At 44.3% G+C, this 576,716-nt stretch overlaps 11 protein-coding genes and 1 long non-coding RNA gene across 24 annotated transcripts; 5 read left to right on the top strand and 7 right to left on the bottom strand.

Moving 5' to 3' along the window:
• Positions 1 to 67,336: 67,336 nt before the first annotated feature.
• On the bottom strand, positions 67,337 to 68,641 carry LOC148687465 (uncharacterized). Its single transcript, XM_088675095.1, has one exon. The coding sequence runs from the start codon at positions 68,639 to 68,641 to the stop codon at positions 67,337 to 67,339; it is 1,305 nt and encodes a 434-aa protein (XP_088531221.1).
• Positions 68,642 to 75,711: 7,070 nt separating this feature from the next.
• On the top strand, positions 75,712 to 108,974 carry CREB1 (cAMP responsive element binding protein 1). Of its 3 annotated transcripts, XM_060282142.2 has the most exons (9): positions 75,859 to 76,121; positions 89,205 to 89,259; positions 92,355 to 92,476; positions 94,175 to 94,321; positions 97,326 to 97,426; positions 98,136 to 98,278; positions 100,969 to 101,151; positions 102,438 to 102,588; positions 103,136 to 108,974. In XM_060282142.2, exons 3-9 carry the CDS (start codon positions 92,363 to 92,365, stop codon positions 103,278 to 103,280), a joined length of 984 nt encoding a protein of 327 aa, XP_060138125.2. In that variant the 5' UTR covers positions 75,859 to 76,121; positions 89,205 to 89,259; positions 92,355 to 92,362; the 3' UTR covers positions 103,281 to 108,974. The 3 variants fall into 3 exon arrangements, with proteins under 3 accessions (XP_034994052.3, XP_034994071.3, XP_060138125.2); XM_035138161.3 differs by lacking the exon at positions 89,205 to 89,259 and having other exon boundaries at positions 75,712 to 76,121; XM_035138180.3 differs by lacking the exon at positions 89,205 to 89,259 and having other exon boundaries at positions 75,754 to 76,007.
• Positions 108,975 to 110,996: 2,022 nt separating this feature from the next.
• On the bottom strand, positions 110,997 to 119,156 carry METTL21A (methyltransferase 21A, HSPA lysine). 4 transcript variants are annotated; one of them, XM_088670241.1, is made up of 5 exons: positions 118,058 to 119,156; positions 117,695 to 117,785; positions 115,037 to 115,185; positions 113,452 to 113,563; positions 110,997 to 112,539 (listed from the first exon to the last, which is right to left on the bottom strand). In XM_088670241.1, exons 1-5 carry the CDS (start codon positions 118,133 to 118,135, stop codon positions 112,142 to 112,144), a joined length of 828 nt encoding a protein of 275 aa, XP_088526367.1. In that variant the 5' UTR covers positions 118,136 to 119,156; the 3' UTR covers positions 110,997 to 112,141. The 4 variants fall into 4 exon arrangements, with proteins under 4 accessions (XP_088526367.1, XP_060138142.1, XP_088526439.1 ...); XM_060282159.2 differs by lacking the exon at positions 118,058 to 119,156 and adding an exon at positions 117,208 to 117,309 and having other exon boundaries at positions 117,695 to 117,750; XM_088670313.1 differs by lacking the exon at positions 118,058 to 119,156 and having other exon boundaries at positions 117,610 to 117,750.
• Positions 119,157 to 119,865: 709 nt separating this feature from the next.
• Positions 119,866 to 152,498, top strand: CCNYL1 (cyclin Y like 1). The gene is made up of 10 exons (XM_035138216.3): positions 119,866 to 120,414; positions 133,843 to 133,917; positions 134,750 to 134,784; positions 136,358 to 136,458; positions 138,810 to 138,845; positions 140,363 to 140,414; positions 141,103 to 141,222; positions 142,920 to 143,086; positions 148,789 to 148,951; positions 150,518 to 152,498. The coding sequence occupies exons 1-10, from the start codon at positions 120,168 to 120,170 to the stop codon at positions 150,632 to 150,634; spliced, it is 1,113 nt and encodes a 370-aa protein (XP_034994107.1). The 5' UTR covers positions 119,866 to 120,167; the 3' UTR covers positions 150,635 to 152,498.
• A 5,057-nt stretch (positions 152,499 to 157,555) lies between these two features.
• On the bottom strand, positions 157,556 to 166,522 carry FZD5 (frizzled class receptor 5). The gene has a single exon (XM_060282121.2). It carries the CDS (start codon positions 165,700 to 165,702, stop codon positions 163,990 to 163,992), a length of 1,713 nt encoding a protein of 570 aa, XP_060138104.1. The 5' UTR covers positions 165,703 to 166,522; the 3' UTR covers positions 157,556 to 163,989.
• Positions 166,523 to 198,654: 32,132 nt separating this feature from the next.
• Positions 198,655 to 271,290, bottom strand: PLEKHM3 (pleckstrin homology domain containing M3). Of its 4 annotated transcripts, XM_035138301.3 has the most exons (10): positions 268,080 to 268,267; positions 265,056 to 265,210; positions 263,673 to 263,823; positions 261,807 to 262,694; positions 255,541 to 256,467; positions 243,403 to 243,548; positions 234,096 to 234,289; positions 223,513 to 223,576; positions 210,185 to 210,342; positions 198,655 to 199,574 (listed from the first exon to the last, which is right to left on the bottom strand). In XM_035138301.3, the coding sequence occupies exons 4-10, from the start codon at positions 262,393 to 262,395 to the stop codon at positions 199,397 to 199,399; spliced, it is 2,256 nt and encodes a 751-aa protein (XP_034994192.1). In that variant the 5' UTR covers positions 262,396 to 262,694; positions 263,673 to 263,823; positions 265,056 to 265,210; positions 268,080 to 268,267; the 3' UTR covers positions 198,655 to 199,396. The 4 variants fall into 4 exon arrangements, with proteins under 4 accessions (XP_034994192.1, XP_088525911.1, XP_088525989.1 ...); XM_088669785.1 differs by lacking the exons at positions 263,673 to 263,823; positions 265,056 to 265,210; positions 268,080 to 268,267 and adding an exon at positions 271,070 to 271,290; XM_088669863.1 differs by lacking the exons at positions 265,056 to 265,210; positions 268,080 to 268,267 and having other exon boundaries at positions 263,673 to 263,857.
• A 17,882-nt stretch (positions 271,291 to 289,172) lies between these two features.
• C1H2orf80 (chromosome 1 C2orf80 homolog) lies at positions 289,173 to 304,222 on the bottom strand. The gene is made up of 9 exons (XM_088669724.1): positions 304,191 to 304,222; positions 302,129 to 302,263; positions 298,520 to 298,614; positions 298,249 to 298,330; positions 296,692 to 296,778; positions 295,135 to 295,218; positions 294,489 to 294,566; positions 291,180 to 291,267; positions 289,173 to 290,071 (listed from the first exon to the last, which is right to left on the bottom strand). The coding sequence occupies exons 3-9, from the start codon at positions 298,564 to 298,566 to the stop codon at positions 289,998 to 290,000; spliced, it is 540 nt and encodes a 179-aa protein (XP_088525850.1). The 5' UTR covers positions 298,567 to 298,614; positions 302,129 to 302,263; positions 304,191 to 304,222; the 3' UTR covers positions 289,173 to 289,997.
• Positions 304,223 to 304,245: 23 nt separating this feature from the next.
• Positions 304,246 to 313,595, top strand: LOC118084925 (uncharacterized). 2 transcript variants are annotated; one of them, XM_035115108.3, is made up of 7 exons: positions 304,246 to 304,845; positions 305,843 to 305,997; positions 307,177 to 307,352; positions 308,034 to 308,160; positions 309,953 to 312,142; positions 313,086 to 313,194; positions 313,387 to 313,595. In XM_035115108.3, exons 2-7 carry the CDS (start codon positions 305,856 to 305,858, stop codon positions 313,496 to 313,498), a joined length of 2,856 nt encoding a protein of 951 aa, XP_034970999.2. In that variant the 5' UTR covers positions 304,246 to 304,845; positions 305,843 to 305,855; the 3' UTR covers positions 313,499 to 313,595. The 2 variants fall into 2 exon arrangements, with proteins under 2 accessions (XP_034970999.2, XP_088525749.1); XM_088669623.1 differs by having other exon boundaries at positions 304,320 to 304,845; positions 309,953 to 310,293.
• A 299-nt stretch (positions 313,596 to 313,894) lies between these two features.
• IDH1 (isocitrate dehydrogenase (NADP(+)) 1) lies at positions 313,895 to 333,262 on the bottom strand. Its single transcript, XM_035138359.3, has 9 exons — positions 333,105 to 333,262; positions 326,614 to 326,741; positions 323,174 to 323,465; positions 322,671 to 322,776; positions 320,301 to 320,478; positions 318,640 to 318,791; positions 317,259 to 317,399; positions 315,550 to 315,712; positions 313,895 to 314,744 (listed from the first exon to the last, which is right to left on the bottom strand). The coding sequence occupies exons 2-9, from the start codon at positions 326,733 to 326,735 to the stop codon at positions 314,651 to 314,653; spliced, it is 1,248 nt and encodes a 415-aa protein (XP_034994250.2). The 5' UTR covers positions 326,736 to 326,741; positions 333,105 to 333,262; the 3' UTR covers positions 313,895 to 314,650.
• Positions 333,263 to 335,490: 2,228 nt separating this feature from the next.
• On the top strand, positions 335,491 to 417,551 carry PIKFYVE (phosphoinositide kinase, FYVE-type zinc finger containing). Of its 4 annotated transcripts, XM_035138322.3 has the most exons (44): positions 335,491 to 335,745; positions 341,650 to 341,826; positions 342,934 to 343,115; positions 345,597 to 345,782; positions 356,029 to 356,144; positions 357,346 to 357,517; positions 358,718 to 358,925; positions 361,620 to 361,709; positions 362,708 to 362,843; positions 364,705 to 364,862; positions 366,057 to 366,168; positions 366,375 to 366,422; positions 371,485 to 371,632; positions 372,089 to 372,256; positions 374,912 to 374,974; positions 377,980 to 378,109; positions 378,548 to 378,728; positions 379,783 to 379,857; positions 380,428 to 380,535; positions 382,265 to 382,405; positions 383,209 to 383,335; positions 384,308 to 385,485; positions 386,244 to 386,344; positions 388,037 to 388,108; positions 388,995 to 389,166; positions 390,719 to 390,897; positions 392,130 to 392,243; positions 393,641 to 393,749; positions 394,915 to 395,069; positions 395,961 to 396,051; positions 397,205 to 397,265; positions 398,723 to 398,881; positions 399,425 to 399,545; positions 400,310 to 400,405; positions 401,223 to 401,306; positions 402,841 to 402,932; positions 404,153 to 404,317; positions 404,743 to 404,802; positions 406,317 to 406,493; positions 407,549 to 407,652; positions 407,925 to 408,053; positions 410,743 to 411,004; positions 411,442 to 411,516; positions 413,176 to 417,551. In XM_035138322.3, the coding sequence occupies exons 3-44, from the start codon at positions 342,944 to 342,946 to the stop codon at positions 413,289 to 413,291; spliced, it is 6,411 nt and encodes a 2,136-aa protein (XP_034994213.3). In that variant the 5' UTR covers positions 335,491 to 335,745; positions 341,650 to 341,826; positions 342,934 to 342,943; the 3' UTR covers positions 413,292 to 417,551. The 4 variants fall into 4 exon arrangements, with proteins under 4 accessions (XP_034994213.3, XP_034994223.3, XP_034994231.3 ...); XM_035138332.3 differs by lacking the exon at positions 366,375 to 366,422; XM_035138340.3 differs by lacking the exon at positions 372,089 to 372,256.
• Positions 417,552 to 433,547: 15,996 nt separating this feature from the next.
• PTH2R (parathyroid hormone 2 receptor) lies at positions 433,548 to 480,255 on the top strand. Its single transcript, XM_088674942.1, has 14 exons — positions 433,548 to 433,756; positions 434,425 to 434,437; positions 438,252 to 438,474; positions 449,710 to 449,844; positions 449,936 to 450,057; positions 451,010 to 451,104; positions 452,292 to 452,478; positions 455,237 to 455,390; positions 460,252 to 460,312; positions 465,942 to 466,008; positions 467,480 to 467,574; positions 470,483 to 470,621; positions 474,692 to 474,733; positions 476,568 to 480,255. Exons 1-14 carry the CDS (start codon positions 433,548 to 433,550, stop codon positions 476,991 to 476,993), a joined length of 1,968 nt encoding a protein of 655 aa, XP_088531068.1. The 3' UTR covers positions 476,994 to 480,255.
• A 43,937-nt stretch (positions 480,256 to 524,192) lies between these two features.
• On the bottom strand, positions 524,193 to 528,205 carry LOC148687464 (uncharacterized). The gene is made up of 4 exons (XR_015950083.1): positions 528,072 to 528,205; positions 526,368 to 526,487; positions 524,532 to 524,609; positions 524,193 to 524,339 (listed from the first exon to the last, which is right to left on the bottom strand). It is a non-coding gene; the product is annotated as an uncharacterized LOC148687464 (long non-coding RNA).
• Between the last annotated feature and the right edge of the window lie 48,511 nt (positions 528,206 to 576,716).

Here is a 576,716-nt window from a genome sequence, read left to right as displayed (position 1 = left end):
CTGTGCAAGTTTCTGCATCTCTTGGCTTAGCCTGCTCTACAGGGTTGTTACGAAGATAAGTCGTGCTCATCCCCGTGCCCACTGGAAGAAGGGCAGGATGTGGAGGCAAACAGAAGGAAGTACATGTCAAATTGCATGTGTGAATGGATGACTCCAGGGAGTGAACCAAGCAACACAACTGTCATCACGGGCTGCTTCAATCTGTTCACACATTAAGAATGAACCGGGGGGGGGGGGTGAAAAGTGGAGAAAGCAAAGAACTGATAAATGAATGACTTTCTTTGTCCCAAACATTAATTATGAAACTAAATGCTGTGGTGCATATGTGTGATGAATTCAAAAACAATCCAATGAACAGCAAGCGAAGAGGCCAGAGTGGTCATGATTTCCCCATCAATCAGAAGATCAATCTGATAATTTCTGCTCAGTCTACATTATTGTGCTATTAAGGTGCTATTAGGGCAAGCTACAGAGCTGAGCACGGCCAGTTCTGTGGGTTAATATTAGCAGGCTTGGAAAGCCTTTAACAAGCTGCAATCCTTCACTGGCCTTTTAAAGGGCCTTGCGTGCCCCTTAAAAAGCAGCCGTTGCTTTAGCCGATGCAGCTTCGAAACCTTGACCTATTGCTTTGCTACCGCAGGTGCTTTCGGTCCAAAATTAATCACAGCTGGGGCTCAATCAATCTGCTGGATCAATAGAAGCCATTTAGGCTGCTCCTTCCTGGGGGCTAGCCCTAGGGAATATGGAGGGACCTTTGACCTATACTATGGGGCTTCTTGTGATGGAAAGCATGAGAGATCCAATAAGAAGGTTTCAGCTAGAAACTCATTGCTTGCAGTGGGAGCATCTTCATATGACCCCTGATTGAGCCCTAAATCTACCAGTGGAAGACGGACCCCATCCATTTCGCCTGGTGCAGTTCGGTTCTCTTTTTTAAAAAAGACATTTCATTAGATTTTCCAAACAAACACATTAAACATACTTAGCAGAAATAAACAAAACAACACATTCAAAACACATACAACACACACAATTTTCTCTTTTTTAAACCATTATTTTCAAATCTCTAATTCCCCATGCTCTGCCGAGCTTAGACTTCCCTCCCTCCCCTCATTAGGTTTTCTTTCCAACTCTTATCTCGCAGTTCCTTATTCCTTAGTTAAAGTCAAGTCGTAGGATTTATTTCAACCCTGCAAGTGTCTTTAAACTTCTACAGTTCTTTTCCATATAATCCACAAATTTACTCCAATCTTTTTGGAACCTTGTTTCCCCCTGGTTTCGAATCCTGCTAGTCAGTCTTGCTAGTTCCGCATAGTCTATCAATTTTGTCTGCCACTCATCAATCGTCGGTATATCTTGAGTTTTCCATTTTTGGGCTAACAAAGTCCTAGCCGCGGTTGTCGCATATAAAAATATTATATAGTCCTCCTTTGCAATCTCTTGTCCAATAAGTCCTAGTAAAAATGCCTCGGGTTTTTTGGGAAAGGTATACTTAAAAATCTTTTTCAGTTCATTATATATCAATTCCCAAAATCTTTTAACTTTTTCGCACTTCCACCACATATGATACAGTTCTCATTAAGTTCTGGTTACTGGCAGAAGATAAGCAGAAGTAGTCTTCCTGCACATACAAGCAACTGGTCATGAAAAACAATAATGCAGACATCCTATCATCATAATTATACTATATATACCCTGCCCATCTGACTGGGTTGCCCCAGCCACTCTGGGCAGCTTTCAACATATACGGTATATGTATAAAATTAAACATTTAAAAACTTCCCTATACTGGGCTGCCTTCAGATGGATTGGGGGTCAGGTAACTCCATGCCCCCCCCCCATTTCACAAGCCGCCCCCCATTTCACCACCGTCGCAGGGGAGAGCAATGAATGCCCTCCCACCAGAGGTCAAAGAGAACAACAATTACCAGACCTTTAGAAGGCACCTCAAGTCAGCCCTGTTTAGGGAAACTTTTAATGTTTGATTTCTGTATTTTAATGTTTTGTTCGAAGCCGCCCAGAGTGGCTGGGGGAACCCGGCCAGATGGGCGGGGTATAAATAATAAATTATTATTATTATTATTATTATTATTATTATTATTATTATTATTACCTAATGGCGTATGGCCAATTCTTTCCCCCAAAACAACCCCTTTAACGGGGAACCCTGAGATCACTGCCACAGAAGGGGGCGTGGGTCACCACTTCACCCCCCCCCCCATTTAGGGAACATAAACTAAAGGATTCCGCCCAAGGCCTGAAACAGCCAAAGTTGTGACGTTTTGCTACGGGTACTGCTGCATTCTGGATCCTATTGTTCTAGGATTCAGCTCAGTACATAACACTGCCAATGCAGGAAAATTCATTTCCGGCCCTTCAACAGCGACCCTGACGTAGCAGCGCCTGCGTACCTGTGGAGAAGAGGTTAACCTGCAAAAGAAGACTTGACTGAGGGAGGGCAGGGTGGGAGAAGCTCTGGAGCCAACTGACAGGTAAGATTCACCTTCCATTGTGTGGGCAGGGCGGTTCCTCCCCCTACCTGGTTGATCCCCTAGCAACACCTCCCCAGGCAGGATTGGGCGATTGGCTGAGGTAGACAGAGACCTCAGGTATCCAGCCTGGGGAGAGCGAAGCCAGCCCGTACTACCAGGAGCCACACTGGGATCCGGGGGGCTGCGCGTGACTACGCAAAATCCCCATTTGATGTGGGGAGCAGTCATTCTTCTACCTGGGCAGTTATCTTTCCACAAGGGCTGGCATTATGCTGAAATCCAGCATCGCCTGAGTTCTGCGAGTGCAGCTTTCTCCCGATTGAAGTGCAGAGTGTTTGAGGACCTGGACATTCACAGGGAAACCAAAGTGCTTGTTTACAAAGCTATTGTACTACCAACCTTATTGTATGCTTGTGAAACATGGACTGATTATAAACGCCATCTCCAACTCCTTGAAAGATTCCATCAATGGTGTCTCCCCGAAAAAATTACACATCACTTGGGAAGACAGGCGAACTAATGCCAGTGTACTGGAAGAAGCAAAGATCACCAGTGCCAAAGCAATGATTCTTCAACATCAACTTCGTTATACTGGTCATGTTGTTTGGATGCCTGATTATCGTCTTCCAAAGCAACTGCTCTATTGCAAACTTAAAAATGGAAAGTGTAATGCTGGTGGGCAACAAAAGAGGTTTAAAGACTGTCTCAAGGCAAATCTAAAAAAAATGTAGTATAAACACCGACAACTGGGAAACACTGGCCTGCGAGCGCTCCAGTTGGAGAACAGCCTGTCCCAAAGGTGTCATGGGCTTTGAAGATGCTTGATCTCAGGACGCAAGGGAGAAACATGCTAAGAGGAAGGCACGCTTGGCAAATCCTCAGCGTGATCAACTCCCGCCTGCAGACCTATGTCCCCACTGTAGAAGGATGTGCGGATCCAGAATTGACCTCCACAGTCACTTACGGACTCACTGTTAAGTCCATGTTCATGGAAGACGATCTTACTTGACTACGAGTGATTGCCAAAGAAGAAAAATAAAAAAATTCCTTCAGTAGCACCTTAAAGACCAACTAAGTTTTTATTTTGGTATGAGCTTTCGTGTGCATGAAGTGTGTATGCACACGAAAGCTCATACCAAAATAAAAACTTAGTTGGTCTTTAAGGTGCTACTGAAGGAATTTTTTTTATTTTGCTTCGACTCAGACCAACACGGCTACCTACCTGCCAAAGAAGAAGACAGCCTTTTCCAACTGGTGAGGTGGGAAAGGAGAAATGAATGCTGATTGGGAATTCTAGAATAATTGCACTGTGATGGAGGCAAAGAGGTTCCAGAGGAAGTTATTGAAGGGATTGAGTTGGTTGCAATTAATCTGGGATTAACAGCAAACCTTGGATTTAAGTAAACGGGCTATTTTCACTTGCATTTTATTTGATTTAAAAGGAAAGCCCTTGGTTCCTTCTGTTCAGGAACAGAAGATGAAAGATGACATACAGGGTGTTCTGCAGCTAACTCTTACTCAGAGTAGACCCACTGAAATCAAGTCAGCTCTTTTTAATGGGTTTCCTCTATGACTAATATTGGATATCATTACATTTTGTCCCCGTTTGCTTCTAGAAATCATTCTCAGGCATCTGTTGGGTCCTGTGTGCAGCCGATTTCTCTTGCAACCCAATTCACAAAAGGTTGATGGGGCTTTTTCCAACACATTTGTGCCCTGGAGATGTTAATTTATTGCAGAACTATTCTATTGCTTCGCTTCCATTCCTTCTGCTTTTAAAACACATTTCAGCTTCTTAGGATGCAGGTCCATTCCCGACGGGATGTGAGCTTTCTTAACTGTACATATATGGTAAATAATTGATACCTGCCATATGTTACTAATCTTCTGCCCCTCCTTCCTTTGGCTCCCCTTGGGTGTCCATTTCTTTCTTTTCTACATCACCCTAACCACCATTTTTCTTTTCTTTATCAATCGTGCCCTTTTCTTATTGGTTTAGTCCACAGTCACCTCTGGTCCTTTTGTCCTCACAAGGCTGGATCCTGATTTCATTAGCTCCAGAGTTCAACGAGACTGTTGCAGATTTTATTCAAGTAGAAATGGGATTAGACTCTCGCTCCGCAGGTGAGCTCCTGGATGTTTTAAATCGCGGGTGAGTCTGATGCTTACTTTAATGAAACAGGATTTTAGCAGCCTCTATCAATTTTTTTTTCTCTATTAGGGCTGCTTCATACACAGCAAGTTTCAATATGGATATCACTTTCGTGCAGGGAAAAGGCACACACCACGAGTTTCACTCCTACATTCAGAAGCGATGGGGAACAATGCTGGCTTCTTTGCATTTTAGTTTTTTTGGGGGGAGTTGCTGTTTCCATGGTGATTTAGGATTAAATCTGATTATTGATCGTATAGTTTGCTCTCAGCCTGTTGAAATCCACCTCGAGGGGGTGTTAAAAAAAAGATCTATAATTATCTTATATAAGTAATATTTCTGTTCAGATTTATTGCTTAAAACCATTGGTCATCACAATACAAACCAAGGGAAATGCATACCAAATGAGATGAGAAATAGAACAGAATTAAGTACAAATCAATTAATTTATTTTTAAACCTGGCAGACACCCCAATAAATTGATTAAAAATACCAGATTCACACATGACGCTGTATCAGAGTGTGTTTGTTTTCTCCCTCTCCCTCCATCAACCCATGTCTGCAAATGTGGGAAAACATGTGAGCTGACCAAAGGAACATTTTCACTTTCTTAATCCAACAGTACTATTGGTTGAAATGGGTGAATTTTAGATAAATTCAAAGCAATCCACTCAAAGGTTTCAAAGCTGTGGGTAAAGAGGGGCAGGGAGAGAATATTGGATTCAAGACTTTTCTTCCCCAGTGGTTCTGCTAGGAAACAGAAACCCCCAACCTAACCTAGGGCAGGAAATGATACGTTCCTTCACTTGGGCTGCAGAGACAAGGAAGTACAGTGCTACCTCGGTTTTTGAACATAATGCGTCTCGGAAGACAGTTCAATTTCCGAAACGTTTGAAAACCGAAACTTAATAGCCAACAGCTAGGCTTCAGGATCTTGCACTCAGCAGAAGCCATGTTTCCTGTTCGACGTCTGAGTTGGGTTCAAAAACCAAAGCATTTACTTCTGGGTTTACAGTGTTCGAGTTGTGAAACGTTCGTCAACGGAGACATTTGAAAACTGAGGTACCACTGTACACAGTATTTGTTGTTGGTGTTGTTTTTTTAAGATTTCTTCCCTGCCCTTCACCATAATGTCCAAGGGTGGGTTACAACAATTTAAAAATACAATGTTAAAAATCATTAAGACAGATTTAAGCACACTGTAGGCTAAGCACACCAGTTCTTGCTTCTGAGAATGAGCACTCTCAGGCGTGTGTGTGTGTGTGTGTGTGTGTGTGTGTGTGTGTTATGGGCATGGGGAGGTCCTGGGTTTTTGTTTTGTTTCATTTTTGGATGAGAGAGAATGCTAGAATAGAGTCAGCGGGTTCCATGTCAGGATGCCGTTGGGGAATATTTTTGCAAGAAGACTGTTCAGCACACAATTTTCTGGTTCCCCTATCAAATTAATTATTATTATTATTATTATTATTATTATTATTATTATTATTATTATTATTTATACCCTGCCCATCTGGCTGGGTTTCCCCAGCCACTCTGTGTGGCTTCCAACAAAATATGAAAAATACAGTGAAGCATCAAACATTAAAAACTTCCCTAAACAGGGCTGCCTTCTAAAAGTCAGATAGCTGTTTATTTCCTTGACCACTGATGGGAGGGCATTCCACAGGGCAGGTGCCACCACCGAGAAGGCCCTCTGCCTGGTCCCCTGTAACTTCGCTTCTCGCAGTGAGGGAACAGCCAGATGGCCCTTGGAGCTGGACCTCGGTGTCCGGGCTGAATAATGGGGTAGAGACGCTCCTTCCGGTATACTGGGCCAAGGCCTTTTAGGGCTATCAAACAAAGGCCCCACTTGCCCTGTGCATTAAAATCTGTATCGTATCACTCAAGACAATCATGGCTTCCCCCAAAGAATCCTGGGAACTGTAGTTTGTTAAAGGAGTCTTTTGGGGTCCACTATTCCCCTCACAGAGCTACAATTTTCAGAGTGCCCTAGAAGGAGGGCTTGATTGTTAAACTACTCTGTTGTCCGTTGTGTCATGTTGTACCCTAATGAAAAATAAAGGAATACGTTGGATCATCATCAGAAGGCTGGATGTTCTGCTAAGGATCTGGAGTTTTAATAATGTCAGATCCTCTACTAAAATCAATGGAAGATCCTGATGTATCGCTTGGTTCCTTTATATTTCATGCCTCTCTTGTAACAACAGCGGGTTTCAGGAAAGCACCACATGGAACTGAGTTATAAAGGGAAGATGAATCATCAGAGACCAGCAGGGTGCCTTAAAATGCAGGAATAGGGAGATGTGAGAAAACGCACATATGTGTGAATGGTAAGCCCTCCAAGCTCATCGCGTGTGGGGGGGGGGGGAGTTAGAGAGAGAGGTTTAGTTCTGGTGCTGAATGTGGATTTATTTCTTTTAAAAATCAGCCCATGCTGTAATGTTGTATGCCACTTTATTAAGGTTTATTTGAAATCAGCATACTGCGAATGGACCGTAACGTACAAAAATGGATTCAAACAAAAATCTGAGCTTTGTCATGGAAGCCTGGAAATCCCACGTTTTTAATTTTTAGAAGGAATGTGTGTTTGGAGACCTCGTGGTAGTAGAGAAGAACCAGAAATAGGGCAGTTTCTGCTAAATGCTTAGGCCTATTGTGCGCAAGCATGGGTTTTGGCATAATAATGCAAAGTTGTTATCCATTTGTTGTGGTCAGTCCAGGGCTTCTTCCATACTAGTCATTTAGTCTGGAATTGAATTCTTCATTTACTCAGATTTTATGGACAATCTAGTTGTTATAATTACCACCCATTGAATTCCAATGTCCCCCTTGCTTAAAAAAATGTATTAATGTATCACTAGAGCAGGGTACAGGTTTGTCTTTAAATACAATTGCAACAATGGCCTGCCCAATGTTGGTTAGCAAAATTCTCCTGAGACTTTTCAGGGCTATAGTCTTTTAAATTAGTAGCCTTCTCCTTGCCTCTTTTATTGAGAGTGCTTCATTTTTGTTTCCTGCTCAGCCGCTGTGGCTATGACACCCCTGAATTGCCCTTAATGAGTTCCTGTTCCCTGAGGGGGGAGGTGTTAATTACTGATTTCCTCTTTGCAGCTAGAGCAATTGTTCATTAATTTTATTTTTAATTAGAGCTATTTTGCCATTTTAATTCCTTTTGTCTGCCCTAGGCCTACCGACAGTATTATATTCCATTTTATTTTATTTTTCTTATTTATTTGTTGAATTTGTATATTACCCTTCATTTGAAGATCACAGGGTGGTTAGCAACATAAAAATACAAAATGAAAACCCAAAATATGTAACAAAAAGAACGAAACCAAAAACAAGCCAATAGCCCCACTAGATTGATGTAGTCTCTTAATATGGTAACAGTAGATTGAGTTTGTCTCTAACCCCCTGGTTCTCAGGGTATAGCCTATCATAGCTGCCAAGTCTCCCGTATTCCCCGGGAAACCCCCGTTTTTTCAGCTGTTCCCAGCCAGAAAAACCGATTTTTTTGTTTTTTCCCGGTTTATTCTGGCGCGGCGGCCATTTTGGAACTGGGCGGAGCATGCTCAGAAGCGACTTTTGATGCTGCTTTGCCCAGTTCCAAAATGGCTGCAGCGCGACTTCTGGTGCGGTGGCCATTTTGGAACAGGGCAGAGCAGCATCAAAAGTAGCTTCTGAGCATGCTCCGCCCAGTTCCAAAATGGCGGCAGCGCTACTTCCGGTCTGCTACTTCCGGTCCAGTCCCTTATTTCTCAGGCCGGAACTTGGCAGCTATGGGTATAGCTTGCTGTGATAGTAATGATGATGATGATGGTGATGATTTATTTATTTATACCCCACCCATCCTGATGCTGGGATATAATATGATATAATATGATATAATATGATAATATAATATAATATAATATAATGTAATGTAATGTAATGTAATGTAATGTAATGAATGTTTTTTTTAAAAAAATGTAAATAGTAGGTGAAAGGAACCCCAAACAACATTAGGACCTTAGGAAACAGAGAGGGACCAGAAATACACCCATAGACACCCAAGTGTTGTTTGCATCAGGAAAGAAACCTGTATTGGTACTAATGAGGAGTTTCCCTCCATTTACAAATAGCAACTTTGGATTTTGGGGTGGCGGGGGGTGGTAGTTTTGATCAAGTTGTTTGGATTGGGCTTGCTATCCTTTTACTTGCCATTTTCTTTCATTTCCCCAGTTGTAAAATATCCTTCCCCTGCCTTTCTTAGCTGGGGTGCCCCAAACTGCTTACATTATTCTAAAGGTAGTTAAAAATCATAGATTTAACCTGTGGCCCTCCAGATTTGGTTGGATCCCAGCTGCCATCAGTCATAGCCAGCAGGGTATCGGGGATGTCAGAAGTTGCAATCCAACAGGAGTTGCAATCCAACGCGGAAGGCAAGGACAACCCCACCCTTGGTTTCTATAATAATAATAATAATAAATTTTTATTTATACCCCGCCCTCCCCAGTCAAAAACCGGGCTCAGGGCGGCTGACACCAACAGAATTACAATAAAACATAAAAACAATTAATTAAAATACAGATTAAAATACAGTATTAAAATTTAAAATGCAGCCTCATTTCAAGTAGGCCATAAATACAAGCCATGAGGGAGAAAAACACAGGGGTCAGGCTGAGTCTAACCCAAAGGCCAAGCGGAACAGCTCTGTCTTGCAGGCCCTGCGGAAAGATGACAAATCCCGCAGGGCCCTGGTCTCCTGGGAAAGAGCGTTCCACCAGGTTGGGGCCAGTACTGAAAAGGCCCTGGCTCTAGTAGAGGCCAATCTAGCCATCTTATGACTCGGGATCTCCAGAATATTATTATTTGTGGACCTTAAGGTCCTCCGTGGGGCATACCAGGAGAGGCGGTCCCATAGGTTACGATATAATAGTGTTACGATACCTGACATCTTATTTTCAATCCAACTTACTCCCTGCACCGAATTTTCCTCCCCGCCCCCCATAGCGCACAAGATTCAGTCATGGAAAGTGCTAGTCTGTGAATTACAGATAAAAGCTGCTCCTGTTTCACGTCTTCCCCCTCTCCCACCCTTGGAGGTCTATGCGATCTGCTATAGCTCTAATGAATTCTTGGGAATAAACCCAAATGAATCCTCATCGATCTATTTTGGATATCCTCTTTATCAGCTTCTCGGAGATGCTCTGAGGCATCGCATTGTGAAGCCCACAGATTCCATTCTGCGCCTCTGTGTCTCCGTACTGCACGGTCCAGTTTTATCACCCTTTCCCCTTAATTAACAAGTGGAGATAAGGAGATGTGATTCTGCAACATGGAGATAGCAGGCTTGTCCATGGAGGAGAACATGCCGTTTCGTGTCTTTGGGAGGTTTCTACAGGAGGCACCCGGAAAATAATAAAAAGGCTTAGACAGACTCCCCTTGAGCTGACCTTTTCTGGACTGCCCTCCGCATAATACTGAACCATCAGTCATACTTGGCCAGCGAAGTGTCAATAATTGAATAACAGTGTGACAAGCAAGGGGAAGATCTCTGGATAAACTCTCAGTTCTATCTGCACCAGTATATACGTGTTGGGTCCCGATGTTCCATCTCCAAAGAACTCGGTTCAGAGAATGCATTGAGTCAGAAATGCATTGAGTCAGTTTTGTTTTCCCTGAGTCTTCTTGACTCTATCCTTTAGAGGCCACTTGTTCTCCTCAGAGGACCTGTCTCTCAATATGATGGAGAGCTCCTCCTTAGCACAAGCTCTGAACCTAATCCTGAGAGGTGAGAAGTGTAACACGCACAAATGTGTTTTACACACACACACACACACACACACACACACAGAGAGAGAGAGAGAGAGAGAGAGAGAGAGAGAGAGCATTTTTGAACTGCTTTAAGAATGTGAGAGAACACTGGCATTTTGCACTGGAGTTTAAATTTGCATCTCTTTCTAAAAGGCTAATTCTTTATTATGACCTTTAAGGGTTCTTCCTGCCACTGTTCTCCAAATCTGCTCACTGGCTTCTGTCTTGGTAGACAAAGAGCAGGGATATAATAATAATAATAATAATAATAATAATAATAATAATAATAATAATAATAATAATAAATTTATTATTTATACCCTGCCCATCTGGCTGGGTTTCCCCAGCCACTCTGGGCGGCTTCCAACAGAAAAATAAAATAAAATAGTCGATTAAACATTAAAAGCCTCCCTAAACAGGGCTGCCTTCAGATGTCCTCTAAAAGTCTGGTAGTTGTTTTTCTTTTTGACATCTGGTGGAAGGGCGTTCCACAGGGCAGGCGCCACTACCGAGAAGGCCCTCTGTCTGGTTCCCTGTAACTTGGCTTCTCGCAGCGAGGGAACCGCCAGAAGGCCCTCGGCACTGGACCTCAATGCTATTTCTATCAAGGCTGTGTTCCAAGCGTGAGAATTCAAAATGGTATGTTTTCTTTTGCTTCTTGATTTCCCATTTGCCAGTTCATTGATGTCTACCCTTTAATTATTATTTTTTAAGAGAAATTGTTAAGCTGTAAACCCTGCTAAGCGTTCAGTAAGCTGGGGACCTTTCCAGTGACATTTTCAACATTTCTATGGGTATTTTGTGGCAGTAATGGCTATATTTTCAAATCCAGATAATGGAGAGTCATTTGTGGCCAACAGTCAGGGATGATGGGAGTTGCATAGCTGCCAAGTTCTCCCTTTTTTTAAGGGAAATTCCCTTATGCTGGGAATTTCCTCGCGAGAAAAGGGAAAACCTGGCAGCTATGGGGAGTTGTAGTCTAGCAACCACACCTGGAGGTATGCAAGTTCCCCACACCTGCAGGTAACCATGTGCAACAGATGCATCTGGTTACCTGCAACCTGTGATTTTAATAAAGGTAAAGGGACCTCTGACCATTAGGTCCAGTCGTGACTGACTCTAGGGTTGTTGCGCTCATCTCGCATTATTGGCCGAGGGAGCCAGCATGACAAAGCTGCTTCTGGTGAACCAGAGCAGCACATGGAAACGCCCTTTACCTTCCCGCTTGGAGTGGTACCTATTTATCTACTTGCACTGGTGTGCTTTTGAACTGCTAGGTTGGCAGGAGCTGGGACCGAGCAACGAGAGCTCTCCCCTCTGTGGGGATTCAAACCGCCAACCTTCTGATTGGCAAGCCCTAGGCTCCCGTGTCCTGGGTGATTTTAATAGGTACAGCTTATTGTGTAGAAGCAAGGAATGTTGCATCTTCTGACATTCTCACTTCCCCACGGCTATAAAAGTTCCAGGAAGCCTGCCCTGCTTTGCATCTGGCAACCTTTGGTTTCCTTCCTGGAGATGGCACTCAGGTGGGCATCAGGCTGCCCACCTGAAAGAAGGAAGCAGACTACTGCCCCCTGCCCACAATATTCAGCATATTAGACCTGCTAAAGACACTCCCAGCTAAAGTTAGGGGTAAAATCAGGCATGTTAATGGGAGCATTCTGTAAGTAAATGCGCGGGGGGACGGGGGGGGACGACCACTGCAAAAGCAAAACCCAACCTTATTTAAGCACTTTCATAGCCCATTGACTTTGCTGTGCACATGCTTAAATGTTTCCTGTTGCTGTCAGACTGCTTTGCCTTGCCTGGATTGAGCTTAATTGTGTATATGAAAAGCCACACAGATGCAGCTGAAGCTTTTTGCAAACATATTCCCACAGTGACCCTATGGCATATGTAAATATTAATGTTAATCGCTAAGTCCAAGGACAATTGAGACCAGTCGTGAGATGGTTCGTTAAGTTTCTATTGTGTTTACATCTTCAAATGTCAATAAGCCAAAGATCTGGAACAATGCTAACCACATCAAATACCAGTGAGTATGTTTCAATTGACTATGTAATAACTATACTATGCACTTCTCAAGCAGTGATATTGTTAGAGCTGAGGGCAAACTATTCTGCTGTGTTGGGCAATGGCAAGCAAACCTTGGAAATTCAAAATGGTAGGGTATTGGGATTGGGAAGACCAGCTCCCCTAGTATTCATACTGTTCAAGGTGAGAAGTTAAGGAGCAATGCTGTTTACTTAAGAGTAGACCCCACCATGTACAACATGTTCACTCCCAGCCCCAGACAAAGATCCATAGGAATGGTTGTAAAGGTACAATCTGGTGAGACAATCCTATACATGTCTAGGCAGAAATGTGTGCACATCCCAAGGCAGACATTTACTAGAGCCCCAAAGGTCCTCACCTCAGTTTTAAGTCAGCTTCAGCTACAATTCAGCTATTCCTGCCTCCTTCTAAATTCAAACTGCAAATTTGACTTCAAACTATTTATCTGCCACTCCCTCTTTCTGGGCATTAAAAGGTAAAGGGACCCCTGACCGTTAGGTCCAGTCGTGACCGACTCTGGGGTTGCGGCGCTCATCTCGCATTATTGGCCGAGGGAGCCGGCGTACAGCTTCCAGGTCATGTGGCCAGCATGACAACGCCGCTTCTGGCGAACCAGAGCAGCACATGGAAACGCCGTTTACCTTCCCGCTGTAGCGGTACCTATTTATCTACTTGCACTTTGACATGCTTTCGAACTGCTAGGTTGGCAGGAGCTGGGACCAAGCAACGGGAGCTCACCCCATCGCAGGGATTCGAACTGCCGACCTTCTGATCAGCAAGCTCTAGACTCTGTGGTTTAACCCACAGCACCACCTGCTGCCCCTTTCTGGGCATTATTGCCTTCAAAACAAAAGGTTGGAGAGAGATTTCAACCTAGTAGGAAAGCTTCTTTTCCCTCTCTCTCTCCTTCTTCTTCCTCCTTCTCTCCATGCCTGGTGAAGTTATGATGGTGTAGAGACAACTAGACTATTGGATGGAACTGTCAGAGTCCTCAAAAATGTGTACCTTCCTGTACCTTTAATAGCCAGTAGTTCACCTTCGGGGATCATATTAGCTTCCTTCATGTGCTATAGTTCAGGGCGGGGGGGGGGGGTACATTGCTGGATTTCTGCAGGACACCGACTCGAGTGTGATCGGGGAGATGACAGTTGCTAGATCAGGAAGGGAATTTGAACACAGAGTTGTGCCGAAGCTGTGAACACGAGAAGTTTGAGGTGTCTTTCACGTTTCCGAACTCTTCAGTCTAATACAGTGGGCTGCTCCCTTGTCACTGCAGAGGAATTCAGAGTGGATATTTATGACTCCTTGATACGTTTAATCTTTTGTTATTATGCTTTTTAATTAATACAAAATTGCTTTAGAAAGGAAACTGGTAATTAATCATAATCTTAAGCAATTAAGAGGAAATAATCCTACTTTGTTCGAGTCATAATGAGCGAGGAGTCATTTGGAGGTGATTATATGGATAATCCAATTGGATTTATTCCAGGGTAAGACTGTAGCTCCCATTCATTAGGCCAATTATGTTACAGTGCGCTGTAGAATTTTCACCTCATAAGTTTAAATATAATAGTAACATTGATTGTGTGAACTAATGCAGAAGGCTGTACAATTTTCAGCTAGTGCCAGGACTGACTGTCTGCCCTATATAGACATCCGCACACAATTTACCATTCCAATAGTAACTACATCATGGGATGGAGCACAATGTCAATAAATTCAGTACGCTTTGTGAAAGAAGGAAAGAGGCCATGATTTTGAATTATTTCAAAATTTTAGGATACAAACATTTTACAGTCTTTATCTCACCCTAACACCAAGCTGTGATCAGAAACATTTATTTGATTAAACATCCAACTTTTCAGGATAAGTATCCCAACAGGATGTTGCACAAATCATTCATAAAACATGCAGAATCTATAACTGAAAATCTACAGTTGCACTCCTTTCAGACAAGCAGCAAATATATTAGGATGTCAAGAACAATTAAAAAAGAATTAATAAGAAGTGCATCGTAACCCTGGCCCCTGTGTAAGTCTAATATGCTACATCTGGACTGACAATAAGTGCCATGGCATATTTCCGGGGAGGATACATGCGCAAGGGAGAAAGCACATTATTTATGAAGTGTTAAAGCTTTTGTGTTAATTTACAGTCACATTTAATTTGCAGTACCGTGTTTCTCATATTATAAGACATGTCTTATATTTATTTTTTCCTCAAAAAAACACACTTTGGCTTATTTTCAAGGGATGTCTTATTTTTTTCTTCCTTCTCCTGCTGCGGCCGGCATTGCTGCTGCACCTATCACTATGTCTTATTTTCGGGGTATGGCTTATATTCCTTGAATGCTTAAAAATCCTGCTATGGCTTATTTTATGGGTATGTCTTAAAATATGAGAAACAGGGTATACTTGATAAAATGAAATCATACCTTGCAAATCACTCACTGCTTTGTTTGCTGCCACTTGCTATATAAATGAATAAAAGATTTAGATCTTCCCTTTTGTCTCAAGGCAACATATAAAAACAGCCGTAAAACATAAAATTCATAATTACCCAAAAAACCTCTGTAAGACCCAACAATTAAAAAATAAAAAATAAAAGCCAGATCAACATAGAAACATTACTGAGAGTATTTTAAAAAACACAAAAAACAAAAACATACAAAGGGGCTATGTATACTTCACAGGGGATTGTATTTATTAAATATGGGGCAGTCACTGAAAAGGCCCTGCCCCTGGGACCTGCTCTTATCTACAGGTCAGAGAGCAGGGCTTCCGAAGCTGATACCGTAGTAGAGCTTGAGCCATAGCTGCCAAGTTATTCCTTTTTTAAAGGGATTTTCCCTTATGCTGAATAAGCTTCCTCGCGAGAAAAGGGAAAACTTGGCAGCTATGGCTTGAGCAGGTTCATAACAGTGCAGGTGGTCCTTTGTGTAATTTAGTCATGAACTGCTCAGGTCTTTAAAGTGCAGAGCCACAGCTTTAAAGTAGACCGAGAAGCGAATAAGGAGCCAGAGGAAATGGGACAGAGTGGGTGTCATATGCTCTGGTTATTTGGCTGCTACAGACGGAAGCTTGAATATGATAGGGTTTACTTCTGAGCAGACATGGGTTAGGACTCCACGGCAAGGAAGTTGACAGCCCAGAGTAAGCCAGGTTGATCTTAATTTTGTTTCCTGACATCTTGTGGCTGCACCAAATATTAATCCACGTTTGTCAATAATTTTATTAGCAGAAATCTCAGGATGCAGTAGGTGGAAATAGTCCACGCTGTAATCTTTCATTTGCCTTTGGGTTTTGTGGTTAATATCCCTCTTTATACTTGAAAGGCATGTGCTTCATAACTCTGGACTGAATTGATAAGAGCAGCCCAGGCTGCTTTGATTTGCTTCTTCTTCCCCCCCCCCTCCCCATCACCATCTTCCTAAGCCTTGAAATTGCTCATATTTGCATCAAGGAGCCAGACAAGACTCCATTTGTGTCCCATCTACGGTATGGAAGCTGAGGAGGTTCTGATCCGCCAAGTGTTTTATGTGGTGTCGTGATCTTGTCTCCAAAGTTAAAGGGTGAAATATGCTTCTCTGTTTCAGTAATATCACAAGGCGGATTGACTGGCACCGAGATTTACACATCACTCTGTCAAGGATCCTGTCAGGAGAATAGATCAGTCAGCAAATGGCATATCGGCAGCCAGGGAAAGAACACAAATGTGGACGGGGTCTTGCCCCATCCAGCGCATGTCTGTCGAGAGCCGGAGACTTGGCAATGGCCCACCCCAACATCTGGACAGCAGCAGCAAGTGGTGTTGCCCTTCTAAGATGAAAGAAAATCACACGTGTGAAACAAAACAAGCTGAAGGCTTGACGGTTGGGAGAGAAGTTTCATGAACCAAGAAGGAAGATGAATGACTTTGGTTTTTTTGAAATAATTTTGACTGGTTTTACAAAATAAATCTCACATTTAACACATTTAATTTTTGAAATCAAACAAGATTCTTCCAAATCCTAGGACTTCCTTCCTTCCCTCCGTAGGTCCTTTGTATATGTAAATCAACTGCATATTATAATTCCTCCACGTTATAGTCATCCGAAACGGCCAAAGTCTTTGTAACATGGCAAGAGTCATGGAATTTAAGTGATTACAGTGTCCTTTGAAGTACAGTCTGTATTTGTCCCATTCCCAAATAAAGTTTTGATCCTCCTGATTTCTGATTTCCCCTGTCAGTCTCGGCATCTCTGCATACTCTAGTAGTTTCATCTGCCAGTCTGCTTTTGTCGGCATCTCTTCTCCTCTTTCCATCGCTGGGCAAATAGCATCCTTGCATATGTGATTGCATACATGAATAACCTTCTCAAATCCTTCAGTATATCTGCACCTGAAATTCCTAAGAGAAAGGCTTCTGGTCTTTAAACAAATGGGTTTTTTTGTTTTTTCTTTAAAAAAATTAATTCATTATATATCATTTCCCAGAATTATCTTTTTACAATTCCACCACATATGATAAAAGGTGCCCTCTTTTTCCTTACATTTCCAACATACATTTGAGTTACGGTAGTCCTATACATTTTCGCTAACTTACTAGGTGTTAAATACCAACGGCACATCATCTTCATGTAGTTTTCTCTCAGCGTGTAACACATTGTAAATTTTAGGTCTTCTTTCCATAATTTTTCCCATGCTGCCAACTGTGTATTACATCCAAAATCTCTTGCCCATTGAATCAATACAGATTTAACCTCTTCACCTTAGAACAGTGTTTCTCAACCTTTTTTGGGCCAAGGCACACTTGTTCCATGAAAAAAATCATGAGGCACACCACCATTAAAAAAGTTAAAATTTTTAACTCTGTGCCGCCCTATATTGACTATATAATTATGACTGTAAGAAACACTTGCCAATTGCTGTGTTGGTTGCAATCTCCTGTAATAAGGCTTCACAAGCCGCTGATTTCTCTGCCAGCACAATCCTTTGCTCAGCAAGTTTCAGGTTGAGCTCATCCAGCCAGCTTCTTTAAGTTTGTCTAAAACCACCCTCCCGTGGTGGTGGCTGTTGAGAGCTGCGCTCGCCCCACGTCGTGACCCGGCCGGCTTCCTTTCCAGTGGGTCAGTGTCGTATATTGGCGGCCGCCAGGCACGTGACAATGCAAATCGCCCTTCTCGTCGCCGCACGTCGCCGCACACCAGCCAGCGTCTTGCGGCACACTAGTGTGCCGCGGAACAGCGGTTGAGAAACGCTGCCTTAGAAAGACGACGAGTGGCTTTGAAACCTTCCACACTTTATTTCATTGCTTTTCAGCTGGTGGATGGCCGCGACCTAAGATGGGTTGCACTGAAATATAGCAGCCTGATTGGCTGCTCCTGCAGGCCAATCAGGTTGCGGATTCACTTCTGCCAGCAGCCTGATTGGCTGCTCCTGCAGGCCAATCAGGTTGCTGATTCATTTCCACCTGGAGTTGGATTGGGTGGCTCCTGCGGACCAATCAGACTGCTGATTCTGGATCCTATTGTTCTAGGATTCAGCTCAATACATAACAAGTATCCTGAATCATTTTCTTTTAGTCAAACAAAAAAGAAAATGGCTCAGGATCCTTCAGTGGCGCAATCCACCCAAGGTGCTTGTTGTGGTTGTGGTTGTTGTTAGGAAAAGAGAGGGAGAGTGGCTGAGAGGCAGAGTAATTGGGAAAACCAGACAGAAGGAGAAAAGTGGATATTCCAGTAAAAAAAAGGGGGGGGGGTAAATGCAGTCCCAGATGGAGATGTAATGTCAGACTGCACTGCAATATAAAATGACTGCCATACCCTAAAGGATTTCTTCTCTATTTCAGAGAATAAGCTGAGGTTCTGGGTATGTGCACGTGGTTTTCCATAGCATCTGTGTGTTGCTGTGTTTTTTTCTGCCTGGGACCCTGCTAAGGAAAGAACAATACCCCGAGCACAAGAGACCCTGATATGGACACTACCCAGGGAACTTGACATCCCGGCTGACTTGCTCAGGTTCCATGAAAAACTACATGTCCCTGTGTCCTAGGCACCAGGAAGTAAATTGAAGCCTTGTAAAGAAGCTGCTGTTGGTGGCACCATCTCAAGTTTGGGTGAAGGGCATGGGTAGTTGAAAAGGGGTGCAGAGTTTGGAGGGATTGCAAGGGAGGTTGGGCTTCTGAGGGTCTGTGATGGGGTTTCTGAATTTCAAAATTGGACTTGGAGGGAAACCCGGGTGACTTTCCTCCTTTGATGGTTGCTGAGCCCAATTTCAAATCAAGCCAAAGGGGTTGACCCATCACTAGTCCCATATCTCAGGCTGGGATTAAAAGTAGTCACAGTTTAGAAAATGTTGGAGGCTACCGTCGAATGCTTCTTGGGAAAGAAAATGAGTTCCTTGCTCATTGCCGAGAACAAGACATGCACAACTACGGCCTATTTTTGCTCTACCCATGTCCTTCCCCCAAATGCCACGGAACTCGTTGGTTCCATAGGACCCATATGTTTCTGCTTAGTTAATTATGTACATTCATCTTTCCTATTAACAGGTAGGTAGCCGTGTTGGTCTGCCGTAGTCAAAACAAAATAAAAAAATCCTTCCAGTAGCACCTTAGAGACCAACTAAGTTTGTCATTGGTATGAGCTTTCATGTGCATGCACACTGTGTGCATCTGAAGAAGTGTGCATGCACATGAAAGCTCATATCAATGACAAACTTAGTTGGTCTCTAAGGTGCTACTGGAAGGAATTTTTTTTAATTTTGTTTCATCTTTCCTATATCATTTAATGACTGTCTTGAAGCACTCTCTGGCTGAGAACCAGCCATCAGACAGCAGGGAATACATTTGACCCATAACGTTTCCAACTTGTGACCATATCATGCGCTCTCTCGGAATACAAGGATGTCTGTTGTGGGACCTTTGGCTTAGAAAGTCACAAGGCAGAAGCTGCTCTAGGCTGCCATGTGTGTTTTTCAACAGCTGTGTGGAATGCCGACCATAAGTGAATGATGGAGCCCATGTGTTGCCTGAGGGCTGCCTCGGGTTCAATCCCTGGCATTGCCAACTGAAAGGATCAAGTAGCCGGTGACGAAAAGAGCCACTTCCTGAAGCCCTGAAGAGCCGCTACTAGTCAAAGAACACAATGCACGGCCTCACATACAAAGCCTTTTCCATACTACAGTACCCAGAAGGCTACTTGGGCCCTGTTGGCAATGTTAACATTTCCTTGATTTAAAGTCAGCAGCCATCATTCAGTGCCAGCGAGTTGTAATATGCCCTGTTTTATTGCCCACTCTATTTAAGGGGCTGTACAAACTATTAAAAAGTCTTTGCACGATGACTTCATCTTTAATGGGATTTTCTTAAATGAGGCGGGTAAATTCTCTCTACGCTTTAACAAAGAATTTTGCCAGACCCTTGAGCAGACTTTTAATATTAGCTTGACTGTACCTAATTTACACATGTTTGATCCAGTTAGCTGTAAAAGGTGTTCATGTGTGAAAGTAGAATTGCATTATTTTTGCTACGTGAAGTATTGAGTTATGGCTAATACCGCTGCATTGGTTTATGGGATGCAGTCCAATACACACTTACCTGGGGAAAACTGCATTGCTTGCCTGGCTAGAGAGGTGTGTGTTAAAATGGACTGGCAAGTGAAAATGATAGAATATTTACAACTCGCAAAGATGGCAGGGAGAATAAAAGATTGGATAATATTTAAAGAGTATCTTAAAAACTACTGTGACAATGTTAATCTCCTGGCAGACTTAGAATGAATCTTGAAATACATTCTGAAATATAGAGAAAGTATATAGGAAAATCTTCCTGATAACAAATGAGAAAAAGAAAAATAATAAAGAAATGGGTATAGACTAACCAAATGTAAAATAGCACAATGAGATGAATCGGACGTTTAGGGTGTGTATATGTCGTAGGGTGTATGTATTATCTAAGTTAAATGTTATAAGTTAAAATGTAAATTGATATTGATGTATAATAAAGGTCATTTTAATTTTAATAAAAAGTGTGGGATGCACAAAGCTCTGGTTTCTGCATGGTTGGAATGCAGCTATCTGCAGAAAGCTAGAGTTACACCTGCTGCTCTGATCACATTTGCCTCCCATGATCCCTAGCTAACAGGACCAGTGGTCGGGGAAGATGGGAATTGTAGTCCAAAACATCTGGAGGGCCGAAGTTTGGGGATGCCTGGCTTAGAGACAAATTAGGAGAACACAGGTTGGTGTGAAGTTGGTTTGAGAAACAACTCCTCAAACAAAGTACAGGACGCATATGCATTTTTTATAACATCGTGTGAACGTGGATTAAAACCCAACACTAGAAACACAGTGAGCAAGAACAGAATATGAGAATGCTGGCTGAAGCTCCTTTCATGAATGCAGAACAGAACACTCTGATTAAAAACCAATTAGTAACAGTCTAATTGTATAAAAGTACAAATTAATCTATCAATTCTGACCTAATTTAAATGAGGGTTTAATTGGGTTATCCAAACACAGGCACATGGGCCAATCCCACAAGCTTTGCAGAAATACCCAGAACTCTCAAAGAAATACATTTGCAACATGATCTCTGTATGAAAGTGTGTACAGTAGCCCTCAGCCTGAGCACATTTGAGAATCTTAAGTAATGGATTTAATGCTTGTCGTTCCCATGTGGGAGAAAGAAGCATTATCAGTTTTCTTAGACAGTAAGAATTAAAGGAAGAGGGCCCATTAAGAGTTCTAGCCAGGAGCATCTTCGTTTGGGCCAGCCAAGTGTTGGATACAGTTTCTCTCCAACCCACCGGGCTTCCTCATTAGATAGTTCTCCGGGGGGGGGGGCCTTTCTGCATCTCAACATCCTGTTTATGAAACAGAAATTTTCCTTACCATGAATTTCTCCGAGTCTCCTAAACAGAAGTCCTTAACATCAGGATAATGCCTTCCACCAGAGCACGCTGGGAAGGCCAGGCTTCCATTCATTTTTTTCTTCAGACTTTGTGCTCAATAAACAGCACAGCTACGCAGTGCCCAGGCAGGCAGACCACAAATATGTCGTGGGAATCTGCTACTCTGCCTAAGTTTAGTTAATAGTTTGTCTCTATCATCGATACCTTTCAGGAAGAGGGAAAGGGCATGGAGGGTGGGTGGAAAGTTCCGGTGTCCCTTTCTTCCCCGGATGGAAAAAGATGTGCAAATTTGTGTAGAAATTAGCCTGGTGTAGCTACAAAGGTCAATTTTGTAATTTTTTTGCTCTGCCCACTTTTGCCCCTGGCCCTGCACACCACTGGCCTGCAGCCCCCAAAAGCTTGCCCAGAAGGGAATGTGGACCTCAGGCTGAAATAATTCCCCCACTTCTGATTTAACCCAACCTCCCATCAAAGATGCTCCCTCGGGAACAGCTCCTGAGTGTGAGAATGCTCCGTTCTCTGATTCACTGAAGAGAAAGAGGCAGGCGAGTGCTTCTTCGGATGAAGGGTGATGTACAAATTTAATAAATAATCAGAGCCAATCCCTAGAGTTCTGCATTGGCATTCTCCTTCCCGGACTCCCTAGCGCTCTCACAGGTCCTAACAATCAGTATATATGCCCCTTGATGATGATTATGATGATTAGTACAGCAAGCCTAGACTGTATTCCTAGACCCACTGATCTGGGAGCAAACCCTACTAAGCTCCATAGAATTGCACCGTTGGTTATATGCAGCCATCGTCCAAATGAGCAGTCTAAGAAGGCAACACAGAGCTACCAGCTATATTTCCTCCCCATCAAATCCAGGTCTCAGATATTGAAAGGACTCCTCTCCCCCATAACTTTAAGTAAGAAAATTCTTCCAGGTAGAGCTTCTCCCATCACTTGAACACTCTGGTGGAAACAACCGTGCTGCAGGCCCGTCCTAGCCATAGAGGCTAGTGGCGCAGAGAACCACGGCGCCGGAAGGGCGCCAAGTGAGCGCAGGGTTCCGGCGATCTGGCCAGGACTGCGCTTCACCGCTGAGAGGCTGCGCTGCGTCTCTCTCCTTCTCCGAGGACTCCGCACTGCGCCTCCTTCTCGTTTCCCCAACGCTGGGTTCCGCTCAGTCGAGCTTCGCCACCAGCGCGCGCACAGTGCCCAAGCAGCTCTTGCTGGTCCCGCGGTGCGCGCGCTGGTGGCGAAGCTTGACTAAGCGGAACCCAGCGCTGGGGAAACGAGAAGGAGGCGCAGCGCGGAGTCCTCGGAGGTGGCCTCCCACTGCTGCCGCAGTCCGCTTGGCACTCCCGGGTCCTTGGAGAGGCTCTGGAGGGGGGCGCTGGAGGGACCTTAGCGCTGGGCGCTGGATGGGCTTAAGGAGGCCTTGCCGTGCTGGGTGAAATTCCTCCAGTCCTTTCAAGGTCTGGCTCGAACAATTTCAAGGCCGGGTCATCTCTATTTAAACAAGCAGACAAACAACAACCCAAACACACACCATTGCTCCCGTGATTACGTTTTTCCTGACATAACATTTTCAGTTTTGACTCTTACTGGAAGAAGGCATTACTTTAATTAACGAAACTGCAGAATTGGAGAGGACAGTCCAGACTGCTTGTGGGAGCCAAAATGGCTGCTTCTATCAAATTTCTATGAAATGGGCTGCTGGGATGAGACTTGCCTTAGCCAAATCTTGTAGCACGCTGACAGACACTTACTCATGCATTTGTCATTTCCTTGGAAAGGAGAGGCAAGAAGCTTATCTAGTTTATGATTTCAGAAAGCCCCGTTTGCTCAGTAATTGCAAAGTGCTCCGACAGTGGCTGATGAAACCCAAGGACTACCAGGCTGAGTCAGAATTTTTCAAGGAGTCCTGAGTACCTGGCTTGTATTGAGGAGGAAAGCGGGAAATGCAAGGGAACCCACAGTGAAGTTTTGCTCATTTGTTTCTTCAACCATAATTTAACAAAAATCATGCAGTTTTAGAAAATAAAATAAAATACAAGACGCAGCATATAAGCAACAGAAAAGAACCATTCCCGTAACCCAGGGGTAGGCAACCTAAGGCCCGGGGGGCCGGATGTGGCCCAATTGCCTTCTCAATCCAGCCCACGGATGGTCCGGGAATCAGCGTGTTTTTACATGAGTAGAATGCATCTCTGGGTTATTTGTGGGGCATAGGAATTCATTCACACACACACACACCCAAAAAATATAGTCCGGCCCCCCACATGGTCTGAGGGACGGTGGACCCTCCCATGGCTGGAAAAGGTTGCTGACCCCTGACGTAACCGGTAATGAGAACAGTCCCTTTGAGCCACAGCGCCTTTCTTCTCGGGCGACTATTGGCCCTGCTGGCTGGGAACCTGAGGGTTTAAAAACATTCGGAGGGCCACAGATTCCCCGCTGCTATCCTGGAGAAGTGACGAACTTAAAATAAACTGACCGAGAGAAAATTTAGCAGACTGCACCTCTGTCTCTAAGGTAAAACCAATCTGCCAGAGAGGTCTGGAGAACAGCGTTCTATTTGATTTGCTAATTGAAACTAAATTTGCAATATGATGTTTAATTTTCCCGATTGTCTTTCCGACAGTATAATTTGGATCTAATTTGCTGGGAACATAAGCTACATTCAGCACACTTTCTTAATTTCACTGGCCACAACCTCCTTTTATAATTGCTAAAACACTTCTCCTCCATTATGATTTTAGGCAGATGTTGCCAGCATCCCAAGAACTATGGGACTCATTGCTCTCCTGGCAATAAAGCCTGTGGGGCCACCATGCGCCAGCAGCAGCACATACTGACTGTGCATGTGTAGCATCCCAGCGCATGCACACTCCATACGCGCCAGGATGCTGCACATGCGCAGTCAGTACGCACTGCTGCTGGTGCATGGCGGCCCCATGGGCCGCTGCTCGCACACAGCGACCCGTAATGGGCTGTCGCTCGCAGGGCAGCTGGCACAGACCGCGTATGTCCATACGGCATGCGCGGGCGGAGGCAAGGGGCGGGGAGGGGTGCCTCGAGTGGAGCCCCCCCCCCAGAGTGGAGCCCGGGGCGGCCCGCCCCCCGCCCCCGTTGCTACACTACTGCATGCAGTAGTGCTTGAATGACAGGAGGGATAGGAGTGGGCCCCGTTATCTTTTGAGATGACTCCCTTAGCCACTGTTTCTAGAAGACTATGGAAACACAATTAGCTACAATTTGGTGGGTGGGTGACTTTTGTTAAGGGCCTCCCTGTACCCTTTCTCCCATTATTTGAGCACTGGCTTCTCTCTCTCTCTCTCTCTGGCTGGATGTAGACACGTACAGGAAGTGATTCATTTAAATGTGTTGTAAACTCATATAGGGAATTCCGGTAGGGAAAGACGAGACTCCACAGCGCCATCTGGTGTCACAGTGTTATATCACATATACAACATATATAAAACGCTTTTTATTTACCAATCTAGCTGAGAGGTGTGTGTGTGTGTGTGTGTGTGTGTAGCACATATATATAACTTTTCAATTAGAAAACTGTTCAGTGCTCTACATCATCTTGCAGCTCTGAATCAAATGCCTTGCCTAACTCAGATTCAGGAAAATTAATTCTGTTTGTTTTCCATCCCAAGCTTTTTATGGCATGGTGCAGCTTTCTGAAACTTTCTCAAACACTCTCTCCACTTCCTGCCACAATCATATACACACTCCCTGTAAGAATGATGCTTCTTTGGCAAAGCTGGCCCCGTTAATGGTTTTGGATAGAGTCTTTAGGGAGGGTGTCCTTCCTTGTTCAACCTCTTGTTCATTTCTCAACTCTGCATCGCACACAGACCTTGTGCAGTCAATATTTGACTCTTGGCATCTGTTCATCATTCCACTTTTCTGGGAGTGAATAAGCAAGTGAATAGCAATCAGCTTTCCCGTTAAAAGTTTCAGAAGATAATTGCAATGATGGGAAGTGTGCTACAGTCATGCTGTGTTTGTTGTGATGCCCCTAATCATATTGAATTTTCTGGTATTCATGTAAATTACACATGTGCCGTGTTGGACATTCTGTATTAATCTAGCCTTGTAGTAACAGCCATTTAAGATGTTAGCCCTTCCTCCCACCACCTGCCATCCAAGTGTTCCGTGGGAAATGGTCTAATATAAAGTCAGAGATAGCAGGAAGATTTAATTTTTCTTACCCAGCCTTTTTCTGTGCTGCAATTAAGGTTTCCAAATTCTGTCCTTCAGCAGCTCAAGACTCTGCAAAAACAAGAAGGTGGGTAATGAAGAACAATATTTACTCCATTTGGCTGACGTTCCATTGCAAAACATTACCTGTGAAGCTGTGAATCTCTTCTTCTTTCCCCTCTTACTAAAACAAAACCTTTGCCCCCTGCTCCTGATGTCCTGAGTGAACTTGGCAACTGGGCACGTGCATGGAATTCCAGCCAAGGAACTGGGCTACTGTTTATTATGGGATCTGTGTTTTTGCAGAGAGGGTCTTCCTTGCCTGCAATGCTGCTGAGTTAAAGACAAGGCACACTGAGACTGGCTGGCTATAAAGGAGGCAGGCAGGATTTTATACAAGATTTTGTGGCCCCCTCAGAAATGCCTGTTTGCCCTGCCCTGAAGCTACCGGTACCACTGATGAACCCTCTATACGCAGCAAATATTTCCCCCCATGGGAAGTGAACCTGTGAAGTACAATAGGCTTGATCTTTCGACAGCCATAGCTCTGTTGAAATCACTGGCAGGACGACTAGAAACACCAACTGGTTGTCAACTCTCACAACCAATTCTAGGAATACAGGGGAAGTTCTGTAAAGGCCAATACACTGATGAATAGTATGGAGGGGGCCCTTTCTGCTACTTGGGTGGGCTATCTTTCTAAAGACCGTCCAGTACAGGTGAATCCATCCGTCTCGCAACTGTTGGTAACTAAGCAGAACTTTGAAAAGACACAACCGTCAATTATGGAGCCACCTTTAGGGTGTCCCTCCTCTCCGTGTGGGAGGGATTACCCGGTGATTCATCACCGCTTCTCTGCAACCATTGGGCTATTCTGCCTGGTTCTGCTGAAGCTCTTCCCGCTCACCCGCACAAACTTTTAATTCAACGAATTGCGTTACTAACTTCTTCCGAATGCAAATCGTCTCCGGATCTCCACTTTCTGTCACTAAGGCAATTAAAACCCATCTTCTTCAGATGGCTCAGGCAACTGCACTGTGGTTTTCCGGGTGACTCCACTGCTATTTCAGAGTGTTTCTTGTGTGAGGCTTAAATTGCCTTTGACACACTCCCTCTCCCTCTCTCCCCTGCACTGTTTATGTGAATACTTGATCATCGTTAATATGGAAGATAAAGCAGAAAGTAGACATTTGTAATACACTTGAGCAATCTGACTAATGTAGGTTTCCGACAAACCAGCTGAAGCAAAAGCCGTCTAAGCCTTTATCAAAATGCCTAAGGCACTGCCAGTGCTAAAAATCTTTTCTTTCATAAACGTTAGTTATCATGCTTGACTTTTTTCAAAACTATCCTGGACAGCTGCCAAGCACGCTTACGACATTCAATATTACCGGGGTTTTTTTGGCATCAGCCAAGCAATTGCAGAATTTGTTTGTTTGGCAGTTAAAATTTGTAGCTTTCTTCTTAGTGCAAAGCACTGGTATATTCCTTTTTTATACATAAATTCTATTTTCATTTTTTCACAAGTTTACAAATGCGCACCTTACAAACAGTTTTGCATACTTGACTCCCCTCCCCCCCTTTTTTGAGGTTCCTTTTCTAATTTTGATTTTATAACACTGCATTTTCCACTTTACTCCATTTTTTGGCTATTCTTCCATTTATCTTAGTACAATTGTAACTGCTTAATTTAAATTAATCCTACTAATTAACTTGCTTCTATGCCAGAATTTTTCAAATATTATACAAAGTTTCACCACTCTTTGATAATCCCCCCCCCCGGGTTTCTTATTACACCTGTCAGTTTTGCCATTTTGGCCTAATCCATCAATCTAATCACCCACTCTTCCTTAGTTGGTAAAGCATATTTTCCCCCCCTCTGGGCAAACACCATTCTGGCTGTGGTTGTGGCATACATGAGCAAATTTTTAAGGTCCTTAAGGAATCTCTATATCACTATCCCTAACAGAAAAGCGTCTCTTTTTCCTTTCCCCCCCCTAAAAGTTATTTTAAACATGTTCTTCAGTAAAGTACTGTATATTCCAGAACAATATTCTTCTGTGATGTCAGAAGAACAGGGGTGGGAAACAGCAGAGAATAATGCTTTAAGTGGGGCAAAATAACAAGGGATGGTTATGTGATAGGAACCACTTTACAGTTCATCCTGCACCTAGGGAAGAGGCAGAGGGCTGCAGAAGAGGTGGAAATAGAATCTCAAGTGGTGATGAAGATCTGAAAGGTGCTATGAATTGAAAAATGAGCTGTAAGAGAGGACTGGGGTAGTATGGGTTTCTTCCTGTCATTCGCAGAAGGCACTTACTTGTGCAGTTCCACCAGGACTTCAGGAAGTCCCACCCCAGCACCAGTCCTCAATTTTATACCACTCTGCACAAGAAGGTCACTTTATGGACACGATTCTGCAGCTACTCAATGTCCATGTAAGCAAGAGGCTTTCAGGTAAGTGCTAATATAGATCTGCTAAATCGATTCTTAACAACGCTGCTGTTTTTGTTTTTGTTTATCAGATTATCCCCATGATATGTGAATCCGGATTAAATTGGGAAGGGGGAAGGGTATGCATTGATATCTTGATGCCAATGCCATTGTGTGGACACTTCCAAAATACTTGCATGCAATGAGGACCAGCCATCGCACAATTAGCACCCATCTGAAAGCACCTCACCATGAACCCCTCTCTGGAATTTTTACAGTTCGCTGTTACTAACTCTGCACACTATAACTAACTCTGAGCTCTTGATTCATTGTAGTAAACACTGTGCACAAAAGATTTATATTATCACCAACGGCACATTAAACACCTCCTAAAACCAACAAATGAAAACTATTATAGTCAATTTTGTATTTTTTTAAAAAATGGTTGCCTTTCAAATACACACACCAATTTTCCATGAAGCAGAGGCATTATAAGAAAAATGAGGTTGGGGGGGGGGAGGAATATATTAGATTATCTCAACATCTGATACTTCTTAGAAATATAATGTAAGCTGTTGGTTAGGCTATCATTCCTCCTATTTTCCAACTTCACAGGCTGAGTCCCGTAGTTAGGGAACCAAAACAGCACTACCCATGCACAGCTGTAGGGAACACTGATTTTTGCAGAAGTACTCGGGTGGCGCTGTGGGCTAAACCACAGAGCCTAGGACTTGCCGATCAGAGGGTCGGCGGTTCAAATCCCCGCGACGGGGTGAGTTCCTGTTGCTCGGTCCCTGCTCCTGCCAACCTAGCAGTTTGAAAGCACAAAGTGCAAGTAGATAAATAGGTACCACTCCAGTGGGAAGGTAAACGGTGTTTCCGTGCGCTGCTCTGGTTCGCCAGAAGCGGCTTTGTCATGCTGGCCACATGACCTGGAAGCTGTACGCCGGCTCCTTCGGCCAATAACGTGAGATGAGCGCCGCAGCTCCAGAGTCCGCGACTGGACCTAACGGTGAGGGGTCCCTTTACCTTTACCTTAACAAAATTTAAAGAAAAGAAGAAAGAGAGAGGATCTAAAAAGATTCACCTGCCCCTCCCCACAGAGGTGTGTCTGGTACCTTTGCTATATACAGCTGTCAGAGGAGGCTGAAGGCACACCTTTTCACCCTGGCCTCCAACAGTTAATTCAGGGCCCACCCAATATCTTGTGACCGTGATTAACTTTAACTGTTTCCAATACTGAACTGATGGAACGCACCCTGGGACCTACCAGTGAACAGTGAGTAATACATGTAATAATAATAATAATAGCAGCAACTACAGTGGTACCTCTACTTACGAATAACTCTACTTACGAATGTTTCTACTTACAAATGGAGCTCCGTCCGCCATCTTGGATGCGGTTTAGATAGGATTTTTTCTACTTACGAATTTTTAGATAGGGTTGCTTCGACTTACAATTTTTTTCTCCCAATGCATTCCTATGGGATTCGACTTTTAAAAAAATTCGACTTACAAATGTGCGTTCGGAACGCATTAAATTCGTAAGTAGAGGTACCACTGTATAACAACATTATGTGAGCTGATATGTCTTGGAATTCTTTGCAGCCCCCCCCTTTTCTCCTCCAGAACTTTGAGAATTTCAGGCAGGCGTGCACACACACACACACACACACACACACAGGAGAATAGTCACATGGACCGTTTTGCCATCTGTAAATAGCCCGGAGAATTTTGGGTGGCCAATTTCACTCATCCCTAGGGTCAGGGCCACGGCATTCAAAGAGGGAGAAAATGACAGGTGAATCTGCATCTGATAGCCTTTCCCTGAGAAGCAGGCAACCTTGCCTTGCTCCTCTGTGCCTCAGCTTTCTGGCGGCAGTTTCCCATCAGTTGTGCTTCCAGCGAGGCAGTTCCCGTCCACCCGCCCCCCCAACCTCCGCTGGTCCCCTCCCTCCTCGGATGTTTCAACAAACAATCCACTCCTGACTACCTTTTTATTACTTTACAACACAGTTTTTCCTCAAGTTTTATGGCATTTCATTAAAGCCGCCAGAAGGTGATACTGCCCCCTCTCCAAAAGTGAAATAAATTCAACTTTTATCGCTTCTGCAAATGCTGGAGCACCTGTCAAGCCATTTGATGGATTTTCTCAATTACAGGACTTGTGGAGCATTTTATACTTACATCTGCACCAGAGTCTAATATAGTATAGGAGACACTTACTCCCCCTCTTTTGCCCCTTATCTCTATTTTTATGAGGACTCTGACATATTCCACCCCCAACCCCGCCCTGCTTTAGACCTGCTCCTCGATAGGGAGATTTTTCCCCTTTAAGGAATTTTGCACTTAGTAAAGAAGATGTCTTCCCATTTGCCAAGTCCATTAATAATACAGTATTGTCTACATTTTCAGAGGTGCAACCTGAATTTTAACACTGTCCCTGTACAGTAATCCCACAACTTACACACAACTTACCCTTGTGCACATTCAGTTTTACGTGCTTGGCAAAAAGAATGTTATATTTGTGGTTCCCCGAGTGTCTGCTTATAATATTGCTTTGCGTTATATTTCAAATGCCAGTCTTCCTATCCTGCTACCCTTTCTGCCAATCTTGGGGCAAATGAAGCCATTGTCTGGCACAGGGTTCGAAACTGCCTGCATAATAATAATAATAATAATAATAATATTCTGGGCGGCTTACAACAGAATATTAAAATACAATAATCTATTAAACATTAAAAGCTTCCCTAAACAGGGCTGCCTTTAGGTGTCTTCTAAAAGTCTGGTAGTTGTTTTTCTCTTTGACATCTGGTGGGAGGGCGTTCCACAGGGCAGGCGCCACTACCGAGAAGGCCCTCTGCCTGCTTCCCTGTAACTTGGCTTCTCGCAACAAGGGAACCGCCAGAAGGCCCTCGGTGCTGGACCTCAGTGTCCGGGCAGAACGATGGGGGTGGAGACGCTCCTTCAGGTATACTGAGCCGAGGCCGTTTAGGGCTTTAAAGGTCAGCACCAACACTTTGAATTGCACTCGGAAACGTACTGGGAGCCAATGTAGGTCTTTCAAGACCGGTATTATGTGGTCTCGGTGGCCGCTCCCAGTCACCAGTCTAGCTGCTGCATTCTGGATTAGTTGTAGTTTCCGGGTCACCTTCAAAGGTAGCCCCACATAGAGCGCATTGCAGTAGTCCAAGCGAGAGATAACTAGAGAGATAACGCAGGTAGGGTCTCAGCCTGCGTACCAGATGGAGCTAATAGACAGCTGCCCTGGACACAGAATTGACCTGCACCTCCATGGACAGCTGTGAGTCCACCACCCACCATCCTACCACAATAATAATAATAATAATAATAATAATAATAATAATAATAATAATTCACATGGGTTGCTATATTTCCTGCCCTGTTCTCTAATTTGCTTAGTTATTGATTCCATAACTCTCTGGCGTGGACGGGGCAGAGATGATTCAAAGGTAAGAATTCATCTCCTTACACATTGTCATTTCATCAGAGCACTATGGTGAGAGAGACCGTCTAACGCCGCTTAAACTTTTTCAAAAGAGCCCAGGGATATATGAATACTCATCTCCGAAAGCTCCTGAGGGAGTCATTCCAATTGGAGTTTCCAGGGGGGCTATTCTTAAAGCAGTCTGTGCAAAAATCTTGCTCTTCCTCATCCTGTCATGTAGCTGACAGGCTGTATCAACTCACATGTGGTAATAAAATGTTCCAGCGTTTATAGAAACACTCCTCCATGGACACCCCCGCCACAAAGATCTCCCCAGATGGTGCCTAAGAACAGAGGGATGTGCCCTTTAAAAAAAAAAATCTTGAAAAAAACCCTTTTGCAATATACATATTGGGGTACAGTACAGTCAAACCTTGGAACTCTAACGCAATCTGTTCCGGAAGACCGTTCGACTTCTGTAACGTTCGAGTTCTGAGGCGCGGCTTCCAATTGACTGACAGCTAGGTTTTTGCATAGCGGAAGTCACGTCGGATGTTCAAGTTAAAGTACTTCTAGGTTTTCGGCGTTCGAGACCTGAGATGTTCGGCAACAGAGCCGTTCAGGTTCCAAGGTTTGACTGTACCCGTTTTGGTACTTCTTTTTCTCCTTCCACTATCTCCTTTTTTACCTCCTCCACCTTCATATTACTCATTAGGTTGCTGGTGTTGTTATGGTTTATTACTTATCCTTCAGCCGCAGGATGAGGTTACAACACTTTAACGCTGGGTTACGACATTTTAACCTTGAATACTAAAAACTGCTGAAACAAGCAACAGTCACAGGAATAGGGTGGATCCTAAAAGCCCATATCTATGGGGTCAGAAACCAAAGCATAGGGCATGAACTACAGAATGAAGATGCCCGGTGCACCTCTGTGGGGAGGAAATTCCACATCCTAGGAGAATGTCCACCCTGGACTTCTGAGCATACCTTCCAAGTTCCGGACTGCAGAATCCGGGACCGGCAGCCGTGTGACACCGGAAGTTGCATCGACGTAACTTCCGGTGTCGCTTTGCCCTTCTATGGGCACCAAAAATGGCCGTCGGCTTCGAAAGTCGCTTGTACGCATGTCAGGAAGTGTGTCGAAGCAACTTCCAGTGTCACTCCGCCCATCTATGGGCACCAAAAATGGCCGCCGCCGACACCGGAAGTCCCGTCTATGCACTTCCGGACATGCGTAGATGCGACTTTTGAAGCCGGCGGCGGCCATTTTTGGTGCCCATAGAAGGGCAAATCGGAAAGAAAAAAATGGCCGCCGGCAGGAGAAAATAATGGAGAAAAACGGGAGGCGAAGTGATACGGGGGACCACCGGGAAAAGGTAAGTAAAAACAGGGGGGTTTCCCGGGGAAAACGGGGTACTTGGCAGCTATGCTTCTGAGGGCGGTGAAACTACTGAGAGAGCCTGTTACATCCATGGGGTCTGTAGGGAAGGAAGCAGCCCTTCAGATATATGGGCCCTAAGCCCTAAGCAGCCTCTTGGACCTGGTGTGGGGTGCCATTTTGTGGTTCACTTCAGGTGCCAAAATGCCTTGAGCCACCCAGCCTGTGTGTGAAGCGAGGGCCCCTCTCGAGATGTGACTGTGTAGTGAAGAAGCATGGCTGATGGAGACATCATGGCTAGCAGGCAGGGCCCCGCTCTCCAATGCATGAGGAGGAATACCTTCGTGGCTTTAGCATCATGTTGCATTCTCCCCATCCCCATGCTTTTCCTAACATCCAGCCTGGTGGAGGATTCTGCTGCATCAAGAGAAGACCTCCCACTGAAAACCAACCATAGATCAGAGTTCTGACATATCTGATGTTGCTTTGGGCGCAAATGCGAAGGAGGAGGAGGAGACCTAAAGCACAGTTTGTTGGACGTAAGCTAAGAACCGAAAGCCTTGAAGATGGCAGAGAAATATACGTCTCTGCCATATGCAAAACAAAATGACGGATTATTCAGCTCGAAGGAGAGGCCTGTGTTACCCCAAATCATTCACCCCTTTTTTCAGTGCAAGAGATGTTAGCAAAGGTGCACGATGTTTTGCCACAGGATGATGCAGCTGCGAGCAAAGCAAACAGCCATCTATTATTCATTCGGTTTCAACGGATGTTACATGTCTTTGAACTCAAAGCACCGCTAAAGTTCAGTCGTCGGGTCCATGGAAGGGGCAGAGCCTTTCATTTATGGCAACCCCCCATTGCAAATGCCATCAGGAAGATGCCTTGAACTACTCAGTCTCCTCCATGGAATAAATGAAATGTTCTTTGCTTTGGATGTGCAAAAGAAAGGCTTTGCCAGCCAGAGAATTCCCCTTCCCCCACGCCGCAAATAGGGCTATCAGCTTTTTTGCACAGGTGAAGAACTGCCACCATTCAGATGAATTTTGGGACGTGGTCTGTATGAATCTGGGATAGCTCACTCGGTGGAGCATGGGACTCTTAACCTCAAGGTTGTGGGTTTGAGCCCCACATTGGGTAAAAGATTCCTGCATTGCAGGGGGTTGGACTACCTTTACCTCTCTCACCCTGACCTTGCCCTGTGATCCATGCGACGGTCACCTCCAGGCTTAACAAAAAAAAAAATCCTTCCAGTAGCACCTTAGAGACCAACTAAGTTTGTCATAGGTATGAGCTTTCGAGTGCATGCACACTTCTTCAGATAATCTGAAGAAGTGTGCATCTGAAGAAGTGTGCATGCACACGAAAGCTCATACCTATGACAAACTTAGTTGGTCTCTAAGGTGCTACTGGAAGGAATTTTTTTTGTGTGTGTTTCGACTACGTCAGACCAACACGGCTACCTACCAGTAACCTCCAGGCTTGATTATTGTAACTCACTCTACATGTGGGGCTGCCCTTGAAACTGACCCAGAAACTCCAGCGGGTGTAGAATGCCGCAGCGAGACTCCTTACGGGGTCTTTGCTGTGGGATCGCAATCACCCAGTGCTTTCCCAGCTCCACTGGCTCCTGGTGGAGTGCAGGATCAGGTTTAAGGTGCTGGTTTTAACCTTTAAAGCCCTATATGGCCTAGGACGTTAAAGCTATGGTTTTCCCAGTGGTTTTTCCCAGTAGTAATGTATGGAAGTGAGAGCTGGACCATAAAGAAGGCTGATCGCCGAAGAATTGATGCTTTTGAATTATGGTGCTGGAGGAGACTCTTGAGAGTCCCATGGACTGCAAGAAGATCAAACCTGAAATATACTCGGAGTCGAGAGTGAATTTCATGCTCTTTATTCAGCTCATATTCATCAAGGAGAAGAAGAGAAGACGAATGGCTCTTTTCCCAAAACCATCTGCTTATATACATTATTTACACAATGGGCCTTGCGTGATTGGCTACTTCAGGGCTACACCTGTGGGCCAATTATATTGTGGATTGACTTCTGCCTGCAGCCTGATTGGCTGCTCCTACAGGCCAATCAGGTAGCAGATTCACTTCTGCCAGCCGCCTGATTGGCTGCTCCAGCAGGCCAATCAGGTTGCGGATTCACTTCCACCTGGAGTTGGATTGGGTAGCTCCCGCTGATTCTGAATCCTATTGTTCTAGGATTCAGCTCAGTACATAACACCCCTCCCCTCTAAGTTCCAGTCCTGCCCGGGAAGTTGCATTCGTAGTCCCCAAGGTCTGCTGGCCGCCTCCGTGTGCGTTGTGGCCTGGGGTGTTCCTTGGTCAGGGGTTCTGGTTCTGGCTCGTGTTCCGAGGCTGCTGGCTGTGCCGGGGCTGTCTGGTCTGGCGCCACTGAACCACTAGGTTGTGACTCTGGTTCCGGTGTCCTTCCAGCCTCGGGGCGCCCCTCTGTGCCTACTGCTTCTGCTTCCCCTGCCCACCCCTCTCGCTCTACAGGCCTCACTGCCCTGCTGTCCCCTTGGGACCCCTCTGTCCCGCTCTCCTCCCGGGTTCCTCCTGGGAATCGTCGCCGTAGCTGGTCGCAGTGGCGGCGCCAACATTGCCCCCCTTCCGTTAGTACCTCGTACGACACGGGACCGGTCACCTTGGTGACTGTGGCGGGTACCCATGCTGGGCCTGCCCCAAAATTCTTTGCATACACTGGGTCCTGGGCCACAAATGTCCGGGGGTTCCTGCCTTTCCCCACCACTACCTCATCCTGAGCTCTGTCGGGGTGAAGTCGGTCCAGTGTAGTTGCAAGGCGCCGGCCCATGAGTAGTTCAGCTGGGCTCCGGCCCGTCGTTGTGCTTGGGGTGCTGTGCTGTGCTAGAAGAAATGCGGCAAGGCGGTATTCCCAGTCCCCTTGTGTTATGCGGCGGAGGCTGTCCTTGGTGGTCCGCACCATGCGCTCCGCTTGGCCATTGGTGGCAGGGTGGAATGGTGCTGAGCGGATGTGGCGGATGGCGTTCTGCGCTGTGAAGGTCTGGAACTCCTTTGACGTGAATGCGGTTCCATTGTCCGAGACGAGGGTGTCAGGGAGCCCGTGGGTTGCAAACAGCTTACGTAGTACCCGGATGGCTGCCGCCGTAGAAGTGGACGGTACCAGTGCAACCTCCAGCCATTTGGTGTAGGAATCCACCACTATGAAGAATGTTTTTCCCTGGAAGGGGCCAGCGAAGTCCACGTGCAAGCGTGACCATGGATGTCGGGCGGACTCCCAGGGCTGGACTGGGGCCCTTGGGGGATCCGGGCGGGATTCTTGGCAGGTCTGGCAGTGTTGGACCCAGGCCTCTATCTCTCTGTCAATCCCCGGCCACCACACATAACTCCTGGCAAGGGCCTTCATCCTCACTACCCCTGGGTGTGTCTCGTGTAGGGCTGTGAGGACCCTTTTGCGGAGGGGCTGGGGAACAACAACCCTGCTTCCCCATAACAGGCACCCCTTGTGGGCCGACAGTTCATGTTTGCGGTTTGTGTAGCCAGCGAATTCTGGCCCGGGGCTGCTGCTGGGCCATCCTCGCCACACCCAGTCCAGGACCCGGGAGATGACCCTATCTTTTGTGGAATGGTGCGCAACTTCTTGTGCCTGAATGGGTCGGTCGGGAAGCAGCTCCAGGGTCATAACCTCTTGCGCAGGCGCTGGGTCGGGGCCTGTTTCTGGTAGTGGTAGCCTGCTGAGGGCGTCTGCGTGGCCCATCGCCTTCCCAGGGCGGTGGATTAGTGCATACTGGTAGCCGGCAAGGAAAATTGACCACCTGAGGACACGTGGAGACAACACTTGGGGGGTCTGCTTCTCGGGGGCAAACAGGCCAAGCAACGGCTTGTGGTCAGTCACTATGGTAAAGGGCCGCCCGTACAAGAAATCATGGAATTTTTTTACGCCCTTCACGATTGCCAGACCCTCCTTGTCAATCTGTGAGTAGTTTCGTTCGGCTGCAGCAAGCGTCTGGGAGAAGTATGCCACCGGCACCTCTCTTCCATCCGGGAGTTGGTGTCCCAGGACAGCGCCGATGCCATAGGGAGAGGCGTCGCATGCCAGCACCACTGGCAGCCTCTCGTCGAAGTGTGCCAAGACCGAGTTTGAGACGAGCAAGTCCTTGACTGCCTGGAATGCGGCCCTTTGTCGCTGGCCCCACACCCAAGGGGCCCTTTTATCTAGGAGTCTGTGTAGGGGCTCCGCTACCGCTGCCTTATGGGGAAGGAAGGCATGGTAAAAGTTCAATAGTCCCAAGAATGACTGAAGTTCGGGCTTGCTCTTGGGTGCTGGGGCCTCACAAATGGCCCGTACCTTGTCACCGGTTGGATGGACCCCTTCTGCGTCCACCTTAAATCCCAGAAAGTCCACCTGCGGCACTCCCAGTAAACACTTTTCCCGCTTCACCTTGAGGCCCGCCGTCTGGAAACGGTGCAGGACGGAGCGGAGGCGGTCCTCAAATTCCTCTGGTGTGGGCCCGGCGATCAGTACATCATCGAAGAAGGGGGTGACGCCAGGAATCCCTTTAAGGAGAGAGTCCATTAGATTCTGGAATATGCCTGGTGCCACGCTAACGCCAAATTGCAGCCGCTTTACTCTGAATGCCCCTCTGTGCGTCACAATCGTCTGAGCCTCTGCTGTGGCTTCGTCCACAGGCAACTGTTGATACGCTTGGGCCAAGTCCAGTTTGCCAAAGATTTTTGACCCAGCCAGGGTGGCGAGGACATGGCTGACCACTGGCACTGGGTATGCATGGGCCGTGAGAGCCTTGTTTATGGTGCATTTGTAGTCTGCACAGATGCGGACCGAACCGTTAGGCTTGACGGGTGTGACAATTGGAGTTTCCCAGGGGGCGTTGGGCACCGGCTCCAGCACTCCTTGCTCCACGAGTCGGTCCAATTCCTCGTCTATGCGGGGTTTCAGGGCGAACGGGACCCGGCGGGCCTTGTGCCTGATGGGTCGTACAGCGGGGTCTAGCTGTAGGGCAATGGGGGGTCCTGTATATCGTCCCAATGCCCCATCGAAAACCCCTGGAAACTCTTTGCATATGGCGTCCACGTCCACTTGTAAGCTAGTGCGGTTCACCCCGGTAACGGCTAGCCCCAGAGGTCCAAACCATGCCAGTCCCAGTAAGCTAACGTAGGGGCCCTTAACTACCAGCAAGTCCAATTGTTGCTTTCGCCCTCGATATTGCACCCTGAAGGTCCCCACCCCCATTGTAGGGACCTTACGTTTCTGGAAGTCCCGGAGGGTGAATGGGGCCGGCCTTAGTTTGGGACCCCCATTAGGGCACAGTTCCCTTAATGTTCGGGCCGAGATTATGGATAGAGTTGAACCCGTGTCCAGCTCCATGCGGCATGGGGCTCCCTCTATCTGTACCTCTATATAAATTTTCTCTGTGCTGGGATGGGGCAACTGGAATACCTGGTAGTCCGTGATCTCCGTCGAGTTGCCTTGGTGCATGGTGCCGTGTGACCTGGGGCTCCTGGGTCGGTCATCTGATGCTTGTCGACGGGTGAGTCGAGCCCGACACACCCGGGCGATGTGTCCCAATTTTCTGCACTGCCTGCACTCTGCGTTGCGGAAACGACAGGTCCTCCTCTCGTGGTTCTCCCCGCAGCTTGCACAGTTCCCTCCTTCTCGTCGAGGCTGCTGTGGTGTGTGTGCTGCTTGAGTGCGCCGCTGTACTCGGTGTACTTCCTCCCTGTCAGATTCGGATTCGTCGGTGAGGTCTTCGTGGTAGACCCTCGGTTGGGATGGCGGGGCCGGTCGTGCCTCTTGCGTTGACCTCTCGGCGGCTTCGGTTGCCAGGGCTTCCTCCAGAGCAATCTGGAACGTGAGGTCTTTTTTGGCGTAGAGGCGTCGTTGCAACATCTCGTCCCTCAGGCCACCGACGAGGCGGTCACGAAGCATGTTCTCCAACTCTGAGAAGTTGCATAACCGGGCGGCTTGGCGGAGGGAGGTCACAAACCCAGTTATGGTTTCCCCCGGGGCTTGCCGCTTTGCGTAGAAGGCATTTCGGCAAGCTACCACCGAGGGCTGTGGTGAAAAGTGCTCCTTCAGCCGTTCCATTATTGTTTTGTAAGAGACGGTAGCGACATCTCTAGGTGCAAGGAGAGCCCGGGCGATTTCAAACGTCTCCTCTCCACAGACGCTGAAGAATGTCGCCCTCTTCATGGCATCGTTGGTGACTTCTTTCGCTTGCAGGAGGAAGTTGAAACGGGCGGCGTACCCTTCCCAGTCTCCTGATGCTGGTTTGAATGGCAAGAAGCTGCTGTCGGTTGCCATTCTGGGTTCCTTGGGTCCTGGAGCTGAAGCCTGGATGCACGGTGCGATGCAGCGGTGCAGCAGGTGGCGGTGCTGCGGTGCAGTGCGTGGTGGCGGTCAGCTCAGCAGGATCCCACCTTCGTCGCCAGTGAAATATACTCGGAGTCGAGAGTGAATTTCATGCTCTTTATTCAGCTCATATTCATCAAGGAGAAGAAGAGAAGACGAATGGCTCTTTTCCCAAAACCATCTGCTTATATACATTATTTACACAATGGGCCTTGCGTGATTGGCTACTTCAGGGCTACACCTGTGGGCCAATTATATTGTGGATTGACTTCTGCCTGCAGCCTGATTGGCTGCTCCTACAGGCCAATCAGGTAGCAGATTCACTTCTGCCAGCCGCCTGATTGGCTGCTCCAGCAGGCCAATCAGGTTGCGGATTCACTTCCACCTGGAGTTGGATTGGGTAGCTCCCGCTGATTCTGAATCCTATTGTTCTAGGATTCAGCTCAGTACATAACAAAACCTATCCATTCTTAAGGAAATCAGCCCTGAGTGCTCCCTGGAAAGACAGATCCTGAAGCTGAGGCTCCAATACTTTGGCCACGTCATGAGAAGAGAAGACTCCCTGGAAAAGACCCTGATGTTGGGAAAGATTGAGGGCACAAGGAGAAGGGGACGACAGAGGATGAGATGGTTGGACAGTGTTCTCGAAGCTACGAACATGAGTCTGACCAAACTGTGGGAAGCAGTGGAAGACAGGAGTGCCTGACGTGCTGTGGTCCATGGGGTCACAAAGAGTCGGACACGACTAAATGACTAAACAACAAATGCTCTTACGAACAACCAGGTCCTTTTCGCCAAGGTGGAACACAACCGCATTTGGCAGGGGACGGAATGCAAGCTCTTGACGCAACCAAGGCACCAGCGCATCCCAGCACATTCCCTGATGTCCGAACCAGGAAATGTTGACCTTTGGCTGAAGACCCAGATGTTCACCAGATGAACCCGTGGTGGCATGGACAGCTGCCCAATGCACTATGCTGTGGCCAAAGACCCACACATATTTGGGAGCCAAGTCTGAAAGAAAGGAGCCGGCTGCTGCTTCGCAGGTAAGATTCACCTTCTGTTGTGTGGGCAGGATGGTCCCTCCCCTTACCTGGCCAATCCCTTGGCAACACCTCTCCAGCTGGGATTGGACGATTGGCTGAGGTAGGCGGAGACCTCCAGGTATCCAGCCTGGGGAGGATGAGGCCAGCCCGAACTACCAGGAGTCGCATTGGGATCCGGGGGCTGCACGCGACCATGCAAAAGGCGCCCCCCATTTGATGTGGGGTGCGGTCATTCTGACAATGACAAGTCAAGTGCTGCAGCCCTGTTAGTCCCTCATAACAAAAAGAATTAGGGCTCTTAAAATACGAACGTTTTATGCTGTAAAACTTTGGGTTTTTTTTCTGCCTTTGGGTTTCATTAAAGTATATCCTGGGGATACAGAAAAAGAGGCTTGCCTAAACAAGAGAAGTCCCTGTGATGCAAGGGAGCAACAAAGTACAATGAAAGCTGGATTGTTCTAAATCTGCCAAATATGAAGTATTTGTAGGCCAAAGAAATACAGGATCCATGATTCATGAAGCTGGTCCCAGGACAACTGTTCAGATACTACCCTGATGCTCAGTTAATGAAAAATCTTCCGCACGCAGGTGCAAGAAAATCCCATAAAGGGATTTATTGAAAGACTCAAGACCATTTTAGAGATTGAGCTGAACAGCAAAAAAATGAGAATATTATAATTCACCATCAGATTGTCCTGGAACTGTCACTGAAATGGACAAAAGGACCGTAATACTCTGGCAGCAGGTGATATAAACTATTTTTTAAACAAGTAAATATAGTGTAGTATATATTCCAACAGAAGTACATATCTTGTGCAGTATCTGGTGATTGTATAGGGAAGTTTTTAATGTTTGATGTTTTATCATGTTTTAATATGTTGGATTCCACCCAGAGTGACTGGGGCAAAACAGCCAGATGGGCGGAGTACAAATAATAATAATAATAATCAACTATTCCAAAACCAAAATCATACCCTTTGGTACGCTTAAACCGAGTCCTTTGTGGAATCTCGAGGGCAACACCATCGAACAATGCCCGGTATTTAAATACTTGGGCATTACTTTCCATCATAGACTATCGTGGACAGCCCATCTAAATATGATCGCCTTGGCTGGCCGCCGAACCGTGGAGGCCCTGGTAGAAAGGTCTATATCAGTAAAATCCCTCCAATGTTGCTATACGGGGCGGAAATATGGGGGTGGAATTTGAAAGCACTCCAACGCCTTGAGACCCTGCAAAACCACCTGGCAAGAAAGATCTAGGACCTCCCTAACGGGACCATATCCGCCCAACTAAGAATGGAACTCTGACTGCTATCTATCGTTGCAAGAGCCCACATCAGGATAATCACCTACTATAAATCTCTTGCAGAAGCCCCGAACTCGACTCTTGCTAAACAAGTCTTTCTAGCCTTTACTGGTAGCCACATTTGGTCAAAAGGCATGGAGACTATCTGTGAACGCTGTTCCCTCCCAGATTTTTCCTCTCTGATCGCTTGGGACAATGACAAAATCTGTAAATGGATTCTAGACAGGGACGAAGCGCTGGACCTGGCTCTATCCAATGCGGCCAACCTATCCACGTGGTTTCCTCACATGAAGGCAGTAAGACCTGTGGCTCACTATCTGAGTGACCTGGCGAACCCTATGCAAAGAAGGGCCTTCTCACTTGCCCGCTTCCACTCCATTCCCACAGCATTCCTACAGGGTATATTTTCCAACACTTCCCCCGACCTTCGACTCTGCCCATGTAACAAGGGAAAGATAGAGGATTTTATCCACTTTTTCTTTCACTGCCCCCTATACGATGCAATAAGACCGAGGCTCCTTCTACTAATTCCTCCACTCACTGCCTTGGAAGATGACTGCATGAAATTTCTATTGGTGGACGCTAACCCCAGGGCTACCCGCGAAGTGGCCATTTATATCTTGCAGGCCCTGAAACTCAGGGCTCTTTTGACAGGCTAACTTTCTCTAGACTTGGATCTCTCTAAATATTTTGCAACAGACAAAACACACAAGATGTGTCATAGTTTTTACCAAACTCTGTTTTATATAGCATGGTTTTTAAAAGCATGATTTTATAATACACTGCTTTGCAAGTGTATTTGATACATTCTCTGTATAATAACGGTAGGTTACCCCCTAGATCCTTTATGTGCTATGGCCAACCAGCTAATGCAATAAAATTGTGTTGTTGTTGTTGTTGTTGTTGTTTTTAAATGCACTCATTTGGTATGCAAAATTCCACCTTGAAAGGAACAACTGCAAATCATTAATAATACAACCACATTTACATTTAACCTAAATTCTAGTAATTAAGGCTGAAATCAAATGTATATAATATGCTAGGTAATGGTGTCTGCATGCACACATAACTTACTGGGAGTAAATCCCACTGAATTGAATGGGATTTACTTCTGAGTAGGGGTGTGTGTGTGACAGAGAGAGATAAAAAGAAAGTATGCAATCACTTAATACACATTTGTTCACTATTTTATACTGGCAATAAGAAAAGACAAAGGAAATCTACTCAATGCACAATTACATTCAAATCCACAGTCGATGAATCAGTATTCAAGTATTCCTACTTGCAGGTTTGTTTAAAAATCACTGTTTTGATGAAAGGCACTGAAACTTCAAGACCAGTGATCACACAGAAGTAAAGAACCCTGAACGCTGATTACATCAAAAGAGAGGCAAGCTGAAGGAAGCGAATATTCAGGCTTGACATGCAAATCAGGTAAGTCCTTTAGTAGCAACAAAGATGCTTGTTCTCTCCCCCCCCCCCACCCACTACATATTATTTACATCCAGCTTCCAGAAAATTTAACCAGAGAAAAGCAAGCTGAGGGTGCAAAGGGTGGAGAATGTCCTTTTCTTACTCCCATAAATCATGACAATCAAATTAGATCATCTCAGACTGAGAAACAAAAAAGGCAGTTATAGATCCATTTTGCATCACGGCCTGACATGGTTTCCATTTGTGACTCGCAGAGTGGCATTACTTATTCTGAGTGCTCCTTCTTTGACAATATATGCACTTAATGTGAAGACGTGTAAAATTACAGTAAAACAAATGAAACCCCCCCCCTCCCAGGAAATTATGTAAACTTTCTTGGTTATTTTAGTACCTACTTTCAATTTCTCTCCCCTGAATGAGAATTGGAGAATGTATCAAGTGTCAGAGGCTTTACAGATTTAATGTTCTCTTCCCCTCCCCCCCCCCGCCTCCCTTAAGGTATAGAAATAACTTTCATGACAGGCACCGGGAGGTGAGAGGTAAATAGAGCCCTCCGTTTATAGGAGAAACATTGGAACGCTCCAAGTGTGATTCCAAAGTGTGCCATGCATCTTCAGACTTATTGAAATCACAGTGCAATTTGTCGGAGCAAAAACATTACGAATGGCACCCAAAAATATTCCCCATCCCGGAACAGATGGAGCCTTGCAAGACAACATCTATAAACCAAGACAAGGGGTGAAAGTGTTTTTGTCCTTCACGCTGGGCGTACCCTTATAAAAATAATGTTAGAAGGAGTGGTGCAATTAGAGCTGGACCTCAGGGCTCAAGTCTAGAGCCCTGGAGCTTGGGGGGGGGTCCCAAATGACCACCCAGAGAGCGGCGGATAATGGGAGTAGTGGCAAACGGGCAAGGTGTCTGCTGCTGGTTCTGGTCAGGTTATGCATCCACAGCAGCGACCAGAAGAGGAATGGCCGTTGGGAGAAGCACAGAGAGAATAAACGCCATGGTGCACCTGCCATACCTCCCAAGTTGCTGTCAGAGAAATAAGGGACCGGGCCGGAAGTAGCAGACCGGAAGTAGCGCTGCCGCCATTTTGGAACTGGGCGGAGCATGCTCAGAAGTGACTTTTGATGCTGCTTTGCCCAGTTCCAAAATGGCCGTCGCGCCAGAAGTCGCACTGCAGCCATTTTGGAACTGGGCAGAGCAGCATCAAAAGTCGCTTCTGAGCATGCTCCGCCCAGTTCCAAAATGGCCGTCACGCCAGAATAAACCGGGGGGAAACAAAAAAATCAGTTTTTCAGCTAGGAACAGCTGGGAAAACAGGGATTTCCCGGGGAATACGGGAGACTTGGCAGCTATGGCACCTGCCTCAGCACAACCGGACACCTTCATCTGCCCTAGCTGCAATAAAACATGTCAGCAGGGGCTGTAACTCTCCTATGGTTTGACTTCACTCCCAAAGGCGGACTCTTCCATTGTCTCCCGAGGCAGACGGGTGCCAGCAACGTAATAGCTCGGGTGTTGTGAAACCATTCTTCAGCCCTGACCTTCCTGACGTGCAGCGTAAATTAATAACAACACAGAGTCTTCTTCAGTAAAAGGGTAAAAGCTTTACTGGGTTAAAACTTGTTTGCAAATAAAAAGCATTGTGAACAGAAGATTTAAAACTAGCTTCAGAGCATACACAGAGTACAGGCTTCACTTCTGAGTCAGGCTCCATTCGTAAGTCAGGCTCCACACAAACACTGACTCCACCCTACAAACTAAGTCATGGCTCCAAACAGTCTGACTCTGCCTGCAAACAGATACATTCATACAGAGAATGAGTCATCCTCAAGATGAGTCACAGTGATTGTTATAGTTCAGTGATTCAGCACACAGAGTGATTGTGTAGCTTTACAGCATTTCTCAACATTTCTAGACTGCTTTACTGCATCCTTTACTGCTTCTGCTCTCAAATACCTTTGTCACATGACATTTCCTGACCTTCACATGAAGCACCTGAGTTGAGTACTGCGGGCTTTTTATTGCAGGTACCCAGCCACAAACGTAAGGGCAGAGGGCTGCAGGGCACGGGTGGAGTGGGACGCGGGTGGCGCTGTGGTCTAAACCACAGAGCCTAGGGCTTGCCAATCAGAAGGTCGGCTGTTCGAATCCCCGCGACGGGGTGAGCTCCCGTTGCTCGGGACCAGCTCCTGCCAACCTAGCAGTTCGAAAGCACGTCAAAGTAGATAAATAGGTACCGCTCCGGCGGGAAGGTACCGCTCCGGCGGGAAGGTAAAAGGCGTTTCCGTGCGCTGCTCTGGTTCGCCAGAAGCGGCTTAGTCATGCTGGCCACATGACCCGGAAGCTGTCTGCGGACAAACGCCGTCTCCCTCGGCCTATAGAGCGAGATGAGCGCCGCAACCCCAGAGTCGCCCGCAACTGGACCTAATGGTCAGGGGTACCTCTACCTTTTATCCAGCCACAGACATAAGGGCAGAGGGCTCCAGGGACACAGACATGCGAGGAGGGGACAGAATGTGTGAATAGAGCTTGGGAGTTCTGCTCAACTGAAGGGTGGCGTTAAAACATTTTAAAGGAACAGGAAAACAAACGTGCGGCATGGTGGAATCCAGGATTTTCCTCCAGAACCAGGAGCATAAATGTCCTTGCGTCGAGGACATACAACTACTCTCTTGAGCCAGGCTGAGCCCAGTAAAGCTCTTGGTATGCTAAACCCATGTCATCACCTCTGAGCTACAGAAAACGGCTGTAATCGATGTACAACCCCTGGTACATGCTGAAGAGTTTAGAAGGCCCATCATCATAAATACCTATCTGCCTGCCATCTCACTAATCAATAGCCATGTTATTGTTTGCATTATCTGCCTATAGGTTTAATCAATATATCTTGCTGGCGGGTAATAGGAGATAGTATTGAATTTCAGCTCGGCAAGGCAATCCGAGGACACTGTGTATATCTGTGGTCTCAGCAGCAAGATATCTTTCTGTCTGACACAACGTGACTTGTATCAGGTTATGTCAGGATGTCATGGAAAACATAATGCATCATATACTGTATACAGTCTTTTTAAAGGGAGGTGGATGAGAAGAGGCAGGAAACAGAAAAACAATTTGCATTGGAGCTTCTTCTATTAAAGGATACCAGCAAGATCTCTTTACTGCTTGGGTCAGTGGTGTGACACAGTACACCAGTGAAGTATGAAAGGAATCCTTGTTGCAACACAATCGAGGAAAGATAAAACCAGAATTATCTATCTATCTGTCATCTATCTATCACCTATTCCATAATTTTTTACAGTTCATTTTTATGTTTTGTTCGAAGAGTTGATGAGAGCAACCTAGGTTAGTTTTATCCATTTGCAAAATGGAAAGCTGAGATTGAATGAGATTTGTTGCACTGAAAATAAAGTAAAGGTAAAGGACCGTGGACAGTTAAGTCCAGTCAAAGCCGACTATAAGCAGTGATCTGTGTCCACAGCCCAGGTACATCCAAAGGACATGTTTACTTTTAAAAAAGCCATGAGGCGTCATATTGGATCGACAGGCCACTTTTGTGAGCTGGAATGCCACTGTCAAATTGGTCCAAGATTCCCAATGAGCCTCCTGCTTGACGGTGAAACCACACAAACACATCTAAGGAACAAGTCTTTGGCCTTTAGTTAATTTGAACTATCAGCCTCCTTCCCAATAGACTTACGAGTGAAATTCTCTACAAACAAAGGGCTTGTGTAGTGGTGGTCAGTTGCAAAGGGGTCTCACTGTTTAAAATTACTTGCAATGCCCCAACATAGCATCATTTCAGAGCACTGTGGGGAATTTTAAATGGTGTGTGGCTCATAGCTATCTGCAACTAGGTAAACTAGGTAGGAGATTGCACTGCAGACTGGACATGGGCAAATGTTGTCCTAATCTTCAAAAAGGGGTAACGAGAACACTCAGGTAACTTACCAACCAGTGAGCTTGACATAAATTCCAGAAAAGGTCCTAGAACAGATAATTCAACAGTCGGTCTGTGAGCACTTAGAAAAGGATGCTGTGATTACCAAGCCCAGCATGGGGTTCTCAAAAAAAAGTCATGCCAGACGGATCTCATTTCTGTTTTTGGATGGATTTGCGAGCTTGGTGGATCAGGGGAATGCTGTGGGTGTAGTGGATCTTGATTTCAGTAAGGCTTTTGACAAAGTCCTCCATGATATTCTTGCAGGGAAGCTGGTAAAATGTGCCAAGAAGCTGACTGGGGGTGCCAGGTGCTGACATTGGGCAGAAAAGCGTTCTCCACCCTGCATTAAACAAAATGCATAATAAAATATCTATTCTTCAGTTATTTAGGGCAGCCCAGGAAGGGGGATTCAGTGTTCGTTTATTTTCTTCCTTTGTTCCCTGTTCTGTGGCGATCCTACTTTTACTCTTCCTTCTTCTCCACACAGCTTTCAGGACCTTGGAAAGTGCAGAACTTCGGTGAACTGGGCAGGGTGGGGAATGCACATGAGAGCCATTTTCAACCCTCCCGTTTCACATTTATAAAACACTTCCAGGGAAGCAGTCGGAGCTTCTGCAATAGCTAATTTGGACATTGCAACGTTAGTTTATTACTTCATGTAATACTTCCTGGCCGCAATTAAACACCACACTTCACAAGCAACGTGTACACACACACACACACACTCTCCCCTGCTTCCACAAGATAAAAATCATGCGTGGAACAAACCCCACAGGCATAGATGTTGGCCACAGTCAGAGTTGTGCATTCCAGAGACCCCCTTGTAGATTATGATCAAACTGCCAGAGATACAATCTGTGTGTCAACTATGTGAGTGTGGGGTGTTTTAATAGGAAGAAGTAGAATGAGTCTTTCTTGGTTCTTTTATTCAGATTATTCTCGAGACCCTCACTGCACTCCCCACCATGTAGGTGTATATTTTCAAGCACATGTGTGGACTATTGTGATGTGGCGAAGAAGCATCTGGGGAGGGTCTTGTATCTCCACACCCCCCCAATTGCTCCTCTCCAGATCACCTGCTCACAAAGCAGTTTTTCTTCTAACACCCCCCCACACACATACAAATGCACACATTTCCATATAATTAGGCCCTTATGCTGTCGCCTCATAACAACTCACATCATCTTCAGCTGCATTTTTAAAATGTGATGTGAGAAATGGCTTTTTGATATTAAATACTAAGGCTGGTCTCCCTGGAACTGTCTGCAGAAACAGCTCTTCCTTAACCTTTCTGCTTCTAGAAGTCTTGATTTGTGCCAAGAAGCTGAGGCTCAACTCATCCGTTTATTTACTTAGAAGATTCTCCTGCCCAACCCGGCTGCTTTTTAGGCAAAAGCTTCACACAAATGGTTTATGATTTAGCACGTCAAATAAATCACAATGCAGTTAAATGATAAAGCCATGCAATATCAAATTAAACAGGGGAAAGTATTCTCAGAACTGGCACAAGATAAAGAAAACACCCAATGTCAACATGGTCAAAATACACAACAACGTAGACATCAAAAGCCACCATAAAAGGTTTGGTCTTTAAAGCTTGTTTAAAAACCATGAAGAAATGGGGTCTCTCTAACTTGATAAGTGATTGTACTCTCCAGCTGTGGGGATACCACCGACAAGGCCCAGTTCCGTATGCTCACCAACCTTACAACATTTGTGCAGGACCTCTGAGGTCAATTTTAACATACAGACACATAGACAGAGGTAGTCTCCAAGGAACGTGGTCCCAAACCATTCAGGGCTTTGCTGGTCATTACCAATACTAAGAATTACTCGTATGAATGTGCTGTCAGCTAGTTGATCTGTTACAATATAGATTCAGTGCTCTCCAGCAACTCAGCCCTAACCAGTATCCAGGCAGCTGCATTTTGCATCCATCAAAGGTTCTGAATCATCTTCAAAAGGTGGACCCACATAGAGCCCATTCCAATAATAATAATTATTATTATTATTTATACCCCACCCATCTGGCCAGGTTCCCCCAGCCACTCTGGACGGCTTCCAACAAAATATTGAAATACAGAAATCCATCAAACATTAAAAGCTTCCCTAAACAGAGCTGCCTTGAGATGCCTTCTAAAGGTCTGGTAATTGTTGTTCTCTTTGACCTCTGGTGGGAGAGCATTCCACATGGTGGGTGCCACTACCGAGAAGGCCCTCTGCCTGGTTCCCTGTAATTTGGCTTAGTCTGGAAGTCACAAGCGCACGGATAACAGAGGCAAGCTCCCTTCCCTCTCAGCTGGTGAACCAATAGAAGCTCTCTTGTTCCACAGCTGCCCCCTCTCTCCAGGAACACTCCCCATTTGCAGAAGTGGTCCTTCAGTGGGAGCCCAGCTCCAATGAAGACCAGTTGCATCTGTTCCCTCTGAAGAGTCTGGTTTCCCCACTCACAGCAGCTCTGTCTTATCTGGATTAAGTCTCATCCCATTCCCCCTCATGCACCCCCAAAAACTCATCCCATTCCCATCTGTGCATTGCAAAAACCCTGTGAGCCCATGTTTTGGATGAGAATTAACAGGCAGCCCCCTTTCCTTTCACCAGCTTTTGGGTTCCTCTGGATCCTTCCCCCGGGCACCTAAAAGCAGCACACTGTGTGGGCCCAGGTGGCTTCCCGGCTCTTTTGCCTTTGATCTACTTGTCCCGGCCGAGGAAAAGAGGGAGGACTATCCTGCAAACCATCTGTCTTTGTTCTAAGGAAGAGGCTTAAACGGTTGCTTCCCTATGCAGAAAGGGTATCTATGCCAAAGGTGGTAGACCTAAATGGACAAGCTTGCTTCACATCTATGTGCGGAAGACACAGTTCAGCCGTGCATTATTTTAAGACTTCAATAAAAATCCCTGAGGCAATTGACGCCACTGGATAGAAGCCTAATCCATAAATCCGTATGGCCTTCCCAGTGGGAACTGAAGCTGGTGATAATTACCATTTCTAATTACCATTACTAATTATCATTTGATTAGCACGGCACAAATTTTTGAAAAATGTGTGTTTATGCTGAAGGACAGAATTTTTAAGTGAAATTCGCTGCCATTGGATCTTAAAATGCATAACATTTATAACACTGTGGACTGAGACACATAGGAAGGGGTTTGAGGGGTAAAAAGAAGGGAGAAGAGAGACCTGCATAACCAAGAGCTTTAATATTCTGTAGTAATAACTCTGTGTCCTGAGAGTCGTACCTTGGAAGTCAAACGGAATCGGTTCCGGAAGTCCGTTTGACTTCCAAAACGTTCGGAAACCAAAGTGCGGCTTCTGATTGGCTGCAGGAAGTTCCTGCAGCCAATCGGAAGCTGCGGAACCCCGTCAGATATTCGGCTTCCAAAATAGTTTGCAAACCAGAACAGTCACTTTCGGGTTTGCAGCGTTTGGGAGCCAAAACATTCGAGAACTAAATTGTTTGAAAATCAAGGTATGACTGTACTGGAATAAATTATGAAAACTGTACTCAATCTAGCAAATAGCACCATTTTGCAAGAGCAAGCACTGATTCCCAACCTTTCCTTTGACTGCATTAGAATGAATGAACATATTGTTTGTGTTTCTGTCAGGAGTATGGGCAGGAGGAGTCAGGCTCTGGGGCCTGTAGTGCTTTGCAGGACTGGGGCCTACCTCAGCTTGTGCTGGAGAAGCAAGGAGTGGCCACTCAGGTGAGGCCACTTGATACCTCACTCATAGCTGCCAAGTTTTCCATTTTCTCGCGAGGAAGCCTATTCAGCATAAGGGAATTTCCCTTAAAAAAAGGGAGAACTTGGCAGCTATGCCTCACTGCACCTGGTGGCAGGAGCTGGGAAGGATAAAAGCCCAGCATTTCCCTTCAGCTCTTTGCCACAGCAACGCTATCCCTGCCTGGTTGCATCTGGCCTCTTGCTCCTTGGACCCTTGCCTTGCCGATGCATTGATCCTCGACCCTTGGACCTTCGCCCTGCTGACGCCTTGCTCCTTGACTCCCAGACCTTCGCCTCTGCCTTGCTCCTTGACCCTGCGACTGCCTGCTGCTGGACCCTCAGCCCTGCACCTGTTCCTGCTTCTACACCACCATCTTGCCTCTGGTCCTGACGTCCTCAGTCAGGGCTTCAACCACCCGCCGACCGGACCGTGACAGTTTCTTTGCAGAGTTTAGGACCCCCGAGTCACCTAGCCCAACCCCCTGTGATGCAGGAATCTCCACAAAAGCATCCGAGACAGATGGCCATCCAAACTCTGTTTAAAAACCTCCTATAATGGAGAATCCACCACCTCTGGTGGGTGTTTGTTCCACTGTCAAACAGCTCTTACTGTCAGTTCTTCCTGGCATTTAGTCATAATCTCCTTTCTTGTAGGTTGAATCCATTATGTTTGGGTCCTACCCTCCAGAGCAGTAGAGAACAAGCTTGCTCCATTTTCTGATCATCAATTGCAACAACAATAACAAAAGGAGTGGGAATCATTTTTAACAACAATATAGGGAGCTGCTGCACTCCAAGCCATCTCTCAGGTCCTTCTTGCTGTATTGCCTGCTCTTATGGGCAGGAGATGGTGTGGAGATAACCTGAAACTTTTTGCATGTGCTATACCACTGAATTATGCTTCTACTCCACCCCCTGCGTGTAGACACACAAAAGTATGAACTGGACCCAGGAGGCACATAAGGTCACCCCTTCGGTCAGTGGTTGGGTGGGAGACTGCCTAGAAACCACACAAACACTGACTTGAGTTCAGGAATGAAAGAAAGAAGGAAGCGATTAGGTCTAGGACTAAGGCCTATGTGCTGAAGGGGAGCTACCGTATTGGCCTGGATATAAACCGCACCCGAATATAAGCCACACCTTTCAAGTTCAAGAAAGAAAAAAAAGACAATACCTGAATATAAGCCTCTCCTTTAAAATTCCGCAGGCACTCACACCCGTTCCGTTTTACCCTATGTCTGTTTCAGCAGCGATATCGTAAAAGCCAAATTTTGTAAGGTCGCGGATTTAAGACGCACTTTCACTTTTCACGGTTGGAATTTGGGGGCCAATTCAGGCCAATACGGTATTTATCCCCACCCCAGACCATATTTCCTTTTTTAAAAAGTAATAATAATAATTGAACAATGAAAAGAGTGGAGAAGAGAAGGGGGGAAGAGATAGAAACAATAAAATAAAATAAAAAATAAAGAAAAAGAAATAAAAGAAAATAAATACAGGAGGCTCCTATGTCAACTTTTAAATGCCTGCTGGAAATTTTCTATTCCACTATATCTATGCAGACAATTATGATAGGATTGCCATAGATCCAGAATTTGGGCAAAACTTTAAAAAGCTCAACAACTTTTGTGTCCAGATTTTCACTTTTGTAATATGGCAACCCTAAATTATGAGCACATCTTTCCACAATGGTCTACTGATGTTTTTCTAACTTTTTTGTTTTTAACTTGTTTTTAAAACTTTTTAATGTTTTTACTGTATGGTTTTATGTGTGGTTCCCCCCCCCCCCCGTGAACCACTTTGATACATTTTTTAATGATAATATAGTAGTATACAAATATCTTTATAAACAAGTACAAATAAATACCATCAGCAGTTCCCATTACGGTTTCAGTAAGCTCTTCATTTAAATGTGCAAGTAAATATAATCCCTCCAGATGCCCAAGTAGGTATCCAGGCATACAAAACTGATGTCTCTATGAAGTATGTTCAACTGCAGCCAGGGAGGTGAGGTCCTCAGACCTTTGCGTAACAAACTCTGGGTATTTATCCTTCCAGACTCAAGGTATAAGCCTGTTAGCAACCATAAGAGCTCACGAGGCCACTTTTGTTGTCCTGCCATTAATCCCCATACTTATATAGGAATATAATTTTAAAGCACATGAACATCTGGAAATATTAAGGATTTCACAAGTACAAAACTGCTACGGATAACAACTTCAAACCAACCCAAGAAAAATATCTCACTGGAGAAGCCCACATCATATGCCTTAGCAAGGCATCTTCAGCAACACATCACCCAAACCCACCAGTATAGGACAGTGTCTTTCTACACAAATGAGGTGGAGTACTATTTAAACTTTCCTACTTAATGCCCCCAATGACACCCCTCCCTAATTTCCAACATTACCATTAAAAATAATAGAAATTAGGCATTAAAACACAACACACACAAATTCAGATTATTACAATTTGATTGTAGCTACTTGACACTTATGGTAGAAGTCTTATACTGCATTATTTGAGGAAGGAGATTTCTGGATATTTTTTAATGCTTATACAACACTGCCCCTCCCCCAATGCTGTTATAGGCTGGCCCAGCATATCTCAGGACAATATTGTGAAAAAAATAGGTATAAAAGGAGAATTACTGGGTGGTTGTTTTGTTTTGGACAAGTACTAATTGGTGAGAGAACCCCAGCAGAGATTTAAAATCACGAGATATCCAGCAAAATAAAGCATGGGAATATAGGCTGTTAGGTCTTTAAAATATGTCCTTGTGACTTCCAAAACTCCCCACTTTCCCCAGCACACATTTGGTAAGTTAAAAATTGGTTTACTTATAAACTCTTCAAAGGTCAGTCTCATGTGCTTCAGAAAGTTGCACGGGCAGTGAAACTTTGCTTAGCCTCAAAGTGGTGACAGTTCCTAAATTATTGGCATACCCAACACAAGAATGACTTGAGAGCGCCATGCAGCTAAGCTTTGCCTTTTCGCATTTTGTGTTCATCAGGTAGACGGAAGGGGAACAAAGTCTTCATTACCTAGTCCCTCTCAAGATGAACTAAGCCTGGCAGGACAGCTTACTCTGTTATATTAACCACTTCATGCATGCATACATGCATGTTGGTTATATGAGGCAAGTTATCCCGTTCAGAAAGCAGGAAGGTGTTGAAATCCAAACTGGATTTTTGGGAAGTGTTGATTGTGTGAGTCCAACAGTGATTCAGGTGTAGGTCAGGCTGAGTCAGCCCAGGTGTATGAAAAATCCCCCCTTGCTTTTTGGATTCTAATTTACATGAAACTGTAATCTGGTTTAATCATTGGCAGTAAATATACTGCTCGAAGCAGGACTCTGACGATAACAGAATGCGATTTCTCCTTCAAATGCTGGAATGCAATCACCTCTGAGGTAGAACACCATCTTTCTTTCTTTCTTTCTTTTTTTCTTTCTTTCTTTCTTTTTTAGAACACCGTATTTCTAATGCATTTGTACGTGAACAGTTATTTCAGTTAAACCAGTCAAGTTTTGTGACAGCCTCTCTTCAATCTAAATGCAACCCCAATATAAATAGTTTGAGCAAGATGTCCTTTAGTGCAATGTAGGCAGTGAAAAATAAGGTGCTGAAGTTTGCTCGTGATGACCTCAGGAATGATTTAATTAAACCCACATTCCAACCTCCAATTTATATTCTGAAAAAGCATCCTCGGGCAGCTGCTTCTATGTGCTATGTTTTCCAAGAAGCTGGAATGCATTGAGTCACATTAAAATTCTGTTTGAGTTTCTGTTGCTGCCATGAGATCATCCTTGACAATATATTTGCCTCTGAATCATTACTGGTAAAACGTCTCTCTTGAAAAAAAAATATAAATGCATGTTAAGAGACTTTGCAATTGGAGTCAACATCTTTTGTTCTCCTGATTATATTCACCACAGTACTTCTGTAGTCAAATCTAGAGCAGTTGTCCAAGGCTATGATCCAAAGACCACTAAACAATTTCCTTACCTTAGTTGTAAAACTAGCATAGCTGCCAAGTCTCCCATTTTTCCCGGGAAAACCCCATTTTTACTTACCTTTCCCCGGTGGTCCCCCGTATCACTTTGTCTCCCGTTTTTCTCCGTTATTTTCTCCTGCCGGCGGCCATTTTTTCTTCTGATTTGCCCTTCTATGGGCACCAAAAATGGCCGTCACCAGCTTCAAAAGTCGCATCTACGCATGTCCGGAAGTGCATAGACGTGACTTCCAGTGTTGGCGGCGGCCATTTTGGTGCCCATAGATGGGTGGAGCGACACCGAAAGTTGCGTCGGCGCACTTCCTGACATGCGTACAAGCGACTTTTGAAGCCGGCAGCGGCCATTTTGGGTGCCCATAGAAGGGCAAAGCGACACCGGAAGTTACATCGACGCAACTTCCGGTGTCAAATGGCTGCCGGTCCCGGATTCTGCAGTCCGGAACTTGGAAGGTAAGAACTAGGGACTTACGGTTACAGGCAGGTAGCCGTGTTGGTCTGCCGTAGTCGAAACAAAATAAAAAAATTCCTTCCAGTAGCACCTTAGAGACCAACTACGGTAAGTTTGTCATTGGTATGAGCTTTTGTGTGCATGCACACTTATCTGAAGAAGTGTGCATGCACACGAAAGCTCATACCAATGACAAATTTAGTTGGTCTCTAAGATGCTACTGGAAGGATTTTTTTATTTTGTAGGGACTTACAAAGATCTTTCCATTGCTCCAAAGGAATGTCCCCCAAAGGGCTGGCAAAAATAGAGTGATGAGAGTACTGTACTAGCATAATCACCTCATGGGCTGCATCAGTGCTGATCTGCTCCTGTATCAGAGACCATTAGCAATCTCTCTAACTGCAATTGGCTTAACTGCTCTGATGTCACATAGAGACTGATTTGCCAAAGGGGTAAAATAAAAAAATTCCTTCAGTAGCACCTTAAAGACCAACTAAGTTTTTATTTTGGTATGAGCTTTCGTGTGCATGCACACTTCTTCACTTAGTTGGTCTTTGAAATATACTCGGAGTCGAGAGTGAATTTCATGCTCTTTATTCAGCTCATATTCATCAAGGAGAAGAAGAGAAGACGAATGGCTCTTTTCCCAAAACCATCTGCTTATATACATTATTTACACAATGGGCCTTGCGTGATTGGCTACTTCAGGGCTACACCTGTGGGCCAATTATATTGTGGATTGACTTCTGCCTGCAGCCTGATTGGCTGCTCCTACAGGCCAATCAGGTAGCAGATTCACTTCTGCCAGCCGCCTGATTGGCTGCTCCAGCAGGCCAATCAGGTTGCGGATTCACTTCCACCTGGAGTTGGATTGGGTAGCTCCCGCTGATTCTGAATCCTATTGTTCTAGGATTCAGCTCAGTACATAACACCCCTCCCCTCTAAGTTCCAGTCCTGCCCGGGAAGTTGCATTCGTAGTCCCCAAGGTCTGCTGGCCGCCTCCGTGTGCGTTGTGGCCTGGGGTGTTCCTTGGTCAGGGGTTCTGGTTCTGGCTCGTGTTCCGAGGCTGTTGGCTGTGCCGGGGCTGTCTGGTCTGGCGCCACTGAACCACTAGGTTGTGACTCTGGTTCCGGTGTCCTTCCAGCCTCGGGGCGCCCCTCTGTGCCTACTGCTTCTGCTTCCCCTGCCCACCCCTCTCGCTCTACAGGCCTCACTGCCCTGCTGTCCCCTTGGGACCCCTCTGTCCCGCTCTCCTCCCGGGTTCCTCCTGGGAATCGTCGCCGTAGCTGGTCGCAGTGGCGGCGCCAACATTGCCCACCTTCCGTTAGTACCTCGTACGACACGGGACCGGTCACCTTGGTGACTGTGGCGGGTACCCATGCTGGGCCTGCCCCAAAATTCTTTGCATACACTGGGTCCTGGGCCACAAATGTCCGGGGGTTCCTGCCTTTCCCCACCACTACCTCATCCTGAGCTCTGTCGGGGTGAAGTCGGTCCAGTCTAGTTGCAAGGCGCCGGCCCATGAGTAGTTCAGCTGGGCTCCGGCCCGTCGTTGTGCTTGGGGTGCTGTGCTGTGCTAGAAGAAATGCGGCAAGGCGGTATTCCCAGTCCCCTTGTGTTATGCGGCGGAGGCTGTCCTTGGTGGTCCACACCATGCGCTCCGCTTGGCCATTGGTGGCAGGGTGGAATGGTGCTGAGCGGATGTGGCGGATGGCGTTCTGCGCTGTGAAGGTCTGGAACTCCTCTGACGTGAATGCGGTTCCATTGTCCGAGACGAGGGTGTCAGGGAGCCCGTGGGTTGCAAACAGCTTACGTAGTACCCGGATGGCTGCCGCCGTAGAAGTGGACGGTACCAGTGCGACCTCCAGCCATTTGGTGTAGGAATCCACCACTATGAAGAATGTTTTTCCCTGGAAGGGGCCAGCGAAGTCCACGTGCAAGCGTGACCATGGATGTCGGGCGGACTCCCAGGGCTGGACTGGGGCCCTTGGGGGATCCGGGCGGGATTCTTGGCAGGTCTGGCAGTGTTGGACCCAGGCCTCTATCTCTTTGTCAATCCCCGGCCACCACACATAACTCCTGGCAAGGGCCTTCATCCTCACTACCCCTGGGTGTGTCTCGTGTAGGGCTGTGAGGACCCTTTTGCGGAGGGGCTGGGGAACAACAACCCTGCTTCCCCATAACAGGCACCCCTTGTGGGCCGACAGTTCATGTTTGCGGTTTGTGTAGCCAGCGAATTCTGGGCCGGGGCTGCTGCTGGGCCATCCTCGCCACACCCAGTCCAGGACCCGGGAGATGACCCTATCTTTTGTGGAATGGTGCGCAACTTCTTGTGCCTGAATGGGTCGGTCGGGAAGCAGCTCCGGGGTCATAACCTCTTGCGCAGGCGCTGGGTCGGGGCCTGTTTCTGGTAGTGGTAGCCTGCTGAGTGCGTCTGCGTGGCCCATCGCCTTCCCAGGGCGGTGGATTAGTGCATACTGGTAGCCGGCAAGGAAAATTGACCACCTGAGGACACGTGGAGACATCACTTGGGGGGTCTGCTTCTCGGGGGCAAACAGGCCAAGCAACGGCTTGTGGTCAGTCACTATGGTAAAGGGCCGCCCGTACAAGAAATCATGGAATTTTTTTACGCCCTTCACGATTGCCAGACCCTCCTTGTCAATCTGTGAGTAGTTTCGTTCGGCTGCAGCAAGCGTCTGGGAGAAGTATGCCACCGGCACCTCTCTTCCATCCGGGAGTTGGTGTCCCAGGACAGCGCCGATGCCATAGGGAGAGGCGTCGCATGCCAGCACCACTGGCAGCCTCTCGTCGAAGTGTGCCAAGACCGAGTTTGAGACGAGCAAGTCCTTGACTGCCTGGAATGCGGCCCTTTGTCGCTGGCCCCACACCCAAGGGGCCCTTTTATCTAGGAGTCTGTGTAGGGGCTCCGCTACCGCTGCCTTATGGGGAAGGAAGGCATGGTAAAAGTTCAATAGTCCCAAGAATGACTGAAGTTCGGGCTTGCTCTTGGGCGCTGGGGCCTCACAAATGGCCCGTACCTTGTCACCGGTTGGATGGACCCCTTCTGCGTCCACCTTAAATCCCAGAAAGTCCACCTGCGGCACTCCCAGTAAACACTTTTCCCGCTTCACCTTGAGGCCCGCCGTCTGGAAACGGTGCAGGACGGAGCGGAGGCGGTCCTCAAATTCCTCTGGTGTGGGCCCGGCGATCAGTACATCATCGAAGAAGGGGGTGACGCCAGGAATCCCTTTAAGGAGAGAGTCCATTAGATTCTGGAATATGCCTGGTGCCACGCTAACGCCAAATTGCAGCCGCTTTACTCTGAATGCCCCTCTGTGCGTCACAATCGTCTGAGCCTCTGCTGTGGCTTCGTCCACAGGCAACTGTTGATACGCTTGGGCCAAGTCCAGTTTGCCAAAGATTTTTGACCCAGCCAGGGTGGCGAGGACATGGCTGACCACTGGCACTGGGTATGCATGGGCCGTGAGAGCCTTGTTTATGGTGCATTTGTAGTCTGCACAGATGCGGACCGAACCGTTATGCTTGACGGGTGTGACAATTGGAGTTTCCCAGGGGGCGTTGGGCACCGGCTCCAGCACTCCTTGCTCCACGAGCCGGTCCAATTCCTCGTCTATGCGGGGTTTCAGGGCGAACGGGACCCGGCGGGCCTTGTGCCTGATGGGTCGTACAGCGGGGTCTAGCTGTAGGGCAATGGGGGGTCCTGTATATCGTCCCAATGCCCCATCGAAAACCCCTGGAAACTCTTTGCATATGGCGTCCACGTCCACTTGTAAGCTAGTGCGGTTCACCCCGGTAACGGCTAGCCCCAGAGGTCCAAACCATGCCAGTCCCAGTAAGCTAACGTAGGGGCCCTTAACTACCAGCAAGTCCAATTGTTGCTTTCGCCCTCGATATTGCACCCTGAATGTCCCCACCCCCATTGTAGGGACCTTACGTTTCTGGAAGTCCCGGAGGGTGAATGGGGCCGGCCTTAGTTTGGGACCCCCATTAGGGCACAGTTCCCTTAATGTTCGGGCCGAGATTATGGATAGAGTTGAACCCGTGTCCAGCTCCATGCGGCATGGGGCTCCCTCTATCTGTACCTCTATATAAATTTTCTCTGTGCTGGGATGGGGCAACTGGAATACCTGGTAGTCCGTGATCTCCGTCGAGTTGCCTTGGTGCATGGTGCCGTGTGACCTGGGGCTCCTGGGTCGGTCATCTGATGCTTGTCGACGGGTGAGTCGAGCCCGACACACCCGGGCGATGTGTCCCAATTTTCTGCACTGCCTGCACTCTGCGTTGCGGAAACGACAGGTCCTCCTCTCGTGGTTCTCCCCGCAGCTTGCACAGTTCCCTCCTTCTCGTCGAGGCTGCTGTGGTGTGTGTGCTGCTTGAGTGCGCCGCTGTACTCGGTGTACTTCCTCCCTGTCAGATTCGGATTCGTCGGTGAGGTCTTCGTGGTAGACCCTCGGTTGGGATGGCGGGGCCGGTCGTGCCTCTTGCGTTGACCTCTCGGCGGCTTCGGTTGCCAGGGCTTCCTCCAGAGCAATCTGGAACGTGAGGTCTTTTTTGGCGTAGAGGCGTCGTTGCAACATCTCGTCCCTCAGGCCACCGACGAGGCGGTCACGAAGCATGTTCTCCAACTCTGAGAAGTTGCATAACCGGGCGGCTTGGCGGAGGGAGGTCACAAACCCAGTTATGGTTTCCCCCGGGGCTTGCCGCTTTGCGTAGAAGGCATTTCGGCAAGCTACCACCGAGGGCTGTGGTGAAAAGTGCTCCTTCAGCCGTTCCATTATTGTTTTGTAAGAGACGGTAGCGACATCTCTAGGTGCAAGGAGAGCCCGGGCGATTTCAAACGTCTCCTCTCCACAGACGCTGAAGAATGTCGCCCTCTTCATGGCATCGTTGGTGACTTCTTTCGCTTGCAGGAGGAAGTTGAAACGGGCGGCGTACCCTTCCCAGTCTCCTGATGCTGGTTTGAATGGCGAGAAGCTGCTGTCGGTTGCCATTCTGGGTTCCTTGGGTCCTGGAGCTGAAGCCTGGATGCACGGTGCGATGCAGCGGTGCAGCAGGTGGCGGTGCTGCGGTGCAGTGCGTGGTGGCGGTCAGCTCAGCAGGATCCCACCCTCGTCGCCAGTGAAATATACTCGGAGTCGAGAGTGAATTTCATGCTCTTTATTCAGCTCATATTCATCAAGGAGAAGAAGAGAAGACGAATGGCTCTTTTCCCAAAACCATCTGCTTATATACATTATTTACACAATGGGCCTTGCGTGATTGGCTACTTCAGGGCTACACCTGTGGGCCAATTATATTGTGGATTGACTTCTGCCTGCAGCCTGATTGGCTGCTCCTACAGGCCAATCAGGTAGCAGATTCACTTCTGCCAGCCGCCTGATTGGCTGCTCCAGCAGGCCAATCAGGTTGCGGATTCACTTCCACCTGGAGTTGGATTGGGTAGCTCCCGCTGATTCTGAATCCTATTGTTCTAGGATTCAGCTCAGTACATAACAGTCTTTAAGGTGCTACTGAAGGAATTTTTTTATTTTACTTCGACCCAGACCAACACGGCTACCTACCTGTTGCCAAAGGGGGGATGTGAAGACTTTGGCATTTGACTACCAGGATCCATGAGTAATTCTTAGCAATGTAAATTGTATAATTATTACCTGGAGGACATGGACTTTTGAAAAACACCAGTTGGAGCTTTTCAGTGAAAATACATGGAAGACAGATGGACAGTGCTCACTGCTCGGTAATGAAAGTGATGCAAAATATGCTGCATATCTCTACATTTACAGTGACATGGTTTGGGATCCATTTTCCTTTCGCTGAGTTTGCTTGTTGCTGTAGAATCTGGTGGCTCCCTTTGGAAAATATTTGTAATGTTTTTATTCATCCTTTCTTTCAAAGAGCTCGGGGCAGAAAACGCGGTTCTCCTTTCCCCCCCCCAAAAAAAACCAGTCTTGTAAGGTAGGTGAAGCTGAGCTGGGGAACTTGTTCTGGACTGGAGAACATGGTGCCATGTGAACTTTGGGGAAACAGTTCTTATACATCACCACACAGTCCAAATTCTTGTGTATGCTTCCATGAAAGCAGAGGCTTGACAGGCATATGTTAAGAATGCTTTGATGGTGTTTCCTGCTTGGCAGGAGGTTGGACTGGATGGCCCTTGTGGTCTCTTCCAACTCTATGATTCTATGATTCTATGACTTTTCTATTTTTGCACAATAAATTGATACCAATGTGTTGTTAAAAAATTCTGTATGTTTTTTCTCCTTTAGTACCTGAAGTTTTTAAAATACATATTTCTATAGATTTATTTTTAAAAATTATGCATTTCGAAAAAAACATTTTGATATGCATGTTGAGCCAAGAAAAACTGCACCAGAACATTTAGGAAGCGCAAAAGCCAGTGAGTATCTAAGGTTGCAGTCCTAACCACCATTACCTGGGAGTAAGCCTCACAGAATTCAATACAGCTTACTCTAAGAAGGCATAGATTAGGAAGAGCATGCTAGAAATTCCAACCCACACATTATTTCGAGTTGATCAAGTCAATTCATTTCAGAATTTACAAATACCAAATTCCTCATTCATCTCTAGTAGATTGGCTGCTATATTTACTCAGACTTGAGCTTTAAAAATTCATTCTGGATCCATATACCAAATTTTACGTTGTTGGGTGGCCTTCTATTTATTCTTTCACAAATTGCACCAGCGGAACAATAATGTGACAATAAACAAGTAAAATATTCACTGGAAATTACTAACAGAACCCAGGCAATGTATTTGAAAAGGAAAGGAAATGCAGGCAGTTAAAGGGTCTCTGCAATGCCTCAGCTGAGTAATATCTGGCACAATTTCCTTAGACTCCACTTTATGCAACATGCATAGTCTGCCCTCTAGTATTCATCGGAGAGACGTGCACAGTCAAACAATATGTGAGATTTACGTTGCTTACAGACAGATGGCTCCTAGCACTCCTAGTTACAGGTAGGTAGCCGTCTTGGTCTGACGTAGTCAAAACAAAAGAAATAAATTTCTTCCAGTAGCACCTTAGAGACCAACTAAGTTTGTCATTGGTATGAGCTTTCGTGTGCATGCACACTTCTTCAGATACTGAAGTATCTGAAGAAGTGTGTATCCACACGAAAGCTCATACCAATGACAAACTTAGTTGGTCTCTAAGGTGCTACTGGAAGGATATTTTTTTATTTTGTTTCGATTTGTGTATGTTAGGCTGGATTGCGAGATAAGAGTAATTATCACAAACAGGATAACAAATGATGGAAATGTAAAAATGTGGAAGGAACCTTTTTCCATATGTGGTGGACATGTCCCCAAGTAAAGAGCTTCTGGGATAAGATTTATAATGAATTGAAGAAAGTGTTGAAAAACACATTTGTTAAGAAACCAGAAGCTTTTTTCTTGGGATAATTAGAGAGGAATTACCCAAGAAAGATATTACGTTTTTTCTGTATGCCACAACAGCAGCTAGAATTGTACTAGCAAGGAATTGGAAAACCGAAGATATACCGACGGTGGACAACTGGCAGATGAAGCTGATAGAATTCATGGAACTGTCCAAGCTGACTGGGAGACTCCGGACCAGGGGGAAGAATTGGTGGAAGGAGATTGGAAGAAATTTAAAGTCTATTTACAGAAGAATTGTAAGATTAGTTGTTGTTGTTGTTTAGTCGTTTAGTCGTGTCCGACTCTTCGTGACCCCATGGACCATAGCACGCCAGGCACTCCTGTCTTTCACTGCCTCCCGCAGTTTGGTCAAACTCATGTTCGTGTAAGATTAGTAGGATTTAGCAAAAGATTTGGAAGTAAAAGGAGGTTGTAGAAGAGTGTTAGTTAAGTGTATTGTGTATAAAGATTTAGTTAAGTGGTATTAAGGTATTGAATTTTTAAGATGTAATAAGAATAGAATTATATTTTGAGATAAGTATAAGAGATTTATTGTATTGATAAGGTATTAAGAGTATTAATAGGTTTAGATTAAAAAGTTTGGAATCAAGATTTGGAAAGTACTAAGGAAGTGATATAAAGAAACGCAGTTGGGAGGGGATGGAGGAAGTTGACAAAGACACGTGATACAAGATTGATTGAAAATATTGTTGTTTTTGTTGTAATGTAGATAATTTGTTATGTTGTGTATGTGTTGTGTTTCTTGTTTTGTTCTGTTTTTTTATGTTGTGTATTGCAAAAATCAATAAATATATTATAAAATAAAAAAGAGTAATTAAAGCAAGATACCAGTGTGCTCCCGCTACTGGTCTGTGAAGCTGTGTGCACATGATGTTAGCCACAATGCACACCTGTCCCGTTGTTTCATGATATATACTGCATGTTGATGCATCCCCCCACCTCCCCAAAATGGAAGGCATCCATGATTCCACTCTGCCAGGCAGCAGGTGACTTGGAAACACATTTAACCGGACTGATGGGTGCAATGCCGTGCAAATGCAGCACATGGGGGAGGGGTGTACATGACCTTGCTGCATTCGAAGCCAATAATGGGTACACAGCCTCAGTATACAGAATCAGTGAGTTTAGTCAGCTGTAGGAGTGGTCACATGTTCTGTGAAATTTATGTGGCTCCAAAAACCCTTCACTAAATCAGACTACTTGGAGGGCACAGGAATGGCAACAGCAAATGACAGGAAGCGCATCAATATGAACATGCACATACTTACACTGTGACAAACAGGTACCCAAGGAACTACACCTGCCCCAGCTACTTATAAAAGTACAGAGCACTGTTGCGCTGTACGTTTCTCCTGAGTGATGTTGCCAATTTGAGGTGTGCTATCTCAGGATCTTTCTCTCCCCCTCCCCATGAATGACTTTTCCTGTTTGGTTCTAGCTGCTCCCCTCTCTCCAACGGGATCCATATTTCAAACTGCGGGGGTTAAGCAAAGCGACCAATTTCCTCTGACTAATCGAGCATGCAATTTGCCTGCTTGTATTTGGGCAAGAGGATTTATTGCACCCAGCGACAATAAATGTTCCGAGCACCATTATGGGGCAGACCTGTGCCGCAGTTCATTAACTTAAAAGGGGGAGGATGCTGAAGTACTATTTCTATTTTCGGGCTACTCTGTTTCAAGTTCATTGTGTATTTACAGCTCCCCGGGCAATAAAATGCTTGAGAAGCCCACACCAGAAACTAATTTTGCGTGAGTGTTGCTAACTGTGTGGGAGGGTGTGCTTCCCCACCCCTTCTCTCACCTTGAAGTGTTAGCGGTTCCAGCACTCTGTTTTTTCACAGAGAAGCCTGTCGTGCTAAAACTCAACTTCCTCACTCCAAGATAAACGCTCCGGAGCTCGCCACTGAAAAACTGTTGAATCTGAACACGAAATGAGCCTGTGATTTCATGCACACATCCGCTAATGGGGTTGATGTTTGTATCTAACCCACTTTTTAAAAGGTGCTCAAAGTAACCAAAATCATAAAGGTAAAAGGAAGAAGAAATGGATCCAATCTGTTGCTGTTGTTGTCATTGTCATCTGTCTGTCTTGAGAAACAATGGAGTGTGCCTCCGGGGGTGAAGTCAAACTGCTGTGTTAGCAGCACTGAAGTAATAATATTCCATGGTGCACAAGGCTGGGCAATGTGTGTGTGTCAAGGTCCTGGGCTGCCCAGATGACAAGGCCCCCCTCTTGGCCTCGCAGATGTGGTCCAAAGGAAAGCAGAGCAATACGTTGACAGCCATCTGCCAGGAATGCTTTGATGGTGTTTCCTGCTTGGCAGGGGGTTGGACTGGATGGCCCTTGTGGTCTCTTCCAACTCTATGACTCTATGTTGAGCACCAGCTTGACTGCAGGAGTTAACAAACAAACAAACCCCAGTGCTGCAAAATATGATTCAGCAAAATCGAAAGCAACACAATGGCCCGAAACAATTAGAGTGGTACCTCTCCTTATGAAATTAATGCGTTCCGAACGAACATTCATAAGTCGGAAAAAATTGTAAGTCGAATCCCATAGGAATGCATTGGGAGAAAAAAAATGTAAGTAGAAGCAACCCTATCTAAAAATTCGTAAGTAGAAAAAATCCTATCTAAACCGCATCCAAGATGGCGGACGGAGCTCCATTCGTAAGTAGAAACATTCGTAAGTAGAGTTATTCGTAAGTAGAGGTACCACTGTACAGTATAGAAAACTTTATGAAATAATGCAAAACATCAAAACTATCAAATTGAAGTCTCTTAAATACTGTGTATGTAGTCACTACATAATGGCATGAGCACTGTTCCAGAGTATTTTTTCATTCTCATGTACCGTATATTACCGGTATATCACTTTGAAAAAAGATTGGTTAATGAAGAAATTTCACATCTTTCTACTTACAAGTGTTTGTTGAACTAATTGGCTGATGAAGAACTGAACGAAACAGGAGTTGCTATCCGGAAACATGGTTCAGCAGAGTTCAGAGTAGGACATCAGTATTGGACATTTGCCGGTTATACAAAGCTCTACAAGCTTGATCTCCGCCGGGTAAAGTCTGGCACTGTGACTTATGCAAGGACTTTCAGAGACTTCAGTTTGATAGTTTTGATGTTTTGCATTATTTCATAAAGTTTTCTATACTGTAATTGTTTCTAACCATCGTGTTGCTTTCGATTTTGCTGACTGCAGGAGTTGCCAGAAGGAGGCGTACAAGGCCCCATCCAGCTGTTTTAGGTACTCCACTCCATATTTGTGTAGGGTTTACTTCTTAGACTTTCTTTCTCCCGAAGATATCCCGCAAGGCAGTGGAGGTTTAAGCTGAAAGTTTTCCTTCTCCTAGATCAGGCATCCCCAAACTTGTTTTGGACTACAATTCCCATCTTCCCCGACCACTGATCCTGTTAGCTAGGGATCATGGAAGTTGTAGGCCAAAACATCTGGAGGGCCGCAGTTTGGGGATGCCTGTCCTAGATGGACAACCTTCCTAGGTTGATGAGCCCCACCTGAAAACACACAAAAACTATCTGAAAACAACACAACAGCAGTCAGATGAAATACAAGCAATAACAAAAGATTTCTGGCTGGATAATGTAACTGGAAAGAAAAGGGGGGGACTTTCCAGAGGAGAAAATTCAATAGCTGGGCTGCCACTGGAAAGGTCCAACGCTGCCAGCCCCAGAAGCACAGGGTGCCCGCTGCCGCTGCCACGATGTCCTCGGGTCCGCTGGCCCTGTAGCCCCGCCCACATTCCCACTTTGTGACCCCTCCCCTCCCATGCCTTGGCCCCGCCCCTGAACGACCATGGCTGAACTGGTATATTAAAGTGTTTCCATAGCTTTGTGCTGATTAGGTCATGTTTTGATAATGTAAATGTCCTAAGTTTTCTACCAAATTTGTATATATTTTACTGAATTACATTGTATACATTGCAGCAGCCTTTGGCTATAAGCAATAAACTTGATACCTACAGCAACCATTGGAGGGGCCGGCACAGCCAATCCTGGCCCCTCCACCAACCAATTTATTAACCAATGCCTAACTGCAACCTTACAAGTTGTGACGAATTGTAGGCGCAGTAGGCGAAAACCAAGTGGCACCAGCCAATCAGCCAAATGGAAAAATCCCTACCAGGCCCCTGCCCCAAAAGCAGACGACCCCATGGCAGGGTCAAACACAACAGCTTAAATAAAAACCCAGAGCTGGAGCAAGAAGGCATCTTCAAATATTAAATAAAGGCAAGGAGTGAGTTCCCAGGAATTGCAAGCCCCCTGGTGATGAATCAACCATATATTAAATAAATGCAAGGAGTGAAACACCATTTTCAGAACCAAGGTGTCCATGATTTAAAATCGCTTTTGAGTCTAGAGGTCTCCAAAACACGCCCCAATACATCACACTTCACACAGAAATGTAAGTTTGAGGGTTTTGGCATTATTTTGGCCACAACTTTATTTAAAATACTTTATTTAAAATACAAAATGTGAGTGGTTGCTTAGGAAATGAAAGAGCTGATTAAAAAATGTAAATCTATGAGTAGACACAGGAAAGATATCCAGAAGAGGAGGAAGCTAATGGGAACAAGGACACAATTGCTAGAAAACACATAAAAGAGGCCTCCATGTGACTCCCTGCAACAGGGAATAGTAAACTATCAGATCCAGGTCCACGCAGATCTCTACACCCACCCACACCCCAATGAAGTGGGGGGGGAGCGATCTGCATGGATCTGGATCTCATGTTATTCCATGTTGCAGGGAGTCACATGTATAATAGTATGTTTTGGAACTTCAGGTTGGCTTGAAGATGCACAGCTTTCCTCTATATCCACAACGCAGGATACGTTTCGAATGTCAAGATCTTGTAGATGGCTTTCCGGTATATCCACGATGCAGGATTCGTTTCGAGTGTCAAGATCTTCTGACTGGCTTTCCGGTATATCTACGATGCAGGATTCGTTTTGAATGTCAAGATCTTCTGCCTGGCTTTCCGGTATATCCACGATGCAGGATTGGTTTCGAGTGTCAAGATCTTCTGCCTGGCTTTCCGGTATATCCACGATGCAGGATTGGTTCCGAGTGTCAAGATCTTCTGACTGGCTTTCCGGTATATCCACGATGCAGGATTGGTTTCGAGTGTCAAGATCTTCTGACTGGCTTTCCGGCATATCCACGATGCAGGATTGGTTCCGAGTGTCAAGATCTTCTGACTGGCTTTCCGGTATCTTAACTGTGGAGGATTTCTCTTTAATTACCAGATGCATCAGAGAACCACACTTTGAACAAGTCGTTAGCCTCTCACTTTTTACCGAATTTCTGGGGGTAATCACCACTGCAATGTCTATTCGATATGGATCTGTTGTGGTGGTCCTGATACAAAATCTCTCCATCCCAACCAATGCTGCACTCAGCAGCTGGAAACCCGCAGCGATATAGCCAAGATAAATCGAAGGTCCAATATGCTGCTCGCTGGGAATTGGAGGCAATTCAAAAGTTTCTGGGAAGTCAATTTTCCCATTCTGTAAGACAGAAGACATGTTCCATATCACAGAAATCAGGACAAGGATCCCTGCAGGTATGTTCAGGAACGCTCCAAGCCTAAAAAAGGTTAAGAGGAAATCCTCGTGTTTTCCGGGCTCGAACACATTGCACAAGGCAAATGATATTAATACTAGGGCGGCTGAACTCATAGTGGAAGCTAAGGCCATTAAGTCCTGAGCAATAAAAATTTCCCTTGGGAGGGTTGGATATCGCTCAGTGAGACCTTCACAATGCCAAAAAGAGTTGCCGTTGTCAGAAGGGTTTCTCCAAAAACAGACATTCCAGATTCCAATCCAGACGTTTCCAGAGCCGTTCTCTCCACGCCACACTCTCCAGTTGACACTGGCTGTGGTTGCAATGCACAGAATGCAGGCCAAAATACTCATCAAGAACCCACAGAACTGGAGGCAAGAAACTACGCTCAGCAATCTCCCCACCAGGGAGCCTTCTCTCACCCGCAGGGGGGGTTTGGAGAATAGAGGACCCAGGGAGACTTTGGCAGACATCCTAGAAACAAAAGAGAAGACAACATACAGTGAGGGAGGGAATAACAAGCATGTCTAGTCATTGAAGGACATCCTCCCTCCTGGCCAGAAAGAAGCAGCAAAAGAAAGAGTTCCCCTGCTCTCTCCCACCCCCTGGTTAGGTATAGACATCTGATCCAGAGAAGCCGACACACATACTTTCTTCCAGCACACTGCTCCTGATTGAATATACTGTTGCATTGTTCCTGTGAAAATGGCCCTAACCACAGCAACCTGTTGTGGATGGGAATCTGCTCATGATTTCGCTGTTTTGCTATCTGCTACTGCAGCTATCCTTTCCCACAGAGCAGAAACACACCTGATGGCATAGTGAGGAATGTTTAATCCCTACACTTACCTGAAACGCGTTCCTCAGCTAGAGGCTAGCGGGCCAGGAATAGAGCAAGTATTTGCTAGGTGCTCCTGAGCCTCAAAAAGACTCAGCTGCTGGCCACTGGGCTGACGTTCACCTGAGCAGCCGGCCACAGCAGCAACTGCTCTGCAGAATTCTTAGGTCAGTTACAGTCCAGTTAGAATCCTGACAGCAAGACAAATCATAACTCCAGGGTACTGGTCATTTGGAACAGCAGGAAAGTGGGAAATGGGAGGGAGCTCAGTTCCCTTCTTTCCGAATGCAGAGTGTCTATTCCAGGACACTGTGCAGTTCCAACACGTTCTTCCTGAAGTCAGATTCAGAGCAGTTCCAGGAGTAAAAATGGTGATTGGTGTATCTCAGTACAGATTTTCTTGATGGTCCTGCATGCATTTCATAAAAGATCTCCATTTACAAGAGAGGCTAATAGCATTAGGCCCTGAACAATCCGAATTTCCTTGGCAAAATTATTGAAGACTCCTTACAAACCTATCCTTCTTGGCTGTCACAACTTGTTTGGACATTATAGTAAGGGACAAGATCTTAGCTCTTTTCCTTTGCACTGGGACCACATGAAATTTGTGCCATGGGACCCCATCACTCACACCAATAGAGGCAACACCCTTTTCAGAACCAAGGTGTCCGTGATTTTAAATCGATTTTGCGTGTAGAGGTCCCCAAAACACCCCCCAATAAATCACACTTCACACAGAAATTTAAGTTTGAGGGTTTTGGCATAATTTTGGCCACAACTTTATTTCAAATACAAAATGTGGGTGGTTGCTTAGGCATTGGTTATGACCCCTGGTCCTGTTCTCTGTTTCATTGTTTTAGGACAGCATTTTCCAATCTGGTGCCCTCTAGATCAGTGTTTCCCAACAGGTGGTCCGCGGACCCCCAGGGGTCCGCGAGCTATGCCAGAGGGGTCCGCACCGCTGCCCAGCGCTGCCTGGGGCTGCTTCCCGCGTCCGCAGGGAGGGCGTAGTTCAGCACGGCTACTGATTGGCTGCAGGAAGCGCCAATCAGAAGGGGCAGCCAATCAGAAGGGGCAGGAAAGAAGTCTCCGCCCAGGCGAGGGAGGGGAAGGCTGGCCGGCAGGAAGAGCGAACCGGAGCGTGGGAGTGTGCGGAGGAATACAGCGCCGCGCCCCGCCGCGCCCGAGAGGACATTTCCTGGCGCGCGCCTCCGTCCTGGCTCCCTTGGGGATGATGGGGACGAGGGAGCGCCCTTCCCCGCCAGGGCCTTCGGGAGCTGCGTGCCGGTTCGGCTGCCTTTGGTCCTCGCAGAGGCTGCAATGCACGGCCTGGCGCGCGCGGCGGCGGCGGCTCCGCGGCCTCCCTCCCGCCAGCTGCGTGCCTCAGCTGCGTGCCTCAGCTCCCGCCAGTAGCAGACAGAGCGCAAAGCTCTTCCCGGCTCCGCATCACTCTCCTCTTCCCTGGTAGCTCCCGACCCTCTGCAGGAGACTCTCCCGAAGGGGCAGGAGGAGCAAAAGGGAGCCCAGCGCCCCACTTTCCTGGGAATGGAAGAAGATGAGTTCGCCTTCAAAGTGAGCACTTCTTCCATCTTCCATTGCTGCTCCTGAGCCGTACAGAAAAAGTTTGAACGCCAAGAAGGTTTAAAAAATGTATTCTGTGTTTTTACTTGTAACCAGGCAGTTTATATTTTCTTCTGTGGCTGTTCTCCTATGACAGGGCGTTTTTATGTTAATTTGCACATGCATTTCCACCAACTATGAAAACTATTTACTGTATGATATCATCAATACTAATGTCGATCTGATTCTCAGGGAGCTGTACCACTACAGGAGAGCTATGAGCTGCCTTGCTGAAATCTAAGTAAAAAAAATCCTTCCAGCAGCTCATACCAAAATAAAAAACTTAGTTGGTCTTTAAGGTGCTGCTGGAAGGAATTTTTTTAATTTTGTTTCGACTACCTCAGACCAACACGGCTACCTACCTGAAATCTAAGGTTTGTAGGTGCACAAAAATATTTTGAAAACAGCTGCCTTGGGGTTAGTTGGAAGAGACCACAAGGGTCATCTAGTCCAACCCCCTGCAGTGCAGGAACCATCTCTAAACAAATTAATGGGGGTCCTTGTCACAATAGCAGCTCGATGTGGGGTCCTTGAGAAAATTTTGTTGGGAACCCCTGCTCTAGATGTTGTTGGATTACAATTTGCATCATCCCTGACCATTGGCTAGGTTGGCTGGAGCTGATGGGAGTTATTGTCAATTAACGTGTGAAATGTGAATGTTGGTCTAGGAACATATTCAAGATCATTTGGTTTTTTAATATGTTTTAATGGGGACCCTTCTGCTGCCCTGTAATCTGTAGTCCACACTTTTCCAAATTACATATGACTATTCTCCCAGTGGAACGCGCCGTGGGTTAAACCGCAGAACCTAGGGCTTGCTAATCAGAAGGTCGGCGGTTAGAATCCCCGCGACGGGGTGAGCTCCCGTTGCTTGGTCCCTGCTCCTGCCAACCTAGCAGTTCGAAAGCATGTCAAAGTGCAAGTAGATAAATAGGTACCGCTTCGGCAGGAAGGTAAATAGCATTTCCGTGCGCTGCTCTGGTTTGCCAGAAGCGGCTTAGTCATGCTGGCCACATGACCTGGAAACTGTACACTGGCTCCCTCGGCCAATAAAGTGAGATGAGCGCCGCAACCCCAGAGTCGGTCATGACTGGACCTAATGGTCAGCGGTCCCTTTACCTTTTTATTCTCTCAGCATTCACATAGGTGTGGTCCATGCAGCTGCCTTTGTAAATTTCTAAAGAGTCACCTTCATAACTGGCTATGACATTCTGTTCTCCATCCTAAAATTGGCGCAGTACAAACAAGAACCTTCTGCCAAATATGTTTAGTAGTATTCTGGATTTGCCTACGGTTGGGGAAATGGTGGCTATCACAGCTCAGCCATGTGCTGATTCATGTGTCCTACTTTGCAGAGGACAGTCCTCTGTTTCAGGGTATCTTCTATTTAAAAGGCTGCAGTGTTAAGTCAAAGACTGATTCAAAGGTAAAAATTCCATGAGAAGAGAGAGCAGGGACCTTGAAGTTGCCCATCAGTTGTATGAACCTGGATAGCAAGCACACGGATTACCTAGTCAGTTCCCCCCAATGCAGTGAAATGCAATATAGTTCTATTTAAATTAGAGGCATTATTCATACATTTGCAGGGATATGTATGAATTAGCATATGCAGATTTCATGCAAATCTTTACCTTATTTTGTCCTGCTTGTTTCCTTTCCCCTTTTTTGCAGAGCAAAAGTAGTCATCCTATAACTATGAAAAAAGACACTGGTGGTCTGGTCTGGTCTAGTCTTATTCTGGTCTGCATAACAGCATTTTGATCTCAGATATCAGCACATGATTTTTCATTTGCTGATTGTCTGCAGAACAGATTGTTTTGAAAGACACAGGAGCAGGAGCCAATAAAAGCTTCCCTGGAGAAACTGTTGTTGGCTTTCTGAATTATTGAAAAAAGTGGATGAAACCAACCCAATTTTGGAAGCTGAATGGGTGTACTATCCACATTGGAAAATGCACAGATAGCTATACTGTAGAAGAGATCCATGTGTCAGGGAGACCCTACAGTCTATATTGCAAAAGAATAGAAAATGAAACTCTCTGGGTGAAAGAATTTTAATCCACGCTGGTTGTGGGAAATTCAGACTTGGCGGTCATAGCTGTTCTGGATTGCCATTCACCTTGTTAGCTAGGGGTGCTGGTGCCATTGGAATGCTCAAGAACAAGCTTTGGTTTGGCAAAGCAAAACTAAAATAAACCCACAATTAGCAGCATGATCATGCACAAAAATGGTGGCATTTGGATGCATAGTCAGAACATAACATGCAATGAAACAAGAAATTAAATTGTAATCAAGCTTGGTTTGAATTACAAAAATATTAAAGCTCATTAGACAGAAACCTATACCAGTATACATTCAGGCATTTAAGAACTTAATAGATTCAGGCATTTATAAACCTAATAGATTTGACATATGAACTTTCTGATTTCAAGTTTTGACAACTTTTGTAACATAGAAACAGATTGCTTTTAGACACAGATTGTATGTATGGATAAGATTGTATGGATTGTATGTATGGATAAGATTGCTTTTATACACAGATTGTATGGATAAATATAATAATATTTGGAATCCATTTATAAAAGTATAATGTTAATAATACAGTATTGCATTTAATGGAATAATTGTATTACTTGTATGCCCATATACTCTATCATATCACAATTTCCATTTTGGGTGTTTTGTTGTTGTTTTTTTCCTTTTCCTTTTATTATTTGACATTACTCCCTCACTGAAAACTTTTAATAAAAATATAAACCTTACAAGTTTTGATGGCACTGCTGCTTCTCATTGTATCAATGTTGTACCACAGTGGCGTATTCCTATAATAAATCAAAATGATTATTTTACAAACTATGTACAATTTCCTGTAGACGATATAAAAGTCCAGCGTGCCACATCTTGGTATACACTGCCATCTGGTGATAATATTTTATGCAGGGTCGCCTTTTAACATTATTCTCTGTTAACAGGTTAGCACTTAAATTAAATAAAAATTGTTTGTTTTTTTAAAAAAAGATAATTTAGAGTTTTAAAATTAACCCCCGATAATAGAGAATAAATTTCATAACAATTGCTTTCTTTTGCATTAATAAAGGTGATTTCGTCTTTTTTGCATGGCCTTTTTGAGCTATGTCTTCTCCTTTGTGCATCTCCCGCAGCATCTACCTGGCCTGGACCTCTGCCTGGCTCTGCAAGGGTCTGCCTAATGGTCAGGGGTCCCTTTACCTTTACCTTACGCCTATAAGAAAAACAAACAAACCCTTGTTCTGATGCTCCTGGCGGCAGACCTTTTTTTCTTAACTGGCTAGAACAAGCCCCTTAGGTCCCTCCTGGAAGCTGCAATTTAATTAATTTCCTTGGCTCCTTCCATGTAGTACATTCACCCCATCCCTCTTTATCACTAAAACAAATCTTACCCGTTTATCAAATAAATAAAAATAGGGACTATTGGTTTGCTTCATTTATTGGTTTGCTTTAGCTTGTTTTAGGACGTGGTGTGTGGTTTTTTTAGGTTTTTTTTGCATTTCCGTATTGCACTTTTACCCTTGTGAGCCGCCCTGTGTGGTACACACGAACCCCATATATATAAAGGTAAAGCTAAAGGACCCCTGACAGTTAAGTCCAGTTGCAGACAACTCTGGAGTTGCGGCGCTCATCTCGGTTTTCAGGCTAAGGGAGCCGGCATTTGTCCAGAAAATTTTTCCGGGTCATTCATGTATATTAATAAGTAGCTGCCCCGGCCACGCATTGCTGTGGGTTTTTGTGTTAAATGGACCTTTTCCTGTTAAATGGACCTTCAGAGTCTCCCTTTAGAGTCCCCTCCCAACCCTGACTCCCCTATTGTAAGTTTCAAAAATAACTCCCCCACCCACGCATGTTCTTGAAAATGTCCCCACCCCCCATGCTTTGGCTAACTCAGGGTCTACCTCCCCCCCCCATGGCTATGTGTTCCCCCCTCCCTTTGTTGTGCCTCATCCCTGTGAACCCCATTCCCCGTTGTTGTGCCTCCTCCCTGTGATTCCCCCACCCTGTGAAAGGCCTACATTCTGTTTGTTTTTGCCTGTGGCCTACTGGGCAATGTTGCGGCCTACTCAGTTTTCCGTGTCCCAACCCCCCAACCCACCCGCCATGGCTATGTGTTTTCCCCTCCCTCCCTTTGTTGTGCCTGATCCCTGTGACACCCCCCCTTGCGAAAGCCCCATATTCTGTTTGTTTTTGCCGGTGGCCTACTGGGCAATGGTGAGGCCTACGACTAAACAACAACAAGTAGTTGTAGCTGCGGCCTACTCAGTTTTCCCTGTCCCAACCCACCCCCCACTGCTTTGGCTGACTTAGGGTCCCTCCCCCCCCCATGGCCATGTGTTCCCCCTCCCTTTGTTGTGCCTCATCCCTGTGGCCCCCCCCCCCCCCGTTGTGAAAGGCCCTGTTCTGTTTGTTTTTCCCTGCTTGGCAATGCTGCGGCCTATTGAAAAAGCTGGGCCTTGTTGCTGCAAAAGGCCTGTTTTCAGTTGGTTTCTGTGGAATTTTATGTCATCTGGCGGCACAGCTTTGGAGGTGGCAGGGTGCGATCTGCCTTTCTATTGGATGCTGCTGGAGTCTTCAGAGCTTCTGGTGGTGAGGTCTAATTTGGGCGCCATTTTTTTGTGTTTAATCATTATTTTAGGTGTGAAAGGTGTGGTTTTTTGATAAAAAAAATTATGCTAGATCCCTCCCTGATGGGCAAGGTACGTTGTGCCCAAATTTGTTGCAATGCGGTTCAGCGGTTACAATTAAAAGCTGTGACTTCTGCGCACACTATGCCTATCTTTATATATATATATATATATGAAGATATAAAGATAATACAATTCGGATGCTTGGCCTTCCGACTGTTGGGCGCCTAAAGCACTAGTAGCATCCTTTCTCGTAGCATGTTCACACATACACCCTTAAAAAAAACACATTTTAGTCGCTAAAATGAATTTATTGTACTTTCGGGGCCTGAAGCACCCGCTTCCCGCCATTATTTCCGCGGGGTTTAGCGCTTCTGAGGCGATTCTCCTCCCCCCTCCCCCTTTCCTATTCTCGCCGCGCCCTCCCCTTCGGGCGTTTCCGTGAGGGACGGCTCGGCTCTTTCCGTGCGCCTGAGAGCGGGAGGGGGCGAGCGGGGAGCGGGGGGAGACGGAGCGAGGAGAGCCGAGGCATGCTCGGTAGCGGCGGCGGCGGCGCTCTCTCTCTTTCTCTCTCTCACAGTCTCTCCCCCCTCCCTCTCTCCCTCCCTCCCCCTCTCTCTCTCCCTCAGTCGGCCGCTGCCCGCCCGCCTGCCTGCCTGCCTGCCTGCCTGCCTGTCGCCGGGGCTGGGAGAGCCTGGGAGAGAGAGCGCGCGCGTGTGTGTGTTATGTGAGTGACGCGGCGGAGGTGTAGTTTGACGCGGTGTGTTACGTGGGGGAGAGAATAAAACTGCGGCGAGAGCCTAGGCGCGAACGAAAGCAGTGACGGAGCAGCCTGCAGCCGGTAAGAGGAGAAAAGCAAAGGAAAGCCAGGAAGGGAAGAAAAAAAAAGAGCGAGAGAGCAGGAGAGGAAAGAACCAAGAGGAGGAGGAAAAAAACAACCAGCCCCCCCCTCCCCACGCGCACACACACAGGGAGGGGTGTCGGCCGAGGGGCAGCAGTAGCTGGGGCTGCCGCCGCTGAGGCGGGGTGGTTTGGCGGGCGGGAGTCGGTGAGACGGAGGGGAGTCCTCGGGCGGGAAGGCGGCCGGGAGAGAGAAGCGAGGCCTGGCCTCGCTCCGCGGGAGGGGCGCCCGCTTCTTCGCCGCCCTTATTATTTTTATTAAAACAATTTCTCTCTCTCCCCCCCTCACTTCTCCGGCCCTATATAATTCGAAATGGAAACGGGCCTTCTCTCGCCCTCTCCCCACAGATCGCCCCCCTCATGCGACCTGCTGTTCCCGCCTCGCCGAACCCGGCCGCAACCGCCACGAACAAAGAATAATGGCGGATGGAGGCGGCCGGGCAAGGCTGGCGGCGGCGGCGGGAAAGACGGCTCCGCTGCTGCCGCCACTGCGCTTCCACCTCAGGGGGGGGGGCTGCTCGGTGGGGCAAATTAAGACACCCCCCACACACCTCTACTGCCGTTGGGAGAGCGGGGGTGGGGAGAAAGGGCCTCAGGAGAGCTTCCACCTTCCATACACAGTTCGTTTTAGTAGGTAGCCCTCCCCGTTGTTGTGTTTCTCCCCCACCCCCCGCGTGCGGTGCCTTAAGTCGTTATTTGGCAAAGGCGCGCAAAAAAATTAAAACCGGGTCGCCCACCTGCAACAGGCATTCGTGAGGGATGGGGGCGGCGGGGGGGGAGACACGCTGCGCGCGCTTATTTAAACAGCCCTACGGAGAATAGGGAAGCTCCCGCCGCGCGCCGTCTGCTGCCTCCCTTCTTCCCCAGGCGCAGTGTTGAGGCGCTTTTGCCCCTCTTCCCTGGGGCAGGCGAGGTAGAGCCGAAGGGTGCGAAGCACATACACACGCGTTTTATTTTCGTTCTGTACCCAGCCTCCCTTTGTGGAGAGCAGACGGTGGTCCCGATGCCTCCCTCCCTCCCTGTTTACTCTCCTCTCTCAGCCTCCAGCTAAATATCTCCTGGGTCCCGCATCAGGCACATTTTGCTTTCCCGCCCCTCCGTAGGCAAGGCAGTTCCCTGGCACACACGGCCGCTGCTGGCACCAGATGTTTGAACCCGCAGCCCTTCGGGTCCAACCCGGGGTGCTCTCCACAGCTAGATAGCTGATTTGGCAGGACCGCCCTTTGAAAAAGGAAAAAGAACGTTCTATTACGGAAAGCATAGCTTTAAAAGTTGTGCTTGAGCAGTGCTCTTGAGGTTGCAAGGCCTTCCGAGTTCCTTTTTAATAAAAGTATTTTGGATCAAAACTGTATTCCTGAACACTTTGTTTTCCTCTCAGCTCTGTGCCTGGAATGATACAATGAAAGCCTGGGCCCACTGAAAACAAAGTTTCTATCGGCTTGGGGGACACCGGGTTTAATCCGGGCGCCCCAATTCCACTGTTTTGCAGTTCCTTTGCTCAGTACTGTAATGCATGGTAACAATGCTTGTGAAGAGAGGTGTATAAATAAAGCTCTTCTGGCATTAATAACTTTAAGTGGAGTAATACATACGGTACATTTTATTACAGCTTCTGGTTGCAGGGCACTTGGCAAACTAATGAAGACCAAGGGATTGGTCATTTAAAAAGTGGATTTTGAGCTGGGGTTTGAAGTTTTGACCCAATTGGAATGTCTAAATTTTGCAGCAGTAATCTCCATTGTTACTGGCTTTCAGGGAAATACTTGATATTGAAAATACCTTAAGTGAGGCTGATATAACTTCATGAAAATGTAGGGAGGCTTGCATCACACATTTATACAGTTGTATGTAACATTCTTTCCCATACTGAAAAGTGAATTTCGTCAAAGGTATTGAGTAGCAAGTCTTAATCTAGGCCTCACTGTGATGTTTGCAAGCATTGTTCCTGTTTGCACTCCCTAACATACTTCATACCCAGGCAACTGTATTTCACTGACCACCTCATGATTGGTTTTGTTTATTCTAGTTCTTCCCTTTTTAAGTATAGAAATTCTCAATTTTCTTGCATGTACTTATTTAGGTTCTTCATTGTATCCAAATGCAACTATTTTGTATCCTAGAGGGGAAATAATATTAACTTGTGTAATCAACAGTAAGATCTATTACAATTTTTAAAATAATATCTATTATTATTTTTTAGTCTTTGTGGGTCTAAAAAAACCTAATAGTTATTACAACATACTATTTGTGGGCTAGAACCTACTTGCATTAAAGATGCCATAGACTGTTGCCAATGATGGATTCACCTCTTAGTGGAAAGCCCATGCAAGTCCGGGCACATGATTTTCAGTGAGCCCTGGTAGTTTGGGTCCCTCTGGAACAGCAAAGAATATGATACAGTTGTATAGGAAGCTTCCTTATACAGAGTTAAACCATTGGCGTATCTAGCTCTGTTCTGTCCATGCTTCCTCACAGTTGCTATCAAAGGTTACATATGGGGGTTTCCCAATAATTTCAGGGGATTGCAGCTGGGATCTTCTGCATAGAAGGTAGATCCTGTACCACCGAGCTACAGCTCAGGTGGAGGAAGAAGAGAAAACCAAGTGTCCCAATTTGTGTGTGCAGAAGCATTTCCACTAAAGTTAAGTCACCATTGGATGCAACTTATGAAGTGTTACCCTCAATAGGCAACTGGATACATATGTCTACGGGGTGGGGTGTGGGGACGGACACCATATTTAAAGAGCCATGAAATGAAAGAAGTACCGTCACTGACTCTTTTAAAAAAAAAAACCTTATTTTCTCCTTTCCCTCCACAGTTTATGTCAGTCCCTTGGCACTAAGGTAGAAATTTGTCAGAGGAAAATGCTGTGCCAGGTTTTTAAAGAAATTAGGCACACTGTAACAGTAGGAAGAAACTACTTGTCCGTGTGTCACCAAGGAAGTGGAGTTGGCTGTGTCCCCATTGTACATTTCAAGCACCCCCCAAAGAATCCTGGGAACTGCAGTTAACCAGAGCTACCCCTCCCAGGATTTTTTTTGGTGGGGGGCGCTGTGCTTTAGCTGTATGGCGTGTACACAGCCTTAGCTTGTCTTAGCTTTAGACCATGTGGTTCTTCTCTGAAGTAGATCTGTAAAGTATGCATGTCTTGGGGATTATCTTGCATCATTTATATTTAACCTGGCTTGCTTTGGTTCAGTTTGTAGGGATGGCTCATATTCCAAGCACCATATACCCAGTATGCATTTAGTACAGTATTTTTCACAATGCAAACCAATTCGTTTGTATTACATTCTTCCCTGATGAGATCCATGGAGAACTGGATTATGTGCTATGTGTATGTCTTAACAAGCATTTGACCCCCTAAACCAGGGGTCCCTAGACTTACCGCGCAGCGGGCCAGAGGGCGGGGGAGTGCGCGCCCGTGCGCATGCGCACACGGTCAGGAAAAAATCGCCGAAAATCGCTTGTGCGCATGCGTATGGGCCTCCCCTGACCCGGAAGTGCATCGGAAATGACCTCTTCTGGGTCGGGAGAGGCCCATACGCATGCGCACAAAGGATTTTCGGCGATTTTTTGTCGATTTTTAAGATCGTCGCCGCGCCGCGCGCTGTAAGAGCGGGCGGCGGGGGTCGGATTGGGAGGCCAATTGGGCCGCATCCGGCCCGGGGGCCGTAGTTTGGGGACCCCTGCCCTAAACATTCGTCTTAAATAATTTTGTTTGCCAATATGTGGTGATGTGAAGTCCTTCATATCACCTAGTTCTATACGTATCTCATCACAGAACGACCATTTCTTTGTGCAGTTGCTCATAGTGCTAGTTTTTCATTGGATTTCCCCTTTTGCAAGCCATGAGTTGTCTTAAGTTTATTTTTACTGTAGGAAAACTAGCACTGAAAAGCCTTGGAAGGATGAGGTGGGTGGGGGAATTACATTCTGGGATATGAGGAATTACTGCAGAAAACATGAACCGGTGTTATATTGCAACATTTCCCCTAGTGTTGCAGCAGGACTGTAATGGACCACTGGATTTTCTCATCTTATAAATGAACATGTCACATATTATGTTGCCGGTTAACACTTCCATGCTTTCTGTGCAATATCTAGGTGAAGTAATTATTAAATGTAGCACTTTAGTCATGCACAGCAATAGTTGTTCAACCTATTGCTGGAAAACCTGATTTACGTACCCTTTGACTGTCTTATCTCCTAGTCTGGATTTCCAAGGTGTCTTAAAAGACTTCAGGGATCCCTTATTTTGACTCATGCCACTTCCTACAAATCCCACTTCATATCTGACAAATCCAGAATCCTTCCAAGGCACCCTTTTCGGTTTGGAATCAATCCATATTTGATGCACAATCCTAGTACAGTTCCATATTTCTCTTAACCTAAGGTGAACAAAAGGGGGTATTGCGCTACTGGTGTGATCCCCTTGTGAGTTGCTGAAGAGAAGTGCTATGGTTCAGTGGTTTTCTGCCTTCCAGAAACAGTTTCCATATTAATCTGTCTGCTGCCTTACAGAAGATTCTGGGACATTGGAGGGTGTATTGTCTGTTCCTGTGAGATTCCAAACACACCTGTTAAGCTTCATGGTTGCCCTGCATAAATGGAATGCACCCTAGATTTTGTGTTTTTCTCAATCTCTCCTCCCCGCCCCCGCATTTTTGCCTGTAAGACCACCCCTCCCTCTCTTCCACAGCTTGGCATGCAGATAATCTTGTACTGTATATACAATATGTATATGCAGCCTGCTGCTGCGAGCAAAAATCTGGATGGGAGCCTTTATCCAGCACTGAACTCTGATCTTCACAACACTACATAAAAGGACAATGCAGTAGCTTTTTCAGATCAGGTTGGAATGATGAAGGAAGTGAGGGAGCAGAGACCCAACCCACAAATCAGTCAGGGCTATTCAGCTCACCTTTATCTTGGATGGTGGTGGGAAGGAGGTTTCACCTGCCTCAGGAACTTACTAGTTCGTGAAAATGTGAATATTCCTTCCAACTGTCCCACAATTTGAGCACCACTGCTCTGTTGCAGTATAACACTAAAGGAAGATTAGTAATGCAGATTAAGATGTATTTCAGGAAATATGCTTTGCTGAACTTGTTGAGAAATGCTTCGAGATTCTTAGAATTCTTAGGGTTCCCTGAAACATCAGTCAAAACCATTGCTCTTGTCAGTTCTTTTTAGTAGGGCTTACAGTTCTCCATACTGTAATCATGCTTCTCTAATTTCATGTCTAAGCCTGTAATCTTATGATCACTTGGAAGTAAGCCTTATTGGATTCAGACTTGTTTCTCTGTAAAACATACCTAGGACCATACTTGTCAGAGTGAAAGTAGTCACACTCGTTTCCAAATAACCAGTAAGACTTACTTACCTTCATTGGGAGAAAAGGAAGAGCCATTATGTATTGCTGTTTAGTCATCAATGGCCACCTGGCATTCACTATATATTTTGAAGTATCTACAGTTAAATTATTCCTTCAACCTTCACTTAAAATTACAGTGAATGTGAGCATCTTAATTTGTACAGTATATTTTGTGCCCTGGTTTTCAAGTTCCTGCAGACAACTGAGCTGGCATACTGCATAATAAAATGAATGCTGGAATTCTGAATGAGTTAGCTTTCTGCATACCTGAAAAACCACATATTTTCCACTTAGCTTGCAGTTAGGTTTTCATATGTGATGTCGAAGAAAGAAAGATACTTGCCCCATGACAAACTTTCTTTTTATGACTTCCCCAATATACCTGCATGTTCATCTTCATATGGTTTTCTCAGTCTCTTTTCTTTTAGCCAGCAACTGGTGAAGAACTGAGTTTTAAGTTGCTCAAGTTTTTATTGTCTATATTAAATTCTATAGTGATCACCACTATAAAAGCAAGCGGGGAACTTCTGTAAATGGTTTAGCAACTTGTGCAACATCATTTTGCTTCATCTGCATAATCTTGTGTTCTTGTACACACAAATGCAGCATTGAGTGAGCTGCACGATCATGATAGTTGATCCATAGCAAATACCATGATTCTGGGGGCATTTCTTCATTCTCCTAAGAACAGTATTGAGGAACCTTTCTCACCCCAAGTGCCACATGCCCTCATGGACTCCCTTCTATGGGCAAAACTCAAAAGAGGTTTCTACACAAACACCACCACCCATGTTTTCACAGTTAGTGGCATCTTCCAGCCAGGCAAATCTACTGAAGGAGGGCTAGACTGAGCTGGTGACAGATATGGTCAGGAGAGAATCTTAAATGTATGGTAGAGAGGCCTGCATCTGCCCCCTTGGCCTAAAATTCTGCATCCCTGCTTTAAGAGCATGAAAATTGCTTCTTTCCAATGACTGGGATTGCCCAGTGCCCACATTTGGGTATATGAGCATGTGTGCAGGAATGCCAACAAAATCTTTGAAGAAGCATAGCTCCTGTTCAAGTTGTAGCCTATATCTGAGAATGCACACCTCTTCAGAGCCAACGGTTGTAGTGCAAACATGAAATAAATTTGATCACATTGCTACTTTGCATGTTTTAATGTAAAGTATTTATGTTTAGGGAAGTATCACTTAGATGGGTGTAGATGCCAAGCTACAGCTAGTAGGTGTTTAACCCTGAAATAATTCTACTGCTCTTGTTTATTCCAAGAGGAATACATCTGTTTCATAATGAAAATACTTTTCCTCAGAAAGAATGGAAACATAGTTTTACCTGGTTTCTAATATTTATGTAGGATACATTAAATTCATATTTTCACCATTTTTAGAGCTGCAAACTTTAAATAACATGAAAGCTGGAGTACTAATTGTCCCAACAGCCCTGAAACACTATCAGGCACTGAATTTGGCTGGCGAAACATTTGATGCTCATCCAGGCCTAGAGTCTGAGGTCCTCTAAGGGTAGCCAATAGTAGATCCTTAGCTAAGTAGGAAGGACTCTTTAAGGAGTAGGCTCATGTATTTTACTGAAAGGCAGAAGGCTTACGCATTCCTTGCTTCTAATGTACAAGGAGGCAACTACCAAGTTTATTCCTAAGTAACTGAAAGCCTCCTCCTAAGCAGTGGCTAGAATCAAATAACCTCCCTCCAGTATAATTTAAGGGAGCTAGAAATTAGCATTGGGCAAATGCCAAAAAGTATCATTTGTGTACACAGTTCATCCTCTCTTTACTATACATACAGAGAGTTTTGTCCTTTGGGTTTCCTGGAACAGTTGGATATTAAATATGCTATAGAGGGGGGGGGAACCTCCCCTGATCAAGTTAAGTGTTTTGCACCCAACTTAATTTTGTTGTTGACAGCAGCATCCTGTCTTGCAAATACTAGGTGGCAGAGGAGGAGCACCAAACCTGTATTAATACCAATCATACCATTACAATTTTTAAAAAAACTGATTACCGGTAAATGGATTTTCATAGTCTTTGAAATTATTAGTATGTCTAAATCTTGCTTGAATGTGGAACAAATAAAATGTAGAGGCAGCATTCAAATAGTTTTTAAGTATGCAGGTGCTTTGTTGCTGAATATTTTAGAGTTTTCTGGGATTTTCCTACTTGTATCCCATCCCAGTCCTACTAATTAGGCTTTCAGCTCCTGTTTTCATTTGACCCCTTTAAGTCAGGCTCAACATTTTACCCATGTCTGGGGCTCAAAAGTTGCTTTGCCAGTCTTTCCCTAGTGTCCCAAGTTCTATTCAAACAATGCTTAACTCTCCTTTGGCAGGCACAAGTATCTACACATCTCTTTATTACAGATTTACACAAATTCACATTTATTAATGGAACCATAAAACTTATAGCAAAAAATACAGCCAGGTGTATATCACTTTATAATTCTTTTGATTAAAATTTGAGAGGTAACACACGGTGACATAAATAATTGGGCCTTTGAAGCATACCTTTAATTGCACCACACCCTGCACTGGCAATAGGAAGACAACTGCATATACAGCAGATTCTTTTAGTAACAACAAAGTCACTCCACTGTGATGCTGAAGATTGTTAAGAGCATGCATGCAAGCTTCTGATTTGATTTCTCCACTGTGCACCACTTTGCTAACTGACCAGTTTGAAAAAGGGTGTGTGTGGTTTTTCAGTTGTGTTCAAGGAATGCTTATCTCATTGGCCTTGCACATGGACCATGTTAACTACTCTTGTTGAATTTGGAAATTTGATACAGCAAAGAGTGATACTAGTAGCACACAGTTACATTTGTAATGAATTTCACGTATATAACTATGCCAGTCTTATGTAGGGTTGCCATATTTCAAAAGGACACCCAAAAGTTGTTGAGTTTTTTAAAAAAGGAAATTAAGATCCAGCATAAAGTGCCGCCTTTCGGAAATTCCACATATGGCACCCCTAGTATTACAGAACAGTTACCAACTATTAGGCGAGATTGGCAGTTTGACAGTTTTTAGCTTTGTTAACTAAATGCAAGTAAAGCAAATTATATTAGAATACTTTCTGGGGCATCAGAATGTTTCCCAATGCAAACTACCCCAATCTGCAGTTTTAATCTGAAATCTTAGGAGCAGTACTGCGTCCAGAGCTCAGAAACTGCTCGCTCTAATGAAATTTCCTGTCACAAAATGCACCTAAAACAATGGGAGTTTCAAATACTTCTGTGATGCTTGGGCAGACATCAGAGGAAGTGCATTCCCTTTTCACAATGAACTGCATTCGAATCCCAATGTGGAGGAATATTAATCGGTGACTCCACCCAGGATTTGGTACAAAGTTGCCCTAATTGGTTTATGGAATAATGCTGCAAGTTTTTAATTAAGGAACACTGCAAAGGCTTTTCCTGTTGTCCATGGCTTTTCCTCTTGCTTTAACTAGAAGTGTATTCTTCATAGAAGGGGCTACTGACAATATACATTTCCCTCATGTCCTGAAGTCAGGTATGAATAAAGGGTGCACTACTGGACATTTATGGATTTGAATTCCAATAGTAAAATTACTGACAGAATGACTTTATGCTACCATGGGTGACCTTGATAAAAACAGGAGAAAAGCATGTTTCACAAAGAGGAATTGGAGTCTTATCACTAATAATGTCTGCAAGTAAAACAGTAATATATCACACACTGTTAAGAGCTTTGACATCTAGAGAGCAGCTTCCCCTTGGCTGGGTTCCAGAGCAACCCTATTCATGCTTACTTAGGAATAAGTCCCATTGAGTTCATAGGGAGGTCCAAACAAGTGTGCATAGGATTGCATCCTCAGTGGTGTTAGTTTAAACAGGAAGTGGTTCATAAGTGAAGAGAGGCACACAAGTGAGCAACTTCAGCATCACAATCATATTGTGCTAACCACATACTGTGGATATTGTGATCAGTATTCAGAATCTCCCAAGTGTGGGTATTACTGGTCACAAAGGGTTACAGGCACAGTGTTTATTTGAGTAACAATGAAAGCAAATTCTCAATATACTGAAATCTGGGATGAATGTAATTAGAACCCAAACCTGTTCCTAGCTGGCTAATTCCCTCTCTCATTTCTTGTCAACTGACCAAAGTTCCCACTGCCACCCAATTATCCTCCTATGCCCTTTTCAGCCTCCCCTTCCCCTTTTAATACTCTATACTCCCAATGGGTTTCCTTCCCCTACCCTCAAAGCTCAAACCCAAAATATGGTTCATTACACCAGTTTTGGACTTTGCTGTCCTTGCTAGTCCCTGGCCTGCCTCCTGGACTGGCAGCGATTAGCACAGAAACTGATGCTGTCTGTGTGTGATTTATGAGTCTATTTGGCATTCAGAGAAATCTCTGCCTGGAAACAAGATTAAACAGTATGTCAGAAAAGTAATAATGTGATGAACACTCCTTTAGCTTGTAGTGTATCACTGAAGGAGGATGTAAATGTTTCCGCCTGTACTTGGAACCTTAGAGGTGGGGAAGATTAAAGAGAAATTATTTATGTTTATTACTTTCCAATTCGTCCATTAACCAGAATGGCTACTAACTTCTCATCGGGCTTGTAATCCAGTCATCTCATGTGCTCTAGGCTGGATTGAGACAGCAATTCTAGGTCTTCACTTTGCTTTTAATAATCATCAGTATAAACTAGGACCATGGTGCACCATCAAGCACCTATCCAAATGATGGCAGTGTGCTGCTAATGAGTAACCACGCTAGGATTGTAAAACTGATATATGAAAGTCAGTTCCCAACATTCTATTCCACTTAAGTGTCACCAAGGGATAAATCCAGGTTCAAAGTGTGCGGATAGGAACAAGCTTTAATAATAGCTAGGGTTACCAGCCCCCTATCCTAATGATGTTCTTGAATGTATCCTTACCATCTTCCACATAATAGCTATTGTGCATTCCACAGGGACAAGTAAAGTTCTGCCATTGACATCCTGTAGCACTGCTTATTGCCCCTGATATTGGCTACAGCCAAGAAGATGAGGTGGAGCAATGTTTCTCCTGAAGTTCTGAGGCTAGGATGGCTTTTCCAATGCCTTCCCCCACAGGAGTGGGGTGGGAGTGAAGCAAAGCTGAACATTGTTTCTTTCCCCACCCAAATGCTGAACACAACTCCTGGTTGGAGATGGGGTAGTTTTTCCTCCTTGGCTTGCTTTGGTTGGTTAGTTTTCGTTTGGGGGAATGGCCAGGTTGGGAAAATATGTGCCTAGGGCAGTTGCCTCAGTGATGAATGGGAGGAGAAGAGTGGGGCTGGAATTATTTATCCTTCCCTGGTCCTCTTCCACTGGGTAGTCGAAGAGGAAAGTGGTGACTGTCATACTTTAGCACAGGAATGGGGAACCTGTGCCCCCCCCCCTGGTTTCCAACTCTTATCAACCCCAGCCAGCATGACCAGTTGTCAGGGGTTATGGGAGGAATAGTCTGGCAATATCTGGAAAATCATATTTAAAAAAATCTTTAATTTGATAATGGATATATTAAAATAATGCATACAAATTACCAGGCACAACTGGTTTTTAATTTCTTACCAGACTTTTAATAGTTTGTGCATAGAAGTTGTTTTTCCAAAATGTTTGCCACATCAGTTCTAGCATGGCCACCTGCATCAGATCCCTTCTTAAGTGCATATTCTCCCAGTTCTTCACTTGGCTGCTCTGTAACCAGCTCTTAATCTTGGTTTCAAATCCTAGCTAAGGAGTGAACCTTGTTTTATATTAACCCAGATATAACATTGCATTATATTTAAGGGCAGCCTTGGAAGCAGCACTGAGCTTTTGAATGTCAGGAGGAAGGCTTCGTCAATGCCTTTTTCCCTTTTGCATTCCCTGCATGCCAAATCTGACAGGTGAGCAGGGCTGCCCACCTGGCAGTCACCTAATATCACAGTTGTGTCATCTAACCCATTTTTCTTTGCTGGTGAGATTTTAAATCAACCTGGGCAAAGGCTTAGCACTTTGCAAGCACCAAGGATCCGCTGATGGTTGGTGCTTGCAAAGCTGTGTATCTTTGCAAGCACTGCGATGGTGGCTGTTCTTGCAAAGGCAGAAAGCTTTGCAGGCTCCAGCAATCAGCTTGTCACTGGCATTTGCAAAATGCTATCACTTGTGAGCACCACCAATTAGGTGCAAACTCTGCTTTCAGCAGGGAGCCACATTTCTACTTGACCCATCCCTGATGTCAAATATGACCAGGTGGGCATGGCTTGCTTGAAACAGTCTTGTTCAGGGGTCAGCAAACTTTTTCAGCAGGGGGCCGGTCCACTGTCTCTCAGACCTTGTGGGGGGCCAGACTGTTTTTTTTTAAAAAAAGAACGAATTCCTATGCCCCACAAATAACCCAGAGATGCATTTTAAATAAAAGGACACATTCTACTCATGTAAAAACACCAGGCAGCCCCCACAAATAACTCAGAGATACATTTTAAATAAAAGGACACATTCTATTCATGTAAAAACATGCTGATTCCCAGACCTTCCGCGGGCCGGATTGAGAAGGCGATTGGGCCGCATCTGGCCCCCAGGCCTTAGTTTGGGGACCCCTGGTCTTGTTAGTCCAATGGGGAGACTGGCATAACTGCTGTTGGAAGTTGTCAACCATAAAATGGCTGCTTTTGTGTTCAGCTTCATGGGTTGACAATAGTTTTTCTTACTAAGAAAAAAAACATAGCATGGCTTACATAGCAACCAGGAAGTAGACAAACTAAAGATCAGAGAATCCAGAGACACAGTAGCTGGAGGAAAAGGGCAGGGCAGAGCACAAGTGTAATGGAAAAAGAGAGAAGGAAAGAGGGATAGGAAAGAACAAGGGTCTGATAAAGTGAGATCTGTGGGGAAAGCTAGCATGGTCTACAGAAATGGGAATTTTATATTATTGGCAGGAAGAGGAGAGGAGAGAGTGGTGAGCAGACAGGGAAGGCGAAGCAAGTGAGAGCTGATAGAGGTAAGATACCCGAGAAAGTAGGGGCCCAAGGAAACAGTTGGTGATAAAACGATAGTCGTCGGGGTGGGCAAGGAGAAGATGCATGTGAAGCAAACAACACATAAGGCCTAGGGAAATTTTACAGCCTTTGAGGCTCCAGTACCTTTTCCCTGCGTGGGATGGAAAAGTACCAGTATGCTTTTGTCCATCACAACAGAAAAACCACATTGGTGTAATTCTTCTATGCAACTGTCAGAGGCACAGAGGCGCTCTCAGCACATGGATCTTAAAACCCCAAAGAGGCAGCCATCCTCCGACGTGGCGGAGGCCAAATGAGTGAGCAGAATTTCACAGATGTAGCTGAACTATTTATCATTAGGAAAGAGGTTCAAAAATTAAAATCTGCCCATATCATAACTATACAGTTCTGGTCGCCATACCTCAAAAAGTGGAGGTGGAAAAGTTTCATCACCTCAAAATATTGGAAGGGTTAAATCCTGTGCCTCTTGTATAATGCCAACCTAGAAGTATGAAATAATCTGAAATGAAGTGATAGCAACAAACAACTTCCCTGCAATTTCCCCCCTGAATTTTTTCTCCCTCATTATCAGAAAATTGGGGGGAAATGAGCAATAACATATTTCAGGGTTTCCTTTTCTCATGAACGTTTTTAGAACTTGCCTTGCCCAAGAATGTGTGGTTTCAAAATTCAGTTCTTGCGTTACAAAGGTTGTTGTTGTTGTTTAGTCGTTTAGTCGTGTCCGACTCTTCGTGACCCCATGGACCATAGCACGCCAGGCACTCCTGTCTTGCACTGCCTCCCGCAGTTTGGTCAAACTCATGTTCGTAGCTTCGAGAACACTGTCCAACCATCTTGTCCTCTGACGTCCCCTTCTCCTAGTGCCCTCAATCTTTCCCAACATCAGGGTCTTTTCCAAGGATTCTTCTCTTCTCATGAGGTGGCCAAAGTATTGGAGCCTCAGCTTCACGATCTGTCCTTCCAGGGAGCACTCAGGGCTGATTTCCTTAAGAATGGATAGGTTTGATCTTCTTGCAGTCCACGGGACTCTCAAGAGTCTCCTCCAGCACCATAATTCAAAAGCATCAATTCTTCGGCGATCAGCCTTCTTTATGGTCCAGCTCTCACTTCCATACATCACTACTGGGAAAACCATAGCTTTAACTATACGGACCTTTGTTGGCAAGGTGATGTCTCTGCTTTTTAAGATGCTGTCTAGGTCTGTCTAGGTTACAAAGGTAAGAACCATGTATTTGACTCTGGTGATCTCTTCTTTGTCTCTTGATCCAAGTGCAAATCAAAATTTAATTTAATTTAATTTATGAATTCACAGCCTACTTTTCAACCAACATTCTTAAACGAAATATAAGAATTACAAAATTAAAAAGTTAAAAAATAAACCATTAACACAATTACTGTTGCAATTTCCTCTTCAGTACAAATCATAGTTTGCCATGACATCTAAATTAGAAAACTATTTAAACTGTTTCCATTTCTGGTTTGGAGAGATTAATGAATCTACTATCATTGCATGGACTACCTACTTTGCATTAAAAGTGAGGCAGTATGCAGGACAGGGGAGCATGGTTTGGAGGTTTTCTGAAAAAGCCAGTGACAGCCTTTGCAAAAGATAACCAGACAAGGATTCAGAGTACATAGGCAGACTTGGTGAAAGGGTACTCAGGGACTTAAATAGCTTTTTCTGTTCTAAGCACTTCATAGGGGTGGAAGGTCAGGTTACACCAAGCGAAGGGTGGGCACAGGCAGGAATACTTCCTTGGGGCATTTTCATAATCCTTTGCAGCCATGAGGGCTGAAAACATTTCTTATATGCAAGTTGAGTTTCTGAGATTTAAACAAGAGAATCAAAGATTTCCTCAACCCAGTGGATCATGTTCCCATTCACAGCCAGGTGGACTGGAGGTGGCCATCTGTGTGAGAGCAAGTTGAAGGAGCAGACATAATTCCGGACAGTAAATAAAATGCCTTAGTTTGTATATTAATACTTGTGCCTCAGTCATTTCACTTTTACATTTCAGGTGCAGTGCTAAAACAAACAAAGTGAAATTCAAATTGTATAAAGAATGCTTTGTGATCTATACATTAGCCTAAGTCGGGGGGGACGGGACATTCTCTTTTCCTTCATAAAAGTTGTTTTTATTTGAGGGAGCTTCATTGTTCACATAGGTGGAGCTTACAATCAAATAATAAGGTAGTATCAAGAAACTAACACCGTTAGCAATATGCACTTTTTAATGTACTTTTCAACCAATTTTCTTTGGTTAGCTGCTGTGAGGGCGATCTGGCTGCGACATCTGTCACCCCATTGATCGCCAGGGTTGATTCGGCTGATCTGGCTGGCTAGGCGGGTGTCCCCTTCCTCCCTCACCGCTCCATGTGCGTCCCTCCCGAAGCTGCGCGCTCGGTGGAAGAGGACGACCTTCCCAGATAGAAGGAGTGTACCGTTCTTCGGTCAAGGGTATACGATAGCTGCGCTCCCCTGCTAGAACCTCCAAACAAATCTCAACATGCTTTCAGTGAAAATGCTTCTTGCCAACTGACAGAGATGTTTCTGACACCATTTCTCCCTCCCAAGTTTGGTTTCACATTTATTTCAGAGGGAAACACTCTTAACATCTGGTTGCAAGACCCACTCATCTTTCCTACAATGACTAATGTTCATGGTGAAATTCTGTTGTTTGTAGTGGACTAATGTACATTCCAGCTAGATCACAAACCTTTAGGTTTGCTAAATATTTTTAAAAAAGTTCACCAAAACCACTTCCTATCTAATCCTGTGGTTCATAGTTAATTCCATTTAATTTTGGGATCCATCAGATATTGCATTGGATGCTGTGAAAGGAGGCAAGCGTTTGTTAGGGATATGATCTCGTTTCGATTGTAAAGCTCAGGCCAGAAAGTCTTAGTCGGCATTAGCTGTAACTCAAACTTTCTAGATATATTTTTGCCATACCTGTAAATTGTAACTTAACATAACTTAACATTACTTCAGTCTTTATTATGACCAGCCGTGTTTAGTGTTCTGCTTTGGGGAAAACAATCTTAAACACACTTACTAGGGAGTAAATGTTGCTGGGTGTATTTCTGAGCAAACATGTGCACAGTTGTGTTACAGAAGGACCTGCCCAGCTTTTGGGGGGGTGCATTCTGTGAAATCATCTGGAAATCTGATAAACTTGGGCTCACCAAAACACAAACAACCTCTTCCACACTACAGTTAGGCTTGAGAGAAGCCTTCTGGTGTAGCCAAGAGAAGACTGCTTTCAAGCCTAAGTGTCTGTGTATGGTGTTTTCAGCGGCTAGGAGTTGCAGCTGAAGAGGTGAGAGTTAACCCTTCCCCAGCTGTGACCATGCCTGAAATACCCCCCCCCCCACATCACAGTTAGCTTTGAGAAAAGCCTTCTGTGGGCTATAATAAATGGCTCCCCTGCCAAAAAGAAAAAAGAAAATGCATCTGCACTGCGGCAAAAGACAGAGTGAGGAGGAAAGGCCTTGGCAGGTGTATGTTCCCCCGTGGCTGCTGGGTTGGCAGTCCCTGTGTTATTGTTTGAACTTCCCAATGTAGTTTGCATTATTTGCAACAAGAACTGTAATCATTATTACTTTATGTCGAAAGCAATAATTATGTAAATGAGAGGGACCTAACAGCATAACGTAAGATTTCTGGCAAATAATTGGGAATTTTTTGTGCAATACTGTACAAATTCTGTAATTGAAACTTAGGAGTGGAATATACAAGAGTACACCTGCCCTGTAATAGTAATGCAAATCATTACCATTGTAGGTAACTAAATGACCATGGAATCTGGCACAGAGAACCAACAGAGTGGAGATGCAGCTGTTACAGAGGCAGAAAACCAACAAATGACAGTACAGGCCCAGCCACAAATCGCAGCGTTAGCACAGGTACAAAGTTGTTCTCAACTAATCTGTTGTGTCCTTAAGCAGATGTTTATAAGAGTAACTTTAACATCTCTTATGGAATCCAAAAGGTTTAAAGGTTGTTATGATTTGTTACAACTATTACAGCTAAGAAACACTGAGGTGCCACAACAGAGAATCATGGTGTGTTTTTTAACCTCTGCATGCATCCCTATCTCTCTTCCCTTCATGGTAGACAGCAATTAAACCTGGAAGTCTCCTGCTTCATCCAAAAGAGAAAATTGTGTTTATTCACTACAGAACAAGCCAAACACAGCTTGTTCCAAAGCTGGCAACTGTACGTTTCTCACTTTTGGATAGAACAGGAAACCATTATTCATTGGCAGCTTCTGAATTTAATTGCTGCATGACACAAAGGGAGATGAGAAGGAGCTGCATGCTTGAGCAAAAAGCTTGATCTTAAGCGGCCTTTAATTAAGGTATGTTTTGGTTGGAGAACAAAAAAGATCCTATTTAAAACCACTAGTATCAACTAAATCAGTTTAAAAAACAAAAACAAATCCAACATATTAATAGAGTTACGAATTTGTTACTACACAAGGGTCTGGTTAAGCCATGGTTTGTTAACTGAGTTGTCTCACAGACGCCCCAACAAACAGTGGTTTGTTTCATGAATGTTGGTTTCTTTGCTATCAGTTCTTTCATTGTGCTTTTGTAGCTTAATAAGCATTAGAGATAGGTGGCCAAAAAAAAACATGGTTAAGGAAGGGTCCTGGGTTGCACCTAACAGCAAGCCGTAGTTAAAACAAGTCAAGGCTCATAAGTCAACAATAAGTCGTGTCTCCAGATAGTAGTTTGTTGTCAGTAAATAAATCATAGTTAAGTCACTGGACAGGGTTCAGACACTCAAACAAACCATGGTTTAATGAAAAATAATTTAGTGTACTATTCGTTAGTATATAAATTCCCATTATACATTGGAGTGCCTCTGAAGAAGGTTCAGAAACTTCAGCTGGTGCAGAATTCAGCAGCCAGGTTGCTCACTGATCACATAACACTGATCCTGTCCCAACTGCACTAGCTGCCAATTGGTTTCCAGGCCCAAGTGCTGGTTTTGACCTATAAAACCTTCAGTGGTTCAGGACCGCAGTACTTCAAGGACCATCTCTCCCCATATGAATTGACCCAGACCCTGCGATCATCATCAGAGGCCCTTCTTTGTATTCCTCCTCTGCAAGAGGTCTGCAGGGAGGCAACACAAAAATGGGCCTTTTCGGCGGAGGCTCCCCATTTGTAGAATGCTCTCCCCAAGGAGGCTCTTTAGATGTCAGATAGGTATTGCTTTGTTTGTTACTTTGTTATGTATTTTTATATTGTAAACTGTCCTGTGATCCTCGGAAGAAGGGTTTGTATGGAAAATAAATAAATAAATATTGATATGAAATTTGTAATCATGTAAGTTCATTATTTGTCATAAATACTTAAGATGATAAAAGTGAAAGGTGTATAAAGTAAGTGTAGTCATTTATTCTCTATTAGTACCTTCAAATAAAAGAAAATATGATATGATTGTTATAAAAAATTGTCTGTCAACCCTTGTGACATCCTGATTCTTATGTTGAAAAGGTTTGTTAACTGCATTAGTACATAAAAGGGGGGAATGAAGGATTTAAGACATTAGTTCTGTGGTTTTACCATAATGATTCCTACTTTCTTTCCTAGGTATCTATGCCAGCAGGTCACGCAACATCTTCTGCTCCCACTGTGACCTTAGTACAGCTGCCTAATGGGCAAACAGTTCAAGTCCACGGTGTTATCCAGGCTGCCCAGCCCTCAGTTATTCAGTCCCCACAAGTCCAGACAGTTCAGGTACGTGAAAATGCCTTTCAAATAACCATGTTATTTCCTGAAAAATAGAAACATTGCCTAAACTGTTGTTTCATGAGCTTTTTTCTCAGCACGCACCGTTTTAAGTTTCTGAAAAGAAATTCTAAACAATACCAATTTGCCTTTGCCATTTCATAGATTATAGGTAATTCATGGTATGCAGGATGAAAAAAAGACTTCAAAACTGTCATGTTCAGGACAGGACTAAAAAGTTAAAACAGACTCTCCATTTCCACCTCTTCTGTTTAAAGTCACTGCACTCTTGTTTTTGTTCTTTTCCATCTCCACTGGTATAGCAACAGAAATTAGATTTCTGCTGGACATAGGCATGGTCTGGCCTGAGCCACAACAGTATTTCTTGAGATACATATTATAGTGAGAGAAGGCTGCTTGCTGAAGGATACATGGAAGCTGTTTGGTTAGCCTTGTAAAGGAGATGTTGAAAATGTATGTATGAGGGGAAAGTGTGTTCAGGGTAGACTCCAGCTTTGTTCCAAGGAGCATCTAATCTGGCCCATCCGAATGACTATGAAAAACCCTAAAGCCTAGCTAGTGAAGGACGCAAGGCCTTGGTGGAGCTGCTGCAGCAACAGCACTGGAGGTTTAACAGAGATGGGAACTGCAGACCATTCTCTATGAGGACGTCTTCTGACTTTGCAAGACCCACATCCTTCATAGAAGGGAGCATGTACAGCCAAGATGGGCAGCATTTCAGACCTGGAGGCATCAGCTGAGGAAGATTCCCCTGTGGTTCAGTTATGGGGCCTGGCTTTATGACCTCCTTTTCATATCTGAAACCTTCCAGCGGGAAGGGGGCAGCTGGAAAATAGACACTCTAAAGTTTTCATTCTGAAGCATTCCACCATATGAGAAGAATAGCATTTTATTTAGATTCTGCTGAAAAGGGATGTGTGTTTAGATGATTAGAAGACTTGCACATACATAGGTGTTTTCTGGAAAGAGGTGTTCATCTTCTGATGTGAATCAATAACCAATTTAGGACAGCTAGTGTATCCTCTACAGCAGAAAGCAGCTGCCCACCCTTGGTTTAGATTCTAAACTTTAGAATAAAAGACTTAAGCAGTTCATTATGCTGCTTAATTAGGGGTATTTAATATGGTTCTTTCCCTAAGCAGGTTCCAAAGCACTCTCAAAATAATTCACTATTAAGCATGACAATAGGAACAATTTCGATTGCCCTGGTGTGTTCTTCCTACAAGCATGTAGCCGGCAATTCCTGGAAACAGAATGCTGAACTAGTTGGAAATTCAGTCTGATCCAGAAGGGCCCTTCTTATGATCTTAAAAATGTGAGATAAATGTAAGATGCAGTCCTAAGGTCACCAAGGTGGCGCCCCATAGGCTAGATGGGATCTACCTCTGTGACAGATCCTTCAAAGCCCTAGCCCAGCAAACATTGGAATTCTGAAGTCAGCCGGGCGAAAAAGGAGATAGCAGCTTTGATTCAGAGGCATCCTGGTCATGTGACACACCCTCAAACCAGGGAGAAATTTAGTCACACTCCTAAGCAGAACTAAATCTTTCCTCCTATTGTTTCCAGTGGTATGGAAATACTTTTTTTTTTTTAAAGTGGGAAACGGTCAAAGGGATACCAGGGATTTCCTCCGCCTTGTACTCCTGCCCTGCTACCTCGAGCCATTGTACATCCACCCAGGATTGCAGTTTTAGAGATTTCTTATTAAGAATCAATAATCACCAGATAGGCTTCATAAGTCTGTTTATACAGTTGTGTAAGCAGTACTAGGTTTTTTAGACCATCTTGATAATGATTCCTGTTTGCTGCTTTACAAGTTCTGTAGTTTCTTCTGCCTATACTTCCAGTCACTAAAGCTAGGTTTATGCTGTTTGTCCTGTAAAACCCTCCAGAGTTCAGATGACACACAGGAATTTCTAACCACAGTGAAACAAGATAAGAAACTGATAACAAAAGTGCTCGGAATTTAGGAGGAGAAGATTAAAGGCAAGAATGCAATAAGAATGCTGAAATATTAAGAAGTGTTTCACAATCTGTCAGAGGGTCTCCTTACAGAGAGTCCCCACCCATCATTTTCACCAGCTCCTCACCCAGCGTCAGCACGAGCAGCGAGTCAGAGGAGAGAAATGAGGAAGTGAGCAGAGTGGAGGGAGGGCTCTCGTATGCTACAGAGCCATTGTACCACTCTGAGGGAGAGCTAGGGGAGGGGGAGCTGAGACAGCCATTGGACACAGGGCGTCCGTTTCCCCCTACGCCTGAATTGAGGCATGCCAGCACCCGTAGGGCAAGGGGACTGCGTTTTGGGTCCCCAGGCTCTTATGCTGGGTGAAAACCAGGAAGAAGCTATTGCGAGGTTCTGATATGGACTGAGCAGTCATGTTTTCCGATACTCTTGCACTGTAAATAGCTTACACAATAAAACCCTGAAAGAAAAGACGGAGTGGAGCATCTTTACTCATGAGTAGCCGCAACCATCTGTGACACAATCCTTCCTGGTTATACTGAATATTGACGACATACCTATAGATCTTTGAGCAATTTATATTCCACAAGTGAAAGCACCTGATAGCCTTTCCAATATTGACACATGTTTGGGTTTTGCTTGTTTGTTTTTTTAATTTAAAAAAAATATTCTTTTGGGGGGGAACAGACTCGCTTTTTCTTTATTGTGTTTTCATATTCACCAGTCAACCAAGTTAGTAAGTGCTGGCCGGACACCACCTATGGATCCCATATCTACCTTCTGCTACCAAGAGCGTCGATGGCATCCCCTTTTTGCAGAGGCCAGGTTTTTATAAAATTCCATGTTCTTCTGAGCATGTTTGTTCAGAGTAGATAGGAGACCACAGTTTCTTACACTACTTGGGTCTTCAGATTTTCATGTATAGAAGAGGACCTCATGGTGTGGGTTTGCTGACCATATTCTCACCTTTACATCTGTTTTTACTTAAATATGTTTTAAACGGTAACATTACTGTGCTCTTATACCTAGATCTCCACTATTGCAGAAAGTGAAGATTCACAGGAATCCGTGGACAGTGTCACAGACTCCCAGAAACGCAGGGAAATTCTTTCCAGACGACCTTCTTACAGGTAGGAATTTAATTTCTCTTACACACATGGAGCAAATCGGCTTCTTATAATTACTGTCTAGTGACACGTCAGACACAAGCCATTTAGCTTTCAGTTTTCTTAACAACCAGTTTCTTTGTTATTCTACAAACTCCGGTACAAGTTATAGTCATACTGTATAACTATAATGTGTTCCAGATGTTTGGCACGGGGCTTCTCCTGACCTGGTTTCAGGAGAGGAAGCGAAGTCTTGTTAGGCTAGCACAATAATTTGGTTCAACACAGCCCAGTGCACCTAAATCAGTCGGATTATCCCAAACTGTACAATAGGGGCAGAAATCCTTTTTGGCTTCAGCATACAGTTTGCGCTAAGAGATGTTAATCTTGAAGTGTTGTGTTGAAATCCTGCTTGGGTATCCATAGGTCAAGTCCTGCTGAGGAAGTAAGAGCCATATTCAGAGGCATTTCACAGCTGAATACCTGTTGCTATAGGAGCAAATGGCAGATGAGGCTTTATGCTCCCAGCTAACCCCATAGGGAACAGGATACGTACTGGGAATGGGTGGGCCCTCTGTCTGATCCAGCCAGGCTTTCCTTTAGGCTCTTACCCTGCCAGTGTGACAGCCTGGGCATTCTGTCCCCGCCCTTCCAATTATACCAATTCTGCCGCCCCAAAATACGGAAGCTACTAGAAGCTGGTAAGATTTCTACAATATTCTTCCCTTTTCAGAAAAATCTTGAACGACTTGTCCTCAGATGCCCCAGGAGTGCCAAGGATTGAAGAAGAAAAGTCTGAAGAAGAAGCAACAGCACCTGCCATCACGACTGTCACGGTGCCAACTCCAATTTACCAGACAAGCAGTGGGCAATACAGTATGTTGCTTGTGTTTCTGGTCTGAGAAGTGGAGAGGAAGTATACTTCAGAGATTTGGTTTTTAAAAGATGGCAAGAATGCTTAGTATTTATATTATGAATTTTTCCTAAGTGTTCAAAACGTGAAGCCCCACGTTTGCTACTCCCAAGTTTTGAAATTGTGGTGCCAGAAATGCTGGAAGGAGAGAAACAGGAAATACGTGGGAAGAGGCCAAAAGGTAATACAGGCAGGACACAGTGCTTTTTTTCTAGAAAAAGGGAACTCACAATGAGCACCTTCCTCGTTCTCTTAAAATGGCAATGGTGCCTAGCTGAGAGGTGCTGGAACCCACCTGAGAGGTGCTGGGGCTGAGTTTCTGTGAGTTTCCCCTGAAAAGGTGCCCTTTGGATGCAAAGGTTCCTACTTTCACCAAAGGCCAGCTTCCTGGTCTGGCAAAATAAACAACACTTCCTTGATGCAATGGATCAGTAGAACATGTTCCAGTTGCAGTTTTCATGTGAGAAGCATTGCCATGTGGATTGTCCTTACTCAGTAAACTTTAAGGGCTGGAGGGGGGGGGAGGCAGATGAAGAGCATGGTGCTTGCAACTGTTTGTTTGCCCTGGTCCCCAGTGTGGTCCTGATTTTCTTTTAGGGACTGGTGTTGCTGATATCAACCATCACTATGGCAATGCTCTGCATGCAGGTATTGTCTGCATGAATGGACTGGTGTAAATGTGAAGGAGCTGAGGAGTCTTGTGCTAGAAGCACTGAATGAGGGGACCGTGTGCGAATGGTATTTGTGCTGCCGTCTGGATGAGGTGGAGCAGACCGAGGGACTTCATGAAAGAGAATAGACTCATGAAATAAAAACCAGAAGAGAAACTGTATGTGAAGAACGAAAAGGAACTGAGATAAAGAGACGGAGGAATGCTAGAGTGGAGATCTGAGAAAAGGGTGTAGATAAAAACAGAACCGTGCAGGGTAGAGAAGAGGAGGAAACAAAATGAAAAAACAAAAAACCTTAATCATTTTAATGGGCAGAGCTTCATAGAGGCATGTCAGAAGCAGAATGATAACTTTGATGGGCTTTATGTCATTCGTTATTTGTAACTAATATTCTGTTGATCTACGCATTTTTTTTCACATTACTGAAAAGCTCACATAGTAAATACCTAATGATCACCAAAATCAATATTTAGAGGGTCTCATTGTTACTCTTGAAATGTAAGTTGTAAATATTTATTTTGCCCATAAAGTAGATATTTTCACTCTGCAGGAGGAAATTATTATCTAAATTAGGTTGTTAAAAAAACAAACATGGTTGCAAGGAATACAAACTTAACTGACAAGCTGATGACAGTTTTTTAACATTGGCCTGTGTGGTGATCGCAGTCCCAGCTGCTGGGGTTTCAGTCTCAGGGCAGTATCTCCCTAGATTGACAACGGTAATAGATGAAATTTCTGTGGAGACGTCAGTATTTTCCAATAAAAACCACTCTTTCAACCAGCAAAAAGCCGCAGCTTCAAAATAAATCTTTAAATCTGGCTTCTTCACCTGAGCTCTATCTGTATCAGGTTTAGGAATCAGAGTTATGAATGCATCTTTCCAGGTCTCGGGTGCTCTGTCCCCTCTTAAAATCTTGTTGCCTACCTCCATCAGCGGTTGTATCAGCCAATCTTTTAAAGATTTATAATATTTGGAGGTTACCCCATCAGGTCCTGGGGCCTTGCCGTTTTTCAACTCATTGATTGCTACTTCCACTTCCTGTCTTGTAATCAACTCATTCAGTAGGATCTTCTTTTCAGTTGGAATCTTTTGAATCCATTTTTGTCCAAGAACTTTCCCATTTTATCCTCTTCCTCAATTTTCCATTCAATTTCTTGATTTATTACTGTATTTGTGAGAATTGCACTTGTAATGCTTTAATTTCTTTTTGAATTTGCTGGCTTTTCGGATTAGATCTGCTCCCAGCAGAGGAACGATTTTTCAAAGTCCTCTCTCTCTTTTAACAATCCTTTTTAATTCTGTTAAATAATCTCCTCCCCCCCCCATCTCTTTTGAGGGGAGGGTTGACAGTCTTCTATGGAAATTACAGATGTCTTAGACTGATTTCTCTGCTTCGGTAACCTTTTCTGCTCTCCAATTCAATCAGTGGAAAGGGGCTGGCTTCTGTTCCATTTTAAAACACCAATTCCATGTCCATATTAGTCCAAATTTGCCAAATGAAATGTTCAAAGTACTCAGGATAACATCCTTTAGTGATTGTCCTTTGGAAGTATCAATCGCTGTCGCCAATCAGTCCTGCAGCATCGCACCGTCAAAGGAAGTGATAGATCCGTTTGCGCTGCAGCTCCGACCCCCTCGCTCTCAGGGGCTCAAAATAGAGCCTTTTCCGGGGAGGTGGGAGCCTGCAATCCACGCTAGCTGGACGTCCACGTTCCCAAAAAGCTCGATTTGGGATTTCTAAGGGGACCTGCTGCGCTGAAGCGGTGTCCCCAGCCTTTGACGTGCCGGGTTTCGCTCTGACGAGCAAAACCTCGACCGAAATGGTTGCACGATCGACTGCCCTGTCGCCACATTCATAAAAAAAATGAAACGGATTTAATTTTCAAATTGTTGGTTTGACTAAAGGAGTGAGGACAGTTGTGTGTATGGCACTGAGGAGGTCAATATTCTAATATGCTGGCTCACATCTGCCTGCTTTCAGTTGCCATCACCCAGGGAGGTGCAATCCAGCTGGCTAATAATGGCACCGATGGCGTCCAAGGCCTACAGACGCTCACCATGACCAATGCCGCTGCAACCCAGCCCGGTACCACCATTTTACAGTACGCCCAGACCACGGATGGACAGCAGATTCTCGTGCCCAGCAACCAAGTTGTTGTACAAGGTAAAGTAAGAGCAGTTTTAATCAATTTGCTCAAGTTTAGCACTAGATACGCGCTGTGTGTGAAATTATTTTTTCCCATAAGGAATCACTGTGCACATGTAATAGTTGTGAAACACAATACTTTTAAGCACATACCTGTTTCTAAGGAAGCTGCAGTACACTCTGCTGGTCTAGCAATAGTAGGCAGTAAACTAAAGTAGTTAGTAATGGGCCAGAATTCTGAATGCTAATAGCTAGACAATAGCATAGTTTTGTTTTTGGTTTTTTAAAAGTGTCCTTCCTTCAAGATTTTGTTTCTGGTGCTACCAAGTAATCTTTGGCAACAGTAACCTATCAAAAGTGGGGACATTACAGTGGTACCTCATGTTGCATAAGGGATCCGTTCCAGAGCCCCGTACGCAACATGAAGCGCTGTGTCTGCGCATGTGCATGGTGCGATTCGGCGCTTCTGCGCATGACGTCATTTGTCACGTCTGTGCATGTGCAAACTGCTGAACCCGGAAGTTACCCGTTCCGGTACTTCTGGGTTCGGTGCGTACGTATCCCGTGTCGTACGCAACCCACAGCATTCGTAACAAGAGGTATGACTGTATTTACTTTTGGAGCAAAGAGCTATCCAATAGCTAATTTGATAGGTGGGGGTGCCCAAACTAGAGTTTACTCTTCTTCCTCCTTGAAAGTCCCTAGGGTTAATTTTAAGTTTAATTGAACATGACTGTTCACTAGCACACACAAAAACAATTATGTGTCTGGCCAAGCCTGATGAAAAAAAGAGCAATGGCTTTGAAGAGTAATATGTGGAAAATAAGGAGTCAGGGAGAAACACAGGAGGAAACAGGTGTGTACAGCAGAAGCCTATAATTTGTCAAAGGTTCTGGGTAGGAGGAGCAGTAGCAATGGCTGCAGAGAGGGATGGTGGAGACTGGGAAAGGGTTGATCGTGAACTGGAAGTGGGGTGATATATTGAATTGGAGAAGGGTCTGGGCAAGATAAGTAGAAGAGAGAGCTAGGGTACAAGGAGGCCATATGAAGCAGGATCAAAAAGTAAGAACGGGCAGGGATGAGCAAAGCAACAGAGGCAAGTAAGATGTGGAGAAAGCTTTACACATTTGCAGCACAGCATGGAAGCAACACAAAGGTGTCATCAACCGTGCAGCTTCAGGTAATGTGGGGAGAGGTTCTTAGTCTGAAATGACAGGTTTCCCTCCCCCCCTCCCCCAGTTTAGGCTTCCAGAGCTGTCAGACCTAATACCCCTGCATTCCCTGATGCTTTTTTCCCCTCTTAGCTGCCTCAGGAGATGTCCAGACCTACCAAATTCGCACAGCACCTACAAGCACCATTGCACCTGGTGTCGTGATGGCATCCTCCCCAGCACTTCCCACCCAGCCAGCAGAGGAAGCAGCACGGAAGAGAGAAGTCCGCCTAATGAAGAACAGGTTTGTGTGCTCTGGAGGACTGGCCCAAGACATCTTTCTGCCTTAGGTGGACCAGCAGACACCCCCCCTCCCCTCTACCCAGCTCCCCACAATCCTGCAGAAGGATTTGTTACCAGGTGGAACTGAGGGTGTGGCAGAAATTTGGCTGTGTCTGAAAAATAAAATAAGCAAAAATGTGGCTCCTAAAGGTATCCCTCAGCATGAAGGGCAAGAAAAGTTGTGGTGTGTAGTACCTTCCTCCTCTCACCATATCCCAAAATTACCTAGCTAAAAAATCAGTCCAGAAAGGGAAATAACACCAAATGCAAAATATATACCATGCAGTTGAATTGCATATGTGGAATTACCTCCCTTTGCTTCAGAAGGTTCCTGATAGGTCAGGCAAGCAATATAAAGAGCATAAAGGAACATAAAGAAGAATTGTGTTTATGCTACTCCCAAACAAACAAAAAAATATTATACTATTCAGTTAGTTCTGCCTCAGTTTTACCAGTTTAAAATCTGTGAACATACTGACTTGAGCTTTAATATTCTGTTTTGCCTACAGGGAAGCAGCACGTGAGTGTCGCAGGAAGAAAAAGGAATATGTCAAATGTCTAGAAAACAGAGTAGCTGTGCTTGAAAACCAAAACAAGACATTGATTGAAGAGCTAAAAGCACTTAAGGACCTTTATTGCCACAAATCGGATTAATTTTAGATCCCCATTTTTGGTTTGTTAATGTCAGAGAAAGACTGCTTTGGTGACTGCCAGAAAGACAAAGTGGACTTTTTATTTTCTAAACATTTCTCCTTTTTTTTCTACGCGCAAAACTGCCTGAAAGCAACTGCAGAATTTTATTCGTCTGTGCTTTGCATTAAACTGTGAATGTTGAAACACCTGCCTCCACTTCTCCCCCACCTTCCCTCTCCCTTCCCCCGAATTATTTTCACCACAGTGCATCCTGGTTGAGAAGAAAGAGAACAGACTTCCTCATCTCCCATCTTCTTCGAGGAATATTAACGTTCACTTCTGAAGTTGGGTTTTTGTGTGTGTGTGTACGCACAGAGAGGGGGTTATTTCATAATACTTCCAAGAATTAAACACTGAGCTCATCTGAACCCCTCAGAGATGGTTATCACGAAGTATTAGGTGGGCTGGATGCGTACCCAAGGTATGCTCTGAGGAAGCTATGGTTGCCAAATTATTGCATGGTTTCAAACGTCCATTATCATACTTTACAGTTGCAGCTACATGGTAGAATGATGCCAAAATACGTGTACTTCAGGTATGTAGGTATGTACCCAGTAGGAATTAAATGAGCATATAGAGAAGGGTTGGGGAGAAGGTGGGATAGTCACCTGTAACCTCCACCTGTGTTTTAGATGTTTTCTATATGATAAAAGATGATTCCATTGATTTCCTGTTTTTTATATATATAAAAAAAGAGATTTCATGTGTTCAGTCTTTCGATTGCCCGTAAAGAAATAATCTAAGGTTTATGATATCCTAAGGGGACATGGACTCCTAGCAAGCGGTAGAGCAGGAACGGTAACGTTCTGCTTTAGCTTACAAGTCCATGAGATTATCATAAAATATAATCCATTAAAATACCATTTTTGTTTTGCATTATCCAGAGGTGATGTTATACAAGGCAACCACCAGCAGTGCATACTTTAGTGAAGAAAGGAGTGAATGTTAACACTTTTTCGTGCAAATGACCTGGTAGAGAATTTATTTATTTTTAATCTACCTATTGTGCACACAGATGGTATGAAATTGAACTTTGCTGACTTGTTAAACCTAAGTCATCAGCCAGACCTGAATCCCAGTTAAGCTATCTGATTTCAGTAGGACTCATTTAGGGATCAAGCTGGATCTGAGTAAAAGTTTCTCATCTGCAGACATTCAAACCCTAAGGAGTAAAAAGAAAAAAACTTCCCCTAAAGTATGTTGCAGGAATCAGTAATCTGATTAATCAATATAATATATTTAAGGCAGCAAATCAGCCGTTCAGCATTAGAAATTCCTTTGTTTAAGCTATGTTCTTTGGCTACTTAGAGGTGGAATCAGTTCTCTGGAGACAGAATGGAATTATTTAAGAGAACATGAAGTTATTTTGAATCTCTAACCCCAGCAGTTATTTTGATCTTCATCTATAAAAGCCTGCACATAAAACAAGCCTGCTCCTGAAAGTGTATTAGTTAACAGATCTTCTTAAAGGTGATAAAACCAAAATGGCATATTGCAATGTTTTATCAGTTAAATTGACCTGTAGCAATAATCTGTAGCTAGTAATTTTACTTAATAGTGCACATTTTTAAACAAAACAAAAGCAGATTCCTGCAAAGAAATGGGATGATAGATTATGGAGAACTCGAATCCACAATTTTTACCTGCCTTGTGAGGTTTGTTCCCCTCCCCGAAATTTTGGTAGAATCATGATCTCTGCTGATTTTCTCGAATTGCTAACCTCATTGAAAACCATTGTATGTGTTGATCTTGGTTTGAGAAAGCCTCTTTCAAAGCTGGCTGTTGATGTGTCAGGTAATCTGTTTAAACATTATGTAACAATCTAAAATTTGTTCATCAGGAAAGCAACCACCATAAGTCTCTGCTCGCTATGTTCTTGGCATCTCCTGCAATTAGCTGAGAGAGTTGCATTTCAGCAAGAGAGATCAGCAGACAAATGGGTTGTGGTGGGGCTGACCCTATGCTTAATTGCAACCTTTCCCAGGTTCCATTCGGTCAAAGGAGGCTCAACATGAACAGCTTGCAGAATCTAGTGTGGCTTGTCTATAGGTCAATTCAGGGTTTTCATTCTGGAATCTTTCACCAGCAATAAAATAACATCTGTCAGTTTTCACTTACCCAATACCAAGATATCTGGCATTTCTTATGAAATACAACAATTTCCTATTTCTTATGTTTTCAGTAACCCAAGTTCAGACTTTACTGGTATGTCCTTTGGAATTCTAACAGCCAAAAGGAACTGAAGACAATGCAAAAAAACAAGCAAACCCTTATTTTGTATATCACTAATTTATTGAACAAACAGCAAGGTTGTCTTACCTGGTTGTTTTGCATTTGGTCTCTTTGCCGCTTAACAGAACTTTTGCTAAAATACTAAGTTGGTTGCCAGGCTTAATTGGGGGGAAAAAGGTGTAGAAAGGGCTAGCTCCATTGTAGTCATCATACATAGGTCTGGTTTCAAGTACAGTTTCTATCTTTTACAATATAAAAGGTACCATGTAGGCAATTGAAATATTGCCCAGGGTGCTCTTCTAACAGATATTCTTGGAAAATGCGTATGTTTAAAATATGTACATATATAAAATATATATACACAGTATATAATCTATAGCTCTGAGAGCTTTTAAGTCAGGAATGCTGAGTATTATAGTATATTGAGGTCAGAAAAAAGTTTTACTCTGTGTGTGTGAGAGAGAGAATGTGCATGCGTGTGAATACACACGCTTCAGCCTCTTGTTTGAGCTACATTCTTCTGGCGCTTATTGATATGTTGTATTGTTGTTCACTTACCCATATTGAGTGATTTTATTTCACTGCAATTTGTATTTTTTTAGAAAGTGAATTATGGAATTATGTCAGCCATTTTAAGCTCCTCTCTTCCCCCAGATTCTTCACTTTGTGCTTTGTCTCTTTGGCAGCTATACATTAAGGCAAAAATAAAAGGAAAAGATTTGCTTTATACAAAGGGAACTAATGACCCCCCCTTTTTTTAGGTGAGAAAAATATTTCCCCAGTTTTCTTGCTTTTGTGTGGTTTCTAGTATCTTACTCCAGCTATTGTCAGCAGCATTGCTTGAGTGTGAAAGCACACATCCGTCTAAAACAAGTTTGGTGGTTCTGTAATGTCTCTATTTCAGAAACAATTATCTGAAGCTAAATAATTCCCAGTAAGGTGAGAACTTGCAGTATGACCAAAATCAGTTTTGGTTATGAGCTCAAATACATGACCTGCAGCCTTGGGTGCTGTTGAATGCTAGAATGTACAACTTCATGCTACAGGTGGAGATTGAATGTTTGATTGTGCTCCCACGTGTATTTTAAAAAATCCTGCCCATAAAGAAACTAGTGTTATGGAGAAGGGTATACTATAGCCTTCCACTGACATCTTAGTCTTTAATGTTTGGGGGTGTTGTTGTGATAAGGCAAACATTTCAATTGCCACCTGCAGTGTGAAGTGGCAGCACAGTCACAGTTCAGATGCCTTTGAGGGTATTGATCATGCAGCTTGGCTCTTAATCTCATTACTTTTAGCTAATCCACTGACTCGCAGGATAAACTTTGTAAGAGGCAATTCTTGCAGGGGGGGGGGATCTGCAGGGCAGGACCAAAAATCTACAGGCCAGTGGAAGTTAGGTAGATTACAGTCCTTTTAATGGCATTAGAAATGTGGCAGAGGGTCGTATTTAATTACTAGAACAATCGTATGAGAAAAGGGGAAAGTAAATTTTGGTGATACCAATTTCATTTTGTAGTTTGTGAACAGAACTGAACATTTCAAGGATCGAATCCTGATGAAAAGAATGTAAGATGCATGGATTTGTTTTCCTTAAAGAGTGAAGCTACATAACACACCCAGATTTATCAGAAAGCACAACCCTTGAGTATTTCCTGCTGGCAATTAAGATGAGTTGATGTAATGGGTTTATTTTATATACTATAAACCCATGGTTGCATACTTATGCCTATGGCTAGATTTTATCAAGTCTTCTAAAAAATTTTAGATATAAAGTACACCAACTTCTTGTTCTGAGCACACTGAGAAGCACAGCCAGCTTGGAACTGTTAAATATATGGTGCTGAAATTTTAGCAGTGCACTGTTTTGTGATACGTTCATCTTCCATGCTGACTATAGCTTAAGAATTATTGCATGGCTTCACTGCAAGATGAGAAATCAGTAGGCGGCATATCAGACGGCAATCCCAAATGCAGGTCCCGGCTAGCTTGAAGTAACGAGTCGTACATTTTTAAGTCATGTATACAGAGTCAGAAATGATGAGGGTTTGTTCGGGATTGTTATTTTGAACCCCTTTCCTTGCTTATACCTGTGAGGAATCTCACCACATCTTACTGTACCTTTTTACTCACTTTCTCAGGGTTTGCGTGCACACGTAAGTTTTCACCAATGGAGCATTTATTTCCAAGATGCTAGGTGTCAAGGGGGGGGATCTGTAGCGTACCCCAGTGTAATGAGACAACTGAGAACAACTACGCTGGGATTTAGCTGCAAAAATTAAGCACCGAGGTCCTATGGTTGCCATTCACTTGCAGTGCTTTCTGAATATGACCCAGTCACCACTACCTACCACAATAACTATGCTGTATTGTTTACATATGGCCTCTTAGTCTCACATTGAACCCAAGGCACATCAAACCTCTCTAATTATCTGGAAGTTCTCAGTTGAATTTCTCCTCCTGATTGACTTGTTGATAATGGAATCAAGTTAAGAGATTGGTGCTGATTTAAAAACAACCATTGGCTCTATCATTCTAAGATTCTACTGTATCAGTCAGTCACTTGAGCCTTGGGCCGCATATTGATTTGATGGACAGTGTGAGGCAGGAAGAAAGAGGAGAGGAGACCTAAAACAATTTGATCGTATTCAATAAGGTCATGATAAATAATGGGGAGATTATTTTTAATATGTTTTCTACCAGTTGCACTTGAGCCAGATACCACTCCATGTCTGTAATATAATTATTTTTGTTTTGAAATAAGAAAGAAGAAACCACATGCTAGACCTTCAATTCCATTTACAACCCTTCTACTTTATGTATGACCATTCTGCTTGCAAGAACACACAGGGAGAAAGTTGTGCAAGTGAAGCACCTTCTCTAAAGCTCCTTCATTATGTTTGGAAGGCGGTTTACACATGAAGAAATCACAATGCAAAATTTCAAGTTTCTGGAATGGGGATGGCTATGCTATTTTTATTTAAGAGAAACTAAAATTCACCCCCATTTCTGATTCTTCACCCAAAACAATCAGCACAAAACAGGGTATTGAACTTTGAAAAAAGTTTCCTCTTGAAATTAAATTGCTGAGCAAAGAAATATGAACTGGGGATGGGTTAATTTCATTTTAGAATCCTCTATTTCCTAGAAACATCCCTGTTTTAATTTTGTAATTATCCTTTTGTGCGTTTATTTCCCCTCCCCCCATGTACTGAGTTACACTGCTTTTTATTAACATTGTGTACATACTAACTGCTTTGTGTTTCAGAATGCTAGTAATTGCTTTGTATATTAAAGTGATCCTTGTGAATTTGTGAATTGTCATAAAAGTGCTTTTTCTTACTGTAAAGTTTGTGGTATAAACTGTCATAACACCCTTTTTACACATTTATGTGCAGACACATAAACATGCTTTTAAAATCATTTTGAAGTCTCTTTTCTTCAGGGAAGGAGGGTAATTTATCTTGATGCCGTTGACTTCAGCAATACTTCCCACTTGACCACTTAAGAGCAAAACATTTAAAAAGAAATGCTCCGAAGGCCCAATCATATGTATACTTTCTGTCAAGCTGGCGAGGGACCCTAGGATGCAGCCCAAGGGTTGCTTTGGGGGCAGAGACAGGTATGCTAGCAGGAGAGTTTATGCCACCAGATGTACTTCAGAACACCTGCAGAAAGCTCCCCTAATCTAGATGTACCAGGGACCCAAGGGGACATGGGGAATGGTAGAGATGGGCACAAAAGTGCCACATCTAATTCCCATTCATGTCCCTGGCACACCCACAAAAATGATGTTGCCTTTCATTATTAACGGGAGGGAAGAAATGGAAAAAAGCTGCTCCCTTGCCTAGGAAATGGGGAGGCTGGGCTGAAGAAATGTGTAGAACCATAGCAACGGCCCCTCCTAACCTCCCAGCTCCACATTTTGTACCAAAATAATAGCACAGATCACTTGTGCCACTTTCCTCAGAATGGTGCTGATGATGCCAAAGTTGCAGGTTTTCCCCCGCACAAAGGGACAGCTGCATATTCCTGCGTTGCAGGTGGTTGAACTAGATGATCCTCGAGGTCCCTTCTAATTCTATGATTCTACACCACAAGCTTCCAGGGGTTGATGCTTATTATCTCTGCCAGGGTGGGGCGGGGCAGGTCATTCGGGTTTTTCAGCATGATGCTCTGCTCAACCTTAGATCCAGCTCAAACTGAGCATGCGCCCTAGGATGGACTGTCAAATCCTACAGCACGAAAAGTGCTGCACAGGATACAGGTTGAGATGCAGTGGATTTACTTAGGCTGGAAAAGCTGGAGACTGAATTTGTGAACTGATTCAGTTCCAAATCCCACAAAGAGCTCTTTCAAAAAAACCAGTTAAACAGCTGTTTTTATTGCTGTTAGGTAGTGCCTGAACCATAGGCATGGTGCAGCTTAAAAATGATTGTGTCGATCTTTAAAGATCTGTTCACCCTTGTTACATTTGCACAGTTGATTTCAAGATGTGCTTTCCACTCTTTAGGAAGTTTTGGGAGTCCAAAAGCATCCTGTTATATGCAGGACGGGAGGTGTTTTGTGTTCAGCTAGGGACACTTTCGTGCTTCTTGGATGGGTTTGGTCCAAATGTTCTCTTCTGCTGCACGTGGAAGCATGAGGACTTCTGCAGAACCTCCCAATTAGAGAATTGCTCTTCTGCTCCCACTGCACATGCAGCTCTTTTCAGTTTGCTCACAGTACTTGGGATCCACTCCAAGGGAACACAACGCAATTGGGCAACATGTTCATATGAAAATTCTGGATTTCTGGTTAGAAGTTGCACTCTGATGATGGGGGTGGAACTTGGCAACTCATTCTGCAGGCATGTTTAAGTGGAGGAGTACAGATTCAGAAGTCGGTGAGATTACCGATGCCTGGCTGCATCCTTCTGTTGAAAAACTATAATCAAACATGGGACATTTCTTTGCAAAACATCAAATGTTTTTATTGACTTTCTGCTTTTTTCTGTGGAATCATTTACAACTATCAAGTATTACTATCTCTATCAGGCAGTAACAACTTATTTGTAAGAACCTCTTCCACATGAGAGTAAGAATACTGGAACTTTGCACCAGAATTTTACAAGTCAATAAGCAGATCATGCACTTTATTAATCAGATCACTTTCCAATTGCGATGATTGACAATTGACGGCACTCTACTTTCTGCTCTCTTCATCACATGTTGTTTGGATAAGAAATGGATTCATCTTTTTTTGATAATTTCAGGAGTAAATCTAATCTCATAAAAAGCTTTTGAGGGAAGGATCTATTTTTGAATTGCAACAGAAAGCATTGCAACTTTAAATTAGACCTTAACTAATTCCAAATTCTGAGACAAACTTTTAACACACACTTACATGCCGTGTGTGTGTGTGTGTGTGTGTGTGTGTGTGAATCTTATTGTGGACACAGATAAATTTACTGGGAACAGAACTTTATTTGGATATAGACACCCATAGACTTTCTGGACATTAAAAAAAACTATTCAAAGAAGATCTTACTGTATACATACATGATGACCTTGAAATTATGTTTGAAAAAGGCTTCAGTTATTAGTTGACTTCTGGCTTACTTATGATATCACGGTTTTTACTGTAATTGGACTTGCATACTGAACTGGACCTGGGGGTGGTTCTGATACATTGGCAGATTTGAATTAGCAGAGGGGAAACTTTATTAAATATAGATTAGTGATTTACTTAACTAATGTTTTACAAATTTACTTTTTGGTAAAAAAAATAGGGATCCACTTAAAAGAATTAATGCAGATTTATATCACCTTTAGACTTGATAAATAAAATTACTGGACAGCTTGAATGTGCACTGATGAATTACGGTATAAATTACAAACTTGATTATAGAAAAACAATAATGAAACATATTTGTGAACATATTACAGAAGGAATTTCTAAGGAACTAGGCAACTCTAAATAATAATGAATGAATGAATCGTGTTAGACTAATTAGACTCATGCGAAATATCTAGAAGAATTTAAACATTCTATTAGTAATGCAAATCAATAACTCCCCTTATGTTTTGGTATATTATTTCTCTTTTGCATGATTGGCCATTGTACCAATTAGCCTGATAGAAAATTGCTAACTGATTCAGTCTCTCCAAGTGCACAAACAGTAAAACTGGTTTGTTTTTACATAATATAGCCAAATATTTCCTTGTGGTTATCACAGTCCCCGTCCCACCCAATGCACTGCATAATTTAGATTTGCTGTTCCATTTGTGGGGGGGGGGGTGTGCTTTGAAATGTAGTTCTGAGCAGCATAGCTTAACACCAGCGGGAAACAGAGGTAAAGTGCCACTATTATTAATCTAATTGGATTTTTCCATTGACTTGAAGCCAGCAGCCGGTCCTACATTTCCTCAATGGCAGGTTTGGCCCTTGCATACTAATAATTCATTGGTCCATTTATAATTTGGTTGGATTATCTGAGTTACCATGATCGGGATGGGGAAAAAAACAGGAGGAATGGCTGGGTGAAAGGCCTAAAGGTCCAGGTATGATTGCAAGTGGCGGGAACGACTATACAAGAGTTAACAAGCTAATCACAGATCTGCTTTCTGGGCTTTCCTCTGTGCTCTGAATATATGCACATCATTAGCAGGGTCATAGTGCACCTCATATACTGAAAACCGTTCGTTCAACATCTTCAGGAACTTGTGGTCTCGCTCATAACGGAGGCGGCACGATAGTAGGATCACCGTCTGTTCAGAACAGAGATGGTCCAGTGTTTCAAGAAGATCGGCAAATGTTTCTTCCAGGTAAACGATGTCTGCTCCCAAGATAAAGTCATATCCTCCTGCGGAGAAGCTCCCCAAGTCTCGGCCCCAAGTCAGTTCTTTTACTGCTGTCCTTGGCCGGACGTCAGCAGGTAAATTAGCTTGGACGTTTGACTCCAGTAGAGCCAAGGCTGCCTTCCTGTCTGTGATTGTGACTTGAGCACCTAACGTGCCAAAAAGCAGGAGAAGGAGAAATCAAATGAGCGAAGACAAATTGCCGGTGTCCAGCGCAACTTTCATAACGCAGGTTTATTTCCCCAAACAACAAAACCATTTCTCGGGTTGATTCCTATATAAACTCATGTTCGGAATTATTATTTTTAAATTGTCAGTACGGCCCAGTCGTGGCATTCAGCCAAGCTATCCAGACCAAAACATTGTTCTAATGCTCAATAAAAGAATATTATGCTACCATCTTTCAATCCCTGCATTGCTATGCTAATCCATTTGCAGCTAGTCTCTGTTAATAAGCTTGCAGTTCCATTTTGGGTCAGCTGAAGTTTCTAGATCATTTTCAAGGCCGCCCTACAAATGGCATGCAGCAGTAATTCAAGTGGTTCCAATTCAAGAGTTATCTTGGTTCAGGGGCATAGGAGGCGGGGTCAATAGGGGCACTCCGCCCCGGGCAGTGCGATCCCGAGGGCGCCATTGCAGCTGCTCCCCCACCCGCGCTGGGCGCCCCGCCACGCCCCTATGAGCGCTGTGCCACGCCCCCAGAACGTGCACCAGCCCCGCCCCTGCCTGCTCTCCGCCCCCAGTACCAGAGCATGAAGCTCCGCCACTGTCTTGGTTTAGAGTCATAAATGGCATATCAACTGGAGATGAGTTGGATCAGACTTGCATCCAGATATGTGTATATAGGATTGCAGTCTGAAAAGGCTAAATCTTGGGGTGGCTGCAAAATAAACATGTCTGGTATAGGATCCCCCAACACACAAACACTCCCCCAAAAAACAATAAGAAGGGATTTGTGCTCTGCAGTGAACAGCACCCAAGGAAAATAATATAACTCAGAATCACTGTCAGATGAACTTAATCGGCCACATCAGCCCCAGTTTCTTCAAAGAGAAGCTTACCAAGCAATGCAGCTACAATTCCCAGCAAGCCTGTTCCGGCTCCTAACTCAATCACCAAGCGTCCTTGTAGATCAATGCCTCCCATCTCCAAGAAAGTACACAAGACCACAGCCTGGGCAATCGAAAGGGGGGGGGAGAATCTAATTAAAAAGAATGCTTATTTAGGTTAATGCCAAATCACAGCATTGCTCTATGGGTGACATGACAAGCTTGCAAAAAAGTTGAGGGCAACAAACCACTGTGAAATGCAGGCAGACCAGAATATTATTATTCTTCAGACCTAAATACTCAGGGGCACTGGGGAGGTTAAAACTGGAAGTCTGGATGTCCCTGCCTAAAATGAGGATTTAACTGCAAATTATTAATTTCTAGTGAAGTTACTCTGCTCAGTGGATTGTGAGCTATTTAAAACTGTTCTTTTTGACAAATATACACTAAAGAGAATAATTTAGTCTCCTTGGTACCAGAGGGCTGTACTAATGATCTATTTGTTTGGCTACTCATAAATTTATCTTCTTCAGGTAGGAAAGTTAGCTGCCAAGTTAAAACTGATTTTTTGAAAGAAGGTAAACATCCAGTGAGATTTCATATCCCTGATCAGATCACACCTTGTTAAGAGATGATGAAAGAACTAATCTTTCTTTCGTGTACAATAAAATGAGGACAGCTTACAACAAGAGCATTTTTCCAGCACTCAACAGAAAGACGAGAAATATCAGGGTTTTATTTTTATTTTTTTAATGTGGCATCACCAACGGCTCATGTAGAAAGGCTATATCATCAGCACCCAAACAGATGGCAGTGTAATCCTATACATGTCTATTTAGAAACAGGTTCTGTTGAGTTCAACATGACTTACTCTCAGATAAGAGTGTCTATGACTACAGTGAAGTACAGTGGTACCTCGACTTACGAAGACGATCCGTTCCGTGGCTGTCTTCGTAAGTCGAAGTCTTTGGTTGTTGAAGCGCTGCTTGTGCACATGCGCCGACTGCGCGTGCTGCTTTGCACAGGGCACGCGCAAAGCAAAAGACTTCCGGGGTTGTCGACTTCGGAAATCGAAAGCTTCGGAAGTCGAAGCGTTCGGTTGTCGAGGTACCAATGTATACTGTCATCTGAAACTATGGCAAAAATTTAAGAACACAGTATACAGTGCAGGATAAGGTGTAAGGTGTTTCTTTAAACATTTACAGTATGACTTTCATCCTCCATGGTCTCTTTTGAAATGTGTGGCTTTGAAGATCAACAGTTCAGTGTGCAGAGAACATCCATATCAGGTTTTATCAGTTTCTCTGCTACCCAAATAATAGTTTAAGCAACACCACAACTACAGATAAGATTATTAGAACAACTAGATTAGACCATCGTTACCATAGCAGGACTACTATACAATAATTTGGAGGTAAACCCTAATAAATCCATTGTTAGTAAGCACACACAGGATCAGGCTACAAAAGGATTGAAGAAGTACTGATTTAGGAATTGGGGTGGGGTGGGGGACTATTAATGTCCACCTTTAAACAGCAAAGGATAATCTTTAAACAGCAATGTGTCAGAAAATGAAAAAGTGCAAAATTATACAAACCGCATCCCACACAACAGCTGCAACACCCAGCTGCTTCCAGTTCTGCTGGATCTCGATGGTGTGGTTGGCAAAACAGTATGTAGAGGAAGACTTGTGTAACTTCTGCATCCCCCAATCAGCCGTATAAGGAACCAAGGCCATCTTTTTGTCTATCAAACCAAATGGAAGTATAGCATTAGGGAAATAGTTTGTACAAAAGGCTCTTCATTCTTCTTCAAATTCAATTAGCAAAGGTTGACTCAAGTTTTGCCCGACTCCACAATTCACTTGTTCTGATTTTACACTCACTCCATGCCAAACGTTGGTAACTGAAACATAAAATATTCACACTGGGAATTTATCTCTCTGTTTTACTTCAGTTGTGGAAAGCAGACTACCAGTGCTTCCGGAAGATGCCAAGAATTCTTCTCTATAGGCAATCTCCTTACACTTGCTTGACGCTTAGCTAGCAGTCAGGACCATTCTCATTTTATCTTCATTTTCCCATGCATGTATAAACCAAATTAAATCAAAGAAAAATAAAAAGTATTCCACGACTTTGAATAATCAAAGGATTATTATTTACAAAACTGGATATACATGGATACAGTATTGCTGTCCCAAAAGAGCCGATCATTAAGTATTGGAAGCCTGCTTGAACGAGGGAATTTTGAAAGCCTGTCTGAACAACACATAGAGAGAGGGAGCCTGATTGATCTCATCAGGGAAGTCATGTCAAAGCTTTGGTGCCCCCACCATAGCTGTCAAGTTCTCCCTTTCTTTTAAGGGAAATTCCCTTATGCTGAATAGGCTTCCTCGCGAGAAAAGGGAAAACTTGACAGCTATGGCCACCACTAAAAAGGGCCCTGAAACCACGCTTTGAATTTCTATTAATGATGGGACATAGAAAAGACTCTGAGGCTGAGCTCAGGGCTTGATCAGTTTAATACGGGAGAAAGTTGGGTCAGCTGAGGCTCTGAACAGCTTAATAGCAACATTTTGAAATTCAGCCTTTTAAAAAAAGCAAAACGGTATAGATGGCGTTAAGATCAGCGTTATAAATTCTGGTGTTGCAGCCAGCTGAGTTGTGGACTAATTGCAATTGAATGAGCCATCATTAAAGGCAGACCTTCACGGAAAGAAGTTATACAACCTGGAAGACTGCATGAGTGATGACGCTCAGGTCCAATTTCCGTGAGAAAGGTTACAGCCAGCAAACTAACCTGTAAAAATGACTCTTGTCCAGCACTGCTACTGGATATCCAGGATCGCTACCCTAAGCTGCATAGGCTACCTGATCCTGCAACTCCATCCAGAACAGGGCTGTATACCTAATTCCTGGTTGACAGAATTCCCGACCAAAAGGACATCAGCTTCAAGCAATTATTTGCCACCAACCATTCCTGAACTAACACCGGGCACTAGTTTAGAGTTTCCATCACCTCACAGGGATGAGAAGAAAGAAAGAAAGGGAGAGTACTATGTCCTCAGCACACTCATTATCTCAGACAGCAGTTTCATGTATCTTGTGGACCACCCTGAGCTCTTGCGCTGAAGGGAGGGATATAACTCTTAATAAATAATTGCATGTGCATGTTAAAAAGCACGAGAGACAGGCTAGTATCCTTTGGCACCCCGCAAACTGAATCCTATACGGCAGGAAAGCAGTCCAATTATTCTTGTGCAATTTCACTTATGCGCATGGGGCCCCGGAATGTAACTCCCCCCATAAGTGGGGAGTCGCCTATATTTGCACACAACAATCCCGTGAGGTGGGTTGTCAAAAATTCAGTTTTCACAGATGCGGGGGCCCTGGAGGCAGGCAGTATGCCACCATACCTGGTTCTTTTACACATTGATGGGATGGAGACGGGCACATATTTTTTCCCCTTTCCCACTGGAGGTTGGATAGATAGATAGAATTGTAGAGTTCTAAGGGACCCTTAGGATCATCTAGTCCAACCCACCTGCAATGCAGGAATATGCAACTGTCCCATATGGGGATTGAACCTGCATTATCATCAGCACCACGCTCTAACCAACTGAGCTGTGTCTTGTGTGTGATCCAATGAAAACGGCTATTTGTGTATTTCTCTTATTAACCCGGAGAAACCTTAGCCTATTTAATGAAAGGGCTGGTGCTGTGCTATTTGCATTACAATTATTTGCACGGTTTTAATAGATCATCTTACATATAAGAGAGAGTTTTAATTCTATCCATGTTTCATTGTTTCTTGATTGCTTCTGCTCACCCACACGTTTTTAGCTGTTCTTATTTTTGCCTGTAAGCTGCCCTGCCAAGGAAACGGGCAGGGTTAATAAAAACAATAATAAAAACAATAGATTCTCTGTAGCTCATGCATCTTTTTTTGGCTTGGTGATTTAACTTTGCCATTAGAGGAAGGGTGTCTGTGCTTTGCTAACTGCATGTCTATTATTCTGAATAAAAATTGTATTATTTGGAATTCAAGAACAAAAACGTCTGGCTCGTTTTCCCTCAGAGGTTCATTTTCTATGCTCGACCTCCCCACCCTACCCTTGGTTTGTTATTAATTATAACTATTATTATTAATAACAATATAGTATTGGTTAACCTTCAGCTCAGGGGTACCTGGCCTCCCCCCTTCTTGTTGCTAGGAAACCCAACACTCCCCCCCCGCCTGACCCTCCTTTGCTCACGTGACGCGGGGTCTACGGAGACCTTCCACTCGTCCCGGGAACCAACTTTCGGCGGTGCGGGAACACCGGGCATGCGCACAGCACGGTCGGACTACAGGGATAGAAGGAAAAACATGTAGAGCTACACAATCAGCTTTAACTTCCGGTTACGATTTCTTTCATTTCTTTTTTCAAATGAGTTATAATTCTGTCCCTTCCTGCTCTACAATTCGTTGATTCTATAATTCTGCGTGGATTATTGGCGTGCAGGAAAAAACCGGAAGAGTTACACACAGAGCTTTTAACTGCCGGTTACAATGTCTTCTCTCCTTTTTTTTAAAAAAAATAGCAAAGGCGCCAATTATTAATATTTGCTGTACTTACTGGTTGCCTCTTTGCAGCTGGAGCAATCGCGCACTGATTTTTCTTTTTCTTTTTGATAATCGGTTTTGCAATTATCATAATAAAAACAGGGGGCGGGGCTTAAAGAACTGCATTGGCTGCGAAGTAGAAGCATGGGACGGGAGGTTCCCCAAAGCACCGTCTTCGGGTCTCGTGCCGTTTTTGAGCTCTGCAGTCTCTCTGTGCACAAGTAGCATAAGATGCCAGGCCGGGGGGGGGGCGTGTTCCTGTAGTTGCACTCAGGTTCAATATGGGGTGCCTAGGGCGTGTGAGACAAGGCACAGGGATGCCTGCCTCTAATTACAGCATTACTTGAATGTTCTTGGAGGTCAGATCCACACACGTGCCTCCCCCCCCCCCCGGCAATGTTTCCTCTACAAATGCCTCTTGGCGAATTGGAGGTGCTGTTGTTCTCCTCCCACCCCTATTCCCAATTTAGATCTTCATTCGCCTCTTCCTTCCCTGTGCTGGGGGGAGACATCATTTTGTGGTTTGCCTCAAGTACTCTCTCTGCACTAAATATTCTCCACCTTTCTCCTCAAAGCAGCAGTTCCCCCCTCCACAAGACTTAGATCTTCAAATATCCTAAGGGCTGCCTCATGGAGGATGCTGCAAGCTTGGTCCCCCCCCCCTGCTCCGGAGGGTAGCAGTCGAACCAATGGAAGTTACCAGAAAGGAGATTCTGACTAGACATCTATGATGGTAAGAACCGTTCGACAGTGGAGAGGTGGTGGACGACCTCCTTCCTTGGAGGTTTCGAAGCGGAGGTTGGATGGCCATCTGTCATGGATGCTGCAGCTGAGATTCCTGCATTGTAGGGCATTGGACTAGATGACCCTTGGGGTCCCTTCCAACTCTACAATATGATTCATGTTTCATGCCTATAAGTCATGCCCATCAGGGGCTCACTTTCTCAAAGGTCAATGGGATTCCTCCCTTTAGTGAGTTCTGGTTGGTGTTGATGCTTATGAAGAACCAGCGATCGTCGCCTGGGAAATTTCGCATTCCACAGGCGAGTAATTAAAGAGCAAATAATCCTGAGCCAGACAACACGGGCTGCGATCACGAACCCTACCCGCCTCCTCCTCCGACGGGCGAGGACTGAAGCCAAAGTTGCAAGCGAAGTAATGTGAGGAGCTGGGAGGGCGGGGTTTAGGCATCGGGGCGGGGCTATGCCGAAAAACAACAAGGAACCGGACAAGATCACAGAGACAGAAACATGCAGAGCAGTGTAACTCTCACCTGATTTCTGAGTCTAAATAGTTTAGACTAGCTTTCCCGCTTGATACGAAACTGGAAGAGGGTTCTCAGCACATGGAGCTGTCTCCCTGAGCACGGGAAGAACCGTAGGTAGGTGGTTGGATCTCGTGTGTGTGTTTGAGTCGACGACACAGCGATTCATCTAAAGCAGCATTTTATTTGGCTGGAACAGGACTGACAGACTGCTGAGCCAGCCTGCTTTTTATAACAATGGATCAATGAATTGGATCATTGTTAAAACCGTGTTTATGGAAGACAATCTTACTCGGGTACGAGTGATCGCCAAAGAAGAAAGAAGCATATATTTATGCGCGCCCGCACATATCCGTTTCTCGACCACGCCCCCATCACGTGGCTTCGGGTGGCGCCCACGTTCCTGCCGCCCGGTCCCTCGTCCGTCCGTCCGCCCCCCCCCCCCCCAGTTTAGCCTTCAGATGATATGTCGCTGGCGCGCGGGAGGGGCAAAGTGGTGGTGGGGTTTGTCACGTGGGAGCGGAGGGCGCGGCCGGCGATTGGCTGACGCGTGCGCAAGGGCGCCGCTGCCGCCGCTACCTCCGCCGCCGCGGGGACCGTTGGGAAAGCGGCTTCTGCCCGGGTCTTCCGGCTGCGGCTGCTGAGGGGGGGGCGGGAGCGGCTTGTTCGCGAGCGGGGCTGGGCAAAGGCGCAGGGCGGCGAGGCGGCAACAGAAGCGGCGGCGGCGGCGCCGGCGTGACAATGAGGCGACGCTGCTGCTGTTGCTGCTGCTGCCGTCGCCGAGGCCTTCTATAGCCGGGCTCGGGCCCAGCCCAAGCGGCGGCGGCGGCTTCTCCTGCTGCTGCTCTCCCACTCCGCCATGGGGAACACCGTCACCTGCTGCGTCTCTCCCGGCGCCAGCCCCAAGCTCGGCCGGGTCCGTGGGTCGACGCTGAGGGCGGGGTCCGCCGGAGGGGGCGGTGGCGGCGGGAGCGGGGCGGTGGCCGTGGGGCTCGAGCGGAGGGCGGGCGCCTACCGGGAGGTCACTGAGGCCGAGTCGGGGGACTCGGATCCCGGAGGGGGCGGCCCCCACCTGCAGCACATCAGCGACCGCGAGTTCCCGGATGGTGAGTGAGGGAGAGTGGCGGGGGGGGGAGGCGAGGACCCCCGGGGGGGCTCAGGAAGTTTGGGGGGCGTGAAAGTGAAGCCTCTTTCGTTCCGTGGCTTCTCCGTGTTATCCCCGAAGCCTTCAAAATGACCGTTACTCGGACAAGGGCTATTTTCAGATCCCCGCTGGGTGAGATCCCTACAGCCTTTCTCAAACTCCGGTCCCCAGATGTGTTGGGGCTACAATTCCCATCAGCCCTGACCGCTGGTTCTGGTAGTTAAGGTGGTGGGAGTTGTAGTCCCAGTAACATCTGGGGACCCGAGTTTGAGAAAGGATGGCTCACAAAATCTAAGTTGGAAGGGACCTCAGGGTCAATCTAATCACCAGCCTTCTGGTTAGTAGCCAGATTAACCCATCATGCAAGGAAGAGGGCACAAATGTGTCATGTGCCTGGGATAGCATATTTCTTGCGCCCAGTGTTTAAAATTAGTGAAGCACATTTTGCACCTGACTCTTGGTCACTTGCGACCAAGTGAAGGTGCCAGGGAATCATTGGATCTGGACCGTTTTCACACATTAAAATCACATCCTGTAGAATACTAACCGTTATATTTTATCTACACAATCAGAATGAATATCACAAACCAAAATTGCTTTTTCTGTGCAGCCTGAGTAGCAGCAGTGAACAATGTTGTAGTTAATTGTTGTAGCTTGTCTTCAGTTACCCCACCCCACTGCCCTGCTCACAGTTGTGAAGAATATTCCTACATTATGAATTGTCTGTGTCACCATTAAGAAAAAGAGGTAGGAATAGACCAATATATATGTTGTCTGTCCCTGGATAAAGTGACTTTTCTTCTTTAAGTTCTCAAAGTTCTTAGCCTAGCTCAAGGTTGTCCTCTGAACTAGTGAGATGTTTAACTGATAATCACAGCCTGTCCATCTTTTGAAAAATAAGGCTTTAGACCCATCTTGCTCCAAAATGGCAACTAGACACTTCGTTTTGGCAACTGCAACCTTGGATTAAGGAGCCATTTGACACATAGTTTATACAGTGAGGGGGAAAATGCTAAATTTGCCTGTTTGCCCTCTGACAAAAAAAAGACCAGTCCATAATTTTAATGGTAGGTTTATTGTAGCTGTGAGGCTGGTCGTGGACTGGTCATTTCTTTGTCAGAGAGCAAACGGGCAAATTTAGCAGGGGATCAAATACTTTCCCCCCTCACTGTACATATGAGTTTCTGACACTGGTCACAAAGGGTTAACAGCACAATGTTTATTTGAGTAGCAATGACAGCAAATTCACAGTGAACTGAAATCTGGAGTGAATGTACCTGTAATTAGAACTAGTAATCTCCCAAACCTACGGTATTCCTAACTGGCTAATCTCTCTCCTTTCCTGTCAACTGACCAAAGTTCCCACTGCCACCAAGTTATCATCCTATGACCTTTTCAGCCTCCCCATCCCCTTTTAACATTATACTCCCAATGGATTTCCTTCTCCTACCCTCAAAACGCAAACACAAAACATCGTTCATTACACAAGTTTTGGACTATGCTGCCCTTGCTAGTCCCTGGCCTGCCTCCTGGACTGGCAGTGATCAGCACAGAAACTGATGCAGTCTGTGTGTGATTTATGGGTCTGTTCGGCATTCAGATAAATCTGTGTCTGGAAACAAGATTAAACAGTATGTCAGAAGAGTAATAATGTGATGAACATTTCTTTAGCTTGTAGTGTATCACTGTGAATGTTTCTGCCTGTACTTGGAACCTTAGAGGTGGGGAAGATTAAAGAGAAATTATTTATGTTTATTACTTTCCAATTCGTCCATTAACCAGAATGGCTAACTTTTCATCAGGCTTGTAATCCAGTCATCCCATATGCTCTTGTCCAGATTGAGACAGCAACTCCAGGTCTTCATTTTGCTTTTAATAATCATCAGTATGAACTAGGACCATGGTGCGCCATCAAGCACCTATCAAATGATGGCAGTGCGCTGCTAATGGGTTAAACTGATATATGAAAGTCATTTCCTAACATTCTGTTCCACTTAAAGTGCCACCAAGGGATGACTCCAGGTTCAAGGTGTACAGATAGGAGCACACTGTGCCTACTTGTAGACTTGGAGTCTAAATGCAAAGCTGAGAAGGAGTAGCTTAATTCCAAGTGAAAAGTGGGAATGCAAAACAGCTCAGAAGTGGAGTACTTCACTGCTGAATTTAATAGGAAAGTAGTCGTTGCTACTTGGGGGGAAATGGGTGTGGATAACCCTTCTGGAAATGGGTGTGGATAACCCTTCTGTTTCCCTTATAAGATAAGTAGTTACTGAGGCTGAACAATGGAAAAGATTGATAATAAAAGTGCCTGCAGAAGAAGAGATGACCTGGTGGGTTGGTCTTGAAGACATTGTTCCTGTTGTGTTTTCTTCTGGTAAAGGTAAAGGGACCCCTGACCATTAGGTCCAGTCACGGACGACTTGGGGGTTGCGGCGCTCATCTTGTTTTACTGGCCGAGGGAGCCGGCGTACAGCTTCCAGGTCATGTGGCCAGCATGACTAAGCTGCTTCTGGCGAACCAGAGCAGCACACGGAAACGCGGTTTACCTTCCCGCCGGAGCGGTACTTATTTATCTACTTGCACTTTGACGTGTTTTTGAACTGCTAGGTTGGCAGGAGCAGAGACCGAGCAACGGGAGCTCACCCCGTCGCAGGGATTCAAACCGCCGACTTTCTGATCGGCAAGCCCTAGGCTCAGTGGTTTAACCCACAGCGCCACCCGCGTCCCTGGTAGCAGTTCAAAATTACAGGAGTGCCACCCCCACTTATTTATTTTTAAAAATTAATTATGTTTGTTTACTTCATTAATACCCTTGTGGGTTTGTGTAGGGTCATTTGCCTTCTCCCCTATAATTCCAGAACTGGTAGTAGATAGCTGTGTTGTGAAAACTTTTCTTGCTGTCTTTCTTAGTACTGTATCAGCCATTGTTTTTCATCATCTTCATGGAGATTATTTGCTGTGTCTGATCGGTTGAAACAGTACCTTTTCCAATACTGGGGCTGTTTACAAAAGCTGAATGGCAACAGCTCTCATTGCACACAGGCTGCATAGTGTTGCTGCTTGTCTTTCAAAGTCCAGTATATGGTCATCTGTTTTCCTTTCTCCCAAAAGCTATCTTATAGAGAGAACTGCAATCCAGCCTTGAAGTTATTGTTCACTCTTCTCTCATGGTCTTCTAGTAAGTGTTGCATTGAGAGCAGTTGGATAATTTTTATATACAGTATACAGCCATATAGTATAACTTGGCTCCAGATGAGCAGCAGCTCTCCATTAATAATGGGAACAAGCGCAACACTTTTCCAGAGTGATCTGACCATTTTGTGGAGTTATATATACACTTCCACTTCTTGGCATATAATCGGTGTGTGTGTGTGTTAGACTTTAACATTTGTGTATATTTTACTAATCTGGCAAAGCATCTTTGGACTAGATTGAAGTAGTTCGTACTCCAGTATGAAAGAAGGGATTCAGATCTCAACTAGAGGATCTGGGCAACTCTTGGGGAAATCTAACCCTTCTCCCCTACTTCCCTGGCAATTCCTTTGAACGTGACTTGTTTACTTTAACAAGAAACTGCCTTTGTATTAAGGATTGGAAGTGCAGTTGTGATGGCATCTTCCTATAATGATGTTTGGAAACAAAAAATATGCAATGTAAGCAAATACATTCCATCTTAAATTTGTATAATGCATACCAATCCCAGAACTTATTTCTTGTTGGGGACACTTGATACCTTTTTAAAACGGAGACATGCTGCTTCTAATAACCAATATGTAGTTATGAATTGTGATACAAAAGTTGTGTTCAGAGTGCAAGTGTTAAGACAAGTATGAGTGTCTTAACCAGTGGATTTCCTGTGTGTTTATTGGAAGGAAGGAAATGGGTGGTGGAACAATGGAATTCTGGAAGCTAACTTAAAAATGACATAATATAGCTGGACAATGGCAAGCTATATCCAGACCAACAGGAAGTTAAGTTACAGTAGTAAAGTCAGATATAAGCAACCCACTCCCACCCAGCTCTTGTTCCATGCAGGTTTCCTGGGGGAGAGAAACTAAGTTATGTTTGCTTCCTGAAACAAAGGAATAATACTAAAATTAGTTGTACCTATCAAAGAGTACTTTGACACAGGAAAATATTTATCACGCTTGGCAAATCCACACCATTATCAACTCCCGCCTGGAAACCAATGTCCCCACTGTGGAAGGACATGTGGATCCAGAATTGGCCTCCACAGTCACTTACGGACCCATTGTTAAAATCGTGTTTATAGAAGACAATCTTACTCGGCTACGAGTGATTGCCAAAGAAGAATTTATCAGTCTTACTCAGTTATAGCTGCTTTCTGATTATGCACATCAGTACTGTAACCAACCTCTTCTCATGTGTGTGGTGCAGTTTGGCAGTATTTTTTCTAATGCTCAATTTGAAATACAGTACTGTATACCTCTACATCTGCAATAAAATAAGCTCGCAGCATTGGATGAATAGTGTCAGAATGCTTAACGGTATTTTTCTTGCAAGCAACCAGACAGGATGTAGGCAGCAAGGAACCATGGTGTATCTTCCAGGCTTCTCAACAACAGGAAGTATCCATGGGAGATTGCTGAAGATAAAAAGCAATATTTTATTCCCCCCTTGAACTAGCAGTGTGAACAGGACACAGTAGGTGTACTTTGCTATTGAAGTTAATGTGGAAGTAAGATATTACTCATTGAGAAGACAGAAATGCATCCACCAAGAGAAGTTTGAAGTTATGCTCTTCAAATCTCTCTCGTTATTTGTGAACAATCTTATTGGTTAATCTTCTTGATTGACTGGTTGGAAATACAGTCATACCTCCGTTTAGACCACAATTGGTTCCGCTGAGCCGGTCGCTCCCCGAGTTCGTCACTCCCCGAGGCACGCTTCTGCGCGCTGCCCAGATCGCTTATGCGCATCCGAGCGCCGCAGAACCTGGATGTAAACACTTCCGGGTCCGCGGAGGTTGGAAACCAAAGCGGTCGCAAACAGATAAATGTGGCCAAATTCTTCAAATGATGGCTGTGTGGTTGCCTTGCTGTATGACATAGCTGCCAAGTTTTCCCTTTTCTCGCGAGGAAGCCTATTCAGCATAAGGGAATTTTCCTTTACAAAAGGGAGAACTTGGCAGCTATGCTGTATGAGTTTTTTGACTGTCATAATGGCACAAACAATAATTTCTTCGTTCTGTTTCAGAAAAAGTGCAGTGGGGGCTTCAGTAAATTTTTATTGATAATATTTTAGTTTTGCCTCTGTTTTCCAAGGTGCTTGAGGCAATGAACAACACTTAGGTCAATTTAGATTCACACTAAATAATAACATTAAAAACCAATAATCAGGAGAATCGTAATATGCAGTTAGCAACATAAAGTTCCATAAATGCCTGGATAGTAAAAATTACAGGCTCAGAAACTTCTAAATGCAGTAATAATAGCAGCAGAGAAAAGCAGGAGCAATAAAAAGTAGCAATAAAAACAGTGGGAGTAGATAAAATTAAACTACAATATTGTTAGAAAAGGGAAAGCGCTCCTTGTTAAAATTTGCAAGTGTACAACTCTGCAAAACAGTATTAGAGTGAAGAAAGGGGAAGCAAACCTAACACTCCACAGTTACCTTCAAAGTATTCAGAAGGGTTAATGCTTAGTGCTGAGCAGCTTTTTCTTTTGGAGTAGCTATGGCAAGTCTAGGAGTGAAACATGCTACAGCTTGCTTTTGCAACAGAGCACACATGAGCAAACACCAGGCCTTTCTCACAAGGCACCTCTCAGAGGAAAGGATCTGCAATACTATCAGTTCCAGCTCGAAAATATAAAATTACATGTGGGCTTTAGGCCCAGTTTTGGAAGGGTTGCCCTGTGGGATGATCTGTATGGTAATAGTAAGGACCAAGAGGAATATAACACTGTTGATTCCTTTGGACCTCTAGGCAGCTTTCAGCATTGGCATCCTTCTGGTTAGACTGTTCTGAGTCGGAATAATTGCATTGCGGTGGCTACACTCCTACTTGGATGGTTGAGGTCCTGGTGGCATTGAGGGGGTTATTGCTCTGCTCCTTGGCAAGTATGTTATGGGGTCCCACGGGGCTCTTATATTATCATCTCCCAAACTGTTTAATATCCACATGAAATTGCTTAGAGAAGTCATCCACAAATTTAACACTGGTGTCTTCAGTAGACACAGATGACACCCAGCTCTATCTCTCCTTTTCAACTTAGTCATCAGTGACTAGGTACAGTAATGCCCCAATCCAGATAAGATTATGGTTTTGTTAGGTGGTGGTTCACCTGCCTCCACCGTAAGGATCAGATTCACAGTACACCATAGGTCTGGTGTTATCACTGTCGATGCAAGTAGCCTCAGTGGCATGAAGTGCCCTTCATCAGCTTTGGTTGATATATCAACTGTAGCCCTCTAGACTACCTATGTTCTTTCTTATAACCTTCTGCTTGGAGTAATGTGATACACCAGTGTTAGAAACTGAGATATGAAAGCTAAGAGCTAAATGGTACCTTAAACCTAGGTTATGGGTGCAACAACGGAATGTCTAGGCATGATTTTTTAATACCAAGAATACAAAGCTGAAAATGAATGAACTGCAGCTAAAATATTACGTTCATTTTTCACACATGGTCTAGTCCTTCCCCTGCCCACCTGCATACTATTCTGAAGGGGGTCTCTTCTCCAGTCTTCAGAGACTATCTGGAAGTGGGGAGGCAGAGGAAGGTCCTCTTTTCTTCCACTCTGCAGTTTTAAACTGAAGTTTTAAGCACAGTACTGCACCCAGAGCTCAGAATCTGTTCACGCTAATTAAATTCTCTGTCGCAAATTGCACCTAGAACAATGGGAGTTTCGAACACTGTGTTATACACAAGGCTGCCTCTGAAAAAGATCTGGAAACAACATCAAACAGCTGGAAACAACCCAATCCTAAACAAGGCAGCAAGGGTATTGGGGACCTGGCAATCTGATCATATTACTGTGGTGGTTTCCCACCTGCACTGGCTGCTATCCTTCTCTGAGTTCCGCTGCTTCATGGGGTTTGTCAGATGGCTACTGGAGAGAGAATATCTAGTCTTGATAGGCACAAAATCACCTATCAAGACTAGGGAATGTATGACATATGACTTATGTGTGTTTGGCGAAACTGTGTGGCAATACACTGCGGGACAAAGGCATGCAATTCTTTCCATCCTTCTCAGCCCGGACACTTCAAGTACAGTACTTGGGATGCATAATGTTATTTTTAATGTGGCTATTGTAAAGTGATTCCCCCGCCCCCTGGTGACAGCAGGTGGGACCCTAGGTATGCCTCTTGCCCTCCTCAGAGAGACCTGCCTGTGTAAGTGCACAAGTCATCCTTTTGATGCCAGGGTTTATATTTTCCTTTACATTTTTATACAAAATTCATTAGATCTTTTATTGTGTTTTAATGTTAGTTTTACGGCTTGCTGCTGGTGGTTTATCACTTCTTTTACTGTGATTATTTGTCTTTGTCTTGTTGCTTGTTTTTAATTAATATTTGGGCAGAGGCTATTATTTAAAGAAGCTGATCTTCCTACAATCCTACACACATTAAAGTAAATCCTACTGAAGCCAGTGAGACTTGCTGATGAAATATGCATAAAATCCAACGGTAAGAGACCTAAGGAAAGACAGACGAAACGGAAATGACAGGGAATACAAGACACTTTCCTTCTTCATGAGAATAATGGCCAACTAAACTTACAATATACAGGCATAGCTCACTTTATTGCACGTTGCAGATATTGTTACCTTAGGACACGGGTGCAGCTGCAGGCAGCCTTACCATTTCCAGGGGCAGCAAGCCCCCTACCACCACTGTCCCTCTTCTGGCTATGAGAGTGGAGCCGGCTTAGGCTGGAGCTGGGTTTTTGCCCTCCCACCCATGCAGCCAAGGTGGCCTGGCTTAATAGACTACTACAGTATAGTGTAAACATATAACTTTTATATGTATTGGGAAACAAACAAAAAAAGGGTATGACTCATTTTATTGTGATACTTTCTTTATTATGGTAGTCTGCTACCAAACCGCCAATATCTCTGATGTACAGTATGCCTGTATTTAATCTCAGTTGGGTTGCCATTTCACTTTGCTGTCTTCCTGTAAGTCAGGCATCCCCAAACTGCGGCCCTCCAGATGTTTTTGGGCTACAACTCCCATGATCCCTAGCTAACAGGACCAGTGGTCGGGGAAGATGGGAATTGTAGTCCAAAGCAACTGGAGGGCCGAAGTTTGGGGATGCCTGCTGTAAGTCATGGGCCGCAAGCTAGTCCAAAGCAAAGGGCAGATAGTTTTGCATATTCTGTAAAAGTTAGTCTATAATATCTAATAGGAAAAGGAACTGGTCTTTTGAGTTGTATCAGAGTCATTTAAGACAGCATTTAAAGTCCACTACAACCAATTCTGAAAAATATGTCAGACAGTGTAGCAATCTAAATGTTTTTGGAAAGCGCAGCTGAGTTTTTTAATTCAGTGGACCTTTTTTCATTTGGTTTTGCTTTCTTCCTTGGGGCTAGGAAATAGGTGGCTGAACTTCTATAAAGGCTTTAAAATTTGGGAGCTATAACTCCAGAGGGTGGATGAAAATCATTGGCTTGCCTTAAATGTTGGTTACAGTAAGCGGCTCTTTTAACAAAACAATGGAAAAGGGCATGCACGTTTGGGTTAAGCATTATACATGTCATGATAGGCCATGTGTTGTTTTATGGCAAATCATGAATACATACGATTCTATAAACCAAACATTTTGGATGCTTCCTCAGTGAGATCGAAAGTAAATGGCTTTTGTTGTGTAACTTCTACCCCAGTTTCCAGAAAGTTAGGGTGCTTAGGACAGGATTATAAAATGGGCTTGAACTCATCCAGTGGCTTGATTTAAATCTGTGGCTTTAACCTGCTTAAGTAAAGATTAATTTAAATCAATTTCCCCATTGTCTAAAACATACTTCCCGAACAGCCATACCCACTACTTGGTTGCTATGGCAGTTAAAATACTTCTTCAATTAAATAAAGCCTTTTATACTACCTAGAAGCATAATCCGAAACCTTTGGTCATGCAGCATGCATTCTTTGTACAATCCACAATTGTATCTCTTTTAAAAACAAGGGAAGTGATTGTGAAGCTACTGGATTTTTGTCTGGCTGTGTTCACATGGCAGCATCACTCACCTGAAGACAAGAGCCACAGTCCAGTACAGAATTAAATGCATTACATCAGGGGTAGGCAACCTAAGGCCCAATCGCCTTCTAAATCCAGCCTGTGGATGGTCTGGGAATCAGCCTGTTTTTACATGAGTAAAAGGTGTCCTTTTATTTAAAATGCATCTCTGGGTTATTTCTGGGGCATAGGAATTTGTTCATTCCCCCTCCCCCAAAAATATACGGTAGTCTGGCCCACCACATGGTCTGAGGGACGGTGGACTGGACCACGGCTGAAAAAGGTTGCTGACCCCTGCATTAGATCGTGGCCTAGGTCTTCAGAATTTTCCAGAAGAATCTGGACCACTGTTCTTGCACATTAGATAGAAAGTGGATGTCTTTCTTTTTAGTTCATAGTTACAAATGTCAATCATTTCTTCAATAATAAATGTGTTCCATTGTATCATATTTATAAGGTGTCAGATTTTTTCCAGACAATATTCCCCCCCCCCACTGATTCTGTGTGAGTGTGCATCATAATTGGGCTTTAAGAACTGTAGAATTTAACATGCTTTATTACATTACAGATTTTATTTCAAATCAAGCTATCTTCAGAAGTGAAACAACATTATTAAAAATTACAAATCCATCTTAAAACAAAAATGCAGTGAAATAAATGGGTTTGGCACCCTATGACAAGCCTTTTAGAAGCTTTTTATTATAAAATGTCATAAGATTTGGCAGCAGCTTATGACAGCAGATGCTGCATTGGAACTAAGAAAAGTAATTCAGGAAAGTCGTTAAAAACTGACCAACTTTGAAATATTAGTATTTGTTATGTAGAAGCTTTATAATCTGAGCTGGTTCACATGGTGTATGCTAAGCTATGAAGTACAGGCAATACCTGATTCAGTCATGAAAGCCAGATAGCAACAACTGCTCAATCTGGCCTGCGGACGGTCCGGGAATCAGCGTTTTTTTACATAAGTAGAATGTGTGCTTTTATTTAAAATGTATCTCTGGGTTATTTGTGGGGCATAGGAATTTGTTCACCCCCCCCCAATATAGTCCGGCCCCCCACAAGGTCTGAGGGATGGTGGACCGGCCCGCAGCTGGAAAAGGTTGCTGACCCCTGTTATAGACCAGGCATCAGCAACCTCCGGGCCATGGAGGCCGTTTATCCGGCACATGAGCCGCTCGGTCACCAAGCCGCCCGCTTGGCAAGTCCCCGCGCCCCACCGCGCTAAATGGTGGCGCGGTGCAGAGACTCGCCAAGTGGTGCCGGAAATGGCATCTGCGCATGTGCAGATGCAAGAAACGGTGTCTGGGCATGCCCAGATGCTGGAAATCGCTTCTGCGCATGTCAGTTCAGAGACAGAAGAATAAAGAGTTGGAGCTTTTCCTGAAACATACCACTTCAGGTGGTACAGTTGCATATTCCAATGCTTCCCCTATCTCTACCATTCACTGAGGCCCAAATTAAACAAGATGCAGGACATAGGTTTAGCACTTACGTGTTCCCAATCACACCCAAGGCAGACACACAGCTTGTGTTCCAACACTATATGCAAATAGGCAAACACACATGCTGTGTGTGTGGAAACATGACAGGGTGTGTAGGGAATGTTCCAACTCTACAATACTAGGACAGAAATGTAACAATGTCATTCATGCATTTGCTATCCAACTTCCACTCAAAATTATGCAAGGACATTCTGCATTGCAGGGGGTGATTCCTGCATTGCAAGGGGTTGGCCTAGATGACCTTCGGGGTCCCTTCCAACTCTATGATTTATTATTATATCCATATTAGTATGTCAAAGAGAGAAACTGCTGTGCCTTAGAGAGGAAATTGTCTCATTGCAGCATAAACTTTCACTGTCAGCTGTCCAAAGGCATACCAGTATGTCTACAATTTAAATCCCTTGGAGCAGCTGTTCCTCCTTGGCAGAGACCTGGGCCTTGCTGCTGAAAATTCCCCTCTGGTAAACTGCAGTGTATTCTGTTAATCTGCAGCACATGTGGTTCCTTTGTATTTAAGTCCGTCTGGTGAAGTATAAGTGAATCCTGTGTCTATATAGCATAGGTCATTTTATGGCCAACTATCTTTGCAAGCGTGCCAAAAATCAAGACCCAAGTGCGAGAGTTGCTCTGGCACACACTATTAACACATAAAGCAGCTGCTACACATTTGTGGTATGTTTCTGCCTCTAGTGAACTGGGCTGGGAGAAAGGCAGCTAGGTAGGGTAGGAAAGGTACTTATATATATTATAAAGCTACAATAGTGTATTCATAATTTTTTAAAGTTAAAACTGAAAAAGTAATCCTGACCTGAGACGACCTCATAGCATCGAAAATGCCTTGTGGTTGGGTTCCCCCCAACTCAGTATCCTTTATATGAATTTCTTAACAGTTTCAGTACCGTATTTACAAGCTTTCTGGTGACTCATGTCTCTTAGAAGTAAATCCAACTTCAATGATCTAAGTGTAAAATATTTGTTTTAATGTATGTTTCCCATTCATACTTGGAAAGTGTTCTTAACCAACTTCTTGAAATTCTTGGGGACTGCCTGTAGATTTTTAAAGGTTTGGCATAATTAGAATCATAGAATCATAGAGTTGGAAGAGACCACAAGGGCCATCCAGTCCAACCCCCTGCCAAGCAGGAAACACCATCAAAGCATTCCTGACAGATGGCTGTCAAGCCTCTGCTTAAAGACCTCCAAAGAAGGAGACTCCACCACACTCCTTGGCAGCAAATTCCACTGCCGAACAGCTCTTACTGTCAGGAAGTTCTTCCTAATGTTTAGGTGGAATTTTCTTTCTTGTAGTTTGAATGAATTAAAGCTACTTTCTTTGTTTACTCAGAGAGGAAAACTAAACTACTGGTGAACAGCTGGATGCTTTAGGAAGCCTAAAGCTATACTAGGAAGCATAGTATTAGCTTGTCCACACTATGGACTTGAAATAGCCGATCTAGCATGGCAATATCGGTGTTAGAAACTCAGATACATAATCTAATCGCCAAATAGCACTTTAAACCTAGGTTGCAGTTGCCACAACAGAATGTTTAAGTGCTTTGGTTTTTTGTTTTTGTTTTTTTGCAATGGAATTTATTTAAAAAATTCAAGCTTCGAGGAAGATATTTCAGATCGTTCTCTAAGTGACATTTTGCTTTAACTAGTCACCAACCTGGCATTCAGAGATCTCCACATGGTGACTATTGGATCTGCACCAGTCACAAAATCCACCTGGCTAATTTCTAACACTGGGCAATATGTGTTATATACCGTATGTAATGAGGGCTGCTCATGCAGAAGAGCTGAGGCAGTGTTGATGGTCTAGCACATGATGTCACCATGGTATCACATGATTGACGGGTGGGTTGCCCCATCCATGTGTCAAAATCTAATGCTCTTTGCAGTAGTCTCTTCCCATCCCTTTTAAAGATTGCTACAGCAATCTTCAAAGGTGTGGGGGAGACTACCGCAAAGAATGCTTGCTTTAAGTCAGCACATGCTTTCCAGCAGTGTCTTGCCACCCCCTTTAAAGATTGCTCTGGTGCTCTTTAAAGTGGGGAGAGCTCTTTCAAAGAGTGCTGCAAAGCAAGTGCCTGCTTCTTCATCACAGTTTCTGTCAGAGCCTGTATCCAAAGCAGACATTGGTTCTAGCAGGGACTGCTCCACACAGCAATGAAAACTGCATGCTCCCCAAAATGTGTTGATCTTCTTCAAAGGTTGAAACAATTGGCATGGAGCAGACTTTCCAAGAACATCCTGTCCATTAGTTGATGTCACCGTGACATCAGCTGATGGGTGGGTGGTTTAGAGAAATGGCAGACACAGATTGGCCCATTGGCCAGAGTTCCCCACCCCTGATCTGTTCAGAGCAGGCTGATGACTCAGACTTTAAATCCAACTGAATGGGGTAAATACCAGTTCAGTATGCTCAACATTAGTGTGGTAGCACCCTGTTGATTATTATGAACTACTGTATGAAGCTTATTATTATTATTCTGAGATATGGTTCTTGTAGTGTTTAAATGTACTGTATAAAAATATACTATATAGATACTAATTATGTAACTGTTGGGAAGTATGGGATAGGTAGGATGTCTAGGAGTAAGTTCACTTTTCTTGGAATGTAGATGTGTTTCCCAAAATAAATTCAAACTTAGGAATAGCATCCCTTCTGTTTCTTTGTTTCAGATTTAGCATTGGAATCAAATCCATCTGACCATCCTAGAGCAAGCACAATTTTCTTGAGCAAATCCCAAACAGATGGTAAGCTATCTTTTGCTCTCTTAAAACGAAGGCGGGGAGGACATGATAGAGTGGATAGATTTTGATTGAGATATGCCTCTGTCTCCTTCCACTTCCGTCAAAATACTGACTCTACATCAACATTTTTAGCTGCTCTTCATAGCCATTTCCCAAGGCATTTAAAAATATGCTTTTAATTCGTTCTTTTGAAACCCTCACTACTCATTAGAATGAATAGGAATGATTGCATTTCTTATTTAGGAATTTGGCAGTAGGAGATGGTTGCCCTATGACCATTGCTTGAAAAAAAATCTACTTAGGTTTAACCTGGCAGAGTGTGTGCCTTGTAACTTGAAGCTCAGTAGCTTTAGATAACACAACTCGTTAACAGCATTTATTTTTGTAATCACATGTTCTTCGTGGTATAAAAATTCAGTGCAATTGGATTAGCTCAAACTTAGCAAGTAAATGTTTAAAGCAGTGCTCTCTAGTGATGAAATACCAAGAGTCTTGAATGCATTTTCCCCATAGGATGAACTGCTGCAGTAACTCCCTTGTCTTTGCAGAGCAGAAGGTTCTGTTGCTTTGAGTGGCACTAACTCTTTGTAAACCTTTCTTGTATTGGGAGTAAATGTTAGGTTTCCCAAAAAAAGCAGCATAAAGTTAAATTGACACACCCTGGAAGTGATAAACTGTGCTCAACTGAAAACTGAATTATTGTCGGATAAACCTTGGGTGGTATTCATTGGGTTTGAATATATACTCCTAGCAATTAAACAGATTGCATTCTAAAAGACAGAATGTATTTAGAAGTTGACGCATTCATTAATAAAAGTGTTCACTCCCTTTTCAGTGAGAGAGAAGAGGAAAAGTAACCACATCAACCATGTAAGTACATCTAGTAAATGAAGAAAGGTGTAAGCAAAAACCCAGCTAGTTTCATGCAGTGAGCTTAAGAGTTTCACTCCTTACTTCAAATGTTTAAACCATTCACTGCATTTTTAAGTTCCTGCATTGCAGGGGGTTGGACTAGATAACCTTTGGGAGAATTTCCAACTCTGCAATTCTATGATTCTTAAGTTTCCTTTTTCCATAGCACAGTAGAACACAATCCTAGCTGGTGTTGTTGACTGCACAATATCTTAGTTCAAGCACTCACATGATGTAATTGTTTCAAGTGCAAAAGCATATTTAATAAGTGAGCATGAAATTTGTCTCCCACATGGCTGATGCTGTGATGGAGAAGGAGCATTAATGTGTACTTCAGTGGGAGCTGCAGGAGAGGGTCACCTGTGACTAATGGGATTAGTGGTGATTAATCCATTCAGCATGTCACTTCCATATTTTTTTGCCTGCCAACACTTGATAGAACAAGCGCTCTGTGCTCCCGTTTCCCTTCTGTTTCAGAAACACTTTGCAGCAAAAGTAGAATGGGAGTAAACTCTTAAGCTCCGGTTGGGCAGAAGGTAGTTCATGTTTAATTTCCATTCAACAGCCTGTTAACTGACAGTTGCTGGAATTCCTGCAGAGTACAGGACTGGGTGGGCCTCAGTCTGAACATTGCATCTTCAGGAACAGTGGAATTATCTGAATTACATAAAGACAGATTAGTTATATGTTAAATGTTAAGATCCTGACGATGTGCTTTGTTTGTTTAAACAAGCCGCAGGGATTCTAGTACATTAACAACAAAATATTATGCAAAACAAAGCTCACCCCTGCCTTAGGATATCTGCTACCAACTTTCACATGCATTCCTAGAATTGTTTGGTGGGATGAGGAGCCTTTTGATGTTCATAGCTTATAACTGTCTAATTATAATATTGATGGCACATGGTTGTGTAATGTAATGTGCTCATACTCACTCTCCTAGGGTTGCCATATTCCCAAAAGTGAAAATCCAGACAGAGTTGTTGAGCTTTAGTTGTTGTTTTTTCCCTGATTCCGCAAAAATTTGCCCTGACACCCCTAAAATGCCTGGATGTATCCAGGAAAATCCGGGTGTATGGCAGCCCTATGCTCCTTTCCCAAAAACTAAACACAATTAATCATTGGCTTTAAGTGGGGGAACATTTGTAGTCTAAGTAACCCAGAATACCTTCCTTGAGCTTCAGCAGAGTCGTTTAGCTTCTCTATGACACACTGCTGGCACATGTTGTTTTCCTCAACTTTAAACATGTCACTTCTTGTGTATTCTCCCCTGCTCTTTACAATAGTATCCACAAGGGAGTCCAGACCTGGATAAGGACTTGAAATGGGCAGGTGGTGGGTGGGTGTGAGAGATTCTCTTCTATGCCATTTAAGATTTTTTTTCTAATGTATCTTTGCTTTCTTTAATAGCATTTTAATGCATAATTCTTAAATATGTAGGATTGGGTGTGGGTGCTTACTGTGAACCCAAAAATTGTTGTATTGGAAACCATTTTTAAGAATATTGCTGCTTTCCCCTCCCTCCTTACAGGTTTCCCCAGGGCAGCTTACAAAAAAGTATAGTTCATGTTCAACGATATTTATTGATGACAGCACAGTAAGCCAGCCTAATCTTAGGAGCACAATAAAATGGTAAGTACCACTGAGTCTTTGGGGAGAAGGTATACTGATGAACCGTGGAGAGATCAGAGGAGTTAGTATTCTGTTGAACTAGTTCTAGTGAAAGTGATTGATTCTTGTCAGAGGGACTCCCTACAGGGACCCTCCCCCAGTCATCCTGACCAGCACTTCGCCCAGTTACCGTGCAAGCAGCGGGTCAGGAGGAGGGAATGAGGAATGGAGCGGGATGGAGAGGGGTCTCCAAGACGTATCAGACCCAGCTGGCCAGAAGAGGAAGGACAGCGCAGCGAGGTGTCAGAGCCTCAGCAGCGCTCCAGCCAAAGGACGGGAGAAGGAACGCAGCCCCTTCCGGCGCCCACGTTGGGTCATGCACCCAGACGTAGGGCAAGGGGATGGTGTTTTGGGGTCCCCAGAGTATTATGCTGGCACAAAAACAGACAAGCACCGTTGCCGGGTTCTGAATCAGACTAGGCAGTAATGTTTTCTGATGTGTCTGCACTGTAAATAGTATGCACAATAAAGCTCTTAAAGACAGAGCAGACTGGAGCATCTTTACTCGAGAGTAGCCGCAACAATCCCCTGACAATTCTGATTTTTATAAGTTGAGCAGGAAAGTTTTCTTTGCCCCCAAAGTGCACCAAGTAAAATGCAGCAGTTTTATGATACCTTTGCTCTGGTAACATCCTGTATAAAACACATAGTAAATTGTAGCCTCTTGGGTTGGCCTGCCATCTAGTGGCATCAAATTATTCCTTAACTACTTGATTCCAAAATTCTTTGGTTCAGGGAAAAGTTACCTAATAGTTAAACTTTTTTTGTATCTTCATCTCTCTTGTTTCTCTTCTGTAGAGTCCAGAGCTCCCATACTACAGTTTCTATTTTTGCCCTCTCAGAGAATTGGGTATAAAATTGGCTTGTAACTTTAAAATGCTTAGCTGATAAAATATTGGAGTGCTTGAGACATTACAGTAATTAGTAATTAGGAACACAAAGCCCTGATTTGCCATAGATTGGCTCATGTAAGTAACACAGTAACTTCAGATAAGTGTGTTTAGGCCATAGAGAGCTGATTAGGCCTGCAGGAGGAAGTTGGATTCGCAGCTGAAGCTGAGAAGTAGTGGAGATTTTAAGTACAACATCATGCATCATTTCAGATCGGGTCAGTTGACTCAGGGTTGCCAGAATAGCAGCCATGTGGGAAGAGTGTTGGAAGTATCCTTCCTTTTCCCCCTTGATTTTTTTTAGAATTAATTTACTATACTGTTGTTTGGCTCATTGACTTATTTTTATCCATGTAGTATAATGAAATTATACTACAGCTTAAAGGTAGAATGGGGGGCACACTATAAATGGAAAAGAGGTTTATTAAAGAGAACTGTATACCATTGAAACTCACCAGCATTGTAGGGTGAGCTACTTAAAATACAGGGCAAGCTGCTTAAGGGATGATTCCATGCAAATGGATTTAGCCCATTTATAGGTGTGGCCTCTTAGAAGTGGAGCCGCCGCCACCCCGATACAGTTTCCTCCACCTCTGTAATAGACACTGTGCACCATGAACATAAATATCCTCAGGGCTTTCAAAACTGGAGAGAGTGAAGAGTGCACAGTGGGTGTAGGAGGTCAGAGCTTCCCTCTCTGATTCTTCAGCAGGGCTGTGTGGGGTGGCAAGCCTAAGGAGCCATGGGTGATGGTACCGTAGCTGTCAGAGCATCAGCCTCTTTTCCTCTTTTGTCTAATGAACCTTCCCCTATCTCCCACCAGCTGAATGCAGCAAGGACAATATCTAAATCTCTGCACTGGCAGCATCAAGATGTGCTCAAAGGTCTGCCTAGAGAGAGCAGCATCCAGTAGCTTTGAAAAAGGAGGAGGCACAGTCACTAACCCACCTATCTTGTCTTACAGCAAAAAAAAAAAAAAAGATAAATGGGCCAGAAGATTTTAGCCTATATCATCAGTGTGATGATACCCTGTATCCCTCCTAATATTCAGTGTTATTCAATAGTCCCCCCTCTAGTGATATTTGCGTACCACTTGGGGTCTCTTGGCCAAGTCATCTACACAAGCTAATTTCGTTGGTCATTTTCTTACTAAATGCTCCATTATACGATCCAGTTCCTGGCATTATAAAGATTTTTTAGTCTTAGTTCAGGCAACCTTGTATTAGAGCATGTTGAATTTCAACACGTATATCTTTCAGGTTCTTTAAATGAGTTCAGTTGAAAATGGGAAAGAGGAAGAAGCAAAAGTTTCTAATGTGTTTTTTGTCATAAAATCTGTTTTTTATCTCTAACAGCAATCTTGTATCAAAATTAAACTTGCAGAACCACTAACAGTGAAATGACTTTTCTCTCTCCTCACAGTGTTACATTAGCAATATACTATCACATAAAGAACAGGTGAGCACCACTTAAAACTCTTGTTTTGCAAGTCATTGCAGTGATCATGACTACAGCTTAGCCATTGGTTACTGAAGTAGCTGTAGCTTGTGTGTTTTATTAATTGGGGCTCTCATGTTGGAGAGGCAATGCTGTTAAGAATCAAAAATTTGTTGTGTCAATATGAAATAGCAAGACTTTAAAATGGGCAGGTATTGGCTACATTTTTCATACCTAAGAAATTGCTGATGGGCTGTAAAGAGCCCTGGGGAATTGAGAGAGAGAAACAAGTACACACACAAACTTGCCGAATCAAGTTCTTGGATGCAAAAATCACAGTGCAACAGGATGCGAGTTTTGCATTCAGTAACTTAATTTTTATGCCACCTTCTGTGCATAATAACTTCATAGTTAGGACTTCAGCCACTTTCTATGGCTGATGATGAGCTACTTCACTGCCGGAGATTAATGTTAAATATAGCTCTCTGGGGATGAAGGGAGTCTCTTGAAAGACAGGAGCCACAGTAACAGTCCTAACACAAGCTTTGTATGGGCTTCTTTGAGTTTTTGCATCCCTTGCAATATATGCATATTGTAATTTATGGGTATGGGCTCAAAATTTGTTCGCAGGAGGGTTGTCTCTTTGCTCCATATGGTTTCTTAAGCATCCCAGGTCATAACCAGAGTAGTCTAATGGAAGTCTGCTTATGCAAGGTGTCCATTGCCCCCCAACCCTTTGTACCACATCCCACCCCATTCAGGAGAGTCCTCCATTTTTCCTGGGGGCACAGGAGGCTATAGTGAGGAAGAGATAGGAAAGCTGTGTTCTACTCATACTACTCAAGATCCAGCCACTGGATCCACACACAAACACACACCCTTCTGACCATATGCTTACTATTACTCATTTCCCCAGACATCTTAATGCAAGTGCTTGCTAAAAACTTCAAATTTGGCTCATGCTGAGTATCTTGGCATTGAAAACAAGTCTACAAAGGTTATTGATTGAGGGGTGTTTGTTTGTTTGTTTGGTGTAGATGTTTTGCTTGTTTTGTTTGATGACATTGCCCGTTTTATTCCGTGAAAGGGGGTATATTGTGGTTCCCAGGACTATTTCTTAGATTTTCAACAACTGCAAAGCATACTGTAATGCTGCTGCTAAAAGTTTATTACACTCATACCGTGGTTGCCGAATGCCTTGGAACTCATACGTATTGGCTCCCAGACAAACAAAAGCCGCATCTTGGTTTTCGAACAGTTCTGGAAGTCGAACGGACTCCCGGAATGCATTCTGTTCGAGAACCAAGGTACAACTGTATATAGTTTTATAGCATTTTTGAGTTAGCATTTAGAAGTGCACAACATGGAGGAGAGAGAGCGGGCAAATGTGATAAAGAACAGAATATTGCCATATTACCAATTACATGGGTAGTCCTCCTCATCCTATGATGTATTAAAATGCTTCTTAAAGGAATGCAAATGCTTATCTTTCAAAAAGCTTTACTAACACCAGTAACATACATTCTCCTGTGTTGCAGGGATTCTGATAGATCACTGGATATTTTTGATGAGAAATCACATCCACTCACGGTACATTTGATTACCTTAGTTTGACTTGATTGTTTGAGTGCATCCCATATGAACAGAAATAAACCCTGATACCTAGGAAACAGGTGTCTATTCCAGCTTGCTTATAAGGAAAGCCAGATTTTCAGGAAAATAAGAGAGATTTCTTGTCTCTTAGCTTCTGTGCAAAGAAACATTTCAGTCTATACAAAACTAGATTGCTATTTGGCTTTTTATACTTTAAAAAGTGCTGCTGCAGAGTGTAATCCCTGGCCAATTGGTCCCGTTCTACATTCTGGCTGTGTTTCTATGGTGAAAGACAGCTGATACAGGTTTGGTTTTGTTGGAAGAGCAGTGCTGGACTTCTATAGCTTTGAACTGGAATCCAAAGAGGGGTATTTATGGAAAATATTTACCCATGCTCATGAGTCAGTTTCTCCCTTCTGGTTGTAGCTTCTTGAGTCCCCATAGAATATAGTTCTAGATTGTGTCCCCTACACAATTAGGGGGCTCCAGTAGGAAGAGGCTCTTAAGGAACTCCTGTGAGCACTCAGCCATTTGGATTCCAGCCTTTGTATATAACCCACTGACCTATTCATGCAGGATATTTTCACAGTACTAACAGCATGATCCTGTGCATGTTTACTCAGAAATAAGTCCCACTGTGTTCAGTTTAACTTTTAAATTACTTCTGAACTGTGTCCTGTTTCAGCGTGAAGAGGTTCCAGATGACTACTTTAAACACGACCCTGATCACAAGCACATCTATCGCTTTGTACGTACCCTGTTTAGTGCAGCGCAGCTGACGGCCGAATGTGCAATAGTGACACTGGTAAGCCTTGCTCAGTTACCACCACCTTGCATTTTAATAGGACTGTAGAGTTGGAAGGGACCCAAAGGGTCATCGAACCCAACCCCCTGCAATGCAGGAATCAGAGATGGAATTAAGTATGTCCCACGTAATGACTACTTGTCATTTTTACCTTGTAGCAGTCAGAACCTGATACAAGAAATGCACTAGGTCGATTGCAGCAGTGTCAGTAAGCTTGCACCTAAGCTGCTTGTTTAATAACTGTTAGACAAATCCATTGCAGAGGTGGGGGACCTGTTGCCTTCCAGGTGTTGTTGGACTTTGACTCCCTTCATCCCTGTCCATGGGGCATGCCAATGGGAATTGGAGTCTAATCACATGTGAGGCTACTTGATTCCCCCATCCCTTCAGTTCTCTTGTGCTGCAGAAATAGAGGGTAAATGCATTGGGCTACATCTTCTGAATTTGGAATAGTTGTGCAGGTAAGTAGCTGTCCTGTAGCCAGTAAGTCTGTCATGTCTTGGAATTGAGGCCCTATTTCAGTGTAAGATTTGCCTCCTCTGCTGTGTTTTTGGAATGGTTCCTGTGAAGGCTTGCAGGTGAAAAATTCCACACGACCTTCAGAAATCTTTCAATAAACTAGAACTGGAATGGAATATTCTGCTTCCAGTGCTTTTCTCTATTGAAACAATTCCTGACAGCACTATGTGTGTGTAAGACTCTAGGAATACTTCTGAAAGCATCCTGTCATGTAAGAAAGCAACCCTTAAAAATACGGTCTCTTAAACATTAAAAAGTACTTCTGCCACTAGTTGGCACTGTTTCACCATGGAAAGGAGCAAATGTTTTCAGTCAGTTGGGAGTTACCTCCCCCCCCCTTCTGTTCATGATCTTGAAGCTGAAAATATGGCAGTGTTGTGTGGCTGCTTGATTCTAATGTATTTTATGGAGTTCATTTTAAATTGGTGAATAAAACGTATATGTAGATGTGTATCTTGAATGTACAGTGAGTGCAAACTCTCAAACACATGTGAATAGGGAGCATATCGGTAATGAAGTTTGCAGTGATGTTGAGTAGTTTTGATTAGCCTTGGTTAAGAAAAATACGAATTCTTAAAATGCGCAATACTTTTTTATTCATCTTCACTTTACAATGCGAGTGCATTATGTTTGGTCTGCTTGAAAACAAAAATATTTCTGGTGATGTAGATTGAAGAAGTTGCAGGAAATCAGACTAAAACTAGTCCTTCAGGTGTTTGACTAGTACATCATAGATTTTACTTGACTGAAACATTTACTGTACATGCCTTATTCGCCCTATTCTGGTGTCCTTTGCTCCCGTGTTGAACAACATGGAAGCAAGGATCAAGATCATGCCAAGTAGCCCTGCCCTGGGTTTTGTGTGTTTCTGCTTTGACGGCTTTGTGCTCAGTGCAAACGTCAGTAGCAAGGGGAACCTCACACATATAACTCTGAACTGTTATAGATTCTGGGGAAGCCTTCTCACGTACAAGCATAGTTGTGAAACCTCTTTGCTACAGATGTTAATGCTGTGTGGATGGACATCAGAGGAGACATGCACAATGTTGAGGGCAAAGGGCTAATCTAAGCAGTCCCACTTCTCATTTCCATGTTGCTCAATATGGGAGCAAAGAACACCCAAAGAGGACGTCCTCTTGGGTCATTACAATCTTAAGAACGGTTTTCTTCATCTGCAGGTTTACTTGGAAAGGCTCTTAACCTATGCAGAGATTGACATTTGCCCAAGTAACTGGAAGAGAATAGTTCTAGGTGCTATTCTGCTAGCTTCTAAGGTGTGGGATGATCAGGCCGTGTGGAATGTGGATTACTGCCAAATACTGAAGGATATTACAGTTGAAGACATGTAAGTTGCAAGCTTTAGTTAAATTTGCTCATCTGTGTCTTAAACCAGATAGTTTGAAAATACACCTTTACTCCATGATATATTTAGTACGTAATATGCCTTCAACTAATTCAAATCAGATTTTGAATGGTGTGCATGTGACTTCTTGTGGTTTTCTTTGTGTAACAGTAGTTCGTGAGCACAATTTTTATCAGACCCTATGAGTTGCAATTAGCAGTTTGACCCGGGCCTAGTAATATGGTGCTTGTTCTTTAACCCTTTTTGCAGGGGGGGGGGAGAGGGAGGGAGACACAAATCCAAACTTGTTTGGTTTTCACTTTAATAGAGCTCTGGTCTTGGGGGGGGGGATGTGAGGACTTCTGCTTGCTATTCACTAACTTAAGCTGAACAGTGTGGAATTTCAGTGGTCTTGTTTATCAGAATGAGCTACTGGTACATAGTGCTGGGGAGGATTCGGTGTTCATGGTGCATGTTGGCACCAATGACATCAGCAAATGACATCCTGAAAGTTGCTAGGTTGGATGCTGATAGTCTGGGCCTTCTTTGGCATCCAAGGGTCCAACCATCTCCCTAAACCATTTCCTGCTACTGATACATTAAAAGAATTTCTCGTTGTTGGTCTTAATGTTTTCAGCCATGTGTTCCTCAAATTATTTTTTAAAATTCCTTACTATCTGCTTGCATTTGGGGGAGGGGGGTTCGTGTTCCATTTTGTTTCCTTCATTTGGACAAGGCCTCAGTTTTTTGAAGGAAGCCGCCTTGCTTCCAACAGCTCCCTTTACCCTTGCTTGTTAAACAGAACTGGCCATGACGGACCAGGAATGAGATCTTCACAATAGATAGCTCAATGAAGATGTTGCAGCAGCCATGAAAAAGGCAAATTCCCTGCTAGGATTCATTAGGAAAGGAATTGAAAATAAAGCTGCAGATATCATAATGCCACTATAGAAATCTATGGCGCGGCTGCATTTAGAATACTTTGTACAGTTCTTGTCACCTCATCTCTAAAAGGATATTGTGTAGTTGGAAAAGGTTGAAATGAGGGCCTCCAAAATGGTCAAGGGGATGGAGCGACTCCCCTGAGAAGAAATGTTGCAGTGCATAAGATTTTTTTTTAGTTTAGAGAAAGGCCTGGTAATAGGTGGCATGGTAGAACTTAATAAAATTATGTGTGGCATGGAGAAAGTTCTCCTCCCCGTCATAATGCCAGAACTTGTGGACATCCAATGGCACTGATTGTTGAAGGTACAGAACAATTTTTTAAAAAGTCCTTCTTCATGCAGCACATAGTTGAACTGTGAAACTCACTTCCACAGTGAGGCAGTGATGGCCACCAACCTGGATGGCTTTAGAAGAGGATTAGACCAATTCCTGGAAGAGGGCTGATGATGTGCTCAAATCCTGCTTGCAGGTTTCCCACATGCATCTGTGAGAACAGAATGTTAGACTAGATGGGCTATTGCCTTAATCCTGAAGGCTCCTCTTAGGGTCTTAAATAGCCTCACGCTCAAGACTGTCACCCATCTCATCCTCCAGTGCAGCAGCTGAATTTTGCTTCCATTATAGATTAAGCACAGCTTGTTGTCTTGTCCAAACCTGAGCAAATTGTGGTCAACCTTAACTATGGCTTCTTAAAACAATCCAGGTTCAAACTTTGGTTGATCTAAAATGGAAGTAGAAATTTCTGCATCCTTTGTGACTACAGCACCATATTCACTTAGCTATGGTTTAGCGTTATTGGAGAAGATCAGTTTACATCCCAATCCCAAAGAAGGGCAGTGCCAAAGACTGCTCCAACTACCGCACAATTGCACTAATTTCACATGCTAGCAAGGTTATGCTTAAAATTCTACAAGGCAGGCTTAGGCAGTATGTAGACCGAGAACTCCCAGAAGTGCAAGCTGGATTTCGAAGGGGCAGAGGAACCAGAGACCAAATTGCAAACATGCGCTGGATTATGGAGAAAGCTAGAGAGTTCCAGAAAAACATCTACTTCTGCTTCATTGACTATGCAAAAGCCTTTGACTGTGTCGACCACAGCAAACTATGGCAAGTTCTTAAAGAAATGGGAGTGCCTGATCACCTCATCTGTCTCCTGAGAAATCTCTTTGTGGGACAAGAAGCTACAGTTAGAACTGGATATGGAACAACTGATTGGTTCAAAATTGGGAAAGGAGTATGACAAAGCTGTATATTGTCTCCCTGCTTATTTAACTTATATGCAGAATTCATCATGCGAAAGGCTGGACTAGATGAATCCCAAGCCGGAATTAAGATTGCCGGAAGAAATATCAACAACCTCAGATATGCAGATGACACAACCTTGATGGCAGAAAGTGAGGCGGAATTAAAGAACCTTTTAATGAGGGTGAAAGAGGAGAGCGCAAAATATGGTCTGAAGCTCAAGATCAAAAAAACTAAGATCGTGGCCACTGGTCCCATCATATCCTGGCAAATAGAAGAGGAAGAAATGGAGGCAGTGAGAGATTTTACTTTCTTGGGCTCCATGATCACTGCAGATGGTGACAGTAGTCATGAAATTAAAGGACGCCTGCTTCTTGAGAGAAAAGCAATGACAAACCTAGACAGCATCTTAAAAAACAGAGACATCACCTTGCCGACAAAGGTCCGTATAGTTAAAGCTATGGTTTTCCCAGTAGTGATGTATGGAAGAGAGAGCTGGACCATAAAGAAGGCTGATCACCAAAGAATTGATGCTTTTGAACTATGGTGCTGGAGGAGACTCTTGAGAGTCCCGTGGACTGCAAGAAGATCAAACCTATCCATTCTTAAGGAAATCAGCCCTCAGTGTTCACTGGAAGGACAGATCGTGAAGCTGAGGCTACAATACTTTGGCCACCTCATAAGAAGAGAAGACCCCCCTGGAAAAGACCCTGATGTTGGGAAAGATGGAGGGCACTAGGAGAAGGGGACGACAGAGGACAAGATGGTTGGACAGTGTTCTTGAAGCCACCAACATGAGTTTGACCAAACTGCGGGAGGCAGTGGAAGACAGGAGTGCCTGGCGTGCTCTGGTCCATGGAGTCAAGAAGAGTCGGACACGACTAAACGACCAAACAACAACAACAAACATTGTGTTGTGTCTGAAATCAAACTTGTAAAAATAGAACGCAAAATATTCAGAGGTGACCCCCAAAGCGAAATGTATTTTTGCTTTTTAAAAAGCTATTTCCCCCCTTGTACTTGTAAATGTTAACTCTGAATCTTGAGAGAAGCATCTAGGAAGGAGTTGTCCAGCCGCAGCAAGTTGCCCTTTTTCTAGAGGGTGTATTGAGAAGCATGACTTTTAAGTTGTGATAAGATGCTTAATGAAAAAGAGAAGTGTTATAGGCAGATGAGGGAGTTAATTGGTTTTCTTAAAAGATCTGTCTCTTAGTTTGGAGAGGGGGGGAAAGATGTATAAAGCTGGCTAACAGAATAATGCATCAGAATTTTCCTTGCACTGCACTTCTGATTCTGTAACAAGAAATCTGAAATGAGGATAGGGAAAATGTTGTTTGTTAAAACCCTTTGCCATATAAATAGCTGCTTTAATGGAGTGTCTTAATAAGAGTGGGAAAAACCTCTAGCCATGCAGCTGCTAATCCTGTAGATTACAGTGTGCATAAAAGAGGGGACATGCTGTTCATTCTTGGGCTACATGTGATAGTAAATAAAGCAACACAAACACATGGGGCCTTTTTGCCTTTCCTAGCTTCTAAACCCTTATTAATAGACCTGTTAATCCGGCAAAGTATTGTAATTTTTACACAATTAAAATGTATTAGCGAGCTCTGTACAAAAGGGGCAAATGAAGCCCCGATCAGCTGATCGTCCAAACATTATCTGATTTACATTTCTATAAGCTTTATGACCATATGAGCAGGAAATTAATTCTGGCAGGGGGCTTAATGGTCCTCCTGTCCATCCTGCTTGAAGCAGAGCACACAAAGCTCCTATTCTCATTGAGACTTGCCATCTAGATGATACATTCATCTTTGTTTTCTGTCTCTTCTACTAAAATGCCAAATATAAAAAAGAACGATACTCCTCCTCATCTCCCCCCACCCTGCAAATCTTTGTGAGTGAGGAAGAGTTAACAAGAAATTGAAAATTTGACCTGCAATTGTGAGTTTTGCTGCTCCCGTTTTTTATGGGGGAAACTCTGTTGTCTGTGTCGATAGGCAGCTTTTGATTTGCTCAGAGTTAATGGAGGTGGGGTGGTTTTTTGTTTTAACCAGATTTGCTTGAAACTGGTTTAAATATGGTGATAAATATGGACTGTCTGGGCTGGCGGCAGTGACATAAGGCAGCAACTGTTGTCACTGGGATGTGCCTATGGGCCTGAAGTTTCGCCTCTCCTCTCCTTTCTAAACCTGTGCTCTCACTGCTGTGCCTTGCGCTTTCCATCAACTCTTGGACCTCTGTGGGGAGTACTAGCATATTTCATTGTACTCTGCATGCTCAGAAGTAGTGGAAAGCCCAGTGCTTCGTCCTGGTTTCTTATGCGGCAGCAAACACTTTGGGCACAGCTTTTTAAAACATTTTGTAGGTGACAATCAGCCCTTGTTAATGTTGACATTTCATCTGTTTGGGTTTGAAGACATTTCTTCCCATCCTTATGACTATGCTAATTTGGGCTAGGGGATTATTTTATATCTCATTAGGAGATGAGCAAATGAGCTTAGTGTGCTAATAGGGTCTTAACACTCTACTGTATTTTAAATGCATAATAGTGGAAAACGCACACAATTCCACTGCTTTTGAATTGGCAAAAAAAATGTGCAGATTCAAATAAATGCAACGTACCGCACATTGTAAATCTGTATTCGACCAAATGTGGAACCATGCCTTTTGACGTTTGGACCAATGGAGATGTTGCTACGTATCAACTCATAGTAAGATTCTGTTTGGGATATGAACCAAGTGTTACTTTTGAGACCCGTTGCCGGTTCTGGGTCTTTGCAAGTTCTCTTCTAACCATTCTGAAGAGGTGCTGCCCCGCGCCTGAATCCATAGGATAGATTTCAGTAAAATAGCATGGAAGGCAGCCTTTAAAGAATTCCTCCTCCCGTCTTGTGCTAATATATATCCTCCCGGGAGTCTCGGGGCAAAGAACTCCTTCGCCTACCTAATGCTGCTTGCTTGCTTGCTTATTTATTTATTGCTGGAGATGAATCCATGTTGCCTCAAGAGGCTTTTTACTCCTAGATAATAGCAGCAGCAGCTCTTCAGAGATCCATTTGTTGCCGTGGTGATATGCCTACTTCTTTTGTTGGTCGCCTCTATTTCAACAAACCCCCTTCCTGTTATCAACCTGGTGAAAATGTCTGCAAGTTCTTCAGAGCTAATCAACAGCACACATCATTCTTTTCATCTGATAACTATAGCGCAGGGTCTTGTAAGAATGAGAATGGAGTATGAATTGTGTACAGCTGTGCTAATGGAACTCTAAAGGACAGCGCTTCTAAGTCAGCAAAGTGAGTGCGTGACAGAACATAACCTTTTCTCCCGAGCTGGAGGTTCCAGAATTCAAATTGCATCTAACTTGAGCACATTTTCTACAAGACATAAAAAAATTAAAAATGCTTCGGGCGCAATCAACATTCATTTTCGGGGAGGGAGGGTGTTGCTTGCGACACTGAATAATATTAAGATGCTTATTTTGTCTGTTTCTGCCAACCCCTTTCCTTTTACCCTAGGAATGAAATGGAAAGACACTTCTTGGAGCTGCTGCAGTTCAATATCAATGTTCCTGCCAGTGTTTACGCCAAATACTACTTTGACCTTCGCTCCTTAGCAGATGACAACAACCTGAACTTTCTGCTGGAGCCCCTTAGTAAAGAGCGAGCACAGAAACTGGAGGTAATGGGCCGAGACTCGGTGTGCTGGGTACTTGGTTTCTGTAACAACAGCTTCTGTCCCTTCTTAATCACATTAGTGTGGCTTGCTAAGCTTTTTTGGTTTTGTTTCATTAGAGGGTTTAACCTCTTAGTTGCAGGAATCCTCCTTTTAAAGGTAATCCTTTCTTGTCAAGAAACCAGACAGTGTTGATTAAGACAATTATGTCTCTGTGTGCTGGCAGACACATTCTGTTCATAATTGTATATTTACTACATGCAGTCTTTAAGGTGTCACTAATCATACCTGAAGAAAGCATGGCACAGCCTCTTCTTGATCACTTCACTTTGTTAACTGAGGGAAGAAAAGGACATGTGAATTGTGTTAACTCACACCCACCTGCAGGTTCCATATGTCACAGTCCATATGATGAACTTGTGTGCGTGTGTGCGTGCGCAGTCCAGTCCAGTCCAGTCTCAGTGAACTTTATCTGTTTCTGAAAGGTGACTTGGCGTTGGGCCTCCAAGAAGAAAGGGTCAACCTGTTGGAAGAATTTATGTGTTCCCTTATACTTGTTCCTGATGCTATATATTTCTTTCTTTCTCTCTCTCTCTCTCTCTCTCTCTCTCTGCTGTTTCACTTATTGTGAGAATATAATTCCATCCTAGAAAGACTTGCATGAATTGTAAGGACTGAAGTGCGTAGTGCAAGTGTTTTTTCTCAGCTGCAATTATGCAAATTGAATGTGGTGCGGTGGTTATGCTAAGGCTCGGGACACCTTGTTTATGTGGGGCATATCTGACCCCTCCTACCCAGAGGGCTCTCTGTGCAAACAGTGTGCAGAATAATCTCGAGTTGAAGGGAAAGAGGAGATCCCTTCACATATCCAGGACAATGTGAGCCAGTTTGGAAGTCAAGTAGAAGTTCTGATGGAGTGGTGTGGCTTCTCATATCAAGATATACGTTATCAAAACAAGAACATGAAAGGTGTTGAACATAGTCCCTGCCAACATAGCTGAATGCCCGTTGCTTCTCCTGAAGTTGTGAAAAAGCAGTTGTCCCTTCAGATATGTAATGAACTTGACACGACAGAGTGAACTACTGTGCTGCTTTGGGTGCTAAAAATCACCTATACAGATTAAGCAAATGTTGCAAATGGAGTCAGGGTATTGGTTCAAATAATATATTAAGCAAATGAAGCTTTACTTGGAAGTACATTGAATGTGCAGCCTTCTAAAGGGACAGTGACGTTATTTGCTGAGAAGGAGTGTCTGAAATCTTCACCAAATGCAATTAAAGTGTCCATTTTCAGGCAGGTGTGGGATGCCTTTAGATATTTATGGACGCTGCTGTTTAAGAATGTTTCTGTTTGAGAATTTAAAAACCTAGTTAGTAAATTGGCCTGGGGCCTGCAGAAGAAGCATTCAGCTCAATATGAACCTAGGTTTGTGGTTGGTTTTTTTCTGTCTGCTACTTCTGAATCAGTAAAGTGAGAGGCAATACAATTAAACAGATGCTGAGATGAGGTGCCTGAGCTTCTTGGTTCTCATCCTACTGTGCTCATATTTCTGGCTTGAACTTGTTTTCTAGGCTATCTCCAGGCTGTGTGAGGACAAATACAAAGATTTGTCAAAAGCTGCTATGAGACGATCATTCAGTGCTGATAACTTAGTTGGGATCCGCCGTAGTAACGCCATCCTCTCTTGAGCAAGATGGAAAGCTGCGATCTTGTGGCGCCAGCATTCCTATCGGCCGGGGATACCACCTCCACTCCAAGCTCACAAGTCAACAGTGATGGCGTCTTCCAGCCAGCGGACGGGGTGAGCACAGCAAGCCATGGAAGCCCAGAGCCAGAGGAGCATGATTCCAAGTGGAGGGGAGGGGGAGATGGAACCTCTTTCAAATGGGCACACTCCATTAAAAATCAAGAGGTTCAAAAACTTTTGAGTCTTTCCCCCCTTTTCTCCTCACTGTCCCTCACCCCCCCCAAAAAAAAACACCACAGATGTTTGCTTACTGTGTAGGCCTATAGCTGTGAACTATGTGAGTTTTTAATAATGACTAGTTTTACATTTTAGAATTTGAACATTAACATGACAGTAGTCGCAACGTTCCTCCCCCCATAGTCACCCAGGGCCAGACTGCAGTTGCCTTTCAGTGCAGTGTTAAATGTTAACACAGTATAAAACCAGTCTGGGACTAATGCTGCGGCACTGACCGGTGAAGGGTTCTTCCCTCCCTCCCTCCCTTCACCACACCTTTACTAGCAAGACTCTTGATTCCTACACTGGAGTTCAGTCAAAAGACCAAGGAGCTGCTGAGCAGCAAGCTGTGCTAACTGTTTAAACACAAAACCCAACACTTGAGGTGGTCAAGGGACTGGAAACCTTTGGGGATAGGAGCAGAGAAATGGTATTCTGTGTTCACTGATTTGAAAGCCAGTTGGTCAGGGTCCATTTCTTGTCAACTATGGTGCTTCTCACGTTCTTATACTTCTAGTTGAGCCCTGGGAGAGACTCAGTCTGCATAATACACTTTCTTTTGCCTGAAGCGCTGAATAGAGCTGCATTGAAAGCTTAGCCTGAACAAATGTACTGACTTAGCAATGAACAGACAATAAGGCTGCTCTGCTAAACTCTTCCACTACAAACAATGGATATGAAGCAAGGTTTGCTTTTGTCCCGTGCTGCCAAAAAGCTTTAAATTCACAATGGAGAACTATTTTGAAGGTGCTGGGCGTGTTGATGAGGGAGGTATGTTATCTTCAGTTCATATCATTACTCTTTTGAAAACACTTTCCCCCCTTTTAAAACCTAGTATATAATGTTCCTTGCTCTGGAAGTGAACTTCTAAACATTGGCTTTTTGTGTAAATTAAGTTTGCTTGTCCAGAATGGGAATTAGGGTGAATCAAGTTTTCTGCTCCTAAAAATAGGAAGCAACTCGGATTAGAAACCTTCACCACTCCAAGTCAAATGATCTAAACAATTTATACGTTGAAAGCAGTCCCTCTTGCAATCCGGTTCCTTTTGCTATTACTTAATATCAACCCCAACTTGCTTCTTGAATTTTCAGTGGCACTTGGACTGTTAGGCCCCATCTGCACTTTGCATTTAAAGCAGTATCATCATAACAATTTCCCCAAAGAATTCTGGGAAGTGTGGTTTATTAAGGGTGCTGAGATTCATTAGTAAACCTCTTTTCTCCCTACAGACTACAATTCCCAGAGTGGTTTAGCAGGCAGTCCCTCTTTCCAGGGACCTCTGGTAATTGTAGCTCCATGAAGGGAATAAGCGTCTTCAGCACCTTAAGAAACTACAGTTCTCAGCGTTCTTCCGGGGGATGCCATGACTGTTTAAAGTGGTAGGAAACTGCTTTAAATGCAAAGTGCAGATGGAGCCAAAGTCTCATGCTGTATTTTAACCTACCAGCTCTAGGCAGGCATTCTACAGAGTCTGATTTCAGGTATTAATCACAATTCAATTTTGAAACAAATGCTACATCTTCAGGTGGCTTTCCTTTCTCATGTTTGTATTAAAAGAGAAGCTAATAATAAACTCTATTTTAATTAAGATCAGGTGGAGTTAGTGTGCTTTGTATGTCTCGGTCCCAAGTTTCTTGGATAAAAATGTTCCTTGGGAGGAAATGTAGAAGAGCCTTGAACCAAGGTGCACTGAAACAGTCTTTAGTGCTGCCTGCTAGATTGCATCCAATGTTGCTACAAAAGTTTTCTGCCTTATTTTTCAGTCCAAAAGACTCAATCTAGAGCAGTTTATGCTAATCAGACAATGAAATCAGTAGTACCAAACCAGTGACACACAACAGCCTCTGCATAAAGCAATAAAAACAGCTGGATATAAACATTCACAAGATCTAGAAGCCTGGATCAGGATGTGGAATCTGGCTCTTCAAAATGATGATGGGCTTCAGCTCCAGCCAGCATTCCCAGTTAGCAGCAAGAATGGGAATTATAATCCAGCTACATCTGGAGGGCCATAAATTCCCCATTCATGGTCCGGACAAATAAAGCTGTATCTTTTGGCATCAAAAACACTTCTCAACCTCAGAGGTGTCCTGCAGAGATCATGCCAACATGGGGGCAGCACCACTGAAATGATGCAATAGCCAGCTACCCCCTCCTCTCCTCTAAAGGTAAGGGGGACTTGGAAAAAGGCCTCTGAGCATTATGACTGTTTAATGTTGTCTCCCACCTTGATACTAGGCACGAGGAAGGAAAGGAAAAAATCATTTTGTCAAAAGCATATTCTCAGTAGAGAGTCTACTAGTTTTGCCACTGTGTATGTACTTACTTGGGGGTAACTTCCCAAATTCATTCCTGGAATGTGAAGCAAGCTGGAAATGCCATTCCAAGATGTCTAGTGTTGTCCAGCTAGCCTTTAAGTAAAAAACTACAAAGTAAATTATTAAACTAATTTCTGTCCACCAGAACACATTCAAGCTTTCCACGAACTCTTCAAGCTGATCATAGTGCAGCTTCAAGTAATATAACTGCAAAACGTTCTTTCCATTGGGAGCACACCAGGTATTCATGTCCAGTAGGCATCCAGCAAGGCGCCAGACTTGAGTTGCACTTTATTCAAAAAGTGCTTGTTCAACAGGTGGGTGTGAGTAAGGGACAAGCTCCGTGAGAAAGTAGGGCTTGAAGGAAAAGGGTAGAATCCATTAGCATCTATCATAACATTTTGCAACAGCACCCTGCACACAGCTGCAAGGGGGAGTGTGTGCATTTTCACTTGCCAAAATAGACGGTTGCCACTGTTTGGAGAGGAGGGTGAGATGTTGCAGAGTTTACAATATTTGGAAAGTAGAAACGGTACAGTAAATGGAACATCTCACACCCATCCAAATTCATCTATGTTCTCAAAAGGGCTGTAATGAAATTCCATTTGAGTTGCTGATTCAGTTACTATGTGATAACGTCCTTCTGATACAAGAAAGAGCTCTTGACAGCGAATGGCGAACCAGCAATGTACGTGCTAGTTTCAGCGCAAAGTGTTTCTCGTATGCTCACTTTGTCCACGTGAAGATATGTTTTTGAAGAGGAGCCCAACCTTGCCCATTCATTCATATGTGCTTGATAAAGGAAGTTCAGGGACTGGTCAGTGTTCAGCTCACTTGATTGCTGCTGCCATATCGCCTCTTGTGTATAACCGTTTGTTTTTGTCTCCAAGGCAATTGCATATTGAAACCTCTTCAAATAGGTTTGCCTGGTAAAGGACCTGCACTTGAGCAGCAGAATAAATGTTAAGGGCTGCTGCTTGTTGCTGAGTAAGCAGGTAGGTGTCAAGCAAGGGAAAGGAAAGAGGGGAGTGTTCCAGTAAAGGTGAACAAGTACCTGCTAAAAGGCTTTGTTCTTAAGTGATGAAACTGTTGCTCCTTGTACTGGTGTGGTTGCTTCTAGGGAGAGGGGTGTCCAGTGACCAAAAAGGATCTAATTGTGAGTGGTGCATTTTCCTGACATAGCAGGGCACCCGGGTGCTGTAGCCAAAGTATAGGAAAAATGGTAACTCTCTTCTTGATATTTGTAATGTGCTGGACTGAGCCTCCACCAGACACTTGAGTAACAACAGGAATCTGTTTTATGGTTAAAGGTAAAGGGACCCCTGACCATTAGGTCCAGTCGTGACCGACTCTGGGGTTGCGCGTTCATCTCGCATTATTGGCCGAGGGAGCCAGCGTACAGCTTCCAGGTCATGTGGCCAGCATGACAAAGCCGCTTCTGGCGAACCAGAGCAGCACACGGAAACGCTGTTTACCTTCCCGCTGTAGCGGTTCCTATTTATCTACTTGCATTTTGACATGCTTTCGAACTGCTAGGTTGGCAGGAGCTGGGACCAAGCAACGGGAGCTCACCCCGTCACAGAGATTCGAACCGCTGACCTTCTGATCAGCAAGCCCTAGGCTCTGTGGTTTAGCCCACAGTGCCACCTGGGTCCCTTTTATGGTTATTGGGTCTGTATCTCTATGACCTTAAGGCACTTGGGCATACATGTGTTTGAATTCCATTTCTCAATGGAAATAGGAGCCATTTAATGTGGGTATTGTGTTCTATATGGGACTGAGTCATGGTCATCTGGCAAGATGCAGGGCTTGAGCACAGATCTTAAACTTGGGGGCCCCAAGCTTCTAATTCTTGACCTTTTTCACTTGCCCTGCATCCTTCTGATTCATTGCTTCCTGTGTCTGAAATGGGGGTAGTGGGGGGGGGGGTGGAACAGCAGCGATTTTGGTGGGAAGATTGTTTTGCCACCAAGATAATGGAAGATGGTACCCTAGAACATAGATGTGTTTTAGATGTTAATCACTAATCCTTCTCTTCCCCCCCCCTCCAAAAAATCAAAAGCAGTGACTTCAGTTCGTATCAGGCGTTTCTGGGCATTTGCCGGACTTGAGAGTTTGGTGCCCTTGTTCCTAGAATCTTCATGTAATGTTAGTTTCTGAAAGCTCTGCTTGTTTTCTGGAGCGAACAAGCAGCAGAATTCAGTGTGGGCTTAAACTGGTGAATGGAGCAAGTCTCTGTATATATGTATATATGTATATATGTGATATAGGCATAATGAGCAAGCTGGATGGACCGCCATCTAAAAAACGAGATGCTCGCAGCATTCACGAGGTTGCTTCTGTTAGGGAGCCAGGTTCTTGGGATAGTACATAACTGCCTTTTTTACTTTTTCTCCCTTGTAAAGAAAAGCCCAGCTCCAGATTCTTCTCCGCTTCCTAACATAGATACGGGGATAGCGTCAAGCTTTGCAGCTTGAAACACGCTTAGGGGAGAGGAGTGTGCTGTGTTTGCCTAGCTCTAGGCAATGCTGCAGCAATAACAGCAGCAATCTTCCGTCTAAAAAACTGCAACACATGTCTGGATCTCTCTCACAGTTATCTCTGTGTGCGTAAGTCCTGAACATTATCATAAGTGAGCATACTGACCCCTTCCTTCCTTGTATTTTAAGTCTCTTCCTGAGCTCTTCCAAAGATTTATGACCAAAAGAGGGATTTCCTTCAAAGGAAGAAAACTTCCAGTTTGCCTTATGTGCTGTGTTGTAGTGGACCTTTCCTCACAGCACCATTTGTGTCTCGCAGCAGCCCTGGGTGATAAACTAGGTTCATGGGTAATAACTACTGTAATCAGTGCTCCTTGAGCCTTACCTAGTCAGTCAGCTTTGTAATGGAGCGGACGTCTGAGCCTTGGTGGGGACATGGGTGGCGCTGTGGTCTAAACCACAGAGCCTAGGGCTTGCTGATCAGGTCGGCGGTTCAAATCCCTGCAACGGAGTGAGCTCCTGTTGCTCGGTTCCTGCTCCTGCCAACCTAGCAGTTCGAAAGCACGTCAAAGTGCAAGTAAATAGGTACCGCTCCGGTGGGAAGGTAAACAGCGTTTCCATGTGCTGCTCTGGTTCGTCAGAAGTGACTTAGTCTCTGCTGGCCACATGACCTGGAAGCTGTACGCTGGCTCCCTCGGCCAGTAAAGCGAGATGAGCGCCGCAACCCCAGAGTTGTCCACGACTGTACCTAACAGTCAGGGGTCCCTTTACATTTTAAGACCCTTTAGCCACCACAGCCCATTGGCACAATCCTGAAAATACATGCCCAAAATCTGAGTGACAGCAAAGCTACCTTCTTTTTGAATATCTGTGCTTTTTATCCTGCCTCAGGCAGGGTTTCTTATCTTCCCTTGACCTGTGTTATGGCAAGGTTACTGTCTTCCCCTGTGTGTGTTAAAAGACGTCTGAAAATGCAAAACAAGGGGCCACTGCAAATGAAACAAATGTTTCTGTGCCTCTTCACTGGACTTGAGGGCAGTGTGGATGAATGAAAGAGGTAGGTTGTGGTGACATATTAAAGACAAAGTGTCATAGGCAAGGGGGGAGATGGGCATTATTCCTTGGATGGGAAGTGGAAATGATTAGCTGCGATGTGGCCATCTCAAGGCATTGCCTTCCTACTCTAATAGTCTTCTGAGCTCGTTCCAGTACTTTTAGGAGCTGCATAAAAGGTAAGGACATGGGCAACAGTTCTCGTTTCTCCCTTTCTGGGATGTGAACAAGCGGCGCACATGGTTGGCATATTAGGTTTTTCTGCTTTTGTCCTTTTTTCTAGTTGGTTGCTGTGGCTTTGGGATTCTATTGCACTATCTGTCCCTGTGCAGTTTCCCAGTAAATTTTTATTATTTTCTTTTTTCCCAATTCTTTAACCTCATACAATACATAATCAACAACTATACAACAAATGGCTTTGCCAAGCTCTGACTCCCCCCCCCAAAAAAAGCAGGTAAATTATTTCATTCCACTCGTGCATTTTCTTAATTTTACTTAATATCAAAGATGTAGGTTTTATCTCAATCCCGCTAGTGCCTTCATATCTTTATATGAAGTAGTATCTTTATATGTGTCGTTTCTATGCAAAAGCTGGAAGTTTGGTACAGAGCTTTTGAGAAACCAGCATTTTCTTTTAAAGAGCCCTGTATATCAGAGTACAACAGTTAGTGGCCTGTAAAAGGTAAGGTTGCGTACTACAAACACACACACACACACAGAGAGAGAGAGAGAACCTGTTCACTTTTCATATAGAATGATTCCCTAACCATGCTTGCAATAATCATGTTTAGGCATTTATTAAGGTGGCAGTTTGAAGTTGGTTTATTTCCTCTTAAAGCTTTTCACAGAATCAACGATGTCTTTTTCCTTTCATTTTTTTAAAAAACGTCATTTGGCATGGTATTTTCATAATCATATTGCAAGTAGCATGTAAAAGCTTCATCCCTCCACAAGGCACAACTGAAAAAAAGCAGCATGACCCACCCAAGCATGGATCCCGTATCAAGTACAGCCATTTAATGCCCTGGACTTCCATCCTGTTTTATCTGTATCCAAAGCTGCCTCTCCGTGTCAGTGAGAATTTACAAGCTGCTTCCAACCCGTATCAAAAGTTCACTAGAGATTCAGAATATATACAAATGTAATTCTTTTAATACAAATATTTACATACTATAACTACATGGTGCAATTCTGTCTCGGAACATGCCGGTGTACACAATGTCTCGATGAAAAAGAACCCCTGTACGTGTCAAAATGAATGACAACTTGTACACTGATGTTTTCTGCATTCCAAAATGCAATGTTATGCAATATATTATGTCCTGCTTCTTACTTTTCAATCTCTTCCTTTTATCATCTGGCAACAGTTTTAGTTTCCTTACCGTAAGCAGTCATGTTCCTAAACTATGGCAACCACAACTTTTTGATTCATCAAGTTATTGCTCTAATTGCATTAGACTACAAATGTATTAATCCAGTAAGGTTGGGTGACTTCAGAAACCACTTAAGTTAAAATTGAGCCTCTCAACAGCCCATGTTCCATCCAGCTCCCTCCCCCAGCTATTGATTGCAGCTTTACCAGGACTTTTGATAAACCTATTTTAGCTGCCTGCCTGCAATGACAAACAGGCTGATTGTCAAGGCCGTGTTTTGGCTGGGTGCTTCACAAATTGTGCAAGGTGAGCTATTTCAAACTTCAACCAGAAGGTGCCTGTACCTTCTAGCAAAGTTGCAACAAGCAGATTTATTTTCCCTGTATCGCTATTCCACTAGGTACAGCATTGGGTGGAATCAAGAATAGTAGACACAATAGGCGAGATGAGGATTTTCATAGCTATCACCCATACATATAATAAGATGTGCGTCTGCTACAGAGAAATATCTTGTATGTTTGCATGGTTTGGTGAGGAATGTAAAAAATATACAGGTGGTTTCTTTCTCCCTTCAAGAGAGTTTACGTAGCCACTGCCGATCTACTTGGTATATCTGTACAGTGGTCCAGGAAATTGTGCAGGTAATTTATGGAAACATGCACAGCAAAATTTGGTAGGATGCCCTTTTCATTTTTGCACTGAGTTTGGCTTAGAGGGAGCTGCAGTGAGGACCAAATCCTGGGGACAATGCTAAAATAAGTATTGGCAATTTAAACCTGCTTACAGCACAGATTATAGTGGGAGGGAGAAATCATGAATCTTGTTAGCACATGACAAATGTAAATGAAATTCAGTATTTTCTACTTCAGTCATAGCTTGGCTAGGTAGTGAAACCAGTTTGGGGCAGGGGAGACGAAACGAGCAATAAATTTGCTCATATGCATTGCTCAGTTGGCTTGGTGTCTCTGATGAAGGGAGCAGAGCTAACAGCAGTTTAAGCTAGCATTTCAAAGAACATCTTTTCCATTGTGCCATTAGCAAGAAATATTACATGATATACTTCTCCTTTGGGGTGGGGGGGGGAGACAACTTAGGTTAACCAAAATATTTATTGTTCTACAAATTGAAGAAAGTAATCACAACACAGTTTGCACTTAAGGCCATCACTTTCAATGGATTTAAGTGTGCCCTAATGCCATGTTAGACTGTGAGCTAAATATTTAATGCTGTCAAGTTTTAGGCCGCCTGTCAAGGTGAACAAGTCATTTCAAGTAGTCTGCACTGTTACAGCAGTCCTTTGGAAAGGAAGAATGCAGCATACAAAAACATACAAACATCGGCGTTAAAGTGAGTAAGGCTGCTGTTCAAAATGACCAATGCCAAGCACAGAGGTGCAGCAGTAGAGTGACACCTGCATCGCCATTGTGGCCGATTGGCAGCTTCCAATTCAGTATCAGAAGCTGAGGCCAAGCATCCCTCTAGCCTTTTCCTCCTGCAGGACACTAGGAGTGGCAGATCCATAGATTCTGGAAGAAGGTCATTCAACCACTGCCTTCAAGGTAGGATCTCCCACTTAACTCCATGACACCCAGCCAACTCTGCGCTAAATAAGACTGACAGACAGCACAACTGGAAGGAAGGTGCATATGCCGCAGAAACAGCCAGAGGGGCAGTGGTTAGACCCTGATAGCTGCTCTCTTCTCACTGCATCCACCACCAGGAGGCTGTGGGCAAGTCACTCAACCTACATCACAGGGTTGCTTTGTGGGTAAAATGCTATTTGCTCCAAGTCATGACTTCAAGGAAGGATAGGATGCAAACCCTTTAAAAAAAACCCTCAACCCGCATCCTGGCTATTTTAAGATGCCAGATCCTTGTCAGTTCTCTGATAAAAGAAGCCAAGTTAAGTGAACCCTGTAATATTTTGGGTAGTATTAATTTTAAAAAACAAGAGCAACTCTTTAACTCAATGGATGATGTCTGCAAGCTGGAGCTACTCTGTCAAATACTTAAAAACCAACCACCTGTAGAAGTATAGCCAAATTCCTTCAAAAAGTTCTGCCCTTGCACCTTTCCTCTGCCTTCCATGGGCTCCAGAGGAAAAGCGGAGTGTTGCTAGTTCCTGTCCAGGCTAAAGCCTCTTTGGCCAAGTTTCCACCAACCCCTCCTCTCTTGCCTCCGCCTGCTCCATCCATGTGTATGCTTAACATCTGACACCACTGAGTGACACAGCCATCCGGTCCAGGAACTGGATGTGTCCTTCCCAGGTTGCACACTCCCTCCGGCTAACCCCCAGCAGTAGCAGCAGCAACTGTGGGAGCTGAGCATCCAAGGGAGAAGGAAGCTCTGGCATCATCTTGCAACCCTCCTCCCCACATTATCTCAGCAGCAGGCGGGGAGGAGAGAGCTCCACCAGCATAGCTGTTTCCTGTGCTGCTGGGCTAATGTAAGAGTCCGATCCTGTTCACACTTTTCCCTATCCAGTAAACGAGATCAGAAGAAACCCTCCTAAGGCAATGCTCCACTTGCAGCCACTGGTGGGCAGGTGCGCTCGAAGAAACAGGCTGGAAAGTGATCCTGGAAAGAGTTGCTTGTTTTCAAAGTCACCTGATGGTGGCCGATGGATAAGGCCTACATGCCTACCTTAGTAAAAGATGCATTGGCAACTGGACGGAAAGATGCTGTTTTATTTTGAAAGGTGTGGGCCAGCCCTGCTTAAGTTCTTTAAAGTTTAAACCATGTTACGTCTACTCAGATATAAAAGCTCAATAAGTTCAAACAGTTACTCCACGGGTGAGTGTGCAAATATATATAGAGAGACAGACAGAGAGGATTGTAGCCTGACATCCTGTTGCTTTTGAACAGAGAGCGAGTTAAGCACATACTCAACTTCCCCACTGAAATTGGAAAGCCAAAACCGGGGGGGGGGGGGAGAGATGGTTTGGGAAGTGATGTGGAAAACTTTACCAGTAGCATTTAAGTTGTCATGGATATCCTTCACAGGACCAGGTCACACTTAATCCTGCAGCTACCCAGTGATAGTTGTGCACATGGAAACCAGCGCTTAGAAAAGGGCTCTTTTTCCCCCCCTGGGTTGGGGTGGTAGCATGGGCAGGATCAGTGCCAAAGTCCTAGCTAAATGGGTGGGCGGTGGATTTGCTTCCTCACAAACCTATGTGGTCATATCCACACCACACTTTAAAAGCACATGGCTGCCTCCAATGAACCCGGGGAACTGTAGTTTGCTAAGGGTGCTGAAAATGGTGGCTCTTTGGGGTGTAAACTACAGTTCGCAGGATTGTTGGGGAAAGCCATCTGCTTTGAATGTGTTGTATGAATTGTATGGAGGCCAAAGAGGTTTGGATTCTCCTGAAGCTGCCATTTCACAAACTGAGCAGTGAGTAAATCAGAGTTCAGGAGAAACTCACCAGCCTCTTTGTAAAGCAGATCCAAATGAAATTACCCCCCCCCCCCAAAAAAAAATCTTATTACCAGAATGAAGTACAGTATTTTCCATATAGAACTGAAGTGCTAACACTTTTCACTGAAAGAGGACTGGCTCCCTTGACACAAACACACACACACAGTGCTAGCAATCTACTGCCATATCTAATTTTCAGGTTAATACAGAAGTATCAGCTTTTAAGGTTTAAAAGCTGAACAGCTTTCCTTCAAAGGTGACTTTTGCCACTGCTTCAAAGGCTAGAAATGGAGGTGGCCCCTTCTGCAAAGAGAGGGAGGGATATTGATTGTCATTCCCTACAGTTGTGGCTGTTGTTGTTTCGGGAGAGACACAATGCATTCAATCTTAAGGGGATTGCGCTAGGGGCAGAGCTCTACTTTCTAAAGGGGGGCGGAGGGGGATTAGCATTAATACCTTACAAATACATACCCTGCCTCACTCAGGGCAGCCATATGTTAAAAACCTGTTATCCAAGAACCATTGTGTCAGTAGATGGAGGAGAGAGAGAGAGAGAGAAAGAGAGAGAAGGGAATCAAAACATGCCCAGTACCTTTTCAGGTAAGTCCCCTTACACTCAGGAAGACATACTGCTGAACAAACTTGCAGAGGATCAGACTGCTAGTGTGCCAAACTATAAATCGATTCTTTAGGGTTCTTTACAGCTTTACCTCTTGAGTAATTCTTCATATCTTGTGTCAACTGATTTTTCAATCCCTCGAGTCAAAGAATTTGTGGTGAAATTAATCTCAAGAAAACTTGTTGCTGTTATCTATCACCCCACCAGGGCAGGTGGAACTGGAATAGGAGAGACAGAGAGACTGAAAATGACTATGGGGCTGAATCTACTTTCCTAGGAGTAAGCCCCATTGAGTTCAATGGGACTTAGTTCTGAGTAAACATGCACAGGCTTGCAGCCCCCATGCCCTTAAAGTGAAAACGCAGTAAGAAATGCACAGTCCTCATTTGCAAAAGTAGGTGAAATCATGTTTATGAAGATGGTGTGTGCCATTTCAGAATTTAACAAGGACTTCTGGTCTGCATCTGAATTCATGCAGCCCTTCCTACTTTCATTTTGAATGCTGAAGAGAAACTAATACACCAATAGCTTTATGAGGCCGCCTGGCATTCGGTTTGGCAAAGGCATGTATAAAAAACTGATGATGGTGGACTTTTGCCATCCAAAAATAAAACCTGAAACCAGACTCTGCTCAATCTCAGCTCCACAACTCACCCATTTTGAAAGTAGAGCCTCTCTCCAAATTGATACTCCTTTATATCTGAAAACTTCAGTAACATGTTTTCACAGCGTGACAAAGTTCCGCTACCAGGAAACTTAACATTTGCCTGACTGCAGCTGCCGACCCCAACCTAGCATAGCTGTCAAGTTTTCCCTTTTCTCACGAGGAAGCCTATTCAGCATAAGGGAATTTCCCTTAAAAAGGGAGAGAACCTGACAGCTATGCAACCTAGTGGAAAGGACTCTTAAAATTATCATTTCACCAATTAAATAGTAAGTATCCTAAGGAGCAAACTAGATTGTGTGGGAGACACAGAATACAGGAGACAATTGGACGGAGAGTAAGCTGCCCTCAAAGGTTGTCTCTGAAAACTTGTTGCTGGGAATCACAAGGGGCTGGGGGGGGGGGGTGTGGTTCTGGCTGCACTCGGGTTCTGCTTGCAGGGGCATCTGCTTGGTGCCTTTGGCCTGATTCAGCAGTGCTGTTCTTATGCTCTTAAGCGCACACACAGAGAGACCTCAATGGGACTTGCTTCCAAGTACCGTAAACATGTATAGGATTTCACTATCCTGAATAGGAATGCAGAAGCCAAGGAACAGTGGATGTTCCTTTTCCTGCCATTTGCTCATCCTCAGCTGCTTTCCCAATGGTGTGAGGAAATTAATTGGGATGGTTTTTTTGGGGGGGGGAGTCATACTGAGCGGAAGCAGCCCTTGCCCTTCAGAACTGCATCCTCCAAGACTGGTTTTTCATTATACCTGGAAACTAATTCACACATACCCCATGTAAAGTAAGAGTTAGAGCTTAGCTTGCTCCTTCCACACTTCCCCAGGAAGGACAAAATACATTCCCAAGGCTGTAGCGTGCTCTTAGTAAACCCTGCAATCTTGCAATATGGGCAAAGCAATGTGTCCATTCCCCCCCCCCTTGAACACGCCCCTCTTTTGTGTCTCCATCAGGAGATGGAGCAAAGTGTTTTATCAAGACAGACAGACCAAATGACAGGTTTAAAAAACAGCTCCAGGGGATATTTCAAAACCTTTCTGCAGTTGGGAGCTCAAGTCACACCGTGCTTACCTGCTCCCAACTACGACCAAGTAAGGTGCTTTGGGGTTTTTTGTTGTTGTCGTTTTTTTGCTCCCCCTCCCTTTTTTTCAGACGTGGGACAGTGGGACTTGTTTGTGGTAAGTAGCAGGGTTGGGCAGCCCACTCCTGGCCGTCAGGGCTGCGCTTGCTTCGCTGTACATGCCTGTGCCGCCAGGCTTCCCGCTCCGGCAGCACCTGCTTGTGAACCGCCTCCAAGACTCGAAGGTCTTCCCTGACCAAATCCAGACCCCCGAGGTGATTCCCACCACCAGGCACATGAAGTACTTCAGCATAAAGACAGCATAGTCGGGCTTGACCTTGGGCTTCTCCCCAGGGCAAGAGCAGTTTTGTGCTGCCTCCCACCTCTCCCGATAGTGCTGCTCATAAATGTAGCAGGCCACCACTATCGTGGCTGGGACTGTGTAGAGCACGGTGAAGATGCCAATCCGGATCATCAGCTTCTCCAGCTTGTCTGTTTTGGTGCCCCCTTGCTTAATCACACTCCGGATCCTGAAGAGGGACACAAAACCGGCCAGCAGAAACATGCTCCCCGTGAAAAGGTACACCACCAATGGAGCCAGGACAAAACCCCGCAGCTTGTCTAGGTTCTGGTTTCCCACATAGCAGATGCCGGAGACCGGGTCGCCATCCACCGAGCTCAGGGCCAGCACTGCGATGGACTTGACACTGGGGACAAGCCACGCGGCCATGTGGAAATACTGGGAGTAGCTAGCAATGGCTTCGTTGCCCCACTTCATCCCAGCAGCCAAGAACCAGGTGAGGGACAAGATGACCCACCAGATGGAGCTGGCCATGCCAAAGAAGTAGATCAGGAGGAAGACCACCGTGCAGAGGGCAGGGCCCGTGGTCTCGTAGTGTATGTGGTTGTAATCTTTATTGCAAGCCACGCTGGCATGGCCCACCACCAGCCGGATGATGTAGCCGATGGAGACGAAGAGATAACAGGCAGACAAGAAGATGATGGGACGTTCCGGGTACTTGAACCTCTCCATGTCAATCAGGAAGGTGGCCACTGTGGTTAAGGTGGAGATAAAGCAGAGGACAGACCACAGGCCGATCCAAAAGGTAGCAAAGGTCTTCTCATCCTGGGTGAAGTAGGGCTGGAAGCAAGGGACAGCGCAGTTGCGGACGTGGCCCGTCTCAATCTTGTTGTAGAGCGGGTGGGACTCTTCAGAGATGAAGACCAGGGGCTCCCGGCACTCACACACCCGCTTGCAGCCGGCCCCACTTAGCGGGGTCAGGTTCCTGTGGGCCCCTTTGGAGGGGCGGGTAGGCTTGGTGAGGAACGGTGGCAAGGTGGTGGCGGCCTCCGTGCGGTTGTAATCCATGCACAGCATCTCGGCGTCCCCCAGGACGGGCAGCTTGTCGCAGTTCATCCTCTCGGGCCAAGCGAAGCCGTACTGCCTCATCAGGGGAGAGCAGCCCGCTTTGGCTCTCTCGCAAACCGAGCGGCACGGAGGCAGAGGCTTAGCGTAGTCCAGCAGGCAGATCGGCGTGTACATGCTGCACAGGAAGAACTTGAGGTCCGGAGAGCACTGGATCTCCACCAGGGGCCAGAACTGGTGCACCTCCAGCCCGGCCTCGTCCTGCGTGTCGTGGTTGAACTGGTTGGGCATGTAGGTCAGGTTGTAGCCGATGCCCTTGCACATGGGCACCGTGATCTCCTGGCACACGATGGCCTTGGAGGCGGCCGCCGACGGAGCGGGAGCCTTCAGCAAGAGCAGCAAGAGGCTCAGCCACGCGTCGTGGAGGCCAGCCATGGCACCGGCGCCGCAAAGGGGGAAGGCGGCGCTGCCTCCCGGGTGGGGAGCGCGGTGGGTTTAGGTCTTCGGATCGAGTCCCGGGAAGGAGAGCCGGTGGGTCCGCGTAACAGCAACAGCGTCGCCCAAGGCGCACATGATACGAGGCACGCCCCTCGCAGTCCGGTCCGAGCCCCGCAAAGCCAGTCACCCCAAAGTCCTTCAGCGCTGGCTAAAGGCGCACCCGCACCTGGGCGCTTCTGGTCCCCGGCCAGCCGGGCGCCTTAAGGGGGGTAAAACCCGGAGGGACGCAACCAACCGAAGAGGCGAAGCTCCATAGCAAGGCGGCCCGGGGGCGGCTCTCTCCCGGCTCATGCTCGCTCGCTTGCTCGCCCTGCTCGGAAACTCCGCGCCCGGGCAGGCAGAGGCGCTGGGTCCGCTTCACAGGTCCCCGACAGGATCGCGAGGGAGAAAAGTTTCTTTGGCGAGGCCACGGGCGCCGCGGTGCCAAAGTACCTCCGCGCAGAGCGCACGCGAGCCATGCAAGCGGGACACGCGTCCTGGCCCGGCCCGGTGGCGGTCACTCTCCGACGGGCAGCGTTCGCCTGCGGGGCTTGGCGAGCGCGCTGGGCTGGCCGCGTGGAGTCGCCGAGGAGCAGCCGCCGCCGCCTGCCATGCCGCCCTCGCTGCTTCGGCCGCGTCCGACAGCCGGCTCGACGCTCCTTCCGGCCGGGTCTCCAGACGGGGGGCGCTCCGGGCGGAGGCTCCGGAACCAAGCGCCACGCCGGCCCAAGCTCGGGTCGCCCCGCTCGTTGCGACTGTCTGGACGCGCCACCGGCGGCGAATGAAGCGCCCAGCCGGAGCCACCTGCGCTCTAGTGCCTACGCGCCAAGACCGCCCACCCGCCCCGACGGGGCCCGCCCACTCGCGCCGGAGGCCGGCCGACGTCCTGGCCCCAGAGCCGCTCCCTCCTCGCGCCAGAAAGAAGCCGCGTCGAGGCCAGTTCGGGCCGGGGAGGGAGCGGGAGGACGGCTGCGCCGCGACGCCAGAAGACGCACGTCTTGGCGCAAAGGGGCCTGCCCCGCGGCAACCCCGACGCGGAATGGGCCCTCTCCCCTTGACCCTGCACTGAACGGCAATTCCCTGCACCCTTGGCAAATTCCAGTTCCCAAGATGCTTTATTTGAGGCGGGGGTGCTTTAATTGCCAAAACAACACCACGGAGGGCAGTAGTCACCAACCACGAAGTTTGCCCCAGAGTAGAGCCGTCAGTGTTAATGACCATGATTTCCATGGGTCTACTCAGCATGGAACTTCGTCGAATGCCAGCCACGCGGAGACTTCACCCCGTAGCAAATGGGGTTCCTCTTTAAAGTGCCACTAACTTTGGGCACTGGCTGCTGCCACGAGATGTGAAGAAGATACGCTGGCTTTAAGGGAGAATTAGGAAGGATAAGTAACTCCCCCACTTAGCCAACGTGGCTAAATGAAGCCTCCAGGTCCAGAGCAGAGGACTTCCAACGAATTGCAAATAGTAATACTATAAAATGCAGTGCAATCAAAGGAGCGACAACAATGTGATTAACAACCAATTGCATCTAGCACAATGCATTAGGATTGCTACGAAAGGCAGGAAAAAAATCATCAGGTGATGAGTTTAGTAATGATTTTATTAATTCAATTGACCATTAGTAATTTTCACAATTTTCATCAGGGTGGGGAGTTTGGGAACTGCCGCCATAGAATTTTTGCTGGTCTTCCAACATGCCACAAAGCTGTTTCCCTTCAAATTGTGTTATTGCTGCTATTTATGTTTTTGATGTTAACTGGCACCCATAGCACTTTGCAGAGGAATTTAAGTAAATAATAATAATAATCCCCCCACCAGCCTCTGCGCACTGTCTTGATGCTGACTTGAAATCTGGCAGTATGAAGGCAGAACATAGGCACCAAAGTGTGTTGTTGTTGTTGCTTAGTTGTTTAGCCGTGTCCGACTCTTCGTGACCCCATGGACCAGAGCACGCCAGGCACTCCTGACCAAAGTGTACAAAACCAGAAAACTGCCCAAGCAAACTATACCAGATAGATATATTGAAAAGTGTGTGCTGTGAATTCACAGTGACTTTTTTGTGTGTGCACAAACCCAGAAAACCACATAAGCAAGTTTTCAGCTGCCTGGCTGTGAGCTTTTGCACTCTTCTTGGGTGGGGGTTTTCTTTCTAAATATGTGCTCACAGTCACCTGTGTTTGTGCTCTGCCAGTACCTAATTGGCACAATAGAATCAACAAATGAGGCAGGGGCAAACAGAAAAGGGGATGCCTACCTGCAGAAACAGAAAAGATTGAAGTTCCTCCTCTTATCCAAATTCAAATACAATGAGGTGTGAACTGCTCCAGTCTATTATGAATGGAGGAAGTAGATTAACAGATAAATAATGCACAATCCACCTGTCTTGTAGCACCAAAATCCAGAAGTTAATTTTGCCCTTGGTGAGCAAGTTTTCATTTTTCATTTTGTTATAGGAAGGAACACAGGAAGCTCCTTATATTGAATCAGACAAATTGATCCATCTCATTCAGCAATGTCTACACTGACTGGCAGTGGCGCTTAGTGATTTCAGGCAGAAGTCCCTCCCAGCGCCTCCCTAGAGAGGCCACCCCAGGACCTCCATGAATAGCAGGACCATTACACTGAGCAACAGCCTTTCCACAGTGTCTCCCTGTCCAGAGAAGCTAATGCCCATTGATTTCAAAAAAAACAAGGCAAGAGTTATTGAGGTAACATCAATGCATGAACTATTATATATTCTAATGACTTCTTTTGTTTCTGCTTTATACTCTTATCAGTTTCTGTAAGTCACTCTGAGACCTTTTTGTTTGTAGCAAGCAGCTAATAGCAGTAGTAGAATTTAATAAGAAATGGAAGATGGAGAAACAGAGAGGGATTTTCCCATCCTTGTGATTTTGTGGGGGTGGAAGAAGCAGCATCTTTCAAATATGTGCCACTTTTTGAGACTGATGGAGCCTTTTTAGCCCTTCGGTTAGTTCAGAGCATGCAATGTACGCAAGGCTTTGCACACAACTGGCCTCAGCCTGTATTTTGGAAGTGGTAGGAGAAACCTGCTAGGATAATTGGAGGATGAAGTATTGAAACTTCATATTCTCTAGGTGGTGAACTGGGGCAATTGCCAGCAACACAGATCTAGGGCAATTTTCCTCATGTGGCTTCCCCTAGCAACAGTGGGGAGCTGTCCTTGCATTGTCCAGAGAAATCAAGCCCCTTGAAGAGGTGCTAATAATCCTCTTCAGCTTGCAGCACTTAGCACCCCTTGGGTAGGTGCTAAGTGCTGCTAATTAAAGGGCTGTTTGGAAATGGAATCACCTGTGGAGTCCATTGAGATGTACAGAAACAATCTAGGGCAGGAATCCCCAAACTGCGGCCCTCCAGATGTTTTGGCCTACAACTCCCATGATCCCTAGCTAACAGGACCAGTGGTCAGGGATGGTGGGAATTGTAGTCCAAAACATCTGGAGGGCCGAAGTTTGGGGATGCCTGATGGCTTCTAGTTTGCCCCACACACTGATCTTCACTGGTCCTCCTCCTTCTTTCTGGAGTGGAGAGTGATTTCCTCTGCAAACAAGAGGCTATGAATGGAGGGGGGGGGACCCCATCAATTGGCATCTTATTTTGCCATCCTCTTACTCATAGGGAGCAATATAGGAGACATGGGAGGAAGTGGATGGGTACTGCTTGGCAGTTATCTGGTGGTATACATTATAGAGCTTTGCTTTAAAAAAATTTCTCACCTCATTAAGAAGAGAAGAGAAACATCCTAGCCCTGTTCATTAGATCTGGGCCACAATCCAACAAGGAGACAAGGTCAAAAAGGGTGGCTGGTGCTCTGAGCAACCCCACAGACACTGTGTGGGGTCTGCTTCTGAATAAACATGGGCGAGATTGCACAGGAACGCAACAAGTTCCTAACAGGTGAGGGGAGGATATTCAGGCAAGGAATCAAGATTTAATTTACAAAGGTTCCAGCTATCATAATACTCTGATTCTAGCCCACATGCTTTGTGGGGCATTATGTTTCATCTGACATCTTTCTGTGCTCGCCGTACAGACGTAGGTCCAGATTTTGATTCAGAGCTTGTTTCTGAGGTTCCGATCATGGGAGAGAACTCTCTGGATCTGGATCTAATAGGTTCCATGGCTCTTTTTTGTGGGGGATGGGCAGTCCTCTGGACCCCCCCCCCCTCTGTTAGTGACTTAACCTGGTTTTGGTGGCAGCTGGCTTTAGTCACACATTGAATTTCCCATAGAACCACAGCAGAATGATCTATCTCGCAATGCACTGTGGGATTGTGGGGGGTTGTGGGGCTGAGGGGTGGGGGGAGGAATATAAGGGGCCCCCAGAGAGACATCAGGTGCGAGCTCTTCCACGACCACAGTGATCTGATGCTAACCCTGTGGCCAGGTTTGGGTCATATCTGAACTGAATTTAGATCTTACTACTGCCATGACTAAAGGGACCCAGGTGGCTCTGTGGTTAAACCACTGAGCCTAGGACTTGCTGATCAGAAGGTCAGCGGTTCGAATCCCTGTGACGGGGTGAGCTCCCATTGCTTGGTTCCAGCTCCTGCCAACCTAGCAGTTCGAAAGCATGTCAAAGTGCAAGTACAGTGGTACCTCGGTTTATGAACACAATTGGTTCCGGAAGTCTGTTCATAAACTGAAGCGTTCATAAACTGAAGCGAACCTTCCCACTGAAAGTAATGGAAAGTGGATTAATCCGTTCCAGACGGTCCGCGGAGTAACCGTTCATAAACTGAAGCGAACTTTTCCATTGAAAGTAATGGAAAGTGGATTAATCCGTTCCAGACGGGTCCGCGAAGTACTTAAACTGAAGCGTTCATAAACTGAAACATGGGTGTAATTGGTTCCGGAAGTCTGTTCATAAACTGAAGCGTTCATAAACTGAAGCGAACTTTCCCATTAAAAGTAATGGAAAGTGAATTAATCCGTTCCAGATGGGTCCACGGCGTTCATAAACCGAAAATTCATAAACCGAGGTGTTCATAAACCGAGGTTCCACTGTAGATAAATAGGAACCGCTACAGCGGGAAGGTAAACGGCATTTCCATGTGCTGCTCTGGTTTGCCAGAAGCGGCTTTGTCATGCTGGCCACGTGACCTGGAAGCTATACGCCGGCTCCCTCGGCCAATAATGTGAGATGAGCGTGCAACCCCAGAATCGGTCACGACTGGACCTAATGGTCAGGGGTCCCTTTACCTTTACCTTTTACTGCCATGACTGGGATGCGAGTGGTGCTGTGGTCTAAACCTAGGGCTTGCCAATCGGAAGGTCGGCAGTTCGAATCCCCACAACAGGGTAAGCTCCTGTTGCTCTGTCCCAGCTCCTGCCAACCTAGCAGTTTGAAAGCACGTCAAAGTGCAAGTCGATAAATAGGTACCGCTCCGGTGGGAAGGTAAACGGCGTTTCCATGTGCTGCTTTGGTTCGCTCGAAGTGACTTAGCCACATGACCTGGAAGCTGTACGCTGGCTCCCTCGGCCAGTAAAGTGAGATGAGCACCGCAACCCCAGAGTCGTTCGTGACTGGACTTAACTGTTAGGGGTCCTTTTACTGACATGAGTACCACTACTGATGCTCTCTTCATTTGCCCAAGTTAAAAGCTATTAGGCTAGAGGTAATATGTGCTTAGTTTTATCCATTAATGTTCCCGTTAGGCTATTTTTTTGCTTTTAGCATATGCAAGAGGAAGGGGCACCTGCTCACTGAAGACCCACACCTATTGGGTACTATCCCACTATGTTTTACTGCAATTTGAGTGGGTCTGCTCTATGAACATGACAAGCTAGGTCTATTAATTGCAGTGGGTCTACTCTGAGTAATGCCGTGTTGCTCACGTTTCCATGTACCGTATATTCCGACGTATAAGACGACTCCCAACTTTTCCAGTTAAAATATAGAGTTTGGGATATACTCGCCGTATAAGAAATACGACTCGGCGTATAAGACGACCCCCGACTTTTGAGAAGATTTTCCTGGGTCAAAAAGTAGTCTTATACGCAGGAATATACAGTAATTCTTATTCTGGGAGATATGCCTCTTATGCAAGAGAAGGTGAAGTGCCAATTTGCAACTCGTACACACCAGGGATGACTGAACACAGTCATGACAGAATTCTCCCCACCTGATTCACAGGTGGTAAGACCCATGCAATTAATCCTGCGGCCTCGTCTGCGGGTGGCTACCTTGAGCCCACAAGTCAACGTTAACTATTTAATTAAGGTATTTCTCACAGCACTCTGGGAGTTCTCTCATCACAAACTCAGTTTAAGAATCACTGCCAGCAAGATATCTGCATCATGCCCAGACAGATCCCGCTCACTGCCTGGCTTGTTTATTGACTTTGATTTGTAGGTTGCCCCAGCACTTGGAGTCGGTAAGGATGGCGTTTCCTTATCTTAATCCATGTAGCAACTCCCATTTTGCAGAAGGATAACTGAGGTGGACTTGCAGAAAGCCACCTGTCAAGTGCACGGCAGAGGGTCTCAGAAACACAAATCTCTGAAAATTTTTACACATCACTTGGGAAGACAGGCGAACTAATGCCAGTGTACTGGGAGAAGCAAAGATCATTCTTCAACATCAACTTTGTTGGACTGGTCATGTTGTGCAGGTGCCTGATTATCATCTTCCAATACAACTACTCTATTCCCAACTTAAGAATGGAAAGCAAAATACCGTAGGACAACAAAAGAGGTTTAAAGATGCTCTCAAGGCAAACCTTTTAAAAATGTAGTATGAGCACTGATATCTGGGAAACACTAGCCTGCGAGCACTCCAACTGAAGAACAGCCTTTCCCAAAGGTGTCATGGGCTTTGAAGACACTCAAACTCAGGACAAAAACGAGAAACGAGCTAAGAGGAAGGCACGCTTGGCAAACCCACACTGTGATCAACTCCCACCTGGAAACCAGTGTCCCCACTGTGGAAGGACGTGTGGATCCAGAATTGGACTCCACAGTCACTTAAGACCGTGTTTATGGAAGACAATCTTACTCGGCTAAGAGTGATCGCCGAAGAAGAAAAAGAAGCTCAGAACCAAATCTGCATGCCTTCCTTCTAGGCGCACTTTCCAATCCACCTTCTGCAAAGCAGCTTAGCACTGAGTCCTCCGGCTTCCTCAATTTGCGAAACAGATTTTTTAAAACGTCCCTAACAAAAAAACCCCACACGGCACACCCTGATCATAGCTGCCAAGTTCTCCCTTTTTTAAAGGGAAATTCCCTTATGCTGAACAGGCTTCCTCACGAGAAAAGGGAAAACTTGGCAGCTATGACCCTGATGCAAAAGCACAATTGCCAAGACAGACCTGCTTGCCATAATCTGTACGGAACCATGTTACTAACATTTTTTTTTTTACAAAATGAAACACACACGAAACGAAGCAAAACAAAGTGCCAGTCCTAATTCACCTCCGGAGTGTAAACAGCTTGAGAAAGACTTAAAGCTACATCAGTCTGATTTTTATAAACATGCTGTCTATTATGCTGGGAGGTTGGCTTAAAGCAGCCTGAATGGGAGAGAAGGAACACATCAAGTTAGTGAAGTGGAAAGGTTAAGGTACTGTATAACCTATTAACCTTTCAACATGTGCCTTTGTCCTTCCCAGTCTGCTCGAGAAACTTAACTCTTTCACTCTTGCCCACCACTTCCGCTATCCAACAGTTGAGTTGCCACTTGCCCTAGATAGAAATGATTCCGTTTTGACTTGCTCACACATGCCAGGCTACTCCGATCCAGTTGCCAATAGGAAGGAGTGTTCCTCTACTTATTATCTTTCACACAGTAACATGCGTTTGTTTAACAGCCCACATTGTTCCTCCAGCTCAGAACAGATAAACATTTCATTTTACTTCTGTTAATGGCAGGGCATGGTGCCCTGCAGATGCTGTCGGGCTCTGACTCCCATCAGGCTCAGCTAGCAGGGCCAATGCTCAGGATGATGGGAGTTGGAGTCCAACAACATCTGGCTGGAGCAATGTTGGCTATTTCTGATATCACCTCACCCAAACCTTGTAACTCTCCACCTCTCCAACAGTCAGCCAAAAAATAATAAAACAGAAGAAAGCAAGTCTTCTGTTCCTTTAAGAGCTTGCAAGAAGGGCAAAACAAAACAGCATCTGCCGCTTTCTCTGACACTGGAAGGCATTTGTAAAGAAGGCTCCTCCTGTTAAATTTCTGCTTTTTGGCTCAGGTGTTAAAAGACACAAGAGCCCAGCCATTAAAAAATAAAACCCCAAACTAGTGATCTTTCTCACTTTACAGGGAGGAGAAAGCTGGTGAGTCAATGGAGGTGCAGACAGCAAACTCTCAGTATTTGGAGCCATGGTACAAAATCCAGGTAGGAAGAAATGAGCTGGAACTGGTGTCCTGAACTAAGAACTTAAGAAGAGGCTCTGCAAGGATTTGCACAAAATGACTACCGGTATTCCAGCACCCTGTTGTCAGACCCTTCCAGAAACCACCAAGGTAACAGCTATATTCCCACTTGGTATTATTCAGAGACCTTTGTGCATGTGTAGTGTACGGCTATCTTCTGTGAATTTCTACTGCTCTAATTGTAATGGTTTCCTCTCAAGGAATCCTGGGAGCTGTAGTTTGCTAAGGTTGCTGAGAGTTGGTAGGAGACCCCCTATTCCTCTCGCAGAGCTACAATTCCCAAAGTCCCCTTGGAAGGAGGATTTATTGTTAAACCACTCTAGGAGGGGTCTCAAAACAACTCTCAGTCCCCAGGACAAGCCTCATTTCCCAGAATGCTCTGGGGAAACCGTGACTGTTCAAGGGGTACAATAGTGCTTTAACGTATGATGTAAGAGTTGTGAGTGAAATGGCAATGGCATGCAAAAAGCACAGTTCAACTAGAGTTAAATGTATGCACAATAAGTGCCAAGGGTCACATTTCAAATTTTGAGACAGGGTTGGAGGCACCAGTCAAAAAATACTGTAGCTGCCATGGGGTGGGGCATAACATAAAATTAGAGAAGACAACTACCCCCATGCTTACCATGAGAAGTCAGGTATGTCCTGCTGGTCCTGATTGTGGAAATAACACAATATCGATCACAGCCATGCACAATTATGTTGTCTAACGACAACAGTACTAGGAAAAACGGTCACCTCTCACACACTAGAATTTCACTTTTACAATAGCAGTAACTGTTGATAACACAAGTTATCATGCCAAGTGAGACAAGTAACTGTTGTCTCTATTTAGACCAAATGAGTAGAATCAAACATCATCAGTACTAGTTTTAATTCACCTGATACACCCTGAAGTCTCCCTTTGAAATCTTGTCAAATGACAATTCATTCATAAAGCAAACCACGTCTATATCCACGGACACTACTATTCTTCAACAGGGGAGGGTCAAAGGGAGATTGATCATCACTACAATTGTTAAACAGCCAGGAGTCAGAAATCCTCGTGGATCTACAGCAAATCTCTCAGTTGATCCAGATCCACCTTCTGTGCACCATTGCCTTGGATTTTAGAAAACCAAGCCACACTTCAGGAAAGACCAAAGGAATAAACAAGCGGGTGAGGGAAAGTGTGTGTGGTGACATTTCTGAACTCCTGCCACAGTTAATATTTTACACCCACCCGCCCTAAGGCAAGGACACAGCCATTGTTGGGCAGGGCTTAAATGAGCAAGGGCTTAAATGAGCAAGGGCTTATCCCAGCTGAAACCCACAATCTGGGTTTTTCAGTGACACGGAAAGTGCTTCCTTTGTTTGTTTGGGTATTTGGTGTGTATAGTACTTCTTAACAGGAACTTAGCTTTATCGGATGTAGAGTCTTCTTGCTGGCCATCTATCATGGTTGCTTAGTTGAGATTCCTGCATTGCAAGGGGTTGGACTACCTGTAGAAGCCCCTCAGGGTCCCTTCCAACTCTAAATTCTATTATTCTAGAATCTTAAGCAGATTTTCTTAATGTAGTCAGGTGGCAGGTGCTGTTCCTCAGAAGGTATGTCACCTTTGATAGATAGACAGACAGATTTCTTAGTTTACAAAAATACATGCACTGTCTCTTTTTACAAGTTGTGTTTTCTACAGATCAGTTTCATTTGTTGTGAGAGAAAAGGGGGAAAGAGGAGGAAGGGGGAATGGTGAGTGGGGTGGGGTTCGGTGGCAATGCTTCTACTCAGTGTATGTGCGGGGTTTTGTGACAGCGTCGCTTGTGTGGCTTTTCTTGAATATTCGCTTGTATTTCTTGGTGGTCAGAGAGGTTGGGGGTGGCCTAGGGTGTGGTTGGTTGTCTTTGGTTGGCTGTAGTGAACTTTGTGTGTGTGTGTGTGTTTGTGTTTGGATGAGATTAGCCAGATTGATTCGTATGATGTCGGTGGGTTCTTGTCGTTGTCTTGTTGGGCTGTGAAAGGGGAACCAAACCGGGGTGAAGGCGTCTTCTTCTATTTGTCCCCGTGTCAGTTTCAGTTTACTGGTTAGTTTTTCTAATAAGGCTGTTTCCCATACTATTTGGTGCCATTGGCTTACTCCTGGCAGGTCTCTCCCGTGTTTTTATTCTCATATATTCTTTTGACCCAGTTAATCAGCAGCATTGACTCTCACTGTGCCTAGAATCAAGCCCTTTCCCCTTCCTTTGCTGTCACTTGAAACATCCATGTGTGCTTCAAGGAGGGGCTTTTTAAAGACACCTGCCCACCCACCCCTAATCCCCACCTCTGTCAGGATACTATAAGCTGTCTGAGCCTCAAGTAAGCCAATTCTCTGCTTCCATTTTGCTTGGGGAAAAAGAAAGACGCCCTCGACATTCCATGTCTCAACTGACTTTAACATTCCACAGGTCCTTGAAGTCACTAAGCACAAGCCCTTCTGGGACCATTTATTTGAGGTCCCCCGTCCCCCACCAAAAATGTATTTTTATTTACAAAGTTAGTAAGGTTCTTCTGTGTACCTAGGGAGCCCCCAAAGTATGCAGAAACCACAACCTTGTTTTGTGATGGGACTATTTTCACATCCAAATTGATAGGCACCAGGTTACCCAAATCTGAAATTAGAAGGCATTGTGATGATGCAGATTCTTACACTGGCACACTAGGGAGTTCAGGCTAGAATTGTTCCATCAGCAGCACCCACACCCTCAAATAGCTGTCTGGTAGTGCTGTTTGGAGCACAACTTCAGCCGCTTGTTCCTCTGAGCGCCCTCTGCGTTTCCATTGGTGTTCTCCTGCCACCATAAACAATAAAACGAAGCATTTGTATACTGCTCCCTGCACGTACAAGCACTACACAAATATTGTTTCTGTAAGGAAGATCGGTGTCATCGCTCCCCTTGCTGGAGACAAAGAACCGAGGCTTAGAGATTGTGGCTTTCTTAAGGCCACCTGGTAAGTTCATGGGAATGGCAAAAATAAAAATAAAAAAAATCAGCCCAAAACTTTCTGGTTTTTATTAGTATGGTTTTGATCATTAATTGCATTTGTTTGTCACGTTATTCAGAAAAATGTCTCAATGCCACGTAAAAAAAGATGCCAAAAGAAAGGCAGAGAGGTAAAACCAAAAGCTGGGAAAAGAAAGGAGAAACAGCGAGTACAAGTTCAACATACTTAGTCACTGTGCTGTGCTTTAAGAAAGCGGTCCTTAAAATACTAATAAAAAGGATGGACATTGCTGGAAGTGTGTGGTAGCCGTTCTTCACGTGAACAGCTTGAGATGTGAATAAGGTCTCTTGCTTTATTTCAGGATTGTCATCTCTTTGGAAAGCCGTCAGAGGACAGACAGAGGGTGGTCCTCCATTTGAGGGAGTCCTCTGTTGGAAGGACTGCCTGGTCTAAGTCCATCTTAAAGATGAAGACCCCTAAGAAGGGGATGCAAGGATTCATCCACAGCAGGCAGGTCACCTGTGCACAGGTGTATGGTATTGAATAACAGCAATTATTTCTAAGTTGGCATCTATACATTTAAATGAGCAATGGCAAATTTTGTCCAATATTTTTCCAGGTGATGTCTTTCCCTTTTTCCTAGAAAGTTGCCACCCTAAATTTGAAAAAAAAAAAACCCGGTCAGGTTGCGCCAGGAAGAGATACCCATCCATCTGTCTGCATGCATGAATCAGGCCTAATAATCTTCCTTAATACGGTACTTTATCCCAAACTGATTTCACCCACCCACCCCTCCCATAGCAGCAGCCTTTGCAGGGACCAGAAAGTAAGTGCAGAGCCTAATTAATGCCCCAAACTGTTGCTATAGCTAAAGCAAGCACACACACACACTAACACACCTTTATTCAGCAATTCATCAAATAACTTGGAGAAAGAAACAAAAATGCTTGGTCCAGTAAACATGTTCCACTAGCAATTGAACTGAGTTTATATCTGCATTTTCCAGGACAATTCACAGTTCCATATGATGAAACTGAACATGAATACGTTGCTAGAAAAACCAGAAAAAAATAGTGCTTCGTATAATAGGAGATAATCCAGTGCAACAATTTTAATCAAAATCTGAGATGTGGTAGGTTTTTTTTAAAAAATAATAATAATAGTGGACATCCGCCATGGAACAACCCAACTGAAGAAGATAACAGTGGTTACCCAGACCTTGTTGCTGGTTGTCCCCAAAATGTAGGTCCACCACTGCCAGGATGGTTTCAGATTGGATGGGGGACTGCGTGTTGAGATTCCTGCAATGCAGGGGGTTGGACTAGATGACCCTGGGGTCCCTTCCAGCTTCTATGATTCATTACTCTCACCCCCCCTGCTTTCATACCCTCCAACATTTCTCCGATGAAAATAGGGATGTCCTATCCCATAATGATAATTTTACTATTTATACCCCACATATCTTACTGGCTTGCCCTAGCAGCTCCCCACAAATAGAAAAAACATAATAAAACATTTAATATATATTTTAAAAAAAACTTCCCTATACAGAATTGCCTTCAGATGACTCTGGGATCAGATAACTCCATATCCTCCAACATTTATCCAATGAAAATAAAGGTAAAGGTACCCCTGACCGTTAGGTCCAGTTGCAGACAACTCGGGTTGCGGTGCTCATCTCGCTCTATAGGCCGAGGGAGCCAGCATTTGTCCGCAGACCGCTTCTAGGTCATGTGGCCAGTATGACTAAGCCGCTTCTGACAAACCAGAGCAGCACACAGAAACGCCGTTTACCTTCCCGCCGGAGCAGTACCTATTTATCTACTTGCACTTTGACGTGCTTTCAAACTGCTAGGTTGGCAGGAGCTGGGACCGAGCAACGGGAGCTCATCCCGTCACAGGGATTCGAACCGCCAACCTTCTGATCAGCAAGCCCTAGGCTCTGTGGTTTAGACCACAGCACCACCTGCATCCCCATCCAATGAAAATAGGGACATCCTAAGGAAAAGTGGGATATTCCAGGATCAAATAGGGACACACGGAGGGTCTGTGCTTTGCACCCCCTTGAGTATCTTTGCTTGGAGGGAAGTGTTCCTGAACTCTGATAGTGCTTCTCACTCTCCCATATGGTGTGTGAATGTGTGTGCAAACTAGCCTAGTGTCCCAAGTTCACGTTTGTTGCCTCACCCCACTTTTCCCTCTGGCGCTTCCCCCCCCCAAGGCACGTGGCTCCTGGACAGGGCCGTCTTAAGCCTATCCAGCACTGTGGTTCAGAGATCCCTCTGCCGCCGCCCCCCGCTTCCTAGCCGGAAAGCCGGAGCCACGCACTGCCCTGGGTTGGACTAGATGACCCTTAGGGTCTCATCCAACTCTGCAATTCTATGACCACTCCCCATTTAGCGCTCACTTTATCGCTGTGTAGGCAATATAAACAACCCACTTTTTATTTTTACAAGGCACTCCTTTTTCAGGTTAGGTCTTAAGCAGCCCAACCTTAAGCGTGTTGATGTAAGTTGTTGTTTTGCCCCATCGCCCTGACTTACTCCTCTCCTGCAACATCTGGGTCCAGCCCGTCCCTGCTGCATTTGGGACTCCCCTGCTTGGTCTTGGCCGGCGGCAGGATGGGCAGCACAACCACCAGCTGCCTTTTGGCTTTGTCGAAGGTTGCCTTGCCGGTGGCCTTGTCCATGGCGTAGGGCAGCGGCAGGCAGGGCAGCTCCACCGTCACCACCAGCTCGCGAGGGACCGGGCTGGGCGCCGAGTCATGGCTGCAGTCCTGCAGGTCCACGTACGAGTGCTCCCGGAGGGTTTAGCACGGCATGGTGGCCGGCGTGCAGGGAAAGGGGAGGCTGCCGGCAAAGCCGCGCAGCTCCCCCACTCGCTGGGGCGCACCTGAGAGGTGCCCCTGAGAGGCTGGCGCCCTGGCGCAATGCGCCAGTAGCCCCAATGGGAAAGACGGGTCTGCTCCTGGAAAACTTCCCAGAAAGAAATGTGGCCCTCAGACTGGAAGAGGTTCTCCACCTGAACTGCAGTCACTGATTTACTCCTAAACTAAGGTGGTGTTTTATAGACGGTAAGCGAGCTCTTTGTTTTTGGCCTTCAGTCTTTGCAGTCTGAAACTTCCCTTATATACTTTTGGACTGTCAGATGTGACTTATTGCAAAATGTCAGGGCTATACATGTGAGCACAGGCGTGTTTGGTTAAGCATTGCTTTTCTAAAACAGTAAAGTGACGTCCCGTTTGAGAAACAGCCATGATGAATGATTTTAGGTCAAGGAAAGTCATTTAGTGTTTGTTGTGTAAATATCTATCTATTATGGACTACGAGTCTGTGAATTATGCAAGTGCATGTGAAATAACTTTCTCCCTTCTCTCTTCATTTATTCAACAGATTATAAATGGGTCCTTCATATCAATTAGGGCCCTTTGTGTTAGAAGCGATTGTGTACTTAAAAATATATTTTTTTAAAAAGGAACATGCATTATTTACTTAAAAGAAGCTGGTATTCAAGAGTTCTGTTAGCACAGATGCCTTTTAGGATTGTGGGTAGACGGCTTAAACCTATTAGGCTGCATCCAACTAAGAGATACTCCAAGTAGACCTGTTGGAATAGATAGCTTTAAGTTGATATCTTCAATGGGCCTCCTCGGAGTATGATTTAATCATATGTATAATGCACCATCAAATCCTAAGCAGTCCTTTTTTCCCTCTTGATTCCTTGTACAGATAGCTGCTTAAGGCACCCTCTTCCTAGGCACTAGACTGGAGACCAGCACTTATGCCTTTTCATGGCTTGTGGCTGGCCTGGGCAGGCAAGCCTACTTAGGTCCTCCAGCCCTTCCCAATTGGCTTGCGAGGCCATTTTGACCAGCCCACACCCACCAAGCCCTACATCTGAGGTCATATATGATGCGTTGCAAAAGCACAGCTGGACCAAAGGAGACCTGCCAAGCCCTGTGCAAGGTGCTTTGACTGTCGGCTGATTGCTGGGACTTGCAAAGTGCCGCAGGTGACATTTTGCAAGCCCTGATGATCAGCTGGTTGCCTGTGGAAAAGCAGGACACCTGACACTATTGGGATGTCAGGTGACTTAACAAGTGTGAGGCCCTGCCCATCTGTCTAACTTGGCCTTGCAAGGGTGAAGGAGATTGGATCTGGCCTGCTTTAGGAGTTGGAAGGCAGTCAATAAAGAAGACAGGACTCCTGAATTTTGGGCATTGGCTGCCTGCGTGTTGTTTGCTTACGGAGCAGCTGATGTGGCCGAAGCCCTACCCCTGTGTTTGCCTTAATAATAATAATAATAATAATTATAATTATAATAATAATAATATTTATACCCTGCCCATCTGGCTGGGTCTCCCGAGCCACTCTGAGCGGCTTCCAGCACACATAAAAACGTAATAAAATGCCAAACATGAAAACTCTCCCGATACAGGGCTGCCTTCAGATGTGTCTTCTAAAAGTTGTGTAATTCTTTATCTCTGTAAGGAGGGAGCCACTGCTGAGAAGGCCCTCTGCCTGGTTCCCTGCTAACTTCACTTCTCACTGTGAGGGTGCTCCATCTATTCAATTTACATTACTGTAAATAAAAATATTACAAAACAGCCTCCATGTCCCCAGTAAACTTTTTTTTGCAAGGGGCAGCATAGGCTGCCCTAAAACTTCCTACCACTCAGGGAAGTGGGCAACATAAAAAACTACTAGTAGTAGCCAACTATGTTTAACTCCGAGTAGATCCATTGACATGAATGAACATGGCTAAGCTAGGCCCATTCATGTAAATGGGTCTCCTCTGAGTAAAAGCATGCTTTACGCTTTCCTGGATGATCAAGACCAATGCCCATTTGTATTTTCACCAAATGACAACGATTATTATAGAATGTAAAGTTCCTACTGGCCTTCAGCTTTACTTTTGACAAGGCGGGCTGATGGGGAAGAAACAACGAAATCTCTCTGCCCCCCAAACAGTCCAACCTCGAAAGTGCCATCGCCTGGCAGACTGCTTGTTCTGCAAAGACATGCTGGCAATGATAATCTTATCTTGGGCTTATCAAGAATGGGAGGAGGCACATGGCTACCCCAATGGAGCAGGATTGGGCCTGCCATGAGCCAAGGCGAACGCTTTGCTTCAGGTGGAGCGAGTGCCCACCTGCTGCCACCTGTCTCCTAAATGAAAAGGTGACTGGAAGACTTTCTCTTGCACCTGAAGGGAGCTCTGCACTGGCCACTAGCAGAGAGAGGCAAATTCAACAGTAATCCAAGATCAAGGCTGGCAACTTGGGGACCTTTTAAAGATTCCCGAAACAAGAACAACATTGACTCCCCAAAACCGGACCCTCGGATGTCACAACTGTGCCAAAAACTCCACTTGCGTAATTGGCCCCAAGCTTTCGGGAGAGAATAAAATCCAATTTACCTGTCAAAAAAGTAGGTCTGAATAGGTCGCGGCCAAATGGGCCCCGGGAATGGAGTGCCACTGGCTGCCTCCAAGCCTCCCCCCTTTCGCTTCTTTTCACTCTCCTCTCCCCAGGCCGTCCTTTTCTAGCAGAGCAGAGAGAGGAGGAAAAGTTGGAACAATCTGCTAAAGAGGCACAATGTTCTTTGCACAGTTAGTCCACTAATTACTATTAAGCTCTAGTTCCCTTTTGTGTTCCAATGGGGAGCCTTCAATGAGATGCTACCTCTTGGGCCTTTCATGGGGCTGGCCTACCCCTTGAATAGCAGACTTCTCCCCCACGTCTTTTCCCATATTAGTTGTCCCCCCCCTCCCCTCCTTCTTTCCTCCCCTCCTTCCCCCCCCCATTTCTTCAGATGCCTCTTTCCGCCCCCCTCCCCACCTTCTTTACTTTTCCACTCTTTTTTTGTCCATGTTGTGTAAGGCCCTAAATGAATCTTGACTGCCCCCACGGCCGACTGGAGACGCACAAAAGCATCCGTTCCCCCAGCTACAGCACCATTATGCGCCCTAACAATGTACTAATTGGCAGTGACAATCGTGCTGTTGGGGGGGAGGAAGGGATTGTAAGGGGGGGGGCTTGGTTCTTTTCTAATCAGCAAGCCTACTAAATAATAAAAAATAAGATAAAATAAAGAAAGGAAGGAGGTAAGGAAGGAAGGAAGGGGAGAGAGAGGGAGAGAAAGAAAGAAAGAAAGGTATGGGTTGGAGAGAGAGCAACACTTTGCAAGACATGAGGTTATTTTGTTTGGGTCAGGCAGAAAAAAAGAATAAAATCATTTTGGTAGGGGGGTAACTTGAAGCAAGGGGGTTGGTAACGACACATAAATCGACATTCTCTCCTTTTTGCATGGGGGCATTATTCTGCTGAGAAAACTTGAGGAGAAGGTGGTGGCGCAAGCAGGTGTAAAAGGAGCGAATGCTTCGCGAATGCTTCCCACACGAACCTTTTGGCACAGATCTGTTTTCCCTACAGGAATGTGTTCAGGGAAGAAGTAACCTGTAAATGCGTTTCCCACACCTCAGGACCAGTATCTCGCAGAGAAACAATTCCCATTCCGTTCACTTGAGGAGCTTCCAGCCGGTTGTGATATCGTGCTCTAGGTGCGCAATTCAAGTGGATTTTTGCGTTCTTGCACCATAAAACCTCATCTTCCCTCTCACCCGCCCCCCCTCGCAGAAAAGGAGAAGCGTAACAGCAAAACACACCTGGTGGCTTTAATTAGAAAATGCAAGTGTCTGCTTAACGGTACAATTAACACCCCATGTTGTTGATACACTTCTTTTTATGCCTCTTAGCAAAGCATATCACTCAACTCTGCCAATTCTGGAACCCCAAAGGCTTATGAGGACACAGTGTCTGGATGGGCAGTGAATATGCATTCATATCCATATTGTGAATTTGCTGGATGCCATTTCTTGTTACCATACCTATGGCGAGTTGTGCATGATGGGAGCAAGGTCATGGCTGATATCTGCTTATTCCTTCTTGTTGATGCTGCCTTGAGCCACAGGTAGATTTAAGCCAGCACTCCCTCCTTCTCTGACTGGACAGGGCTTCTCCTGCTACCAGTGCTTGGAACCGAACTTGAGATATTATGCACGCCAAACACGTGATATTCCACTGAGCTCTAGGGTCCTCTCTGAAGACTTTAAGTATCCAAAATTTGGTGGCATTTACGTTACTTTTTTTTTTTCAAAGCACCTATTCACAACATGTTGAAAAGCACATCGCAAAATGATTATGCATTGTTGTACACAAGCCATTGCCTGCCTGAGGCCTTCCAGGTGTGTTAGGCTATAACTCTTTAGTTGTAGTCAAAAACATATGGAGGGTACCAGGTGGTTGAAGGCTGTATCACAGGAACACTTGGAAATTCTACTGTGCTGACTCAGTTCCCAGGTTGCCCTTTGTCCTTGGATCCCATAGCAGCCACAGCAGAATCTGGAACCACCAGATCGCACAAATTATGCCAAACGTGTCTGTAGTTGGGAAATTGCAGAGATATGTGCTCGGACCTAATCTGAAGACACATCTGCTAAGTGCCATATATATATAAAAGTTTTGATGTAAAGCTGGGAATATACATAAAAACAGCAATATAGGCAACATCGCCACATTATTTCTGTCACCCAGCCGTGAAAAGACTGCTGTGAGCTACTTCTTTTTGTCATACACCTGTGTAGAATTTTGGACCTCATACTACGATGCTTTCCAACACCTTGTCCTTCCTTAAATGCTTTCCCCCCATTTGCCTTGTGCCACCTTCCAGTCCTAGGAGCCTTCATAAGGGCTTGGTGGTTGATAAGCTCATTTAATGTATGCTCACTTAAATGTTCATACATCCTAAATGAACGGTTAAATGTTGATTGTTGCTACTATTTTAGTATTGTTTTGTTGTGATGTTTTATTACATATTGTTATTGTATTACTGTCTTTAGACACCGATTTCTCCGTGAACCACTTTGAGCCCAGGTTCACTTCTAGAAAATGTGGTGTATAAATAGACTATAAATTCCATTTCTGGGAAAGCACGAATTCAGGGCAGCCGTTTGGCAGGCATTTTGAAATGTGACAATGGTAGATGGGGAAAGGGATTGGTGCCCCCTCCCCCACTTCTCCTGTCCCATGTGCCCCACTGAAGTGGCTTTCTCTGACTCAAGCTATGTTGCATTCATCTTCATGAGGTGTTTGGACATGGAGCAATGGATTCAAACTTCAAGAAAGAAGATTCCACCTAAACATTGGGAAGAACTTTCTGACAGTAAGAGCTGTTCAGCAGTGGAATTTGCTACCAAGGAGTGTGGTGGAGTCTCCTTCTTTGGAGGTCTTTAAGCAGAGGCTTGACAGGCATATGTCAAGAATGCTTTGATGGTGTTTCCTGCTTGGCAGAGGATTGGACTGGATGGCCCTTGTGGTCTCTTCCAACTCTATGATTCTATGATCCTCAGGACCATTCCCTCCTCATGGCGGACAGAGTGCCTGATGGGAACATGATATGCCACGAGGTTGTGTGGATTCCAGGGGCTTTCTTGGGGATGAAGAAGGTGGCTTCCCCCACTGGTTTCGCACTCGGTGCAACTGTTCATATGGGCATTCGTCACTAAGGGCAGGAGAAGGGATTCTTTATATGGTCACTGGGGTTGGACTGGATGGCCCTTGCGGTCTCTTCCAACTCTATGATTCTATGGTTGGCTTTGAGATTTCGTTCTTCCTCATGAAACTTTTTTTTTTTTAGCAACATGATTCATGCAAAATTGACCCGTATATATTCAGTAAAACAAACGATGGGTCCCCCCCCTTCTAACATAACTTTTTAGGATGCAAACAACTTCTTCAAATTACATGAGCATCTACATGTGCACAAGCATATATGTTTCGAATCAGTTCCACTTGCTACTTTGCCTCCCAACAGATCCATGAACTGGAAATCATAGTAGATGTTATAGAGCCAAACGCAAACATTCTTAGTTTTCAGTTGCATGCAAACCAGGAAGTGACTTCTGAAAAAACATGTGCTTTCTGCCAAAAAACAGTAACTCAAGATAATACAATCTCCGGGGATAGAATTGCTGGTAATGGCAGCCTGTCGGTTCTCTTTGGGCAACTCCCAAGAAGAACATGAAGGCTACTGCTTTGCTCTGTTGTTTGTCCCATTATTGGGAACCAGAGGCAATGTGTTGTTGAACAGAGATGTTTAGCTGCAGAGGTGCCCGTTTGGGCAGGTGGGGTGGAGGACTGGGCAGCTATGGGGGAAGGGAGGAGCCACAGTAAGACGCAGCAGCATTTGCCAGGACTACTTGCTGGGCAGAACCCACCCAGCGGGAAATGCAAGGAACTGGGTGGGTTCACCCGTCTTAGATGAATTCATCTCACCTTTTTTGTAAGTCATCTAATCTGGAGGCTATCGCTGCATGTAATGAGTGCTGCAAGTTAATTGCACGTATGGAGAAGTGTTCTCAAAGCTACCAACATGAGTCTGACCAAACTGCGGGAGGCAGTGGAAGACAGGAGTGTGCTGGCGTGCTCTGGTCCATGGGGTCACAAAGAGTCGGACACGACTAAACAACAACAACAACAACAACAATGGAGAAGTTCTGACAAATCAGTTAACACCTGCTCAAAAATGTTTCTCCAAGCCTAATTCTTGTTATGAAGATGAGAAGCAAAGAGTTGCAACAAAGGCCAGGTATCACACATGGCTTTTTTGTTGTTGTTCTATGAACAGGTTACTTTTCGGAGAGGCTTGTTTCCTTGTTGAGAAGTATTCTCTCAATGCTGGCTGTGGTACAGCATGTGAAATACTGAATTACTTTTTATCCGTTATCTTTCCCCTCTCGTGGCAGGGACCAGGTGTCTTAACATTATTTTAAAAATTGCAAGCCTTTTCGCCTTCCTTGTAAACAGCTAAGCTCTAAAATATACAGCTATTCTTGAACCACCTGTCTAAACAGCAACTTTAAAATGTGTTTCCCCCCCAAAAAAACATGCAAAACCAGCATTTTGGGAGGCCTCTCTGAAGGAGGATGTTCCACAAGGCCAAGGCGCTGGCTTTACCCTTGCAGTCATTATTTGCTACATACAGTGGTCAGATCTGAAGCAAGTTTGCTACAGAAGATTTCAATGAAAGTGTGGTTGAGGGTTTTTCTGGTCCACTTACACTCAAGAGGTTGCACAGAGACAACCAATCTATGCCATTCTGCAGGGCAAGTCTGAGCTTTTCTCGACAGTAGCATGGTGTCTCCTCCATGTTATGGAGAACAAGCAGCTCCCCTGTTTCTGTATTTTCTGGCTCTGCCTTAATTTTGTCCAAGGGGTAATTTTGTACAAGTAGTTAAAGCAAAAGGATGGCTTACCCTGGTCCTCTCTAGGTATTGTGGGATGCCAGCTCCCATATCTGGGAGGGTACCATGATAGTCACCTCTCAGTTACAGCAGCACAGGGAATGGAGAGCAACAATATGCAGCTCTGCCCATGTGTTCAAGCTTGCATTGGAGAGATTCCTTGAGCCACGGTTCTTGTTTCTTGCAATGGGTTTTGCCCACATAGTTTGAATGAACGGCATCTGTAAGTTGTACTTCCACGGAAAACCTTCCCCCGTGAAAAGGCTTGGGAGAGACAGGTGAGATGCCAGTGGAATAATCCATGGCAAGAACTCACATCTGTGGCACTGTGGCTTTGCAGGGAGAGGTGCATTCCTCCTCCAGCCCAGTCAGTGCAAAACTGGGCATTTTGCAAATCCTTTAAGCCTCTGAAAAAACTCAGCTGCTGCAAACAATGGATTCGTTTAATGCCAACTGTAATGGGATTTTTATTAGGAACCAGAACAAAACCAGGACTTCCTTTCACAGTAGGCTCAATCAACACTCATCAGGTGGTAGGAATTTTTAACTGTACCGAGTACCAACTTGGGCTGCCTATGAACAAACTGCAAAAACAACCATTTCAATGTCAGCTGCCCCTCTTCTCTGCCGTTCGCCAGGTCTCTTGCTAATCATTCCCAAAGTGAAACCTGACATTAAGCAGCCTGTAAATCCACCTCTTCCACGGTCAAGTGGTGGTGGATCAGCTAGATGCCTGGAAAATGAAAAGGAAACCCCAGTGCTTGTTATTAATAAAGACTGATAAAGTGTCTAAGCATTGTGCAGCAATGAAAAAAAATAACACTTGCCTACAGACACCATATAGGAAGGCTTGTGAGCAGATTCTCACAGAAAGAGCATCTGCTTTGCACACAGAAGTTCTCATGTTCAATTCCCGGCATCTCCAGGTAGAGGTAGGAGAGAACTCTGGAGACCTGCTGCAATGAAGGACTGGTGGTCTTCCTCAGTATATTAATAACAACTTATTATTTATACCCTGCCCTTCTGGCTGGGTTTCCCCAGTCACTCAAGGCGGCTCCCAACAGAATATTAAAAACACGATAAAACATCAAACATTCAAAACTTCCCTAAACAGGGCTGCCTTCAGATGTCTTCTAAAAGTCAGAGAGTTGTTTATTTCCTTGACATCTGATGGGAGGGCATTCCACAAGGCAGGTGCCACTACCGAGAAGGCCCTCTGCCTGGTTCCCTGTAGCTTCACTTCTCGCAGTGAGGGAACTGCCAGAAGGCCCTCAGAGGAGGACCTAAGTGTCTGGGCTGAATGATGGGGGGTGGAAATGCTCCTTCAGGTATAAGCTACCTGTCTTCTTAACAGTGAAAAAAGGATGAGGGAAAGCATTAGAGTAGCTTCTGCTTCTCTCGACAATGGATGTTCTTGCTGTTTGCAGCCTCCATTAGCTATTGGATGGAGCCAGAGTGTACTCGCATCCTGTTCTCCGAACCCCAAGCAACTGGCAGTTGCGGGACCAAGTTTTGTTTTTTGTTTTTTTCTGGTAGAGGGGAGTGAAAAGCAAGTTCTCTGCACTTGCTTCTTCTTCTGCTGATGTGTGAGGCCAATGTATTTGTATCACAATCTGCTGAATTTCTAGATTGTTGACATTCCACAAGAGGGAAAGCAAAAATGAGTCCAGCAATTGGTTGCAATTAGCTGAACTGACAAGAGGAGCAGAGGCAGCCCAAGACATTTTGTAGCCTGAGGATAAGCCAAAATGGCACCCTCTCCATGATGGTATGCATGATCCAGCCCAAAGTTAAAGCATGGTTTTTTTAAAAAAAATTAAGGATTTTATTGGTTTACAGAGGTAGTACAATGTCTCATACTTTTCCCCATGTATCGTTTGTACACATTAATCTCGATCGTTGAGACATTAGGAAGAAAGGGGGAAGAGGTGGGTGGGGTGGGGTGTCGATGTTTCTCTTTTTTTCTTGGTATTTGTAGGGGTTGAGTGTCAGTGTTGATTGTGCAGGTTCTCTGTTGTTCGCTTGTGCTCCTTTGTTGGTGAGAGAGGTCAGGGGTTGGCGTAGGATGCGCTAGTTCATGTGTGTTTAGCTGTGGTGGTCTTTGGTTTCTTGTGTGAGTGGGGTGGGTGGGTGTTTTGGTTTGGTTAGCCATATTGATTTGTATGCTGATGGTAGGTTTTTGTCATTGTCTTGTTGGGCTGTGTAGGTGATGAAGGGGAACCATATTGGGGTGAAGGTGTCTTCTTCCGTTTGTCCCCGTGTCAGTTTCAGCTTACTGGTTAGTTTTTCTAGTAGGGCTGTTTCCCATGCTACTTGATACCATTGGTCCATGTTTGCTCCTGACAGGTCTTTCCAATGTCTGGTTATGATGTTTCTGGTTGCTGACAGTAGGTGGGTTATGAGTTCTTTGTATTCTGAGTGGGCATTGTTGTCTTGGAAGATGTTTAATAGGACCAGTTCTGGGGTGAGTTCTAGCACTTGCTTAGTTATCTTACAGATTTCTCATATGGTTATTGTCCAGAATGATTGGCTTTTGGGGCACTCCCACCACATGTGGAGGTATGTGCCTGTGGAGGTGCACCTTCTCCAGCATTTTGATGAGGTTCCTGGGCGTATTAGTGCTAGTTTTCTTGGAGTTAGGTACCATCTGTAGGTTAGTTTCAGGGAGAGTTCTCTTCTTTTCATTGATATGGATTTGAAGGGGGGTTTAGATCACATTCTGGTCCATTGGGTGGGATTTATTTCATATCCTATGTCATCCTCCCATTGTTTTTTGATTGCGTCTAGGGGATTCATGGGACTTTTGAGTAGTATTTTGTATATTGCGGATACCAGTCCTTTGTCATGTCCCTTTGTCATTAGGAGGAGGTTTTCAAAGGTTGTTGGGGGTGTAGTCGCTGCTGATTTTGTTGCTGGGTTGTTTAGGAGAGCCTGTATTTGGTTTTGTGCTAATCAGGGTTTTGGGGTGTCTTCTAGTTTGTCCTGTATTTCTTGTGTTGACAGGGGTTTTTGCTTTTATAGAAGTCTGTTAAGCAACATAGGCCTTTGGTTTGCCAGGTTTTTATTTGGAGGTTTTGTACTGCGTGGTGGAATAGTGGGTGGTAGGCCAGGGGAATTAGTGGGGACGGGGTTGGGGATAGTTTGTCTATTTCTGGTTTCCATGCAAGGGCGTACCCACCGCGGGGCAGGGGGGGGCCGCTGCCCTACTCTAGAGGCAGGGCCGGTCGGGCAGCTGCGGGCAAGAGTGGCGCTGCCAGCGGGGCTGGTGGGCAGAGGCGGAGGACAGCCCAGCGGAGCGAGAGTTCGGCGCCCGCAGCAGTCTCTTGTGCCCGAGCCGTGCGGCGCCTGAGGCGCCCGCCGGAGTCCACCATAGCCGCGCTGTGTGGGAGGGGGCAAGGGCTGACGCTCCCGACGTTCGGGAGACCTTTGCGCACGCGCAAAGCGGGGCGCATGCGCACAGCGCGGCTGTGGACTCCGGCGGCCACCGTGCAGGGCGCATGCGCACAGCGCGGCTGTGCTCAAAGGTCTCCCGAACGTCGGGAGTCGTTCGGCGCCTGCCAGACCGCTGCAGCAACGGAGCCTCGGATCGCTTCGCGGAGGCCGGGGCTTCGCTCCAGACCTCCGCGGAGGCCCCGATCCAAGCCTGGTTCCCTTCTCTCCCCCCCCGCCCACCCCCAGACTTCCCTCTTCTCCTCTAGGCGGCCGCTGGTTTTCTCCCCTTCGCCGCCGTCGCTTCAGGTTCACGTCTGCCTCCCCCCCCCCAATTTGAAAATCCTTCTTCCCATCAATCCTCTCCCCTGATTCCACAAGTTAAACATGGGGATTACCAGTATTTCTTAGGAAATAATATCACCTGTTGAACATCATGTGTGATCATTCCTTTCTACAAAAAAAGTTTGAGAATCCTTTTTAAGATTATGCTGTAAGTAGCCTATGTTAGGCAATCCTCTACATGTCTACTCAGAAGTAAGTCTGCCAAATTCAGTGGGCTGTAAATTGCTGTAGGTAAATTGCTGTAGAATTGGAATATTACCATAGATAGTAATGTGTTCTGTTTCTTTTTTATGCTACCAATCTGTTTTCTCCTTCATAATTTATATTTCCAGCTGTAATCTTAGTAAAATTTAATTTGGAAACTGGGGGTTGATTATATATATTTAACAACTCAGGGCTCATCCTATGGGCCAGACTACACTGTCATACTACATGCTTTGGTAGGAGTTGGGGTGAGGAAGTGGAAAATAGGCTGAAAACTTGCTCTATAGTGATTGAGTTAGCTAGTAGTAGCTCCCTATTCAAAATTAACCTACAGTTCTTTAAGTTTTTCTTGCTCAAGTGGTAGAGTGAATTGAGTGGTGGCATATATATGTTATATATATGCATGTGCGTGTGCACACATTCCCTTAGGCTTTTTAAAGACTTTTTATGTATAATCCACTTTTAATGTGTACCTTCAAAAAGTGATAGTGACCCAGAACCAACAATTTATTTCCATCTCATTCAAACATAAGTTGGAACTTAACTTTTGAGCAAGCACGTAAAGAGAGTATATTCTGGATACTGAAAAGGTTTCTTTAAATGTATTTAAATGTTTTCTACTCATCTTAAACATTTGAGATTTGAATTACAGTAAAAAAGGCAAAAATAAAATAATAGGACAACTTAAGAAATACTCAAGACCATCGAAGGAAAATATCAACCAAAGGGATAACACATTCTTAGTTGATGTAGAATCATAGAGTTGGAAGAGACCACAAGGGCCATCCAGTCCAACCCCCTGCCAAGCAGGAAACACCATCAAAGCATTCTTGACATATGGCTGTCAAGCCTCCGCTTAAAAACATCCAAAGGAGGAGACTCCACCACACTCCTTGGCAGCAAATTCCACTGCCGAACAGCTCTTACTGTCAGGAAGTTCTTCCTAATGTTTAGGTGGAATCTTCTTTCTTGTAGTTTTAATCCATTGCTCCGTGTCCGCTTCTCTGGAGCAACAGAAAACAACCTTTCACCCTCCTCTATATGATATCCTTTTATATATTTGAACATGGCTATCATATCACCCCTTAACCTTCTCTTCTCCAGGCTAAACATACCCAGCTCCCTAAGCCGTTCCTCATAAGGCATTGTTTCCAAGCCTTTGACCATTTTGGTTGCCCTCTTCTGGACACGTTCCAGCTTGTCAGTATCCTTCTTGAACTGTGGTGCCCAAAACTGGACACAGTACTCCAGGTGAGGTCTGACCAGAGCAGAATACAGTGGTACTATTACTTCCCTTGATCTAGACGCTATACTCCTATTGATACAGCCCAGAATTGCATTGGCTTTATTAGCTGCTGCATCACACTGTTGACTCATGTCAAGTTTGTGGTCTACCAGGACTCCTAGATCATTTTCACATGTACTGCTCTCAAGCCAGGTGTCCCCCATCCTGTATTTGTGCCTTTCATATTTTTTTTGCCCAAGTGTAGTACTTTACATTTCTCCTTGTTAAAATTCATCTTGTTTGCTTTGGCCCAGTTGTCTAATCTGTTAAGGTCATTTTGAAGTGTGATCCTGTCCTCTGGGGTATAATACGCAAGTGTGGTGTCAGTTCCCTAAGGTCAACAACTCTGGGGACCCCTTCCTAAAATATGTGATCAGTTTGCTGTAGTTTTTACTGTTTATTTTGATTTCACCTGGGCTCTGTAGCCCCGCCCACATTCCCACTTTGTGGCCCCTCCCCTCCCATGCCTTGGCCCCGCCCCTTGCCCCCCCTAGTTTTGATCCTGGGTACGCCCCTGTTTCCATGCTTTGAACATGGTTTGTGTGTGCCTGTTAAGCGTTGTGGGGATTTTTCTTAGCTTGTTTGGGAGGAGTGGGTATGCTGTGGTACTGATATTTTCGATTGTTTCCCTCTCAAGGTGTATCCATTGTTTTCTGGGGTGATAGGGCTGTCCATGAATTCCTGTTCCCAGGGCAGTCTCGAGCAGCTCGGGCGCCCTGGCGCTGAGGGGCGGAGATCGCTCCGGCGCCCCCGCCCTCGCAGGGCGCAGCATGGTTTCGCCGCGCAGCTTCCTGCCTACCGGCCCGGCGCCCTGGCACACCCCGCCACCGGGAGTCTACCTAGAGCCGGCCCTGCCTGTTCCTCACCGGTTAAGGTAGGCATGGTCAGTCCTGCTAGGAATTTGTTGATTTCCTTCTCTGATGGGCTATGAGAGGTGTATAATTTGGAGTAGAAGTCTGCCAATTCTGAAATTATTTCTTTGGGGGAATATGTTATGTTGTCGTCTTTTTTGGTGATGCAGAAAGTTAAAGCATGTTGAAATCCCACTGACTTCATTGGGAAAGCTTAGAAGGCACTATCATCTCACTCATTAAAGTCAACGGGACTTCAAAGTGCTAAACTTCATGCTCGCTGTTTAAGAAGCACCTTGCACTTTAAATGGTTTCAATAAAGACTGTTGTGAAGATACCCATTTTATATCGAACTGTTTATTGAGTGTTGCCTTTTGTACAGTAGGGGTCAGTCACCCTCAGCAATGTGTTATGGACCACTTAGGCTTACCTGGGAACAAGTGCCTTACACTGCAGTGTAAGAGATCCATATCAACATAATCAACATTATCAACATAAACTAACTCATTTGAGTGGAACTAATAATATAACATGTATTATTCAGAAATTAAGCACACGGACGTGATAGCAAATAATTTAAAACATACAGTACGAAACAATACATGTAATCAATAAAGGTGTTGGCTCCATTGCAGTTTTCAAAAATAAAAATAAAATGTTTAACATACTTACAACAAAGTAAAATTAAAAATAGCAAACCACCTGCAGAAATAAACAAGCAGTTGTCAGGTTTAGATTAACAGCTATAAAATAATGCTTGGTTGTATTTCCCTCACTCAAATTTGGGAGCAAAAAGTTTGCATTTCCCAGGTTTGTAGGTAAAAATGGCTGAATGTTAAATGAAGGTTAGAGGCAGAGGATGGGCTTAGATCCCCGAAACACTACAAAAGTACATTTCAGTACAGCTGCTCCTCATACTGGAACAGGGCACAATTTCAGAGCGGCTTATTTCTTCCAAAGCAAATGAAATCACTTTTATGAGAAGATTTGGACTGCCAATTGGACCAACCAATGAATTATTATAGCATGTGAGGTTAAGTTAATTAGATACATCCATTCCATTTGCTGATCCCTCTGCTTTTATTCAGTTAATTGTTGGCTGCTAGTGGACCAAATGATTTAGCTATTTGGGCTGGATTAGCCAACAACCCATTTAACTGGATAATTCACAAACATACTAAGATCAAATCAAGTTAAATAATACTAACAATCTATTAACTGCAATGCCTCTAGAGTAAAAGCAGCTTTATTATTCTAAGACACAGAGAAATTCATTGACTGTGTGGAATTGTGACATGGATCATTCGGACTTATGGTTTAAAAAAACAAAACACCCAACGTGTTATAGAGTAGGGTGGGGAATTGTGTTAGTGAAAAGGCTGCTGAGCTAACTATAAACTGATTAACAGCTTCATAAATAATATCAGCAAAAAACTGGATGAATTCGGAGCATTCTTCAGAGAGGCAAGTAGCAACTTGGAGGACAGGAAAAAAGGGAGAGAATTCAATTGATTTATTCTTCTTTTTAACATTTGGTTACCATTTATAAGTGTTATTCAAGACATGACATGAATGTTGCTTACCCCTGCTTTGGATAGCGAGGGGAGCAACCGTACAAATGTTATTGGACTACATCACCCCAAATCATGGGTGTCTGAGGGCCACGGGTTGCTCCCTCCTGTTTTAGATAATGACATTTTTGTACATCGCAACAATTTTAGAAATAAATGCTATTTCAATTATCAGTGTTACCAGCACACTTTTGAAGGTTTGTTGATATTTACTGCAATTCAACTGACTCAAGTAATAATGAAATATAGGCTGATAATTAAAGCCATACAGAAATTGTCATATTCAGGGTTAGTCACCTGAGTGTTTTTAAAAACACATATTTTGTTAATCCATGATATCCTGCATCTACCCATGCAATCTAATGCCCTCCTTTTCTTAAGAGTAACCAGCTAATTTCAAATACCCTGGGCGGGATTCAACATCGTGCTCCAGCTACCAAAGTTGTTGCCTTGTTATTCATAGGGATTGACACTGGCTTCAAAATTACCCTCTTTTCTGTGAGCCAATAATTTGCCCATGTCTCAAATTGGCTCATAGCTACTCTAAGTAAAAAAGAAAAATAAATAAATAAATAGTTTACATAAAAAGTAGGAAGAGATGTTTTCTAAAGGCTGCTAGAATGTATTTTAAGGAGACCAATAATTTGAAATAACTCCTTTCCCTTGTAGCATGGAAGTCAATGGGGCTCAACACTGAAACTCAATAAACTCAACACGGCTTGGCACTTTCTCTTTCTCATGCAGATATTCAGAAAGAAGAGCAACTGGTCTATGGCTTGGGAAACACATGGCTACAGAATCTGAAAGTTTCTGCTGACAAAGCGGAAATTTAAGAACAACAGATTTGTGTCGTGCCTTTTTATATTAAGTGCTCAAGCATTCCTCACTGCCCTATTCTATTCTGCCACTGCAACCCGTGTGACAGTGGCAATGACTGCTCAGCTTCCAAGGGAAAGAAGAGGCATCCCATAGTATTGTGCTGCAAACACAAGAAACAAAATTCTGCTCTCTGCCATGTGGACAGGACACCTCCGGCATAAAAGTCCACCAAGGAGAGACTGCTACGATCAGTAACAAGCCATAGGCAGGGTGAAATGTGATGCATGTCTATTCACTTTGGTTAGAGCCTTTGGAGCTGTGGACGGTGCCACAGTCAAGAATTCACCTGGTGTGTGCTATTTCCTTCCTTTCCTTTCAACAACATTGTATTGTTTTCAGATGTGCCCCCACCCTCATTCTCATGTTACGGTAGCTTCTCAGGTTACATATTTAAAGCGGGACAATTCTCGCGTATCACACCTGTATCTGAATGCATTTGCAGAGCTCTTAAATAAATGAGTAAAAACATTACTAATGGACACCATTTTACAGGTGTGCCCTGAAACAAGTTTCACGGGATAACATGTTTGTACATGTGCACGTATGCAGATGCAGCAGTGACTTACAGAAAAGTAATGTGGACAGCAGCTCTAAGATCCTGCCATTCTTTTCTCTAAAGCTTTAGCTACAGAAACACTCTATTTCCCTACCCCTTCTATTTCTTATGTAACCAGCCTTCCCACGGCTCTCGTTTATAAAATTCCCGTTTCAGAGAGAAATTTTTGAATTTATCTTCCTGTTTAAAAGGCACGTTAAGGTTTGGTTTACTCAGGATCCTCCATTTTAAATATATTTGTTGCCTTAAATATATAATCTAAGATACTGGATTAACCTACTACTCTCCAGATGTTTCAGACTAGAACTCCCAAAATAAGCTGACCACTGAGCCTGATGTGTGTGAGCTGTAGTCTAAAATACCTGGAGAGTACCACAAGGAAGGATGCATTAACAGGTAGGTATAAATACAGCTATGCATTATTTTCACAGAACAATGCGCTTCCTACAAATTAGTAACTATATTTGGATCAATATATATGCATTGGAGGAAGAACAGGAAATATGGAGATACTAACTGCATTGAATAATAAAAGATCTCAGAGACTGTGTGAGCATTTGGACCTAATAATAGCCTAAGGTTTACTGCTATTCACTAAAAGGAACAAGCCCAGGGAAGCCTCAGGCTGCTAGCTTTGATTAATCTCAGTTTAGTGTTTACGCCCAAACCCTAAACCAGGCATCATAGCTGCCAAGTTATCCCTTTTTAAAAGGGATTTTCCATTATGCTGAATAGGCTTCCTCACGAGAAAAGGAAAAACTTGGCAGCTATGCCAGGCATCCCCAAACTGCGGCCCTCCAGATTTTTTGGCCTACAACTCCCATGATCCCTAGCTAACAGGACCAGTGGTCAGGGATGATGGGAACTGTAGTCCAAAACATCTGGATGGCCAAAGTTTGGGGATGCCTGCCCTAAGCTATGGTTAAGCTTAACTGGTTTACTGAAAGAGGTCGGCAGCATCAGCCAAGATGTGAAGTTGGCTTGTTTCACTAAAGCATAGTTCAAACCAACAAAGGCCAAACTGCAGTTATCCAAAAGGAGAAGGAACAGCTTCCAATCTCCTCCTTGAGGAGCAAGCACATGAGCCTGAGATTCTCCTAAGCATGTTGCTCAAATGATAAAACCATAGCTTATAGCAGGCATAGGCAACTTTGGCTCTCCAGATGTTTTGGAACTACAACTCCCATGATCCCTAGCTAACAGGGCCAGTGGTCAGGGATCATGGGAGTTGTAGTTCCAAAACATCTGGAGAGCCAAGGTTGTCTATGCCTGGCTTATAGTTACCTCTGAACACAGCCTCTAAGTGGCTAAAAACAAAGAAACAAAATCAGGCTCAGAGGAAACATTTGTGAGTGCCAGTAAATTAAATCTGCTGCTACCTTTTTATGATTCTCTGCCTTCAATGTAGAGACTCAATATGAATGAAGGCTGGAATTCTCCATTTATCTGGCTGGGAAAGCTTACATAAGCTACCAGTAGGTGAATCTACGTAGGTGCACATGACTGGTCTGGGTAAGGGTGAAATGAATGCAGCATTAGCAAACTTCATTTGACATATCTTTAAGTACCAGATACACAGAACAGGGAGGATTAATGGGCCTCACTCCAAAGACAGATGGATAGGTGGGCAAAATGTTATGTGTTACTAGGATCCCATGGGTAAAAACCGTGTACCAAACCCTCAGGCAAAAGACAAGGAAGCACGTTCCAATCTCTATCATAAGACACATGGAAAGTGCATTGCAATTCACAGTACGCAGTGCTGTGTGCACAGTGAGTGTGTATGCACACCTGACAATCTGCAGCCACCATGTGCAGAGTTCTGTACATGCACTTCCTGATGCAGAATTAGAAACTGCATAAGTCCCAATTTCTCGACCGAGGTGTTCCAAGATGTGCCTCTTCCTCGCTGTGCTGAAGCATTTGTCCCCAGCAACTGCTCAGGCTGGTATTCTGAGTCCCCATATCAAGTGCAGCCAAAAGCATAGAGCAGCAGAGAGAGAGTCAAGACAGACCCCGGCTCTGCGAAACCCTCAGCTCACCATTTCAACATGTATGAAGGTGGAGAAAGGTGCTTAGAAAAAGTGGTCAACTTCCAAAGCAGCAGCAAAGCAGTGTGTACATTGTTTAACATCAAAATAGATGCATTTTGGTGTTTAATCATGCTACATGTGAGAAAAATCACAGGGATTTGCATTGTTGACTTAGTAGGAGATTGGAATGTTGTGCAGATATAAAGCTGTGCATGTTCTACAACCATGAGCTGCTGTTCCAGTAGTCAAGAACAGTAATGCAAGAACTAAACAGCATCTAGCACTTGGTTCATACAGCGTACAAGGATTGCTATTCTATAGTCATATAGATGTGGATCTATAATTGAGTTTGCTATAATTGAGAGGTGGGAGAGGAATGTAGTTTTAAGGATGGTTTACTAAAACATCCTTCTAAGCTGGAAAAGACCCCACAAATACATCTCATAGGCCCCCTGTGCAAAGTACTCTGGGGCCTTTAAGTTCCAGTGCCACCTTTGCTATTTCTGCAAAATAGTTCACTTGGAAACATCATAATAAATAATGCACACAATATTTCTATTTCTAACAATAAATGCAAAGAGAATAGGAAATATTTCAAGTAAACTACATTTGGCTTTAGACCACCTGGTTGACCTAGACTTCATGAATGCGTTCTGCCTTCAATCTTCTTAGTAACATTGACCCTTGCTATTCAGTAACCAAAAAGGTGAATATTAGCCAATCTTTTTGCAGGAAAGGGTTCTGCCCGGCAGTGGAACGTTGCCTTGTAAAGCATTCATTCTACAGCAGGAAAGGGATCTCTGCAGACTGCCAGCTTCTTCCTTTGAGTCAAGTGTTCTGATAGGACAGTTCAAACATGTTGCAGGCCTCTTCCAGGCTTTCATCCATGTTGAGTCTCCTCCAGAAAGACTTCTGCTTCATCTGGAGCTCTCTCCGCACACACCTGGGGCATGGCACCGACTTCACCTTGCACTCTGAATGGAAGACGGCACCGCAGCTGTCACATCTGTGAGAACAAAATCGGATATTTGTATATTAATATGTAGGTTCCTAGCTTCTCTTCCCCACTATGCAGAGGAAAGAAGTTCTGTGCTAAGACCGTTCCTGTGCTGCCTGTATTCTGACCTCTGAAAGCCAGCCACACCGAGGAATGCTCAGAGGACGATCACTGAGTCCCAGTGAGAAGCTGTCTTATAGTGTCAGAGCATTGAGTTGTACTATGGCAGTGGTTTAGCGAGGCAGTTAGGGCACAGTGCTATGGGCAGTTAATGAAGTCACTGGGATTTAAGCAGCCTGACCGGATGCAGGGTTGCAGCTGTTAGTATTTGCTTTAATCTCAAAATCTCTGGTAGATTTTACAAGCTTAATTACTTAAGCATGTCATCCATTCTTTACTGGATTGGAGCACATGCAGGCAACCCAAGTGGGAACCCAGATGACAGCCAAAGAAAACAGTTGTGCCTTTAGAAATTTTAAATCATCCACATCTGACACTAATGCTGACTTTATCAAGCTAATTCCCCTTTCGTTAGTGATTTACAATTCCTTGGGAAACGCTGGAGACCAATGATTGATGAGAGTGTCATTTTGCATTCATTCATGGCCTCTCCCCTTTCCCCTCTTTTGATCACTCTTCTCAATCAACTGGAGAATGTAAACGCTTATCAGGAATTTCTGTCGAAATGGACGCCTGCAGGATTATGGAAGAGTGAAACACACCTGCCGTTGCTACCCAGATGCATTAAATCAGGGGGTGGGGAGGGACAAGAGAAGATTAATTATTTCAAAATTAAGAGCAAATACATCATTCAAACCATTTGAAAAAGTTGCAAAACATAAAAAAACCACCCACCACCCAAAACTTCTGTATGATCAATAATCAACTTGTTCCTTGATAAAAGGGAACAGATGATTACAAGCAGGAGGACAGGGAAAAGCAGGCATGAATGCCACTCTTCGTGGGCTTTACTTAAAATCCCACCAGCACTTATGCTTCCAGCTCTCAAAGCCTTCCATAAATCAGCTTCTTCATTTTAACCAGTTATCCCACACTACAGGTCCAATTGTTGTTTTCTCACTACCAAATTAACCCTTAATATACCCAGTCATTCCAGAACAGTAGCTGCATTAGTGTATATACCGTAGCACCCTAATCTCATTCATAGATTATTTGCTCAGAAACAACTCCTACTGCTTAATGGGATTTGGTTCCCAACATGCATACAATTGTGGCCTTCATTAGGGACTAACTGAATCATTGCCGCATAAGCGTTTGCAGGAAAACTCATACTTTCCATGATAACTGCTGCATGCAGAAATAGAAAACTGCAAACAGAGAATCCTGCCTGGCCACTGTGATCCATGCCCTGCTAAAATCTAGATCAAACCTTTGCTCTGCGTTGTACACGGGTCTGTCTTTCAACACCACACAGACATTTCAGCTTAGGACATGGCCGAATTCCATTACCAAATGGAATCCCCTAATTTTAAAGCAGCTCTTCATTAACTTGCCCTCTTTAAGTCTGTGGTCATTAGAAATCTTTCTCTGGAGAACTCTGGCAACCCAAGTCAGAACGATGGCTACTGAGGAGAGGCACTTCTCTCTGGCGGCGTCCCAATTCAGCTCATATACTAAGGTATACTAAGTTATCACCATCTTCTATGTTACACAATAATTTGGATTCAGCTTATTGAAAATCTTTCGTAGAGGCTAAACACTTGTTACCTAGTACAGATTTTCAGGTACGGGTTGCGGGACAAAGTGTTAAGGGTGAGCTGATGGTAGAGAGAACAGTGACAGAGAGATTGGAGAGAACACAATTGCTTCCTTCCCACAATGTTAGCACTCAAACAGCAGCTTTTCCCATGCAGTTTTCAGGTACTCATATGACCAAGAAGATTCCTAAGATCAGTAAGACGGAGGGAAATGTGAGGTTCCTAATAAAAAAGCAGGTAGTGTGGGCCCACCATAAACCAGATTCTCCCGACACATACAAATTGCTGCTGGACAATGCTCTTCTTGCAAACATGGACAGGTCATTCTTCCTTGCCTCTTCTGCTTGCTCCTTCTTCAGACCCAGTGGCAGCAATGAGGTACAGTGGTGCCTCGCTAGACGAAATTAATTCGTTCCAGGACTCAATTCGGGGCAGAGACCAGCGGAACACAAAGGGGAACCAACTGCAGCAGGGAAAGAAGGCAAAGGGAGATCAGCTGAGAAGCGGCGACAGCTGTCAGCGCCTCTCAGCTGAGCTTCCTTTGCCTTCTTCCCTTGCTACAGCTGGCTCCCCTTTCGCTAGATGAATGCCCTGATTTTCTGATCGGAGGTTTTTATGGCCACGCTTTGCAGGACGAAGCGGTGGCCATAGAAAATCTCGTCGTATAGCGAGGCAACCTCCGATCAGAAAATCCTTTCGTTAAGCAGAATTTTCGTCTAGCAGGGCATTCGCCTAGCGAGGCACCACTGTAGAGGAAATGTTGTTGTTGCTGCTGCTGCTGGTGCCATTTGCATTACTTACCTGCTCCCAATGGTAGAGAAGCCCCCCCCTGCCCCCCCACAGCCACTCATGCCATCTCATTGGGTAAGGAAGAAGAAACATAGAGGGACAAGCAAAGAAAATGAGGGCTGCAGCTACTATCTTCCTCTCCCCACTGCCAGATTGGGCCCTAAGAGGAAGAGAATGGAGTGGAAGTTGTGTGTGATGGTGAGATGAACGAGGAGGAGCTGCCGGCACTGGGGTGGACCAGAGTGAGTCCTGGCTAGCCCTGCCAGCCCGGTTAGGACCACCTGCACATGTGGTAGAGGACCGGGTACACAAACGGAATGTGTGAAGTCAACTGCAGTCTCACCAAGGGACTGACAAGTGAAAACGAAATATGGCACTTAAGCACTCCGTTGATTTTGCGTTGCACAATTCACTATACAGCTTAAGGAGAGAAGGAATCATGAAGCTGAGATGAACCTGCAAAACTTAAAAGCTGAAATCTTTCCCAGCTGCAACCTACTCTAACTTCCATGGAAAATTACAAAGGTGTAGCTCCTCGCTGTGGCTGCAGGACCATTCAGAATTTCAATCAAGCGATCAAACACCTGCTTCTTATCTGGCCAAGGCTACAGCTCGATGCTGCGTCACCCACTTCTCTAACATCTGAGGGCAACGAGAAGCACCTGTGTTGGGAAAGAGGGTGTTCCTTTTATGGCACTTATTTACAAAACAGCCTCATTATTACTAAGCCTTTATTCTCCTTTTCTCAGATCCTTTTGAGCACAAATACAATGACATTGTGGAGAAGACATTTGTTGCTTTGAAGATGACAAAAAGATGAGACCTTAAAAACAAGCAACTGTGGACTCATTCATGTCTTCCGTTTTGCCTGCAGCAGTCCCAGAGGGGAAAGTCCACTTTTCATGTTCGGCTTCCTATGGTTACAGCTGCTGTAGGAGTGCAATCGTATGGCTCATTGCCTAGATTATGCACATAGCACCAGTGCTTGAAACACCTCTGAATCTCCGTGAAGGTTTTTGCATTTTAAGTGATCAGAAGTATGCTCCTGTAGGGCAGCCATTCTTAACACGGGAAATTTGGGGTGGGTGAAATGACCTCTTAGTGGAGGTGCTGGAAACCGATAGTGGAGGCACATATTTCTCCTTAAACTTGTGCCCCAGCCAGCCCCATCTTTAACCAGCTTCCTCCCTTCTAGCATTCTTTACTAGAAGCCACAAGATAATTTCAGCTCTGAAGTGCAGAAGATTATACTTGTTTGCATGCCCTGAAACATATGATACAATAACACATTTCTTTAAAAAGAAAAAGAAAAAAGCAAGATGATTCATTAGTATGGTAGTCAGTGAGATGCTTGAGCAAGTTATTTCATTTTCTGCATGGGCTGGAGTCATGATTGTACAGAAGGGTTGTTCTTGTGTTGTTGTGTGTGTGTGTGTGTGTTTTTTTTAAAAAAAGTAACACTGAAAGATTAGTTTTCCTATGACCCATTGCATGCAACAGCATGTGGGACTTAATGCCTGTGCAAAGTTTATGGGCACACAGACAGTACATGTCAAAAGTGGTAGGCTCAAAAGTGGTAGGCAGCTATGCACAGGGACCCTGCATGCTCTTGTTGTTGTTTAGTCATTTAGTCGTGTCCAACTCTTCGTGACCCCATGGACCTGAGCACGCCAGGCACTCCTGTCTTCCACTGCCTCCCGCAGTTTGGTCAAACTCATGTTCGTAGCTTCGAGAACACTGTCCAACCATCTCATCCTCTGTCGTCCCCTTCTCCTAGTGCCCTCCATCTTTCCCAACATCAAGGTCTTTTCCAAGGATTCTTCTCTTCTCATGAGGTGGCCAAAGTATTGGAGCCTCAGCTTCACGATCTGTCCTTCCAGTGAGCACTCAGGGCTGATTTCCTTCAGAATGGATAGGTTTGATCTTCTTGCAGTCCATGGGACTCTCAAGAGTCTCCTCCAGCACTATTGCAATGCTCACAGTTGTCCTTAGGTCCATGTGTCAAGGTTCGCTAAGACCCGACAAGTGATAGCCAGGGTCAGGAGCGAGAAAGTTCTCGGTCAGGTGGGGGTCAAAGGCAAGTGGTATGATCTACAGCGGACAAAAGTCAGTTCTCAGAATGGCTGCTAGCAGGCAGATAGGACAGAGGTAACCAGCAAATGGTCAAGTTCCAGAGGCAGAGGGTTCTGCGAAGGAAGGTGAAGAGCAGAAATTCAGCCTCACAGGCTCTTCTCAATGGGAGTCAGGTTGTTTAGGGTGGGCTGAAGAGGATATCCTGGGGTAAAGGCCGAGTGGAATTGCACTGATTCCACCTGACTGGGTGATGCACCAGCCGGTGCGTCTTCTAATGCTTTCTAGAGGACACCTCTGGGTAAAGCAAGCAATTCCTTCAGCAGATGGGCTGCATTGGTGGTAGAGGGAAAAAAGACACTGGGTCTTGGTTGTCTGTCTGGAATACCAGTTTGAGACCCCTATCCCTGAAGTTGATCAGAGAAACCAGATCAACAATGACCCAACAACAAAATGTAACCCAGCGCTGACAGATAGCAGAACCTGGAATTTCGTCATACTAAACATTTATCAGCATTTTACTTTGCAAGGAAGAACTCATTTTTTGAGTCCTTGCAGTAAAAGGTGAAGGAGATCTCAGCAACAAGAGCTTGTATCCGAAAGCTGCGAAAAATTCACAATGCAGTACAGTGGTGCCTCGCTTAACGAATGCCCTGCTTAACGAAATTTCCGCTTAACGAAAGGTTTTTTCTAGTGGAGGTTGCCTCGCTAGACGTATTCGTTTTGCGAAAAATCCGTCTAGTGAATCGCGGTTTCCCATAGGAATGCATTGAAATTCAATGAATGCGTTCCTATGGGCAAAAAAAATTATAAAAAATTCAATGCATTCCAATGGGATTCGCTAGACAAATTTTTCGTTATAAGAAAAGACCCGTGGAACGAATTAAATTCGTCTAGCAAGGCACCACTGTATCTTCAAGCATGTGCAGTGCTATTCAACCACCCCAGTGAGTAACTACCACCTGACACTCTGCCCCCTGCAAAGTAAAGCTTTCCTGAGAACACTATTTCCAGCAGGCGTGAGTCAATTTCCATGTCTACTTAAAAACTAACTGCTGGAGCTGGCAGGAAAAAATCAGAAGACCCAACTATTACAACATTTCCACTTCCACTTTACTATTCTTCTATTTTTAGTTTCCATTCCAAACCCGACACCCAGGAAATCCAAGGAAGGGGAATACTTTAACTAAGCAATGCAAAACCAAGCAAGAAAAAAAAAGAGATAGAGAGAATTATTTGAGCATTCTACAACGGTGCTAAGACAGCAGACTTGGAAGTTGTGTATTGTTGGACAGGATGTAAGGAGCCTGCCAGGCACAGCCCACAAAACCCTGCTAATTAACTGAAATGATTGTGTTTGTTTTGGAACCATTTAGCCAACAAAGGAATGTGTCACACCGATTAGCAAGAAAAGGGTATGTAATATATGTGCATTCAAAGCCAGATGAGTGCATTATCCAGGTATTTGCTCTGTTTGCTCAAGGATTGACAAAAAATGAATGCTGAGCAAACAGTCTCCGTGCAAATGGAAACTCCAGCTTTTTAAAAGTGGTTGGGGGTGTCCTTCTGCCCTGAGATTTATCTGTCTCGGTAAGAGACAGGACTTGAGAAATCACATCTGGAAATGGACCCATAAAAAAAACTACTTTTCTGCCAGAACTTGTTCTCTCCATCAGCCTCTGTGAAGATGCCATTATATCAGGATGGTCGTCATCCAGTGCTGACCCTCTGGCAGGTCTTGGCAAGGGCACCTGAGACTCATCACTTTGCTTTCTTCTTTGTCAAGCGGAAAGGTCAAGGCAAAAAGGCAAAGGGGAAATATATGCAAAGCAAGGTGCAAACACACTTCGGTTCCTAGTCATTAAAGAATGCTGTGAACGCTGGGGAACTCTTTCACACAGTACAAACAACTTCTTATTAAGGCAACTGATAGTTGGTTTTTTTTCATACCACTCTAACAGAGGCTCAAGGTTTATTAAAAGTCCAGTTTTGCACTCATTTAAAACATAAGGGGAATTCATTTTGTTTAGATTTAGTGAAGCTGAACACATGCAAGTGAAGGAGCAGAAACAAAGTTATTAGGACAACAGTAAGTTCATCACAACGCACATGTGTTAATATTTATTTTCATCTCCATTTAGGGGCAAAGCTTAGAAAACTAACATTTTCATGGATCTACAAAACTGTAAATGTTATATATCCCTTTTAGAGGGTTGTGGGGGGGGGGGTGGAGGTGTTAGTGAAACTTGCTGAACATGCCAGATTAAATTACCCCGTCCTTCTTCCCGAAAAAAGAAAAGAAAAACTCTAATGAAAATTCCTTAGCTAAAACAAAACCTAAGGTTTCCCCACCCAGGAATAATGTTTGGTTGAAGGCAATCAACCTTCTCAATCCGTTTTGGGCACCTACTTCTATTCAAAGGCTATGCATTTTATTTATTTTTTGCTGCAACTGACTAACAAGGCCACTCCTCTGAAATTCAATGCCAGGGCTTGTGTTTGCTGATACAACGGTATAAACCTTTCAGGAGAACTACCAGCAAGATGAATATCACTGTATGGTATTCTTTGGCTGCTCAAAAGTGGAAATGTGGAATCAGGCACCAGGGTCCAACTTGTTCGTAACTCTGCCATCCTAAGCAGGGGGCTCAGGGAACAGAGAGGGCTGTGCACATCCTAAGGCACAGTGTAATATAAGAACTAGAACAGAACATTTGGAACCTACGGTAGTTAAATGGCATTTAAGGCAATGATTACCTAAATAAGGGAATGCAACCCTACTAACAGAAATCTCAATATATTGAAATATTTGTGAGGTTTTTCTTTGGGGTGGGGGCAGGAGCACATGAGCCCCTGACTCATACCAAGTTGAAACACCCCACCTCCTCCCGCAAATATAATGGACAAAGAGGGTTATACTTTAATTCAGAGTGAAACATATGACTGGCTGCCAAGATCTGTCTTGGAATTAAAAGGCAGCCCACTGCATGCACTTGATTTCTGTTAACAAACCTAAATTCAAAGCATTGCCCATGTGGCAATCTTACGAATGAATGAACTATTTATTTAAAAACAAAATAGACTATTACATCTGTTAATGGGCAACCAGCTTTCTATCAACACAATGCCCCAACAAATGAATATTATCCAATATACAGACAGATAATGTTCAAACTAATTATCAAAATAAAACTTAACTGATCAAACTATTTCACTTTTGTCACTGAACCACGACTTCACTGGTACAGCAATATTAAATATTATTTTGAAAATGATGTGGTTATATCAGTGTCATTAAATCTGTTTTTGTATTGAACATGTACACATATATATTACTGGCTGCCAGTGTAATAAGCACCAACAGAAGTCATTACACCCAGATATCACTGATCTGAGATGCACTGCAAATTCTCTCAGGGCATTTGAGATTTCAGAATTCTAAGCAATTTAACCTGTGATTTTAATGCACAGCAAACACTCAGAGTAACCAAATCATTCTGCAGAGAAACTACATGCATTGCACTGGGAAACCTTCTTACATCAAGTATTTTGCCCCTTTCATTATCCTCACGAGTGCCTTGCAGATATCTTTGCCTTATATAGCCATGATCTTAGTTCTCCTTAATGCTTTTTAACAACTTTCCGTCCTAGAAATTACTGTTTTGCAAGTGTTCTCTTTTCTTTCTTAATCAGTGTTTGCGTAGTTGTGCTGCACACCTCATTTAATATATGTTCAGGGCTTGGATCTCATGCTAAAAACAAGGTACTGAAACAAAACCAGGGAAAGATGGGGCGAATATTAGCAGTAAAAGAGGTGCCAGTCAGAAATCTCAGTAAAAGGTGGCCTTGGGCTGCACTGGCACGGAACTCTTCTCCCAGCTGGGAAGAAAAATAACTCTCAACAAATTATGCTAACAAAATAATCCTGGCCATCTCACAAACTGCCAACAATGCCCAAGGGAGGATCAACATAATGCATATACAAAACTTAGTTATTTATGACTCACTCCTGGATACTCCATTGAAAAACTCAATGGGGTGACATAGCTGTTTTATCTGTCCCTGATTCACACAGGAATGATATGCAGTCCGATTAAGGGATGAGCATGCATGTATGAATCAGCCCCAACATGCAGCCTGGCCAACTCCTTTATCTAACAATCCAATATGCAGCAAGATGATGTGCTCAGTTGCCAATGCACAACTACTTATGGGCTGATGAAAGACAAGCATCAAGTGCCTCTCTCCTTTTCTCTTATTGTCAGGCTTCCCATACAAACAGGGAGCCAAGAGAAGGGAAGAGACATTCTGGATACTGACCTCCAGAAAAGTTAAATATTCTTGAAACTTGTTGGCTTGGGGTAGGCAGGTCCCATTAACCTTACCTTGCCTAGGGCCTCTAAAATAAGTGGTACCTCTGGTTAAGAACTTAATTCGTTCCGGAGGTCTGTTCTTAACCTGAAACTGTTCTTAACCTGAGACACCACTTTAGCTAATGGGGGCTCCTGCTGCTGCCACGCGGAGCACGATTTCTGTTCTCATCCTGAAGCAAAGTTCTTAACCCGAGGTACTATTTCTGGGTTAGTGGAGTCTGTAACCTGAAGCGTTTGTAACCCGAGGTACCACTGTATCAGACTTGCATTTACAATCTGAACAGCTTAGAAATACCGTGTTTCTCATATTATAAGTCATGTCTTATAATCTTTTTTTCTCAAGAAAATAAGCCTATGGCTTATTTTCGGGGGGTGTCTTATTATTTTTTTAAAAAAATACAGTATGGTACCTCCCCTGTCCGGCGCCCGGAACTGGCTGCTGCTGCGCTGCTGGGCGCGTTGTCGGGCTTCACGCGGCGCGCGCTGAGGCTCTTGCCGGATCCCGGCTCGGAGCAGCGCGCGCTGCGGCTCTTGCTGCGTCCCGCAGCGCCAGCGCCAAGCGCCAACCCAGCAGCGAGACCGGCGGGGACCTGCAGCGCGCGCGACAGGAAGAGGAGGGACCAGCGAGTGGCAGCCGCGGCGGCCAATGAAGGCTCGGCCGGGTGTTTTTTGTCGTTGTAGCTGCGTCCCGCTGCGTCCCTCCTCTTCCTGTCGCGGCTCGGCGCCCGGAACTGGCGGCTGCTGCGCGCGTTGTCGGCGCTTCAGCAGGGCACGCTGCTGGGTCCCGCCGGGTCGGGGCTCCACGCGGCGCGCGCTGAGGCTCTTGCCGGGTCTCGCTGCCGGGTCGGGGCTCGGAGCAGCGCGCGCTGCGGCTCTTGCTGCGTCCCGCCGCCGGGTCAGCGCTTGGCACGGTGCATGCTGCTGGACATTTTGGAGGGGCAGCAGCAGCCGATTCCGGGCGCTTACAGGCATCTTCCTCTTCCATGGCGCCATCCAGACCTGCTCCCACCACTACGGCTTATTTTTGGGGTATGTCTTATATTTCTTCAACTCAGGAAAATCCTGCCATGGCTTATTTTGTAGGGATGACTTAAAATATGAGAAACACGGTAAACATCTTAAGGAATTTTAACGGTCAGATTGTGAAAGTCCCTCTTGAGTTCACAAGTCTTCTCTTAAGGCCCCTTTGTGTGTTATGTGCACTGTTGTGCTTGCCATAACTACACGTCTAGTCCTTTGCATTTACAAGAGTGGTGCTGAACTCCAATTCCCTAGTGCATGTACATGTGGTGAAGCAGGCCAAAGCATGATGGTACATACCCCATGAATGCACACACTTTCCACTTGGACTGGCTACAAATGCAAGTAGCAGCTGAGGGGGTTGATTATTGGTGGTGATGGTGAGAGGGAGTTTAACTTACTGCAGTTTAACTTACTGTAGGCCACGTGAAAACCACTCCTTTGAAGCTGCCATTTGCACTGAGAGGAAATTCCCCTATTGGTATGAAGATGCATTTAATGTTGTCTCGTCTGGCCTTCATAAAAGGTTTCCACATGGAAAGGAGGTAAGCTGAACTCTTGCTCATGTTTGCATTAGCCCTCTCATCATTACCGCACCATAGTAAATGTACACACATGCAACGCAACACATGAAATCACAATCCTTTACCTGCTTGTAGAAATGTCCTCAAAGGGGTACAGGATCTCGCCATTGTTACAGATCTCGCACATGAATCCCTTTTGACTACAAAGGCTGCAGTTGTACACATGGGAAGTGGCAAATTTGATTACTTTCCCAAGAAAAGGGGCCAGCTTCCCTTCGATAACCTGCAAAGCAACAGAAAAGAGACCCCGTTACCAAGAATCAGCAACAGAAATGGCTGGACATTATCCGTGTGTCTCATTACCAAACTAAAACACAATTCAGAGTTGATTAAACAGTGAAGGGATTGCTGCAGGATGGGTGGGATGAATCATGTAATTCAGGCTAAAGGTAAAGGTAAAGGGACCCCTGACCATTAGGTCCAGTCGTGACCGACTCTGGGGTTGCGCGCTCATCTCGCATTATTGGCCAAGGGAGCCGGCGTATAGCTTCCAGGTCATGTGGCCAGCATGACAAAGCCGCTTCTGGCAAACCAGAGCAGCACATGGAAACGCCGTTTACCTTCCCGCTGTAGCGGTTCCTATTTATCTACTTGCATTTTGACGTGCTTTCGAACTGCTAGGTTGGCAGGAGCTGGGACCAAGCAACGGGAGCTCACCCCGTCACAGGGATTCGAACCGCCGACCTTCTGATCAGCAAGCCGTAGGCTCAGTGGTTTAACCACAGCGCCACCTGGGTCCCCTAATTCAGGCTAAAGAATGCCAAATAAAACCCACCCATGGCAAGAAGGTAACAGAACATTAAAAGGTATGGTCATTTTACACCTGTTTGGAGATGGGTAAAGTTAGATTGCTTAATTCATTTACTTACAATGCTTGTCTGTTTTTATTTTACTGTGCTTTTCTATTGTTTTACTCATGAAACTCCACACAGAATAATGGATAACAATCGAAGAGAAGGGTGAGAGCCTGATTTCACACAGAACTATGGTGTGAGAAGATACTATCACACACACACACACACAAATAATTTAAGAGGCATGCAACGGCCCTAGTATGTGAAAATCCACATTTGAATGTTCGCTTAAATGTGCCAGTTCCCTCCACCATGTTCCTCAGTACTAGCATTCTTTTTCTTTCTGTTTACTCAAAATGTTGAGTGTCCAATTACCAATGCCAAAACAACTGTTTTATTAATGATTACTGGTAATTACATAATTATCACCGTGTCTGTATTTATTGTGTTCCATTTCCCTCTGCCCTCACTATCTCCAATCTCCTCCCAAACCTTGTGTGTGTCTGTGTGTGTGTATATTCTGCTACTCAGGGTAATATTTCATGCATTTAGTGTACTGTAGACCACGACAACTTAACACTGTAATAAAACCGTTCATCTTTAAGGTGCCGCAAGACTCCAAACCTTAAAGCAAAATGAGTAAATGCAGATTCCATAAGAATGCTCACCGCACTTATGCTAAATGTTTCTCTTATTCTAAATGTATTTCTGCTCGCCTAAACTGCAGCACATACACTAAATGGAAAAATATAGGCAGGAAAGGAAGTTGATGGGATGGCTTGGGTCGCTGCCACGGGATGGAAACGCCGAAAAGCCCTCGCTCTTGTAAGAACTGAACATCTGTGGCAGCAGGAAGCTGAAATGTTATTGCTAGCCACACAGACTCGACATCTGTTTGTACTGCACGGAAAGGTGATGCTTTTACTGTGTCCTGCTATAGAATGATGGCCTCACTCTGGACCTTAAACAATTCACAAAGGTCACTACGGGAAGGTGTGGTTCAAGGCCAGGGCTCCGATACTGTTGCATTATAATAGACGGTCAAAGTCAGTACTATAAGCAACTTTAAAAAAATCTCTTCCTTAATTAATTTTGGTAATCAGAGTCAAAAGTCTAAACTGGTTAAGGGGAAATGATGTCCAGCAAATATGAGGAAACGCAAGGAGCAGCAGATATGTTGGTGATAGAGCATATACACTTCCAGATTAATATATAAACAAAGAAATGCAGGCCAGAACAGAGGAGACTTGAATGATGCACCAGGATCAGTAATATCCAGCACTAAATAATTCAGTCTCCAGCTTACCGTATAGCCAACAGGCTGTAAATAATAAGTTCTTAAAATAATAACACGCAAATTGATATACACAGAAGTGCACGATCTCCATGCTTTACTAAGAAACCAGCATACTGGAGCTTTTGCAGGATCTGGATTAGTTTGGAAAGGACGTTTGTCAGCAAAGACAAGTGTGTGTCCATGTTAGGGGTAGAAAAGGGGGGTGTATTATTTATTCATCTAAGAATCACTTCCCGTGAGGCATCTTGAGGTACTTGGTGGGTAAGGTTGCATGCTACTGGCTGGGAGGCAGAGACCGGATGACAAGCAATTTATGAAAATTCTGACCAGAGCAGAATTTTTTTTGCAGACAGCACTTGTAGCCTTGCAGTCAATTGTCTCTAGTCAGAGGCTACTTGCTGGTACCTAAAAAGAAATGCAGTTGCAAACCAGAGTAGAGAGAGACTGCACCATGACTTACATAGTTGCAGATGTGGAGAGGATAACCCTCTGCAAAGCTGGAACATGCTTTGAACATTCACAACAGCCGTGCTGATGTGGTTCAGCTGCATTAATGTGTTTAGCAGGTGATTTCTAGAATTCAGGAAGAGGGGATTTGGAGCAGGCACCCCAACCTTCGGTCCTCTAAATGTTTTGGACGACAATTCCCACCATCCCTGATCACTGGTCCTGTTAGCTAGGGATCATGGGAGTTCTAGGCAAAAACATCCGGAGGGCCATAGGTTGGTGATGCCTGATTCAGAGCCTTTTTGATTTTTTTGTTTTGAGAGTCTGAAAGATGGATAATGTGACCTTCTTCGATTTGTAAGGCAGACTAGGTAGTCAGACTATATCTAGCAACAGAGGGCTTTGAGGTGTTTCTGGTGTGTTTTTAAAGCAAGTCTGTTGATGATGAGAGTTGTACGGTTGATCATTTTACCTACGTGTGTTTGGGGAATGGCAAGCATGCGGTTTATTACTTCCTGGAAGTTTTGCATAGCAGGGAGTGATAGAAATATATAAAACAAAAAACCTGAAATACAACTGCATTAGCAGAGCTTTGAGTTAATGATTGTACGCTGTGGCGAGACTTCCTCATGCGCTAGCATCCTTAGGATATAATAATAATAATAATAATAATAATAATAATAATAATAATAATAATGTTGTTGTTGTTTAGTCGTTTAGTCGTGTCCGACTCTTCGTGACCCCATGGACCATAGCACGCCAGGCACTCCTGTCTTGCACTGCCTCCCGCAGTTTGGTCAAACTCATGTTCGTAGCTTCGAGAACACTATCCAACCATCTTGTCCTCTGTCGTCCCCTTCTCCTAGTGCCCTCAATCTTTCCCAACATCAGGGTCTTTTCCAAGGATTCTTCTCTTCTCATGAGGTGGCCAAAGTATTGGAGCCTCAGCTTCACGATCCGTCCTTCCAGGGAGCACTCAGGGCTGATTTCCTTAAGAATGGATAGGTTTGATCTTCTTGCAGTCCATGGGACTCTCAAGAGTCTCCTCCAGCACCATAATTCAAAAGCATCAATTCTTCGGCGATCAGCCTTCTTTATGGTCCAACTCTCACTTCCATACATCACTACTGGGAAAACCATAGCTTTAACTATACGGACCTTTGTCGGCAAGGTGATGTCTCTGCTTTTTAAGATGCTGTCTAGGTTTGTCATTGCTTTTCTCCCAAGAAGCAGGCGTCTTTTAATTTCGTGACTGCTGTCACCATCTGCAGTGATCAAGGAGCCCAAGAAAGTAAAATCTCTCACTGCCTCCATTTCTTCCCCTTCTATTTGCCAGGAGGTGATGGGACCAGTGGCCATGATCTTGGTTTTTTTGATGTTGAGCTTCAGACCATATTTTGCGCTCTCCTCTTTCACCCTCATTAAAAGGTTCTTTAATTCCTCCTCGCTTTCTGCCATCAAGGTTGTGTCATCTGCATATCTGAGGTTGTTGATATTTCTTCCAGCAATCTTAATTCCGGCTTGGGATTCATCTAGTCCAGCCTTTCGCATGATGAATTCTGCATATAAGTTAAATAAGCAGGGAGACAATATACAACCTTGTCGTACTCCTTTCCCAATTTTGAACCAATCAGTTGTTCCATATCCAGTTCTAACTGTAGCTTCTTGTCCCACATAGAGATTTCTCAGGAGACAGATGAGGTGATCAGGCACTCCCATTTCTTTAAGAACTTGCCATAGTTTGCTGTGGTCGACACAGTCAAAGGCTTTTGCATATAATAATAATAATGTTATTATTTATACCCCGCCCATCTGGCTGAGTTTCCACAGCCACTCTGGGCGGCTCCCAATGAGTGTTAAATCGAGTGATTGCACAGCTAAATAGTTTTATTATTATGAATTTGTATAATAACCTGCAATACAGTCTTGAATGTATGTTTTATGTTATCTTGCAATGTAATGTATGTTATAAATTGTAAAAATGCTTTAGTAATGTTTAACAAAGGTGTTTTGCACAATTTGGTACCCTTTTCAGTACAGTATGGGATTTCCTTGCCTACCGGTCACCACGGTGCGCTGCAGTTTGCTGCTCCATTTATTTAATGGCTGCAGAGAAGAGGGAACACCTAACAGCCAAAGTTGCTGTTTACAAAAATAACGCACTGGGGAAATGAGTACAAATAGCTTCTATAGAAAAGGTCTTTAAGGAAGTCTCATTGAAAGCTGTACTATACAAAGAATGTTATCTCCGTATCTTCACAATGTATTAGGCATACGCCTAACATACCGTAGTCAAAGTACAACCAGAGAGCTAAATCAATACATGGTGAGAACTTCACAGGGGAGGGGTAGGGAAACATTGACTCAGCAAGCAAATATTGTGCCTATATTTTCTGAATGTGGCGGCAACACTGCCCAGGGTTACTGTTCTATTCCATTGAGGGTTCCCACCCACTCCCCCAAATAACCGGGCAGAAATGCACCCCAAATTAACTTACTAAGCCACTAGCTTTGTTCATCATGATCAGCCTCAACAGTATATTCAGAGTATGCTAAATGCTTACCGTTGTTAAACACGGCCAACTAAAATTTTATAGCAGGGAAGTATCTCCATGTTGCGGCAGCTCCACATGGGACCATGTTGTGTGAAAGGAACTCAGCAGAATGGGAAAGTCTCCAGGCCAGCACCAACAGGCCACCAGGAATGTGTGCAGTTCTGAAGACCTTCCTTTGTGAGAAGGAAATACTCTCTGTGGTGGGAAGGAGCCTGCTTCCCTCTTTCTCTCTCTCATGGGACGATCCATATGGAGAGCAGCTTTCAAATCTCGGGTGGAGTCAACACCACAGAGAAGCACGTCCCGTGAACTTTACATGTTGATTCCATCATGTTGAACTGGCCTACATTTGACAACTCTTCTCTGAGTTAGGGGGAAGCAAAGTCAAGAGATACGGCGGTAGCTCAAAGCTACCCAAGTAATGCCATGGCAGAGCTGAGAGTTTAATTCAAATCACCCTGTAGAGCAGGGGTGTCAAACTCAAATTCATCGGGGGCCGCATCAGCAGTTTGGTCACCCTCAAAGGGCCGGTTGTGTCTGTAGGACTATGTGTCCACTCTTTATTATCATTGCATTCAATTATTACTGTTTTTTGTAATAATGTAAGCTCATTCCCGCCCCCACGCGGATCACATTCCTGCATCGTGGCGCGTGTGTGGGAGGGGATGTAAACGAGGGAAATTTGAACAAAAGGTGGGGATTGACGGCTTCCGGGGGGGGGGCGCTCAACTAAACCTTCGGCAGGAAGGAGAAAGCCACTGCTGGGATTAAAAACCTGCAGATGGAAAGAGGGCTTCCCTCTCCCGCCCTGCGCACACCCAAACCCCGCTAGGCAGGATGCCACACGCTGCAACCCACCCCATGCTTTGGAGAGGGGCAGGAACATGCGGTGCAGCGCCAACTCCCTGCTTTGCTTTTGCATCCTCCCTCCTCAGCGCCAGAGTCCCTTCCCCTCACGCTGAGGGAGGGCAGCGGATTTCCCGAGGAGGAAGGCGGCGGCAGCCCCAGCGGACGTGCATCTTCGCCTCAGAGCTGCTCTTCCCCCCACCCGCGCTGTTGTCGTCTTCGCCGCCGCCTCTCCCTACCAGGACTGCAGGCAGAGGAGGCTTGAAAACCTCCCCCCCCCAAAAAAATTCCCCTCCCACCTACTCAAACCGCGAGGCGACTCCATCTGGAGCCCTACATCACGAGGGGCTGAGAGGAGGCGGCGGCAGAGCGGGAAGAGCAGGAACCCGTGCCGTTGTCGCCGCCTCCCTCCCGGCCCCCCCCCGGGGAGCAGCTCCGCCGGAACTGAGAAGCCAAAGGGCGGCTCGGGGTGGGGGGGGCAGAGCAAAAGCCAGGCACCCTCCCGAGTGTCTATGAGGAGAAAACGGGGGAAGAGGGAAGAGAAACCCGGCTCCATCAAGAGAGCGGCTGTTGCGCTTCGCCTACTTCCCCCTCAGGCTCACTCCGCGTCCCTTTCGCCCACTCGTTCGCCCAACCTCCCGGATGCAGCCGAGGAGAGGAAGGGAAGCGGCGGGCGGCGGCTCCCCAGTGCCGCCTCACTCACTCTCAGAGACAACAGCAAAGCCCGCCAAAAAAATTCCAGCGCTGGTCCCGGCACCAACTTTGCCGGCGGTGCCTGTAGGGCTTTCCTACCTCCTCGGCGGGCTTCCTCCTCCTCCTCCTCCTGCATCTCTGGCCGCTGTGCCACCGCCTCCCTCAGCCTCATTCGAAATTGAAATTCCCTGGCCAAGGCCGTCAGCACGGATCCAGCGCCCCGGCCTCCGCCTGCAGGCCCGCCCCCGGTTTTGACCCTCGGCCAATCGCAGGCTCCAGAACTACTGTCAACGGCTAATGTCGGTGGCGGCTACACGGGCCACATGACGAGGTCTGGCGGGCCGGATTAGACCCCCGGGCCTTGTGTTTGACACCCGTGCTGTAGAGTGAACTAATGTTTTGAGTGCTAGGCTGGCTGTCCCTCATGATATCACCTGCTGCTCCACTTGGGCAGAGAGGGCTCCATTTCTGTTTTTCGAATTTTTATCTATGTCACTTTAAATTGTAATCATCATCACCATCATATTTTATTATTTATACCCCGCCCATCTGGCTGAGTCTCCCCAGCCACTCTGGGAGGCTCCCAATTGAATATTAAAGCTTCCCTAAACAGGGATGCCTTCAGATGTCTTTTAAAATTAAGATAGCTGCTTATTTCCTTGACATCTGATGGGAGGGCGTTTCACAGGGAGGGTGCTGCTACCGAGAAGGCCCTCTGTCTGGTTCCCTGTAACCTCACTTCTTGCAATGAGGGAACCACCAGAAGGCCCTCGGCGCTGGATCTGATTGTCCAGGCTGAATGGTGGGGGTGGAGACGCTCCTTCAGGTATACAGGACCGAGGCCGTTTAGGGCTCTAAAGGTCAACACCAACACTTTGAATTGTGCTCGGAAACATACTGGGAGCCAGTGTAGATCTCTCAGGACCGGTGTTATGTGGTCCCGTCGGCCGGTCCCAGTCTACCTGCCGCATTCTGGATTAGTTGCAGTTTCCGGGTCACCTTCAAAGGTAGCCCCACATAGAACGCATTGCAGTAATCCAAGCGGGAGATAACCAGAGCATGCACCACTCTGGCGAGACAGTCTGCAGGCAGGTAGGGTCTCAGCCTGCGTACCAGATGGAGCTGATAGACAGCTGCCCTGGACACAGAATTAACCTGTGCCTCCATGGACAGTTGTGAGTCCAAAATGACTCCCAGGCTGCGCACCTGGTCCTTCAGGGGCACAGTTACCCCATTCAGGACCAGGGAGTCCTCCACACCTGCCCGCCTCCTGTCCCCCACAAACAGTATTTCTGTCTTGTCAGGATTCAACCTCAATCCATTAACCGTCATCCAACCTCCAACTGCCTCCAAGCACTCACACAGGACCTTCACCGCCTTCACTGGTTCTGATTTGAAAGAGAGGTAGAGCTGGGTATCATCCGCATACTGATGAACACCCAGCCCAAACCCCCTGATGATCTCTCCCAGCGGCTGCATATATATGTTTAAAAGCATGGAGGAGAGGACAAAACCCTGAGGCACCCCACAAGTGAGAACCCAGGGGTCTGAACACTATCCCTCACACCACCACTTTCTGAACACGGCCACTGTATGACAGTGCCCCCAGCTCCCAACCCCTCTAGACGGTCCAGAAGGATGTTATGGTCGATGGTGTCAAAAGCCGCTGAGAGATTCAGCAGAACTAGGAAACAGCTCTCACCTTTGTCCCTAGCTCGCCGGAGATCATCGACCAGCACGACCAAGGCAGTTTCAGTCTGTAATTGATCTTAAAGCTGTATTCTTAGTTTTAGATTTTATGTTTTATGTGGAAATTGTTTTTCATTTGGTTGTGCAGTTTTTGATGTGTTTTATTTATTGCTTATGACTTTTGTTACATTGGTAATTATGTGAATCTTGTCATGTTGTAAGCCACCTTGAGCATTGTTTTAACTATGGAAAGGTGGCATATAAATAAAATGGTGATGATGATGTTTAAAATTATGGAACCTTAAAAAATGTGCCCCCAAAAGTTCTATTCAAGGCCTGCCATTTAAAGAGAAATGCACAAGCCCCCCCAAAGAGTAGAAGAATATTAATAAGTAAAATATAAAGTTTCACAATGTTCGATCATTTTACTGAGCCTGATTTGCTAGCTCACCGATACTTCAAGGCAGCTAACCTTGAGCTAGGTATCTCCAGGAAAAGGCAAGTGCAGTTCAACAAAGAGAGGTTAAGCCTGCATTTACCCTCTTTAATTTTAAGGAGGGAGCATTGTATTTTGTGAGGTTGCAGGTTAGGGTTAATAATTGAAGCTAAAGAGGCGACAGAGCCTACATACCAAGCTGCTGTTGCCACTGGGAAGACAGTGCAGAGTCTGCAAATATCTTGTGACCCCACCCTTGTAAATCAGCATGTTAATCATTATCATCATATTGACGATAAGATTCTCTGTAAGTCAACACAGGGGCTGTAATTTCAACCGTCCGTTCACAATCTGAATTATTTCCGTGAAGTTAGCTTTTATTAGGAAAGGGCTATCTTGGAAATACTGGTTGGCTTGTTAACTTCTTTTGACATTCTGGGACCTTCAGATTTGAAAACATGTGTGATTTGCTTCCTAAGTAATGCACCATGTTCTGCTACGGGGCGTTAAGCAGCCACAGCATTGGCGTTTTGCTAAGTCTAGGAAAAAGGAGAAGCCTACCACACTTTTTCCAGACTGGAACTGGAAATAGCGCTTGTAGGTGACAGAATAGTGTGGTGTATATAGAATTTAGCAAAAGAGGAAACAGAAGGATAGCCAAAGACCGTAGAGGACTCTCCTCCAGCTGCAAGCAGTGTCAAGAGTGAAAACATCAAGACACAAAGGTTTAGTTTTAAAAACACCACCAATGTTTCGAGCTATTTCTTCATCCACCACTTTTACAGCATAGTGGTGTAATTTTCTATATCCATTTCAACTGGGGTTTAGGCCTGGTTTTGGCACAGCAACTGCTTTGGTCACTCTGTATGACCTGTATCAGGAGAGAAACAGAGGGTATGTTGTCCCTGTTCTCCTTGAACCTCTCAGCGGTTTTGGATAACACGGTATCCTTCTGCAATGCGTCATACAACTGCAACGTGCTATATGTACAGCTGCCTTTGAAGACAGTTCAGAAATTTCTGCTAGTGCAGAATTGGGTGGCACGGTTTCTCCCTGGGGCGAGATGGCCTGAGCATATTACACTGATCCTGGCCTGAATCTGAATGCACTGGCTACCAATTAGTCTCCAGGCCCATCAGGACTGCAATACCTCAAGGACCGCCTCTCTTCATATGAACCTACCTGGACCCTAAGATCATCCTCTGAGGCTGTGTGCCTCCTCCACGAGAGGTCTGGAAGGTGACAACACCTGTTGCTCTCCACTTGTGGGGTGCTCTCCCCAGGGAGGTTTGGCTGGTGCCTTCATTATACTTCTTTAGGTGCCAGGCTAAAACGTTCCCTCTTGAGTGACATCCTATGCCCTTTTAATTGTGTTGTGGGAGGGGGGATTATTGGTTTGTTGTTGGCCTTATTTTTACTATGTATTTTGTGATTTTCATGTTGTGATTTTATCTTGTGAACTGCCTGGGGATCTGCAGATGAAGAGCAGCATGCAAATTCAATAGATAGATAGATAGATAGATAGATAGATAGATAGATAGATAGATAGATAGATAGATAGAAGGAAAGATAGATAGATAGAGATGATAGACAAAATGTTGGGCCTGGATATGGGAAGTTCACCTTCAGTTTTCCACCTGAACCACGGCACTGGTTGGAGCAAGTGACTATATAGCACTCTCACTTACTGCACAAAAGAAGTGTTGCAAGGATAAAACGAGATAAGGGAATGTATGGCACCTAGCTCGCTCCTCTGAGCTAAACCAACCATAGCTTAAAATATTACGCAAACTGCCAGGCCTCTCACAATTGTGCATTAGAGCAAAGACCTGATTACGCAAGATTGCTTTTCTGGGCTTGTTGCCTTCTCAACAATATTTAGTTTACAGTCTTAAAAGGATTAAAGCTACACCAAATGCCAATTAAGGACTGGCCCACCTCGTGGCAGCGCTTTCCTCCTATCTGGCTGGAGGGGAGCCGCACCCTTAGCAGAGGCCTTGGATGAAAAGAAAGCAGGGATCAGTAGCACCCGGGCTCACTTCCTTGACTCTGCTGCCTGCTGCTCTGGTGGTTTCCTCCCCACTCCGCAAGGTGCTGCTCCTAGGCCAGAGGCAAGACACCTGGAGCCTGTAGAGCAGAGGTAGCCAATGCAGAGCCCTGCAGAAGCTGCTGAACTACAGTTCCCAGCATCCCTAACCTTTGGCTAAGCTGGTCGGGGCTGATGGGAGTTAAGAGTTCAACATCATCTGGAAGTCATAATGTTGGCTACCTCTGCTGTAGAGGCAGCAGCTGTGCCCACATCACATTGTAAGCCTACGTAGGAAAATAAAGAAGCAATAGCGGGCAGGGTAAGTGTACATATAAGCAATTTAGTGGGACTGTGTAGCTGGACCAGCTGTTGTGCTCACCAGGCAGCATGACGAGAGAAATTGTTTTATTTCATTTATTTTTATTAAAGCCTGTGTGTGACTAACCACTGTTTCTTTGGTTAAAGATCAGACCCGCTGAGGCATTCTTATTTGCACCCACAGTGCTTTCCAAACCATGAAAAGAATAAATGGCATTACTAGTAGTTTGACAACTTTACCAGAATTATGTTCCTCCTGCTTCACACCTTCCCTTTTGTGCTACACTATTCTGTTCGTGGAGCACAGGAGCATTAAAGGCTATTATGGAGTGGATTTATCTTTGATTGTCCTATAATTACACTGCAACAACCACCACCTGGGGCAAAACACCTGTTCATTCAGCAGCTTTTAAAGCCACCTTGCATATCGCATTCACACAATTCCACTCGCACAAGGAAAAGCTAGTTTTCTTGGTGTTAAAATGGAACCAATGTGTGGCGTACAGCTAATACAAGGTTTGTTCAACACAGGTTCACCAGGTGCAAATGCATGGAAAGCAGCGTTACTATTACCTGGGAGTAAGCCCGATTCAACTCAATACTTACTCCTAAGTAAACACGGTTCATCATTTATTAGCAGTGCAATCCTGGACAAGCCTACTCAGAAGCTGGTTGCACTGAGTTAAATGGGCTTTCTTCAAGGTAAGCAGGTTTAGGGCTGCAACCTAAATTTATGTGCATTATGGAGCGCTAGCACCAGGCACCAGGCCTGTTGGCAGACCAACTCTGCATTATACAGGTGTCTGCAAACATGACATTAAAGGCTGGCCACAGTGCCTGGATACACTTCATTTCTAATAGAATCCATTCAAACTAATTTTCTTCCAGGGATATGCTTTCAAGAAGCATGAGGCATTTTGCTCAAGGTAAGCAGGTCTAGGGCTGATCAGTGCCTGGATGTGAGACTTCCTGGGAACCACTGATTTGGGTCCCATGGATGTTAGAAAAATAAATGTAAAAATTAAATCAAGAATGTCACACTTCCTGAATAAGGATCTGGCTAGGGCATCACTAAGGGCACCTAAAGATCTTCTTCTTCCAACCTTATCATGTCACCATTTTGACTGAAATTGCATGGGCTGTTTTCTCACTTAAGAAGAAAGGAAATTGAGGAGGGGGAAGGAGAGAGTGAGAGAGAGAGAGACTTTCTGGGCTGATAATAAGGATCCAGCCAGATTAAAAGCAGAATCCAATTTAACACACCTGAGCCACAACAGTAATTGAATTACATGATGAAAGGTTTGGGGTGCAGAAAAGGAAGGAAATAATGTAAATGTGTATCACCACAAAGAAATCTGTCAGAGTAGCAGTTAAATAAATGTGTGCAGTATGACTCTTGCAAGCCTCCACCCCCTTAATACCAACTACCCATCCCTCCCAAGGAAAGTTTGATAAACTACTGATCGCTTCTTGAAAGTCTGCTATCAATACTTGGTGCTAAACAGCTTGCAAGGCATTGGAGATTACGAAACTGGCAACTGGGCAGACTGACACCCCAGATTTAGGCCACTTGCTCTTCTGCAGTTTGATTATCTGAAGAACGAGGCACTTACAAAAAGCACCACAAATACCTCTGCTCTCTGGCTTTTCCCTTGAACCCGTTTGCTTGTTTCTATCTCACAACTCTGCCAGCAGACAAGTCACTTCCGTGATACAGACGCTCAACAGCATTTAATGATTATCCAGCACTTTATGTAATGCTTTTGGAACATTCAAAAATCAGTTCACACACATGGTCTCAGAAATCTTTACAACAGCAATGTAAGGTAGACTAGTATTTTAAATCTCTAATTTACAGGTTGTGTTCTGAGCCTGACAGAATCATGACCCATTTAACGTCATTTATGGAATTCATAGATTAAGTCAGATTTAAACTGGGGTCTTCTTGGCTCACAGATAACCCCTTAACCACTTATATCAGCTCTCATTCATGAGCTTCTAACAAAATGTAGGAGCTCCTTTGCCCTGTATCTTTACATCCATGTAGGCTTTATTCCAGTTAAGGACATAAAAGGTATCAGCTCATTTGCCATTAACTGCATTAATGGCAATAAATCATCATCATTGATATACCGGTTATAGATAAGCAACCTATGACTAAGGCATTTCTCTGAGTTACCATTTAGGAAGACTTCTTGGTCTGGAAAGGCTCACCAAGACATAGCTTGACAAAATCTGTATTTGCAGTATATATAAGGCTCAGCTTCTGGAAAAACTAAAGTCATTTACCTGCTGTAGGTCTGCCAGGGAATACAGGTGGATCTGCTGAAGAAGATACTCTCTGGGGAAAATTCTTGGCAAAAAAACAAGAATAAAAAGTGAGTATTTGTATAATTTTTAGAGTACAAAATCTCATACAGAAACTTCTTATAAGACAATATTAAAAACACTGAATTCTTCAACCTCCACAAGAAAAAAATGCTCTTTCACCATCATCCCAATTTTTTTACACAGTATTTAGAGAATCTGCATTACTTTCACTGACCATAGCATTTCCTGCAGACCTGCTATTTCCTTCTCACAAAGGAAGGTCTATCTTCTTTAAAACTGGTTGACACACAGTATGATCACAGGCCACAGTATGAAGACCGCAGAGGAAAAGCATGCCTCTACAGGTGGTTCCAGCAGCACCTTCCTAGAACCCGTCATTTCCATTTTATCCCAAAGTCTGGAGAAATACTGGCACAAAATTTGAACCATCTTAGAGATTGTTTGTTGTTTTCTTTAGTGCTGAATATTAAAGATTTTTACCCATTCACAAAATTCCACACAGCTTTAAACTAAAAACCAAATGACCTCATTTTAAATTTGGGGGTAACAGTGGCATCTTAACAGATCTGTAGTTTTGTATATGCCCACATGCAGGGCTTTTTTTCCAGCCGGGACTTGCCGGAACTCAGTTCCGGCCCCTCTCAGGTGGGCACCATTGCCCTTATAAGAGAACAAGGGAGGCATTCATGGTGAGTTCTGGCACCCCTTTTTCTAGAAAAACGGCACTGCGCCACATGTCTTCTGGTATTGCCTCCTTTTTCTCTGAATAGTTTCTTGACAAGACATGATTCTCTAACAACGTTAATAACGTTAAACTGACAAATATTAAATTTTGCTAGGGACATATGATTCACTTTATGATTGTAAACTGCTACTCAGAAATAAAAGTTCATCCTAGGTTTTTACCACTGCAAAAATAAGTACAATGTACTCCATTCTGAAGGAAATCAGCCCTGAGTGCTCACTGGAAGGACAGATCCTGAAGCTGAGGCTCCAATACTTTGGCCACCTCATGAGAAGAGAAGACTCCCTGGAAAAGACCCTGATGTTGGGAAAGATTGAGGGCACTAGGAGAAGGGGATGACAGAGGATGAGATGGCTGGACAGTGTTCTTGAAGCTACCAACATGAGTTAGACCAAACTGTGGGAGGCAGTGCAAGACAGGAGTGCCTGGCATGCTATGGTCCATGGGGTCACGAAGGGTCGGACACGACTAAATGACTAAACAACAACAACTTCTTGATGAAGAAAAACATTCCAGACCAGTATTCAAAAGTAGTTACCTATGTCTTAATCTATCAGTCATACCCAGGAAAGGAGAGTTGGAAATATTGTTCAAATATAACCAACACACAAACACACACACACAGAGAGAGGGGGGGGATGTTTTGGGCTAATATGCTATGAAAGCTGCTTCTCAAAGTAACATTGGCAGAGACATCAAAAGATATCCCACCTTTTTGGTTCCATAAGAAAGCACTCTATCAAGGATAAAGTGCAACAAACACATACTGGAAGCAACAAAGCACATGACCAGTAAGTGAGTAACCATGAGAAAAGCACACTTATTCCCATTGCCATGGAAACCGGGACAGGGAAGAAGCCTTAAAAATAAGGTCTGCCCAATTTTGTTGACTTTTTATTTTAAACAAAACTCCTAATACTGCAGAAACAGGTCTTGTTCATTTGCAATGGAAGGAAGCAGCAGAATAGCCAAAGCCTACTTCTGATGACAGCACTCAAAAGGCATTAAGAAGCTCTCCTCATCAAAATCAAAGAGAGCATAAGGCACTCAGTGGCACTAAGATCATGGGCCTAATGGATGCAACCAGTTGCATCCAGGGTCTGAGTGCTTTAAAGGCAACCTTATGAACATGTGCAAGGTCAGATGGAGGTCAATTCAGCCAGGACATCTAGTTCAGTGCAATATCTTATTTGAAGAAGCACTGACAAACATTGTCGTTTATTCACATTGAGAAATCAGTTTAGATCTTGGGGGGGGGACTGCATTGCAAATTAGCTTGGTTTAGAAGAAGAACTGGTACGCTTAAACAAATGCTTCTCCTCTGCTGCAACTTTGGCACAGGTTTTTGAAACGCTTTGAGAAATATAAAAAGAAGACTGAAACAAAGATCACCGCAGCAGGGAGCAAGCAGGTGGGCTGGGAGAGGTTGTGCCTCTGGGTTCCTTTGGGAGGAAGGGCAGGATATAAATTCAATTAATACATAACAATAATAATAAAAAGGTGCACATGGCCACGGCAATCCTTTACTCAGACATAAGCCCCACTGAGTTCAATACGATTTACTCACAGTGTGTATATAACTGCAGCCTAAAGGTGAAACGTCAGTGGAATGCAATATTCTCAGCAACAACAATGGAAGGCAACACCAATACATTAAGAACAACAATAAAAATGGTGCAAGCTGTTTCAATCATTCCAAGACTTCAGGCTCCTCTTCATCCTGGAGAGTAGTGACTAGTGGGGTGCCACAGGGTGTCTTGGGCCCAGTCTTATTCAACATCTTTATCAATGACTTGGATGATGGGCTTGAGGGCATCCTGAGCAAGTTTGCAGATGACACAAAATTGGGAGGGGTGGCTAATACCCCAGAGGACAGGATCACACTTCAAAATGACCTTAACTGATTAGAGAACTGGGCCGAAGCAAACAAGATGAATTTTAACAAGGAGAAATGTAAAGTACTACACTTGGGCAAAATAATAATAATATATAAATAAATGAAAATGAAAGGCATAAATACAGGATGAGTGACACCTGGCTTGAGAGCAGTACATGTCAAAAGGATCTAGGAGTCTTGGTAGACGACAAACTTGACATGAGTCAACAGTGTGATGCAGCAGCTAAAAAAGCCAATGCAATTCTGGGCTGCATCAATAGGAGTATAGCATCGAGATCAAGGGAAGTAATAGTACCACTGTATTCCGCTCTGGTCAGACCTCACCTGGAATACTGTGTCCAGTTCTGGGCACCACAGTTCAAGAAGGATACTGACAAGATGGAACGTGTCCAGAGGAGGGCCACCAAAATGGTCAAAGGCCTGGAAGCAATGCCTTATGAGGAACGACTTAGGGAGCTGGGTATGTTTAGCCTGGAGAAGAGAAAGTTAAGGGGTGATATGATAGCCATGTTCAAATATATAAAAGGATGTCATATAGAGGAGGGTGAAAGGTTGTTTTCTGCTGCTCCAGAGAAGCGGACACGGAGCAATGGATTCAAGCTACAAGAAAGATTCCACCTAAACATTAGAAAGAACTTCCTGACAGTAAGAGCTGTTCAACAGTGGAATTTGCTGCCAAGGAGTGTGGTGGAGTCTCCTTCTTTGGAGGTCTTTAAGCGGAGGCTTGACAGCCATCTGTCAGGAATGCTTTGATGGTGTTTCCTGCTTGGCAGGGGATTGGACTGGATGGCCCTTGTGGTCTCTTCCAACTCTATGACTCTATGATTCTACGACGCTGGTTTGTTTACTTAGGGCAGGTGTGGAGAACCTGAAGACCACATTACAGCTGTTGGAAAGGGGGGGTGCCCAAACCCACAACCACACAACCTTTAAACACACACAGTGCTTTTCCCTTCTCAGAAGGAGGTTTGGTGATGGGAATATATAGTCTTAATTCCAGACACATCCCATCACAATCTGTCAACTGGTGTGGACAAAAAATAGTTCAATCAAACAAAAAGAAATAAATAAAAGCATCATGATTGCATGGAATGTGCATTGCAGTTCTGCAAGCAACCAAAATGGGAAAAGAAGGAGGCTTGCGTCTGGAAGCAACCTGAACCTTACTTTTAAGATGGAATGGTGGGAATTTCTTTTTTTAAAAAAGGAGGAAAAGGTGAAGCCTCTTCTGGGTGAACTACTTAAGAAGTGACAGAAATAGAAACGTAGGCTTTTGCCTGTTGGTTCAGGGAGGGATTGGAAACATTACATCTAAGTAAGGAACTTGGGCACCGTGGGCAGTTTATCAGACGTTTCCATTTCTTTTTCACTGGCAATTAGTTTGAAGCATAACAATTGTGCAAGATAGAACCAGACATTTCATCCATCCTCGGCTCTCAGCCTTATCAGGGATGTATCTGCACAAACTAAAGGTTATCTGTGACTTTTTGACTGTAAACAGTACCAAAGATAAGGCTTTGTTTTCTGCATTTAGGGTGAAGTTGCAGGGTTTATAGCTATGTCCCTTTTATAGCTATGTCCCTTTGTTAACAATAAATACTGTCCAAAGGCATTTAAGAGATGATTTGTCATCAGCTCAGAGTAATTTTTCTGCACTGAATTAAGCACCCTGACAGCTAGGCTAAAACAACTGCAAACAGACCTGCCTAAGACCTATGCGAAAAGCCAAAGTACAAATGTGATAAGCACAGAGTAAATTCTGAAGTTCATAGTCTGCAGCTCAATGAAATCAAGGCAGGTGGGCATAAACCAAGCAATTGTTCTTATGAGGATATATAAGAAAAAGATTCAAGTACAGTCACACCTTGGTTCTCAAATGTAATCCGTTCTGGAAGTCCGTTCGACTCCCGAAACTATTTGAAAACCAAGGCGCAGCTTCCGATTGGCTGCAGGAGCTTCTTGCACTCAAGTGGAAGCCGTGTAGGACGTTCGGCTTCCAAAAAACGTTCGAAAACTGGAACTCTTGCTTCCAGGTTTTCGGTGTTCAGGAGGCAAAATGTACGAGTACCAAGGTGTTCAAGAACCAAGGTATGCACAAAAACAGTTTGGTCAAGTGCCACTCTCTTTCGGGAACAAATAGCGCTGTTCTTGATCTACCCACTTTTAGAAGTTTATATCTATAGTAGATTTAAGCCCAGATCTTTTAAAAAATCTGACTGTTCAGTCCTAAAGACTGGATTGTCCTGCAGCAGTGCAAACTCTGATTTTGTTTCAATGTCAGACAACTAAAACAGAGCTTCCCAGCTGCTTCCCCCGCCCCCTTGCGAGACAAACAACTTTAGAGTGAAAAAGAAGCACCAGGCTGTGCCGATGAATTGCATCCTAAGATGACCAAAAGGCTCTAAGATGTGGCTGCTGAAAGCCCCTTCTCCACCTTTTCTGTGTAGCTTACTTGTTCTTGCTTTTTTAAAAAAAGATTATTTCATTAAACATTCTGGCAAAAAAAGCAAATAATCTAAAGAAGAGCTGTGCACAAAAATGAAATTTCAATGTCAACAAAGTGAATCCAGAATGGCTTTCCCCAGCCACTCTGGGCAGCTTCCAACAAACTACAGTATAAGAACACAATAAAACAACAAACAACAACATTAAAAACTTCCCTTCAGAAGTCTCCAAGACACCACTACCAAGAAGGCCTTCTGCTTGGTTCCCTGGATCCCCACTTTTCGCAGTGATGAAGGCCCTTAGAGCTATAAGTGAAGGTGAAGTAGAAACCTATGCATACTAGTAAGATTTATACTGAGCTGGTTTATTTTGTTCTAGGGCTCCATCATTTATTTATTTTAATTTTTTTATACCGTAGTATTGTTTTAAATTTTGAATATTTGCAATTCAGAACATAATTGGTTGTTCAGAAACATCTATTAGTGATCTTGTTTCTTTATATTGAAAAATGAAGTGCTGGGCAGAAAGTATTTAAAAGGCTAACCTTTCATCTACTTTGCCACAGAGGCAGTTGCTGTTTCTGCAGGTGTACTTTAAAAGATTGCTGCAAGCTTTTCCTAAAGTGATAAATATATGCTGGACACAGGTAGAGCCAATTTTTCAAACGCTTCTGCAAGTGATAACAATTTTGAACCTCAGTGGGATTTTTTTTTAAAAAAAGGCAATCTCTTATAACAGAAAAAGAGCATTTGTCATTTTCTAATGTCCAGTGTTTTCTAATCTCTCTTCTAAAATATGATCAATGCCATTATCTCCTTTGTCATGCAGCAATTTTAGTAGGTTTCTTGTAAGAAATTCTACATGCCATTTAAAGCTGGTTTTTGGAAAGCTGTGTTACGCCAGTCCTGCAACAAATATAGCATTTCTAGAGTCTCGTGAGTTTAATGTCACCTATTCTTTCAAAATCTGCAGTTTTGGAAATCTGGGGTGACAGATTTCTAGGAGCTGCTCCTGTGGAGAATATGAACTTGAAAATACCTTATGCAAATTTTCAACATGGACAGACCTGCAAGTTTGTGAAACCCCAGATTCCAAGTGATCAGTTCAGTGGTCTGTGTAGGAAAGCCAGCCAGCTTGCCTATATATGGTGCTTGTGTCGCATAAAATAAAATTCACCTATGACGTTATTACCAATCCATGTAACATGTTTGTGCATGCATGCAGGGCACGAAATACTTGTGACTGGAATGTTGTTGTGTGGGGAAAGTCCTGTGCATGAGATGGAGAGACTTGAAGGCCAAAGATGGTTTGGGAGGACCTGGCAAATTGCTCTAGCTGAGAAACCAACTCACCATAGCAAATCAATTACATGCATACATAATTTTATCTGTATCCGCCTTTCCACAGTACAAACCTTGCTCAATGTGGCTTTCAGCATTCCACATAGCAAAAGTAGTGATAAACAATAAAAACATAAATATCTTCTTCTTCTTCTTCTATTAAAAGCAAATACCACTTCAGCCTCACGTTCCTTATTTTGGCCAGATACTCATACTTGATTTGTGGTATTAATTGTGTTGTAATGCCCCATCTTTCACCATCTATCTCCCTCTTAAGCATTGTTCATTAACACAAATCTTGGTTGGTTGGTGGTTGTTTTTCTGTTTATTACAACTTTTGCAATGAAAAGGGAATCTTAAATATGAACTCTTTTGGAGCTACTACAAGAGAGACCACTTCTGGTGGTAGCTCCAAGTTGCCAAGGAGAATCACATAGCTCTGCTGTTACTGCTAGCTAACACGTCCACTTTACTCCTACTGAGGCCAGCGCAATGTTGTGCCACTTTTCCTGGAGGAACTATTGAGAGAAAAGGCCCACTGAGGGCCAAAGGGCCCCCAGAAATGGTACAATGCTTCCAGATAGCTCTGTTGTAAAAGCTAAGCAAGAAACCACCAGTCCATCAGAGCTGACAAGCGCCATGGTCTCTCTAGGGTCAGATGTTACTCACTGTGACAATGCAGAAGGACTCACTCAAACTCAAGCTATCCTCTATGCTCTCTCTCTCTCTTTGCAAAGCACTTCTGTTTGTCAGAAATGGCTTCTGCACTGTAATAATCTTAGCCTTTATTTAAATAGCCGATGCAACAAGCACCCGGGAATCATCAAGAAAAGTGATTTATCAGCACCGTAAATACTTCTTTGCTCAAAGGGAACACAGAGAACTCCAAGACTTCTTTGCGTTGTCCCAACATGTTAGGCTATAGTTGCATCAGAAAGAAACTGCAACTCCAACACACAGATTTGGCAGCCATTTCCCCACACTTTCTTTTGTGAGCTGCCCTGGGATCTTTGGATGAAGGGTGGTATACAAATCAAATCAAATAAAAAATATAAATATAAATATAATAATAATAGTAATAGTAATAATAATAATAATAATTTTGAGAAATACCCTTGTGCGTTTTAACACACAAGCATGGATAGTGAGAAGAAAAACAGGAGCAGACTCTTCTCTTTCCCTCAGAAGAAAGGCTATCCATGCTGTAAAAGCAACAGGGTGCCATCGTGATTAATCAGTCCACTCTTAGTTCTCTCTGGACAGCCCTATTAACAGTTTTGTTTCAGCTTGTTTATACCATACTGACAGGACTTCAAGATTGTGTTCTCAGAGCTGCTGGTTTTTCACATAACTGAAATAAAGAATAAGTGGGAACGGGGTGGGTAATAATTTAACCATGAAAAAACAAACTCCTAGATTACCTCACGTTATGTAGAAATGGCGATTGTATTACAATAAGGGCTACAAAATAGGAAATAACATGGTGGATAATCACTGGCAAGGTTTTCGTTTGCAGAACAAGAAATTGGGAAGTGTGAAAAAATCTTCCACACACACACACAAAAAACCCCATACGCAATAATGAGGTTAAACCCCCCCCACACACACACACAGAGTGAGGCCTGCACCATGAACAAAAAGATGGAGAAAGGGAAAAGGGTTCATCCTCATGATGAGAGTTGTTACAAGGTTTGAGGACATGACAGATTGTGTTCAGAGAATTGTAGCTACCAACATGGTTTTATAGTCCAAGGTTAATCCAAGCTGACCTGACCACAAGATAAAATTAAGCTATGTTCTATGTATCTGAAGAAGTGTGCATGCACATGAAAGCTCATACCAATGACAAACTTAGTTGGTCTCTAAGGTACTACTGGAAGGAATTTTTTTATTTTGTTTCGACTATGGCAGACCAACACGGCTACCTACCTGTAACTAAGCTATGTTCTGTTACCCAAACATCTTTTAATTTAGCCCATTTGAAACCTTTTAAAATATTTTTTTTCTTCCCGCTGATTTTATTGGCAGCATCATTCCATGTGCCTACCACATCTTACCCCAACGGGCTATGCTGCAATGCTACTTTTCCCCAACGTTGATAACAATTTGATATTTTTAGTTCTTGGAAACCTATGAAAACCACATCCCAACTTTACCCTCCCTGCCTCCAGCACTATGTCCACGCGACTGCTTCTTCCTCCGTCTCTAATCCTCCTTTGTTTGGGTGCTTTGTAGCTCCCAGCGGTTCTTATTTTCTCAGGTTTGCTTTTGTTCCTGTGCTCTTCTGAATGCCTCTTCACAGCTTCTCCTGGCCCCTTTTCCATCACCTTTTTCCATCAGCTCTGGCTCTTCATCCTCAGCCAGCATCCTCACCTTCCCCTCTTTGCCCCATGTCTCTGGGCCCTGTTGCTTTTCTCTCTTTGTTTCCTTTGATCTCTTTTCTCCGACTCTCTTCATTGACTTGGTTCAGCCCTCCCTGCCTCTTTATTTTAATCAGAACATTCTTCTTTTTTTTGCTTTGGTGTTAATCAAAAGCAGTAATTTCTTTCTCCGACACCTTTTTCTGAACTGCACCCTCCATAAGCCATCCTGCCTTCATACTAATTGAAGGAGGCACTATTACCAGTATTACAAATGAAGGATAGGGGGGGGGAAAGCAGAAGATAATGTTCCTTGTGGATGTGTGTGTAAGGGCAAGGCAATAATTTGTAAAGCATTACATGTGCCCTCCTTACAAAGTTGCAGGTCTTTTATTTAAAAGAAAGAAAAAGCTTCATTCAGTCCCCGCAACACACACTTAAAAGAGGAATGTGGTTACCAGCATCTCCCACCTCGCTGACACTGACGACTTCCCTTAGCAGTTCTTGACATTTTGAACCAAGGCACTGACACAGGTTATCTCCTGAATGGCAAAGATCACTTCCCTTTCATTACTGGCAAAACAAGCAGGTGTCAATTGTCTTTCTTCCCCTACCCTGCAACAGGGCACAATTTAGGGAGGATAGCAGGGAATCATTTATTTATATGAAAGAAAATCCACATTATTGTGTTCTCCCCCAAAAAAACATTCTGGCACACCACAGTGTGACCAAGAGACAGAACCAAGGTACAGAGTTCCAGTTTTTGGCTTCCTTGGTTCTTAATTATTTCCAGTGAACTCCACAAGACAAAAGAAACAAATAGTTTCTGGGTTTGTTGCGTGGATACAAGTCTGAGCTTCCCTCCTTCTTAGGCCTTGTAAGCCATGTTCAATTCAGAGGAGGGCACCATTTCAACAGCAGGCCTTACCCTGTTCCTTGCTCTGCCTGAGGCACTGACCTCAGTGATGGATGGGGGAGGAAAAGTTGGGCAGTAGGCGACTCCAAACCACAGGACTTTAAGTGCAGTTCCCCTGGGATGCTAAGAGCTATTGCTGGATCGCCCAGTGGCAATTATATTTCAGACTCATCATTGAAATGCCTCTGTAAATGCACAGACCCCAGCTGAGTGGGAACGCTTCCAGCAGTAGCAGAACTGGTCAAAATAACAGCCATGTTAATGTGTTCAAAGTGTGGCGTTTTGGTGCAGCACAGTGTCAGAGCACATGCTCTGCATGAAGGCATTGCCAGGCTCAATCCCAGGCATCTAGAGTTGCAAAGGATCTCATGTAGCAGGCAAGGGAAAGACTGTGATCTTGGAGAATTACCGCAAGGTCAGAATACACCATGTGAGACTAGTTGGATTAATGATCTGACACAGCGAGTCAGTTCCATATGCCTTGTATGCATGTAACTTGTTCCAAAGTCTGCATCTTCTATTGCTCTCTAATTGGCATGCAATGACTGCTAAATTTACATCTGCTGCACAGAAAACCATTCCTCCTGTTGGGCTGTCAGTTTGCGGAGCCTCTCTCTTCCCAATATCCTTAAGAGAAGCGCTGGTGAATCAGAGATATTTTAAGGCCGTGGACCATCTAGTTGCACTGGAAGTATCCAGTTACAACGGATAGGCAGACACAACGGGCAGCACTTTAATTGCTAGGTCATGGGAACCAAGAAGAGGAAGTGAGAGACAGACAAACAGGGGAAGGGAGCCCCGAGGAAGCTTGTTTTTGCCTGATACCCCTTCTTCCTACCTCCTTCGCAGGTCTTCGGCCACTGCTGCTCTGCAGCTGAACAAATAGGCTCGGAGGGATTTCAGCTGCTGTCTCAGACGGACCACCGTTGTCAGTGGCTCAACATGTCTATACAGCATCGGGTTTTCCTGCTGGATGTCAATCAGGGGCTCTTCATACACATATTCCAGGAACTCTTTGGCTTGCTTTGATACCTAGAAAAGGGGTGGGGGTGGGGAAATCCATTAAGCTTAGCTCAGCCTCTATTAAAACCTCTAAATGCTCACAGGCAATCAATACTATCTCCTCAGGGGTGTTAGACTAGTTATGCTAAAGTGTTCTGATGTTGTAACACAACCTAATTTACCCAAATGGCTCAAGGGACATCTTTATGCATCTGTATTACTGGGCGCTTGGATTGCACTCGGAAGGCTAGCTGGATGCTTGAAATGCTATTCAATATACCGTTATGAAGACACAGATGCTATGGGGGTGGAAGCAACTGAATTCAGATATTCAGCTAACCTAGATTCAATTACTGCAAGCTTCTACAGAACATACTGGACAAACACACACACACGAGAGAGACATTGACTTTAATGAACAGCAGATTCTGCAGAACCTAATCTACCCTCACTGGCAAAGCCTGGATAAAGTACAGTATATGCTTGATCAAAGTTCTCTCATTACCAGAACTGTATACTGTTCTTGCACTAGAAAGGCATTTGGGCTGGAGAGTTGTTTTAATTCAGCTCATGTCTTCCCTCTGATACTAGTATCTGCCCACAAATGTTTCTATGTGAATGTAAAATAAGAGACTCCTATACGGTAGGTTTTGAGGCATTCCACCCTTGAAACTAACCAGACAGCTGAGGAAGGATATTACTTTTATTACCACCCTGCCCACTCTCCAACGTCAGCTCAGATACCTTTTCTTATTTTACTCAAACTCATCACAATCCAGCAAGAAATGCTACTGTTATTTAATAGGATGAAGTACTGAAAGGCCATTCACCTTATTAAGACATTCAATGGCTTCACATAGAGCATTTCGTTGGGTACAGATGTGCGGAAGTAGTAATACCTAAACCAACAGGAATCACTACTTGGTAGCAACTTGTATGTGTGGCAGGTTAAAAAAACAACAACCAATGGAGCACTGTGCTTATGTGAATTGCCACTAGGACACGATACCTGCAGTGCTGGCTCTGGGATTTTGGGGACCTCAAGAGGATCTTCTAACATGGGAAAGACAAGTCAGATACTCTGTGTAAAGTGGAAAGGGAAGCTGTGGTAGTCTAGTGGGCCTCTGCTGGATTTAGGATTTGGGCAAATGCCCAACCTCACAGTCTGGAGCTAGTGAAACCAGTCTGGTATGCATATCCATGCCCGATCAGATATGTGGAAAGTGTTGGTACATCTGAACCAGGCCAAAGGTCATAGCCTGCTGAAGTTATACCATGAATTTCATGACCAAGTTGGAAATTGAATTCAATTCTCCAAAGTCAACAATTTTGCTGGGCCCTGGAAAGCCATAATTGCAGTGCTCATAGTAAAAGCAGGATGACTTTCACTCCGCAAGCCCCCTGGAAGCTGTCTGGATCTATTGAACAACTTTATTCTGAATCGGATTGGCTCTCCGGCGGCAGAACAAAAAGGGGAAGATATAAGAGTAACAAAGAAATAATAGGGGAAGCAACAGAAAAGGGATACTCAAGTGTTTCGTTCAGAGCTTTCCAAGCTTTTCATGTCAGTGACACGCTTTTTAGACATGCATCATTTCGTGACACAGTAATTCACTTTTACTAGCAAACTGCAGGTTAAACGAACCCCTTTCCAGGCCTGGGAGGAGTGTGGGGAGCATACGTGTGACACACCTATATACTGCAGTCACGACACACAATTTGGAAAGCTCTGGTTTAGATGTTATATAAGTCTTATGGGCACCCAAAAAGACTGTTCCAAAGTCATCCAAAACTACAAACTCCACTAAACGCCTGTTGCTTACTTATACACAGCTGTACATTTTAAGACACAGGTGGGACTGTAAAATGAATTAAAAGAGCATGGCTTTCCAGATGTTCAACATGCTGCATGGAAACAGTCATTTGTCAGCTGCTACAATCAAACAGCAAAACGAACCCATTTTTTCCTCAGTGCTTAGAACAAAGTAAAAGAACAAAACAAAAACCCGTAATATACCCTAATCTTCCTGCACACAGTTGCGTTCACAGAAATTCCATTCAAAGGAGTGAGATTTACAGCAACTATGCATAGGACCATAAGCCAGAAAGTAATAGTGTTGGTTTAAAAGGGAAAACAGAACATGCCTCTGTTTTTACTGAATTTGAAGTACTCAGGTTTTTCCTCTTTGTTCTCTACTTGGTCAACACCACACTTGGTCCACACTCTGGATATGGTGGGTTTTATGCAGCATGTGACTATGGGGTACAAGACTGAAGATCCTCTCTGAAGACACGAAATGGAATAGATTGATCTTCAGGACCCTTTCAGCTTCATGATATAATTTTTAAAAATAACTGCAACACTTTTCAGATATTTGCTACAAGTACTGAAATGAACAGTGCTCAAATTAATGAAATATAATTATCCTAAGAATGAAAACAAGCTTTCCCAACACATTTTTAGGGGCAAAGTACAGTGGTACCTCGGGTTGTGGACCCAACCTGTTCCAGGGTGCCGTTCACACCCCGAAAAGTCAGCAACCCGAGCGGCGATAGAGCGCATGCCCGAAAGCACGATAAGAGTGCTTCTGCACATGCGCAAAGAACGCTTCTGCGCATACGTGTGCAGTGGAACCCGGAAGTAAACACTTCCAGGTCCGCCGTGTTCGCAACCCGGAAAAACACAACCCGCAGCGGATGCAACCCAAGGTATGACTGTATGACCACGAGAGATTCTCCCTCATTGTTCATTTCTGTATCATTTTTTTGGGCAGGGCAGAGGAGTGAGGATGGAAGCTAGATGCACAGAACTGAAGAACTGTTACGTTTTCTCCAAAGTTTAGGATGCACACCGTTTTAGTTGGACTTTGTCTCAAAATTATACATTTTGGCTTATGGACTACCTGCCCGGTCACTATGGGGCATGCTACAATTAATTCAGAAAGGAGAGGAGGCAGACAGTAGAGAAGAATTGTTTATTTTCCCTTGCTATCCTCCTGCACTTAATTTGTGCTCTATCAGAAACTCAGCTTTGATCCAGGAGTAGGTACAGTGCACAGCTTGAAAAATGATATTTTGAAACTATGATAACCCAAACTCACATGCTTGGGATGTTGTCAGACCTTGTTCACCATGAGCTTCAGGGACAGCAAACGACAAGGAATACCAAGCAAAGTCAATTCTATATACACTACAGTCAGGTGTGTCTCGTAAATTCTCAGACCAGCAAGTAAATTTGGCCTGAAATTTGGCCTACAGGGGTCAGGGAATATCACCTGACTCATTCTGGCCAATTGTGTCTAAGGGTCCAGCACTGGGGTAGCATGAAAATCATGCAAGGAACATGAGGCGACATGAAAATTCCCCTAGTAGCATTATTCACACAATCCATGTCTCCAAGGATGGAACATGAAAACAACCCATATTTCAATTATATTATTCCGTTTTTTTAAAAATCAGTACTTAAATAAAGTGGAGACTCTTTAACACAGCTCTTTTCCTGTCTGCTCAAGGTGCTCGACACGCAGTTCCTTTTCCATGTTATTGTACAAATCTATGAAAAGGCCAAAATGCGCCATGAAGAAACTGTATTCCTTTGGGCAGAAATCCCTGATTAATAGCAAGAACCGAGCCCAACTATAAACATGTTGAATAATAATTTAATCATAAAGTACTGGCAAAAAGCTTACATATGACTTCAATGGCACATTCTGAAATACAGGTGGGGCTATAAAACAAATGTAATGTTATGGTTCTCCAGATGGCTAGGATCAATAAGCTGCAATAAATGCCCCATCTATTTGTCAGCTGCTACTCTTATTTTTTAAAGTAAACAAGAAAGAAAGTGGTCAAGAGTCAGCCCCATCAGACACAATAAACTTGCAAAGACAAATCTGAAAATTACAGGATCCTTCTAAAGGGGGGGGGGGAGTGAGAGAACCTTTGCAGACATTGTTGATTTGCACTGATCTGTTACACAAATAATACAAAAAAATTGGAAGCAATAATTTAAAGATTAATAACACTTGTATGTTGTTATATAATGGTTTGCCAATGGTGCTGTACACCATGAAATGAAATGCACACACACACATACATAAACATACAGAATATAAGCGTTGGTATTGCTTTAAAAAGAAAGGGGCTTTTATCCACATGTTGCAGCTATGTGAAAGAACAAGAAAATTGTGGAAAATATAGTATTACAAATATTATAAATGAAATATGTAAAATTAAAAACAGAATTGAAGCTCTGCTTGCTGCATTTTGCATCTTGCAGTATTCAAATGCCAGTTCTGTATACAACAGGTGCAGCCAATATGACATTTGTTAAATTTTGGAAATGTTAAAAAGACAGAGAAATAGCAGAGAGAGGGTAAAGGCTTGGGAAGTATTATCTCTAGTTAAATGAGCAGGTTAGCAAAAGGAAGATACAAATTATTTTGTGAAACCTGCACAGTCCTCTTGTGATATTGTATTTATGCCATTGTGATAATAATATTTTAATATTTTGTTGGAGGCTGCCCAGAGTGGGCGGGGTATAAATTTATTATTATTATTATTATTATTATTATTATTATTATTATTATTAAAATCTTTTAAATCTAACATAAATATGCTGCTCTATAAATGATTTTACAAATTAATTAACTGTGCTATTCAGTGAGGATTATGATTATTGCACTAGAAAAAAAGATTACTGAATGTGAATTACTGTCTGAAAGTGAATTTTTATGTTCCATGCAGAGTATTTACGTTGTAACTGTATTTAGGTTTTGCATGTACAAAAAACATGCAACGTAACATTCATTAACAAGCACACTCAGGTCTCCAATGTTTACATTTGGTGGGAGCATTACATTTGGGTCAGCATCACTGACCCAATAGCTGATGTACTTTAGCGCAACAAGTCTCTCCCAAAGCTGGCATGAGATCCAGGCGGACAAAGATCCTCTGCTGATGTATGATAAAGAGAAAACAGATGGCTTCTAACGCTTCTCGTTCAGCTTGGCCCACAGCCAGCCTAACACTATGGCTTGGTTCCCCCCCCCCCAATAGAGCACCGTGCCAAATGTGTTCATACCAGTTCTCAATCAAAAAGTCTGAAGTGGTCTCCCAGTCTCAGCCACAGTCGTCCTCGCAGCAACCAAAAGAAAAATTGTGAGGTCTCTGTGAGCCAAGCTGAGGCCCGAGAAGAGAGAGAGCAAGACCAGAGACAGTGGCACAGACTGATGGGTGATCCTGGAATCTCTATCTATCTATCTATCTATCTATCTATCTATCTATCCATCCATCCATCCATCCATCCATCCATCCATCCATCAGTATCTATCTATTTCGAGCATTTGTAGCCCACTCTTCAGCCAAAAAGGTTCCCAGAGCGGCTTACAAGAAATCAAAACAAGATACTCCATACCTGCATACTTATATTCTAATAAATAAACTTTGGCTCTATCCGTTCTTTTCTTGATGAAAGGGCAAATTTTAAGACCACAAAGCTAGTTTGCCTTGCTATACAAGAGTCATCTGTGTTAAAATGGAATAAAGTAGTCTTTTGTATTTGGATATGGAATTACATTTGTTAATCTTAATGGGATAAAATACTTGAAATGTGATTGCATAATTTTTAATATATATATTAAGGGGTATATGCAACATTATTAATAAACCCAGTCACAAAACAAGGCAAGTTAGCAGCTGTCAGTTATGATGAGGAACTTTTGTGTACATGTTTGTACATCTATATACAGCCATACCTTGGATCCTGAACGCCCTGGAACTTGGACGTTTTGGCTCCCCAACGCTGCAAACCCGAAAGTGATTGTTCTGGTTTGCAAACATTCTTTTGGAAGACAAACCGTCTGACGGGGCTCCCACGGCTTCTGATTGGCAACATTCAAAATGTTGGTGCTGACCTTTAAAGCCCTAAACGGCCTCGGCACAATATACCTGAAGGAGTGGCTCCACCCCCATCGTTCAGCCCAGACACTGAGGTCCAGCTCCGAGGGCCTTCTGGCAGTTCCCTCGCTGCGAGAAGTGAAGTTACAGGGAACCAGGCAGAGGGCCTTCTTGGTGGTGGCACCTGCCCTGTGGAACGCCCTCCCATCAGATGTCAAGGAAATAAACAACTATCTGACTTTTAGAAGACATAATTATGGGGTACTAGCCTGCCTAAATAGTTAGACATAACAACTGTCTTTGATAAATATATACCTGCAGAGCAATTGTGAATGTGCTGCATGTATAGATGAAATTAATAAATCACTTCTTTTGAACACTGGTACTATTGCCTTGACCTCTGTGCTTTCCTCCTCTGATTCCATGACGGATCATAGCATTATACACTTTTTCTAAGATTTCCCCCATCCAGTTAAGACAGCAAAACAGTGCGAAAATACACACACACACCCGTTGCCCTGAAGCTAGTCAGTGCAAGCTCATCCTCATTCTAAATCCTGCCGTGGTTGAGTGCTTCATATTCCTGATCCAGCTCAATGCTGAATCACTGCCTTCAGTGCTTTGCTAGATTTAGACCTCTGTACACGAAGCAGACGTGTGGGCAGGGAACGGCATGACACGTAAAACACAGTTGATATTACACATGAACAGTGAGTTCCGAGTGAACAAATGAAAACACATGCCTAGTTGTATCAACATTACCAAATAAGGCTCATGCTATGGCGCATACATTGATTCCCCTACGCAGAATTGTTGCAGAGAAAAATAACAGGTTCACATTTCTACCCAGGAGCAGCAATAAGGACAGGAGGTGAGCGCTCTCACTGGCTCCATTTTCATTCTGTGCTCTGGAGATTAAGCAGCACCAAAGTTTCCAAAATAATTTGCAGAGGCACAGACATTTGCAATTGGGAAGCATGTAATGAGGACTAAAATCTCACCAGGTCTCCATGAGGCTTAATAAGAAATGCCTTGTGCACAAGTGAAAAGGGTGGAAAGCCAGAATTAAAAAACAACCTTCTGTCTGTGAAAGCTGGTCAGTGCTGCCCATCTCTGATAGCAAGTTGACATCAAACCCTGCTTTGGTTGTGATACCCAATGGATCTCAGCTCAAGGTCCCCACAGAATTCTTTCAGATATAATGGTATCTGAGCAAACTGTCTTGCACTTGTTGTGACTTTAAGTGTCAGTCAAAGCACAGGGGAGGGTGTGCACCTTACTCGGACTAAGCCAAAGCAGTGTTCAGCCAAGACTCCCTCCGCCACACAAGCATTGTGGGGAAGGGAGAAAAATCTCAAAACGTTCAGATGGAGGTGGGTTTATGTTTAAGACAAGGTGTCTGAGAGTTTTCCCTCTCTTCCCCCAACTCATTTCTACAGAAAAAGAAAGCTTTGTCAAGTGGTGACACAGCCCAGAACAAGTAAGGAGGTAGTACAAGAATACTTGGCTAGTTTAGATGTATTCAAGTCTCCAGGGCCAGATGAACTACATCCAAGAGTATTAAAAGAACTGGCAGAGGTGATTTCAGAACCACTGGCAGTTATCTTTGAGAATTCCTGGAGAACAGGCGAAGTCCCAGCAGACTGGAGGAGGGCAAATGTTGTCCCTATTTTCAAAAAGGGGAAAAGAGAGGACCCAAACAATTACCGCCCAGTCAGCCTGACATCAATACCAGGAAAGATTCTAGAGCAGATCATTAAGCAAACAGTCTGTGAGCACCTAGAAAGGAACGCTGTGATCACTAAAAGTCAGCATGGGTTTCTGAAAAATAGGTCATGTCAGACTAATCTGATCTCATGTTTTGACAGAATTACAAGCCTGGTAGATGAAGGGAATACTGTGGATGTAGCCTATCTTGATTTCAGCAAGGCCTTTGACAAGGTGCCCCATGATATTCTTGTAAAGAAGCTGGTAAAATGCAGGCTAGACAATGCTACCATTCAGTGGATTTGTAACTGGCTGACTGACCGAACCCAAAGGGTGCTCATCAATGGCTCCTCTTCATCCTGGAGAGAAGCGACTAGTGGGGTGCCACAGGGTTCTGTCTTGGGCCCAGTCTTATTCAACATTTAATGACTTGGATAATGGGTTTGAGGGTATCCTGAGCAAGTTTGCAGATGACACCAAATTGGGAGGGGTGGCTAATACCCCAGAGGACAGGATCACATTTCAAAATGACCTTCACAGATTAGACAACTGGGCCAAAGCAAACAAGATGAATTTTAACAGGGAGAAATGTAAAGTACTTGGGCAAAAAAAATGAAAGGCACAAATACAGGATGGGTGACACCTGGCTTGAGAGCAGTACATGTGAAAAGGATCTAGGAGACTTGGTAGACCACAAACTTGACAGTGTGTCAACAGTGTGATGCAACAGCTAAAAAAGCCAATGCAATTCTGGGCTGCATCAATAGGAATATAGCATCTAGATCAAGGGAAGTAATAGTACCACTGTATTCCGCTCTGGTCAGACCTCACCTGGAATAATGTGTCCAGTTCTGGGCAGCACAGTTCAAGAAGGATACTGACAAGCTGGAACGTGTCCAGAGGAAGACAACCAAAATGGTCAAAGGCCTGGAAACAATGCCTTATGAGGAACGGCTTAGGGAGCTGGGTATGTTTAGCCTGGAGAAGAGAAGGTTAAGGGGTGATATGATAGCCATGTTCAAATATATTAAAGGATGCCATATAGAGGAGGGTGAAAGGTTGTTTTCTGCTGTGGACACGGAGCAATGGATTCAAGCTACAAGAAAGAAGATTCCACCTAAACATTAGGAAGAACTTCCTGACAGTAAGAGCTGTTCAACAGTGGAATTTTGCTGCCAAGGAGTGTGGTGGAGTCTCCTTCTATGGAGCTCTTTAAGCAGAGGCTTGACAGCCATCTGTCAGGAATGCTTTGATGGTGTTTCCTGCTTGGCAGGGGTGTTGGACTGGATGGCCCTTGTGGTCTCTTCCAACTCTATGATTCTATGATCCTCAGGACCATTCCCTCCTCATGGCGGACAGAGTGCCTGATGGGAACATGATATGCCACGAGGTTGTGTGGATTCCAGGGGCTTTCTTGGGGATGAAGAAGGTGGCTTCCCCCACTGGTTTCGCACTCGGTGCAACTGTTCATATGGGCATTCGTCACTAAGGGCAGGAGAAGGGATTCTTGATATGGTCACTGTAAGCGCATGTCCTACCTTGTATTTTGAAGTGTCCCAGTTATGAACCAGCCGAGCAGGAATTAGAAAGCTGTCGTCCACATGACAGATGCTGCAATAGTACCACCCGCTGTAACTGCACACCTTGGCTTTGCCATTGGAGAGGCCTATGGACCGCTGGCAACCTGCCAATACAGAGGGGGGAAGGATAAAACAGCTTTAAAAACTGCAGGACTCTTAGCAGTATTGGAAGGAAATCTCCATTACTACACGTTGCTGTGTTTTAGTAAAAGAGTGAACACAGAATATATAATTACCTTTCAAAACAGAACAATTACAGCTCTAAATATGCCTTATGAGGAACGGAATAAGAGAATGAGGCGTTTTTGATCACTGCTTGTGTGACATTCCATGCTATCCTATTACAAAATAGAGTCGTACCTTGGAAGTTGAACAGCTTAGTTCCCCAAATGTTTTGGCTCCCGAATGTCGCAAACCCGGAAGTGACTGTTCCGGTTTGCAAACTATTTTTGGGAGCCGAACATCCGACTGGGCTTCCTATAGGAAGCTGCACTTTGGTTTTCGAACGTTTTGGAACTTCTGGAACAGATTCCATTCGACTTCCAAGGTACAACTGTATAAGATTCTGAACCACGTAAAACTCTCACATGTCCTCATATGCTATGAAATAGTTTCAGGAATCCATGTACAAACCCAGTTTCATATTACAGCTTGGCAGCTGGAAGCCCAGAGCCAATTGGGTCTCCTAAAGAGATACTTTCAAGGGGGCAGGAAAGGCATGTAACACCATTTGCTTGACAGCCTGCTTTGTGGAATGGGTTAGGGTGTGTGAAGAAGCCCGGTCCATCACTTTCCAGCTTCTCAAAAGCACCCTTCTTACAATTCTGTGATTCTAAGAACATTGGGCATGCTTTGAAACAATGTGCTCTTAGAATGCTCAAGGTGATAGCAAGTCACACAGATTTGGGGGTGAGGGAAAGGGGATTGTTAGCAGAGAGGAGATATTTTGGCTCAGGCACTGATTACATGTGTCCACAAAAGCAGGTTTCATGGAAGCCCTGAACGATCTGCTGTGAATGTCAGGATGCACAGATTTTGCTTATCTGTAAAGTCCAGGTGAACTTGCCCAATATAGGAAGGGGAATGTACATAGCTCGCTCATACAGCCCATGCAGAAGGTCCCAGATTAAATTCTGGGCACCTCCAGGCAGGGCTTATCTGAAAAGCCGAAGGGTTGTTTCTGGTCCATGTAGAAAATACCGAGTCAAGATCAATCAGTGGTCTCGCTCAGTAAATGACAACTTCCAATGTTCCTAATATATAGTGTAGGAGGAGTTAATTGGTTCAATTTAGCATCTATTCAAGCCTATCAACTTCTGCTTCAGGGTGTGCCTCACCAAAGTTTACTCTTTTGAACCAAAAAAAAGTGCCCAAGTTTTGCATCCTGGAGAGTCAATTGTTTTGATAAATTCAAACTCTGATCTCAGATTCAATGATGACGTGAAATTGAACGCTTGATTCCGAGCCCGCTTCTTGTTCCTTCATATTTTTTTAAACTTTGGAGTAACCATCAACGTGGCTGCAGAGTATATAGCAAGGGGAAGAATATTCTGTGAGGAACCTAACTGGGAAAAGTTGACAACAGGAAGCCAAAAAGTCATAAAAGCTTCATTCACAGAAATTGCCTGGACATTTTCAGACATTTCAACTAGAAACCATGTGGGCTAGAAACATGAATCTTAACATAAAGCGCCGGAATTCTCCAAAGTCAACGTTCTCTGCCAGATACCAGTCAGCCCTCTCTACACCTATGCAATCCTGAAGAAGGCAGCTTTGTCCTGTTGATCCCCTCCTCAAGAAGTCTCTATTCCTCCTCTTTGCTCTATGACCTCTCCCAAGGAAGAGATTGCTGCTAAACCTGTTTTCACGCAGCAAAGCCGTTCGCTTTCCACTTGATTTGTACTTGCCCTCCATTTCCTTGACAACACATTTTTGACCTGGGTCACACAGCAGAATGCACACAAACAGCCCTGTGTAGCCGAGTGAATTGCAAAACGACAAACTTAAGGAAGAGAGAGAGCTGCAAATAACAATGCAGCACCTTCCTGTCCCATTAGATACGACCACTGAGGTTGCAGCATTCTCCCTACCCCAACTGTTCAACATCAACATCCCTCGCCTTGTGCCTGTGGCATGTTTTATTTTACAAGGACCGTTATTTCTACAACCCCTTCAAATCAAGTTATGAAAGCAGTCGATCCCTTTGATGTTAGGAGGTTCAAAGTGATGCACGGTGACAAATGTATCTCAGTGGCAGACACCAATTAAGCTATTTGCAAAAAATAAAGAAGGGAAAGAAAGAGGGAGGGAGCAGTGATATAGCACAAGGTTGAGTACCTCTGTTGCATAGAGAGTCTGGATTCTAAGGCTTACAATGCCATTCCTTTCTTAGGCTCCCTCCCCCCTCTTATTAACACCATTACATTTACTGGAATGAAATGCCATTGTGTATCCCTTTCCTCACTCGCCCCCACCCTCAGTACAGGATTTTTAGGGGTGCAAGTGGCTCATTTCAACTTGCAAGGGCAACTTGAATCAGCAAGCAGCAGCACTCTGTTCAAATCAGGAATTTTCATGGCATCAGATGCACAATGTAATATTGGTTATTGATTACTAAGACGGGGTGGGGAACCTTTTTGGTCTCGTGAGCAAGATTCTGTTTTGCTCCCTACTTCTCCATTTCAGGGTCCCTTCCAACTCTCCGGTTCTATGATTCCTTTGTACACGGTGTTGTATGCTTTAGCTATAGATATTACAACAACGGCCAATAGAACTGGCAGGAGGAAAAGGAGCATAGTGCTGAAAGCCTGAAAAGATAGAATGGGCACCAGGCAAACTTGAGGAGAAAGAAAGGCCCTCTTCCTAGCTGCCATGAACCACACCTCAGGGGGCTGGGGCACCCAGAGGAAGGCTTCCAAGGAAGATATCTTTGCCTAGAAAATCCATGGTCAGCTGGTGTCACGTTTGAGGAAGGATTCTGCCACATGTGCAAGGTGGAGGTGGAGGAGGTGGAGAAACACCTCTCCTAAAATGACACCTGCACGCATGTCACAGCAGGCACTACCAAAAACCAAAGAAAATATTTGCTCTTCAGAATTCCTTGTGCTCATTGTCTTTGAGCATTGCATGCCTGGGGGAAGAGACTGTCTTTAACACATTGAGCTTTGTGAGCTGCTCCAGGAGCCTGGGTTAAAAAATATCGTATATACTCGAGTATAAGCCAACCCTAAAATAAGCTGGGGCACCTAATTTTACCTCAAAAAACTGTAAAAACTTATTGACTCGAGTATAAGCCGAGGGTCAGGGGTCCCTTTACCTTTACCTATAAGCCGAGGGTGGGAAATGCAGCAGCTACTGGTAAATTTCAAATATAAAAATAAATACCACCCTATGCCTTTCCCAGCTGTCGGTGGCGGGGTGGGGGGAGAAGCAGTGAGGAAGGATCCCTTCCTCGCCGCTTCTCCCTCCCTGCTGCCTTGCACAGAGCAGGCATAGGACGGGGGTTCGGAGTGTCGCAGCGCGCTTCTCCGAACCCCCGGTCCTGTGCCTTTCTCCACTGCCACCTGCCTCACTCAAATATGAGCCAAGGGCGGCTTTTCCAGCACATTTTTGGTGCTGAAAAAGTAGGTTTATACTCAAGTATATATGGTATGCTCCATATTCCTCAAGCTCGGTTTTTCAAACTTCAACAGATTCAAAATTGCAAACAAATTCAAATCTTTAGGATTCGTTGCCTATGGTTTCTTTAATCAGGTGGCAGCCCTAAGGGGGAGAAAAAAGAGGCAAGCACAATGTGCTCTCAGATAAGAGCTTGTTGCAACACACGTATGCAAGCGGTCTGTCCATGACCCTATGTGCCATCTTGCTAGGTCATCTTCTCTGTAGGCTTCACAACATAAATTGTTGGCAGCCTGAAGACCTTTGCACCAGGCTCTGGTGACCAGTTTATGTCAACAGTCAGTATTTGCGGGTTTTTCTGTGTGTGCAGCTCAGGAAGGCCATCGGAGAAAGCACAAGTTACCTCCCCTGCTCATTTCTCGGTAATTACAGTTGTGGTCCTCCTCTGCAAGGGGAAGGGAGAATGAGATGGTCTGCAGAGCATACACTGCCCGGCAGACGAGAGAGGGCTTCACTTACGCTGTGAACAGTTCTGCGCTCCGTGCATGTTCGTTTGGCACAACTGCAGAGGTCTAGCAACTGGGTAGGAAAGCTTCCAAGTGCTTGAAAAATTCAATAGGCCTTCTTCGCCTGTGCATCCTGAAGCTGGCCCACCACACCAGACACAACACAGCTGGCAGTGCACATAATGGACCAAGGCAGCAAGAATCTGGATGCTAATAAATAGTGTGTACAATGCCCTGGTACAGGCAGGCCTGCAATGTTTTAGGCAAAAGGGTTCTGCCTTTCCCCAATCCCATTCTCCTTTCCCCAGCCTCCCCCTCATATCACGGGGAGTGGAAGGAGAGGTGGAATATAAATGTAGTAATAAAAATAAATAACGGAAGGTCTCCAGAGGTCTCTCTTATTGCTGGCCAAGTTGCACCAGCCTTTAACAATGCAAACCATTTTTAAATAAAATTTTAAAAATCCTGCCCTTTGGTATGTTTGCAAACCTCAAAATCTAAGCCAATAAAACCTGAGTGAAATACTATACTGGTTATCTCGCAAAGGTGAATACGCTGCAGGAGAAACCTTCACCTTGAAACTGGCTGACTTTTTATTGCTTGGATTTCACAATCTCAGCATCGCAAAACCACCAAGTACAACAATGCGGCACATTGCACACCTGCAAACACGTCTCTCCCCCCCCCCCCCGAATGTTATCGAAGCAATAAAGATGATGCAAGGACTGAGGAATAGCATGTTTCAGAGCTGAGTGGACCTGCTCTTTGGTGAGATGAGGAATAAGGAAGGGAACGGGGAGCCAACTGTTCCCCACCAATGCATTTCTCACACACTTGTCTGAAATGTGGGGGGGAAATGGCTTTGCCTGGATTCAAAGCATGGAAGGGTTTTTCTCCTCTATTTATTTATTTCATAAAAATTATACACCCTTTGCTTGAAATGGATCTGCAGCGGATTCAGGAGAGCAAAAAGAAGAGCTCTTCCTCACACACAGTATCATTAACATATGGAATCTGCTAAGGGTACCAGTTTAGAAGGCTCTGAAAAGGGATTAACCAAATTCATGGAAAACCATTCTAATCCCTTTTGTTAAGTAAAGATTTTTTTGGTGGGTAGGGTTTTACAAAAGTACATACATACATTGTCTCTGTTTTCAGATCATCAAGTCCCTTCTGCAGATCAATTATATTCAATGTGAGGCATTAATGTTGCAGTCAGTATAAGATTGGGGGAGAAGAGAGGTGAGGAGGGGGTGCCCAGGGGAGGGGGGCAGTAAACTTTCATTCTCTTATATAGGTAGTTGCTTGCTACTAGGTGTTCTAGCTAAATGACAACTCCAATTGTGCTGAATACCAGTTGCTTCCATGCTGACTCCATGCATCCTGCTCGTGGGCTCCTTGGAAGCTTATGGTTGGCCACCACTATGAACAAACATGGGCAGACCAAAGATCTGATCGAGAAGGGTTTTATGTTCAAGGATGAGGAACCTTCCATTTTAATTTTTCTTTTTAATCTTTCATTAGACAGGACCTCACCTTGACCGAGGCAGAGGGCAGTCAGTCCTTCCTTCCCCCTAACCAAAAATCCCTGAGCACTGAACCACTGCTTCCATCAGCCGCAAATTTGCACATTGCAGGGAACATACTAAGATAATAACAACGCTAAGGTAAAATTGTTGCAGCCAGTTTATGGGCTACACGTGCATGCATTATACACAATTCCAGACCTATCAGAAGATTTTCAAATGCCAATATGCAAGAATGATGGCATGACTGGTCGAGCATGGAAAATGGCCCTTCACCAAAGCATTCTGAAGGCAAAAAGCCCCACACACCTTCATGCATATGAATTGAACACATGCAAACAATCTCACTTTATTTTGAGGTCTGGTGAAACATAGTGCCCAAGAGTGCCAGTCAAGACCAGGACAATGACAGGGTATATCTGGCTCATGGGCCCATAAGGCAATTTTTAACCAGCCTTCCTTCATGCAAGTGACTTTGCTAAATGTGGCATGCAGAGGGTTGACTGCTTTCTGATCCAGCCCGTCAGATGAAAGTGGCTTCCTACCCCTAGACTAGGATCAAAGAGACCAAAACTTAAAACGCAGCTGCAAAGCTCATTTGGTGACGTTGGCCCACTCACAGCCTCTCATTTGAACATATCTCATGGGGTTGTTGGGTGGGGGAGAACCACAAATGCCATCTTGGAGAAAAGGTGGGATACAAATGAAATAATAAGGCTGCAAAGTCCCTGGTTCAGTCCTCATGCCAGCCATGAACAGTCACATACAAACACTTCTGCAATATAGAAATACTGATTTTGGCCTCTGACAAGGTGGGAGTCAGAGTCCAAATATATATATGGAAGGCGTTTTGTTCCCCACTCCTGGTCTATGGAATCACCGTGAAGTTTACTGTACTTAAACGTATATGAAGTTGTTTGAATTCTCTAACACATTATATAAATTATGATTATGATTCCAAGCGTCCTATCTGGGTTTGTCGCAGACATTTGCCCGCATTCTCCCTACCCTGGAATTGTTTGCTTTTCTCTTACAGCTGCTTGACTTCCCACTTAAGTCTTTCCTATTGCAATGTGTGTGTGGGAATCGGAAGTTTAGCATCCAAACACTTGAGCAATAAGAAAAGCCATGTAAAAATAGTAAATGAACTATATAACAATTGGGTCCATAGGATGAGGTTGCCATGAACCAAACAGGGTGGGAACAAGCTTCCTTAATATGTTTATACAGCACAAACTATAATGGGATCCCTGCCTGAGCTAAGCATATATACCCATTTCCTATTGCAATGCTTAGGCTGCAATCCTCTGCGCTGTTACCTACCGTAAAAGCAGGCCCCAGTAAACTCAAGAGGTGATGCAAAGGATCGCACTATTAGGCTGCAATCTTATTGCAAGCTTAGTAGGAGGCAACCCCAGTGGACTTCCTTCCGAGTAAAGGAGATTAGGAGCACGGTGCACACCCTAACCATGGCGTAATTACTAGCATTATTCTAGTCCTGCAATAGTTTCAAATGGCTTCAGTCTCTCCTGAGCAATTTTATTACATTCCCTTAATGCATAGCATAGGTAAGGGCAATTGTTTTTACTTCGTATTCAAAGGATACCCTGCCACCAAAACAAAACAAAACAAGACAGCAACCACCAAAACAACATTGCTGTATTAATAAAAAAAAGGGCTTTAAGATAAACTAATTCATGAAAGACAGGATTGCAATCAACAACTGGGAAAGATGCCTTGATGGTCCCTTTGAAACACTGGAGGTGATGCAATTCTTTGGCCACTTGGCATAGCACCATGGGCAGTTTTTGGGATCTGACCACTGATGCAGAGAAGATCCTAGGTGCTGAAAAGGACCTCACAGCAAATGCACTTTGCTGGTGAGGTCAGAATCAGACACACTTATTCTGGTGGAAAGAGCTAAATGCAAATGGACAGAGTAAAACCTCTTCTCTTCCCAGGCCGAGTGAAGGCATCCGTTCCTGAAGGAAAAACTTTTCCCCTCCGTTTTTGTTTCTTTAATCTGCCCTCCTGACCCTGGTACACGGACAATCCATTTCCCCCCTTCCTCTTCTCCTTCTGCCACATCCCCAGGCCTGATATGGCTGCCCTGGCTTCTATCCGTGGTTGGAAAAATGCTAGCTGGCGCCCAAGATAAACTTTTCTAAAGCTACATTCTTCCTTACCCACTTCTGAGTGTCAGCTGTTTGTCTGGAAGCTTTTGCTGCAAAAGCTTTTAACAAGGAGGATAGGAAAGGGGGGGGAATGTAGAGTGCAATTCAAACAAAACCAACTCTGGCCCCCAACAACCATCCCCCAAAAATCCCTGACACAAGAAAAAACAAAGAAAGAAATGGGGAAAGGATGGGGGGAACCTTCTCCCCAGGAAATCTTTCCAACAAACTCCTCTATCAGAGGTTCATTGTCAATCAATTAGTCAAAGCAGTGGGACTTAGTCGGTTGGGGGGCAGTTGGAGAGACAATGGGTCACTCCGCTGTATTACTATTTAATCACTTTTACTAAATAAATAAAGCAGCCCTAAGGTGCTGTCATGTCAAGGGAATTTACAGCAAAACAAAAAACCCCAAAGAAAGAAAAAGCCTAATTTTTCCATTACTTTTTCCTTCCCCTGAAGAACAAGAGAGGGTTATTACTGTAGCCTCAAGTCTCATCTTTGTGCAGCTCCTCTTTGATTCCCACTCGGACCCTGCCACTTTCTGGCACTAATTTGTCAGGCTGAACAAAGGAGGGATTTGTACCTCCTGTAAGGTCTCAATTAGGAAAGGCTTCTGCTGTATTATGTGCCATTCAGACAGGACACAATGATGGTAATTACAGGAACTGCACTAAATGGCTGAAGAATTCACAGCAAAACTTTTTTTTTCCACCTCCACAAAGCTTGCCCCTCTTTTGCAGCTGTGGGGGAATTAGATGAGGGTAGGGGGGTGGAAAGAATGGAAGGGTGGGCCTGATGCCTACAAGATGCAATTACCAGCAGTATTCCTATTCAGTTAAACAGCCACCCCGCAAAGTTAAGACAGCAGACATCTTTCCAAGTGGGAAAAGACAAATGGCTACCTTCAACAAGGACTTTCAACAGACAAGCCTGGTTCAGCCCAGTTTCCATAGCACGGCCTTTCCACTCCTTAGTTTTAATGCATTTATTATGTCGTTAAATTAAAATAAATGAATAATAACAATGCATCTTTTTGTTCTTCCCTTCAGGAACCCCAGGGCTCTTTTCATGGGATTATGTGATCCATCTAGATGTTGCAAGATTGCACGTGCACACCTCAATCCATACCCAAGTTCACCTTTCCTGGGGAGAAATTTCGGTGTGAGCTAGGAAATCACAGTTAACTTTAACAGTGCATGAACCTCTATAAGCTTCCCCAGCTGGTAGTTTTTTCTGAGGCACGGATCCTGCCAGAATGGCTCAGTAAAAACAGTAAGGTGCACTCGCAGGGCCACCTTTCAGCCAATGCACAGCTGGAAACCACTAGCATAATTTGCTAGTGCAATGCTGCATACAGAAAACTGGTTTTGAGCATACAAGGCCCAGGTTAAAAGCCCTGCTCAATGACAAAACTTACCGGATCGCCTTGAGCTACTCACTAGATCTCAGGTCACAAATAGAGGTCCCTGGACAGTTTCTGTTCAGAATGTGCCCATGCCCCGGATGAAGAAGGCTACAAGGCTTCTCTACAACCTTCTGCTGCGACCTGGATGGCAAAACACCGGGACCCTGCCCCCACCTACATCACCTCCAAAGTGAGGTGAGACTGGAGAGAGAAAGGGCTACAAGAGGGCTGCTGAAACACTAGTGAGCAACCTGGTTCCACAGATGCAACCGACAGTGTCCAGCTTCAATATTTGCTAACATTTTGCCTTGCCTTCACTGGCTGCAATTGTGTTTATCCAATACCTCAAGGGCCATTGCTCCCCATATGAACTGACCCGGACCCTGCAATCATCATCTGATGCCTTTCTTCGTGTGCCTCCTCCACAAGAGGTCTGGAGGGTGGCAACATGAGAAAGGGCCTTTTCTGCAGTGGCTCCCTGTTTGTAGAATGCGCTCCCCAGGGAGGCTCACTTGGTACGTTCACTGCGTATCTTTAATCGCCAGGCTTTAACGTTTCTCTTTAACATACTATGGCTTTTTAAAGCTGTTTGTAGGAGCAGGGTTATTGGGTTTGTTTTTGTTCTTGGCTTTATTATTTATTTTGTGTTCTCATTTTGTATCTTTATGTTGTGAACCGCCCCATGATCTTTGGATGGAGGGCAGTATGCTAATTTAATAATAAATAAATGTGCTCCTGCTTTCACACTGACCTTCTTCATAGGAGGACTTAGGGAAAGCTCCACTAGGAATTTGCCTGAACTCCTTCTGCTCTCCCAGATGAGAGCAAAGGCAGCTGATCTTCCACCCACTTTCAATATGAATGGGGAGAAAGTGAATCGGGAGTAATAACTGTGGCTTAAGGGAAAAGGTTTTTTTGTTTTTGCAGAGAAGTCACCAGAAATGGAATATTGGGTGTGATGCAATAAAGGGGAAACAAACACAGTGAGCAGCCTCTCTCAAACTGTTTGGGACTACAACTCCCATCAGTCAGCATGGGATGGGAGTTGTAGTCTAAGTGTCCGGGTGTTGCTAAACTGAGGAAGGCAGGGAGAGAGAAAATGGCTGGTTTATTTTAAAGCTAAATGTTCCATTTTTAAAAGAATAATGATTATTATTTACAGAACAAGCACATCAGTCTCACACTTCTATAGGATCTGTATAAATAACCAAATAAGACATTCGGCCTGCCAGAAAGAGGAAACCCACATTTCACCAGCCAAATACTTCCCAAATACTACATAACACCACTTTTCAATTAAAATCCGTGAAATATAGTTGTATTTCCGGGCTTTGACCCTAAACGTACTAATGCCAAATAGCTAAATCTCTCCTTAACATGCAGGAACAGAATGATGGCAATAAAAGGATTTTTTTTTTTAAAAAAAAAACAACTTTCAAAACAAGGATGGCTGACTAAAAATATAAAGACAATTTGCTGTCACTGCCCCCTGCTGGAAAGACTAATTGCTGCATTCCTGGGCATCAGCAATCAGGTGTGTTACTGCCACAAGATCCCTTCCAAAACCTTTCTCCAGCACGCGACCCTGTTCAGGAGCAGGGGAGGCACAGATAAGGATAGGCTGTGCCCAGTGGGGCTTAAATTTTTATTATTTATTAAATTTGAATACTGCTCTTCATCCGAAGTTCACAGTGTGGTTTGCAATATAAAAATACAAAATGAAAACACAACGTGATGATGACCTCCAACGGAGAAGCATGGCCCATGCTTCTCTGTTGGAGAAATAAGTTCTCTCTATGGAGGCACCTTATTTAGGCAGCCAGGTTGCCCAGCCTGTTCCCCAAGTCTCCACTTGGATTCCTGCTGGTGCAAATCAGGACCTACGTATTTTTTGTTCCATAAGACACACTTTTTTCCTCCTTAAAAGTAAGAGGAAATATCTGTGCGTCTTATGGAGCGAATGCGTGATCCCTGGAGCTGAATTGCCCAGGGGCTAAAGGCAGATGGTGCTTTTTTGTTTTTAAAGAAAGAGCTCAAGGCTAACAAGAGGGAATGAGCTGAAAGGAACCCACTCAGCAGCTGATTGCAAGAGATGGGGAGGGAGATAAGAGAGCTAGCTCCCTTCCCGGCCCCTTGCCTAGGCCTCAATTGTTGTCTGCAGAGGGAGACATGTGACTAGCTGATTAGATTATCTGTCAGGAAACTGTAGAAATTGGTCCCTTTCCTTTCCTATAGAAGAAGCTGCAGAACTGTGAGTTGAACCCCATAAAAACAGGATTTTTTCCCTTTGCAAGGAAACTCAGCAACTTTGAGCTGATCCTAAAAAATGGAGCTTTCCCCCCTTTGCAAAAAAAACCTGCACAACTCTGAGCTGACACCCCCCCCCATGGGGCTTTTCCCATTTGCAAAAAAGGCTGCACAACTTTGAGCTGATCCTTAAAAAAATGGAGCTTTCCCCCTTTGCAAAATAAGCTTCCTCAAATATTTAATGGGCACCTAGGCCTCTAGGAGTTGGCTGCTATGCCTAGGACAATTCAAGAAAGCAAAATATTTTTTTCTTGTTTTCCTCCTCTAAAAACTAGGTGCGTTCTATGGTCAGGTGCGTCCTATGGCGCAAAAATTATGGTGCTTAAAGAACCAGGTGCCAGCAGAAGTCTTGTAAGCCCTGGCAGCTCATCACAAGCGCATGCATTCGTGAACCATGTCAGCACAGCTAAGGACACACAGAAAGATCGCCCAAGTCATAGAAATTGCAACAGAAAGCTGTGCAAAACGCAGCAGAAAGCCCTTATACCTTGGGAAAGCATGTCAAGTAGTAAAGGCAGGCAGAACAAGTACAAAACGTCCGATATTTATTTGCTTACCTGCACACTTGAAACTCTGGGCAGTCAGTCCTCTTTCCAACGACAAGGTAGTCAGGATGCTCAGAAAGCTGGTGGTTACCGACTGGCGTTTGATCTTCCTATGCTCTTTTCCGCACAACAGGCCTTGGGTTTTGTTTCTGAGCGTCACTTGCAGATTCTGACCCAAGCTCCTGGTTGCATTGGCGGCAGACTTCAAGGCCTCCATCCATTCCTGAGCTCTTTGACGGGTTTCTGCCCGCAGACGAAGCACATCTTGAGGAAAGATAACCTGAAAGCAAGAGTCACAATCATCCAGAATATCAGTCTGGACAGACAGGCACACGTCAATGTTGTAGCTCAACAGAGGGTCTTCGTCAAGCCCACCGGTCTGAAACGCCATGAGGAGAGACCGGCTGAGTACAAAATGGAATGCTTTCCAGTTATTCTGGAGCGTCAGTCTGTAAAGAGTCCCTGATTTGAGAATGTTTTGGTAGTCCTTGATGTTTTGGGTCAACGATGCCGACTGGAAAAATTGGGTAGGTTCCTTCTGTAAACCACGATTTTGGATGATGCCGCTCTCATCGTTGTCTAATTTCTGCGAGCGCCCCAGATCTCCCTGGGGCCTCATGAAAGATGGCACTGAGGAATGAACAGCTTCCCAAAGTTTCTGCCCCCAGTCCAAGGCCTCCCATGGAGACTCTGCCTTAAGCTGCAGGTGCGAGTTATTGAACAGCACTGCATCAACCACATTCGTTTCCACGTTGATGCTTTGGAAATGCAAAAGCAGGTAGACAGTAGGAAGGTTCTGGTTCCCACTGTTGTCAAGCCAATACAGGTACAGTTTGTATGGAGTGAGTTCTGCGCAGCACGTCTGCCAATAGCTGTCATGGTTGTTCTTAATTTCCAAGTATCCTTTCTTCAGGATATTTGAGAACGTCGGCTTGTGTTCTAGCAGAGAGTTGGAAAAAATGTTAACTACAAATATTTTAAACTTCTCTTTTGCAGTTTCTCAAACAGTGGGCCTCAGGTCACTTTCAAGTGGGACTCAGGGCCACAGCCCAGCCAGGGCCTTCTCACTCTCCTGCCATGTCCACTTACCATGCTCTAGTCTTCTGGTTGGACCAATGGCACTTCCAGCATACCTCCCCATGCAAAATTAAGATGACAGGAAGAAGAGAGAAGGGAGATTTCCCCCAGTGTTATCAGACAGCAACAGCAAGAACTGAAATGTGCCCACTGGTCCAACAAGGTTGGCAACCCATCTGCTAGGGGTTCTTTAGCTGCAATCCCTGCATTGCAGGGGGTTGGACTAGATGTCCCTTCTAACTCTAGCTATATGATTCTTTGTCATACGATTGTAACCCATCCTGGGAACTTACGCTGAAGGGCAACTAAGAAATCTAATAAATGAGTAATTGTCATCTGCACAACAGTTTTTCAAGTTTGCAGATGGGTCCATTGGCCCAAAAAGATTGGCAACCCCTGATCAAATCACTCTGGAAGTTAGTTTTCAAATACAATGAACAAACAATAGGATTTGAGGTGTCAATGAAATGTTTCCTTTGACTACGTGGAAACTATTGTCAAAAATTCAGATTTAGAGTCTTCTGATGGCAACAAAGATGTCTGTTGCATTTTGTTGGGAAAGGGACCCACACCAGCACCCCAAACTGGCGAAATGGCTCCACTACATTCGGGTCAGAGTTATGATGATTCAAGTGATTTAATCAGATGTACATTCATGAAAATAGGGTGACTGAAAACTGCAAGTGGAGGAACTTGGCTTGTAGCTTTGTCAGTTTCTGCCCACTGGGGAGTCAAAGCACTTAACTGGACTAGGACAATAGAGACTAACAATTCAAAATAATCATTCCTTTTTACTGAGCCGTAAAAACTCAGGAGTTGATTTCAAGAATCTGAACATTATTGGCAGCCATCTACATGACACATAGGTGCTTTTAGGAAATTAAGTGAATCTAACAGCAAAGAGTATGACAGATTTACAGGATTTCAACCTTAAGTTGTCATAGCAGGCGAGAAAGGTGAGAAACTCTGAAGAAACAATAACTGAAATTTCTTTGGTTACATCATGAGTAGGTAGGGCTGAGTGATATCTGGTTTTCAATATTGCAATGTATCACCAGCTAAACACTGCAATATACTGATACATCACAATGTCTGAAATGATGGAACTATGTAGAGGCGAACAGTAGGGCTGGGCGATAACTGCTTTTCAACATTGTGATATGTCACCAGCTAAACATCACAATATAATGATATATCACCATGTACGAAATAAGGATGGAACTACCGGTATGTAGAGGTATTGGCTGGTTTTCCCCACATTGCGATTTTTGCATAGCACATGCACATACACACATCACGATTTGCAATATATTGCCAGGTCAAAAGTTATGAAACCGATATCACAATATGGACTTCAAACCGGTTTTGGACGATATATCACCCAGCCCTAGCAGGAGTTCCATTTTAGTTCTGCATAACTTGCTTCTCCTGCACATACCTGACATCACAGAATGAAGTGAATCCCTCCCGGTGGCTCTACTCCCTCTTCTCTCTCGCAAAGGCCTAGCACCCATGTTCAGGGACTATGTGCTCCCACTGGTTTCTCCTCCCTTCTCTTTTGTGTGCTGTGCTTCAAAACAGCGGTTTAAAGAGCGCAAAGGGATTTGATCCCTGCCTATAGGGATGCCTGGGGATCTGCAGGGCTGGCTATGCCAGTGGTGGGCTGGGCAATGTATCGATACATCGCCCAAAATTGGTTTGAAGCCCACATCATGGTAACGGTTTCGTAATATTCAACATGGTGATATATTGTGAATCATGATGTGTGTGTGGGCTATGTAAAAAAATGTGGGGAAAACCATGAAGCCAGTTGTTGCTTCTCTTATGATTCCTGCTGCCCCTGTTGTACTATAAAATAACAGATGTAACAATATGTTAAAGATGAGTAAAAATGCATCAGTTTTAGAACCCTAAGTTGCCAGGACATTACCCCGTTTGTCTCTGCATTGTTGCATCCTTATTTCAGACACTTTGATATATCAGTATATCATGATGTTTAGTGGGTGATATACAGTATCGTGATGTTGAAATTCAGACAAAGGAGGGGGTGCTATGGCACTGCCTTGCACGCTGAGTGTGCAGTGACACAGAGTTTTTCGAGATGCGTTGCCGCCATTGCGAGTTCATTGGCTCCCTCCACATTTGGGTGTTGCCATTGATAAAGAATTTCTGATTGGTGGGGAATGGCAAAACTTCCAGGGGTGCTGGGGGGAGTGCCAGTCACTTTTGCATTTCCTGGATATGTATGTGTCTCCCTCCCAGGCTGAGAATGCATCAGATTTGGTGCTTGTGTAGTAACAATGCATCTTCATGCCTGCCATAACGCAAGTGCATAACATCCAAAACACAGCTTCCAAAAAGGAGCTTTATTTCACATAAACTGCTGGGGGGGGGGGAATAATTAAATTCAATCTAAACTGGAAAAAGAAAAGGTCTTTAAAAAAAAAGGTGTTGATAAGGCAAGGGTATAAGGAAGAAACCAATTTGATTTGCCTTCCCTCTCTGGTCCTATCCCTTTGTAGTACTGATCATGTGTATATATTCCACATTTATCTTCCCTTTCTGTTAATCATCCAATAAGAGAAACACAGCTACTGCAGACCCAAAGTGAAACTTCAGCCCATTGTTCCTGTTTCCATCAAGCACAGGTGACTCTTCTAAGCTTCTCCCACGTTTTTATGCCACACTCACCACTGTTTTCCCTCCCTCCTGCCTTTAGCTACCACACAGACTTGCTTGTCTTTTGCTGAGAGAGAGAGAGAGAGAGAGAGAGAGAGAGAGAGAGAGAGAGAGAGAGAGAGAGAAGAGCTGTCTCTCCTCCCCATCTTTCACAGCCAGACAGCCTCTCTGCCAGCTTTTTCTCTCCAGCTCCTGTGATCTGGCTTCATCCGCTCCCACTTAAACTGGGACAATGACAGTGGACGGCTTGATTAAAATTCAAATGCAGCAGACCCTTCTGGTTTGAGAAGTGGCTGGCTCCTGACATAGACAGGCGGAATCACAGCTGCCCCCCCCAATCTCTCACTCTGGTTCCTTCCCTCCTGCCACCTCACCTTCTTGGTGTACAAAAGCTGCATAATACCTTTCCGCTGAGTGCTTTCTGTCCACCCTCTAAAATAGAAGCACCATTTCTCTTCACTCTTTCCCCAAACAAGGAAATTAAATCAAGGCAGAGCGAATCAGAGCCCATCATAGTAAATAGGAGATAATCACACCAAATAGCCTACATCTGGGGTGCCTTCCTTTTTTCTAAAAAAAATGTAATTTCTTGAGAAATAAGGACCAAAAGAAGAAAACAGCGAAGAAAACAACCTGCTGAGAGCCGTATAAGATTCCTCTTATCTACAGATTATATCCCTTTTCTTGCTGTATTAGGTCTCATTACAATCTTTTTTTGCATACGCTGTGTTTCAAAAACGGTTGCTCACAGAGGCCAACATTTCTCTCCTTTTGTGCTCAAATAGTCTCCCCGGGTACTAGAAGAAGAAAAATTTGAAAGTGGCATGAGCAAAACCTGGGATGTTTATCACGGATACATAATCTTGTATTGGTGGTCTAGTCTGCAAACAATAGAAGAACTGTCTGATGGAATCAGCCCCAAAATCCATCTAGTACAGCCTTGTAAGGGATCCCACAAAAGATACCTGCAAAAGAAGGATAAAAATGCAGCTAGCCTGTCTAGGACTGGCAGCTGTGGGAACTGAGAGCTCCAGCCCCCTGCAAAACTGCCCCGTCCCTGCTGAGCAGAGAGGAAAGGACTTTGCCCCTCAGGCAGCCGGCTTGGTTTCTATACTGGGTGCCAAGGATGGATGGAGAGCACCGTGTTGGCATGCAGTCCCTTGTTGCCCATGGCTATCAGGTGAGTGCTTCAATATAAGGCTGAACAGGTGCCTTGAAGAAGCTTGCACACATGGCATGGAGGGGCATCCATGATTCTTCATTGGCTTCCCATCCCCAGTGGCAGACTGCCTTGTAATGCAGATGTTTCATTTAGCTCTTATGCCTAATCTCCATTGATAGGCCTGTCTTCCATGAATCGTCTGCCTTGGTCAGGCCATCCCTGGAGTACTGCTGTGTTCAGATCTACGGAATTCTCTCCCTTCAAAGGCGCTCATCATATCCAACCTACACTTTGGATTTTTAAACTGGTTTTTAAAAAAACAACATCTTTTCCAAGTCGCCCTTTCCTAGTGGCCTCTTCCATGTTACAAAATATACAGTTGGGCCGCCACTTAGGCAAGGGTTCGGTTCTAGGGGCACATGTGCCAAGGCAAAATCACACAATATCAGGAACCCCCAGAACCAGAAACCACCACACACACACACACACACACTCCCAGAGGCCCCCCCCCAAAAGCCTGGCAAGTGAAGCACCCCTGGGAGCATTCCAGAGACCTCTTGCAACCTTCCAGATCCCAGTAAGCAAGGAAAACCCACTGGGTGCATAGGTGGGGGGGGGGATAAATAAATGGAGAGTGGGTAACGTGAATTTCTCCTGCTCTCCATTTATTTATTTAACACCCCCCCCACATATATATAAGGTTGCGATCGCATATGTAAAATGAGCAAAGGTTGCAGCCCCACTGTAGTATGATTTCCTCTTTTAGCAGCCTTTCTACTAAAAAACCCCCCAACGCTTGGCCTTTCTATAATTGATAATGCTTTCACCTTTATTAATTTTTATTATTTTAGGTCACTGCGTTTACAGTGCTTTCCTTACACTGTGATGCACCTTGGGCCAAATATAAATAATTTGATAAATTAAAGTGCTAAAAACTAGCCATAGTGTCAGGACTGCACAGGCTGACCATCCTGGGATTCAAAGTCACTACCTTTGTCCTCATAGAAAGAACCAGCAACTAGAGCATCTTCCAGTTTCTCTCCCTTACTTCCAGATACTGTAGTGAGCTGGGTAGCATAATTTAGACAGGCTGCAGAATCAAAGTCTTCTACTGCCAAATGTGTCACAGAAATATTTATATTTACAACCGTAACTCAAGTTGTGTTCCTTTGCTTTTAAGGTTGAGACAATCTTTGCAACCCATGGTGGGAGCTGAGAACTGAATTTTCGAGGTTCACAGCTCCAAATCCAACCTGGGATTGTGTTGTCTCACCGAACCTGTCACTTTCCGCTTTCAATAAGAGATAGGCACTAAAAGAAGAAGAAGGAAGCCTGGTGCAGCAAAGTATCAAGCACTCACCAGAATTCCCTTGAATGTCCTCTCCCTTTTCAAATCCAGTTGGTGCAAATGAAAGTTTAGGACATCGATTGTCTTGATTAGACGGCTGCTGTGAAGAGGCATCAGCTAAGATGACACCCCAGTCTATGTGGCTGACGTCTGAGCGTGACCGGTTGTGGCCTGGCTTGAAAGTGGCCGTTTCCTCACTCTGCACTATAATATCGTTCACAGAACGGGGCCGACCCCGCCTCCTCTGGCAGATGTTAAAAGCCGAGGCCTCCCCCCATTCCACCCAAGAGAGGTTGTCTGGAACCATTCCCCTTTGTACTCCAAACTGTTCTTTGGCAGGAATTGCAGTCTGCACTTTGGTTTCCAAGAGTCCGTTTTTGCAGTGCTCCCAAACGAGGTTGGTCTTCCCCAAAGTGATGTTCCTCAGGTCTCCGCAGGCTGCAATCCTATTAAACACCTCGTGGCCGACCAGCTCAGGGACTTCCTGGACCCCAAAAACCTCTGGTGGGTGAACATTCTCTTGTTTAGCATCAAAGGTGCTAAAGAAATCTTCCGTCACTTCCAAGGCTGGACTGATGTCATCGACCTCCAATGCCTCCATTTTATTGGCAGTCAGACCAGAAACTTTGGGGAAATTTTGTCAAAAAAAACAACATAAAAATTCCAGGTGCAGAAGAGGAAGGTGCCTCTGGAAAGATTCTGACACTGCTTGAACAAGGAGGTGATGGGAGCTAAATGATTAGGGTTGCAACTGGCATTGGCCTTCAGATGTTTGGCTTGATTTCCCTTTGTGAACGTGCTGCTGAAGAATAACCTGCCCTCTGTCTTACCAGTCTGGATGGTAGGATAGGATGGGAGGGTATTGGCTGTGCAGTAGAAGTCCACAGAATCTGGATTTTCCTGTAAAACATGTTACAAAACCATGTTAGTGAAGTTGCTCTCTCACCAGAGACAGGGTGAGTGGAACACCAGCAGAGAGATGCTGTTCTGCATGTCTTATCTGCAAAACGCCTGTCAGCACTCAAATGTTATAGGGTTCTTCGAGTATGGGCCATAGCTTCACTAGACTAACTAAAGGACGATAGCAAGTCCCTGGTTCAAGTGCTTCGAGTTCCCTCAGGCTGTAGAAAAAGTGGTGCAAAGGGAACAGAGGTTAGGAGTCTGGGGGGGGGGGAGAGAGATGCAAGGCGACAAGGCAGATAGCTCATGGGGTAACCAACATTCACAGACACTGGGTTTCTGAAGCTCTGGGGAGAGGAGAAGAATCAATGGGGCAACAACCATATTTTCCGCCTTAGGCTTTTTGGTCCCAAGAACAAATACTTCAGAGATGTCTCTATCTTAATAGCTCTCACAGATATTTTTCCTTTACAACTGATCACACTTTTTTTGTTTAAGATATACTTGCACTTGATTGTGTTTTCTTGACCTAAGAAGCCCTTTGTGGCAAAGTCCAAGTACATACATATTTATCACTCAGCACTGTTAATTAATATACGTTGCAGAACATTTCCTGGGCAGGTATATCCCCTGTTTGTTATTCTTTAACTTGAGTGGCTGCCTGTGAAAAGGGTTTCAGTGCCAATGGCACTGTGACAAACAACCTGTTTGTATCTCTTGATTCAGTCAAAGCAATTGACCCCATTTTCTAGTTAAACAACTCTTGTGTTCTTCAGACCAAAACACATCTAGTAACTTAAATAGCCACAAATTAACACCCACCAGCCCATAAATGCTGTGATTTATTTTCATAATTTAAGCTAGCAATTAAACTGCCTAGACATTGAACAATTTATTATACTCTGTGCAAGGTTAACTGACTAAAATGCTTTGATCGGCTGCTACTTTTACATGGCAATCTTATACAGGTCTACTCACAATCAAGCCCCGTGGAGATCCACCAGGTAAAATGCAGCCTTGGAGATCACTTTTTGTTAGACTGGCATTGTAAGCGTTTTCTGCCACATCACTTGGGTACATCCAAAACTATTTTACTGCCAAAATATTTATCAGTTGCAAATCGCAAGTCCTGTGATGGGAAGAAATGACTCAAGCATCATTGCACAACAGTGGAGAAACCACGATGCAGCGCGATTTCCACTGGCCGGTTACAATCAAAGGAGATTCCCAGAAGTAACTCGGTTTTCAAATAAAGGATAAGGCAGACCAAGAAAAAGAAAGAAAGAAACCTATCATCTTTGTTATTATTACTGACAAAATGTCCAACATAATGACAGGCAGAGTGAGAGCCTGTATACTGCAAGGACCTCTCTGGGGAAATGCAATACATCTTTGTGTGCTCTGGGCCAGAAATATGCTCTATCCCCTTGTGAGAGCTCTGTCTGTGGAAGGCCACCCAGTGTCACCGCTGGCTTTGCCCTCACCACAGTAGTGTGTCCTCCCACCCACCATACAAATGCAGCACTGTTCTCGTCCCCATAAGAGAGAGAGGCAGTGTTTAGAAACTCAAATATATAAGCTAATCACCAAATGGCACCTTAAATCTAGGTTACGGCCGCTACAACAGTATAACTAGCTGCCACATCCACATCCCCCCCGCGGGGTTTGTTGTTGTTGTTTATTTCATTTCTATACCACTTTATGTTTTAAAGAAAAAAATCTCAAAGCAGTTTACAACACATGTAAACATCAAAAGAAACAATCCAGGATAAAACTAAGCCAAGCTTCAAGGAAAATATTTCAGATCCTTCTCTAAGTGGCAGTTTGCTTTCCCCATATTTATTTTCCTACTTAATTTATAGAGCTGCCTCATAGCAGAAGGACCCTAGGAAGCCAGTGGGGTGTAGTGGTTAGTGTCGGACAAGAACCTGGGACAGGGCCCCCAAACTAAGGCCCAGGGGCCAGATGTGGCCCAAACGCCTTCTAAATCCGGCCCTCGGACGGTCCAGGAATCAGCATGTTTTTACATGAGTAGAACGTGTCCTTTTATTTAAAATGCATCTCTGGGTTATTTGTGGGGCATAGGAATTTGTTCATGTTTTTTTTCAAAATATAGTCCGGCCCCCCCACAAGGTCTGAGGGACAGTGGACCGGCCCCCTGCTGAAAAAGTTTGCTGACCCCTGACGTGGGAGATCAGGGTTCAAATTCCCACTCAGTCATGAAGCTCACTTGGAGTCAGTCACAGCCTCCCAACCTACCTCACAGGGTCACTGAAGGGATTGACTAAAGAGGGGGTGAACCGTGTACCCCTTGGAGAAAAATGTGAAAAATTGATGCAATAAATAAGATCTTCAGCTTACCTGCTTAAGAAAGCTGGAGGGGCCTGCCAGATGGAGATGTCAGTCGCCAACCTTGCATCCAGATATCTGCACCTGATCACAATTTGATCCATGCAAGTCGCAAAACGCGCCTGGCACCTGGCTGATTTCTAACACTGGAGAGTGGCAACTGTTTGCTGATGACAGTGAAAATAAAGACAGGCACTTGTGGATAACGCTGGAGTGTGTGAAGTAAATACCCCCACACCTGAGTGATATCACTGTCTTGGCAAATGGTAGTTTTCTCCATCTGTGAACTAAGGAGGAGGCTGCAACCTGCTTATTTTGTCCCTTGGCATCAAGCCTGCTACCTCCATGGCTCTATCCAAGGTTCTGCTTCTCAGTCAAGTAGTAGAGTTCACTTTTAAGGACACAAGAGAAGCCTGGAAACTGGCATGGGCAGATTAAACCAGGTGTGGGGAACCTTAGGTCTCCATATGCTGCTGAACTACAACTCCCATCATCCCTGGCCATTGGCCATGCTTGCTGGGGCTGATGGGGGTTATAATGCAGTCCTAAGGCTCCCCACACCTGGTTTAGGTAGCTCATAACAGAAGCCCCCGGATTCTTGTTGCCAACTTCGGTTTCAGCAGTTCAGAAAGAGGGCTACCAGATTCAGACCCAGAGACTGCCTGAAGCTTTAAGAGCTGCAGGGCAGAAATAATGCAGCAGCAGTAGTCTATCTGACCCTCAGTGTTTTAACTGTTTATCCATCCATTCCACAGGGTACAGCGAGAGTCCTAAAGAAGAGAAAGGCCTGTTTCTCAAAAGCAAATTCCTATTCCTCAGTGCCTGAAAGACATGCTGAAAAAATGTGTTGGCAGTTTCTGTTGTAGGACTGAGTGGAAGCTTCGGGCGTTATGGGACATTTCACTTTATTCAGCCTAACAGTTTTCCCTCTAGTTTCCATTCCCCTGAACTAGCAAACCTGTCTAAATACATATTAGGGCAATGCCTTTATTGGGCCAATCAAAATGTCATAAAATACTGTGCAATTTTGGTTGGCCTAATAAAAGTAGTGCCCTAATATTTGGCATTTTTCTTATAGGTCAACTCAGCTATCTGTATATTTTTTACATAGAATTGCATTGCACACATCTAAAAGCCGAAGTCTGAATTCAGCACGGCTTCATACAGCATATCTATATGCAGGGAAAACCAGAGTGATCTTAGCACTACGGAGACAACAAACCCATTCTGAATTAAACCAGTGAGAAATGATCTAAGATAAAAGGAGCCTGAGAAAATCTTTCAATGGGGTGTGCTAGTCAGCTAAAGATTATCCATCACTCTCCATGGTGATAGATCTAGCAACAATAACACAGCAGCAATTTAAGCAATTTCAGACTCTCTCACATGCATGACTTTAAATGCAGAAAATGAAAAAAAGAAACAGAACTGTTTGCCATATACAGGAGCACTTCTCTAAAGCTCTGTTAGAGCAGCTACTGGTAAGCAGGGCTGACTATCCAGGCACTGCCCTCTGTGTTACTGTCAGTCTGACTTCCAGTCTGAAACCACTCAGGAGCAGGTGACAAGGAAAAGAAGTGGCTCAGTTCAGGGGTTGAATACAAAGCAAAACACTGACTCACCAGGGAAATCATGTCATGCAGTGACCTTTCCCAAGCATTCTGCATGTCGTCACCCAGAGGAAACATTTATACCCAAGGCTCAAGGTATTGAATCTTCCTATCAACACAGCAACACTCAGAAGCAGTCAGAGAACTTCCTAGAAACTCTTGTTTTTCTTGACAACGCTATTTAGCACAGGTGTCAGCAAGATTTACCGCACCTGGGCCGGTTCACTCTAGCGGAGATCCCTCTGTGGGCTGGATTGTGTGCGCGCCTGAGCGCGCCCGCCTGCGACTTCTGGCGTCTGCGCAGACGCAATTTCCGGTGCCGCAAAAGCGAGTCCCCACGCTGCGCCGGTTTAGCACAGTACACAGGGACTCACCGAGCGGGTGGCTCAGTTCGGGGGCCGGTTAAACAATCCCCGTGGGCCGCTTTTGGCCCATGGCCCTTAGGTTGCCTACCCCTGATTTAGCACAACTGCTGCTGCTGGCTTCTAAAAAACCTTCCTCACACACACACACCCAAAACACTTCTGATTTAACTATCAGTAGCAGGGGCCCCCACAAAGCAAGAAACATCACTAGGGTTGAATGAAATTACAGTATATCTGAAAGGTTGTGGCAAGAATAAGGAGGCATTCGACTAAATCAGAGTTTCCCAAACTTGGGTCTCCAGCTGCTTTTGGACTACAACTTCCATCATCCTTAGCTAGCAGGACCAGTGGTGGTCAGGGATGATGGGAACTGTAGTCCAAAAACAAAGTAAGTTTGGGAAACTTTGAACTAAATAAACACACAAGTGCAGCTAGTTCTGCTTGAATGATGGGACTTCCCCCTGTCCCCTCCCCAGACATTATCAACATCATACATTCAGAAATATTTCATCATCTAGCTGAATCAAGCCATAGAATGTGTCCAGACTGGCAGCTTGTTGTGCCCATTATTACATACAGTATTACATACATTATTACATATTTTGACTCTCCTCCACCTCTTTCAGCGGTTCCTTATGTTTATAATATTTTTACTGCATTTCCAAATTAAGCCTATTTATTATTTATCACATATAGTCAATATTTGTTTTATATCACTGCACATTTTTGTAATTAATCCTGCTAATGTCTTAATCTGTTCACAATATTTTTGAAAGTATATAAAAAAAGATTTCAACTCTATATTAAAAACTTTGTTGTCTTGAACGTACCGGGGTTACGTTCCTGACCCTTGCATGCATCAGAGGAGCACGCATAAGCTGTTATGCCCTATTTTCTGGCCACTTCTAGGTTGTCGCAATGCACGCATGCACAGTCACACGTCAATTGGATGTGCATAAATTGGTCACTGCCTGTATGTCAAAATCAGCACTTTGAATTGAGCCCAGAATCTTATCAGTAGTCAGTGCAATTGTGCCAGAATCAGTGTAATATGAACATACCTTCTAGTCTCACTCAGCAATCTGGCTGCTGAATTCTGCACTAGCTATAGTCTCCAAATTGTCTTCAAAAGCAGCTCCACATGGTCATCTGGCCCAGACATGATCAGAGCATAGACAACTGAAGCTAGGTTATCCTTGTCCAGAGAGGGTCACACAGCTGGGTTCTCAGCAGAAGGTTCATGCCACCAAAGCAATTTGTGCCTCCGATAACAGAGGCGGATCCAGAAGTCCCACTAAATTGTGCACCTGCCTCTTTAGGGGGAATGCAACTCCTTCCAGAACAGGATGAACCCCACCCATTCGGTGAGAAGTAGTAGAAACCAAGGAGAACACTCAACAGCCCAATTCCTGGCCCAAGCAAAGGGCACTCAGAATTTGAGGTGGATGAAGAAGAAACTCATCCCCACTGTCCCTGGCATAATGCTGAAGGTTTATACTTAGTCATCAATGTTTTCTCCAACAGGCTGCATGTTTCAGTTCTGGATAAACAGACCCTGTTTCACTCTCAGACAGTTTGAGTACTCAGTACAAAAATACATTGACCTTGGAATTCTAGTACTAACAGAACAAAGCCATGCATATGTGTGCATTTTCTTTTTGCCATGGAGGCAACTCTGAAGCATCATCTATGCTCAGCACAAACAAAAGCAAGTCATACAGACACTGCTAGAGATGAGGTCATTAAGCAGGGAGGCTGATGATGAGATGGCTGTTTATAACCATACTCAATTTTTCTATACTTCCAGTTCCTGTAACTGAACCAGGAAGGAAGAGAACCAGGAAGGAAGAGAAGGGGAGTCTGTTATATTGCTTCACGTGAGAGAATTTGTGGCAGCAAAAATAAATAAATCAGGTAATTTCAAAAGATGCTGCAGCACTGTCTTTTGGATGCTAGGGGCATGCCTGTGCATGATTTAAGCAAAAGGAAGCCTCTGTGTATTCAACAGAACTTAGACCCTAACTAAAAGGAAATTATGCTATTGAGAATATCATCACCAAAACAGGAAAATATTTCATATATTTGCCAGCATCAAAACCCAGGAGGATTATTCCAACCCCCCATTTTCAGGGCAGTTTTAAAGACGAATATGTAACATTTCAATGGTCTTATTTTTTCTCTCTTTCTGCAGAATAGCCATGTGCAGCCCAGGAAAAGAGAAGATAAATAGACTCTACTGAATCCAATTTGCAACTGTTGAATCCTTCACTTTCATCTGAATTATTCCATGGCCTGCATCCTAGACTGGATATATTCCTCTGCTCCAACCCAATCTTGGAGGAAGTTCTATCCCTGGCTACCCTAAAGAGCATTATTAAATGACAGGTGAATGTACTGTCTCCTATAAAATATCTCCTATTAACATCTCCACAGTAGAAAAGTTGGCTTTTTATTGGCAAGTTGATCAAACTGGCTCACTCCATCTCTAGTCAATATCAATCCACAGGGATGGAGTTTTGTTACAGTTTACTTTAGATTCAGTCATTCTGAGAATGGTGTATGTTATAGTTTATGGTTATTATCATCAATTAGATATATGTATGGGTGTGTGTTTATGTATATGCATCTCTCTCTCTCTCTCTCTCTCTCTCTCTCTCTCTCTCACACACACACACACACACACACACTCAAAATTAGCCAGGCACCAGGCACATTTTGCACCTGCCTACTGGCCACTTGTTACCAAGTGAAGATGCATGACATCATTTGGAGGGCATATCTGGGGATCATTGGACCTTTACTATTTTCACACACTAATACCACATCCTGTAGGAACAGGCCAATATATATGTAGACTGTCCCTGGATAAATTGACTTTCTTTCAGTTCTCAAAGTTCTTAACCTAGCTCAAGGTTGCCTTCTGAACTAGCCAAATGTTTAACAGATAATCACAGTCAGTCCATTATTTGGGGGGGGGGGAGACTTTCAAACCATCTTGCCCCAAAATGGCAACTATAACCTCCTTTTTCACACTTTGCACTCTGGAGTAAAAATATGTGCATTCTCAAGGAAGCCTGGGTAGCATGGTACACTCAGAACACACCTAGCAAACTATTTCCCACAATGCTTTAAAAAAATTAATCAAAGAGAACATTAATATACTTTTAACTCTGACTCAACAATTTGCATGCCTTCGGAGGGCACCACATATGTGGTGCACATGTAATGTGCTAGAGAGCTATTCTGGTAGAGTCTTGCGTGAAACAGGGAGACCCAGCCTCAACACTGCACCACAAAGTTCACTGAGTGATTTTGAGGCACCCGCTATCATTCAGGGTTAACGGAATTCAATTTATTCCATAGGGTTGTTGCAATGATACAAGTAGGGTGGTGGGTGGTGGTGGGAATGGGAATGGGATGCTCTTACACACCACCTTGGAAAAAGGGCAGGTTAAACACTACATAGAGAAGAGAACAAATATATATTAGACACAGCCAGATGCTGCAACAACAACGAAACACAGTTTACATAAAACGCTTAAGCCGACTGCACAGCTTTGCGCTTGTCCTGCAGTTACTGCCTGGGTTCTTTGGTGAAAGTGGCACGCAGTTATAACTGCATCTATGGGATGACCTAATATTGCATAATGTAAGGAGCTGGGGACGGAGGGAGACAGAGAATGAGTATAGATTCAGGCACAAGAAATTGCACAACAACAACAACAACAAACCCCCAAGCTGCTTGATTTTATAAGGATGCGCGCCTCATAAAAGTCGCAGAAGAGCTGGCAAGATGCTGCAGAGCAAAGAGGGCAACTGGCACAATAAGGAAGGCGCCATAAACGCCCAGGCTGGACCTTCGGGGTGGTCAGGGGCAGAGCCGGCCTTTCCACTCACAGCTGCGGAGCCTCCATGGATTCAGCCGCAAAGGCAGAGAGGCTCAAGCCACAAGCAGCCTCGACCCGGACTCCGCACGAGCCGTTCACGCGCCGCCCGGGGGTCCCGCGTTTACTGCCACCCCCACCCCCCGCCGCCGGCCGGTTTCCCTTGCCTTCTCTTCCCTTCCTCCTCGTTCCCTCCGCCGCCGGCCACAGGCACCGGCAACCTCCCTCAGCCTCAGCCTCAGTCGCTGCCGCAGCCGCCGCCTCGGCTCTCTCTGTTTACAACCTGCCCTGGCCCCGGTGCTCGCCTCAAACGCTTCCCCGCAGCAGCCAGGGAACCGGGAACCGGCAAGAAGGTTCCGGCCGGCAGCCTGTCCCGCACTCCTCAGCCCCGCCCAACATAAAGATGACGATTATTATTATTATTATACCGCCCTACCCGGGGGGGAGGGTGTCTCAGGGCGGTTCACAAAATACAATCAAGATACAAAACCACAATATACATAATGAAAATTAAAACAAAAACCTAATAATAATAATAATAAACAACCCTCCAACATGGGCATAGCCAGGATTTTTGTTAGGGGGAACAGAATCTCAGTTACTTAAGTATTTTTTATTGATTTACTTGATTTAGAGGGGGGCAGGTGCCCCCTTGCCCCCCCAATATGTCCCTATTTTCCAGGGACAGACCGGGATTTACAGAAGCCAACCCGGTTTCTGACTTGATCCCGGAATGCTCCGCTTTTCCTTAGGACATCCCTATTTTTACTGGAGAAATGTTGAAGGGTAAGGAGTTATGTGACACCCCCCCCCCCAAGCAAAGATAAGTAACCATACAACCTTTAGAAGACAATGGGGGTATAAACATTATTGTTGTTATCATTATTATGGAATAGGGTGTCCCTATTTTCATCGGAGAAATGTTGGAGGGTATGGAACAGGAATAAACAACTCGTGATGACTGGTAACAACAACAACAACAACAACAACAACAACAACAACAACAACAACAACAACAACAGTAGTAGTAGTGTGTGAAGTGATCGCAGGTAACAGCCAGAGGCCCTAGCATTATGAGAATGAATCTCAACATTGTGGGTACTTTTCAAAAGAAAAAGCCCATTGGTTATTTTATTCCCCCCACCTCACACACACAATTGGCTTTTCTGGGATTTCGAGATGTTCACCAGGGCTAGCATAGTTATCTAGTCCAACCCTCTGCAAAGCATCCAAGACAGATGGCCATCCAACCTCTACTTAAAAACCTCCAAGGAAGGAGAGTCCACAATCTCCCGAGGAAGGAACAGCTCTTACTGTTAGAAAGCTCTTTCTGATGTTTAGTCGGAATCACCTTTCTTGCAACTTAAATCCATTGGTTCGGGTCCTTCCCTCCAGAGCAGGAGAAAGCAAGCTTGCTCCATCATCCACGTGACAGCCCTTTAGATATATGAATGGGAGGAGCTCCTGTCCTGTTTTTTGATGCCTGCTATCTGTAGGCATCCAGGTGGCAACCCAGGTGGCGCTGTGGTTAAACCACTGAGCCTAGGGCTTGCTGATCAGAAGGTCGGCGGTTCGAATCCCTGTGACGGGGTGAGCTCCCGTTGCTCGGTCCCAGCTCCTGCCAACCTAGCAGTTCGAAAGAACGTCAAAATGCAAGTACAGTAGGTAAATAGGAACCGCTACAGCGGGAAGGTAAACGGCGTTTCCATGTGCTGCTCTGGTTTGCCAGAAGCGGCTTTGTCATGCTGGCCACATGACCTGGAAGCTATACGCCGGCTCCCTCGGCCAATAATGCGAGATGAGCGTGCAACCCCAGAGTTGGTCACAACTGGACCTAATGGTCAGGGGTCCCTTTACCTTTACCTTTTCTGTAGTTTTATAAGTACTCATATTAGAAACATATTTTTGTAAATGTGTTGTTCAATTAATAAAGGATGCTATTATGTATTTAATTGCCAGCAGAATACTATGCCTGCCTGCTCAGCAGCAAGTGCCATCGAGTTAAATGAGGTTTATTCACAAGTAAAGGGTTATAGGATTGCAACCTTAAAAAGAAACTTTCAGAGCAATCCTGCCAGGTTAGGGGATGGAGCCAGTGGGGCAGACAAACCAACAATTAATCAAAGTTTGTGACAACATTTAAAATCGAACTAAATTATTTTAATACCAGTATGTGTGTTGCTCCTAAGATAGTGTTTAGTGTTTTATAAGTAAAAATAGTATAGACCAGGGCTTTCTTTAGCCAGAACTTAACGGAACTCTCAGCATCTCTCAGGTGGGCGCCATTACCATTCTAACAGAATGTTGGAGAAGTTCATGGTGAGTTCCGGCACCTCTTTTTCTAGAAAAATAGCACTGGTATTGCTTTAAGGCTGCAGGATGCCTGCATTAGGTTCTGCTGATCAGGGAAAGGGGTGGCCTGGCTAGAATTTGGACTTTGGCCATCTTTGTTTATATTTACAGAAATCCTGATTCGACCCAAATGATTTCCTTCCACCAGAGTGCTTTGCTGTATTCCTGAGTCAGGAATGCAGGTGAAAAATTCTGCCTTGGAATGGGAAATATGCTTCAGTTTTTGCATGAAAGATCTATTAATAATAATAATAATAATAATAATAATAATAACAACAACAACAATATATTAAATTTATATACCGCCCTATACCCTCAGGGTATACTTGGAGCCAGTAGGAATTCTGCTCTTCCCTGCTTCGGATTTCAAGCAAATTAATATAACAATAATATTTATTTCCTGCATGGATCCGTTTTGCTTTATGCTTACATATTTCACAAGCAATTTCTTCACAGCAGTCCATGGGGCGGGGGGGGGGGGGAATGTAACATCAGAGCTGACCCTTGGAGGCAGAGGAAAAGCTGCTCACTGGAATTCAACACTGTAGCAATTACCTTTTCTTTAACATTCAATAAGCTATGTTTTACTTCTCCTTTTGATGAGAGATGTTCCCATCCGTGAGCCCTTCTGCCAGCCAGCTCCTTCTTTCCCAAGCCACTTAGCTCAGGTCTTTTTAAAGAGTGAGATTGTTTTTGAACAAGCTTTTCCTGGCACCGCTCCTTCGCCTCGCAGAAGCGATCAGCCAGTGGGCATAGTTCATTCCCACTGCAAGGCCACCGCTACCACCACAAACAAACATCCACGTCCCTAGAAAGGGGGCTGCTTTTCTTCTGCTAATGGGATTGGCACCGTTTAGAGCAGTCTGCTAGGACATTGTCTGCAGCCACAGCAAGAGAAACATATTCAAAGGCCATTCAGGCCCCAAAAGAAGCGGCAGAGCCGAGTAATTATCGGAGGCTCTCCATTAAGGAGGGCATCTCTGCTCTTTGTCTGCAAGGCTTTAATAAAGCTCACTAATAGGGTTGGTGGGGGAGGGGCCCCCTAATGGCTCCAAACAAACCCCTTTTTCTTTTCTCCCCCCTGCCCACCCCACCCCACCTCACCCCATCGCCCCCTTGTTTGAAGAAGTGGCTTTATGGAAACTGACAGCAAAGCCATAAGTTACCATACTGAATAATGACCTTCAGGAAAACTTTGTGTGAACCCAAATGCTTTCGAGACGCACGTCTTCAGTGCCATCGGAATATCTCTTGCACCCCTTCATGTTTAGGTGTTTCTCTCCTCGCCTCTTCCCTCCTGCATGTGGTGACTGAGGACCCTGTTGCAACAGTTTAGGCTTACTAGCTGCTTTGCTTCTCAATATTATCTGGATGGCCTCTGTTATTTTCTGCTACCGATAGGGAACCCACTTAAGGACTCTCTGCGGGGTCTTGGATACCCCACAAGGGAAAAGGAGCAGGTTTTTTTTCTACATCACTTGCATGAGGGAATCTCAACATATAGCATAGTTAACAGGAGGAAGAAGCTTAATGTGAGCTGCCCAAGTCAAACAATGATCGATGGAGCAGTCATCAGATTTGCTGCTCTGATCCCTTGGGCGAGGTGGACAGACAACTGTGCAAGTCCCTGCTCAGTGGTGCAGTTAGGAAGATAATTTTAGGTCCTGGACTTAATGGTCTTTTGTGGGAGGTACCTCTTTAGAAAGTGCTGGACTTTGTAACTATGACTATGGCAGAAAAAGTTAATTCTTTCAGTGGAAAATATTCTATTGAACTATATACTTGCAATATATAGTCCCATGGACTGCAAGAAGATCAAACCTCTCCATTCTGAAGGAAATCAGCCCTGAGGGCTCACTGGAAGGACAGATCCTGAAGCTGAGGCTCCAATACTTTGGCCACGTCATGAGAAGAGAAGACTCCCTGGAAAAGACCCTGATGTTGGGAAAGATGGAGGGCACTAGGAGAAGGGGACGACAGAGGACGAGATGGTTGAACAGTGTTTTCGAAGCCACCAACATGAGTCTGACCAAACTGCGGGAGGCAGTAGAAGACAGGCGTGCCTGGCGTGCTCTGCTCCATGGGGTCACGAAGAGTCGGACACGACTAAACGACTAAAAAACAACAACCTGCAATATGGAAATGATCAACAGGACAGCAGAAATGGATTTTGCGTGCCCTAATGGTGGCCAAGAGACTGATACTGATGAATTGGAAAATAAAGATATGATGTTTAGGCTCAGTGCTGATCAGAAGGTCGGCGGTTCGAATCCCTGTGACGGGGTGAGCTCCCGTTGCTTGGTCCCAGCTCCTGCCAACCTAGCAGTTCAAAAGCACGTCAAAATGCAAGTAGATAAATAGGAACCGCTACAGCGGGAAGGTAAACGGCATTTCCATGTGCTGCTCTGGTTTGCAGGAAGCGGCTTTGTCATGCTGGCCAGCCACATGACTTGGAAGCTATACGCCGGCTCCCTCGGCCAATAATGCGAGATGAGCGTGCAACCCCAGAGTCGGTCACGACTGGACCTAATGGTCAGGGGTCCCTTTTTTTACTTCCAAATATTATCATATTTATCCAAGCAAAGTCTGCGCCTGTAAGCAGTCTGTTCATAGGTTGCGAGTGATGTCATATTGTCAATCCATTGATTAAAGGGCATCATATCTTTATTTTCCAATTCCAATGAACAGACTGCTTACAGGCGCAGACTTTGCTTGGATAAATATGATAATATTTGGAAGTACTATATACAATATGTAGTAGGCTATTAACATTTACATAAGTAATAGCATAATAACACTATACCAATTTCTATAAGAATGTATGGGAATATCGTATATTGCATTTTTGCATGCATATATATGTATATTCTTTTTCTATTTGTATCTTTGTTGCTCTTCCCCCTTACCTTACCTTTCCTTCTTCTTTTTTTGTACAGTGGTGCCTCGCTAGACGAATTTAATTCGTTCCACGGGTCTTTTCTTATAACGAAAAATTCGTCTAGCGAATCCCATAGGAATGCATTGATTTTTTTTTTTGCCCATAGGAACGCATTAATTGAATTTCAATGCATTCCTATGGGAAACCGCGATTCGCTAGACAAATTTTTCGTAAAACAAATTCGTCTAGCGAGGCAACCTCCACTAGAAAAAAATCTTCCGTTAAGCGGAAATTTCGTTAAGCAGGGCATTCGTTAAGCGAGGCACCACTGTATCACTATATTTCTTTTAATTGAAATCACTTCAATAAACTATAACAAACAAACAAAAATTCACTGTTCTGATCCCTTGGGTGAGGCAGACAGACAGTTGCAAGGAAAATGGTCCCTGCTCAATGGTGCAGTTAGGAAGATAATTTTAGGTGCCGGATGTAATGGTATTTTGTGGGAGGCACCTCTTTAGAAGTTCAGGTGCACTAACTTCACTTACTTCCCTACATGGTCACTAAACCAACCCTGCTGTGTTGAGGTGCCCTCCTGCTCATTCTGCTAAATTGGGCCTTGGGTGCATGCCCTGCATCATTGGGTTTCTCACATGAGCTGTATGTCACAGCATTGCCCATCTGGATGGCAGCTGCATCCATCTCATAGGTCCAGAGAGGCCCAGGACACTTCTAGTTTAATAAAAGCAAAACAAACAAACAAGCAAAAAAGGGGATGACAGCACACAAAAACATAACAAGGCACCAGTGGCGTAGCATGGGGTGTGTGAGGGGGCATGGCCCTGGGTGCAAAATTCCCCACCTACTTGGGGAGGATAGATGGAAACAGTTGGCCAATTCTGAACAGTTGTGCAAGTGGACTTTATTCCCTGTGCACATACCCCACTTAGCCAAGGCTGGCCCAAGACATTTTGATGCCTGAGGCAGACCCCAAAATGGTACCCTCCCCAGGGAATATGGGGTGAGGAAAGATCTCCATCTGGAACAAGAGGAGAAGAAAGATCAACATCAGAATCTGCTGCCTCGGGGAGTGTGACGCCTGAGGCAGTCACCTCACCTTGTCTCATGGGTGGGCCAGCCCTGTACTTAGCCATACATTAAATCCCACTCTTTGTAAATAAATATCAAAACCACCACACAATGATATCAAAGTAAACACCCCAAACACCTAGCGTTTATAATACTCTCCCCTCCTAAGGAAACTGATACTCTCCAAGAATGTCCTAGGTACTTCTGATTGCTTAGGAAAGTGCAGGGTACAAATGCTTATAAGACTTGGCTGAATATTTTGAGTGTCCCAATAATGTTGGGTTTTGAAATAACAAGTATTTTTGTGTGTGCCTCAAAACACACTTCTCACTGGAATTTAAGAACTACCAGCGAGAAGGAAAAAAGAACTTATCCCATAAGACGCAAACCAAAAGGAATGCCTTCCGCAGACCTTGCTGAATTCTGCCTAGGAATCTATAAGGATTGTGGCAGAAGTTCATTAAACGTTACACAAAACAGGGTGGATTACCCTCCCCTGTTGCTTTTATTCACTGAAACCCAGCAAAAGGAAACAGTGCCAAGGAATGCCATTTAGCAAATCAGCAATGTGTGTTGTTTGCAAGCTATTGTGAATGAATGAATGAATGAAATATTGGATAGGAAAAGGCCATTAAGCTTTGCAAGAGTTATTTAGTTTAGTAAACACGTGCTTACCATCTTTGTCCCTGTACTTTCTCAGCTTTTGTCTAGCTACATGACATGCAGCAGCCTTGACAAATTATTGATGTTCTTTAGTTCATTGACATTGTTTGGTTACTTACACACAGCTATTTTTCCTTTGAATGCAGCATGCCCCAGCATGCAGTCGTAAGAGTTATTCAGCCAAAGCACCATCTCTAGGCTGAAGGAGAAAAGCTGGTGTTATGGTTAAGATTTAAAGTCTGGTTCTTCTAGAGGACAACTTCACCGCTGCTGTGTGGACATGGCTGCCAACTTTGGATTTCAGTGCCATCCCTTGTGAATTGAATTGGCACAATGGATTTTTATCACATTATCTGTGCCAATTGGTTTACCAGTGCCATAATATTTGTGTTATTAACACGACTGACTTTTGTGAATGGCTACTCTTAATAATGTAATTATCTCCACCTGTACTTTTTTGGGGCATTTGATTTATTTCTGACTTCACTTATTACAACCCCCCTCCCCGCTGCAACGCAACTCTGAACGTGTCCAGAGGAGGGCAACCAAAATGGTCAAAGGCCTGGAAACAATGCCTTACAAGGAATGGCTTAGGGAGCTGGGTATGTTTAGCCTGGAGAAGAGAAGACAAAGGGGTGATATGATAGCCATGTTCAAATATATTAAAGGATGCCATATAGAGGAGGGTGAAAGGTTGTTTTCTGCTGCTCCAGAGAAGCGGACACGGAGCAATGGATTCAAACTACAAGAATGAAGATTCCACCTAAACATTAGGAAGAACTTCCTGACAGTAAGAGCTGTTCAACAGTGGAATTTGCTGCCAAGAAGTGTGGTGGAGTCTCCTTCTTTGGAGGTCTTTAAGCAGAGGCTTGACAGCCATAGGTCAAGAATGCTTTGATGGTGTTTCCTGCTTGGCAGGGGGTTGGACTGGATGGCCCTTGTGGTCTCTTCCAACTCTATGATTCTATGATTCTAAGATAAGACTCAAGCATCTGATGAAGCAGAATGTAGCCCACATAAGCTGATGCCACAATAAGTGTTTTGCTCTTTAAGATGCCATATTATACTTATTTCCTCCTTTCTGAACAGGTAGCTTCCGAGGCAGAATCTGGTGGCTCAAAGGCCTAGTACAACTAGGAAATAGTTAAGCTAAGCAAGCAAAATAAGTTATTTCCTTTTTCATGTGGCTCTCAGGTTCTTTGGGGCTCCGTTGAGTTGTTTATGACTCAATTAGGAGCCTCTGATTATCGCCCGGCGCGCTTCCTCTCCGCTTCTCTGCTTCCGTAGAACCGGGCTGGCAGTAAAACACACACAGCAGAGTTCTTCTTCTCACACAGCGAAAGCTTGTATAGCCGTTGGATAAAAAGCCTCTTAAGAACACACAGAGTCCAAAGTGTTCTAATAACTACTTAAGTTTATTCTAGAGAGAAAATAACAAACAACCTGGTGAGAGCGCAGACATCTTGCGACCGTCTCCCAGGCAGAAACGAAACCAACTGCAACATACAGAAACACTTCTGGTACATTCTGTAACATGATCTTCCTCAGTGGTCAGGTGCTACAGTACACAGTTAACTCTTTAGTTACTTGTTACTCATCACACCCCCTCTCACCTGAACACTGGGGATAGCGGGTATCCAAACTTACCCCAAAACCAACCCTTCACAGAATTCCCCATGCCGTTGGAAACTCAAGGGTTTTGTGAACCCATCTGCTAGGTTCTTTTGGCTTGGACAATACCTCAACTTCACCAAGCCTACCTGTATGCTCTGACATACGTTTCGGAAGCGGATGTCTAAGTGTTTGGTTCTGGCCTTGAACTGTCCAGACTCCGCCAGTCTCAAAGATGGTTGATTGTCGCCCCAAACAGTGATGGGCTGGCTACAATCACCCCAGATTTCCTGGACCAAACATCTGTAGTACTCCAATTCAGTGCATGTCGCAGACAACGCACAGAATTCGGCTTCCGTGGAAGACATTGCTATTAGGCTTTGCCTGCGCGACCGCCAACCAATCAGGGCATTTCCAAACTTGACTACCAAACCAGTCACTGACTTCCTGTCTTCCTGATTGGCCCAATCAGCATCTGCAAAACAAGTGAGTTGTGGCTCACCTTGCGCTGACATCTCCAAACAATACTCTTTGGTCTCCTGCAAATACCTAAGCACTCTCTTAATGCCATTCCAAGCATGCACGCTAGGTTTCGATGCTTCTCTACTGAGCAAATTGACTGCAAAAGCAATATCTGGTCTGCTCCATTGTGACAAATACAACAGACTCCCTAGCGCTGACTGAAACACTTCAGGACTCTCAAACGCTACTTTGTCCTTCACTTGTGACTCTTTCACAAAGTTTGTCTCCATGGGTGTTCTGACCCCTTTACAATCAGACATTCTGAACTTCTCAAGCAAATGTTCAATCTTGCCTTTCTGACTGAGCAAAAAACTTCCATCCTCAGTTCTGTCTATCTGCACACCTAGATAAACATTCACTGCACCTAGATTCTTGAGTTTGAACCTCTTGCCTAGCTCTTTTGCAAACTTCTGCACTTGCATCTGGCTCTTTGCTAAGCAGATCAAGTCATCAACATAGACAAGCAACAGTTCTTGCTGTTCTCCTTCACCTCTGAGATACAGACAACTGTCAGCTAGACTCTTCCTGAAACCTAGGCTCTTCAAAACAGAATCAAGACATGAATTCCAATTTTTAGCTGATTGCTTCAGACCGTAGATCGACTTGTGCAGCTTCCACACCTGACCTGGCACGTCACTCTCAAACCCTGGAGGAGGTAACATGTACAACTCCTCCTGGAGGTCAGAGTTCAAATAAGCGGTGTCCACATCAAAGTGGTTGACCACTAGGCCTCTCTGCGCTGCAGTCGCTAAAAGCATCCTGAAAGATTCCGCTCTCGAAGTCGGACTAAAGACATCTGTATAGTGGATTCCTTTCTTCTGAGTAAAACCTCTAGCCACTAATCTAGCCTTGTACTGAGGCTCTCCAGTCACTGTGGGTTTCAGCCTGTAGACCCACCTACAACTGACTGCTTTCTTGCCTTCTGGCAACTGTGTTAGGCTATACACACCAAGAGATTGCATGGAGTTCAACTCTTTCTCCATTGCAACTTTCCACTTACTAGCTTCCTCCACTGACAACTGTTGCACCTCTTCAAAGCTTTCAGGCTCACACACTGCTAGGTTCGCCCATACACTGACAGCTGTAAACCTTTCAGGTGGTTTACCTTTCGTGGTGCGTTTTGAACGCCTTGGTCCCACATCTTCCCCCTCTAAATCCGAACTGCTTGTCTCTGACTGTGGCTCTCTCGGACTAGCAGCACTGTCAAGAGACCTACTACGCTTTGCAGCCCCCTCTGGGCTTGCTTTGGGTGAAGTGGGTGACCTACCACGTTTGCTGTACTTCCCAGGCTTGACCTGGGGTGAAGTCGGTGCGCTTCTGACTACTTGCTTCACTTCCCTAGGAGCTACACCACTTGGACCAGCTGCCTGACCTGGATCTGGTCCTGCAGCACCTGGAACTCCAGCATCAGCTACCTGAGTTTCCTCTTCCTGGTCAAAACCTGAAGACCAGTCAAGAAGAACTTCGGGGTTAGCATGAATGCGTCTCCAGCCCTCTTGTTCACAGAACGTAGCACTCCTGCTAATGTGAACGCGGGTTTGGTCCCCCTCTGCTGGTACAAACCTCCAAGCCTTTGAGTTTGGTTCGTAACCACAGAAGATCATTTTTCTGGATCTTGATCCTCCCTTTCTGCGCTTCTGCTTTGGAATTAGAACCCAAGCCTCACACCCAAAAGTTCTGAAATAGTGCACCTTCGGAACTTTACCATACAACATGTAGTAGGGTGTGTTGTCCACAACTGAATTAAAAGCGCGGTTGGAACAAAAATTCACAAATTTATAGCATTCCCCCCAAAACTTCTGGGGTAGTCCTGCATCAAACAACGTTGCCTCCACCAGTTCAGACAGCGTTCTAAATTTCCTTTCAGCTAAACCATTCTCCTGTGGACTAAAAGGAGCGGTTTTTCTGTGCCTAATTCCCTTGCTGCGGAAAAACCCTTGTAGTTCTGCACTCAAAAACTCTCCCGCTCTGTCACTCTGAAAACACTGGACAGTGACGGAGAACTGTAGTTCTACTTCGGCTACCCACTCTTTTATCACTTTGGCAGCCTCCCCCTTCTCTTTCAGTGTTATGACCCAGGAAAAATGGCTGAAATCATCCAGAAGACACAAAACATATTTTGAACCACCTAAACTTAACGTTGACAAAGGCCCAGAAATATCCATGTGAACTAACTGAAATGGTTTTGTGCTCTTCCTCTCAGACCTAGGATAAGAGCATCTCTTCGTCTTCGCTTTCGCACATGCGCGGCATTGCAGGTGTTTTTGACATGGCTTGAACCTGCAACCTTTGACTAAATCAGGGGCTTTTTCCACATAAGGAAAAGACATGTGACAATATCTTCTGTGCCAAGCATGAATACAATCCTTATGGATGGCGCCCTCTGTGCCCTTTGGGGTATTGGCACTTTTAGCCTGAGCATCACCAGTGTTACTTCCACCTGCTTGCCCCCTCCCATCTAGGACAAACAGACCATCAGACCCAACAGTAACACTTACCAGCTCAGCCCCATCTCTGGCAATTTTGCAAACACCATTGGCAAAACTTATTTCAAAGCCCTCACGCAATAAGCAAGACACACTTAAAAGAGCATTCTCCATGCCTGGTACAACATAAACATCAAGGTTAATGTCTAAGCATTGCATATAAAAAACACCCTTGCTTTTAATTGTTCCAGAAGAACCATCAGCAAGATGCAGGCTTTTTTCATCTTCAAGTGGCCTGCAGTTCAGGATCTGTCCTGAAGGCGGTACAAGATGATGGCTGCTGCCTGAGTCGATAATAAAAGTGAAACTGTCCTGTCCTCTGTTTCGAACCGTTGCTAAGGCAGCAGAAAGACGGCTGACAGGCTTATCTGGAGTTTTCCCACGTCCTCTGCCTCGGCGCTGCTGGCTGGTCCCATGACCACGTCCGCTGGGTTGCCTGGCACCTGGCTGAGTGACCTTGGCTGCTTCCGGAGCTGGGCAGAATCTCGCTACGTGCCCCGGCTCCTGGCACCGAAAACAAAGCCTTGTTGCGCACGCACTCACAGTGGATTCCTCAGTGCTTTTTACTGCACCCCCACTGGCTTCTCTGCGCCCACGGCCCCCCTTCTCAGCCGATTCTTTCTGGCGTCTCAGTTCCTCATCACAGCTCCTGGCAATGGCACATAGAGCCTTATTGTCTTTCCTGGTTTCTGCTGCAAACCTCTGTGCTTCAGCTGCTGAATTATCAGCGACAGGGGTTGGAGGATTTAACACACAAGTCCACAAATCCTTTCCTAGCAACCACATTCTGGCCCTTTCTCTCCACTCTGCATAGTTGTCGCCATTCAACCTCTGGAACGGCACGACAAATGACTCCTGTAGCTGCTCCGCCATCTTGTCCACCCCCGGGCTCCGTGTCTGTGTACTCACTCAGAATAGCTCACGTTGCTCCTCCGGGTAGACTGCGGATCCCAGCCTTCTGGTACAGGGTCTTTCTGCTAGCGAGTGCATCTATTGATTGCCGACTGCAAAACAACAGGTTTCTCCCAGCTAGCTCTTTACACCGGCTTTCTCCAAGGCTTTTACAGCTGCAATCACCTTTTATTGCTTTGGTGATTGATTAGGTTCTATGACCCATAACCTGTGACGGGTATAGGGCTCCGTTGAGTTGTTTATGACTCAATTAGGAGCCTCTGATTATCGCCCGGCGCGCTTCCTCTCCGCTTCTCTGCTTCCGTAGAACCGGGCTGGCAGTAAAACACACACAGCAGAGTTCTTCTTCTCACACAGCGAAAGCTTGTATAGCCGTTGGATAAAAAGCCTCTTAAGAACACACAGAGTCCAAAGTGTTCTAATAACTACTTAAGTTTATTCTAGAGAGAAAATAACAAACAACCTGGTGAGAGCGCAGACATCTTGCGACCGTCTCCCAGGCAGAAACGAAACCAACTGCAACATACAGAAACACTTCTGGTACATTCTGTAACATGATCTTCCTCAGTGGTCAGGTGCTACAGTACACAGTTAACTCTTTAGTTACTTGTTACTCATCACATTTCAGACCCTGACACTAGTAAGTCACCAGGCAGTGGCTGCAGTTTTATTGGTTGTAAAATTGAGCTGGCAGCACCCTTGCAGAAACCCTCTGCTGGTCCGCCGGCCAGAAGAATTGTGGGAGAGTCATAGTGACAGGTTACCAAACTCCACACAACATAATGGTCACTTCAGTTCATACAGAGTCTAGTTTTAGTACATCTTGTTTCCTTCTGCCTTGCCATATCTGTACTTTCCAAGTTTCCACATTTTAAATTATAGTGATTTGTCATTTTCTGGCACACTCCTTCACTTCCAAGTTGAAATGTCCAATAGTAAAATGCCCAGTGGTAATAATTTAAGCACTGCCCATGGTTACACTGATTGGCTAGTACTACTGGCAATTGTCATGGTCAGATTCTATACAGGTCCCTGCCTTTCAATATCCCCATTGAGAGATAGTACTACTATTTTTACTTTCCTTTGGATTGGTACCGTGCCCCAGACAAAGATTCATCTGTGACAACCCAAAGCATTCAACTACGGCTAGGCTTGTCCTAGAGGTCTAAACCACGGAGCCTCTTGGGCTTGCTGATCAGAAGGTTGGCGGTTCGAATTTGTGTGATGGGGTGAGCTCCTGTTGTTCTGTCCCAGCTCCTGCCAACCTAGCAGTTCGAAAACACAGCAGTGCAAGTAGATAAACAGGTAGCACTGCAGAGGGAAGGTAAATGGCATTTCTGTGCGCTATGGTTTCTATCATGGTGTTCCGTTGCTCCAGAAGCGGTTTAGTTATGCTGCCCACATGACCTGGAAAGCTGTCTGTGGACAAACGCTGGCTCCCTCGGCCTAAAAGCGAGATGAGCACCGCAACCCCATAGTTGCATTTGACTGGACTTAACAGTCTAGGGGTCCTTTACTTTTTATTCCCAAGGACTCAGGACCATTCTGTCAGTTCATGCACCTTGGGCCCATCCTCTACCGGCCATGCCTCTGCTCCCTGGCATTTCAGGCCCCCTGATCACCCAAATATAAATGTATGCCCAAGTTAGTAAGAAGATGGGAAACTGCCTTATCAATCTGACGGTGCAACCATTGGCCCATCTCCTGTTTTGTCTATGCTGCCAGTAGCTCTGAGGTTTTCAGATTTCCTAGCCCTACCTGGAGAATTTGGGCACTTGAGCCCGGGGCCAGGGTCTGACCATTTCGGCTGCCACACTCGCACCTTCAAGATGCAGCATGCAAACTGATTCTCTCCCACGCTGGGAGAGGTGGGTGGGGTTGGCAAAAATTGTAGTCCCCTGCCTAGAACCATCAGCAAGCAAAGCTCATACTCTCTCACTACATCACTACAGTTGAACTTGCAAAAATGTAGAGATATGGTAATGAGGCACAAGGGGTGAAAAGATAATTATTCAATGTCTCTGGCCCCGGGGAGGCATTAGATAAATGATAGATAGATAGATGATAGATAGATAGATAGATAGATAGATGATAGATAGATAGAATCCTCCCACATTCAGTTTTCGTCGTGGATTTGGAGATAAAAATTACTTCCATAGAGCTTTCCCTCAGAAACCCATGCATGTCAGTTTTCTTTCAGCAATGTGGCATAATAAGGAAAGGCAATTCATGCTGTTTCCTGCTGCCGAATATCATGATTAAATGACTGTCACCCCAGCACTATGCTGGGCAATCTGGGAAGAAAGCAGACGAAAAGCAGAGCACTGCATGTCCAAATGCACTCCACACCTGGCTGCTAGAAACCTTTTGTGCTTGTATTTGTTGTGCCGTATCTTCGGGCTGGAGGCTTTCAAGGGACCTTTATTCCTCTGATTACAAAATTAGTGTTGGGTTTAATGAGATTTCTCCTTTTATTTGTGTCTTCTCCTGGCTTTCTTCCTTCCGTTTGATGGTACAGCCATTTGCTCTTATCTATCTCCATGGTGATGTGCCTTGTCCCAAGCCTGCGTCTCCCTCCCTCCCTCCCTCTCTGTACCCCCCCCCCAACTACTTGTGATACTGCGGGGATTAAGGTTGCCTGCTTAAAACCCTCTAAAGTAATACATGGAAACAAATTGGTTCTGTAAATAGATCTCATCTTCAAAGTAAGATGGTTTTCTAAAAAATCTGGCCTCTGCCTCTTTGCTTGGAAAGCAACTGTTTTACAGTCATTACAATGAACATCTCCATGAATACAGAGGACATACAGGAACTCTGCATAGAAGTCCTATTAAGGACCTTCTACAGGACTTAAAGCCTGTAAACCTAGGCTACTTTTTATGCTCTTCTTTTAACTATTATTTATAAGCATTTATAATCCGAAGGCCCCAGGGCAGGAAATAAAGGTAAAGGTCCAGTCGTGAGGGAAAAGGTAAAATTGTTCAGACCCATGCCTAGAAAGCGTGGGGCAAATGGAAAACTTTTTGGACCTCTGCTGTCTAGGACGAGTGTGGACGAGCTCTCAATTTTCAAAAATATGTGGGGCTTTGGATGTCTCCCCCCCCCCCATACTAAACTGCAGGAACATAAGCAGAACCAGCTGGATCAGGCCAATGGCCCCTCTAGCCCAGCATCCTGTTCTCTCACTGGCTAACCAGATGCCTGCGGGAAACCAGCAAAGCAGAATTCGAGCACAAGAGCACTCTCCCCTCCTGTGGTTTCCAACAGTTGGTATTCAGAAGCATTGCTGATTCATAAGTAAAACAGCAGCAGTGGGCTAGGGAAGGGCTGTAGCTCAGAGAGGCATGTAGAAGCTCCCAGGTTCAGTTTCTGGCATCTCCAAGTACAGCTAGGAGATACTCTTGTCGGAAACCATGGGCAGCTTCTGCCAGTCAATGTAGACAATCGAGACCTAGGTTGGCCAAGAGTTTGACTCAGTATAAGGCAGATTCCTGTGTCCTATGTATTCATTGTTGAAAAAGCAATCACAGCTTCGTATTGGTAATGAAAGGGAAACACCCTCCCAATCTTAACTTTTTTCATTAGACTTTCTATTTAACTGTGAGTGAGTGCCCTGGTTCTCACACAGCGCTGAGCCAAAACCATGTGGTGAAAAATCACAGATTTGCTCCTCACCAATCCAGGTGCTGTTGTGCTTCTTGGAGCTAAGCCATGGTTTGGTTTTGTGTTATGTGTGAACTCAGGCTCATGGCCTGCCTTGGTCCAAACAAACCATGAGCTGTAGCCAAGGGCCAGTGATAATCCAGGCTAATAGGCACAACAATTCCTTATGAGCTGAAGTCAGTAAAAGTTAATTTTCAAACCAAATTGGCACCTGAGGGGCTGGTATTTTGAATGGTTCAAAACACTGGCCACAATATCTCGATTCAATCCATTCTCTGGCGGATTTGTGGGCACAATCAAGAATTTGAAAGAGCAATTTAGTACATGCAAATCTAATGAAATCTGCACTATCCAGTTCAAAATATATGAACTACTGTACCTGACAAAGGAGGCACTTTCACTTCCCCAGTCAGACTGGTTCTCCCTTATAAGCAAGTGTTTCAGTGGCCTCTAGTGATCATAATGGAAACTGCAGAGTATCACAAGGGTCCAGAATGAACACATGAGATTACTGGTAAATAGTCTGGTTTGAATGGTTTAGTTATGTGAACAAGCAGCAACAAGACTTGCAGCTCATCCACACCATCTCAAAAACTGCATTGTGGGTCACTAGCACCTTCATTTTTAAAGCAGGAAGCAGATGACATCCACTTTTCAACTAACTAGTAGCAATATGAGGTTTTAAAAATTGATAATATGGCACTTTTGCGGGTTGATGTGCAAGCACATATCCTGATTTTTTTTTTTGTTATCCCATTTCCCCTCTCTCTTAATTCTTTGCCTGTGCTGTTGCCCCTTTTCTCTCCAGTCAACCTCAACCCTCTTTGCCTCGTTTCTTTTTCATTGTAGGGGCTGTTCATTTCTGGGTTTCTCTCCTTTCTGGGTGGACTTACATGGGAGGAAGTCCCTCTGCATGCAGTAGGGCTTATTTCTGAGTAAAAGTGCCTGACAAATGTGGGTTTTAAACCATGGGCAGTATTCTACCATTGAATCCCATCAGCACAAGGATTGCTGTTGCAGAATGGGACTTTTCACTCTCTTTTATCCCTACATTCTATCGTATGGCTTCTTCAACAGGTCAGTCTCATAAATCAGGTTGATCCTGGTTTGTTTTTTTTAAATAATATATAGTTCAAACTAACTACAACCTGTCCTTTCTGGATGCAATGACAAATCATAGTGAGATTAAACTAGGAAGTGGATGCTTCCAATTTCCTTGCAGTTGCACCAGAGGAGAAGAGGGGAAGGGAGAGCTTTTAACTGTGGTATAGCGTCAGGGTCTGAAACAGGCCAGTAGTTCGATTTGGACATCAGACCAAACTTACTTCTGATTGGCTTGTTATCCAGATGGACAACCATGTGATCAGTTGGCAAAATGGAATCCAGAACCATGGAATGATGAACATAGTTATAGTCACAGATACACCTCCAGAGGTGCCTGCATAATAGCAACTAGATTGCTGAGCAGATTGGAAATGGAAGCACATACGGTAAGCACATAAGTAAATCACAATTTGCTTGTTATGCTTGGAAGAGCAAACCACAATACTGGGTCCTAAACTATGGATTTATGAAAGCCATGGTTTGATATGACATCTGAATTGAGCTAGAATCTGATCTATTATACTTTAAGATGCTTGAGCCTCACTCACTAATAGGTGTATCAAAACAGATGGAAAACTGTCATTTGGGGTGGTATTTAATGAAGTTTTACTCAGAGTAAACCCACTGAAATTAATAGACTAGCTTGGCCCTGCTTATTAATTTCAGTGGTCTGTTCTGAGTAAAGTATAGTTTAATACCACCCAGTTTTAATCGCCCAGTGATTGAAACCCTTGGTACACATGCAGACCTAAATATATTGACCCCTCGATTTAACTTTTCAGGGATATGGTTTCGGGAACAGGGCCTCCTCTCTAGATCTTACTTGGCTGGAGGCTTCATATGGGATTGATTGAGCTGCTAGAGTATCAACCTTAATCTAATTTGTATCTCTCAAATTCACAGCAAATGTGAATCTTGCATAGTTCAATAGGGCTGTTAGTCTAGCCATCCAGAAATAGATTTGAATAGTTTGGAACAAAACAACATGAATGAGATAATCAAATTTATTTTTATTTGTGGCATACATTTGAGTACCACCAGAAAAAAGCACTGGAGTTGTGGAAAGAAAACAAAACTAAAAACTAAACTGCTACAACTGTTGTTAAAGCAATGTTGGAAACTCCCTGGCTCCTAGTGCTTGAAGCTCCCTTTTTTCTAACACATGAAACTGGTAGCCAATAGGGAAAAGCAACATGTGTATGCTGTGTTTACAGAAATGAAACTTCTAAGGTTTAAATATGAGTAGAACAGAGAAGGCTAATTAAACTACTGTGACTGGGATTAGAAGCACTGGGACAACTTATCAGGGTCATGGATAGGAAGGACATCTGCAATCAAAAGGCTGCATTGGATAAATTATTGTTTTTATTTATGACATTCCCCTGCTTTTATCGACTGGAGAGAGGTTTCTGCCACAATGGTGAAATTCCAAGAGGAGGCAGAGTGTAAGTGAGATGGAAAGCGATGGAGGGGCATCTCCATGGAGGAATTCTATCATTAACTACACAGGACTTTGGAAATCTGTGCCTAAAATATCTAAATAGAGGTGGGAGATAAACACCTGTAGGAATTCCTAAAGCAACAGTGAAGCCTGTTAAATGTAAGGTTCTGGGACAGCACAGCTGTAACTTCCAACAGCACCTTAAGGCTGCAATTCTATCTGAAAGCCCACGAACTTAAGAGTAAACATGGATAGGACCAGGCTGCCTGAAACCAGAAGCTCTGTTGTTAGTGGGGTCTGGTCTCATTTGATTAATTTGAAAAACCTACTTTCTCATGATCTTCCTTTCTTTAAACTAAAAGTTCTGGTTGTTTCTAAATTGTGTCCATTGTTTTTCTTGAGTTGCTGGTGGCATTTCTGTTTGCTTCTGTCCTGTGGAACTTGACACCTTAAAAAAGAGAAAAGAATAGATTGTCATTCCCCCACCTCCTTTGTCATTTAACTTGAAATTGGCTGACATGTTCCTGAAAGATTCCTAAGATCAACAGTGAATGTGGATGAAATGTTTTGCTGAAACTGCATACCAATCCTGGGTATTCCCTGTCTAATTTCACTACTGCCCAAGGCTGTCCTTTGATAATCTCCAAGAATTTCAAGGCGAGCAGAACTAAGAAGAGGATGCAAATTTGTCTGCTCTTGATAGCCAGCCAAAATACGGCAGTTCTTTCTCATGATCCTGTTCCCCCTGCAGACAGAGGTCCAGGTTCTTGTTTGAGGACAGGTGTGATGAGGGAGGGAAGTCATTGTAACACCCATTCCCACCAGCTGTGAGCTGGGAAGGGAGGTGAGACTCATGCATGCTATGCAGAGCCTCAGAAAGCTGTCCCCTGTTTGGCAACAAATTGTGCCCATTTGACACAGAAACAGCCCTAAGCATAGCGATATCTGTCTGCTGGAAGTTTAGTAGCACATACTAAAATGAAGAATTGACTTTGAGCTAAAGGAGCCTTCAGCAGAAGCTGTGGGGAAAGTATCACAGGCTGTTTGAAAGGGCTCAGACTTCATAAAGGGAAAGACTGTGTATGCCTTCACTTTGCATCCAGTGCACTCCCACCGTTGGTTTGTGAAGTTGTGTACCATGACATTAGCAACAGTCCGCACCTGCAACATCATTGGGGTTGGCATGAAGGTCTGGGGGGAAATGTACCATGCCTGAATGATGTCTAATGAGCTAAAAATGTTCGGCCAGAAACCCAAACTCATACAAATCAACAATAATGAGCCACTACTGTATTACAATGTCATGTCTACATTGTTGTAGTTTATCCTATCAGTTCAATTGGTCTAGTTATCTCATCATCAATCCCACTTGGGGAAAATCTCAAAAAACTGGCAGGCTATTTTTAGTTATCTCCCAATTGTGGCAGAGAATGACTGATAGATAGGAGAGATTTGCTTGTTGGCAAAACTGAAGTAACAAGTCTTCATCACTCTCCCCCCCCCCACTCCATAACAACCAGTACACAATTTTGTGAGAGAAAGTAATATCCACTTACTCTGTTTCCTGGCATGTTCTGCAGCTTGGGGAGCTGTCAACATGGCAAAAGGATGCAGTGAGAGATTACAAGGATGAATTCGGTGACCCTGCAGGTTAAATAAAATCACACATAAACTGGTACCTTACTTTCCCCCCATAACTTGTGGCAGCAAATATGTGACTACAGTATTATAGGCCATCATTTACATGCTGAGATTATTGGAAGAAACCATGGTGAAAATGTTTGGTATCAGAATACCAGTAGGTTATTGCAATTAATAAGCTCTAATTATTTATCATTCTAGTTCACCATTTCTGACTTTCCTCTTTGCAATATCTCATCAGGATTTATTTCTGCTGCTGCATTGGTCTTCTATTCTTTTCTTTAGGCACATAACAATGGAATCTTGTTAGGATTCAATTAACATCAGGACATAGACTATGGGATCTTCTGAAATGTAGCCAAAGTTATTTTTCTACAGTCTATATAGCTTAGCACAGTAACATTATTTGCACACTAGATGGCATCCTATGGACAGCTCTTCCACTGTAAGACATAGCAGGGGATTTAAATATCATTTTGAAAATTAGTGTTATAACACTTATTTAAGCACTTCTTTTTGGCATTCATCTCGAGAGACAATGGAGTGCACCTCTGGGGGTGAAGTCAAAATGAAGTGACCTCCCTAGGGCGCAAGCCTGGGCAATGTATATGGAAGTTCTGGGCTGGCCAGACAACAAGACCCCCCACTTGGCCTCACTGATGGGGTCCAAAGGAAAGCAGAGCAATACATTTGGCACCAGCTTGGCTGCAGGAGTTGTTGGAAGGAGGGGGACAAGGTGCCACCCCCTTAGGGACTCCATTCCAGATTTGTGTAGGGTTTACTCCTTAACACTTTCTTCTCCTGAAGAGATACCACAAGGCAGCAGAGGTTTAGGATCAGAGTTTCTCATCTCCTAGATGGGCTACCTTTCCAGTTTGACAAGCCTTCTGGACCACTGGACCCACCATTGGTGTCATCTTTCTAGTCTGCCAAAGCCTGTCTTCACATGCAGGGGAAGTCCCTAACTCACTGAGGGTTTGAGACCCATTGGCTACCCTCATCTGGTTTAGCCGGCCAGTCTATTGTGCAGATATTTTAATATATTTTAAAATGTAGCTGGAAAGTGTTTCAGGTGAATAAAAAGGGTGCTAATACTGAAGGTGTGCTGAATGCTTGTAGGATTGCCTGCCTAATACAGTACATCAAGACATACACACACTGATGTCAAAACCATGTCCATAGGGAGAAAGAGAGTAGCTATAATAGCATCCCAGAGCTGCAGAGATTACATTACTTTTTTTTTCTTTTTAAGAAGTCAGTGCACATGCTCTGAATGCTTAGGTTTAATTCCTATCATCTCTACTTAAAGGATTTTAAGTAGTTGGGCTGCAAAAGATTATTCTGCCTGGGACCTTGGACAGCTGTTGCCAGCTGGGAGTAGATGGCAATAGGATAGTTGGACTAATCTCAGTACAACACAGGTTTATATGAATCAAATTGTGAAAAGAAATGATTGCAAAGAGTCTAATACTGAAAATCCAACCCAAAGAATGGAACATGCATTCTCCTGTACTGTATTATACAAGAGGGCTGAGCTGCTAATTTGCCCTCTGTTGCAGTCTTGCAGATAATATGGGAAGTATCTAGACCAGGGATGGGAAACCTGCGGCCCTTCAGATGTTGGGACTTCCTATCAGCCACAGTCAGCATGCCCAGAGATGATGGGAGGGAGCTGTAATCCAACATATGATCTAGACACCTTTCATGTGTGTGTGTAATTCAGCATCACATTTAAGGCTCCTAAGTGTTATGAATAAAAACATTTTTAGAGGGCTGGGTTGAAAATACGTCTGGCAAGATTTTATAGATTTACAAAGGCAAGAAGGGCACCTCATTTTATCAATGACTTTCAGTTGAGCCAGATGACAAATGGTTTTTCTCTACAGAACACTCACTGATATAATATTCTTCTCCATATAGTGTCAGCTGGTATCAAGCTTTTTGTAAAGAAAAAGAAACAAAAAGAAAATAGAAAATTCTTTTCATTGCTTTTCCCCTTTTCTGCATTTTAGCCTGGGGAATATATCATATTATGCAGGAGAGAGAAATGCACAAAACATTCCCAAAAGATCAATTACACAAATATAAAAGGCTTTTATATATGCTTGTATACTAGTCTTACACAGACACTTTGTGGGTTTCTCCATGTCCCCCAGGAGCATAGAAAGATAGAAGCTAACTAATTAAAACTAGCTGCAAAGCCCAACATGACCAATGTAGAAGCCTAAGAGCCAATAAGATTTCAGGTAATTGGCCCAAAATTAGTAAAAAGATGATATTATGATTTCACTTACACATACACACTTCACGCCACTTCGATATACGAAACAATACTTGCAATATTATCAGTTTTATTTTTAGCTGTACTTGTTGAAGTTATATTAAAAGTTAATGGTGTGTGTGTGTGTGTTTGTGTATCATTTAAGGCAGGGATGCATAGCTGCCAAGTTATCCCTTTTTTAAAGGGATTTTCTTTTATGCTGAATAGGCTTCCTCGCGAGAAAAGGGAAAACTTGGCAGCTATGCAGGGATGTCCAAACTTTTTTCAAAGAGGGCCAGACTTGATGAAATGAACATGCATGAGGGCCGACCAAAGACCAAAGTTGTTGAGCTTTTTTTTAGGATTGAAGTTGTTGAGGGTTCTTTTTAGGATTTTACCCCAGGAAATAAACTGCTAGAGGGGCCAGAATAAACCAACTGGCGGGCTGGATTAGGCCCCCCCAAACAGACTTGGGACATGCCTGATTAAAGCAGTGTGTGTGGCAACATCCACAGGAATAAAAGAAGCTGCCTTATATCATGAAGATTATAATTGTTCATTGTGCCCACTACTGAAGGCCAATGACTCTTTAGGGCAGGGATGATAAACCTGTGGTCCTCCAGATGTTGTTGTTTACAACCCCCATCACCCCGATCATTAGCCATGCTGGCTGGTAGTGATGGGAGTTGTAGTACAAACCTGATCCTTCCTTTCCTTGTTTAAGCTAGAGGTGCCGGGGATTGAATTGAAATTAACTGGAAAAACAGCCATACTATAGGTAATTGCATTTGACTGCACTGATTCCTGAACTCCTTAATAGAAGCATGGGGTAAACATGGGATTAAATTTATAATGCAAGTAGGGAAGGTCAGTATCAGTAGATTAATGCCCCCAGAAGGAAAGGAAGCTTGTTTGTCACACGGCCTAAAACTGGTAACAGATTAATAATGTGCATGCAACTTACTTTTGCAGAACTCTGCCAATGTGTTGCACAGGCTCCAGTGGTATAAATCCCAATGACATCTTCAACAGGAATGCTGTTCTGCAGAAACAGTGGTACAGGCCAGTTTTAGTTTTAAATATCTTTCTGCTTTTTATCTAAAACTAACTACCAGTAAGGGCCCACCAAATTTGTAAGGCAGAAGAAGCAGATGGATTAAAAACTCATCCTTTCTCCAGTCCTACTGTTCCCCTCAGGCAGAGTAAGGGCACTGATTGAAAGCCAATGTTTTGCTCTACTCCAGTAAGAGTAGAAAAAAGAAAAAAGAAAAGAAGTTGTGAAGAAGTGTGCATGCAAATGAAAGCTGATACCAATGACAAACTTAGTTGGTCTCTCAGGTGCTACTGGAAATATTTTTTAATATATATTTTGTTTCGACTACGGCAGACCAACACGGCTACCTACCTGTAAAAAAGAAAAGAAAAAGGCATAGTGCTGAAATAGAGGGCAAATTTTGCAACCCTCAATTTAATAAAGAACAGTAACTTGCCTGCAAGAAAAATGCATATAAAATATTTTTTTATTCATTGATAAGATCTTTTTCCTCCTTGGGAGTCTTACACACAACCATTTGTATTAAAACAATCAGTATTTAAACAAAGGATTATACCATTAGCATCCCGGCATAAGATGATAAAATCATAGCTTCTCTTTCAATTCGGTTGGGATAAATATATCGTCGATGAAATGGTAGCTTCCTGTCCAGATGAAATCAAGAAAAAAGTAACAGGTAAATTTATCTAACAATTTATAAGTGATATGTACTGTGGTTTTCACACCTGCATGATGAAATTGAAGAGGAGGGTATCAAAGCCCAAATCTTTCCTAGGTTTAGGGGGCAATGCTAAACTCAGCCACTGCCTGGTGGGCCTTAACAATGATCAGGGCAGAATGTGGAGGACAGGTAGATTGCTGCCCCAGCCTGGAGCTGTTGCAGCAATCACACCCAGTCCTGTCACCTGACAGCAGCAGGGCTGACTTGGGATCCAATGGATCCAAAGGAGTTTTGGGTTGTTCTACCTGGGATCCCATTTAAGGCATTGAAAAAGTGTGACTGTTAATTGTGATTTACGCTCCATAGTGTTTTGGAACCTTCAAGCTATGTTTCTGTCTGGAGCTCTGGAATAAGGACTGTTCATTCTGTTTTATAGATCTAGAGCAGGCATCCCCAAACTTCGGCCCTCCAGATGTTTTGGACTACAATTCCCATCTTCCCCAACCACTGGTCCTGTTAGCTAGGGATCATGGGAGTTGTAGGCCAAAACATCTGGAGGGCCGCAGTTTGGGGATGCCTGATCTAGAGGTTTGTGGAGTACAGGGCAATCCCTTTAAAGTCTTTTCTCCCTTTGGCCTCCCGATCCCATAAGGAATATCTGGCAAACTATGTGATGCACAAGTTCAGAGTCCTGTAGATATGTCACTCAGCACAATACAGGCCAGCTTCATGTACAAAGGATAATGTGAGGATAAATAAGATAACCCTTATAGGTTAACACAAACCCAGATTAATCTATATTACCAACATTTGTGGGCATGTCTCCATTCAGATCAATAGAGTTAGGGTTCCTCCAGACTGGTGTTTTATTGTGGGTGCATTTTGCAACATATTTTTGATACAGTAATAATGTATTAGTGCTGAATTTATCCTGCTTTGGTTTGTTCTGTAATGCTTTCCCATTGCCACCACATTATTGCTGTTTGGAGGGGCTATAGTGCAACAAAAGCAGAGTGTGAGAGAAATAAAAAGTTACAAGATTTCAGCAGAAAGTAACGGGATATGCACTGATTGGAAGCGAAGCAGTGTGACTACCCCAAAGCTTTTGCAGATGCAAACAGTATTGAGAGTGGAATTTCGTGTGACCACTTGGATAGCATCATGAGCACTATCAGCATGAATTTGCAATAAAAAGACCATCTGGAGGGCCCCATAAATGCAGGTTTTTAAATGGGTAGTGGATTAAACATACAGCTCAAGCCAGTGCTATTTTTCTAGAAAAAGAGGTGCCAAAACTCACCATGAACTCACTTATTCTCTTACAATAGCAATGGTGCCCACCTGAGAGGTTCCTCGGAACTGGGTTCTGGCGAGTTCCAGCTGGGGAAAAAACCCCGGCTACCGCTTTCCTATGCATATTAACAGCATCACTACAACAGTGAGACCTTACACTTGCCTTTTTTCTTTTCCCCAAGGCATTTGAGCTTCTGAATCATTGAGCCAAGGTAAAGCAACATTTATGGCCAGGTCATAGTGAGCCTAGAAGAGAAAAAAAGTTTGTGTGTGATGTCAAACTACATCACTTCTTTGCACAACAGCTTAGTGCAACTCAAATGTGTTACATGTGTGGCGCTGACCCACAAGGTTTGGATTGCTTTGGTCTACTTTTCGATTGCCTTGACCACCTACTCTTGAAAAGAGAACTTAGCACGGCTCAAACATGTGTGCTGTTGACTCACAGGGTCTGTGTTATCTCTGGTTACGTTACACAGCCTATCCTGCAAATAAGAGTTCCCGATAGGCAGCACTAGTTGCTGCAATGGTTCAGTGCATTTGTGCAAAAGCTGGAAGTGTCTCGATTTTCCAGGGACAGCCCCTAATTTATGAAAGCCATCCCAGCTTCTGATTTGATCCTGAAATGTCCTGATTTCCCCTGCCTGTGCTGCTGCCGCTGAGCTCAGGGAGCCTGCGTTTGTCCTGAGTGACTGCAGTGGTGGCAGCGGTGGAGCATTCTGTTGTCTCTCCATGGCTTCCACTGCTGGCCCGCTCCCCCTGGGAGCAGAAATCCCTCAAAGAATTATTTGAGGGAAAGAATGTGTTTCAAATATGTTTTAAGGGTATAGTGTGTATGCAGCCAAAGCTGCAGTGCGCCATGAAAGTATTTGTTTCCTTTACTCCTGACTCACTTCTGAATGGAAGATGCCACTTTTTGGCATGCTACAATTAAATGGCCACCTCTACTGGTGGCTGTGTCCAATGAGCGTGTCTGCCAGGAGCACAGAGCTGACACAATGAGCAAAAGGGTCCTCCTCCACAAGCAAGGAAATTACATCCTTTATACATCATTCCTTAGTGGGGGGAAAAAGTTTGTCTGATTGATAAAGACGTTAGATATGTTGTTGTTGTTGTTGTTGTTGTTTATTTCAGTTCTATACCGCTTTATATTTTAAAGAAAAATCTCAAAGCGGTTTACAGAATATTAAAACATCAATAAAGCAATCTGAAGAAAGTCAAATATAGAATATACAGTCAAAGCAACATAATTAACAGAAAACTAAAATGTTATCTTAAAGATTTCAAAATAAAACATTACAAAGGAGGACAACTACAGAATACATATTTAATGCAAAGTTAACAAAAAAACTTAAACATTTCAATAAATAAATAAATAAAAACATTGCTAAGGGAAGTCACATTTAAAACAGCATAATTAACAAGATAATAAAATATTATCATAGTTATTATGCATCACGTGGATTCTCCCTATTGCCTTATACTGTACTGTACTGTGTCAGTCAATTTCTAGCTCAGGATTGTCTGCACCGAATGACTGTCTACATTGCCCCTCCGTACTGCCAGGCAGGGAGCACTCCCAGTCCTACCTAGAGATGTCAGAGACTTAACCTGCAAGCGTCTGCATGCAAAGCAGATGCTGTACTACTACTGAACTGCAGCCTTCCCCAAAGGTCTTTGGCTAAAAGCCAGCAAGAATGTAAAGTAGTTGCTTACCAAGTCATCTAGAAAGGTAGTCTTCCTCTTTCCCTGTGGGTCAAATTCATTTTCTCGAAGTCTAACACCAACATAATCTCCCCTTCCAGGAAAAGAATAATTTTGAATTAGGACCAACGCTCAGCCACTCAGTGCATTATTATTTATCTGTGTGTGCAGGGGTGGGAGAGGAAAGTGTGAGGTGCTATGCACATGGGGTATAAAATGCAGCTATTAGATGCAAATCTACTTTAAAGTACAGTATATAAAAAAGAAAGAAGGTGGTGCTTACAAGAGCTTTTCAATCTCTTGTTTCAAACGTTTTCTCTCCATTAACATGTGTATTCTTTCTTCACGTGCCAGTTGCAAGGTCCAGTTAGGTATGAACTATGTACAATGAATGAACATAAGACATTAAGGATAGGTAAGTCAATAAAGGAAAATTAGAAGGTCATTAGATTGTAAGCTTCTCAGGGCATGTATTACAAGTTCTGCTCCTGTTAGTATGGTAATTTCAAGATACATAGCCAACTGTAGGCAGACCAGCCAGCTTCCTTGATTAGAGGCTACCAAAAGGAGCCCCTATCACATAATGTGACTCAGGTCTAGCAGCGGCTGCAGCAGCCACCATGTCTTTACAAAGCTAACAGCTGGTATCTGAGAAGTGTGCATGCATACGAAAGCTCATACCTACGACAAACTTAGTTGGTCTCTAAGGTTCTACTGGAAGGATTTTTTATTTTTATTTTAGCTGCATGCTATGCAACGAATGGAGCATTTACTGCTGCATGTAGACAAGCGTGGCATTGCAACTACTGCATTTGTCATTCTATCTACGGTCGTGATTTGGAAACTCTGCACAAGCAGCAATGCAAGACCAACAAGTAAAGTGAGGGAGCACAGTTGTAATAGGAGAACAAAGATTGTTGTGTGTTTAGAGCTGCAGATCTGGAGCTAAATAAAAAAATTCCTTCAGTAGCACCTTAAAGACCAACTAAGTTTTTATTTTGGTATGAGCTTTTGTGTGCATGCACACTTCTTCAGATACACTTGAAACAGAAGAGTCAGACCCTTATGTATATACAGAGGGTGGTGGGGGTGGGTGGGAATGGGTGATGGGCTGATAGGAGTGGTAAACCTGTTGATGGCTGTTAACGACTGCTGATGACTGCAATTGGTCCTGCAGGGGGAAAGCAAGGGCTGAGGCGCTAAAGAAAGCTTGATCATGCATAATAAGATGAGAATCCTATGTCTTTGTTCATCCCAGGTGGCTCCATGGTTTTAAGCTTGGAACTCATTACCATTTTTTTATTTTGCTTCGACTCAGACCAACACAGCTACCTACCTGTAACTAGATCTGGAGCTGAATGCTCAGAGCTATCAGGGACAAAGACACACATTTTAAGCTGGTTTAATGTAAGGTGTGGCTGTTAATTTTGTCCCAAGTACCCCATATACTGTTTTACTAGCATGACATCTTCTGAAGTCTCCTGCAATGGTTCTTCTAAGTCAGGGGTGGCCAGCTCCCAAGAAACTGCGATCTACTCAGAGTTAAAGACTTGCAGTGATCTACCCCTTTTTGGGGGGTTCAGGTCAAAGTTGTTGAGCTTTTTTTTAAGGAAGGAAACCCTGTTATGTGGGGTTCAGGTCAAACTTGTTGAGCTTCTTTTAGGGAAGAGGGAAGTCCCATTTTGGGGGGGGGGTGAAGGGTCAAAATGTAGAATTTTTTTAGGGGAGCCAAAGTTGTTCAGCTTCTTTGGGGGGAGCCACTGATCTACCAGTGATCTACCACAGACGTCCAGTGATCTACCGGTAGATCAAGATCTACCTGTTGGATGTGCGTGTTCTAAGTCTTCATTGCTCTATCCTTAAAAAGAAGCAAAAGTGCATTTTTACTGATAGCATTTACAGACTCCAATGAGCACGTGGAGAGAGAAGGCTTGCAATTATAAGTTGGAGAAGCACTGGAATCTAGGGGCAGCTCATTTTTATGTAATGACCATGATTTAATCAAATGAATAGTTTGTGGTTGGTCCTATAAGAAGTGTAAGAGTAAAAACATCTATACTTGAGACTGAAATTACTTCATTAGCTAGACATTGTAGAATGAAATTTCTGTTTCACTGTGCATCCTACATTAATGAAATGTACTGTACATGTGGAACCAACAGCATGCAAGTTGTGCTCCAAAATGCTTTTTGACATCATGTATGCAAATGGACTAACAGCGCAATCCTAACCATGTCCAGTCAGAACAGAAGTGAGTCCTATTGTATCCAACAGAACTAACACCCAGATAAGTGGGGTTAGAACTGCAGCCTTAGACAGTAAGGGTCCATCTAAAAGGCTGGTTCTGTGAAGTCAAAGGGGGCAAAAAGTGATGAGAGAATATGCATTCCTATAACACACAAAAGTACAAATCACTTACAAAAGGGGACAGATATAGGAACTCATGAAGAATGAACAATATGCAATAAAGAAGAACAGCAAAATTATGCCTTCTGTCTTAAACTAAGACAGGGACCCAGGTGGCACTGTGGTTAAACCACTGAGCCTAGGGCTTGCCGATCAGAAGGTTGGCGGTTCGAATCCCTGTGACGGGGTGAGCTCCCGTTGCTTGGTCCAAGCTCCTGCCAACCTAGCAGTTCGAAAGCACGTCAAAATGCAAGTAGATAAATAGGAACCGCTACAGTGGGAAGGTAAACGGCGTTTCCATGTGCTGCTCTGGTTTGCCAGAAGCGGCTTTGTCATGCTGGCCACATGACCTGGAAGCTATACGCCGGCTCCCTCGGCCAATAATGCGAGATGAGCGCACAACCCCAGAGTCGGTCACGACTGGACCTAATGGTCAGGGGTCCCTTTACCTTTACCTTAAACTAATACTTAAAACAAGAACTTATTTGGGTTTGACAGGGCAACCTGTGAAATTGCAGGTCTCACTTGTGACCTACAAAACCAAACATCAACCCTGGATTGTGTTCTGCTATGTGTTTGACAAATCCTCTATGTTAAGATTTTAATTTGTTTCAGAAGATGGACTGATACCTCAGAGGGGCCAGGCAGGTAACAAAAAAATGAAGACTATTTAGTCCCTGGTAGGACACCATGCATGCATATTTGGGGGGCTCTCTTTGGCTTAGTAACTAGAAATTGCACATGTAATTCTTCCTTGGCAACCCCCTATTCCCTGTACACACCTTCCTCCAGGATCCAATACAGTAATATGAAAATCTTCCACTGTATATTAATGGTACATTTCCCTACTATACATGCACATGTATAAGGATAAGAAACCACAGAAAAAATAGAGGTAATATATTCCGGTGGTGATATTTCACTATAAATACTGATAACATAAATGAATTCTATTAACAACAAAAACCCACCCACAGATTCCCATAACTGAAACCTGAATGCTTAACATACTTGTAAACCATATTTTAAACATATCTGATGTGTGAAAGAAAGATAATTATTTTGTGAGCAACTGTTGAGTTACAGTATTCTTATTGTTTCTTCTCCAAGATCCTAATTTTTTTTCTAACAGCCTAAATTGGCATGATAAGATCTACACATTCTGTTCTAATGAAACTGCATTTCTATTAACAACAAAATAAATTTGGGGTTTCAAGGGAGATCCTGGGCTAAATCAAAAAGACATCAAAATAAATTTACAAGTTACAAGCACTTAGTTTGGAAAGCAAAATTGCATGCTACCTTCTGTCCATTTAGCAGTAAAAGGTGAAAGATTTATACGATCTGAAGAGAAACCAGAGTATATTTAGCAGTGAGGTAAATGAATTGACTGTCAGCTGTGAAAAAATTGCAACATCTTAAATAGCATCTTAAAGATGATGCAGTGTGGTACTTCTACATAAATGGATGAAAAATAAGCCATTACCTCTTCTCATGCAATGGTTATTAAAAAGATTCAGGTTCTGGATTTCGTTGACTCCGTATCATTAGAAAAGCCTTCTGTCCAGATGATGTTATTCTTTTCTTGCTTGTCCTGCTGAGCCTTAACAGAAATGAAAGCCTTGCTCGGGGAAAGCAAGAGAATGAACCATTTGTCTGTTGCTTAGAAACACAATATTGCTGAACTGAATTTTTAAGAAAAAGAACACAGTACTAGCAAGCAGCTTCCCGTGGGGCTGAGCTGCTGGGCCAGAGTGCAAGAGATCCTTTTACATGCCAAGGCATTGGATTTCAAAGCTAAATGTTTTATCTGAAACACTGACAGCTGGTTGATAAATGAGAACTGGTCCCTCTTCTGCCATGCACCTTATTGGATGTAACAGTTTGCGTCAACAATCACTTGCATCAAAAGGAAGCAAGGTGTCAAGAAAATAGAGAATTGACATGTTCCTAGGGACACTTGAAGCCTGATCCTGTGTGGATTGAAGCACACCTAAGGCCACTGAAATCAAATGGATGTTAAGTGTGTTTAATTTAATGCAGCGTTCAACTCAACAGTATTTGTTGCACGACACCCCAATCTCTGAGTGGTGCAAGATTCCAAGGGTTCCAGGTGTTTGTTTTTCCAGGGTTTGTTTTTCCTCAGAATGAGGGACAGTGGAGACTGTGATGTCTTTATGATATATGGTTTAGTTACACATATATACAAACTGAGCCCACGATGGAGGGGTTCACACCATTAACACTCCAAAAAGGTCTTGCTTCTCCCATAGCCACAACCTTGGATTCAAGCAGAAATCAGGCATTCTGTCTTTCTGGCTTCCCAGCCTGCCGCTTTACTCCCAGCTTTTAGCTCACAATATAACTCAATTCTCCACTCTGGCACAGAGCAACTTCATTTGTTACCTTAATGACCCATACTCAGGCCACTACCTCACCAGGAAGCTGGCCTGTCTTATTTCAAGAATTTGAATCCTTGTTTTACCACTTTTATCACTTGCTGGATCCAGGAATTAGAAGGGGCCCTTGCATACAAGCCTACCCCTGCCGCCCAAACTCCTAACAGTATTATCGTATACAGAATATGAAGACCAATTGCAATTTTTGTGTGTGTGAATGCAGGTGCAACAACGTGTTGAAATGTGTGACAGCCACTGCAAACTGACTAAAAGCTGCACTCTCTCCTGGGAGTTAAGTGCCATCAAATAGTAGTGCCATCAAATAGTAGGATTTGCTCAAACATGCATCGGATTATACCTTTAGAACATGAGCTGCAGCAGAAGTCTGCAGTGCTATTCAAAGCACTGAAGTTCTGTCCTCTATTGTAGGGATTTGCAGCTGGAAGTCCAAGGGCCAGATCTATCCCCTAACTCGTCCTATTTGAACAATTTATTAGTTTGCCTGTAAAAATATGGAATGCTTCACCTCTTGCCAGCCCCAAGGAATACATGGCACATTCAGCGAACCGTGGCTGGGGCAGCAGAACCCACCAGAACTCAACTTTGAAGAATACGGGAGGGAGGCCTTGGAAAGAATTACCCTGTAGATAAAGCTAGTTGCTGACTAGAGATCCGTTACACACTTTCTTCCATTGGTTTTCTCAAAATGCTGCGTGCAAAGCTGTCCAAAATGCTGCAATGCTGGATCTGCTGCTTTTGTTTCTGAGGTACTGTCCTCTGTGGGATTTTTTTTTAAAAAAGTCCTAAATCTGAACATTAAAATTGCCAACAATTTTTGACACCTGAAAGAAGGTGTTTGGAAAATGACAGAAGTAAAGGTGGGACAATTTGCCCTGGGGAGCAGGGGTACCCCTAAACATTTTGTGAATCTAAGTTTAGCCTCATTGAGGGGCAGTATTTCAACATGAGTAGGAAAATGAGAGTACCCCAAACATTTTTTAGGGAAAAAAGCGCTGGTTTGGCCCAAGAGATTTTGGCACCTGAAAATGGCATTCTCTTGGTCCTCGCCAGGGAAAAGGGGGCGAGCGAAGGGAGGAAAGAAAAGGTCTACGTTGAGATCTGCTGCCCCTGTGCATCCTGCCGCCTCACCTTGCCTCACCGGCAGGCCAGCCCTCATCTCTGGGCAGAAGCTGCGCGGGTTTCCATGGCGACGCAGCCCGCTCACCTCGAGGGACTGTTAGGCCTCGCCCTTCCCTCACATGCGGGAGGCAGGCAAGCGGACCAAGGGCTGCCGGTGGAACAAAGCGGCCGCGCAGAGCGGCTCTTAAGAGCGCACAAACGACAACAACACGTTTTTATTTACTTTGTTCCTTTTAAAATTTAGGACAGGAAACGCCCCAGCCCCTCCAGGAAATCCGGACGCCGTAGTTCGTGGAAGGTGAAGGGGGCGGAGTCAACGCAGCGGCCGACGGAAGAGCCAATCCCGTCGCTTGGAGCGGATCACATGATAAACTCCAAACCCAAACGCGGTTTTTGCTTACAGCGCTGAGCGCAGAACGTTGCGAATAAATTAGATATTAGAAGAAAGGAAAGGAGAGAGAAAGAGCAAAAGCGGACTTTCTTTATCCAGGGCATCAAGGGGTACGGCAACCCTAGCGAATCTTTGTTGCTGTTGTTTTCTTTCAAAATGAAGTACTGTACTAACTAAAGTCCCGCTTTTCGGAGGAGGCTGAGGCCACTTGGAGGATTGTACAGGGTTGCCTGAGCAAGGGTTATATTAAAAAAATATATTGAATGAATACTGGTAAGTATGTTTTCCCTATAATTTAATGGTTATGCTTCGGGGGCGGGGGGGGATGTATATATATATGCATGTACAACACTGCCACCTTAGCCTTAAGTCCTTTGCTTCCTCAGCCACTTTTCTTTGGCTTTATTCTGTTTAAAAATGCACTTATTATTTATTAAACCTATGGGGCAACCTTCACCCGAAGACCCCGAAGGGCAGTTCACAACAGAAAAATACAGGATACAAAACACATAAAACACAAACAAGCCAGTAACCCCCCTCCCACAAACACATTTCAAAAGCCAAATGCCTGGTTGAAGGGAAACGTTTTAACCTGTCACCTGTCGCAAAAAATGTATTAGATACCGTTCTGGATTATGGAATGAAACAACATAAATCTGTGCAAGAGAATACAGTTAATATAAGCAGTATAATGAGAATGATTGGAAGTTATAGATTTTAATTTGTTAGTTGATTGTAATATGTCGTATGTTTCATGTTATTTTTATTTAATTTGTTGTTTATTGTATTGTTTTTGTGTTGTATGATTTGTTATGTATATATGTTTGTATGGGAAATTAATAAATATTTATTTTAAAAAAAGATGTGGCATTGTGTCAGTGTGATAGCAAGGGAGAAACTGTTCTGACAGCCATTTCTTAATTATTAATACCATTACTATTACTACTACTACTACTATTAATGTATTATGTTTATATTGTGCACAGTAACCAGGCTAATGTGTATTGTTCTCACCACCCTTTTAAGTCTCAAGGCAACCCTGTGAGGTAGGCTGCACTGGGAGATGATGGCCTGCCCAATGTCTTGCCCCCCCCCCGGAACCTCATGGAGGAATGAGGTTCTGAACGTGATTTTCCCTAGAACTGTTTTGACACTTCAACTGCTACCCCACTTTCAGTCTGCTTCTGAAAGATACGGTAATGATGGTAGAGTATCTTGTAAATATAAAGGATGATAATGGCAGACTTTTCTTTTTCTGAACAACTGGCAGGACTGCCTGAAAAATGTTACTTCAGGCACTAGAAGAAACATCCATTTCCTTCACAAGTGGAGTCAGGGAACGGATGAAGGAAAAGAAAAATGGTGCTATGAAGACGGCAAAGCTGAATGCTTCTCTTGCATCAAAGATCAAAACAAAAACAATAAGTAAGTGGCAGTATTTAAAAATAATTTGTTATGCTTGAGCTCTGGCGACCTGGACTATTCTATTGGGGTGAGTTATAAGACAAGAGTTGCTGAGCTTTTACAGCCTAAGTGAATGTGACTAAAATGGTCATCAAACTCATGCATACATACCACACTTACATACAGAATCAGAATTGTAGAGAGTCCTCAGTCTAGTCCAACCCCCTGCAATGCAGGAATCTCAGCTAAAGCATCCATGATAGATGGCAATCCAACTCCTGCTGAAAAACCTCCAACAGGTTGGCGCTCTCTCTCTCTCACACACACACACAAAAACAAACAAACAAACAAACACAGATGCACACTCATCCCTGTCAGCAATGGGCCGAGGCAAGAGGTTTAAATCCATCACATGGCTGGACTATGGGGCGATTTCCCCATCACAGAGCTGAGCTTACATGCTAGAAAGGTTTAATCTTCAACCGCAAGCACAGCCAATATAGGGCATTATCAGAACAAAAGCCTTATAGGACCTATTCCCCCCCCCCACACACCTGTTCCGCACAGCAAAACCACAGATGGTGCAGCTTGAGTTGGTTATACAGATGGAGTGCTGTGTATTTGCATGAGTCTGGTTCAGGGAATGCCAGCCTTGATGCTGGTGCATATCCCTGCAATGTGGAGAAACACTAGGTTTTTGTAAATTGAGGGAGGAGGAGAGAAGATGATAACCCTGGTGTTAGCAGGATTGGGGAAGATTTGACCACTCAAGAAAAAATGGCACAGGAAGTGATTTATCAGTATCACCACTGGCCCTAGCTGTGTTTTCAGTCCCAGTGAAGTGGCATTTGACAGTTCCACTTTTTGTGTGTTCTTTGAAAAAGATGTCTGATTTATGGCACAGGTCTTACGGCTCTAAACAGCAGCATAATCATAGTGATTGAAACTGCCTTTGTTCAACCATGCCAAGCCACTGCTGATTGCCAAGGGGGAGACAAGTAAGAATTTGGTTCATAATATACAGCATAAGTCTGTGGCAGGGTACACAGGTTTCATAAGTTGATTGGAGTTTACCTACCAATTTTGGCTGCCGACTTCTGTTGTTCTTGTCTTGATAAGGCAAAGCTTTGGAAAGGGTTGGCCAGTAAAGCTAACAAAACCCACCCATTTCTCTCTCTCTCCCTCTTTTGAAAAATGCAGATAACTCCTCTATAATTAAGTTCTCCCTAAAACAGAACAACAAAGCATTGGCTTTGGCTCTCAATGCTGCAAAGGGAGCTAGTCAAAGACTAATTGCTGAGAAGATGCTACTGCAGAAAGAAGTGGAGTTGTGTCACTTTGAAAATGCTTCCCTGCGCCGAAAGCTCTTCTCTGTGGTACGGTATTTGCAGCCATGTTCTTTGTCTCTGTGGTAACTGGAGCCTTTTCTTCAATGGTGCTTAAACCAGGGGTGAAACTAGGCTTTATTTCACCCGGGTCAAAGACCTAGTTTGGCACACCCACCCAACTATTAGCATTTTGGAAGGGTGTAACGAGGAATTGGGTGTCTTGAGTCACAGAAGGCTGGATTAGGGAACCTTGGTCAAGGGTATCCACGCATTGGCATGGTATATCCTATAAATGCTTGATAAGGTCCATGAGAACCAAAGTCATAAGAAACGAGAGGCAACTGTAGAGAAACATATTTTGTTAAATTTTGGAAGCTCTTGTTACTAATTTATGGATCAAGATTCATGGATTAATTAATAGATCAACATGCTTTACAACACAGAGATAAAATCATATTTAAAACTATTAAAAACCCATGGGGAAATTATTAGGAATGTTATTTAGGTTAATTTGTATACTGCTCCTCTTCCAAAGAGCTCAGGGCACTTCACAGCATTAAAATTCAAAATGAAAACACAAAATGCATAATAAAAACAAGAACATTATTCTAACTGCTTCTGTAAAGAGTCTTCAACCTAAGCTTTCCAGTGCTTATTAGGCCTGGTTTGCTTGTTTTTTATTTAAACTCGATAGGTTTAAAAAAGTTAACCTTTTTTGTTTATATGCAGAACAAATCTATTAATGAACTGCAGCAATATATGAATAGCCACTTGCAAATAGCAATCAAGCTGAGCAGACCTCAGGATGAAGAGGATGAAGCTGCATTGGCACCTGATCTGGACACGCCTTTTGGTGGTATAAAAGAGCTTTTAACATATAATTACTTTGGCTGTATGCGGCAGACATCTGGCAGGCAACCCCAATAACCTTCAAACATCTATTGAAAACCTTTTTATGCTGACAAATCTATTTGTTGAATTTCTTTTTAGGTGAGCCACTCACTCTTGTGGTGATTTTGCATTGTTTTACGCTTTTTATTTTGTGCACCTCCTTGATATATTATGCGAGTGGTCGTATATAAATACATCCATAAATTAAACATAGCACCCCCTGTATGAGTGAGACACACATGTAACTGGAAAGCCATATGCTTGGGACGGCCACAGCTGTGGTCTTGGGAGTAAGCCTACTCAGTGGGATTTACTTCTGAGTAACCATGTATAAGATCAGGCTGCACATTTTATTCATGGCCTGAGCTTACGTGGCGCTGAGGTTCTCTCTTCCTTCTATCTACAGATGTGGTACAGAATCATCGGGGAACTGTTTCCAGTTACTCCTGGCTCAACCTGACCCTGAAACTGCCCATATTCTGTACTCAGTGGTGCAAGATGGGAATCTGCGTCACTTATGTATTTATTTACTGTGCTGTTGGGTGTTGGCAGTATACCAGTCAGGAATCCACAATTCTGTTCCTTTTCAGTACTGAGCAATAGGTTCAGTGTGCATCATGCTTAATTATTCTCTTACAATCCTGTGAGCATTTGGGGGAAGAAAGAGGAGCCAAATTTCTATAACTTTGTCTTTAGGGTTTGTTAGGGTCCCAAGAGATGGTCCTTAAGTTAAAGTCAGTTGTGGGCTGTGGATAAGGAATGGCAAGCAGATTTGGCCAAGACTACATCGTGGAGGTCTGGATGGAAAACCACCTATTGCATCAGACTATGTTACACTAAATGTAGGCAACAATAAAAGGCATAGCTTTGCCTGTCTTCAGTACCAAATACCATTTTTCCTAAGCAGGCAAACTTTTTTTTTTCTGATGAGGGAATTATATGTCAGCTGGCAGAAGAGCTGAAGGTAGAGCTGAGTGGGGGCAAAGTGAAAAGTAGGCAGGGCTGCTTACCCCTTTTTCACTTAATGCTGCTGCCACCTTCCTTCTTCTCACCCCCCCTTCACGCAATGGGACCCACAGCTTGTTTTTGCCTGAGGTTTGATCAGATCACTTGCAGTGGGCTTTTGGAGTTAGGTCTAGAGTTGTATAAAATAATCCCTTGCTGTTTGGTGTGTGCTTTAAAGAATAGCAAAGACTTCATGAAGTGCCATTTGACGGCTGCCACCGAAAAGCTTTTGTAATTACAGAATGGGCATAGACGTCAAAACACACACACACACACGGAAACAATTGTATGCACACTTATGTGGGTTAAAAAGCTGGCTTGTTGAAGCTAACTAGATTCACCACTAACTACAATTCCTGGTTCAGACAAAATGGGAAACCACAATTAACAGAAAATGGAAACAAATTCTTCTGAACTCCTCGGTTGTGTGAGGGAAATGAAAAATGCACGAGTCCAGGAAGCAGCTAGGCTCATTTGCATACTAAACATTGCCATTGTTTAGTATAATGTCTGAATATTGATTGTGGGGTGTGGCACGCAATGTGAAAGGGGGGGTGTTGCTTTAAAGCCCTATTTGTGGGCTCCCTGGAAGCACCTGTCTGGTCTCTGTTGGAAATGAGATGGACCCTTGGTTAGACTGAGAACTATTTTTCTTGTTTTCTTACTGCACAAGCTTAATGGAATGTTAATGTTTTTTTTAAAAAAAAGCAAGTTTGTGTTCACCTACTAAATTAAGCTATTTGCCATTGTAGAAAACCTTTTGAGAACACCACGATGTCCCAGGAGCTGCCTGCAGTCCGTCCTGAGTAACAGTTCAGCTCTGCGGCACTGCGAGGCGACTACAGCACCATTCAGTGGTAGCGTGTTGTTATTAGGTGGTCACGTGACTCAGAGGAAGAAGCGCAGCTCATCAGCTGCACCTGGAGGTGATTCTCAAAAGAAGTCATCAGATACGCTTCAGTGGACAAAGGAATCGGAGCAGGTTGTTAAAGAGTATATTGAAGTCGGTCAGGTTGGTGAGCGTTTGGCACCGGACACCAATAATAAAAGCTATGAGATGATCAAAGCCAATGAAACCACAGCTGTAAAAAAAGTGAGTATGGGGAATGCGCACAGGAGCTCTTCTGCTTTCAGGCAGCTGAAAGGACACTTGGATAATGATAACAGTGGAAGGAGGAGTACTTTTGTGGTAGTACCATACAAAACCTCCGAATCGAACAATAGCGTGATGACAATTCCTGAGCCTGCACGTCACACTGAAGAGTCAAGTCAAGTCGATTCTCTGGAAGAAAGACTGCCACTGAACAGCTGCGGTCAGAAGGAGGCAGATAGTACCCAGCACCGTGATAAAGGCAGAAGTTGCAGGCTGACATGTGTAGTGCACCAGACTATTCCAAAGCAGGTAGATGACTGCAACACTTTGACTCGGGAAATTGAAAAAAGAACATTCTTGGAAAAAATGAAGAATTCAGAAAGTCAGTTCCAAAATCCAGATACTATCTCATTAAGCAATAAACTACAAGATAAAAAGAGCAGTGCCTGCAATGTGAAACATACTCCCCAGTGTTCTGATAAAAACAGGGATTGCAGAAGGACCTATGTAGTGGATCAGACTTCTCTAAGCAATGTAGATGAACGCAGTGCTTTGATCCAGGAAACAAAAAAAAGAACATTCTTGGAAAAAATGAAGAATCTAGAAAGTCAGTTCCAAAGTGTAGAGTCTAGCTCTATATTAGATGGAAAAAGCTATGCCTGCAATGTGAAGCATACTCCCCCATGTTCTGATAAAACCAGGAGTTGTAGAAGGACCTCTGTGTTAGAGCCAGGTCCTTTAGATTATCAGAACAATTGTGCTCCCATTGCACATGAAGGAAATGCACCCTCGGAAAACTTAGAGGATCGAGGAATTGTGTTCCGAAGTCCGGAGTTTAGCTTGTTAAGCAACAAAGCACCACTGCATGCTCTTGCTACAAAACAGTCGATTGGTTTCCAAAAGCAGATTCCTGGCGAAGAAGCAACACTGGATCTGAATGTGAAGCATAAAAAGCCCAGGAAGAAGACCCAGGAAATTTGTTTACAACAGGAGATCAATGAGATGGAGCTACTGCAGCCTCAAGAAACCAAGGCTAAAGGAGGCCACAAACACAAAACAGTTAAAGCGGGCAAGGATAATGCAGGGATCGAACATGGGGAAACGGACATGGGTCTGAGTGCTCAAAGAGTCAATAAAAGGAAGAGAAAGAATTTGAGTCTCACTTCTCAATCGACAAGTCAAGCAGATGCAACCCCCGTTTTCTCTCCAGGAAATGCGCGTTCTGCATTTCGAGGTTCATTGACTGGTGATGCTCCTCCTAACAGTGACTGTAGGAACTCTGCTAACACAGTCCCAAAGGTTCAGGGTTCCTCGACTATTGAGAACATTTCTTCTTCAAGCAAAACAAAGAGTGGCTCCTCAGACAAGAAATCTTGGGGTGTCAACAGTCCTGTGGTTCCCTGGAAGAAAGACTTCACCCTGAAGTTAAACAAGAGAGCACACACGGTAAATGATATGTCAAAAGAGAATGTTGCTTCTGTTTTTGCCCTTCAGAACTCAGAGGAACGTGAAATCACTTCAGCAGATCAGGTAGGATGTCTGTCTCTCCACGTTTCAGGTTCCAGGACTCTGCAAGATTCCTTCCATAAGGATCTTCCTAAGGCTTCACCTCTGGCTGATTCTGTGGCTGTATGTCCCAAAACTCCTGAGTCTTCTGCAGTTGGTCTTTCTAAGACCACCTTACCTCGTTCTTGTAGTTCTGTTCAGTTACATTATGCACTTCAAAATCAGGTGCCCAAAGTCTCAACAGCCTTAAAAAATGATTCAAAGCAAGTGGCTTCTGGCAGATGTGAGAAAAAGACAGCACATGCAATTCCTGAAACCTTGCAAAACACAGCACAAGGAAAAGGTGAGTGATGAAAAGGGGCTGTTGATGTTCAATAGGTGAATTGCGGTGGGGGGCATGAAGCCCTCCATCTAAATCTCAGCATTCACCTCTTTCTGTGTGCAAATCTCTGCACTCCTATTGGGTTCGCTTGATTAAGCTAATCTGCAGGTCCGGTTTTCTCTCCCAACCAGCCCAGAGCTTTTATTGCTCGGCACCTAAAATGAAAGCTAGACTGCAGTACAGTATAGTGGCAGCTCACTGTGAGAAAGCTCAGGAAAGCAAATGGCCTATGGTTGGATGGAAGTTTGCCCTATACATGTGCTAGACTTTTGTCAATGCAAAAAGTAAAGAAACAGGTGGTTTTTTACTTGTTTTCTTCGCCATGATTGGAGGGGGATGGAAGTCCAGCTAAGAAACCTGGTAGCTGCTTTGTGCTCCCTTACAATATCCATAAATTGCCCAAAGCCAAGAATCAAAGATGCAAGCAAAGGATAGTGTGCTGGTTTTTTCTCCTGCTTTTTAAGCTTGCGTGAAGGGGGTGTTTCTTGAACATTATTAGGTATTAAGGCCATGTCCACAAAGGAGCTTCCTTTGCTGCTGTGCTTGTGCTTTAAGCAGAAGAGGAGAAGTATGGGAAGCAATATTTATGTTAAAGAGGTGTCCTGGAATCCAGGGATGTTTTGCACAAGTTGCATGTGTGCTGCATATGTGAATATCTGAATGATACCTTGTTTAGGAAATAAACCTGCACCTTTGGGAACAGGAGAACATTAGTAACCACTTGCTGTTGGGAACCATGTGGAATTTAAACTACTGCTTTTAAAATAAAACCCAATTTGGTAGCCAATCAGGCATAACATTTAACTCTCAATTGACTGGATATTCTGAGTTTATTTATTTTTAATAGGTTTAACATGGAGTCCCAGTGTAGCTTAAGCAGTGATCAATTCCTGACTCTTCACAGAGGACAAGGTCCTGCAAGATTCGACCAATTCTATCCCTCTGGAATCACCTCCAACACGGCCAAGAAGACAGACAAAAGAAGTTTGCTATGCACTGCCCAAGATCAACATGTGAGTATTCTGTTTGATGCCAAGTGCCCTTTTATAAGAGAGGGAGTTGAAATACAGTTCATGGGAATCCTGTGGTATCTGCAGCCTGAAACCTTGACTGTCTTGCTGGGGGTGCTGTTTTCCGGAATATAAAAATCAAAAAACAGTCTGTGTACAACAAATTATATTGCTCCTCTCCCTTCTCTGCTGCAGCAAACTGAGGCGTGGTGACCCATTTACATATTCTATCTACCCCGGGTCCCCTGTGTACAACACTAAAAGAAAGAGGTTGACCAGAGGATCTGGAAAGTCCAAGAAAACCTAAAAAGAGGAAATCAACCCTGTTGCAAATTCAAGGTTTTTAGTAGGAAACAAGTTTGTTACTGTTTTTCAGAAATAAAACATCCCCCCCCTAAAAAAAAGTTCAATTGGATGTTTGAAAGCCTGTCAGAACTCCAGGAATGTAGAACGTTTAACATTTTATTGAGTTGCAGATCATCTCATTCCAGACAATATAGGACTATTACCTTGCATAAAAGTGTCGAAAGCGGAGTTCCAGCGAAGACATGACCCCATTTAAATGCTGCTTAGGGCCTTGCACTAGATCTGCAAGTTACCCAGCCACCCTACACCTGTTCCAAGTGCAAGGATTATTTTGGAAATTGAACTGCAGTTTACCAGTTATCGCCTTACAATTCAGAAACCAGATGACACTTAGGGATGGATATTAGTAGTTTATTTATGCCAAATATCCCCCATAAAAAGAGAATAGGAGCCATGGACGGGACAATGTTTAATGAGAATAAAAGAATGTTCAAATGGTTGAAAATAGTTTGAGAAACTGCACCATTAACCTATCTGAAAGGAAATAAAACACACCTGGCCTAAACACAGGAGTAAATTATTCCTGCACTTCAACCTGGGTACTATACATAAGAAAAGGACTGCATTTGTCTAAGTCTTTGCCCTAATGAACTGTGGCAAATATTCACAACCCTAACATTAGTAGAATCCTCTTACAATCTTGCCAACGCAAGGCTTTTCAGTGCACTTCTACCCATGTCTGTTCAGAGGCAAAGCCTACTGAACTCATTAGGGCTTACTCTCAGGCAACTGAGGTTAGGATTGCAGCCTTTATCCAATTTCACTAGGTTTTTAAATCTTGCAATGCTTTATATACTCCAGCAAGGGCCCAACATCCAGCTAGAATATAAAACCTACTCCATTATTTAAATCATTCACTGTAGAACTCATCTCCACCCCCAGTGTGTGTCTGTCACTGCGGGTTTTGGTTGGCAAGAAGGCTAACAGCTTAATTCAGAGGCAGCCATCTAGCCTGCCCTGTGTGCCTTTTTACAAAAAACAAAATCTGACAATGTAGACATATTTTCCCCCTCAAGTGCTATACTACACGACAGTGCGATTCATTCACGTGGCAGGCAACCTTCTTTCCAGAGCAATTCTTGAGGCCTGCTCCTTACAGTCTTGGCTGGGAAGAGAGCTTTGCCTTTAGGTTTTCAGCAAGTTTATCCATGAAGTCAAATGTGTTCAAGTAGTCAGAGCGCTTCACACTGAAATGAAGAAAGAAAACCGTAAATGTTATGATAGTATGAGATTTAAAATTGATCTTAAACTTTAGCTAGTTTTGCAGGTTTGTGTCAGTCAGGAGCAGCATGGCACAAAGTTTGGCTGTTCCATACATGTGCATGAAATGTTTTGACAATGTTTTATGCCATCTGAATTTTTTCTCCCATTCGTGGATGGGGTGAATCCTCAATCCACTCCTTTCCACCCCTCAGTCTAGTACAGGCACCCCCAAACTCGGCCATCCAGATGTTTTGGGACTACAACTCTCATCATCCCTAGCTAACAGGACCAGTGGTCAGGGATGATGGGAACTGTAGTCCCAAAACATCTGGAGGGCCGAGTTTGGGGGTGCCTGATCTAGTATCTCAAGGCTTCCTTTCCTTTGGTTAAGAAGAAAAAACGGGGGTCATTCCTTTCTCGAAAACCTACATTTATAGGCATGAGAATGTATTTTAGATGCATGTTCCCTAACCTTGGGCCTGTGTGGCGACTTTAGCATGAAATACAGACTAAGACTTTTCGCAATTTGGCAGAAGGAGTAGCTGCTACGACCCTGGGAAAGAATGACTTAGAACACTGCAGTCATATTTTACTGGAGACCCGAGTAGTTCTCTTTTCAGTTCTTCTAATTGCCTGTCTTTGGGATGGAATTCAGGTCTATGCTGCAACGTACACCATACAAGCAGTTTAGATTTTTGGTGATTGTACAAATTCTACCTTTATGTAGTAACAAAATTCCTTTTCAAAAGAAGATAAATCAAGCTTTCCTAATGGGCTGAGTTTACTCACTTGGGTAACCCTTTGATGCAAGCAGCCAGATCTTTTGTCATAAAGCCAGCTTCAATGGTCTCTATGCAAACATCCTCCAAGGCAGAAGCAAAGTTCTTAAGTTCTGTGTTGTTATCCAACTTTGCTCTGTGAGCAAGACCTCTAGTCCAGGCAAAGATGGATGCTGAGAAAGGTCAAAAGGAGAGAGGGAAAAAAGATGAATTGAGCCAACAGTTCCACTTCTGAAATAATGACCATCTCTATTATCACATTACTCCCTCCTGTACCATGAGCACCTAACAATCTAATTTTGATTTCAACTGGCGATTGCACTCCTTGAACTGAATTATCAAAACTTCCCCTGTGAAATGTTTTCCTCTGGAGTATCTTAGCAAGTAGCCTCCTGACACACAGCCATAATGGCCCTGCGACCCATCTGCATCTCCCCATATGGGAATCTCATTCCTCAAATGGTGTCAAGATTTCCAATTTCCGTTTCAGTGTTTTCCCATTAAGAGAATGACGACAAAGACATCCAAGTAGTAGAAGTTAAATTCTTTCCTGCCACACATTACTTCTTGTACCTCTCACCTGGCTCACGCGTTTCCTGAGACACTCTGGAACCATTACTATATTATAAATGCAGAATGACTACTTGAATCCTGGAAACTGTTTGGGTTTCTGCCCATAGCTGCCAAGTACCCCGTTTTCCCCGGGAAACCCCCGTTTTTACTTACCTTTTCCCGGTGGTCCCCCGTATCACTTCGTCTCCCGTTTTTCTCCGTTATTTTCTCCTGCCGGCGGCCATTTTTTTCCTTTCTGATTTGCCCTTCTATGGGCACAAAAAATGGCTGCCGGCTTCAAAAGTCGCATCTACGCATGTCTGGAAGTGCATAATGCGACTTCCGGTGTTGGCGGCGGCCATTTTTGGTGCCCATAGATGGGCAGAGCGACACCGGAAGTTGCGTCGACGCAACTTCCGGTGTCACACGGCTGCCAGTCCCGGATTCTGCAGTCCGGGACTTGGAAGGTAAGTTTCTGCCTTTATTCATTTTGAATTCCACACACTACAGCAATATTTTCATCTGTGCTGTGCAAACTATACAGCATGCACCCCACATGATTATTTTGCTATCTGACAAATCTGCAGACTCCATTCCCTCTTATCTACTGCTGTTCCATCTGCAGAATGACTCTTAATAGAGATGTCCGCTAGTGTAAAAGAAGGGGAGGTGATTCTTGCCCAAAATTTGTCCCAGACTGCTGTGGGTTCTCCACGCCAGCACAGGAAGATCCCTACACTGGATCAAAAGCCATTCTACAAGTGAAACGGCAGCACTGGATTTCACCCTGTACACGGGGCAGTATTCTACTAACTTGTCCTATCTGTGCAAGGATGACTGCTACCACAACAGGAGCCTGCCTCCATGCCCTCTCTGAAATCTGCTCTGGAGACTTGGATAAATTGATGAAAAAGATTTGGGGGGCACAGGTGGGAGGAAGGGGGGACTTCCTTTGCACTAGCAGTAATCCTTGCAGTAAAGGGACCCTGAACTAGTGGAGACAGAACTCGCTGTTCCTATGGCCATAATATTCCATACCAATAGATACAGCTTAACAAAATAAGCACAAGATCTAAACAAGACTTTTATTATTAGGAATACGCTGTGGCAAAACATGCTTCATGGACATTTTCTAGGTATGGCTGAGACAGCTGGGAGCAAACTTACCGATGGGGTTAGTAGAGGTTTCTTGACCTTTCTGGAACAAGCGATAGTGACGGGTGACTGTGCCGTGAGCAGCTTCAGCTTCAACAGTTTTGCCATCTGGGCATATCAGGACGCTAGTCATCATCCCCAAGGAGCCATAACCTGGGCAGGAGAATACACTGAAAACTTCAGTTATTTGCATATTCCTCCATGGCGTACCAGGCGGGGCGAATAAATCAACCTGGTGTGTCTCAACAGCCTTCATTCATGCAGAAGATCAAAGGATGGATATGAAGATGTCTTACAAATTAGCTGGACCTGGCTTGAATTTGCCTGGAATTCACAAAGTGTTTTCCACTGGTGAAATGGAAGGCGGCAATAAAATTCTGATTACAGGATCGTAGTGGCCTAAAGGCATATGATCAAATGCTATGCAGAAGTCACTGCCCTTAGGAGTTCTGTAAATTGCTGAGCCATGTGGGACAGTTGTCAGGGCCAACAGCATCGCGTCTGCCATTAGGCTACATACGGTAGTAATTCTATGACAATTCACCTTAAGGCTAATTGCAAACACCCACTTGTCTTTCCAGCAAGGCTAGCTCCTTAACAATTAGAATTTTCTGCTAACTCTTCCTCTTAGCCTCATCTCCATTCCTTCAGAAAGCTTCCTGCCTCCCAAGCGCGTAAGTGTGGCAAGACCAGTTTTGCTTCCCAATACTCAAGCAAGCAGCATACATTTTCCTTGCTGTTACAGGCCGCATACAATACCTGGGTAAGGGCAACATAGCCATTAAATGTTATGGCTGCTACCAGAGTAAAGAAACAGCAAAACTTGCTTTGAGCCACTGATTAAAGGCAGAGAACCATGTCCTCCTCTCTGGTGGCCCCTTGCCATTCTTGGAAGCCATGTACTGCTGATATAGAAATATTTGTCGGAAATAGGTCTTCCTTGTATCAACATTATGTACAATAATTATGAACAACTCCCTGCTGGCTGATCCATTGTACACATTCATGTTTGATGTAGAAAGGTTTGTTGGACTGGAATATTCTTACATAGCTAAGTGGGTACCATCATCTGTACAAGGGAACAACCTTGTTTTGTATACAGCAGGGAATTTAGTTGCTTTCCCCTTCTGTGACAAATCCTGCGCCATGTGAAAGCTGGCACATTTGCCACCAGGAACTGTAGTCTTTGTAGGCTTTTTTCAGAAGCATCTAACTGCCCACTGCTTGAAACAAAATGCTGGGCCAAGGACGTTCCTTGGCCTGCTCTAACAGGGCTATTCTGATGTCCCAACAATCATTGAGTCACTCCACACACAGCCAACCCATGCCTTGCCAAAGATAAAGAATTTAATCTCAAGCTATCAAGTTGCTACAAGAGAGGGGTGGATCGTACCTTGGGCAACCGAGTCAGACTGCACATCCCCATCATAGTTCTTGCAGGCCCAGATGAATCCTCCCTCAGATTTTAGCGCTTGGGCCACCATGTCATCAATCAGCCGATGCTCATACCATATCTTTTTGGCCTCAAACTGTGACTTGTACTCCCTGGAAGGGAAGGGAAGTAGAATCACAGGTGAAAATTGCAGGTCCAGTATATACAACCCTTGAGAAGAAGGGAAAGCAGCTTACATCTTGCATAAAGCATGTGGGGATGCGGTGAGGAAGGGGAGGAAATCTGCCTGAGTTTTCGTGCTAATGTACCTTACGATATTTATGGCTTGCGTTACATGAGGGCAGATTTAAGTCAGAATATGAGAAGCTTCATGAAAGCAACGGCAGTCCAATATCCAAGTACTTAAAGGATGGTGTGGGGAACCTTTGGTCCTCCAGATGAACTACAAGTTCCCATGATCCTTGGCCATTGACCATGTTTTCTGGGGCTGATGGGCATTGGTGGGCTCTCCTTTGCTGGTGGTCTTTAAGCAGAGGCTGAACAGCTGGGGATGCTACCTGAACTTCCTGCAGGGGGCTGAACTAAATGGTCAGCAAGGACCTCCTGCAACTAGGATTCTGTAGCTCCTCAATCCCTCATCCTCTTCTACAGAGTGATCAGCAGCAAAGCTGCAGACTACCATTTCCTTCCAGTGTGGTCAGTGCAGTGGCAAGGAGCCATGGTCCACAGTACAGGGAGAGAGCTCTGTCCAGGCATCATCTCCTGTTCAAAGTGTAGAAGTGGCAGATCTAGAGTCCTATGCCTGTGTCTTAGCCTGGAAGGGTGTCCTTGGGATCTGGGGTTAGGATGGAAGGCAGGCAAAGAACCTTAGGGGACTGAATTTGATGTCTGGGCCTCCAGTGTCTCTCTCGTTGGATTTTTATTTGGGTGCAGTTTATTTTCATATAAAATATGAAAATCAGTTCTTCATTCACTCAGGTTCATAGCTGTCACGGGATTGTTGAGGCTATTCTAGAGTAACGACGCTCCGCATGCTTTGTCTTTTAGCAGTTTTTATTTAGTGCAGTCTATTTACAGTGAGCTGGGTATGTACAACATGTCTGCTTAGTCCGACGCAGAATCCGGCACTGGACCGCCCCTGGACCGCCTCCAGCATAAGAGTCTTGGGACGGCAAATCTCTTTCCCCTCCTTCTCTTGCGTAATTCCGGAACCGGAGGAAAGGGTCTACACTCCATGTTTTCCTTCTCCCCCCTTTCCCCCCCTCTCTCTTCCTCCCTCCTGTGTTGCAGGGGCTCTTCCGTGCTGAGAGAGCCCCGGCCCTCTCTCTCCACTTCCTGACTAGACTCCTGAGCATCCTCGCTGTTATTGCTGAGTGGGGAGGGGCTGCTTCTGATGAGGGGAAGAGGGTCCCTATATTCTCTTCCCCTTACAATAGCTTTTTTCCACCTCATGTTTCTGAAGGAGTTAACAGAAAGAGATTTTGCAAAAAGAATGACTAACTGGTTCAGCTTCCACTGGCATTAAGAAATAAGATAAAAATGTGAGATTTTGAGGAAGACCTTTTTGACCAAAGACTCAAAGATCAGACTTATAAGAAACGATACAGTTCTTTAAACAAAGATATGCCTGCAAGATGAATATATAACAAAATATTGATTACTTCTCATAGATCTCCTGAAATATGTCCTTAAAACGCCCATCATAACGCTTCAAAATTGTGTTTTTGGTGCTCATGTAGAGAGGCCATGCTTTAGACAGCGCCATCTGGAAAGAACTGTGGGCAAAGTCCGCAATGGACTGGTCAAGGTTGAACATTCCCAGAGCCACACCTCCACAATCTATACCACAGAAGAGAGAAAGAGGAAAGTAAAAAAAAAGGAGTCAGGTAGAACAGAAACATCTGCTTTTGAGCAGCACGGTATTTTTATAGTGTGCTCCTCTCCTCTCTGACACCCCCCAATATTTTTATATATTTTCATTTTAAGAAAACAGCAAACCACTCTGACATCCTTTTAAATGAAGGCGAGTATAAAAACATTTTCAATAAATATTATGATTTTTTAAACTCGTTTAAGTGTGTTTTAATCTTTACTCCTTTTTCTCATTAAAATTAAAATAAAACAGGACTCTAAATCAGTCTTTTTCAGAAACTGGAATGCCTTCTGACGATAATTTCATACCTGAACGACTAAAATGATGACTGATAATCGAACGTTACTCTGACATGACAATTGACCTCCTTGGAATGATTCTGCAGGGCTTAGAACACGCATCGATGCGTGCAATGTAATGCAACAGTAATTAATGGTTAAGGAGGGTTTTGAGGAAGGCTGCCTTAGTTCAAATCTCAGCTCTGGATGGTCTTAGGCTATTCTATTATACCCCAATCTGAAATACAGAAATAATACTGACATACCTTACAGGGTTATTGTATTGATTGTTTTGCAATTTCCCAGGCTTTCTCTCTCTTTTTTTTATGCCTGGAGTACCACTGAGGAGTTGCAAAGTATGAAGTTAGACTGGGTGGGGAGGAAGGACAAAAACCTCAGTGTATCTGAACAGATTCCACCCAGTCTCTGCTTGTCACAGTCTGCAAGCTGGCACACGGCCTACAACTGTTCATTCATGGCCATGGCTCAATGGATAGAAAGCGTACAGGGAACATTCCCAGAATGTTTAAGGACTGTTCTGCAGCCACCAATTATTTTTGTGCGCCCTGATGCATGGCATATATGTGCAGTTCAATGCAGCATTCATTATATCTCTACATCAATGAACACAACCATATACTAAGCATACAGATCCAGTACACAGCTTAAATGAATGCAGCCTCTCATTTATACAGAAGGCTGGGAAATCGACTGCTTCTCCATGCAAACACAGCCTCCTAGCAATTTCCCCAAGCTACACTAAAGGAGTTAAGAAGGCAGAAAGCAGCATTCTTTCCCCCTTTAAGAATAGTAAAGAACCTGATCATAACTTTCTGGGACACGTGAGCACAAACCTCCAGTGCCTTCAGACAGGAATCACCAAACACCCATTTAATGCTTATGGATAGTATGCATTTGTAAAGCACTTTGAGTATTCAGAGTGCTCTGTAGATATTGTCCATGTGATTTATGGAACCATCATGAGAGGGCGGTAAGTGACTTGGGCCACGTCTACATTCTTCAGGCTCTCTCTTTTCCTTTGCAGATTCCATTCCTTTCAACCTCTTCCTCAGAGCTGTATCTTCTTAGCCTCTTAGGAGTTTCTTGGTTCCAACATGTACATGGAACCAAGATGGAAATGACTCTGTTGCATCCCTTCTGCAACATTCTTCCAGTCCAATCTCTCAAGACTCCTGGGCAATCCAGACAGGCAAACAGTGCAGCAACTCCCATCCTTCCGCAAACATAGATTTCAAGAACTCCGCCTGCGATTGCTAGAATCAATCCTTCCCCTTGTAGTCCTTTCATCCTATCTATACACATCAAAGCTAGAATTACCCCAAACTGCACTGCCTTGTGCAGAATGAAGCAAGACATTGAAACACATGGAAATCACAAGTTGGTTTTGCAACCACCGACGCCAGTTTCACAACTGTTTGAGCAACACCAAAGCAACTTTGGATTCCTGGGCTGTGCCCTTGCCTCTGGCAGAAAAGAACAGGTCTGTATGCAACAGGAACAATGGTGACAGGTGACAGAACAATATGTACAGAACAGAAATGCTGGTTTTCTCATACTTCATGTGCTCCTTGATCTAATATTATGTTACTCAGAGTGGACCCACTGTAGTTAATGAACATGACTAAGTTATGTCCATTAACTTCAGCAGGTCTAGCGAGGAAGACTCAATTGAATATCACCATAGTTACCAGTTCCTCTGCATTCTGTTCCCACATTGGCAACTTGGGGTGGGGGGCAACTGGGTCAAGGTTCCCCAGTTGTGGATCCCTAGTTGAAGGTCTGGCTCAATCCATTATTCAGGCTACAAGCCCCCCCTAATTCTCCACATTCAAATATCCTTTCTATAATCCAACACTTACTTTCAAAGTTATGGATCAAGTAAGTTATGGGTTTGCCTCCATTCTTCGGTGTGTAGGTCATCTCTACCTTTCCAGGGCCAGGAATGACAAAGTCTGTGGCTCTGTACTGCAGAAAAACAAACAAAGTGGCCGCTTGGGTCAGGGATGATCAACACCCAACTTTCCAGTACCCCCTCCCTACCAGAATTATATAGCATGTATGTATCAGGTCAGATTTCCATTATTCTCCCTTTGCAGGGAAGAAAGAAGGGGGAATTAGTACTTCCTTTAAATGATTTCCAGACCAAGGCAAACAGCCACAGCTGTAGCTTGCAGAGATTTCAACACGGCTCAATCTATTTTAATCATTAACAAGAATTGCAGTTCAGTTCAAAAATCTGTAAGAGACAAGCTTTGTGACGATTCATTTTCTTGCATTTTGCTCTCTTTCACATGCATTCCCTAACCATACAAAATCTCAACAGCAAAAGCCATAAATGCCAAATGCTGCGTGAAGGACTCACTTGGTCTCCAAAAGCATGACGGCCAATGATGATGGGCTTTACCCAGCCAGACACTAGTCGGGGGATGTTTTTACAGATAATGGCTTCCCTGAAGACTGTGCCCCCGAGAATGTTTCGGATCGTTCCATTTGGAGATTTCCACATCTGCTTCAGCTTGAATTCCTCTACCCTTTTCTCATCCGGAGTGATAGTAGCGCACTTGATTCCTACGTTGTATTTCTTGATAGCTTCTGCAGCTTCCACAGTGACCTTGTCATCAGTTGCATCGCGGTTCTCTATGCCCAGATCATAGCTGCAAGCAAAAAAACCCCAGTCATTTGTTAAGTGCCTTACAGACCAGGGTGGATAAAAATCAATGATTTTTTTTTAAAAAAAATAAATCGGATTTTTTAAATTTAAATCGATTTTTTTTATTTAAATCATATTTTTTAAAATAAAATGCTTTTTGAGGAAAATATATTACCATCCAAAGGCTATTCCATCATGATATAAAGATTAGTTTTTTAATTATGTAGAATAAGGTTGTATATGTTTAATTTTGGGGGTAAATAAATTCCATTAATCTATTCACAATGTCATGCTCTTCCAGAGGTTTTTGTAAGATTATTGGGCAGTTTCTCTGCCTACAAGATATTATCACAGATGCTTGGTTTACTTTTGCAGTTCTCAAAACTGAATTTGACTCAACAGAGATCACATGCCTCTTCTTCACAGCAAAAATGTTATAACATGAACAGAGTTGAGAAAAAGACCTTAACCCTATTGTTCTACAAACCTATGAATACAGAAACAACCCCTTCAGTGCTAAGTTTCAAGAAGTTCAGTGAATAGAATAGAAACAATATTTTTCTGATTGTTTGGAGTGGACAGTATTTAAGTTTTTCATGTGTAGGCTGGGCTGACAGTCTAAGTTTCTTAAAATATATATATATTGTTTATGTTTAGCCAAATTAGTTAACAAACATGGATGTTTGTTGAAGCAAATAACATATGCTGTAATGTTATTGTTTCAGTTGAGTAAATCTGTTTAAATTGTTATTATTAAGGTAATTATTATTTTTCTCCTTCCTAAGTACAACAGTAAAGTTGTCCAAATATGAATGATTAACCTATTAAACTGGGGATAAAAAACTAATATGAAAAGTTGCTATTCTAAAAATCTTCATCTACTTGCATATTAAAGTTATACCAGCAAGAATTAGTCTTTATGTAGAAAACTATGATTTAAATCAGGCCTTACTGACTAGTGATTTAAATCGTGATTTAAATCATTTTGATTTAAATCAAATCCACCCTGTTACAAACCCATCCAAGGCCTTACTAAACATGCACATCATAGTTCAGGGTGGAAAACATGCTCAAAAAGCATAGTAGAGATAGGAAATGGCACAACAAACCAAGAAAAATGACCATCTTCTGCAGGTGTGGGGAACCGTTGGCCCTCCAGAAGTTGCTGAACCATAACTCCCATCAGGCCCGGCTCTAGGTGCAGTCCCGGTGGCGCAGGGCGCCGGGCTGGCAGGGGGGGCGCTGCACGGCAAAGCCGTATGGTAGCTGTGCTGCGAGGGCGTGGGCCCAGAGCGATCTCCGCGCCAGGGCGCCCGACCTGCTCGAGACGGCCCTGACTCCCATCACCCCTGCAATTTCTTGCTGAGGCTGATGGGAGTTGGAGTCCCCATGAAAGAAGGAGCTCCTTCATAAAGTGGATAATTTCATGAAGTTAACACTTGGAGGAATGAGCAAAAGCCACTTGGACAGCAATGTTGGTGCTCTTCTTCAAATAAAAACAAATGAATGAAGATGTGTCTGGACTCAGATGTATGGGGTTGTACAGCTATGCTATCAGATACCGTTTCTGCTTTGGCAGCGTCAGCACAAGCAAAGCAGTACATCTGGTTAGGCAGGTATCTGGGACAAAAAGCAAAGTGCAAGAGAAGCAGGGGAAAGGTTAAAGACTCAACGGTTTAATGTACAACTGATGGATGCACTGAAAAGATTCTGCTGTACTTTTCTCCACAGTATTCTTGCCAATAGCTTTGGCAGTGTGTGGTGTCAGGGGAGTGGGGGTACCTCTGGTGGGGGACACATTGTGCTCCTTCTGGGGTAGTTTGTCCACCTTTGGCCCCCAACCTGCACTCAGTTCTACACTGTGGCTGTCCTAGAAGCTGTCAGCTTCCGACAGCAGCCACATCCCGGGAACAGCTTTGACTCAGGGGAGCTGATGGGTCTCAAGCCCTCGGTGAGTTAGGGACAGCCCAGGACCTCCACGCACACCGCCCAAGCTTGTGCCAAAGGGAGGTCACTTCCGTGCTGGTAAGGCAGTGGTTTGTTTCCAACAACAATGTGTGAAATAGCAGGTTGACTTTCCCCTCCCATACTGTAAATGCCCACCGCAGGCCCACGTGGTTTAAGGGCTGAAGAAAGTGGGGATGAGTCATTGTGGCTACAGTTTTCTAGCTCACAGATGATGCCCAGGTGGTGACAGCGAGGGTGGGGTTCTTCTGAATAGCCATAACATTTGTCAGAGCTCTTCAGAAGCAGAAAAATGGGTGAAAGTGCTGTTGTGGGGTTGGGGTGGATTAGTTCACAGAGCAGATCAAACATAAACCTGAAGCTGCCTATTGTGTTGCTACTCTCCCCAGACTCCACTGCAGAATTCCTATGCTGTTAATAAGCTGCAGGAGAGAGACAGAACACCAAAACCCGGGTCTTTCCTTAGCACATGGAAAAGAACTGCAAACCTCTTACGCTGCTGCCGCTTGTGGCAGGCTTTTGTGCCAATTTGGCACAGGAGCGATGCAAGAAAAGAAAGTGGCAACTCAGTTTGCCTACTTAATTCACAGAGCCACGGCACAGCATGAAAACTATTAAATTGGTATGTGCATGAAAAAACTCCTGGGCTGTGTGGCCGGAGGACAGTGCAAGGAACACTGGGCAGGTTCCTATTTTCTGAGCAGTTCAAGCTTCCCTGGACCCTGAGGTTTTTGTTTTAAAGGAGACGTTTGGCCAACAGAAGCATGTAACCTCTAGTTCTAAGCATGTTTGTACTGGCCACTTACAAGAACTTACAAACTAAAAGATCTCACTCTAATAATAATAATAATAATAATAATAATAATAATAATAAATTTATTGTTTATACCCCGCCCATCTGGTAAAGGGTATACACATTTGAGAATCAGCATTGTGAACACACAGTCACAAAGTACTTAACAGAATTTGCCTCTATTAGACAATTATTTCTAATCACGGCACACCATTTCAAAGTGGATATCAATCTTGGGGTCAGCAAAAGTAACATGTGGATTGGATAGTCCCCAAGAGAGAAAGAAACTATCAAGCAAGACTCTCCCAAATACAAGAGCTAAGCAGTCGACAAACACACATGTAAAAACTGGACATTTCCCCACAATACAGAGGACCTGTGGAAATCCAGTTACCTGTGGAGATCTAGATCCACGTAGGGAAAGATCAGCTTTTCCTTAATCAGATCCCAGATCACACGGGTCATTTCGTCTCCTTGCATCTCCACAACAGATCCGCCATGGATTTTTTTAGACATTGTGAGCTAATAAGGAGGGAGAAAACACAGACACTAAATACAGATTATTGTGACATCCATTGATCAAATCGAGCTGCTAGTTGGCAACAGAGACATTACGAAGGGGGTGTTCATGTCTGGAATGATCCCAGTGAAATTCAGATTTTGGGGGCAGGAAAGGTAAGTTATGGACATTCATGCTCCATTCTGATTTTTTTTTAAAAAAAATTTGTAGTTTCTTGGAGCATAGAATGGAGTTTATTTTTCCATTGGATCTACATGACCTGCAATAGCTGGACTATCTCTGAGTATTGTTAAGGGGAAGGATCATGTATCTGCCACAAGCCCAGATTGTCCTGTGTGCATAAACCACTCCGGAGAATATCGAACTGGACATTTCTGCTGTCTGCAACCAAAATAGCACCCATCTTTCCCCCCCTCTTGCACCAAGGGGGAATGGGCAGCAGCAAGCCAGGAGAAGGCAGAGGAGTATTCAAGGTCAGTTCAGCCACAACATTAACAGCCATAACAGGCAGGGGGAAATCTAGACGTTTCCAGACCGGTGTAGTTATTGTTTCCCATTGCCTTTGGAAAGGTTAAATGGCTCCTGTCCTTCAGACATTCCTAGAATTGCATGGGATTAAGGCACCGGGTATTTCCCCTGGTAAAGGTATGCACTAGAGCACAAAGTCCGCAGATTCTACGGCGCTTCCAGCCACATGTCTCCTAGTATTAAGGAGGGCTATGGCAGGTTTTAGCAAGCTTCCTTCAAAGCCATGCCAGTTACAGGTGGAAGAGTGGCAGATGAAAATGTTAGAATACATGGAACTGGCTGACCTGACCGGGAGACTTCGCGACCAGGGAGAAAAGACGGTGGAAGAAGATTGGAAGAGTTTTAAAGTTTATTTGAAGAAATATATTATTGTGATTGATTAGTAAGATATGGATTTTGAAATATAGTAGAAGTTGTAGCTTAGGTAAGGGATTGGAGATAAAGGAAAAGATGAAATGATAATAATCAATGGTTAGTATAATTAAGAATTTGTGAAATTATAAGTTAAGATAAATGGATTATGAAATAGAATTGCTAAATAGGATTAGTAGTGAATCGCAGCAGAGAGGATCCAAGGAAGTCACAGCACAATGAGTAGAACAGATGTCAAGATTAATGAAAGTTTTTGTCTTTCTTATTTGTATTTTTGTTGTTGTTGTTGTTGTTTTGATAGTGTTATATTTTGTTTTATGTTTTATAAAAATAATAAAAAATTGAAAAAAAACACCAAAGCCATGCCAGTTACAGTTACAATGGCTTGAAACGTCTCAGTTTAAATAATCATATACTGTAGTGCCTAAGATTTGCAAGGTGCCTTACATGACAGCTCACAGATCTTGGCCGCTTTGATGCCTGCGCATGCAGCCTAAAGCTCCAAGATACGGTATGCCTTTTAGATAGCAGAAGTTGCCATCTGTGACACGGGAGCACAAACAGGATCTGTTCAGGCAAGTGAATGACCCCCGCAAGTTAAGAGGCCTGCTGAAACGAAGTGGCCAAATGCGATCACTTTGCAAAATTGTATGTCGCATGGAGACTGCAGTAGTGAAGGTACACCCAGCGCAGATTTTTCTTCTTATTCCCTCGCACACCTTTGATTGGTAAGAGGAAGTTCCTCTGTATATTACTTTTCTGAAAGCGAGAGAGCCAGGCATTCAAGTAAATAGGAGGGAAAATTGCAGCTCCTAACTTGGCCCTTGATCCCTGTCAACAAAAGCACTGTTCAAAAACAATCCATGGCTTACTTATAATCCCCACAGGTATTTGCTTACTACTGTTGGTTATGAAAGAGCAATGACTTGGCCATTTTTGCTTTAAAATATTTCCCATTTATTGTATGCTTGTGTTCAAAGCAAAAAAATTATCTTCATCTACAAAATTGCCTTGCTCTACATGTGCCCACTCAAAACGCTTCGATCGGTGGAATTGGCTCCACTACAGGTGTCACATGATACCTGTTCTGGATTTGTAAGACCTCAATTGTTTAGTGTGGCAGCGCCTGGACTTTGGAACTCCCTGCCTCTCGAGATCAAGCAGGCGCCTTCACTGTGCCCTTTCCGGAGCCTGCTAAAAATATTCCGGTTTAGGCAAGCCTACCCAGATGTTTAGAAAGTTGAGGTAATTTTAATCTGTTTAGCATTTTAACTTTGGTATGTTTTAGGGTAGGTTTGTATTTTTTTAATGATTTTACTGTTTTATGTTTTGTTTTACAATCAAGCAGTGTACAAATTTTATGAAATAAAATATAAATAATATAAAAAAGATCATGCTTTAGGCTGTACTCTGCACATTTTTTATAAGTTATTGTTCACTCAATGTGCATGCTAGTGTTCTTTATTGTTATTATTATTTATTGAATTTATATGCAGCCCTATAACAGGAGGTCTCAGGGCGGTTCGCAGAATAAAATAAAAATATAAAACTACAAAATCAAAATAAAAACCACAACCCAATAACACCCCCCCAACAACAACCACATTTTAAAAGGGCATAGGATGTCAATCAAATTAACCAAAGGTCTGGTTAAAAAGGAACATTTTGCCTGGTGCCTAACAGTGTATAATTAAGGCACCAGGAAAACTTCCCTGGAGAAGTTTCCTGCTTGTAACAACCAGGATTATTCATTCACAATTACATATCACAATGTTTCATGGAATTACTTTCATCACCACAGGTGACTGGCTGTGTGCACACACGGAGTTATGTAACAATTCAATATACAACGCAGCTAAACCACTGATCACAGCGACCGATTGCTGCTGAGCAAACTGCTGCCACTATGGTAGGAAACCAATGGGGCTGGGAGGGCAAAAAAATTCGACTCTTACCTTTGTACGGTAGGCTAAATACGGTAGGAGGGTGCAAAGCAGGTGTGGCCTGGGAAGAGTCCAAGGGCCAGATACATAGGCTTAGAGGGCCACATTTGCCCCCAGGACCAGAGTTTCCCCACCCCTGGTTTAGCATTATGTGTGAGCCAGACCCTTATGACAAACTTCACCCTCTGATAGAAGTGATAGAGTGGGACATTGGGCAAAGATCTTAATGTGTGGGGCAGGATGATACAGGTGGAGACTCCTGCAAGCATGTGAGCTCTGCACAATAAGTGTACTATTATTATTATTATTATTACCATCATCATTTATATACTGTCCATCATCATCATCATCATCATCAACCGCTCTTTTTCAGAAGATTCCAGGGCGGTATACAATATTAAAAACACATTACGGGCCATCAATGATAAAAACATAATTAAAAAAAAACATACTGACAAGATAGCCAATAATACTGCAATTCTGCCTTGCCAGGGATCCCAGCAACATACCTCCTCAGGCACCATAATTCCAAGCATTTTGCTAGTTTAGGAATAGCATACCTTTCTCCCTGGAATGTGTGCGTGTGTCGCAATGGAAAATGAGGGCTTTAAGGGAAGTATTGACACCAGTACTCATAATTTAAAGGGAGGTCTTTCGGATTGCAAATCAAACACCTGTATGAACATGACCTCAGTAAGGTGAGTTTTACTATAAAATAATACTGGGCCCAACTAATACCTGGGTGCAAGGAACACATTTGGAAAGCAGTCTTGAGTTCAGAAATAAGCATACTCTTGGGAAATGATATATAATGAACTGAAAAAGATGTTTAGGTATACTTTTCCTAAAAAAACGGAAGCTTTTGTATTGGGATTAGTAGGAGAGGAAATCGCAAAAAGAGATCAGAGATTATTTATGTCTACTACAACCGCGGCAAGGACCTTATTAGCCCCAAAATGGAAACTACAGGAGATACCGACGATTGAGGAGTGGCAGACGAAAATGATAGACTATGCAGAGTTGGCAAAGTTGATCTGCGTGATCTGTGACCAGGGAGAGACAAAGTACCAAAAGGAATGGCGTAAATTCATTGACTATATGGAGAAGAACTGTAGAAGTTTAAAGACACTTGCAGGACTGAAATAAATCCTACGAACTGCTTTAAAATGTGGGTAAAAAGGAACTGCGAGATAAGAGTGAGAAACAAAGCCGAATGACGGGGGGAGGGAAGTCACAGCTCGGCAGATCGTAATGAATTGAGATGAGAAAAGAGGAATTGTAATTTGGTTTTTTTCTGTTTGTGTGTTGTTTATTTGGAAAAAAGGAATAAATTGTTTTTTAAAAACAAACCTGAAATAGTTACAGGTAGGTAGCCGTGTTGGTCTGAGTCGAAGCAAAATAAAAAAAATCCTTCATAGCACCTTAAAGACCAACTAAGTTTTTATTTTGGTATGAGCTTTCGTGTGCATGCACACTTCTTCAGATACACTGGAAACAGAAGTGTCAGACCCTTATATATATACAGAGGGTGGTGGGGGTAAGGGTCTGACACTTCTGTTTCCAGTGTATCTGAAGAAGTGTGCATGCACATGAAAGCTCATACCAAAATAAAAACCAGAAATAAACATACTCTATCCAGCACAAGGAGAAGGGGACGACAGAGGACGAGATGGTTGGACAGTGTTCTCGAAGCTACGAACATGAGTCTGACCAAACTGCAGGAGGCAGTGGAAGACAGGAGTGCCTGGCGTGCTCTGGTCCAAGAAGAGTCGGATACAACTAAACAACAAATCCAGCATAGTGCAAAGGTTAGGGGTAAGGAACCTGGGGGTCTCCAGATATTGTTGAACCTCAACATCCATCAGCCAGTGTCAGGAAGAGCAATGGCCAGGGATGGGAGTTGTAGTCCAACAACATCTGGAGGGCCACAGGTTTCCCCACAGGTTTAAATCTTGGGCTTGGCATTGGGAGGCCCAGCTGGAAATCAGAGGGGGATTTAGGGGAGCATGACCTGCTCAGTTGCACTGGGTGAGAAGCCTTGGTGGTGCTGCAACTATAATGTAGTCTGGAAAGCGAGAGGCAGGTGCTGAATTTTGGCATTGCACAGGCCGCCACTGAAATTTGGGACTCCAAATCGCTACTCTGTTTTGACGCTCACTGGAGTGATTGCCACTGAGTTAACTGGAGGAAAGGCAGGATTATAAATATAAATAATTCTTGCAGTCTTACATAGTTTGCCATGTTGTGGCTTCAATTTCTATTTAGATGCTTTCTGTTCTTTTTTTACTAGCTACCACAGAGACAGATTCCATACAATTGTGAAAAACCAGAATGAAATATTTAAATTGGAAAAGAATGCATTTGCAGTGCATTGTGCAGCAATGCAAAAATTGCACAGCAGAAATGCAATAATTCTTATTATTATTTGTACCCCACCCATCTGAATGGGTTGCCCCCCCCCACTCTGGGCAGCTTCCAACATATATAAAAAAGTACCAGTAATAAGCAAATTTAATCCCCATTTCAAAATGGTACGCTCTCTACTTCCTTTAAGTCTACATTTCCTTTAAGTCGAAGAGCAATTTGAAAGTGGAGATTTTGCAAAACTGGCATAAAATACTGATAAGGTATCACAGATAAAGATAACCAGTTATGTAAAACAACAACAACAACAACAACAACAACAACAACAACAAAATATTGCACTGCTAAGCAAAAGGTATTTTCAATCGAAAGAGGCACCTGGATGCTTTGACAAGATCTTAAACACATTATAGTCAAGCAGGACTATTGGATAGACCGTTTGGAACACCAGCTCTGCCAAGGGCACAGTTTAGATAGAAGCCGGCTGAAATCCTAACACGGAACTAGGATCCTCCGTGTTCAGATTGTGTAATTTAGCTGTCTAATAGATTTGTACTGGGATTTCATGGACTTGATTGAAACGCAGGCATGCAATCTAAAGTCGCGCCATTGGGGTCAATTAATCTGGAATAATGAACCACCCACTGGTTCTTCTGCTGCCGTACTAACACCATGCAGGGCACCACCCTATGCAGAAAACCTGTGCTGAACTGAAAGAGGTGGGGAGGGCAATCCTTTAGCCATATACATCTGCACCGACACGACACTGTGTACGAGGGTACAGCATGTTATAAAGGAACCTATCTACATCAAACGATCCCCAACCGATCAGATGCAAGCTCAGCTTGGCTAGCTTAATCTTCTACGGGGTGCCGTGTCAACGGCCTTCCCTGCCATTTTGATGTCTACAATTTGCAGAGGTGGGGTTGGCAGGGAAGCGCGGACAAAGAGATAAAAAATAAAGATGCGGGGAAGGGGGGGGTCATAACAAAAAGGAAGACGCTACGCATAGGTCAATGTGGCACTTTTGTCTGTCTAGTTTTAGTTGCAGGGTGGTTTGCAAACGGAAAATGACGACCCACCCATAGTCCGTACCAATGGGGAGAGAGAGAGAGAGAAGACACGCAGACAAAAGAAGTTGGGATCCAGCAGACTCACCTCTCTCTCGGCTTAGATGCAAGTCACAGAACGTCTCCGGTGGTCTTGAAGGCGAAGTCAATGCAGATTTCACCGCTTGAGCTCTGCGCCGGAGTCCCTACCGCAAACACTGCCCGCTGCTGCCGTTCTCAGGGCGCTTGCAAGCTGGTGCCCGTGGCTGATTTTAAAAGAAGGGCTGCTGGGGCCACGCCTCCTCCCTCGGCGGCCCTCCGTCGCCTTAGTCCCGCCTGTGCCGCCGCATTCCCCCATTGAGAGGAGAAGGGAGGATCCTGCCTCGCCAATGCGCGCTTCCCACGCAGCTTGCAAGGAAACGCGCCCGGAGAAAGGGAAGGGCGGCCTTGGGGGCGATCTGCCAATGGGGAGGGCAAGGAACCAAAAATGCAGAGCAGGGAAAAGGAGGAAGTTGACGATCCGCAAGAACGAGAACCGCTCACTGCTGGGGATCTGGGAGGAGGAGGAGCGCTTAGATATTTTGCAAAGTGTAACGCATCTCTGAGCGCCCAGGCGCAACGCAACCGCCAATCTGATCCTGGGCACCAGGCTGCGTGGTGGCACCGCGCAGTATTTCCCCAAGCTGGGAACAATCTGAATGTGAGGATCCTGGGATCTAAGGGGCAGTGCCTAGATATGGGCAGAGAATGGCACCTGGCTGGTAGGAAGAGGGGAAAGGCTTTCAAGGCAATGAAAAACAAGAACCGCCAAGCCCTGGCCTGTCACAGCCAGAGATGTTGCTGTTTTCTCCGAAAATCCAAGAAAGCTGACATATTTCAGGTCACACCTTGAGACAAGCATGGTTACACTTCCTTCCTTGCATATGAAAATCAAGATGCTTCTCTCCATGGTCCCTCTGGACTCTGTATGATGGTCACACTAAGCTGGCGGTTGGAGTGTAAAGGATGTATGGAAAACTAGGTTTTAATATATTTGAGAAGACTATCATGTACCACTGCTTTTTACCTGTAAAAAACTGAAGGCGCTACTTATATTTCCTCGCAGCTTGGACAATGATTTTATGGGGTAGAGAGCTGAAGGCGAAATAAATGTCTTATCCAAGGCCGTCCACTGACGTTATTTGATGTCTCAGCTCCAAGCCGAACATGCTGTCATTGGGCAAACAGTCAGTGTCCCACTGTGGTGAATTGGGTGGGTCAAAAAATTGCACAAGTAATTCTGAGAGCTGCATCTGAGCTTGTGGCTTTCAAAATCAGACCATAACGGACGTTGCTCAATATGTTCATTTACATACACATGGCTCTTTTCTGCTTTTCTATATCTAATTAACAATATTCAGAAGTTACATACACTGAGAATGAGGAACCACCCCATTAAAGGAGGAAAAGAATCTCTGCACATGCTCAGGGGCACACATTTCAAGTGGTCAGAATACTTGTGAGTATATTGTGGCAACTACTTAGGATGTCTCTCTCTTGTATATTTATGTAGAGAGATTTTTAAAAAAATAATAATTAGTGACTGAAATTTGCATCAGCTTGGTTGACTCCCAGTTCTGATCCAGATCTCACTGAAATTTGAGACAAGCCGTTTCTGATTTCAGATGGATGAAATCGGTCCCCACACCCACAGTATAATCCTTCCTCGAATGGTCAAAGCAAAAAGTCCTATGCTGGCATCCTCCCCACCCCCACCCCCCAGCGCTGGGAATTTTTGTTTGTAAGGGTGAACTTTCTATCATCCCCCTAGTGTTGTTGACATTTGTCTATCTCTGGATACAATGATGGAGTGAATTCAAACTGTTGGAAGGTTGTAGCGCCGGCCGGGGCTGTAGAGACCGATACGGGAGAGACGTGTTTTGTTGCAGCTGGGGCCGATGGAGGAGCCCGGTTGTGCTGCTGCAGATGCACTGTTACCTGACGGTCTGTCTCCAGGCACTGCGGTCATCTGCAAGGGATTCCCAGCCTTCACGACATGTTTGCAGAAATCCTCGTAACGCAGTTGCCAACGGGCCAGGTGCCTCCCCCATAGAGCACGTCCTTGGGGATCCTGCCATCTTCCGTTCCGTGTCCATGGCCAAGCGGGTGTAGACATCGCTGAGACAGGAGTGCGAAATGGGATGGGGAAAACCAAGTGTCCAAATCTCTGCTGTGTTGCAAGGGGTTGGACTGGATGACCCACGGGTCCCTTCCCACTTATGACCCCCCCCACCGGCCACTTGAGAACTCTGTTCATCGAAACAACTGCACTCGAACCGACGGCCTGAGTTGACAACGACGATCGCAGGGCTCGTTGGCTCGCGCCTGCGTCGCTCCCGCATTTTGCGTCGATTGCGTTGCCTGCGGCGGCGGCTCCTGATCTCCGTCTCTCGGGGGTCGATTGCGTTGCCTGCGCCGACGGCAGCTCCTCCTCCTCTTGCCAGTGGCCGGCCCAGGAGTGGAGACCGGAAGTTCATGCAAAGGCGGAAGCGCGTTCAAGTAGAGTCAGGTGCTGCCTTTGCCGGGCATCCCGCGTTCCCTCCGTCGCTGTTTGTTATTGTTGTTGTTGTTGTTGTTATTGTTGTTGTTGGACCACTGGTGGTGTTGGTGTCACCTCCCTGCTAAAGGAGGCAGCCTGCTAAAGGAGGCAGAAGGCAGAAGGCAGGAGCTGCCTGGCTGGGATACAGGGAAGAAGAGAGTTGCAAGGGCAGGTAAGATGCGCGCCGCCGTCATCCTCATTAAAGAGTATTAATATTCCTGGCAGGTGGGTCTGAGGGGGCGTTTCGTTTCTAGCGTAGCTGAGCCAAGGCGAGGCTGCAAGTTTGCCCTCCTGCGTGCGTGGAGTCAAGGAAGCAAAGAAACCACACTTGTCAACCGTTTTCTAAAGTGGGGTTTCTTTTCTTTAACGTATGCAGATAGCCTATTTTGTATGCGTGAAGACTTTTTTTTGGAGGTGGGAACGTTTTGATTCTCACAAATAACTTTTCTGGGGTGTGTGTGTGATAAAACACCAAAATAAGGCTAAGAAAGGAAACCAATTAGCTTGTTTTTACTTCTTTTATGCAGCCCACACCCGCAACTCGGGTGTGTAGGATGTGGTGTTCGAATCCTGCCACCTCTGCCTAGGTCCTCCGGGGGGGGGGAGTTGCAGGACAGTATGTGGTAGTGATGTACCTCGCTGCCTCATGAAAATGAAGAAGGCAGGGGACTGCCCAACACTCCTGCGTTAAGGTGAACAGGTGCAAAGGAAGAGAGTAGTACAGGGAATGTTTGGTTATGGTGGGGGATACTTCACCCATGTAATGAGCTGCACCTGGCATTCCCCCTTCCGCACAACTATTAAAGGTGTAGGAACACACTTTTGTCACCAGTCTCCATGCTTTTTATACAAAGTGCTGTGTAAATGACTATCTTGTACCTCTGGTAGTATATAATTTCTCTCATGCTGAGAGATGGCTTGTACAAGGTCACCTAATAGATTGATGGATGATTGGGAGATGATCTGCGTCCGGATCCAACACTCCTTAACTTGACCACAATGACTACAGTACATTTTGTAGTGCTTTCCATGGCAAGGGGGCACTCTGTTATAAAACTTGGGGTGGCCAGTATGAGAACTCCACCCTTTAAAGCTGAAAGTAGGGCAGCAATTTCGGGAAAACTCTTGCTTTGGTTAAAAAAGAAAGAAAAAGGTGTTGCTACTCATAATATTGATATAGGTGCCATGGGTGCCAGCAGAAAATGGCTCAACAATTAGAGAAAAAAGTGTTGGTACTTTGTACTATTGAGTACTGTCACAAAAAAGCCCCAAGGTAGAGTACTAATTGATGGAACCTGTCTTCAAGAGAGTAGCTGGTCTTAAGATGCAAGCCTGGAATAGTTTGTGTAGAGAAATGTAAAATATGCATGCAGTTTTTCTCCTTTGAAGAAATATATCCAAGTGACCCACTAGAAGGGCAAACTGTAGCAGGAAAAGGAGGAAGTGGCTGTTTGAATCAAAACCTGCTTTGTTGAGCTTGTAAAAAAAATAATCTCATGACAATATTGGACAGCATCAATTGCTTGGACTAACGATGAATGGAATCTTTATTTTTAAGGTTGCTGAGAATGTGATGGAATGTTAATTATCACCCTGTTGTGTGAGAGAGAGGTGGAAAGAACATTACTGTACTTTGGTATATGTGTTGGAAATCCCCTTCCATTTGGATCAACAGGATTTATCCAGTAAATGTCAAATTTGCTAGGAATTGTTCTGTGTTACATCTTTATTTTTTGGTGAGCTGATTTTGAGTTTAAAGGTCAAGGGACCCCTGACCGTTAGGTCCAGTTGCGGACAACTCTGGGGTTGCGGCGCTCATCTCACTTTACTGGCTGAGGGAGCCAGCGTACAGTCATGTGGCCAGCATGACTAAGCAGATTCAGGCGAACCAGTGCAGCGCACGAAAATGCTGTTTACCTTCCCGCCAGAGCGGTACCAATTTATCTACTTGCACTTGACGTGCTTTCGAACTGCTAGGTTGGAAGGAACTGGGACCGAGCAACGGGAGCTCACCCCATCGTGGGGATTCGAACTGCTGACCTTCTGATCGGCAAGCCCTAGGCTCTGTGGTTTAGACCGCAGTGCCACCCGGTAAAACAGTTACTGCAGTTTAATTGAATGCTTAAAGCTTGCAGTTCTTGAACTATTGACCAGAGCAACCATAAATCTCATTAATCCTTTCAGCTTTGATAAGCTATTGTTGAGAGTAATGAGAGATTAACACTTAACTTTTAACAGGGGTCTCTTTGCAATTTACTTAATTGTCATATAACTTCTTTATGATGACCTGCATTTGCTGAAACTGCCACATCTGCATAACAGCATAACAAAGCACCAGTGGCAGAGATCACAGATAAAAAAGGCATTTTCTACTTTCTGAAATAGTCATAGTTGGCATTTTTTTCTGTAGTCAAATGTCAACCTACACCTTTCTTTTCCTGGGGTTTAAATGTCAACTTATTCTTTGTAAGGTAGTTTCTAAACAGTCTCTTCACCGAGTTGGTTTCTGTGCTGGATGCAGAGGAAGGATGGCACATTCCATCCCACCTCTGCCAACCCTCTTGCTTGCCACATGAAGTTGCTGGTACCTATGGCTAACACGCTAGTTCTTAATGTAGGACTGAATTATTGTGTATAAAAACATGGGCTACTATTTATTTAATGATCTGGCTTTTGATGCTTGAGATTTATATTTTTAAGACCCATTTTATTTCTGTGATTGTAAGTTGTTTTAAGTAGTTATTAATATTGTGTTTTAATTGTTGTGTAACCTTCCCTGGTACCTTAAGGGTGAAGGGCAAGTAATTAATAATAATAATAATAATAATAATAATAATTGCAAGGCTTTGTTGAACTGACTTTTAAGAGGTGGCATTCAAATGATTATTCCCAGCGAGTGAGGTGAGACTGATACCTTCCTAAGGGTGTAACTTATAAGAAAAATTGAGTTTCTGGCCCCTCCAAGATCCCACTTGTCCTGAAATCATTACATTGTGTAGTTTCCCTCCCATTCCCATGACAGCAGGCAGTGATGTGGAGCAGGGCTGAGAGATGTTCAGCATAATGCCGGCCCACAAGTTAAGCTCTTCTCTCCATAACCTGTTGTAAATTTTTCGCAAAGCTATGGTTTGGGGCTGCAGCTGTGTGCATCTTAAGTGGGCAAAATTGACCCCACTTTTGCATGAATAGCTTTGTTCTGTTTCTTTCTTTTGGGCAGGACAGAATATTCCCATGCTACACTTAACTATGTTTTCCTGACCTATGCTAGCTGGCACATGAATTTCCAACCTTGCACTAGCATTCCTATGCTGCCTTGGTTGATGAAATTGCTCTGGTCCTGCTCTAGAATTATGGTGAAAGGAAGCTATACTGGTGTTTCGGGAAGAGATCACGCAGCACAAAACAATTCTAGAGTTTGCATGAGTTTGGTAGGACTCTGGTTCATCTGCAGTTTACTAATGCAGAAGTCACTTCTGACTAAGTGATCCAGTTTGCCCTGTCATCCTTAAAACAGTAACTATGGAAATTGTGATGTGAAATATGTCGGTGGTTGCTCCACATTTAGGTTTTTTGTTTTGTTTTGCGGATGGCTGTCTTGTCAGCTAAGCCTGATGTTCAGGCTTGTCAGTTAAGCCATAGCTGTTCACAATATGAATCTGCAATTGTATAGGAATATTCAATTGAATAGGAAAACAAATGAGGAATTTGTTGCAGCTGCCCCAGCTATCTTCCCCTGACCTGCACTTGTGTGCTCTTCCATGCACTAACACAGGCATCCCCAAACTGCGGCCCTCCAGATGTTTTGGCCTACAACTCCCATGATCCCTAGCTAACAGGACCAGTGGTCAGGGATGATGGGAATTGTAGTCCAAAACATCTGGAGGGACAAAGTTTGGGGATGCCTGCACTAACATCTTCTCCCGACCTCCTTGTGCCTGATCCTGCTTTTCCCTGCTTCTCTTTTCCTTCCCCCTTGCCTTTCCTGTGAGTGTCAGCAGGTGAGAGAATGTTGTAAGGGCTGCTATCCTGTGAGTGGCACTTGAAGGGATGAGGAACTAATCCTGCTCAACTTCCCCAATTCCTGAAGATAGTGGAAGACAGGGGGAGGAAACTGGGATCAGAGTTCCCTGCTCTGGCAGGCTGAGTGAGGACTTGTCCCTCTGTTCCATCCCATAGCTGCCAACCCTCCTTTTTTTGTGGGAAACTCCCTTATTCCAAGCCACAGCTGTCAACTTTCCCTTTCTTTGCTGGAAATTCCCTTATCCTAGCGCCGTTTCCCGCTGCTATCCTGGATAGGATATATCTACCGTACACTGTCCCCAGGACAGGTGAGGCAGCTGATCCCTTATTTTCAAATCCGAAAGTTGACAGCTATGGTTCCATCCTCTGCTCCTGAGCACACAAAGGAGCAGCACACCTTCACAGACAGCTTGTCTGCTGGGTTTTTCTTGGGGGTGGGGCAGGTGTTAGAGGAGCTGGCCCCTTTTCTTTGTCAAAAGAGAGCTTGAAACTACCACCTTGTAGCTTGCAGAACTTCCCTTTTATGTGTGTATCTGAACTTTAGAGAGATTTATATAGGCTCTCTAAAGGGGGTTACTTAGATTTATTTGAGGTACATACAGGCTGCCTTTCAGGGGAAGCCCTCATAGCCCACCTCCCAAATAGCTTATTCAAAAGTTCCAGGAGGAATGTCTATACAGTATATCTCTTGGTGCTTCTGGCCACCACAAAGTATGTGGGTACTTTCAGTTATTTCAGGAGGCTTTGAAGACCTGCCTGTTTCAGATGGGCCTATGCATACAAGAGGCATTCTTGGCTGAGATGCTTGCTTGGTTTTTAGCTGTTTATTATACTGGATAATTAATTGTGGAGGGATTGCAGTAGTGTTTGTCTTCTGTATTATTGATAATTGTATTAGTACTTTTTAAATGCCATGTTGAAAGAGTGGTACCCAGAAAGGTTTGTTGTTGTTGTTGTTGTTGTTGTTGTTGTTGTTGTTAAGTCGCTTAGTCGTGTCCGGCTCTTCGTGACTCCATGGACCAGAGCACGCCAGGCACTCCTGTCTTTCACTGCCTCCCGCAGTTTGGTCAAACTCATGTTCGTAGCTTCGAGAACACTGTCCAACCATTTTGTCCTCTGTCGTCCCCTTCTCCTTGTGCCCTCAATATTTCCCAACATCAGGGTCTTTTCCAGGGAGTCTTCTCTTCTCATGAGGTGGCCAAAGTATTAGAACCTCAGCTGCAGGATCAGTCCTTCCAGTGAGCACTCAGGGCTGATTTCCTTCAGAATGGATAGGTTTGATCTTCTTGCAGTCCATGGGACTCTCGAGTCTCCTCCAGCACCATAATTCAAAAGCATCAATTCTTCGGCGATCAGCCTTCTTTATGGTCCAGCTCTCACTTCCATACATCACTACTGGGAAAACCATAGCTTTAACTATACGGACCTTTGTCGGCAAGGTGATGTCTTTAAGATGCTGTCTAGGTTTGTCATTGCTTTTCTCCCAAGAAGCAGGCGCCTTTTAATTTCGTGACTGCTGTCACCATCTGCAGTGATCATGGAACCCAAGAAAGTAAAATCTCTCACTGCCTCCATTTCTTCCCCCATCTATTTGCCAGGACTATTTCACCATGAGCAACTAAATTTCTATATTAAACATTTCCACCATTTGAGGCATGGTTAAGGAAAAGAACTCATATCATGGAGGGGGGAGACTTTTTTGGGGAGCAAAAGATGTATCTATGTATGTGCATGTGTGGAGCTGAACCCTCCCCAAGTTATGACTTAACTCCTCACAGTTTTCCCCAGGTGCTTTTTCCTTCAGCTGAGTTTTTGTACCCAAAGGAACGCACATGTGTGAAAAACATTGAGAGAGAGGAGCTGGGGTGTTTTCTTGTAAAACAGCGGAGAGGAGCCTGCAGAACTGATAGTGCCCCCCCAGCCTCCCCATTTGGGCTGTGGCACCACCAACCTGTCAATCCCCTGACACCATACAATGTTGGGCATGGACCAGGTAAACCAAACAGGAAGACTTGGGAGCACACTCTGACATATCCTCTGTATTCTTCCCTTCTAGCCACCGGTAGAATTCAGTGCGTTTGGAATTTGGTGCCCTTTTCTGTCTTCTGGGAAGAATCTTATGTTGCAACTGCGGCTTGAAGTCACGATGGAGCTGTGAAGGGGGAAGGGAAAGAACTGAGAGTGCACTTGAAATGCACTCCTGAGTCTTCATTTGCAAGCCTCAGGTTTAAAGGTGAGTTGCATGGCATCACATGATATCAAGTGATAGACAGGTGTGCAGCCTCACCCATCTGTCAGTCGTGCACAGAGCGAAGGGGAGTTCTGGATCTGGCTGGCTGTTCCCCATCACCTCTTCCTATGTTCCCCATCACCTCCTGTAACAGGAGACTATAGTCTAAGGCAGTGTTTCCCAACCTTGTGCCTCCAGCTGTTTTCGGACTACAATTCCCATCGTTCCTGACCACTGGTCTTGCTAGCTAGGGATGATGGGAGTTGTAGTCCCAAAACATCTGGAGGCACAAGGTTGGGAAACACTGGTCTAAGGTAACTCAGATTGATAGACTTAAGCCACAGTTCTCTTTTGTCAGCAACTGGGTCCTATGTTCTGAATTAATCAGGATCAGGTCTACTGCCATTGTGTCTAATTTGGGCCCAACTTGAAACACAGACTGGTTTCTCTGGACAGTTTTACCCTGTTTCTCATATTTTAAGACATACCCATAAAATAAGCCATAGCAGGATTTTTAAGCATTCAAGGAATATAAGCCATACCCCGAAAATAAGACATAGTGATAGGCGCAGCAGCAATGCCGGCCGCAGCAGCAGGAGGAGGAAAAAAATAAGACATCCCTTGAAAATAAGCCATAGTGTGTTTTTTTGAGGAAAAAATAAATATAAGACATGTCTTATAATATGAGAAACACGGTATTATGCTGTTCAAATAATGGACAAACTTCACTTCCTTATTGCTATGAGACAGAGCCTTACTTTTCTTCTGAATCATCTGGTTTTAGTACTTCCTCTAAAGTCAAGAATGTGCTTTTTCAAAAGTGAATAATTGTTTAGCTACTCTGTTCCAATTTCTTCTCTATTTCTGAATTCACTTCTGACTGCATATTTGGTATGTGTTTTAAGCTGACTACCTGTTCCTCCTCCTAAACTGGATCTCCTTGGGAATTTATATTCCACCCTTCAGTGTTACCACACCAGGGGACACTTTAAATAATATAAAAGTCATCAGAATAAACTGTGAAAAGCAGAATTCTTAAACAGCAGGACGGTAACATGCAGTGGCTTATGTTTCATTGGGGCATTACATGTGCACTTTCAATTTTCTTAGGATCCATGAAATGGCCACAGATGACAAAGCATCTCCAACGTTGGACACTCTGAACGACCTGCCCTACTCTCCTGGCAGCCCGTCTCACCTTACGCACTTCAAACCTTTGACTCCTGACCAGGATGAACCGCCATTTAAATCTGCATATAGTTCTTTCGTGAATCTCTTTCGTTTCAGTAGAGGTAACGATACATTGTTTGATTAATTGTTATGAGTGAAAACTTGCTGCCAAAAGTGGAACAGCCTATTCAAAGCATGCCAAAACTGCATGCCATTGGGCTCATTAACATGTAACACTAAACTAACTGGTTTATTGAAACAAGCCAACTTCACACTAACCACAGTTCCTGGTTAGCATGTAACACAAAACTGTGGTTAGACGAAAATTGAGTGAAAGCTTCCAATCTCTTCGCAGGAGCACCAGAGGAGGAGGGAGAGCCCATGAACTTGAGGCTTGCACACACAACCCTAGAAGAGCAATGCAGTCATTTAAGTGCAATGTAGCATGGACTGCACATTGTTGTTGTAACCAGCCTTGTGCAGATGCCCATTTTGTGAAATAAGTGGCCCTGCCCTCTACCTCCAAGCGTTCAGGCCAAAGTGGGTGACTTGTTTGCCAAAGTGGATAATCCTATCCAGTGTCTGGCTTGCATGTGCAGGTTTAGGTGCGCAAGGATAGGTCCCAATGTTACTGAGTGCTGGAACTCTGAGCATGCCCCAAGACTGTGTTTTGCTCTGAGCAATGGCTGTGTCATTGTGGTAGACCAACAAGAGCCCCTATGGTGGCAGATGGCATTGATCCCAGGCGTGAGGTTGTAACTGCCTAGTTGATCTCCAGTCCCAGTGACATATCTAATACAAACAACGCCTGTAACTGTGTCGTTAATCATCCATTGTGAGTTAATGGGTACCAGCCAGTCAGCATATCTTGCTTTGAGTCGGACAAGTGTCTGTTCTACTATATTTATGAAGAGGCTCACGTGTCATCTTTCAGGAGAGAAATGAGCATGTCACTAAAGTAAGATCTGACAGTCAGGGATTCCCCTGTGACTTGCTTTAAGTCCTCTGACAGAAGACGTAACTCTTATGACTCTGGCTGATCTAGGAAAACTCATCAACTGTGTCTTTGGTTTAAAAAACAACACTCATGTGTAGCCTGGACCTTTGTGAAAAGGCCTTTTCAAATTCAAGTTGAGGTTCACTCATTTAGTAGTCTATAATCGAGTGTATGTTGCACTCACAATTTGTTCAGCTTTGGAGGATTTTAACCCAAAGGTACTCTACACTGCCTTTTCCCCCCCTCCTCAGACATCGCACCCCCCCTCTGGTTGGCTGTGGAGCTGGAGTCTCTGTTTAACTTTAGCTACGGTAGCGCTCCTCCTTGTCACCTCTTTCCTCATTCCCCTGGCTTCTGAACCATGTTGGTTATTTCGCTCAGCCAGTGCCATTCTAAAGAGAAAAGTTTTTCTAGTTTTAGACTGGAATAAGGAGATTCAATGGAACCCAAATTAAGATTAATTGTGGAGTAACTTGAAGAAGTAGGTGAAGTAGCTCATCCTTTTTGAGAGTATTGGTGGATGAAAAGGATTATGGTTTGGGAAGGCAGCGGATAAACATCTCCTTTGGTTAAGAGACCTGGTCTCACCTGACAACGCAAAAGGAATTATGACTGCCCTAATTTTTTGTTTAATAAAGTGGGTCACATGTTGTGCTTTTTCCTCCAAGTATGACCAGCCCCAGTCAACAGTAAGCTTCCAGGTTGTGATGAATAATTCTTGTAGGCATGAGAAACAAGTGACCAAAGAAGGAGGGCCTCCCAGACCAAAGGAACTGGGAGGTACTGAAGCCAAGAACTAGTTCCTCATTGCTTAGTAACTTGCGGGTTGCGATCCCCCAACATCTGAATTTATAGAAGCTGCCTAGAATGCAATTGGCCTGGAACTTCTTGCTGGAAGGTCTGGTGTGTGTTTGCACCTTCTGGAGGCTTGGCTCTGAAACTGGAGCTTGGTACTAGCAGTTATGAGAGGCAGGGTGCAGACCTACTGCTCTTTCTAGATGCAATGTTTGTAGTTGCATGATTCCTTTCGCCTGTAACTTAAAAGTGATGGATGGTGGTAATTGTTGAGAGCAGAGGGAGGGGGCTGTTTCCTTGGAACTGTCTTTGAAGAACAATAAATAATGTTTGGTCCTGATTTCCTTCTCTCTTTTGCTAATAAGAGTTGTAGGTGAGCACTGGCAGCCTAAGTGCTGTTTGTGCTGGCAATAGATAACTGAGGCTGCTGGCCTACGATAAGTTTTTTAAAGAGGTAAGCCCAGTGGGACTTACTTTGGGAGGTGGGAAATGCAGAAGATCGGGCTGCCAAAGAGTTATTTCTTTAGATCTAAGTCTTTCACTATGACTCAGTGTGGGAACTGTGGTTCCAGAGAGATTTATGAGAAATTTGGTAAACACTGGTATACTAGAGAAGTGCCTGTAAAACAATGACATTTCTGCTTTGTGTCTATTACCGATTCACTAGGTGGGACGATCTTTCCCAGGTTCATAAGTCATGGCTTATGTGTGAACAAACGCTAGTGTCTGATTTATTTGAGAATAATATAAAAGGGTAGTTTTCCAGTTCACATATCTCAACATTGATTAGACTAACACTCCCTCTTTCTAGACGATGGTCGTCTTGCTTCCTCCGTGGGGAGAGCAGAGACAGGACAGGGTGATCAACAGACGCTGAATGCAAGTTGGTCAAGTCCGCAACATACTTTGAAGTCGCAGTCGCTAAGGTCGTCACCTGTACCTTACAAAAAAAACCAGCCCTCTGGGGAGTTGCAGAGAAGATCTTCAGCATCTTTAGGTAAGAGTTCAGAGTTTGAAAAGAGTGCTTCGAAATTTTCCAAGCCCCATTCAGCTCAAGAGATGCTTCCAAGGAAACTTCTAACACTGTTCTTGCTTAAAAAACAATACACTCCTAAATTTGGCAATGTGAAAACTCAGTTTTTCTCTGTGTATGTGTGTTTGGTGTTTTTTTAAAAATTCATCTAAGCAAGAAGGAAAATCTGCCTGTGTTTCCTGCTGCTTTATTTTGTTACCCCTACATGGAATTTCTAATGTATACATTTATGGAATTCCTAATGCCATCCTTTTTGTTGGGAATGCGGAAAGTAGGAGGGAAGTACGTATGTGGGAGCAGATGGACGAATGTCTGCCCATTGTGACTTGCTTACCTTTGTGCCCACTGAAAAGTCCTACTTTCCAGACCTCTTTTCCCTACTTGGTGTAAAGCCAGAAGAACACAATGAAGACTTGTATTTTTCCACCTTATTATGTTTCGAAGCCATGAAAACTTGTTGTTGTTGTTTTTTAAAAAAGATAACTTCCAATGATCTGCAGAGTGGGGAATGCTGCAATTTGAGTCTGGGGCCATGAACACTTAAGAGTGTTAGCAAATGATACATAAATCGCTGGCTCCTATGCATGGTCCTGAAGCCCTAATGTGGGCATGCAGATTTCCCATTCCTTGTTGCTGCCTCCAGTAGATGTGAACAAAACCCTGGTGTGCAGCATTCAGCTGGCATTCCAAGGTTGCATAACAGGGCCGTGACCTAAGTAGATTAGATTTCAGCTGTGTCCAAGTCTAAAAGTCCAAACAGTTATTTGAAGTGAAATGCCCTCTGTTCTGTTAGGAGTCCTGATTTCCATCATGGGCTTCATCAGGCATCCTCAAACTGCGGCGCCCCCAGATGTTTTGGCCTACAACTCCCATGATCCTTAGCTAACAGGACCAGTGGTTGGGGAAGATGGGAATTGTAGTCCAAAACATCTGGAGGGCCGAAGTTTTGGGATGCCTGGGCTTCATTTTCAGGGAGAGAGTTGAGAGCTGAGCGAAAACTACATGTTACACTGAGAGATTGGTGATTAACTCTCTGACTTCTGTTGAATCAGATGGACCCACAGGAGTAGGGTAGTGTGTGGGACTGCTCATTTGTTTGGGGCAATAGCATGGGGCCATTTAACCCTGGGCTTACGCCATTTCCTGTTATAGAATGCCCCCCCCCCCGATAAGTTGCTCTCTGCTCTGGAAAGAGGAATACAAGCACCTCTCCCCTCATGCAAAGCAAATATCCCCTGGGAGAGCGTTTACATTGGGGGAAATGGTCGATGTGGGGCAGGGTTAAATCCTGCTTTGCTGATCCTAGTAGCAATGGGAAGTTTGCTAAACTCAGTACAAAAATATCAGGCAATTAGTTTTTGTTTAACTTAGCCACAGAAAGCTGAAGTTGTTAGCTTTTCCAGCATTTCAGATAATTAGTCCTAGACTTGTAACTAACTGCTGAAAAATATTGAAGAGCAGAATCTGTGTGTGCTTCTCTTGTGACAGATAGCCTCCAGGGGGCGCTCATTTCACTGGGATGCGCTGGTTTCTTTTCCCTGTCTTGTGTAGCGTTTACAGAGATCAGCATTAGCCTGTTTCAGAGTGTGGCCCTTTGGATAAAAAGTGCTTAACCCCAGTAGGAAATAATGAAGAAGATCTTTCTGCATACATAGACCAGGTTTCTCTGATTCCAGAACAGAGAAAGCAATAAGGGGGAAGTTATTTTAAGCCTTAGTAGCACTACTGAGACTTTCCCTTATTACAAGATGCATTTGCATAGGCTACTGCTACTTTGGCAGACTTTAGATCAGGCATCCCCAAACTTCGGCCCTCCAGATGTTTTGGACTACAACTCCCATCTTCCCCGACCACTGGTCCTGTTAGCTAGGGATCATGGGAGTTGTAGGCCAAAACATCTGGAGGGCCGCAGTTTGGGGATGCCTGCTTTAGATGTTCAAGAGCTAGGAACAAGGAGCACAAGAAGCGGTCAACACTATTGCACTCGACCCTTACTCTCAAAGGGGCAGCAAGGGCTAAGATTCTGGGGGCAGCCCTGCATCCATCTGTTGCTAGAGGGCCAGGTGACTCCATTGGCTAGGAGTGCCTTTTGCCAGCTTTGGTTGGCAAGACAGCTGTGACTGTTTCTGGATCAGGAAATCCAGACCTTTGCTGGCACCCTCCAGAATGGATTGCAATGCTGTCCTTGCAGCTGACCTGGAAGGTGCAGCTAGTAGGAAATTCAGCATCTCAACTGCTCCCTGGGGCAGACTGTCACCGTCATAGTTGGTCACCGCTGAGCGAACTGCACTGGCTGCCAGTGAGCTTCTAGATAACATTCAAGTTGCACATATTGGTGTACAAAGTCCCATACAATTGGAGACCAGAGAACACGTAACGGATAGGCCACAGATAGTGGTAGAGTTTTCTAGAAATCTTGATGTCAAGTTTATTCACACAGATTTTTTTCCTCCTTAATTACTGTCTCATTCCTTAACCTCTATGAGGTGCAAGTTGTCCCCCTGTTTCACTAAAAACATGAGCGATTGCTGTGTTACCATTCACATAAATTATACACCTGTATACTCCAGGATTTCTAAAGTAAACAGCACATGAACAGATAATATTCAGTAGTGCATATAACTGTATAAAAAATGAATTTATTACCGGTAATATAAAACAGCAATGCGAGAATAGCACAGCATGCGGCTCGACTCTCTTATATCTATAATACGGAGTGGGTGTATTTTGCGTATAATTTTCATATAATTAGTTGGGCTTTTAAAAAACCCGGATGACGCACAAGTGGCTTAGACACAAGCAGGCGCTCGATACAAGGGGAAGTCTAATGCAAGCAAAGCTCAGTCAGGTTTGGACAGTCAAGTTCTGTGTATAAATCTGCTTGAAATTGATTCCCCCCCCCCCCAGCCATAGGTTTCCCAGCCCTATTAGTGTCGTGCCAATATTTTTGCTTGTTTTAAAAAAATCTATCCATGCGAGGGATCAGTGAAAGTAAATAATGTGTGACCCGGGGGGGGGGATGTGTGTAGAGGGGCATGAGAGGTTTTGCCTATTGTTCTTTCTCTAAAATCATTGACCTTAAATAACCTCTTCACTTCTTTAATAAAACAGTCTCTGGAGACCTTCAGTGCTAGTCTCCTTGGGGAAACCCCTGGAGATGATCTTGCAAGCAAGCATTCAAAGAAGCTGGGAATGGGAGAAGCTGGCTCAGAAGCTGATGCAAAGTTGCTGTGCTTTTTTTTTAAAAAAAAGTAATAATAGAATATATGCACCAATCACCCATCTTGTAGTGATTTTAAGGTCAGAGCAGCAAGCAAGCGTTTCTCTCCCATACATATGAACAAGAAAGTTGAAGTGTGTGTGTGTTTGTTGTGGAGTGACCTCTTTTGCCAGTAGCAAAGACGTTGGTGAAATGCAGGGACGGGGAGACGAGGATTTGGCACCCTACAATCTGAAATAAGTCTGTCTCTTGCTGCATTTGAAGCACCAGTGTTGTAAATACTTCAGGTAGGATTCCCCTGATCTGTCTCTGAACAGCTCTTGAGAACTCTGCTCAAGTTCTCCAGGAGGATTGGGGTGTGCAAAATAAATGATTAGTTCCACAGAGTGGGAGCCAGATGGATTTGTGCTGTAGCACAAAGGCAGTTTTGTGAACGCTATGCAGAGCTCAGTACAGTTGAGGGGGGCGGGGCGGAGATCTGCTTCCGGGCTCTGGCATTTCAGACTGCAGGCAGGGGCCCACGGGACTGGATGCTCTCCTCCATGCAAAAAGTATTCGTTGGTCACTGAAAACTGCCATGTTGTGGCAGCAGGAGGCTAGCCCTCTCTGGCTCAAAGCTTAGGGATTTAGCGTGCAGAGATTTGTTTTCAATGGAGCCATCCAGTCGTGCAATCCCCAACCTGCATCCTGGTACAGTCCAGGAACAGTGCTATCCCCCCTCAGTGCAAACTAGGTGATGGGGAGCAGAACTTTTCAGTGCAGTTTGGCTGTCATAAGAGCCATGGGGCAGAGCTAGCATAACTATAGGTCATAATTTGTTGAGCAAGCCAGGATGCATCTTGCACTTTCTTTGCTCATCTGTAGTTTGTTTCACTTGATGCTAGTTGGTTTCTCTCCCCACCCCCTTCTCTGTGAATACTTGGACTGCTATCCCGAATGCCTGTGTGGCACTTGAAGACTGGCACGGCCACCTCATGTCACCAGTTCTCATGCTATTGGCTGGCCACAGAAATGGGGCGAGGAAACATCAGTGATCTCCTCCTCTGAACTCTTCAGCTGTTCTCAGAAAGTCCACAGTCCTAAATCTTCCCTCCTCCTCGGTATTTCTAGAGGTGGTGGGTAGAGACTTGCTGGCTTTGTTTCTTAACCCCTTGATCCCAAACTTCCTGAACAAAAGAATCTCTCGCTGCAAGACTCTACCTGCAATTTCATGGTGTGTGTTTATTTCTAGTATCCCCCAAAGGCGAAGGGAGTTGTGAAAGCTCTCTGTTAGATTCTCAAGTATCTGAGACAAATCCCCCCTTGCCTGTCTTCAGCTCTCACTGCCTCCAGCCAAGCCTAAATGGATTTTGTCGTCTCTTCCTATCTGTTCACCCAGCAAACCCATATGACTCTTACCGTATTTCTGCTTCCAGGCAGAATCCCTAACCTGGATATCATCACCCATCTCCCTAGCTGTAAGATGTGTAAACTGCACTCCTTTCCGCAGATATGTTTGCACCTACAAGCCCTAGTGCCTCCAGTACATCTGGGCACAATTGAGGTCAGCATCCAGCTTCCTGAGAATTCTTCCTGGACTCGCATTCCTTGCATACCCTTCCCTCGCCAGCTGTACCCATCCATGCAATAAAGACACAAGTTTTAGCTAATTACAAAATTTTACTGGTTAGCCCAGATAACTACAGGAGAAGCTATAACAGGGGCTTGGAAACAGTCATTCTGGCTTGTGCTGATGGGAGTTGTAGTGTGGAAATATTTGGAATGCACCAAGGCTGGCTATCCTTGGTGTTCAGAAACAGGCTGTGGTCCAAACTCTTGGAAACGTGGGGGTGATTGTCCCCAAGGAATTGGCCTGAAGTTCTTCTGATGGCCTGTGCCTGCCTGACAAAGGTTGGCTGCTTCATAACAAGCTTTAGGAAAAGCTGCAGAAATGCTGTTTACCTGCGGCAGGCGGGTAGCCAGCCTAGGCAGATAGGGGTTTCCCCCCAGAAGGACTTCTGTACCCACAGGTGAATAGGTTGCAACGTGCCACAATCACATCAACAGCAGGGTCTTCCTGAACATTTAGCAGAAAGGCTAGGGACATGTAGACATCCTGGCCTGGCTTCAGTAGTAAGTTTAAGTTCATTTTTCGCATGCCCAGGAGTTGTACATGAGCTACAGCTATAGATGATATGCCCAGGTGAGATTTGAAATCTTCAAAACGGAAGTTATTATTCCTGTGCTACTTAATACTCATACTTTTTGTATGGTGTATGGTGGGGTACTGTAGAACGGACCCTTTCATGCATATGCTTGATTTTAGCAGATTTGTAAGAGATTGCAAAAAGGCTTGAGGCTTGGCGCCTCTGCACTGTTGGTTTTGGGCACAGTGCGCACATTCCTTCATGCTCTATGAGTTCATAATGAAAAATTGCATAAGTGCAACAGTGTATTCAGCTAATCTCTACCCCCACCCCCCCCAGCTTCCATTCTCAGTGCTACGTATAATTGCAGAGTTAGCATTTTAAATATTAACAGGATTACTACGCACGCACAAGTATTCTGTGTAAAAGGAAAATCAGAATGGGGAAGCTACAGAAATTTGATACTGGTACTTAAGCGTTTATCAAGGATGGCCAAGTGATTTTAATTAAATTAGACAAAATGGTAGGAGTTTTAGTTCCTCTTAATTCATTTAATGATTAGCAGATTTTTGTCTGTATAGTGTGTGTGTGTGTGAGAGAGAGTGACCTTCTATTTTTCTTATTTATTTCATAAAAAAATTATATATCACTTAATTGTGTATTTTTATTTTTTTAAAAAATCTGTTTTTTAAAGCGCCTCCACAATCATGTTTGTAGGCTTGCTTATTATAGTTCAGCATTTTTATATATCTTTTTGGGGTACTCTGCATACAGAGGACACAAGCAAGAAAGGATGCAGAAGAAAGGGACAAAAATCTGGAGCATGTGGCTTCTCTCAGCATGGTGGCCTCCTGGTGTTTTGGACTCCCAACCTGTAAATGTAGCAAATAATTAGGGGTGATGAGAACTGAACGGCAACAGGTTGGGAAAAGCTGATTAAAGCATGTCGAAAAGATGAGGCAAAGATTTTGAGCTGCTATATCACGTCTGTAAAGGACAACTCCAATTGTACAACCTTTTGTGTGTATGTGTTAAAGAGCCACTGCTACATGTTTGTGCCAAAACGCACACTTGTGTTTTCTGCATATGGAAAAACCTTAACGCATAACAGTTGCATTGCCTATTTCCATATCCACCAACTCACAGATTAGCATATTAAGTGGGGAATCTTTTGCAGGTTCCCACACCGTATTAGGTTAAGCAGGTGGTGGACAGACCTAGAGGACCGCACTGCTGGTGGTATAACACCCCAGTCGTGGAAGTCTCTCTACAGAGATGTTCACCTGGCATGTACCATAAAAAAGGTAAAGGTAAAGGACCCCTGACAGTTAAGTCCAGTTGCAGACGACTCTGGGGTTGTGGCGCTCATCTTGCTTTATAGGCCGAGGGAGCTGGCGTTTGTCCGCAGACAGTTTTTCCAGGTCATGACTTCTTCCAGAGCAGCGCATGGAAATGTCGTTTGCCTTCCCGCTGGAGCGGCACGTATTTATCTACTTGCACTGGCATGCTTTCAAACTGCTAGGTTGGCAGGAGCTGGGACCGAGCAACGGGAGCTCACCCTGTCGCAGGGATTCAAACTGCTGACCTAATTGGCAAGCCCAAGAGGCTCATTGATTTTAACCACAACCCCACCTGCATCCTGGCTTGTACCAATACCATAGTGCCAGGCAAAGACCAAGTGCTTTAGATAATAATAGTGCTCCCTGCTTAATGCTGCTTTTGTGACGTTGGTGGTCTTTTAACTACAGTGGAACCTCGGTTTATGAACACCTCGGTTTACGAATTTTCGGTTTACGAACGCCATGGACCCATCTGGAACGGATTAATTCACTTTCCATTACTTTCAATGGGAAAGTTCGTTTCAGTTTATGAACGCTTCAGTTTATGAACAGACTTCCGGAACCAATTACACTCATGCTTCGGGTTAAGTACGCTTCAGGTTGAGTACTCCGCGGACCCGTCTGGAACGGATTAATCCACTTTCTATTACTTTCAATGGGAAAGTTCGCTTCAGTTTATGAACGCTTCAGTTTAAGTACTCCGCGGACCGTCTGGAACAGATTAATCCACTTTCCATTACTTTCAATGGGAAAGTTCGCTTCAGTTTATGAACAGACTTCCAGAACCAATTGTGTTCATAAACCGAGGTACCACTGTATATGCACGTGGGGAGTTGCTTGAAGTGGACCTAAGATGATGTTAGGTATCATTCGTCACGAAACAGGAAAAGGGTGCAGATAACTTTAAGGACATTTTCTATGAGTTCTGGGTGTGGCCTGCCAGGCTAATTAGGCACAGCTGGTGATGTGTATAAAGACGGAAGAAGTCTCAGTTTGCAACTGCCTGCAGAAAGAAAACACCCACATGCTTTGTGTTTGTTGTTTGCATAGCCATAATAAAACTCTTGTTTGAGTATTTTACATCAGTTTCATGGTTCTGTCGTCTGCCGCCAGGGAAAATTCACCTCCAATAGATGATACAGTCAAACAAATAGATGATACAGCGACCGCCTCCGTTTGTGACCGCTTCAGTTTCCGACCACCGCGGACCTGGAAGTGTTTACATCCGGGTTCCGTGGCGCTCGGATGCGCAGAGGCGAACTGTGCAGTGTGCGTGTGCGCAGAAGCGCTCTATCGGCACTACACGCAGAAGCATGCCTTCGGCGAGTGACCGGTTCCACGGAACGGATTGCGGTCGCAAACCGAGGTACCACTGTACATGGTTCCTCTTTTTTTTAATTAAAGATTTTCTTGATTTACAAACGTATGTGCAATGTCTCTCGTAACATTTTTACAAATCAGTTTCATTTGTTGAGACTTTGGGAAGAAAAGGGGAAAAGAGCTAGATGGGGGAAAGATGGGTGGGGTCCCACTCACACACGAAACAAAGACCACCGCAGCCAGTCACAAATGAACAGTCCAACTCCAACATCTCTCGCCACCAAAGGAACACAAGCGAACATGGTTCCTCATTTGAAATCTGGAGTCAACACTTTGATCTACCATGAATGCACCCGAAAACTGAAATATGCTTGGACTTCCCCCAACACTTGAGGTTGGAAGCCGTGGCACAGGAATTTTAGTACCTGTTAGAAATGTTCAAGGTCAATCCAGAACATCTCATCTCCATCCCATTCCACAACCCCTTGCCTCAAATTTCATTAGGAAATTAATTGTGTTGCCAGGCAGCTAGAAAACGACCCCGTAGCCACAGAGTGTTTCAGAGGTCCTACTCTTAGAAAGGCAAGCTGTTTCCTTGTCCCTCCGAAACTGGGAGGTTGGCCGTTGCACAGCAACAGTTAACTTGCTTCTGGTCTGAGCTGCCAGCCTTCCTGCTGACATCAGTGATATATAAAGCAGTACATACAAAAGGAGCCATGTTTGTTTCTCTTCAACCAGGGAGCGCCTATTAAAATGCATGTCCAATGGAGAGTGATTCGCTTGGTGAGAAACTTGATGTTATTGTTGTTATTATTATTATTTTTAAAAGGTTTTACAAAGCACCCATTTAAAAAGGAATGCCATGAAAGGAGCACAGTTAGCAAATCTGGGGCGCGTACTGTTTCCAGCATGTCAGAATGGGAAACTTATAGTGATATTAAAAAACTTTGCTAAAGTGTATGTACCCTTTTATTCTAAAGTTAGCAAATGTTGCTTTGCAATGGATTGCAGCTTTTTAAAGTTCAGATCGTATAAACCTTTCACCTTTTAAAGTGTGGGCGAGTAGTTTTAGTGCGTTTTATCCACAAACTGTTGACCTGTTGGGTTTCGTATGAATGAAATTGTTGTATGTGAAGCTACTTTTGAGTTCAGTAAACGTAGAAAAGGGGTATGTAAAATAAGCTCGACTTACTAAAATGAATGCAAGTTAGTACTTTGGTCATGTAACTGTTCACAGCTCCTGATGAACACTTTTAACAGTGAATTACTGTGATTTTTATGGATTACCATGCAGCTGAAGCAGAGGGTTGTAGTGAACCGCTGAAAAATTATCCAGTAAATTTGTTAAGATGTGTGCTTTATAAATCTGTTTTTGAACAAATTTCCAAATGTTGATAAAAACAGAATACGGTCAAAGGTACTTTTATTGTATGCCATTTGTGGTGTGTGCTATTATACTGGGAGGAGGACTTCTGCTTGCATAAGCATATTTTTGCTAAATACCTCAATATGAATGTTGCAGCAACAGTTCCAGTGAAAGCGACAAAAGTAAGCTGATTCATATACATAGATTTGGTTTTTAATTCCTCAAAGTGTGTCTGTTGAGGAATTGTAATACAGGCAAGCGACAAAAGTAAGCTGATTCATATACTTAGATTTGGTTTTTAATTCCTCAAAGTGTGTCTGTTGAGGAATTGTAATACAGGCAAGTTTTTATGTGCTTCTTTTAAGTTATTTATCCTAACACTCAAAATAAACTGAGAAGCGCTACCTATATTTCTGAACTTTTTAAAAAAATAACCTGCTGATCTCACAGAAGCTAGCCATACTGTTAACAGAATAATGGCTCATGGTTAAATCTGAGGGCTGCTTTCCTAACATACTTTCTTGGAGTTAATTTTTTGTTAAAATCAGTTAGGCTTTCTTCTGAGCAAGTGGGTTCAGATTCTGTACAATTAGAACTTCCATGCTGGAAACACTTTTTGATGGATGCCAAATTTTATACCCTTTGGATCATTGCAAAATGCCCATTTCCCATGCAAGGTAGCAACTCAGCTCTGAAAAAGCTCTTCCAATTGGTCAGTATTTACTGTAAAAAGTTTGCATCAAGAGAATCTCTTCTGCATTCTAACGAGATCTCCATTGATAGGCATCGCAAAGAGAATATCTATCTCAAATGGTAGCTAATGTCTCTTTGTCCTCAGACACTCGAAGAAAAGAACCTCCCCTTGGCGGTCATGATCCTCGAACGGCTGTTCAGCTTCGAAGCCTCAGTACTGTTTTAAAACGTCTAAAAGAAATCATGGAAGGAAAAAGCCAGGTAATGCTCAAGGAGGAGGGAGGGGTGTTAATATGATGGTGCTGCTATGAAACACATGTCATGTTTGGTGTTTACGAAAGACTGTCTTGTTCTTCAAGTTAATACAGAGATCGAAACAGCACTACCTGCTGCTCCTAGATGTTCCCGCGAGCCCTTAAGGCAAGATTAAACCTCACTAATTTTGGCAGCTTCCGGATGAAACTAATTGCTTATGAAGTATAGATGAAAATGAGCTTTTATTTAAGGCTTTCAGCCTAATGGGACGTGCTTCTTAAGAAATGGTGGGTTAAAACAGGGTTGAGAAACCCTTTTGGCCTAGCGGTCCCTATATTTATCTTTCCACCAACTTGGACAGGTGGGCGATGCCACTCACCTGTCTGTCATCTGACGTCAGTTGACCGGTGGGTGGTCTTGCTCACCTGTCAGAGTCAACCCTTGGGGGTGGGGGAAGGGGTCCGCTTTGTAGTGTATCCTGCACTGGAAATGCTCTGGTGAGCCAGCACCCAGCAGGAGTAAACTCTCTGTTCATCAGCTGATGAATGAAGGTCTTAGTCTTGCTCTCTGTCAGGGTCTGCTTCAAGAGCCAGATTGAACCCTGCCCATCAGCTGATGTCACCAAGGGATGCCAGCTGATTGACTGGTGGGCATAGTTAGGGGGAAATGGCCTCACATGCCAAATTGAAGCCCCTGGGCATCCTCACCCCTGGGTTACAGGCAAGGTTTGCCTTCCTGAGATGGTAGGAATCCTTTACTGGATCAAATTGTATAGCTTTAATAACAGCACCTGGAAAATTATTTTGGCTTGAGTAAACCATGCCTGTGTATTAAAGAAGAAGGCTGCCTTTTAAAGGTTCGGTTGAATGGAGGGAGGAGTCCTCTGTTTAATGCCTTTAACATTACATATTTCTGCTGGGGCCGCTCTGGAGGAATTGCCAGAGTGTGATCAGAACTTGTTGAATGGCTGGGCCATTGTCTTCTGGACTTAAACTTTTACTTGGTAATCTAGAGAGTGTGCTATCGGGCAGCGTGTCTAAGAAGGACTTGCCCTGGGAAATCTAATTAGCCTGTTACTGAGGAAATGTAATCTCATCACGGCCTTGTGACTTCCCATGGTATTGTTTTGGCTTCAGAGATAGAAATATCCTACATAAATCTGTTGCCTTGTGTTGTGACCAGACTGAATGTTTAATTCCCTCCCCAGGACAGTGATCTGAAGCAATACTGGATGCCAGACAGCCAGTGCAAGGAGTGCTATGACTGCAGCGAGAAATTTACCACCTTTCGCCGGAGGCACCACTGCCGGCTGTGCGGGCAGATTTTCTGCAGCCGCTGTTGCAACCAAGAAATCCCTGGGAAATTCATGGGTTACACAGGTAAGGCATGAAGCATTCGACGTCTCAGCCTTTTTAGGGGAGCGGATAAAGTTGCCTTTGTTGAAGGACTGAGCATGGAGCCTTTCCACATGGGAAGTGAGATATCCGCTTCATTCACAGTTCCATGCGAAGTTAAAGGTAGGACACTGTTAGTTGTGTTTGCAGGTCTTTCCCTGCTTCCCTGCTTCATACCTGCCTCTGAAAGAATTTGCTCCTTTGCGTTCATAAATGTACATTATGCAGTTATTTTGGTGGGAATGTAGTTGACTTCACAGCATGAGAGATGGCACCTTGAGCAGTGCAATGGCATAAGGCGCGGGAAGACTTCCTCATACACACATTAATGTGCCTTTACTTTGAGCTCTGCCTTCCCTTGCTTTCAAAAAAAATCACACTATAGCTTCTTGCAATGTTTCTGGGGTTTTCTCAATACTGCACCAGGATGGCATCCCACATTGGTTTTAAGCATGAAGCAGTCCCGCTAGGCGGCTTTACTCCCCATTTTTATGCCCAGCCTGAAAAATCTGTAGCAAGAGCTGTGGGAAAGCCAGGTCAATGAGCTTCCATAGTTGAAATCACTGCTCCAGATAGTGGCCTTAAGATCAAGGAAGGAAGTTGTCCTGGTTTAGTTATGTAATGTGCACAGGAATCAGTACCTGGCAGTAAATTTTCTGGCTGGTGGGCTAGATTGTTACCACCCCACTTCCTGGCGGGCCAGACTTGGCAAGTGGGTGGGGCGTGATGTCACGATGGTGTCAGGTGATGTTGTGCTTTGAAGTCCCAGTTGTTGGGACTTCAAAGGGCAATGCTGCTTGAAAGCTCCTTTGCTGTTTATAAAAGGCTTTCAGACAGCACCCCCCCCCTTTTCTGTTAGAGCCTTTGAGGCTGAAATGGGAGCGGGGAGGCAATGTCTGAAGCGCTTCACCAAAGAAACTGTTTTTTTTCCTGATCACCTGATGTGGAGGGGAGGGGGGGAAAGTGCTTTTTGGAAGCAGTGGCTGCTCCTGGAAGAAGCCTCACATGCAGAGAATGCTTCCAGGAGGAGGGAGCTATCCTGTGCTGCTCCTTTCAACTCACAGCTTCTCAAATTGTAGAAAGGCCTGGTGAGAAAAACAATCTCAGAAAGTAGACTTTCTTTTGGATCCTCAGTTTCACCGCTGCAGAGGGCAAGGCTGTTCAATCTTTCTTCCTTTTCGACAGGTGACCTCCGAGCTTGCACTTACTGCCGTAAGATAGCCTTAAGCTACGCTCACTCCACAGAGAGTAACTCCATCGGGGAAGACTTGAATGCTCTGTCTGACTCTGCCAACTGTGTGTCAGTACTGGATCCTGGGGAACCGCGGACTCCGGTTGGCAGCAGAAAAGCCAGCCGCAACATATTCCTCGAAGAAGACCTTACCTGGCAAAGGTATCAATATAGCTGGTTTTGGCCCGGGGGGGGGGGGGGAGAAATCCACTTAGTTTTAAGTGTTTGTAATATCTTTTGTCCATCCAGCCACACAATTTGTCTGCAATATTCTGCTTGAATGCAGTGGTCCAATCACGCTGGCTGTTGCTATGGTATTGTGTTGATTTTGCACATCAGGTTTTGATAAGCCATAGTTTCCATCAATAGTGGAATGGCTTAACTGACTTTGCCATATTGTCTTCTCGCCATAATTTTTGTTCCTGGAACCCTAACATTAGCAAGACAGAGCAGGCAGAGAGCCTTGTTTGTGTATCTGAATAACTTTGTGTGTGAGAGAGACTAAGAATTCTGCAAAAGATATACAACGGGGGCATGGATGCCCCTCCCATCTTTCCTGCCGTGTCCCATCTTTTCCCCTTCCTCTGCAGTTAGGCTGTTAAAGCCTTCTATTGTGTCTGTCTCTCCCAGCAGACGCAGTCTCTCTCTACACCCAAAGGCTTAAACATTAATCGTGGCGTAAGCTTCCTTGAATGAGAGTCCACTTCCTCAAATGTCTGCAAAACCAGGTGCCACAATAAACCCGTTAGTCTGCAAGGTGCCACTGAGACACTTTCCTCTTCCGACCCCAAAGGGCTTACAATCTTATGATGGACAACAGGGAAACAACAGTGGAAGGGGACAAGTGGAGGTGCGCGAAGAACATGCCATTCATTCATTTTCGCATATCTTCAGCTTGGTTACTACTACAACAATTTAAAAATCCCTGTCCCCGCATGCATGCTGCAGTCAAGCAGCAGACCCAAGTAGGAGAGAGTCGTCGTCGTCGTCCCCATCCTTCTCCCTGCATATGTGTGGGGCAAGGAAAGAAATGTCTTTCCCGCCACAGGCCTGCTGGCTTAGTTGTTTCCTAAAGCAGCTTATGGTGTTGTGTGTTTGGCTTCCACATGCATAGCTCAGTTGGTGGAGCATGATCTCAGGGTTATGGGTTTGAGCCCCTGTTGGGCAAAATGATTCCTGTAACGCAGGGGGTTGGACTAGATGCCTCTCGTGGTCTCTTCCAACTCTACAGTTCTGTGGTTCTATGATTCCTCATCCCATGTGAGCAAGGGGGTGGGGAGAACTGTTGCAGTTAAGGAGACCTTTGGGTCAGGCTGTCTGCTCCTGCATTATTCCAGTGGCCTGGATCTGCCACGATGGAAATAAGCACAATCTGGTGGTTTCATTGGCACAGGAGAGAGTTTCTAGCCCCCTCAAGGTTCTATCAGTTATCAGTTTGTATGATTTTTTAAAAGAAGTAAGGTGTATTTACGTATATGTTTTTAAATGTAAGCTGCTTGGGGATCTTTCAATAAGTCTGATGGATGTTGATGGAAAAAGTTGCATGATTGGACACGCTTTGAGCACCCGAACTTTCCTAGCTTGAATCTGAAAGGGAGAGGTGCATATTTTGTAAATCTCAAAGTGAATTTTAGACTGCTCTTCTCGGTCCGAGTCCTTTTAGCAATCCCACAGCTTTTATGAGGCTCGAATTCTGTAAAAGCGTTCAGTTGAGACATGGTTTTGTGGCCTCCTTGTGATGGATCAGGTTGCAATATGTTAACATTAACTGCTGCAACTAAGAGAACCCTCCAGCAATATCTGTAGGCAAACACTGAAGTTGCTCAGCTGTAGTAAAACACCTGACCTGTGGGGTGAGGGATAACTCCTGCCTTGTTTCTTTTTCACTTTCTAAATTTGAATGCAGCACCCTCTGCTGTCTGTGAGTTGAAAACAATTATTTTCAGTAGTGTCGAAACATTAAGAGATTGGCATATGCATTCCCCAGCCAGCATACTCCTGGAACTGAACTCTCAGTATAGAGGAATGTCTCTGAGCATATACAGACTGCTTTTCTTTAGCAGCATTGGCTACTGTAAACAACTTCTGTTCTCCTGGAGGGCATTTTGATGTAGGTGGCACCTCCTTCCCCATCCCTGACCAAAAGAAATTCGGCTTGCAGAAATAATTGAGAGCAATTCTGGGTGGCCTACAAAACAAATTAAATATTTCACAGCCCTGGATTACTGGGATATGTAACCTGCCCTGTTCTTTAAAACCTCATATTCCTGACTGCATAGTTCTAATGATATTGTGATGTGTAGTGGGGAACAATGATGCATAGAGAAGATTCTTGTTATAGTTATACCTTGGATGTCAAATAGAATCTGTTCCGGAAGTCAAATAGAATCTGTTCCGGAAGTCCGTTCAACTTCCGAAACATTCGACTTCTAAAGCGTGGCTTCTGATTGGCTGCAGGAAGCTCCAGCAGCCAATCAGAAGCCGCAGAAGCCCCGTCGGATGTTTCGTTCCGGGGTTTTGATCTTTCAGGTGCTGGAACATTCAACTCCCAAGGCTTTCAGGAGCCAAGGTACGACTGTACTTTTAAATGACTTTGTTTTTCTCATCCTTAGTTCTGCCTCCCCCTTGCAGAATTGCAATCTTCCGCAGCATTTGAGAACTTGTTGCTTGCTATAGCTTTTAAGGAACCACTTTAAAACATTTCTCCTTTTGAAAAGCAATTGTAAAGAATATAATTCCGCTGCCTTTTTAAGTCCTGGGAGAACTCACAGAGTTGTAGTGTAATAATGATGGCTTGCTTTAAGTGCAGTAATTTGGTGCTAATTGCTGCTTTAAAACAGTGTCATTTACTTGCAGCTTGATTCACCCAGACTCTTCATCCTCCACTTTATCGACACGTCTTGGATCAGTTCAGGAGGAAGCAGGGAAGTCTCCTGCTCGGAATAGGTGAGCCACCCTCTCTCACGCTTATGAGTGTTGTTGTTGTTGTTGTTTAGTCATTTAGTCGTGTCCGACTCTTCGTGTAGGATGAGTGTATGAGTGTAGGATGCTGCAACTGTGGAAATAGCACACTGCAGCTCCTGTGTAAAGTTAATTTCTGAGGACAGAGGTCTTAAAATGACATTGACTTTCCGTCGAAAGTTGACCGCGTCCTTTGGTAATGGACCGACATTTGTGTCCTTTGGTAATGGAGCGACACCTTTCTCACAAATCTTGATCTTTGGCCATATACTGTACATCATATGTCCTCAGGATTATGGGGAGGTTAACTTCCAGGGCTCGTTTCTTCTTTCCACAGCAGAAGATGTACATATTACCTTAGATACTTAGCTTTGCTGGAAGATCAGTGTCTCTCAAACTCCTTTACTCCAGTGCAGCTCTTGAAATGGTCAAGGCCTGGTATTTTCCTTTCCATTGCCAGACTTATGGCAAGGAAGCAGTCTTCCCAGAGGCCTTTATAAAGGGGCCTTCACACAGAATCAGGGGGTTATAGAGTCGGAAGGGACCCTGAGGGTCATCTAGTCTGGGGTTCCAATTTGCTCCCAAAGTCTTCCCGTCGAAGGTTGCCCTAAAATGGAAGTTGGTCCTCGGAATTATTATTGAGTAGACTGATGTTAATTTCCCCCATATTAGAGTTAGTGGACAGAGGAGAGCTTTAGTACATCAAGCAGGCTCCTACTTACTATTTGAGGAAGGGGGAAGAATTTCACATGGGGCAAATCAGTTTAATAGTTTTGCATTGAGATCCCAAAAGCTTATTTCCAGTTGCTGGTTTTCAAAATGCTACATTGACTTTGAGAGAGAGAAAGAGAGATGGGCATTACTTGGGAGGTCCCTTACCTTACCTAATGTTGTAAAATCTCGGACCTGCTCTGTTAAACTTTAATTTTAAAGAGCTGGAGTGAGCTTAAAGACTGTATGCATTGTTTTCTTTCTCCCGCCAGATCAGCCAGCATTACCAACCTGTCCCTGGATCGCTCTGGATCGCCCATGGTCCCTTCCTATGAGACATCTGTCAGTCCACAAGCCAACCGCACATATGCCAAGGAGGCCAACGAGGACGAGCGCAAAATTCTCCTGGTACAAGCCAAGCAGTTAAAAAAAAAAAAAAACTTTCATTCTCCTTGCATAAATCTGTAGTATCTTGCTGCTTTGGGGCTCTCTGTTTCTTAGGTGCAGTCACTTTGTGCTGTTCTCTGGTTGCAGTCTATGAACTGTTGTAATGCTATTTGCAACCCACCCTCGTGGGCTATCCCTTTTTATCTTCATTATAATCCTATATGTATGTTTGAAAAGTAACTTTTATACGACTACCTAGTTTTTGAAGAGATGTAAGAGTTTTAAGCTTCAGCATGGAAAGATTAGCAACTCCCTCCCCCCTCTATATATTAAAAAACCTTTAAGGAATTGCCAAATCCTTGTGTCGTTGGGTCTGAGAATGCAACCGCGGTGGTTGTTTTGAACCAGCTTTGCAAGAGAAAATGCTAGCACTTTATTTCGTTTGTGTGTGTGTGTGTGTGTGTGTGTGTGTGTGTGTGTGCTGTCCATGCCATTTCTTGACTTGCTGTGCCACGTAAGGCCAATTGTTCTGTTTATTTAATTTATTGCCTCGGTCCAGTATACCTGAAGGAGCATCTCCACCCCTATCGTTCTGCCCAGACACTGAGGTCCAGCTCCGAGGGCCTTCTGGCGGTTCCCTCGTTGCGAGAAGCCAAGTTGCAGGGAACCAGGCAGAGGGCCTTCTTGGTAGTGGCACCTGCCCTGTGGAACGCCCTCCCATCAGATGTCAAAGAGAAAAACAGCTACCAGATTTTTAGAAGACATCTGAAGGCAGCCCTGTTTAGGGAGGCTTTTAATGTTTAATAGATTATTTTATTTCATTTTTCTGTTGGAAGCTGCCCAGAGTGGCTGGGGAAACCCAGCCAGATGGGCGGGGTTGTTGTTGTTGTTGTTGTTGTTGTTGTTGTTGTTGTTGTTGTTATATTTCACCTTCTGCAAGGAGCTCAAGGTGGTTTACGTGGTTTTCCTGCTGCTCAGTTAATCCTCCCAACTATCCTGTGAGGCTGAGAGGCGGTGATTGGCTCAAGGTCACCCAATGAGCTTGATTTGGGGATTTGAATCCTGACCTACCAGGTCTCTAACCACTACACCACACTATCTTTTTCTAGGATACTGTTGCTTCAGTATCATAGGACTGATTTATATGTAAGCATGCATATTGCACTTAAGTAAGACCTCCTCTCCCATATGACTTTCAGCTAAATATCTCAACTACTTCTGTTGAAATGTATTTTGTTTGAGATGACGTCTCAGACAGGCAGGTGCTTGCTTGATGTTGCCACCCTGGACTCCTTTGGAAGGAAGGGTGGAACAGAAATTTAATAATAGTAATAGTAATAATTTGTATATAATTTTTGAATGAGTGTGCATGTCTGAATTATCCCTAATTATGATTTGTAATACATTGTGGTATTCACTGCTGCTTCAAAGGCCTGCCTGATGTAAGGGAGAGCCAAGCAATCTCTAGTTAGCTGTTCTAAGTGTCAAGAGCACAAAATGTTCAGCAAAGCTTTGTTTATTGCTCTACCTGAAGACAGAATCAACAGACGGACACACATGTCTGCTGGTGAAGAAGGGAAGTTCGACATTTTAATCTTCCGCAAGCGCTTGCAGTCAGAATAAAAAAAGATAACAATAAGATACTGGTCAAGTTTTCTCTTGATGCACATACGTACTCATGTACGATGTATATACATAGCCCTGCCTTTTTATGAATGTGTATAACAGAGCACTGCCTTCGGTGCGTTGCCGGGGGGGACGGGGACGGGGGGACGGTGCAAATCACTTGCAACAGATGTAAACAGCACTTCCCAAGACGGCGAGAACACTTAAGCCCACCAAACAGATGCTATCTAAAAGTGTCATCACTCTTGCCTCGCAGGACTCAGTCCAGCTAAAGGACCTGTGGAAGAAAATATGCCATCACAACAGTGGCATGGAGTTCCAGGATCATCGCTATTGGCTGCGAACGCATCCCAACTGTATCGTGGGGAAGGAGCTGGTCAACTGGCTCATGAGGAACGGCCATGTCACTACCAGGTACTGGGCAGCTCTGAGTTCCTGTCTGTATCATTACTTCATGGCTCAGGGGATTCCTGGGCTTTTCTGAACTAGTTATATCCATGAAGGGAATGTGTTCTCTGTTTTTTTTGTTTAGATTGCAACCAAATTATGAAATGCAAACAGTATTATAAAACACAACCCCTTAACCCACCCACCCCCATCCCTTTTCTAATCCAAAGTAAATTTGCTGGGTAGAAAATGCTACTCTCTTATAGTAAGGTAGTACCGGTAGTTGTTGGGCTTGTTCTAACTCGGTGCTTCTCCTGTGAATGTAATATAACTCCCATTCCTCAAATTATTTTTTTGCTTTTTCTGCTGAGTCCCAATCTGTTTTAAACATTTATTCCTTATTATTATAACCCCTTACAGTCTGCATTCAATTAAAATGTGTGTGGTCCTCAACTTTCCTTCCTTCCTTCCTTCCTTCCTTCCTTCCTTCCTTCCTTCCTTCCTTCCTTCCTTTTTTTAATTGATTGGGTCAAGCGGGAAACTGCTTGAAGCTATGCTTTTTAGATTTGCTTACTTACTTGGCCAAACCTTTATTAGGAATTGCAAATCAAGCTGATGGACAATGCCGAGATGGCAAAACTGACTGGAAAACTCAAAAACCAAGAGGATAAAAACTTTACAAAAGAATGGGAGAAATTTATAAGCTACTTAGGAGACCACTGTAAGCAGATGGAAACGAGAGCAGGATTTCTCCCATTCAGTTGTAGCGTAAAAATCACTATGGATAATATGGTTTGATGATAAGAATTGGAGTATGGGTGAATATGCAGTTGTAGATGTTTGAAATGAGACCCCATGGAGGGGATGAGGGGAAGTCCTGAGATTCGGAAAATCTCTTTATATAGATAGTTTTGTATGTTTTACTTTTTGTTTATCTGTATTTTGTATTTGTAAAATCAATAAAAATGAATCCAAAAAAGAAAAAAATATATTAGGCATTGCAAGTATAGGCCCTCATAAAACATCCACATATAAAATTTTAAAATATATACAAATAAACAACCGTGTAAAATAGTAACAACGAGGATTTTCATTGGAATTTCTTCCCGCTAAATAGTGTATTTTACAAACAATAACTCCATATTTGTGAAGCTTTCGCTTTGGGCTTGTAAATGTTTTTGGTAACTCACTTGCGATTCGAAACCTATCTTTTTTTCCCAGAGCTCAAGCTATTGCAATTGGTCAGGCTCTGGTAGACGGTCGCTGGCTGGATTGTGCCAGCCACCACGATCAGATTTTCAGAGATGAATATGCGCTCTACAGACCACTGCAGGTATGGATTTTGTGTGTGAGTTGGGCTGCTGAGCGAATTGCTTTCTGCTGTTGTGTAGTGGTTTTGGACTTTTTATCACCCAGATATAAAGAAAATTTTAATGGCAATTTCCCCAAGGCTGTGTATTCAGGCTGTGCATTTGCTTGTTTGAAAAGGTGTGCAAAAGCGACTCTGCTAAATCACTAATGCAAACTAATTCACTTAAGGTCAAGAAATGTAGCAAGAAGGCTGTGAAACCTTCCATGAAAAGAAAGGTAGGCACCTTCCAGGTAACTGGAGAAGAGAAGTTGGTGGATTGGGAGGAAACAGGCTAAAGGGGAAGTTTTTAACAAAAAAAGTGACTTTTAGAAATGAGACGTATCAAGCACAGATCGGTTTAGACTGTCTCAGAAAAAGGTGTTTTGTATTAGATTGTTTGCTCCCCAAAAGCTTTCTCATTAAGGGCTCTGCGACAGCCTTAAAGACACCCGTAATGCCACTCAATCAAATTCAAAGGAAGAGGTTGACCAATTAAGGTATTTGCTAATGGCCCAAGTGTTTGACAGTAGTGGCTTCTTCACTATGGGGGTGAGCTGGAGAGGTTACGGCAAAGACACTGGTAGCTTTCTGATGAAGTAGCATAATTTATGAATGTACCAAAAGGTGAGGCATAATAGTAATTGGGCATGTACTCAATGGGAATTGTTTACACCTAGGAACTTCAGGCTTGCTCTGACGCATTGTGCCAGTGGGGCATCTGGAAGGGAAGCATAAATCACAATGAGTCATTGCTTGGTGGGCAGTCCCCCCCCCAATGTCCTGGAGAAGATAATACAATGCAATCAATGGGCTTTGTTGGATTTTTGGGCAATCTTTTTTTAAAAAAATGTAATGCCTGTTGTGGGGGGATATATCCTGATTTGTTTAGCTGCTACTTTCTCAAGTTGCACTCAAATGCCACAGCCAAGACTTTCACTTAGTTGGATGTAAGTGCTGCTCGAAGACTCTGGAGTTGAGGCATTTCTGGTGCTTTAGTCGTCCCTGGTCCACATTGCTGTCGTGAGATTGGGCAGGGGCAATGTGGGACTATGTGGAGTGACATGGGATCTGCCTTGGGTCTAGGACAGGCATTCCCAAACTCGGCCCTCCAGATGTTTTTGGCATACAACCCCCATCATCCCTAGCTAACAGGACCAGTGGTCAGGGATGATGGGAATTGTAGTCCCAAAACATCTGGAGGGCCGAGTTTGGGGGTGCTTTCTCTAGGATGTGCATGTACTGCAGTACTCAGTGAGGCACGGTGGAAGATGCTGTCTTTGCTTTCCCAAAGCACTTGACTGCTTCTTTTTCTAATCTCTGTAGCAGCAGCTTGGGGACAAGAACCAACTACCCAGTTCACATGTAATGCCTTAGTAAGCCAGATCACGGCTTAATGTGAGCAAGCAAACACTTAAGGATACCTGGAGTGAAGATTGTGGCCACTGGGCCCCTTCCCTGGTTGTTCTGCTCCCAGGGCTGCTATCCAGGGCTGAGCCATGGTTTGGCTTGCATTATATCTGAACCTAGGCTCATGGCTTGTCTCGCTCCAGACAAACCACAAACAGCAAACCAAGAACAAACCTTGGTTACAGACTCTGGCTTTTCTGGAGCAAGACAGTCCACAAACCTTGGTTGGGTGTGATGCTGAGCCAAAGAGTGGCTCAGCTCTGGGGGAAGCTCCATTTGCTCATTCATGCCAACCCATGTTTTCTCCTAGTGTAGTGTGTAAACCTGTTTATAGTATGTCAGCTGATCTGCCTTTATTTTTGCCTTAGTTGCACGTGTAGAATCTAATTAGTTTGACTCAGGGTGAAATCTGGTGACCGGTGGTTGTGCAAGTGCCAAAAAACGTCCAGTGTCATTTATATATTAGAAGTTAAAGTGCTGGAACTAAAATGAACTTTTAAAAAAAGGGGGGAGGAACATGGGGGCAAGAGGAGGTGGGGAAATGGGGTGGGGGAAATAAGGGACCCCTTTTATTGTAATGCTGTGAAAACCCTGGTAAACTATAGATTAAAAAGACCTGTGTGGTAGTGGCTTTAGCTCTTGTCTAAAAGAGAAGGTGTTTAGGTTCTTTGGTTGCCAGAGAGCTCCATTGGTATGGCTAAGCCTTTACAGCTCCTTGTTGCACTCTGTGTGTACCAGAAATCGACTGAAGCTACAATCCTGTATATACATGCCCATTAAATAAAGTACTCCTTGTTTCCAAACGACTATGCAAAATGGAGAGAAATTAGGTAAAACATGCTTAATTTGCACCACCAGTGAATTCAAATACAAAGCGAATTCTGCCTTTGTTTTTGCAGGCTTGAACTTACCTTGGTGCAGTTTATTAAAAAAAAAGAAATCCTTAGTGCAGAGTTCCTAAAGCCCTACTTATTTATGGCAGTGTTAGAGAGCTTATGCTTGACAGACCCACCTGGGAAGGAATAAAGCCATTTGAATCATTTGAAGTGTTTCAGGAGCACTGAACCTGAATTATATGCAAACATAATTTGAGTTGAATTGCTTTTCGTCCTGCCTTCGCGTTGAAACATGGTTCAAGTGCAATTCCTGGGCGTTCTAGACCTCACTTTAGAACTGCATTTGTAGAGTTAATTTGTGGAAAGGTCAGAGCTGGCATTGTAGATGGAACAGATTGATGTCACTTTTTGTTTGGTCAGCTAGAGAATTGCTCAAGTAGTAAATGCGTATCTTTCCTCCATGGGCAGAGAGTACTAACCTTGGGGCAAAGGCTGCATTTCAGCACAACACCTTGGCTGTGTTCCCAGGATTCGAGGAGCTGCTAGCTACTGTTTAGGTATAGAAGGGAGCCTGCCCTGCTAGTTTCCTATGAAGTTTCTTATGAATAATATGGGTGTGAAGGGAATGAGAAATCACCAGTGGGGCTCTAAAGCTTGTAGAAAAGTGTTTGGGGCAGGTGGGAAATGTGGCCAACTGAATTGTTGGTTTTTTTACTTGAGGGATTTTGTTACAGACGTATGCAGTCGGAGTGTAGCTGTTGTAATTGGAAACCCCAACATGCTTTCCTGGTGCCCCACAAAGAAGTATCTAAAGGGGCTGCATATAGTTTTCAAGATTATGGGAAAATTTGGATGCCATATTTAGTGCCTTCTAGCATGAACATGGTCGTTTATACACCTAAATATATATGGCTTTCATGCACATTTCAATAGCCTGAATGATTTATTGGGTGGATATAGAGATTTGCTCTCAGATTGACAGGAGAGAATTTCCAATACTAGAAAATAGACAAGGTGAGGCAAATGTATCCAGTGCAGAAATACTTTCTTTGCTTTAGTCTTCTGATGGGCCACAGTGTTCTACAACAAACAGTTAGTTATCCATCTCTGTTTTTGGAGAAAAATAGATGAGAAGCCATTCCTATGGAAGACAACCCTAGTACAGTATAACTAGGTTTTTTCCAAGTGATTTGAAACATGTTTTTTCTCCTGAGCTGCTCAGAATTATCTACTTAGATTAAAGTCTTGCAATTTCAATGGCTACATAGCTCTTTAGTTTACTGTCCAAAACATTCACAGTTCCTTATTTATCACAAGTCCATGACTAGATTTTTTTTTTTTGCGTATTTGACACTGAATTGTCATTGTTCTTCTTTTCTTTGAATTTTTATTAAGTTTTTTTTACAACACATACACACACACTCATAAAACTAAACATAAAAGTAATAATACACAATCAAAAAACAAAAAAATACAAATAAAACATAATAACATACGGAAACTTATCACAGATCCAATAGTCAACAATATATATAAATATTTCAATTATTTTCTTCCAATTGACTTCCTTTCATCCTCAACACAGTTCTCTTTTCATTTTTGGTAAACTGTCTCCTTCTTAGTTCATTATTACCCCATTTTCTTTCTGTTTTAAACTTTTATACCATTATTTTTTTTTGCAGAAGTTAATCGAAACAAGTCCAAGTATTAATTTGAGGGCACTGCTTTTTATGGTGTTCTCTATAGTTTCCCCATTCTTTTTGAAATTTTTGCTTGGGCTGACCCCTAATGGCTTCTGTCAATCTAGCCAATTCAATATAATCAAATAATTTATCTTGCCACTCTTTTTTTGTTGGTATTGTTTCTTTTTTCCATTTTTTTGGCAATTAGTGTTCTCGCAGCCCCTGTAGCATAAAGGAATATTTTCTAATTATCTCTGGCTATATCTGTGTCTAATATCCCCAATAAAAATGAATTGTCATTGTTCTTGGTTTCCTGCTTATTATATGTATAGATTCCAATTATCTTATATTTTGTTAACATATTTGTGCTACATATTTATACAAAATTCATGCGACTTAAATATATATCTATGCACACTATGCAAGTTTTGCAGACTTTTAGATTTATCCCTTCAGAGTAAGCCTACATCTACCCCTGCCCCCCTCACAATCCCATGCAGTTCCTGCTCTTTATCGTATTTCTAGAACTCTTTATTTTTCCTTTTGCAACATTAACGTGCGCAAACACAATCAAATACAGATAAAATGGAATTGCCGCTTGCAGAAAAATGGAACCTGTGGCTCTCCAGATGTTGCTAGACTCCCCCAACTCCCATCACTGTGACCCCAGGTAACTTTCAAGTGGTGAAAAAGCCCCACTTAATGGGCCATCGGGACCACCAAAGGCCTGCTGCAATAAGTTCACTGAAGACCCTATCATTTGCCTCCATACTGATCTTGATGCTAATACAGTCTCTGGTGAGATGTCCAGTTCTGCAGGGTCAGTTTTAGTGATAGAGGCCTGAGGATGTGAACAAGGTACCTTTGACTGTCCATCGTATCATTGGCCCATCCTGGGGGCAGGCCGGGTGGGTCCAGGGGGTGGTTAATGCATATTTGCATGAGCAGGTTGTCCTGATTGCCTTGGGGGGGGGGGGAACCCCTTTCTACTTATGTATTCTTTTTATGATGGATATTATAGTTGTAAACTGCTTAGAATCCATTTTTGCATGTAAGCGGAATATAAATTCATCATCATCAGCCCTGGTCATTGATCATGGTGGCTGATGGAAGCTGAGTGTCCAACAACGTCTGAAGAGTCACAGGTTCCCCACTTTTGTGCTTTCCGGTCAGATAACATGACCGGAAAATAAATGCCACTTGATTGTTGGCATTTATTTTTGGCTCACCTGGTACAGCATAATCCAGTACCTTCTAAAGCAAATAGTAAGAACAAAGTTTTGTATTGATTTGTATATTCTAATGAAGGAATTGTACTTAATCCAAGGATGCTTAGCAACTATAATGAGAGGAAATGTGTGTTTCTGCCGCAGAGCACAGAATTTTCTGAAACTCCTTCTCCAGATAGTGATTCGGTCAACTCCGTGGAGGGCCATTCTGAGCCGTCGTGGTTCAAAGACATCAAGTTTGACGACAGCGACACAGAGCAGATTGCAGAAGACGGAGATGATAACTTGAACAGTGAGTGTTTGTGTAGTCCGTTTCCTGAAGATAATCTGTCTTAATAGCAAGTAAAAGCTCTGCCTTGCTGCTGCTGCCTGCTGCTGTTGTAGAAATAGACGCTTTTATCTATTTCTTTTACGGAGATACAGTATCTTCTGTGTGTTTGGCTAGATTTCCACACACACACACCCAGATTCCGAATTGGCAGAAGGTCTGCAGCTGTTTGGGCATCTTGGTCCTAACAGCAGCCTTGCTTTAAAAACAACGACAAGCAAATGGCCTCAAAACACCATCCAAATAATGAAAAGCACCAATATGCAAGTGGATGAAATTACTGTCTCTCTCTCTCTCTCTCCAGCATTGCACACGGTTTAATTGAGATCATTTCTCTCCTTTCCTTGACCCCCCATGAATACCTGTTATTTGAACCCCCCTTCTCCTTCCTGTATCTCCCCCTCTCCTCAAACCTAAAAGATTCTGCCAGTCCTAGCAAGCGCACCTCAGTCAGCAGCTTCCAGTCTGCCATGGACAGCGACTCAGCTGCTTCCATCAGCCTGAACGTGGAGCTGGACAACGTGAACTTCCATATCAAGAAGCATTCCAAGTACCCACACGTGCCCCCTCACCCTGCCGACCAAAAAGGTATGCGGTAGTTGCCACTTGGAGTCACACGTGATGAAAAGCGGGGCCTAGGCGGCCGTTTGCCCAAACACCAGCTCCTCCTGTTCCCCCCCCCCCACTGGTCTTATTTTCTACTCCTCCTTCCTCTCGCATTCGGCCACTCTGCTTTTGAACCACGGTAGACAATGCGTTTTCACATAGCTTTTTTGACAGGCCGTCTTTTGGCCACAGAGAGCAAGGATGTTTTGAAGGACATCTTCTGTTTCTCAGTCATTTGTGCTGGATGCAAATGTAAGGCAGGTCTGGTCCCAGGGCTTTTGATTTATTTATATTTTTTGCAGCCACAACTCGCCGGAACTCAGTTCCGGCACCTCTCAGGTGGGCACCATTGCCATTATAAGAGAACAAGGGAGGCGTTCAGGGTGAGGTCCAGCACCTCCTTTTCTAGAAAAATAGAACTGGCTGGTACCATCTAGAGCTCAGTCCAGTTGAAAAGACCAGAGTTCTGCTGTATTCAAGTACTGGTGTGGAATGTGGCAGGCTTGGGTTCAGGCCGACTTGGCCTCATAGACAAGATTTTATGTCAGTTTGGTCTACACCTTTTAAATGGTGGAGAAATTGCAATCTTGTATCATGTCAAAGCTTCTGGGCTGCTTAATATAGCAGTTTTACATGTAGCAATATCAATATCCCTTCAGCTTTAAAAAAAAAAGTCTGAAAATAAGGCCTCTTAGTAAAATTTTTAATAAATCTTTGATTCTTTCCCCCTGCCCCAAGTACTAAAACTCTGATAGTGGTATTGACCTTAATATGACCTTTTCATCTTCCTCATTTCTTTGTCATCAGTTCGTGATAAAACAACAGTGGAACCTCTGGGGCTTTGCTTCTGTAAAATAATGTGTATAAAAGGAGGTAAATTTGCCTGTGCCCACTCTTGCTCACAGGTAAAGAGGGAAGTTAACAAGAGTAACATGCTGTAGCCGAACTCCTCCATGCCTAATAACATTATGCAATAAACACCTGCTTACTAAAATTCTTTATTAGTTGCTGTGTGGTGAAACTAATTTCATAAAATGGCTTTAGTAATAGAAGTTCTTTTTTCTGGATTGTGAATTAACATACTGTAATCCGCCCCCAATATTATTGCATGCTTGTAATGTATATTGAATGCATCCCCGGGAAGTTCTGTGTTCATCAGGAAAACAAACTGTAAAAATCCATAGTATTTATGCAAAACATCTAGGAAATTCAGTTCCAAGTTCATTGTTAATGTTTGCATAGCTGCTGTTTCAGATTATGTGGGAAAACAACAAATACACAAGGTAACTGAGACTATTAAATTTAATGCTGGTGTAGATCAGGAGTATCTTTGCAAGATGAACAGAAGCTTATAGTAAACCTCCTCAGCAAGACCAGAACGATGCTAAAATGGCACATGGCATCTGGAAGCAACACGAATCGCTTTACCGCAAGACAGTGATAAATTAGCCTGTGGCATCCCTTACTGTGATTTATTTTTTTGTTTCTCAACTTGCACAGAGAATCAGAAATGTGTGCAAAATGTTGATTAAAAGCTTACCCAGATGCTTTGTCACTGGCGATTGCCATTTTTCTTCCTATGACGAGAACTGTAGATCTTTTAGGAAAGCACAAAACACAGATAAAAGTGCCTCTTGAAAGTGCTACAGGAGTTTGCAATAGGTTTGATCCAGAACCTGCTTTCTTGAAGTGAGGCACTTGACCAAAAGTATAGGAGGAATAAGACCAGATTATGAGGAACCTCAATGCTCTAACTTCTCCATTCCTTCTAAGCTGGTCTGAAGGTGAATGGATGGGATAGGCAGTGATCATGAAAATATAATTAATACAGTAGTACCTCGGTTTACGGGTGCAATTCTTTCCGGGGGGCCATTTGCTCCCCAAGCAGTACTTAAATGGAGTGCCTCTTCCGTACGTGCACGAAGCGCCGATAGAGCGCTTCTGTGCTCGCGCACGTTGCATAGATTGCTTCTGCGCATCCGCGCATTGCGGAACCCGGAAGTGTTACTTCCAGGTCCACAGAGTACTCAAACCGAGAGTACTCAAACTGCAGCGGACTTAAACCAAGGTACGACTGTGCATATGAAATTATTGTGGCTGTGAAGAATTAATATTATGTGCCTGGCTTCTTTACTATACAGCTTTTGGGCAATACTGAAGACACACCTGTTTATCCTGGCCTTTGATGACTGGCATGTGTGCTTTCAGGGCCTCTGCTATTCTTGCCACTGTTCTTTGTATGTTTTTATTCTGAATTTTACATTGTAGTAACCCACCCTAGGACCTGTTGGTGAGGGGTGGATAATAATAATAATTGTAATAGCACCTGTATCCTTGCTTGGCCTCCACGTTAAAAGACCATGAAACCGTGTAAATTGGCAAATGGGCTCTTTCATGTCAATCTGGTTCCAGAACTGCTTTAATGCCTCGTTTGGCACATTGTCAAAACAAGGAAAGAAAGCGAAGATTCCCTTCACTTGAACATTTTGGAGTTGTTACTACAACAGTGACTAAAAATACAACATGAGTCACGCCTCTCCTTCTCTTGTGGAGTGGGTGTGTAAACCATATGATTATAGCACTGTGTCCTGTCATTTCTTTTCCCCCTCCCATCTCCATATTTCTTTCTCCTTTCAGAGTACCTGATTGCCGACAACGGAGGGCAGCAGATGATCTCAATAAGCGACGCTTTTATCAAAGGTGAGTTGAATGCCAGAAGAATGTTTCCCCCTTGGACATGGGTTTGGATGTTGGGTGAACATCTCTCTCTCTCTCTCTCTCCCTCCCTCTCCCTCCCTCTCTCTCTCTCTCTCTCTCTCTCTCTCTCTCTCTCTCTCTCTCTCTCTCCCCTTTTGCTGAAGGGTTTTGAACACACTGAACGATCTTGCCCCAGAGCTTGATGAAATCTGTACAAGTCTGTGCGTGTGTCTGTGAATATGATGAAACAGGATGCTTCTGGGGGTTGGGGGGGGGGTGTCTGTTTTTCCAGTTTGAGTGATTGTTCTGTTTTAAGCTATTCTCTCTAAACACAAAAAAGAAGTTACTGATGGCTTGCGCTTGATATGCATTCCTCCCCCTTGTGTCATGCAACTTACGTTAATATTTATTTCCGGGTTTCGTCAGATGCTTGCCAAGCAAAGAAGCAAGTGCCGTAGGCTTTTAAGAAACCTGCTTGGCTGCATCTTAAAACGTTGTCCTGCAGAATAATTTAAACTAGAAGAATGTCTTAAAGAAAGACTCTTCTGTGTCTATATGGTTATACTTTTTACAGTATATCCTCTCCTTAATACACAAACATACTGCAACCAATTTTTAAAAACGTGCGTATTAGCTGCAGTGGGTAGTATATTTTTGACAGCTACTTTTTTACATATAAAGATGCTTTCCTACCACAGTAGCCCCTTTTGAAATTAATCTTGATTTGGAGACCATTGTTGTAAGCTCTTTGTTTGAATTGCATGGCGCTTCTAGACTGTTCTGCTAAAATAAAAGGAAATCTTCTTCTTTGCAGTATTCTCTCCCCCGCTCTTTTTTCTAGCTGCTAGACATATGACTGTTTTCAGACACCACCAAGGTGGAAAATGTGTGTTGTGAAGAGTCATCTGGAAGCCATTGCGACATTCCTGTGACACCCTTTTTCGTTTTTATAAACTGTATCCTCCTCCAAGAAGGATTTAGCCACATTCTTGTACGTAGCAACCCTTTAAATCAGGCACCCCCAAACTCGGCCCTCCAGACTTTTTGGGACTACAACTCCCATCATCCCCATCTAACAGGACCAGTGGTCAGGGATGATGGGAATTGTAGTCCCAAAACATCTGGAGGGCCGAGTTTGGGGATGCCTGCTTTAAATGGTATGATTTAGCATTATGGGAATCAGCCTAGGCAAGCAATGGGCACATGTATTCTTGCTCCTCCTCATGCAAGTGGAAGGGAGGGAAAGATTCAATTTTAGAACTAATTACCGTTCCAGCCATATATAGTTTGCTGACAATAGTCAGCTGAAACAAAACAGGCTATTAAGCCATGATCTGATACCCTGTGATTTTCTAACTCACCAATTAGAATAAGACAGTTCTCTCTCTCTCTCTCTCTCTCTCTCTCTCTCTCTCTCTCTCTAAAATACTTTATTGAAGTTAAATTGATAAAAAAACACATACTGTACAGAAGAATTATCCAACAAAGAAAGGAAAGAAAAAATAAAGCTTAATATTTCACAATACGATATGCTCTTCTTGAATTCCTAACAACTTCCCGTCACCCCACCATGTATCTACAACTCAATCTGTCAAGCGCACTGTTAAATTCTGTTTTTCTTTTGTTGTATTTCATCAATACTGTATTTTCTCACACCTATCCATCCTACCGCAGAAGTCATTCAAAGGCTGCCACAGATGTCAAATTATTATAATAATCCTTTAAATATTTTCTGTACATATCCCATTTCCTAATAAATGTCTGATCAGAACGACCCCCAATTTTTCTGTTAATTTAGCCAACTTGGCATATTCTAGCAGTTTATTTTGCCACTCTGGCTTTGTAGGTATTTTCTCTCCCTTCTAATTCATGACGATTAATATATTCTTACAGTTCTCTGAGTTCAAACATCAGTGGGAACAGTGGGTGTCTTTCTTTGTGTGGTGTGAAGCCACAGCTTAATGTTCCCTCTGAACTTGATCAGAGAAAGTGATTGGCCCGGGGCCACCCCACGAACTCCATGGCTTTGTCGGGGTTTGAACTCACATGTCCTGAACTCACCTGCCTTCTCCCAGGCCTGTGGCTCATTAAACAAGCCTTTTAAATTGTGAGGTTTATTATTATTATTTTGTTTGTTACCGTGTTATGTATTTTTGTGTTTTTATGTTGTAAACTGCCCTGTCGTCCTCAGATGAAGGGAGGTATAGATAGAAAATAAAATATAAAATAAAATAAAATCGACCTTGGAATCCAAGGAGCTACTTCATGCATAATCAAGGGTCTTGTAGTTGGTCTAGTGTTGCTATATATTTGAACAAAGAACTCACCTGGCCCATGTGCTGCCTCAAACAGCTCTTGAAAGCTTGCTCAACTGTAAAAGTGTTTTCCCATCTTATTGTCTGTGTGTGAGAGAAATGGAAGCCTAAAGCCTCATTGCATGTTTAGGACTACCTGCACAAATTGTTTGTTTGTGTGTTTGTTTGTTTATATCTCAGCTTCTGCTCTGTAGGGTATCTTCTTTTCCATGGCTGGTGAGCTTGTTGATAAAGAAAATGTGTAAAATAGCTCCATTGCTGAGAGTGGAAGTAAGCGACAGGATTGACAAGACTGGCAAAAAGGTTCACATTGCACATGACCACACTTACACCCTTGCAGAAAAAATACCACCCGCAAAGCAGTCCTTAATCTTGAGAGAAGCCAGTACAGTGGTACCTCCAGTTGCAGACGGGATCCGTACTGGAGGTCCGGCTGGATCCTGAGGTTTCCACAACCGGAGAGACCGCTTCTGCGCACGCACGGCAGTAGAGTGCTTCTGTGCATGTGCAAAAGCAGTCTACCGCTTCTGTGCATGCACATGCGGCAAAACCCTGGAAATATACTTCCAGGTTTGCTGCTTATGTATCCTAAAGTTTATGTAACCAGAGGGATACGTAAGCGGAGGTCCGACTGTATATGGATTAAAGTGTAATCTTACCACTTCCCTCCCACCCACCACTTGTGTTTTTTAGAATCGCTGTTCAATCGGAGAGTTGAAGAAAAATCCAAAGAGCTGTTTTTCACACCCTTGGGCTGGCACAACAGCAGCCTGGACCTTCTGAGGGAGGAGAATGGGGAAAAACAAGCCATGGAGAGGCTGCTGTAAGTTGGGTTCTGTAGCGGTGAGTTCCTTCCCTTGCCTGCGAAGACAGGCTCTGGCGGATTGAGCAAATGAGACCAAGAAAGCAGGGAGGGAAGTGAGAGGCAGGTGGGGCTCATCAACCTGGGAAGGGAGTCTGTCTAGGAGAAGGAAAGCTCTCACCCTAAACCTCTGCTGCCTTGCGGGATATCTTCTGGAGAAGGAAAGGCTAAACCCTAATGGATAATGGAGCCAGAATGGAGCTCCTAAATTTGTGAATCTGCCCTCCTTTTTGCTTTGGGAGCCCTGAGCATTTATTTTGGGGATTTAGAGGGGCTTCCTCTAGCCGCTTCACAGGCATAGTTCACTGTCAGGCAAACAGGTATATATGGCTCCAGAGGATATTTCCTCTCTCTGCCATCTCCTGAACTTTAACCATGTTTTTAAACCTTTCTCTGAAGCTCAGCTAATCACAACCACATGATGGCGCTACTGCAGCAGCTGCTCTACAACGAGTCCTTGTCCCTTTCCTGGAGGGATATGATTGTGCCCGTGGTCTGCCAGGTGGTTCAGACAGTCCGGCCCGACGTCAAGAACAGGGACGATGACATGGACATCCGTCAGTTTGTCCATATCAAAAAAGTGAGTTCAAGTGGGGGAAACGGGGGATCAATGAGAAGGGAAGTGGCTGCTCAAGGCTTGTGCTGACTTTCAGAATGATGGCACCTCAATATCCTGAAACTAGCCCAAGCCTGCCAGAGAACTTGCCACCCTCCAAGCCAGTCGCTTGATAAACCTCCATTTCTTGGTGTTTGCCTGGTTGTACAAACTTGCTGGCTTAGTGGGTAAATGTTTGGGAGGCAACTCGCAAATCATTCACACCTGTAACTAACATTACAGTATTGTAAGCGGCAATTTTTTTGCAGCTGATTTCCACCTCCCACCAAGTGTCCCATGTTTAATTCCATTGACTGGTATTCAATCATCTCTCAGTTCTGACCTAGTTTTGAATTTAGATTTTCCCACCCCCTTTTCCTTTAGCATTTCCTAGGCATAATCTTGAACTAGAAGAGGTCACTATGCTAAACATTCACTTAGCATGAAGATTTTAGACTATCTGTAATAAAAAGATAAATGATAAAATAAGATTTGATTAGTCCAGGAATAAAAGTGGTATGTAGCTAAAATTCATGTGCATAAAAGGCAACCTACTTTTGTAATAGAAAGGGTTTTTGTTTTTTTAATGGTGAGGACCTGTCATCAATTTGGCATTTTTATGTACTTCTGTGCTTAAGTGGCCTCCTTAGCTAGATGTTCCTGGTTGACAATATATTGCAGTTGTGAGTACTGGGGAAATGCCATATTCCTAAAAAAAGTAGTACTTTCCTGGGATAAATAATTTGAATTGTGTGCAATAAATGAATTTAATTTGCGTATTTTGTTCTCACGATAAACTGGATGCCTGAATTACCCATTTGAGCAGGTGGGTAGATAATGATTTTGGTCACATAGCTGGCTGCTCATATGAGCCTCATGCAAGAAATAATGGAAGCTACATTTATCTGGGCTATTTCTAGTTAGCATATTGATGTTGGAGGGAGAAGAAAAGACTTTTTTTTTTAAAAAAGTGGATTTTTAACACAAACTGGGAAAATTAGGAGATCCATGGGTAATAAAATTCTTACTGTTTTGACAGATTCCAGGTGGAAAAAAATTTGACTCAGTTGTGGTGAATGGCTTTGTTTGCACCAAGAACATAGCACATAAAAAGGTATTGTGCAGCTATGTCAGTTTATGTAATATGCTAGCATGGATGACTTGGAACGTCTAATGTTCGATATAATACCTAATCGATTAGTTTCGTAACAGTTTTTGCTCTTAAACTTCCCCAACCCACTTATTCCTTCCTTTATTCCCCACCCTTTTCCCTGACAGGGATTCAAGGCGGCTTACAGATAAAATAAAAACTGCTAAAAACCTATAAAATAGGTTGTTGGCATTATGTAGGTTCAAATTCACACAGGATTAAGGAAAGCCGAATCCCTCACACGGATTAACTGATGTCATGAGGTCCCAAGAGGGTCTCCCACTTGGCTGAGTGTGGCTCATTTGAGCAAAAACATATTGGGTTTGAATTCACATTCTAACTCACAGACTGGCTCCTATCCTGATTTTTATTGGGTCCCTTCCACTTTATGTCTTGGCAGCCTAGCAATGCTGTCTTTTTGCTCTGCCACTGAGTTGTTGATTCTTCCTATTGCACCTTCTAAGGGAAGGTCTTGCTCTGTCTTTCAACACGAAATAGTGAAGGGATACATTTAACAACCTTTTTTCTTTCTAGATGAACTCCTGTATCAAAAACCCCAAAATTCTTATGCTGAAGTGCTCCATCGAATACCTCTACCGAGAAGAAACAAAATTTACCTGCATAGATCCCATTGTCCTTCAGGTTGGGATAGTTTGCTTTTATTTATCCTCTTTTACCATCCTATCAAAGTCTAATTCGTGACTGCAATGGGTTAATTCTGAATAATTGCAGGGAATATCTGGTTTGCCATAGTCTCCATGGTTCAAGTCAGCAAAGCATGGAGACTATGGCACACCACATATTCCCTGCAATTATTCAGAACTAGCCAATCGCAGCCAATTTGAAAACGGACTGGTGCTTCGCTCAGTTCATTATGACATGCATTTGATAGTCCTATGCATTGTGAAAGAGGGATGCGTGTAGCGTTCTCGTCTGAACCACTGAGCCTCTTGGGCTTGCTGATCGGAAAGTCGGCAGTTCAAATCCCCACAACAGGGTGAGCTCCCATTGTTCTGTCCCAGCTCCTGCCAACCTAGCAGTTCGAAAGCACGCCAGTGCAAGTAGATAAATAGGTACCACTGCGGCAGGAAGGTAAACGCCGTTTCCGTGAGCTCTGGCTTCTTTCAAGGTGTCCCGTTGCACAAGAAGCGGTTTAGTCATGCTGGCCACATGACCCAGAAAGCTGTCTGTGGACAAACACCAGCTTCTTCGGCCCGAGAGCGAGATGAGCATTGCAACCCCATAGTCGCCTTTGACTGGACTTAACCGTCCAGGGGTCCTTTACCTTTTTTTTTTACACCTTCCATTGTGAAAGATTACCTAGCAAATGAGAGAGGTTTTTAACGATACCAGTATGCAAGAGCCATATGAGGGTCTTGGTATGCACACATATGACACAGCCCTGTACTTGTTTACTGAGAATTTAAAAAGTAATTTTTAATCTGTTTTGGTATTTTAACCTTCATATGTTTAAAGGCATGATTGTGATTTTTTCTTGATGTCATTGTTCTTTTTGTAAACTGCTTTGAGGTTCTTTACAATCAAGCGGTGCGTGAATTTTATATACTGGGGGCTTAATATCTTGTAAGTATGCTTAAGATTGCAGCCTTGCTATTTCTTCCCCAGCTCCAATGGTAAATCATCCAAACACCAGCTTTGCTTGGGAAAACAATGCTGGTCTAGTGAAGATGTGAGCCATTCTTGATACAGCTTGAATCCAGAATTTGAAGTTGGGTTTTTTCAATTCTAGGTGAAACTAGCATTGACATCAGAGCAGCTGTAATGTTGCTCCATGCTTAACTCCAGAAAATGGGCAGGGAGTGAAGAGTACGCAGACCACAGGGTGTTTCTCATCTCCAAGGATATTAGAACCATACATCTGCTCAGAGCAGGCATCCCCAAACTGCGGCCCTCCAGATGTTTTGGCCTACAACTCCCATGATCCCTAGCTAACAGGACCAGTGGTCAGGGAAGATGGGAATTGTAGTCCAAAACATCTGGAGGGCCGAAGTTTGGGGGTGCCTGGCTCAGAGCAACTCTGACTATGGAGAACATTTAATCTAGGAATATTGTAACAAAGGAGTTTCAGTGCTTCTTAAAAAATATTTTTTTCCAAAAAAATTAAAAACACCAGTGGCCGAAGCATTCTGCATACCAAAGTACTAATTTCAGAGTTGCTGAAATTCAAAAACTGTTTTAGTGCATAAACCTGAATTAGGTTAGTATTTACTTGAACTGTCAGTTTAGTTTTAAGGGGGGGGGAACCTACTCTTGAGTAAGCATGTTTTAAGTTTGCAGCCTTAGACATGCTTTTAGTCCTCAAGTAGGGCCTGGTATCTGATGACTGCAATACTTGCTTCTGCCATGATAGGAAAGGGAGTTCCTGAAGAACTACGTTCAGAGGATAGTGGATGTCAGGCCAACTCTGGTTCTCGTTGAAAAAACTGTGTCCCGTATTGCCCAAGACATGCTGCTGGAACATGGCATCACTTTGGTCATTAACGTCAAGCCGGTAAGTGCTAGAATTCTAAATGAAATCGTGGTTCAGTAACAGGTTTTCCCTCCCTTTTTTTGGTAATGTACACAATATTTTTTCTCCCCGTTTTGTTTTCTACATGGGTCCTATCCTATTTCCTGTTTCTTCTCCTTTTTTGCATCTTATTCAGTGCACTTCTAACGTTCTACTTTTTATTTTTCAATAAATAATGTAAAATTTAAAAAGCCTTGGGAGTATTTCCACATCAGTATAATTTAGCAAATGGTACTTTGCCCTGAATAGGATCAAATGCCATGAGGTAGATCTGCTGAGGCACAAGGATTCTCTTGTCACCTGTTGTTTCTGTTTGGCTCTGTATCTACAGAGTGTGTCATGAAAATAATGGTCTGTAGAGTTCATGGTTTCATAAGGTATGGATTGTTTTTTTTGTCAGAGATCAGACCTCCCAAGGAAGACTTAAACAAGAGATTGGGATACAGTTTATGGACTGCACAGCATTCCCTTGCCATTCCTCCAGTTATCCAGTATCTTACCTGATTGTCACCTCTCATTCTCATTCTCCAGTCCTTGTCACGACATCACAAATGCTGCAAAAAAAAAGCACAGCAGGTTAATTTTCAGAAAATGTAGAAATGATCTAATCATGCATGCGGGTCCTGTTGCCTGTGGGCAAATCTCGGATTCTTAATTTACGTAAAACCATTTAGATTTCGTTGATACGTTGCTTTTGGTTGCAGTCTTGTGCCATAGCCTATTCTCTCCCTCTCCTGGATTAAGGTAAGTAAGTGCATAGCATTTTTCTTATCAATGTTTTGCAGCACGTCTTAGACAGAGTAAGCCGGATGACTCAAGGAGACGTGCTAATGTCAATGGATCAGTTGCTGACCAAACCACACCTGGGAACCTGCCACAAATTTTACATCCAAGTGTTTCAGTTGCCTAATGGTGAGTGATCCAAGTCCTAACCTTGTTTGTCTGTCCTTTTTAACCGAGTTAGGCTTCTTTGAGATACAGCGTCATGATTAATGTGATAACAAAGTAAATTCTATAGAGCTGGCACCAATACGTAGCATTTATGTAGTGCTTTTGAGTGTCCAAAGTGCTTTGGGTTTTGTAATTCTTACCCTAACCCTTTGGTAGGCCGCTATTATCTGCTGAGAGAGTGGGTTTCCTGAGGCCATATCGTGAGTTCACAGCAAGGGCAAGGTTTAAAATCATGGGTTTCTTTCATTTGTCACTTGGTTTAATCAGGGCCGGCCCTACGGCCAGGCTGGGTGGTGCAGGGCGCCACAGCGCCAGCCCGCCAGGGGGGGGCGCCATGAAGCTGCGCCTGCCTGGCCTCTCCGCCGTGCAGCAGCGCTGCGCGCTAAGCCCGTCTGCCCGTCGTGCTGGAAAATGGGGGGGGGGGCGCCGGAGGGATCCGTCGCACCACGGCGCCAGAGGTGCTTAAGACGGCCCTGAGTTTAATAATTTTATGTCTTAAGGGAATATTCCTTTACATCCATAATCCTCTGGCTTTTCAATAGGTTTTTATTGTATGGCTTTATGCAGAGGTGTTGTAAACTATGCTGATATTTTTTTTTAATGAATAGAATATATTTAATGAATATAAATATTTTAATAAAGGAGTGAATAAAACCTCTGCTCGTTTTGCATTTGGCGCAAAGTGCACGAACAATTTTAATGGACAGCTTAACTGCATTATTACTTTATGGAAGTGGCCGCAGGGATCCGTATGGTTTGACACATGAGTGCAAGCGACAAGGAACGTGGGGGAAAGCCAGCCTACATTCTGAAAAAGATCTAAAGCCATTTGTAACTCTGGGATATGTATACCAGCTGACCGCTTAAAGAGCCTGCCTAGTTTTAACAAAAAGAGAGAGACGAGCACAACTTTATCTTCTCCTTTTTTTCCAGAGCAAACGAAAACGCTGATGTTTTTTGAAGGCTGCCCCCAGCACCTGGGCTGCACCATCAAGCTGCGTGGCGCGGGGGATTACGAGCTGGCTCGAGTGAAGGAGATCCTTATTTTCATGATCTGCGTGGCTTATCATTCCCAGCTGGAGATCTCCTTCCTTATGGATGAGTTTGCTATGCCTCCAATGTTGGCCAGACACGGCTCCTTTCACAGTCTGCCTGAAGGGCAGGAGGAAGAAAACGGACAGCAAGATACGTTGAACAGAGAAAGCAGCACAGCGGGGAAAGATGCCGACATGGCCCCTGACAAGCTGCCCGTTACCTCAGAATTGGTGTCTTCAGATGAGATGGGCTCCCTGGAACAAAGGACTTTGACAGAAGAGGACGACCAGGATTTGGGCGATCTACCAGCAACTGCCTCCCAGAAACAGCATATGCACTTCTTAATGAATTCTGCATATAGAGCCCCTTTTGTAACACCAGTGTTGGTGCCAGAGGCATTGTTACCCCTTGAGCTGACTGACCAACACCTGGGGATTTTGGACAGTGAGCCTCTTGAGAGTCTGAGGCACATGGATGACTTCCAGGAGCCCAAAAGTCAGATCAGGGAATTTCGGGACCCCCTGCAGGATGACACTGGATTGTATGTTACAGAGGAAGTGACGTCTTCAGAAGACCGGCTCAAAACCTTCTCTTTGGCTTTTAAGCAAGAGTTGAAGGACATTATCCTCTGCATCTCCCCTGTGATCAAGTTCCGCGAGCCCTTCCTGTTGACGGAGAAAGGCATGCGCTGCCCCACCAGGGAGTATTTCTTGGAGCAGGTCTACGTATCTCCTCGGCTCAACAAGGAGTACAAGGAGATGGACAGCAGAAGGAAGAAGCAGCTGTTAAGGGACCTGTCTGGGTTGCAAGGCATGAATGGAAGCGTCCAGGCCAAGCCTGTGCAGATATTACCTTCCCACCAGCTTGTCAGCACCCGGATCGCTGAGCATCTGAACAGCAGCCATAGTCTGGCCAGAATGTTGGCCGACTTCCGGGCCAGAGGAGGAAGGATTGTGCAAAAGGACTCCGACCCATTTGCTCAGTCTTCTAAAGAGACATCCGGCATGAAATTTGGACTCAGGAGTGATGACGACGACAGAGGGTTTATTCAGAATGAATCCTTATGGTCTCATAAAGTGAGCACTTACAATACATTGGAGGGTTTTTTGTCTAGGGTTTTAGAGAGATGGGCAATTGTACGAATTTAGTTAAAATGTCCCCACCCCACCCCCCAAAAACCTGGTTTGAATTGCATTGGAGTTAAAAGGCCATTTGTTACTTCCTGAACTCTGCTATTGCACGAGTGGAAGCGGTGTTTTCACTGTTAGAAACTCCCACTGTTCTAGGTGCATTTTGTGACAGGAGATTTGATTGGCGCAAGCAGTTTCTGAGCTCTGGGCGCAGCACTGTGCCTAAGATTTCAGTTTAAAACCGCAGAGTGGAAGGAAAGAGGACCTTCTTCTGCCTCCCCACTTCCAGCTACTCTCTGAAGACTGGAGAAGAGACCCTCTTAAGAATATCAGGGGGGGTGGGGGTGGGCAGGGGAAGGACTAGACCATGCACCCTCAAACTGCGGCCCTCCAGATGTTTTGGCCTACAATTCCCTTGATCCCTAGCTAACAGGACCAGTGGTCGGGGAAGATGGGAATTGTAGTCCAAAACATCTGGAGGGCCGAAGTTTGTGGATACCTGGACTAAACCATGTGAAAAATGAGCATAATATTTTAGCTGCAGTTCATTCATTTTCAGCTTTGTATTCTTCTTATAAAAAAGAGCGCCTAGACATTCTGTTGTTGCACCCATAGCCTAGGTTTAAGGTGCCACTTAGCTCCAAGCTTTTGTATCTCAGTTTCTAAGGTGTGCTAATTCTTTCTCCTGGGATGTGTCTTGCCAGGTGGACTGTCTTAGCCCTGCAAACCACCAGAGGCTCTGCGTTTTGTTCAGCAGCTCTTCAGCCCAGTCCAGCAATGCTCCAAGCGCCTGCGTTAGCCCATGGTGCGACACTGGTTTGCTTTTTCTTTCCCTCTGACCTAATTTAAATGTTTCCTAACTATCAGTTAGTTTCCCCCTTTCTATGTAAAGTCGAGGTGGGAGCTGTGCAGTGGGTAAATGGTGCATTACCCTGGGCAGGGGAAGTGGGGGGGGGTGGCTGTAAGGGAGCGTAGATGGGTATTTTTTTTATTGGATTTGGGCACTTGCACAAAGACCTGGAAGATCTCCAACTCTCCTCCATCTCCTCCCAGAGCTCTCTAAGTTAGGGAGGATGTCAAAGGATAGGCAGTGAGGAAGATCACCCCATCGCCCTGTGTAGGGGATTTGAGCCAAGCTGAGAAAACATGCATTCCTCACTTACTGCTTTAAAGAGCATAGCCAGGAACCAGATGCCTAAGACCTAAAACTCACCAAAGGTTCATTGCAAAGCAACCCTTTCAATGTTAATTGGAGAAATACTTGGTTTTCTGAGAGCCAGTGCGGTGTAGTGGTTAAGAGCAGTAGACTCATAATCTGGGGAACCGAGTTTGCGTCTCCGCTCCTCCACATGCAGCTGCTGGGTGACCTTGGGCTAGTCACACTTCTCTGAAGTCTATCAGCCCCACTCACCTCACAGAGTGTTTGTTGTGGGGGAGGAAGGGAAAGGAGAATGTTAGCCGCTTTGAGACTCCTTTGGGTAGTGATAAAGTGGGATATCAAATCCAAACTCTCCTCCTCCTCTTCTTCTTCTTTTTCTTCTTCCAAGGCATTTCTAAGATTTGGGCATAGTTTCATATCACCCAGATCGGTAGTCTTCCCTGGCCTCCCATCCTGGAGTCGTCTTTAACTCAAGCATGCAGTAGGGAACTCCTATCTTAATTTTTCACCTTATATTCATTTGGTGGCATTGTTGACCAGGCAGCGACCAGGCAGTGGGCCTTGACCAGGGGTGACCTGTCCCGTTTTTCCTCCTGAGGCAACACCTCTTGGGGTTCCACCACCTAAGACCTTAGTCCTGAAAACCAGTGAAAACACGATTGCATGTTTTTGTGCTTTGGCTGCTTACAGCTTGTGCTACCTTTGAGTGCGCTTGCTGCCGCTGCTGCTGCTGCTGCTGCTGCTGCTGCTGCTGCTGCTGCTGCTGCTGCTGCTGCTGCAGCAAGACTTCACCCTCTGCTGGTGGAAGTTCAATACTGTATTGCATCTCTGCCGTTGCAGCCAAAAGATCCAATATAGCTATTTCCAAATGCAGTACATTTATTACCTGTGCCTCTCACATTTAGGTAGAGTGTTCTTTCCAAATGCTGCATCCTCTATGCTTTCTTCCTCATTGTAAGGAAGAATGGGATAGCCACATTGCCTCCACGCCAGGCTGTAATGTAGACCAGTGTTCTCCAACCTTACAGCTCATGTATCATGATATTATCCCCAGATAATGGTCGGGGATGATGGGTGTAGGGAAATGGCTCAGCAGCTTTGCTGGTGCTACATCATGACATAGTTTAATGCTGATAATTAATGGGGAGTAAGTTCAAGCTGTATCTGTGATTGACACCCCCCCAATGGCTTTTATGGAGCCTGTGCCTGTCTCTGGAATCATACTCTGATTTATCTGGTGGTCAGAAAAAGTACAGGCCTCCCTGAGTGTTATAAGAATGTATTCTACAACCATTCTCAAACCACCCAAAGAATCATTGTTCTGCTTGGTCACTTTAGGATGGTGGTTATGGAGTTCTATGGGAAGAATGATCTCACCCTGGGTGTGTTTCTAGAAAGGTATTGCTTCAGGTAAGAAATTTCAGCTTTCTTAGATTTATTTCATAATTTTATTTCATAAAATTTATACACTGCTTGAGTGTATTAAAAAAAACCCTCAAAGGGGTCCTTCTTAAGTACCATCTGTTCTTGAATATAAACACTTAAACCATAGTGGTTGAGTAGGGAAGAAAGTTGATGTGTTCTTCAGTGCTTGGAGAAGGATGGATTCAGTAAGCAAGAAGAAGGCTGCCATAATGTGGAGAAGACATAAGCAGGCCTCCTGTGGCGAGGTTTTCTCACGCTGTACAGACACAGCCAATGTGCCACTGTAAGGAAGTGCATGGGTCGTCTTCATAGTACAAAGAGGCACAGCATCAAATAAAAGAAGGAAGCAGCAGACCCTTCAGAGCTCTCTGGTGGCCCTCCAGATATTTCAGGCTCCCAACTGGCATCAGGCCCTGCCAGCATGGCTTGTGGTCGGAGGTTTATTTTTATTTATTTAGCAAAACATAGACACGCCACTTAAATCAGTCAAGAATAATAAGTATCCATCAAACACAGGTAAAATCAGCAAAGCTAAAGGAAACCCCAGAAATAAATGTCTGGGTAGGCTTGCTAAAATAAAGCTTTCAGCTGGTGTCTAAAACAATATAGCTAGGATGCCAGCTTTACGTCAATAAGCAGGGAGTTCACAAAGCACAGCTGCTGCCACACTCAAAGATCTGACTCCTCACAAATGCAGGTGGAGCCTTTTGCGGCCCTTGCAAAACTGCAAGATCCCCAGTGTCAAAGCAGTTGAGCGTTGTAGTCCAAAAACCCCTAGGGGTCCCTCCTGTTTCCTGCCCCTGCATCAGACTGAAGAGGATTGCCAAGTGAAAGATGTTTGCTTCACATTTTTGCCCTTTGTCCTTTCCAGGCCTTCCTACCAGTGCCCGAGCATGTTCTGTGAAACCCCAATGGTACATCACATCCGTCGCTTTGTCCATGGGCAAGGCTGCGTCCAGATCATACTGAAGGAGCTGGACTCCCCGGTGCCGGGCTATCAGCACACAATTCTAACCTACTCCTGGTGTAGGATGTGCAAGCAGGTAATGAGAGATCTCCGTTCTGGGGCGGTGGTGTTTTGTTTAGTTTTGTTTTTGAGTCGGGTATCACAAGCTTTTGTATCATGAAGTGGACTTTGAGTGGGGATGCTTGCTAGCAAAGGGGCAGGCAGGGACCAGAAACATGGAGCAAAAATTTCACAAAGGCTACCTTTCTTCTGAGTTCCTGCCTTTAGTTCAAAGTAATTTGTGAAGGGCAAGGTTGCATGTCCTTAATTAAGATGTCTTAATTGTGATTCAAGGCAAACTTAAGCCTTGCACCCTTCATTCTTGTCAAAAACTTCGTTTAACCATACCAAATACCATTTGTATTGTTTTACTATCAAGATAATAGTGACTGCCTATAAGACTCTGTTATGAAGAGACTGCCCCCCCCCCCATTCTCTCTCCTTTTCCCCTTGCTTAGTGTTCAAATTTGCACAATCCTAACCAGGCTTTAAGAGGGAACCTGGTTAGTGTTGTGCCATGGGATTCTAAACCAATATGAAGCAGAATTCATGCTTGGGGGGCAAGGAAATGCTGCTTTTGAAACTGGCTTTGCAGCCCATGAGATATGGACTGGACTTCTTGACAGACCTTTGTTGGGGGGGCAGGGGAAGAAGACCCCCAAAGATGTTGATAATTCATGAACTACTGGGGCAGCATTCTTACCCACTCGTGATGTGTGGAGATCACTCTTCTTAAAAAAAAAAGCTGCCTTCTAAGTAGAGTAATGGTAAAGGTAAAAAATATAAAGGACCCCTGGGCAGTTAAGTCCAGTGGGGAGCGGCCGCTCATCTTGGTTTGGGCCGAGGGAGCGGGTGTTTGTCCACAGCTTTCCGGGTCATGCGGCCAGCATGACTAAACTGCTTCTGGCTATTAGCATTTGTTAGAGAGACACTGCATTTTTAGTAAAGCACCATGTGAAATCATTTCTGTTACACCGTATAAAAATACTGCATTTGAACCTGAAATTAAGTTAGTAGGCCTGAATATGATATTTTGCATTTATGCTACACTTTTACATACTCTAATCTTCTGCTGGACCTCATAGTTCTTAAAGTAGTGAGTGCCAAGGAAGAGTATACCCATAATACAGGTGGGTGACTGAGGCTGGGCGATAGCAGCTTGCCTAAGCCCCGTCCTATACGTTTATGCACAGAGGTGAGATTTCAACTGGAGACCTCCCATCAGCAGCATAATAAATTGATGCATGTGAACAGACTGCACCAGCAGTGCTTTCATGCTGTGAGAGAGCATGCCACAATATGGACTATTTGTGCGTTTTGAGAGTTGTGTTTTTCTGCAGCCAGACTTCCAAGTCAGCAGTTTCATTTGCTACCTCTGTCCCAGTGACACTGTTATCTAGAGGTGTGCTGGCCTTGTTGTTTTGCTGACTCCTTCCTATATAAATCAAAGCAATGCACAAATCTATGTTGTAGCTTCTAAGTCACACCCAAGAAGTGCTGAAGCTCATGTTAAATCATAGATGTGGCTTGGATGGATTTTTTCTGCATGTCGCCAAAGTGCTCAAGATAAAACCACTGACTTTTTCCAGGTAACACCAGTAGTTCCGCTTTCCAATGACTCCTGGTCCATGTCCTTTGCCAAATACCTTGAGCTGCGCTTTTACGGGCACCAATACACCCGAAGGGCCAACGCGGAGCCCTGTGGCCACTCCATCCATCACGACTACCACCAGTACTTCTCTTACAATCAGATGGTGGCCTCTTTCAGGTAAGAAGGCTTTCCCCCCAAAGGTTTATCACCTCCCTCTGCAAATTCAGGAGATAAGTGGCCTGATTTTATTTTATTATTTTAAGAAATAAATATTCGTATAAACACCTGCAAGCAAAAATTCAATAAATATATGGAGTAACATGTCATCCTTTAAAAATAATAATGACTTTTATTTTTAGTAGAATTAGCCAGTGAAGCAAATAAGGGTTCAACATAGCCAGAACAATTGAAAGAAAACAATCAAGCACAATTCCTTTTGTTAGGATGCGTGGAGTAGCAAATCATAAAGCCCACCAGCCATAATCTTAGTGGATCAGCAAAACATCATCACAATATTTTATAATTCTAAATTTTGGTGATCTTTTGATGAAGGTAATTTTTACTTTAATCTTTTGTTTTTGTGCTAAGAAGAGTTGTAACCTATCCACCGCAGTGATGGTGTTGGGGGGGTGGGGAGGGAGGGGAGAATGGCATGTAGGTGCTTCTGCCAGTTTCCACTGATGGAGAAGAGGGCTGTTGGGTGGGGCTTCAGGTGGTCGGAAAGCTACTGTTTGCAGCAGCACATGACCCTGAAACAGGGCGCTTTGGGTGTGGAGTGCTGATAGCTTTAGATACCCCAAGGGGACCCGTGCTCAGGCCCCTCAACTACGCCAACTTAGAGTTGGCCTAGCACAGAGGAAGGAAGAGACACCCACCAACCTTCTGCTTTGGCCACCAAGAACTGGCAGGGCTTGATCTCAGGCAGCGGATCCATTTCTTCCTTCCTCCTCAGCTTCATATAGGATTGCTCTGCTCAACATGCTGTATTGTGTTTTTAATATTCGGTTGGGAGCCGCCCAGAGTGGCTGGGGAAACCTAGCCAGATGGGTGGGGTATAAATAAATTATTATTATTATTATTATTATTATTATTATTATTATTATTTATTATAACATTTTATTATTAAAGCTACCCCAAAAAATTACTCTTGTTTATTTGTCCTGAATAAAATATTAGCACCCAACAACTCAAAATATGTCAGCCTCTATTTCCCCATATTTGAGCAGGAGGCATGACCCCCGTTAGCAGAAACTGGTGTTTGTCAGTCCTCCTCAAACCATCGTTTCTGATTCTGTCTTACGGGCAATTCACAAGCCAGTTTGTTAAAATTTAGGGGTCCTGACCATACAAAACGACACCTGCGTTAACAATGTGGCCCAGTTTGAAGATGTGTTATGTTCTCTTCCTAGTTTTTCTCCTATACGGTTGCTAGAAGTGTGCGTTCCGAATCCCAAGATCTACATAAAACGTCAGGTTCCACATAAGGTTGCCATGCTTCAAGACCTGAAGGATTTTTCTCAAAAGTAAGTTATCTGCATCTGTTCTCTGCCCCTTCCCCCTCCAGATTAGTTTATGTCCATCCTGATAATGGCATTTCTGTTATGGTTCTTTAACTGCTATTGCCTTGCATTGGATTGGTCGGGTTCTCATGTTGCAATAAATGATAGTTCCTGGTTTGCCATGAGACGCCACCTGCTTTCCTCTCTCCCTTAGAGCAGGTTGGAGCAACAAACCCCGGTCCTTTGCTTAGCATTATGTCTGAACCAGGGATTGCCGTTTGTTTTGCTCCAAATGAAACTCAGTGGTTTCTTCCTGATGTGGCAGTTGTGATTTGTGTTCCAGGATATTCTGGGGTGTTCGGGGATATTTTTGTGGCCACAGCTAGATCATATAATGCTGGCCCTATATAGATTCGGGGTTTGATTATGAAAAGTAATTAAATGTGTTGCCATATTTACATCCCCCTTAAGTTCAAGATCCACATTTGCATCTCAGAAGTGTACCTCTTTGTTGTGATAGTTGAAGAATCTAAACTTTGAGATCCTTCTATCCCAGTGCAAGAATGTTTACATCTGATAGGTGGAGTCTTTGCTTTGACATGCCTTATAGTTCCTTTAGACAACAGCCATGATGCATTCGTAGGGACGCAGGTGGCGCTGTGGTCTAAACCATTGGGCTTCTTGGGCTTGCCAATCAGAAGGTTGGCAGTTCGAATCCCCGCGATGGGGTGAGCTACCGTTGCTTGGTCGGTCCCTGCTCCTGCCAAGCTAGCAGTTCGAAAGCACACCCCAAAGTGCAAGTAGATAAATAGGTACCGCTCTAGCGGGAGGGTAAACGGTGTTTCCGTGTGCTGCTCTGGAAGCAGCTCAGTCATGCTGGCCACATGACCCAGAAAACTGTCTGTGGACAAATGCCGGCTCCCTCGGTCTGTACAGCGAGATGAGTGCCGCAACCCCAGAGTCGTCTGCGACTGGACTTAACTGTCAGGGGTCCTTTACCTTTACCTTTTATGATGCATTCAGGGCTGTGTGTACGCTATAGTTTAAAAAGCTGAAATTTTGCACTTGGACAAAATCCAAGTTCTGATTACATTTGCGTAATGCAAAGGAAATTAAGCATTTTATTTTGTTTTATCATTTTGCATCGTTCCAAAGCCATGAGCTGCACAGATGTGCTATCATGTGTGTTTTACCATGTAAATTACATTTCTGTGAGGATGCACATGCTTTTGCGCTATCTCAAAGTATCGTATATGCCATGTGTGAAGCTGCCTAGAGTAGCTCAGGCTCAACAGGTGTATAATCACAACCCATAATAATTCAAGTTTAATTTCTCAACGGGCACATGTAAGAGTGGGTGTATTGTGACAAAACCTGAAAGGGGTGCAGTTCTGTTCCAAACTTTGGCATCATTGTTTTAGGGTTTCTCAGGTATATATAGCCGTTGATGAGCGCCTCACCTCTCTGAAAACAGATACTTTTAGCAAATCAAGAGAGGAGAAGATGGAGGATCTTTTTGCCCAAAAGGAGGTAACATATTTTTGATGTATTTTGTGGAGAAAAGCACGCTAATTATATGCAATGTTACAGGTTTGCTCAGTTTGCTAAATGTAGCAGGCTTCTGATTCTTGCATCACAGCCAACCCATCCAGGGTGCAGCTTACATGAGGTTGAAGAGAATGGGGTGTGGAGGACAGCAGTTCTATACTCTCAGCCAGCCTTTCTCAACCTTGGGTCCCCCAGATGTGGCTGGACTACAACTCCCATCATCCCTGGCCACTAGTCCTGCTAGCTAGGGATGATGGGAGTTGTAGTCCAACAACTTTGGGGGAGCTGAGAGCACTTTGGGCATTGGTCTTGAGTTCTCTCTCAATAAAGCATAGTGGGAAATGATATATAATTAATTGAAAAAGATGTTTAAATTAACATCTGTAAAAACACCCAGAAGCTTTCCTTTTGGGAATTATAGGGACAGAATTATCCAAACTATATAAATTTATTCATGTATGCCACCATGGCAGCAAGAATGTTAATTCTCCAAAAATGGAAAGAAGAAGAAGTCCTGATGAAAGAAGAATGGATACAAAAACTTATGGAATACACAGAAATGGCAAAAAATACAGGAAAAATTAGAAATTAAGATAACAAGCTTTTTATAAAAGAATGGAAATGGTTTATTGAATATTTACAAATAAATTGTAAACAGATAGAAACACTGGCAGGATTATTGTAGTAACCTGCAGTTTTATAAGCGTATACATTTAAAGTAGATGAATGATTAAGTTAAATTAATTTGGAATATGCAGAAAATATAAAAAAATAAATTTAAGGAACCTCAGAAAGAGAGGGAAAGAAGTTGAGTTTCGAAATGTTAAAATGATTGTAAAATTATTGAAATGTATAAAATTGAAAATCATGAAAGAGTAGTGGGAGGGGCAGAGTTGTAGCTGAAGTACTTGGCCATTATAATGATAAATCTTTCCCTGCTGTTTTGTTTTTTGCTCTTTTAAAAAGATGGGTTTTGCCTACTCAGTATTAGTCCTCAGCAGAAATAAGCATTCCTTTTGTGCAAAGGGCTCTCAGAGGTTTGATCTGTGTTTGATAGCTTGCTAGGAAGAGGCATTGCAGAGAGGCCAGGAGTAGGTCTTTGCCCGAGAAGAGCCATTGCAATGTTTGTATCCCTGTCCTTGGATAGATGGAGGAAGTTGAGTTTCGCAACTGGATAGAGAAAATCCAAGCTAGGATGCTTTCTTCGTCCCTTGACACTCCTCAGCAGCTGCAATCAGTTTCTGAATCTCTAATAGCCAAAAAACAGAGCCTCTGTGAGATGCTGCAAGCTTGGAATAACAGGTGAGTGAGTGGCAGCTATTAACTATCTGGTGCTCTTGCGAACACCAGCCATGGCACAGCCCCCTGCAATGTTTCCCTTCCATTGGATAGCCTTGCCTGCTGCGTAATTTCAGTACTGTAGCATAGATAGGCTTTCTCTGCAAAGTAGGGTTCCCCCCCCCTCTTTTCAATTTGTCAGTCACAGGCATGGAAAAGTACTGGATTTCTTTGCAAAAATTTTCTTTCAAGTAGACCCTAGTGTGAATTTGAGAGGGACAGCATTACTGTAAGCATACAGACATCCTGCTCACAGATAAGCCACACAACCACTGAAATGGTTTACCTGTTGTAAACATTAAGGTAGTGTGACCCGGTCTACTTTTGAAGGTGACCCGGAAACTGCAGTTAATCCAGAATGCGGCAGCTAGACTGGTGACTGGGAGTGGCCGCCGAGACCACATAACAGCAGTCCTGAAAGACCTACATTGGCTCCCAGTACGTTTCTGAGCACAATTCAAAGTGTTGGTGCTGACCTTAAAAGCCCTAAACGGCCTCGGCTCAGTATACCTGAAGGAGCGTCTCCACCCCCATCGTTCTGCCCGGACACTGAGGTCCGGTGCCGAGGGCCTTCTGGCGGTTCCCTCGTTGCAAGAAGTCAAGTTGCAGGGAACCAGGCAGAGGGCCTTCTCGGTGGTGGCGCCCGCCCTGTGGAACGCCCTCCCATCAGATGTCAAGGAAATAAACAACTATCTGACTTTTAGAAGACATCTGAAGGCAGCCCTGTTTAGGGAAGTTTTTTAATGTTTGATCTTTTATCGTATTTTTAATATTTTGTCGAAAGCTGCCCAGAGTGGCTGGGGAAGCCCAGCCAGGTGGGTGGGGTATAAATTATTATTGTTGTTGTTATTGTAGGTTACAAGATCTCTTCCAGCAAGAGAAAGGGCGGAAACGCCCCTCCGTGCCGCCTAGCCCTGGGAGACTGAGGCAAGGGGAAGACAGCAAGGTAATGGTTTCTGTTCTTCATAGTAATGAATTTGAAACGGCAATTCTTATTAGGCCAGGAGTGGGGAACATTTTCCAACTCCAGGGCCCCCACCCCCTTTCATGAGTAACCTTAGAGAGGCCGCCTGACAGAGGTGGATAAAGCGAGGGGCAAACAGTGGAGAGAGAGGAACAGGTGCCATTCTCACCTGTGTACAGTAGGAGGCATTCCAGCCATGGAAAAGTCACAGGTTTCTGTAGACATACACCCACACATCTCTCCAGGCCAAGCAAGAGGCACTTGCGCAGTTCAAGAACATGCTTCAGCCAGGCAGAAGCACCCGAAGAGAGTCCAGATCAGGCTGAGGAGAGTCTCAAGGGCTGGATTTGGCCACCAGGGTTCAGGCTCCTCACTCATGTTCTAGGCCTGCTGAGGCACAGATCCATACAGGAGCTGCACACATTTCTCGGGGGAGACCGGTTTGCGTGCACAGAATGAACCAAGTGTCACGTGTCTCTTCCCCCACCACTTCTCCTGAGCTTCCGAAGTTTCTCTGGAGGGGACATGTGACTCGGGTTGAGCTTTTCCGGCACAGCTCCTAAAACATTGCACACGCTAGAAGCTAGTTGCATTCCCACCATGCAGGTGCTGATGAGCTGACTTGCCAGGTGATACAAGTAAATGGGTTGACTGGTTGCATGACAGCCTGAAACCCCGGGGATTATTTCGCCTTCTGATTTTATGGCTCAGCACTGAGCGTGATTCCTGTTGGAGGCGAGTCCCACTGAGTGAGTCCAATGAGAGGAACTCATTTACAGGTTTCCCCATGGCCTCAGATTGAACCCTGTGACAGCAGGATGCTGGAGTTGCCTGATCTTTTGTCTGATCTAGCAGGGCTTTCCTTGTGTTTTTACGTTCTTGCTTGCTTCCAAATAAGCCCTGAAGTCCACTGCAGTTTTCACGGTAAAATGAATAAAGTAACTTTTTTGGGGGTTAGTCTTCATTGGAGTTAAGGATTCAGCTTGTGAAAGAGGGAAAACCAGAATTAGGCATTTCTTCTTTAATCATCAAGGTAACTTTTGGGTTGCAATATCAGTGTAAGTTTTTGTATCCGCATTGCCTCCAATTAGTCCAAGGGGGAACAGGCAAATGCAGATTACTTTTTATTCCACAGATCAGCTCAATGGATGCCTCTCCTCGCAATGTTTCTCCAGCACTACAAAATGGCGAGAAAGGTATGTTTGCCTTCTCTAAGAAACTCCAGCTTTTCATTTACTTGTTAGGCTGCCTCTGAATGCCCCTCAGTAAGCTTGCATCCCAGAAGCTGTATGCCGGCTCCCTCGGCCAGTAAAGCGAGATGAGTGCTGCATCCCCAGAGTCTTCTGCAACTGGACCTAACGGTCAGGGGTCCCTTTACCTTTACCTTACGTTATTAATAAAGGCTAATATTCCTTGGGTTAGATGACGAAGAGGAAATGCCTTGAGTGGAAATGGAAATGTTCTTTTGCACAGTACCCTTATGCTTACTTAAATCCACTTTTTGGAATGCATAGCGTCCCCACAATATCACACTGATTTGTTTCCATTGCAGTACGCTGTCACTCCTTTCATGTTCTCACAAAGCAAATAACAAATTCCTGAAAATTCCAGCCAGGAATAAAGTCAGACTCCTCTTGTGAGTGTCTGGCTGGTGCAGAGATTTCACTGGTCAAGAGTTCAAAGGGCTAATTATTAGCTGCATGCCACTGCCATGCAGCGCTTGTTGATTTAATGACGGACTCCCTTCCCTTGCCCCATAATTTGAACACTGCCTAGAATGGAGAAATAGGTTCATTCAGTGTCTCTGCTTAAGCTATGCCCCCACAACTTGTGACCCACTTAGACCACTGCAGTCCTGGATTGGCAGGAAAATCGGGGGGAGGGGGGCTGCTGAATACCTGGCAGGCTGCTGTTTGTGGCTATAGTGAGTTGCAATCATCTTGGCCTCAATTTGTGCAGGCCTGGCAGTGAGCTGAAGAAAATGCCCATTTTACTCTCAGTGTAATATCACTGAGATCTCCGTTTTAAAAATAATTCAGTCCCCAGTTCTTAGATTGCAAGGTTGCTTCAGTGTAATTTGACTGTTCTGTCATGCATGGTCAGGAGTAAATAAGGTGGCATCAGAAGACACAAGCCTAAATCTCAGCTCATTTTCTTTGACTTTCTGCATCTTGGTTCTCTCAGGCTAAGAAAATGCTCTTACTGATATCACTATGAGCTTATTTCTCTCTCCTGACCCTGGCTGTTACCTTTTATTTTGTTTTTGTTTTTTAAAGCCCTCTTTATTTAAAGTCTGTTTCCCCTTCAGAACATATAAATCTTTCGCCTTTTACTGCAACATTCATTTTTCTACAAGTTTAGCTATTTGGAATGTTAAGGATAGAAAGACAGATAGCTAGATAATGGGAAGAATTGGCTGGTTCCTCTTGCAGATGAAAGGTAATGCAAGTGATAAAAATGGGCGGGATGCTTATTTGTGCGTCCAGTTCCCTTTTTCCAACCTATGCTAAATAATTCTCAAGAGGCAAATAGGGAATGCCTTCAGAAATATGCTGCTTGTATGTTGGGTCAGCTTTTAAGTAATTAACTGGGTGTATGGTTCTCTCTCTCTCTCTCTCTCTCTCTCTCTCTCCCCCCCCCCCAAATTTTGCAGAGGACCGTTTCTTGACAACCTTGTCAAGCCAAAGCTCCACGAGCTCTTCCCTTCTCCAGCTCCCTACCCCTCCGGAAGTCGTGTCAGACCAGCTGACAGGAGGCACCTCCTTTGCCAATGCGCAGCAATCAGAAGCAGACATCGCTAGCGGCTCGGAAGGTACCATCCTCAGTAGTGCCTTTGTTCTGCTTCCCCGTCCCCTCCTGCCGGCTGAACCACGTAACCAAAAGTGCATTTATTCAATGAATTATCTTCATGGTAGGCTTGGCATTTCTTCCTTTAGCATATGCCCTTTCTACGTGAGCAAAAATTGGGTGTTAAGGAGGGATTGTACCTCTGGGAGTTTCAGTCCAGCATCACTGAGAGTTTTGCCATTTTCAGCATTCAGGTTTGTAGGCTTATGCCTTCTTTTTTTCAGAACTGCAGAGATTTTTAGACATGTACATTTTGTTCACGTTGACACAAGCACCAGGCTATCAAAGTCCCCGAGATTGATTTTTGGCACCGTGAGCTATATTAAAATCATAGTGATCTCTTTGCAATCGTCTTGCTAGAAGCAGTGGCCTTACTGGATAATTAATAGTTGAACCAATCAATACAATAGAGATAACAGGCGACTTTTGAACGTCCCCAGAATAAGCAAATCTTGGAACTCTGGTGTTTTAACAATATTGAGAGATGTATGGCTTATTATTATTCCAGATGTCTTTGATGGGCATTTGCTGGGGTCCACAGACAGCCAGGTGAAAGAAAAGTCCACCATGAAAGCTATCCTAGCTAATCTGTTACCTGGAAATAGCTACAGTCCCATCCCATCCCCTTTGTAAGTAAAATCAACTCTACTTAGGAGCAAGTGCACCATGTATTTTTCCAGGTAGCCGAATTTTGCTGTCTTGACTGTGTTGCTTGTGGTTGGGTGCAGGGCTGCTTATCTTTATAAATTTGATTGTTGGGTGTGTGAAATGATGTTCATAAGCATTCCTATGGAGTAATAGTCAGAGGTAGCCAATTGAATGCTCTTAGGCCAAGTTTAGTGCAGAGATGACTGCCTATTGGCCCCTACTAACAGCCACTAAAAGGTCTCCTTTATTACACACACACACACACACACACACACACACACACACACCACTTTCATACAAAAATGTCACGAGGTGGAAAAGAAACTAAAAATACAAAGGATTGGCAAAGGATCTCAGGTTTGAAAGGCCTTCAGTACAGTCTGATGGTTCTTATAGCTAGTTTAAGAAGGGTTGAAAAGCTGCCCTGCTTGCATATTTTCTGCAGCCTTCCTCTGCAAAAGGCAGCACACTCTTCTGGGTAGTTAACAACACCCACGAAACACAATCAGCATAAAAACAGTAATCAAAACACACATCCATCTGTAACATGAATAGAAATATATATATATGTAGCAAACCGTTACAATTTGACAATTCAGCTCTACTCCAGTTATGTTGCTACAGCCTGAACAAAGAAAAGTTTATTTATCAGCTATCTTTTTGGCTGGCAGATCTGCTAATGTAGAATTGCTTGTTCTTGAACGTATAATATATTATAGCTTGATCTGTTGTGTTCTCAATGCAGTGAGCCTGACAAGCATTACTTAATGTATGAGCATGAACGTGTCCCTATTGCCGTCTGTGAAAAGGAACCAAGTTCCATCATAGCCTTTGCTCTCAGGTATGTTGGTTTGTTACGTTTTGGTTTACAGCGTCTTATTCTTCTTACCTCCACGTTTGGGAAATGAAATGCTTCCTCCTCTGTATGTATCCTTTCATCTGTAAAGAGGAATATTGCTAAGATCCACCCTATTTTAGAGACTCGTAGTAGTATATTAGGTACATTAGCAGGTGAGGCTGATGGACCTCTTTCCTTTGACACTTAGCCAAGCCTGAGCATTTTCCATAAACACCCCGTGACCTTTTGATGGCTGGCTTTATGTCAAGTGACTTTTGCATGCTTTAAAGAGTGGGGTTTTTGATGTTCGTTTGACAGGTGTGCGTGTGTAAAAAAGCTTGAACGTTTTTGATGAGGCAAGCTAAAAGTAAAACCAGTAACACTTTTACATGCAGTTAGGGCCTCCAGAGACACAGCACTAGCAGAAGCTCTTAATTGTGTCTTAACTAAGCAGTTAAAAATACTGTTTGCTTCTTTCCTTCCTCCATAGACCTTTGCCTCCCGAGTATCTAGGCCCTTATCACTTCAGGTTGAATGAGGCTCACCCACCCCTAATAAACTCTTCCCCCCCCCCATTGAAAACTAGCATGCCAGGAAACAGTCTCATTAAACCTCTCTGACAGGCCCATTTTTTATATGGAGGCTCTGCAATGGAGCATTGCACCTCAAGAGCCCTCACCTGCAATCTGAAATGACACAGCCCAGACACAAGTGTGCTTCTAGCTCAGGAGGCAAACCTATGTCCTCTTGTCTTTGCCTGCCACACTTTGAGCTGCGTTGGACAGTTGGTATAACGCATCATATTTGCTTTACTCTTCAGCTGTAAGGAATACAGAAATGCCTTAGATGAATTATCCAAAGTGTCTCTGAAGAGCAATCCTGAAGAGGCACTCCAAACTAACAGGTGAGACAGTCTTCTATCTATCCACTTGCAGCGCATTGATGTAGCGCAGAAAGTCCCCTGACACCGTTCGGATTTACTAGAAACTTCACTTTTTGTTCAGTGTTACATGGTCAGCAGGCAGTGTGCTGAGCTTCATTGTGAGCAGGGTTTCATAGAATCATAGAATCGTAGAGTTGGAAGAGACCACAAGGGCCATCCAGTCCAACCCCCTGCCGAGCAGGAAACACCATCAAAGCATTCTTGACATATGCCTGTCAAGCCTCTGCTTAAAGACCTCCAAAGAAGGACACTCTACCACACTCCTTGGCAGCAAATTCCACTGCCGAACAGCTCTTACTGTCAGGAAGTTCTTCCTAATGTTTAGGTGGAATCTTCTTTCTTGTAGTTTGAATCCATTGCTCCGTGTCCGCTTCTCTGGGTTTCTTCACAGCCACATTTTTCAACAACAACAACAACAATTTATTATTTATACCCTGCCCATCTGGCTGGGTTTCCCCAGCCACTCTGGGCAGCTCCCAACAGAATATTAAAAACACAGCAACACATCAAACATTAAACAATTCCCTAAACAGGGCTGCCTTCAGATGTCTTCTAAAAGTCAGATAGTTGTTTATTTCCTTGACATCTGGTGGGAGGGTGTTCACAGGACAGGCGCCACCACCGAGAAGGCCCTCTGCCTGGTTCCCTGTAACTTCACTTCTTGCAGTGAGGGAACTGCCAGAAAGGCCCTCGACGCTGGACCTCAGTGTCCGGGCTGAATGATGGTTGTGGAGACGCTCCTTCAGGTATCCTGGGCCGAGGCCGTTGAGGGCTTTAAAGGCCAGCACCAGCACTTTAAATTGTGCTTGGAAACGTACTGAAAGACCATACTGTTACATGGTCTTGGTGGCCACTCCCAGTCACCAGTCTAGTTGCTGCATTCTGGATTAATTGTAGTTTCCGGGTCACCCTCAAAGGTAGCCCCATGTAGAGCTCATTGCAGTAGTCCAAGCGGGAGATAATCTACATCTTATCACAGCAGATGAAGTGCGTCCAAGGACATGAGTTTGGCATTGCTAAACCCAATGTTCTCTCTATCAGTTCAGTATGGTTTTGGTGCCTGTCTCTGGCTCTTCAGGGCACCCACCACATGAAGCTTGAGATTAAATCATTGAAGCTTATCTGCCTATCGACAGCCATTTCTTAGCTGAACCTCCAGTTTCAGAGGCAGCCTCCTCCTGAATGCCACTTGCCAAGAGGGCAAACAAAGGGAACATTTTTGCTTTTGTGCTCTCCTTGTGAGCTTTGCAGAAGCACCCAGCTGGCTGCTGTTATGAAGATGGGTGGGTGGGGAGAATGTGGGGTTTTATGAAACCTTGGTCTAATTCAGAAGGGCTCTGAATTAGAACTTTTGCCATGACCTCGGAGACTGGAAGCTGCTGGTGAAGACTGTTCCTTCTTACAAGCAATGACAATGTGGTTGTATTGACATCAGCTGTACTGTAAAAACATAGTGAACTAAAATGCTTTTTTTTCTGCCCTGCCCCCCCCCCAGTCTGTCTGAAAGTAGAGCGAAGAACAGCAGTCCAGTTCGACTACCTGAGACGAATATGGGGCAGTCAAGCCAAACAGCTGAGGCAGAGCAGCGTAAGAATTTAAATTGTTTGTGGTGTCGTGTTTTTAATTTGGAGGTGCAAAGTGTGTAGCTACAGGAATTGATGGTTTAGCAAAGAAAACCAAATATTGAAAATCAAATCTCAGCATATGCTAGCTGAGGCATGCCTAACCTTTTATTATTATGCTGTACCAAACTTGCAGTGCTTACAAATCGTAATATTGATGTGAAAAATCCACCTATTGCTAGCTGTGTCCAAGTAATTTTTCGTGCAGACACCGCTGTGGTGTTTGGTCTTCAGCATCGTGATGATGAATGAGTTCAGCAACAGTTAAATGAAAAATAGTTGCTGACTTGAGTTTCAATACAATTCTTTGAAAGAATAGAAGATCCTGAAAGCCTTTTAAGACAGGGGGTTTTTTTGGTGGGGGGAGTGCTCTTTTAAGAAGCTAGGAAATTTCCTGTTCACTGCAGAGTGGATTCTTAGCTTAATGACATGGTGGATTTTTCAACTCCTTTGCCATACAGCTGCTTCTGGGGTAGCTGCTTTCTCCCAACACTGGATTAGGGTAGAAGACTCCAACAAGTCTAGTGTGGGTCATAGGGGCTCACTGGTTTTATGACAGCCATTTCCCTCATATGCTGTCTATTCCAGAGCTAGTTTCTGTGGGTGGCTTTGAGGTAGGGCTGCCACATGTCACCAGTCATATAGATTAACTGGTGAAAAATCTTTTGATTCCAAAGAGATGCTGGTGAGAGATTGGCGGTAGGTTTTTAAGTACAAGTTCTACTTAACTTGAACCACAGGTAGCAGGTGACATCTTAGAACGATCTTCTAGCCATCATGAAATTTATCCAAACATTAAGCCCGTCTACCCACCTGTTACTTAGTTCCGCTAGATCTAGTCCAGTCTTTTAGGTATTTGGACTGGTATTTGAAATGTGTTTTTCACACCTGCGTTGTGAAAAAGCCACTTCCTTGGCTTACTTAGCTACAGATGATTATATCTCATCTCATGTCTCTGCTGGGTAACAACACACACACACACACACACACACACACACTTTTCCTAAGGCCCACAATGCCTTTAAGAGCAAAAGACTTTCCCCCAACAATTCTGCAAAGAGCCTTTTGCAACAACCTAGATAAGCTGGAAGTCTTGGATGGGCTTAGGCTGGCCTCATTTGGCTTTGTGATGGAATGAATGAGGAGTGGGCTGCACCAAACGTTTTGTCCTTACTTTGGTTATAGCAAAGAAGCCATATGGAGTTCTGTCCTTCTTCCGTGGTACAGGAGGGAAGAGCCCTGAACTCTCTTCTCAGAAAAAGGAGACCTTGCGGGGAGCAGACAGTGCCTACTATCAGGTTGGGCAGACAGGCAAAGAAGGGGGAGAGAACCAAAGTGCAGAGGCGCAAGGTACAAAGTTTTAAGTCTTCTTCTCATTTGCACTTCCTTAAACGGACCCTTCATCTTCTGCAAATGACATTATAGTTCCCTTTTCTCAAGATGGGGAGGGAATCAGCTTTAAAAGTAAAACAAAATACAAGGTTGACACCCCTGAACCCTGAAATGTGCTGAATCTCTTGAATAATTTGTTGAATTAATTAATGATGTATGGCAGAGTATGTTGTAGCAGCAATCCCACTGGCTCTCATTCCTTGATATCTTTTCACATTCCCCCCCCCAATTTTGACTTTTGTTGCATCTAGCAACAGTGTTCAGTTTCAGGTTTGGGAAAAGGTCATTGTGTCTTTTTGCTGGAGAAAAATAGGGCCTCTGTTGACCTGCAAGAACAACTGAAAGGTTGCATCCCTGGTCCCATTTTCTGTTTGCTCTTTTAGATGAAGCAGATGGAGGTGATGCACAAAAGAAACAGCTGGGAAATCCACATGTTGAACTCCGTAAGTAGGAATCTGTTTTGGAGCCAGAATGGAGAGCGGGGAGCACAGAGGCAGACGCGTGGTTTCCTCTGACAAGTCCCTTGTTGATCAGAATTACAGGTTCACTCTCTAATCTTGAATGTATTCCATGGAACCGAGTTCCACAAATACCTGAAAGGGAGCAGGGCCATGTCTAAATACATTACGACCACATTCACTCCATGCATTTAAAGCACTGTGGTACCACTTTAAATAGCCATGGCTTCCTGCAAAGAATCCTGGGAAATGTAGTTTGTTAAGGGTGCTAAGCAGGGCTGGTCCAATACGTTTTGGCACCTGAGGCTAACCATGAAACGGCGCACATAGTCCAGCCGGGGAAGAGGCGGTGAGTGAAGATCTACACCCGGAACAAGGGTGAGAGGAGGTCAGCAGTGCCTCCTGTTGCCCAAAAGGCCTCTGTAAAGGCCCATCCTGGTGCTAAGAGTTGTTAGGAGACTGCTGTTGCCCTCTTAGAGCTGCAGTTACCAATGCAGTTTAACAATGAATCCCTCCATGCAAGAAACACTGGGAATTGTAGCTCTGTGAGCAGAACAGCTCACAACCGCCTTAGCAAGCTACAGTTCCCAGAATTCTTTGGGGAGAAGCCATGACTGTTTAAAATGGCATCATAGTGCTTTAAATTTATGGTGTGGATGTGGCCTGCTTGGTCAAGAAGTTGATTATTTTTGCCACTTGCAAACTAAGCATAGCTCTGTAAGACATCCCTTGCTTATGCACCAATGCTGTTTATTCCCAGTGGCATCTCAGAATCAGAAGACCGAGGTGTATTCTAAACTAGCAACAGACTTTGCTCGGGACTTGCTGTCGCATTCTTGAGTCAGCCAGAACTGCTCACTATCCAAGTGAAAGATGTGTCTTGTCATCTTGGCTTTCCATATGGGGGTTGATAATATGATTCTGTGACCCGAGAAGTCTTAAGTTTTTATTGCTTTTAAGATGCACACATCTCACTGCATTGGGCTATCTGAATAGAGATCTGCATTCAGATATTTTTGCTGCCTTATCACGAAGGCTCAGAGCAAGCTTTTACACTTAGATATTTGTGTTGCTTGGCATGCCAAATAATTGAATAAACTCCAACCGCTACAATGCAGCCTCAATAAAATGCTTTTGCTGCAGTCTCGGAAAATGTTACTAGGAGACATTTCTACAGTTGTGATGCTCCTGAAGATGTGTTGTGGCATGCCATTGTCATATAAACTATCTAGACCTGAAGATTGTGGTAGAATGTAGTGACTGAACCAAAGATCCAGCTGCACAAGTGGCAGATTCTGGTCCAGAGGGACATGAGGTCATCCAGTGGAGGGTTCCGCAGATTCTCCAGATGTGTAAGAGAATCTGCCACCAACTGGAGTAGGCAAGGTTAGGGTGGGGGAATGTAAGGATTTTGAAAAGAGGAGACCTTAGATATGGGTGAGCATCTCTTCTAGGAAATGAATCTTTCATGGCCTCTCTGCCTCTGTGTTTTTCCACAGAATTCTCTGATGCCAATGCCAAGTTCTACTGCCGGATTTACTACGCGGGAGAGTTCCATAAAATGCGTGAAGTGATACTTGGGAGCAGCGAAGAAGATTTCATCCGTTCCCTCTCTCACTCTCTGCCCTGGCAGGCCCGGGGAGGCAAATCTGGAGCTGCTTTTTATGTGACTGAAGGTAAGTGACTGTCTTCTTCACTTGTCCCTTTGCATAAATGTTTGCTCTTGTATTTTATTCCACGTGGATGAATCGTGCAAGGTATAATGAGGTTGAGGGTACGTTTTTTGATATGTGACCTGTGAAAGGGTAAAAGAGTACTAGGAAATAATTTATAATGAATTGAAAAAAATGTTTAAAAGCACTTTTTTAAAAAAAACCAAAAAAACAAACAGTGTATGTTGGCGATAATTCAGATGGACATTCCCAGGTGTCAAAAAAAGGTTATTTATGTATGCCACTACTGCGGTCCGTGTTTCGTTAGCCCAAAAATGGAAAATGAGCGTGGTTCCAACCAAAAAATATTGGCAATTTAAACTAGTGGAATTTGCGCAGCTTGCGGACCTAACTCGTAGAATAAGAAAACAAAAAGAGCATACATTTAAAGAAGATTGGGAAATGTTTATTGAATATATGGGGAGAAATTGTGTACTTTTGAAAACGTGGGCAGCATTAAGATAAATTCAACAGTGTAAATAAGTTTTGATGGATGTAATAATGGAATACTGAATGGTCTAGTTTATATAAAATATGCTGGGATTTGTGTTATGCAAAATGAACCATGGAAAGAGAAGAAGGGAAATGTGGTGGAGTCTCCTTCTTTGGAGGTCTTTAAGCAGAGGCTTGACAGACATATGTCAAGAATGCTTTGATGGTGTTTCCTGCTTGGCAGGGGGTTGGATTGGATGGCCCTTGTGGTCTCTTCCAACTCTATGATTCTATGATTTTATGATTGATATTTTAAGGTTGTTTAAGTGAATATTTTAAATTGTAAAACAGAACATTTAATAAAAATTATATTTTTTTTAAAAAAAGAATTGTGCAAAGTCAGTACATTCTGAGCCAGCTCTCTGCTAACATCCCAACTACCTAAAACTGAAAGTTGGTTTCAGAACTATAGTTTTTACACGGAACTGGGCTTTAGATGGTGATTCGTGAAAGGGCCGGACAATTTTGCATAGTGATATTTGGTTGTTTTAAAAGTACATAATGCATCAATGCACATTCTCCTCTAGATGACCGATTTATCTTGAAGCAGATGCCTCGCCTTGAAGTCCAGTCCTTTCTAGACTTCGCCCCACACTATTTCATGTACATGACTAACGCGGTTCAGCAAAAGGTAAGAGGCACAAAGTGTTCTCCCCTGGCTTTAATCTTGATAGTTGCTGCCTGGCTTTAAGTACGGCTCCCATCATTCCTAACTGTTTGCCATGGCGGTCGGAGATGATGGAGGGCAAAACCGATCTAGAGAAACTGGCCACATTCACTTCCTGCAGATCCTTCCTTGCCCATATCCCTACCCCACGCTGTACATATTTAGGTACATTTCATTTGAGAGCTGAAACGGGAGCAACTTTTCACTCAGCTAATCAACTGTCTCCTCTATCTCAGAAGCCAACAGCTTTGGCCAAGATTCTTGGGGTTTACCGGATTGGTTATAAGAACTCTCAGAACAACACGGAGAAGAAGCTTGACCTGTTGGTCATGGAAAACCTCTTCTATGGCAGAAAGATGGCTCAGGTGAGAAAAGGCTCACTGGCAAAGTGGCAAGCTTGCCCCTGCGTTGGCCTGTTGGGAATTCTTGCATTAGGAGAGTCGGCAAAGCTGCTGGTAGCAGTTGGTTACACATGGAGCTGTTCTGCACTTGCCTGCACTATTTGCATTGGACTTTGTCCGTCTTCCTCCTCCAAAGGTTTTACGCCAGTCACTTGGCTTTGGGAGCCAGCCATGCCTCCTCTGTGCCATGTCACAGCATTGTGACCTCCAACATGCACATGTGCGTACGTGAAATAAGTCCTTGTTTCATGAAAGCAGGCACAGCTGCATAGTTCCAGGGGAAAATATCTCTTCTTCCCCCCGCCCCTCGCAAGCAATTCTCTGTCCTTAACATGAAAGCCGCTTCTGACCCTGAGGACAGCGAAACAAACAACACATATTGGTTGCTAGTAGTAGCCGGGATTCTGCATTTCCTTCCAAATGCCTATTCTGATTTCCTTAAACTTCAGTTCGTGGCAGCCACCATATTCCCTCCCTCCCTCTCCACACACACACACACACACACACACACACACACACACACACACACATTTTATATTTTTTATGAAATTAAAATAGCAGTGGCTTGAATTGTTGAAGGGAGGAGAGGAATTTCCCTGCTCTTCTGTCAGATCCTTTCTGTCAGCAGCCACCCAAAATACTTAGTGGATGCCAGACTTGGAATTACCATGAGAAATGGTTATTTCTCTGCTCTTTTTCGTCTTGTGGCTGGAAGACCAGAGGCTGCTGGCATTACTTTTTAAGTCCCATGTTCATGCATCTGTAGCTGTGCAGAGGTTTGACCATGGTGTGCAGCTGCTGGGATTCTCCAGAGGTTTGACTTCACCCTCGGAGGCACACTCCATTGTCTCTCGAGGCAAATGGATGCCAACAGGGCGCTACCCACTCTGATACTGAGGGAAAGCAGTTTGAGGTGCTAGTTTGGAGACTTGCGATAATATCGATAATAGCAGCAGACCTACTAATAGACATTAATTTTTTAAATGAATTTCTCAATAAAATAATTACGTGTAACAAACCTTTCTATTTTTTTCTGATTTAGGTAGTCAGGAGTTAGGGGCTCTTCCTTTACAGTGGAACCTCGGTTTACGAACACAATTGGTTCCAGAAGTCTGTTCATAAACCGAAGTGTTCGTAAACCGAAGTGAACTTTCCCATTGAAAGTAATGGGAAGTTGATTAATCCGTTCTAGACGAGGAATAACACCCCCTAGAACGGATTAACCGCTTTGCTCCGATGCCTTCGCGGAGGCCGGGGAGCGTTTCCGCGACTGGGCTGTGCAGCCGCGAAAGCAGTCCCCGGCAACCGGAAGCCGGGGACCGCTTTCGCAGCTGCACAGCCCAGTCGCGGAAACGCTCCCCGGCCTCTGGAAGGCATCGGAGCGAAGTCCCGGCTCCGATGCCTTCCGGAGGCTGGGGAGCGCCGCAAAAGTGCTCCCCGGCCTCCGCAAAGGCATCGGAGCGAAGCCGCTCCGATGCCTTCCAGAGGCCGGGGAGCGTTTCCGCGACTGGGCTGTGCAGCTGCGAAAGCGGTCCCCGGCCTCCGGAAGGCATCGGAGCGAAGTCCCGGCTCCGATGCCTTCCGGAGGCTGGGGCTTCGCTCTGATGCCTTTCCGGAGGCCGGGGAGCACTTTTGTGACTGCAGCCCAGTCACGGAAACGCTCCCCGGCCTCCGCAAAGGCATCGGAGCGAAGCCCAGCCTCCCCGAAGGTATCCGACGCTCCAATGCCTTTGGGGAGGTTTGGCCTTTGCTCCGATGCCTTCGGGGAGGCCGGGCCTTCGCTGCGGGCCTCCAGGAGGCATCGGAGCGAAGGCCCGGCCTCCCCGAAGGCATCGGACGCTCAGTAGACCTCCGGCACCTCGGTTTACTAACTTCCGGGTTAGGATAGTTCGTAAACCGAAAGTTCGTAAACCGAGGTGTTCGTAAACTGAGGTACCACTGTATTAAGTTAACCAACTGCTGTTGCCCTAGGAGTGCTGCCATTCCGAGACAGTGTTATAAACTGAGATATGAAAGCTAAGTGGCACCTTAAACATAGGTTATGGGCACAACAAGAGAATGTCTAGGCACAATTTTTTTAATAGCAAGAATACAAAGCTGAAAATGTGAACTGCAGCTAAAATATTATGCTCATTTTTCACATGGTCTAGTTCTTCCCCTGCCCAACCCCCTAATATTCTTAAGAAGGTCTCTTCTCCAGTCTTCAGAGACTAACTGGAAGTGGGGAGAGAGAAGAAGGCCCTCTTTCCTTCCACTCTTCAGTTTTAATCCGAAATCTTAGGTGCAGTACTGCGCCTAGAGCTCAGAAACTGCTTGCGCCAATCAAATCTCCTGTCACAAAATGCGCCTAGAACAGTGGGAGTTTCAAATGTTATTCTGAGAGAAGTCATTTCAAACTCCCCTGTCACAGTAAACGACAGTTTCTAGTTTACTATGAACACACAGATTGCCACCTGCTTTGCTCTTCCCTGGCAGCCAAGGTTTGTTCTTGGCTTACTAAGCCTTTTTTGGAGCGAGACAAGACACTTTTCCTGTTGAGACCCAGCACTGAGCCAAGCACCATGGTTTGACGCTCCTGCTCACAGTGGGGGAGGAGCAAAACAGGAGGCACCTTGCTGGATAAACCATAACCTGCTGTCTCTTTTGCTGCTAGGTTTTTGACCTGAAAGGCTCCTTACGGAACAGGAATGTGAAGACGGACACGGGGAAAGAGAGCTGTGATGTTGTTCTGCTGGATGAAAACCTCTTGAAGCTTGTGCGGGACAACCCCTTGTACATCCGTTCTCACTCCAAGGCCGTGCTCAAGGCTTCCATCCACAGTGATTCCCATTTCCTTTCCAGCCATCTCATCATTGATTATTCTCTTCTTGTGGGCCGGGATGATACCACTGACGAACTTGTGGTTGGGATTATTGGTACGTAGCCGTTCGACCCAAAAAAAACCGTGGGGTGGCTGCCCATGCGAGAAGAACTTCCCATCATTTAGGTACCACTTGGGGCTGCCTGGATGTGGCAGCCGCTCCACACAGCAGACTCTGATCCCATGCACACCATACAATTAAACCACACCACTTCCTCGAAAGAATTCTGGGAACTGTAGTGTGGTCACAGTGCTGGGAACTGTAGCATAGCCCTGTGAGTTCCCGGGATTCCCAGGAATATGCCACATTCCCCTGGCGCATCAAGGTGATGAGCTTTAAAAAGATACTGGTGAATAGCATTGCAGAAGGTGCGGGGAGAAGGTGCCATATAGGCAGAAGGAACTGTGAAAGGGTAAAGACTTAATGGAACTGATTCTGTGGAGCATCAAAACCTCTGTAGCTAACCCATGCTACTTATCTTTTTGTTACAGATTACATTCGCACATTTACTTGGGACAAAAAGCTTGAGATGGTGGTTAAGTCAACAGGCATTTTAGGAGGACAAGGTGAGTCTTAATTCTTATCTATCAATACATACACTGTGATTTGTCCATCTCCCCCCCCCCCCCGGCCTCTTATTCCAGTTCTCCTGTGAGTATAAATATGCAGGCATATATATTTGAATGCCAAATACTAAATAACCCTTTAAGTATTACATTCTTAAGGGTAAGATTTAAGGGCCTGAATTTATTTTTATTTTTCCATTAAGAATAAAGATTCCTAGTTCTTCCACCAGTACCAGTTTTGGTGTTCAAAACCACTTTGGTGTCGTTGTTTGGAAATCAGGGGTCCATGTCATTTCACCAGATTACTGAGGAGGGGGAGCAAGAGGCCCAGACCCATTACTCTTTGTCCTTTCCCCTCCCCCCCAAAAAAAGGAGGAAAAAAGATGTGGGCTCCAGAGAGGTCATGTGAATGAAATAGAAGGAAAGTTGGGATATGGGAGTTGAGGGTTCGATTAAGGGTTCCCATACCCCCCCGCCCTCCACACATAATTTGCACGCTCATCCAGGTCCTTTACTTTAAATGTTGACTTGGGAACATTAATCAAAACAGTTTGGAGGATACCATAGACCTCCTTTCTTGGCCTGGGGGGCGGGGGGGATTTGCTTATTATAATTTGTTCCTTGGCTAGCCCTAAATACTTCCTTGGAAGTCTCGCCCAGTCAATGTGACATCATATCCTTTGAGCAGAAGCATAGTGCTTTGAAATGTCATGCTGCTAAAAATGGTTGGATACTTAGCTCTGTTTGATAAAGGTAAAGGTAAAGGGGCCCCTGACCATCAGGTCCAGTCGTGTCCGACTCTGGGGTTGCGGCGCTCATCTCGCTCTATAGGCCGAGGGAGCCGGTGTTTGTCCGCAGACCGCTTCCGGGTCATGTGTCCAGCATGACAAAGCTGCTTCTGGCGAATCAGAGCAGCACACGGAAACGCCGTTTACCTTCCCGCCAGAGCGATCCCTATTTATCTACTTGCACTTTGATGTGCTTTCGAACTGCTAGGTGGGCAGGAGCTGGGACCGAGCAACAGGAGCTCACCCCATTGCAGGGATTCGAACCGCCGATCTTCTGATCAGCAAGCCCTAGACTCTGTGGTTTAACCCACAGTGTTTGATAGAGATGGCAATTATGTAAAGCACAGGAGGTATTCCTTAGGCATGGCCGTTGCCTGTAGCCTAAGAATAAATATGGTCCCAGTTGTCAGGTTTACCACAAAATATGTGCTTATACAGAATAATTAATATGATATGATTGGATCGTTAAAGTGAAAAAATTAATAAAAATTATTTATAAAATAAAATGTGCTTATACGTTCTCTAAATGGGGTGGGGAGCAGAGAGGGAATAATCCTCTGGGGTTTTTGCCCTGCCAATGTGGATTAACAGTCCTCATAACAAGAGGTCTTGCGTTTCGCAGGCCCCTTGTAAAATAGAATCTGAAGACTGGGCGGTACTGAACATTTTGCACTAGCGCAATAGGATTCCCCCTCTCTCCATCACCACATCTGCTCCAGAGGGAAAACCCAGAACAGATTGGGGGGGGGGAATGTTCTGCAATCCCCCACTGGGATACAACCCATAATTTGTGACGTATATGAAAGTTTAGTTATTCCTAAAGTTACCTAAAGTTAATTTCTAAGACAATTTTTTCTCTACCGTGAATTAGGTAAGATGCCAACGGTAGTATCTCCAGAACTGTACCGGACGAGGTTTTGTGAAGCAATGGACAAGTATTTTTTGATGGTGCCAGATCACTGGACAGGGCTGGGCCTGAACTGCTAAGGTAAGGCACCTCCTCGGGGCATGGGATGGGACGCCGCCTTCTAATTAATTAGTAAAGAACTCGAGCGAAGGCTGTCCTTCCACACGTCCAGCCCCCAACTCAGTGTCTTCAATAGCAGCTAAAAGATCTTCAGCCACTGCCTGCAGAAACTGGCGTATCAAAAGAAGCAGGCCTGCACTTTTGGTGCTGGAATGTTAACGCAAAAGGCCGGAGGAGAGTCTTCAGAATCTGAGCGGGACTCTTATCTTTGGAAAGACAAAGGTGCTCCCATCAAATGCATTGGCCCCAAACGAAGCCAGGATGAGCCTTCCACAGATTACGGTCAATCCCATTGGAGTTCCTGATGACGTCTTACACAGAAGGCTCTCGCACCACAGAATAAAGTGTCTTAATAGGAAACAACAGTGGGCATGTTGGCCCCAAATCAGACTGTTGCAGCTTGTTGCAGTGAGGATATTACAGTGTCTTTAAAAAGCATCACAATCATGAGGAGCTCTGTACATCTCTTACGAATGCCGCTGCTGTCATGAGGGTTGGTTTTCTGTTAAGCGTTATTATTGTGTGTTCTCTCTGTTATGCACTGATGTCATTTTGCAGGTTTCCAATGAGCAGTATCAGAGGATTTTATCAGCGTTCCACTCCCATCATCTGAAGCCTTGCTTTTCTTTTAATGGTGTCAAACTTCCAGGCAGTCAAAAATTTTTACTAAAGGGCAGCTTCAGTAATGGCAGCTTGGATTTTAGCGTACAGCGGTAAATAGAACTGCCCTCTTTTCAAATGAAATACACTAGCAAAATAAATTTTCTCCAGAAGATGGTCCTTGTCTAGCTACTGCATTTGTATATTGAAAAGACCTTCTCCCCAATCCACGAGGTACACTTGGTTGTTTTTCGTTAGTACTCCCCCTCCCCCCTTTAAATGGCTGCCTTAAAGAATCAAGTCTGTAGTGTCCGTTCTCCCTGGTTTGGTTTTGTTTTTCATTTCAGCACCATTTTGTAGAACATAATAGGTCTCTCTACTGAGCACACACAGGTTGTATAAACAAACAGCTGAACTTAGATGGTGTGAGTCAGCCATAGGTATGTGGAGATTGGGGTGTTTTTGCTACCTGAGAATAAGCACTTATGATTAGTTGTTTTGTTTTGTTTTTTTGTAAATATGAAACATTTACTTTACTTTTTACATAATAACGGCCAGTAAAAATAAGGGTGTGTTGTAGTTAAGGAGGCACGGCTGTCATTGTCTCTGAACCTTAATGATTGTCTGGAATATTGGTTTGAGTACAGATTGTATGCAATGGCTGAGATTAGTTTATCTTTAGAGTCCCTCTTCTCCCTGCAGCAGGATTCCTCAAACCAAGGATGGAGAGGATTTTGGTCCTCCAGATCTTGTTCCCCTATGACCCCATCCGCTCCAGCTGGCATGGCCAGTGCTCAACCACATTGGGAGTTGTTGTCCCAGCATCCTCTGGGTTTCCCAACCCTTTGGCTACCAACCATTATGAGTGAAAAGTCTATGGCCATAATCTGCCGCACTGCTGCGTTACCTCCCTGCAAAAACCTCCCACTCAATATATGTGACCCCCTGTATCATGTAAAGTGGGTAGAGTTCTCTGTTGAAAGCCAAGAAGACATCTTAAAAGCACATCCATTAAGCCAGCCAGGCATATAGGGTGAGAACGTTGACCTCTGTACATCAGTTAGGAGTTTAGTTCTGGCTTAGCTTGACAGTGAAAGCACAGAGCTGTCATATCTGGGGCTAGCCTGTTACAGCCTTCCCCAAACTGGTCTGCCCCAGATGTTCTGCACTTCCAACACCCATCAGAACCCAGCCAGCATGGCCAATATTCAGGGAGTTGTAGTCCAAAACTCTGGAGGGCATCAGATTGGGGAATTGTGTGGGTTTTCAGTGTACACCTTGGAGGAATGGTTCAACTCTTAATTTGATTTCCAGCCGTTGTATTATTTTGCTTTGTTCAAGTCTGCGGTTGTATGACCTTATATATGAAACCTGATAACCAGTTTCAGTAAATGAGTATTGTAGTTGAGCTTCGGCCACTTTTACATTCCCTATTTCTCTGCTGACCTTCAGCTTTGAGTGCTATGAAAACATTCCTTAATTAAGAAAGATGCTGTCATCCATCCGAGTCTCTAGATTAATTAGCAGTATTAACACAAAGCCGGAATAAATTTTAAATTTGGGGTTGACTTGCTGCTTGAGTTTTCAAGAACAAAGTGGCCTTCGGGGGGGGGGGGGGAGCTGCTTCCAAAATAGTTTTGGTAACTGGCAGGTTTATATGCTATAACTATGGTTTGTTATGGGGTATGTCTCACAAGGGCCAGGCTGTGCGTTGCAGGACAGTTTATTTCATTCATATTTTGATCCTGTTCATATGAGAAGCTCCGGAAGGCTGTGGTATGCTTTTGCTCTCAGAGCTGGGCTGGTAGAAAACTATTTGAACTGATGGAGGGCTGCAAGTTGAGTTGAGTTGAGTTGGAAAGGCATGGCTTTGTCATCTCCCACCCTCTGCATGCTCCATTTCATGTAGAAAAGATTCTACGTCATATGTGAATAGAGCAGAAATGTGTACAAATGATGTCTCGTCTGCTTAATGCTGACCAAGTCAGGTGTGTGTTGCTATTGGCTTAGTGGTTGTGCTGAAGAATCAAATGGCAAGTGCTTTGAGGGCAGGAGGAAGAAGGCAAGCTTCCTTTGATTGCAAAGGCAGGGATATGGCATGTGAGAGGCACTTGATCTAATCACATTGACTTAACCAATGAAAAGCATTTTCACCAGCTCTTCCCGTGTCTAAAAATGTGTGCCAGTTACAACCAGGGCAACTTGCTCTGAGAGAAGAGCAGGATTCCTGGAGCATTTCCCCATTTCCATGATCTTATCCTGACAAGTAACATACTGCTGGTTGTTCGGATGCTGCCTTCGGATAGAGCATTTGTGGGTGTTCAATGGATTTCTTAAAATGCATAGTGAGAGAGAGATTGAGAGGCCTGGTCTGCACAAACAACAGAATGTGATGGTGGAATCCTGAAATAGTATCACCTCAGACTGAAGATGAGATGGTGGCGGTCTAACTTCACAGCATGTCCATGTTAAAAAAAAAAAAAACACCCTGCAGGGAGAAAACGTAACACGCCAAGGAAAGAGGTCCAGCTCATCTTCTCTCCCCGGTGTAATGGGTTTTTTATTTACATACATTGAAAACGTGATCCCTGACCTATAGCATTGTTCACTCTGTTGTATGCATAAGCAGACACTTGCACACAGAGTCTGTAATGAATATCTCTCTAGGACGAAGGTTGGTAACTAGCACAATCATTGCCGGCTAAGGATGGACAAGCAGCTGAAACTTGACAGCCTCTTTTTGTAACGTTCACTAAGAAGTGATGGGCTGGGGTTTTGTATCATCATAGGAACATACTAAAATCAAAGCAGCTGAGTTTGGCTAGGTTAGCTTAGCTTTTTTCTAAATTGGCCTTTCCATTTCAAGTTCTCCAATACTGACCATCTGCATTTCCTATATGTAGAGTGTTCTTAAATAGTTCCTTTTACACATTTAACTTCTATTGCTGCAAGGAACAGGCCTGAAACTTTTAGTGCCAAGCACCTGAAACTTGGTGGGTTATTATGAAATTCCTGGCCTGGTTTTTTTTTGGGGGGGGGGGTAAAAAATCAGGTGCTAGCACAGCAGTATTTTCTAGAAGCATTTATGTTGTACAGTGTTCATGTTTTGGACAGTGCAATAGGTTCCTTTTAATCTTGCCATGTGGATTCCACATATGACTCCGTAAGAGTAAATAACCGTCTACAACTTACTGAGCAGATGTGTTCTGTTAATTGCTGTTTTGTTCGGGGAAATAAGAATGGGCCATTTGATTTTGTTGGAGTTTTTTTGGCCTTTTAATGTTATTGTCTGTATAGTTCAGTCTGTAAATGGCAGGCCATGCTTCTCTGGAATGTACAGAAAATGGCATTGTACTGTATATGAACAGTTGAGGCCAGGGGGAATGTTGCATTGTGTTAAGATGCCACAAAATAAAATGGGGAAGGAGTAGAATCAATACCGCACACTAGTTGTAAACTATACCGAAAGCACTTATTTAATGTATCATAATGTATATATTTGTACCCTACGTTGGTTATGGATGTATTTTTATGATATTGTCATGCTAAACTAATTATGTTGGCTCTTTCATTTACTAAATTGTACATAGACAGAAAATAAAGAGTACCTACTGTATGTACCTTGCTGCTTTTATTTCATTACAGTCTCAGTGTGACAATATGCTTCAGATAGATGGGATTTGGCTTAACTCCTGGGGTGCGAGAACCTGAGTTGTTTGTACAGTCATACCTCCACTTACGTATCCCTCTGGATACGTAAACTTCAGGATGCAAATGCGGCAAACCCGGAAGTATTTTTCCAGGTTTCACCGCATGCGCAGAAGCGCAAAACTGCACCACACACATGGGCAGAAGCGATCCTCCGGTTGCGAATTCCTCGGGATGCGGCCGGACCTCCGGAACAGATCCCGTTTGCAACCGGAGGTACCACTGTATTAACCAGAATGCAGTATTCATTTTTTTAAAATGTACACTTGTAGTTTGTGTGGATGCTGACAGGTACTGTACAGACATGTTAAAATATGAGTCAGTTACTTCTGAGAAAAGTATTTACAGAATGCTTTAAAATGTCAAAATGTATTTCCGTTTGACAGCGAATATGAAGCAGACAGTGATGGTAGCTATAATAAAAACACATGTCAAAATCTTTCTAAGAATCTAGCCTTAAGTGCTTTCCTGACACAAAGTTAATTTTAACTGGTGAAATGATGCATTAAGCCAACCTTCTCCAGTCTGGTGGGAATTGTATTCCAAAACATCTGGAGAGGGCACCAGGTTGGTGAATCCTATATTAGGCATTAGTATACAGACCTCAAATCTATTTTTCTCTAGTATCTATGACAAAAGCAAAGGACACTTGAATTTCACAATCTGTTGCCACCAGCGATGCCATTTCACCCTCTTGTTCTGGCAATCCTTTGTCCCTATTTTTCTCTGAAGTCTTTGTGTCCTCTTTAATTCCACCTTCCATTTCATCCATTCTCTGGTCCGCTTTCATTCACCATTTCATCTGTCTGAGCTCTGATCACTTTTATTTGCTCATCAAACATTTGCTGAAGGATGCCCACAGTCGATGGAACATCCCAACAATGTATTTGCCATACCAAACGCTCTTGATCCTACTAACATTTCACTCTCTGCCTTAAGATCGACTCTGGTGAACAAAGCAAGGGATGTTTGAAGAACTCCATTGCAGATGTGTGGGAAGGCACTACGTCACCCATTATATTTTATACTGTTTTCTTTCATTTCTGTGGTCAAATGTGTAAACATATTCTGGAAATTTACATATTTTTAATGTAAATGTTCATGCATCTGTATGGATTGTTTATGCCACCGGCTCATTTTCTGGACAGCTCACCACTGAGTTTTAGGACTTGACAGTCGATGTTGCCGTAGCTCAGGCATCCCCAAACTCTGGCCCTCCAGATGTTTTGGACTACAATTCCCATCATCCCTGACCACTGGTCCTGTTAGCTAGGGATCGTGGGAGTTGTAGGCCAAAACATCTGGAGGGCCGCAGTTTGGGGGTGCCTGCCATAGCTGCTTGCTATTCACTAATGTGCAAATGTCGAAGTGCCAGGTAATTCTGAGCACAGAAAAACTGTGCTTTGATGCTGGACATTTGATACTTGGAGCCATTCACATGTCTGCAAACTAGCATATTGAATATATAAGTGGATTCTTTCTAATTTACTTTTCTTTGGTGTGCACTAAAAACCCTAACCATTACAGTGGACACTTGGGTTACGTTATCTTTGGGTAACGTAACCTTCAGGTTGCAAATGCAGCAAACCCAGAAGTGGATTTGCCGCACGCGCAGAAGTGCTCTGTGCGCCTTGCGTATGCAGAGAAGTGCTCTACGGCACTGCGTGCATGTGCAGAACCTCCAGTTCTGCACATGCATAGCCTCCAGTTACAAAGATTTCGGGATACGGTTGGGCCTCCGGAACGGATCCTGTTCATAACCAGAGGTACCACTGTGTATTACAAAATCTCAACTTTTCCATTCTGTCCTTAACGTATCTTAAGTCTTGGTGACTGTAATGAAAAATCATTTAAAAAATAATATTGCATCAACATTGGAAACAAAAAGCCAGTGGGAGTTTTATTTACAGACAACTGCTCTAGGGTTCCTAAAGTGGATTTCGAAACAATTGTGGGGAACCTTTGACTCTCCAGATGTTGCTGAACTACAACTCCCAGCAAGACCCCAAAAGTATGGTCAATGGCCAGGGATGATAGGAATTGTAGTTCAGCAACATCCGGTGGGCCACATACCTGTTTTAAAAGAATTATGTGGACCTTGGTGCAGGGACAGAATTGAACTGCAGCATCTCTTTTCAGCCTCAGGCCATAGGATGTAAAGTCTACTGCCAAGATCTGTCCAAAAGGATCCCCATTTTGACTAAAGACCCAAGTACATTGTGGCAGTTTTGGGCACACTTGTACTCTGATTCGCTTCCTCTTCACAGCTGCCTCTGAGCTCTTTTCCCAAGGTCAAGGAGCAGCATAAATGGACCAAGAGTTTTCCATTTTACCTTGAATATGCTTGAGGGTGACCTTTCTTTTCACTTGAATTAGGAAGATTTTCAGGGAAACACGGTATATGTATTCAAAAGCCTCTGATATTGCTTGATCTAAAATACCATTGTCACTCCAAAGTCAAAATCAGAGCCTAGGAAACTTTGCATGCCACCCCTCTGGAAATTCATGTTACAGACACCTTTGAAGTTTGCAGAGACGTCTGCATTAAACATTCATCTTTTGCATTAATAAGGAGTCAACCTTCTGTTGGAATGTATGCCACTAATTAGTTGAATCTATAATGATCTTTCCATCTTAAGAGGTTGGCTTGCCGTTGAAGCAGGGAAATAATTTTACCTAGAGGTAGGAGAAGATTATGACAAAAAAAAAGGAGGTAAGAGCCTTGTGGGTGAAAGGCTTATCGAGTCTGGCATTCTTATTTCCCACTGTGATCCAAAAGATGCCTCTAGGAAATTGGGGGCTAGGCAATATCACTCTCCCTGCTTGCACTTCCAAGCAGCAGGTATTCAGAGGCCCATGGTCTCTCTTTGTGATAACCATCATGCCCAGAAGCCGTTGAGTCTTATTCTCCATGGATCTGCCTAATCGCCTTTTAAAATAATCTGGCGGCCATTGCTACATCTTTGTGGTCACAAATTTCAACTTAACCGTGTTGTGAGGAGATGTACAGCACTTCCTGTCCTAGATCTCCCAACAATTCAGCTTTATTGGATGACTATCCTTTTTCCAGGGACCCAGGTGGTGCTGTGGGTTAAACCACTGAGCCTAGGGCTTGCTGATCAGAAGCTTGGCGGTTCGAATCCCTGTGACGGGGTGAGCTCCCGTTGCTCAGTCCCAGCTCCTGCCAACCTAGCAGTTCGAAAGCACGTCAAAATGCAAGTAGATAAATAGGGAAGGTAAACGGCGTTTCCGTGTGCTGCTCTGGTTCGCCAGAAGCGGCTTTGTCATGCTGGCCACATGACCTGGAAGCTGTACACCGGCTCCCTTGGCCAATAATGCAAGATGAGCGCGCAACCCCAGAGTCGGTCACGACTGGACCTAATGGTCAGGGGGCCCTTTACCTTTATCCTTTTTCCAGACCATACATAATTTAAGACTTTATGATGCCCTTCCCTGCTTTTTTCCCAAAACTAAGAAGTTCTCTCTCTTTTTGAAATATTTTTATTTTATTTTACAAACAAAAAGTTACAACAATACCAAATAGATAACAATATATTGAGATTTCTCTGAATCTCCCGACTTCCCAGTCCTCCCCTCCATGGGTCCAATTGTCAACATCTTCATCTACATATTATTTCAGAATCCATGTATTGTATCTCTTCATATTAACCACAGTGTTGGTTACATTACAAGTGTTATTAAAATCATGCTAATGCTTTTATCTCTTTACAGTGGTCTCCTAGGTAAATTGTAATCCCCCCCCCAATTCTTTCTTAAAGTTTTTGTCATCTTGGTTCCTGAGCTTTCCGGTCAGTTTTGCCATTTCAGCGTACTCCCAACAGTTTAATTTGCCAATCCTCTTTGATAGGGACTTTGTCTTCTTTCCAGCTTTGGGCTAATAAAATCCATGCGACTGTTGTCACGTACATAAGTCTTTTCTGTTCCTTTGGTATGTCGGTACCTATAATTCCTAATAATAAAGCTTATGGTGTGTGTGTGTGTGTGTGTGTGTGTGTGTGTGTGTTTACAAAAGTTATTTTAAACATTTTTTTCAGTTAATTATATATTATTTCCTAGAATGCTTTTATTACCTTACATGATCACCACATATGATAAAAGGTACCTTCTTTCTCTTTACATTTCCAGCAAGTATTTGTACTTGTCTTATACATTTTTGCTAGCTTAAAAGGTAAAGGTAAAGGGACGCCTGACAGTTAAGTCCAGTCACGAACAACTCTGGGGTTGCGGCGCTCATCTCGCTTTACAGGCCAAGGGAGCCGACGTTTGTCCAATCCACCAACAGTTTGTCTGGGTCATGTGGCCAGCATGACTAAACCGCTTCTGGCACAACGGAACACCGACACCAGAGCAGTACCTATTTACCTTCCCGACAGAGCGGTACCTATTAATCTACTTGCACTTTTTGGCGTGCTTTCGAACTGCTAGGTTGCCAGGAGCTGGGACCAAGCAATGGGAGCTCACCCCATCACGGGGATTTGAACCGCTGACCTTTTTATCGGCAAAACCAAGGCTCAGTGGTTTAGACCACAGCGCCACCTGCGTCCCTTTTTGCTAGCTTATTATGGGTCAAATATCACCGGTACATCATTTTCATATAATTTTCTTTCAGCGTACAACAAGCCGTGAATTTTAAGTCAGTTTTCCATAACCTTTCCCAATCTGAAAATTGAATATTATGCCACAGATCTCTCTCCGGCCAGTGTTTCATTACAGATTTAACTTGTTCCTCTTTTGTATGCCACCAAACTAAGAAGTTCTAAACCCTTTTAAATTTTCCCATAAGGGAGACTTCCGGTTGGTTGCGGCACCATCGCAGTTGGAGGTCCGTTCAGCGGAGCGGACCTTGGCACTTTGAAGAAAGGGGGAAATCGCTCCAGCGAAGCGGATTCCCCCGAAAACCCCCAAGTCGAGCGTCTTGGGGCCAGGTCATCTGGCGGGCTCTCCCCCCCCCCCCAGCAAGGCTCTGTTTTGAGCCCCCGAGAGCGGGGGGATCGGAGCTGCGACGCGGCAGACATTAGATTGCTAACTTCAAAGCGCAACGCTGCAGGACTGCGAGGCTACAGCGGCCAATTCTCCCAAAGAATCTGGATTAAAAGTGTGAGTTGAATTCATTGGATTTTATTTTGGACAATTTGGTTAAGGGAAGAGATTTAAAAAACGGGAGTCGGTCTCTACCCACTGAGAAACTAAGAAGCAGTGTTCTAGCCCTAAGCCAGGGAAAAAGGATACAGAGGCTTAAAATCTTCAAGGAAAGACTTTAACTTCCCCACCTAAGGCAGGGTGAAGGGGGGAAGAGTTACTGGAACCAAAAAAACCCTGCAAAATTAAGAGAGAGCTGTGGCACCCCAGGAGAGGCAGCGAGGTGCTAATGAAAGGAAAGTTTGACAGCTGTCAATAATAAAGTTAAATTGGCTTGCGACGGAATGAGAAGAGACAAAAATGTGGAGTTATAAGAACTTTGGAAAATTGTTTTTCAGCCATGTTGGATCCTTTTGTCTTGGAGTTGGAGTCTTCATTGTTCTTTGTCCTCTAATCTCTTTTTTGCCCTTGAGTTGGAAAGAATGTCAACATCCGGAACATCTGCTTTCCAGAGGACAGTGTTAAAACTGCTGGGAGACCTTGCAATCGGGCAGCAAAAATTTAATGCACAGTTAAGAAGCACCAGAGAACAGTATTGTCATGATATTGTACACATTTCTGTCTTTGGTTCCTGCGAAGCATTGTGGGAGAAGCGGGGCTTGATGGGACACTGCCCTGGCTGAGAATCTCAACTTTTGAACTTAAGGAAGAAGCGTTTTTTTCTAAGCTTTCTGACCCTTTTGATGTAGTGGGAATGCTATCACTTTCGAGCTGTAAAAATCTAGCATTCCTGCGATAAGCAATTTAGGGAGGATGGCACTCTGTGAGAAACCTGAGAGTCAGGAAGTTAATTGCTCTCTGGTGTGAGTAATGAGTTAACGAGGGGCACCTGTTTAATATCACTAATTGACAACTGAAGTAAAAGATTGTCCATTGTTGATTGGTCTGTTTGAATGAAAAAATCAATGATGATTGGGTATCTATCTGTAATCCCCACGTGGGACTAAGGTGCGCCTCAAGGGATATAAGCTCCCACTGAGAGAGTGGTCTTTGTTCAACACCATGGGCAGGAATCTCTGTCTGTGATGTTTGTTCCATTTTGCCAGCTGATCGCCGGACGGCTCTAAGTTACTTCTGCCTAAGGGAGAGATGTGACTTTGATTTAAGTTCTCTGAGTAAGTTAGTGACTTTCTTGTTTTTAACTATTGTAACCCCTTTTGTGAGAACTGTTTTTACTTTGTTATATTTTGTAACCTTTTGCTAAACTTGTTTACTTAACTATTCTTATTAATAAATAGTTAAAAAGGATTTCTGTTTAGTTTGTTCTTTCTTGAGCCACAGTGCTAAATCTGGTTCCTTCGCTGCTTGGGTCACCTACCAGACCTGTGTTAAAGTAAGAGTTTGCAATTGCTGGTAAAGGCAATTGCTGGTGGCAGCTACCGAGTGAGTTTAAGTTCGCTGTTAGCCCACCCGGTCATAGCTTAGTCGTCCTAAGGAAGGGGTGCCAGCCCGACTTTGGAAGGAGGTGGGTGGCACCGGGGGAAGGACAGACGAAAGGTGACTGGGGGCTAACATGACAAGTATCAAGAGTTGAAAGAAATCATTCAGAATGGGATTGATAATGGAAAACTAATTCCTGATGACAAAATGCAAGAACACATAGAAGAGGAAGAAGGAATTACTCAACAAGGAGAAGAGAACGATCAGGACATTCATGATAGCCCTGATCTTTTTGAACTGGAAGAACAAGAACTGGAACTGATTTCATGGGAAATGCGGGAAAATGTGAATAGGCAAGGGAGAGAGTTTGTGGAGATGGGGGGGCAAAAAGAGGGGAGGTCAAAACTATGGGTGGCAAAATGGGAGAGAATGGGAGTGGGATAAGGAAATGCTGAATTTTTAAGCAGAGGGAAAAATGGTTATGAAATCTGGACTGTACTACGGAATTGCTGTATCAAATGGGGGAAAGAATCTAGGGGAGAGGAGGAGGTATGGAGTAATTAAGGATAGAGGAAAATATATGGAAATAAAGGAAGGATTAATTACATGAAATTTTTCTTGGGGCAAAGATCAGGCTAGGGAAGAGAAAATATGATATTAGTTGGAAAAAAATGTTTATATGAAGTTAGAAAAATAGATGGGGGTGTAGCTAAACAAAAAATTTAGGTTTAGGTAGATAGTTGGGTGGCTCGCAGCCTTCACTTGTCTCCTCCATTCCGGGACCTCTTGGTGGCAGGGGGGTCCGGGGGGGGATGGAGGGGTAGCGAAAAACCCAATTATAAAAGGGAACATCTTGGCCTGTCCACCGGCCACAGGGTTCTCTTGTGGCCGGAGAGGGGTCGGTGGAGGGGGGACAGGAAAAGCTGGATATGTTGAAGACGAAAAAGGAGATAAAGTTTAGAAATAAGGATTAGCCGTAAGAGTGTTTACGTAAAGAAAATGAGTTGAAATTGGGTTATATGAAACTGTTATGAAGATATAATTTGGTTAAAAATGAAAATCAGTTGGGAGGTATCTGGGGAAGTCACTAAAACAATGTTAAGCAGATTATGAATTTGAAAATGAGTTATGTGTGTTTTTGGTTGTTGTGTCTTTTGTGTTTCATTCAATAATGTTTGTATAGATAGATAATTGGGTGGACACCCGCCTGCATCTCTCCCTATCATACTAGAGCCTCTTGGTGGCAGGGGGGTTCTGGGGGGGAGGGGGGACGGGGACAAACCCGACTGCCCACTTTCCATGGGACTCTCTCGTGGCAGGAGGGGGCTTGTGGAGGGGGGGTTAGAAGGAGGGGGATAATATGTTTTGTATGTATGTTTTATGTAAAATCAATTTATATATATATATATATATATATATATATATATATATATATATATATTCCCATAAGGGACTTTCCATTTTAGTTGCCATTTTATGCACCTGTTAAAGCTCTACCACACCTTCTGGAAGTGTGGCAGTACCGTTCCTAGGGTGACTCCAGATTGTAAACTATTTTGCAAGAGGGATTCAAGCATATACGGAAGATTTGCACTTTTGAAGTGGATCAAAGCGTTCTGTCGACCTAGTGCTAAAAGCCCAACATAAAAAATAAAATTCCTGGACTTTTTGTGGTTTGGAAAGTAATGGAGAAATGTATTGAAAAGCATGTGATGGGTAGCAGGAAGAAGTGTAAACACCTCACAACCAAATCCAGTTGAATGCTCAGTGTCATATGAACCAGTTAAGACAAGTGCTCAGCCAGGACTGGACCCAGGCTAAAGCCACTTCCGCGCCTGCGACGGAGGTGGGGTTGTGGGCTGCCCGACTGTACCATCGCGTAGGGGCTGCGAGTTCAGCCCCTGCGCGATGGAAGGTTCCCGCCTGCGTCACCCCCGGACCGGCCAATGAGGTCGGGCGCGGCGGGGCCACCATCTTTAAAGCACCCCGCAGGCGGGAAAGCGGCCCCCTTTTCATCCTGTTTGCCGGAGTGAACAATTCACCCACCCACCCACCCCTTAATAAGAGGTAAGGGGACGCTGCTATGGACGTGAGTTGGTTGCCTGGTTAGTCAGGGGCCTGGTAGGACTTTTCCCATACTGGGCTAGCCATGATGGGTTTTTCGCCTACCTCGTAGCAAGTCGTCACAACTTAGGTTAGGCGGTTAGGCGTTGGAAATTTGCATAACAATTAGATGGAGGAGGGGTAGGTTACGTCATCAACTGCCCAAATTTGGAGAAGTAATTCCATTAAAGGATTCCGGGGGCGAGGCTTGGTCCTGAGCCGGGAGTTGCCTGGGTCGTAGGGCACGCCCCTTTCGGTGGCCACAGGAGGAGTTCTAGTAGATGTACATCACGGGGCACCTTTCTGGTGGTTAACTTCTCACGGACTCCAACACACGGGTTGGAGTCGGATATATTCTGTTAGGTTCCAACGCCTAAGCCAATTCCGCTCAACATGCATAATTAATAAAGTTGTGGCCTTAACCACCCAATTAAATCTTAAATCTCTGTGTCATGAGTCTTTATTACATGGGAAGGAGGGACATTGCCACACAACCACCATGTAAGCTCTATACAAGCACATCAGGATGAATGCTGGGGAAGCAGGGCGGCTGTAAATTACATTACATAATATGTAATTTACCCTTTTCACAGGTGCCACATGTTTAAATTGAGCTAACTAGGAAGACTTCTGACCCCATAAGCAGAGCTGGATTTAGGTTTGATGAAGCCCTGAGCTACTGAAGGTAATGGGGCCCTTTATATGTCCAGCTGTCCTTTGTCAACAACAAATTGTCACTGTTTTTTGTAATTTATGGACCTAAGGGGTATCTAAGTCCATTTGCACATAACAAAATATGTATTTTATCAAAGTAATATTTATTTTATCTTATATTTTGGAAATGTACATCCAGTTTCCCCCCCCCCTCTAATTTTTTTTGGGGCCCCCAGGAGAGTGGGGCCCTAAGCTACAGCTTGTTTAGCTTATAGGTACATCCGGCACAGCCATAAGTCAAAATATCTCTCTCTCTCTCTCTCTCTCTCTCACACACACACACACACACACACACACACAGAGAGAGAGAGAGAGAGAGAGAGAGAGAGAGAGAGAGAGAGAGAGAGAGAGAGAGAGAGATGGGTGGTAGGATTTTTCCCTGCCCCAGTGCGCAGTCATTTTGCACTTGTTTTGCTCCTGTGCTCCTTTTTCTAGGACTCCTGTGTTGCCCACCTTCTACTCCAGCTTTGCTTGTCTTCGCAGAAACCCACGAACACCCATAGTACCCCTCAAAGGGATGCTGGAGAGGCAGCCTTGGCCATGTGATTTCCAGCGGGCTCCTTGCGGGGGATCCCACGTCTTTACGCGCCTCTCCATGGTGCGCGCTGCCCATTTTATTCCTACCGTCCTCTTAGTCTTATCCCTGACTTGTACGTTTCCTCGGCCAGGACTTTCCTGCTCCCGGACAGGGTTCCCTTTCTTTTCCCAGGACGCTGGCTAAGTGCTAGCAGAGGAAAACCCGCCGCGGGGGAATCCTAAACCTGGATTTCCCGCCTCCCATCTAGGAAAGGGGAAAGCCGGAGAGGCGACGCGCGCATCCGCAGCTGCCGCCTGCTTGCCGGACGCGCGTTCCTGGCGCTCAGCGCACTTAAGCGCCTTTCTGTGGGCAGCATCCTGAACGCACCTGTGCCTCTCCCTTGGCTAGGCTTGGGGCAGCAGCATCATTTTCTTTCGACCGGAGGAGAAAGACTGGAAGGACCCGAAAGCCGCCGCAGCCGGAGGGTCTCGTTTCTTTGCTGCGCCGATTCTTCCCCGCAGTAGAAGAAGAAGCCTAGACCTGCTCGTTGGATCGGGGCTTGGGAGGGACTAGCAACTTGCCTCCGGGGTCCTCCATTTTAGCCGTCGGGTTTCCTCGGCGCTTTCCTTTTATTCGACGTGACTTCTGCGCGGAGCCCAGAAGCGTCTCCAACTTTGCTCTCAGGTGGCGCGCAGGATGCCAGCCTCCTGGGGACTCCTGGCAGTGAGCGGCTGCTTTCTGGCTATGGCTGCATCGGCACAGGTATTATCATTATTACTACTACGATTATTGATTAAATTCCCACACCTCCCGCCACCCGAGGCTCACAGGGCGGTTTACAATATAAAAGCACAAAAAGACATACCAAACAAAAACAACCTCCCGCACCCGACAGACCGCTTAAAAAGATGGCTTCATTAGCCAAAGGTCTGGGTTTTCCAACTTTGCGCACTTTCCCCCATTACTTGCTCAGTCTTGCCCGGCTGCGGGTGGGAAGAGAGGGTACCGACGGTTTGGGTAGTTTCACCTTCCAGATCCGAGCGAGCTTTACCGAATTGAGCGTTTGCAACTTCCAACGGGGCCGGGCATTCACTCCTATCCAAGCAAATGAAATCTGTTCCTCAAGTTGAGCCATGCACAAAGCCATCCTTTGGATTGGAACAGCGCAGGATTCGATCCCTTCCAAGGATGGGACTGTAAGAAAACGCGATAGGAACTTGCTAGACACCCAGCATTAGTTTCCTAGGAAATACAGTACATCCCTCGATGTTTTGCGGTGCTGTTGAATCCTTAAACGGGTCTCGGAATCCTTCTAAATCAGTGTAGTCTGGTTGAAAGTTTGTGGGTTATTTGAAACGCCTCTAGGAGGCGCTCACAGCAATGTTAGTTTTCATTACACTGATTTTCAGCCAAGGAATGGGCTACCGTAACCCCTTTCAGGCAGCAGAATTTGTAAATTGATGCTGTTGGTAAATAGGATTCTGCTAGTTTGAGCGAGATTCCCTGGGAATCTTCTTTTCTATTGCATTGGTGGCGCATCCCGTTTTAGCCAGATGTTCTGGGTTGCTACTGTGGGTCCTCCTCCTCCTCCTCCTCTTCTGAGTCAAGAGTGATTCAGCTCCCTGTTCTGTTGGAAAGGGAGCTAGACTTGCTTTTTTGCTGGAATGCTGGTATTCTGTGCTACACTTTGCCATCTGTGGGTGTTTTTTATTTTATATAAAAAAAAACCCATTAAGTGTAAATCAGTCGAGGATTACCTGTGCACCCATGGTGAGATTTTTTTTCTTTAAAAAGCATTTAAAGAACCATGCAAGCATTAAGATATTCTTGGCTGCTGTTAATGTAAGCAGCTCTATACTGCACTGAGGCTGGTTCAGAATTTGGTGCTTTCTGTCCCACCTGTAGCTTGTCTGGCACGGAATTGGATTGTTGGCTTTGAGGCCAGATTGAAGGAGCCTGGATGTTATGGACTACTCATATGAAAGAAATTTCAGATTTTAATGTGTTTTGAAGGCACTGCTCGCAATTCTGATACCTGAAAAAGTGAATGCGGGGCAGGCATCTTTTAATAAGTGCATTAAGAAAACAGCTTGTAACCTGCAAACACAGGAATATTCATGGTTGCCAGTGAAAGTCTCCCCTGCCCCATCCAAGGGCTGTTCCAAGTTTGTGAAGGATAAATCTCATGCTCCATTTCACACTTAGGGGTCCTGCCCAGTTAACGGCATGAATTGCTGGCTCTGTGGTTAAACCACTGAGCCTAGGGCTTGCTGATCAGAAGGTCGGAGGTTCGAATCCCTGTGACGGGGTGAGCTCCCGTTGCTTGGTCCCAGCTCCTGCCAACCTAGCAGTTCGAAAGCACGTCAAAATGCAAGTAGATAAATAGGAACCGCTACAGCGGGAAGGTAAACGGCGTTTCCATGTGCTGCTCTGGTTTGCCAGAAGCGGCTTTGTCATGCTGGCCACATGACCCAGAAGCTGTACGCCGGCTCCCTTGGCCAATAATGCGAGATGAGCGCGCAACCCCAGAGTCGGTCACGACTGGACCTAATGGTCAGGGGTCCCTTTACCTTTACTTTACCCATAGGGGGGAGAGAGACCCAGAGTCTCATTTAATGCAGCCATGGGGACCTTAGCTATTGATGCTGCTGGCTGGGACCGGTGGGAACAATGTCAGGAAGGCCACAGCAGAGGCTGATTTAGGGGAGTGTGACCGGTTTGGTCGCACTGGGTGTGAAGCCTCTGGGTTGCCGCAACTATTATGTAGAATGGAAGGCAAGAAGCAGGAAGGGGCACCAAATTTGAGGCCCCCAAGGCCCACTGTTGATCTGCAGTGTTAGAAATTAGCCAGGCGGCTTATGTGTTTTGCTACTGGCATGGGTCCAGGAAGTTTGGATGAGCCCTTAGAAACATCCATTTGAAGCAGTATACATATAAAGGGAGAGTCTAAATGACTGAAGAAAGGAGTCTAAATGGAGTCCCCTCCACACCTCATAGAATCACAGAATTGTAGAGTCGGAAGGGACCACAAGGATCATCTAGCCCAACCCCATACTGCACTCCTTCCCCCTCCACCTCCTAGTATGCTGATCCCATTAGAACCAGGCCAGAGTGATATATGAGGGGTCTAGACAAGAGGGGCTCCTGGTTGCCCAGATAAGGGGTGCCTCCCTTTAAGGGAACTGGGTGGCTGAGTTCGCGGTGTGCTTAACTGAATCACACAAGCAGGGAGGCTCCACTGATTTATCATCATGAGAGGCCACGCTCTAGTCTTCCTGGTGGTTATCTTCTCCTTCCAAGTTTCATGAATACAGTAAAACTCACCGCTTGCACATTCCAGAAGCAAAAGGTGTTTTACTCTTATAGTGCGTACTCAGGATCACTCAGCTGATAAATGGGTGCTTCTTCCCCATTAGTGAGTTGATGCTTGAGGGGGATGGAAAGTTCTAATCTAGGTTAGTGATGGAGCGTGAAACCAAGGTAGTTATTTTAGATCAGGCATCCCCAAACTGCGGCCCTCCAGATGTTTTGGCCTACAACTCCCATGATCCCTAGCTAACAGGACCAGTGGTCGGGGAAGATGGGAATTGTAGTCCAAAACATCTGGAGGGCCGAAGTTTGGGGATGCCTGTTTTAGATTAATTCACATCGGACAAAGGTGACATTTTTTGTATGCAGCTAACATATGAATTATGGTGCTGGAGGAGACTCTTGAGAGTCCCATGGACTGCAAGAAGATCAAACCTATCCATTCTGAAGGAAATCAGCCCTGAGTGCTCACTGGAAGGACAGATCGTGAAGCTGAGGCTGCAATACTTTGGCCACCTCATGAGAAGAGAAGACTCCCTGGAAAAGACCCTGATGTTGGGAAAGATTGAGGGCACTAGGAGAAGGGGACGACAGAGGATGAGATGCAGGGGCGTACCCAGGATCAAAACTAGGGGGGCAAGGGGCGGGGCCAAGGCATGGGAGGGGACACAAAGTGGGAATGTGGGCGGGGCTACGGAGCCCAGGTGAAATCAAAATAAACAGTAAAAACTACAGCAAACTGATCACATATTAAAAAATTTTTTTTCAATGCCAGTTAAAACATTACTGAGAGAGAAGCGGGGAGAGGGGGATGAGAAAGAAATAAACCCCCAAAATGCAACAAGGATGGGTAATAATCAAGTCTGAAATGTGTTTGTTTGCATTAGCTATGATGTTTTATAAATGTACAGTTGTAGCTTGGGACTCAAACGGCTTGGCTCACCATACTAGAATCTGGAGGGGGGAAATGCTATAAAAATAGAGGAGATCATTTATAAGCACCTCTTTATGCAGACTTCATACAGCTCAAGTTAAGCAGCAGAATGAACTGGCTTTCGTACACACGATGGAGCTCTACAAATAAGTCACTTTGTAGTTATTTTTCCATCTACCGGTAGTTCTAAATGCATAATATCAAACTGTTCCCATACCCTTCAACCAACTCACATGCAGGAATTCTAAAAGCAGCTCCAATTTTTAATTTTATAAAATTACATTTAAATATATATTGGGTGGTGGTGGTGTTCAGCTGATAAGAGCTAGGAACAAGACGTGCCAGCTATTGCCAACCTGCTTGCTGGATGCTGGGTTTTTCTTTACTCATCCCAGCCCCACAGAATCTGCGGGGAAGCACTTCTTTCCCCAGACTAATCCCCTGCACTCCAGAAGAGCTATATTGGGCACAGCTCTACACACTGGATCTTCTTTCTCTTTTAACTATGTGATCCGATCCTGCCAGCCCGAATAAGACAAAAAGGGTATTCAACAGTCCACTGGAGCAAAGTCTCTAAGCCTGCAGTGACCACCACAATCATGGAAAGATGCTGAAATAATGTATGATTTAGCTGAGGTTCCTGCATCGTAGGGGGTTGGTCTAGATGACCCTTAGGGGTCCCTTGCAATTCTTTGATTCTATGAAAATGGTTCTTTCCGGACCATCAGCTATCAGTGTGAGTCCTACTCAGAAGGCCACTTCCCCCCTTCCCCCCTTGTATTCTGCAAAACTACCACCACCCCTTATATGTACAACCAGAAGTTGTTTGGACTAAAATGCAAACAAATCTTCACTCACACACTTGCAGTGAAAGAAGAGGAAAAAATTGCCCACACTTTTACCTCTAGGTTTTTTAAACCTACTATTTTTAAAAAATAATCCTCTTTTTATCAACTATTTATTTGCTCCTCTGCTTCAGTTTCAACATCAGCCGGACATGTTGGCATTAAAAGCAGGTGAAGATTTTCCTGGTCTCGAAATAAAAGCAATGGGGAAAACCTTCACTGGGGAGATTTCTGCCTGGATGTAGCAGAAGCCAGGCAAGTTCTCCCCCCTCCCCCCAAAAGTGCTGCTCCTATTCACCCCCCCCCCAACCAGGGCTTTTTTTCCTTTTAAAAAAATGTTTAGGGGTACTCTATTTTCCTACTCATATTGAAATGCTGCCTCTCAATGAGGCCAAACTTAGATTCACAAAATGTTTAGGGGGCGGCGGGGGGGGGGGAGAGAGAAAAGCGAAGGCGAGAGAAGCAGCTACTGAAATGATCTTACAGATGAGAGGGGGGAGAGAAAAAAGAAGAGCTCGCTTCATGCCAGTGCTATGCCCAAGCTCCCATCTCCAGCACCGCTACCTCCCATCCGCAACAACCCCGGGAAGATGTGTCAAACCAACGGCCAGGGTGCCCTTGAGCAGGTGCAGAGTGCATTGCCTCCGGGCGCCTGTCTAATACGGCGGAGATCGTGGGCACAAGCCCTAGATCGGAAGGGAACAAGACTCTTAATCTCAGCGTCGTGGGTTCAAGCCCCGCATTGGGCAGATTCCTGCATTGCAGGGGGCTGGTCTAGATGACCCTCGTGGACCCATCCAACTCTCCCATTCTATCATGAACTCTGCCGGACGAGCCCCAAACCCCTCTCCTCACCCCTGAGAAGAGGAGCTGGAAGAGAAGGGAATAACCAACATGGAGAAAGCTGCCTTTTTAAAATTTTCATCCTTCCCATCCGGGCAGCTGGATGGACTGCGCCTCCGAAGCTCCGCGAAGCCCGATGCAGGTCGCCAGGAAAGGGTCATGGGCGCCCTGGAGGCGCGCACTGCACCGCCCCAGGCTGTCCGCTGATGCCGCCGAAGATGATGCCGGCGCAGTGGGAGAGCAGCTGAGCTGCCTTCCCTTCACTCTGCCCAAGCAGCTGAGGGCTCCCTGCGCCCCCAGTGGCAGCCTCAGGTACTGCAGGGTTCTTTCCGAGCTCTGTTTAGCTCTGAGTCTCGGCTCTTCCCTGGGCTGTCCTCCGCCTCTGCCCACCAGCCCCGCCGGCAGCGCCACTCTTGCCCGCAGCTGCCCGACCGGCCCTGCCTCTAGGGAGGGGCAACGGCCCTCCCCTGCCCCACGGTGGGTACGCCCCTGACGAGATGGTTGGACAGTGTTCTCGAAGCTATGAACATGAGTTTGACCAAATTGCAGGAGGCAGTGGAAGACAGGAGTGCCTGGCGTGCTATGGTCCATGGGGTCACAAAGAGTAGGACACGACTAAACAACAACAACAACACCCAAACACTCCAATCAGCTCCTCACCCCTTGATATTTTATTAACAGAGGCCCTGCAGTGACTGTGGCTGAACTCACAACCCCTATGCATGTAAATATCTCTCTATCTCTGTGGCATTATATAAATTGCTTTGTGACAGGTGCTATAAATAAAGAGAATTTCATAGGAACATGTGTCTGTTTTGGACCGTTTTTCCTCCTCTGCCTTATCTTGCTGTCTGCAGGTATCTAACATATACCTTGGCAGCCTTTGCTTAATACAGTATTGATTTTTGCCAGTGTTGGAGTTAGAGGACAGCTCTGTTGGCTTGGGCAGATCCGCAGTGCTAATTGTGCTTTTCAACTAGCAGCTCCAGGCTGGTAAGCAAGAGGTCAAGCGGTTCATTTTCCCTGGGTCTTAAGAAACCAGAAAGCCTGACTCCATTAAGAGACTTTCTCCAACAAATATATTAGAAGCATTGTTTATATTAAGAGGGCCCCTGGAGAGTTTGTGGGCAGTCCAACCATGACCTGTAAATTCAGGAAGGGAAATAGTTGCCCGAACTTTTGAATAATTGCAATCTGGCAGTCGGCTGACTCATCCATCCCCAATGAGGACCAAGCCTAAATCTAGAATAGAAGGGGGGGGGGATGATGTGAAAACATTAACACAGGCAGAAAACATTGTCCCAAGATATCACAGGTAGTTTGGGAGGAAGGTGGTGTGTTTTCTGCTTGCTGTCAGAAGGAAACTGCCCTTTCCATAATGACTTGATAATGTTATACTGTATTGCCTGTGAAAGTTTCCAAAGGCTAAGCTGTCCAAACCGAAATGAAAGGCTGGTGGGAATGCCATTTTTACATTCAAAAGCGTCTTCCATCGCCTACTAGCTCAAAATAAACTGCATTAATAATCTACCACTACCAGGTTTCTTCAAAGTGAAGGGTCTTCTCCCCACTGCTTCACAAAGCTCAGATCCACCTTGCTGTCCTCATTTATTGCAGTAAGTGGAGGGTCAGGCAGGCATCTCTGTTCATTATCCAGGAGTGCCTGGTGTGCTCTGGTCCATGGGGTCACGAAGAGTCGGACACGACTAAACAAACTAAACAAAGCTTAGGGGGCCCGGGGGGGGGTCATGGCCCTGGGTACAAAATTCTTCCATGAGGATCCCACCCCTCCCTGGCGAAGCAGCTCGGGCCCACAGTGAGCGGGCATGGATAGGGGGAAATCAAATCAAGGTGAACTCCCCGGGACACAAGTCTGGGCAATGTGTATGGAGGTCCTGGGCTGCCCAGATGACAAGACCACCCCGCCTCGGCCTTGCTGTGTCCCAAGTGGCAGATTGGGGGGACAGTGTAGGGGCACACAGACCTGTAGGAGAGGGAGTTGTCACTGTAGGCCAGGGGTCCCCAGACTTACCGGCGTTTGGGCCGGTTCCCACCGCGCCGATCGCGCGGCGGGCCGGAGGACGGGGGAGCGCGCGCCTGTGCGGGCCGATGGGCGGGGGAGTGCGTGCCCATGCGCATGCGCACGAGCGCTTACTGGCGCGGCGGCGCGCTTCCAGGGTGGAAAAAGCGCCGAAAATCCGTTGTGCGCATGCGTATGGGCCTCCCCCGACCCGGAAGTGACCAGAAATGACCTCTTCCAGGTCGGGAGAGGCCCATACGCATGCGCACAAAGGATTTTCGGCGCTTTTTTCCCCGACCCGGAAGAGCGCTGCCGCGCTGCGCGCCGTAAGAGCGGGCGGCGGCGGCCGGCGTCGCAGGCCGGATTGGCAGGCCAATTGGGCTGCATCCGGCCCCCGGGCCGTAGTTTGGGGACCCTGCTGTAGGCCTTTGCCCACTATAGCAAAATGTGTAGATCTGGCACTGCTTTGATTTTGCAGAGCAAAAAGCACAAAAATATATGAAGCACATAAATATGCCATTGGTTCCCCCCCCCTCTTCCACCCGCCACAGGACCCAAACTATATTCCAGGGCAAAATAATGTTCCAGGAGAAAAGTCCCAGTGACAAATTAATTCAAGAAGCGACCATTCCTATGAGGCCACCAGGAAAACTGTGGGGAGGGGGGAGCTTCCAAGGAGGGTGGGGGGGGATTCTGCTACGGTATGTCTCAGCGCCAGCAGTGTCGGCTCATTTAATACCTGCTCATGCAGAGATAACAGCAAATTTGCCATCCCTCGACAGAAGAGGCTGCCTGAAACAGCTCAGTCGGGAGAACATGAGACTCTCCATCTCAGGGTTGTGGGTTTGCGATGAGCAAAAGGGGCTTGGGTGAGATGGCTCTTATGGTCCCATCCACTTTTACTTTTGCTTCAAGCAGGTAAGGCAACGTTGGCCATTGCCAGGGGCACTGACTTGGGCCCCACACTTTGGGGGCCCAGCACCTCCAGCCCCGTGGCTGCAGCTCTCTCTCGTGCCCCTCTCTCGCTGCCAACGCAAAATAATAAATGCATAGAAAGAGAACCTACCCAAGTAATGCTGACCCAAAATCCGCACACTAAGTAAAAGAGTGTAAGTTCACCACCTCCCTTCCCCCCCTTCTCCCCCAACCTCATACTGTGTACAACATTAATGTCTCGCATCGGACACAACTGATTTGCAGAAAAGACTCTGCGATCTGAAAATAGAGGCAATGCATGTATTTTTGGTAACCCAATAAAATCTTTAATAAAAATTATGCATTAAAAAAAACCAAAACAGACTTCCAATAGGGTCATTTCACACATTCAGTAATCCCAGTGGCTTTCCCCATCTGAAACAGGCTGAAACGAGGAAAGCTAACAAATGGGGCCTGAAAGGACAGCGATGAGTCAAGGGATGCTGGAGCATTCAGGAGATCTGGAAAGAGATCTCTCTCCTCTCTCTCTGGCCCTTGCATCGGTCGCTGGGCGAGGCTGGCTGGGAGGCAGAAGTGCCTCTCTATCTCTTTCTTCTCTAGAAGATGATGCTCTGCAGTTCTGCCCCAAAAGTAGGGCCAGACAGAGAGTTTAAACTTTTCTCCAGAGTGGATAAAAATCAGTGATTTAAAAAAAAATCGATTAAAAAAGAATTAACAGATTTTTTAAAATTTAAATTGGATTTTTAAAATAAAATGCATTTGGAGGAAATACCTTTCTAAAGATAGTTTTCTATTTAAGTTACATTACAGTCCAAAGGCTGTTTATCAGGAAATAAGGGTTTAAGTTTTTCAGGTGTGCTAAAACTCAGATGGGGTTTGTTTGTTTGTTTTTTAAATTGTTTAACCACATCAGTTAACAACATGGATACATATGCTATAATGTTATTTTAGTTAAATAAATAGTTTAAATTGTTATTAAGGAAATGATTATTTTTCTCCTCCCAATAAAGTACAGCAGAAAAGTTGTCCAAATATAAAGAGTTAACTTATTAAACCTCACAATAATTTCATAATTATATGCCTATGTATTTCTAATAGTATAAGTAAATCAATAATTTTTTATATAACTGTAAAAACTACTCTGAAAATTTATTGTTCCAAAAATGAAACCCTCATCTGGTTGTAAATATTAAGATTATACCAGCAAGAATGAGTCTTTCTGTAAAAAAATAAAATGATTTAAATCAAGTTAAAAAACAAATAAAACCTACATACAGCAACAGTGTTTTGTGTTGTGGAGGCTCCTATGATGTAAGTCATGAGCCCTGCCTGCTAGCCTGCTCCCTAATACATCACTGGTTTGCTCATTTCTGTATATAGGGTGCCTACATTCTGCATGTGTGAATGGCCTTTGATACCCATTTGGTTCATATATTGCCCTATAGCATATATTCAACACAAAAAACAGCGGCAATTTGTTGTTGACTGAGGACAGCTGGACATATAAAGGGCCCCATTACCTTCAGTAGCTGAGGGCCTCATCAAACCTAAATCCGGCCCTGCTTCCGCCACAACCCGTGGCGCAATGAACTATTAAAAATGTCACAAAAAGGAAAGCAAAACCTCTGAAGCTTTTCGTTTATTGCTTCTTAAGTAACTGCCTCTGCTGGAACAAGCAGAAATGTCTGCCTCTTCATAAATTGGGAACCGTTACTAGGAAACCTGAGGTGATACTATCAAAGGCAATCAGATTATGAAAAAAGTCCTGGTGCCTTAACCACGGCCAAAGCTCTGGGTATTTATTACTTAGAAATGTGTCAAATGAATGGAAGTGCAGCCACTATGAAATAGGAAGGCTTCGGTTGTTTACCTTCTTTTCTCTCCCCAAAGATCATAGAATATGAGACCACAAGGGCCATCCAGTCCTTCTTCACCAACCTTATTTCTGTCTGGGTTTGTGTTTTACAGGAGGACTTCGATGACACGGTTACAATGGAGGACCAGATTTATCTTCTCCTGGAGGCCAAACTTCAGTGCAAACTAAATATCACTTCTCTGCTACAGGAAGAAGGAGGTGACGTTTCTAAATAATATGTTTTATTTTCCTGTCCCGTTCCAGCCAGCATTTCTAAGGTCATGTTCACATTCTTGCTAACAGCATCCAATGTGCTCCCACTGCTAGTTTCCAAAGCCGCGTACACACCATGTTAGCCGCAATCCGTGTTAATCCTTTCGTTTCATGTCAAAAACTGCAGTTTGAGGTGCTTCCCCCCCAAATCACCTTGAGTCCAATGAAGATCAAAAGAGAGTAAGACTACATTCCTTTTTATTTTTATATATATATTATTTTAGAAATTTTAGCATACAGTATTATTTGCATTAATCCATAAGAAATTCAATATCTTTATAGGGGTTCTTCCGACCACTGGACCTCCCCCCCCCCCAGTTTCCAGTAATTGTCTCTTCTCTTTTCTGTGACTAAATACTTTTATCCAATCTATTAAATCTCCTTTTTCAGTACCCTTTATCAGATTATATTACAATTGCTAACCCAATCCTGCTAACGTTTTTAAATGTTTACAATGCTCTTTCATGTATTCTATAAAATTTATCCATTCATTTCTAAATTTGTTGTCCTCTTGGTGTCTAATATTCCCGGTCAATTTCGCCATTTTGGCATAGTTCATCAGTTTCAATATCCATTCTTCTTTCAATGGGGTTCTTTCTTCCTTCCATCCCTGGGCATATAACATTCTTGTCGTTGTCGTCGCATACATACGGTAAATAGGACCTGAGAGTAAGACTACATTCCTATGCAAACTGGAGTGAACCCGAATGAATATAGCAGTGTGTGGTTCTGTGTAGACACACACAGGACTATACTGTGAAATAATAATAAATTCCAAACACTGAGATAAAACTACATTTTCAAATTAAAATAAAGGAAATGGGAGAGGCTAGTTAGCCAAAACAAGCTTTGAGAGCTCCCCCCCCCCTTCCAAAGGAAGAAACTCTAAAGCAGATTTAAGGTTGGATGGGGAAATACCATTATAGCTTCAATTACCATTAGAGCGCAAGAAATAATGATAGCAGCAGGAGGAGGGAGGTGTTCAGAGAAAGGTGGGCTGGGAGACAGGGATAGAAGAGCAAACAGCAACTTCATTGTGTAAGAACATTGGGCAAAGACTTGATGAGGAGAAGCTAGAGGAATAGAAGGAAGGGGCATCAGCTTAACAATTGGAAGAAATGGAAATAGTGATTTACGAATTTAATGTGTTCCGAATGCACATTCGTAAGTAGAAAAATTTGTAAGTCGAATTGCAGTTTCCCATAGGAATGCATTGGAAACGGATTAATTCGTTCCGGAGCCTAGGAAAAAGACCGACACCCGGTTTTTTTTTTGCAAAACTTCTTATCAAGTGCACTTTAAAGCCATGCAAACTGCACAGCAACATTACTTTTCAACAATAAACATTTACAACAGCACTTTATCATTTTTTGGGGACCTGATGCAGGTCACTTCAGGGCACTTTAAAGGCAGGCACCCCCACATTTTCAAACCTTACTCAAGGCAGTTTTTGGACCTTCAAAGGCAGGCAGGCACAGTGGACATGCCTCAGCCAACATTTTAGCTTTGGGACATGTTCAGCTTTGGAACATCCTAAGGACACTTGTGTGTGCAATTCTAAGGCAGGCACCCCCACACTTCCAAACAGGGCCATCTTAAGCAGATCTGGTGCCCTGGTGCGACGGATACCTCCGGCGCCCCCGCCCCCCCCAGTGCGGCGGGCAGGCAGACGCAGCGCAGCACCCCCCTGGCGGCCCAGCGCCACCCAGCCTGGCCGTAAGGCCAGCCCTACTTCCAAACCTTACTCAGGGCAGTTTTTGGACCTTCAAAGGCAGGCAGGCACAGTGGACATGCCTCAGCCAACATTTTAGCTTTGGGACATGAAATATACTCGGAGTCAAGAGTGAATTTCATGCTCTTTATTCAGCTCATAGTCATCAAGGAGGAGAAGAGAAGACGAATGGCTCTTTTCCCCAAACCGTCTGCTTATATACATTATTTACACAATGGGCCTTGCGTGATTGGCTACTTCAGGGCTACACCTGTGGGCCAATTATATTGTGGATTGACTTCTGCCTGCAGCCTGATTGGCTGCTCCTACAGGCCAATCAGGTAGCAGATTCACTTCTGCCAGCCGCCTGATTGGCTGCTCCCGCAGGCCAATCAGGTTGCGGATTCACTTCCACCTGGAGTTGGATTGGGTAGCTCCCGCTGATTCTGAATCCTATTGTTCTAGGATTCAGCTCAGTACATAACACCCCTCCCCTCTAAGTTCCAGTCCTGCCCGGGAAGTTGCATTCGTAGTCCCCAAGGTCTGCTGGCCGCCTCCGTGTGCGTTGTGGCCTGGGGTGTTCCTTGGTCAGGGGTTCTGGTTCTGGCTCGTGTTCCGAGGCTGCTGGCTGTGCCGGGGCTGTCTGGTCTGGCGCCACTGAACCACTAGGTTGTGACTCTGGTTCCGGTGTCCTTCCAGCCTCGGGGCGCCCCTCTGTGCCTACTGCTTCTGCTTCCCCTGCCCACCCCTCTCGCTCTACAGGCCTCACTGCCCTGCTGTCCCCTTGGGACCCCTCTGTCCCGCTCTCCTCCCGGGTTCCTCCTGGGAATCGTCGCCGTAGCTGGTCGCAGTGGCGGCGCCAACATTGCCCCCCTTCCGTTAGTACCTCGTACGACACGGGACCGGTCACCTTGGTGACTGTGGCGGGTACCCATGCTGGGCCTGCCCCAAAATTCTTTGCATACACTGGGTCCTGGGCCACAAATGTCCGGGGGTTCCTGCCTTTCCCCACCACTACCTCATCCTGAGCTCTGTTGGGGTGAAGTCGGTCCAGTCTAGTTGCAAGGCGCCGGCCCATGAGTAGTTCAGCTGGGCTCCGGCCCGTCGTTGTGCTTGGGGTGCTGTGCTGTGCTAGAAGAAATGCGGCAAGGCGGTATTCCCAGTCCCCTTGTGTTATGCGGCGGAGGCTGTCCTTGGTGGTCCGCACCATGCGCTCCGCTTGGCCATTGGTGGCAGGGTGGAATGGTGCTGAGCGGATGTGGCGGATGGCGTTCTGCGCTGTGAAGGTCTGGAACTCCTCTGACGTGAATGCGGTTCCATTGTCCGAGACGAGGGTGTCAGGGAGCCCGTGGGTTGCAAACAGCTTACGTAGTACCCGGATGGCTGCCGCCGTAGAAGTGGACGGTACCAGTGCGACCTCCAGCCATTTGGTGTAGGAATCCACCACTATGAAGAATGTTTTTCCCTGGAAGGGGCCAGCGAAGTCCACGTGCAAGCGTGACCAAGGATGTCGGGCGGACTCCCAGGGCTGGACTGGGGCCCTTGGGGGATCCGGGCGGGATTCTTGGCAGGTCTGGCAGTGTTGGACCCAGGCCTCTATCTCTCTGTCAATCCCAGGCCACCACACATAACTCCTGGCAAGGGCCTTCATCCTCACTACCCCTGGGTGTGTCTCGTGTAGGGCTGTGAGGACCCTTTTGCGGAGGGGCTGGGGAACAACAACCCTGCTTCCCCATAACAGGCACCCCTTGTGGGCCGACAGTTCATGTTTGCGGTTTGTGTAGCCAGCGAATTCTGGCCCGGGGCTGCTGCTGGGCCATCCTCGCCACACCCAGTCCAGGACCCGGGAGATGACCCTATCTTTTGTGGAATGGTGCGCAACTTCTTGTGCCTGAATGGGTCGGTCGGGAAGCAGCTCCAGGGTCATAACCTCTTGCGCAGGCGCTGGGTCGGGGCCTGTTTCTGGTAGTGGTAGCCTGCTGAGTGCGTCTGCGTGGCCCATCGCCTTCCCAGGGCGGTGGATTAGTGCATACTGGTAGTCCGTGATCTCCGTCGAGTTGCCTTGGTGCATGGTGCCGTGTGACCTGGGGCTCCTGGGTCGGTCATCTGATGCTTGTCGACGGGTGAGTCGAGCCCGACACACCCGGGCGATGTGTCCCAATTTTCTGCACTGCCTGCACTCTGCGTTGCGGAAACGACAGGTCCTCCTCTCGTGGTTCTCCCCGCAGCTTGCACAGTTCCCTCCTTCTCGTCGAGGCTGCTGTGGTGTGTGTGCTGCTTGAGTGCGCCGCTGTACTCGGTGTACTTCCTCCCTGTCAGATTCGGATTCGTCGGTGAGGTCTTCGTGGTAGACCCTCGGTTGGGATGGCGGGGCCGGTCGTGCCTCTTGCGTTGACCTCTCGGCGGCTTCGGTTGCCAGGGCTTCCTCCAGAGCAATCTGGAACGTGAGGTCTTTTTTGGCGTAGAGGCGTCGTTGCAACATCTCGTCCCTCAGGCCACCGACGAGGCGGTCACGAAGCATGTTCTCCAATTCTGAGAAGTTGCATAACCGGGCGGCTTGGCGGAGGGAGGTCACAAACCCAGTTATGGTTTCCCCCGGGGCTTGCCGCTTTGCGTAGAAGGCATTTCGGCAAGCTACCACCGAGGGCTGTGGTGAGAAGTGCTCCTTCAGCCGTTCCATTATTGTTTTGTAAGAGACGGTAGCGACATCTCTAGGTGCAAGGAGAGCCCGGGCGATTTCAAACGTCTCCTCTCCACAGACGCTGAAGAATGTTGCCCTCTTCATGGCATCGTTGGTGACTTCTTTCGCTTGCAGGAGGAAGTTGAAACGGGCGGCGTACCCTTCCCAGTCTCCTGATGCTGGTTTGAATGGCGAGAAGCTGCTGTCGGTTGCCATTCTGGGTTCCTTGGGTCCTGGAGCTGAAGCCTGGATGCACGGTGCGATGCAGCGGTGCAGCAGGTGGCGGTGCTGCGGTGCAGTGCGTGGTGGCGGTCAGCTCAGCAGGATCCCACCTTCGTCGCCAGTGAAATATACTCGGAGTCAAGAGTGAATTTCATGCTCTTTATTCAGCTCATAGTCATCAAGGAGGAGAAGAGAAGACGAATGGCTCTTTTCCCCAAACCGTCTGCTTATATACATTATTTACACAATGGGCCTTGCGTGATTGGCTACTTCAGGGCTACACCTGTGGGCCAATTATATTGTGGATTGACTTCTGCCTGCAGCCTGATTGGCTGCTCCTACAGGCCAATCAGGTAGCAGATTCACTTCTGCCAGCCGCCTGATTGGCTGCTCCCGCAGGCCAATCAGGTTGCGGATTCACTTCCACCTGGAGTTGGATTGGGTAGCTCCCGCTGATTCTGAATCCTATTGTTCTAGGATTCAGCTCAGTACATAACAGGACATGTTCAGCTTTGGAACATCTTAAGGACACTTGTGTGCAATTCTAAGGCAGGCACTCTTCGAAGGAACTTGCCTCACCCTCCCTCACCCCTTTCCTCTTTACACCACACACCTCAACATGGGAACAGGAAAAACAAGGAATGCAGTAAAGTGCAAACAGCAATGAACTTGTTCTTTTTCATACCAAAAATATCATTTATTGGAAGAGGAGGCAGATGGTGACGACTGCAAAGAACGGCAAGGTTCTTCCTCCTGCCTTGCCCGCTTCACCACAAACTGGTCCATGTTCTGCTGCCTCTGTCTCTTGCAGAGCAGTGCTCGCCATGGGACAATGATCACATTGTCAAACTGCTCCACAATTTCCTGGGCTGCAGCCTGATGCTCACTGAGATCGTTCACAAAGGTCTGCAGCTCTCCCCACAGTTCTCAAGCCCTCTTATAAGATGTTGTGGGCAACTGCCTTGGTTCTGCCTCCTGCTCCTCAGGTGTGTCTGGTTGCTGCTCTTTCTCATGCTTGCGGGTGTCCTGCTTGACCTCCAACAGCAGAAGCTCCCTCTTGCGCTTCCCGGACTCTGCTGGCTTCTTTGGTGCCATGACACCACAAACACTAGGAAGAAAAAAATAACATCATTAGGACCCTGAAGACAAAAGAGCAGGAAGAGCATCTTAAAGATGGCATGGAAAGCAAAAAATGTTTAAGCATGGCCACACCACAGGCCAGGAAATAAATCTTAAAGGTGCTCAAGGCCAGGAAATAATTTTTAAAGGTGCCCAAGGCCAGGAAATAAATCTTAAAGGTGCCCACGGCCAGGAAATAAATTTTAAAGGTGCCCACGGCCAGGAAATAAATTTTAAAGGTGCCCACGGCCAGGAAATCAATTTCAAAGGTGCCCACGGCCAGGAAATAAATCTTTTTTTAAATTAATATTTTTATTAGTGTTTTCACAAAAATAACAACAATATATAGAAACAGAACACAAAAATGAAAAAAGAATAAAAAAAGGAAAAACACATTATAATAGTAATTCTCTTGTCCTCTCACATGATATAATGGGACCTCCTCGGGCTTCCCTCCCTGTGGTTCTTTAACACATTTATAATTAGCAAATTCTAAATCATTTTCATCACCTTATCTATCCTTATTTTCTAACTCTTATATCACTTATTCCTAATTTCCACAGTTTCTTTACAACTTAATTTCTGATCTACTATGTTACATTAGCATGTTTTTTAAGATACAGTTTAAAGTCTTTCCATTCTTCTTCCATCGCTTCTTCTCCCTGGTTGCGGATTCTTCCAGTCATCTCAGCCAGTTCCATAAACTCCATCATCTTCATCTGCCAGTCATCGATCGTTGGTAGTGTTTGTAATTTCCAGTTCTTAGCAATCAAAAGTCTTGCTGCCGTCGTAGCATACATTAAAAAAAGACACATTTTTCTTTGAAATCTCTTTCCCTACAATGCCCACTAGGAATGCTTCTGGTTTTTTAACAAATGTGTTTTTCAACACTTTCTTGAGTTCATTATAAATCTTATTCCAGAAGTCACTTACCAGTGGACATGTCCACCACATGTGGTAAAATGATCCTACTTCTTTCTTACATCTCCAACATTTGTTATCCTGGTTGTGATATATTTTTGCTAATTTTACTGGTGTAAGATACCATCTATACATCATCTTCATTAAATTTTCTTTTAGTAAACTACATGCAGTAAACTTAATATTCACATTCCACAATTTCTCCCATTCCTCAATAATAATATTATGACCAACATCCTTTGCCCACAAAATCATCACATTCTTTGTTTGTTCATCTTTCGTATGCCACTCAAGCAACAATTTATACATCTGGAAAGTATTTTCGTCTTAGGTTCTAACAATTCTGTTTCCAACTTTGACCTCTCTGATTGAAAACCAACTAGTCTATCTATTTTGAAAACTTCGTTTATCTGGTGGTATTGGAGCCAATCATCTAGTTTACATTTCAAATCCTCATAAGTCTTTAACTTAAATTAGTCTCCTTCTTCAATTAACAAATCTCTATATTTCGGCCAACTGGTTTCCATGTTTACTCTTTTACGAACCTTGGCCTCCAATGGTGATATCCATTTGGGTGTTTTTCTTTCTAACAAATCTTTGTACCTGGACCAAACACTATACAGTGATTTTCTGATTATATGCGTTTTAAAGCCTCTGTGGGCCTTTACTTTATCATACCATAAATATGCATGCCAACCATAAACATTATCGTAGCCTTCTAAATCCAGAATATCTGAATTTTCCAACAAGAACCACCAGTCCTTCATCCAGCAAAAGGTAGCTGCTTCATAATAAATCTTTAAATCCGGCAGGGAAAAGCCTCCTCTTTGTTTATCATCAGTAAGTATCTTATATTTAATTCTTGGCTTTTTCCCTTGCCATATAAATTTCGATAAGACCTTTTGCCATTCTTTAAAACAATCCAACTTATCAATTATTGGCAACGATTGAAATGAGAACAACATCCTTGGCAATACATTCATTTTAACAGTAGCTATACGGCCCAACAGAGAGAGTTTCAGATTAGTCCAGGTTTCTAAATAATTTTTAACTTCATTCCACATTTTCACATAATTGTCCTTAAATAGATTCAAATTTTTCGCCGTCATATTAACACCAAGGTAAGGTGGCGCTGTGGTTAAACCACTGAGCCTAGGGCTTGCTGATCAGAAGGTCGGCGGTTCGCATCCCTGTGACGGGGTGAGCTCCCGTTGCTTGGTCCCAGCTCCTGCCAACCTAGCAGTTCGAAAGCACGTCAAAATGCAAGTAGATAAATAGGAACCGCTACAGCGGGAAGGTAAACGGCGTTTCCATGTGCTGCTCTGGTTTGCCAGAAGCGGCTTTGTCATGCTGGCCACATGACCTGGAAGCTATACGCCGGCTCCCTCGGCCAATAATGCGAGATGAGCGTGCAACCCCAGAGTCGGTCATGACTGGACCTAATGGTCAGGGGTCCCTTTACCTTTACTTTACTTTCTTAACAAAAGACAAACCAGTTGCTTCTTGTAATTTTTCTCTTTCCTTACAGTCCAAATTCTTGTCTAATACTTTGGTTTTTGATTTATTCAATTTGAAACCTGCTACCTTTCCAAATTCTTGAATTACTTCCAGAGCCCTTTGAACACTGGACTGTGGATCTTTTAATGTCAAAACAAGGTCACCTGCAAAGGCTTTAAGTTTATATTGTTTCTTCCCTACAGTCACTCCTTTTATTTCCTCATCCTTTCTAATCCTGTCGAGTAAAACTTCTAGAACCGATATAAAAAGCAAGGGGGAGAGGGGACACCCTTGTCTTGTACCCTTTTCAATTCTAATGTCTTCTGAGACCATTTTATTAACAATTATCTTTGCTCTTTGCTCTGAATAAATCGCATTTACTCAATTCAAAAAGTTTTGGCCCAACTCCATTTTATCTAAATTCCTTTTTAAAAATAGCCAGGAAATGTTGTCAAAGGCCTTCTCTGCGTCAATAAACATCAACACAGCTTTTTTTGTTCATTTTCTGTTCTAACATCTCCAAAATGTCCACCACATTCCTTATGTTATCCTTCATATGTCTTCCTGGCAAAAAAACCAGCTTGATCTTGGTGTATAAAGTCTCTTAAGGCCTTTTTCAATCTGGAAGCCAAAATACTAGCAAATATTTTGTAATCCACATTCAACAAGGAGATTGGGCGGTAATTCTTAACTTGCGTTCTATCTGTGTCCGGTTTAGGTATCAGTGTGATATAGGCCTCTTTCCAAGACTCGGGGGCCTCTCCTCCATTCAAAATTTCATTGCACAAATCTTTCAATGGTTGGACTAACCAGTCCTTCATTGTTTTATAGTATGTAGCAGTAAGTCCATCCGGTCCTGGGGTCTTACCCAGTTGCATTTGTTGTATAGCTTGTTCCACCTCTTGTGTTGATATCTGCTGCGAAAGTAGGGATTTCTTATCTTCCGGGATTTTATGCAGTCCATGTTTGTCCAGGAATTGCTCCACCTCATCTTTATCTTGCCTTTCTTGTTTGTACAATTGTTTGAAATATTTTTGAAAGCATTTTTGAATCTCTGTCGGGTGCTCCAGATGTTTTCCTTCTTGCTCAAGATTTGTGATAGTATTTAACTTCTGCCTTTTTTTCAATTGCCATGCCAGTAGTTTTCCACATTTATTTGCTGATTCAAACGATTTTTGTTTCATCCATTTAATTTTAGATTCTATTTCTTGGTTCATTAACTGAGAAAATTGTACTTGCAGTGCCTTGATCTCTTTCTGTACCTGTACATTCTTAGGATTAGATCTTAATTTCTTTTCCTTTTCTTTCATTTGGTTCCAAATATTTTCTTTCCTTGCATTATGCTCTTTTTTCCTAATTGCATTTTGTTGAATCAAGAATCCTCTCATTACAGCTTTACTACGGCCAGGAAATAAATTTTAAAGGTGCCCACGGACAGGAAATAAATCTTAAAGGTGCCCACGGCCAGGAAATAAATCTTAAAGGTGCCCACGGCCAGGAAATAAATCTTAAAGGTGCCCAAGGCCAGGAAATAAATTTTAAAGCTGCCCACACACAGCACAGGCCAGGAAATACAGTAAATTTTAAAGTTGCCCACAGCCAGGAAATAATTTTTAAAGGTGCACAGGCCAGGAAATAATTTTACAGTAAAGCATGGGCATACCACAGGAAAGCCAAAAGTTTTTAAACATGGCATGGAAAGAACACCCCCCCCACACACACACACACGAGACCCGCTCCCCGGCAACCCCCACAGCAAAGAGAAGGAAAATCAACGTACCTTTCCAGCAGTAGAAAATTGCAGGAAAAAGAAACTCCCAAACTCCAAATCTCTCTCTCTCCAACACCTCTTCACTCCACGCCTCTTGCAGCAACCCACAGAGGCATGGAAGCCAAGCGTGCCATTTTTCAAGCCTCCCAAACGCAAAGCATCATGGGAGAAGCATTTTTTTAAAAAAAAACGTAAGTAAAAGAAACCCCATCTAAAAATTCGTAAGTAGAAGAAACCCCATCTAAAACCCTTCCGTTCGTAAGTAGAATTCGTAAGCGCGCGCGCCTGTTTTTTTAATTCATAAGTCAAATTTTTCGTAAGTAGGGTCGTTCGTAAGCCGAGGTACCACTGTAATCAATTGGGGGGGAATGTTTGGCAGAAGAAACAGAGGGAAGCATGGAGAGACAGAGACTGCAGAATATATATTTTTTTCTTATCTATGTCTTGAAACTGTTTTAAATTTCTCTTTGCTGAGGCTTTTGTTAGCAAAATGCATAACGACAATCAATCTGTTCCAGGTCTCTTTTCACTATCCTGAGGCAACGGTGTTGGTTCAGGCCACTGAAAATGTACATCAACTTACTTAATTCCAGGGGAAACAGCAATTTTCTGGAGGCAGTATCAACCTAGAAGCATTTGAGACCATTCTTGGAATTTATGTTCACTCTGACTACTTATTTGTTTGTATGTTTGTTAATTATTTAAATTTCTTTACCGTCCTTCATCCAAGGATCACAAGGAGGTTTACAATATAAAAACACAAAATTACTCAACATAGTAACAAACAACAACTCCCCCAGTTTAAAAGGCCATAGATTGTTTAATTAGCCAAAGTGCTTTAACCTGGTGCTGAAAAATATGCAATGAAGGTACCAGAAAAGTCTCCCTGGAGAGAGCATTCCATTAGTGGGGAGCCACCACAGAAAAGGCCCATTCTTGTGTTCCTGCCTCAGATGATGATTGCAGGATCCAGGCACCAGTTGTTAAATTGTCATAGAACAAAATAAGATAACCCAAAGATATGTGCTGTTGTAACTGCATGCAATACGAAAAGTTGTTTCTTTGTAAATCTGAGCTGCTTGAATGCTCACATTGATTCTGACACAAATTGGAGAATATTTTTAGCTTCCGTTTAGGCAGAAAACGCTCTGTTCTTTGCCTAATTTGGAGGGAAGTAATTTTGAAAGCATTAAAATAAAAAACCCTGAGGATCACGCACTGTGCTCTTTCCTGCTTTTTCCCCATGTTCTTCATTTGCAGCTTATTTCTGCTTTTCCCCTACAGAAGGCAACTGCTTCCCAGAATGGGATGGTCTGATCTGCTGGCCCAGGGGGTCTGTGGGGGAAACATTAGCTGTCCCATGCCCTCCTTATATATATGACTTCAATCACAAAGGTACCAGCAACACACTTCACGTTGGATTTTATCTTACACAAAACCTAGCTGGGGAGAACCTTCTCATGGGAGTGCCTCTCCTCTCTTGCAGGCATGGCTTTCCGACGCTGTAGCTCAAATGGAACGTGGGTCTCTGTGCAAAGTTTGAACCAGACATGGTCTAATTATTCGGAATGCATTGACTTCCTGCAAGCAGAAAACAGCCCAGGAAAGGTACGTGCTCTTTCTCCAGCAAAGGAGCAGAGTTGAAAAGCTGCGGGTGCTTGAGGGTGTTTTAGTGCTGAGATTGTTGGAGAACCTAACTGGCTTTTTATTACTAATTAATCCATACATTAGGGACGCAGGTGGCACTGTGGGAGCCTAGGGCTTGCTGATCAGAAGGTCAGCAGTTCGAATCGCCGTGACGGGGTGAGCTCCCGTTGCTTGGTCCCAGCTCCTGCCAACCTAGCAGTTTGAAAGCACGTCAAAGTGCAAGTAGATAAATAGGGACCGCTACAGCGGGAAGGTAAATGGCGTTTCCGTGTGCTGCTCTGGTTCACCAGAAGCGGCTTTGTCATGCTGGCCACATGACCTGGAAGCTGTACGCCGGCTCCCTCGGCCAATAATGCGAGATGAGCGCGCAACCCCAGAGTCGGTCACGACTGGACCTAATGGTCAGGGGTCCCCTTACCTTTTTAATCCATGCATTAGAGGGTGGGAAGAGCTCAGTCTATTTTAGTCTTAATTCTTGCAATGAGATTGCGCTATAAGGAGAGGGTGCATACATCTTGATAACAATTAAATATTGTAAACTGTGCCAGAAACTACCATGACTTGAGAAGCGTCACCTTTCAGTCGTTCTCCAGGACATGGCAAATCTCCAACACCACCGTGAGGGAGGGGGCACTCAGAAGAAATGTTGGCCACCCCAAAGCACTGCATAGAAATTGTTTAGCATCATGCAACAGCCGTACGGATCGGGCCACACCTTCCCAGAATGGGTAGCACAATGGGGTTGCATGTACAATCCTGGCTTTACCTCCATGCAGAATAGGATTGTGTTGGTCTGTAAATGACAACAGTTGAGCTCCAGACTGGATTCTCTTAAAGGACATATTTTAGAACTTCTCAATTGTGCGCTGAAGGAGAAAAGAAATCCTGGAATATCTTCTGTTTCCCCCAGAAGGAATTCTTCGAACGCCTCTATGTCATGTATACCGTTGGGTATGCCATCTCGTTCTGCTCTCTGGCTGTGGCGATCTTCATCATGGGCTACTTCAGGCAAGTAAAACACACTTCTAGAATCTGTCTGTCCTCTCTTAAACCTTTTAGCCAGTCCTAAGATGACAGAATGTCTGTAATTCCTACAATGACTACCCCTCCCTTTCCACTCACATTCTCACAATGGCAAGTGGGTAAATTTAGTAGCAGTATAAAATGGAGTGGCTTTCATGGACTGAACACCTAAATCCATTAAATATCATTGGGGAAACTGAACTTTGTACACAATTGTAAGTAACAAAGCCCAGGACTTTATATATGTATTACATTAAAAGCTGCCTCAGGAGTCTGAGATTTGAACCGAGAAAGGGCAGGGAGAAAAATGATTAATTCTTTCTCTGTTGGCTGCATCTATATTTATGATGGCAGATACACATCTAGAATCCCAGTGGGGGAAAGATATTGGGGGACCTACCCTAATTTTGAGCAGAAAAACAAACAACCGGTGGAGAAAGGATTAAGTAGTTTCCACACGCAGCTGCTTCTCTACGTGGAAATGTTAGCACCCCAAGTTCTTTCTCATTTATTTGTCTTTTAAACTGTTTGAACCCCTTTTCACTCATTTGCATGCAATGTTTAGTTTGCCTCTCTCTTTGTTATGACACTTGAAGGGAACATAATACACTGGAGCTTTGTTTAACATGCAGCGACTCCTCCTTAAGGGCCTGTGCTTATATTACCACTGAAAGCATCCTATCACTGTCACGTTTTAGAATGCTTACCTGCGCAATTGGTAGACCATTGTAACCTGTTCAGGCAACATGCCCACCTGATATCCGCCGCCAGTGATGCTCTTGAAACAACTTTCCTTTTCTGACGCGGTAAATTCAAGAGCTTGTGTGCTGGGATACAGGACTGGGTCTGATCCAGCAGGGCTCTTCTTGAGTTCTTAAAGGTAAAGGTAAAGGGACCCCTGACCATTAGGTCCAGTCGTGACCGACTCTGGGGTTGCGCGCTCATCTCGCATTATTGGCCGAGGGAGCCGGCGTACAGCTTCCAGGTCATGTGGCCAGCATGACAAAGCCGCTTCTGGCAAACCAGAGCAGCACACGGAAACGCCGTTTACCTTCCCGCTGTAGCGGTTCCTATTTATCTACTTGCACTTTGATGTGCTTTCGAACTGCTAGGTTGGCAGGATCTTGAGTTCTTATGCTCCCTTTAATTAGGTTTTTTCCCCTTGCACACAGGAGACTTCACTGCACCAGGAATTATATACACCTGCATCTGTTTGTCTCTTTCATGCTCAGAGGTACCAGCATATTTATAAAAGACAGAGTAGTTCATGCTCATATTGGAGTCAAAGAGCTTGACTCGCTGCTCGTGGGTGACCTGCAAAATATCATAGCGGCTCCAGCCCCGGACAAGTCCCAGTACGTAAGTACTTCTCCCCTCCTCTTGCTAAAGTTCATCCATCATTAACTAACGGAATCACTGTTCAATATTCTCTCGCACCCAATTTGCATCTGAGAATACTATCACGCAGCTGAAGCCAAAGTGACCCAGCAGGCAGGGACTGTGAGTGAAATTCAGTGTAGTGCTTAGTGGAGCATGCCCAGTGTGACCTTTCCCCTCTCCTTCCCCTGTGGACCCTCTAAACCTGTTCTGGGGATTCCCCCAACCCTCCAGAGCAGATTTAGGGCACATGGGGACCTCATTCTGTTACATGAGCGGAACTCATCATATGCATGCAACACCTTTGTTGAGTCTCGCCCCATATGGTTAGTAGCAGGAAGCCATTCATATTTCCCGGGCATCCAAATCTACTGATTTCAGTGATGGTCCCTGAGCCTTCCTAGTTGCAGAAACTTCAGTGCTGGACTCCTGAAAGAGTTTCATTCCAGCTGGTTCAGAATGGGCCCAAGTCACCCATCTCCACAGGAGTCAGACAGTACATGCTGAAAAAGTAAATTTATATAAATACATTCCACACTTGGATCCTGGGTTCCTTCGCAATCCTGGGATATCAATTCAGTAAACAATACTGAAAAGAATACAGTTCAGTAAAGAATACTGTCATTTGAGCCAATTTATTTGCAGTGTTGCTTCCCAGATTCAGCAGAACTGTGAAAAAATATCTTAGGAATAATTGTATAGTTTTCAGTGTGACCAGTCAATACCAGTTGATATTGTTGTTGTCGTTGTTGTTGTTGTTATTTAAATTTCATCCCAAGATCACAGGGCAACACTGTGTATGTTGTGTTTTACAATATAAAAACACAAAAACGCACACCATAATAACAAACAAAAACCACCATCACTCCAGTTTTAAAGGCCTACCACAAATTAGGCAGCTGGGTTTACCGCATTTGGGTAAATTGCTAAGATCAGCACACCTGTAGTGCAATGGATGAGCCTCACGCTGGGAAAGCGATATTTGTGATTGTAGTATCTCCCCTGCTAGGTAAATCATTTATTTTATGTTGGCACTAGAAGACAAGAAAGGCTGATTCTGATACCAGACTGTGAGGGGTCTACTTAGACAACTGGGCCAAAGCAAACAAGATGAATTTTAACAAGGAGAAATGTAAAGTACTACACTTGGGCAAAAAAAAAAAATGAAAGGCACAAATACAGGATGGGAGACACCTGACTTGAGAGCAGTACATGTGAAAAGGATCTAGGAATCTTGGTAGACCAAGAGACATGAGTCAACAGTGTGATGCAGCAGCTAAAAAAGCCAATGCAATTCTGGGCTGCATCAATAGGAGTATAGCATCTAGATCAAGGGAAGTAATAGTACCACTGTATTCTGCTCTGGTCAGACCTCACCTGGAGTACTGTGTCCAGTTCTGGGCACCACAGTTCAAGCTGGAACGTGTCCAGAGGAGGGCAGCCAAAATGGTCAAAGGCCTGGAAACGATGCCTTATGAGGAACGGCTTAGGGAGCTGGGTATGTTTAGCCTGGAGAAGAGAAAGTTAAGGGGTGATATGATAGCCATGTTCAAATATATAAAAGGATGTCATATAGAGGAGGGAGAAAGGTTGTTTTCTGCTGCTCCAGAGAAGCAGACACGGAGCAATGGATTCAAACTACAAGAAAGAAGATTCCACCTAAACATTAGGAAGAACTTCCTGACAGTAAGAGCTGTTCGGAAGTAGAATTTTCTACTAAGGAATGTGGTGGAGTCTCCTTCTTTGGAGGTCTTTAAGCAGAGACTTGACAGGCATATGTCAAGAATGCTTTGATGCTGTTTCCTGCTTGGCAGGGGGTTGGACTGGATGGCCCTTGTGGTCTCTTCCAACTCTATGATTCTACTTTAGCTGATGGAGCACAGAATTACAGACTAGGAACTAGGAAGTCGGACAATTGGCCCACCTAGTGCCGTATTTGTCTGCAATGGCTGGAAGTGGTTCTCCAGGACTTCAGGTGAGGGTCTCTCCCATCCCTAATGCCGGAGATTGAACCTGAGATCTTCTGCATGCAAAATGGATGCTCTACCTCTGAGCTATGGCTCTTTCCTTGAATACTGGAGTGAGCAGCAGTATTGGTGATAGAATAGAGAGAGAAGTTCTGATCCATTGACAGCATTCAGGATGGTCCCTCAAAGGTCTTCCATATGAGCAAATGTCCACAGGGAGAGTCTAGGAAGCCCGGCCCTTTCTGCTGACCACCACCAATATGCTGTGTGTATAAAGACACATATGGCATGAACAGAAGCCCTTAATGAGTTGCAGCTCCCTAGTGGGTCTGCTTGGGTATGTGAGGAAGCACACCCTCAATTCACAGCTTTTGCGTCGCTGCGCAGACACCGGTCGTGGCACCGGTGGGCAGCACAACAGCTGCAAAAGTGTCGACCTGGTGGAAGAGGCTGCTTTTAAGTAGCTGGCAATAATTGTGTGGGTTTTTAAAGCACATAACAGACTCCCCTTATTTTCACAACCGTTACATATGACTCACAATTTTAATACAGGATTGGAACAATTCTTTGTGCGGGGACGACAAAGAACAGTAAAACTTACTGAACAACGTTAGCTGCCATGAGTCGTAGCCTTGGCCTTGGCCTTGATGCCAAATTAGTAAGTCCGCTGAAACTGGAAGACTAGGATAAATATGCAAGTACTGTATGCTACTACGTTTAACTGCTTCCCTGACCGCCACAACTGTGCTGCTTTATTTTGAACCGATTGACAGGTCTGGTGCAAGATTACTGTGGTGATGTTTATTTACTTCTTGACGACCAACTACTACTGGATCTTGGTTGAAGGCCTCTATCTGCACAGCTTAATATTTGTGGCCTTCTTTTCGGATAGCCAGTACCTGTGGGGTTTCATCTTAACAGGCTGGGGTAAGGTACATTTGTCTCTCATTGAAGCATTGTCTTTCCATTTAAAGCTAGATTAGGGCTGTCCATTCTAACATTACCTCTTGGGCAATGCTTTTTATTTTAAATTATTTTTGCAAACCACAAAATCAGAAAGGGGTGGTTTACGTATTTTTTCAGTTTTGTGAGTTAGGTCCAAACTGACAGTGCGATGCTGAGGATGCTTACTGAAGAAGAAGCCCCGCTCTGTTCTGTAGAACTTCTTCCCAGGTAAGCGTGCAAGGATTGCAGCCATAATAAGTTTCGCATAGGTCCTAGTAAAATTGGTATGGGTGATACCCAGCTTAACAGTTTTGCTAGTGCAAGGATAGCCATCTGTCATGGATGCTTTAGCTGAGATTCCTGCATTGCAGGGGGCTGGACTAGATGACTCCCAGGGTCCCTTCCATCTCCACGATTCTATGATTATAAGGAGTTCTAGCTGTGCACTGGAACTCCCCACCACTCCACTCCCTAAATTTGTTCTGGGGGAGTTCCCTCAACCCTCCAGAGCAGATTTACAGGACGTGCAGGACTGATGGTGCTATGACTTAAGTCACAATGATTTCAACAGGACTTAAGTGGAACGAACATGCAGTGCCATTGTATGCACACTTACTCAGAAGTTCAATAGGATTTGCTCCCATGTAATTAGGATTGCAGCCTTAGTCTAGATGCAAATTTATTTCATGAATATTCCACAAAAGAATGTCTCCCAAATGCTAAAACTTCTAATCTGACACAAAAGGAGCAAAACGTTAACAATATTTATTGTTCCAACGTAACACAAACTTTAGTGAGAAATCTTTGTCTTTTGCACTGCCATGCAGTGTCAGAGTCATATATAACTTGTCATTTTTGCTATAATGGCACTGCCCAAATCTTTTTAAAAAAACCAACCTAAAAATAATCAGACAGGAGACTTTATAACGTATATCATGATCCAAATCTGATTTGTGATGGATCGCCCATCCTCCAGCAACTCCTTCTTCCTCATCTCATGTCCGGGATGGTCCACAACCTTGCAGAAAGGCTTTAGGGAGACAAGTGTCTGCAGGGGAGAGAAGACCGTGAACTTCCTGAGTTAACTGTCTTAGGATTCAAGCCCACCTCTTCTGCGGCAACCCTCTGGTCTCTCATTGTGGTGTAAAATCCATTTTGTGGACTTGCCACTGAAGACAAGAGGCTCACAGGATGGTATGCTGCCTCGCAGAAAAACACCTAGAGAAGACTGCCATGTCTAGAACCCTAGACCTTTTCTTCCTTATGTTTAGTTCAGGACCATTCCGTCATTTGAGACCTCGGGTGCTGCCTGAAATGGTTCAGTCCAGATACATCTTTACCACCATCAAGTGAAAACGAGGAGTCTGTTGGTCTGTAGTTTGCTAGCAGCATCCGTGTCTCATAAAGGATTGTTTTGCCTGTCTGCCTTGTTCACTGTTATATCCATGCATCCACGCATGTTGCAATTTTCGCTTGTGCTTGAAGAGCTGTCTAGCTAATGAGACACTTGAGGCACGACACACCCACTCACTTCTCTGCTTGATGTGAGGGACGTTTCTGTGCACAACTTACACCCCAAGTGATTTACGTTAACAAGCTCCCATCATAACTAATGCTGCTACATTTTGTCAAGATAAAAGGCTAGGAGTTTTTAAAAAATGATGTTAAGCAGGGACCGTGACCAACTGTAAGTTTTAATTCCTTTAAAAGCGAAATGCCAAATTTACCTGGTTCTTTCACTGTTTGGGGAGGTGAGGTACATATAATAATGTGAAACTGGCTTGCACTGAATCAGACTGAATCAAAATAGTGTTTGAATCTAGCAGGATAGAGGTTTATTTGATCATCACATTCCTTGCTTCTGACTATTGCCTCTGCTTAATAGTTCTGAGAGACTCTGAAGCACTAACATAACCTGCTATTTCCTGTTCGACCAGAAGCAATAGATTGATTTCTATTTGCCTGGAGGCAGATTTCATTCAAGACAAATTTTAAACGCATTTCCCCCTCAAGCTTGCAGCTATTAAAGCCACAAAGTTCTGATTCAAGAGCTAAAAGATGGCAGCTTTTTTTCCTCTCAAGCTCTCTTTTAAGCCAATTTAATGTCAGCAGAAGATCTTCTTTTAAAATAAACACTATTATTATATTATTCTAGGCTGGTTATAAATACCTTACTAGGAAATTTGTCCTGTTGAAATAAATTGAACTTATTTCCAAGTAGACTACTAGGATCAAACCATGCACCAAACAATGTTCACTAGAACTCATTTAGGTATAGTTCATGTTGTCGCAAAATCTCATTGGTAGAGTTTAATTTGAAGGAGCTCTGATTATTATGTTGGGGGAGTTTCAATATTAGCTATTGGAATTATATCATAATAAAATCCTCATATAATCACAATCTTATAGATGCCAACAAAATATGTAGAAAATAATTGCTGGGGTGTGCATCCCAAAATAAATAAGCTTTGGACAAACTCACATTCATTTTGGGAATGTTTGAAGATAAAATAATATTGGAAGACCGTTCTGTGGTATATTTATCAAATTACAGGTTATGAAATTGCTCTGAATTCAGTAGGTGTGTTATTAAATCATCAAGTGCTAAGTGAGACTGATTTGGAAGAAGCGATAAATTTATTCAGTAGGCACTAAGGTGACAATTGCTCATTATTGGGGAAGAACACCTCTTCCTCCTTCAGTACCAGAGTGGTTTTATACAATAGCTATAATGATGCACAGGTACGGTACATATGTTACCTGTTCAGAGAGGACATACCATGCAAAATGGACCAAATTGCAGGTTCTTTCAACCAGGTGCTCAAAGAGTGGAAAGAGAAGTGCAAAAGTTTTGTTTCAAAGTAGGATATGGTTATATCTCTTAAGTTGGGTGGGTTTAGAGTCACCTGAAAAGGTGAGTTCTTCAAGCACTGCAGTAAACATGATGATGATGATGATGATGATGATGTTCATGTTAGGTCACATGCATTCTTCTCCTTTTTTGATAGCATTATATCTCTTCTTTTAAAGTAATAATTTTATAGCATTTTTGAATATGATATGTATGGGTTTTTATTGCCATATTTCTTGGATGTGGTTTTTTTTTTTACAATCCATTGGATATAAACACTTTTCATGTATTTTTATGTTTTGTAAATAAAACATAGCCTTTTCCCCAAAACCTCTGTATGAAACCTCAATAGCCCTCTCACAGTTCATTAATTCTTAGCATCACGTAATCCAGAAATTTTTGTTACTCCAAAGTGCTTTGATCAGAATACCCAAAATATCTTAAGTGGGATGTATAAGACCAAAACTCATTTTATAGATCTAATTCAGATAGTATAAAATAGTGTACTTTAATCCGAATCATTCATCTGCACTAGAGCAGGTGTCATGGGTCAGGAAGCTGGCTTCTTTAAATAAACCATAGTTAAAACTGACCGTAGTTTAGGGTTTGCTTCATTGACTACGCAAAAGCATTTGACTGTGTCGACCACAGCAAACTATGGCAAGTTCTTAAAGAAATGGGAGTGCCTGATCACCTCATCTGTCTCCTGAGAAATCTCTATGTGGGACAAGAAGCTACAGTTAGAACTGGATATGGAATAACTGATGGGTTCAAAATTGGGAAAGGAGTACGACAAGGCTGTATATTGTCTCCCTGCTTATTTAACTTATATGCAGAATTCATCATGCGAAAGGCTAGACTGGATGAATCCCAAGCCGGAATTAAGATTGCCGGAAGAAATATCAACAACCTCAGATATGCTGATGACACAACCTTGATGGCAGAAAGTGAGGAGGAATTAAAGAACCTTTTAATGAGGGTGAAAGAGGAGAGCACAAAATATGGTCTGAAGCTCAACATCAAAAAAATCTAAGATCATGGCCACTGGTCCCATCACCTCCTGGCAAATAGAAGGGGAAGAAATGGAGGCAGTGAGAGATTTTACTTTCTTGGGTTCCATGATCACTACAGATGGTGACAGCAGTCGTGAAATTAAAAGACGCCTGTTTCTTGGGAGAAAAGCAATGACAAACCTAGACAGCATCTTAAAAAGCAGAGACATCACCTTGCCGACAAAGGTCCGTATAGTTAAAGCTATGGTTTTCCCAGTAGTGATGTATGGAAGTGAGAGCTGGACCATAAAGAAGGCTTATCGTTGAAGAGTTGATGCTTTTGAATTATGGTGCTGGAGGAGACTCTTGAGAGTCCCATGGACTGCAAGAAGATCAAACCTATCCATTTTTAAGGAAATCAGCCCTCAGTGTTCACTGGAAGGACAGATCCTGAAGCTGAGGCTCCCATACACTTTGGCCACCTCATGAGAAGAGAAGACTCCCTGGAAAAGACCCTGATGTTGGGAAAGATGGAGGGCACAAGGAGAAGGGGACGACAGAGGACGAGATGGTTGGACAGTGTTCTCGAAGCTACCAACATGAGTCTGACCAAACTGCGGGAGGCAGTGGAAGACAGGAGTGCCTGGTGTGCTCTGGTCCATGGGGTCACGAAGAGTCGGAAACGACTAAACAACAATAAACTGGTTAATTGAAATTGAAAATGAGAACTTAGTGGAGGAGGAGATGGGATAGGAAGTAGGCTAGCAGCAATTTGTCATCAGCACACTGAAGGGTTTATTTTGCTTGCTGTGGATAATGACCTTTCAGATGTTCTGCTTTGTTCATGGGAAAAGGGCACTCGCTGCTTTTTTTGTGCCTGCTCTTTCTAAACGCTTCAGTTAATATCCTCTGAGTGAACAGAAAGGCATTATAAATTATTCTCTTGCTCCTCAAGAGGAATCTGTTCTAACAGTTGGCAATGAATTTTTCATATTTGTAGGGTTTCCAGCTGTTTTTGTCGTGGCCTGGGGAATAGTCCGAGCAACTGTGGCAGATGCAAGGTAAGGGAACACAGTGAAGAGTTTACTTGATCTTTCCTTTTTTTTTTATTGAAGGATGATTGACACATTCAAGTTCTGCATATATTTTTTAGTATACACTGACACAGAACCAAAGGTAGCTGTTTGATCTGCATTTCACCCTTCTGAGACTGCTAATGGAAAATATGCTAAAGGTCCCTGTTTAGACCAGGCTTTCCACATTGACTCCATTTGTAAAAGTTTTAAACAGACAAGTATTTTGTAATGTTATTTATTTCATGCAATTTATTCACTGCTTGATTGTAAAAGAGAGAGAGAGAAAAAGAAAAAGAAAAAGAAAACCATCGAAGCGGTTTGCAAGAATGACTGGGGCAACTCAGTCAGATGAATGGTATATAAATGACAAAATTATTATTATTACATATATGTATGTTCTATTGTAAACTGTCCATATTTGATGTTGGCTCATGTATCACTGTGGACCACCCTGGAATCATTTGGAAAACTACGTAATTGCTATCTTTTTGTGTTAATTTTGATCCCTTCGAAAACCAAATTTGCAGGCAGCTATAGAGAACAATTTATAGTAATTTTAATAAATGTTGTTTTCATGCTGTTTTTTTAATAGAAGTGTGGCCCATTTTTAAAATTTAATTCTTCCCCTGTTCTATTCTGAACATTGAAAAGGGAAGGGGCTCCTGACGGTTGTGTCGAAGAGAACTTTGGGCAGGCTTGCCTTGCCTTTCAAGACACAGAGGCTGAAATTCCCTCTTCTGTTAAGGATGCAAAAGCCCTCGCCTCTTTTGCACCTGGAACACCCTATTTAAATGTCACAGCAATATCGATATATGTTTGTCTCATTTGGAGCGGTGAGATATGTTTTACTTATTGCAAACCTGTTTCTTTCCAACCCCTTAGACAGATCTTTGAGCAATGGTGCTTTCTGAATGCACTTGGCTTGAGTTGCCTCGACTGGGGGCTTATCCAAACTTCCACTTCCCTGGCTCCTTTCCCCTTGGGAAAACTGCTCTTTGGTGAGGTTTCCATGGATTGCTGTTTGTTCCAATTTAGCACCAAAGAGCGGGGTTTCCCGGGGAAAGCAGCGGGGCAAAGGCAAACTTCCTCAAACCCCTCCTTTCTAGGCGTGAGTGGAAGCGTAGAGCCCTTAAGCATGCTGGCAATATTTTATACTGGGGGAAATTATCCCAGCCACACACTCCTTGCCCCCACTTCCCCTCAACAGCCGCTTATTGCTGACACTCCGTTTTCTTATTTACCACCAACACCCACTTGACATGTGGGGAAAACTTGTGAACCCGCTGAAGACCACACAAAAAGAGGGCAAGCATATCTTCCTACCTGGGTCAGGAGCTACAAAGGCAGTTCTTTGTTTGCCATTATATTCAGCAAGATGGTTATCAAAGGTGCAATCCAGCCAGAGTTCAGCATTATGAAATTCCATCTTACTTCATTTATATCCCTCTTTTCTCTGCTGTGTGACTCAATATTCTGTACCTTGAGGATTCTTGAGCATGCTCCTGCCAAGGACTGACCACACCCAGAGCTACTTAGCATCAGAAAGACTGTTGCATCGTCAGCGCCACTGCTGATCCCGCACTTTTCAGCGGGAGACTTGGCAGGTATGGGGGGGGGGAGCCAAGAAAGCTGCTGCCAAGAGGGCAGGAAAGGTGGGCTTCTGCTTTGCAACCTGACCCTTGTAGAGGAAGAAGGACGAGGTTAGCGAGGGGCCTCTCTCTAATTTGCTTCCATGAAGCACACAAAAGTGGAGTGGAGTGTGGAGCGCAAGCCGCCTCCTTCCACCCTCCCTCTCCCTCCCCTTGCCTGCGTTGCAGGGGTCTTGGGCTGCCTGTCCACCCACCGGGCACCCACAGTGCCAAGGCACCCAGGGACCCCCAAGGATGATGCCTACGTTCTCCAATAAGTGGGGGTGAGCATTGTGCACACTGTCTGCACAGGGCAGCACCTTCCCGTTTCACCTCCGGCATTGGATCATGCCCCTGTTAAATGTTTTCTTGCAGAGTATCAATGCGTCCTGGGGAAGGAAATTATTAGAATGTAAGAATACATTATGAGCAAGAGTACTCTTTTAGCAGTAATAATAGTTATCCTCGCTATTACAGTGCCCCAAAGGTACCACTGGAAACAGAACTATGCTAGAAAAGCATAACCTTATACAAAATTATTAATCAGACAGCTTCCCTAATGAGCAATTACTAACTAGTAGATGTGATGTGTCCTCAATTTCTTCTTCATTACCTGAAGAAACTGTTGCATTTCCTTGCTGAGCCTCTCTCTCTCTCTCTCTCTCTCTCTCTCTCTCTCTCTCTCTCTCTCTCTCTCTGGTTTCTCTTCAGATCATATAAATCTGTCGCCTCTTTCACTGGTGTTTTAATTGCTGAGGTTTAAACTAAGTGCTGTTTGCTTAAAAATAAATGTTCCAGGCTTTTAAATTTCTCTGAAATGTTCAGCTACTCCCCCTCAACTCCCTCACCTGTGCACCTGTGGGAGCAGGGCGAGGAATGAAACTCGGGGCGGGCTGCACCCACCCCTTTCCTCCACCAGTGCTTTGGTTTTCTTTTTTTCCTCTTCAAATAATATTTATTCATTTTCAAACACTACAAAATACAAAAAATAACAAAAAACAAATACAAAAAGACAAAAAAGAAAAAGAAAAAAAGAAAAAACATATCATTTCTAACATTTTTACTTAACATTGTGGGCTTCCTCAATTCCCCCATTAGGCCCATTTTTAAATCCAAATTAGGCAATTTTTCATATTATAACTTAAATCTTTTTAAACATTTTTCATTATCTCTCAACATTTTCTATTCTAAAAACATCAACTATTCCCCCCCTTAGCCTAAAATTTATTCCCAAAAACTTTCCATAAATTCAAATATTACTTCTTATATCCTAATAACTTTTAAACATTTAAATCTAATTCAGCCCCCCCCCCCCCGCCCTGGACTCAGGGTCTCCTAGATGAATCAGCCAGTTCCATAAGTCATTCCAGTTTCAGACCATCTGAATCAGTCAAAAAATATCATCCATTATTACTTTTTACCCCACTCCCAGCCTATCCACCACCCTTCCTTCTTCGTCCCCTGCTGGTTCCCCAATACTTTAGCTGTTTCACAACACCATCCAACTACATTTCCACATTTCAGCACTATCTTGATTTTTAATCCCCATAAACTCTGACCCCAGTATGGATCCTGCCCTCCCTCTCTCACTGGGGAGGGGATGGCATTATTCCACACTGGTTCTTCTTTGTTATATTTATATAAAATGGAAACTTAATAAAAATGATTTTTTTAAAAATTCGATAAGCAAGGACGCTCACTTTTCCGAGCACATGCACTTTCAAACACCCATGCCATCCCTTAAAAAAGAAGAAGCCCAATTTTATTTGTTCAGCCCTTTGCTACAGGTGTTGGATTGGGTCAAAACAAAAGCCCTGTTTTCAGCTGCAAAATGCCTCTTTTCTGCTCTACTAAGCACTATGGAGAATGCCAGCATTTCAATGGGAAATCGATCCAGTGAGATCCCGATGCTGCTCCTCTGATTATGACAGTCAAGTTTGCCACAACGGCTGGAAGTCACCGTGGGGTTTTGCAGCAAATGATTTTTAAAGAGAACTTTCTTTTAGCATTTTCCACATTTGAACAGAAATGACTTTTTGAGTTGGGGATTTGTTTCCTGTCAATATGAGAGACGCTGTTGTATGCTCTGTGCTCCTGTGCTGTGTATGGGGTTAGTTCTCCAAGGGTTGGAAATCTGGAATGGGCAGTACTGTAGCCCTTCAGATGTTGGACTCCAGCTCCCATCTTCCCCAAACAGCATGTCCAGGGGCCAGGGATTGTGGGAACTGATAACATTTAGAGCAGGAACCCCCAAACTCGGCCCTCCAGATTTTTGGGACTACAATTCCCATCATCCCTGACCACTGGTATTGTTAGCTAGGGATGATGGGAGTTGTAGTCCCAAAGCATCTGGAAGGCTGAGTTTGGGGATGTCTGATCTAGAGGGTTGCAGGCTCCCCATTTCTGTCCTAGGGGCAGATCTTTCTTTTTGCTAGGGGACTGCTTTGAAGACATCATCCCAGGAAAAATTAAGCTGGAAGTAAAAGCTTGCTGTTGGAAGAGATCCCTTGCAGGGATCAGACCTCAGTTTATTTGGGGACACCTTTGTGAAGGAAGGGCCAGCCTGGAAATCTTTTCTATGGTGGTGCCTCTGGTTAAGAACTTCATTCGTTCCAGAGGTCCGTTCTTAACCTGAAACTGTTCTTAACCTGAAGCACCACTTTAGCTAATGGGCCTCCAGCTGCTGCCACGCCACGCGGAGCACGATTTCTGTTCTCATCCTGAAGCGAAGTTCTTAACCTGAGGTACTATTTCTGGGTTAGCAGAGTCTGTAGCCTGAAGCGTTTGTAACCTGAAGTGTTTGTAACCCGAGGTACCACTGTATAAGCTTCTGATGTTTGCCTCTGCTTCTTGGTTGCAAAACTCCTGAACCTTGTTTCTAGGCCTGTGCTCACCTGCTGCCTTCTTTGCTATGATTTCAGGACAAGGCAAATACAGTCAAATACACCATCCCTCAGACCATGTGGTGAGCCGGACTATATTGGGGGGGGGGGGAATGAACGGATTCCTATGCCCCACAAATAACCCAGAGATGCATTTGAAATAAAAGCACACATTCTGCTCATGTAAAAACACCAGGCCCCACAAATAACCCAGAGATGCATTTTAAATAAAAGCACACATTCTACTCATGTAAAAACACCAGGCAGGCCCCACAAATTACCCAGAGATGCATTTTAAATATTCTACTCATGTAAAAACATGCTGATTCCTGGACTGTCCGTGGGCCGGATTGAGACGGCGATTGGGCCGCATCCGGCCCATGGGCCTTACGTTGCCTATCCCCTGTTTTAAAGGCTTGTAAACACTGACAACCTTTGAAATTATTCTGCCAACCTTCGAAATTATGTTAAGCTGCTCTTTTGTTTGTCTTTTTTTGTATTACAAAACAAAGAAACAAACTATTTAATGAGCCATCCTGGGAATGCTGACCGGTCATTGAAAGGCAGGACATAAATGTTTGAAATACAAAAATAAAAATAAAACAAAAACCCAACACAACAAATTGAGGCTCAGAAGACTATTATTAAGCCTAGTTCTCACGAAAAGGATGGTGTGAGCAGCATGTTCCTAGGCTTTATCACTTTATAATTCAAGTGGTTCATTTATGTTCACCCCCTTCTATCCTGAAGTAGCATAGTCAGAGTGGGGGGCCATTTACAGCATCATTTTGCTGTTTCCAAGAACTGGGCCTCATCTTCATAATCTTTAGCTCTTGAATGGATTGCCTTGAATTATAAAGAGAGTGGCAAATTCCACCCTGCATGATACTTGTTGTGACATACTCATTTGTTACTGCTCCCCAAAATCTGCATTTGTTTGTTAATAGTGAAGAATCTTGAAGCCAATTTTTTTAAAAGCCTGAAATGGTTATTCTGTGCACCTTCCATAATTAATAAAGCCTTACACAACTATGGAAATAATATATTGTTTGGCCACTTATTCCTGCTCTGTTTATTGATGTAGAAATGTTCTTGATTTTGCAGGTGCTGGGAACTCAGTGCTGGAGACATAAAATGGATTTACCAAGCTCCAGTTTTAGTAGCGATTGGGGTAGGATTATTCATATGTATTTATTTTTAGTGAACACTGAAAATAGCCTCTGTCTAGCCATAATTGAAGGTAGCAGTTCAGGGGTGATGTAAACCACCAGTACAAAGAAGAGATAGGGAGCCAAGCAATTTCTGCATCTTCCCGTGATTCTTACTGACATTCCACCATCCCAGGGTCCTGATGAGGGAAGACTCATTGAAACCCTTACTTTTCTCCCTTTTTGATGTTGTTTCTTAAAGGGAACTTGAGAAAGGTTTCTTTTAAATCATTCCTCTGAAACGGGCGGCCAACTCCCAAGAGACTGCGATCTACTCACAGAGTTAAAAACTGGCAGTGATCTACCCCCTTTTGGGGGGTTCAGGTCAAAGTTGTTGAGCTTTTTCAGGGAGGAGGTAAAATGTTGACTTTTTTTAGGGGAACCACAGTTGTTCAGCTTCTTTGGGGGGAGCCAGTGATCTACCAGTGATCTACCGCAGACGTCCAGTGATCTACCGGTAGATCACGATCTACCTGTTGGACATGCCTGCTCTAAAAGTTACATGGGGGTGGTGGTGGTGGTGGGGAAACAGGAAGAGATTTCTCCTCATTCACTGCACCGCCATGGCCAGCAAAAGCTTCACCTGCTGATCTCTGCCCTGCTATGGTCAATAGCAATACTAACAAGGGCAATGTATCCTTGTTACAGAAACAGGCTGGGCCAGCTTGAATGGCCCCTCTTCCTGCTTGTTTGAGGCTCGCTGTGGTCTGTTTTGCCAGGACTGAGCTGCAGGTGTATTAATATCTGATTGCAGGATATTTGTAGCTTGGATTATGTTGGCCCTGACCTGCCATTTGCTTTTAGGCTACAATCTGGACTTGCATCCTGATGCCACCCAGGAAGTGTCCCTAACTGCATCTGTTGGAGAGCCGTATTCTCCTCACTCAGTGCTTTATTGAGTTTCTCTGCCTCTTATTCCGGTTTTCTACTTCACACAATAGCCCATGGGCATGATGCCAAGTCAAGGGAAGGGGGATGGACTGGGAAGAAACTGGGGAAGGTTAAATAAATGCAGTAATGTTGGGAACTGGGCAATTTGGAGCCTGGGCTTGTCAGCCTGGATTGGCATAACAATGTAATCATCTTGACGGAGATGGAAACGAATAGAGAATCACTTCCTGCTCCTAAATTCCAGGTGCACGATGCCCTCAAAACCTTCCAGTTATCAGAGGCAGATTTAGGGCAAGCACAGTCGGTTTCCCCACACTGGGCACCAAGCTGCTTGGGGGGCGGGCGCTGCAGGGCATCACAAGTATGACTTAGTGCATGTGTAAAATAGAATGTGTGGAATTTTGGCCTAGCACAGGGCACTGCTGAAATATGAAAGACCAAAGTCTGCCCCTGCCGTTATAGAGGCAAGGAGCTAACTATTTGATAGCTCTGCTGTAAAAGGGATAGTGGAATAATAACACACACCTGTAAACTGTTTTACAGTTAAACTTTATTCTGTTCCTCAACACTGTTCGGGCTCTGGTGACAAAAATTTGGGAGACAAATGCTGTTGGCCACGACGTAAGGAAGCAATATAGGTAAGTCTCTACTAAATTAAGTTGTGTCGTTGTTTTCCAGTTGCCGCCAGAGAACTGAGGAACTGTCAGAATGTAATACTACTTCTAAATATGTCCAGGGCTATAACTTATTTCTTATGCTGAAAGCATTCTCAGAGAAAATACTAGTTTTGCAAACTCCCCATATGAAGAATTCACTTCTTCAATGTATATATTAATGTAACTTATATGCTAATTGATTTCATCATTCCCAGAGGCGTCCAGCTCTAAGAGTGGCTCTCAAGCATCACTGATCATAATTTTAAATCAGATGTATATGAAGATTTTCAAGTATGAATATTTGTCAGCTGCTTACTTCTGATGTGAGGCAGATTTCAAGGAGGCTGAAAAAGGAGAACTGTTTAAAAATTTGCTAGAAGCATTTAAAAAATAGAATACTTCTCCACACATCTTAAGCATCTCAACCCTCCCTGCGCATAAACTCCTTCATGTGTTATTCTGGGCTGAAGTATTCAGCTCAGACCTTTTTTGGAGCGGATGGGAATAGCTTCTATAGATATTTGTGACTTTTAGAGGTGGCGAGTCTTTCTTTTAACTGATGAAAAGGGGATTTGCCAGAGGTTCAGGTGTTGGCTGAACTGCAACAAAAGGGCAGCCCTGCAGTGTCTGTGATTGACAATGGCCCCGTGGGAATGATACTGCCTTGTTCTATATCATGGGGGCGTTCTTGGTTGGTTGGTTGGTGTTTTCAAAGATGGCTGCCTACAATGGCTGGTAAGACTTAAAGGCCCAACTTTGATAATAAGATAGTGACCTTATTCAGGATGCCAGGATGCTCACGTAGAAATCCAGCCTTAACTGAACCAGTATGGTATAGTCACCATGTGCCTGACTAGAAGTGGGAAGACTGGGGTTCAAGTCTTCACTCAGCCATGAGGCTCACCAGGGTGGCCTCAAACCATCTTATCAGCCAACCCTCTCTCACAGGATTGCTGTGAGAATAGAGGAGGGATGAAGTACCAGGTATGCTGCTTTGCTTATTGGAGGGAAGGTGGGATATCTATGGAAGAAATAAATAAAATAAAATAAAGAAGAATGAAGCTGACCCATACTTGGACTCCTAATTTGGCATTGAGCTCTTTAAAATGCACCCTGGGAGATTGTGATTCAAGTTAGCAAATGGACTTTGTGTCTCTGGGACTCCTCCCCCTTCAAACCTCCCTCTTCACCACTGTGCAAGTTCTCGTGAGCATCAACTCAAAGTGTATCCTTCTGTTTTCTCGTTGAAGTAGCCATACTAATTGAGCCTACAATAACTGCAGAGAGAGCTTCATCTGAAATCATATTAGTTCTTATTTCTCCACTTTGGAAGAGAGAGCCAAACAGAATGTAGTTTTTCTGTACTGCGCTGTAGTAGTAGTAGTACTACTACTACAAGTAGTAGTAATAATAATAATAATAATAAATTTATTATTATTATTATTATTATTATTATTATTATTATTATTACCCCGCCCATCTGGGTGGGTTTCCCCCAGCCACTCTGGGCGGCTGTTAGTGTCTCTGGCAATGTATTGAGTTATTTCAGAACTCCTCTTCATAATGAAGATGATTGTTGAGAAGCAGAAAGAAGAGCAGAAGGAGGCAGGGAGAAATCAGCTTTGTTTCTGCAACATAAAAGAGAGATGTATGTACATATGTATGTATGTATGTATATATGCATGCATATATATGTATGTATATATATGTATATATCAGTGCAGTTTTTTCTAGAAAGAGTGGTGCAGGAACTCAGCACGAACATCTCCCTTGTTTTCTTATAAAGGCAATGGCACCCACCTGACAGGTGCTGGAACTGAGTTCTGGTGAAAAAAGGCCTTGCTCTTTGTGGGATGTGCTCTCTCAAGAACCAAAAGTCAAGAGTCAGTGAGTTTCTCTCAGCCTTCCCTGTGCACAGGCACCAGGAAGGAAAGATGAGAGCTGTAGATCATCAGGGCTTTGAGCTTCCAAGGATAGTGGGAGCCTTTGTTCCTGATACAGTGGTACCTCGGTTTATGAACACAATTGGTTCCGGAAGTCTGTTCATAAACTGAAGCGTTCATAAACTGAAGCGAACTTTCCCATTGAAAGTAATGGAAAGTGGATTAATCCGTTCCAGACGGTCCGCGGAGTAACCGTTCATAAACTGAAGCGAACTTTCCCATTGAAAGTAATGGCAAGTGGATTAATCCGTTCCAGACGGGTCCACGGAGTACTTAAACTGAAGCGTTCATAAACTGAAACATGGGTGTAATTGGTTCCGGAAGTCTGTTCATAAACTGAAGCGTTCATAAACTGAAGCGAACTTTCCCATTAAAAGTAATGGAAAGTGAATTAATCCGTTCCAGATGGGTCCGCGGCGTTCATAAACCGAAAATTCATAAACCGAGGTGTTCATAAACCGAGGTTCCACTGTACTGTAGGATCTACAGGCACCCAATACTTATGTGAGAAAGTGAGGTAGGCCTCTGATCTCCAGAGCAGATAGAAGAATTGGTTCTAGGGACAGGGAACGTCTAAGGGGCTCTTGTCAGTTGTACGTAATGAATTCTCATGCCTGTGACATTGTCCCATCTGGCTATAAATACAAGCCAGACAGTCAGAAACACAAGGAACGGGGAAAAAGCCGAAGGGCACCAATAAATCCTCCAGTTTTCACAGGCAATGACGTTTCAGGGAGCTGGAGTATGCTATGGTCCTTGGACTCCTACTGAATAACATTGCATGTCTGCAATTCTGTTGAGAGTTAGGCTGATTATATCCTATTGTGCTCAGGGAGATTTGGGCAGCCTCAGGGATTGTAGGCTATGACACTTTTCTGTGCAGCATCTAGCACTTTGTTGGAATGGCTGATGGTGATAACGGCAACAACCTCTCTTCACTCTTCTAGAAAACTAGCCAAATCCACCTTGATCCTGGTCCTTGTCTTTGGCGTGCATTACTTTGTCTTCGTATGCCTGCCTCACACGTTCACTGGGCTGGGCTGGGAGATCCGGATGCACTGCGAACTCTTCTTCAACTCTTTCCAGGTGGGCTGATGTTGGTGCTTATAAGCCATAACTGTTCACTTATGCTAACTGGAGAGGAGGTTGTTGCTGGGAGACAGTAGATCCTTCACGGGCAGCTGAATGTGGCAAGAAGGTATTTGCCCAAGACTCTGGAATATGCAAGGGGACCTCTTGTACCTCCAAGGACTGGGGAACTGGAAACATTTTGGGAGAGGGCCAAACTTAATTGTGACGTGTGTGCTTCTTTAAACGTAAATAGCTACTGCAGGAGGGGCTGGACCAGACTGGGACTGTAGGGAGGGAGCAGCACCTCTCTTTCTTGCTGTGGTCCTGGCAAAAATTGCACCTCCCCCCAAAATCTGCTACCTGCATTTGGAAATAGCTATTTCCCTTCTGATGCAAATAGCAGCTTGCAGAAGGATTTCTGCCAAGACGGTGTTCGCCTTTCCCACGCCCACAGTCCCACACCTGCTTGAGGCCTCCTTGCCTGCGGCTGCTTTTTTTCGTCCACATCTTTACCTTTAAAGAAAGATGCATTTTAATTGCATCCATGCAATTAATCTTGTGCCTAGGTTAACTTTAAGAGTTTGCATTTGCTGTGCTCCCCCGCCCCCCGCCCTCCTTGCAGGGTGAGCTCAGCATCTTTTACTGTGCAGAAGGCAGGTGTAAAATACCAATGATTCCAGTGCTGATTTAGTGACTGGTCTCTCCTTCTCTCTCCATGCCTGCCCCATCATCAGCCTTTCCCAGTTTAGGCTGGCTTGGTAGCTTCCTTCATAAATGTTTTGAAGTTCCCCATAAAGCGCTCATTTGCCACCATTTTAAAACAAGAAGTGCTACCTTTTTTATTGATATTTTATTGATTTTTTTCCAATTATAAAGCAATAAAGTGATTTAAAAAAAGAAAAAGTGCTATCCATTGTAATAATGTTGTGCAAAACTGCTGCAGGAACTGGAGGAAGATTTAGGCACCAGCCAATCAGTGCTGTGCAGAGCAGGCTTCTGCTGCAAACTCATGCAACCAGTTTTCACTGATTTGTTTTTTGGGGTGGGTGTCTAGCTCCAGAGGTTGCTGGGCTTCAACTCCTGTCATCCTCACCCATTGGCCATGTTGGCTGGGGCAGATTCAAACTGGAGTCCAACAACCTCTCAAAGGCCACTAGGTCAGCACTCGTGCTGTAAATGCACCTTGAAATTTTTAACAGATGCAGAAGAGGGAAGACAAAATGAATATGAATCCAAACATTGTACCTTCCTTCTTCCTTCTCTTTTGCTCTCTGCTAAAGTGACACATGTTTAAAGCTGTTATATAAGCCCCGGGTTTGTTTCCTGTGAGTCTGTTTTGTTTTTGTTTTTGTTTATTTTGGTAAAGTGCTGAAAGGGCCAGCCTTTGATCATCCAAACTCAGATGCAGCTGTATATGTGCATTCGCAGCAAAGATAGGTGCCATAATAATTCTACAGTATCGGCTTTTAAGGTGCTGCAAAACTCTTCCGTTGTTTCCTTTGTGGATTGCTGCAGGGAGGCCCTGAGGAGATCTACCCCTCAGATTCTGCTTGTCTCTTATAAAACCTGCTTCCTTTTCCCATCAGTCTGGGATTCTTTTGGTTTCTGGTGCTGGAGTGGCAACACCATGTAAATAGAGTAAGATCAATGCATTGCTTAATTTTTTGTTTATTTAAGGCTCTTCCATACCTCTTTTCATGTTGCATACACATCATAATACATTTGATGTGCATGGCATGACTCAAGAATCCTGGGAATTGTAGTATGCTAAGGATGCTGGGAATTGTTTCCCCAACCTCCCCACCCCCCAGCCAATTTCTGGAGGCACAGAGGGAGGAGAGGGGGGAAAGCAGAAGTCCTTGACTAGGGCTTCCGCTGATGGGATGCAGTTGGCTCCAGCCCCATGCGTTTTAAATGTGCGGTCCAAACGCAACCTCAGGTGAAACTCACAAAGCAGATCACTTGAGATGATTACAATAAGCATCAGGTGTTTTTTTTTTAAAAAGTTACAATATAATAGAAGAGATGACTTGTTTGTATTTCCTGTCTTACTGTATAGTTCTTGAATCAATAGTAGATTGCATAAAGTTTCTTCTTCTTTGTGTATTTCCTTACAATATGATTCAGAGTAAAATATTGATCAGTCCTTTGAACCCCGCTTGTTCTACATGAATGACATTGCCATTTTGCATCCAGTCAGTTAATTATTGAAGAAGATACTGTGCATATAGTTTGGAGGAGGTGTCTAACAATAGATTTGTGGCTCCCTCCTATTCCCTTTCTTACAAATCGCTAAAATGACTTTCATTGTCCACCCAGAGGGCATTTAGCCTGTGCTGTTTATGCTGGTAAATAAGTCAGCCAGGGTAGGTCTCCACTATTAAATGTAATCCTTGTACAGCTCAGAGGGAAACATATATTATCCAGGAGTTTTCTTTGATTTTAGGCAGGAAATGAGGGCCTTTGTCTCATACAGGAGACTGGCTACGTTTTAGGAAGGTTTGAGAAATCCTTACACACTGCTGGTGGTCCAGACTGACCACCACATATATTGGAGAAATAGTTAACCTAATCAGAGGCAGGAATTGAGACTCCATGTGATGATCTCACTTCATTTAAACCCCGGGCCACCAGTTCCCAAAATTTGTCTTCTCTCCAATTTGTTTGTTTAGAAAATGCTATTATCACAAATGTGTTAATGACAACAGGGTTTGTGGGTTGTTGTTGGGGTTTTTTTTGGTAACCCATCAGATTTAGCCCACTCATTTGTTGTGAATGGCTCTTACATAGCTAGGGCAACATTTAAATCACCCATCCAAATGTGGAGGGGGGACTGATTTGCACAGACCCGCCAATTGTCCAATTTTTAGTGAGACATCCCAGATCACAGAAGCCATTCCCAGCTTCTGGTTTGATCCTGGAATGTCTCGGCTTTTGCTTTTGCTTTTTAATACTTTATTTTTGTTTTGTTTTTATAACAATGTCCATATATATTTAAATCATTTTCAATTTGTACACATCTCTGAGATTACTTATATCCCCAGACTTCCCCCCCACCCTCCCATGGTTTCCCCTATTTTTTCTATTGCATCTAAATACATTTTTCAATTTCATGTTTGTCCTTTTTTAAAATTTAAGTCATATTACATTGTTGTTGTTGTTTAGTCGTTTAGTCGTGTCCAACTCCTCATGACCCCATATTACATTATAAGTGTTATAACAATCCTGCTAGCGTTTTTAGATATCTACAGTGGTTTTTAAGATACTCTATAATTTTTCCCATTCTTGACTATTTTTTTTTATCCTCTTGGTGTCTGATCTTCACAGTCATCTTCGCCATTCAACATCGTCCATCATCTTGGCTATCCACTCTTCTTTGGTTGGGACTTTCTGGTTTTTTTGGTTCAGTGCTCTGGTGCTAGTGCGAGTGTGAGATTTTGTTTCAAAGAGCTGGTGGTGTATTCTTGCACCCTGGTAGGGTGCTGATTCCATGGGAAAGGCTCCGGCTCTGTGGTTGAGTCATTCAAGTATTCTCCTGTGTGCAAGAGCCAGTCATGGAGAAACGGCTCCTGTGCCAGGCCATTGGGGGCATCAGCTAATAGGACATCTAAGTATCTTCCTTGCTTATGGTATCAATTGGTTCAGGGCCAGCAGACATACAGGAGATGCCATCTGGCTCAAAGGATGCTTATATATATACAGTAGTACTGATTACAGTGGTACCTCTACTTACGAATTTAATGCGTTCCGAATGCACATTTGTAAGTTGAAAAAAATTGTAAGTTGAATCCCATAGGAATGCATTGGGAGAAAAAAATCGTAAGTCGAAGCAACCCTATCTAAAAATTCGTAAGTAGAAAAAATCCTATCTAAACCGCATCCAAGATGGCGGACGGAGCTCCATTCGTAAGTAGAAACATTCGTAAGTAGAGGTACCACTGTACTTAAATATTAAAATATTGCGTCTCACTTTTTAGCCCCTCCTTCACAAATTTCAATTCAGCTGCATCCATGTGAAATTCTTGGTTCAAAGTGGAGATGGTGAAATGACTGATATTCTTTCATTGTTCTTTATTCTCATGCAGGGTTTCTTTGTCTCCATCCTCTATTGCTACTGTAATGGAGAGGTAAGGCACTGGATGAATTGGGACAGGATGAATTGGGACAGGTGGCCTTCCTAGCTGTGAAATAGGGTAGCCATGGCCCAGTCAGCAGGTGCATTTGGGACAGTGAATGAGATTTTCAGAAGTTGCTACCTGTTCCAAGCCTCACACACAGACACACACACACATATTTTTAATAAAGCAGATGTTTAGGTATAAAGAAACACATAATTATATATGTGTGATTGACATGACCTGTAAAGCATGAGAGGAAGATTGTGTGTGTTGCTTTGGATCCCAGCTTCTATTTATAATTTCGATTTCTTTTCTTACAAAATGCTTCCAATGAGATTGCAGTGGCTTTACTTCTGGAGTATGGCACTCTTACGTTCTGTCTAAGAAAGTGCAATTTGTTAAAACCAGTAAGGACTCTCTCCCCTGGCCAGCCATATGCCAACACAAGGTGGAGGCAGGAGAGAAAGCTTGTTTCCATTAGAAATGAGTGGTAGGACCTCATATGTAATTTACCTGCCACTCTTGTTGCACCTCATTAGTTGGTTTAATTAACTTACTGCCGTCTGGGCATTATTCTACAGGTTTGCTAAGGCTGGGAAAGAAGGAGAGACAGAGAGATTTGAGTAATGACCATGACATATAAACACTTGAATAACCTTTTCTCTCTTAAATAGTTCTGACAAAGCGCAACACAATAATTAAATTTCATGTTTTTAGGTCATGTTGTTTTGTCCAGTGACTGGAACTAATATTTGATGTAGATTCCAGATAAGATCTCTCTATTTTAAAAAATGTTTCTAGCCCTCATGGTGTTAGAAATAAGAGCTGCAAAAACAAACAAACAAACAGCTCTTGTTGTTTCAGCGGAGCTTCTGTGTCTGGTGTGGCTCTCTGTCCTTCTGTTGCATAGTGTTATACATAATATATATATATATATATATATATATATATATATATATATATATATATAATATATATATATATACACCTCCAAAATAGGGACGCAGGTGGCGCTGTGGGTTAAACCACAGAGCCTAGGGCTTGCTGATCAGAAGGTCAGCAGTTTGAATCCCCGCGATGGGGTTGCTTGGTCCCTGCTTTTGCCAACCTAGCAGTTCAAAAGCACGTCAAAGTGCAAGTACAGTGGTACCTTGGTTTACAAACACAATTGGTCCCGGAAGTCTGTACTTAACCTGAAGCGTACTTAACCTGAAGCGAACTTTCCCATTGAAAGTAATGGAAAGTGGATTGATCCGTTCCAGACAGGTCCGCGGAGTACTTAAACTGAAAATACTCAAACCGAGGTGTACTTAAACTGAGGTATGACTGTAGATAAATAGGTACCGCTCCAGTGGGAAGGTAAGCAGTGTTTCCATGCGCTGCTCTGGGTCGCCAGAAGCGGCTTAGTCATGCTGGCCACATGACCCGGAAGCTGTACGCCGGCTCCCTCGGCCAATAAAGCGAGATGAGCGCCGCAACCCCAGAGTCAGTCACGACTGGACCTAATGGTCAGGGGTCCCTTTACCCTTTTACCTTACCTCCAAAATATATATTATTGTGCTTTCCTACCCACTCACCACAGCTTCCTCTTGCCCCTTAATGCTTCTGCTGAAGAGTAGGCATGGCTCCAAGTTTAATTTGGCAGTCCAAGCAAATATTAATTGAATGAATGTTTCATTTTATTATTACTAACACAACTGGACGTAGTTGTAGTTGTTATGGTGAGGAACGGGGGAGCTGTATGTTTGTTCCTATATTCAAAATTATTTTTTAAAGAAGAAGACGACGACGTTGGCCTAACGCTCTTCATTTGCGTTTTGATCTGGATTTCCTTCCCCTCTAGGTGCAGGCTGAGATCAAGAAGACCTGGGCTAGGTGGAACCTGGCTGTGGACTGGGAGAGGACGGCTCCTTGTGGGAGCTATCGCTATGGCTCTGTCCACACACACATGATGCACAGCACCAGCAGCCAGTCTCAAATGGCGGCCAGTTCCCGCGTGGTACTGATTTCCACCAGGGCTGGCGAAAACGTCACCCGGCAGAACGACGCCCAGATAACTTTGCCTGGGTATGTTAGGAGCAACTCTGAACAGGACTGTGTGCCCCGGTGGACTCATGAAGAGGCTGAAAAAGAAGAAGAGGAGGAGGAGGAGGAGAAAAGGCTTGATGCTATTTCTCTCAAGGAGTCCTTTACGCTTCAGGGCCATTGCGCAGGCTCCCTTAAGGAGGAGGTGGCGGAGAGCAGGGCTGAAGTAGAGGCAGCACTTTAGCAAGCCAGAGAGGCACAGGCATGAAAGAGAGGCCGGGAATTAAAAACAATAATGGGCAGGCCCTTGTTTTCCTACCCAAGGAACCAAGCTCTGCATCAGAGCCCGCCATCTTGGCTCATCTTCATCAAAGACTTCCTCATGTCATGTGCTGACTCAGATCTGTGTAGCCCACTGTCATCTACAGGGGCTCTTCACTGTTTCAGGCCGAAGCTTCTCTCAGAGCTGCAACCGGGGCTTCCTTGCCATAGAGAGCATGGGGTTTTCTGCATGCGAAGCGCATCTTCTGCTGAGCTCTTGATGACCCAGGAGCCTCACAAGCATTTCTGCATTGCATGATGTCCCTGTGTTAGCAGGAAGTTTCTTTCTACCTTAAAAACATCAGGGGCACCAGTGAAGTTGAAATTCAGTGGCCTCACAAGGCAGATTACATGAAAAGGAAAATACAATACACAAGTCAAAAATACAAACAACATATCAACCACCATTAAAACAAGAACATATAGTAAGCATGAAAGATGACCACAGCATTAAAAATTACAGTATCAGGCCAGCATAATATCATTAAATCTACTTAAACGTTAACATTTCAATCCCAGCATGTTTCTAGGAAAAGGCAACTCAGAATAGGTTGGTCTTTAAAACTGACTTCCAGCCCAAAAGAAGGGAGGAGGCGATCACACATGTCACACCCAGAAGAGACTTCCGCGTTGTGGGGCTACAAACAAAAAGGCCCTGTCTCTCATGAAAGCAACATAAATCTCGATCATGGACATGTGAGAACGGCCTCTGGTGCTAATCTGAAAAGCACAGGCAGATTGATGAGAGGGAAGCTGGTCCTTCACATAACCTGATCCAAAACCATTAGGGCTTTGGAGAGCCATACCTGTATCTTAAATAAGAGCATAATAAGAGTCCCGGCGTGCTATGGTCCATGGGGTCACGAAGAGTCGGACACGACTAAACGACTAAACAACAACAATAAGAGTCCTGCTGGATCTGTCCAAAAGCCCAAATTCTCCTATTCTTCTAGTGGCTGACCAGGGGCCTATTGGAGTCTGCAAGCAGTGCTTTCCCCACTTTGTTGCCGAGCAACTGGTATTTGGAGACCACTGCCTGCAGTCTGGGAGGTAATACACAGCCTTCATGGCTAGCAGCTGTGGATAGCCTTATGCACTGTTCACTTTTTATGGTGAATGCCATAGCTTATGTGCTGTGAAAGGGGAAAAAAACCATTTGGCCTCTTCCATCTCCCATTATTCAGCCACATTGTGGAATTTGCCTTTTCCTTTCTTTCTTTTCTACAATTTTCTTATTGGTTTCTGCAGTTTACATTTGTATTCAAATCATACTCATACTCATAAAGGATTCCACGATTCCTTGGACTTCCCTCTGCCCCTCCATGTTCCATTGACATTCCTTTTTCAACTGCATCTCATAAGATTCTCCATTTTCTTTAAATTCCCCATTTCCCCATAGTTCTTGTTACATTACAAGTGTTGTTATAGTCACGCCAAAGTTTTTAGCTGCTTACAGTGTTCTCCAAGCTAACTTATACATTTTTCCCATCCCTTAGTAAAATGTCTTCTTGATTTCTGATCTTCCTGGTCATTTTTGCCATTTCAGCGTAATCCATCTTTATCAGCCATTCTTCTCTGGACGGGACTTTTTTTTTTTCCATCTCCAGGCCAAAAGTATCCACGCCGACTTAAATAATCTTTTCTGCTCCTTCGGTTTTTCTGCACCAAAATCTCCCAATAGAAAAGCTGCTGGTTTTTTCCAAATGTTTCAAAACATTATATATACTTTCCCAGATTGTTTTTGTTATTTTGCATGCCCACTACATATGGTACAACGTGCCTGGAATTTTCCACAGCTGCCACAGTTCAAAATTTTTCTTGTCTTATCCACCACAACCCTGGGACCCCTTGTCTTCAGAGCAGGTGCTTCATCCTAGAGCTACAGCCCAGAACAGCTAATTGGAACACAGAAACCAACCTTATAGCAAGCCTGGCGGTTGATTCGTCTAGCATCACCTTTCCAGAGTTTCAGACAGGAGTTTGTCCCAGGCCTATTTGGAGATGTCAGGACTTGATTAAAGAGCTTTATTGCTTGCAGGATGTTTGCTTTTTCCACTGAGCTACAGTCCTCATGCTAAGAACAAAGTACAAAGCTTTCTAGGAAAAGTATGATGAGGATTCGACTTTGATCTGCAATGGAGAAACTTTAAAATACATTAGCTCTCTCCCTCGGCTCATTTTAAAAATGTTATTTAAAATTTTAAAAATGCGAAAGCATCAGCTTGGGGAAAAAAGAGGCAAAAGAAAAGTGTAAAAGATCACAGTTCATCAGATACAATACACATAAGACAACAGCTACTGGGGAGAAAACAACATTGTTGAAATACGAGCACAACATAAATGATAGGGAAATACAAGCTCGGACTCACATTGTCAGGGGTGTTTTTGTAGAACATTAGTGGAAATGAGCTACCCAGATTTTAGTACTTTTATGTCTAATTGATTTCTGTGGGAGAGGCATGTGCTTGATGAGCACGAAACCTTTGGCAGGAGGCCCAGGTCTTGGAACCTGTGTTTCCATCAAACACTTGAGAAGAGTGAAGGTTGTGATTTGGAGAAGAAAAGCAGCAGTCAGGACGGGGTGCTTAACCCAATTGCCTCCTGCTATTTCTCCCTTTCATCTCTCTCACTTGGTAGCTTTTTTCCTAGCTGGGTTCCCAAATATATGGTTGGTTCACTTCAGGAAAAAGTACAGGGAAGATCCGAAGACCCTTTCCCCCTGCCTGCCACTCCAGCCTGTTACCAAGGTTCCACCCAAACTCAAAATGCTTCATTGTGACAACACTGGACATAATCTAGGGAAAAATGTTTGTTCCTTATTGTCTGACTGAACTTTGTTTGCTTATTGATTTGTTAATATGAGTGCGGGTTTACTGTATAAATGGGTGCCAGCTGTATTTTCTTTTTATTTATTTATTTATTTATTAAATTTTTATTCAGTTTTCTTTTTCTGTTATTACATACATCTCATATCACATCACCTCATCCCTCCGCTCATGGGCTTCCCCCAACTTCCACTTCTGGTTTGTTTCCCTTTTATTGCATACTGCTGTTTCTTAAAAACCCACTATATCATTTCTTTGTTGTTTTAAATGTTCTTTGTTAATAAAGATGTGAGTGTTTATTTAAATACTGCCATCAAGTCAATAGCCTTCCTTTGTTTCTGCAAGTATATTATAAATGGTTCCCACTCTTTTTCAAAGTCACTGTTGTCTTTTTCTGGTGCCGCCTGTATCTCAACAGGTATTTGCCTACCCAAATACAGTACATGAGAATTAATGTTAATTGATGTTATTGAAGTTGATAAACCTATTTATGTAAATATTGTGAAGTGGTGCACAAGATATATTAAATTTTGTTTTGTTTTGTTTTTAAGTTCTGTCTGCTTTGCTTTTAAAAAAAAATCATTTGAGGGAAAGATATTGGATTGTATCCAGCATAGCACCAAGTTAAAGGCACTTAGTGTTATACTTCTTGCACAAGAGATAGTGCAAGAACATTACCAAAGATTGTTGTGCAACAGATTATGCAACCAGAATCAGCTGTCACCTATCAAGTTGGGGACTCCTTTGTTGCACAGCCTTTAAGCTCTTGCACCTAGTGGACAGAGGAGGTGAGACACAACCGATTGAACTTAGAAGTGATCTTAGCTGAAATTGTGTAGGCAAAACCTGTGCAATCAAGTTCAGGGTATAACCTACTGATTATTAACATTATACACGAGTTGTTTGGAAAGCAATGAGCTGGTTCACATTACGTACTCTCTCTTGATGGCTATAAGGCTTTTGATAGAATTGATTCGTTGTTTCTGACACGCCTGCTAAACAAATTTAAATTTGGATCCAAGTTCTTGCACCTCATTAAGCAACTATACTCCAAATCAAAGGCAATCATTTCAATCAATGGCTTTGATGATCAAGCTATAGGTCTCGTAAAGAGCTGACCTCTCTCGCCATTGTTGTTTGCGTTGGTCATAGAGCTACTAGTCATCCAACTACGCAGAGACACTTCTATAGACAGGGTCAACATGCAGAATGAGATACACAAAGGCAGATGACGCCCTTTTATTTTTGCAGAATCCAATGGCAGCCCTTGAGTCACAGTGGCAGAAATGTATCACAGGGTAGCAGGATTGCAAATCAACTATTCTAAATCTGTGCTCCTTCCTATCAATTTAGACAACACTACAAGAGACTTGGGGATGCGGGTGGCGCTGTGCTCTAAACCACAGAGCCTAGGGCTTGCTAATCGGAAGGTCGTCAGTTCGTTCAGTCCCAGCTCCTGCCCACCTACCAGTTCAAAAGCATGTCAAAGTGGAAGTAGATAAATAGGTACCGCTACAGCGGGAAGGTAAACGGCGTTTCCATGTGCTGCTCTGGTTCGCCAGAAGCAGCTTAGTCATGCTGGCCACATGACCCAGAAGCTGTCTGCAGACAAACACCGGCTGCCTCGGCCAGTAAAGTGAGATGAGCGTCGCAACCCCAGAATCATCCGTGACTGGATCTAACAGTCAGGGGTACCTTTACCTTTTTATAAGAGACTTGTGACTAGTTATCTCTCCATTTGCCACAGTGCATGGAAGATTTAAATACTTGGCTATTAACCTCATTGCAGGTGCAAGCCAACTGGGACTTAGAAACTATAGGGTACTGTATAAAGGCATTCAACAAGAACTTAGGAAATGGAAACATCTCAGCCTTTGCTGGCTTGGGTGATTGGCTTGGTCAAAATGTCTGTTACCTAAGTTCTTACCCCGCCCCAGGTTTTGCCTATTCCCATCCCTCCTCTTCAGCTAAAGAAATAGCAAAACAAACTCAATGTATTTGTGCCAGGAGGCAAAAGAAATATGGGATAAGCAACAAAATTCTCTACAGACATAGAACAAAAGTAGGGATGGGAATGCCTAACTTAATGTTATACTATGCTGCTTTTCAAATCAAATCCTTGATCCCATTGCTCAGGGGAAGAACAGAAGCATCCACCAAACTAATTACAGTTTGCCATTTCCTTTCAAAACTTAATGCGTATTTCTGGAATTTGAGCCCCATGCTGGGCAAAAGATTCCAGCATTGCAGGGGGTTGGACTAGATTACTCTTGTGGCCCCTTCCAACTATGAGTTTCCCCATTTATTGCTATCTTTCTATTAGAGTGCTTCATCCTGTTAGCTGTTTTTTTATTACATTCTGTACATTCCCTTGAGGTGTGTGGATGCGATAGGTAAACAAACAAAAGCAGCTCCCTCTGTGGAAAGTTGGTTTCACTCTCAAATAGAGCCATTACCACAAAATTGTCTTGAGCACCCGGCTACAAAAGCTGGATACCCTTTTTTCTTTTTAATCATACCTATGTGAGATGTATGATTCAGAAACATTAAGAAGATTTTACTTATGGTAAGTACAAATACATTCGCAAGTGAAACAGCAAGCACCTGTTCTTTGTCAAAATTACTTCTTTTGCTAAATTAATTTCTTTGTGCTGAAATCAATGTTCTTCTTCCAGAGCTGCTGACAGCATGTCCACTTTTTTAAAAGTCATGGAAATAATCAGGAACAGAGTAAAACTATTGTTATTGGCCATCAGGACTGATGAACAGGGCTTACAAGGTGGTAGAACTGAAACATGCTGCTCCTTACCTGAGGACACCTATGAAAGCCAAATAGATCTTCTGCTCTATGAGATGACAACATGCTTCTCTTGCAAAGTTGCTGTAGGTATTTCTGCATCACCTTTTAACAATGGCCAGAGCATTCCTTTATTAAGTACTGAGCTTAATAGTTAGAGCCACACAAAAGACCAAATCAGATGTCATGAGAGACTCGCAGTTGGTGAGTCACAGTTGGTGAGTCACCAACATTTGGTGAAGTAAGAGGCAGGCTGCGCCAGTTAATGAGCACCAGTTAATGAGTTTGCACTGTGGCCCCTTCCAAACCATGACCCCCATCTCTCTGCTTCCGGCGAGGCTCTGGCACAGGCATCCCCAAACAACGGCCCTCCAAATGTTTTGGCCTACAACTCCCATGATCCTTAGCTAACAGGACCAGTGGTCGGGGAAGATGGGAATTGTAGTCCAAAACATCTGGAGGGCCGAAGTTTGGGGATGCCTGCTCTGGCGAATGACATAATCAAGCCCATGCCACCAAGTTTGGAGTGGGTCGCCATGTTGTTGGGACAGAGAGACAGGATCTGCTGTGAGGCAAGGACAAAGTCTTGATACTGGGATGTCCTGATTTCAAGTCAGAAGCTGTGATGGCTTTACCAATTCCAGGACTGTCTCGGGAGAATCGGGGCAGTTGAGGTATATGAGACAGACAGAGGCCTCGTACTACCCAGGGAGCCCTCAAGCCCCTAAGAGGCTTGGCCCTTTTGGAGGGGAGACATGTTGTTGTTGTTTAGTCGTTTAGTTGTGTCCGGCTCTTCATGACCCCATGGACCATAGCACGCCAGGCACTCCTTCTTCCACTGCCTCCTGCAGTTTGGTCAAACTCAAGTTCCTAGCTTCGAGAACACTGTCCAACCATCTCGTCCTCTGTCGTCCCCTTCTCCTTGTGCCCTCCATCTTTCCCAACATCAGGGTCTTTTCCAGGGAGTCTTCTCTTCTCATGAGGTGGCCAAAGTATGGGAGCCTCAGCTTCAGGATCTGTCCTTCCAGTGAACACTCAGGGCTGATTTCCTTCAGAATGGATAGGTTTGATCTTCTTGCAGTCCATGGGACTCTCAAGAGTCTCCTCCAGCACCATAATTCAAAAGCATCAATCCTTTGGTGATCAGCCTTCTTTATGGTCCAGCTCTCGCTTCCATACATCACTACTGGGAAAACCATAGCTTTAACTATACGGACCTTTGTCGGCAAGGTAATGTCTCTGCTTTTTAAGATGCTGTCTAGGGGAGACACGGGGCTTCCAATTAACCATAGATGTACCGGGGGGCGGGAATGAGGGTTCTTTCTTTTTAAAAGTTTTAGAAGAGGGGGCTTATACTGCTCAGGCTCCTTCCCTTCTTTTGCCTGTACTTTCTAGCAAAGCTTCAGGGCAAAGCGGCTCCATAGAATGCCATGTTGTGGCTCTGGCATGCTGCTTTCCTCTTGCTATGCTTCCTAGAGTAGCCCTGGAGTAGCACTTTGCTCTGAAGTGTGTGGGGGGGGAGTACAGAGGGAGCAGCATGCTCTACTTTTTAAAGTTTAAAAAAGAGGGGGGAATCCCTCTGCCACCTTGCACATCTCAGAAAGCGGCTGCCTGCATGGCGCTTGCGCAGGTGCCCTTGAGATATGGCCCTGGTGCCTGCAAAGCCTCTGAGGTCTACTGCCCTCTCAGTAGAGAAGGTAACTATTTGTTTCTCCCTTGAGAATTCGGCTCCCCCCCCCTTTCCTCTGCCCGTCCTATGTGTTTCCCCCCAGATCTCTTGGGGGAAATGAAGCGTGTGCTCTTTCTGTGGTGGGCATGGGCTGATCTGGGGTGGTGAGAGAAGTGACCAGAGGGGGCAGCAGACACAGCATTAGCCAGAAAATCAAAATGTGGCTATGAACCTAAGGTGGTCAGTGACTCTTCTAAGGTAAGAGGGGGGGAGGAGGGGGCCTTGGAAGGCTCCCAATCCAGAATCCTTTCAAACCTGGCAGCAACTCTGAAGTTGAGGCTGTATTACTCCAGAAAAGTCTTGTCATGCCTGTGGAATTGCACTCAGTTTGAACTCACTTTGATTAAGTATTGCCTCCCTGGCCTGTCACATCCTCTACATTTTCCTTATCTGTTTGTTGCTGTTGTCTGTGAAAACCTCCCCTTATGGATTGTTACCTTTTCCCATCTTGTTTCTGTGCAATATTTTCCCTTACTAATACAAAATAAAAAAAATTGCTGCTGCTGCTGCTGTTATTTTCAACGCCCTACCCAGAGCCAATGAAGCCACAGGGACACTCAAAATCTTTGCTCTAACTTGGCGTGACAGCAAAGCTTTGTTCTGATAGCAGACTTTTTCTTATTATTATCAAAGATGACACTTGGAGGATGAGAGGGAAAGGAGTTTAAGATAGCTGGGCGAAGGGTAAAATGAGCAATGCAGGCAGCTAGAACATCTGTGGTATGAAAAGTTATGGGATTTTAGCACTGATTGGAAATGAAGCAGTGAAGGCGAATCTGCTTGAATTGCCTTGTTACTGCATTCATTTATTTAAATTTCTATACCACCCTTCATCTCAGGATCACTGCATGCCCTTCCCCACAGGTTTGTATATTAGTAATATGTATCCAAGGAACACATGTCTGAGTCTTTAGCCAAGAGTCATGCCATGCCATGCCATGTAGGGTTGCCATACATCCAGAATTTCTCAGACATATCTGGAATGCCACATTCGTGAGCTTCATCTGGGCAGAAATCGGCCAAATGCCTGGAAAAATCCAGATGTATGGTAACCCGGACTTTTCTGCCTGGATTTTCACTGTTTGAAACATGGCAACCCTAATGCTATGGGGGCAATCAGACACCAGAGTTTATAGCAAAAGAATAGGGTGTTTGTGACAAAGCAGAAGTATCAATTAACGACCTCACCGGTGTTCAGACTGGGACCCAACTCTGTTTTGGGTCCCCTTGACATGGGTTTCTGCTGTGTTTGCTCCATACCTATAGGAAGATAGCATGACAGAAACATTAATTTGGTTGTATAGGTTTGTTCAGCTTCCCATGCAGCTTGAGTGATAAGCCCTGTTCAGGGAGGCTTTTAATGTTTAATAGATTACTGTGTTTTATTTTTCTGTTGGAAGCCGCCCAGAGTGGCTGGGGGAACCCAGCCAGATGGGCGGGGTATAAATAATAAATTATTATTATTATTTATTACAACACTCCTGATGGTTAGGGGCATCTTGTTTTGTAGCAGAACGAATACTTGTTTGCTACCTCACCTATAGAAGCAGTCTGTCTGAAAAGTTATTTTAACACAGCAAACAAAAAATTAAAAGAAAATTCTATGGTATTTGGCAGAGGAGAAACAAAGGTTGCCATGTGCTGTTGCTCCTTCTGAAAGAAAGGTAGTATGGAATGAAGAAGTAGGGCTGCCATGGGCAAGCTGCTCTCTTACATACCACCATTAATGGTGCTATGTTGTTGTTTGTTATTGTTATTAAAGATTTTCTTTATTTACAGAAATATGTGCAATGTCTCTCGTAACATTTTTGCAAATCAGTTTCATCTGTTTAGACATTGGGAAGAAAAGGGGGAAATAGGTAGATGGGGGAAGGGTGGGTGGGGTGGGGTGATGATGTTTCTATATCTGGGGGGGGGGAGGTTTGTCAGCATCACTTGTGTAGATTCTCTGCTGTTCGCTTGTGTTCCTTTAGTGATGAGACATGTTGGGGTTGGCCTAGGTCAGGATATGGTTGTTCATTTGTGGTTGGCGGTGGTGGTCTTTGTTGCGTGTGTGAGTGGGGTGGGTGGGTGTTTTGGATCAGGTTAGCCATATTGGTTTGTATGCTGTTGGTGTTATAATAATTTTAAGGTGCACACACATTTTAGGCCACACTCCACAGAAAACCAATCCTTCGCACTTCAAAATTAGGAAATTCACCCTCAAAAAATAGACACTTTATTTTAGTACACAGAACAGTCCTGAAGCCGACTTGGCTCTCCTAAGGACCACAAAATATTTCCTCTGCAGCAGAAGTATCTTGGAAAAACCTTTCCCAGTAGTTGTTTTCACCTACAAATACTGTCAAAAGAGCATATTTTGTGTATGACTAGGCTATTGATTCGCCAGGTAACACAGTCAGTGAGCATTACCAGGTATCTTTTCAAACAGGAGACAAGCCACACTCTTATTTATTTATTAAGTAGACTGCCTCTTTCTGTGATGCTCATATGATGCTAAATGGTTGGGCAATTTCTAAAGCCTTTGTTCTGGGTCCTCACCTTGCAAGCACTGCTAGGAGTTGTTTCTTTTTGTTTTTCAATGTATTTATCAATTTGGTGCAAGAAATTTTTTATTCTGAAAGTGTGGCCCAGAGAAAAACATTTGGGAACCACTGTACTAAACCCTTAAAGGTAAAGGGACCCCTGACCATTAAGTCCAGCCGCGGACGACTCTGGGGTTGCGGCGCTCATCTCACTTTATTGGCCGAGGGAGCTGGTGTTTGTCCACAGACAACTTACGGGTCATGTGGCCAGCATGACTAAGCCGCTTCTGGCAAACCAGAGCAGCGCATGGAAACGCCGTTTACCTTCTCACCTATTTATCTACTTGCACTTTGATGTGCTTTCGAACTGCTAGGTTGGCAGGAGCAGGGACCGAGCAACGGGAGCTCACCCCGTCGCGGGGATTTGAACCACCGACCTTCTGATCGGCAAGCCCTAGGCTCTGTGGTTTAACCCACAGAGCCACCTGTGTCCCTATTGTAGGTTTTAAGCAATGTTTAAATGATGTTTTCCTTTCAGTGGCCACTGCCAACTGAGCTTCCTCAGTTTTTGGGGCAAATAAGTGCTGCTCGGCAAGCCCTAGGCTCAGTGGTTTAACCCACAGCGCTACCCGTGTCTAGCCCACTGGTTAATTCCTGTAGTAAAAATATATGGAAAACAAAAATTGGCACAAATCCAGTCCCAGTGGATATTTTCAGTAGCCTCACTCAGCTGTATCCCCATTGTTATCTGACTCTGCAATTCAACCCCCCACCTTGCTTTTCATCTCCCAGGTCTCTGTGGTCTACAAAGGATTTAAAGTTATCTGGAAAACACCTGCGTCTTTTATAAGTGTGTTCCATGTTGTCATTGTGTCTCACAGTCACTTTGAGTTGTTGATCTGGCCACAGGCTGTAATAAGCCTCACAAAGAGCAGGCTTTTGAGGAGTTGAATGCAGTACTTCTGTAGAAAGGGAGAACTTTTTATTTCAGGAAAAATGACAACGTTATTCAACAACACTATTGTCCATTTTGCTTCCCCTACCTTTACTGTAAGTTAAATGAAACCGACGGTTGTGCTGAACAACTGACAGCAGGCATGAGAAATTAAGGACCTGGGGTGCCCACAAATTCACCAACCCTGTCATTTCTTGGTGGGCTAAAAATTCAGGCGTACAGGTCCTTAATATAGTTTGAAGGCTTAATATCCACAATTAATATAACCTTGTTCCCACAATATATGGTGCATTTGAAAAAGGTATGGTGGTGCACTTAGGACACAAATTTTGTGAACTAGATTGAAGACATATGGCTGGCCAAACCAGGAAAGTCATTCCCTGCATATATTAGGGAAAATTTGATTGAGATTTTAGCTTTCCCCTGCCCCCCCCCATTGTCTATGCCCATGGGAGAATACAACCCTAAAATTTGGAAATCATACAGGAGCAAATTGATTTTACTGCCACTCTTTGAGGGAGCAAATAATGACATAAAGACAAAATACACCTATGGATACCCGGTAATATCACTTGTAGCAACAAGGCTATCTGCAATCCATACATGGAGGAATCTGCAGGATTTAGGCTTACGTAGATTGATAGTACAGTGGTACCTCTACTTACAAATTTAATGCGTTCCGAACACACATTTGTAAGTCGGAAAAAATTGTAAGTCGAATCCCACAGGAATGCATTGGCAGGAGCAACCCTATCTAAAAATTCGTAAGTAGAAAAAATCCTATCTAAACCGCATCCAAGATGGCGGACGGAGCTCCATTTGTAAGTAGCAAAATTCGTAAGTAGAGTTATTTGTAAGTAGAGGTACCACTGTATTAAAATGTTTGGAAATTGGGCTTAGGGGGTGAAAAATAATGTATAAGGTTACCAGTGATGGGAGGAAAAAGAAAAAACAGATGCTTTTAATGCCATACACTGGCCTTTTGTTCCATGTATGGAAGAAACAGGAGTCTACATAATACCATACTTTATCAGCAGTTTCAACACAAATCTGGATGCTTTGACAATGCAAACTTATTGAATTTTGACCATGGAGGTTTTTTCCTCCATCTTTGGATAACTGTTTTAATACATCACCCAGACAATTCAGCATACAACATTCCTGTGAAGAATAAAACACAAGGTGAGAAAGACAGACTGGTTTCTACTGCTGCAGGCGAGACCTGCGTGGGGAGGGGTGGCTTGTGTTTTGTTCTCCTGCTTTATTATTACTGAAATATACTCGGAGTCGAGAGTGAATTTCATGCTCTTTATTCAGCTCATATTCATCAGGGAGAAGAAGAGAAGACGAATGGCTCTTTTCCCAAAACCATCTGCTTATATACATTATTTACACAATGGGCCTTGCGTGATTGGCTACTTCAGGGCTACACCTGTGGGCCAATTATATTGTGGATTGACTTCTGCCTGCAGCCTGATTGGCTGCTCCTACAGGCCAATCAGGTAGCAGATTCACTTCTGCCAGCCGCCTGATTGGCTGCTCCCGCAGGCCAATCAGGTTGCGGATTCACTTCCACCTGGAGTTGGATTGGGTAGCTCCCGCTGATTCTGAATCCTATTGTTCTAGGATTCAGCTCAGTACATAACACCCCTCCCCTCTAAGTTCCAGTCCTGCCCGGGAAATTGCATTCGTAGTCCCCAAGGTCTGCTGGCCGCCTCCGTGTGCGTTGTGGCCTGGGGTGTTCCTTGGTCAGGGGTTCTGGTTCTGGCTCGTGTTCCGAGGCTGCTGGCTGTGCCGGGGCTGTCTGGTCTGGCGCCACTGAACCACTAGGTTGTGACTCTGGTTCCGGTGTCCTTCCAGCCTCGGGGCGCCCCTCTGTGCCTACTGCTTCTGCTTCCCCTGCCCACCCCTCTCGCTCTACAGGCCTCACTGCCCTGCTGTCCCCTTGGGACCCCTCTGTCCCGCTCTCCTCCCGGGTTCCTCCTGGGAATCGTCGCCGTAGCTGGTCACAGTGGCGGCGCCAACATTGCCCCCCTTCCGTTAGTACCTCGTACGACACGGGACCGGTCACCTTGGTGACTGTGGTGGGTACCCATGCTGGGCCTGCCCCAAAATTCTTTGCATACACTGGGTCCTGGGCCACAAATGTCCGGGGGTTCCTGCCTTTCCCCACCACTTCCTCATCCTGAGCTCTGTCGGGGTGAAGTCGGTCCAGTCTAGTTGCAAGGCGCCGGCCCATGAGTAGTTCAGCTGGGCTCCGGCCCGTCGTTGTGCTTGGGGTGCTGTGCTGTGCTAGAAGAAATGCGGCAAGGCGGTATTCCCAGTCCCCTTGTGTTATGCGGCGGAGGCTGTCCTTGGTGGTCCGCACCATGCGCTCCGCTTGGCCATTGGTGGCAGGGTGGAATGGTGCTGAGCGGATGTGGCGGATGGCATTCTGCGCTGTGAAGGTCTGGAACTCCTCTGACGTGAATGCGGTTCCATTGTCCGAGACGAGGGTGTCAGGGAGCCCGTGGGTTGCAAACAGCTTACGTAGTACCCGGATGGCTGCCGCCGTAGAAGTGGACGGTACCAGTGCGACCTCCAGCCATTTGGTGTAGGAATCCACCACTATGAAGAATGTTTTTCCCTGGAAGGGGCCAGCGAAGTCCACGTGCAAGCGTGACCATGGATGTCGGGCGGACTCCCAGGGCTGGACTGGGGCCCTTGGGGGATCCGGGCGGGATTCTTGGCAGGTCTGGCAGTGTTGGACCCAGGCCTCTATCTCTCTGTCAATCCCCGGCCACCACACATAACTCCTGGCAAGGGCCTTCATCCTCACTACCCCTGGGTGTGTCTCGTGTAGGGCTGTGAGGACCCTTTTGCGGAGGGGCTGGGGAACAACAACCCTGCTTCCCCATAACAGGCACCCCTTGTGGGCCGACAGTTCATGTTTGCGGTTTGTGTAGCCAGCGAATTCTGGCCCGGGGCTGCTGCTGGGCCATCCTCGCCACACCCAGTCCAGGACCCGGGAGATGACCCTATCTTTTGTGGAATGGTGCGCAACTTCTTGTGCCTGAATGGGTCGGTCGGGAAGCAGCTCCAGGGTCATAACCTCTTGCGCAGGCGCTGGGTCGGGGCCTGTTTCTGGTAGTGGTAGCCTGCTGAGTGCGTCTGCGTGGCCCATCGCCTTCCCAGGGCGGTGGATTAGTGCATACTGGTAGCCGGCAAGGAAAATTGACCACCTGAGGACACGTGGAGACAACACTTGGGGGGTCTGCTTCTCGGGGGCAAACAGGCCAAGCAACGGCTTGTGGTCAGTCACTATGGTAAAGGGCCGCCCGTACAAGAAATCATGGAATTTTTTTACGCCCTTCACGATTGCCAGACCCTCCTTGTCAATCTGTGAGTAGTTTCGTTCGGCTGCAGCAAGCGTCTGGGAGAAGTATGCCACCGGCACCTCTCTTCCATCCGGGAGTTGGTGTCCCAGGACAGCGCCGATGCCATAGGGAGAGGCGTCGCATGCCAGCACCACTGGCAGCCTCTCGTCGAAGTGTGCCAAGACCGAGTTTGAGACGAGCAAGTCCTTGACTGCCTGGAATGCGGCCCTTTGTCGCTGGCCCCACACCCAAGGGGCCCTTTTATCTGGGAGTCTGTGTAGGGGCTCCGCTACCGCTGCCTTATGGGGAAGGAAGGCATGGTAAAAGTTCAATAGTCCCAAGAATGACTGAAGTTCGGGCTTGCTCTTGGGCGCTGGGGCCTCACAAATGGCCCGTACCTTGTCACCGGTTGGATGGACCCCTTCTGCGTCCACCTTAAATCCCAGAAAGTCCACCTGCGGCACTCCCAGTAAACACTTTTCCCGCTTCACCTTGAGGCCCGCCGTCTGGAAACGGTGCAGGACGGAGCGGAGGCGGTCCTCAAATTCCTCTGGTGTGGGCCCGGCGATCAGTACATCATCGAAGAAGGGGGTGACGCCAGGAATCCCTTTAAGGAGAGAGTCCATTAGATTCTGGAATATGCCTGGTGCCACGCTAACGCCAAATTGCAGCCGCTTTACTCTGAATGCCCCTCTGTGCGTCACAATCGTCTGAGCCTCTGCTGTGGCTTCGTCCACAGGCAACTGTTGATACGCTTGGGCCAAGTCCAGTTTGCCAAAGATTTTTGACCCAGCCAGGGTGGCGAGGACATGGCTGACCACTGGCACTGGGTATGCATGGGCCGTGAGAGCCTTGTTTATGGTGCATTTGTAGTCTGCACAGATGCGGACCGAACCGTTAGGCTTGACGGGTGTGACAATTGGAGTTTCCCAGGGGGCGTTGGGCACCGGCTCCAGCACTCCTTGCTCCACGAGCCGGTCCAATTCCTCGTCTATGCGGGGTTTCAGGGCGAACGGGACCCGGCGGGCCTTGTGCCTGATGGGTCGTACAGCGGGGTCTAGCTGTAGGGCAATGGGGGGTCCTGTATATCGTCCCAATGCCCCATCGAAAACCCCTGGAAACTCTTTGCATATGGCGTCCACGTCCACTTGTAAGCTAGTGCGGTTCACCCCGGTAACGGCTAGCCCCAGAGGTCCAAACCATGCCAGTCCCAGTAAGCTAACGTAGGGGCCCTTAACTACCAGCAAGTCCAATTGTTGCTTTCGCCCTCGATATTGCACCCTGAAGGTCCCCACCCCCATTGTAGGGACCTTACGTTTCTGGAAGTCCCGGAGGGTGAATGGGGCCGGCCTTAGTTTGGGACCCCCATTAGGGCACAGTTCCCTTAATGTTCGGACCGAGATTATGGATAGAGTTGAACCCGTGTCCAGCTCCATGCGGCATGGGGCTCCCTCTATCTGCACCTCTATATAAATTTTCTCTGTGCTGGGATGGGGCAACTGGAATACCTGGTAGTCCGTGATCTCCGTCGAGTTGCCTTGGTGCATGGTGCCGTGTGACCTGGGGCTCCTGGGTCGGTCATCTGATGCTTGTCGACGGGTGAGTCGAGCCCGACACACCCGGGCGATGTGTCCCAATTTTCTGCACTGCCTGCACTCTGCGTTGCGGAAACGACAGGTCCTCCTCTCGTGGTTCTCCCCGCAGCTTGCACAGTTCCCTCCTTCTCGTCGAGGCTGCTGTGGTGTGTGTGCTGCTTGAGTGCGCCGCTGTACTCGGTGTACTTCCTCCCTGTCAGATTCGGATTCGTCGGTGAGGTCTTCGTGGTAGACCCTCGGTTGGGATGGCAGGGCCGGTCGTGCCTCTTGCGTTGACCTCTCGGCGGCTTCGGTTGCCAGGGCTTCCTCCAGAGCAATCTGGAACGTGAGGTCTTTTTTTGCGTAGAGGCGTCGTTGCAACATCTCGTCCCTCAGGCCACCGACGAGGCGGTCACGAAGCATGTTCTCCAACTCTGAGAAGTTGCATAACCGGGCGGCTTGGCGGAGGGAGGTCACAAACCTAGTTATGGTTTCCCCCGGGGCTTGCCGCTTTGCGTAGAAGGCATTTCGGCAAGCTACCACCGAGGGCTGTGGTGAAAAGTGCTCCTTCAGCCGTTCCATTATTGTTTTGTAAGAGACGGTAGCGACATCTCTAGGTGCAAGGAGAGCCCGGGCGATTTCAAACGTCTCCTCTCCACAGACGCTGAAGAATGTCGCCCTCTTCATGGTATCGTTGGTGACTTCTTTCGCTTGCAGGAGGAAGTTGAAACGGGCGGCGTACCCTTCCCAGTCTCCTGATGCTGGTTTGAATGGCAAGAAGCTGCTGTCGGTTGCCATTCTGGGTTCCTTGGGTCCTGGAGCTGAAGCCTGGATGCACGGTGCGATGCAGCGGTGCAGCAGGTGGCGGTGCTGCGGTGCAGTGCGTGGTGGCGGTCAGCTCAGCAGGATCCCATCCTCGTCGCCAGTGAAATATACTCGGAGTCGAGAGTGAATTTCATGCTCTTTATTCAGCTCATATTCATCAGGGAGAAGAAGAGAAGACGAATGGCTCTTTTCCCAAAACCATCTGCTTATATACATTATTTACACAATGGGCCTTGCGTGATTGGCTACTTCAGGGCTACACCTGTGGGCCAATTATATTGTGGATTGACTTCTGCCTGCAGCCTGATTGGCTGCTCCTACAGGCCAATCAGGTAGCAGATTCACTTCTGCCAGCCGCCTGATTGGCTGCTCCCGCAGGCCAATCAGGTTGCGGATTCACTTCCACCTGGAGTTGGATTGGGTAGCTCCCGCTGATTCTGAATCCTATTGTTCTAGGATTCAGCTCAGTACATAACAATTACCTACTATTGAAAACCAATAAAGATATATACATATACATATAAAAGGCTTAAGGTTGTATTCAAGCACACAGTGCTACCTCTTGACACAATCTGCTTCTGAGAATTGCACAGAACCATAACGCAATTGAAAACATCCCACCCAGTTCAAATTCTGCTTCAGCCCACAAATTCAGTGGCCTTGGGTAACCTAATATCTCTCAGCCTCAGGCCGAACATCTGTAACATGGTAATAATAACACTGTTTGTGTGAAAGAGACTTCTCAAAATTAGGACAAGTAAAATGTCCCCACAGTGCCTTGACTCATTCATGGTTTTTATACTGTAATGAACAAGAATGGGCATTGTCTGTTAATTACAATGATGCGACTACGGAATTTAAATCCATCACACCCAATGTGCGATGTCTCATTTTCTAAGACAGGAAGAGTTGGAGTTCAAAGAAGGGGCTTAAAAGGGGAAGAGAAGACGACATAGGGCTGGTATTATTGTCAGTGTGACGTTACCAAGGAGCAAAGTGAAAGCTAGTGTCGGAGAGGTAGAGGGAGCAATACGGAAATGCAAAGGAGAGTAAGCTTTAAAGTGGAGAAGCATTGGGACGGGTGCCTTGGTGCAGTGTGGAACTGGCTGGAGGAGGAAGGGACCCACCGCCAACACCAAGGCTCTCAGGGGAGATGGAGAGGCCACCTAAGGAGTTGGCAGATTTCAAACTTTAAAATAAGTTTGTATTAGTTCTGGAGGAGAACTCGCCAGATATTGCATGCTCACTGAGACAAAGGAGATTGCTCCACTTGAGAACATATTAAAACACAAGATGTATTTAGAAAGCGTACTGAGCTGCACATTGCAGCTAAATTGACCTGTCAAGTCAGCTTAATGGAAAATCAGGGGCTATTCGCAATAAACAGTAGTAGATTAAACTCCACTCACGGACTGCTTAACCCCCCCCGCAGCTATTTCCAAGCAATCCAGAAGTAAACAGCTTCTATGAATTATATCCATCTCTCAACAGAGAGGATTGAACAATATATATATGAGCTGCGGATATTATTAATGGGATATCTTACAAATGTGCTGTCAGCTTTACAGTTTTCCAATCATGCTTTAGAGAATGAACATGGATTGCCAATTAAGATTCAAATAGCTGAGGAAAAAAATATCTTAGTGTTCCTGAGTAAAACTGCTTCAGAGAATTCAAGGAAACAAAAATATTGCCCCCAAAGACTTTCCCTGAGATACCGTTATGAAAACTTGAATCTGTTTTGGCCATTTGTGGTTGACTCTAGCAGTTCAAAAGCACGTCAAAGTGCAAGTAGATAAATAGGGACTGCTCCGGCGGGAAGGTAAACGGCGTTTCCGTGCGCTGCTCTGGTTCGCCAGAAGCAGCTTTGTCATGCTGGCCACATGACCCAGAAGCTGTCTGCGGACAAACGCCGGCTCCCTCAGCCTATAGAGTGAGATGAGCGCCGCAACCCCAGAGTCGGACACGACTGGACCTGATGGTTAGGGGTCCCTTTACCTTTTACTGATGAGCCATTAGCCGTTTGTACACTCATTTTCCCAGATGCATTTGAGATCATGGTTTTGCCTGAAGACATTGCGTCTGTGTGTGTTACACGCTGCAGAGCCAGAGGACGGCTCTTGAGAATTGTGGAACACAGGAATTCTAAAGAAGGATGCTGAAAACACCAGAAGGATCAGTTCTATTGTCTTTATTAAGAAGGACTTAGACTTACAGCAAGAAGCAGCCTGCCATTTCCCCTTGCATCTCCCACAGGACAAACAGTGCTAGAAGATGATAGATTGTCCATGTCCAAAGATACATACATTCTTTATACACTAGAACAGCAAATGTCACATGGGAACACGGGTGGCAAATGCCCAGACGTTACTGATGTTTCCCCTTTCTGGGCTCTTGGACATCAGTCTCTGGTACCTGTTTTCTTCTGCAGTGTTACAGAGAGCAGCAGAAGAATGTGAAATATATGCAACTTTTAAAAACCTTTTAAAAGGCATCAAAATAAACAAAACACTGTTATTGGAAGGTGCTTTCTTTTCTTTTCTGTAACCTGTTTCATAATACATGTATCTGACAGACAGCTAAAACAAAGGTCTACTGAAATAATGCCCCGTCCCCTTTGTGAATATAACAGATTATGCACAATAACGTACTGAAATAAGAATTACTTTAAAAATAGTATTTTAAATGTCAGAAATGTACAGGAAAGAGATCACGCACAGCAGTCTGGTTGGGAGGCAAAATGTCATTTACTCTTAATACAACATAGCACCAGTGACAGGGAATTACAGAGATTGGCAGTTTTTCTTTGAGCAAGGAAAGCCCATCTTTTAAACATATTCTTTGTATTACAGATGTACCTTGGGTTAAGAACTTAATTCATCCTGGGGGTCCATTCTTAACCTGAAACTGTTCTTAACCTGAGGTACCACTTTAGCTAATGGGGCCTGCCGTGCTGCCACCGCACGATTTCTCTTCTCATCCTGAAGCAAAGTTCTTAATCCGAGGTACTACCGTGTTTCCCCTTTTTTAAGACACCGTCTTATAACTTTTTTCCCTCAAAAAAACACACAGTGGCTTATTTTCAGGGGGTGTCTTTTTTTTAAAAAAAAAAAGGGCTGGTACAACTGGGACCCACTGGCTCAGGATGCTCGGTGCTCTCTTCTGCACATTGCTGGGCGCGTTGTTGGCGCTGCCAGTTCCGAGCACCTGCAGGGTGGGGTGGGGGTGGCAGTGCTTTAAACCCCCAACCCTGTAGAAAGCAATGGAAGTTATGGACCGTAACAATCCTTAAGAGGCGCAGGTCTTAAAAAACCCCTGGTATCACCCTTGAAGCACAGCCTTCCAAAGTCAGGGGGGAAGAGGTCTGTTTAGACAAAGGAAAGGATCGGGGGTGATTCTGCGCCCTGGGACCCACAGAACTACTTTAAAAATCCCAACCTGGGGGGGGGTCAAATAGTGAAGCCCCATAGCCCTGTAGCAACAGAAGGCACATTCTGAAGCACCCAAGCTGTTCGGTTCCATAAAAAATCCAGGAATTGTAAAATTAACAACAATAATGGGGGGGGCACTCTATCCAAAGAGTTAAGAAGGAATGGGAAAGTGTTGAGTTATATATGGAAAAATATGGAAAGGAAAGTTAGTTAAAGATAAAAAATAAATAATTATCGCAAGGGAAAAAATAACATCATAAAGGGTAATAATATTAAATATAAAATAGACAACACAACAGAAAAAGCAATTATATGACTAAATGAGATCGCACAGGAGTGAGGGAAGTGGGGAGAGAGGGAGGGGGGTAAGGAATGGAAGGAGGCAATGGTTGGAGGAGGGTATAGGGGGATGAATTAAAGGAAAATTAAGACTGAGAAGCGCATGGTTTTTGTTTTTTAAAGATGCAAAGGCTTGCAATCAGCCAAAGTATAGAGCCCAACTTCCAGGAGACTGCGATCTACTTGCGGATTTATAAACTGGAGGTGATCTACCCCCGTTTTATTGGTGTTCAGGTCAGAGTTGTTTTTAGAGAGAGGAAATATCCCATTTTTGAGGTTAAAGTAAAAGTTCCTGACCTTTTTTTTATAATGAGGAAATGCTGCTAAAACTCCGTTCTTCATTCCACGAAGGGGAGAGGGGGCGGGGCCGGGTGCTCAAAGACAAAAGAAATGGAAAAGGAGATAGCGATCAACTCCAGCCTCGCATTCATGCAGCCGTCGGGAGAGGCAGGGGCTGCAGCCGAGTGCTGCTTCACAAACAAACGGGGGGAAAGTGCTTAGAATCCAGAGAATCCAGCTGAAAAACACGAAGCAGCAACAGCAATTGCACACACACCATCCCAAGCCAGCACAGTAACCAAGTCCCAAAAGCAAGAAAGGACTCAGCAAACACTGCTGCGGCCGGCGTTGCTGCTGCTGACTCAGGGAGCTCAGTGCTCTCTTCCGCACAGCGCCTATCACTATGGCTTATTTTCGGGGTACGGTTTATATTTCTCAAATGCTTAGAAATGCTGCTATGGCTTATTTTATGACTACGCCTTAAAAAGGGGGAAACACGGTACTTCTGGGTTAGCGGAGTCTGTAACCTGAAGCGTCTGTAACCCGAGGTAGCACTGTAATGCTGAATGGATAGTCATGATGCTTTTGACTCAGGTTGCCAAGTGATTAATGCACCGTGATGAGCACATTGTGCAAATTCAGCCTGAAATATTATTTTGATTGTTTATTTACATTTGCTTAAATGCACACCTCACTCCATGCCAGAGCCTTGGGGCAAGCAGCAGTAGCGCAAACTCACATAAAAGCCATCCTTACAATGTCAAAATGCTGCAATTGCTGGGACCCTTCCTTTTCTTAACATATTCCAAGCCTTACAACACCAGCAGCAATGCAAAGGTATTTCTGTGTGCTTCCAGAAGGGACATGAATTTATGCACAACAGTTTGTTCAGAACCCAGGGCAAGGCTTAGAATCTACCATGGCTACCCTGTTTACCCCTGAGTCCCCTGTGTCAAATTTTAGATTGTAAGCTCCTTGGGGCAGGAATTTGCCCTCTTTGGCTCTATAAAATGCCATGTGCACTAATGGAACTACAGTATCAAAATAATAAATCACCCAGTTTCTAGAACTGATGCATAACCAGAACGTAGGAGCATAAGAATTGTACTGTTGAGTTAAACCAACTCTGCTTCTAATGGTGGGCACCTACCTTTGTGAATGCTCACAAGGGGGCTGTGGACGTGACAACACCCTCCCTTCGCCTGAGCCCAAGTCAGCCTCTGATAACGAAGGTTCTGTTTAGCTATTGCGACTTAATAGTCATTGACGGTTTTTTTCCTTCATGAATTTGTCTGGTCATAAAAAAAAAAAAACTCCATCTAAGGCCTTGACTACCATCTCCACAGCTTGTACTTGGGAATTCCGTAAGTCAACAAGATTTTGTGTGAAAAAGAGTTTCCTTTTCTCAGTCCTGGACCTACTTCATTGGGTCCCCTCAAATTCTGATATTTTTTTTCAAGAGGGAGGGGGGAAACCACCTCTCTAGTTCGTAAATGTGAACATGCAACTAGAAAGAGGCACGTACAGTGTTTTTTTAAATCCCAAGGGTGGGGAATACCCCCCCCCACGGTATACGACTTTCCAATTACAGTATGCGAAAGCCAGATATTTCAACACATTCGCTTGCCGCATGGACTTCCTTACATCCAGGCAAGCAAGAGGCATTATCAAAGCTCAGGAACGTATTCCAGTGGTCAAAAACGCTCAAATGGATGTGTGGAGCAGGGCTGGGGGAGGCGGGGGGGGGTTGAGATTCTGTTTCCCAGGAGATAAACATTAGCCACAAAGGCTAAAAGCCAATGCAATGTCCTTGCAAGGCCCAGAAGACAAAGCCATTCTAAAGAAAAAGCATGTTTGAGATGGTGCTGAGATTTATAGGGCAAATTAGGAAGTGGTGGTAGTGAGGGAACAGGCAAACTTTTAAAAACATACAGTACTTTTAAAAATGCACCATGCCAGTAAACACTACTGTTGCAGACACTGTAGATTGTTTTGAATTTGTACTCCCACAGTCTTCTTCCCTTTACTGTATTGCCAGGCATTATTTATTTCAAAAGAGTTTCCTCCCTTTCATTTTCTGTCAATTAATCCCTGATTTTCCACTATTATTGAAAGAAACCAGTATCAAATGGAACCAGTAGAAGGCTGCTTCCCACTCTTCTTTCCTCCTTTTCTGATCAATAGGTAGTATTCTGGAGTTCAAGGGAACTTGTGTTATCTCTCTTTGCACATGTTCTTTAATGGATAGGCTGGATTTCAAATCACATACAAGTGATTAGATCAGTAGTTGTCAAACTTTTTTCTCTGGACCACTCTTCCAGAAATTTTTTTTTGCTCGAGCCACACTGAGTTTTTCATTGATAAGAAATACATTGGAAAACCAAAAGAAACAAGTCCTAGCAATGCTTGATTTACAACACAGAACACAACTACTTTATAATATGATCATGGCAACATCCAGAAAGTATAAAACAATTCTGCTACATAATAACATGAATCATTCCCAAAATATAATTATAAATGAGCCTGTTACATATGTACCTTAATACAAACTCTTTGAGAGGCATGAGCTTGCTTTTGCCAGGTAATCTCATTTATATTAGGTCTAATATGAGACAAGGGACCCAGGTGGCGCTGTGGGCTAAACCACTGAGCTTAGGGCTTGCTGATCAGAAGGTCGGTGGTTCAAATCCCTATGACGGGGTGAGCTCCCGTTGCTTGGTCCCAGCTCCTGCCAACCTAGCAGTTCGAAAGCACGTCAAAATGCAAGTAGATAAATAGGAACCGCTACAGCGGGAAGGTAAACGGTGTTTCCATGTGCTGCTCTGGTTTGCCAGAAGTGGCTTTGTCATGCTGGCCACATGACCTGGAAGCTATACGCTGGCTCCCTCGGCCAATAATGCGAGATGAGCGCGCAACCCCAGAGTCGGTCACGACTGGACCTAATGGTCAGGGGTCCCTTTACCCTTTACCTAATATGGGACAAGCAAACTCTTATCTCCTCATCAGCACAAAGAAGCTTTTCTCTTTTCTTATCTTCCGTATCTGACAGAGTTGAAAATCCCTGTTCACAACAATATGTTGCGGAGAACAGTAGAAGTATAGCCATTGCTCTTGAAGAGCGGTGTGGATATAGCTTCCAGTTGTAAATCCCCGCAAAATATTTTGATTCTGTGCTGTGCTGTGTTGTGCTATGCTATGGTTGCCATACGTCAGAAATTGCTAAAATGACAAGCCCGATCAGAAGTGTATATTTTGACGAATATCCTTAAAAATAGCTGAAAGATTTCAACAACTTTTGGGCAAAACTGAAAAGAAAGCTCAACAACCCCCCCCCCCCGACTTTGGGTCTCGATTTTCACTTTTTGAAGTATGGCAACCCTATGCTACGCTGAAATGTTTAAATGTTTGATTATCCCTTAATCTTCCTGCCATACTTGCCATGTATTTCTGGTAACATCTTTCCTCTAAAAATAATCACCACCACAAAAGAAAGAAGAGCATACAGTAATAGAAAAGTCACTTTTTGTTTCTTTGTGGGGGTGTTCTGGCGGTGGTGGAAGTGGTGGGGTGGGCACCCTGGCAGGGGTAGGGCAGGAAGTGGCACATTCCTGTTTTGCCTCAGGTGGCAAAATTGAATGGGCTGCCCCTGGTAGGCTAAGAAACATAAGTATTAGCAAGGATTTTTTATATAGATATACCATATTTTCCTGTCTTTATGAGCCAAAATATGGCTTACAGAAATAAAAAAAGGATGGATTGTTGTTTTTTTACACAAAAAGGCATGGATACAGAAGGATAGAATTTTACTTGGCCAACTAGGGTCTTAGGGACACCACTAGAAGGTACACTTGCTAGTTGACCATGCAGCTAAACCTCCGCAGGTCCCATCGTTTCCCCAAGAAATCAGAACAAATGGATTGCTGTTTGCTCTGATTTAACACCATAGAGCAGGTTTTCCAGGTGGAAAGCAGTGGGACAAAGACAAACCCTCTCAGACCCATGCCTAGAAAATGTGAGGCAAGTGGAAAACCTCTTTGCCCCCATTCTTTCTAGGCATGGAACAAGTGGAAGTGTGGTGGAGCCCATAGTGAGCTTGATGCTGTCTTACATCAGACACTCACAGGTGGCAGGAATAATGAATTAATGGCACCTTTTCATCAGTGAAGACCATACCCAGAACTCTGAGTAAAAAGCCATTTTAAAAGAGCTCAAAAGTGGGTGGGGGTGGTATTTATGCCCCACTAAAGAATATTCCAGCAGAATGCTTGCTAGTTTGCCTCCCTTTTCCCACCTCACCTCTATGTGCAATTTAGTAAAGTGGTGTTTCTAAATGACCTGCTTCAGGCAAAACATGAAATGTCAAGCCTTCTGGGCAGCAGAAGCATTTTCAAGTAATTTTTTTTACGACTCATTGACTTTGGTGGTACTCTGAGGGAAAATGGTGAGTCAGTGAATAACAGAGACTTTGTATAGAGAGATTATTTGCATGCCCTAAATGAGAAAAGAATACAATGCCAGACATTTTAAGAGGATAAACGGGAAATGGTAAGGCCTTATTATCCAGTATTTATTATTAGCAGGGCTAATGGGACACCAGTGTCTTTCGGTGAACACTGTAAGGTGCGAAGGGGAGATCCTCACCAGTGGACAACATGTGGGTACTGGGATGCCCCTGGGGAAGGCCAAATTTGTGTGTGTGTGTTATTTTCCTACTGGATTAAGATTCCTCTCCTAGCAAGGCCAGCATGAAGTGAATTTGTCATACATAAAGCTATTGATGGCCTGTGTTTGTTACCATGATGCACTTGCAGATGTCGGGACAAATCCTTAGGAGGTTAGTCAAAGGCTAAAGGCATTTCAAAATAGGGAGGTAAAACATGGATAATATTGTTCTGGCTTTGACTGGTATCATCTCACTGATTTCTGCAGCTTTACTTAATTAAACAGCTTCATTTCCCCCCCTAAAACAACAAAAGAAATGTTCTTAATCTTGTTGAATATTTACCTTCAATACACACACAAAGCGAGATTTCCAGAAATACATTCCATTAATGAACCAGAGTGAAAAGATATTCTGCTGAATATCTCTAAATGAATTGTTACTTATTATGAGTGTTTAAGAGCAAGATAACAGCAGGAGCCTAACAGCATTATTCAACTCCAATCTTTTTGCTAAATAAGAAAATTTACGCTATAATAGGAAAGGGGAATAGGAAGTCTCATGTATATAACGGGCTCATTCTTTGTGGGATGTACCTGCGTATTTCTCAAAGGTCTCATCAAGGATAGTGGATCATGGGATCCAATCAACAGGCGGGTTCCTAGCCATTCCGAGCCAGAATGGAAAGCCACAATTTTTGCAACCAGGGTTTTTTTTACGGCAAGCCAACTGGGATCCAAAAAACCCGGTGCAGAGCCTTCCACATATGCACGAGCACTTTCCTACCTTGCCTCCCTTAGGCACCTCTGCAAAGATACTCCAGAGTCTTAGAAGACACCCTGAAATAGCATCCAATGCAGATACAAGGGGGGAAATAACTTCAATCCCAATGAATGCATGGTAGTGGTTAGATGATGAGCATTAAGATTACATGACATTTGGCTGCCGTTTGGCAGGGAAGAGCACATTTGCTTCAGGGAGTTTAAGAAATCATTGATCTTCACTGTAGAGGGGTTCAGAGAGCAAGGGTGAAGGGCTTTTGCTGGCTAGCCGTACCCCCTCCCAGCCACTTTTCTGGTGTCTGGGTAAAAAGGGGATTGTGTACCAATAAGTGTACCAATATCTCTGCCTCCTCGATATGAAGTTGATGTGGTGTATTTCCTCTCATGTGGATGTAGTGTTTGTGTTGAGCATAGGACTGTTTCACCCTGGATCACTGAACATGCATCCAGCTGGTGTATCGGGAACAGAGCTAGCTGCTACAACTCAAACCTCCCCCTCCAAGATTGCTTTCGATATATGTGAGGGGAGTTATCTGGACCCTACTATTGGGGGGGAGGCAGGGCCATGGGGTTGCAAAAACCATGCCTCTCCACTACAGCTCGGAGGGACTAGGAGCTCGCCTGCACACTCCCCGGGAAGTTCCGCTGCTGCTCTAGGAGGCCTGGCGAAGCATGCCGGCTCCTCTGGGCGCCTCCACAGAGGAATCTGGTGGTTGGCATGGGCCATCGCAGCAGCTGTCTGTGGCCCCCTTCCTAGTCAGCCAGCAGCACTATTTGAAGTGTGTGTGGAGGGCCCAGTGGGGCTGGAAGGAAGGAAGACAGAGCAGGAGGAGTTGCAGGAGGTGGAAAAGGAAGGGAAGGGAAGGAAGGAGGCAGAAGGGAAGGCAGCAAGCCATTTTTGAGTTTCTGGTCCATGGTCTCTCTTGGCTTTGGAAGGACCAGTACAGCTTCTTGCCAAGGGTGTAAGGCCGCCTAGGCCCATCTCTGCCTAGTAGAGCCACTTATTCTGCTATTATCCAGAGACAACAGGAAACAAGGAAAAGGTGGGAAGGCGATGGAAGGGCAGGCAACAGTAACCAGAGTGGCTGGCTGAGAAATCTCAAGGGTTTTCCATTTAGGACAAGATCATGCTGGATACAAGAGAAAAGGCATTGAGCTGTTGGTTCACCTTTGAAGGTGGGTCCACTGGCACATATGGGAAGAAGCAGGCACAGTCTTTCTTCATCCAGGAGCAAACTTGTACAATACAGTGGGCATTAGAACATGATGTCCCCCAAATAGTGGAGTATGTCAAGCACTGACTTTCAAGTTACAGGTAGGTAGCCGTGTTGGTCTGATGTAGTAGAAACAAAATAAAAAAATCCTTCCAGTAGCACCTTAGAGACCAACGAAAGCTCATATCAATGACAAACGTAGTTGGTTTCTAAGGTGCTACTGGAAGGAATTTTTTCATTTTGTTTTGACTTTTTCAAGTATTTCCTTGTTGCTTTACTACAATCACCTTCTCTTTCATACAGAAATGTGCCTGTTTTCATTTAATAAATATTAGACACGAAAGGATACATCAGGAGTCTATCTAGGGATTTGATGGTGAACAAAGTATTTGACTGTAAACAACAGAAATGGCTAGCAGGTGGTAAAATTGGAGGTTTCTTCCAACAGCAGGCAAGAAATAATTTATTATGCTTCTTAGGTTCCTACTACTTTTTCTGTACTTATGATGTGATGGCTTGCTAAACTGATGGATATCAGCAAACAAAGTTCAGGAGATAATGATGCCAATTGTAATGGCATAGTGAACTAATCATTAGTGTGCATCAGCCTGTCTTATCCCTGACAGTAACCCTACCTTTTGGCTGCTAGTAACTGATGAGCCATTAGATGTTCCCTTTAGCTGTCAGCACTGCCTCCAGTGAAGTCTTGGGTAATTGCCTACATTGGTTCTATTAAAGAATTCTCCTCTAGAAATCTATTTGTTTGCTTCCCAATTACACAAAAACACTTGTCAGCATTCTGCCAGCTTTGGGCAAATCTGTAGAGGATAGCTTTGTTCAAATGTTCTGTTGCTACTTGATCAAAAAAATGCTTTCACAGAAAAAGTACAGCAGCCTCACAAAATGTCACAATTATGGTATTTAGCTATATTTATTTGTCACTTTATTTAGCATTACTAGCTGTTTTGTTATGTAACTGAAACCTGATGGGATTAATTTTCCACCCACCTGTGAGCAACAGAAGTTTATATTGGAGGGGAAAGTTTTCTTTGAGATGGCTTCAAAACACTCACTAGAAAGTAATGCTATTGAATATAAATAAGATCTATTTGTGCATTATCTGTCACCGAAGAAGATTTAAAAAGCAATAGATCCAAGGCTTCTCAACATACTATGGAACCATTTTTCAGCTGAAAAACGGCTGAATAACAATCAACCAACAAATGTGGCAGATGAAACAGCCTGCCGTCTCACAACCAAAAGTAAATTACAGCTCCTAAAGTGCTGCCTAAAATAATTGCTACTTTCACGTCATAAAGTGTGGTTTCTCTTGCTGTAATTGTTCAACACAGCGATTTATTTGTTCTGTTTTATAGATGGCATTTAATTAACCAAGAACCATTTTATATCACACACCTTCGGTGAGTAAGGGTCTTCCCCTGCTTACGAAGACAGGCTCTGGCGGATTCAGCAGGCGAGACCAAGAGTTGGTCCAATGGTCAAGAGGGCGGTTTCTACACATTCTGTCTTCTTGCCTCCTGGACCCACTCTTGGTCTTGTCCGCTGAATCCGCTAGAGCTTGAAACCATCAAGAAGGCGGTTTCTACACATTCTGTTTTGACCAAACTGCAAGAGGCAGTGGAAGACAGGAGTGCCTGGCGTGCTCCGGTCCATGGGGTCACGAAGAGTCGGACACGACTAAACAACAACACATTCTGTAGAGTGAAATGAGGGACAAATGGGGCTCATCAACCTGGGAAAGTAGCCCATCCAAGAAAAGAAAAACTCTGAACCTAAACCTCTGCTGCCTGGTGGCCATACACATTTGTGAGAAAGGCTTCGGGTCTGTGATAGCTACTGAAACATCATCAGGGACTATGGAAATTTGAGTTGAAATAACCTTATTAGTGGATTCAAGACCATGGCAGCTCTTGAATTGTTTGTACTCAGACTGACCGAGTTGGGAAAGTCCCAGGAGGAAAGAACCTAACATATTTCAGGACCCACTGTTGAACAGACAACCAGAGAAGCCTAGCTGGAGCTGTTTATAGTATGACAAGGGTTCTTTTGAGCTACTCCCTTCAAGCTTCCCAGATTTACCTGCCCTTTTATTAGCCAGATGTGCTGGAATGCTCCAAGGTTAAGGCAGAGGCTGCTAACCAAGTGCTTGCAGCAGTTGCCTGTGGTCCTGGTGGCAGAGGCACACGCTATGGATTTACACTCTCATTACACTGATTTATTTTCACACTCCTTTCCTCATCTCTCCCCAGTACTCTCCGACCTCTTGCTTCCTGCTATTGCTGCCAGGGAGGAATGATGCATTCCTGAGGAGTCAATGGCATTGGCAGAGATAGGCAAAGAGAAGAACATTATGTTAGCTGTGCCATTATGTGCAGAGTTGCTGTTGTTCTGCATAAATGTCCAGCATGTTTGGAATCTAGCATGTGGGTTAATGAGGACTTTAGGACCATGCCTGCAGTTTCTCATTCTTCTGTAGCATCGCACGTCCATCTTTGGATAGAGGCCTCTTCAAGTTCTCTCCGGCATTTTTTGTTGTTTGCCTCCTGCATCCGTACAAGCCCTGCTGTTAGTTTTAGATCATCCCACCCTCACATAAATGGCTGTCCTCACAGTCTTTTAAGATCGCATGGTCTCCGTATTAACACTGCGTCCTGCCTATGTCCATTTTAGCTTTGCGGCCTTTTCCAATAAATCCATAACTGTGGGTCTTTGTTGTATCCAGTTATTAGGTTTTCTACCTTGTAGTGTGATGTTTTACCACACACTGCGCATTCCATTGCATGTGGTGTTGCTCTTAAACTGTTCGTGTTTCACGAGCTGCAGTTGGCATAGTAATAAAAAAGGTTCCAATGCAACACAGCAGAGACAGACCTCATGGATCTCCTCATTATTCATTTATTTGTTATCTGTAGTCCTGATAGCTCTATTTATAAAAAAATCTCTGCATACTGCTATTTCGTGTAAAATATGAAGGCAGTGTACAGTGATGTATGCAAATAATACGTACAGATACATTAGTAATAGAAAACTAATGCAGAAGTCTAGGAGGCCCAAGTTCACCAGGGTAAAGTGTGAGATGATAGCAAAATAAAAATTCATTCGACTCATTCACAAGGAGATGCTGCAGTTCCAGATCCCACCACAAACTTCCCGAGTGTGGGTGGGCTGGTTTGCTTTTATTGGGAACGTCTGCCCCATTCACATCACAAGATGGAAGAAGGAATATCTCCATCCGTACTCCGTAATGGCACTGGGGATCCCATTGCTAGGACTATGTCTTCATATCCCACCCTGCACTGCAGACTGTGGGCCCAATTCCAACCCAGCAGGATTGAGAATTTAATGCAGTGCAATGTTTGAAGTGCATCTTTCGATTCAGCTAAGAGACGCACTTGTAGAAAGCCTAATAATTCTTCATGCAGCTCTGCTTCACTGGGTCAGGGCAAGTCTAAGAATCTCCACAGTGCTTTCCTGCCATCTTGTGGACCATCTCAGGATTAACAGTTTGCATCTTCATCTGGAGAAGCAGTTTTCTTGCACAACATTAAGAAGCTCATTTGCTCTTAGCCCCACCCCCTCCTCTGTGTCTTCCATATTATTTCAACAGAGGATTTGGTAGAAAAATAGAACAAATGTTTTGGCTAGCGCAGGATTCAAGTTTGAGCCCAATTTAAGCCTCACATGGGGGGAAGTTTAAGAGATGACTGATCGGTCATACCCCCTGACATTTTGGGAGGGCAAATGGAGGGGCCCCCTCCCACCACCCCACTGACCCCACTGCTCTCCCGCTTGCCCCCTTCCTCACCCACCCGCCCCCTCACCATGGCCGGCTCAGTAGTCCCCTCCCACCTTTGTCCATTGGCTGCCTGCTCCTCTGCAGCCTCAGGAGATGCTGTGCTGACTGATGTGTCCTGGGGAGGGGAGGCTGCATGGCGGGACATGGAAGGCAGCTTCCAGAAGTGCTGCAATGGAAGGAGAAGAAGAGTGCCAACCTTCGGTTTTTCTGGCCCTGCGCTCTGGTGTGAGCCAACTAATTCGCACCACACTGTGGAACCAACAAAGTGTGTCTTTTGGCCCCGTGCTCTGATGCTGTCTCAGCATGGGAGCGAAAACAGACCATCTGGGATTGGGGTAAGAAGCAGGGGCGGCTTCTCTCAATCTGGGACGTCCTGCTTAAAATGGGACACTTGGAAGGTATGGCCCAGTATTTGTGTTACATGCCTTCTTTTGTCATCAAAATGGCAGGAAGATGGAAGCAAAGTAGGAGCAATAAAGGAGGATGTAATCTCTCATAGCTGCATGCTGCTTCTGTGAACGGCCATAAGTACAGTGGCTTTAGGTGGTGTCATAGGTGCCCCCCTATGCCTGCAAAAAGCTCCATTGGGCCTTTTCGTAGCCCGCCACAGGGGTGGGGAAGCCAGGTGAGACCTGCCACAGCGAGGTCTGGCCCCTCAAGGTGGGTGGGTGGGTTTAACCCCATCCCAATTTTGCGGGGGGGGGGGGGGGTCTGAGGTCCCCTCAGCCATAGGGAGTTGGTGCCTATGGTGGTGTGGTCAGATGAGGACTGCCTTCTTAAACCTTCACTAATCTAGGTAAGTGCTTTACAAAATTCCATTTTTAAAAAAATTCCCCAATCGCAGCAAGTGACTGGAACCCATGAGAAGGGATTTTCCTTTCTGTTCTTCTAAGTCCCACTAGTCCCTTTCAGCCCGAAAGGTTCTATGCTTAGGCAGAAATAACCTGCTGCACCAATATAAGATGGGGGACACTTGGTTTATCAGCAGTATATGTTAACAGGATCTAGGAGTCTTAGTAGAGCACAATATGAGTCAACAATGTGATGCTGCAGCAAAAGAAGCTAATGCTATTCTAGGCTGCATCAACAGAAGTCTAGTCTCTAGATCAAGTACCACTCTACTCTGCCTTGGTCAGACCACACCTGGAATACTGTGTCCAGTTCTGGGCGCCACAATTTAAGAAGGACATTGACAAGCTGGAACGTGTGCAGAAGAGGGCAACCGAGATGATCAAGGCCAGGGTCTGGAAAACAAGCTTTATGAGGAGTGCTTGAAGGAGCTGGGTATGTTTAGCCTGGAAACAAGAAGACTGAGAGGAAATATGAAGGTCATCTTCAAATATGGAGGGCGGCTCCTCCAGAGGGACGGAGGCTCCGGGCGCAGTGCAGCATGGCGGAACCAGGCAAGGGCGGCAAGCTGATACGGGAGGCGCCACGTCCAGCCTCTGCCTCTTCCGTGGCGCCCTCCAGAACTCTCCCGGCTCTTCGCGAGCGGAGAGGGGCGCATCCATGGCGTAGGGCAGAGGCAGGCACAGGCTGTAGGCGGCAGGGCGCCGTGACTCGAGCCGGCGTGCAGGGAAAGGGGAGGCTGCCGGCAAAGCTGCGCAGCTCCCCCACTCACTGGGGCGCCCCTGAGAGGCCAGCACCCTGGCGCCACACACCAGTAGCCCCAGTAGGAAAGACGGCTCTGGAAAGGAGGGCAAACGAGGGCTGAGAGCAAATTTTAAAATGATGGGACAACTGCATATTCCTGCACTGCAGAGGATTGGACTAGATCAGGGATGTTCAACCGGTCTACCGCTAGTGACAGGTCGATCCCTGGATGATCGTGGTCGGCCGCGGTCCCTCTCTTCTTCTTTTTCTCGATTGTGATATTGAAAGGTAATGTAGTGAAAGTCCCCGCCCCTCTCCTCCATTGCTGTGTTCCTCCATTGTGTCAAATTGGTGGTCTTTAATTGTATTTTGCCTACGAGTTAGGAAACGGAAGTAGTCGTTACTGCTGCGTCGTTGTTTTATGTGTGTGATTCCCCCCCCCCCAAAAAAAAGCTCAACAACTTTGGCTTCCCACCCCCTTCATGGGTAGATCACTTCCAGAATTTTTATACTGGGAGTAGATCGCAGTCTCTTGTGAGTTGGACGTGCCTGGACTAGATGATCCTCAACAGGGTCCCTTCCAACTCTACAATACTATAATTCCAGGGGAAAGGAGCCGAAAGGGCAAAATCGCTTCCCAAAATACAGCCCATTACTCAGGAAAAGAAACCCATGAATACCCGCAGGCACAGTGTGAAGACTTTACACAGAGAGGAACCCCACACAGTTTCCCCGCACATAACGTAACAGGCAGGGAGACAGCTCAGATAGAGAGAAAGGCAGCAACTATTTTATTCCCTTTTTAGCGCTGCTTCCCTCACACCCCACCTCTCCTCCTTTGCGTTCCAGGGTTTGGGTCCTGAGTTGAGGAAGCTTTTGCTTCTCTCCTTCCAGGTCCCCAACCCAATGGGACTTCCTTTATTATTATTATTGAAGATTTTCTTGATTTACAGGAATATATGCAATGTCTCTCATAACATTTTTACAAATTGGTTTCATTTGTTGAGTCATTGGAAAGAAAGAGGGATATAGAAGTAGATGGGGGGACTTCCTTTTGAGCTGACAAGTCTAGACTTGCCCAATAAACTGCATTCTCGGGAATGGTGTGTGTGTGTGTGTGTGTGTGTGTGTGTGAGAGAGAGAGAGAGAGAGAGAGAGAGAGAGAGAGAGAGAGAGAGAGAGAGAGAGAGAGAGAATATTACAATGGTGCAGCCAGCCATGGTTATGTAGTGCCACAATTTCTTACAAGGGAGTATGAAATTCCAATTTTCAGTACGTGTCCTTTGTGCTTAGGCAATTAATCTGCCTTGAATATAGAAAATATTAACCTTTAGGCGGCTTCAATCAGATACTAAATTATCTGAGTGTTATTAAATCCAGCAGGTCTGCGTCCACATACTGCAAGATCCCTTCTGCGTTTGCAGCGCCGCCCCCGAAGTGACCCTTTAAATCCACTTGGTAGTCCAGCTGTAGGCGATCGTCTTCCACCGATCCCGCTTCCTTCCTCTCCCCTTCCCGCCACCTCTGTTCTTTCCTCGCCTGCCACCTTCCCGTCCTCTCCCCTGCCTGCCTGCCTGCCTCCTCCAGCCGGGAGCACGGGGCAATGGCGTACCAAATGTCACCCCCCCCCCAGGGATGACACCTGGGGCGAACCGCCCCCACCGCCCCCTTCCTCCGCCACTGCTGGCAAGGCAACCTGAAAGGCATTGGGAGAAGCGGCGCAGCCTGGCACAGCCTAGCGGAAGGCCAACCCAAAAGGAAGACAATGCAGAGAGGGTCTTGTTCCCACCTATTCCTTGCTCGCCTTCTGCAATAGGTAGACTCTCCCCAGGGAAGTTTAGAACATCAATTGGAAACACCAGTTATTTGTGCTTATTAGAATTAATTAACCATTCTAAAGATCTGCTTCTTGTATCATTGCTTGTTGCATGCTTTTCTTAAGGTACAGTTGCTGACAGGACATAGAGAGAGAAGAATGTAAAGGAACTGAAGGAGACCGAGGTCAGATAAGACTGGTTGGAGAAATGTAACAATATGATGGACCAGTAAAAGCTCTGCAGAGATAACATGGCAGATGCTCTATCCTGCACAGAATGAACTGAACTTGGCAAATGTTTGTTTGCTTGATTGTTTTACCAGTATACCTTTGTATTTATTTCTGTATGCAATGTAGTATTAGGCACGTAGCTAAAATAAGTCACTGGCCATTGTTTAGAGTATCCTTTTAAATACTGGTCAGGAAAACAAATGATGTAAAAATAGATGAGTAACTTTTGATTAAAAGAAATAAAAATGGATTTGCATCTAAAAGTGGAAGAAATGAAGTACTTTAACCTTTTCACCAGACAATGTGGCAACATGCTCAAGAGCCCATTTTTTATATTTAAAAGATATACCTTTAAAAGACATGAACTGTAATTACATGGGTATTTCATAATATTTAGTTTATTTGTCAAAAGGGTTACAGTGTTTTAAATAAGAAGATTTTTCCAAAAATGTTTAACTTTATAATGCCCTGAATTAAAGTACATCTTGGTGAATCTTGGGTTAAAAAAGGCGAATCACTTGAAATACACAACAAGCCATGTGCACTTCAAAAATATTCTAGTGTTTCAAGCAAACAAGACTTAACAGAATGTATGGCTTTACAGTAACATCAATTTGTCAACTAAATTGTAGCAATAAATACTTAAAATCTCTATCTATAGACTTACATTTTGATCTGGTTTAAACAATACAGAAAACAAATACCAACAGAAAATCTGCTGTAAAATGTTGAACACTCAAAAATCTTTTTTCAAAATCTAAAACCAAGACGTTTAAAGGGCATTATTTGGGAATGGGGGGCAGGAACGAGAGTACATATCCTGAGGGGAAGGAGGAGGGGAGGGGTTCGATTTTGACACTAGTGTCTTCTTTCTTATTCTTTCTTGTTTTTTTCTTTTCATTTTCTTCCTTTGGGAAAAATCTGAAAGGCAAGCATGGACATGATTCAGAATGAATCCACCCGCACTTTAATTAACTCATTATTAATATCCCCATATGTTTTAAACCTAAGCTAAGAAATGCCTGTAGGGTGGATCTGTTTCCACCTACAAAATTTATTAAGGGGAAGGCTAATTTGTTTTCTTAAAGTCAGGAAAAATAAAGAGAAAATGTAACACTATTCAGCTGGTAGCAGTGCATATTAAGGTATCTTGAATAGCTGCGAGCACAGTACAGGATATGCCCTTGCCTAAGCTGGGAGGGGAGCCGCTTTTGCATCACCAAAAAAGAGTGCACAGGTTTGCATATAGTTTGTGCCCACTAATTTATAGGTAGAGCTGCAAATTTAGCTATGACCGTCCCTGAAACATAAATGCATCTACTGTTGTGCAGAGTCTGTGCCTGGTGCCCCTCTGCATGCTCAGTTCGCTATGCAGGTGCTAACCGCTGATGGGCAACTTCAAGGCCCCTCATATCACGTCTTCGCCCAAGCAGCCGCTGCGACAGAACAGCAGCACTCTCCTCCCCTCCCGACATGGGGGACATCCAAGATTTTTTTCTATCAGGACTGGATTGTGCTACTGCTGCTACTGCTATTTGTTATTCTTACCTCCGTTTTGGTTTCGACAATCTTTCCCAAATGGAAGGGTCCTCTTTTTTTCCTTCTTTTTTCTTTTGCAGGGGAGCTGTTGGAAACAAAATGGTGGGGGGGGGGAGAAGGAAGCATTATTTTGTCTTGCTTCAACACCAGATTGTGGCCCCTTCAGAGGCGTCTGAGGTTCCACGGTAGATAAAATGTACAACTTCTTCATACAAGATGGTATCTCACCTGGAGCGGCTTTCCCCCCTTCTTTCATTCTCTTTTGATCCTGTAGAAAAATAGCATTATTATTATTATTATTATTATTATTATTATTATTATTATTATTGCCTATAAAAGGATGCCATGATGTATGTGACTCACCAAGAAGGCCATCTTCCAGAGGAGGTCTATCTTTCTGCCCTCCACTTCTAATATTTCCTCCGATGTTACTATCGGTGGTAATATTCGTGCCTGTAAGTAAAGAAGGAAAATGAATGTGGTTATTTCTCCTGCTAAATATCAACAATCTGAGTGCTAAAGAGTGGTTTTACTCATTAATAATAATAATAAAATGATTTATTGCAACATGTTAATTCCCAATACATTTCAGTAATAGTGTGCCTTTATCTATTAAAGCAGTTAGTACAAACATCTATATCAATGACTTGGATGATGGGCTTGAGGGCATCCTGATCAAGTTTGCAGATGACACCAAATTGGGAGGGGTGGCTAATACCCCAGAGGACAGGATCACACTTCAAAATGACCTTAACAGATTAGACAACTGGGCCATGTAAAGTACTACACTTGGGCTTGAGAGCAGTACATGTGAAAAGGATCTAGGAGTCTTGGTAGACCACAAACTTGACATGAGTCAACAGTGTGATGCAGCAGCTAAAAAAGCCAATGCAATTCTGGGCTGCATCAATAGGAGTATAGCATCTAGATCAAGGGAAGTAATAGTACCACTGTATTCCACTCTGGTCAGATCTCACCTGGACTACTGTGTCCAGTTCTGGGCACCACAGTTCAAGAGGGATACTGAAAAGCTGGAACGTGTCCAGAGGAGGGCAACCAAAATGTTCAAAGGCCTGGAAACAATGCCTTATGAGGAACGGCTTAGGGAGCTGGGTATGTTTAGCCTGGAGAAGAGAAGGTTAAGGGGTGATATGATAGCCATGTTCCAATATATAAAAGGATATCATATAGAGGAGGGAGAAAGGTTGTTTTCTGCTGCTCCAGAGAAGCGGACACGGAGCAATGGATTCAAGCTACAAGAAAGAAGATTCCACCTAAACATTAGGAAGAACTTCCTGACAGTAAGATCTGTTCGACACTGGAATTTGCTGCCAAGGAGTGTGGTGGAGTCTCCTTTGGAGGTCTTTAAGCAGAGGCTTGACAGCCATATGTCAGGAATGCTTTGATGATGTTTCCTGCTTGGCAGGGGGTTGGACTGGATGGCCCTTGTGGTCTCTTCCAACTCTATGATTCTACAAGGAAAGTAATAGAAGGAGCAATCTACATGCAGTTGTTTGTTTTGATTTTCAAAATAGGAGTATGGTATTGTCCATGTGGGAATTGTTTAAACTCCTAGTTGCAAAGGTTTCTAAAGGCAATAAATATCTTGGACTGAGCCAAAAGAATGGGATTCATTGGAATCAAAGCAGTGGTCCCTCAGTTTTGCTCATTTGAGGAGTAAGGTAAAGGGACCCCTGACCATTAGGTCCAGTCGTGACCGACTCTGGGGTTGCACGCTCATCTCGCATTATTGGCCGAGGGAGCCAGCGTATAGCTTCCAGGTCATGTGGCCAGCATGACAAAGTAGCTTCTGGCAAACCAGAGCAGCACATGGAAACGCCGTTTACCTTCCCGCTATAGCGGTTCCTATTTATCTACTTGCATTTTGATGTGCTTTCGAACTGCTAGGTTGGCAGGAGCTGGGACCAAGCAACGGGAGCTCACCCCGTCACAGGGATTCGAACCGCCGACCTTCAGATCAGCAAGCCCTAGGCTCAGTGGTTTAGCCCACAGCGCCACCTGGGTCCCTTCATTTGAGGAGTACTGTTGTGAAAATGTTTGGCAGCATATTGAAAAGCTGGAACGTGTGCAGAGGAGGGAGACCAAGGTGATGAAGGGTTTGGACACCAAGCCTTATGAGGAATGGTTGAGGGAGTTGGGTATGTTTAGCCTGGAAGGAAGTGTTTGAGAGGTAATATGAGAGCCTTCTTCAAATACAGTCATACCTCGGTTTAAGTACGCCTCGGTTTGAGTACTTTCAGTTTAAGTACTCCGCAGACCCGTTTGGAACGGATTAATCCACTTTCCTTTACTTTCAATGGGAAAGTTCGCTTCAGGTTAAGTACAGAATTCCGGAACCAATTGTGTACTTAAACCGAGGTACCACTGTACAGACAATCCTTCTTTTGCGTGGGGGTTCTCTTCCAGACCCCCACATGTTTTGGTGGAGTGTGTGTAAGTCTGCCCCTGCCGTTTTTGTGATGTTCCAATAACATTTGGGCGTTACTCCGGGTTTGGTGTCATCACCAGTGTGCGATCACATGTCATTCGGATGCGCCCAAACTGATAGTTGCCTTTATCCAAAACAGAAAAACCAAACAAAAAAGGGTTTAGATATGAAGCTTTAAAGTACAGAAGGAACTTTAAAGGAAGTTTGGACGAGCCCTAGCTGGGAATACTTGAGATGAATGATATAGAAAAAAGAGGGGGCTCAAAAGGAGTGTTGAAGCACAGCTTGCAAGCAGGAGCTGCTGTTGGAGGGTATTTGGACCCCTTCTGGGGAATTGGTACTTTCTAGCCAAAAGTGATGAGCAAACCTGGAGAAGATTCAGTTCTGTGTGAATGCCTACTCCTCTTCTATTCCAGCACCCTGTTCCTTCTCTCTCACACACAAATCTGCTTTTAAAGCTACCCATCTCCACAAAACAGGCCAGGTTTATTAGGCATTCACTTTTTAGCAGTGCTCAAGCATGATTTGAAGAAAGAAAGTGAAAGAAAGAAAGAAAAAAGGATTGGGATGGCCAATGTGGAAAATCAGGTGAAGGTGAGAGGATGGTGAAGCCCTTCTGGCATTCCTCATCTGAGAAAAGTAGCAGATAAAAACAGAACGCTTAAAAGTCTGTTAGGATGCGGCCTCATGTATTTCAGAGTCTTTCCATCTTTGCAACAAGAACAGTGCAGACAAGCCACCTTGCTCAGTCATGTATTTTAAAAAGTCAACAATTACAATTGATAGTTCTCTTAAATAAATAGCTGAATTTAATGTTCATATTGTTCTGAGGCATTTCCAGAACATGCATTCTGCTTGGTGTTAGCAGGTCCAGGCAAAGGTCAAGGAAGCTGCCCAGCCAAAATACTGTTACACACTCTGCACTACCTGTTCCTATGGCCATGGGGTGCTCCCTCTCTGCCGCCACTCGGGACAAGCGCTGGCTCACCCTCCACCCTGAGCTCAGTGGTGGCAGCACTGGCTGGGGAAATAGGGACATTCCGGGATCAAACAGAAGCTGGGGTGGCTTTTGTAATTCCAGGACTGTCCCTGGAAAATCAGGACACTTAGAGGGTTATACTATTGCAACTGTCCCAAGAGCATAAACTGGAAGCTCAGTTGGTCAGGGTGTGGTGCTGATAAGGCTGCAGGTTTGATCCCTGCATGGGAAAACATTTGTTCTTAATGTACTTACTCGTCTTGGAGCCGGTGGAGGATTGGCTGAAAAGTAAGAAAAGGAAAGAGTTACCTGTCTGCTTCATTTAACCTTGTCCTCTCTACACATGGTGAATTTGGGGTGTGGGTAGCTAGAAGAGGCCATCCGAGATCTTGTGAAGGACCCATGAGATCTTAGGCAACCTTCCCAGAGGGCTTAAAAAGCTCTTTCCGCACCAGGTGTTCCTCCTGCAGAGGTTTTTTTGGAAGCCCTCCACCTTGCTCACCAAACTCTGGGAAGGTCATGTGAGGCCTCTGGATGACTCTGTGAGGCTCCCACAACATCTGGCAGGAGCCACCCACAGCTTCCCAGAGGCCTTGAGTGACCTTCCCAGAGCCAAAGTAGGGATATCACTGGGAGCATGATTATGCCTTTGCGTGCAACCCCCCCCCAATGTAACCCCCGTTTAAGTTGCATGCCCACTGTAGACTACATTTCTGTCACTCCATCCTTAGAATGCCAGACTTGTCTAGAAATATAGATCCTCTATAACAATAAAATAACAATAACAATAAAATAACAATAACAATAACAATAAAATTTGGAGGAAAACAGAGGAAAGTGACCCCCTCCCAGCCACTCAATGCCCCACACTCACAGACCACCCACTTGCAACTATTCCAACCCAAGGAAGTTAATAAAATAGGAATTATACATACAGGGTTTGGGAGGTGGCTCAGGCCTTCGGAATGGTGTTCTCTGCAAAGGAAAGTAAGACACTTATGTTGGGTTCAATCTGGCCAATGGGGCGCAGTCCAAACGGATCGAGGGACCTATATACTGTATACCGATGCACATGACCCAGAGCTTCCTCTTTCAGCTCATGCATTTGGAACACCCACCCACCTCTCCCTACTTTTAAGGCATTTTGCGATTGACCTTGCTATGCCGTCGTGTGTCATCTGTCGTTGGGACAGGGGCACGGCAGGAATGTTCCCCACTTGGCTGATTGGCTGTTGCCATTTGGGTTTCGCCTGCTGCGTAGCAAATCGTCACAACTTCTAAGGTTGCGGATAGGCACTGGTTCAGGTGATAGAGATGGGAGAATGGTCTCGCCATCCCTATGTGAAGGGTATTCCGTTAAAGGAATCAAGGGACTCAACTGTTTTGGTCAACACCTGAGAGGGGCCCGTGTCTGAGTCTAGTGGGGCATCTGGGTGGTGAACATAGTCTGTTCCCGGCTTTTCGCCGTACAAATACTTACTTCCAGATGTGGCTCGATATTTCTCCCCACTACATATCTGCAAAAGATCAAGATTATTTGAATATTTCATTGATTTGGGGATAGTGCAACCAATCATTTACATATCCTTTAACCTCTTCATAAGGTTTTATTCTCCAATTGTTACCTTACTCACTAACCTTTCATAGGTGGCCCAATTCTAACTCATATTTATTTTTTTCACACTCATTGCCTCCAAAGGTGACAGCCACCATAGTGTTTTTCATTTTAATAGGTTTTTATACCTATCCCAAACTGCATATAGAGATTTTTGGAATATGTGGTTTCCAAATCCTTTATGAACTTATGTTTTGTCATACCATTAATTGGCGTGCCAACCAATCTATTGTCAAATCCTTCCAAATCTAGAAGATCTGTATTTTCTAACAACATCCATTCCTTCAACCAACAGAGGCATGATGCTTCATAATACAATTTCAAATCTTCCAGGGCAAAGTCCCCTCTATCTTTGATATCTGTTAGTAATTTAAATTTAATTTTTGGTTTCTTCCCCTGCCAGATATATCTTGAAATTACTTGAAATTACATCTCACCCCTTGCTTTTTCCTGTAAGACCAATTGCAGCCATTAACAGTTGTCAGCAGGTTTACCACACCTATCAGCCAATCAATCACCCCTGCTCACCACCCTTCAGAGTAATACCCCTCCCCACCCTCTCACTATATATAAGGGTCTGGTGACTTCTGTTTCAGTGTATCTGAAGAAGTGTGCATGCACACGAAAGCTCATACCAAAAACAAACTTAGTTGGTCTCTAAGGTGCTACTGGAAGGAATTTTTTAATTTGTTTTAAAAGCAGGAAAACTTACATGTGAGGCAGGTGGGGGAATCTGGACGGAGAAATCTCACGCCTGAACTGTCGTGACTCCATAGTGTCTACAGTCAAAGAAAAAAATGCTATGAAAAAGCTATTTAAAACATTATAAATATATCATATTTTAATGATTCTGCAGTTATATAAAAAGAGGAAAACATGTGCCTGAGAGTTTGGCACCTACTTGAATACAGGCCATCTGATATAACAAAGCAGGGCCAAAACAAGGCTTTCTGTCACCTGGGTCAAAGACCCAGTTTGGCACCCCACCCTCCAGATGTGTGTTTGCAAATGTACACACACACACACACACACACACACACACACACACACACACTTATTTGGAAAGGGCATAAAAAGTCAGCATTATATCATTTGAATACAAAGGACTGTATGATTAAAGGGGAAATGAGAATCCCTTCCAGTAAAAGCAAACTGTTTGTCAAAAGTAGAACACCCATGGGGGAAATACAAAATATATGCTAATACAAAAATATAAAATTAAAGTTCCAGACTCTCAGGCACATGTTCCCCTCTTTTTAAATGAATACAGAATCATTTCAGAAAAAAAGGAAATGAGTGCTGGCTAGGGCTCTATTTACAACTCTTAACACCCCAGTGTTGAAATGGGTGCAGTGGTTGCCATTGCTAATTTGTTTCTGAGTCAAATTCAAGGTGCTCACACTAGTGTTCACAGTCTGAAATGACTCGGGTCCCAAATATCTGACAGACGGCCTCCTTCCCTACAGACACTCTCAGGTGTTGAGATCAGCAGAGGGAGCCCTCAGTCTTGGCAGTTCCACTGTCCTCAGAAGCTCGGCAGGGTGGCCCAGCAGAGGACAGTCCCTAGGTTGTGGCACCCCCTCCCCACAGAGGCAGGCCTGCCCCCCTTTCCATCCCAAGCTCAGCACCATGACCTACCTGTAGAAGAACTCTGATGGAGTACAGTTAAAGAAAAAGATCCGCCCTTCTTTCTAAACTGATGCCGTCTGATGTCATCGCATTCCACAGGTGTCCAGTGGTCCTTGTGTTCTAGGTGTGGTTCTTGAGCGCTGCGATTTGATCTCGCAAGGACAGGGCTTAGGTGCCCATTCAGGTCAAAACACAAACACACCACAATTCCTGTTCAGCAAAGCACATACCCTCACCCTTTTTGAACTGGGCAGCAACCTTCTCCTGTGCTGATGGGGACTTGAGTTCAGCCCAGGCCAGACCTGTTTTCCTTCCTGTATATTTTTGGACAAACTAAGCCAGCCTTCCCCAACTGGGTGCCCTCCAGGTATTGGGGACCACAACTCCCATAAGCCCCAGACTGCACAACAGAAAGGCAGCAGGGGGGGGGGGGCTGATCTACAGAATGGTCACCAACCCCCAACCCCACCCCTTTTCTGGGTGATTGTGCCCTGACTCTGGGAATCTGTTTGCCTGGGCCTTTGGAGGAGTTGCTTAGCCTACCCTGGGATTTAACCTGAATCTGTATTGCCATAGTGGATTTTTAATTGTAATTGTTTTTCATTTATATCTTTTTATTACAGTGGAAACTTCGGGACCTTCTATATGGTGAACAGCAATAAACTGATTGAATACAGGAAACTATAAAAGACTATTCAGGACTGCAGAAACATTATCATCAGTGGTCTGGATTAATAAAATTCACATTTAATTGATGAGACCCAAAATTTAGCGAATTTTGACTTGCTGGTTCTAAAAATTGGAAATTAGTCGCATGTTACTAGTCATAAGCTAAATTGGTCCTATAATACTAGCCTCACCAACCCAACCACAACCACATCTGCTCCCTGTCTGCCCCATAGAGAAAGCCAGGGCCCACATGGGCCCACAAGTGTCCCTCTTGCTCTGCTACAGAGGTAGAAAAAGGTTTCACGGTTAAACTATAAACAGTGTTTGCCACTGCAGCAAATGGCCGGCAGTGCCTCTGCTCGGTCAGTTAACCCGGTTGCCCCCATGCCTTTCCTCAAAAATGCACACTCCTTCCTCAGAGTGACACACTGTGGTGTCAGATACTGCTTTTGCTAGGCTAAATTTTGGACCAGTTTAAAGGGCACAGGCAAGGGGCTGGGTATGGTTTGTTTTGTTTTGTTCTTGCTCTTATTGTGTGTGTTAAATCTTGTATTCTTATGCTGTGAAGTGCCCCAAGGTGATGGTGATGATTTGCTGGTTTGACTGCCACTCCCATCATCCTGACCATTGGGCCTGCTAGCTGGGGTGCTGGGATTTGGAGTCCAACAGCCTCTGGAGGCCCACAGATTCCCGCCCCCCCCCCCCGTTTAATCAAGGCTTGAGCTTGGCCACTATTGCGCTATGTGGCTGTCTAAGGCCATTTCGCCCCATCACCCCAATGTCACACTCTGAGGAACGGACCCTACGCCATGGCAGAGGGCTCCTTCCTCTATGCAAGGCTGCTGCTACCTGGGTTAGATGCTGCCCAGATCAGTGTGATGCATCTTGGTAGGGAAAGAGGCTTTTGGCATACTCACCCTACTGCTCTCTCCATAGGAGAAGGGGGGGGGCAGGGCTAGCATTTAATGTTTATAGAACATCATAGCGGAGGGGTGAAGGGTTGCATTGTGAGAGCTTTCCACCCCAACCGAGAGTCCTGATTATCCTCTTTCAACAATCAGGGGTTTCTATGGGGTAATCAGCTGTTGATTTCTGTAGGGAGCTACTGGGCTGGCAGCTGTTTTTGAGGTTGCAATCATGTGACTTTGACGTGTGTGTGTGTGTGTGTGTGTGTGTGTGTGTACGTACATACACAAACACACATCTGGGGGGGTGGGGTCCCAAACTGGGTCTTTGACCTGGGTGACAGAAAGCTTAGTTTCGGCCCTGCCCCATAGCATCTCCAGGTGGGGACTGAAAAGGTCCCCTTCCTGAAACCCTGGAGAGATGCTGCCAGCCTGTGTAGTCAATACTGAGATCAATCAATCAGTGGTCTGAACTTCGGCAGCTTCCCTCTAACCTGACATTTGGGCTGGGGGGGGGGAGAGAAAGAAGAATTAAGGGTGGACAATGGTTGCAGCCTGGCATGGCTCCTTGTGGCTGGCTGTTGGCACCAACAGTGGCTGGCTGTGGGGAACTCCAGCATTGCCCACCAAAAATCACTCGTTTAAATTCACAAATTCTGACCTCCACAGTGGGCAGGGTTCGGGAGCAGACCAGAGGGAGCGAGGTTCTGCTCTGCTGCTACAGTTAAAGGTCGGCTGCACTCTGACCAAGTGGCACAGTTGGCAACAGTTCAGCCCAGCCACCGGGTCTGTGGATACTGCATTTTAAAGACCTTGCTGTGGTATAATTGGTCTCTGTATTTGGGGCTGGGAAAGAATTTGCATGCAAACAAATTGGGCTCGTTTTGAAGTTTTGCCTTCCTCATATCAGTCACCACAACTTTGGGTTGATAAAGCACTGGGTTGAATCCCGTAGTCTATTTTCTGGGAGGGGGCGAAGTGGCGCATCATCCTCTTTCCTTCGCGCAGGTGTGATATCTCCAGGTCCCCTGTTAAAGGGCTCTGCGTGGAAGTTCCGCCCTGAGCAGATGGGCCACCAAACTTCCAGGGGACAGTCTGGGGGACCAGCTGAGTTGACTTGCATCTGTTAACCTAATTTTAACTTAAAATAGGATTATGAAACAGTATTATTCAAAGATGATAATACTATCTATTTTATGTATCATTTTATGTATTATTGGTTTTCTTTTTCTTATTTTGCTGGTCTATGACCGTAATAAAGATATTATCTATGACTTGCATCTGGAGGTGACCATTAACCCAGGCACAACCCAGGCAGGAGAAGTGATCAGGATTTGACGACAAAAATTCAGACAATCTGCGCAGAGAAGAGGTATTTGCAGGTTTCTGCAACTGACATAAACCTCTCCTTCTTGGGTGCAAAATGCTCCCACCACAGCCTCTGGGAACAGTAGACCATTAGAGGCTATGAAACAACGGCTGTCTGTTTCCTGCTTGCCTTTTCCAGTCTGCTGAGGTGTCAGCAGATGCTCACTGTGAAAGGGAAATGTTTCTGTGAAGATCTGAGCTTCAGTCCTGTGCATACCTTGGATAGGAAAAGCAAGGCAGAACTGGTAGTTATGGGCAGCAAAAGCCAAGCCTCAATTTTTACATCAATTTGGTGGTCTGCCTACCTCCAGTGAAGGTCACCACGCAACTGGCCATTTGTCAGTGAGTTTCCCTGTTTCCCCATTTTGCTTTGGTGGGAGGTAGCTAGAGTTCTGGATGGGAGCTGGAACCAGAGAAAGCAATGCTAACATCAAATTGGCCAAGGAAAGGAACAAGGATCCCAGGACTTATGGGGCGAGTATAAACAGGAAAAGGGCTGGGGCGCTAGACCTTGGGGAGTGAAGGTTGAACCTCCACGTCTCGGCAACAGACTGTTAATATTAAGCCACACAAACTCATTCGAGAACAATGCAACACCAAGGACTGTCAGGCTGGGATCTTTGGGGCTGGTTTCCTAACATCAGTTGGTTAAGAGATTTAGTGAAGGGTGCATTACTGCTGCTCGTTGCGGTAATCCTCTTCTCTTTTATAGCATGTCGCAGGTTCAGGCACCACTGTGATCATGAATGGAAAGTCCTAAGTTCCCAGAAATTATACAAATGCACCACCTTGGTGAAGGGGAATACCAGGTACTTTCGGTGGGGCAATTATTTCGTTAGAAATTCAGCCCTCAATTTTGCCTTAGTCTGCTCTCCTTCTAATTCCCTTCTCCCATTACTCCCCTCCTTCAAATCTCCCCTCTCCTTTTCTGTCAAATAAAACATTTTTCTTTCCTCCCTGCACTGCCCATTACCCCATTTCCTCAATTTACACTGATGTAGAAAAACTAGAACTAATAAAAAGAATGGTGTAGAAAATGCACCTGATGTAAATAATGTAAAGGAAACTGTAAGAAATTGTAACTAAGAATTATACAACCATGAAAGCATGAATAAGAAAGACTGTAAGGGTAACCCTTCAGCATGTAACCTGCCTGCTCTGACAGGATGACAGGTGCACAGCACCCTCTAGTGAGTCTACAGAAACAGACACCAATTTGCAAACTTCTTGACTTTATTGAATGAACCATTCATAAAAGCACTCCAGCCATTCATGAAAAATGTATCCTCTAACACAGACCATAGCGGAAAATGCCTGGACTTTTGGCTTCCCTTTCTTCTCCTGGTATGCCCATCACATCTGTCCCTGCAACCAAAGCACAACAATAAACAGCCATTAACAACAGGACGGGTGGGACGAAACAAGCAGGACTGCAGACGAAAACCCATCCACACTTCCCCTTCCCTTGTGACTTCTCACTAGGAACATGCATGTAAAATGAGGCACTTGTCTACCGGCTGTGTGACACTAACCTACCTTTGTTTAGTGAAAACTTACCTGAAACCTCATCCAATGTACATCCTCCCCTGACGTCTTGTGACATGCCATGGCAGGGCAGGAAGTGGGAAGATCCACCTGTAAACGGAAATGTATATAAGTGTTGTTTTCCTTTTGTTCGGGGTTCCGGCTCCCTCGCTCCTCGACTCCCTTTAGGGGAAAGGGGAAGTGAGTTTTATTTCCCTAACAACAGGCTTTGCATACATGGCCAGTTACAGCAATTACAATTTGCTAATTAAAGGCCCCGTAATGTATAATATTTTGGTCGCCAGTCCCAGCAGCACTTATTTGCCCAAAAAACTGAGGAAGCTCAGTTGGCAGTGGCCATTGAAAGGAAAACATCATTTAAACATTGCTTAAAACCTACAATAGGGACACAGGTGGCGCTGTGGGTTAAACCACAGAGCCTAGGGCTTGCCGATCAGAAGGTCGGCGGTTTGAATCCCCGTGACGGGGTGAGCTCCTCCCGTTGCTCGGTCCCTGCTCTTGCCAACCTAGCAGTTCGAAAGCATATCAAAGTGCAAGTAGATAAATAGGTACCGCTCTGGCGGGAAGGTAAACGGTGTTTCCGTGTGCTGCTCTGGTTTGTCAGAAGCAGCTTAGTCATGCTGGCCACATGACCCGCAAGCTGTATGCCAGCTCCCTCAGCCAGTAAAGCAAGATGAGCGCCGCAACCTCAGAGTCGTCCGCAACTGGACCTAATGGTCGGGGTCCCTTTAAAACCTTTTAAAACCTACAGTGGCTTTTAGTCGGAGCAGAGGTACCATTGGAACTGCGTTAATCATCCTGATTATTCACACAGTTGGGGAGAAAGTTGCACTTCAGTAACATTTTATAGATATCTAAAAAATAAAACTGGCAATTTCTATAATAATAATAATAATAATAATAATAATAATAATAATAAATACTGCTGCAAATTTGCTATATACTGTAGATAGGGTAAATAATCTAAAGGTCAGAATGCAGACGCCAGTGTTGTGGGATTTAGAATGTGATTTCCAACTGGGCACCAAATCACTTCTTTGCTGCTCATCAGATGGGTCAGTTGATCATCATCATAACCCATGTACTGAGACTGTGTAGCTTCAATCTTGTTTGTGTATTAATTAATGAAGATACCATGCAGAGGGATGGGGAAGGCCAAGGATGAATGAAAAATGTCTTGGAATACCAACAGTGTTATATATTTGTCAGATTCTATAATATCAAAGAGAACAGCATTCTTTCATTACAGATAAAGTAGGAAAGAGTATAAAGGGACTATTATTTCTCTTTAACAAGAATAGCCTGTAGGAACAGCCATTCAGTATAAGAATGATTAGTTATATCAAGGCAGGTATCTGTTCTACATCTCGGTTTCAAATCTTTAATTCATATGTAAATGCTTATATATAAATGGTCATGTAAAGAGGAAACATATGCTAGATTCCCCTGCCCCCCCCCAAAAAAAGTTCCTCTAATGATCAGTGCAGATACTTGAAAGAAACAATAGCCTTTTAAGGTAGGGAATTAATTTTCATAATGTTTGATATTAAAAAATAAGTCAGTCTCAACCACCAGTCATACCAAAAACTAAACAAAGTTAGCAAATAAATCATGGCGTAGATTCAATTATAGACTGTAGGTGAGGACTCGGGAGGATGCTCACCCACAAACATTTGTAAACCACGGGCATGAGTCAACAGTGATGCTGCAGTAAGAAAGGTTAATGCTATTTTAGGCCGCATCAACAGAAGTATAGTGTCAGATCAAGGAAAGTCATAGTGCCACTCTACTTTGCCTGGGTCAGACCAAGTAAAAAGGAGGGGAAGGTAGAGGAGAAGATTTACTCACCTGAAGATGCTTTGGAGTTCATATTTATGCACTCTGGGTGCAGAATACAACATGTTCCTTACGTGGTTCTGTGGAAATTATTATTATTACCCCATCCACTCTGGGCAGTTTACAGCATATCTAAAAACATAAGAAAAATGGCAAGTGTTTAAAACCTCCCAATACAGGGCTGCCTTCAGATGTCCCCTAAAAGTTGTGTAATTCTTTATTACTCAATACTGTACTCAATACAGTCTCAGTACTAGCTGTGACTTATGTCTGCCCTTGCAGGTGGAGTCCTAGAATCATCAAATTAATTTCTTGGTGTGGCTTTTCCTTTTTGTAAATCTGCCAAATAATAAAATAAAATAAAATCAGAGTAACATTTGTTATTGCCTGGACTACTGCTCTCTGCTTGCCCTCATCTTGGATTGCCTTTGGACGCTGCTTTGCCTGTGTGGTTGCTAGCTGGTTGTCTGGATCTTGCACTACTGTACCTGCTGATCCTGCTGCAACACACATCCAGCCTTGGCCATGCCTGAAGCAAGCCGTTGCGTGAGGACTGTCATCTCTTCTGCTATCCTTGCCATATCTTCCTCCCTCAAGATAACTGAGACTAGTTACATTATGCGCAGCAAAGACGTCTGCTTTTTATAAAACAACAACCCAGCTTCGTTCTCCATTGTAGACAGTTTATACAGATTAGAGGAGGCTATCTTCTTTATCCTCTTTTTTTGGCCACAAAAATAAAAAGCAAATAAAAATAAATCCAGGTTTCCTGACACCACAGATACCTTGAAATTCCCAATACACCTTTTTATTCCACACTGGCTCAAAAGCTCAATCCATGCATAAAAGAACCAAAGAAACAGGCCACACGTCTCTGAAACAGGGCTCTGTATTCTGAGATGTGATATCTGTGATAAAAAGGCATTTTTGTAATAAACTTCTGCTCCATAATACTTTTTGTTTTCTCTAGGCATGTGAAAGATTTTGAAAGTGGAAATATAAGTGTTGCCTGATTTCTGAGAAATGACTGGACACCAGCAAATTAACATTGTCAAACTTAAACAAGATTCAATTTCTTCATCTTCCTCAATCCCTAAGTAAAGGTTGCAGAGCTTTAGACTGTAGGTGAGGACTTGGGAGGATGCTCACCCACAAACAAAAAAATTAAGGAAACATTTGTTGGGCATTTCAAGGCCAGCACCAGCACTTTGAATTGTGCCTGGAAGTACAATCCCAGTGCTCTGCCTTTCCACTTCTCCTATATACAATTCTGTACAAGAGCCTCTGTTTCCCTTGCCCTCCACTATGTCACATTTTATCACTGCATAAATTAATGGAGATGTAACTCATAATCTTAGAAGAAGAAATCGCAGGTTTCATTGTGCATTTCCCCAATACGAAATCTAGCACAGAGAACAAAAATAGCAAAAATCAAAACAATTCTGTATTTGTAAAAATAATGGACCGTCCAACTCAATTAGTAACTCAATTAGTAAAAGGTGCATTTGAAAATAAAATCACTGCAAAATGTTGTGTCACGTTCAAGACATCAGTTTTCATCGTAGTACTTTTCACATTTACCCTGCTATCATGTTGGAACTAAACCACTCTGACATCTCACAACATGTTCTGGGTTCAAATTCATCAAAAACGGTGTTTGTGGGGGGGGGGTAGGGAATAGCAGGCTCAGAAGGGGGAAAGGAAGAGGGTTGTCACCTGTCCTCTAAAACACAGATGGGTTCCCCTGTCCCTCCATATGCGTTTCCTTTTGTCACCTTTTGGAAGTCACAATAACACCTGAAGGTTTTTGCCCTCCTCCTGACCTGCCTGCCTTGTGCAGCCTAGCAGTGAGGCTCCTGGGAAATTGAGCCCACCCTCCACGGCTGGCTGATTGACGCTCCAAGCTGGCCAATAGAGCTCCACAGGCAGCAGGCTCTTCTGGGGTAGGCGGAGCTCTCAATGGGCCTGCTATGCACACTCATCAATCAATCAGACAATCAGTCAATCAATCATTTTATTTGTAAGCCATCTTTCCAAAGCTAAAACCATGCTAAAAGTGGCTTACATCGTTGTGGGCTTTGTTACTGTAAGGGCAAGTCTTTGGTCGCCATCTTAGTTAAGGGCAACATGGCGGGGTTGGCCATTTTAGCTGGCCCATGTGACTCATTTGAAGTGAAGGTCGCCATTATGTTTCAGGGCAGCAGTGGTCCATTCTGACTTAACCCCTTGCTGCCTGTTCCTTTTCATTGTTATGTGGATTACTGTGCTTGCTGTTATCTCCACTAACTGTAGCGTGAAGTGAAGTTGCATTCTTCTTCCTCTTATTATTATTTAACACTGTGGTCTTTTTCTTCCGGACGACGAAGACGACTACCACGACTGCTTCTCTTTTGTGTTTCCCTGTTTTGGATCTGTATAATTTATTCTGTGTTGACCTTTCTGTTGCTCTCTGGCACCACGTGGTTTGAGCTGACGGTGATTTGGCCCCAGTCAATAATAAATGGCATATAGACATATAATTAAAAATAGTAATAAAGCACAAAACAAAACAAAAACAAGCAAACAAAGACCTTTATTTCCTGCATTTGATTTCTCTTTTCGCTGGTTTGGGACTCATAACTGCATTCTGATTTGTTATTGTTTAGGGGTCTCCTTTAAGGGGATTCTGCTTTATGACGCTTTGACCATATTCCTGGCTGTAATAATGTGTTCCCTGGGTATTTTGTTGTGGGTAGCGGCTTGGTCAATCCTACCATTTTAGGGTTGTGCAGTCTGTACTGGGGGACTGTGAATAGGATCTTGCTGTGTTGTGCTGCTAGCTGCAAGGTTGTTTTCTGCTGCTCCAGAGAAGCGGACACGGAGCAATGGATTCAAACTACTGTACAAGAAAGAAGATTCCACCTAAACATTAGGAAGAACTTCCTGACAGTAAGATCTGTTTGACCGTGGAATTTGCTGCCAAGGAGTGTGGTGGAGTCTCCTTCTTTGGAGGTCTTTAAGCGGAGGCTTGACAGCCACATGTCAAGAATGCTTTGATGATGTTTCCTGCTTGGCAGGGGGTTGGACTGGATGGCCCTTGTGGTCTCTTCCAACTCTATGATTCTATGATTCTAGTCAGAACAGGCAATACTGAAGCAGCACTCATGGCTGTGTCAGTGGTGGCAAGTCTAACGTGCCTTGTTAGTAATGCTGCTGCCAGTGTGTGTAGGCATTATTGAATACAGTCATACCTTGGTTTACGACCACAATTTGTTCTGGGGAGCCAGTCGCTCCCCGAGTACGTAGTAAATGGAGCAGCTCCTCTGCGCGTGTGCGAAGCGCCGATAGAGCGCTTCTGCGCATGCACGCGCTGTGCAGATCGGTTCTGCACATCCGCGCGCCGCGGAACCCAGATGTAAAGACTTCCAGGTCCGCAGCAGTCGCAAACCGATTGGTCGCAAACCGCAGTGGTCGTAAACCGAGGTATGACTGTAGGCCCATTGACGTCCCATCTGAGATATTGTTTTGGTTGCTGCCAGTCAGTGTAGACAATATTAACTGGTGGTATCTAACAGTCAGTGCTGTTTAGTTATCTTGCTGGTCAGTGTAGGCAATACTGATTCGCTGCCTGGAGGTCTAGTTGCTTCCTCAGAGGCCAGCCCTTCGGACCACTTGCCCAGCTTATAAGTTGGAGCTGCCTGTTGTGTAAGCAATATGGGCACCACTCTGCGGCTTGCCACTGTATCTTCAATTATTTACTTTTGATTGTTGCTGTTCTTTAGTCGTTTTGCTACTGGTTTGTGTTACCAATACAGAGCATTTTTTAATTAGTTCAGTTGCTTTCACTATTGTGATAGCACTGTACACCAGGTGGTGCTGTCGTCTGGACACTGTGGGCAATAAAGAGCAAGGATGACCACGTTACACGTGGTGCTGGTTGCCGTCCAGTGTCGGCAATACTGAGCTTGGTTGACTGTGCTGCTCTGCGCAGCTGCTCTGCGCACGTGTGGTGATGGCTGCCGACCAGTGTGGGAAATACTGAGCGTAGTAGACCATGTTGCTCTGTGCACAGAGTTTGATCTTTGCTAGCCAGTGTGGGCAATAAAGAGCTTTGCTGACTATGTTACACAACTTACATGGTGTTGTCTCACAGCCAGTGTGGGCAATACAGAGCTAGGTTGACCACGTTACAGGGCGCACAGGTGATGCTGTATTCCAGCAAGTGTGGCCAATATTAAGCTTGCTTAACCGTGCTGCTCTGTGGACAGGTGGTGCTGGCTGCCAGCCAGTGTGGGAAGTCCTGAGCTTGCTTGACCATGCACCTCTGCGCACAAGTGGTGCTGGCTGCCGACCAGTGTGGGAAGTACTGAGTGTGGTTGACCACGTTGCTCTGCGCACAGGGGGTGATCTGTGCCAGCCAGTGTGGGCAATAGTGAGCCACCTGGGGCTCAGGTGGTTCTGGCTGTCAGCCAGTGTGGGCAGTAGAGAGCTTGGTTGGCCATGCTGCTCTGCACACAGGTGGTTCTGACTGCCGGCCAGTGTGGGAAATACTGAGCTTGCTTGACCACCCTGCTCTACGCACAGGTGGTGATGGCTGCCAGCTAGTATTGGAAATACTGAGCATGGTGGACCACCTGCCTTGCACACAGGTAGTGCTGGCTGCCGTCCAGTGTGAGCGCTACTGTGCTTGGTTCACCACATTGCTCTGAACCCTCCTCAGCAAAAGTGCCTAAACTCTGCTCAAACAAAAATATAAAATAATTTCTTGAGTGTTGAGTTGTCTTTTCCACATTGAAATCATTGCAATTTGGAAGTAAAATTTAGGGCTCAGAGTGAGCAGCTTGCCTGGAGCTACACAATATGTACATGACATGAGACTGCCAGCCAGTGTTGGCAGTACTAAGCTTAACTGGAAAATGCTGCTCTGTGCATAGGTGGTGCTGGTTGCTGTCCAGTGTGTTAAATACTGAACTTGGTTGACGACACTGTTCTGCGCACAGTTGGTGTTGGCACCTGACCAGTGTGGGCAATACTGAGCTTGGTTGACCGCGTTGCTCTGCGCAGAGGCGGTGATCTCTGCCGGCCAGTGTGGGCAATACAGAGCTAGGTTGACCACATTAAACGGTGTAAAGGTGATGATACCAGCTGCCAGCCAGTGTGGGCAATACTGAGCTTGGTTGACCACACTGCTCTGCGCACCGGTGGTGCTGGCTGCTGGCCAGTGTGGGCAATACAGAGCTTGGTTGAACGCGCTGCTCTGCACAGAGGTGGCACTGGCTGCCGTCCAATGTGAACAATACTGAGCTTGGTTGCCCACGCTGTTCTGCGCACAGATGGTGCTGGCTGCTAGCCAGTGTGAGCAATACCGAACTTGGTTGAACATGCTGCTCTGCACACATGTTTTCCTGGTTGCCTGCCAGTGTGGGAAGTAATGAGCTTGCTTGACCATGCAGCTCTGCGCATAGGTGGTGCTGGCTGCTGACCAGTGTCGGAAATACTGAGCGTGGTTGACTGCGCTGCTCTGTGAGGGTGATCTTTGCTGGCCAGTGTGGGCAATAAAGAGCTATGCTGACCACGTTACACAACATACAGGTGGTGTAGTCTTCCAGCCAGTGTGGACAATACAAAGCTAGGTTGACCACATTACATTACAGGGCACACATGTGATGCTGTCTTCCGGCAAGTGTAGCCAATACTAAGCTTGCTTAACCACGCTGCTCTGCACACATGTTGTGCTGCCTGCTGGAGAGTGTTGGCAATATTGAGGTTGGTTGACCACGCTGCTCTGCACAGACGTATTACTGGCTGCCATCCAGTGTCGGATAAACAGAGCTTGGTTGACCACGTTACATGGCGTACAGGTGGTGCTGGCTGCTAGCCAGTGTGGGCAATACCGATCTTGGTTGACCACGCTGCTCTGCACATATTGTATGTGGTACTGGTTGCGGGCCAGTGTGGGAAATACTGAGCTTGGTTGACTACATTGCTCTGTGCACAGGGGGTGATCTCTGCTGGCCTGTGTGGGCAATACAAAGCTAGGTTGACTACATTACACGGCGTACAAGTGATACCGGCTGCCAGCCAGTGTGGGTAATAATGTGCGAGGTGGACCGCGCTGCTCTGTGCACAGATGGTGCTGGCTGCTGGCCAGTGTGGGAAATACTGAGCTTGGTTGACCATGCAGCTCTGCACACATGTGGTGCTGGTTTCGGGCCAGTGTGGGCAATATTGAGCTTGGTCTACTGTGGTGCTCTGCACATGTGGTTCTGTCTGCCCGCCAGCCTGGGAAATACTGAGCTTGGTTGGCCACGCTGCTCTATGCACATGTGGTTCAGGCTGCCAGCCAGTGTGGGTAATACTGAGCTTAATTGACCACACTGCTCTGTGGACAGGTGGTGCTGACTGCTGGCCAGCGTGAGCAATACAGAGCTTTGTTGACCGCGCTGCATGGCTCACTTTAAGCAAAACAAGAGCAAGAACCACATTCATTTCCCTTTTTTACTTTCAGCAAAAAATAATAACTGACCAAGAAATATTTGATACGGAGGTGGAGAAAACTGATTTCTTGTTTGAGGTGACAACAATGGTCGGCAACAAGCCGCACCTGTGCACGGAGCAGCGAGGTCAACCAAGCTCAGTAAACCTTGGGCATTGTAAGTGGCTGTGAAATCAAGGAGGCCACTGAGCTCAGCAAAAGCTGGAGGACTACCGGTAGTATCAGCTCACTAAATGCAGGCATTGCTGTTCAGTCCGGTGAGCAAACTGATGCATTTCAGGAAAGCTTGGGGGGTGGAGCCAAGATGGCATCGAGGTAAGATGTGCTTGCCGGAGTTCCTCTTTTAAGTTTAAGCTGTGGCCTATTTTATTTCAATTTTATTTTAAAAAAAAAATTCATTGAAGATTGTATGAGGTTGCTCTGTTGACAACGCCAGGAGTTCACATTGCTGATACTTGTGAAGTCGGCATTGTAAATCAGTTTCAATGAGCTGATATCTGTATCCTCCGGCAGCGTTCCTGACTCTCTGGCTCCCTGCCACCCCATGCTTCAACGCCAAGAGGATGTAAAAGTATTGCTTTTAAGGATTTTAAAGTATTGCTTTCAAAATACCTTCATTATATTTAAACACGCTGACGACGAAGTCCTCAGAGCTTGGCACGAGACTTGTTAACACCATAGTCCCCCTCCTGGTGGTCTTTTGATTAACCCTCGAATCTGCCTCTTCAGCAGTATCCTGCCCAAGAGCCTTTTAAATATTAAGTACTATTTTGCAAGCAGAGAAAAAGAAGCTTCCTTGCATGACTTAAATAATGGGCCACGGCAAACGCCTAAGGGATTTTGATGAGGCATTGTCCTCCCTGAGACCTAAGCAATTAAAAACTGACCTTCCCCTGACTGGCAATAGGAGTGGCCCTATGGAACATTGTTACACGGTGGAAACTCAGAACCGTTTCTTCCCTCTATTGACCTCGGAAATAGCACCAATACTGGAGGAACCAATTTCACCTCAAATTAAAGCTGTGGCTGTCCAAACTAAAGAGGGCAGCTGAGTATGGCCCAGGCCCAGCTAAGCTTTGCCAGGTATATTTCCCCAAGATCCATTTTTTTAAAAACTTCCAGAGATGGTCTGCTATGACTTTCAGGTCCTGGTATAAAGGAGCAAGAACCCAGGATAACATACTGCCCGCCAGCTGTGGGCTGTTTTGCAGCCCACAATCAGAGAAGAAAGGAAGCATCAGCTGCCAGAGTTCCTTCAGGCAAGTCAGATCTCTGCAAGATCTATGCTGTCAGCCGCCCAGAGTGGCTGGGGAGATGCTGGCAAACTAATGATGGGGCATAACTCACATTACAGTCCTTCTTATGACTCTGGTAGGACACAAGTGTCAAAAGCTATTGTTCTGGACCAAACCCAGAAGTACTGGTTAGCCGGTGTGTAAACATACTGAACTAGATGGGCCAATGGCCTGCTGCACAAGGGCTCTTCACGTGGTCTTCAGCCCATGGCTCATATTTTCCCCCCGTCGCTACGCCCCTGCCGAGAAGCATTTGTTATAGAATCCAGAAGAGCTGGATGTTGATTTTAAAAAGCTGATAATTCCTCATATTTTCTATAACAGATGAAAAGACAGTTAAGGCATCAAGTGTCTCCTTCAAGATTCTCCCACCTACCACACATGTAAGTTTTGTTATATCAGAATGCCTGTATTCAGAATGCCTGTACTGTATTCAAGTAGGTGCCAAACTCTCAGGCACGTTTTCCTCTTTTTAAATAACTGCAGAATCATTAAAATAGGTTATATTTTTATAATGTTTTAAATAGCTTTTTCATAGCATTTTTTTCTTTGACTGTAGACACTATGGAGTCACAACAACAGTTCAGGCGGGAAATGTCTCCTGCAAGATTCCCCCACCTCCCTCACATGTAAGTTTTCCTGCTTTTAAAACAAAATAAAAAATTCCTTCCAGTAGCACCTTAGAGACCAACTAAGTTTGTTATTGGTATAAGCTTTCGTGTGCATGCACACTTCTTCAGATACACTGAAACAGAAGTCACCAGACCCTTATGTATAGTGAGAGGGTGGGGAGGGGTATTACTCTGAAGGGTGGTGAGCAGGGGTGATTGATTGGCTGATAGGTGTGGTAAACCTGCTGACGACTGTTAATGGCTGCAATTGGTCTTACAGGAAAAAGCAAGGGGAGAGATGTAATTTCAAGTAATTTCACGTTCCAGCTTTTCAATATGGTGCCAAACACTTTCACAACGGTACTCCTCAAATGAGCAAAACTGAGGGACCGCTGCTTTGATTCCAATGAATCCCATTCTTTTGGCTCAGTCCAAGATTAAGATATATTCATTGCCTTTAGAAACCTTTGCAACTAGGAGTTTAAACATTTCCCACATGGACAATACAGTACTCCTATTTTGAAAATAAAAACAAACAACTGCATGTAGATTGTTCCTTCTATTACTTTCCTTGTAGAATCATAGAGTTGGAAGAGACCACAAGGGCCATCTAGTCCAACCCCCTGCCAAGCAGGAAACATCATCAAAGCATTCCTGACAGCTCTTACTGTCAGGAAGTTCTTCCTAATGTTTAGGTGGAATCTTCTTTCTTGTAGCTTGAATCCATTGCTCCGTGTCCGCTTCTCTGGAGCAGCAGAAAACAACCTTTCTCCCTCCTCTATATGATATTCTTTTATATATTTGAACATGGCTATCATATCACCCCTTAACCTTCTCTTCTCCAGGCTAAACACACCTAGCTCCCTAAGCCATTCCTCATAAGGCATTGTTTCCAGGACTTTGACCATTTTGGTGGCCCTCCTCTGGACACGGTCCAGCTTTTCAATATCCCTCTTGAACTGTGGTGCCCAGAACTGGACACAGTATTCCAGGTGAGGTCTGACCAGAGCGGAATACAGCGGTACTATTACTTCCCTTGATCTAGATGCTATACTCCTATTGATGCAGCCCAGAATTGCATTGGCTTTTTAGCTGCTGCATCACACTGTTGACTCATGTCAAGTTTGTGGTCTACCAAGACTCCAAGATCCTTTTCACATCCTCAAGCCCAAGTGTAGTACTTTACATGGCCCAGTTGTCTAATCTGTTAAGGTCATTTTGAGGTGTGATCCTGTCCTCTGGGGTATTAGCCACCCCTCCCAATTTGGTGTTATCTGCAAACTTGATCAGGATGCCCTCAAGCCCATCATCCAAGTCATTGATATAGATGTTTGTACTAACTGCTTTAATAGATCAAGGCACACTATTACTGAAATGTATTGAGAATTCACATGTTGCAATAAATCATTTTATTATTATTATTATTATTAATGAGTAAGGCCATCCAAACTGCAGGGTCTGGCATGCCTTGGGATAGAAGTGTATTTTAAGAATTACCTCTGCTCTGCTCTGAAAATCATTTATTTAAATTTACGACCCATTCTGGTGGTAGCAATAGGTTAAAAGATGTAAAATGTCCAAATAAAATCAGATTTCAGAGAGCTGGAACACGTCCAATGATAATCCTACTTTCCCTGTTTTCCCTCACTTTACTGCAGTCACCCAAAGCTGTCTCAAGTTAAAAGTTGTAAGTTGTTCGGACTGCATAGCTTTAGGTTATTCTATGTTTGGGGGCTATTTACAGTTACCATCTTTCCATATTTTTTGCTCTCAAATGGTAATCATTCAGAAACCAAACAGGTTATATTAAATGTAGCCAGGGTGATTCCCTCCATTATCGGCTAAATCATTCCATACTCATGAATAATTCAAGCCACTTCTGCCATTTCGTTTCTGACTCTCCCAAAGTCAGCTTTAGTTATTCCGAATGCACTTGGACTCTCTTCAGAATTTCCATCAATGTAAGAAGCCCAAAACTGATCATTGGGATTCTCTGCATTTTATTTCTAGTGAGCATTTTTATTTCAGTGCCTTTGGCTTTGCCCCAAAGACTACACTCTGTGCATAGAGAGCCCTTCTGCCCAGCCAGATCCAGTGCACCCAGAACACCAAGCCAAGCCGTGTCTCAGCACAAAGGCACCACGTGGGGCTTCCTGGAGCCAAGAGCAGGAGTTGCTTTGCCCCTCCTCTGGTCCTGCTGCACTTGAGACAGGGTTTCGCTTAAGGCTCAGGCACACTTTCCCGGGGCGAAACCACTCTTTAGCACTCAGATTGTTGATATTTAGCAGGAGAAATAACCACATTCATTTTCCTTCTTTACTTACAGGCACGAATATTACCACCGATAGTGACATCGGAGGAAATATTAGAAGTGGAGGGGGAAAAAATTGACCTCCTCTGGGAGATGGCGTTGTTGGTGAGTCCCATACATGTAGGTTTCTAACCATGTCCTATAGAGGACATTTGCTTGCTCCAAAGGCTCACTGCAAACAAGTATTTGAATAATAACATACTGAACACACACACACACACACATGTATAGAAGTATATTTTAAGAATTATCTCTGCTCTGCTCTGAAAATCAAGCCAAGCCGTGTCTCAGCACAAAGGCGCCACGTGGGGCTTCCTGGAGCCAAGAGCAGGAGTTGCTTTGCTCCTCCTCTGGTCCTGCTGCACTTGAGACAGGGTTTCGCTTAAGGCTCAGGCACACTTCCCCGGGGCAAAACCACTCTTTAGCACTCAGATTGTTGATATTTAGCAGGAGAAATAACCACATTCATTTTCCTTCTTTACTTTCAGGAAAGAAAACTGCCCCCAATAGTAACATCAGAAGAAATACTGGAGGTGGAGGGCAGAAAGATAGACCTCCTATGGGAGATGGCCTTCTTGGTGAGTCCCATACATGTAGGTTTCTAACCATGTCCTATAGGCAGTGTTTCTCAACCAGTGTGCCTCCAGATGTTTTGGGACTACAACTCCCATCATCCCTAGCTAGCAAGACCAGTGGTCAGGAATGATGGGAGTTGTAGTCCCAAAACATCTGGAGGCACACTGGTTGGGAAACACTGCTATAGAGGACATTTGCCTGCTCCAAAGGCTCACTACAAACAAGTATTTAAATAATAACATGCCGAACACACACACACACACGTATATGTGCAACTGCCCCCAATAGTAACATCTACTGAAGTCCTTGAGGTCGAAGGCAAAAAAATTGACCTCCTCTGGGAGATGGCCTTGTTGGTGAGTCACATACATGTAGGTTTCTAACCATGTCCTATAGTAGAGGACATTTGCTTGCTCCAAAGGCTCACTGCAAACAAGTATTTAAATAATAACATGCCGAACACACACACACACACACGTATATGTGCAGCATGTTAATATTTAAATATTTATTTATATAAATATCCCATGATCTTTAACATTGCAGGGCTAGTTGCTTAGCATCACCAAAAGCTCTCAGGTTATACCAGAAGGATGATCTAATTCAAGACAAGGATAAATTTGAGAATACCTCAGAACACCCTATAGAAGGGTGTTACATCATGACATCTTTTTATAGGCATTTATTATTATTATATGCCACCTATCCAACTAGGTTGCCCCATCCACTCTGGGCAGCTCCCATCAAAATAATAATAACACAATGATAACATCAAACAAGCAAAGTTATTGTGATTCTGAACATGGAGGTTCCATTCGTAGTTACCACAGCTTAGCATACCGGTAGTACCTTCATAGGCCTATATTCCCTGAACTGGCCTGATTGTGAACTGGTGCTCTTTCTCTACAGGAGCAAAGAAGGAAAGAGCCAAAAAAAAGCCGCTCCAAATGAGATACCATCTTGTATGAAGAAGTTGTACATTGTATCTACAGTGGAACCTCAGAAGCCTCTAGCTGAAGGGGCCACAATCTGGTGTTTGAAGCAAGACAAAATAATGCTTCCTTCTCCCCCCACCATTTTGTTTCCAACAGCTCCCTGCAAAAGAAAAAAGTAGAAAAAAGAGGACCCTTCTTCCATTTGGGAAAGATTGTCAAGACCAAAATGGAGGTAAGAATAGCAAATAGCAGCAGCACAATCCAGTCCTGATAGAAAAAAAGCTTGGATGTCCCCCAGACGCTACAATGGAGTAACCATTTCATTTCCACTACTATCAAAAGTCTGAGAAAAGTCAAAGAACAGGATCAGTAGGGGACGTCCTTAGACAGGGCTTCTGCTGATGGGATTCACTAGTTGAATCAAATGCTTGCTTAGCTTGACCATGGAGCCTTCAGAAATTTAGTTTCTATGTGAGCTTGGGGAGTGGGGAATGAAAGCTGGTAGTTGTGGGTGCATGCCCACTGACAAGTTTTTAGGGGGCATTCCCATTGTTTCCCCAACAGTGGAACAATCATTTTCCATGGACAAGTGCCGGGAGATAGGGAAGGACAGAAAACAGGGATTCAGGAGGGGCAACCAGATCTTGTATGTTCTGTCAAATAAAACATTTTTCTTTGCTCCCTGCACTGCCCATTACCCTATTTCCTCAATTTACACTGATGTAGAAAAATTAGAACTAATATAAGGAATGGTTTAGAAAATGTACCTGATATAAATAATGTAAATGATGTAAAGGAAAGGGTAAGAAATTGTAACTAAGAATGATACACAAGTAGCAGGTTTTAAATTAAATTAAAAGAAAACTAAAATTTTAGTTAAATATATGAAACAAGATTTGGTGGATATGTTGCAACAACAGACTGGTATAGAAGTAGTAAAGAAAGTTAAATACTTAGGAATTTGGTTAACTCCAAAGAATATAAATTTATTTCAAGATAATTATTCAAGATAATATTAAATAATAAAGTTAAAATATTATCAAAAATGTATAAATTGCTATTGGAATGGCATTTGAAAGATGAAGCGGTTAAGTCGGTGATGATACATTGGGCTAAGGATTTTGGCTATAATATACAACTAGCAGACTGGGGAAAATTATGGAAAGAAGGAATAATATATCAAGAGTTTTATATATAATCTTGGTCTTTTGCAGATACGTAGTGGGGAGAAGTATAACCAGCGAGGCAGATCTGGAAGTAAGTATTTGTACAGCTTAACAGATAAATATGAAAATCAGCTATTCAGTTTTTTTTTACTTTTCCACTAAAATCTACAGTTGTAAGTAAACACATTGTCACCAGCTTGCTGCTCCCTATGTTTGCCAGTTAGGTGTTGCTTTAATTATTTCCTACAAGCACTCATAAAAAATGAGCAAGTTCTATGACAAAGGATTATAAACGTAATCCTAGATAAACACCCAACTCTGTGCAGGAAAGAGTTAGACAGCCTGCTGTGTGTTTTCTGGTCACAAGCTTACGCCGACCAACCCACAACCCCTGAATTAGTCTTGGGTGCAGGACTGTTGAGAAGGATGAGAAAAGAGCTGAACATTTTGGCTCCCGAACTCTGACAAACCGGAAGTGAATGCTTCTGTTTTCAAACGTGCCTTGAGGCATGTTTCTCTGTTTCCTAAGTGGGCTGCCCCATTGAGTCTCAGTTTTCGAACATTTCGGAAGCTGAACGTGCTTCCTGAATGCTTCAAGTTTGACAGTCAAGGTTCCACTGTACACGGTTCATATTAAAGAATATGAAGTGTTTGTTGCCTGCATTCAGACTTCCTTTTGTCTGAATGCTGCCAAAGGACCAACCTTGACAATCTCTCAGGGGGTGGTTTCACACTCTAACAGCTGGTTGGTCCCATTTATTGCAGAGGGGTGGGTGTGCCTGGGAAATGCAAAGGTTCCCTTTCAGTTAAGCCTGTGCCAATTACGATGCACCACATGGACTGGAATCCATTGGTTCTGCCATGTGGCCTGCTGGGAGCTCTTCATTCCCAAACAGGCAGCAAAACAATGAAGTTGATTGTGCCTCTTTTGGCTCACCAAACATGGCTAGTGGGCGACAACACCTGCAGGTCAGCTTTTAGAGGCATTTGCTAGCTGAACACAGTGTGACTGCATTTGGGAAGGACAAGAGGGGATTAGCAGGAGAAGATCCTGAGGGCTCTTCTGCTGCACTAAACTAGTCACCCTTCCATGCCTTTCCCCATAGTGATCTCCCAGCTCAACCAGGCTGGCCAGCTGCCTCCTCTTTCCCTGTCAGGAGTGGAGTGATTTCATTCCAACTCAACCCAGAGGCTGTAGGAGTCTAGAAGGTGCATTGAGCTGAGTCAGTCTGGGAATACTGATTTGCTACAATGACCGCGCCACACATCAAACGGGGAGCAACTTTTGCGTGGTCACGCGCAGCCTCCTGATCCCATAGGGTGACTCAGGGTTGGCAACACCTTACGGGTAGGATGCCAGGGGTCTCCGTCTACCCCAGCTTAGCGTCCAATCCTGTCTGGGGAGGTGTTGCCAGGAAATGGCCAGGTAAGGGGAGGGACTTCCCAGCTCACACAATAGAATTTGAATCTTACCTCCAAGCACCAGTTGATTCCACCCTCCACACCCTCATTCAAGTTTCTTTTGCAGGTTAACCTTTTCTCCACAGGTACACAGGTACACAGGCGCTGCTACGTCAGGGCCGCTGCTGAAGGGCCAGAAAGGAATTTTCCTGCATCGGCAGGTTTTGCCTTTCCCGTAGCAATACGTCACTTTGGCAGTGTCAGGCCTTGGGTGGAATTCTTTGACAATTTTCCTAGAGGGAGGGGCGTGAGGTGGAGACCTCACCCCCTTGCAGCAACAAGATCGGGGTATTGGGGGAAGCGTTGGCCACACCAATAGGCATCATTGCTTCCCCCTTCCAGCGGCGGCGAACGGGGGGCGGGCTCTCTCTGCTTGAACATATGTTCTCCAGAGACAGCCCCAACCCTCATACATGTGGATAACCCCGAAGCCTCCCAGAACCCTGCCTGGGGACTGGGAAGGATAACGCCCAATGCCTGAGCCAAGGTCTCCTCCCTACATCTAAATCTTAATAAAGTTGTGGCCAATTTGAATCCCATAGCACGTTGTCTTGAGTCTTTATTCCGCTCAGGGGGTCGCCCGGGGGTTTGGGGGACTCCGCCTGTCCAAGCAAATGCCTTGTACCCCACTGGTGTTTTAAGAAACATATTTTCTGGCATTGGAAGAAAAGCCTCCAGCTGAGGGGGCCACAATCTGGTGCTGAACATAAGGGTCTTGTGTTCATGTGAAGCAAAACCAATTAATGCTTCCTTCTCTCCCCACCATTTTGTTTCCAACAGCTCCCCCGCCTGAGAAGCCAAAAACAACCCCAGAGGACCCCACCATCTGGGAAAGTTTGTCCGGGCCAAAAAGGAGGTAAGAATAATTTCCTGACTTTAAGAAATTAGCCTTCCCCTAAATAAATTTTGTTTAGGTTTAAAACATATGGGGATATGAATAATGAGTTAAAAGAATAGTGTTTTTTGGGGGGGCAAAAGGCAGGGTGGGGTCCACCCACGGACAGACAGGTTTATGTTTTAATCCTTTTAAAAGTATCTAAACTGAGGTTTGATGCCAAAGCCTTTCTCTCACACAACTGGCAAGATTCACGCAGCTTTGATGGCGTAGCAACAGCAAACAGCGCTAGATAATGGATCAATTAACATTATGAATGCTATGCTAATAATTAAAGTGCGGGTGGAATCATTCTGAGTCATGTCCATGCTTGCCTTTCAGATTTCTCCCAAAGGAAGACCACCAGGAAAAGAAAAAACAAAGAAAGAAAAATAAAAAAGATCGTGTAAAAATTGAACCCCTTCCCCCCTCCTTCCCCTCGGGCTATGTGCTCTCCTTCCTGGCCCCCATTCCCAAATAATTTGCCCCACCCCCACCCTGCTGCTAACCCGTACCAGTTTGACTTCAGATATGTTAAGTGTGAATGTTTCTTTCAGTGTTTCTGGCGTTCAAGCAAGACAAAATAATGCATATATTTTGAAATTAATCCTGTCTTTCTGTCCCAATTTGAGACACTCAATAATGCTTCCTTCTGCCCCCACCATTTTGTTTCCAACAGCTCCCCCGCCAAAGCAGGAAGAAAAAAAGAGGACCCGTCCTCAGTTTGGGAACGACTGTCAAGACCCAAACGGAGGTAAGAATAACAAGTAGGGTAAATCTCTAGAGTTCAAACTCCTGCTGAGCCATTGCTTGACATTGGGGGCCAGTCACTGCTTCTCAGCCTTACCTACCTCACAGGGTTGTTGTAGAGATTAAATGAGGAGGGGGAGAACCATGTTAGCCCTCTTGGGACAGAAAGGCAATAAACAAACAAACATTTCCAGTGGAAGACAGGCGCCAGTTCTCCCCTGTGCAGGCCCATGCCAGGTATCTTACTGCTTCCCCACAGCTATGTTCCAAGACCAGACAAAGGCCAACAGTAGGTAAAAAAGACTGGGGAGTATTTGCAGTGGGAGACCAGGGGGCTTAGGAAAGGTAAGGCATCCACCTCCCACTTGTTGATACTACTTTGAAAATCCTTCTGTTGGACCCGCAGCTGGAAGTAGAATGATTCATCTTAACATGTGATTTTAGGTCCCTTGGACTAATCTCCATGCCACATTGTGACGGCTCGCTCTGCTGGCTTCACAGCAAGAGTGGAAGCATTTTGTTTCCAACAGTCCCTCCGCCGGAGAAAAAGGAGAGGAGAAAAGTAGAACCCGCGGTAACACAACATAATGAGTTAACAGAGGCCATTACTGCAAGAAGGGTTTCTAATACAGTATATTAGGAAAAATGATAATGCAATGGAAAATTACTGGTACAAATTTGACCTCCAGAAATACACTAAATAGAATGTTTGACTCATGGTTGCACTGAATAATTTATCTGCAGATGAAATCTGAGGTTTTTGCATAACCTGCTGGTGGTTTGTGGTTTGGGATGTTTTTATTGTCTGTGCATCCCTATTAATCTGACTAATGCAAGTGGTTTCAGATTGTTGATATTTAGCAGGAGAAAGAACCACATTCATTTTCCTTCTTTACTGTCAGGAAAGAAAAACGAATATTACCACCCATTGTTTCGTCAAAGGAAATATTAGAAGTCGAAGGGAAGAAAATCAACCTCCTTTGGCAGATGGCCTTTTTGGTGAGTCACATACATGTAGGTTTCTAACCATGTCCTATAGAGGACATTTGCTTGCTCCAAAGGCTCACTGCAAACAAGTATTTGAATAATAACATACTGAGCACACACACACATGTATAGAAGTATCCTATATAATAATGTCCATGTTGTCCCTGCGTCCAGATGTCCCGTGTGTCCCTGGGGTACTGCGCATGTCCCCCAGAGACACAGGGATTGGACGGAGGGACAACCAGGGACACAGGGATTGGACCCGTGCTCTCGGGACACAGGGAACAGCCAACTGCCGCTCCGCCAACCGCCGCTCCGAAGCCCAGTCTCATGCTGGAGGTGCGCGGTGAGGCGGCGGGGGAGAGAAGCGCTCCCCCCCGGCAGCCTTGCCGCACACCTCCGGCATGGGACGGCGCTTCCTCGGGGAACCCGAGGAAGCCGAAGCGGCAGCGGGCGCGGAGGGAGGCCCGCTTTGGCTTGGCAGCGGCGGGAAGAAGGGGAGGAACATCCCGCCACCGCCAAGCCAGTCCCGGAGCCGAATTGCGGCGCGGCGGGGTTTTTCGCTGTTTGCCTCCCCCAGGGGAAGGCAAACGGCGAAAAAACCCCACTGCGGACTGGCTTGGCGGTGGCGGGAAGACCCGCCACCGCCAAGCCAGTCCCGGAGCCGAATTGCGGCGCGGCGGGGTTTTTCGCCGTTTGCCTCCCCCAGGGGAAGGCAAACGGCGAAAAGCCCCCGCTGCGGACTGGCTTGGCGGTAGCGGGAACATCCCGCCACCGCCAAGCCAGTCCCGGAGCCGAATTGCGGCGCGGCGGGGTTTTTCGCTGTTTGCCTCCCCCAGGGGAAGGCAAACGGCGAAAACCCCCCGCTGCGGACTGGCTTGGCGGTGGCGGGAAGACCCGCCACCGCCAAGCCAGTCCCGGAGCCGAATTGCGGCGCGGCGAGGTTTTTCGCCGTTTGCCTCCCCCAGGGGAAGGCAAACGGCGAAAAGCCCCCGCTGCGGACTGGCTTGGCGGTAGCGGGAACATCCCGCCACCGCCAAGCCAGTCCCGGAGCCGAATTGCGGCGCGGCGGGGTTTTTCGCCGTTTGCCTCCCCCTCAGGGGAAGGCAAACGGCGAAAAGCCCCTGCTGCGAACTGGCTTGGTGGTGGCGGGAAGACCCGCCACCGCCAAGCCAGTCCCGGCAGGCCGCTTCCTCTAGCGCCCGTTTTTAAACGGGCTAAAATCCACTAGTATTTTAAGAATTAGCTCTGCTCTGCTCTGAAAATCAAGCCAAGCCGTGTCTCAGCACAAAGGCGCCACGTGGGGCTTCCTGGAGCCAAGAGCAGGAGTTGCTTTGCTCCTCCTCTGGTCCTGCTGCACTTGAGACAGGGTTTCGCTTAAGGCTCAGGCACACTTCCCCGGGGCAAAACCACTCTTTAGCACCCAGATTGTTGATATTTAGCAGGAGAAATAACCACATTCATTTTCCTTCTTTACTTTCAGGAAAGAAAACTGCCCCCAATAGTAACATCAGAAGAAATACTGGAGGTGGAGGGCAGAAAGATAGACCTCCTATGGGAGATGGCCTTCTTGGTGAGTCCCATACATGTAGGTTTCTAACCATGTCCTATAGAGGACATTTGCCTGCTCCAAAGGCTCACTGCAAACAAGTATTTAAATAATAACATACTGAACACGCACACACACACGTATATGTGCAGCATGTTAATATTTAAATATTTATTTATATAAATATCCCATGATCTTTAACATTGCAGGGCTAGTTGCTTAGCATTACCAAAAGCTCTCAGGTTATACCAGAAGGATGATCTAATTCAAGACAAAGATAAATTTGAGCATACCTCAGAATAGTGAGGAAGGCCTATAGAAGGGTGTTACATCATGGCATCCTTTTATAGGCATTTATTATTATTATTATATGCCGCCTATCCAACTAGGTTGCTCCATCCACTCTGGGCAGCTCCCATCAAAATAATAATAACACAATGATAACATCAAACAACCAAAGTTATTGTGATTCTGAACATGGAGGTTCCGTTTGTAGTTACCACAGCTTAGCATAGTACCTTCATAGGCCTATATTCCCTGAACTGGCCTGATTGTGAACTGCTGCTCTTTTTCTACAGGAGCAAAAGAGAACAACAAAAGAGGAACGAAAAGCCGCTCCAAGTGAGATACCATCTTGTATGAAGAAGTTGTACATTGTATCTACAGTGGAACCTCAGAAGCCTCTAGCTGAAGGGGCCACAATCTGGTGTTGAAGCAAGACAAAATAATGCTTCCTTCTCCCCCCACCATTTTGTTTCCAACAGCTCCCCTGCAGCAAAAGAAAAAAGAAGAGAAAGAGACCGTTTGGGAACGACTGGCAAAACCAAAGCAGAGGTAAGAATAACAAATAGCAGCAGCAGCACAATCCAGTCCTGATAGAAAAAAGCTTGGATGTCCCCCAGACGCTACAATGGAGTAACCATTTCATTTCCACTACTATCAAAAGTCTGTGAAAAGTCAAAGAACAGGATCAGTAGGGGACGTCCTTAGACAGGGCTTCTGCTGATGGGATTCACTAGTTGAATCAAATGCTTGCTTAGCTTGACCATGGAGCCTTCAGAAATTTAGTTTCTATGTGAGCTTGGGGAGTGGGGAATGAAAGCTGGTAGTTGTGGGTGCATGCCTACTGACAAGTTTTTAGGGGGCATTCCCATTGTTTCCCCAACTGTGGAACAATCATTTTCCATGGACAAGTGCCGGGAGATAGGGAAGGACAGAAAACAGGGATTCAGGAGGGGCAACCAGATCTTGTATTTTCTGTCAAATAAAACATTTTTCTTTCCTCCCTGCACTGCCCACTACCCTATTTCCTCAATTTACACTGATGTAGAAAAATTAGAACTAATATAAGGAATGGTGTAGAAAATGTACCTGATGTAAATAATGTAAATAATGTAAAGGAAATGGTAAGAAATTGTAACTAAGAATGATACACAAGTAGCAGGTTTTAAATTAAATTAAAAGAAAACTAAAATTTTAGTTAAATATATGAAACAAGATTTGGTGGATATGTTGCAACAACAGACTGGTATAGAAGTAGTAAAGAAAGTTAAATACTTAGGAATTTGGTTAACTCCAAAGAATATAAATTTATTTCAAGATTATTATTCAAGATAGTACTAAATAATAAAGTTAAAATATTATCAAAAATGTATAAATTGCTATTGGAATGGCATTTGAAAGATGAAGAGGTTAAGTCGGTGATGATACATTGGGCTAAGGATTTTGGCTATAATATACAGCTAGCAGACTGGTAAAAATTATGGAAAGAAGGAATCAAGAGTTTTATATATAATCTTGGTCTTTTGCAGATACGTAGTGGGGAGAAGTATAACCAGTGAGGCAGATCTGGAAGTAAGTATTTGTACAGCTTAACAGTTAAATATGAAAATCAGCTATTCAGTTTTATTTACTTTTCCACTAAAATCTACAGTTGTAAGTAAACACATTGTCACCAGCTTGCTGCTCCCTATGTTTGCCAGTTAGGTGTTGCTTTAATTATTTCCTACAAGCACTCATAAAAAATGAGCAAGTTCTATAACAAAGGATTATAAACGTAATCCTAGATAAACACCCAACTCTGTGCAGGAAAGAGTTAGACAGCCGGCTGTGTGTTTGCTGGTCACAAGCTTACGCTGACCAACCCACAACCCCTGAATTAGTCTTGGGTGCAGGACTGTTGAGAAGGATGAGAAAGGGTACATTTAATGGGGAAGTTCCTTGGATGAGATGAAGCAATTCCTTGTTTCCCAGTGAACTGAGACACTCTGAGGCTATCAAGTTTGGCAGAGAGGTAGCCTCCAGTCTTTTCAGACTATAGCTAATTTGGACCATTTATCCTTGGCAGCAGCCCTAGCACCCAGACGAAGTTCCAGCTCCAAGGATATAGGTGTGGGGGGTGGTCATGCGGGGAGGCAACAGCTCAACTGGTATAGAATAGTTATTTTTAAAGTTTATTTCTGCATCCCCTTTCAGTTACAGTGGTACCTCCGCTTACAAACTTCAGGTTATGTAAGCGGCAAACCCAGAAGTATATTTCTGGGTTTCACCGTGCGTACATGTGCAGAAGCGCTCTATTGCACCGTGTGCATGCGCACAAGCGATCCTCCAGGTTGCGAAAACTTCGGGATACGTCCAGAGCTCCGGAACAGATCCCATTCGCAACCAGAGGTACCACTGTACTTTGTTTTCCTTTTCTCTTTTTCTGGAAGCAGAACACTGAAAAAAGAGGAGATATGGGTCATCCTTTATTTAGCTGGATTTGTTCAGCCACCAACATGTGTCTTGTTTTCCTTTGCAGAAAATGTCTCTACACAGACCCAATCCCCCTTCAAAACCGGGTATGTAAAATTCATATTTTGTTAACTTCCTTGGGTTGGAATAGCCGCACCTAGCCTTAACCCTGACATGCTAACTAGAATTGTGAATAAGCCTTCAAAGATATGAACTCCTACAGTACAGCCCAGATGCAGATTTCCCACCTCAGTGATACATAGGTCTAAATTGTATCTCATTCTTGCAGAACTGATGTTGGTCTGAAAAGATGGTACCCAGCCTTAGAAATGCTGGGTCTTCCTATAGCTCTCATGGCATTTGGCCTATCATGTCACAGGGCAGGAGAGCAGGAGACCCCTCTTGTTTTGTACAGGTCCTTCATAAATAATCTGCTTTGTCAATACAGTACTGCAGCCTAACCTGTGGCTTCAGGGCAGCTTCCCACAAGAAAACCCAGTCACCCTTCTCCAGGTGTCTTGTTTCCCTAATCTCCGTGCCACTTAGTGACACAACAGTAGGTTAATCACCCTGTTCAGTCTGACTTCAATCCATGTCTTCTGAGTCTGCATGAGACACTGAAACACAGGTGCTCCCTGGCACTATTTCACCCAGACCCACATAGAGGCTAGTTCTTGGTCCTTGCTGAACCTTGCCCTTCCTTTCACTGAAGTCTCAGATGGTGTCTTGGTGTGGGAATAAGGAAAGGATCTATTCTGACACTGAACTCCCCATAGATTACAATTTGAGAAGCCTTCTTTGAGACAGAGGGCTGGTTCTTGCATTGACGCAGACAGTCCATTCTCATGGCAGAAGTAATTTAATTAGTTCTAAATCATCCCTGCTAGGCAATGTCAAGTCTGATTCCGAATATATTCAGAGTTGGCAAATTATCTTCAGTGATTTCATGTTGCCTCTTTGCTGCTTGTTCCAACCTTTAATTGCTCTTTTTGCCAGAGACTTTATTGAAAGCATTTATATATTCCTACATTGTATGTCTGGAATGAGTGGCTGGAGGCTCTTCCCGTCTCAGGTTGCCCTGCACAGGACATGGAGCCTCCACCTGCTGCTACACCAGTTCAAGAGCTAGGCCTGATTATATGCTAAAGCCAGACCCACATGCTGGCTTGTTCCTGTCCAAGTGTGCCCCACATTCCCATTGTCTGGGCCAAGTGTGGCACGCAGCACAAGAGAGGACAAGGTTAAATGAAGCAGGCAGGTAACGCTGCTCTTTCCTTTTCTTACTTTTCAGCCAGTCCTCCACCACTGGAAAAAACAGTTCTCAGACGAGTAAGAACAAATTCAAATGTTAGAATCATAGAGTTGGAAGGGATCCAGCTCACATCCAGCGGTTTGAATCCGTGGCAATGTATCTGTGCATGTTCGCACCCCCACCTCAATGGTCCTTCGGGGAACATTATTCTTAAAGTCTTTTTGAAGGAAATATCTTGTGTAGAATCACAGAACAGCCTCTCTTGAAAGACAGCCTATGACGTCTTCCATCTGCCCCAGCCTTCTCATTTGAGGACAGTAACAAACAAGGAAGCCTCATTGTGCACGGGGATACAATCCGACAACCCCCCCCCCCCCGGCCTTTTCCTTGAACATTTTGGTTGCTGTTATGTACTGAGCTGAATCCTAGAACAATAGGATTCAGAATCAGCGGGAGCTACCCAATCCAACTCCAGGTGGAAGTGAATCCGCAACCTGATTGGCCTGCTGGAGCAGCCAATCAGGCGGCTGGCAGAAGTGAATCTGCTACCTGATTGGCCTGTAGGAGCAGCCAATCAGGCTGCAGGCAGAAGTCAATCCACAATATAATTGGCCCACAGGTGTAGCCCTGAAGTAGCCAATCACGCAAGGCCCATTGTGTAAATAATGTATATAAGCAGATGGTTTTGGGAAAAGAGCCATTCTTCTTCTCCTCTTCTCCTTGATGACTATGAGCTGAATAAAGAGCATGAAATTCACTCTCGACTCTGAGTACATTTCAGTTGCATTATCAGCTCCTTTCTCACCACACTGACAAATGTCACCCTAACAGCTTATAAACTAGCTGAAAGGTTGCTGAATGGATTGGCTCATTGGCCTTGTGTGGGACAAGGCTTGTATTATTTGCTAATACAACACAATGAGTTAACAGATGTCATTACTGCAAGAAGGGTTTCACTATATTAGCAAACATGATAAAATGCAATGGAAAATTACTGGTACTAATTTGACCTCCAGAAATACACTAAATACAATGTTTGACTCACAGTTGCACTGAATAATTTATCTGCAGATGAAATCTGAGGTTTTTGAATAACCTGCTGGTGGTTTGTGGCTTGGGATGTTTTTATTGTCTATGCATCTCTAGAGGTGGAGGGGGGGGGGGAAATCGACCTCCTGTGGGAGATGGCCTTGTTGGTGAGGTTTCTAACCATGTCCAGCTGAACATTGATAGATGATTCCTAGATACCTTTCTAGGCAAAACTAAAAGTTGGAAGCGGAGGAAAAGTTGGGATAGGAGAGCAAACCACAGGATGTGGCAACATTGTTACATCAGAGGAAATATTAGAGATACAAGGGGGGGAATCAACATCATGTTTGAAATTGCCAAAATGGTGAGTCACATATGTGTATAAGATGAGGTTTTTTTCTTAGAAACTAATGTAAAAAATAGGGGGGACGTGGGATTGGTTGCTGCCGTGAGCAGGAGATTTATAGTCAAATGCTTATGCTCAATAAGTTATGGCAATACCCAGTTAGTTATGGTGATGCTAAAAATATATTTCTGTGTTTATTGTCTATGCATCTCTATTACTCTGACTAATGTATGTGGTTTCAGTTCATTGATATTTAGCAGGAGCAAGAACTACATTCATTTTCCTTTTTTACTTTCAGGAAAGAAACTTCCCAACAATTGTTACTTCCCAAGAAATCCTGGAGGTCCAAGGGGAAAAAAAAAAGATCTTCTGTGGGAGATGGCCTTATTGGTGAGTCACATACATGTATAAGACGAGGTTTCTAACCATGTCCAGCTGAACATTGTTAAATGATTCCTAGATACCTTTCTAGGCAAGACTAAAAGTTGGAAGGGGAGGAAAAGTTGGGATAGGAGAGCAAACAACCACAGGATGTTGGAGATGGGGTGGTGCATGTAATCTGACTGATGTGGGTGTTTTCAGATCGTTGATATTTAGCAGGAGCAAGAACCACATTCATTTTTCTTTGTTACTTTCAGGAAATAAAATTCAGATTTCCCCCTATAGTGACTTCATCTGAAGTGTTGGAAGTCGAAGGAAAAAAAAATAGATGTCCTCTTTCAGATGGCAGTAATGGTGAGTCACATATGTGTATCAGATGAGGTATTTCCCATGGTCTGGCAGTGCCTTTTCTCTGAATAGCTCCCAACTTGCCAGAGGAGGAGACAGTTATGCGGGAAATACTTTCCCTCGCCCATCTTCCTCCAACTGCAAAGAGGCACTGGCAGAGAAAAGGCTTCGCCACAACTATGGCAAACTTTCAAGGGCCACTCAAAGAACGAGAAAAAGGAGAGGAGGAAAGGGCTCCCAAGGCCCAGGAGGAGGTGGGAATAAAGTAAAAGGTACAAATCCCTCAAGCCTCCAGAGGATAATGAATCCCAAACGATCGAACCCTTCCCTCCCCCCTACTATTCAGGTTATGTTCTCACCGTCACTCCTTCTGCCCTGCCCCCCATTCCTCATCCCTCTTGTGTTCACATAATAATGCTTCCTTCTCCCCCCACCATTTTGTTTCCAACAGTCCCTTCACCAGAGAAGGCAAAGAGGAAATTTGACCCCTTGATCTGGGAAAGACTTTCAAGACCAAAGAGGAGGTGAGAATAAAGCATAGGTACAAATCCCTAAAGCATTCTGATGACTCCCAAGGAAGTGTGTGTAATCCAGCTGTGGGATGCTTTGTATCCTGCACACCAAGAAAAGAAAAAAAAGAACCACCCAAGCACCTTCTGGTGAGTAAGATCTCCTGCTCTCCCTCCTCCCCCCTTTTGGTATTGTTTTGTATTATTAAACCTACAAGGAAAAATTAAAGAGGAAGAGGAAGCATTTTAAAAAGTGATTCCTGATTACAATTTCCTCGAGCTGATGGATCTGTAAGTTTTCCGCTTTTGTGGGTAATAATAATAATAATAATAATAATAAAAAATCACCACAGGACCGTGTGAGAAGAATTCTCCTGACACCGGGGGAGCAGACTGTCTTCCAGTTGCGGGATGCTTTGTATCCCACACCCTAAGTGTATAAATACCAACCACCCAAGCACCTTCTGGTGAGCAAGATCTCCTCCTCTACAACCCCGCTCTTTGCTATTCCTTTGGATGTGGGGGCTCTTATTATTATTATTTAATAATAATAATAATAATAAATCTCCACAGAACTGTGTGAGAGACATCCTTTTGCATCCGGGGGAGAATATCGTCAGCCAACTGCGGGATATGAAACACTAAAGCGCCATACAGGGGGCTGAGTCTCCTAATCCCTCCGAGATTTCTCTAGGCGCCACTGTTGGAACTGGGGATAGTATGCCTCAGTTGCAGGCTAGTTAAAAAAGGCACAAAAAAGGCAAAGGACCCTGGGTGGATAAAGTCTAGTCGAATTTGACTATGGGGTGCGGTGCTCATCTCCGCTTTAGTTCCCTGAGTAAGGGGAATAATGGAGTGACAGCTCTGGGCAAGAAGTCAGACCTTCCCTTGGATTTTTCAAGAGAGCAATGACCTGCCACATCAAAACCCAGTCCCCCTTGTCCTGTGACCTCCTTGGCCTAATCTCCATGCCACACTGTGACACCATGGTGGGTTAATCACAAAGGGCCCTATGCTGTATTTCTGCTATTACCCAGTCTAGGAATAAATAGGACCCTAAATATGGGGACATCAAATCCTTAAATGCAAGGAAGCTTTGAAGACTTTTCTTGGCAAATTGTAATTGCTGTAACTGTTCATGTATGCAAAGCCTGACACATGTGAATTGGCAATGTGGTGCGTATTTGGTCATCTTGCCAGGTGGTACTTGTCTCTTTCAGTGGAATAAATTGACATATGCATTAAAAGAAATAAAAACTCTCTGGTGTTTCTTTTTAAATCTTGAAATTGGATATCTCAGTTTGTTTGTTTGATGTAGAAATTGTTGCCAACTTAGACTGAAGTTCTCTGAAAAAAAACTTCTTTGCTGATAAGGGATTCTTTGGGTTATAGGTGTTACGAAAGGACAGCAGATTAAATGAAATAACTCTCCTTTTTGTGTTTCTGCTGTCAGATTACCTGCCTCGGGAGCACAAATAACATGGCCAACCTTGCAGTCGGTGCATCTTGACTAAACATGTTAATGTCTGTAATCAGAACTATTTTCTCAATGCGGAACAATTGTTTGGCCATGTTGGATATGATCTCCCTGGTAGAAAACAGAGGCCAGGAGAGCACAGATGTCTCCTCTCTGTAGTCAGAAATCCCTCAAAGACTTAATGGTCCTTCGGGGCCACAACAGTTCCAACTGCCACTCTCCCTGTTCAGCCAACTGCCTGTGTGATTTAAAGGGGCCACACCTATTGGCCATTGTAGACTAACACATGGAATGCACTTTCCCCTAGAAGGACAACATTTGCTGCCTTTCAATCTTGCTGTAAAAGCCCAACATTACATAGAAATACACATTAAGGGCAAAATTCAAAAGAATGAATTTTGCATATTTATAGACTGAAGCAATGCATTTATATACATTGAGAATAAAGCATCAGGCCACAAACGTGGTAAAAATCTCTTACACCTTATAAAACATTGCAATTTATTTATATTTTATGACTAAAACAGGGCAAACCATTTGCCACCCTGCATTTGGGGCCTGGGATTGGCCTGTGGATCACTGATTTGCCACCGATGCTCTAAGCTGCCCTCTCTCATTGCCTTCAGAAGGCAGCAGGAAAAGAATTTGGAGAACAGCATCCCCACTACTGGATTTTCACAATTTTTATCACATGTGAACTAAAATATGATTAAATGTGACAGGAATGGGGAATTGAAAAATACAGTAGTTTTGGAGGGTGCAATTATATAATTGCATTATATAATACCCAAAATATATAAATATATGTGGTTTCTATTGTATAGTTCATTTTGCTGCACTATGATCTGTACTCTCCCTTCTTTATTCAGATGAACCTTTTGAGAAGCAGGACTTTGTCTTCTTGTATGGACTTGATTTAACCCGAGCTGAGCCCTTAACATGTGTTGCTTGCAAATCTGTGCAGCAAAATAAGCCTCTCTCCCCCCCCCCAAACTCCACCTGGTTCAGCCTTGGTGATTGGACTGTAAATCTATATAAGAAAGAAGTGTTTTTGCCTCAGCAATAAAAAAAGCTATTGAGATGAGGTTTTTAAAATGGATAGGTCTGCATAAAAGAACCTGCATATGAGGCCTAGATGTAGCCTAATTCTCAGCAGCCTGCTTTGTTAAATTAATCCTTTCAAAATGGTTTGTAAACATATAAGCACGCCTTGAATTTTCTGGTTTCAGGTGGCAAATCTCTTCACCGAAGCTATCAAATACTCTGGAAAACTCGACTCTAAAAGCCTCTTCCACTACAGACAGTTCAATGGCAGCGTTGAAGAAAAACCTCACTGGTTTTTCTTCCTGATACTGAAAGGAGGAATGACATCTCAAGAGATGACGTCTGCCCAGTTCTGTAGATAATGACCTCAATGAATGCCTGTGTGTCAAAGATTTGTTTTCTACTTTGGAGAAAATTTTGTACCCACATATTCTAAATGCTGAGTATTTGGACTGTGTTCCATTGAAGGCCTTGGATGTATTCCTTGGATGTATCCCATTGAACAGAGTGGGACTTACTTCTAAGTACATTTACATAACATTTGGGTGGTAAGCTGAAATCCCAAAGAATTCTGAAATTGATTAAAATGTTAAAGTATAAAATCAGTGTCTGTTTTAATTTTTGGTGTTCTGTTGCATCTGAGCATCTAAATCAAAATTCCTTAATGTTACAGATGGTAACTTTCTGGGAAATGGAGAATATGCATCGGCCAGGAGAGTCTCGACATCTCCTCTCTGTTGTCAGAAATCCCCCAGTGACTTTATAGTCCTTTGGGCCCACGAACAGTTCCAGTTAACTGCCTGTGTGAATTAAAGGGGCCACAACTTTCAATAAGATAAAAAAATTCTTATTGCCTCCCTATCAAATTACCTATCCCATTTATCACCTCCAATACGGGGTCAATTCTCCCAATCCACAACCCACCCACCCCACAATGTGAAAGGTGCCGCGTGCTACAATTCCTCATACTGGGGGCACTGAGTCTCACCACAAGGGAGAGAGTAATCAAGGTTACTTTCCTTTTACTCAAGAAATATTAAAGAAAAGCTTGTGGAGGAAAAACTTAACTACAAGTTCCTCAACGTGCTGGATATGTACATTTTTCTGCTTTTATTGATAATGCTGGATAGTGCAGAGATCTGTGAGGGATTCTGGCAATTTGCTCTGTAAAAAAGACACTAAATCAAACTACTTGAAGGAAGTCCCTTTTTAAAAGTCAACACTGATGGAAGGAAGCCCTTTAAACAAGGCTAGATGTCAGGAGTCCCTGCGTCCCATGCTCAGTTTGCATTTTACTGTATCTCCATTTTAGTGTACATAATATAATCTAAAGCGAAATAAAAACAGCATATTCTTTATTCCCATACACCCAAGCCTATCCTTTAAATGTCCCTTCTTTTTATAAAAAGGGTTTATTCCTCATGTAGATGATAAACAAAACAAAAAACAAACAATTGGATATCTCAGTTTGTTTCTAGTTGTAGAAATTGTTTCCAACTTAAAGTTCTCTGAAAAAAATCTTCTTTGCTGATAAGAGATTCTCTGGGTTATAGGTGGTAGGAAAGGACAGCAGATTAAATAAAATAACTCTCCTTTTGTCTTTCTGCTGTCAAGATTCCCTGCCTCAGGAGCCCAAATAACATGACCAACCTTTCAGTCGGTGCATCTTGACTAAACATGTTAATGTCTGTAATCAGAACTATTTTCTCAATGCGGAACAATTGTTTGGCCACGACAGTTGGATATGATTTCCCTGGTAGAAAACAGAGGCCAGGAGAGCACAGATGTCTCCCCTCTGTAGTCAGAAATCCCTCAGAGACTTAATGGTCCTTCGGGGCCACAACAGTTCCAACTGCCACTCTCCCTGTTCAGCCAACTGCCTGCAGGATTTAAAGGGGCCACAGCGCTCCTATTGGCCATTGTAGACTAACACATGGAATGCACTTTCCCCTAGAAGGACAACAACTGCTGCCTTTCAATTGGCCAATGCAAAATTGTCTACAGTCTAGCAAATATATTTTTTATGAGAATGCTATTTCTAAGTTGCAAGCTGAATTCACTAAATCCTAACTAGGTTGCAAAATAAGATGCTAATATTAAAATTATATCTTGCTTGTCTAGATTTCATTTTGAATAGAGGACTGTTGTGGAAGGCAGTCATTTCTATGCATACATTTCATCCAATTACCAATTCTGTCTACATCCTCAAACATGACAATCACGTGATCTACAGGGCAGCTGTTGACAGTGGGCTCTCTCTCCCCACTAATTGGCAGGTATATTGCTCACCATTTCCTACAATAGGGTTTGTTTGGGGTTTTTTTTTTGCACCACTGAGGCTCAGGCTTTTAATTTCAACCTGTGCTAGAGAAAGTTTTAGGGCTTGGAAAGCTCCCCTCTTGTTTCAGGGCGGCATCTAGCTCCCTCCTTCCTGCCTCTTGCTTTCCTGCAGCCTCTCATACTGCAGAAACTGCCCCTAAAAGCATGGATTCAATTGGAGTAATTTGCAGTAAAATACTGGCAAAATTTTCCCAAGGTTTTTTTTAAAAAATATTTCTTTTTATTTTGCAAATTGCTGCAGAAATGTGCAGAAGCAGACCTAAGACGAGAAAACAAGAAGTATTCCATTGAATAGAGTGGGACTTACTTCTAAGTACATTTACTTAGTGTTTGGGTGGAAGGTGAAATCCCAAAGAATTCTGAAATTGATTAAAATGTTAAAGAATAAAATCAGTGTCTGTTTTAATTTTTGGTGATGCAATCCAATTTCTTTTATTTTACATATGGTAACATTCTAGGAAATGGAAAATATGCATTTGAGGAATGATTTCCCGGACAAGGCCATAAAAATATGAAATGTCATGAGATATAGCAGGATTACGGTACATACGTTTTAACGCAACAAACCAATTTGCATTTTCCCGCCTCAGAAGTTGCTGGGAAATATTGTCTCCTTCTAAAGAGAATAATAAAAAAGGGTAATTTTTCGGGGATTTCTTGAAGACTCATTCTCTGCTCTACCTTCAATAGCCAGGGAGACATTTAGAAAATTTGTATAGACTAATAAAAACCTTCCATTCAACTGTCATGTAGTCTTAATCTATTTCCTTCCCACTGCAGCTCTTTCTGAAGAATTTCCTGCCTTCTCCTTGGCAGTAATCAGCCTTCTCCTGCTTGATTTACCTCAGCAATACTGCAGTCTACAGGTGGTATTTAACACTAGTCAAATTAGCCAAAATCTATAAACGGAAATTGATTCTAGAGAAGACGAGTAGTGGTGGAGGGAAGTTAAACAGGGTGGTGGGTTTATTTTATTTTGTTTATGTTTTTTTCTTTTTTGGGTGTTGTTTAATGATTTAATGTTTCTTTTCTGTTATGTATTATTTCTCTCTTTTTTATTAAATTTTATGATGGAAAAATCTAAATAAAAATACAAAGAAAGCAATACTGCAGTCACTTGCTACTGAATATGATGAATATGACAGGACCCTTTCAAGTAAAGAGAACAGCAATTCACAGCTTTTCAGTGACAGCAGATGACAGTAATAATGCTGCTTCTTTTTGTTTGTTCTTAAGCCTAAATTGGCCTACTGTCTTTCTTTACACATGGGTCTCACTTTGCCTTGTTATGTGATACAGGAATGCCTCCCCGAGTTGCTCTTATGATGACAAAACATTTGTGGGGGAAGGTTTTACCTCAGGACAACCTCACAATAATCCTGTGTTATGTCATTCATTCATTTAACCTTTATTGGCATCATTTCCAAACATTGAAAATACATAATCCAGTGAAATCTTGTTGCCAGCTTTGTGTTATGTCAGGGGGCTCAGGGAGAAAGTCTCCTTTGATATCTTGCAAAGAAGCTTTTTCATACGGAAGGTCCCATTACACCAACAAATGGTTTTTGTATTGTTACTTGTGCTGCAAAAATGTGAAGAGGCCACAATACAACAGGACACGGAAAGATCAGCCACATCTAGCAGAACATCTGGCAGAGGTTTTCCCTCAGCAAAGTGTTTTTGGAAGCTGAGGAATAAGGAATCAATGAGGATATCAATATTCAATATCTGACAGTGGGGCCATGCATATTTATTCCAATTCTGCTTCCTTGCCCACTGCCTTTTGTCCCTTTATTGGCCCTTACTCCTTCTGCACTGATAAGAAATGGCACAAATACTGTAGAGGCCATTATTATTGCCTGTGTAACTGCTACCGGTACCTGGTTATTACTGCAATAAAGACTCGAGGGCATGCCCTGGTCAACTGACAACTAATTCACACTGTGGCAATAAACTTATGTCTGGGTTATAGCATTTCAGATTGTGTACTGCAAAATACATATAAATATTCTTCCAAAGGAAAGTAGCATTTCAAATGGCAAAGATATTGCTCATGGTGACCATCACTCTGCTTTTTGTTCTGACTAAATAAAAATGTTTGTTCCCTCCCTCGCCCTGCTGCGCTCAGTTCCTTATGCCAAATGATGCAATGCACTTTTGTAAAAATGCTCACTTCTGTTTGGATATGTACCCTGGATACTGAGACAGAGAACAATCTTTCCCGCCCTTTCTTCCTGGGCATGCAAGCTCTGATTCTAAATTTTCAGCCTTTATTATTCTGCATCGGAAAGTTGATGCAGCAGATATAAGCAGCGGCCATTTGGTAATTTATAAAGAGCCAAGTCAACGGTTTGTTTTATTGAAGGTTGAGGACCAAAAAGGGGGGGGGTGAGGAGGCAATAAAGAACAGATGTTTTATCACTGCACAAGCTATGAAGCATGAGTCTCTTATCATAAGCACAGGCTGGGGAAGAGGAGGGCCCAGTTTCCGGTAACAAACTGTATTCTGCAGGAGGCGTTTACTACTTGATAGCATGTTCTTGCACTGCCTACAACTTGAGGCCTAGTTCTCACTGAGTCTCCTCAGAGTGGAAGTCTCACTTCACTCAGAACCAGTTCTCCCTATCACCCAGCCTGAAACCTGTTAACATCTCCAATCCAGCCCTAGCCCTAGCCCTCTTCTCCAATCCATCCCTGCCTCTCATCTAAAATCCAGCCCTATCTAATTAATTCCCTCAGAAACGGCTCCTTTTACTCTCCGTCCCAAAGTGCTGCTCCTCCCCCCTTCCTGATTAGCTGACTCTGCAGCCAATCAGCAAGTGGCTCCAGCCCTCTGGTGGAGTTTCAGAGGAATTGCATCCACAGACTCTTGGTAAAGAGTACTGTGCCAAGACGGGGAAAGTTTTTGTAGCACCTGAGGAAAAAAATACCACAAGCATTTCTTCCCCAGGCTGACGGTGAAATCATCAGAATCAAATAACGTTCAATTTGCTGTCCCCTGGGACACTCCTCAGCATCAGCCTGAAATGGCTGCTTTGTGGTCATCCCTACTTGAACTGGGGTTTCATTTATTTACATTCGGAATTTCAACATGCATCTGCCAAAGCCATAAGGGAGCCACTGCTCTCTCTTGATTGGATCCATTCTGTTTACACAGCCTGATGATTGTAGGCTACAAATGCCTTCCCCAGATATCTGGACTTGAATCACAGCCAGAAATATAGTGCTAACAGAGATGAGTGACTGAGAGAGAAAGAAGGGGGGGGGGAATAACACTTTAGCTAAGAGGTAATAAAGACTGAAGCCTCAATAGAATGGAGAGTGGCAATTAGACTAACATGTGTCCAGGAATTCAATTGTAAATGATTGCATGGCAGTCTTGTTTAATCCACCTAGCTCCTCTGATGCACCATTGTTAAGATATATTCAAGCCAAGTAGAGTCAAATTTTAAAGAAAACAGTATTTATCATTAACTACTGGAGTGAAACAGTTTGAAGGAGAATAATTGGAACCAGGGCTCCCTGGGGCCCTGGGTGCCTGAGCACCCGCAAAATTCCCCATGAAGTGGCCAGGCACCCACACATTTTGGTGCCAGGGTCATGCACACTGCATGGCACCAATGGGCACGGGGCCAATATGGCATTCCTGGACTGAAGACTTTGTGAAGAACTGCTGGACTCTGAAGCAACTGAACTTAGTATTTGGCTATGGACTTTAACACAGCAAGGACTTTGAAGCAAAGAACCCTCTCTGGGCTCAGAGAGAGAGACAGAGAGACTACTCGTAACATCTGTAATGTGTGTGTATATATATAATGACGTATGTTGGTGTTGGCCTAGTAAATACAACTCTGGTGAACGGCTGTTTCGTGTGGTGAGCTTAACCGCCTGGCTGAGCTTCTGTGGCACCCAACATCCAACAGACCATTCTCATGCCTATTCGTTGAGTAAAAGAGTTCACCTGAGCTGGAAGCTATACTTACAACCTGGGACTGGAGTTTCTTTTCTGCACACTCCATAGCCCGACAGAGAAAGCATTTCTTGAAATCTGCTTTAAGTAGCTTCTCAGGTAAGGCCCCCATCACAATAATTGTTTAGTACTGTGGGTCCTAAACTGTGGCCCACAAACTTCACTGTGTGTCTGTGAAGAATCCAAGGAGCAGGGACTGTGAATGGCAGTGGCTGCTTGGTTTCTCTAAGAGCCCAGAGGTCTGTCCACCAGGTGGGCAGATGGACCAGAGGTGAAGGGTGGCAGGAGGCAATTGAAAGGAGTGGAGAGGACTAGAAGCATGAAAGGCAGAGCAGGAGGGGGACAACTACAAACAAACAAACAAACAAATAACGCAATAAAAACACAGTTTAAAATCATTCAGCACCCAGCACAGCGAGTTACCATTGCTATGTGTGTGTAAAAAAAAAAGAAGGTAAAGGACCCCTGGACGGTTAAGTCCAGTCAAAGGACTATGGGGTGCAGTGCTCATCTCACTTTCAGGCCGAGAGAGCCGGTGTTTGTCTGCAGACAGCTTTCTGGGTCATGTGGCCAGAATGACTAAACTGGTGTACAGAGGACCATGACGAGTGCCAGAGCACACTGAAATGCCATTTAAATTCCCCCATGTGCCTGTGTGTTTTCAAATATGGTACCTATGTGCCTGTGTGTTTTCAAATATGGAACACAAGTAACATATACAGCAATGCACAAAAAAGTAATTTGACAAGTAAATATATATCTAATATTCTAAATGCATAACCATATTTACAGTATAATACTGTAAACAAGTGGTACAGTGACAATAAAGTATTTCTCTTTCTATTTATAGAATAGGGAATAGGTAACCAAGAATTTTGTTCTTTCCCTCTGCATGTGGACTTTAGTAACTAAGCAACTTTTTAAATTGCCCTATATCTTTTCTGACCGCTTTATGGAAAAGCACATGAATCTGAGCTTTGAAGAGTTTTGTAAGTAAAACCATTTTATGACTTAGCTAACATGTGGTCTATCTCTGAGCTAGGTAAGTGTGAAAGTTTGGAAATAACTTTTAAAAGGGGACATTTTGGATGAGCACATTTCAAAAACATGTTTTCAGGGTCAGGCTTTGGCAGAAGCCAGCAGGGATGTGCACAATCGGTGTCATAGACGTTATGCTCATCCTCCACCTCCACACTATAAATCACGATGTGTGATGGGAAATGACCGTTAAAGGAGGGGTGGGCAAGAAAAGTGATATACATCACTTAGCAATCCATTAGGGAGGCTACAGAAGGTGCTGGCATCTTATCTGAGTGCCACTGCAACTCAGACTGAAGCTTTTAGGTGTTCACAGGAGGATACTGCAGTTACCAAGGCGAAAGAAGTCATTCAGATGGTCTGAATGCACCTGTATCCTAGGCCTTGGGGTGGGAGGGAATGATTATAATCAGAACTCAGTGCATTATCTATGGGGATGGAGTTGTGATGATAATCTAGCAAGAGACTGGCGTGCTTAAGTATACTGAGGGGGCTGAATAAATGGACTTTCCTTACATTTAAAAAAAGAAATGGGGGCTCTCTTGCTCTCACCCCTTTACAGCAGCCTTTGCCTGAAAGAGCAGCATGTGGAAAAGAGGAGGGTGGGTGGGAGATCCAACAGAAAACTGAGGAGTGCTGGGCTCATCTCAATTTATTCCCCAGGGAGCGGACCCAAGCAAGGCCCATTGGCTGGTGGGGCCTGCCCCCTGGGCAATCCCCAGACCCAGGCCTGTCTCCAAAGGCCAATCTGCAGGAAGGCCAGCAGTCCCCCCCAACCAGCCGGCTGCTGGATTGCTGACTAGGCCCGTGGCCAAGCTGCAGACTTCCCCATTTCAGTTTCAAAATATGTAGGCATGTTTTGTAGAGCAAAAAAGAGGACACATTTGCTGGCTTCTACTTTTAACTACTTTTAACTTGACAGTAAGAGCTGTTCGACAGTGGAATTTGCTACCAAGGAGTGTGGTGGAGTCTCCTTCTTTGGAGGTCTTTAAGCAGATGCTTGACAGGCATATGTCAAGAATGCTTTGATGGTGTTTGCTGCTCGGCAGGGGGTTGGACTGGATGGCCCTTGTGGTCTCTTCCACTCTATGATTCTATGAACTATGGATCACTATGACAACTCTACCCATGAAAAAGAGGGCATGTCCTGGAAAAAGTGGGCATACAGTATGGCAAACCAAGAATGAGCCCTATGCTTGGTTCTTGGGAATAACAGAGGAACTGGCACTAATTGTTCTGTCTCTATGCGGTGGCTGTACTTTGCATCATTGCTGAGGAAAAATACTGAGCAGTAGAGAAAGAAAACCTAAGCTCTGCTTGAACTCTGGGGTAAGCAGGAGACATGGAAAACATACTGTGATGTTTCATCACCACATATTTTCCCATACATGTTATTTTATAAGGAGCAGATTCAACTGCCCCTGGCCATGCCAGCAAAACTTAGAATTTTTTTTTTTAAAAAAATTAAACCACTTTGATGGATATGTATGGGTTCTCCCCCGACACACAATGGAGAGGGTCAGTATCGATTGTTTACCTCAGGCATCCCCAAACTTCGGCCCTCCAGATGTTTTGGACTATAATTCCCATCTTCCCCGGCCACTGGTCCTGTTAGCTAGGGATCATGGGAGTTGTAGGCCAAAACATCTGGAGGGCCGCAGTTTGGGGATGCCTGGTTTACCTTTTGCTTATATGGGTAATGTTTGACAGTCTTTTAAGTAAGTGCATGCAGTGCTTTTTTTCCTGGGGGTACGCAGGGGTACGCATACCCCTAAACATTTTGTGAATCTAAGTTTGGCCTCATTGGGGGGGGGGCAGTATTTCAGTATGAGTAGGAAAATGAGAGTATCCCTAAACATTTTTAAAGAAAAAAAGCACTGAGTACATGCCAGCAGAAACTTGGTTTTAATTAAGACTAAAGCCCTGAAAAATACTAAATGCAGTACATACGTTTCAGTTCGCCTGGCCCCTTAATAAAGCTGGCTTACAGTTGTGTTTGTGTTGACAGTCGGTGTGAGCCTGCAGGCGCAAGGTGTTTCTGAGCTCTGGGACTAGCGAGTAGAAAGTTAATTATATGATTGCCACATTGCCCTTCACTCTATAAAGGCTGGCCAAGTAACAGTTGGCACATGTGGGCATGCATGGCATTGTGCAGAGGCCACGGAGTGTTTCCTGAATATAATAATAAAGCTATCACATAAGTGGTTCTCCCCACAGTCTTTTAAGATCCCATGGTCTCCGTATTAACACTGCTAAGTCGTCTCTGACCCCGTGTTCTGCTGTCTACATCCATTTTAGCTCTGCAGCCTTTTCCATTACATCCATAACTTTGGGTCTTTGTTCTATCCAATTATATCACAAGATGGAAGAAGGAATATCTCCATCTGTACTCCGTAATGGCACTGGGGATCCCATTGCTAGGACTATGTATTCATATCCCACCCTGCACTGCAGACTGTGGGCCCAATTCCAATCCAGCAGGATTGAGAATTTAATGCAGTGCAATGTTTGAAGTGCATCTTTCGATTCAGCCAAGAGACGCACTTGTAGAAAGCCTAATAATTCTTCATGCAGCTCTGCTTCACTGGGTCAGGGCAAGTCTAAGAATCTCCACAGTGCTTTCCTGCCATCTTGTGGACCATCTCAGGATTAACAGTTTGCATCTTCATCTGGAGAAGCAGTTTTCTTGCACAACATTAAGAAGCTCATTTGCTCTTAGCCACACCGCTCCTCTGTGTCTTCCATATTATTTCAACAGAGGATTTGGCAGAAAAATAGAACAAATGTTTCAGCTAGCGCAGGATTCATGTTTGTGCCCAATTTAAGCCTCACATGGGAATGGAAGGAGAAGAAGAGTGGCGACCTTCGGTTTTTCTGTTCCTGCGCTCTGGTGTGAGCCAACTAATTCACGCCATACTGTGGAACCAAATAAGTGTGTCTTTTGGCCCCGTACTCTGATGCTGCCTCAGCATGGGAGCCAAAACAGACCATCTGGAATTGGGATAAGAAGCGGGGCGGTTTCTGTCAATCTGGGACATCCTGCTTAAAATGGGACACTTGGAAGGTATGCCCAGTATTTGTGTCACATGCCTTCTTTTGTAATCAAAATGGCAGGAGGATGGAAGCTTCATGGGGCAGGAAGGTTCGTGCTTGGCTCTGGAGCATCAATCCCAACCAAAGCCTGGCACAGTGTTGACCAATAACATTATATTTGACAATGAGAGTGACTGAAATGGGAATAGCAAAATAAATGAAGTGAGAAGTGCAGCAGACCATAACCAGCTGGCACTTCAGCAAACTGACAACCAAAGTGGGACCTCATCCCTACTCTGGAAACAAATCCAGCACCTACCATTTTAGTAGCTCTAATGGGAGCAAGAAGGCGCATGCCTTTGCATACCCTCTGGCTGCGGAGGGGTGGTGGCAATTTTACAAGTCCTTAGCAACCCTAACCTTGGTGAGTTGGGGACTTCCACCTGCATGCGAAGACAGGCTCGAGTGGATTGGGTCCAATGGTCCAGAAGGCAGTTTTTGCACATGCCGCAAAGGGAAGTGAGAGTCCACTTGGGAAGGTAGCCCATCTAGGAAAAGGAAAACTTTGATCCTAACCCCCTGTTGCTTTGTGCGATATCTTCAGGAGAAGAAATGCTAAGGAGTAAACCCTACACAGATCTGGAATGGAGTCCAAAAGGCAGCTGGATGGCACCCTGTATGCCTCCTTCCAGCAATTCCTGCAGCCAAGATGGTGCCAAACGTATTGCTCTGCTTTCCTTTGGATCACATCCGTGGGGCTGAGAATGGGGGTCGTGTTGTCTCGGCAACCCGGGACCTCCACACACACTGCCCAGACTTGTGTCCTGGGGAAGTCATTTCGGTGCTGCTCATGCAACGGTTTGACTTCACCCCTGGAGGCGCACTCCATTGTTTCCTGAAACAGACAGAAGCCAACACAGTGTTATAAATCTTTTAAAACACCAGTTAAGCAACAGTACAATTTTTTAAGTGAGATACAAAAGAGAAACATAATCCTAATGGGCAGGATAATAAATAATAATAATAATAATAATAATAATAATAATAATAATAATAATAATTTATACCCCACCCATCTTAATAAGAATGATCATGGTAGAAAGTCTCCAGTCTTCCATAGGAAAAAACGAAAAGCCCTAAAACTCAGAGCAATTTGCTGGAGGTGAAGCCTGGCCATTCTGAGTGCTTAAGGCAAAGTTAACCAAAGTGACTGCAAGGTTTATTTGCCATGGAAAGAAATAACAGAGAAGGATGCATTCAGGAGCTGCTGCTGCTGCTTCACTACCAATTTTCAACTTAATTACTTCCTCATGTTTATTTTAGCCTTCTGTTTGTAGAACAAACTAGAGTTCTCTTTATCTTCAGAGTCATAAAAGCTACTGACTCTTCCATCTGGAAAAAAATTCCACCGAGGAGTCACAAAACTATTTTCTTTTTGCCTGGGAGGAGCTCCACCTTTAGCAAGACAGCAGCAGCCTTACTGCTTCTGAATGTTGTGAATCTCAATGCTTAATCAAATAGCAGGGCTGAAGTTGCCATGTGGAAATAAATCTCAAAACTGGTTCTTTAGAAAATGGATGTGCTATTCTTATTACAATAATGTATTAAATTCTGCCCCCCCCTGACAACCCCTGTTAAAGATTCCGAAAGGAAATTTGGGTTGTTTCCACATGTCAGGCTTAAAAATAAAAGTGGCACTGTTAGGGATGTCCACTTGAGTTTTCTTCCAAATTACAGCCTGCAGTTAACAGCATTGATGCAGAGCAGAAAAGCTGCTGTGTGTGGATGTGTGGGTGTTTATGTGTGTGATGGACTCCCAAGTAAAAAGATGCACATTGTAATTTCACAGATAGTCCAGAAGATGTCAGGAGTGCATTGTGGAGATTTACTTTGAAAATACCTGACTCTGTAAAGAACTGCACATAGAAGCAGGTTTTATGGGTTGTGGCTAACATCATGTGAGCACGGCTTCAAAAACTACCTGTAGGAGAGCACTGGATGGGGAGTAAGTGGAAATGGTATGGAAACGGAGCACATTCTATTCTTAAACAATTGGTGCACATATTGTCCCTGACATTGCCTGTCACTTAAGTGCTTAATAAACACATATTGGTACATCTCTTGCTGCACAGTTTTGTGGCCAACTGCACACTAAAATAATACCCTGGAGACGTAGCAATTTTTGTGCCTCTGCCCATGTGATGAGTGCTCTGATGTGAGATTTGAAGCCATGTCTGGTCGGAGTGTAAAGCATGAAACTGTTGCTTGATGCAGCAGGTGCCATTTTTCTGCCTTCATCTCTGTGTATTCTCTGGGGCTGGGGGGGAGAGAGACCACTACTTTGCCTTTTTGCATCAAATATGAGAAATTATAAGAAAAACAGTATTCCAAGAACTCTGTTCCAGCCTTTGATCCATTAGATTACTGCTGCTTGAACATAAAGCCTTGGCACCAGTATGAGGACCCATTCACAGGGGTTGTTGAAATTAAAATCCAATTAAAAATCCACATTGTAAAACTACAGTTAACAACCTTACTGATTAATCTTCCAATTAATCCCATTAATACATTCAGACTTATTCATAGGTTTCCATTATTGAGGAATCAATTGTGAGGCTCTTTTGTATGCTATTCATAGAGAAACATTGCTCTTTATCACATTGGCAGAAGTGCTTGATTCATTGATCTCTTTGACCCCAAAGTATTTGCGGCACTTTGATAATGTAGGAGCTCTAAGTGGGATCTTGCAGGACCATTGGGACCAGCTGGTATCCAAAATATCTTTTTGTGTGCCGAAGTGTCCTCTTTTGTTGGGTACTTTTCAGTCCTATGGATGTGGAGAGAAAAGGCCTGTCTTGTCCACACCTGTCTGGCTGCTCAGCTCTGCCTGTTGGGTGTCAGTGATCCCTACAGTCTGGATGGAGGCTATAGTGAGGCTGGCACTAATCAAGGCCAGTCTTCTTCGCGCCCAGCTACTCCTTCCTCTCTTTCAGTATTTCTGAACAACTCCCATCAGCCCCAGCCGGCAGGGCAAATGGTCGGGGATGATGGGAGTTTCAGGGCTCTTCCACACTTCCATTTCTCCTGCTGCTTTCCCCTGGGAAAACCTGCTGTTTACTGCAGAGTCAAAACAAACGACTGTTGCGTTTTCTGCAGGCTGACATTTGTTCCGCTTTAGTGCTAAACAGCAGGTTTTCCTGGGACAAATGGAAACGCAGCTCGGATTCATGCCTGTAAAGCACGGGGCAAGCCGAAAACTTACCGGCTCATGACAAGTGGCAGTGTGGCGGAGGCCTAAGTCAGAAACCTGCGAAGAGCACCAGTTTGAGATTGTATTGGCTTGTGTGGCTTGTTTGTTACTGGTTTGGAGGGGGAGTTTATTGGTCCAGACCAGCTCCATGTATTTGTTCCGTTGTTGGCTTATTTATGAATTTGTTTGTATAATAGTTTTAATGTTAACCAGGTACATATTTAAAATGATTAACGAATAAACAACTGTAGATTTTAAATCAGGCGTGACACAGATATCTAGATGGGGTGCCACTCCCTCCCAAACAGAAGCTGCACAGACACCAGTTTGAAACAGCCCCAGCTCCTTCTGATTCAGGTGTGTCAGATAAAGAGAGCTAGATGTCATTAGCACAGAAATGGAGACAAGGCTGCAGCCCTCGGACCTGCTCCTAAAGGGACCACCAATTCTGAGGTAGACTCCGAATCCCATCTGGGTCAGAACCCGCCCAGATCAAATCATGAGAGTCCACTTTGGAATCAGACCTCGGTGAATGTCTACCCTATCCCTTCTCTCGTCACAGATTCTTGCGTCAAAGCTGATGGTAGGAAAGGCATTTTTAGATTCCCCTCTGGCTCTCCTCGTTCCACTGGACTGCCAGCAGGTATCGCACAGTTCTGTGTCTTATTCTCCACCTCCCCTTTCTCCATCCTTCATGCAAAGCAGCTGCAATGCAGCCTGATTATCAGCAGCTATTAACGCCAGTTGCTATTCCTGTTTCTTGTCTAACAGCTTCCTTTAGTCTCAGAATGATCACACAGAAGGAATCCTGCAGCTTGCCAAATAGTGTTTCTGGCAGAAGAGACTGACTCCTTAGTATACATCAATCTTCTGAAGCATCGACGTTTGACTGGGTACCAAGAGAGCCTAGGGAAGACGTCAGGCAGTTTGTTTTATTTGTATTGGTATCTGAATGTGAACATTTTTCTATACTGTATTTGGAACAGTCCATACATATTTTGTGTTAAAAAATTATGTCTGCCATCCATTTGTTCCATATGTAAACTTGTCTTTCAAAAAATGGATTGGCCCAAAAAACACTGAGGGGCTTGATTCTGTTATATAAGCTGGCCCCACATACCATGGTTTTCCTATTACAGAGGGGGAGGCTCACTTCTTAAAAACTAAAACTGGGAAGTCTGGTGTGTGCATATCATGCTATGTAATTATTATAATTATAATTATATTGCTTACCAGCAATAACAGGGGCATATGCCCTAAATTTATTAACCCATAAGTAGACAAAGAATAAACATTAGAATAATGAATTATCAACTTTTCATAAAAAGTTATATTCAAAACCATTTCAAGTCAGATAACCCATTTATAGTCAGTTTCCCTTGAACGACCTCTCTGTTGACTGTAGATGGTATTTTAAGTGGCTAATAGTCTTTGCTGGGTTGATTGATTTTTCTGCTGACTTTTTTATTTTTTATTTTTTAGATGATTATGAAATGCAGGTCTTTAAAATATTTCAATATTGTGTGTGTGTATGTTGGTTGGTTTGGTTGTTATACTGTACACTGCTTTGCAAAAAATGTTTTCTTAAAAAGTGGTTTGTACGTTTACTAAACTTGAACACAGATGGGCCTGTGGTCTGGCCAGGTCTTTAGTCTGGCATCTTCACCGGCTCCTCTTGGTCATTTCTTAGCAACCACATTTCACAACAAGGCTCCTATTTGAAAGAGGAGGAGCACCAAGGGCGGATCGACACTCATGGTTTCATTAAGGAACAGTTTTTACAACGTAGATGGATACATGACATCCTACTTTTAACCTTCGTAATGCATTATTAAAATGTGACACCAGAGGGCCCTGCAGAGCAACCAGCAACCGTCAGCAGGGAAACTGTTTTGCTGGAGAAAACAAATAAACACTTTTAATTTACAAGTAGGCCCTGTGACATTTTACCGTAGAAAAACATATCTAATATCATTCTAATAAGGATAAACAGATCCGTGTAGGTCCAGCACAAGGCAGAAAGAGACGCAATTAGCAGAGGCCTGCCGATAGAGCCAGACCTGCCTTCTGCTTGCTGCTGTAATACACCCTTGAGCTGGACCGGCCCATACATGAGGCAAGGTGAGGCAACTGCCTCAGATGGCAGGATCCACAGGGACCGCAGATCCCGATGCAGCAGATCTTTATTCCTCTTTTGCTCCTGATGTTGGCCTTCACCAAGCCCTTCTTCCCTGGCAGGCGGAGAGCAGCATTTGGTGGTTTGCCTCAGGTGCCAAACTATATTGGGCCTGCCCTGCCCTTGAGGATGAGGCCAGCCCAGGAGTGAGGAGCAGCTACGTGAGTCAGATGGTAGCAGATCAGGAAGAGGGACTTGCCTGCTGCCACCTGAAGTGGTACAGTCAGGAATTCCTCAGACAACGGCCTCATTCTGCTGTGCAATGCATAGGACGGCTAACAGCTTCCCTCACTGAAGGACTTTAAGGATACAGTAGCATCAATTTGCATTGAGGGACAGGTAGGGCTTGAAGGAGATATGGCAGGTGTGTACTGAAATGAAACCAAACATTATTTCTCTGCATTGTAAAGCTGTATATTGAGGAGTGAAATCAAACCAGCTATTGTGTTTCCAAACACCAAATGATATTTTTCTGCTGGGCCAGCTCTACGATGAGGCATAGGGAGGCAGCTGCCTCAGGTGGCAGGTGCTGAGGCGCAGGGAGGGGAGAGTGCCATGTGAGTGCCATGTTGTCTGGCCTGTACCCCTTGCATTAGCCTGCTGCCCTCAGGATACAGTCCTTTTACCAGTACTGTATTGAAGTAAGATTAAACTACCAGTCAAATTGGCTTCTGTCTGTGCCTTAAGAAAAGGCGCCATCTCGTCCTTTGCTCAAGGCAGCAGATTGTCCTGAGCTGCCTCTGCTCTGTGTTTTGTTTGGGGTGTTTTGTTCTGGGCCAAGTAACATTTTCTGGGTAGTATCATTTCATCTTTCTTTACTGCTGTTTTATCTTCAGTTGCTTGTTATCAGGTGAAACTCCTGATGAATCTAAAACAATTTATTTCAGCACCTACACACACACACACACACACACACACACACACACACAACTTTAGAGATACAGAACATGGAGAACATGGAGCCGTCCATTTACAAATGGACTGCTGGATGCTGACACTGCTGTTTCCATGGCAACCTGTAAGACTGCGCAAGGCTCTGAAGACGCATTCATAAGCATCAAATAGCAACAGGGAGTTCTTTCAGATCTAATATATATGTCGTATCAATTTGAAATGCAGCTCTTCCTTTTTATCTCTCTCTTTCTCTCTGATTTTCCATACACACCATACATTCAAAACACATCCCCCCTAAGAATCATGGGAACTGTAGGTTGTTAATGGTGCTGGGAATTGTAGCTCCATGAGGGGTAAACTACAGTTCCCCTGGTTCTTCGGGTGTCCACTTTAAGAGTATGGTGTCTTGTCCATCCATCACTTTACTTTGTATGCCTTAGAAGAGGCACACTATAAATGATGCTTCAGTTAACCTTTAGTTTCAACTTTGCATTTTGACTCCTGATGAAGGCCTAAAATTGATGTAGGCCAAAACTCATTGGACTTGTTTGCTACTAAAATGCCATACTGCATACAGGTATTGAGATTTTTCTCCTTCCTTTTTTGATCTATTTTGAATGCTGACTGTTTGGATGCTGACGGTTTTATGAAATTTGTCACATAGAACCTAATTAAGGCAGGATATAGTTTGGCCAAATATGTGCCAAGTGTGTTTTGGTTTTTCAGTTTAACATAGGGCTTCATGTGGCGTGGTGTGTCCAAATGTGTGTCTATGTTTTCTAAGTTGGCTGAAGTAAATATCCACTGAAATACTGTTATGTTTTTACAGGAAGAGGGATGACATTTGTATGTGCAAGCAGGAAAACTGCCAGTTTTTGAAATCAAACAGCAGCTTTGCATAACACACATGCACTTGAGAGCTCTGGGTATAGATTTAGCACTTGCGCAGAAATTAACATTTGGGGCAGAATCCGCTGTTTATCCACAGGCCACTGCTTGTTTTAAAACATTAAGCATGTAAGAGACTTTTGACAAAATGATACAGTGATATATTCCAGTGTGAGAACATGCAGACTTTCAAGTTTCCACACTACAAAACTGACTCATGGCCCAGGTTTTATTTAGATTAAAGTTCTAAATAGGGTAGCTGTCAAGTTTCAAACAGCTTGGCAAATCCACTATAAACAGGGCCTTGAACAAAAGCAGGCTTGGCAGGTTCCGGTCATCTTTGCTCCATCCAGATTAAGACCCAAACTACATTTTATGCAGAAACATGTCTCACTGTAATAGCCTAACAGGCTTTTTAAATCAAGGAGAGCTACTTGTTTTTTGGATGGTCGAGGTCAGAGCAACAGCATGCCCAACACCACTGGCTTGGTGACTTTTCCCATGCTTCAAAATTTTGAAACAAATACTAAATTTTATTACTAAACCCCCTCAATACTACTATAACTCAGGGGAATGGGTGGCGCTGTGGTCTAAACCACTGAGCCTCTTGGGCTTGCCGATTGGAAGGTCAGCAATTCAAATCCCTGCGACGGGGTGAGCTCCTGTTGCTCTGTCCCAGCTGCCAACCTAGCAGTTCAAAAGCATGCCAGTGTAAGTAAATAAATAAATAGGTACAGTTGTGGCGGGAAGGTTAAATGGCGTTTCTGTGTGCTATGGTTTCTGTTATGGTGTTCCATTGCGCCAGAAGCAGTTTAGTCATGCTGGCCGCATGACCTGGAAAAGCTGTCTGCGCACAAGCGCCGGCTCCTTCGGCCTGAAAAGCGGAGATGAGCACTACCCCATAGTCACCTTTGACTGGACTTAACCACCCAGGGGTCCTTTACCCTTACCTTTCTACTATAACCAACCAAATGATTAAAATGTCATAATCAAGCAGCACAATAAAAACATATCAGAGCCTCTGACTATAGCCTTAGTATATGGCATCTTGACATACATGACAAGATGCTGGCAGATGTGTCTCTCCTTTCTCATAGGCTGAGTCTGAAAATAATCATGTCACCCATAGCTCTAGTACCTGTACTCGTGCACGGCTGCGGTCTCCATGGCGACCACTTGCTCTGTAGAAAGCGCTGAACATGAATTCTCTTGCAATGTTCTGCAGCAATTCTGTATTTTGCAGAAAACCATGTGGTTTCAAATAAAGAGAACAGTGTGTGTGTGTGTGTGTGTGTGTGTGTGTGTGTGTGTGTATCTTTGCATATCACCTCTCTCTTTCCACCAGCTCATTTTCTCAGGCACCAAATCTTCAGTTCCCTGTCTCTCTTGGCAAGCATTTTTTTACCCCTCCCGCCTCCCTACCCTCTCTACACCCAGTGTTTCTTCTAGAAAAAAAGTGCACCATGAAGTTGTTACAGCAAGTGCTGCACTTTTAACCAGTATGTTTCTTCTAGGAAAAAAATATATGCTGGTAACTGTTTATCCTTGAGTACCCCCAGAAAAAAAGCACTCTTACATCCCTTTGTGGACCCCCAGGATGATGGCAAGAGGTTCTGAGTTTCTGATGTTTCCATTCTAGGCTAAGCATCTAATCAGATTGGGATGTAACGTTACTTGCTGGGTGCGTCTTTCATTTGGCCTTTGTGCAGGGTGTTGGGGTGACTGCTTGGGTTGGCAGGTTTTCTTGGCCCTTGAAGGAGGAGCAGGCTCAGCTCCCTTCACACGTGCAGCTCTTTGCTGTGGTAGAATGGCAGAGGTGTTCTTGACCTTCCAGGAAGTGCAGACCCTGCAACTTACTAAAAGAACTTTACCATTTATTTATTAGCTTTGTATTGCATTTGAACAATTACTTTTTTCTTTTTTAAAAAAGAACTTAACTATCTGTAACTATTTATTTATGTTACATTTACCACAGCATCGTAGAGTTGGAAGGGGATCCCGAGGATCATCTAGTCCATCCCCCTGCAACGCAGGAATCTCAGCTAAAGCTTCCATGACAGATGGCCATCCAATCTCTGCTTAAAAACCTCCAAGGAAGGTGAGTCCACAACCTCCCGAGGGAGTCAGTTATGCAATGGTATGCTATGCAGCAGTTGTCTAGAGCAGTGGTCTTCAACCCCCGGGCCACGGACCGGTACCGGTCCGTGGATCAATTGGTACCGGGCCGCTCAAGGAACATTTAAATACAATTAAATTAAAATTATTAAATCAAATAATCTAAATAAAATATAAACAATCAATGTCCCCCCCCTCAGCGGGCCACGGTAAAATTATCAAACGTCGACTGGTCCGCGGCGATAAAAAGGTTGGGGAGCACTGGTCTAGAGCATCAAAACACAGTCAGCCATTTTCTCAAAAACACAAATAGCCACCTTGGCCCCATGTTGCTCCTTGAAGTCAGGCAGCCTTATTATTAAGTTTCCAAATATTGTTGCATGCATTCGTGGAATCATAGAATTGTTGCATTGGAAGATACGCCGAGGGTCATCCAGTCCAACCCCCTGCAATACAGGAATCTTTTGCCCAACATGGGGCTTGAACCCAGGACCCTGAAATGAAGATGTGTTGTAAAAATTATTCTTGCAGGCTCCCATGGGGACAGACTCATGAATCAACAAACAATTGCATCTAGCCTGGCTCTTAAAAATGCAGCAGCTTGTCCTTGCTGCAACCTTTGTTTAAAAAAATAAAAAATGAAATGCCACTTTATTCAATTGAAGCCGATTCTACTGGCAAAAGCATGTGCTACAACAATAAATCTGTTAAATCTTTGAGCCACAAACTATTCTGGCCTCCCTTTGTCTCTTTTCTGTTGCTGGGCAAATAATGGGCTATGCCATGACTGCTCCTCTTCAATGGGCCTTCCCAATATTTCCCCTGAAGTACTGGTTAGCATCTGGGGTCCTCCGGGATTATCTCTTTCTGAAGCTCTTTTCAGGCCTTCGTTTTATCAGTATTTAAAGAAAGGGACTGAAGAGGAATGAACTACAGAGCTAGCAGCTGTTTTAAAATACCCCTCTGAAGTTAGCAGAGTTAGTTTTCAATTAGCAATTATCGCGCCTCAAATCGAGATTAACCAGTTTTATAAACTGGTTATATAAAATGATGCCCTTCACTGTAAAACTCCAAGAAGCATTCATCACAGTGCAGTCCCGGTCGTGTCCGCTTGGAAGTGCCATTGAGTGCAAAGGGATTTACTCTCGGATAAATGTTTGTGGGTTTGTAGCTGTGGACAACACATTAGAGGTATGTTGGGAATGGTCACTTTTTGCATATTTAGTTGCACTGCATCAAAACCCAACCTTACTGCATGAAAAGGAATAGTTGAGCATTGCATAAAGGTTTCTCAGATGACTAGAAAGAATTTTTCTAATTAATTGTTTCAAATATTTGAAACAAGGGAACCATTATTCCTCAGCAGCCACAATAATGGTTGCAAGAAAATGGAGGCCAAACAAATTCTACTCTATTATTTATCAATTTAATTTATATCCTGCCCTTCCTCCCAAAGAAACCCAGGAGAAGTAGAATGGCTGGTTCACATCTCCATTCTCAGGTGTATGGAAGAACCTATATAGGTGTATAGGTGTCTCCTTCCCACTTTCCGTGGCCCTCCTGTGGCACAATTGGCCAGTGTGTTGAGCTGTTAACTAGGAGGTTGGCGGTTCAAGCCCACCCAGGAATAGCTGTGGACAGGCTTCCAACATTGCAGGGGGTTGGACTAGAGGGCCCTTGGGTTCCCTTCCAATTTTATGAAATTATGACACACAGAGACTGAAGGTGAGGCCAGGGAGTTCAGCCCCAGTCTCCTTCCACACATTCAGCATACAGATGGAAAGGAAGAGGTGCCAAAGGCCTAATCTCTGTTGAAGATATGGCACTACCTTTGGGTTGGAGGGGGGAATAATCTCAGACAAGACACAAATACATTATATAAGATCAAGGTGATGTTGTTTTAAAAATAAATGTATATACCGCTTCTACTATCTTTCTTCTTTCTGCATGTAACATTGCTGTACTAAGTGCTTCAAATATATTTTCAAGTAAGGAAATATTTTTAATCCCACAATTTTTAATCTGTTAGCGTTTGCATCCCTGGTCTGCCAAGAGGCATTTTAGCTGCTCAGCATTTCCAGATGGTTCGTCATAGCACTGCTTACCATGCAGTGCTTTTTCACTAAACAGCGCTTAAAAAGAAAAAGAAAAAGTGTGATGAAACTGAGATGTGTAGCTCTCTTGACACATACAAATCACTCCTTTTGAACATTACTTGAAAAACTATGAAAGGGTTCAGACATCAAACTCAGAGCCTTGTGTGTCAAGTGCCTCGGCCATACACCTTATGAAAGATCCTATTGCTAACATCCTTTTTCTGTATATGAAGATTAAATCTGTGGAATCATGGTTAATGTAGCAGAGAAAGTGAGGCATTTGTAATGTGAATGAGCATGCTGGCCAGTGAAGGATTTCTCTTGGCATTACAAATGCATTGAGCATCTTAACTCAGAGACTGTTTATGAGCATTCATTCTGATTTGTTCATGGGGAGATTTTTAAGGTGGTTATTCTTACAGTTTGTGGTGTGTTTTGCCTGCCACTTTCCT

This window comes from Zootoca vivipara, chromosome 1, assembly GCF_965207765.1.
Source record: "Zootoca vivipara chromosome 1, rZooViv2.hap1.1, whole genome shotgun sequence".
In the NCBI taxonomy this organism is placed as follows: Eukaryota; Metazoa; Chordata; class Lepidosauria; order Squamata; family Lacertidae; genus Zootoca; species Zootoca vivipara.
Note: the sequence above shows the minus strand (reverse complement) of the source record. Positions and strands in the feature narration are given on the sequence as shown.

Excerpts from the sequence above, each read along its gene's own strand:
- LOC148687465 (XM_088675095.1), bottom strand. The coding sequence starts at position 68,641 with ATGTCTGCCAAAGTCTCCCTGGGTCCTCTATTCTCCAAACCCCCCCTG.
- CREB1 (XM_035138161.3), top strand. The coding sequence starts at position 92,363 with ATGACCATGGAATCTGGCACAGAGAACCAACAGAGTGGAGATGCAGCT. Across the intron at positions 98,279-100,968 it reads GACAAGCAGTGGGCAATACA|TTGCCATCACCCAGGGAGGT; the intron begins GTATGTTGCTTG and ends GCCTGCTTTCAG. Across the intron at positions 101,152-102,437 it reads CAACCAAGTTGTTGTACAAG|CTGCCTCAGGAGATGTCCAG; the intron begins GTAAAGTAAGAG and ends TTCCCCTCTTAG.
- METTL21A (XM_088670241.1), bottom strand. The coding sequence starts at position 118,135 with ATGATAATTGCAAAACCGATTATCAAAAAGAAAAAGAAAAATCAGTGC. Across the intron at positions 113,564-115,036 it reads CAGCTGTTGTGTGGGATGCG|GCTGTGGTCTTGTGTACTTT; the intron begins GTTTGTATAATT and ends TCGATTGCCCAG. Across the intron at positions 112,540-113,451 it reads AATTGTAGCTGCATTGCTTG|GTGCTCAAGTCACAATCACA; the intron begins GTAAGCTTCTCT and ends TTGGCACGTTAG.
- CCNYL1 (XM_035138216.3), top strand. The coding sequence starts at position 120,168 with ATGGGGAACACCGTCACCTGCTGCGTCTCTCCCGGCGCCAGCCCCAAG. Across the intron at positions 134,785-136,357 it reads AAAGTAACCACATCAACCAT|GTTTCCCCAGGGCAGCTTAC; the intron begins GTAAGTACATCT and ends CCCTCCTTACAG. Across the intron at positions 141,223-142,919 it reads AATGTGCAATAGTGACACTG|GTTTACTTGGAAAGGCTCTT; the intron begins GTAAGCCTTGCT and ends CTTCATCTGCAG.
- FZD5 (XM_060282121.2), bottom strand. The coding sequence starts at position 165,702 with ATGGCTGGCCTCCACGACGCGTGGCTGAGCCTCTTGCTGCTCTTGCTG.
- PLEKHM3 (XM_088669785.1), bottom strand. The coding sequence starts at position 262,395 with ATGGAGGCATTGGAGGTCGATGACATCAGTCCAGCCTTGGAAGTGACG. Across the intron at positions 210,343-223,512 it reads CCCTGGCAGACCTACAGCAG|GTTATCGAAGGGAAGCTGGC; the intron begins GTAAATGACTTT and ends GTTGCTTTGCAG. Across the intron at positions 199,575-210,184 it reads GAGGACATTTCTACAAGCAG|ATGTGACAGCTGCGGTGCCG; the intron begins GTAAAGGATTGT and ends TTGTTCTCACAG.
- C1H2orf80 (XM_088669724.1), bottom strand. The coding sequence starts at position 298,566 with ATGTTAATGGAGAGAAAACGTTTGAAACAAGAGATTGAAAAGCTCTT. Across the intron at positions 298,331-298,519 it reads CAAGAGATTGAAAAGCTCTT|GGGAGATTATGTTGGTGTTA; the intron begins GTAAGCACCACC and ends TTTTCCTGGAAG. Across the intron at positions 296,779-298,248 it reads CTACCTTTCTAGATGACTTG|GCTCACTATGACCTGGCCAT; the intron begins GTAAGCAACTAC and ends TTTCTCTTCTAG.
- LOC118084925 (XM_035115108.3), top strand. The coding sequence starts at position 305,856 with ATGTTACTTCAGGCACTAGAAGAAACATCCATTTCCTTCACAAGTGGA. Across the intron at positions 308,161-309,952 it reads TCTGGACACGCCTTTTGGTG|AAAACCTTTTGAGAACACCA; the intron begins GTATAAAAGAGC and ends TTGCCATTGTAG. Across the intron at positions 313,195-313,386 it reads GCACTGCCCAAGATCAACAT|CAAACTGAGGCGTGGTGACC; the intron begins GTGAGTATTCTG and ends TCTCTGCTGCAG.
- IDH1 (XM_035138359.3), bottom strand. The coding sequence starts at position 326,735 with ATGTCTAAAAAAATCCATGGCGGATCTGTTGTGGAGATGCAAGGAGAC. Across the intron at positions 323,466-326,613 it reads GTGGATCTAGATCTCCACAG|CTATGATCTGGGCATAGAGA; the intron begins GTAACTGGATTT and ends TTTTGCTTGCAG. Across the intron at positions 314,745-315,549 it reads TGCATCAAAGGGTTACCCAA|TGTGAAGCGCTCTGACTACT; the intron begins GTGAGTAAACTC and ends TCTTCATTTCAG.
- PIKFYVE (XM_035138322.3), top strand. The coding sequence starts at position 342,944 with ATGGCCACAGATGACAAAGCATCTCCAACGTTGGACACTCTGAACGAC. Across the intron at positions 399,546-400,309 it reads AGTCCCATCCCATCCCCTTT|TGAGCCTGACAAGCATTACT; the intron begins GTAAGTAAAATC and ends TTCTCAATGCAG. Across the intron at positions 408,054-410,742 it reads ATGGCAGAAAGATGGCTCAG|GTTTTTGACCTGAAAGGCTC; the intron begins GTGAGAAAAGGC and ends TTTTGCTGCTAG.
- PTH2R (XM_088674942.1), top strand. The coding sequence starts at position 433,548 with ATGGACTGCGCCTCCGAAGCTCCGCGAAGCCCGATGCAGGTCGCCAGG. Across the intron at positions 452,479-455,236 it reads CCCCGGACAAGTCCCAGTAC|GTCTGGTGCAAGATTACTGT; the intron begins GTAAGTACTTCT and ends ACCGATTGACAG. Across the intron at positions 470,622-474,691 it reads TCTTCTTCAACTCTTTCCAG|GGTTTCTTTGTCTCCATCCT; the intron begins GTGGGCTGATGT and ends ATTCTCATGCAG.